Raw genomic sequence first — 501,252 nt, forward strand, 5'->3', positions numbered from 1 at the left:
CTATATAAAAAAAGAAAAAAAATTAATCATAATTTCATTGAACATTTTTAGAGACTTGTTTTTCACCCACTACATCTTCTCAAAGACTCAAGAAATATATTACAATAATTAAGTTTATTTTCCAGAAATTTAATTTAAATAACCATCAGTTCCTCTGTACTAGTAGTGCATCAGAACAGATTTTGTAGCAGTTATGATAACTAAGACAAATATAAACTTCAGCCAGATTAATATAAACTTTTAATTGAATTCATGTCATTTGACGTTTGATTTATGGGTTTTGCAGGTTGTATGTATTTGGATTTTTAAATATTCTTGAAATACATAAATTGATTTGCATAGGGATATGAGGAAGTGATATAATCCTTCTACATCTACAGACATAATTTTCTCTACATTAGTCAAGGTTTAATTACAGTGGTGAAGATTTTTCTTCCTACACATAAGATACTGCACATTTTAATAGATCTTATTATTTGAAAATGTCTCTTGAAATTCAGCATTTATCACAATTTGACTAACTTCATCATTCACTAAATTAAAAACCCAGTTGTCTTTTTCCTAGGTGTTTTGTTGGTTCAGTTTCAAGAGCTTGCAGTACTTCATTCAAAAGATCCTTCATCTTTTATTTCTATCTTTAATGCAAAAGTTAAGCAGGCATTTGATTGACCATCTCTGTTTAGCTTTGACCGAGAGTAAGAAAAAAGCAGGAGACCAAGGGAGCCTTAGAACATTGATGTTTGAACTTCCAAGGATTAGTTGCTCCAGTGAACTGTTTTCAAAAGCTAATTTCTGAAATGTAACTCAAGGGGAAGTATAAGTTATTCTCTGACATTCTCAAAAGGTTAAATTGGAGAGGAAACTGTGCCTCTGCCTGACATTCTGGTAAATGGTGAGGGGTGACACTGGCTGAAGTAGGAATGTTGCTTCTAGTCAATACAGGCTTTAAGTTTCATAGTGCTTTTGGCAAGAAAACAGTAAGTATTCAGAAAAATGTTGCTTTGACTAAATCTGGATTGTGAAGGAGGAAATGTTAAGTAATTATTAGGTGTTTGTAAAGTGACAGTGGAGAGAGGACAGAATCATACAGTAATTGTACATGAGCAATTAAAAAAAATTAGAGTAATTAATTCCAGTATTACATGGTCAAAATCTGTACAAGAGGGATAAAGTCTGAGGAGGTGACTCAGATCTTGCAACGCACATTCTTTATAGTTCTCAGTGCCTATGAATATGTTTACATGTCTGACCCCAGTTCAACACCAGCCACCTTATTTTCTGCTTTCACAGAAAATAAGGCTTCTAAATACAAATACAAAGCATTAGTACCCTTGTGAATCTGATTCTGTGCTTCCTTCTCTATTCAAATATCTGTGAAATCAACATTTTCTGCCTTGGTTTTATCTCATTTCAATAAGGTACAATGATTACGAGTTCTGGAAGGGTGACCCTGTTCTGGAAGGGTGACAATTTGTAAAGGGATTTTGTAAAGATTAAAGACAAGAAGGCAGTGTCTTCAAGTAACCTTACTAGCAAATTAAGAGTTTTTTAAGCAGTGCAGGGAAAGCAAGTGATAAATGGTCCATTGCAATAAAAAAAAACCCAAGACGTTGTGTTCGCAAAAGTCAGATAAGAACTGGTATTAATTTAGTAATTCTTTCTTGCAGCTCAGGAGTGCATATGAACCACTCTCTATATTTTTAGCTTGAATCAAGCATTTCCACTGATGGTTTGTCCTGGCACCTTTTTTATGCGAATTTTGTTCAACAATGTTGTTCATAGAAGCCAGAAGATTGCCTGCGAGTATGAGCTGTTCACAAATTAATAGAAACTTGATTAATTTTTCTGTTGGTGTTAAAAATAAAATCCTCTTGATTGTTTTCAGTGCTCTATCTGCTTTTGTTTTTATGTCATAGGGGTTTATATGCCTTATGCTTTGAATCTCAGGTAATATATATCTGATACTTAAAACAAGGAAAATAGTCTTATATTGCATTTATTATCCTAGAATGTTTTTTATTCTTTGCCACCACAAAAAAAAAAAAGTTTACTCATTTATGATTGCAGTGTGATCTGTAAATATTAACTATACTCAGCTAATACTTTAGTTGGCTTATTTTGTCTTTTCATCACATCTGTGTGTAAATCAGCAGTGTTAGGTTTACTGTCAAGTTTTATTTTAGTGCTCCCAGGAGTTACAAGAAGGTAATCTGGTAAGGTACCTCATTTGTATACATTTTGTATAGTTTTTGCTGCAATCAAATTGCAGATCAGTTGGTCTAGGTTTCAGTTGCATTGGATTCACTGAAGCTTTAACTATCCACCCAAATTATTTAGAGACTCTTCTGGATAGTTACGACCTTAATTAGTATAGACACAGGCAGAATGATAAGCACAGAAAATTAATGTAGAATATATAAGGTAATAGCAGGGAATGTGTGTTAATCAAATCACAGAAAAATTGAAAATTGAAAAGATCAACTCTGTATGTCATGAAATTTAATCCTTAGATTTTTTTTCCTTCAGTTATAGTTTTGAATGCATCCAGTGAGAGGTTTTCTACTTTTTATTGATGAAAACTATTGTACTACCTGAGAGTTCATAAATCCCATGTACATTTCATTTTTCATCTTTTTACTTGTTGGATAGTGATGTAGGTTGTAAATTAGAAACATTCAAAGCTGACAAAGACTTGGCTTAAGAAATTTTAAACAAAAATGCATCACAAACCTTGAGTTATTCTAAATCATTATAGCCTTGAGGCTCCCTGGATGTGTACTGCAGCATTTCTAAAGACATTCTTGGCAGCAGGAAAATTGCAAATTACCTTCAGGGCTCTCCCCTGAGATCTCAAAGAAATTATAGGGAGAAAGGTCAGTTCTGAGGGCCTCCACTAGGCATCCATAAACTGGCATTATTCAGAAGTACTCACACAAAGCAGGTTACTGATTACTCTGCAAGAGCTGCTTGTCCCACGGTGCTTTAAATCTCCCTGTTACCCCAGTCTGCCTGAGTGTCCCAGTTACACATTCACCAGGGTCAGTAAGTTAAAGTATTCTGCTTAAAAATAACAAAGATGATTTCTGCACCTAGAAATGTGGGAAAAGTGGATGCCACTATTTTAGGCGAGGTTTGTATGAACTTCCTGCCTTACAAGCTGACTGAGGCTCCACCGGGACATGGAAAGTCACAGCTCACTGCATGCTTATTTTGGAGACCTTTCCCCTCTTCTGTGGAGGCCATTTCCCACCTAATTCATAATCAGTTTTACTGGGGTGTTCAGCAGGAAAGGTATCACCAGAGTTTACTCAGATTTCTTGCTGCAGCTTCCAACATTGCTTATGACAGAAACTCCTCTGAAGTGAAATCAGACATTTGAAGTGAATCCTGCCGGCATGAAAAAACAGCTCTCCCCTTTTTTGAACTTCTGTGAAAGTCTACAGTTCCACTAAATGCAAATTTGTATTTGTTGCAATTGTTCTTCAGGTGTATCTAGAGAAATTGAGGAAAAGTTTGTTTTGGATAAATGTCTCTCTAGTAGTACTTTTCCCTTTGCATGCACAAAGAATGGAGCTCTTTCAGCTTTTTTCACAGAACTCGTTTTTGAGAAGGGAAAAAGGTTTCTGGTAGGAAACCACTCATTTGAATCAATCTTCTCAAAAAAATATATGTATCAGGAGCTTCTCATTCTCAGTTAAACCCAGAATGTCTTCCACCAGTTAGCCTGTTTACTTTTAACATTAGCTGATCTCAGCTAGGGAATCCAAGGTGGGCTAACTCCACAATTTTTGTCTGAGAAAGTTGCAGTATTTGTTTCTTCACTCCTCTTCTTCTACAACTCAATGTTTGTGCCCAAACTTTGGACTCAGAATGCAAATATACTCACTCTCAAAACATCCATTTGCATACTGTGCATTTAAAGGAAACTGAAATTTTCGCTAGTTTCATTTCCTGCTTTGTGTAACATGTTGCTGATCTTTTGCCTCTGGTGTTTATTCAAGGATTTCTCTTCTGAGGAGATGTAATGGGCTTGTTAGTGACCTGGTTATAGCCTGCTGTGGATATCTGAGTTTCCACTGCAGGTTAGCTTAGAATAAATTTTAGGATCTTGTTTCTTACTTTTTGTGCTGTTTTTGAAAGTGAGATAGTTGTATCAGAAATTCATGATTTTTTTGTTGGATTTCCATTTTTTTTTTCTGTACATATGGATCTCTAGCCTACAGATTAGTTGGAACCATGACCTATGTATAACCAAATAAATGTATCTGCCTAAGATGTCAGATAGCCTGAAACAGCTGCTTTGAGACATGAACTGCATTGTTCATGACAAGGATCAAAAGCCACTTCTTTGACACCTCCCTACTAGAGAATGTGACATGTGACAATCTAAATCTGAACACCAAGGAGCTAAGGTGAAGAAACTTTCCTGTTGCAGGCAAGGGGAGAAGAAACAGCTCATTTTCTTGAGAAGTGTAAATAAGAATGCTTTCACACCTTCTTTTCTGAGCAGGAAAGAGATGTGTTCTCTGTCAATATCAAAATCTTCCCTGAGAGTGGTATACTAGCGATTTTCAGTTTGATAAAATTGATCATCTACATTACTGCAATATTTCTTAAGATAAATAAAAGTCCAGTTTTTCTCACAGAGCCAAAATCATATTGAAATTCCATACATCTTTTTTCCATTTTTATGTCTCTAAGATTTAGTAGAACATGTCTAATTTACAAGCATTATAATTTTTAAGAATAGTTAAACTTTTAGCTCAGTCCTCATAATATAGAGGATTTTAAGCAGATGAACTATTAATACTAATGGGATTAATTCCCTAGGAGCAAGAGAAAAAAATTTCAAGAGCTTTCAGAAAATACCTTCTGCTTTCATAATGTAATTAAATTGTAGTTAAAGTTGCATTATACATTGCTAATTAAAGGGGAAAACCATCACTAACATTCCCAATTACTCTTTTAAATATTAATAATATGAAGAAAATACTTGCACTTCAATTTCCTTACACTAAGCATTTCAAACATGATTCTTTCAGGACAGAGGAGGGCTGTAGGCATGATCCACTTCTCCTGCTGTGATCAGGGTAAGAACCACTGAGCCAAATCATGGAAACCAATTTAAGGGCAAGTATGGGATATGTTTGTGTCTCTGTTATTGAAAAGGAGTGATGTCCTACATTTTTTTAAAGCAGCCTAACTTACTCAAAAATTCTTTACATTTTGGGAGGCTATTGAAATTTTTGAAGGCTAGAGTGTGAACTCTTTCAGGCAGGTGTTGCAGGCTGCTTACTGTTTACACCACAGCTACTGTACTGTGAATTCAGGGAGAATACAAATAGCCCTTGAAACTTGCTCCAGACAAGTAGGTTCAGGTTGAGAGAGACACATCATCTCCTACAGGACACACTGGAAAAGCTCCTTAGGGGAGCTCCCCTTTGTTCTGTACACACAGGGATCAACTCAGTGGCAAGATGTGCAGCAGCCTCTACAGGGATACAAGCCAGAGGTGGGGCTGGTTTGGTCACTTAGAGTTCTGTACTGCCCCTGACTATGGGAGCCATCTTCATGGTAAATAGTACTATGCCTTTAGTGGATTTATGGAACAGCTATTGCCTCGTTTCTGGATCTCATACAACTTTGTTTTTGGCTTTGTGATCTGCTTAGTGCCATAGGAGTGTAGCTATTTGCTGACTGCACTTCACTCTGTAATGGAGCTGGGGTGGGGACTAACCATTAATTTAATGGAACATTAAGATGAAAACATTGCAAGCCTCAGAATCTCATCAGGAATCAGTGAAGAAAGGTTGGGTTGTATTTACAATCATAAGCTATTTTAGTTAGAAATTTCTATTTATCAAAGCCAAAATTTTCATGTAAATGTATAAGATTTGGAGACATTTCGGTGAGGCAGATTATATAGGTCTTACATGGAATTTCTGACCTGATGGGTAAAAGTTCTGGTTCTTCTCTTTTCTGAGTCAGCCTGGTTGTTTTTGTTTCTTCAATTCTTTACCCATCTCTGAGTTCAGACCCTGAATTGGTAAATTCTACCAGTACCAGGGAGGCAGAGGAAGCAACAGCTAGGACTAATGTGCTTGCATGGAAAGAAAGAGTGAAATTTCCCAGGCAACCAGACATGAATTAGCACCTCTGTAGATGCAGTCTGCTGTGATGGATTTCTCACTCAGGCTAGCAGGGTATAGGTGCACCCTCAGGCTAAGAGTGTGGGATGTGTGCTCTCCTAAAGACTCATAGCTAAAATAATTGAGGTCTGTCTTCTTTATCTTATGTGGGTTTCACCCTGCATTTTACATTACTTATATTTACCAGGATTATTTCCATTTTGAGAGACTTCAGTACTTCCATCTAGCTGTCAACACAAGATGTGTCACACAGAAGGGGAGCTTGGTGCCCGTAGTGCAGGACCATCCATACACCTGAACTCCTCTAGGCTCAGCCAGCAGATCCAGGTGCCAGCAGTGGACAAAGGTGGGAGCCAGCAGGGCAGGGAAAATTGCTTCTTCCCTCTCCTCAGCCATTTGTGACACCACAAAGGGGGCTGGCTCCACCCTTGTGTTCCCTGCCACAAGACACTGATGGGGCCAGCTGATGGGTCTCCAAAGAGAGCGGAGAAGGGGTTGTGGTGCCCTTGGAAAGGCAGTACCCCAGGGGCTGGTCGTGGGGACTGTGCCATTCAACATCTGGAGGAGGCAATGGAGTTCTTGATCCTCTGATTTGCTGGTGACACCAAAAGGGGAGATTGGAAGCTGGTGTTCAGATTCCCTTTAGGAACTTGGCCAGAGCAGGGAGGCTTCCAAGACTGCTCATGGGGCTGGTCCCCAACACTGCAGGGACACACTCAAGATTGTGTGGCAAGAGGAATAGAATGGTTGCCACTGTTATGTTTTCTGGAAAAATCTCTTTGCCCAGGATTTCTTCTCCTGGGAAGCTGAGAAGCCTCAGAGTAAAAGGAAAAACAATATTATCTCAATTTTCTCTCCTGTGTTTTGCTGCTTTGGAATGTGGTTGAAAATTGTTTATCCAAAAGGTGTTTGTTTGATTGGTTTCATGTGAATTGTTTTTACTTAATGACCAATCACAGCCAGCTGTGTCAGGACTCTGAGGAGTCAGTCACGAGTTGTTAATTAGTATTAGTATCTTGTTAAGCCTTCTGATGTATCTTTTCTCTATTCTTTAGTATAGCATTTTTTAATATAATATCATAAAATAATAAATTAGCCTTCTAAGAACAGGGAGTCAGATTCTCAGTTACTCCTTTGTCCTGGGGACCCAGCAAATACCACAATTGGTGGGGCAGGGGGAGTTTCTGAGGCCTGGTGACCAGAGTGTCATTGCAGATGGGCAAAGGGGAGGGATACAAAGTGCATCTCCACCAGCCATACTGCATAGTTGACTCAGCTCAGGAGGTTTGATTAAATGACCAGAAGTGGGCTGGCAGGCATCAGGAGATCACCTTTTACCTTTTAGAGGCCAGGAGTTTGTAAACCAGGACTGGCCACATTCCCTGTGTCTTGGAGGCAGCCCAGGAGGGCTGTAGCTATGGGGCAGCTTCCCAGCTCTCCCTTCTCAGCTCTCCCTGGGCTCTGTGCTTTAGTGAAACGGGCAGAAATTTTAACTCCCAACTCTTTGCCCTCAACCCATCCCTCCTATGTTTTCATGATATGTGTCTTTGATAGTGTGTCTTATTTGGAGCTGATAATTCCTATGCAACTCAATAACATCTCTATTTTTTGGTTTTGACCCCAACTGAGTTTCACCCATATGATTTCTAAAGCAAAAATGTGACCCTGTTGTTAGATACAGAGAATAGGAAGTGGGGAAAGGAGTGCTGAGTTCAGCTTTTGTTTTTGTTGAATTTAAGGGTTTGTTGGATAAAGATGTGGGACACGTAAAAAGACAAAACTATTGTTAGAGAAGAAAAATTTTGAGAAAATAATTGAAATGTGGGCCAAGAGAGGAAACCTGTGGATGAGGATGGTGTATCACAAACCAGAAAATAGGATGTTGAAAACAATGATATCCTATCATTGAAGCTGCACGAATGAAAAGGTGTCCTAGGGAAGACTGTTCATGACAGAGGAGCTTGAATGTCTCTGACATTCAGCTTCTATTCCCTTGGACAAGTGCAGCAGTGGCACCTTTGCTTGTTATGTTTAGTTTCCATTGGTTTAAATGGGAGTTAGTCTCAATTAAAGGCAGGTTGAGGCCTTGGAGGTCACAGGCAGAGGCATCACTTGGCTTAACTAGCTGTTGGGTGATGCTGAAGCAGACTGACTATTGGTTAGAGTCACTGGACTTTGATCTACAAATTTGTTCTTGAAATTGTGGAGCCCTGACCACCCACTAGAGTAGGAGGACAATTGACCCAGATCAAGAAGTTTATTGAGGAATGAATCTTTCTGGAAAATAGAGTTTGCACTATAAATTGCTTTAAAATGCCAAGTCCTTGAAAAAACAAGAAAGGACTCTTAGTTTTTAACTTTTCCTTTGAAAAACATGGGTAATTTTCCAGAAATAATGCATCTTGATAGCCCATGAAACTAAAAAAATTGAACTTCTGCACATATACTGGATTGAAATTCAGTGCTGAGGAATAATGTTCTGCAAAAGGGAAAATAAGAAAGTGCCTAGGAAGCAAATGCATACATTTAGCATAATATGGTCTGCAAGGAATCTATATCCTAGTCACTTCTTCCCTAAGATTACAGACCTGAAATGTATATTCATAAGCTTTCAGACAGTGCCTAATACAATGAGGTTACAAAGGTACTTGGTTCCTCTGAGTATTACTGCAATGTAAATTTTAAATTGTACTGAGATAGTGGTGTGAGAGGACAATTGGATTGTAAAGTCAAATGTCAAAAAATCAGAAAAATACCAAACTCACGCCTTTAAGCCTCCATGTACCTGTTAGGCCTGGCAGAGCAGGAACAGTCTGCATCTTCCTGAGCCCTGGTTTACCATGACCTGGAAGGGAAAGTCAGGAGGTCTCACGGGGAAGGCCACTGAACACTTCACAGGAGTGGCTCTGCTTGATGACTGTGAGCTCACAGGGACCAGCAATGGGGCTGCTCTTTGTCTGGGCTTTTAACCATGTGTTGCAAATTCTCTAGGATGCTTGAGTTTGATACTCTGCATGTTGCTGCCTCATGCTTCTAAACCTAAGTGGCATTTAGTGCCAAATACATCAAATAAGCAAACTCTGTGTTAAAGCATTAAACCTTCCTTGTGTGAAATATCCAAAAGGACTTAGTGAGAGACTGTTGGACTCTGACAGCATAAAGGTCTGGAAATAGTTCAAATGAGGCAATTTCATGCATTATTTATAAATGCATTGTATCATCCTGATACCAGATTCTGCCCAGTAACAATAAAGTTCAGAGATATGGTTGTTTGTATGTTTTTAAATTGTGATATAGAACACTCTTCTAGGGCACTTCATTTTTCAGGACTTGAATAAGTAGTAATGGATCATATAAATTCATCAAGGACTGGACTCAGCCATAAACTCAGGATTTATAAATCTACACCAAGGAAAGTAAAGCCTTTTGTGAAATAGTTAAGAATTAATCAAAGAAATTTTTAACTATTACTATTTAATTACAGTCAAAATGGTTATTCGTTCACATATGAAGTGTGTTACCAAATGAAATGGAAACCAAATTATAGTTTTCAGGTTATTTTCCAGATACAATCTAAAATTATATATTTGAGACCTTCAAATACTTACCTGGGCTAAGAAAATTATGAAATAAAAATAAAGACTGGATTTCCAAATTATTATTCCTTTGTACTTTGTTTTGTTTTTTTTAATATCTGTCATTTTAGCTAGACAACTAATTTGTGCAGGTATTGTAAATATGTAAATAAAATTTTATTTATATGAAATAAACCTTATCTTTCTTTGCTTCTTGTCACAATGTCACAAATGCAACCATGGCTTCACAACTTTGTTGAGAAAACCAGTCCCACTAGTGTAGTAACAACAGCTATTCCTGGTAAATTACATGACAATTGTGGTATGTGCTTAAAAACTGAGCTGTTGAAAAAATTTTAGTCCTCGTATTAATAAAAGAAGCCCTCCTAGCACACATCATTAATAAGAAGTTTGGGAAGTTGCTTCATAAGTAAGCCCTTTAACCTGACCATTTGGAGTAATCAGTGGCAGAATCTCCTCTCCCTTCCGTTTCAAAGGATTTATCAAATGGGTCTCCGTCCCCTCTTTTGCTCTGTAGGAAACATCTTTAACTACACTTGTAGTGCCATATGAATAGTACACACGCATATATTTATGTATGTATTTGTATCTATACCTGTATCTATGTCTATATTTATATCTGTGTGTGTATATATATATATATACACACACCCCCACGTAGAACAAAACAGCAGTTAAATAATCCACAATATCCAAGTGAACGAGCCCATTATGATTCTGAGATTTGGCAAGTGACTTTTCAGGTGAGCATATAGTATTTTTTCTCTTTTTCTTGAAAAATCTCATAAATGCAAAGCAGAAATATTCACTATCTCTTTACATAAGCATTCTTGTTTTCTCTAGTTATGAGGCTAATAAACCTGTCAGTTTAAAATAGATTGACTGATGGTCATGGACAAGCAGAAACTTTCCCCAGCACTCTAGAACTCTTGACCAGGGATCATATGCAAAAGATCTCTCTCATTTCTGTCTTCATGAAGGAACTATACTGCAAAGCAAGGTGTTTCTACCTCTCTGTGAAGCAGTTTGATTTCTTTCCATGAGCACTTCTAAGGCTCAGTCTGTTTGGTTTTCCTTCTGGATTTACTAATTTTTTCTTAATGGCTTCCTTGGGGCAGCCATCCAGTGCTACAGGTTTTTTTTTCCCTGACATGCTAAAAGTTGGCATTGCTAAAAATTACACATGCTATAGTGACCTTCATATTAATGATTCCTTATCCCTTAATACTGGTTGAACATAGTTATCCCTCTGTAAATTAATGTGCTGCCTGTTAGCATCTGTCAATGGGCTGCTGATGTCATGGAAATGTGTTTGGCTTAAGTACCAATTGGCTTCCTTATTACTAGAAAAAACATTAATAACAGTACAAGTTACCCATGGTCTCCTCTTCTAAGCAGGAAAAATAGTGTTGCTGAAGAACAGCTGATTTTACCCCATCAATTCTATCAGTTATGTGAAGAAAGGAATGGCAGATGCTGTGATAGTAAGGAGTGCCATCTAATTCCTTAATTGTCACTGAGAAGGATTTTGCATTTAATTTGAGCAGAAATTGAATAATCTCAAGTTTTTGTAGCACACCAGAAGAAATGTATTTATCTAATTGTGTCTTTTGAACACAGCTCTGTAAAAACACCGTGAACTGAAAAATAATCTGAAAAACAACTTGTATAATATCATTTGACAGAGGTAAGTCTACTAACATTTTCCACAATGTCATACTTCTAATGAAATTTGAGAAGTATATTTTTCACCCCCAAACATATTAAAATTACAGGGAGACACAAAGACAAATGAACCCAATATAGAATTAAGTATCTGAATTATATACCTGTTACTTATTTTCTTTAAAACGATGCATAAAAAATTAGGTCGGCATATATGATAATAAAGATAGTAAGAAAACTAAAGAGAAGCATAACTTTTAAAGCAAAAGAAAACTAAATTATAAAACTGACCCTGACCATGTACTAGAGATAAATTCCTGCAGAAGATACATGTTCTCTTTGAAGAGTTCTAAAGGAGTTCATTAAAAGATTAATGAGGGTTATTTTAATGAACTTTTCTAAGGAGAGATTAACAGTGGTAGCTTTTAGAAATACAATTTTCTTTGCCTGCAGCTGACACAGTGCCTGAGTATCATCAAGGAGCAGTGAGCATAAGCCTGTGACTTGTGACTAGTCCCTGAACTGTGCCTTCACTGACTGAGAGCCTAGATTTAGCATCTTTCTTTTCTTATGCACTGATGAAAAGGTGAGTAAAATGAACAAGTTCCTAATTTGAATGTGTTCTAGCATCCTCCACAGTCAAGAGATGATTGTGTTGCATCGGCAATGATTCCTTATATTTTCCTTTACCAGAAGTTGGAGCAGAGATGCATTTGAGATGCTGGAAGGATTGTCTTCTACATCTGCCAATTCCAGCCCTCTTTTCCTTCAAGTATGCCACACACTACTGGGCTGAGCAGTGAGTTGTGAAGTTCAGTGCAGTAGTGAACTCCCTGTGGAGTCAACTGCACTGTTTTCTAAGATAAGATGATGTTAGAGACTTAAGCCACAGATTAACTTCATCCTACATCTTTCACAGCACAGCATTCTCTTCCCTACCCACTTTTTCCTGCACTGTTTTACACAGCCTTCTCCCTCTAAAAGCAGCTGCAGTGGCAAAAGGAAGGGGCAATCTACTCTATTTTTTCTGTTTTGCTGAGAACAGGAAAATAGAATTTTAGGACTTTATAGTTGAGGTAGTGTAAGAAAAGCATCTCCTGCACATTCTTCAGTGGGCTGGTGAGTCTGAAAATTTTAGGGCACGTGACATAGCATATCTACCTTTTCAACACTAATGTGTGATCTGCCTTACTATGTAAGGGGCAGAAAGCACTGCTGGACTGCTGGGCCACAACCATGAGCTACAATACATCTTGTCATGCCTCACAGTGGTTGAGCAGATCAAAATCCCTGTAGCATTACAGGATAAGCAGAAGGGTTGAATCTACCTAAGAAAATATATGCAAAGTGTGACTTGTTATATTGCTATACCATATCTGCAGTCTCAATCCTTGGTTCATATTAATTTTTTTTTTATAAGCTTGACAGCAGTGATGAAAATTAAGACAATGTGGGAGAAGAGAGAAACCTGTATATAATAAGAATTTTAAAAGGGGAATATTGAGCAAGCTCTATATATAAAATACTGTAAAGTAAGACTTAGTGAACATTGAGAAAGTAACAAAGCAGAACACAAAATGTGTAAGCACAATATTTAAAATTGTCAAAGGCTATACTGCAGACAACATTAACACTTTGCTACTGATAAATGTAATGGAGTCAAAAGGTCCAGCAGGCTTTTAAAGGGAATTGCAAAGTTTTACTGTTATGGCATGGGAATATTTTGGATATGAGAGAAAGCAGGGTGGACCAGATGCAGTGTTTGTTATATATATACTTAGCTTGAAAGTGCAAACAGTATTCACTGCTATTACATTATGTTTACAATATTGCATAAGGATATGACATCATCACAAAAGCATAATGTCATTACTGTCTGCCATAACTGAACTATAGCCAGGATCAAATCCAAAGTTCACTGAATATCAATAAAAAGACCTTCAATATGCTTAGTATATGCTTAGGATCAGTCAGGACAGAAATGAGGGAATGGCTTATGCTACTCCAGCCTCTAATGGCTTATCTAATTAATGCTTGTTTTGCTTGTTGGCAAAGACCTCTTAGAGGTGGTTGCAGCAGTTCAATGACAACCAATATTTCCCAAGCTGTGGAAACATCTCTGGATATACCCAGCCCCTGCCACAAACCCGTGTTACAACCAAAAGAGTAAAAAAAGCAACTAGGTCTTGTCTACTACTGAAGTACCACTAAAACAACTGTCACAATCCCTGAACACGTTTGAATGGATTCTTCTACAGTGTTTCCACTTATCTTTGAGAGGACACACATAAAACCAAGGTGAAGGCAGCATTTGAGCTCCTACTTGAGTAATACCCAAGTCCTGAAAAACACACTGGAACCCAGGCTGGGATGACATGCATGGTGTCATAGCTAAATCCAACCTTGAATTCTTGTTACTGTCCCTTTTGGAGTGTGAATGGACTGCATGTGAAGCAAGAGGTGCTCATCCCTAAATCTCAATACCTTGCAGCACCATCATGAGATCATGAGACCAGTACTAGAAAGGCAACTCTGTTTTGGGATGACTAATGAACTGAAACAAACACTGAAATACAAAATTACGTACAAACCTGATTCAAGTTCTTTCAAAGCAACAGAAACTCAATCAAAAATCAGCAGAAATAGCATTGCATAAATAAATGAAGCATTGGAAGTAACCATAGAATAACAAAATAATTTAGTTTGAAAAGGACCTGCGCTGTAATAGGACATGAAATGAATGACACACACACACTGCCATGTTTAAAGTAAAAACAAGGCAGTTTATTTCTGAACTCTAATATTTATAGACTTTTAAAAGTGACCATGGATTGGAGAATGAAATTGCTACTTCTCTAGCTACACTGGTTAAACTAACAGTTCATCAATTCTCTTTTCTTCCAGAAAGGAATGCAAAACAATTATTTACATGAAAAGTGTGTGAGAAACTCTGTTACAAAAATGTAAACATCAGAAGGCTTACAAGAACTTAGAAGAACAGGGCAACAGACCTGTAAGATCAAATCCAGCTGTTAACCCAGCACTGCCGAGTCCACCACTAAACCACGTCCCTAAGTGCCACATCCACAGGTCTTTAGAACTTCTAGGGATGGTGACTCCATCGCTTCCCTGGGCAGCCTGTTCCACTGCTTGACCCTCCTTTCGGTGAAGAAATTTTTCCTAGTATCCAATCAAAACCTTCCCTGGTACAGCTTGAGGCCATTTCCTCTTGTCCTACTGCTGTTTCTTCTTGGAGAAGAGGACAACCCCCACCTGGCCACAGCCTCCTTTCAGGTGGTTGTAGAGAGTGATAAGGTCCCCCTTGAGCCTCCTCTTCTCCAGGCTAAACAGCCCCAGGTCCCTTAGCCACTGCTTATCAGACTTCTGCTCCAGACCCTTCCCCAGCTCCATTGCCCTTCTCTACAACACCTCAGTGTCCTCAGTGTAGTGAGGGGCCCAAAATGGAACACAGGATTCCAGTTGTGCCAAATCCTTCAGTGGCAGCTCAGACAAAACCACTCTGTTTAGGGGAAGAAGAAAGAGTCATCTGGAGATGAACCACGTTGTGTCATCTGTCCTCATGCAGCCAAAGAATGGTCCTTGGCCCTGTTTTAAAATATGTACCCCCTAAAAAGATCAGATTTATCACAGAAAAATCTGTATGAATAGGTTAGCTGTTTGTAACCTTCAAGAAATGAACTTTATGCTGCGGCTGTCAATGCAGCAGAGACTGTATAATGATTAAGAGCACAGAGAAAGCTTTCTTGCTTGCCTATATTAGATTTATTCTACTGCTATGTCATTATGCACGTAAGTCTTAAAATGAGAATTGTGTAAAACTGGTTGAAAATGAGAGCTCAGCCACACTGTAGAAAGTTCACACCACTGCACAGACACGCACCTTCCCATTGCCTCCAGAAAAGGTTATTACATTTACTGTCATATGGAATGAAAAGCAAGTAGCAGCACTTTAAAATGTTCATATAGGATATTCTTGGGCAGGAAATGCATGAGGTCTGGCTGTGCTTTTAAAGACAAAAACGTGCTTACAAAGGGCTGTGATTAAGACAGCCTTGAAAGCATGTGCAAATACGTGTGACGTTTAACTGGCACATTTTGAGAGATTAGATTCAATATTGTCTTAAATGAGACACTGGGTGTTAGACCTCAGACTGAAATCTACACTGCTGCACCAAACTGTGGATTTACATGTGTATTAAGGTTAAAAAAAAAGTATTCTGTTTCCTTAAGGACCTTTGGAATTTCCCATTTGCCATCACTAAATAAGGAAGTAGTTGTAAGTGTGGCTACCTTTGTCCCTTGGAGTGTTGTAAGAATTGTTTCATCGGTTTCATCACACAATCTGTCCTGTTTTCTCTCTAATCATGTAGAAACAAAATATTCTTTATATTCATTAAAAGTATTCTAATGTGTGTAAACACTAGCAGGGATCTAATTTCCTATTCTGGGAGTTCAGCATGCTGTGAGTTTTAATAAAGCTGGTATAACTGGTGACTTAGTTCTCTCAAGTGTATGATCTTTTTCTTTTAAAACTTTAATAATGACATCTTTATTGTGAAGGTTTCCTTTCTTCAAAGTCCTACTATTGTTCTCTACAGATCTGAACTATTTGATGCTACTTTTCATACAGCAGCTCTTACAGAGTGACAGAAAGGCACGTGGGCTGTAAAAGAGCCAGTCTTATCTGGAAGACTCAGGACTTGCTGCCCAACAAAATGATGGCTCAACATGGCCTTCTGTTCAAGGGCACCCACCCACTGGGCACTGCTTGCTAACATACCTAATTTGCAGCTAGAATAATATGTAAGGTACTCACTTCCATGCTGTATTTTCTCTCCTTGAAGTATTTGCTCTCCCTGAAGTGATTAGGGTATCTAAGAGCAGGGCCAGGAGTCACTTCTAGCTGGAAGGAAACACGGATGTCTTTTAGGCTGCATCAACCTTGGCTTTTAGCTACCCAGTGCTGGACTGCAGGGATTTGGGGTTTCATTGACCCCAAGTATGTTAAGCCTAATGTGAGCCCTTTCTACAACAAAAAAGAAAGTGCAGAACAGCCTTTTAGTTCAGAGGGCTGTAAACAGAGGGTGTTGTCCATTCTCTTTTATTTAAAACCTGGAGGAACACCAAAAATGTAATGGTCCACAGAGGAGAGATGGAAGACCAGAGTCCAGTGTCCTGCTCTGGCTGACAGTGGGTAACTTGTCTTTTCTATAGCTAGAATGTTCTCCTTGGCCAGGACATGTAATTTTCAGTGCAAATTTAAACAAAAGGAAGCAAACAAGTCCCATCCTAGAGTAGTTTGTAGCAAGGCTGCACAGCTACACTGCATGGGAGAGTGTGTGGAAGACCCTGATTCCCCAGGCAGTGTTCTAGATACCAGGATGGATCTGCATTGCTTCAGTTTTGTCCACAGAAGAAAGATCTGTTTTCTAAAATGTATGTGGAGAATGGATGGGATTCAGAGTTACTTTTATTTCCAGCTGATTAGTCCCCTATATATATGCCTGACAACACCCCCTGTTACCACCTGCTCTGATCCCAACTCTAAAGCTATTGTATCCCTTTCCAACCCCTCTGGCTATCAGAAGCCACACCAGTCCATTCCACTCTGCAGTGCATCCACCAAACCCTGTTTTCCAACTGCATGCTACCACTTCACCATTTCCAAGCCCCAAGGGTCCTTTATTATTCTTTACTGCATATTCTTACCTTCACAGCCTCCTCTTCCATTTTACACATCCAAAACTCTACTTTCTTTACCCTCCCCACCTTCCTCCCATGTGCCAGCAAGGCTGCTCTCTTCATTTCAAGCTCCCTGCCCCACTACTCTGTGCAGGACCGCAGGTATCAGTGCAGAGACAGTTGCTGCAGGGAGTTTTGCTGATGTTTGTGGGAATTGGCAGCTGCTGTACTTGAGAGGGAACATTACATGTTTGGAAATACTTTGCTGAAGGATAAGAAATTATCATGCATCAACTGCTCCATAACAGTGACCCTGGTTCACATTATTTCCTCATGGCAAACCAGAGATGGTTTGTCTCTTTGTAAAAGCATATCACATCTACTCTAGGGTAGGAATGTGCCTCTGGGCAGTTACCAGGATAGATTTTCTTCATATGTCCACACAGCTTTCTTTATTGTCAAACCAAATTATCATGCACCACATGACTGGTAAACTGGTAATATCAGGCACCACTTGATCTTAGTGCTCCAGTTCTCCTCTGACCAGGACTGGGGTCAAGAGGAGACTCTAGAACAATTTGCAGAGAATAAAACAATTCCAACAATCATAAGAATTATAAGGATTATTCCTAAGGAGTGACATGGAAAAGAAATGCCTTAGCAGCATGTGAAATGGTTCGCAGAGTTGATGTAAATTGCCAGCATAGCTGTGCACTTAAGTGTAATTCTGGTACTAATTGCCAGCTGAGCCCTGAGAAGCTACAGTCTTTACTTAGGCAGCTGAAATGGCAGTCAGTAACAACTTGTGCATCTATGCAATAAAATGTTCTGTATTTAAATTCTGAATGTCATGACAATTAGAAAGAAAAACACCCCAAACCTGGAAATGTGCATAAAATTTCTCTCTGCAATGAATCCAATAGAGAATCACATTAAATGTAATGTGATTTTCTGGCACCAGGTAAGGATACTGATCCAGAATAGAATTATGAGTGGATTTTTTATTATTTTATTTTCTAGTTCTAGCCTGCTTGCCCTATTGTCTTTAAAAAGTATGTGAAAGGGTCACTGTTGTTGTGAAGTAATTGGCTGCAGTCAAAATTTAACCTCAGATATCAATTATCTTTACATACTTTTTATTGATTTTGTATTACATTCTCATTTCTTAAGATGAATACTGCCTTAGTCTGTAAGCAAAATATGTACAACTTGCACATGGTTAGGAGAATATAATTATCTCCCTGAATATAAATATATTTGTCTTGTTATGTCTCAGTTCACAAAAAGTATGATACGCATCTACATTTTCAGAATAAATGACTTTTTTTCAGATAAGACAAGGAGGAGATTCTTCCTAATGTTACAAAGTTGTGTCAGTCCACAGAGGGTTTTATAACAGTTTCTTCCATTGAAAGCAGAGATGATTGACATTTCATATAAAAGTGGATAAAAGGCTGTGCTGATTTTGGCTGGGGTAGAGTTAATTTAAGTAGAATTATTCACAAATACAAGTTTCTAAAACATGAAGATGGAAACAGCTAAAGAAAGTTGCATCTCATATGACCTAGAACCTTCAGAAAACTCCACAACTTTCTTAAAGGATGTGCATAAACTGACTCCAGATTTATTATAATTTTTTGCATCACAGAACCCACAAAATTTGAATGAGTTTGCTTTCTTTTGATCTAAAATGATAAAATTGATGATGACTCATATATAAGAAGTGCAATATTTCTGACTCAGCATTGAGGATTCAGAACTATCCTACTGATAGAAAAGTTAGGTTTCCAGCAGAGATGAAACACTGTCAAGTGTAAAATAAGCAAACAAATGCAAACACATTTTCTGTGTGTGGTAATTAAAATCTGAGTCTGAACCTTATGAGACCTTGAAATGAAGGCAGCAATTCTAGGATATATACTGCTTACTTAGGGATGGTGAGATGCAGAAATTACAGAAGTCACAAATGGAAGGCAGCTAGAGGATTTGCTGAGGCATTGTGGTGGCCTTGCTGTACAGCTGGATCCTCCAGGGGTCTGGTGCTTGCTGGCCCCCTTCCCTGTGCTGCTGAGGATTTACTGAGCAACCTCTGTTCCAGCTCTGTCCATCTGCCATCATGTCCACAGAGTCCTGGCACAGGGATTGCTCTTGAATTTTTCACAAAGTCACAAAGCTTGTCAGCCACCACTGAGCCTTTCTGTCGTAGAAGGATGGAAATAGCCTACCTAAGGTTCAGTTCAGCTGGAAACTGACTGAGCCTACCAAAGGCTTTTGCAAACTTCCCCCCCTTAGGTTTCTTAAGATTTTTCACAGTGCATATTATAAGAAACACTAAATCTTTCAACTGAGCTTCTGTTGGTAAACTAATGTGTTCTCTATTTCACCTTAAAATACATGACATGCTCTGCAGATAGCAGAGGTTGGATTATAGAGCATGCCTGTATTTCCAGTCATAGTCTCAAGGCAACATCAAACTCCCATGAACTCAGAAGGCATTAGGTTTCATGGCAGCATATGATTTAGGTCTCAGCTCCCTAAAATTTTCTAATTGTTCACTTCCAGTGAGACAGGGATGCTTTCTGGTTGTGGTGAGTTGACCTTGGAGGGCTGTCAGTCACACAGTCAGCAGATCTTTCACTCCCCCTACTCAACAGGATGAGGAAAATATTAGATTGAAATAGCTCATGTGTCAAGACAGGGACAGGGAGATCACTTACCAGTTATCAAAAGCAAGCCAGGCAACTCAGGGGAGATTAATTTAATTTATAGCCAAATAAAATAGATCTGGATCTTGAGACACAAATAAAAAAGCTACAATTCTCTCCCACTTCTTTCCAGGGTCAACTTTGCTCATTCATGTCTGAATTCCCTTGCTTCCCCTCAACTCCAGGTAGCACAGGAGGACAGGGAATGAGGGCTGCAGTCAGCCCATAAGTCTTCTTCTCTGCCACTCCTTCCTCCTCTCTGCCACTCCTTCCTCCTCCCACTGTCCCCCTGCTGCAGAGCGAGGTCCTTCCCACGGGCTGCTGTCCTTTGGGATACACCAGCTCCAGTATGGAGCTCCTTTAGGATTCACCACTCTGTACATTGTGGGCTCTCCATGGATCACAGCTCCTTCAGGAAACATCCACATGCTGCGGCACAGTGTCCTCCAGGCACTGCAGGTGGACACCTGCTCCAGCCCAGTCCTGTCTGTGGGCTGCAGGGGAGTGTCTGCTCAGCCCCTCAGTACCTCCTCCTGCTCCTTCAGCTCTCCTCCCCTCAGGGTTATTTCTCTCCATTTTTCCTCACCCCTCCAGCATTTTACCCTTTTTGAAGTACATTTTCCTCAAGGGGCCACCACCTTGGCTCCAGGGCCCAGCCATGCCGTGTGGTGGGGCCATTGGAGCTGGCTGGGGAAGGCTGTGTCCAGCATGGAGCAGCCCTGGCCCCTCATCACAGAGGTGCCTAAAGCCCCCCTCACCAGCACCTGGGCACCTGCACCCTGTATATGTTTCCAATTTCTTTCAAATTCTCTGATCTTACTGTATTTTCAAATCACATTTTATAGCCCAAGTAGCCTACAATCCATAAGTAAAAATCAAAATTACCTGAAGCTGATAAATTTAAGTAAGTTGCCTTAATATATGTATTAAGTAATTTATGCAGCCCCTATATAAAGCCTAATGAAGTTCAAATATGATCTGAAAAGTCGAATTCAAAAACTTTTTTAGAAGCTGGGAGCAGAGGTATATTGATGTTTGTGTCATGGCCCAGCAGACATCTGAACAAAGAAGTTAACATGAGGGGGAAAAATGGATTTTCCTGCACACCTGCAGGATTTTATAGTCATCCCATAGATATATTGTCAAAACCAAGATCAGATTTTTGTGTGTGTGTGGTAAAGTACTACCTGAAAAATTAAGCAAAGCTTAAAACTGGCTCAGATAAGATACTGCCAGCATGAAGGGAGAGCTGCTAAACTACATTGGCAATTGCTCTGCTAAAACCCTGAAAGGCCAAAACACCCCAAAAGCAATGAAAAAGCAATTGTTTTCTGCTTGAAATGTTTTTGTTCTGTTTTTCAAGGACTTGAATGAAAAGCTGTGCTTCTCTCCCAAAGTGCCATGGTAAGATAAATAATAAATAGACTGCAGTGTTTGAGCCCTAAGACTGAAAAAGTTCAAGGACAGAGACAGAAAGTGAAGGAAAGGAACTGATGATCCAGGATTACCCTCTAAAGACAAATGAAAAAATTAAAGTTTATGTAGGGGGTGGATGGCTGTCATTTAACCCCTGTATGAGATCTTTCAAGAATATATCTACTTATTTTTTGTAATCTGACTAAGTATGAAGACATCACATAAGCATTTTCATAATTAGCATCTCACAATATCAGCCAGTCACTAGTGAGGTGTTGCATGAGGCTGTGAAAACTTTTGATATAAGAAAAAGGGAACTTCTACTTCAGGAATACTTTTTATGGTGACTGAGAAATGCTGGTTCTCTAGACAGTGCTCCTTTTTGTCAGAGGCCTGTGTGATCTTGGAAACAGAGCTTGGGGTGAGGGGTGTTGGATGGAATAGTTAGTTCAGAATCAAAGGAGGGTTTAGCCACAGCTGCAGCTGCCACGTATTTGTGCTTCCTGTCAACTGGGTTTTGGCTGCAATGGAAACATGATTATCAGACCTCACAGAACAACACTTTAAACATAAATTGATACAATTCTGCTGTGCAATTCTACATTGTAATGTGATCAATAACAGTGTTCTGTAAATGTATAGCAATACACTGGGCCTTTTCTACCATTGCCTTCAAAACAGGGCAAAGCTCACAAGTTGTGCCATTTGCTTTCCGTGGGTTCACACATTGTGTTGTTAATAAATATTAAATGAGTAAAGCAAATGTTCATGCTGGTATAATTTAAGCTATTGTGTTTGTTGGTAAAGGTTAGCCTTCTCCTCTCTTCACTTCTTCACATCTGCCCAGCACTTCAATGCAGCGTGGGAACCACAGATCCACAGCTCTTCACTCAGCATTGTATTTTCATCATCTTCCTCCTGGAAGCACAGCTCCCTGTGAAGCAGAAGGCAGCAAACCTCCCTGCAGAGACATGACACCTTCTAGGCACAGAAAACAAAGACATTTACTCTCTTTTGGGTGTATCAGATTGTTGAGCTTGGACCAGTAGCACAGAGTGCATCTCCCAGTTCTTCTTAATGGTCCTGCTTTGATTTCATTATGGAGGGGTCCCTGAACACACGAATTTGATTCCTTTTGCAGAAAACTCAACTGGAAGGTGCAGTCCAAATGCCAATAGGTGTGGTGCTCCTGGGACCAACTTTAACCTGGCTGATGGAAGACATCCTAAAATGCATATTACAAGGATGAAAGGTCCTCAGAACCAGCTGCTTTACAGATCTTCTCTTGCTGGCTGCAATACCTGCTAATGTGAACATAGACCTTGTGGTCACCTTGCTTGACCTTGACAATTTATTGCCAAGTTTTTATCTCTGCATCTTCAGATGTGACTTTGAGAAATTTTGGGCTCTGTGAAGTGAGCAGGTACACTGTGCACAGTCAATTTGGGGCACACATCCTATCAACCAAAGAACATCTGTGTGATTTGAAATGGCAAAAGAGGGATGGTTCCTCGGCATCTCTCCCTCCTCCATGCACAGTGCAGTTTTGAAGTGCTGGAACAACATAAAAGTGGTTTTCTAGCCTTTCGAGAGATTCTGTCAGTTTTTCAGGTTGGACCAAACAAATTATATGTGGAAGGAGCAAGAGGCCTGGAAATTGATAACTTGCCAGTTACTGGTTTTTATAAAGCCAAAAAAAAGGATCCTGGGTTTTTACTCAAGGCCAATCCTGGCACCAAACAATAAATCATGGAGAAAGCACAGTTCCTTAAATACTGCTACAAGCCATTTTACAATGAAAAAATGTTGGTTGTTTTAAATAAAGGGCTCACTACTTTGTGCCTTACCATGCAGAGCTTAAAATAACACAACAGAGCTTGGCATTTCACTTCAAAAGAAAATGTTGCTGTGCTGAAACCATAATTGGAACATTACTACTCAGAATAAATGACCAAAGTTAGGAGCAATTGAGGAGTGGTGGAAAGATGCTGCAACAGAAGCTGCATGTCTCTGTGAATTAGAATGGTCGTTGTCACAGCTTTTATTTAAAGTGAAGCAGACTCTAAGCACTGGATTTTTAAGAAGAGTTTGGCAAACTGTCAACATTTAGACCTCAAAATAAGCAGACAGGCTTTCCAGAGAGCCCAAAAGCGGGAACTGCTGGATGCTGGACTCTCTCAAGCATGAGGCTCCTCTAGCTTCCAGGGCATTTGGAGGCATTACTGAAAAATTACCAGACATATCCCAGTCTGAGGACTTACCTAAACTTTCAGATGTCATTCCTCAGTTTCCTTGTTCCTACTCTTCCCAGTTCACCTTTTCCAAAGTAGCCTGTGTATCAATACACAAAACATATACAGTAGCTGGATGAACAAACAGTATTAGATCCCAGTCTGGATCTAGCCAGGACATTGATAAGGGCAGCACAGTATCTGCAAATGCAGTGGTTTTTTCCTAGATGAGACTGGCCTTTTGTATCTTATGAGTCAACAAATTTATAAATAAGTCTTTGAGCCTACATATGAGAAGAACCTATTTTTATATCTTCCTATTAAATTCCTCCTAATTGCATATTATATTTCCTTTTCTAATTGCATTTTTATAATATTAAAAAGATTACAGCTTTTTTAACATAGCTCTTGCTGTATCTCATTAGTCAGCTCAAATTCAAAAGAAGGCATTTGAAACAGCAACATCATGCTGTTGTAGTGCTGTATTACTTTATTTCTCTCTCCTAGTGGAAAAATGCCTTTTTAATATCAGAAATGTGTGTTCATTTGTCTAGCCATAAAAATAAAAACTTTTTGAACCAAAAATAAAAATTAGTTTATTAATAACTTATCTCACTTCTAATCCTTTCTTGGGAAAGCATGTCACACATTCCTTCTAGATAGCATAAATTAACAGGAGCCTTTTTCTCTTTCTCTCACAATAGTCTATAGAAAACTGAAGCAAATCAGCCGTATTGTTTTCTTCTTAGATGTCTAAGAGCATATGATAAAATTGTATTGGATTGTTAGTTTTGTATCATAGGTATTTGTAAGCTGCTTTTCAACTCAGCATCTGAATGCTTAAGGGAAACAGATGCTTTTTTTAAAGGGATAGTTATATCATCTTTTTAAAAAAAACACAGCCAAGTCCACATAGGTATTGGTTGGGGGAAGATTTTTCAAACTGAAACCATTTAAGCTTACAATAATTTAGGGGAAAAGAAACCCCACCACCAGGACAGTGATATTTTAGAAGAGTTTATAGCCTACAGGCATCAGTCTACAAACAATGAACATGTACAGCAATAGTTCTCTAATAAAATATATGCTCAAGTGCACTTGTGCTGTTCATCATCACTATGACTACAATGTTCCTCACAGTTCAGCATCTTTCCTTTCAATTGTACACTAAAATAAATCAGAGATGTGACAAATTGGGTTGTTTGAGCCTGTGGCTCTGGTAAGCATCACCTGTGATGCTTCTTGCCCCGCCAGCTGTGCCATGGCCAGTGTCTCAGATGAGTGGGGAGATCTGCTAGGCTCCCTGTTGAGGAGCTTTCAGACTTTTCCAGACTCCAAAAATTAAGTCCTACATGACAGATGAGGTTTTCTTTTTATTCCTGGCCCACTGTCTCTCTTGCAGAGAGTGTTTTCAGGAAGGCAGTGAAGGATGTGGCTTTGACAGCTCCAGGTACTGCAGGTTCTCAGAAGGCAAACAGAAGTTTGGATTTTGATCCTGCCTCATGGTGCTTAGTGAAAGGAGAAAGACACCAAATCCACCTCTTAGACATGAAACACGATTTGTCCTTTTTGGTTTTCTTGGTAGCAAGCCTGTCCTTTCACAATCATGAGTGGGTGAGCAGCATGACCTCAAATTATGGGTCTTGTCCTGGAAGAGGGAGTGCAGACCTGGATAAAAAGCCCCATCCTGATGGTGTGGGAGCCTCTTGTTGAGGCTATGAAAAGTGCATGTGCAGTCTGGAGGGCGAATTAAAAGTGCATTGTTTCTTAATACAAGAAGAGTTTAACATTTTATCCTCAGTTACGCTGACCATATTTGGCTCTGAGCTCATCCAGCAGCCGTGCCAGAGCAACTGTGGCATTGTGCAGCCTAAGGAGACCTTAACAGCCCTTCCACCATTTGTTCCCAGGGACAGACTCCTGCTACAAGTGGGTACAATGTGGAAAGATGGTGTGTATAGGAAGCTATTTCAATCAAGAGCCCTTATCCCCAGTAGTGCATGCCAGGTGCATCCCTGGGGGCACTGGCACCAAAACACCTGATACATCCATCTGGAAAAGACACTTTCCTGCATGCAGAATGTATTTCAAAATAATGTACACAAGTAATATAGATGTTGCACATTTCAAACACCTCAAATGACAGAGAGAAAAATGGAACTGAGAAGCTGTGATATATGTCCTCTTGCTCAATTTAAAACCTTATGCTGAATAAACAGAAACATTTCTTATTCCAAGAATGGAGTCCTAAAAGCAGATTAGATGCTATATCATTACTACAAATTCACTTAAACATTCTTTTAGAAATGAATTATCTCAGTGATACTGGTTACTAATCAATACAAGATTCAAAAAATGCTCCATAAAATTCGACTGAATTATCAAAAGCATCTTATTTCTCACTTCCCATCAGCCTTCATGTGAAAGTTCATTGTGTGCAGATTGAAATTCAGAACACGGTTCAGAATGAGTTCTTTCCTTTGGTACCAATCCTATTGTCAAGCTCCACACGACATTCAGAATCATGTTGTGCTATTCCTGAAGGAATATAAATATCCAGAGCTGTGTCAACAATAAGTCCACTACAGACCACGATAGCAGGCATAGAAAGTGCTTTGGTAAAATATGTCTTTTTAGAGCAGTCCGCACTTTTTGTGGCTCTGATGCAATTCCATTTCTCTTTGTGAAAGGAAGAAGTGCAGCAAGTTCAGGGTCTTGTGAACTAAACCTCCTTTCATCATCTGAAGCATTAGCAAAGCATGCGTGACTTGATGAAGAACAAAGGGATTAATGGTGTTCTGGAAGTTAACTATGGCTCATGTCAGTGTCCACAACATCATGTCTTTTGGGGAGGGAGGAAATAATCAAATGTAAATAACATTTCATGCCATCTCTTGGGGCTGCATGAAAGCCATATAATGTCTCTCTGTGTAAGATGGAGTGCATCTCTCTTAATAGTTTGAGCTGGTGATTTCATATTGATTGATATATTTCAGACAATTTAGCTTGCTCCCTACTTACAAGCAATTAGTGCCACTTCCTGACACAAAACACATATCCTTGGGCAGGGAGAAGGACTTATTTGAACCTTACAAGCTTAGAAGCATCCTGTGATTCAGACAAAATCCCACATTTAAAAACTGTGTATAATTGAGACTGTACTGCAATACCTGCTGAATCTGCCCCTAATGCTGTCCATATTTTCTACAAAACAACCCCAACCATTAAACACAGAGCAATGCTGTTCCAAGAGCATATGCAATGCTGTCTGTTGGATGCCATACAGCCACCAGCCATGTGACTCAGAAAAGGAAAAGGTGGCTTCCCTCCACACTCCAGCTGAAAAACTGAGATATGTTAGGAGACAACAGGGACTCCAGGTATTTAGGTAACTTCACAATGAGGTCTCATCCCTACAGCAGAGTCATCTGTGCCCATGCCAGGAGGCAGAGCAGCCCAAAAAGGGAAAGGCCTACAACTTGCTGATGGCCTGGAAGTCTGGAGAACAGTTCCTGCACAGGGCAACCCAGCAAAGCTGTGGTGGGAGTATCCCAGAGAAGCAGCTCAGTCCTTAAACAAGTACTTTTTCTCTGTCAGAAGCAGGTGGACTTCAAACAAGTTAATATTCATTTCAATATGTCCATCTAGGGAAAGAGACACAACATTTCTTGAGTGGAAGCTGGGACAGGAGGCACTGATGTCTACAAACAAATCGTGTAATTACAGTGAATCAAGAGATCTGCTCTATCTGCAAACATTTCTATTCATCTCCTATCTTTTCAGGTAGAAATTTCACTATTCATATGAAGAGATTACTTATTAAATCACTCTGTCAAAAAGCTTGAAGCTGGATTCAGACCTTTGTTACAGTTGTATAAGTGATGGAAATGCTTTGTGCAGTTACCTTCAAAAAAAAAAAAAAAGAATGCAAGCCATTGTGAAATCATCCTAATTCACTACAAAAACATTATTTTGCAGAAACCAAAAATGCTATATTTCCAGGTACATCCTATTCAAAGTGCATCAGCTGTCACTTGTCACATAGAGTGACAGCTCACCCAATAGGTCTTGTTCTTACCTGGAAAACTTCCGTCAGACAGACAGAAACACATGGAACAAGATAGCTGATGCTCTGGACAATCTAAATCCCTAATAGTCTCATATTTCTGGGCACAAATGTAATCATATTAGACAAGTTCCTCTGGAAATGTATTCATTTGGCTTTATTACCCACCAAAGGAGATTTCACAAGGTTCTGGAAATCCAATAAACCTCCCATTTATAAGTCACTGCTTGCAAATACTTAGAAATGTGCTCCATTGGAAAAAGCATATTACTATGTTAATGGACACATATTGAGCTTCCATGAGTTTCAGAAGTTCTTTCTGAATTTTTATGGAGAAACAAGAGAAGAATATATCATCATTTAAGCATGTCATTATTGTAGACCATAGTATCTCACTAACCTTAATGTGCACTAGGTTAGTGCTGGGACCTTGTCTAATTCTTCTTTTATATGGCACAATCACTGTTTATGTTAAAAAAATATACAGTTCCCCTCTCTCCTTCTTGACAATTCTGCTTTTCTAAGTATATTGTTACATATTAACATAATGACAATGTAATTGCTTTTGTGCTTGTAAGCATTATATATAATGTGGATCAAGAACAATGCAATCTGTCTGTGTTGTGTAAACATTAAAATAACTAAGAAAATTAAGTTTGGACTGTTTGGTAATGATACAAGAGTGAGAAATATAGCTGTTCATAACTGCATATGGCTATGCTTGAGAAGGCTAACTGTATAATGATAGAAATCAATGTACAGCATGATGAAAATGGTTAATAAACTTTGAAAAGTTATGCAAAACCAGAGTATGAGAACAGCAGAAGGCTGGAGAAAATTAGACTGAGAAATGCAATGAAATATAACAATAAAGACAAGCTTATGTAATTCTGAATTACACACTGTCACAAGCACAGGGAAGTAATAGTCCCTTTCTACATGACTTCAGTGGGCTGACAAACTGTATGCTGCATCGACTTGTGTGCTTCTGCAGCAAAAATTAAAACAAAATAAAACTGACATTACAGAAGCCCTTGACAAAAATGTTTTGAGAATATTTTACCATATAATGTACTACTAAAACCAGTCATTGGGGACAATTAAACACAGCATAAAACATGTCATTCTTTAATCTGCTTTTGCATTTTGATTAAGAATTGCAGATAACAATGTGAAGGGTATTCTCAAAGCAAGGGGTATAATTGACAAGAGCCCTAGCACTCATTAACTGGAGATTAAATTTAAAGCAAACTGAATACCCATCTGATGCAGAATGCAGAGAGCTGTTGGGGCAATGGAGATCAAGTTCAATGAAATATTTTATATTTTTGCCTTTGAGGATGCAAAAAGCTAAAAGCAGGATTGAAAAATTGTCATGATTTTATGAACACAGTGTGGAAAATCTGCAGAACTGAGTCAGGCGTGACCTTCCTGGTACACCCAGGCACATAGAGGTCACTGTGCTGGGAATTAGCCCCCGTTTAAACACAATTCACTAACAAAGAACCAAAACAGCCTGATCAATAAGTGACAAAAGCATTTATCAGCATCTGGAAATCACTTTTACTGATCAGCAGTTAGTCTGGAAGTATTTGAAGAAGAGAGATGTCAACAGATCAGAAGAAACTGAGAAAAGGGTAACAAACTGATTAATGCACTAAAAAATTGATTAATTAGGAAAGATTAAAAGACGTAAAGGTGCTAAGTGACAGCTCATATTTTATTTATATAAACAAAACAAGAAGAAAAATTGTTTGGAATTGGTGATTGAGAGTAAGTGGTATGGGAAATGAATTTGTGCCAGTCCTGAGAATGGTTTGAAGCTTCCCCTACTGTTCCTGCCACCACTCTGAATAGATGTCAACAGAAGGTGTTAGAGTTGGAAGGAAACAAAGTGTTCTGGAGAAGCATGTGTTTGAAACTGGGTTTTAAAAAGTAAGGATTTTGTTTTGCAATGGCCACAGAATCCTTTGTGTCCCATGGTTGGTGCTAGAAAAAGAAATCTCTCAGTGTCCTGGTTTTCCCAGCAGCAAAGTGGGCTCAGTAATATTTCTTGACTCATGGTGACATTGTGACAGGAAATTCAATGAGAAGAAATATATATTCAGCTGGGTTCTTAAAAATCATCTTATTGACCCAAATGGGCTTTTAGTCATGCCTTTTGACTGAATAAAGATATTCTGGGAAAGAAGAGGCAAAACAACTGCAAGAAGAGAAAAAGATGTGGCACCATGGTGAATGGAAAAGGGAAAAGCATAAAATCTAAGGAAACATCTGAAAAATTAAAGATTAAAATAAAAGAAGGGAAATAGAGAAGGACTGTAGAAGTGGGGTAGAAAATGCAAAATAGAGTGGCATAGTACAAGGGAAAGAGTTCTCATCTTCCCAATAATAACCTGCCTGAGCACGTTGCTGCCTCAAAAACTGGTGAGATATTGAGGCAGCTTTATGCCCTGGAGAAGGACACAGCTGGGCAGGGCAGCAGGGTGCTGGGGGGAGGGTGTAAAATGGCCACTGCACCACGGCCTGTGCGCTTGCCCCAGAGCCTTGATGGAGTTACACGGGCAGGGAAAGGGTGCAAGCAGTAACCAGCCTTCTCTCTCCCAGCTCTTGGAAGCAGCAGCATCAAGCCCAGCTTTACTGAGCTCTTGCCCTCCCCTCACTCTGTCCTCATTACTGTGACAGCAAATTCAGTTTGGCCTAAACTGGCTTTTTTTCTCCCTAGCTTTGAGTGGGGTTAGATACTTGAATCACTTGATCAAGCTCCTGGACCAAAATCTAGATGTGAAACTTTGACAGAGGGCAAGTATTGATCTGAGGCTGGTGCCACATATTTATTCCTAGATGGAAAGGAGCAAGAGAGTAGTATGCTAAGCACTCCTTCTGTTCAGCTGAGAGCCTTCCAGACAAGAAAACCTCTCCACAGTTATGTTTGCATGGAAAGTATGGCAAGAACCACCTGTGCAGGGTCTGTTGGATAGACTCCCAAATCTGACATCATTGTAAATCCTGGGCCATGCTGAAGACCTCAGGAGTAACACAGAAGAAATTCTGTGGTGCTGAAAAGAAAACCTAATTAAATACAAAGTTTAATAGATAATAAGCAATGTATGAACCTAAATGACATAGCCAGTGCCACCTGGTTCTTTCCTGGTTTTGCACTAATTTTATTTTATCAGAATAGAGTGGGACTATATACTGAAGATAATTATTTGTATTATGCAACTTGCAAATACTGAAGATAGCAGATTTAGGTAGGTGTCATTTGATATTTTGGGCACAAAGCCCCTGATAGAGACAGATAAATAAATTTAACCATTGGATAAACTGAGTACTTTTGATCAAGTAACAAAAGTGAAATACTTTGTATGAGAGAACTCCTGAGTTGTTTTTTTTTTGAGGCTGATTCTAGATTTCATTAGGCAACATATTTGATTTAAAACCAGAGGCAATGGGCACAAAGTGAAACACAGGAGGTTTTCTCTGAACATCAGGAAACACATTTTCACTGTGAGGGTGACCCAGCACTGGCGTAGATTGCCTAGGGAGATTTTGGAGTGCCCATCCTTCGAAACATTAAAAATCCATTTGGACACAGCTCTGAGCAATTGGCTCAGGATGGCCCTGCTTGAACATGGTGAGTTGGACAAGATGACCTTTGGAAGTCACTTACAGCCTCAACATTTTTGTGCTTCTTTGATTCTGTGAACACTGTTCCAGTTTACACTCTTAATATTTTTGATGTTTTCTTTACCAATACAGGAGTTGGGAAGGGCTTTTTTGGGGGATAAGAAGGAAAGCTGAGACTAATAAGTACAGTTCTCTATCAAAATACCTGGCAAAAGCAGGATTCTTGTGTCTGATGCACAAGGCCGCAGGGAGCTCCAAATAACGCTTTGATGGTTTCACTAAGTTATAGATCTCTGCTCTCCAAGACAAAATAAAACAGTGCTTTCACAATTAAGTGTATCTGTATTGTATCCAGATCTCTGGCAAATGAAATCACTCTCGCTGCTCTGGCAGCTTCTCTCTGTTCCTCCATATTCCCTGTTTCCCTTTGGTTGTACATCTTCATTTCTACAACTACTGGAGAAAAATCAGGGGGTAGGAGGGCAGAAATTGTGTGTGCATCAGCAGGGGACTTAAAAACTGCTGGTGGTATTCAAGAGTTCACCAAAGATGACAATTTTCAACAATCTGTATAGCTTCCTACTTTCACAGAAGAGAAGTTGGAGGTGAGCAAAAGTGAAGTTGATGGATAATTGCAATAAAGTTACACTTACTTGCCAAAGATGGAAGTTACCAAATGTGGCAGAGTTTATTGTGATCCCAAAGACACACAAGATCTGTCATTTTGTTGGTGTGGTTTTCCCTCTGTCTGCAACAATTTGCATCCCAGAAGCAGCTTGCTCAAATTCTTTCTGAATTCTTTTGCTTTTAAAGCTGGCAGTAAAGTGTTTAGGTTTTTTTTTTTTTTTTTTTTTTTTTTTTTTAAGACATATATCAGAGAACAGAGTAGAAATGAAGACCCAGCTGGCATAGTGTGAATTTGCCAATCAAGCACGACTGTATCACTCACTTTAAACTAGCTAGAGATGCTTCCAGACAGACAGAACTGCTCAGATGTGGCTTTCTAGATAAAAAATGGCATGTCATTTATCCCAGGAGTCAAAAAATAACAACAACAACAAAAAGCCAAAACCAAACCCCATAAGGTTTACTAACAATCTATCTGGACTTGTTAAAAGATTTCACACTAAGGGCAAATCATGCCTGACAAATTTGGTGTCCTTCCACAATGGAGTTACAGCATTGGTGGATAAGGGAATAGCAACTGACACAGTCCATCAGGACTTGTGCAAAGAATTTGACACTGTCCTGCACACCATCCTTGTCAGTACATTGGAGAGACATATTTTGATGGATGGACCACTCAGTGGATAAGAATTTGGCTGGGTTGTCACATTCAAAGGGTTGCAGGCAATGGCTCAGTGTCCAATTGGAGTCCAGTGATGAGTGATGGTTTCAGGGGTTGGTATTGGGACTGGTGCTGTTTAATGTCTTTGTTGGTGACAAGGACAGTGGGATTGAGGGCACCCTCAGCAAGTCTGCCAATGTCAGCAAGCTGTGTGGTGCAGTTGACACACTGGGGGCAAGGGATGCTATCCAGAGGAAGCTGGACAGGCCTGAGAGGTGGACCTGTGTGAACCTCATGAAGCTCAATGAGGAAAAGCACCTGGAGGGGGGCAATCCCAGCACAAATTCAGGGAGAGAATGGATTGAGAACAGCCCTGGGGAGAAGGACTTGGGGGTGTTGGTTGATGAGAAGCTCAACCTGAGCCAGCAATGTGCACGTGCAGTCCAGAAAGCCAAGCATGTTCTGGGCTGCATCAAAATCAGCACGGCCAGCAGATCAAGGGAGGTGATGCTCCCTTTCTACTCCATTACTGTGAGAACCCACCTGGAATACTATGGCCAGCTCTGGGCCTCCAAGATAAGAAGGACATGAACTTGTTGGAGCGAGTACAGAAAAGAGACACAGAGATGATCAGAGGGTTGCAGCACCTCTTCTATGATGACAGGCTGAGAGAGTCAGAATAGTTCAGCCTGAGGAAGAGAAGGCTCCAGGAAGACCTTACAACAGCATTCCAGCATCTGAAGGGGGCCTACAAGAAAGCTGGAGAGGGTCTTGTTACAAGGGTTTGTATGGATAGGACAAGGGGCAGCAACTTTAAACTGCAAGAGCATGTGGATGTCCCATCCCTGGAAGTGTTCAAGGCCAAGCTGGATGGGGCTTTGAGCCATCAGGTGTAGTGGAAGGTGTCCCTGCCCATGGCAGGAGGGTTGGAACTAGATGATAGTTAAGGTCCCTTCCATCTCAAACCATGCTACGAGCCCAGCATATAGTTTGTCTGTCTAAACTAAAAGACATGGGGAACTGAAACAAAGTTATACATTCAGTTGGGAACTCCCTACAGCAGAGTACCCACTGCCTTGGAAGAGGGACGTTTGACCTGGGAGAAGTACTGTTACTGGTAACATTTGTTCTGAGACCTATAGTTTGTAATTGTGCATTTTTTTCATTGTTGTAGATGTGGAAGTGGACACAAAAAACTGTGCAAGACTGTTAATAGAAAGGAGGTTCAGAATATACTGAAAAGATGACTGCATAATCTTGAGGACTGGAATAAAAGAAATGGGATGAGATGCAACAATGGAAAATATATGATCATGCACTTAGACATTTATAAAAAGCATTATTATTATTATTATTATTATTATTATTATTATTATTATTATTATTATTATTATTATTATTATTATGGACTGTAAATGACAAATACAAGGAGTAGCCTGTATTTGTCACTCACAGCATGACCTGAAACATCAGTGAGATTTGGTCATATAAAAAGCAGATTGGCTGTATTAGGAAAGACAATTTTGGAAGAAATCAGGAGAGATTACCTCTATGGCAGAGACTGGCAATTGTTTGTGAAAAGCTGTTACAAACTGCAGCTATGCTGAAGAAACTGAATCCAAACTTATCTAGTGCAGTAAAATCTGAGCTACAGAGGCTCTGTCTTACAGGAGGAGAGCAATAAAATGTACTGATAGGTTAGACCTGCAAACAGTGGCTGTATAGGCTGTAACTACTGCCTATAAATGTATTACAGATTTAAATTCAAGGGAAAGAGAAATGACTAACTGGAGCACTGGATGTCACAAGAACAAATGGGTATGAACTGGTCTTGAATGTGTTTGAGGTGAGAGCTGTCCTGGCCCAGCCCTTCAGCAAGAGGCACAGTAAAACAGCATATTTAGTGTACGATGGATTTAGATGTGTTTCAGGGAAGAAGGTATACAGAGCATTTGCTCCTATAGCAGCAAAATGCTACCTTCAAAACATCTCTGCCAGTCCCAAGACCCAAAGATCCCAAAGGTTCATCTGCTTAAATAGCAGCATGCAGACCTAGAGAGCTTTGAACATCCTGGCCTGTGTACCTCAGCAGCCCCATTTCATCAGCACCAGCTCCATTTGAGTTAATGCACCCCACCTTACTGAGGAGCAGAGCTCTTCTCACATCTAGCATCACCAAGTAATTACAGAAGAACATTTTCTTGGCAGAGGCAGCCAGTGCTGAACCCCCTCTGCCAAAAGGAAATTGCTCTCTTAGTAATACAGGACTTAGTCTTCAATGCTGTATTTAAATAGACAACAATCTGACTTTATATGTCTGACTTTATATGTGCCTCCCAAAGCTTACTCCTGGATTTATGGCCTTGCTCTTGACTGCTCTGGTTAACAAACTGTTCAAAGGTCTCCTCACACAAGAGCTATACCTTAGTGCAAGCCAGATCTCCTCACACAAGCTCTACACTTTACAGCCTGTCAGTGGTGTGTAGAAACAGAGAGATGAAGGAAAAAGGCAGGTTTTATTCCTGAAAAACAAATGGTTTGCACAGTGGATTAAAAAAAACCTCACATGAAACGTGCCAACTGAGACAGGAAAAAAATCTCGTTGAACGTAAAGCATTGTCTTGTGTTTTCACTATGCGAAAACAGTCACTGTGCTGTCAATTTACACAAAGCTTTCAGCCACACAGATACATGCTGAGCATCTGTACTCAAGATATGTGCCTGGTACCTTCTACCTGTGCAGTGCTTCTGACCTCTGAAGTGTAAGGGACTGGAAAACCCGTAGATAGTAAAAGCACTCTGTTAAAAACTCACTGTCTTCACCGCAAATATATTAATTGACTTGGACTGGTGCAAACGCTCTCGCTATACATGCTGGGCTTCCATTCAGCAAAAATTAAACACAACCCTTACAATTAATAGAAGAGACGATCTCTTTGCTTTCTTTCCCAACCCCACTCACGCCGGCTTATTAGTGAATAACAAAAAATCACCCAGAGAGTGACAAGCGCTGTGCCAGCGGTCCTCCTTCCTCGACGCCCCTGGGGACCCTCTCTGCCCCGTTCACCCACCGGTGCTGTCCCCGCACGCCTGTCGCCTGTGCCCGCTCCCAGCCCGGCCCGCCCGGGACCCGCACCGCTCCCTCGGGGGCGGCCCCGCCGTGAGGGCGGGCGCTGCCGCCGCCGCTCGCCCTGCCCGCCGAGCGAGGAGAAGCCCCTCACCTCCCCTCCGGTCCCGGGGGAGGGGGCTGCTATCACGTGTGCTTCCTCCCCCATCTCTCGCTCTCTCTCTCCCTCCTCCTCCTCCCCCTCCGCGGCGGCGGCGGCGGCGGCAGCAGCCTCTCGGCTCCGCTCCCTTTGTTGCAGGCGGAGCGGCGGCGCTGCCGGGCGCCGCGCACAAAGGAGCGCGGCCGGGGCGAGGCGGCTCCGCTGGGCGGACGGGCGCGGACGGAGCGCGGCCGCGGCGGGGACAGCCCTGCCCGCGCCCCGGCGGCGGCGGCGGCGGCGGCAGCAGCGGGTCCGTGCGGCCGCTGCGGCGGGGATGCTGAAGGTGCGCTCCGGCGCGGCGGAGAAAGGAGGGTCCCGCCCGGGCGGCGCCGCGGGCTCCGGTTGATGCTGCGGGCCTGCTGCCGCCATCCCGCTGCTCCTCGGCCGCCCCTCGCCATGCTGGGAGAGAGCCCGGCCGCCGCCCGGCCGCTGCTGCGGGCGGGACCCCCGCTGGCGCTCTGCTACACCTCGGCCCTCCTGGTGCTCGCCCTCTCCGCACTGCCCGCTGGCCGCGCCTCTCATCCCTTGCCCGGCTCCGAGTGCCAGGGCGGCGGCAAGGGGAAAGGCATCAACTGCTCAGGTAATGCCCCGCCGGCTCCCGCCCCGCGCCCACCCCTGCGGGCAGCCCACGCGTGCACGTGGAGGGAGGGCTGAGCGCGGCCCCCTGCTCCGCCCGGCCCGGCCCGGCCCGGCCCGGCCCGCGGTGCCGCTGCGGGCGGCGGAAAACAAAGGAGCGGCGCCCGCCCCGGCCCCGGGTGCGGCGAGCCGGTTCCCCGGCCGGCCGGGAGATGCCCCTCTGCGGGGCGCGGGGTGCCCCCGCTCCGAGGTCTCCCCGCCGAAGGGAAGGGCTTTGCCGCCGCCTCTCGGCTTTTGTTGCTCCCCGCTGCTGCCCTCGCCGCGGTGCCGGCAGGTGCGCGCCGGCCGCCCCGGGGCTGCCCGCATCCCGCCCCCTCCTCCGCCGCCCTGCCCTGCCGCTGCCCCGGGCCCGTCCTGCCGCTAGCAGGGGGTGCGAGCCGGGTGGCAGCCGGGAGGGCAGCCCTGATGGCTCACACGGGCTGTTTCTTGGGTCTCACTCTTGCTGTGAGCAGCCCAGCCACGGGGTAGCCTCTCCGCCCGTCCGTCTGCCGGCTGTCGTAGAGATTCAGTCATGATGAGGTGTAGGCAGCAAAATACCCCGCGATGTGCTCAGAATAAGCTTTCTTGGGTTTTTTCTTGCTTTGGTTGCATGGCATACATAATATACATAATTATGTGCTGGTATTGTAAGGTTGCAATGTGGTTTGTCATGACAGCAGCACGTTTTCTTAGATCTTGAGGGATATGATGGTTTTGAAGTAGAACAAAGTAAATACATACAATATAAAGTTTACAGGTTTTAAGAAAGATTTGTTTGTCTTCTAAACTACTATTTAGAGAAGGGAATTTATTTTTTTTTCTCTGAAAAATGGCTGTGGATGCCTCCTCCTGCCTTTTAAAATGATAGGTTTATTGCACTGCACGAATCGCCAGCGAGAGCTGTACAAAGTGCCTTCTCCAAGGTGATGAAGGTTTCTCGCCCTGTGCGTGGAGCCCCCCGCTCCCATTGTCTTCAGCGGGATTGGAAGGCAATTTACACGTTGGAAGGAACTCTCGGTGCCTTCCAGGGTAAGGTCCCCAAACTATACCAGAGATTTCAAGAAATGAGTGAACGGAAGAGTGATCTTCCTGCCAATTACATTTTACAATACGGATAATGCTGCTAAAGCAGGCTATCAAATTCGCAGACCAGCAAACTGTGGCAAAATGGTCTTGCAATACAATAAATCTGCTACACATTCTTGAAATGCTCCTCTTCATTTTACCCAGATTAGATATACACTGTGTTACTGTGTGACAGTACCACAATGCTACTGTTTTGCTGCTGCCGCCTGACTTTTCATTCTGTTTGTAGGAATATGATGGTTATTTTTAAAGAGAGGTTAATAGGTTAATGTGTCACTGGCGTTAGCGGCTTACCCATCAGAGACATATGGGTCATTAGACCATGGCATGAGCATAAATCAGTGAGATTAAATATGGAAGGCTGCTGAAATGTATGAGGAAGTTTCTAAGATGATATGGAACACAGGGATATCATTATTTATAAACAGCCACAGAAAGAGGGCTTTCCAGCCTGTAATTAGAAAACCGTGTGCTATATTGAAGGCATTCAGCATGGTTCTACTAAAAATAGGCACAAGCAAATGTATGTGCTATATACATACTTGTGGCAGGCACTCTTTTCAGGGTAACTCCAAAAATATGGAAGGAAAATTTTGTTTTAAATGCAGTAGTCAGATTCTGCTGTGTGTTAACCGTTTCATGCAAAATGGCAGGGTTTCAGTACTCAACTTTATTTTGAAAGAACTAACATCAACACACCTTATCTGGGTCCGATTTTCCCCTCACTTACCTTTGCACAGCTTCATTAACTTTTACTGAAGGAGCTACTCCCTGAAAAAGATGAGTTTCCTGTATTTACACGTGGGACCAGATGTTGGCATTGGCACCCTTCTCAGTGGAGTGCTACGATGTACATTGCTGTTTATACTGAAAGTTCAACTTGAGAACACTACTACTACTTCTCCAAATGACTGGACTCTCTAAATTGCTTTCCATATTCAAAGAAGCAAAATGCTTCTCCTTTCTTCTGCTGTTTTGCAAGTTTAATATGTGCATCAGTTTGACCTGCTGCCCTAACAGGTTTTTTGCACTTCTTGAGATGGTTCCTGGGCTGGTAATATTTTATCATTGTTAGATTATATAGCTACCTTTATTTATTTGTTATTTCTTTTCAGAAATGCTGAAGCCCTCTCCTTTATTGCTACAGAATATGCTGCTTAAGAAAGAGTTTGCTGTAAGAAAAGAACATTACAAGGTGGAGGACACAGGCAGACAACATGAACATTAAGATGGCTTTTTCAGCCTTGATTCTGCTCCTTTGGCACATGAATTGCAGCTTGGCCTTTTGTTAAATTATGATATAATTGCATCATCCCTGGCCAAAGGAAGAACATTTGATAAAATGATTAGAGCAGGAAACAGAGAATTAAGATGTATCTGGAGTTAATTGACAATGCGGACTTGTGTGTGTTTGCTCATCTGTCAATCCATACTTTGCTAAGCTAATGAAATGAAATAAAATAACCCTGTTTTACCCAGAATGGAGTAAAAACAAAATAGGTATTTCTTTCTGGAGAAGACAGTCCTAGGCTGGTGTTTGGAGATGTTATATTATTCCCAGTGCTACATGTAGTCTTCTTCCCTAAAATTCCTGATACTCCCTGACTGTCCAAGTGCTGGTGGTGTGATGCTGGGCTCGGGCTTTGGGGTAGCTGTGTCCTTAGTGAGGGTGCTGTGAACTACAGAGAGTTATTGGGCATCCTGTGTGTGAAGGTAAGCACAAGGTGTACTTCCTTCCTGAGCTCCTAATACCATGGTGCTCTCTGGAGACACAAACTATGCATGGGCATTGCCAGTTTTAGTGTTGAATCTCTGGTGTGAGATGTGCTCCGGTCACCTGTGGAGCCACAGGGGTTGTAGCTGGATCATAGCTGACCAAACGCTGCAGATGTGGGTGGAAGGTACACAAACTCAATGAGAGACACTGCTCAGTGCACTGGTATGTGTGTCTGCACCTGGGATTTTAATTAACAGGGATATGCTTGTGTTGTGAGCCTTTCACTGTGCTGCTCCCTCGTGTGATAAAATAGACTTGCTAGGGATGATTCCATGCACCACCTATGAGTCTCATAGACTGTGTGCTGCCCCTGCTTTTCGTAAGATCTCTCTGAGTGAAATGAGTAAAAACAAAGTTGTTTCAAGACAGCTTATTGAGGATTGAATGAGCAAGATGAGATCCTGTTTAAATGTGAATACGGTGCATTTGTTTCCATTACTTTCTTGGATGCCTTCATGTCTATCCTTCAGATCCTGTAGCAGGAATCCCCCAGTCTTACTATTGATGGACACCTATTATGGTGCTGTTGTAGCTGTTTTTCTTATGAGAAGATGAGATCTAAATCTACTCCTATCTGGTATGTCTACACTTGAGGTGAAGCCTCAAGATAATTAGTGAGTTGGCCAAAATGAGTTTTGTGTGCACTATTTCTTGCTCTAAACTATTGTGTTGTCTGAGGCTTGGATCCAGGCTGTCCCTGCTGTAAGAAGGGAGAGTGAACACAAGCATGTAGCTCCTTTGGCCCAGTCCACGTGGCAGATGTGACTGTGGATTTTGGAGGATATAAACCTCAGGCACTGCTGGTCTCTGGAGCTCAGCCGTGGTTTCTGCCTGGGCTCAGTGGGGACTCTGTGAACCAGAATGAGATGTGGCCTCAAGACTGGCTTTCATCTGTGCTTATCAGCTAGAACAGACATATCCTTTGTGCTTTTTGCTCAAATTAAGTGGATGAGGGTTTTTTTTTGCTATATCATTCTAAGTTACACAGAGCAAAACCAATTTGTGCTAAAGATATGCAGCCATGTTGGTGATAACATTTAATAGCAAGGGATGTAAGAGAGATACAGGTTCAGGTAAATTATAGTATTTTAAGAATTACATGTTGTTTTGTGTTTGCATAATTCCACTTGATCTGAAATGGTAGATGAGAATAATTGGTTATTTTATCTAAGATACTGTGAGCTATGTTCCTGTAAATGAATTATAACAGTCAAGCCAAATAAAATGTGATATGTGTTTATGCCAATTGAACTTCTGAAGTAAATGATCTAAACTCAGTCAGGTTACATGTCACTTTGAGAAACTATCATAAGGCATGAATATAAATCAACTACATGCAAAAAGTAAAAGCAATTATTAAAAAGAGAAATTAAAACTCGGACAGTATCATGCATATATTTGTTTCCCTTTAGTGTAATTGCCTGGACATGAAATGTCCTTGCAATACAGATTCTTATGCTGATTAAAGAGCCAAAAGGTAATTAAAGTAGAATTGAAAGTGTCAGAATAGCAGAAAATCATCTTGTAACAGGTGTCACTCCATCATTGTCACTAGTGGGAACTGGTAGTGTGATGGAGCAATTGAGGCTTGACTGAGGGGATTGGATTGAATCCAATTTCTTTATTGGTTTTTTGAAAAGAGGAAAAAAGAAGCTGTGTTTGTTGTGGAAAATACTGCTAAGGAAGCATTCTTCCTGTACCAAGATCTCTCAGATAATTCCTATTAAGGGGAAAACAAGAAGTCTGGTCCTTTTCTTCCTGTTGATGTAGGGATAAATATTTTATACTTCTATCTTGTCAGTTTTCTTCTGGAGTTGACAGTAGACTGGATAAAGAGGAGAGTTGATACTTGGACTAGAAAAAAAAAGAAGCTATGGCCAAGAACTTTGGATAGAGAGATACAAATGCAGAGAATCCGACTGATATTGACAGGAGTCGGTACCCTCTTCCTGGAAAGAGATCATTCCATTCCACCATTGATCCATCAGCTGAAAGCACTTGTGCCTTCTCCAGCCTGTGGTCAGACTCTGGGGACTGTCCCCAAAGCAGACAGTGGCAATAGTTCCCAGGGTAACAGTAGCTGTAGCAATTGTGGAAGGAAGAATACTGAGCATCAGGAATGTGGAAAAAGGATCTATTCTTCTAACTTGAGACTCCTGCATATTCCCCCTCACTGGGCGCTCACAGGTGCTGTGGAACAAGAGTGGAGATAGGGGACATGTTGGTATTGTGAGGTGGAAGCTTGTCTTTTTCTAAACTGACTGTGGTGCTCAGCAGAGCTGAAGACCAAGTAGAAGTACTCTTTGAAAAATTGTTCTATCCCAAAAATAGCTTTCCATAAGAAAATGATAATTAAATACTATGCTGGATATGAAATAGTCCCCTCTAATTGCTGTAGTTTATTCCTAGATCATCTTGAAATTCTAATAATTTAGAAATATAGAGAAATAGAGGAAGAAAAAGAGAGAGTGTGGGGAGTGGAGGAGTGGAGCTTATTTTGTGGAACTCCTAAGCGTGTAAGGAAGAGCTTTTTTCACTAAATCAGTTGATAATAAATTTTATGAAACTATTTCTTGGTCTTCTTTGTATGATATTTTTCTCTTATAAAAGGAGAAGTAGTTACAGAAAAAATCTGATTAGGAGTAAGCTCAGCAGTCAAAACTGTGATCTGATGATATTAAAGTTTCCTGGAGAACCTGAAATCTGTTTATTTGTCTTGATGAACAGCTACAATGTATCTTTGGTTCTAATTTAGTTCACAGATGGCTTTAGGGGGATGTGAAAGCAGAATTATTTAATCTTGTATTATTAGGACAGTATCTAGTGGTGCCATTAGTTGCCATTAGGTATCTAGGATTTATGGATCATATGTTTTACTATTTGTTTGTTTATTTTAAAGGAGAAAAAATTCCAGGTCTTTTTTTCTCTTCAAGACTCTTTCCAGGGGACTTCTGTGTTCTGTGGAGCAAGATGCCAGTGAAAGCCTTTGCTACAAGAGTACCTGAAAGACTTCAGTTCTCGCTGACCTGGTTACATGCCCAGACCTGGCTGGCTGGGAGCTGGTAGACAGATCGGGCTCTGCATGCATTTGCATATCTATTGATGTGAATTTCTCCATTTAAGAGAGCAATTTAATGTTACACTGATATCAGTGTTCAATTTCTTTTAAGTTGCTCTAAAACTGGTCATAGTGTGGTTTATGAGGAGGCAGTGTTTGACTAGCAAATCGGGATTTATTTTAGGATAATTTAAATTCTCATTACAGTAGACAATTTGTAAGGACTGAAAAGGTAGGACTTTTCTGATAAAAGATTATGTGTTACAGAAACAGCGTTTAAAGGATCTGGTTTGAAATAAAATTAAACCCCTGTAATACCTCTCTTTTGATTTCGTATTACGAAAATAAATTTAGTTGCAGTTACAGTCTTGAAACACCCACATTATATAACTGTGTTCAAGCTGGCAGGATCCTCATGCATGGTTCAAAAAGAGTGTTAATTAGGACCAGCAGGAAAACATGTAAAAATTAAAGGGAAGAAAATCTTGGACAAGACAAAACTGTCAGTAATTTTTCTGAAGTCATCTGACTTGTCTTGGTAGGTGCTGGGTTTTCTCCACCTTTTCCCATCAGGCTGAGACCTCAGTGTGCTCCTATGTCTCTTAAATAGGAGCAAAACTCTCTGTACTTTTGTAAGATGCATTGACAGAGAGAGCAGCCAAGGAAGAGAACAGGTACAATGTCCACAAACAGACAAAAGGGTGTTCAGGACACGAAATGGTTCTTCTCAGGTCTTGTCTGGAGGCCAAAACCTCCTGAAATCTGGCTCTGCCTGGCTGCAAAGCTGTAGGCAGCCTCATTCCAGTTGCCTGGCTTGCTGGCAGGCAACAGCCGTGTTCCTGTAGGAAAGGCCCTGGGGCATCTCCTGTGCCTACCATGAATCTCATGGGATCCATGTGGAAGCAGATGGGGTGAATGGGGGCAGTCAGGCAAGCCAGAGAGTTGGAACTGTGCAAACTCTGGTTAATCTGGCCCTGATCACCACAGTGTGTTCCAGGGAACACAAAATGCCCGCCTTTAGGGGCTCCAACTGCTTTATCCCAGATTCACCCCTCACTGTTCCTACCCAGCTTCAGGAGTCTGACACGTGTCAGGGTTCACCTGACCAAAAAATGCTGCTTTAGGAAGTGTTTTAAGCAGTCTCAGCTATTAACCAGTGAGAGCCCTGCAGGTGGTGAGGGAAGAAGGGAGAACACAGCCCCCCATGAAAACGTGCTGTCACATCTGCTGCTCTGTGGCTATAGAAAACCTCCTGTAAACACACATATTTCAGCAGTGGGTGACAAAGTGTCCTGTTGCTTAAGCCTGAAGTGTATGGAGGAGTTTGTTGTACCTCACAAGAGATTTACTTGCTTTCTTTCCTATTCACAGACACTTCACATGTGACTACAAAGAATGAGTGTTTGGATAAACATCATTTGCAGAAGTGGCTCTGTTTTCTCTGAAATTTTGAACTGAACAAGATTCTTAGCCAGAGCAACACAAAAGCTTGAGAGACAGGATAGTTAAAGGTGTTCGTGCATGTGCCAAAAGTGTTCAGAATAGTCTAGGCATTCAAAATGAATGAGTGCTTTTGAAAATTCAAGCTTTAATCCTTAAGGATGTCCATAAAACACAAGAACAAGTTATAAAATCTTTAGCTGGTTGGTATAGACAGCTAAAACAGAGCTTTCAACAGGTATTTCCATCAAAAATTTGATAAAAAATTGTGGTTGGATAGCAGTTTGTTGCTTTAAAAATTCAGGGAAGCGTTGACCTAATGAAATGTTTACATTTTGCTAATTAGTATTGACTCTGATTGTGTGCTGCCTCTGCCTGATCCCTCTGGGAGAGACAGAGGTCAGTGTGTTGTGCCAAATGGGTTCTCCTGAGCAGCAAAGAGCAGCAAAAGATCCTTAGATGAAAGAAAGGGGTGCCCTGTCCCCTCCCCGAGCGACATTGCCACGTGCAGTGGGCAGATGAATGGTTCTTTTCCTGAAGCACCACCTCTCTCTCACAGAGCTTTTTCTTCATCCTTCACCTCTCCCAGGATTTTGCAGAGACAATTCTGTGAGGCAGAATTCTTTCTTGCTGTCTCGATTGGAAGTATAATTTTATGGAAGTATCATTTCAAGGTTATAAAAGTGAAAAAAAAACAGGCAGGCTCCTGTTCAGGTTATAGAATTGTTTTCTCATATAAAACATGGGGTTGGGAAGGCAATTTATTTAATTGTATTTCTACTCTGTTTTAACTGCAAAGGATGTCCTTTTCTTCACTTGTGCAGGTGTTTACACCTACAAAGGATGTCTTTGTGAAAACAGTTAAATGTGTTTGTAATGTGCAAAACTGGTTCTGTGCTGTAAGAAAGACTCTTTTTCATGTGAGAAGCAAGTGGCTATGGTAGGGATGAAACAAAAATTTTGGCTAAAAACCACAAAGAACAGATACTTTTTTTTTTCCTGCTCTTTGTTAAAACCTATGTCTACAATATGGAACAGTTATCCAGGTGAGAGAACACAATCTCCACATTTGCAAGTGATATTCATGCTTCTGACTGAACAAACAAAGAGAATCACTGGAACCAAGCTCGAATTCGAGTGTTTTGGGTGATTTATCTACCAGATGGTAAATGCAGTCCAATGTAAAAAATTAGTCTGGGAGCAGGGAATCAATCATTCAGCACACTGATCAGCAAAGGGATTTGGGTGTTATAGCAGAAAAATTAATGAGCTGGCAATCCACTGCAGAGCAGCATTAAAACAAAAGATACTACACTATAATAAAAGAGTCTTCATCCAGAAGACAAAGAGATGAACATCCTGCTTTGTTAGACACTTGATAAACGTAATCTAAAGTGGTGTATTATATCCCAGGCCCCTTATATCACTCAAACATAATGACTCAAAAATTCAGTATCAAAATCTGGAGATCAGAGTTAATTTGGGAAAGTGAAGCTTTTCACTGCTTTCACAGTTCTTTCCCAAATACATAGGTTTTTCTGACACAGAAGTTACTTACTAGTTTTCTGTATTATGGTAATGGATATTTCTGTTCTATTTAAAGTCACTCTACTATGCATTCAGAATTACTTAATGAAAGATTATAAGATACCAATACTAGCTTTATGACATAATTACATCTTTCTTTAAAAGTCCTGAAAATATGTCCCTAGCCTCTTTCAGTTACTCAGGCTACAAGAAATCAGAATAGTTTTACCACCAAAAGCTCTTCATGACTTTTCTCTGATTTTCCTTGTGAAGCATTGAGTCTCTATCTAGAAAAGACTAAGAAAAGGTGGCTTCTGTGCTCATTTTCCATTTTTAAGATATTTCTGTTGGGTTTTGAATTTTTTTTTTTTTAACTGTAAGGATTAGGTGCAGGATAGGCTGTTTGGGGAATGCCGTGAGGTACAGGCTGCTTCTGTAGGGACGAAGGGCAGCAGCAAGGTCTGGCTGTGCTGGTATGGGGCCACTTGACATGGAAAATCCATCTTTTGCTCCCCTCTCCACCCTAAGGGATCAATGCATTTCGGTGACTGCAGGTAACTGAAAGAAATAGGTTTGTAACCTGTCTCTTTTCTACTGTGGAAAGCAACCAGAATCTGCTGTTATGTGTCCTCTGTGAGTAAATGCTTTTATTTCTGAAAAGAGTCAATGAGATCAGAGACCTTTGTGCCATCTTGTCCTCCAATTTTGGTCTTTTCTTATTTGGTTTGGTTTTTTTTTTTTTTCCCTTGGGGGTGAGGATTGGTAGATTGATAAAGAGCTAACAAAGCACATAACAAAAATCTCATGTTGATCATGCAAATCTAATATCCAAATTGTCTTTCATTTTCTTACTATTTCTTAGTATTTCTCCATGAATAACTTATTTAAAAAGATTTCTACAAACAGGGGAAGGGAGCTGATGGTCTGACTTCCTAAGCAGTAGAGCAAAGCCCACTACCTAAGGATTTTTTCCAGAATTGCTAACCACCGATTAAAATCAACGGGAGCTTCCAGATCATGGTCTTTGTGAAAATCACATTTCCCTTTGTTCAGAGTAAGGAGTAAGAACCTGTAAATTTTAGTCTGATACAGCTGTACAGATTGGAGGTGTAGAAACAATGATATTCCATCGGCTTGCAGCCAGAGCTGTACCAAAGTCATGGGCTCAACTGCTTACATTTCTCCAAGCTACATGGACATGTTTGTATCCAGTTCAGTCTGGGTTTACTCATGAACTGTACCTCAGTCAGTGTTTGTGTATCCCAGGACTGAATTGTCCTTTTATTCCATTTTAGAGGTGTGGGTGTGAGACAAAAGGCAGAATTCAGTCATGTGCATGTTTACCTGTAAGCTTGTTATGTTTTGTTGTTTCTTTTTTCCTCATGCTATATTTATATGAAGATTTGTGCTGGCTGAATTTTTTTTCCTGCCATTTTGGGTGTGCTGTTACAGACAGCTGACTGAGGCTGTGAAGTGAGTGTGGCTGTGGCCCTGCATTCAAAGAGAAAACGCAGATTAAATTCAGATTAGCAGTGACACAAGGTCTCCCATTGCCCCAGCAGTGAGAGGGTGCAGAGCAGGGATGATAACGCGTCTGGTGCCCCTCTGCAGCCCATCCCCCTGGCCTGACTGGCCGTGCCTGGGGGCAGGACGAGGTTCTGCTCCTTGCTCACTTGGCCAGCTGTCCCAACACCTGGCAAAGTCGAGATGTCCTTTTGCAGCACCTGGGCGAGGGCAGAATGACAGCAACAAGGCAAAGTTCCCTGGTTCTCTGCTGCCCACTGGGTAGTGGCAGCTAATTTACAGCAATTAGGAGGTGTCCCTCAAGAGCTGTGGGCTGACCCTGGGAGTATTTTGGCAGTGCCTGCTAGCTGTGCTCCCTGGCCCCGGGAGGACAACCCATGAGCTCTCTAATCCAGCATTACATTTGCCGAGGGAATCCCCAGCTGGCAGCCGTGAATAATTTCCACCTGCTTCGAGCTCTGGAAGTGGCATGATGGGAACGGGGAGAGATGGATGAATTTGTTGAAAAAAGAGGTGGCCTTCTGTCTGTCCCTTAGGAAAGGCTTGTTTCTGGCTCTGAAATGCTGAGTGTCACAGTTCCACTCAGGTCCAGAGGCTTTGTCCAGCTTGCTGCTGTGGTGGGCTGCAGAGATGCCATCAGCTCCCAGCAAGCTGGAGTTCCACCAGTTCTCCACAAACCCAGTGGCTCTTCCAGCCCTGTGCCAGCCATCATTGCCAGAGGTGATGAAACAGGACAGCATGTCCTATGTATGCCATGCTGTAGCCCAACTATAAACTCCCAGCCCCTGAAAAGCCTTTCCAGGCTGGCAAAGGGGCTCAGCAGGAGCTCTGGGAATTGTGTTTCTCCTGGTGTTTCAATATGGATAAACGAGCGGGCAGAGAGGAATTATTAGCTATAGATTTATCTGACAAGAATGGATACAGGAGAAAAATTATTTCAGTAGGCTGAGCAGTGATTTGGGTTTTTTTGAAGTGTAATAGAGTTGTTAAAGTTTGAAAGGAAGGGAGCTGGCTGCTCAGGTTCTTCCTGGCTTCTGTAACTTACTGGAATTACCAGAACTCATTAAGAAATCTAAATGATCAACCAGGGGCTTGTTTGTTTGTTTTCTCCCTGTGACTTTTATGTGGCTGGTTATTTTGTTTCTTTTCCAGTGGTTTTCTGACTGTTTAATTACAGTTTTCAAAACTGTACCTAAATAGCATAGTGTATGGGTGTTCAGAGGAGAGAGTTTCTGCAAACCTAATTATGCTCCAGCACTATTCATGCTGCTAATGTTTCAGGGATGTTACCCAGGAGTTAATTTATTTCCTTTTTCTGTATATAAAATAGGAATCTAATATTATTTTACAAAAGCTTGTGTATTGTAAGAATGCACCACAATGATTTTTTAGTTTATAGATCTGCTAAAGGATTTGTAATGAGAGTGAAGTACAAGAGGAAACTGAGGTTTTCATATTAATTTGGAAACTGTGAGATCTAACTCTTACATTTTAATCTCTTACATGGAGAGTACCCTCTTGTTGGAATTAACTTCTATTTAGTATTCTAAAAGTGAAAAGGTACTTAGTTCTTTGAAATCAGTAACCACTTAAGATGTTATTATAAATTATTAATTTTGATATGGACTGGCAGGATCTGTGGTACATTTCCCTCTAAGTAAGTTTTGAAGTGTATTCTTGTTATTTTTTTTAATGTCTGTAGCTTTAGAACATGCAGTGTCGGCACTAAATTCTTTCAGATCACAAATAACTGCAACAGCCTTTAATTTTTTTTTTTTTTTTTTTTTTTTTTTTTTTTTTTTTTTTTTTGTTGGATAACTCATGTTTAGGCAAGCCAGTGTTTCATTTCCTATAGGTAGTAAAGTTCTGCAACTTGCAGATAGCTATTTCTTTCTGTTCCTGTAAATAGAACATTCCCACAAAAGAGCTGCCATCTATGCTGACTGTCATGCTGACAGTGTGTCATCCCCATGGCTGGGGGAGATCTGCCATGGCCTCCTTGGTCACTGTTTCTGCACTCAGGCCTATGTCCCGTTTCTTTTTGATTAATCCCACCATACACTATTTTCTTAACTCTGTTTTACCAATGGAATTAAAAACCTGGTTTAGAAATATATTAAAGAGTGGATATTGTAAACATTCTTACAATAATTTTGCTCTTGAAATTTCTGTATTTAGAAATTTCCCACCTCAGCAACATAATCAGTAACTTTTTTGTATATGTTTTAAAACATTTTTAAAACTTACACATGGGCCAGATTAATCTGAAAACTGCTGTACCCTTTTTTTTTTTTTGGTGTTAGTTAGACTTTAAGTCTGGGTGAAAACTTGGATTTTTGAGAAATAGTGGATACGGATACTTGGATATTTTAAATAGAACTTGATATATTCAATGAACAGCTTCCACTGCTGTGAATTATTGCATCCCTGCTTGAATTGCTTTGAAGGAAAAAAAAAGCATCCAGACGATGAGAAATGCCCAATTAGTGAACATGTCTGGAAAATCCGATTTCAGAAACTTGTCTAGCATTGCACAAGAACATAAAAATTACATTTGCTCAAATAACATTAATTCAGGAATCTTGTTTCTGAGCACTTGATTTGCGCTTTTAATATGGCTTTGCTTAACACAAGTTTCTTCAGGAAAAAAAAAAAGAAAAGAGAACAAACCTCCCCACTAACAACTAAGGAAAATACAGACATTTTTAAGGATGGACTGATTTTTAAGTGGCTGTGAAAAAAGCTAAGACCATTTTATCCTGGCAGAGACCTCTCACTTGAATTAATGGCATAATGGGTACCACTGGAAGTAGTTCTCTTTTAGCCAGCCACCTGAAAAACAAACATGGAATTTTTCCACATATTTATCAGAAAGAAAAGACCTAGCAACCCTGGGCTGTCTCTTCAGGCCTGGGATCCCATGTTTTCCAGTGGCTGTCTTTTATCCATCCTTGCCTCTTCCACTCTGTGATCCCTCTCCTCTGGCATTCCTGTGGTCTTCTTTCCACAATGCTGTTCCTGCCAGGTCTCTTTCCCTCCCAACCCATGCTCAGCTTTGTACTTGGACTGTTTTGTGCTCTTGGGCAAGGAGACCACTGAGACCATATGAATGTGGCAAGTAGGACAGACATACAAGTATGCCAGCACTGATTTTGAAAATGCTGGAGCCAGAGCTCACCTGGGACATCATTGAAAAAGAGTGCATGAAAGGTGGAGCCTGTGACTAGTTTTGCTGGTGGCACATAACAGATAAACCTCTTACAGCAGCTTAACACTTCAGGTGGATTGGATGTATTTTCACATAGCAGAATAAAATGATCTGAGCCTGGCAACTCATACCTCCTTCACTGCACCTCATATCTCAGCTCCTGAATGCAAACCTCCTCAAACACAATTATACAATAGCTACAATTTAGTCACTTAAAGAAAACCCAAACAACTGAACAAAACACTCTGAGTGCCCCAGCTTCATTCTTAAAAACTACACAGCTGGAAATTTTCTATGAAAATAATGAGCCTGCACACCATGAGCAACTTAAAACTTGATCTTATGGTGGAAAATGTTATACACCATTAACTAAAAATACAGTTCCCAGCCCTGTGTATTATTGCAGCTTTAGCGTTAGAAAGTTGCGTTAAAATCAAAGAACTCCACTGTTCAGAAGTTAGAAAATGCCACCATTTTGAAGTGTCAAACTAATTTTCTCCAGTAAGTCAAATATCCTTGTTTTCATGGGTATGTTTCTGAGATTCTTTTACAACTTATCCTACAGAAGCTCTGTACAGCCTTTTTTTCTCAGGGTCAGTAAGACTGTCTTATTTCTTGGTATGAAAGGGAAAATAATAAAAGTGAAACAAGTATTTATTCTATGTATCTTAGCAGCATCAACTGAATAATATAATTTGATGACACTGGAAAAACTTTGCAGAGCAGGAAGGGAAAATTGTAATTTAGTTTTGGGGCGCAGGTTCATCTTGATCTTTGAATGTGACAGAAATCCCCCTTCAAAGAATGCTTTTATGAGAGAGGGTATTGGAAATTGACCTTGCCAAGGGTTTCACCTCCTTCGGCCTTCAATGCACCATGCTCTCAACTGGCTTTTTAGCACCAGCTAAAAAGCAGAGAACCCTAGTGCAGCAAATAGTGGATATTTTTTGAATTAGTGTTATTTCTTAGTGTCACCATCCAAGGAGCTGTTCAAGAAATAACTGGACATGGCCCTTAGTACCAAGCTCTAGTTGACAAGCTGGAGATTGGACAAAGACTGGACTTGATGACCTTGGAGGCCTTTTCCAACCCAAATGATTCTGTGATTTTGTGATTCTGTGATTTTGTGATTCTGTGACAAGTACCAGATGTGACAAGACCATGAAGTGGAGAGCAGGAAGGGATTGCAAGGAGATAGGAGTCCTTGTCCCGTTGGTACCAGCAAGCTGCCTGCAAACTGTACCTTTGCTCCACCTGGAGAAGGTCCTGGAGCAGGAATTCCAGCGCTTCACTGCCAGCTGGTGGGGTAGCATGAACTCCAGAGGTCAACCAAATAGGGGGATAAAACCTCTAGGAGAAAGTTTTTTACCTCTGCTTGACTAGAGGTGCATACATGCATTTTACATATGGATTAACTTTTGAGTGGGCTCTTGGTATTTCCCCATGAACTTATACCCCTTAGTGAAATTTGAATGTCTCCCTAGCTTGGACAGACCTCATTACAGACATAAATATGCCTTATGCCACAGATTTTCATTGCTACTTTGAAATAATGAATTTCAGTATTTATCTTTCTGCAAAATGGGCAGAAATCTTGTGGAATAAAGAAGTCTGTCAGAAAGGAAGAGTTTGTTTGCTTTTTTGGAGCCTTGCATAGCCAGCATAGAAGCACTGCTTATGATTCATTTTCTTGTTTAATTTGCCTTGTTCTTCATGTTACACTTCACTAAATATATTTACTTTTATTCCTGCCATTACACATGACAGAATCTATCTGCACAAAAGGAATTTTAACTGCAAGAAAGGTTTTATAGACACAGAGTGAAACAGCAAAAGATGAGGTAGGAATCTAATGCAAGATGTTAAGCACTGTAGTTCCCAAAATTGAGGAGCAATTAAACTTTTTATTCCACTAAAAAATGTGAAATCTGTAAAGTAATATGGCAGCATAATGGGAAGCATCTCTTAATGGGCTTGTGCAGTTATTGCAAGTTAAAAGCAGTTGCATGTTCAGCTAACAAAATATGGGGAATGCATTTTCATTAAATGTCAGTGATAATGCAGTCACAAGAACAACAGTATACATAAGCCTCACAGAGCTATTAAATTTCTTGTATTTTCTAGGAGGAGCAAGAAAACAAGACACTGCTATAGGGAAAAAAAAACCCCACAGGATTAATCCAAGAAAACATGGCAGCTAAAAAAGAAGAGCAACCCAGTTCACTTTGAATCGCAAAAACAAAACAACCCCAAATAAACCAAAACATAAACCTTTTATCTCAGAGGAATCCCCTTTTTCCGAGTTCACATCTCTGGAAACACACTTGGTGGTAAATTTTAATCATCTAATCAAACAAGTAATAGAAACATTAATGATTTTTAACCTGCTGAAACTCATTGTCTCTTGGGGTCTGCTTCATCACCTGAGCTTACAAGCTCTGCATCTGCCAGCTTGGCTTATGAGCACAAACTCCAAGTTAAAAAAGAGCTGTGTTTCTAAAAGAGCTGTGTTAACCCTCTCCACTTTAGCAAGACAGTCGATTCAAAACACTGCAAAAAATATACAGGTTTTTTGTTTTTCCCCTATGTGTTTATGGAAGCAGCCTTTCCAGGCACTGGACAATAGGGAAGCTGAGGACACAGTGGCTGTTCCATCCATCTACTCCTGCCCTTCCTTGCAATCTAATGTGTCCTGCGTGTTTGCCCGTGGTAACCTCTGTCTCAGCACGGGCTGTGGATGAAGGTATCCAAGGGCACGCGTCCCTGCTGTTCCTGGCCACCTATGGCATGTCAAGCCATGGAGCCTGGCAGTCCAGTCAGTTTGCAGCCAAGGGGTCCATCCCATCTGGATTTCCTTGGCTTAAAAGGGGAGATAGCATCACAAGTCTAATTACTAATTGTTTTCCCTTTTGACTCTTCATGGAAGAGAGTGAGGAAGTCAAGCACGATTTTGCCTTGAAAAATCCATGCTGGCTGTTCTTGCTAGTCATCCTCTCCTGTGTTCAGTGATGGATTAGAAGAGGATGTTCACTTGGGGCTGAAGTGATGCTGACCCACTAATTATTCCCTGGATGCCCTTCATTGCATTGCTTGCCCTTCCATAAAGATGGGAATAATGTTAGCTTTTTCCTTGTCATCAGGGAGCTTGCCCTCCGACCTTCATTTCTCACAGCTGATTGACAACAGCTTCATGGTCACATCAGTCAGCTCTGCCAGATCCTTGGTGAAACCTGGCCTGGTGGATCTGAACATACCTGGTTTCCTCTGAGTAGTCTCTAACTTGTTGCTGCTTTGCTGTTGTGTGGCCCTGTGTGTTCTGGATGGGGTTGATATTTGTTGGGGCTCGGGAGCAGGCTTTGTCTATGAAGATTTGTAAGAAAGGACATGGAGTGGTTCAGCCTCTTCTTTGAGGCCTGTTACTTGTCTCTTCCCCATTTATCAGCAGACTCACATCTCTCCTGACCTTCCTCTTGCAAATAGCATTCTGGTAGAATAGTTTCTTTTTAACCTTAATGTCCCTCACTAGCTCCAGCTGGGCTTTTGCCTTCCTGTTTTTGTGCCAGAGTGCCCAGGCAATGCTTTTGTTCTCCTCCTGTCTTGCCTATCTTTATTTACACTTGTGTGCTCCCTTTTTGTATTTTCAATTCATTAAGGCTCTTTTCAGCCAAGCAGGCACACTGCCAAAAAGGTGAAGTCAAGACAGGGAACAGTCAGAGCCACATAAAGGTGCACTTGTGAGAAATGCAGCGGGTGAACAACTTCTCTAAAGGCAATAGATTTAGGCTGACGGGGGCAAGGACTTTAAAATAAGACATAGTTTTGTCTGTCTTTGTTCAAGAAGAGGACATTGATTGAAAGGAGATGGGGCTGGGTGAAATGTCAGACTGTTTGTCCTGCTTTTCAGTAAATTTTTCATTTCACGCTAAAGTTCATATTACTGCAGCCACATTGCTGCCAAGCCAGCTGTGCACAATTCACTGTGTGGAGTCAAAAGTGGACAGGGCAGCAGGAGAGTAATGAAAGCAGAGAGCTTTCCTAGGAAATGGAATAGCTCTGTGTGTCAGTGTAGGAAGAGTCTGCTGAAGGTCAGTGTGTAAGGTGAGGTGGAGAGGACAATTGGCTGGGTATTAGAAAAGCTGTGGCAGAATGGCAGGTGAGAAAAGCTGTTCCTCAGAGAAAAGGGATTTGAAAATTAAAATATCAGAAGGAAGAGTTCATTGTTAAGTCTGAATCAAGGGACTGAGACAGGATAAAACAAGTGAAAAAGGAGTGGTCTTCAGTCAGAAGTGAGCAAAGACTAAAATTGCTTGTTCAAGGTAAATGCTGAAGAAAGAGGAAGAAGCAAATGTAAGGACAGGATGAGTAGGAATAACAGAACATGGAGACATCAGCCTGGAAAGAGTGTAAAAACCTTGCTGGCCTCAAACAAAGAAGAAAACATGGGGTGAAAACAGGAACTCTTCCTGGCCATTAGGGAGCAGAACTGGATCCTTGGCAAGAGGCAGGGGGTGGCTGTGAGGAAGGAGGCAGTGAGGAGGGGACAGCCATGGGACCTGGGCAGGGAGGTCATGGGCAGCACCCAGGGTGTTGGACAAGAAACTAGAGTGTTATGACAGGAAGAACAGGGTGGATGGAAGAGAGGAAGAAGGCATTGCATCTAGCTGAGGAGTTGGCTAAGTGAGAGGATTAGGGAAGAGAAACATATTGAAGGTCCCTGAGGAAAAGGATCCTACATCAGGAAGCAGGAGAGGAGAAGTCAGTTCATCAAAAATATAATTTCTTTCTTCTTTTTTTTTTCCTTAAAAACCCAGAGAACCAAATATTCTCCCTGCTAGTGGATATTTACCCAAATTCTTTTATCAGTTATTGTGGTTTCCCCTTAGAAATACATTTTTTTTTCTGTTTAACAGACCATGAGCCAAAATGACAGATTAAGCCTCTAATATTGAAAATATGCACGTGCTTAATTCTACAGTTATGTACTTATGTTCTTAACTGTTTTGTTAGATCAGAGCTGAAGCTCAACTGCTTTAAATATTGAAAATGAAGATGTTTTCAAAAGGATTTAATACTGTTTCAGACTTAACAGATATGGATATTAGATCAAGAATACTTAAAATACTCACCCTGAAAGACTCACATAATTTTTAATTTGCTGTGATATCTTAATTCCATATATTTATCATTAATGAGATTTTTCAAAGCTGAAAGTACTTATCTAATGGTTATTGGTACCTTTAAAAATCTCCTAATTAATTTCAGAAAAATTAAATTAAATCACACATGGTGCTGGACTTAACATACAGTGACTGGATCAAGTCTTTAACTTTAAACTGGCCAGGTATTTTTCCAGTTTGGAATCAGAGATATGCAACATGCACAAACTGGTTTTTTTTGTCTTTATCATTCATATCAAGTTCATTCAAATAATTTAATTAAAGATTTTTGATTAAGATTTTTCATTGGAACATTTAGTTATGCTTTCTAGTTAAAAAGAAATTATATTGTCAGGATTTTCTGAGCATAGTCTTATACCTAGAATACCATCTTAAAATGACTGAGATTGATATGACAGAAGTTTCTAAACTCATTTGGAGGCCATTCTATTTCAAAAAATACAATTAATTTTTGGCATTATTTTCTTAAGTATTGCAAACTTTTGATGAAGAAAGACTGGTGATGATGAAACTGTGCCCTTTTATCCTTGGATACATGTGGTTTATAAATCTGGAATTACCCAATGTTTTGGTTTTTGTCCCTTAGTCTCTGTGGAGAAATGATGGCATGATTTTATAACTGTGACTTAGAAAAGTAAGTCTTATTCCTCCTTTCTTTTAGTTAGTTATTTCCAACATAAATGTTATGTTCTTACACTGTCAGAGCTTAATGTAGACATGCTGAACCTCATTGCCTTTTATCTTGGCAACAGCAAGATGTTTTGTGATGAAATTTAGTATCCTGATTTGAGATTCTCAAATCATTATATTTACCTATATGTGGACTATTTTAATATTGAAATTATATGCTAAAGTTTAAATGACATGTTGTTTTTTAAGCAACTCAGAAATGACTATATTATTTTATAATGTATACAATATTTTTCAGAAAATTGATGTTGCTTACTGTCCAGGTCTTAAAAAGTAATGGACTCATAACTGGATGCCCTTGCTGTCATTCTGTGTTTTGATTTGATCACTTTGTGGAAGCAAGACACCTTATTGCATAGTAGAAGTGTAAGAGAATGTATGTTTTGGAGAAAAAAATGGTAGGGTAAAAAATTATTTAAAAAATGTTTCTATTGTTACCAAGGCCCTTTTGTGAAAGCTAATTTTTACAGCTGTATTTGAAAAACATGCATTAAATACAGGAGGCACATTTATGAGTTTTTCAGCTCCCGGTGAAACACAGCATCCTGGTGTGCTGTCCCAAAAGCAATGCAGGCCAGTGACAGATTAATCAGAAAATCTTCTAGCTGAATATTTCTCCCTTGAATGTCTCTGCCAGACTGAAAAAGGATCTCCTAGTTCTGGAGAAATTTTGCTGACCCATCCTGGAAGCAGAGAGGAAGACGACGTTTTAATGAGTGTCTGTTTTCCTTTCCATTGCACAAGGCCATCTGGGTCTGACTCTGCTCCTGTAATTCATGCTCCACACTCTGAGGGAGACAAAGCAAATGCTTTGTTGGTGTACTTATAGCACACCATAAGTGCACCAACATGTACATACAGGGGTTTTTATTCTAAGGTTGTCCCTGGGACAACCTAATTTAAGTTGTCTGCCATTGGGGCAGTGTTTGGGTTTGACTGAGCTGTCTGACAGATGAATAACGTAGTGGGTTAGTGCTGGACAGAGGGCATGTGCATTGTGTTGCATGTAATTTTTGTAGGGTTGCCTGAAACACGTGGCCTTGTACTCATTAAGGCACGTTCTCCATGTAAGGTGCTCCAGTAGCAATATACTAGAGTAGCAGCAGTTCTACTGGTGTACTTCTGCTGCCAGAAGTTAGCAGAATTGTGATAGAAACAGGACACATCCTTGAGCAAGAGTATTTCTGGCAATATCTCTCTTTGTGAGAAAAGGTCTTGCAGTTCTTGGGTCTCAGCTCCTTGCTGACTTCAGCCACTGTCCCATCCTCTGGCAACAGCCCTGTGTGTAAGAGAGGCCAGCTTCTCCAGCTTTTCACACTGCACACAAGACTTCAGAAACTTCCTCTGTAGCCCATTGCTTACTTGATCTTTCCAGATCTTGTAGCTCTTTGTGGTTTTTTTATGTCTGTCTTGCCATCCGTTTTTGCCATGCTTTTCCTCTCTGAGGAAAGCCTTCTCCTTGTCTTTTCCTCCTTAGGTTTGTGATATTTCAGGCTTATGGACAGAGAAGATAAAGGCAGAATATTTTTACAGAATAGATACAAAATTTTACAGAAGATAATTTTACAAAATTTTACAAAATTTTTACAGAAGATATTTTTACAGAATTTACATGGCCTTTCTCTTCATTTTGTTCTGCTAATGTGTTGATGTGACAAGCCCACAGACATGGTATTTGGGTACCTGCCTGATGTATATGAAATGAAATTATAGCATTTGCCATTTAGTATCCTTCCTTTTTCTCTCTCCATCCCCTGGGGAAAATAGGGGATTATAGCTGATTATATTGCTGTACTTAATGAGCTTTTTAGTGAAGCAAAAGTTGAGGAGTAGAAAAACACAAAGAGAGAAAAAATTGGAGGACCAGATATTTCAAGACAGTAAAACTGTGTGAGGCGGAGTGTGAATCCTGTCAGCAGGAGATGTAGCACCTTGGCAGGAGCTGGAGTGTGCTGCCTCTGGGTCTAAGGGCTGTCACAAGCACCATCATTGGATATGCAAGGAACAATGTACTTCCTAGCATTTGAGTGTTCAGACATGCTCTGTGGTTGGCCATCATCTTCCTTCACCAAAACTCACTTCCAAGATCTTCTTGGTCTTTATAATCACTCCTGTTATTCTACATTTTTTTTTGCCTTTCTGATCCTGCATAGAAATTGACTTTCTTGTGACGGGGCAAAGAGCTTTTCCTGTTTGTGAATTAGATCAGAAACATATTTTCCTCTCTGTTTAATTGAAAGTGATCCAGCAATCAGGGGACCATGAGAATTTCAAGCAAGATTTTATTTCCCAGTGCTAGGAACAAGGGGAAGGCACAGCCATTGTGTCCTTGTCCAAAAAGTGTGTTTAGTCCAGAATGAGTGAAAAAATAGAACTATGATTTCATTCATTACTTGCACCCAGTGTTCCCTTCAGCTGATCTGGATGCCCCTTTTGGTCCTACTGCTAAAGCTGCAGTGTAAAGTTACTTGAGTCATTTTCACTGACATGCCCTTATCCCCTCTCTGAAGTGTGTGAAGTGAATGCAGGTGCTTCCAGCAGTCAGCAGATACTCATTGTGGCTGTATGGGGGAGGTATTTGGGCAGATTTTTTGTCCAGCTGGTCCATACCCAGCCTCCTTGGGCAGGTGTGATGTGTGAACAAATAAACATTACACCTCTCCCTCTTTTTGCTCCAGACTTTGATCAGAGAGCTCCTGACAAATTTGTCCTACTGTTTGGATCTGCTCTGGAGAACATCATTAGAGCAGCCACATCCTGGAGACAGAGACTCCTAATTATGGAGGTGGTGTGGTTCCTGCCTGCTCTGCACTGTTACAAGTGTCAGCAGCAGCTCTGTCTCTGTGCAACAGGAGGACAGAAAATTCCTCAGCATCTTAGGACCAGTTTCAAGAATGATTTTAAACCATGAGTTTGGCAGGTTTTCCTACTATTTCTAACAAAAGCTAAGGGAGTGCCTGTTCCTACACTTTAATTTAATCCCTACATTTTAGTGTTTCATGTTTATCATGGGAGATTTAGATGGTCTACATTTAGATTGTCTACATTTTTTACAGAGTACTAAACTTGCTCTCCTCCCTCATACATATTTTGATAGAATGGAGGAAAAAAAAAGACACTGCAATCTGTGAATTTAATTGCTTTATAATCACTTCTGTTATTCTACATTTGCCTTTCTCGTCTTACACAGAAGTTGTCTTTCTTGTGCCAGGGCAAAGACCTTTTGCTGTTTGTGAATTACATCAGAAACACGTTTTCCATTTTGTCAAATATCCACAGAGGACTTGTGTAAAAATGTTATTTGCTTAGCAAGAAATGCAAATACTTGATTTAGAAAAAAAAGATAATTAAAAAATAGACAAACATTAGATCAAAATACTTACCAGATCAATTTACTAATGTGTAATAAAGCACACCTTTTTTCCCCCTAACTCTTCCTTGTAATGTTTCTGTTCTTTCATAAGGTAATAGATGGCCAGTCTACTAACTATTTTTGGGGAAAATATATTTTTACAGAATTTACATGGCACAGCAGTTCTGTGAACTTATATTTATTGAAGAATTAACATATAGTTGCAGTTGATATAAATAATTGTGCCTCATATATAAGTCAATTCATTCAGTTGTCAACAGAATATATGGAAGGATACTCAATGAATGATACACTGCAGGTTGTGTTCAATGTGTGATTACACCAATTTTTGCATTACAAAAAGCACACACAGCATTTTTATAGGGCATTTGGATTGCAAATGACTTCATAAAATTATTTGTAGAAAAAGAGTGTTTTTCTGTCTCTGAAGGTCTGTTTAATATTATTTTGTTATTTTATCTCTTTAAAGACAAATTCAATGGGAATTTGAAAGATTTTGTATATTTCTTCCACCTTAGTCTCTCACTGAGGATAATATTTTAAAGCTGGATTTTTGCAGGTAGTCTTTTGAACACAGTCAGTGAAAAATATTAAATATTCAGAGAAATGGAAACAGCATTATTGCAGAGTAGCAAAATTCTCCTGCAAATAATAGCATTTGAATATTTGAATATTGAACAACTTTAATGTAATGTAATTCAGATTATGGCTGGTTTACAAACATAAGCCTTAGTTAAACTCCTTCAAAGCATGTGGGTGTGTGTGTATTACCTTTTTTAAGCCAGGAAAAATTACAATTTTAAATAGTCACAAAACATAAAATGGGAGGGAAAGCAACCTGAAATATAATTTTAAAGCCAGAAGATACTGCTATGGGCATGTGGCCTGACCTCTGCATGTGCATGGTCTAGACTTCCATCCAGTAATTCCCATATAAAAGTCCATAATTTCTGTCTGAGCTAAGATGTGGCTTTTTGGAAGACATTCCAAGCTTGATTTTTAAAGACTTGAATAGGCCAGTCTGCCAGTCCCCAGGTACATTGTCTCAGTGTTTATTCCTCCACAGCATGAAATCCACTCCACATTGTGACTTTGAGTTCATTTGAGCTTCTGCTCCCAGCAGCCAAACCTTGTTGTTCTTTTGTTTCCTAAATTAAAGTGCTCTCTACTGTCAGGAGCCATCTTTCTGCTGAGGCATTTGTGTACAGCATCATCAGCTCCTGAGCTTCAAGCTGAGACAGAGGTCGCTGGAGCTGGATGCCAGAAATGGCACAGCCTGTTTCCAGCCCACTGTTTCCAGCCGAGGTGTAAGCTGTGCTCCAAGGTGTAAGCTGTGCTCCAAGGTGTAAGCCATGCAACGAGGTGTAAGCTGTGCTCCAAGGTGTAAGCCATGCAACAAGGCGTAAGCTGTGCTCCAATGTGTAAGCTGTGTTTGAGGTGTAAGCTGTGCTCCGAGGTGGAAGCTGTGCTCCAAGGTGTAAGCTGTGCTCGAAGGTGTAAACCATGCAACGAGGTGTAAGCTATGCTCCAATGTGTAAGCTGTGCTCTTAGGTGTAAGCTGTGCTCTTAGGTGTAAGCTGTGCTCCGATGTGTAAGCTGTGCTCTTAGGTGTAAGCTGTGTTTGAGGTGTAAGCTGTGCTCCGTGTCTGTGGATGTGCTGGAGGTGCTGTCCCAGGCCCCACTTCCATGGGCCACCACAGGGCTCTGGGGGTGCCCATGATGGCACACCTGACTCAGCATGCTCAGATAAATGAGCACAGATTTTTAAAGCTTTGTTTTAACACAAGCAGCCAAGGTTCAAGGGCTTTGTCCCTGAAATTTCTGAATATTACAGAGCAAAGTTCCTCCTCTACTAGTCCTAGATGGGTGGGGGACTGGAGGGCATTTAACTGCCTGTGTAAGGAAAGCCTCTGCAAATCTCCAAGTCTGCTTTGTTGCTCAAGTTTGGGGGCCCCAGCAGCACGGGCTGGGGAGCAGAGCCAGAGCAGGTGGGCAGGCTGAGGAGGCAGGGTGGGTGCCAGGGGCTGGGCTGAAGCTGCCAGAGAGGCAGCACAGCATGACCAGAGCAGTGGGGAGAGGCTGGAAGCAGGGTGCTGCTGGTCTTTGCTTCGGCAAATCCCGACAATGATGGAAAGAAGATGCTCATGATTGAGGGAAGTGATTCAGCAGCCGTGCATGTGCTTGGAAAATGCCATTGACATGGCCGAAGGGTCCATGTTAAGGACTGCTTTGATGTCTCTTCTCTTAGAAAACCAGGGGCAGTTTTCCTGCCTAGAGGTGCCCTGCACCGAAAAGAAGGGAACTCGACACAAAAGGAGTTGTTGGTGAGGTATGAATAGTAATTTTTGTTTGTACATGACTGATATGACAAAAACAGAAACCTCAGACAGGTACATTTTAGGATAGTGTATATGTACATACTTGGGCTTTTAATAGTGCCAGTTTCACAAAGCTGGTAATACTAATTAAGCTCTGAGGAAAAGCTATTTTCATTGAGTGTGCATATTCTTTTTAAGATTAAATGCCAAGTATGCTTTACCAAATATAATAAAATGCTTGAATAATATCCTTGAATATAATTATCCATCCACAGTCTGATCCAGAGGGGATGGAAGTGAAGAGCTAAATTAAAGTTTCCATGTGCACGTCAACAGGTCCATTTGTACCATTTAGTTTAATTGTATGCATGTGTGTACAATCATAGAATCACAGAATATTTATGTTGCAAACTGCCTCCAGAGCTTGTCTAGTCCATTGGAGTATGTGTCTATACTTGTGTATATATCTGTGTATTTACACACATATGTGTTTATGAAATGAAGAATGAGGATGTTGATACAAGCTCATGTTAGGAAGAGTTGTGGTTTGAAAAAAGGAAGCAAGAAGACACAAATGAGAAGAAATCAATGCCCAGCAGAGGTAAGAACACTGCAGAATGTTTTCAAGGCACAAGAGGATAAAAGAACCCCAAAGATATTTTATCATTGCTGTGTGGACAGAGCAGAAAATCGCCAATGGTCGTACAGAAGAGTGTTCAGCTTAGGGAAACATTCAATAAACATTTTCTTTTGAAGTAAAAAAAAAAAAAAAAGCCAAATGATACATGTGTATCAAGAAACAGTGAGAAGGAGAAGAATCTTCCTTTTCAATAGTAACTAGGGATAATTTTAAACAGTACCTGATAATAATTTTCAGGCTATTTCTAAGAGTACGGCTGGAAATGGGGATGTTTCCAGGATTCTTTCACCAGTATTTCAAAATGTCAAAGGGGAGCCTCCTCTGGGAAATGCCTGTTATCCACAGCGGGACAGTTTTCCAAGAATGAGGAGGCTGGGGTGGTGGCTGACTGGGGAAATGTCATTCCAGTGTAGCCCAGAAGGGCAGCCCAACAGGCCACATGTCTCCAAGATCTTCATGTCTTTTGATCTAGGAGACAATGAATAAGCTAAACAACTCAACAATCATTTAAACAGGGTTTTTGCTTTGGAGATTCTGGTTTTTTTCACTCATCCCCAATCTCTTAGTAGACTTCTATCAAGGTTTCCCTTTTGAGAGTGGAAGTGGAAGCAGGAATGTCAGTTCTTGTTAGCTACAGGTTTCAAACTCATTTTTGTGACCTCTAAATCCTCTTCTGAGATGTTTTTACCATGACAAAACTCCTTTTTCTATGGACATGAATAACATAATTTCTTTCTTTTTCCTACCATTGCCCATACTTGGTATTGTGGTGTTAAAAGCCCTTTGGGAGTTCAAGGAAACTTAAGCTACCAGGCAGCACAGATCACTCTGCAGTTAAACCTCTCTCTGTCATCATTCACCCTTTCATCTGTTGTATGACCTGTGAACTTTATTTGGGTGAAGACTATATTTTCTCTATTTTGTCTCAGACCATTGATAGAAGTGTAAATGGTGTCAGGCTGAGAATTGGTATTTGAGCATCTCATTGAAAATGCCTCCCAGAAATCACAATACCTGATTTACAATAATTGCTGAAATATAAGACAGTAAGTGTCACAGATATCTGTGTATGATTTTTTAAAAGTAGTTCTAAATGAAGGGCTTTGCAAAAGTCTATTTGCCAACAGAGTTGTCCTTCACAAAGGAGAAGTAATCTCACCAGAGACAGTATCATGTTTGCTGTCAGTCATAAAACTGTCAATTCACAATAATAAAAATAAATTAGGAAATTAAGATCTCAACATACAAATTTCATCACCCATTTGCTGTTTTGTGATGTTACCCAGGACAGCATCAGACTAACATGAATTGTTTGGAGTGTATGAAGCAGTACTATTTGTATAAGGAGCTGCATCTATTACATAATCTCTCCTGATTAGCTTGTCCTGTCCTCTATTTTCATTCTGCCAGAGAGAAACAATTCCTCTCTGGAGCTCTCTTGTCTTTAGCAAACTGAGTTAATTCCCCATGCCAAGGGAGGACCTGATTCGAGGCTGACGTGAATTTTCCCAGAATTAGAATAGATTTTGTGAAACAACAGCAAAACTTGCTCAACTGGCTGGAAAGTAAATGTGTCCAGCTTTGCATGTCACTCACATGCCAGTCAACGTCTCAGCTGAAGGAAGGGGCACATGATGGACAATACTCAGAAAGGGGGAACCAAAGCCTGACCATCAAGCTTGGTTCCAGCAGACAAAAATCAGTATTTCCTGCAGAATTCCTTTAGCATGACCATGAAAGTGACAATGCAGATATTGTCACTTTAAATAAGAAGGGGTGATAGCAGACTGTTAAAGAGACAGCATAACATAAGAATCAGATAGATCTAGAAAATATGGTGCTTCATGAATGCCTCTCCAGGCAGCAAGGAAAGTCAGAAAAACCATCCAGCCTTTTCCTGCAACTGAAGTGAGCAAATCTCCCAGCAATCTAATTTATGGCCTAAATTTTATGAGGAATTGGTTTCAGCTACTTCCAACAAACTTCAACAACCTATCTGAATTTCTTCATGACCTGGAGACTTTGTTTAGACCTCACACCTTAATTTCCACATCTGTGTGTGAGTAAGCTTGCTAGTCAGCCGCCAGCACTGTGTCAAGATTTCCAAATACCAGCCCTCAGCAAAGGCTGGAAAATGAAATACATGGTCCCATGGTCCCATGGTCCCATACAAACCAGACCAAACCAGACAGGGACAGCCTCACCAAGTCCCTTTGCTATAAACACAACACAGGCATTTTCTCCTCGGACATTAGGCCTTCCTCAGTTGCTTCTTCTGTTGCTTAAAGAGGAAACTAAGCTGTAGTTTAATCCATAGTCCATAATGCTGACATAACTTGCAATAATGAGAGCTGGAGAGTCTCAAGTCTTAGAAGTAAGTGAACAGACAAGATGATCTCTAATGGCCAAGAGAAATGCTGGGGGCAGACAAATCCAAAATGAATGCTGGGCATTTTAATTTATAGCTCCAAACAGCATTTCAGTAATTTTGCAGTAGTATGGAAAGGTTTTATAAGCTTAAGACTGGATTTATAAGAGATCTTGCTGCTATTTTTCTTTGTCATCATCCTTCTTGATGAAACCTACTTTCCTCATTGTCTTATAGCAGCAGAAAACATGTACTTCTATTTTCAGAAACTGGAGCATGTTGGAATTTGGCTATTGGGTAAATGGATTTCCCAATCAGCTTCTGTCCTGGTAGAGTTGAGCCTGAGTCTGATGAAGGGTTTTGTGCTCCTGCCTTGAAAATCTGAAGAATGAGCATGTTGCATTTTTAAGCAGAGGCTGGCTTCTGCAACTTTCTTCCTTCAGATTTGAAGGTGAAGAAATTAATTCCTTGAGGTCGTTTTAGAACATTCTGAGACTTTTGATGCTGGAGAGAGCCTGAAAAGAATATGGCTGTGGAATGAGTGTTCCGAGTTACACGACTGTCTTCCTCTAAGTGGCAATTATGATTCTTTTACAATACAAAAGGCAGCTGAAATGATGCACCAGATCTGCTTTTTTCTCTTGTTCACATAACAAAAATGTGTCTGTTAGCCTTGTCCAAGTCCAACCTTTCTCAGCCTCCCGTACCAATTTATTTTAAGATACCATACAGCAGAGAACTTATCCTTAAGTGAATATTTAGATACTATACAAGAATAAACCTGTCAGAAAAATGAGTTAATTATAAATGCCTCCCCTGTAAGCCAGTTATAATTTAGGGAGTTTGTGTATAAATGGAATAAGTATAGGAAGGCACCATGCTCAAATTAGCACTTTAATTTTTACTTTAAAAATTGAACACTGTTGTTCCAAAGGTTTTTTTTCTCACCTTCATTGTAACCATTCACCCTGGCTTTTAAAAAGAGTTTAGTCGTGTGAGACACAAAGTTCTTTTCCTTAAAGCTAACAGCTACTTTTAGGGGACTGCTCGTAAAGACTTTTAAAGCTATCTGTTCAATAAGAAGACTATCCTGGTGAATTATTGTGACAGGAAAAACTATGTGAGGGCTGCCCAGGCACCTGGGAAGATGAGAAGAGCCATCAGTGAATCAGTGGAGGGGAGAACCTGCCAGAATCGGTTCGGTTCCCAGCAGTGCTGCTCCCTTGCGGTGTGCCTCCCTCTGTCTTGATCAAACCCAGAATAATCCATCACGATTCCTGATCAATACTTCTTAGCCAGGGCTGCTGCTGCATTTGCTAATGGAGCAAATTCAGAGAGGAGCACTCCATGTTGCAGATGGCTGTTTCTGGTCGACGTTAGCTGCACCAAAGACAAGACATTATGGGTTGCAGCGGGCCTCAAAATCCTAATCTGCCCAGGCCATCTGCTATTCATTTTACTTATCTATATATAGGCTTAATAAAGCAGCTGACATCTTGAGAGGGAAAAGTGTACTTTTAAGGAACGAGGTTTTTGAGTAGGAGGCGCAGCTCTCTCTGTGTGGGGGTTTGATAAGGAATGGTGAATGCCTGCAGTGGTGGCTATCTGTAGATACCCACCATTCCCTCAGCACAGGCAAGCCAATGGCCACAGTGTTGGGGAATGTTAATTCAGCTTGTGGAAATGTATGAGAGGGCAAAGTACAGCCATGAAGTCTATAATCAACATCTTCTGTTTTGTTCAGAGCAGGGTGCATCAGGGAGGCTCAGGGTGCCAATGTGGCATTTTATTCTCACTTAGTCATTATTTGCAGAATTGAGTGTCTGCATGCTGGTTCTTGTGAAGCGATGGCTGGAGATCAAAAAATAAGAAACTCTGAGAGAAAGGCCACAGAGGATTGCCAGAGAAATTTGGTATTCAGTTAAGCACGAACTTTCACTAAACAAGAAAATAAAATGTATAAAACCACGCTGTGAATTTTGTAATCTAAGGTTGTTGATTTTTACCAGCTGGTATTTAAAGACAAAGCTTTGAAGGTTAAACTTCAACCTCAAAACATTGCTAAAACTCAAAAACTCTGTGAAGAAAAAGGCAGACTTTAAAGTGTTTTCCATAATTTCCTGAAGCTTCTAACATGTTTCTTTCTATCCCCAGAGCTAGTTTGACCACAGCTTAACCAATTTACAAGTGTTTGTAAGCTCTCCTATGTGCCAGCTGAGCTTCATAGTGTCCTTCTGATCACTGCTGTGCATTCCGTCTACACTGACCCTCAGCCAGAGAAACCACCTCACATCTATGTCATCTACTCTCTTCATAATTAAAGTAAATGGGAGGCTATGTGCAGAATACATATCTTGCCATTATAGTGGGAAGTTTTATCAATCCAGCTCCTTGGTAGGAAAAAGGTGCTAGGTATGTTGGTGCTAAATTTCCACCAAAAGTGATGTGTTTTTTATTGAATACAATAGAAATGCAGTAAAACAAGAAAGGACTACAATAAATGCTGAAAATAATGGTAGTTTAAAATCAAGTTACTCTTGTTCATGCCAACACTTAAGGCATTTGAAGTGCTGTGATGTTTTTATCTATCAAGGAGAGCTGTTATCTATTTACGTAGTTGTAAACTTTCTTAAATGTTTGGTGGGTTTTTTGTTAAAGCAGCTTTGTACTAAATCATGGAAGAAAAATAAGGATGCAAAGTGTAGGCATTTATTTTGCCCTGTGAGAGTAAAAACATCCCAAAAAACCTCCTCCAACCTGCCATGCTTTTTAATGCTTGTGCTATTAAGGATCCTGCCCTTTGACACAGAGGCATGAAATACTGAGCAAATGACACATTTATACCCACCCTTTCCACCTCAGGGAGGGGGAGCCAGTCACTCTCTGACCTCCCACTAACCCAGTTCCTTCATCTGACCACCACCACCGCCACTTTTCTTTCAAAACCCCCTATCCCATCCCACCTGCCCATCCTCACCTGTCCTTTCTGTGACCTTCCATCTGTAAAAATCCCTGACATCTAATTCCCAATCCATCCTTCCCCTCACTGCTCTCGTTGATTTGCTTCTCTTCTCATTTCTGCCCAGTTTATCTTTAACCCTTGGCTGCCATTTTCCTCTCTCAGCACTGTGTGTTAAAGCACCCAGCTCTGCCCTGTTCCTGGCATATATGTCAGCCATGTGCCCCCACAGAAGAAATCTCAGGACCACCCAGGAACCCGTTGCTGGAAATATTTTCTTGTTTTTCCTGCCTTCCTCTGTCAGAGTTTGTCACCTGCACACTTGGTCATATGCCTGCATGCCTTTCTTTAGAGCAGGCACCGTCAATTCGTTCTGTCCTCAAAACACCCTTTCCCCTCACCACAAATAGTCATGTTCTGAACCCTTAAGTTTGCTTACCTTTCCCCTCTTACTTTGTTCAAACACATAACGTTCCTGAATTCTTGTCTGTGAATTTCTCTCACTGAGGTTTCTAATGATCTGGACCAATAACCTGAACTGAGCTTTGTACTTGCCATCAGTCACTTTACTGTGGTAGCTTAGAGTAATTGTAACACTTACTTTAGCTTAAAAAATATATTTCCAGCATATGGCCTTGGTTTTTTTTTTTTTTTGGTTTTTTTTTTTCTTTTTTTTTTTAATTTTCCCCATGCCCTTCAGTGATTTCCTCTTCTGCCAGTTGTCTTGATGCAATATCTTCATGCATATATTTTGGTCAATGGTCCATCCATACCCCAGCCTCTAACCAGCTTATTGTAAGCATTACATTTTTGTGGACTCTCAGTTGCACAGCATGCTTCCTTTCCTCTTGATTCGCTTTCTTTTTCACCAGAGATCCTTCCTCCTACCTGAATTTTATTTCTCATAGGGTTTCTCTCCTCTGCTATTCTCCATCTCTTTCTGCCGATGCTGTTTCCTGAAATAACAGTAGCAGACAACAGGTGTGTATGGGGAGCAATAAAGGATTGTAGCATTCCCTGGCAGCCTTTGTGGGAAGCTTGTCACAACCAGATATCAAGGTGCATTCAGGCTTGGAGTGGGCTTCTCTTTATTACTATTTCTTAAGCACAGCCCCCTCCCCAAACCTAATCCCAGGAAGCACAGTGAAGCTCCCTTTCTCTCCTCTCTTGGTGTCACATCTGCAGCTCAGCACCATTGCCACCACCTCTGTGACCTGCACGTTTAGGATCTGTTTAAATCCTGATAATTACTCCCAAAAAACATTTACCCTGGCTGGCCTTTTGTCCCTATTCCTACAGAAAAACCAAGATCTATGTGTTGCCTTCCTTCACTTATTGTTATCTCTGCTGACACCTCCACCTCCTAATTCAAAGCCCCGTGAAAGGCAGACGTCAATATCCCCTTTCTTGCCTGTCATGGTGACCTTATTACCTCCCTCTCTGAATCCTTCTGCTGACACCTTTGACTGTCTCTACCTTAAATTTCTTGCTCCTTTGTCTTCAGGCCTCCCATAACTCTTTCCCTAGCCAAGCAGATTCCTGTTCTTTTTATCTGACTCCCATCTCTTTCTGCTCAGACGCTTCTGCCCTTCTCACTCTCCTTTCTCCTTCTCACCCAGCCCTCTCCCCTTGACCTGGGCTGCAAGGGCCTCCATGGTGTTGTTGAATACATCCATTCATAAGATGCCTCAGTGCTTTTTTCCTCAGACAAAGGGAGAAAGACTTGGTGTTTTTCTGCACTTCCTCCCGTGCCCTTACTAGAGGGACCTCATGGCTTTGCTCTGGTCACCTTGCCCATCACTCGTGTGCCCCTGTTTGGCTCCAACTCCTGGCCAAGGTACATGGGCAGCCTTTGGGAAGGGATTCCCCTCCTCTGCTCTCTGAGGTCTCTAAGAAGCACTCAGGCCATGTCAAAGGAATTTTGGTAATTAATCATGACATTTCAGGCATGCAGATGCCAAGGGTGATTTTGACTTTGGAGTATTTGGTTGTCCCTAAGGCAAAGCTGATTTCCTCACTGTCTGCACTGAGTTCTGGCTCAGGACACCACTGCCAAATGTGAGTGGTGTTTCCTGAGTTGGAGCCTTTTGTCTCAGTGATGAATGGCTTCCCACAGCTTTGAAGTATGCTAATCGTGTTGTATATTTTATAGTTTGCTCAATTTGCATTTACAAATCAGGGTTCTGTTATGGATGCTCATTCCATTGAGCTAAAATAAATTAATGTCTTTGTAGTCTTCTATTTTATTCTGTCCTTTGGTCACATTTTGTTTCCTCTTGTACAGAATTGAGTGCCTTAAAACTTTCAAGTAATTTCTAATATATTTGGTCTCCTTTTTTTTTGTATGAATGCAAGAAAACTAGAGAGAAAGGTTCTAACTTTTCTGAAGCTTCCTTTTCATTCCTCTTCTGCAATAAGGTCTGCCACTTTTGCATTGAGAATTACACAGGAATAGGTGGGAGGCAGTATTGTAGAAAGAGCAAAAGAAGGCTTTATTTAAAAGAATTATATGGTTTTTATGGAGTGATATGATAGATTCTATTTGATTGATTAACTAATAAAAACATTTTCCTCATACATCATCTTTGAGAAGAATAGAAAGACGAAGTAGAAAAACACTACTTGCAGATTGTTTATACTTAACAAGTTATCACATCCTTACAACTTTTTAAAATTCTTACAAGCAAGGTGAGCAGTGAGTGCCTGGGCACAGCCGGGAAGTTGGCTGCAGCCCTGCACCAGCAGCATGGGCAGCATGGCTGTCCACTGGCTGGAGAAATCACCTGCGTGTTTTAGTCCGCCATGAGGTCTGACTACCCAGTGCCAGACACAAAACCTGGGCAAATACCTGCTTTCAGAAGTGGCATCGTGCTTGCAGTCCCCACACGTTGTCTGTGTTCCCCAGGGCAGCGGGATCTTTGAGTCTGACAAAGTTTTAAATTTCTAATATTACATTATGATGGCCATGCTTTATCAAATTCAAATTTACTAATTTGCTTTAGGTTTTGTCTGTCTTGAAAAATGTAATTTAAAGGGCTTCAGTGATAGGTTCCGCAGGACTATGTTGAAAATTGATTGTATTTTACAGTGATAATAAGGCTTGTCTGAGACAAAATGGCATTCAGTAGTACCTACTGACAAGCTACTGTTTCTCTTTATATATATATATATAATATTGGTAGTTTTATGCTTTGCTAAATGGCTTAAACAAAACCAATATTATCCCTTCATGGATGTTGTCCAGTTTTCTAGAGCTAAAAAACTCCACTAATTTAAAAAGAGTTCCTTGATGAAATTAAGTCTCTGGAATAAGTGATTTATGTTTTCCAGGCATTTTTTTTTTATGCATTGAAAATGATGTTTACAAGAAACTACTAATTTCCTAATTACCTGCACCTCTTTGAAAAATGTTCTTCTATCAAAGACTCAGGATTTTTAAGATATCAGTCATGTGCTCAGCCACTTTACGGTACTATTTTGTATTGTTTCCCTCCTTATTTATTAACAGTCATAATTTCTCACTTGTATTTCTTCTCCCTTCACAGCCACAGTGAATTTATAAGAGCCCTTTTGTTCTCTGTAATCACTTTAGCTAGCATTAAATCATTCTTCCTTTCTGCTGCCCTTATCTTTTCTCTGCAAGGCTTAACCGATTGTAGCTTTCTTTCATTTTTCCCTCTTTCTCAGCCTCCTTTTCTACTTTCATCTGTCAGCAGCTCCTATGGAAACAGTTACCTTCCATCCTGCTGTTTGGAAACTGCTGTTTTCTGCTCCTCAAATAGGTTTGTGTGCAGAATTTTTGAGGTTTCTTCCGTGCTCCTGTGTTTGAGTGCTCCTCACCTCATAGTGACTTACAATAACACTCATTCAAGGACTGATTTTCATCTGCAAAGTCCTTTGTAAGAATTAATTGATGAATAGTAAAACATTCTCTGACTGTGTTCTCTTATCAAATTCTGAGCACTCTGTAGATCTGCTCCATGCACTGAAGAGGTGAAGTAACTCATGAATATTACCCTCAGTTCTTCCTTTTATCAGGCAGGTGTGTCCTTAATCCTCAGGGAAGAGCTCAGTCTGACCCAAGTTCAGGGTGAACAGTTGAACAAAAATTTAAGAGAAACTCAATTCCTTTCAGGAATGGGTGTCCTTTAAAAGCTCAGTTTCAAAGTTGTTTCTGGAGGCAGAAATAAGTGCAAACAAAATAAGATGGAGAGAAATGTTCAAATAATTTACCTGCTTCTGTAGTCTTTGATTTAGTTTTGAAGTGAGCATTGATTATTTGCTTTTTAATGATCTTATCAAGAATGGCTTTTGGAGATAAATGCTTTTGAATGAGGATCTGGATGGGCACAGATAGATCCTCTCCAGTATGAATACCTGCCATTCAGGCAGGATGAATCACTTTTCAGAATTGTGAGGTTTCTCTGATCCATTGCTACAGTCAGGAGCAGCCAAGAATACCAATAAAAATACAGAATTTCTGAGAGCATGTCAGAGATACTCTGCCTGTGGTGGTTAACTTCCCAGTTAACCTCCTAACCCTCAGAGGCCAAGAGTCTTCTCCCATACTTCCTTCTGTACTGGTTTTATTTTGGACATTCTGAAGAAAAAGACTTAAAATACAGCAAAAATTGCCGACAGCTTTGGAGAAGCAAAGGTAATATCACTGGTTCTTGGCAGAGCCTGCAGAGATTTGGCTTTTTTCTTTTTCTTCCACACCGTAGATTTGGTATTTCCCAACAGCATATGTTTTGGCCAGAGAATTGTTAACTGAATTAAAAACTTCCCACCAAGAGGCCACCATTCTAAAGGAAGCTTCCTGAGCTAAGACAAGCAGCTGATGCAGCCCTCTGAAGGCAGAGAGATTTCACTGAACCCTTGGAGAGGGAGAGAGAGGCTCTCAGCCAAGGATATCTCTGAAAGTTGGCATCTGAGCTCAGAAAGGGGCTCCTGGCCCAAAACAAATCCTGGAGTTGTCCCCACTTGCTGTGCTTTGATTTGCATCATGGTGTGGTTGTGCTGAACATGCACTGGGTTCATTTCAGATGAAACTGAACTGAAATGCATTTAAGGGTTGCCCCAACAATGCTCCAGGTGCTTATGGTCATTCTTTACCTGGGGCCATCCCTGAGCTCATCTGAAATGTCAACTCCAGGGAACACATGGCATCGACTTCTGAAGACCAAACAAGTTTTTTTTTTGCAGATCCTTCTGTTCCTTCCTGGAAGACTGAAATTTAGGGCAGTCTATCTAATAAAAATGAACTGGCTTCTAGCCATAGTTTCTAGGGTTCTGAACTTGTAGAAGTATTTTGCTTCCAGTGTGCTTTGTGTTTTTCAAACAGCAGGTGTAATATGAGGGAAGTTGGAGAAAGGTTCAACAACCCAGAAACAGTGCTATATATAGGTAAGACCATGTCAGTGGTGTTAGGCCAATCTCTAGGTTCCAGGTTTGTGATATTGTCAGACTTCTGTTGAGGGCAGCAGGTAGTTTCTCTGCAATTTCTGGCCTGAAATGGATGGTTGGGCCTCAGTCAGGAGAGACCAGACATTTTGTGTAGCAAGTGTACTTTGAGACATGGGATGACTATCACATCTTCTGGGTGAGATGATAACAGCTTCATTTTTCAGCATGAAGTATTTCCACTGTTACTGGGACCAAATGTTTTTCACTGCCTCTCTCTGTCAGTGAGTCTTTCACTGGGTCTAACATATTTCAGGATCTCATGAGTGGTTTTTCCATCACTGAAGATGTCTGCCTACTGTTAGATACTGAAAATTGTGACAAGTACCTCGCACACAGGGTGCCAGTTTTGGTACCAGTTGTAACAACACTCCTGCTTGCTACTTAGCAGTGAATTTAGGCATCTTAGTATTATGCTGCATGTCTGCTATTTTGACAACTGTGCTGCCATCTCAGGAGGCCTACCTGCATTTAAAGTGCCTCATCCTTTGGTACTCCTGGGAATCCCATGCCTTCTCTTTCAGCCTCATGCAGACCCCTCAGATACCTTACAACACCTAGAAGCCGGTGGCTAGGTAGCTAAAATTCTACTCCAGCATGCTGTGATAGGAGCTGGTTATGAAAAACCTCTCCAGAATCTCTCAGACCTGCTGGGGAAAAGAGGGTTTTGCAGGGTAACACATGGATTCAAGAGATGAGCATGAGTGTGACTCTATTACAGGGGGAATTGAGTGATTTTTTTTCCTCCTAAGATTCTGCTCCATATTAGATGAAACTTTTGGCAAAAAGTATTGCGTGAATCCCCAGAGATAATGTTTATCCCTGAATTACCCAGACATTACCCATTTGGTGTCTCTCTGGCTCTGCCCATTCATTGCCAGTAGTTCATGCACAGCTTGGTAGCAGCATGGAATCCCCTGTTTGTAGTGTTGGTCTGCACAGCATATCGAGACTTTAGGGGAAATTAAGTTTATGGCATCCTAATAAGCTACAGTGCTTCATTACTAAAAGAGCAGATGGTGCTTTCTGGAAGGAAGGAGAGCAGTGACTTTACCTGCTAGTGGAAGCTTTGCTGCCTTTGCCTCTCGGTCTTGTGGCTCTGTTCAGACTAACAGAGGTCAGAGCTTAGGCTGGGAGTTAAAGTTTTCTCAGTGGGGCTGTGGGAGAGGGAAGCAATGTTCAGGACAGCAGATGGAGTATGCATGTGAGCAAGCTCTTGGCACCCACTTTAGCTATTTCACATCAGCATCCTGGTATGCTCTGAGGGGGTCATAGGTAGGAAGTGTGCTGGTGACTGTGGAATACACCTGTGCCAAAGTACCTCAGCATGACTCCACTGGTTCAAGCAGGTGTAGTGAACATTTTAGAATCATGTGCTTTCCTGTAGGTGTGAACCAAAATCCTTTTGTTTCGATCACAATGGACATTTTGAAAAAGAGCATTGTTCAGAAACTGCTCATTTTTATTATCTCTGTCACTTTGCGTGTCTTTTACAGTTTGACTTTGAAGGAAAACTAGCTTGGTTTTAGTGGAATATCACTGGGGTTTGATTATGTTTGCTAGAAATGAGGTGGGCATCAAGATGTGCACTGGAAAGTTTCATAGGTTTTGTTTGCAATTAAATGCACAAAAAAACTCATTGAAATATTTTCAAAGCAGGTGCCCAGACACTCTCTAAAGAGAGAGAGAGAGAAAGAGAGAGAAAAAATAAAGACTTCTCTAATAAAGGCTTCTCTATGTCTCTTATTTTGATGGTGTTTTCTCAAATTTATCTATTTCTCAGACCACAAGATTACATTATTAAGATTCATGTGCTTCTCCACAGCCAAAAAATTAGTCATATTTCAGGGAACAGAATTTCTTAATTTATGGAATTCACATTCAGCACCAACGGTAGGAACAGCAGCCTACTGCCTCAGGGCTCTTTCTTTTTCATTTGCTTTCTTGCTTTCTCTCTTGCTTTCTCCCTCTTTCTCTCTCACCAACTTCTCTCTCTCTTTTATTTCTTTTCTTTTTTCCTTTCCTTTCTGCACTTCTTAGGTCCATGTGTACCTATGAAAGCCAGCTCTGCCCTTTACAAAGCCATTTTATTGTGGCTTAGCTGTTCTTCATCTACTGGGAATATGCAGGCTAGCTAATATTCCTTTCCTTTTATGAGTGGGAGACAGAACATACCAACTCATATGGGCACAGTATCAGAGAACAAGAAGACAAATGAAAAAGTAATAAAAGATATTTCTGGCCCTCAAAGAAAAAGCTCATGCAAATATTATAGAGAAAGAAAGAAAGAGGAAATAAACCAAAATGTACCTTTAAAGAAAGGAATTGTGCAGATACATATTTTGATTTTCAGAAGTGTTATTAATTTTTTAATTAAATTGGATCTTTTAAAATGTGCAAGATTAACAGTTCTCTCACAAACAGCACAATCAAATTATGACAATTCTTTCCCCACTTTATACTCTCAATAGAGCTCAGTAATAACATATTTTCTCAATTTAACAGGTTTCTTATTCTTATCTTAAAGATCAACTATGGTCAGCTTGAAAAAATGTCAAAGTTTAAAATAAGGATGAAGTGGCATGAATTTACTGAAATTTTCTTGAAAGTGCTCCCGGTAAATTCTATTTCTCATGGTAATGATAATATATTCCTGAAGGAAGACATTTTACTACTACAGTGATATTAGTAATATCATCTGACATCAAGATAGTTAGTAATTTCACCAGAAGTATAAAATATGCTGGTGTACTGTGAAAAGGAAGAAGATAAATCCAAATCAATTGAGATACCTTGATGTTAAAAGCAACTTCTCACAAAGTTGTTTCAATAGAAAGGAAGGAAAATTGTATATATAATATAAATGCATATTTACATCATTATGTGTACCCTTACTGACATAAAGCGTGAAGACTTATTTCTGACATTATTTCAACAGCCTAACTCCAGTTCAGAAAATCACCACAGATGGAGTTTAACTTTTAAACACATCAGTATTTTGCACTAGTGCACATAAACTCATTTATCTGTATGTGCTGAGCTTAGAAGAGCCTGAGGATGGAATCTTAAATTTTGGTAGTGAGTGATGGAATTCCTGAGTTACCAGAAGCAAAAACTGCCCTTAATCCAGACAAAGAAATTTGAAAAAAATACTAAAAAAAAGAGAAAAGAGGAAAAAAAGAATTGTTTATGTCTCCCAGAAATGTAATTCTATGACTTCTACTGTTATTCCCAGCTTTAGTAGGTTTCTTTTAAAGTGACCCAAGCAGAGTGCAACTTGTGAACAGCTGTTCCCAGCTTTGACCAGCAGCTGAACCAGACCTTAATGTCTCAGGTTTGGGGTCTTTCACTGCTTGTCATCTGTGTGGTTTCATCTGAGCTGCTGAGGATGTGGTGCAGGACGAGGAAGAGCCATGTAGCAGCTCCCACCTCAGGGGCCCAGGGCCCTTGCTCATGGCAGCCAGGAGGGAAGGCACTTGCTCTCTTTCCCACCACCTGTGGCTGGGGTGGGACTGCACAATCTTCCCAACCACAGTGGCTCTGACCATGCTGGGAAGAGCAGGGAGACCAGAGCAGATCTTGGACATGTTGTTGGCCAAAATCACAAGGGCACACAGTGCAGCAAAACCAGGGAAGTGCTTTGGCCAGCATTACGATGACCACCAAATATGATTGTTTACTGATTATTTTGTTTTTTGGGTTGAATTGGCCTTAGTGCCAAATGCATCACAAAATGCGAAAGCACTGGCACTGCACTGTTCCCTTTATTTGATACCAAAAAGCTTTGTTTGTCTGTGCTTTGATTCCCTCCTCCTACTGCATCCTACAGGAGGCTGTAGCCTCCTGGATCCATCGTAGCATAGTGGTTTGGGAGGCTCCCTTTCAGCATCTGATGCATGGTCACAATGCAAATGTGCACTGCTGACAGAAATGGCCAGCTGGCAGAGTGTGTCTGTGCCTCTGATAGTTTGAATTTAGGATGTCTGCTACTCTGTCCTTATTCATGGACATGATGGTGAGTTTTTCACAGCTCCTGATTGTTTAATTTAACATGTTTACTGCGAAACATCTGATGGCTATTATAGAAAATGTCAGATAATTTATTTTCCTTGTTTCCATCAAAAAAAAAAAAACAAAGCCAAAACCAAAAAAGGCCAACAAAAAAAAAACCCCAAACAAACAAACAAACAAACAAAAAAAAAACAAACCACAAAACAAACAAAACAAAAAAAAAAACAAAAAAAAAAACAAAAAAAAGCATTTTATATCAAGAAACATTTCAATAGCTTATAGATAAATGGACAAAATGCACAAATGTCAGATGCACAGCCCTGGGCAGTGGGGACATGAGCTGAATAAAACTCTGGTTGCATTTACCAGTGTCAGATAATTGACATGATAATAGAAGATTACAGATCTGGGTATTGTTTGTATTCTAACACTATTTTCTGTGATTTTCACACTGCAAAGACTATTTCAAAAATTATATCCTTTTGGTACTGAGGTTAGTTTTACAAAAAAATTGAGATTTGGGAATGACAATTCAAATTAGCACTAAGGTAATGTTCTGAGGGAAGTTGATAAAGCAGATACTGGAAAACCTATTGCAGTTGCAATATGATTATAGTAATTTAACCAAGATAACACAGAAGCATCTCTTTCACTTTTCTGTAATTATTGTAGGGTAAATTTTGTATTGTAAAATACAAAGATTTGGTTTCCAGTCTTAAGATTATGGCAAAAATGCTTACATGCTTTTAAAATAAAATAGTAAGCTCTAAGAATGCTTTTCTAATTAAGAGACACACTGTAAAATGATATAATACTTGAATGATGGGAGTTTATACAAAAAGACTTTGCTTTCCATGAGTCTTTTTATTTACAGGTAAGCATGAGCATTCCTGATGAATTTCACTGACATTTTGTAGACAAGTAATTGTTTCAATTTAATAATTCCATTTTTATTTTCAGAGAAGCAGAATGCTAAAATAAGCTAAAATAATAGTGATTGTATATATGTGAAAGAAAATAAATTGTTATTAGAAGATATTTCTTTTGGATGAGTCAGTTAAATGTGAATGGAAATGAAAATCTACAATTCAAAAGCATTTTGTGAATTACGTTTTCTTGAAAAAGGAAGCCTCTGCCTTTGACAAGACAATTTGTAGGAGACAGATTTTTCATGGTTTCTGTTATTGTACTCTAGGAGCAATAAAGAGGCAGCTGGTGTCCTCTCTGTCAGTTCAGGGGCTTCCACTCTCTGTGTGTGGCAAAACACTATCAGCAGCAGTCACAAGTACTCCATAAGCTAAGAAAGATCAGCTGAGGTTCAAGTGAAAGGAATTTCTTTTCAAAACCATTGATGTTGTGCACAATCCATGTCGGTATAAGAGTGATTTATTATTGGCAAAACCAATGCTATTTCAAACTTCTTTATTTGGGAGTCTGACTGCTTTACCCAGACCTGTATGTTTCTGAGAAAATGTTAAAATTACTATAAGCTTCTTACTTTATAAACAATGAGAATTCTGCCCTCTTTCCACCATCCATCTTTGTCTTGAAGTCAAGAGAAGAGGGAATTTCCCCTTAGTATGGATTCCCTTTGATGTTTCTGGAGCCTTTCAGGTTGCCCCAGTCTTGTTCTACTGTTGCCACTGAAATACTATGCTTAGAAAACTGCTTTATTTTTTAATGGTAAACACAAGCAATCCCTTATTTTCTCTCTTCCCACACCCAACCCAACATATTTTGCATAATTAAGCAAAGGAAAAATGCTGGTTTAAAAGATTCTTGATATCACAATTGCAATGAAAGCAGCTTAAGACTTGTCCTTCAAGTGGTGGGATTTTTGTCTTCCTTTGTATTTTATTTATGGTGTTTTGGCTGGCCTACTTCTACTCCCATTGGAAATTCCCCAGAACATGCTTTATAAGATGATGCTGATGGAAAAACTGGCAAGCTCTCTCTCCATTAAATGTTGCCAACAGTATCTTCTCAATCAGAATTTAAGTTTCTTTTGTAGCAAGCAACTGGAAGAACATTTTGAAAAAATTTTGGTCAAAGTTTTGCTGAAGTGATTGACCATTTTGGCCAAATACATCTGATTAGGACTTAAGGCAGGCATCATAAGTAGTACTGATGCTGCCTGTACTCTCTTGTGTAATTTTAGTGGAAGCAGGACAGTGGACTGAGGTGTCAACTTGTTCAATCCTCATTAATTTTCTGCACTGCAATTTCCTTCATGCAGATGGGAATTCATGCCTTTTTCCTGGCTTTCACATTTCAACCCAGTACCACCATCTCACCATCAGCACTTTCTTCAGTGGCTCCTCTTCAGTTCCTCTCTGTTTCCATGCTCTGATAAAACCCAGGTCTCCTTGCCCTCCTTCCTTCATGGGAAACACTGGGTACCTTCATCACCACAATTTCTTTCTCTTACCCTCCTCAGACCTTTGTTTTTCAGCCTGTACCTTGTATTTGGGTTTGAAAAGTGACTTACTGCATGCCTTAGGGTGGAGCGTTCTGTGATTTTCACACTGCAAAGACTATTTCAAAAATTATATCCTTTTGGTACTGAGGTTAGTTTTACAAAATATTGAGATTTGGGAATGACAATTCAAATTAGCACTAAGGTAATGTGTGTCTAGTAACTGAGTGTCCTGCAGTTCTGTGCACACCTTTGAACTGCAGAGCTGAATAATTATTGTGGATGATGGTGACAGCAATGCCTGTCTTCTTGTATCTGCACCTGGGGTCTAGGAATGGCTGATGGTTCCTTATCTTTAAAGCTGGAAGAGAACTGAATTCATTCAAGAGAGCCAGAGTGTCTCATGGCTTTATTCCTGTTGATTGTGGTCAAGCAAAGCTAAATAGATAATGCTACAGTAATTTACAGTTATCTAAAATAACTTTGGTTTGCTGAGATTGAACAATAATTAAGCAGAATAGTTAGAATCTAATTCTTTGGAAAAAGGTATGGAAATTGTAAAACCCATTTTTAACATCTGGACACCTCCAAGTTAGCCAGAAGCTATCTTATTTGAACATCTACTTGGCAATTACTCTGACAAAGCACTCTATTAGCACAGGGGCTGTGTCCAAGACTAGTGTTGGGTTCCAATTCTCATCCAGGAACTTTTGAGGAGCATCATCTTTTCATCTGAAGAATATCATCATTTCCTTTTAAATCCTTAGGGCTTTAGAGAAGCATCTCATTCTTCAGCTACACATCTCTGTTATTACTAGTCCTGAACAAAGGCTGACATTTACACTGAGTTGCATGCTAGCTTTCCAGTCCCAGGAGAATCCATTGCAGATACAACACTGTGTAACACAGCACAAGAATTCACTGGAAGACTGTAACTGTCTATAACCAGAATATAACCATATATTCAGGGGGAAGAAACTATTAAATGACATTGTATTATTTTACTTGAGAACAGGTTTCAGCATTAATTAATTTGGATTTAATACATTTATAATGGAAGTCTGCTTTATATCAGACACAATGAATATTGAATTATTTAGAGGGGTCAAATTATAAAGCATTGTGATCATTTGCAGTTCTTAGTTGTAAATGAGAAGACTTCTTAAGCTTTTCAAACAGTGTGCAATCCACTTCATCCTTCTAATAATGATGACCTGTCCTGCTTTACACTCCTGGGCTTTCGAAAAGGACATAGTTATTCCCCCACCCTTGAATGTTACCTGGGCTGTATGAGATTTCAGATGAAATATGTTCTTTTTCTGTTTCCTATTTTCCATAGTCCCTGCCTCACTGCCTTTTCTCAGCTGTACTCTGGCAGGCATGGAAATGAGTGCTTCCTCAGAGGTGGGATACTGGTTTTTCTGCTTCAGAGAATGAAGTGGAGGGAAGGGGGAAGGAAAGACATGCATTGTTTTCACTTCTGCCTGTGAAGGCTTGCTTTTGTTTCCACACTTGGCCAGGTGAGAGGAAAAAACCAGAGTTCAAGGCAAAACATCTTAGAGCTTTTAAAATGATGCTATTGATTTGTACTTTAGTTGAGTCACATTTAATAGTATATGCAGAGCAGACAGTGCACATTCTGCCTGGAACTTACCAGAGCACTTTCAGGCTGTTTTTCTCAGACTTGAGATTTCAAGATACTCTTGGTGGTATCCAGACATATATTTTCATAAAGAAAATTCAGTTGAGGTCCCATCCTAAACTGTTGAATATGGAAATAATTGCTACCAGGATGTCAATTGTATTCCTAATGTAACTGGATGCAGCTTTCAAATTTGGCTCAAGAACTTCCCTTTTTAGTCAAGTTTACCTCTAGTATAGATTATTCAAATATGCTCATTATCCTGTTTTATTTGAAGTCCATGGGACTAAATTGGCCAAGGAGAGCTCACAAAGTCCCACTGGAATCCAAAGAAGTATTAATATTGAAGTTCTGCCCCAACAGGAAAAATGAAAACAAAGGAATATATTGGTGGACACTTAAAATGTTCCCCAGCACTTTCTAAAAGAAACTGTGAGAAATTATGTACTGTTCAAGGGATGTGAGTATCTACAAAAGGATTTTTTAACATCACAGATACAGAACACTGTTAGACATGCGACTTGGAACATTGCCATTCAGGAGGGCAACGTGTTGGTTTGTTTTCATTTTTTTCACTTGTGTCTCCTATCTTGGAAATTCCTAACAACACAGGACAGTTCCTTCTCAAGAAATCTGATAAATATAAAGAAAGCAAGAAAAATTCTTCAATTAAAAAAAAAGAAGCAAAGGAAGTAATCTTAAGGATGAAACCCTAAGAAAGCACTACAAGAAGTTATGCCTAATGGAGCATATCTCAAGTTTGCTCAGTCAAAAGGACATTATGTATTTCAGTGCTTTTCTTTGAAACTCATTTTTTCCATGTTGACTTTACAGCACAGATCCCATAGTCTTTTGTTTTGCAGTGCTCTGGATATCCAGGCCGTGTCTCTGGGGGAGCCCACTCTTTCAGGAAGGACTCTGCCCCTGAGCAGGGTGGCTGGGGGCACTCTGGGGCCCAGGGCTGCTGAACAGTGGTGAGCTGTGCCCCATTCACTGCAGGTTGTCTGTCTGAAGTAGGGACATCTTCCTCCTCTGTAAGAATCATTGCCTTAACTAACTAGGTAATCGTGTTCCAGGCTTTCCTGGAAATCCCTTTTGGTTTTCCTGACCTGGTCCCTTCTGCTTCAGCCTTAATGAGTTGTGCTTCCTTTTTCCCTCCCCAGCATCCCAGGTTGCTTTAAAAGGCCTAAATATTTGTGTCTGTGGGGCCAGTGAATTACCAACCTTTTGTTCTCTTTGCTTTCTCTGCGTGCCGTGGCATAGGGTGCTCAGTGAGTAGCAGCACATCTTCTAGCACATCAAAAAAAGTTAATCACTGCCACACTCACACATGGAACACCCTGATTGAAAAGGAAGGTGAAAACATAAAGGTTGCAATTTTGTTCACCTGATAAACTGTCATGGCATTTTATTTTAATATCTCTCCCAGTATTCAGCAGTTATGGTTGAGGAGACATTATTTATTTTACTCCCTTTGTCTTCAAGTGCTTATGACTCTTCAGAGATTTCACCCACGGACTAAAATGTGTTTATAGCAAGGCTCTCAAGTAGCTTCACTTAGGGTACCTCTTTATACCGTGAAAATCTCATTGAACTACCTGCCCTACTGCATAATATGCTTTGACCCTAACATTTAAAGTCATGCTGTAGTTGCATTTAGTAACTTAAATTGAGAAATGGTGCTGGGAAAATATCTTCATTGCTTATGAGAAGTGGTTTAGTTTCAATCATTTGTAACATAATACTGATGGCATATTTGATGGATCTTCATATATGAAAGCCTTTCTGTGTGGTGCCTCAAATACTGAAATTCAATACAAGCATTTGTAGTCCTAAGGACTCTAAACTTCAGATCTCTTTTCTGAACCTCAGGAAAACATGGTCTCATATTTGCCACTAACTTACCTTTCAGCCTTATGGGTAATAGCTACCTGCTTCTCCTTCAGTCCTTGCCACTAGTTTTATTCCATATGAAATTCCTAGGTTGTGTATTTGGCTCAGGATGTGTCACAGGTGGCACTCAGATATGTCTGTGACACTGCAGGTAATGAATGCTGAGTGAACTCAGTAAGCTGGAGAAAAGTCCAACTGAATTCCATCTTCCCCACATTGGAAGAAGGGACTACCCTTTTCTATTATTGCCTGAATCATTATGATGCTGGAAAAATGCTTTAAACATACTGTGTTTATCTGTGGGTAAAGGGAAGGCTTCAGCTTATCTTTCTTGCCATTTGGATTCAATTTTAGAGAGGTGGAAATATAGAGGAACCTTGCACATATAAATGCACAGATGTTTCCTCAAGTACACCATCATCTGCTTATAAAAAGTGCCCCATAAATAAAACTTAAAAATAACATTCTAAAACCTATTCTGATACATGCATCATAAGACTGGGTATTTTATTTTTCCATGTAAAGTTCCACACTTAGAACTAGGAGCAGCATGTCTCAGTTTACTTGTGATGTACACCAACAGAGCTTGAGAAAAGCTGTCGTGGCTCAGGGCACCTGCAGGCCTGACTCAGGTAAGCTGTGAAGCACTAGAATCCATGGCTGCAGCTTCATCTGTCTGAGAATTCTTCTCTCTCCCTCTTCCCTTTTGAGTCCTTCTCAGGTTTTTGTTGCCTCCCTAGAGAAGAGGCATGGTGGCTGCTCTGGGCCAGCTTCAGGAGGTGGTGCTGACATCACAGCATAGCAAGGAAAGATTTGTGTCTGCTTTTTGTAGTGTCCTGCCAGTGTAAGGCAGCATATGAGAAAACTGAGCCCGTCTGCCCTGTTGCTATAGCATGTAGTGAGGATCTCAGCCTGAGCTGGGGAAGCCAGAGGAGGTGGAAAACCAGGGAGAGTTGTGTCAATGCTCCTAGTGAGGAAGGTAGAGGGAGATGGGGGAGTATGATGCCTGCCTAGATTGGGTCCTAATCAGATGTATTTGGCCAGAATGGTCAATCACTTCAGCAAAACACTGGTAGATCCAGGCTGATGGACTGGAGATTGGCGCAGTAAAAGAAGCAGTGTGGTGCTGGATTGAATGTTGTGCTCCTACAGCAGCAAATTAACTACCCAAGTGCCTCTTGGGAGGCAGCCAAAACACTGCCAAAATTATGCCAGATGGAGACCACAGAGCAGCACAGATTATATCCCTAGAATTTTTTTCTTTTCCTTTCTAACATCCATGCCGAGAAAATGCTGTTCTCTGAGTTGCACTGAGAGGTGGGAGTGGGAATGGACCTGGCTAGGAGTGCATATAGTAAAAAAGAATAAAAATAGCAGTTTGGGGTTTTTTCTTTATCTCAGGAGGAATCTAAACAGCCTTTTTAGAGACTGTGAGACTCTCAGTGAAAAGAAGCACAAAATTGTGTAGGATAATTTAGAATATTGTGCCTTAAATTTAGTTTGTGACACACCAGTAAGACTTCATAGCAGTTACCAAAAAGTTTTTCCTCTTACTCTTTTACGGACACTGGATAATAATGTTATTATCTACATGGTAATTTTCAGCCAAATGTTTCTAATTGCTTTACAGCTGTAAACATCAGGAGTGTCATTGTACAGCAGCTGCAGAAAAACATGCTGAGTTCTGGTACATATTTAGGATTATCTTTGAAGAGGAAAACAACTGTGTTTGGATTCCATTTTTGCTACAGAAGAGCTAGGTTTGATGTTTTTCATCTTCTTTTGTTGTCTCTGAACTTTTTTTTCCATTCTATGTTCTTTTTGCAATAATGGCCCAGACTGCACACATTATTAAAAAGGCACTCTAGATTATATAGTGGCATAATAATGTACTCTGGTTTATGTTTTGTTCTCTTCCTAAAAATTCATTACATTCAGTCTAGGGGGTTTTACCACTATTAAGTACAGAGTTGACATTTTTGTAAAACTGTCTATTATAACACCAGAATTTTGTTCTTAAATGGTAATAACAGTCTCAGGATGTATCTCTAATATGTATGTGTGAAGAAAGTTGGATTTTTGTCCATATGGTTTCTTTTTCATTTATCTGCATTGAATTACATCAGGCATTTTATAACCTAGTCATTCAATCTTGTAAGATTTCTTCAACTTTTCCATTAGCCATCTGTTTTAGCACCCTGACACAACCAGAAAGTCTTTTCACCTTGCTCTTCATACCCTTTCCAATCTTTCAGGAACAGATTGAAAACCAAGGCTGAACACAGACCTCTCTTGATCTCCACTGGGTACATCCTGCTGATCTGAAGGTGACTGTCCATGGCCTGATGTTTTTGGGGAGTTAGCCAACCCTTTCTCCATGTGACCAGCACTTTGGTGCATTAGCTTATTTAAAGTTTTTGATGAAGGCATTTATCAACTGCACATTTAGGCATCTGGGGATCTCCCTGATCCACCTGCTCCTTTGCTCTTTCAGAGGAGTCCAGCAGTTTTCTCTGGTACAGATCTCTTTTGCAGTCATGATGGCTCTTCCATATTTGTTTAGTGATTTTTTTTCTGCTATAGTTTCGCTCTTCTGACTGCTTTTCTGCTAATTTTCCTGGGAACACTCTACAGGAACCCTACACAAACTGGAAAACTGTAAGTTTACCAGTCATCTGGTGCCAAGCTTTTTGTGTATAAGGAAGGAACTCTCCCCAGTGTTCACAGTAAACACTCAGGCAAAGAAGCTGTTTAGTTTTTGTGGCATTCTTGTCTTTTCTGAAGGCTATTTCTTGCTCTTTGGCCGTGGACTATCAGCCATTGTATTTGTGGGCAGTGCCTTCCACATGGCTGACTGCGGTCCTGTGTATTAAATAATGATAAAAAAATCTTAATTCTGTAGTTTGTATCAGCCATTGTATTTGTGGGCAGTGCCTTCCACATGGCTGACTGCGGTCCTGTGTATTAAATAATGATAAAAAAATCTTAATTCTGTAGTTTGTGTTTTCCCCTTTGCTTCTGTCGTAATCTTCTCTGTTCCCAGTCATGTGGAACCTACAGGAGGGATCCTTGCCCAAAGGATTTTGGATCTAAAATAATCTGAACTATAGCCACCAGGTATAAAACCAGTGTGCATTTCCATTTTCTCTTTCCATGACTTGTTGAACTCCTTGGGAATTTTTGGAGGGTTAAATCATCTAAATTTTCACTGGGGTGACAGGGCAGAAGCACTCATGACAGCAGCTGCAGCCATGGACCCCTGGTTATCTACACTGGGGGGCTGGTTGCAAAGTGCTGGGAGATTCTTTTGTGCCCTGTGTTCACATTTCCTTCTTAGGCAGCTGAGACATGTCTAAGGCATGTCTCAGCTGCTCAGATACAGAAGGTGAGAGAGTTTATATTAGGTGTAAATCCCACTCACATAAAAATGGAATTGATAATTTTTATCATAGAAAGTATGTAGTAGAAAGCTATTGCAAAAAGATGTTAAAAATATATTAATAAAATAGTAAAAATATAAATAATAAAATTAAAAAGTTGTAATACTGACTGAGCATCATTCAAAGAATCCTCTTCAAACACCATTTCAAAAAGCTAGGGCCCAAGATCCTTAAGATTCTTTAAGACATATTTGAAATGTCAGACACAGGAAGCATAAATGCCATAATGGTGAGGAAAGGCTGCAAGAAGTACAGCATTCAGGTACTCTGAAAGAGAAAAAATTCTCCAATGTTGAGTGCAGCAGTATTTTTATATCTGTAGTTTGTAATATATTCTGCAGTTCTTTGCCTTCAGACACTGCTGAAGAGTTAGATCTCAAATGAAGATACTGGGAAGAGGAAGAGTAATATTACATTTATTTTTAATAACCTATCTAAAGAATTGTTTGAACCATATATAATAGGCTAGAAAAAGAGCTCAAGAGACAGATTCAGAGAATGTCACCATCTTGTTACTCAGATAAAGTAATTTGTGCTCGACTCGGGCAAGAGAAATTTTTTCAGTTCTATAAGAAATAAAATACAAGCATAAATTTTACCCATGCATGTAGAAAATATGCTTTATTTGCAGTCAGTGTTTGCAAAGACAGATCTACTGACCCATCATTGCCTATAATTTTAAGGATATATGAAGTAGACTCTTGTTGCATAATTGTATATTCGTCTAATTTCTTTCTTGTTTCAGGTTTGCTACTGTCTTTATTGTCTACATTTTTTAATGGGAATTGGTCCCTTAGTTGGGTTAAAACTGTAAGGTAGTTACAATAGTATAGCCTACAACCACCCATAACCCATTTTTATAGTATTTCTTACTTATTTTCTTTAAAATTGTTATAATTACTTTTTACACACTCTAAACTGCTTTTTGCAATACCTACCCCAGTCTAGTTTTTCTCCAAAGTATTGGCTGCCAATGTGTTCCAACCTAAGTTCCAAGACAGAAGCTGATCCTAAGTTACTGCAAAAATTAGGATGAGGTGAAAAATCTAAGAAAAGAAGAGGTGGACAAAGGAAGAATGACATTGGGATCATTCACAGATAAAATAGAATAAAATTTCCCTACCGACCATAGTAGGTTTTAAATGGCTGATGGTTTCTACACGATGCTTCTCAAAGATGAAATTTTCAGCCCATTTTGGTTTTATCTCTTATTTTAATACTAGCATTGAATTATGAATCCTTTCAACCATCTTAATTATGCTAGTTCATGGTTATCAGTGAAAATGGGACTTTGTCAAAGGTGGGTTTTTATTTGTGTCCAAAAATAGGGAAGATGTACAGAACTTTACAATAGGGCTGGAAACAGAGAGAATGAGTGAACTCAGTTGATCACTAAGTCTTACAGTCTTGCCTAATTTTAAAGGTCCTTTCCATTTACTGAAGGATGCTGAAGGATGGCCAGCTGAACAGGACCAGATGACTGATTAATATAAGAAGAAATGAATAAGGATAAGGAGAAGAAGCACATTTCTTTGCATGCCTCCGAGGTTTCACGGTTCCTGAGCTATTTAGAAGTGGAAGAGCTCAATCCCATGTTCCCTGTGCCCTGTGTACTGAAGGAGTGATCCCAGGGCAGCTTTGGTTCATGTGCTCAGCACTGGAGCCCCTCATTGTTCTCCCTACCGAGCCGTGGCTCAGGCGTCTACAGCGCAACGGCCTGGGAAAGCAGCAGAGGGGTTTGCATAAATGTATCAATAATTGTGGCATTCCACACAGAGTGTTTGGTTTTCTTCCTAATGTGTTGGGTAATGGCTCTTTCCAAAAGCTGCATGAGCTGTGAGGAAATGCACGGAAAAGTGTAAAACTGCGTGGCACCAGCAAAAAAACTCACAAAAGACTCATGCTGTTCTGAACAGCGAGCACTTCTAGCCCGCTCTTTCCCCCCAAACCTTCCAGAAGTACCCAGCTGTGAGAGCTTTTAATGAGAGTCTAAAGCTTAAATTTAGAATAAAGACATTAAATTTATGATTTGGAATCAGTTTTAAAAAGATAACATGGCCAGTAAACAATGCCGAAAACTCTTACTATGAGGGGGAGTTAAGAGGAGCTACTGAACCTCTCCTAAGAGTTTTTCTTCTTGTTTATTGTCAATGCCTGGCATCCTTTATCTGACTCTTGGCACTGCTCTTCATTATCTATTCTTTCTGTATTTTGATCTAATTGAATTAATATTTACCTTGCCTTTGAAATTTGTGTTCATCTGTTTTAAAGTCCTGTGGACATCTTAGATGTTACAGAATACATATTAATAATATTTTTGAAGTCCTGCAGTGGCACAATAGCAGATTTATGTGTTTGATGTCTTAATGTTCCAGACAGCCTCATGTAGACAGAATGTTTTTCCACAGCCACCCAATCATCAAGAGATTAGCCCCAAACCAGTTTTTGTGGGAAACCTGCCCAGTGTGATATAAATATAACAGTAATATAAAGTTGATTAAGGGACTGCATAATTACCCATCAGTGTCCTGTATGATCTCTTTATAAAAGCTACTAAAATGTACTTGGGAAGTACTAAAAATTGGCTAAATTTCCATGGCACTTCTCTGTAGTAATCCTAAAAGGGTATGGAAATGTGACTTCTCTTATAATAGTTTTTGTGATTTTTTTAGTATTCTAAAGGTACGTCAGCTTTGTCTTCAGATTTCAAAGAGCATTCTGGAAAAAACCACTGTTCTGCACAGTGGGTATTACTAATGTCTGTGTTGTGTGCACAAGGGCTGAGCTCAGGTGCAGACATGGTATTTGGGATTTAAACACTTTCAGAGTGTCTCTGGTGCCATTTCACATTGGAGAAGGGAGCTCTATCAGCCTAATCATGGAGCCCTTTGAGCCAGGCGGCTTTAAAGATGTGCATTTAATAGACCCAGAGGCCCCAAGCATATTTCATAGAGCATTGTGCAGAATGAAGAAGAGGAAAGAAAGAGGTGGCCCATGGGCTGTGAAAATATCCCCTAGAAAGTCTGAGTCTTTTATCTGTCAGGAGAAAGTGAATTAAAATTATTTGTTTAAAGTTTAATATTGATAAGTGTAACTGGCCTTTGAAGTAGCTATTGAGTCAATACATGGCTCTAGAAACAATTCAGGGGCTCTGCTCTTCTCCCCACTTTGTACAGCAATAATAGGAACAGGAGTGATCATTTGAATAATGCATGGGGGATTATAATGATATATACAATTAGAATTCTGTATTAGAATATACACTTAGACAGAATCCTTCTTTTAGTGTTTATCTTCACTATTGATTAAACAAGCTACTGCCATGCACATTTTATTGTCAGGACCTGCCATACTCATCTCAAATCCAATGCATTGTGTGTTTTCCCATCCATGAATGTACAGTGTGATACCTCAGGTCCATTTTTATACTTTTCTGCCATTCTTTTAGGCTTAGAATTTAGAATTATATCAAAGCATTACAGTCAATGTTCATGTAAGCATCAATAAAATGTTTCCTGTTCTGCATTTATTTAGAATTTCATGACATTTTCATATGAAGGTCAGACCCCAAAAACATGATTTCCTATCTGAAGACACTTCAATTTTCTTAATGCATTTCAAAGAAGCTGTTAAACAGTTTACCATAATATTTAAAGATACCCCAGCTCTAACTATTGATTGAAGAGCTAGTTAGGATGCAGGTGGTAAAAAACATTGTGCTCTTCTTGTTGATCCTGTTTCAAGTAGCAAGTAAGTAAACCTCAGCAGATTTTATTATTGAGGGTATCCCAAAGTAACTGGAAGTTTTTGAAAAGTAGTACCCTGCTTTGTCACAGACTGAGTGATAGCAGGACATAATGCCATTTAAGAAGTAATTCCCAATTCTCTTCAATATTTAAGACATTCCAGTGCTTATTAGCTGCAAATAAGAAGTCATTGGAAAAGCATATAGCATCTGTTGCACACCAGACCGTGCATTTCAGAACCAGGAAAATTACAAAACTAAAGGAGGAGCCTGGACATCAAAGCCCCTTTTTCCCACCTATAGCAGATGGTCAGATTTCTAATTTAAAATTTTGTTGGAGTTCTGGCACACTGCCATCTGACTCCACAGCTGCAACAGTGCAATAACTCTGTCACCTCTCTTAGAAAATGTTTCTTGAGAGTAAATTTAATGCCTAGCGAAGTGTTGAATTTACAGCTGCTGGGAGCAGAATATAATATATAAGAGATGGCCATGAGGCCCTGCTGATTTCCCTCACCTGGTTACAAGTAAGGTTGTGTTTATATGAAACTGTTGTGAACAGCATTAGGGAGTTGGAGGGAAGATGTTTCCAGTTATTTGTTTTCACAGGCCTTTCAGTAATCCTGTGTACAAAGAATCGATCAGCAGTGTCGGAGGAGGTTTTGCCCAAAGATCTTGGCTGAGATTATGGAAAACATTCATAATCATTATCATTGCAAGAAGACTGTTTTCTGAAAGTTTTCCTTTTGTCTCAGCTCTATCAGTCTCTGTTAACATTGAAAATGCTGGTGCAGATGAGCAGTGATAATGCTGAATCCCTCCCCAAGTGTTCAGCCCACCCATCCCCTTATCTACTCAGCTGGAGATGGTGACCCACCCCTGCAGAGCTGCCAGAAGAGTGTCTGGAGTAGCACTGAATGGGTATTTGTGACAGAGGAAATGCTGTACTGTACCAGGGAAGGCAAGGCAGACTCTTCCAGACAGAAAATGGGTGTCAGGCACCAGTACCTTGAATTAAATTTGAAATTAGGTTCTGGAATTAAGATCTTCCTATCCTGTGACCACAACCTGTCAGATTTGATCTGTAGTCTCTCTAGTGTGAAGGTTATGCAGACATGAAATTTACTTTGTTCTTCATAAGTTTGTGTATAAGTTTGGCACGCTCTTCCACTTTTGCATAGTTAGAAATAAGATTTATGACAGGTTTACAGTTTTCAGATCTTGCTAGAAGTTGAAAACCTGTGCAGCCACCATCACCTTCTGATGACAGGTGATGTGCTGACATTTTTGGAAAATGTCAGTTGGATATTCTAGATGCAGCAGGTTTCTCGCCATGCTCAATCAGCCTCGAGCTACACTCATAGTTGAGCCTTGCAGGAGTGGTTTCTCTTACAATTTATGCAAGGAATGGATCAGCTCCTGAAAATCTCAGTTGACTGGAAAGAGAGAGCATGGGAGATGAGGTGTTTCCAGTAGAAAACTGGTCCTGAGTGCACAGGGACACCACCTGCCCTGGCAGAGGGGACCACGTAGGGTGGAGCTGTGAGCATAAGTCCTTTTCCTCATACCCTTGCCAAGACAGTGTCTTTTCTAAAAAATAGTATCTATATTTGATTTAAGCCAAATTTACCCTCTTCTTTGCCCCCCTGTCCCACCTTCCCTTGGACAAAGCACATCCTAAAAGCTTATTCAGGCTCCTCCATATTTCCATGTGTTGCTACACAAGAGCCAACCCCCTACAGTGTTGTGTTCCTGAACAAACAAGTTTTTCCCAGTGGGACTATGAGACACATTTCTGGGTTTGCATGGCACTGTCTGCATTAGGCTCTATCACAGCAGCACAGTTTGAATTCTGAGCAGTGATTATCAGCCATTTGAATATAGCAAATGAGTCCTGCAAGCTGCATTTAATACACCAACACAACTCTTTAGTTAGCATTAGTAGCCTTAGCGTGTTAGCATTCATTTCTTTCTCTCATTTTTTTTTAAATTAATCAACATGTACTCCCTAAATCTTTTTGTGTCTGCTCCATTTTTGGTGATCACAATGATTTTCTAGCTGTGGTGTTGAAAATATTTCTATTAAAGGCAAGGTGATGAGAGTGAGAAAAGATGACCTTGTAGCAAAACAATTGGGCAGGGACAAGCTCTATTGTGGCATCCTGCCTTGGCCTTGTGTTGCTGCCTTGAATTAATCCTTTCCTCTATATACACTTTTCTTCCTTATTCTCATCCACTGAAAGGGAAGTGATATTATCTAATTTTTATCACAATTTGTATGGTTTCTGTGCTTATGCTGTAAGTAATGGGCTGCTTCTCACCCATGCCTTTCAGAAGGGAGCTCTGATCTTCACTGCAGCCTCTAGGTATTTCACATAGCTGCTAATGATAGTAACTGGGAGCAAAGAGTAATATCTAAAATTTAAGCTATTTGAAGTCACATTATAGATTTCCACTATCAAATGGTCTTGCAGACAGCAGCATTTTCCCTGTAGAGAGTGAATAATTAAGATTAATACACTATCTGACAACTTTTTGTCAGATATTTTCTTCTGCTTTTAAGGGAAAGTTTCAAACCTGGGAAATACACAGTGCTTTAAAAAATTCTCCACTCTGTAACTCTACTTCTATTTGTAACCAATAGACAGAATCCTAAGTTAATTGCCTTCTGCATAAAAAGCAGATCCTCAAAAAATTGCTTATGTCCTTGATCCTACAAGCACTTAAGGACATTCTTTGTCTTGCACGTAATCAGTTCCATTCAGCTTATTTAGATATCACAAATGCTCAGGGTTAAGGCTCTGTGCAGGCATTTATAGGACTGGAGCCTCAAATTATATGTATGCCAAATGTCAAAACACCTTTTCAAATAGATTTGTTCCTCATAAACACCATTTTGTAGTAAATAGTATTTTTCTAGAAAATTCACCAAAAGACACCTGTTTTTCTGGGGTTTGTAGCTGAGAAATGCAAGGAATTTCCATTCCAGACAGTTTTCTTCTTCTGTTTTTTTATCTCTAAAGGAAAAATATTGTGATAAATGGAAAACTAGAAGGGAAAGAGTAGTAGCACTGGAGCCAAAAGTGAACACTGAAAATATATTTTACTGAAAATATGGCATTTGAATGTGTGTATATATATTTATTTCTCATTTTAAAAATATTTCTCTTTTTTTTTCCCCAAGAAACATACAATTTTTGGCAATCATGCATAATGTATTTAATATGCAGAGCATGTGTAATAACCTGAGTTGTGCAGTATTATCTATGTCAGCACTATGTTGGTTCATCCATGAAAAGCCAGCAGTTCCTTCTAAGTGTTTTCCATTCTACTTGGGAGAGATTTTATTTTTAAAAATCATTATTGAATTTATTTTAGTTTTTGAAATAATGGCTCCCAGAAGGTCAACTCATCCCTACATGACAGCCTGGGAGGCTGTTCCACAGCTGTGAATACAGTTTCTGTGGAGCTTTCAAGGACCAAGACTTAGCTGCTTTTTAAATATCTCTCTGACACTGAAACCACAAGAAGAATAAAGGAAAGAAAAAGTGGGGAAGTTATTGAGGAATTATAGTTGGCTTTGATTTCCCCCCCAAATGTCTTTAAAACGAAGTAAAACAAACAAGAAGCCAAGTCACTTCCATAGTTGTGCTTAGAGGAAAGTGTCAACCCACACATAGAGCTCAGTTCTTTTTGTGCTAGGACTTGAAGACAAACACAGATTGACATGACCTTGAGAGTGAAGAAAATATGTGGGCTTTGTGGCAAATGGACATACTTCTGATGTGATCAGGTTTCTGCTGACTTCAGCCCTTGTTCCAACAATGACAAGAAGCCTCGTGATCAGGCCCTTTAAATGCTTCCCTTACTCTTGCTCACCGGGACGAAGGCTCCTTTCTCTGCCTCCATCCCAGAGCTCTGTAGGCAATGATCAGATGACAGACACGGTTATAGAAAGGCTGCATCTTCTTGGCATCTTCTTGGCTGCTCACACTAGGGCTTGTTTCTCTTCTGTAGAAAAAATGAAAGTGAGGAGCAGAAAACAGAAGGAGCTCAGGAATTAGCACCAGGGTGAGGTAGAGTCATCAGCCATCCATCCTCTCTACCTGTATGCAAATATTGTAATTCTGGAGACCTGATAGAACATGATACCTCTATTCTGGCTCTTAATCTGGCTAGCTGGTCCCTGCACTCTATGCCTTTGAGTTTTGTGCAAGGAATGGGATCAGAATTTGACCGATATCATTTTCCAATTTAGAAATCAACTTGAGTTACCTATGTCACCTACACATCGAAGAAGAAATTCCCTGCTATGTTTATGGAAGATTATTAATTGATTTAGTGTTCATTTTTACCACTATTTTACTTGGATTCAGGTTCTTTGGGAGTCTAAATGAGGGCTCTGTTGCTTCAGTGTCTGAACAGCTTCCCACTCCTCTACAGGCTTAGGGAAGTAACAGTCAGATTTACTTCATGAACAGGACTGAAGAGTTCACCTTGGTTTGTAATCGGTATAGAAAGATTTCTTCAGGACAAGGACTCATTAGGCAAAGCTATAGCTTCCATGGGAGCACTGTACTTGCTGGATGTGTTCCTATATGGGCAATGATGCTGGAAAGCCTGAGAAGCTCCCCAGCTTGGGGGGGCAGGGAAGAGGAGAGACAGAAGACCCTTACTAAACTGCTTGCAAATGTTTTGATATTCGATGGTATTTGACCATCGACTCTGCAAACTGAGAGACAGAGCAAGAAAGCAAGGGAACATTAAGGGAGCAAGGACAAATAACATTTTCCCACTGACTGTAATTGCACATGCTGCACAACTGTCAAGGCTTAACAGTATCATTTACCCAAATGAAAAATTTCCTAGGAGTCCTATTAGTTGTCGAAGGCTGGTGAAGTGTAAGAGCACTATTTTTAAAGTTAACCTACCAGAATAAATCCATTTGTATAGGCATTAGCATTCAGCAGCACAAGTTTGCCAGTATCCTGAAAGTCCATGTGTTTACAAGATCCAAGTCTAAATTTCTGAGTCTCAGTATGGCAAAGACCATGACCATGCCATGAGTGGAAAAGAGTCAATAAGAACCACTTGTTTGCATGTGTTTGTGAAAAGAAACACATCACATGTGTTTGTGTCCTGGTTGCATGAGCCCTGTCCCAATGTCATGGCTTTAATCACAGCTGGAGATTAAGCACCATGCAGCCACTCCTTAACCCCCTCTCAATTTTCTCCCAAGCCCCAGTGGAATGTGGAGGAAAATCAAAGTAAAACTTGTATGTTGAGATAAGAACAGTTTAATAATTGAAGTTAAAGTAACTTACAGTAATAATAGTAAATAATAATGACAATAGAAAGGGGAAAAAACAAGTGATACACAATGCAATTGCTCACCGCCCACTGACTGATGCCAGACCTTCCTTCCTGAACCCAGATCAGCTGCCCTTCCAGGTAACTCCCTCCATGTTAGGTACTGGGTATGATGTTCTATAGTGTGGAATATCCCTTTGGTCAGTCTGGGTCACCTGTCCCAGCAGTGCTCTCTCACAGTTTTTGTTCACTAGCAGGGCATGAGACAAGGAAAAAAATGTCCTTGAGTTGGGATAAACATGACAAAACCCCAAAACATCAGTGCATTATCAACCAATTCTCATTCTGAATCCAAAACAGCTACTGAAAAGAAGTTGACTCTACCCTGGCTGAAACCAGGACATGCCCTGAATTCCTCCAACTGGCAGTGGAGACATTAGACCCCCTTTCTCCAAGCAGCCACTGATTTTCCATTAGTTTGTAGGAAGATCAGTGTCACAGGCCTCTCCTGCTGTCAGATTTGGCTGAAATTCCCCAGTGAGTGCAGAAGTTATAGGAACAACCCAACATGTCTGGAAAGTTGCAGCTCCTGCACAGCCTTGGTTTCCTTAGAGATTTAAGATTGATAATATATGTTTTAATCAATCTTGCTGTAAATATACTGTATGAGCAGGTTCCTTTTCTAATACTTTAATTTTATGTAAAAATATGCAATGACATGCTTACTTTTTATAATGGCTTTGCATAATCATAGTCAATAATTTTTTGTAGTAAGATATATTCTGCTTGGCAAGCAAGTTTTTTTTGAAGTCAGTGTCCTGGATAGCTGCTGACAGAGAAGCATACCAGACCCAGGTCCTGAAGGCCAGATTGCTGTACTGCCTGACCTTGATACAAAAGTGCTCATGAGAGAGAAAATAATTCCAGGTACCCACCATGTCTATCCCTGTCTCCAACCAACTGCACAGCTTGTTGATTTGTACCATTTGGTTACATATTCACCTACAGATTATATAGGATTTCTGAAATACTGCCAAAGCTTTTAATATAAGGAAGAAGTTAACTTTCTCTGCAAGTATTTTTTTCCCTTCATGGAAACAGAAATGTACCACCGGCTGCACCCAATATTTTGATGGAGCTGTCATACAAACACTCGTCGCTATGGCACTTTTCCTTATTTTTTCACACTGAATAGAGTTAATCTCAAGCACACCAGCAATGTGAATATTGCAGTGTGGGAGACTCTCAGGTTCAAAGCCTGCCTTGTTACCTTGCTGTGTGAGTGCTAGTTGTTAAAAATTGCTGTGGTTTCCTATTGTGTACAAGAATACTAATTGCTTCAGCAGCATGTATGCATTCAGTTTTCCTCTGCTCAAAAAGGAAACTATGGTGATTTGAAATGTAAAAGTGTAATCATCCTAGATAAATTGGACAGCACTTAAGCAATCAAAAGTTAATGCAGTCTTGTAAAAGTAGTTTTAGGGAAATATTTCAAGCTTTATTCACTCAGATAGCATTTTCAAGAGCCAAAGCACAGCTTTATTTTTTCTTTCTGCACAATTGAGCATTAAATATTACACTGAGACAGAGCAAAACAGGTTTTGCTATCCTCTAATACTGCCTAAGATTGTTTTCAAAACAGCAGACTTGCCATCAGACACACAAGGCATTCATCAATTGGCCAATTAAAAAAAAATGTGGGAATATTTACATACTGTTAGATTACAGTTGTCTATTTTTTTGGAGTAAATTAATTTTAATATTTTTGTTTGTTTTTAATTTTTTTTTCATAAAACCTCTTGGCTGTCCCAGTGAATTGTTTTCTTTTAATTCAAGTCTGAAAGAAAATTATACCATATCACATCAGGAAAAGGACACTTAAATGACTTTTAACTGGTTTAATTATTCAAAGCTTAAATTTGTTTTAGATTTTCTTGTGTTACATTTTCATTTTTCTCTTTTTCTTCTCTGTTTGCCTTTATTTAAAAATTCTTTTTGTTGTTCTCTTTCCACTCTCCACATTCTTAATTTCTTATAATTTTTTCCTAAACTGTCACCTCAAATCAGTGGCAACAGACATCTTCAAAGGGGATATGCAGTGTCCTTCTTCTCTCTAAATTATTTCCCAGTAATTTGTCTTATTGTCTGTTTTCTTTTCTGAAAAACATAATTTTTCATTTGAACAAGATAGTATGACCTGTTCTGTCCTGCTTTGCCTTGTTTGACACAAGCAAGTATTATTTATTTGGACAAGTAATTGCTAATTTTGTCTGAGGGGCTTGTCTGCTCTCTTTTTCTTCACCCATAACCTATGACAATTTCTGAGAAGAAAATCAGCAAACATAAACTCTACAATGCAAATTATTGTGATTTACATAATCCACAACTGCTGAAACATGAGGATTATAAAATGTTGTGAAAACATAATACAGAGGTTGCTTATTAATTCCCAAATAAATGGGAATCTCAGGTTTTATCACTGATGCACACTTACTTGGGAAGCTCGTGGTTCCAGTGTTTTAGTAATATTTTGTTCTCTAACTGATGGAGCAAGAAAAGCCACTTTGTCCTTTGGTTGCAGTGCTAAAGCCAGCAATGTCCCCAGGAGGGCAACAAGGATGGGGAAGGGTCAAGGTCTGGATGGGAAGCACACCAGGAGTGGCTGGGGTCACTTGGTCTGTCCAGCCTGGGGAAGAGGAGGCTGAGGGGAGAGCTCCTCGTGGGCTGCAGCTTCCTCACAAGGGGAAGCAGAGGGGCAGGCACTGATCTCTTCTCTCTGGTGAACAGTGACAGACCCTGATGGAAAGCATGAAGCTGTGTCAGGGCAGGATTAGGTATTTTTAAGGTATTTTTCCTAATATATACCTTTCCTAGATATTAGGAAGTTCCCACAATTACAGTTTCTGTTTAGAGCCTGGGTGAAACAGCTCTGGAAGCATTTGCATGACTTCCTACAGGAATGGCTGTTCTGGATGTACCTCAAAAAGCTGTGGGATGGAGCTGAGCTTGTAGATTAAGACATCAAAATGTAAATGTTTATGTATAGACGTGTGCATGTGAGCTAAGTGTCTGAACCAATGTCAGAGTCACTGTGGGTGATGGAAATCTGAAGTGACTGAAGCCACTACCAGATGGGATGCTCGTATGTCTGCAAGCCATGGGTAGGATTTACAGGAGAATTGTGCAGTTTTGTTCTGAACTGGCAGCAGGAGGTGAGCAGAGGTATTCCAGGGACACCCAAAATACTTCCCTGGATAGTTTTTTTTTGCAGTGCCATTCAAACTCACCTGGTTGAAGTGGGCAGGCTGTTCTTGGGAAGCATGGGATCAGAGGCCTGGCTCTGAGTATCGTCTTTGTTGTGTGGCAAAGGTTGTGACTGGCAGGTAAAGGTTTATTCAAGAGCTCAATTTAAGACACAGGTTATTACTGTACTTGTTTTGTGAGCATCTCAGCTTTATAATTGCCTTTATAAGGGGAAGGTTTTGTTGGGTGGTTTTTTTTTCCCGTTAAATTCTCCATTCCTTTACAAATAATTTGGCAAAACAAACAAAATAAAAGCCAGTGATTTGCCCAAGCCAATCTAGAGTCATAAGACTGACTCCCAAAACTGAGCAGGTTATAGGTTTTCCGTTCATCAGATTTTGCCTTCTTTGGCTCTGTTTTGTGGTCCTAAGAGCTCCAGCCAAAAAATCACTATCTCCAGTAGAGTTTGTGTGCTCTAACATATCCTTACACAACATAATTTCTCCTGAGCCCCTTTTCCAAGCCCATGTTGACTCAACTCAAGTTCTTACAGCTTTGGAGGTTCTATTAAGCTGTAGAGTTACAGACTTTTTGTGAACTCTCCCAGGTCTGTCTGTGTGTATATGTCTATATATGACCTCCATCAGAGGTCATACATCCTAATTTAAAGCTTTGCTTCACAAAGAACAAACTGTTTGGAGGACAAAAAATCCTTGCCTTTTCCCTCTAATGCAAATTTCTTTACCCTTTTATCCCTTTTTTACCAAACCCATAGGTCAAGAGCAAAAGGCAGCAAGGCGTCCCAGCACCTACTGTTTGGAAACGTACCCATAGAAAGAGAAAACAGATAGACAGGCAGGCAGAGTGAGTTTTTTCTGAGGCACAGCTGCAATAATCACAGGCTCACTTTCATGTGGGAAAGGTATTTTTTGGTTCCTTATATCCATTCATCATTACTATGTACTATTGGCAACCCCAGGAGAAACATAAGTTATGAAAAAGCAAAGCAAACAGATTTGTCCATCTTAGATTTTACTTTATTCTTGAGATATCCAGATGGAAACAAGATGTTTGATGTACTTAAAGCTACAAATTTGATTTCATCTTCAGATTCAGTATTTTGACACATGTAATTTACCTTATAATAAGAGCCTCAGAGCAATGCATTTTGAGGTCACAGGCAAAAAGCCAATCTGCAGCTACTTGTATCGAGCTGTACTTCACATTCTCTGAAAGGAGTCAAAATGGAGAAGGCTTTCCTCATTTTTACTGATCTAACAAATTTTCACAACGTGGATTCTTTTCAACAGAGAAAAAAAAGACAAACCCAGAAGACCTTGCTGTAGGTCTTTGCAAGCTGCTCTGTGCCAGTCAGGCCTCACACAACCAGAAAGTGTATTGGCTGAACAAATACTAAGAAATCATTTTTAATGCCTCATTTCAGGTCTTTGGAGATTAATTTTATCATAAATTTCGAAGCCTGATTTAATTGCGCTAATTATATTTTCTCTTGGGAATTGATGGATTACTACCTAGCATATTCTCACTGTGCCTAATGAATCACACTGAGGCTTTCTCTTATTTATACCTGCTGGAAGTCAAGGAAACGAGTTACAATAGGCACTAAAGAAACATGCAAGAAACGACCCTAAACCATTTGCTACATGTCCTTGCTCTTCTCGTGGAGCTGCCCTTACAGTGACGATTCCACTCTTCTGGAAATAATTGCAGAGAATCCATTTTAATTCTGTGTCTGTGGGGAATTCGCTGAGAAGAGGTCACATTTCAGACATGCAAGACATCCACAGTTCCTCCTCACATCACTCTATTAGTATCCATCCACCTATCCACATGTACTCCTTTTTGAATGGAGTGCTGTGGGTGCAGAAGTAATTACAGCCACCACACTTCCCAGTACTTGTGATTCCATCAGATGTAATCATGCACGCATTGGAGGCCTGATTTCACTGCTGCTGGAATTTGCCACTGAATGGAATAAGGGATTAGGTGACATCCTGTCATAAAATAAAGTTCATCTGTCATGTTCAAGTGCCAATCACCAGGATATCTTGTTTTTGTACAATTTTGAAAAATCATGTTGTCTCCTGGTCTCTGCATGACCTTTCCTGCTCAGTGTTCATTTAATGCCATAAAGCTTATAATCAGTATTTATCATTTATATGGAAAGAAAAACAGCCGTGCCTAAAATGAGGTAACCATTAAAAGCACAGCGTCCTTTCTCTCCTCTTAATTCCTCCAGTGGGATCAAAAGCAACGCCAAATATCTTTTTTCCTTGGTTTACAAGGGCTAATTCTGCACCCTCATCTTCATATCCTTTCTTACAGTTATGTCCTGAAATCTTTCCCTTTCTCTCTGATGTTTGCAGGCAGAGCAATAGCTAAGCTACAAGCAAGTACATCTCGAGTTCAGCTTTGATGCTGAGCTGCTATCTGACCTCTCTTTCTGAGCCCACCCCACCCTTCTCCTCTGCAAAAAAGTGAGGTCCCTTGCCCACCACTGTGGTGAAGGGGCTCCTTTCTGCATGTTTGTGTGCCCTCTGCACACTGGGGGAACCCCAGCTTTGAGGAAAAGTCTGCACTACACTGCTTAGGCAGTTGGACATTGTGTAGACTCGCAGAAATTCAAGCTGGAGTTGCAGCTGCCCAGGAGTTTCTTCTGCCTGTTGGGAGCATGGTGTAGGATGTTGCAAAGCACTGAGTCCAGCATGCTCAGCTGAGGGTTGAGCAGGGGGCACCAACATCTCATTTTTTTCCTGACCTGATGCACGGTCTTTTGAAAGCAGTGCATGCTCTAATTTGCCTGTATGGTTATTCCTTTTTTAGAATTTCATTTTCTCCAATGTCGTATCACCTAAAGGTGGACCCTTCTTTCAGATATGACAATCATTTCCCCTTAATTAATTTTGATAGTTCGTTCATCTTCGTGGAACAGACCTTCATGAAGAGAAAGAAAGGCACATTTCCTTCAGGAGCGAGTTATGAGCACATTAAATTGAAAAGCTGCGATGTTCTGTCACATTAGCTTGGTCCCTACAACGCAGCAGTCACGCTTGATAAACAGCGACATTAAGAATAACATTAGAGAACACAGGCACGGGGTTGTGATGGCAACCAGGATACCTATCTGCCCATTGTTACACACATTGCCCTCCTCATCTGTGCTTTTGGGAGCCATGGACATATGGAGGGAAAAGAATCAATATGTTTCTCAATTTTTTCTCATGGCTGACAAAAAAATATGTGGATTGTAACTGGACTTTTCATTGAGCTGTAATCCTGTAACTTCAGTGCCATAAAATATACATAAAAATACATGCTCTGTTAAATATAGAAGCATGTGGCAAAAGTGTTAAAATTTATTACGTTAATGATTGTTTATTTATTTATTTGTTTATATAAACTATATGTTTATATAAACTATGTGGGTGTATAATGTTACATAAACACATAGGAGCAGTTTTCCAGGGTGTCTATCACTGTCATACCAAAGTGCTGATACTGCTGTGAGGAGGAGGCTGATTGCCTATTTAAGACTCTAAGTGGCAGCAAGGATTATTTTCTGCTTTTGACCTACCTTTCCCTATTTCTGAATGGCTGGTGTTCAGTTCTTTCTTTAAGCCAGTTTTCTGCATGGGGCTTGCTTATTAAAAGTCACAGACATTATTTTAAATCACACCGCTGTCAGTGAACCTCTTTAGTGCATCATACTTGCTATGGAGTCATGAAGGTTTCTGGCTTGAACCATAGCAAAGACATCTTTGAATCATATCCTCTGATTTCACTGCACATTTAACAGTGTCAGGGGATTTTTCCGGAGCCCTTGGTGTTATTTTGCCCTTTTCATTGGAATCAATAGTACCAGCACTGTTCCCACACAGCCTGATGAGGTCACATTTAGGCAGACACTGACCACTTCCATTATCCCGCTTGTGCTTTCTTTTGCTCTCTTTCCTATATATAATTCAAATCAAATACTTATTTCAAAAGAATATATTTATTCTCTTTTAAAACTGGCCTTGGATTGTGATGTCCAAAATAAGCTTGCAGCTAGTTAGGAGATCCTTGTGCTGGAGTTCCTATGCAGTTGATGTGTAAAGCCCCTTGGTTTCCCTCTTGCCAGCTGTGCTGCAAGCTTATGGTGACTGAGCTGCCACTTGTGCTCCATATTTTTATGCAGGAACTAAGACACAGATCTCTGGTTCATTACTCTGGCTCCTACAGTGCAAGCAAATTATAATAGTTTAAACACAGCTGGGGTTTATTTTTAGTCTGAAGGATAACAGTAGGGCCAGGGCAGAGGCTGAAAAACCAGGCAGAGAAATTCTGATGGTTTACCTTTTCTACTTCCTCAGAAACTTTGTGGAGAGTAAAGCAAAAAGAGGTAGCAGGTGAGAAACATAGGCTATGACCTGTATAAAGCTCCTGACTCTGACTAGAAGGAACTTCTGTGGAGAAGAGTTTTACACTGTGGCATCCCCATCAGGGGAAACATGGAAGAGAATTTGGGTAGCATAAATACATGCTTTCTCTGTATCTGTTTATGTGCTGAATCAGAATTTAGCCACGACCATTCTCCCAACCAGGCAAAGCTGCCTCTGGGGAGCAGGACATGCCCCTGGAGAGGAGCCCAGGGACAGGGCTCAGCCCATGAAAGGCAGCCTGGAGCAACAGCTCTGGCATTTTTCCTTTAATCTCTATATGGGATTAAGGCAGCAGGGGTGCTCCGAGTGTTTAAGGACAAGGCAGTCCTCAAAGTAACTAGTCTTAAAATTTCTTTTCTGTCTTCTTTTTCTGTTTTTCTGCAGAGTTAAATGTAAGGGAATCTGACGTAAGAGTGTGTGATGAGTCGTCGTGTAAATATGGAGGAGTGTGCAAGGAAGAGGGAGATGGCTTGAAATGTGCGTGTCAGTTCCAGGTAAGGGCTGCTCACCTTTTTGTTTGCCATTTCTAACAAATCCTTCAGGTGTATTGAAGTATTTTTAGAGTCTCTGCTTCAAAAATTCCACTCAGCAACAGTGGAATTTTCAGCCTTTTTCAGTGGCACTGATTGGATCAGATAATAGCAGGGTCACCAGTGATCATAAAAGTTTTGAATTAGAACAATGAATTAGTCCTGCTCAGAAAAAAAAATATTAGAATGTCTTCTGAAGTTTTAAAAAGAAGTAAATAGCAGGTTCAATTTTTTGTCTGTTTTTGAGCCTTTAGTTTACAATTTTAATAACTATCATGGCAATTCTTCTCCCCTCCTCCCGCCAACTTTTTTAGAGAAAAATACCGCAGTTCTTTCTTTCCATGGTTTATAGCCAGGACAAATGTATCAAATATTATGTACATGACTCATGGTAAAACTGGAAGAGCTGGCAGTGTTATCAGCAAACCCTGGAGTGGGCTGTCTTTCAGTGTTTTAAAAATAATTTTGTGTTCTGTTTCCAATAAATAATAAATCAAGGGGAACCAGAATAGCAATGGTGTGTATATGATCTTACACTGGTTTTGGATTCCAGTGTTTCAGAGCTGGCTTTTGATAGTGTGCTGTTCACCTGTGCTGGGGACATTGTTCTAGCTGCCTTTTAAAGGGTGAAAAAATTCTTATGAGACAAGGCTTTTTCATCTGTCTCAGTCTGTCTGTAACATTTATTTATGCAAAATAGTAAAATCAAAGCTCAGTAATGATTTTAAAAAAAAGGGAAATAAATACAACCCTAGGATAAACAAACATTTCCTTTATTTTTTGTAGGTGGTAAATTTTGTGACTTCCTAATAACCAGGTCTTTAAGACATATAAAAAAACTAGTCCATGTGCTAAACTATTAATTTGTTTTGAAGAGTGCAATTTTTTTTAAAGCATTGTTTTTAAACTACTTGCATGTTTACTTGTACTTGTTGAATAATTTATTCTGTACTCTTAGGAAATAAGTCTATGGGTGAGAAGATACTGTGTTTTTCAGACATAGCAGGCTGAAAATCTTCCTGTAACTCTCAAATTTAATTGAGCTTACTTGACTTGCTGCAACTAGCAGCACCAAAATTTCCAGGCAACAAACACCCAGCCCAAACTGTTAGGTCCTTCACATGCAAGACTATCTGAGGGGTAGCTTTTTTTTTTCTGATATTTCAAGGTTTTGAAAGGAAAGTAGACACATTTGTGTATGGTGGTTCAGCTGAAGAGGCACTGAAAGGAAGATGTGGGAATATCAGCCTGTTTTTCCAGAAGTGTGTTTCCTATTCATCACAGAGCTGGATAACTGTGCCTCTACATTGTTTTCCTAAGATTATTTTGCAACCCCTGCTTGTAGTGCAAAGGTCTAAGTGTTTTTGCTTAACATATATATTATGTATGTCAAAAGCTTTAGCCAGGAAAATACTTGCTGAAGTAATACAGCAAGGCATTTTTTATGTTGTTAAAACTGCAATTTTTAGAAAAATGTACCCTAACAAAAGAGTTGCAAAATTAAATTGATCTAGGATCCAGGTTGTGGTCAGGTAAGATGTTCCTGCTAGTGAGGAAATCACAGAATCCATGAATGTGCTGAGTTGAAAGGGGCCCACAAGGGTCATTGAGTCCCATTCCTGATCCGGCACAGGACATGCCAGGAGTCACACCACGTGCCCAAGAGCATTGTCCAAACACTTGTACTCTGTCAGGCTGGTGCTGTGATCACTGCCCTGGGGATCCTGTCCCAGTGCCCAAGCACACTCTGGATGAAGAACCTTTTCCTGATATCCAACCTAAACCTCCCCTGACACAACTTCAGGCCATTGCCTCGGGTCCTGTCAGTGGTGACCACAGAGAAGAGATCAGTGCCTGCCCCTCCTCTTCCCCTCCTGAGGAAGTTGTAAGTCAGTGAAGTCTGCATGACAGAGAGGTGTTTTGGGAATCAGAGTGACATTGGGGTGAGGTGGGATGAGGAGGGAGAGAGAGACATCATGGAGCTCTTTTCCAATTTCAATAAGAAAGGCTTGACAACCATCAGTTTAATAAGATAACTGCTTTAATAGGAGAGAGTAGGGAAAGGAGCTAAGTGACAGAGAGCAAATCTTACAAGCCATTCAGATGTTGGAATCTCTGAAATTACACAGCACTGGATGGACCTTGGATGGATTTTCCCATGGCACACTGTACTGAGCAGATCCTGTACATGAAGAGATGCTCTCTCTTTTGGCCATTTGAAGTATTAGAGGACTTCCCCACAAGACAACAATTTCACTTCTGGAGGATGCTTGCGGGAGGACTTTGGGCTATAGTGTAACAAATCACTAAAGGCTTACCAAACTGTAAAAAAGGAATCCCTTTACTTTTCATTTTATATCCTCAGAACGTGCAAATTTAAAACATCACACAGAGACTTAAGGAGGGTTGAGATTTATCTATTGAACAGATAATCATCTATTGGAAAGTATTGTTCCCCTTGGGATGTGCCTGTTAATTACTCTCTAGAAATGACTGTTCTGTATGGCATGTGGCAGGACTAAGGTTGAGTGTCTGAGAGTGCTCACTATGGGGAAGCTGTTAGAAATAATTTTCAGAGCTGGCAGAATTATTTGTTTTTGTCCATACCTGCTTAGTTCATTCTCAGTTGGCCATCGATGGCTGGATGAAAAAGGACTGGAGGGTAATACTCTTCAAAATTATGTTTTAACATTTTAGTATTTTGACCTTTATGAATGTCAAAGCACAAAGAAACTGTTGTGGGAGAGACTCTCATTTGGAATTTGGAGAAGAAACTCTTATTTTTAAGTCATTTGAGTTTAACTAATGTTGTTATTTCTGCATGTACTCTCACAGGTTGAACTATACCAGTTTAATCATAAACTTTGCATGATCTTTGGCAACTACTCTGTATTTCATCATTGCTTGGCTTTTGTTTTTGGTTGGGTTCTTTTTACATCAGGGGGTTGAATATGCAAAAGGTGTCTGACATTACAGTTACCACCACACCCCCAAACAGGGCAATATCTCCTTTTTCATGTTGTGAAGCAGGGTTTGGACCTCCAGTTCAGCAGGAAGTCATGCAGCACTCTCAGATGTTAGGCAGATTGCTGGTCACATTATGTGTACAAGGGGTTTATAATCCATTTCTGTTAGAATATAAGAAAACAGCAAAATGCAGGTAGCTTCTGCAAAAGCTATTCTGAATAATGTTTTCCTTTCTCCCTTTCTTTCTTTTTATTTGTATAAAATTCTACCAAATTTAAATTTTTCAATGTAGTAATAGAAAAGCATTATTATAGTTGTTGACAAAGTAAAAGACTCATGATGCTCTTGAGTTTAATGAGAGTGGCTATTGTTTTCCACCTCCTTTGTAAGACTGTTCTGACCAAAAAGGTCAGCAAATCTCCCCTTAAGCACTGTTCTCCTTAAATTCTCCTTTGCTCAGTTTCGGCCCCCTGTGCCTAGTCATACTTTCTTGTATTATCTTGAAGAAGTTTTCTCCTGCCTCAGTGTTTATCCTTCAAATACTTCTAGATGCCTGACATATTCCCTCTAGCCAGTACAAAGTCCCATCATAGTTATTTTGTGCTTTTAATCTTTCCTACTGAATTCTTATGTTCAGTCCATGTGGAGTTAGACTATTATTTCAGTGATCCAAGAGGAATACATATAGTGATACTGAAAAGCTAATATATTTCAAGTAGTTCTTTAGCAAAAAGGGTTATAAGATGCTGTTAATAACACAACTACCTTCCTGTATATTAATATGCAGTTCAGATTAATCACTTGATTTCTGTATGACTGGGTTATTTTATAATTTCTTTTCCAGTGTCACACGAACTATATTCCAGTTTGTGGATCAAATGGAGACACTTACCAAAATGAATGCTTCCTCAGGAGAGCAGCTTGCAAGCACCAGAAAGAGATAACAGTGGTATCAAGAGGACCTTGTTATTCTGGTATGTAAAACATCACTTTGTGTCACTAATGAATGATGTTTTATGGTTAGCTCTTTAGTTTTGCCCTTAATTCTAGCAATTAAAATTTTTGTGCTTTTCATAGGATGAAATAATGGGGAAAGCCCAAGTCCTCTTTAGGAATGGAACCTTTTGCTAGACAAGAAATCTGATATATCTTCTGATATGCTAACAGATTAATAAATAATAAACACTACAAGCTGAAATACTTTATCTGAGAACATAGATTATTAATGCTTCTGTAGTGCTTATAGAGGAGCCTTGATATCCATCAAAAGGCTTTTAGTAAATTTGGAGCAGATTCTAAATTAGCTATTTCTTTAGGACTTTTATTTTTAGGATATACAGAATTAGTGTAGCATCCAACAAGTGACACTGGTCATCCTGACTGCTGCTCTACCTATATCCAAGGCATCATCTTTGACTTCAGGTCATTACATTGAAGATATGCATAACTTACAAAATCATTCTACCTCACATTTCTAATGAACTTGCCTTCTTTGTCTTTCCACACACTTAAGCATAGATTTTTCCACATTTCAAATACATGGAACAGGTTTTCCCTGTCTTGAATATTACAACATACTCTTGGACACAGAAACTTTAACCACCAGCGGTGTTCTGAACCTCTGGGTAGATTCAAAGCTGGTGAGACCAGACACATGGCTGGCTTTCTTAGAATGAAATTAAATGGCTCAGTAGTGTCAACGGCTGCAATCTTTGGTATATAAATAATACACACAAAATATTAAGTTGTGGGACATCCCTCATTTTTGGAGACAGAATGGTTGCTTGGATTAATCTAAACAAGGTTATGTCCATATGGCGGCCAAAAGCGTGACCGTGGGTCAGATGCACGATCCTTACCAACTTTATGTTGATCAGTTGCAATGACAATTTAGAGTTATCAGGCCTGGAGCTCACTGGTAGCTGCAGAATCTTATCTGGAAATTGGGGTAAATGCACATGCAGGGTACCTAGTCCAAGTCCTCACACTGCCAGTCCTAGTTACCTCATTTAAATGCAGCATGTTTCACACCAGCTGCTCTAAGGCCTTTGACTGCAGCTCAGACCTGTCCTGAGGTTTGGCTCATGTTTGCTAAGGTCCAAAACAATCTGTGTTTTTGGTCTGAAGGAAGCCCACGTTTTGTGCCCAGGTCAGAAGCATAATTCCAGCATCCCTCAGGCTGATGACTGAATCTACTTGTCTTTCCCAATCTCCCACGTGTAAATTATCTCCAGATGCCGCACAAATAGGAAAAAAAATGCAATCCGGTTTGGAGGACTCATATCTTATTATAACAACACCCAAGAAATATGAAAGTTTGCACTGAGGATGTATAATTAAATTATATATTTTTAATTTCATGCCCAAGTTATTTTAAGCAATGGACACACAGCATGAAAATTTATTTCTATCACTAAAACAAAATTCTCGGATAATGTTTTAGGAACAACAAGGAGTGTTTGCATATATATGCATTCTACTCTGCTAAGAAAAAGAAATTTTGAAATGAAAAATCGATTCTTCTCAGCCTCAGGTTGCTGGCAGCTAATTACTACGTTATACAGCTAGTAGGGGATTTTTTTTTTCAACCTTCCTCTCCTTTTCTTTAAGTCCTACATAAAACCCAGAAAACGCAGCATAATTTTTAGCACTTAGTGTAACAGATCAGGAAATGTGCTGAAACACAATGCTCCAGAAAGTACTGAGAAGAGGTTTGTGAAGCAGAGGCTCTGATTCAGGCTGAGTACTGCACTTACACTGTCACAATTTTAGGTGCCTCAGCAGAGCTCCACTAGAATGGCACCTGCTGCTCCCTGAGTGCCTGGCGTGCTTCAGGTGATGTGAAAATATCAGATGATAAAAGTCAGCTCCCAGGACCTCTCCATGCCCTGCCAGGATGGTCACATGTTTGTGCTCTTGATCTGTTACACCTATAATGGAGACTCAGATATCAAATTAAAAGATATTTGGTAGACCCCCATTAATTTTCACTGGTTGCCTTTGAATTTGCTATTAAAATGCTTTATTCTAGGGCATCATTGGGAGACAAGTACAGACTCACTGGTTTCCCATCAGAGCTGGGATGCACCCAAGGCAATAAGATGAAATTCCTCCTTAGTATTGGAACAACTGTTTAGTATTTAAAGTATATCAGAATTCTGAATCTCATACAAGAATAAAATACTTCCCATTTGCTAGGGATTGATACTTTCTGTAGCTACAGCACTGGAACAGGCTACACTGAGTGATTTAGTCACTAAATCATTATTCTGTTTCTTGGCAGGCAATATTTTGATTAAAATTTTACAGACATAAGTGATCTGCAACGTATTTTCTTATTTCCTTTGCCGGAAGGCTGTCAGAGTTTCAGAATTCTAAAATAAGCAATGTTTAAAAAAGAAGCAATTATAGATCCTTTAGAAATAAACAAAATGCAAGTTTTGACATTAAAAATGGTTGTTTAGAGAAATAAAAGAGAATGTATGGATGAAATTTTGGGTCTGCATACACAGATTTTAATATTGATTTTTGACTGCTGCCAGATTTATATTGTATGCACATGAAAATGTAACCACACAATGATGTAGTACTTGATTATACTTGCAGTTTCTCAGTGTACTGTATACATTTGGAAGACACAGTTCATTGCTTTCTGTTGGGATTTCTGAGTCAAAAAAAAAAAAAAAGAAAAAAGGGGAGTAAAGCTACTTGCAGAACTAGAAACAAGCACAGGATTTATTCTCTTAGGAGTGGCTTATGGAAGGGTCTACTTGCTTAAAATTTGTCAGTGGACTGTTTGCCCTGCTGTTTGTACTTATCAGTTTGGAGCTGTTGCCCTAAATGAGCAAGAGATGGGTTCCGTTTTTATGCCACTTTGAGTTAAAAGCCATCTCTCCTGAATGAGAGAGGCTGCAAGCATTTTTGGTTTTGGGGAGTTTCTTCTGCCTCTGCACCAAAGCAGCCCCACAGTACAGAAATGGCTCCTGTTCAGAAAGAACAAAAAAGGAGATTCTGACTGTAGCTGAGTGCTTACAGCATTCAGATGCTGTGTCTCATCCAAGTCCTTCTTTGTGTATTTTATCCAGAAACTCTTTATGGATTAAAGCAGCTCACAGCAGAAGCTTGTATATTTGTGTATTAGCATATTTTTCATAGAACCATGGAATGGTTTTGTTTGGAAAGGACTTTGGAAGGGACTTTAAAGATAATCCAGCTCCCACCTCACAGCCCTGGGTAAAGATATCTTCCGCTAGACCAGGTTGCTCCATCCAGCCTGGCCTTGAACGCCTTGAAGGAAAAGCCACCTATTTGAAAAAGGGTGGCTTAAGTAAAGATAGAGATCAATCACTCCTCCTCTAATTACTGACCAATGGCTGGGGGAATGCTGTTTGTGTCCAGCATCTTCACTTCTTTGAACATCTTTCTTGACTGATCTTGGTGCATGAAGACAACTTTTGAAAACCCTGAATTCATTAAAGGCCTGAAAAGAGCAGGGCTCCTTGTCCAAGTAAGCTGGAAAAAAATGCTACTCTTTTAACCAGCAGCTGCCTGGGAAAATCTAGCCAAGGCTCAAGAAAAGAAAAAAAAAAAAAGCAGGAACAGCAGCTTAGTTTAGCATGGTTACCCTGGAGACAAGAGTCCTAGCATAGCTCCCAGGGAAAAGTTGAAAATGATACAGTGTTATAGAGGATGACACTTGTTTGGTGGGTTTTTTTTTAATCCTTTTTGAGAACTGAAAATCCAGAGAAGTAGAAATGAATCTATCCTGCTGCTGTGATGTCCTGCCAGGTGGACTTCATGTATATCAAGCCAATTATCTATAGAGATGGGTGGTCTGAGCCTCAGCTCCATGATTTACAGGTGCTTTCCATGTGTGGTACCTGCCCTGCCCCATGCACACTGGATTTAGCCAGAGCCCCTCACACTGGGCTGAGCAGCATTTCTCGCCTCAGGGGAAAGCAGAGAGTGAGAGCTGGAAGTAAAAACATGGAAAAAGTCAAGATTCTTTGAGACATTTTGGCCTTTGTCTTTCATATGCATCACATATGATGAACTTGCTCATATTCGTATGTCAGCTTCCTCTCCCCCAAAACTGCTTATGACACAATTTCACCACCACAAATAATCCTATATATTAATTCATATAAGTTAATTATGGTCCTTCAGATTTCTTAATGAGGCAATACTGCATCATAAGGCATATTTCTCAGTGACTCAACAGGGACATTTTATATGGGATTGCCTGCTTTGTCAGTAAAGTGGGTCACTGTCAATGGAGAACAGAACCTTCTGGTTTTTGTGTTAATTTCTGTAAGGTTATAAGCTCAGTCTGTTAGATGCCAAATAGTGGTATAGGAGGAAAGAAAGGAAAATTGAGGCAAAAGAAAAACAAATCTCTATTCCTGATACTCCATGTGATAGGAAATCATTTTTAATGTGTGAAGTGGCCCACATTCCCACTGTGGAATTTCACACTTTCATCCACGCACTAGAGGGAATTATTCTTAGAAATACAGCTCCTTAAAGAAAAGCAGGGGAGGGAACTGAGCAAACAGAGGGTTTGGTTTTTTCTCTGATGTGAACAACGACCTCATGTGTGGAAGCAAAATTCCCACTCCTCTTTCTGTCTGGCCCTCTTCTTTCAATTTTTAGTGGATAAATTCAGCTGCCTTCTCCATCACCAAAGCAGGCAGGAAAGGAGAGGTGTGGGATGAGCAGAATGTGTGCTCTGCTCCTCTCCTCTCAGCTTTCAGAGCAGCTAATCTAATGGGAATGGGAAACAATCCACTGACAGTAGCTGCCATTCCATTCTCTCCTCTCCTCCTCCTTTGAGCTAGAAAGGCAGGAGGTTTTGTGACTCAGTTCATGTCTTTGAGGGCTTGCCTTTACTGCTCTGCTAGCTGAAGCCTGTGCGGAGCGCTGCCCAGCGGGATGCACATGCAAAATCCCTAAACGGATCCATATTGCTCTGAGGTAGAATTAGTTGGCTGGGGGTGGTGAAGAAGCTCAAGTCCTGCTGACACTTGAACTGCTAACGCAAATGGGATCCAGTTGAAAGCTGTCACTCACCAGATGCTAATCCAGTCAGTCAAATGTCAATGAAATAACAATGCCATTAGAGCATCTTTTTACCAAGTGATTGACTCAACTGACAGAAGCAATTTTGTCATTAGATGACTTAAATCAACCTTACTTAGATGGCTAGTTGTCTTCTGGAGTTACTTCTGCGGTCAGATGAATTATGTGTTGAAGTTTTCCTTGAAGTACCACTCCCAGGGCCAGAGGGTAAGGAAAAATAAACCTTCAAAAAATCGGAATTTGTACTCTTAATCTCTTTTGGGTTTAACAAATTTTAATATCTAACAGTTGAAAAGAGGCTAAGAAAGATATTTGTTTTCAGTACCGAATAATGCTGTTTCTTGAGTAACATCTTGACAGGGAAGAGAGAGACTAGGGCACAGTGAGTGTGGACAAACAGTGTTAAAGGATGCCAGACCTTATGTGGGATATTTGTTTTTACAGCTGGCTCATGAAACGTAACATCTGTGTAATGTTTTACAGTGGCAAGTTCCTGAACAAACAGCTGCTCCTGGAGCAATATTTTCATTTGCTTTCTTCTTTTTTCTCCCCCCTGGTTTCTTTTTCAGATAATGGCTCTGGGTCAGGAGAAGGAGGTGAGTACCAAACTCCACTTATCTTTCGTTTTGGTCTTTCTTTTAACAAATGTGTGCCAGTTTTATACACATATATACACATGGCTACTGTATAGCACATGAACTGAGGGAAAATTATGGCACTTAAAATAAGCTTTAAGGTTGCAGTGATATTGGACCATCTCAGAACAGTAGTGGTAGAGGAATCGGTTGTAGTGTGCATTTCACCAATATTGTTCTCTCAGATTTGACCTATATAATTTTTCATTTGTTACCAGCAATGCAGTGCAATATTTAGATCCCTATTTCACCTGTATTTCTCTCCAGAAAATGACCATTCACAATAAATTTCTTACCATTTTCCCCTTGCATTTATTTCCTTAGTGTCTAAAACATGTAGGTTGTTATCTTATGCTTGGTTGAGCTTGTTGCCTAAAATATAAAACAATTGCATTATAATATCTATTTATAGAAAGTATTTTACTAAAATATTTTTTGTTCAAAAAATATATTCAAATATATATTCAAATATATATATATATATGGCTGTATATTCCAAGAGGGGATGTAGTACAGCTGGTGGTAGTAGAATTGTTCCCATCTTTCAACACATCCTAATCTTCTTTCAAGGATTGAAAGAAAATTATCTTAATTCTATCTAATTCTATCTTTGATACTACTTACAAGAATACATATAGAATGAAAAATATGAGACACAGATATATACAAACACAGAAAAACTGTTTTGCCTTTAGGCTTTGGTAGTATTAAGAAGGTGTTGCATTTCATGGTGATGGGACTGAGTTTTGAAGTACTGCAAACCTTGTCTAGCTACATAAGAATGTGTTTTTGTGGAAAACCATCTATGGCATCACTGTGTAGCTGAATGTAACAGTTAACTTTTCAAAAACCAGGAGCTAGCTCAATCTTTTTTTTCCTGTATGGCAGTGAAGGGGGACATTTCCCTCCCCCTAAATAAGCTGCCATCAGTAAATTCCTGTGCTGCTGCTAGCTGCTGCTAGGGCCATTCTCACCTTTGTTTCCTTTGGGGCAGTGTCTGAAGGAACAATTTTCTGCTCAAACACTTCCTCTTCTTACCTCCACAGGTGACTTTTCTGATGCTTCACACTCTTTCCCCAGCTCTGTTTGCTTCTCCTTCCCCCTTTGTTAGCCAGCCTGTTATTCCACTAGGAATGCTCCCTGCAAGCCAAGCTTTCTGGCCTTGGTACTGCTATGCAGTTCTTGGAGGAGACAGATGACAATAATTTAGTGCATGTTTCACTTTTTTTTTTTTAGAACAGTTTTGGAAAAGTTTGAATGTCATTGAGATTAGTTGGGTTTGGATTTTTTTTTCTAACTGCATACAAAAATCCTGGTTAAAGTCCCTGGTAAATGTTACTGTGTTGGTCTGGAAGAGATCGGCAGCCAGCAGATAGATGTCAGGATTCTTTGGGTAGCTTCAAGAGCAGTTTGGAAAAATGTAGGCCAGAACATGGTATGTTTTGTTGGCTGCACACTGAAGAGGTGAAAGGTCCATGTTCAAATCTACTCGTCCTTCATTTGGGGCAGGAGGCTGAGCCCAAATCCACCTGTCAGGGCAAGCGAGAGGGCCCCTGTCATGGGCTTCCCTTTGTCATTGCTCTTCTTTTTGTTCTCACTTGAAACGTTCATTGAGCCTGGAACAAAGAGCTGGGGAGGAAGGATTCGTGCTGTGGAAAGGCTTTGTTAGCTGGGGCTCAGCATGCCAGTGCATTTGAATTATTTATGCAAAATAGAATGCCATCGGCTGAGGAGGTTTGGTGGTCCCTGGATACCTTGCAGAAGTAGTTGGTGCATTGTCTTGGGAGGTGGAATATGTAGATTCAGTTCACTTCAGGCAGAAAGAATTGAATCTGGTTCCCTTGGCCCCAGGTGAGTTTCTGCAGTGCCTGGGTATTGAATTAAGGAGCAATGTACCCACTCTGTCCTCCAGCAGTTTTGTGACATTAGGCCTTCATTTATTGGGGTTTCTTCTGAGTGCCTTTGGGCCAACAGAAATGTTCCTTCCTCTGTTTGGTATGAAAACAGTTGGGTTTAGTTTTTAATTTTAGGTAAAGGAAAAGGAAATTTAAACAACGAGACATTGAAAATCCCGCTTGGCTTTTCTTCCCTTTTTTAATACATCTTGGCTATTTATGATACATTGAATTATTCCTGTCCTTGTGCACCTTCCTCGCTAAACTGGGTGTTGGGTGATACTTCTGTGGGACAGTTGGTTAGTCTCCCACCTATTGTGTCATTTTCTGTGTCTGAAAGCAAGCCTTCAAAGAATGGAAACAATTGCTGCTTTGGTTACTGAATTCTGCCCTGGCTAAAAATCCAAGGATATTTTTGTAACTGGAATTTTGGTTTTTTTCATAATTCAGGTAGCCGTAAAAGTGTTACATGAAAACATTAAAACCTGTAAAGTCTTACTACAAGTTAAGGGAATTCAGAAGGAAAACTAGGCTTCTGGAAGACTGTTGGACCTATTGAGGATGGAGATGCATTGATGGTATCCAAACAAGAAGAAAGGAGAGGAGTCCAGGCAGAGGGTGACCTGCAGGGTAGAGGTGCTCCATGGTGCCCTCCACACTTCTGCCTCTCTGGTTATTTCAGCTATGGGACTGTCTGCTGCAGAGCTGCATCCTGGCCCAAACTTCCTCATTTTCTCAATGAAGGAATGTTTAATCTCATACTCTTGGATAAGGGTGCTCAAATGGGAACCTAATTCCCTGGGGAGCCTCTGTGCCCTAGGGGTTGGGTACAGCTGCTGCTTGGAAGCACAAGGAAGCTTCAGTGGAAATGGAAAAATGCAAGGATGAGTGAGAGAGAACCAGCAAGCAAGCAGACATACCAGCTTAGAGACTTGGGTTTTCTTCCTAGGATCTGTGATTCCAGATGTTAATCAGAGAATCAGTGTTTGCTGTGTTTCTCAAACATGCAATTAGTGTGATTGTGTATGCACCAGTGATGCTTGCACACACGGAATGGGTGAGCACAGCATTGCAAGTGCTCTGCAGATGCACTGCTTGCTGGTGGATTTTTAACTTTGAAAGAAAGTAATGGGAAAGCATCTGAGTTGTGCTCTTCAGTTGCTATAGCTCTGCCTGAGACAGTCACCACTGCTGAAATTAGCTGTTGGTCTCATGTTCAGCTAAGATTTGTGCTACCGATTCACACTGTTCTTTCTCGTTTTCTGCATTTCACTGCAGAGCAAAATCATTGATGACTCTGAAACTTGACTTCATGCATACTCTCCCTCCTACTCCCAAATTATGATGTTAATGCATTAATTTCTACATTAAGAAAAGAAAACAAAAAGAATAGTAGATTTAGAAACAAGAGAAAAATCCACAAAAGATTTTTTTTTCCTCAAAGATTGCTTCAGACAATATCTTGCCTTAGTAGTTATCATGTGCTACAAGAAAAATCACCTAAAGACCATGGAACTGCTGGTTGATGTTCTGCACAAATCATCTTTACTGTTACAAAAATACTAGATTTTAGGAAAAAATTAAGAGTGAGAGAATTTTTTCCATATGCCTGCATGAGATGAAGTAATATAATTTTTAAGGATGACACAATTGTCTAGTTGCCCTCTGACATTCTGAATGAGCTATTTCTATTTTCTATGCTCTGTTAGCATTGGGATGTTATGAAAGGACCCATTTTTCTAACTTCAGAAGTCTGAAACTTCATTAGCATAATAAAAATTGTAGTTATGAAACCAAGCAGTTGGTCACCTGTGGCAATGGGTATCCTGACCCACTTCTAAGAACAGTATATGATTGTCAATTCAGAAATGCAAGAAATTCAAAAATCTCAACACTCTACCATTATGTTTCCCCCCTACAGAGGGCAATGTCAGAGAGCCTTTAAAGAGTTTTACTCAGACTTTAAAGACTTGCCTGGCTGGGGGTCATGGCCGAAGATGGTGGGATCCTTTAAATTTTCACCTAAATGTGGGCTTCTCTCTGCATTCTCATATGAATCTTTCTGCAATATCCCTGTTCTGAAGAATACAGTCATAAAATTAGGCCCTTTGTTTCATCAATATTTTGTTAGACTTTGAGGCAGAACTGGAGAAGGACAAGGTACAGGCTCAGATTTGTGTTCATCTCTGCCAGTTGTGAATTGCAGCAATATTTGAACTGCTGGATGTATTTCCAGAACATGTAGATTGGGGCATGAAAATTATTCTGAGGCCATCACATGCACATAAAAAAGTAGATTGCCAGCTCACAGCTGTGATGTTGACTTTGTGATATAGTAAGGCCTTTGCAAGAATATGTTGAAAACCATCAGCATTTGTAACAAACACCATGAAAGACCTAACAAATGGTAAAGGCTCAGAAACAAATCACTGTCCTAGAAGAATCATGTTCCCTGCTCTAGTAATCAACCAACAAGGGTGAGATTTCTAAGTGCCCTACTATGCCCATAATATTAATTTTTAATTCATTTTGTTCAGTGTTTGTGTACCTGAGCAAAATGCCCTTTGGATATTAAAAAAGTTGTAATGGTAGTTAGACAGATGGCACCCAATCATTTCAGGCTTTTAAGCTAAGGAAATAACATGCTTGCAATACATATAGCTAAGTTAATTATTATTAAAATAATTTGTTTTGAATTTCTAATCCCTCTGAAATTTAATAGCTGAAGTAGCTTGTGATGAACGTCTAGCAGATTGCATTTAGTAATTAATAAATTGATATACAGTATGTGCTTTTTAGCAGGCTGCCATCTGTTCCTTCCCCTCACTGGGGACAACACTTATCCAGTAATTGTCACACAGTCAGGGTGGAATAAACACACACAATTTAGAGCCTCGAATATTTTCTATTTTAATTTGTAATACTGCTGCTGATTTGTTTTAATGTATTTTAATATGACTTGCAGAAACTTGGTGGTGATTAGCACCCTGGATAGGAGGTAGCATCAGGTCTTTTAGCTATTCCTACAATGGTGTGTGACTTAGGAAGATTTAAGATGCAGATTCCATCACCTGGCTTGTCACTGAATACCACTTCAGCTTCAAATAGCCTTATTTATTGTTGTCAAGATCACATTCTATGTAGGTAAAATTAGCACTGAAATAAAACAAGCAAGAATTGCTGTTTTTACAGCAACAGTTCACAAAGGCAGAGGCAAAGACCCTAAATGTTCAGGCACTCTGTTGGTGGAGACTTATTCTAAGCAGGTTTTTCAGGGATGCTGGAGCATGCTTGGAAGGATGCTGGAGCCAGAGGCACATAAAGACAGACTCCTTTTCCTTCTTGCACCGGATATGTAATAAATGAGGACAGATTCCTCTTATATACCCTGCACTGGACATCCAGTGTGTTCATGGAATTGTGGGACACCTCCCTTGGCATCTGGTGACTTTCTTGTCCTTTGTTTTCTGCCATCATCTAACCATGCTTCTTTTCCCTGGTGCTTACTCTGAAGCTGTTGTGTCTTCCTTTGGAGAAAAAGGAGTTATCTGCATTTGAATTAGGGCACTGGAGTGAGTGGGTTCTCTAACTGGAGGTTTCTGCAGTGTGAAAGCTGATTCAGTCTTGCAATATGCCAGCTTTTCCCACCATTATCCACCATGTCACATGCACAGAAGCAAAGCAGAAGTTCCAGTTCTCAGGTCTGTGAAATCCCTACCACCCCATGAGGGTAGTGGTGGTAGAGAGTCCTACAGTGCTCATCCTGATGTCCTTTGCTTATTAAGTGACAGATTGTCATTGCCAAAAGACTGGGCAAGCCAGTCACCTTGGCTGGGTTGTGATTAGGGGAGAAATCTTCAAACTCTCCTCCTCCACGGCACCTAAGTAGACCCAGCATCCTCCTGCTAAGCCTGTAATGCCTGTTCTTGCAAAATCCACTTCCAAAGGCTGGTGCCTTTTACTGAAGAGTGCTTGAAGCAGCAATGTGTGGTCCACACTGCACATGGAAAGGATCTTTCAGCTCCATATAGATCTCTGCTGGACCAGGCCAGGCTTTGCTTCTAAGCCAGCTGGGTGGTCGGATAAGAGAGCAGGACCTTCCACACTGCCAAATACTGCTTTTGCATATGATCCAGCAGAGTGGTCAAGAGAATTCAAGACATCACTTGCCAAAACTTTGGGAGAGCTCAGGGTAGTGTTGCACTTGCTTTAAATATATACTTACAGACAAAAAGAGCAGGTTTGCAGCTTTGTTTCAAATTATGGGAACAATCTCCTTTTTAACTAAGTGCGTCATTAAAGTTGCCCTAAAAATTAATGGAATGTAGGATAAGTCACTAAGCTCTGGAGTGAATTGCAGTCCTTAGTGTGCAGTTCTGTGGACTGTGGTATTTTGAGAGGAATTTCCAGCGCTAGCCATACTGAGGGACTCACAGTCAGAAATCTTTTTGAGATTAGTTGATCCCATAAGATTCAGTAAAAATCATTATGATCTCAAACCAGTTAGGAATTGATTTTCAGAGGGGCTTTCCTGGGCATTCTATCAAGGAATTCTATCTATACACAGCTACTGAGGAGTTCCAGCTCCCCCCTCTTCACTGGGAACAGTGATAAATACAAATATACAGCATAGTTCCCTTTCCAAGCTATGCCTTAGGGCAGACAAAACTTCACCTTGACACAGATGGATGCTCTTGCTTTAAGCCTGATTGAAAGCCCTCAGCAGAAACCCAACCACATTACCATTGTAGGAACACACAAATGAGTTGCTGAGGGAAGCAATTTACTGCTGCCCAATTCCTCTAGAGCTGCTCTCCATTGGCAGGCTCCTGCCCTGCAGCTCCTAAGATATAGCTGGCCATCTTCTGCACAGGAATAATGACTCGAGGAGAAGTGTAGGGAGCACAGCTCAGAGAGACAACTGGGAGCCACTGATCCTGTCTTTGTGCCTTGTTTCTTGTGAAGGACAGAGCATTAATGAGGTGCTGCCCTGAAATATGTAAGGAAGCTGAAAAGAGAGGGAAAATGAGCTTTCACTCAACATCAAATTAATATGTCAAGAACAGAATTAATCAAGATACCCACAAAACCAAGAAGAAGAAATTCTCTAGTCATCTATACATCAATATTAGAAGCTTGCATAATAAACAAGAGGAGACTGAATTGCTCATTTGGGAGCATATTTTGACCTAATTGTTATTACTGAAACCTGCTGGGAGGATCCAATTGATTGGAATATTAAAATTAATGCCTACAACCTATGTAGGAACAATCAAATGTAGGGGAGAAAGGAGAAGGGAGAGGTAACATGTCAGGGCATATGTTGCCATTTGAAGATGTTTGCACCAGAGAAACATGCTCTCAAATATTAATGGGTTAACATATTTTAACAGGATACAGGTGTACAGGTCTGCTACCAATTTGGGTTGAAAAACAATATTCATCTACTCTATGTTGGTGGGAAATTGCATTGTGTTTTCTTGAAGGACTTGTCTTGGTTCCAGCCAGGGCAAGGTTCATTTTTGCAGTAGCCAGGAGGTGGCATGGCCAGGACCCAGAAGTTATTCTACAACACCTCATATATTGCTGGGAGCAGGGGAAGGGAGTTTTTTTTCTAGAAGGAATGGTAGGGGCGTTTTTGGTAGGGGCAGCATGGCTGCAGTCAATTTGGGTGCTGCAGTGAACATTATAGTATGTGAGTCACTCTCTCTTCTGTGCACTTTTGTTATTGTTGCTGTTACTGTTTGTTTTCTTATCTCATTGCTGTCTCCAGTAAATTGTTCTTGCCTTGACCTGTGAGTTTTAGTTTTTGTGCCTCCAGTTTACCACACCATCCCACCACAGGGGCAAGGGGGAGGGGAGAGCAGAGCCAGAGAGCAGCCCATGATTTGGAGATTCTTGCTGGGGACACTGAATGGGGAGTACCAGTCCTAAACCACAACAGGACATCAGTCTATATTATATGCAGTGTCTAATACTGTTACTGCTAAAACATAATGCAGCTAGTAGTGAAAGATGCTTCTGAATATTGTAGGTGACTGATATACATGAGGTCCAGCAATCTAATCTAATCAAGAAAAAACTATAGTCACAAATTTTTAAAAGCAAATGCAATTTTAAAAGGTAGAGAAAGCAATTTTAGAAAGGGGGGTGTCAGGGGGAAAGGAGCGAGACAGAATTTTACATCAAATAATACATAGAAACAATGAAAAGTAGTTGTGGCTATGATTCTGAAAATAAAAAGGTGCTGGGACATTCACAGGGAGCATAACTTGAGCTGAAGAGGAAGGGTGTATATGCTGCATGTGCTTGGTGTGTGTGTTACTTCTTTTGCTCCATTGCAAAATTGAAATAGTGCAGTAAAAGTGCTCAGTAAAGCACTCTGGTTGCATTTGTAGTCAAGTCAGATAGTATAAATGGGGTATGATGAAATATTTTCCATGCTAGTGGTACCATAGAAGGATATTAAGTATGTTGAAATATTTTGTAACCAGCAGGTTTGCCAGGTTTGCACCTGAAAGCTTTAAAATGGGTGGTAAAGAATTCTCTAGGCTGTTGATGATGTTTTTGTCTCTTTTTCTTCAGTAGAATAATAATAAATAATATAGAAATATTTTCAGAAAAGATAAATGTGATGACTGGGGGGCAACAGCCTCTCATTCTGGCACCTATGAGAAGCACAGCAGTGAAATAGAAGGTGGAAAAATCAACTGAGTACAAAATTAAGGGAGGGAAAAAGTACTAATGCCAGTCACTATGAGTTCATGGAAAACCTTTATTATGAAAATTACAATTTTTTAAACTGATTTTTTCCAAAAAAGGCATTTGTACAACAGAACATTTTATTTAAGAGTATCGTCACAGAGCCATAACCTTTCTCAGTCAAATGCAATCTTTAATCTCACACAAGTCCAAGTAACTAGAGAGCACAGCAACCACACAGTGCACATCTAATGTGAAAAAATACTGCCAATCAATAGATCATTAAATGTTAAGGAATTGGTAGAAAATGAGTGTGTTTCTAGAGACTGTTCTTGGCCTTGTGACCCCTTCCACTGGTGACCTGGGAGCAAATCAGTCAGCAATGATTTGGTGTGGATGACAGAGAACAGGTCACTGAGCTAACAGGATGCATAAGCAGGCAGGATTTTAATGTCTGAAGACAGTTATCTGTAGCGAGTGCAGGACCTCGGTAATTTTTCCTTGATGTCAGGAAAACATCTCTCCTACAGACTGTTGACCCTGGAAAGTATTCATTTGGGAATAAAGTGGATAATAAAGTAAATATGTTTGTCAGTGCAGAAAAATGGTCAAAAAGCAATATGATTGTTGGATGTTTAAAGTGAAGAATGTCACAAATGGTATTTGGCTTTGGTGACAACTTTTCTGGAACAATATGTCCAGCTCTTGTACCTGTACCTCCAGAAGATGTCAACTTGCTGACAAAGGGCATCAAGGGTCATAAGAACAGAAAAAGAAATGGAAATACCATGAATGAAAGCAGTGTCATTTGTTTAACTTATTCAAACCGTAGGGGATCATTTATTAGCATGGAAAAGTGAAATCTGACACTAAAGGACACTTTAAAATGCCAAATGTAGGCATAGGAATGTGGCACCTGGAAAGAAGGAGAAATCAAATAAGATGTGCATTTGTAAAGATAAAAGCAAGATGACCTCTACTGCAACTTGATAAGAGTGGTGATAGAATTTCTACAGCAGGAAATTTGTTTGATAGGTATTAATCTCTGGAAAATGCACAGCATGCTTTAGACAGAAGGCAGTTAGCTTGCAGGTCTCACCTGCACTATTCTTCATGGAAACACCGTCCCACAGGTCCGAGGGAGTGATTCCCTGCAGCCAAGATGCAGGGAAATTAGGAAGAGCTGTTGTGGATTTCTTTTTCCTGTTTGTATTTAAAGAATGTAAATTCAGCTGTTGCATTGGTGGAGTTTGATTTACTGTTGCCACAGCACATAAAGCTGCTAAGAGGAAAGGAAAGGAATCACTTTGATCTCCGTCCATCTGGCAGCCTGGTGCAGTCAGCTGTGCACCACCACCATACTGTGATCCACTTCAAGTGGATCTCGACTCCCTCTGCAGATTTCTGTGGTTCTTTTCCTTCCTTTCAAATACCTAGCTCTCCTTCATCACTTTGTTAAAAATCAAAAATAGGAGTGGCTAATGGTAGTGAAACAGTAAGAGTATAATTTATTCATCTTTTATGTCATAAAGTAAATTTTCTCTTACTTGGTGAAGACTTTTGATGTCAACAGTAAAATTATTGTGGATGTTTTTAGGATCAGAATATTTGAGAAATTGATTTTACTTTTTAGGATACATAGCATTTCTACCAGATTCTTTTTAGGACGACCTTTTTCTTTTATTTCTGTGGAACTAAACAAAGTAGTCTGGAAAATACACCACAGCATATGTGACATATGAGCACAGTGTAATCTCATAGGCAGGAATCAAAAAGGGGGAAAAATGCAAGCAGTAACCTTGCATAAAGATATCTGTAATTAAAGACTGTCACAGAAAATAGCATTTAAATCCCCAGTACCAAATATTCAAGGACATCTAAAGGGACAGGGTTTATACATTATCAGTAGCAATTAAGAGTAAATGTGACTGGGATACATGTCAATGCCAGTTATGTGCCTGGTGAAGCAGGAATAAATAAAAATGACTGAAATAAGAATAAAGGAAGAGCTAATCAATGAAGCATTAGTGTTTTCAGGGATGCTTTTCTATCACTGGTACAGTTCTACCAACCTCCAATTGACTGACTTTCAAAAAGGGAGCACTATTAAGGTTAATAGCTTCAGTATATGACAGCTTTATGTTGACAGTATTCCTGAAAGCAAATGGATTTAGGTAAGCAAAAACAGAGCTTAATTTAAAAGTCATCCTTTCTGTTATTGTTTTTTTTTCAGAATATGAAGGATCTGGGACAGAAGTTCAGAGAAAACACTCAAAATGTGGAGTTTGCAAATACAGGGCTGAGTGTGATGAAGATGCAGAGAATGTCGGGTATGTAATGTTTTCCCTAACAATATCACTGAACAAAAGGAAAAAAAATGTTAAAGGTACATGATTATCTGCTTGACTAGGTTTGTTCTTACTAACTGAAGCTTTAGTGCCATCCTATAATAATGTGTTTGATATGTGTCTGTAAAAGAACAAACCATCTGCAGTTGCAAAGTAGTGGGAGAATACAACAGGGAGTTGTACTGGAAAACCTTTAACTAATATTTAAAAAAAAATGGGGAAAAAAAAGCCTTGATTTGTTTTATTCTGCCAACAAAACAAGTCAAAAACCAAACAGGAATGCAAAATAAATACTGATTATTCAACCCTGAGATTTTTTTTCTCTATGTTCTCCTTGTTCATAAAGTATAACATGCAGTTATACTTTATGAATCAATGCTAACCTTGGACCTAAAGGTGAAGTTGAACTGGAGACTTGAGCCAGTCAGATCTTCCAAACTCTCTGTGGCATTTGATCTCTTAGATGCACATAGGGGGAAATTAGTGAAAAATATTAATTATTGTCAATTAAATTTCAAAACAAATTATCAGGAAACAAGAAGCTTTTAAGGACAATTCATAGTGCAGGCGCAGATGCACCACATTTCCCTGCTCAAGGTACTTGGTTGTATTACACCCCAGCTGTCCAGGCTCTGTGGGGCTCTCAGGAAGGGCAGAGATATCATGAAGGAAAGGGCTTCTTCAGACAGCCCCACGAGGCTTTAGGGGGTTTTTAAATGATGTCCTGTCTGTTGATGGGGCTTTGTTTTCCAACAGCCTTTGTCCTGTATGGAATAAGGTTTACTGGGATATGGGCTGGTGGCAGGTACTGGGTTTGTGGCTGCAGACACAGAGCATGAAGGTGTTTGAGACTTGCACATGGTACATTTTTGTATCCACAGAGGGAGCAGCATCTCAGAATAACGGTGCCTGAACATCACGAATTGCAGAAAACATCATTCTCCCTTTTCTTGTCTTCCAGCTGGAATCCATTTAATATTGAAATATGTCTTAATTGCACAAGGTTTTATTACAGGATACCAGCATGAAGACATCTCAGACAGTAAAGCAGCTTAGCACTAACATTCAAGATGTACATTCAAGATTAAATTGTAGAATACAAGGGAAAGCAAAATGGTAATAGTGCTCATGAATACTAGCATGATACTTCACAAAGTATCATTCATAAAATGCCAAAGTACTGAAGCCAACTTGCTCTTTCCAGGAGAAAGACAAATGAACTAGAGCTAACTAGACCTGGTTTTTGCAATACTAATAATCTTTTGGAATATTGCCTTGGTCTGCTTCATTTATGACTGGAAAGATGGTATAGATTATATATATATATATATGTTTGCTTTATGCACTAAGATGTGCTTTTGGCTTTGGAAAATAAATCCTGAAGCATTCAACTTCAGTAAAAGCTTGCCTAGTCTTTCTGCACTTGTAGAGCTGGAATTCCTGAAGCTATATAGTATCTATAAGAAAATTAGGATAAAGCTGAGGGGAGAAGAAGGTTTATTATCTACATCCTAGTCATATAAAATGAAACCAGTTCCTGCTTCTTGACAATGGGCAAAGAGTGCTATTTTGCGTCTAAGATTTTTTTAATTAGTCCTCATTAAAAAAATAAGTGGAAACAAGACCGTTTATGTAGAAAATGCACACAAGTTCGAAAATATTCCCATGTAGGTTATTTGCAATTTATTGGATAATATTTTTAAATTCTATACAGGAATTTAATATAATTTATTTTTTTTTCCCAGTGCCTTTAACCATTAAAACAGGCTTCAGTGATATTCACTGTTTAGCCATAGATAAATCAGGGTCTGTTAACACAGATTGCCTTCACAAGGTTGGTTTTGACAAGTCACATAGCAAGTCACAAACTTGCTAAAGTAGAATATAGGAATTGGCATAATTTTTCATAAAATCAAAACAGTTATTTACTTGGCAGAACCAAGATGGGATTGAAATCTTCTATTGGGAAACTTTAATAGAGCACCCCTTATAACTGCTTTTAATATGTAATTTTTATTCTCTTTGCTGCTGTGTTTCAATGTGGGTTTTGACATCATAAAATTATATCATGACATACACAGTTACTTGCAACACAAATATTTTTCATTATGTATAAACACTGCTAGTCAGAATTATCATTGAATTCAAATTTGTGCTAGATTACAAACACTATCAGCCCTAAGTCTAGCAAATCACAAAACTCTAATTTCATAAAAATATTTTGGTTTGATTTTCCTTTTTAAGACATAAGAATGTCCCCTGGAACTTTTTTGAATAGAGTGGTAATGTCTACTGAATCACAAAGAAAAGGTGTAATTAGTTCCATTCATGTAGGTTTATTAGGCCTGGACAGCCCTTGCTTGCATCCTGTGATGTTAAGACACTTAATAGAGTGATCCAGGTGATAACAGAAGGCATTTAAAGCAAATTTTGCTCCATTATAGTAACTGTATGAGTTAGCTGAGCTGTCCCCTAATGTTAAGTAGATCATCTCAAGACATATTTATGATACAAACAGTAAATGCACAGTTATGAATTTTTTCAGCCTCTTTTCCAAGCTGTGCAATCTGAGACTTTACAAACACCAGCTCCTTCTGCTCCGACTGCTCTTGAGAAGCAAAATAGTATCTCTACTCCTCATTTATCAATAAGGAAATTAATTTATGGGTAAAATGTTTAGTGAATTGGTGGGAAGGGTGCCACACATGCGTGTTGAGGTAAATGAGCTGGAATTAATGAGGAATCTCAGGACCTGCCAAGAGGCCACCCTCAATAGCCTAGGGAGCAGAATGGGCAAATTTTCTACCAATAATGGAAAAATTGTGCTAAAGACAATTTTATTCCCTGCAGAATGTGGTTTGTCTTTTGGGTATGGAAAGCTGTGGCATCCTATGCAAAAATGGTGACATCCTATGTTGGCACCTGATGCTTTCAGTGAAAACTGCAGGGGGATCCTTAAAATAGAGAAGCAGAAGCAAGACCCTTTGTCATGTCCTGATTTTTAAAGTTGAACTTGCAGGTCCTTAGAGTTATCTAAGCAGGTCCTTTCTTCTCAGAGATGCACAGTGATGTCCTGAGGGGCAATAGACAGAGATCAAAGCATGTTAAATTTTGTGTTGTCATAATAGAAAGTGTTTCTACCACGAGGGTGATTGGACTCTCCAACACCTTGTCTGGCATTTCCATCCATGGAGATGGTCTGAACTTGATCAGACACAGCCTTGGGACCAATTTTGAGCAGGGGCTGGGACTACATGATCTCTGCACATCTCTTAAGCCTAAATTAATCAGTGAGTCTGTGTAATTACCAAATCTTGGTGCATTTTCATAACAAATTTAAAGATCGGTTGTACAGATCTGCGATTTGTGCCATATTACAAATTAGTGATGCTAATTTTTTTTGCTCTTAAATTTTATTTTCCTCTTTGAAAAAGTTACAGATTCTTAGTTTTCATGTTTGGTGTTAAAGCATTATGGCTATCTCTTAATCAAAAATGATACATATGCTATTATTGCACTGGATCACATATAGTTTGAAGAAATCAGGCTTTGCACAGGGTTTTAGATTTGTATCTTAATTTTTTTTGACTTCACAGAAACACTATCTGTCTAAACCAAAAGTGTTAACAATGCACAGTAAACTGAATGCAAAAGTATAAACAACTTTATAATTTCCACTGCTTCTATGAAAAATCTCAATGTTGATTCTAGGTCAAGTGGTCGAGACACAGAAATACAGTCTGAGGAGAAGGTTGTCATAAGCAACACACTTGGAAAATTTGTATTCAGCTATATGCAAATCAATACATTATTTCTTTATCTAAACACTGAAAGTAATCAGGTTGAGGAAGCATCACAGAAATATATTTCTCCACATTTTTCTTCTTTTTTTCATACAACTTGTAAGTATTTTAAAGAGTTGCTAGTTTGTGGTCAATCTTTCCAAGGGCATAGACAGTCACCTGTGGATGCATTAGTCTGAAATTGCATAAACATATAACATGTCATTTGCCTGAGCAGTGATTTTCTGTAGATCTGAGGTAACAGGATGGGATGGGTGGAACTTCCTTCTTATTGAGTGCCAAAACTGAAACAGGTTGTGTATATCATGGGAAAAACTGCTGCACCATTCTGTCAGTGTCTGCCTTTCTCCTCTGACCATCAGATGTCTCTCTGGCCAAAAGCTTCCTCCTCTTTGTTGAACAGACAACATATTATGCATAGTGGTGCAAAATGTGTGCACAAGAGGTTGGTAGACTTATACTCTTGTCTGAGAATGTGGCAAGAAGTCCACAAACATAGGTGGTATGAATGTGGCTGGGTGTTTTCTGTTGGAATTCTGAATTGGAAATGCAGTTGTGTTGAGAGGTGGACACGGAGGTGGCAGCACAAAGCCTGGGGCCACCTAGAGCTGGTGGGGTAAATTCTGTAGATCAGGTCACAAACATACAAGGTTTGCTCCTGACTTTTTCTTAGCACACACAGGGCTTTTCAGTTCTACTGACTGTTCATGAGATAAACAGATCATCCTATCAGTACACAATCAAAAGGCAGGATCTTTAGAGGGTCTGTGCTCTTGCCCTGCGCTGCAACCAGGGATAATTCATCCATGTAAGATCAAGGACTTCTCCAGGAGAGCTCTGACCATCTCCACAAAGAAAGATTTCACAGCTGGGCATATCTGTTCAAGCGCTGGACTTCTCTCACTTTGAAATAATTTTTTCATATTCAATCACCATTTCTTTCCTTGTGACTTGCAACTGTTGTTTTTCACTCCTCTTTTTGTACCTCTGAAAAGAGCCTCACTCTCCTCGATAACCCCTGTTGGGTTGTTGGTGACAGCACTCACCTCCTTAGCCTTCTCCTCTCCAGGCTGAAGAGGGGCAGTGCCCCCAGCCACTCCTCACACAGCCCACACTCCATCCCTCTGCCCATCACAGCCTCTCACCACTGCAGCCTCTCCAGTTCCTCAGAGTATTTGCTGTTACTGGGGGCTCTCAAAGCAGGACAGAGTGTTTCACATGAGACCTCATGAGTGCTGAATGCAGGACCAGAGTCCCTTCCCTTGCTCTGCTGGTGACCCTCCTGTGATGCAGCCCCCCAGCCTGCTGCTCCACTGGACCCTCAGGTCCTTTTCTGCAGAGCTGCTTCCCTGCCGGTCCACCTGCAATCTGTCCTGCAGCAGGGTGACAGATGTCCTGTCGTCTTCAGACCTCTGGAGGTTCCTCCATCTTGTCAAGGCCCCACTTGAGTTGTTATCTTTTCTCTTTTTTTTGGTCTTTGATAAGGAAATCACTAACTTAAAAGTAGCCTGACTATAAAAATTCACATTTATCATGTTCTCAGTTTTACATATTTTTTTTTAACAGAAGAAATATGGAAATGTGATTCTGAGCACATTCAGTCTTTTTTTTTTTTTTAATAAGTGTACTCTGCTGTCAAAGATATGTTTTGACTTATAATGTAGATTTTCAAGAAAGATTGACAGCTGATCCCCAAGTAGACCTTTTGAGATTAACATTTTATGAGATTTACTTTGGAAAGTAAAGGTACCTCAGCAATATATAAATTCAACTGGCCTATAATTTACATAGTGTCTGTTTTCACAAAGGCCAAACCAGAATTTCAGAAGTATTAGTATTAGCAGTTAGAAATGCCAATGTGGATATTTCAAAGTCCTAGTCTCTGCCTTGTCTATATAAATTGTCCTCTAGGGAAAGATTTGGCCTGTTTGAAATCTGGCATGCAAGTTTATACTTACCTCTTTTGACCACATTTTCACTCATTTACCAACTTTTTTTAAATTAACTTTTTAGGGTATGATATTGTTTATTCATAAGGAAGGGTATCTAAATCCTGTGTAAATGCAACTCACAGCTTTCTGATCCAACTGAAGAAAAAAATCCTAAGTATTTGTGTGCAAAACAAACCATCCAGACAATAGACAAAATCAACCTAAACAAGGGATTTAAGACTGTGTTGTGGGATTCTGAATTATGAAAAACTGGGTGGAGGATATTCTGATATCATAGGAATAGCATAATGGTCTTTTCACTATACTGGCTATTAAGAAATTGAATAGATCCTAGATGGGAAATAATTCATGTCTGGTTTTAATGTATATTTTTAGTGATCTTTGGAGCAGTGTGTGCCAAGTCTTTGAAGGTTCCTATTATTTGGGGGTGGAGGGAGGGTTAGGCTGCTTTTGAGAGAGCAAACATCAGTCCACCATGTATGCTGTGAGAAGCTCACTGCAGTAAAGACTAAATTTCTTCAGTGGTCAGAGAGAGCCATGCCATGATAAAGGGGAATGTAGGAAAAGGGATGTCTGGAAAATAGCTGAAGCTTATGGTATTCAAAGGGTGTTCTGGATTGCTGGGCAGAAGTAAAGACAGAGTGCTAAAGCGAGGTGCAAAGAAGCTTTGTAGAATTGAATTCTACTTCTCTTGTGCTATAAAGGGATTTTTAAAAACATACCACAAACCTGATGAAGATTCAAGTCTAGTCAAATAGGTAGAAAAATCACTTTGAAATCCAGATTTTCTTAGTTCAGGTTTCATCAGGGAAGAACTGCACACAAGGGAAGCAGCATCAAATGAAAGCAAATCCTTCATTTGCCATGGTTATATTCTTAACTGCAATTGCAACACCCCTGCTATTTCAATTCACCTAAATTTATTCCATCAAGCATACCCTTATCCATCTGTGTGCATTTCACACACTTTGTTTTACTCTAGTGTTTCCATTTTACATTTGTAAGCAGATGTGCCAAAGAATTGGTGAGTACCTGAGAGTGCTCACTGTTGTCAGTTCCTGGGAAGGGATAGCAAGCAGCGCTCCCTGAGAGGCCAGGCCAGAAAAAAACATTTGTGAGCAAGACCCAGGTGGGCAGAAATGCAGCAGCCTGATCTGTTGGTTGGAAATTCCAGTCTCTCCAAGCAGCCAAGCCTGCTGCACAAGTCAATCATGCTTTTCCTTTCCGTTCTTTTCCCTCTCTTTTCTTTGAACCTACCAGGGTTTTTAAGCACACAGAACTTCCAACAGACCACGTATACCTTGAAGCCTGAAAACAAAAGGCAGCCTTGAAATGTGTTCTGATCTCTGGGGATCTAATTAATTTGCTAATAGCAGCAAGTGCTCTTACAGCCTGAGCTTGTCACTTCATTTTACTAAGCACGTTTACTTTGTTACACCTAGTAGTCCCTAAAAAATGAGGTGTACATCCTCATTTCTTCCTTATTAAAACCAGCCAAAAAAAATCTGCTTGGTTTAATTATATCACTTTGTACTTTCTTGAAATTCAAATGCTTTTCTGTTTAACTAATGGTGTTAATGAATGATAATGCATCAGCTCTCTGATGACAGGTGACAAAATTCAGGTAATTTTTCTGTGTACCCTAGTACATCAGAAAAACATATGAATATATCCTGTTGACTTCCCTGGGTTAAGTGAGAGAAATCATCTGTTGAGGACCTTAAGCAGGAACCTCCTCCAGCAAGACATCAATTTGGAGCATTAACTGTTTAAATCCTTTTGATTAAAACCAGTAGGAAGGCTATAGGGAAGAAAATGTTTGTAGGGCTCTCACTCCTTTTACTCCAGTGTCTCTTTTACAACAAGCTTTTCCAGCAAAAATTTGAAGCACTCATTCACTTCTTTCTTGTATGAAGCACTAAGCACATTCAAGATGTCCTTAATACACAATTCTGTTAAGTGACTTTACCTTAAGTGACTAACTCTTTTCTTCTGAATTTTACATATAAGGTTCACTCTCTTCCTGGGTGAAGCCCCTCTTGTGCTTCTCCCATGTGTCCCTGCTCCCCCTTCATGATCTCAAGCTTTTCCTGCCCTGCCTTTGTGAGCAGCTCTCTGCATTGTCCTTATGCTCTCTCTGTGCTCTGTCCCCAGCTGGAGAGAGACTTCAGGGAACAGATTGCAATATGGGGCTGCAATTTCATGTTCATTTTCAGTCTTAGCTGTGAAGGAAAACAGTCCTTGGTGCCTCTTACAGGTTCTCCTGCTTGCAAAGGCCTCTGATAAGACTTTTGCCCTTTAAGATACCACTTTTAGCTCATTCTCACTATCTGCTGTATCTTCTTGCATATTTTGTTTGCTTCTTGTGTGGTCTGTGATATGGTTCAGACCCGTGGGCTCTGCTTGGTAGCCTTGAGCTTTGACTTCTTGGCTTTGGCTCCCAGACTGGCTGGTGGTGGGGGGAAGCTGGCTTCCACCAAGCAGTTGGATTTCCTGTCATCTCATTACCAAGCTATTATCTGCCCTCTGTAGCTCTCTGACGTCAGGATATAACATATTTTCAGTATTTCATAGTGGGTTTGTTGGCAGGTCTTCCAATACTTTCCTGAGTTGCTCATCTGTTTCAGTCTGTGGTGGTCCCATCCCCTCACAGGGACTCAGGCTCCAGTTTCAAAGTGTTTGATGTGAAACATCAGAGCAGCAACTTGCTCTCCCATGGTTTTGCCTTCCTTCACAAACACCAAGCAGTTAAAAACAACATTCTTTTCATGTTTTCTGTCAAGAGCAGCACTCCCCATATGTCACTGCTCTCATCTCACGATTTGGCACTTCCTGTCTGTATTTTTTGGTCTACTGGAAACTGTCTATGAGCAAGGACAAACTCACTGCACCCTATGCAGACTCTCTGATGAGTCCAGGTTTCTAATACGTGCTCCTGGCTCCTTCTCTGCCACCCTATTGCATCTGTGGAAGCCCTTTTCCCTTCAGACCATTGCATTCAAGCCATGTCCTCTCCTTACTCGTTCTCTTTCAGCCCTCTTACAGGCTTTAGAGGTTTATGTTGGAATAAGAGTTTTAATTTTTTGTAAAGTGCATCAGTCCCATTTAACTGTTCATTATTCCACAGTTGAAGGCCAAGTGACAGCTCTGCCAAGTAATCAGTGACCAACTGGCCAGGGGAAGGCTGGAAGTACCCCTTGGCATCATGGCTGTGGGCAAAGAAGTAGCTAATGGCAGCAGGCAGATAATCAGATACATGTGAAGGGGCTCAACATGTGAAATTCCTGTACATTGATGAGATGGTTGGAGATAAGACTGAGACTGTTGATCAGAATACCAGGGTCAGGAATTCATAAGCACCCCTAAAGCAAGCATCTGGCAATTCTGAGAAAGTAAGCACTTAAGAGATGTTAAATCTAAACACAGAAAAGCATGGAAACTTAAGCAGTTTCCAAGCAGTTTCAACTCTAGTCTGTAATGTCACCATGAAGAAAAAAAAAGATATTTTCAAAACTCACCTTATTTGTCACCAGGAATGACAAAACCCAGCCATAATCATGACGCTACAGACATCAGATGGTGGCTACAGGCAGATTTAAGGGAGAGCAAAGGTATTTGTCTGCACACAGCCAGTGTCATACAAATGAGGAGTGGCTCTCTGCTAGTTTGTGTCAATAAATATGCATGGCTGCTGAGCCATGAGCCTTTTATTTCTGTGTAGTAAACCCTAATAAACCCTTGATTAGTCTTTACATCATGTGGGAGTAGGTAAACAAAATAGTATTTCCATCCTGGTTCTGAGGTTTACAACCATTACCATTTCCAGTAAGAAAGATTATCATATGCTCATCATATTGATATTTAGAGGCTTCATTAGTACTTGGAAGTAGGTCCCTAAGATGTGTAGAGACTCATTACTGGGGCAGTTTTTCACTGTCAGTAGGTGCACTTAAAACCCTGCTTGCACTAGAGATGTTCTGTCTAGCTACAATCTGAAGTTCACAGGCATGGAAAATTACCTGCAAAATTAGAATATTTAAATTAAGGAAGAAAAGGTTCTCATGGAAGAAGAGGAAGAGAGAAAAGTATGCTGGCCACCTTCAGTGTTTCTGCAGCACGGAATTTGGTTCTGCTGCAGATTTATTACCAGCTTGAGGCAAATATTTGTCTGTTTAATAGTTTAATTTTATCTGCAATAGTGGGAAAGAACAAAAAAACCTGGTAAGTTGGTTGCTTGGACGTTTCCCCCCCTCCTGTGACTTACAAGAGTAAGCTAATCAAGATCAAGCTAATAGTTACTCCTGGCAGTCAGAACATGCACCCACTGCAGAGCTTTCTGCCAAAGAGAGGGTTTTGTGCCCACTGCCACCTTCTCAGAAGGTGCAGAGTGGCTTTCTCATCTCATGACATCAGGAAGAGCTTGGCTGAGAGCTGGACATGGTGCCCACCTTGTCCTCCCCCTTTTTCTGCAAACACACTCCTTATTTTCCCCATCCCAAAGGTGGAGATGAACTTGCAGAGCAATGTGGAACATGCACAGAAACTTTATTCAAAAATAGAAGTTCAGTTAGAAAGCAGAATATTGATTAAAATAATCAGGGGGTGTAAGGCATGGAAAGTTGCAAAGTTTTCCTGTGCCATTCACATATGTAAAATTTCTGGATTTCTTGCTGGGGCTACAGAAGTATCTAAACATGAACAGGTCATAGTCCTGTCTGAGCCTTTGGCTGTCCTACCTCTGTGTGGTTAGGAACTGGCTATGTGCTAGGTCTTCATTTTTCCTGCTTTCATTTTACAATCCCTAGTTGCAAATTGTGTGGAAAATCATTCATCCTAAACAGCCAAAATGTTAATGGGATGCAGTATGAAATAATTCAGATTGCATAATCCTTTTTTAAATGCAACATAATAGACCTATTGTTAACTTTCAAAGGTATGAATGAAAGTCTTTCTGAAATGACACAGCAAGATATTAACCAATATTAACCAAGCATATTGAGTCTATACAGTCTTTGAAATAAAACTCTTTCTATTGCCTAACAGAAAAGGGAGTCCTTTTTGTTTTCCCTCTCAAGGATCCTGATGCTGAAAAAGTGAGAATATTCTTCTGATTTTCTTCACACTAGAGAATAAACACTACAAACTGGTATATTAATGTAATAAATCTTCCTACTAGTGTGTTATCACTTTTCAGGTGTATTCTATGAAGTTGATACCAGAGCAAAACTACAAGAAACATTAATACATTATTGAAAAGCACACTGAAGCATGTATTCACAATTTTGTACATTCTGCTTGGAAACCTGAGACGCCAATGACTTCTTCAGCATCCTCAAGCAGCACGCTCTCCCCTCCTGGCATTGGTGCCCAAGCTAGTGTTTACTTAGGACTTAACATGACTTAATTTTTGTTTGCTGGATGTCAATTTTGTTTTGCCGTATGCTTCAATTAACAGATGTGTATGTAACATAGACTGCAGTGGATACAGTTTTAATCCTGTATGTGCTTCTGATGGAAGTTCCTATAACAATCCGTGCTTTGTCAGAGAGGCATCATGTCTGAGGCAAGAGCAGATTGACATCAGGCACCTTGGCCACTGCTCAGGTAGGATTAATTTTGGCTTTTTGGAAAAGTTAAGTTCTGACATAACTTGGCTTGGTAGACTTTCCCTTTTGTATTTTTGGTCAGAAGTCACTGATGCAGTTATCAATGAACTCATCACCTGTAATTTTGAGTTCCCCACACTACACACATAGTGCTGTGTTTACATTGCCTTTCTTTGGGTGCTGTTACCTGGAAAGACTGGAAAAGCTCTTGGGAAAATCTAAGCAATAATCCAACAGTTCTTACATGAGGGGGATGGTAGGAGAACAGAACGAATATGGGTGTGTGGGAAATCTTCCCTCTTGTTGCTGTGGGCTGTAAAATATGCTTCCAGTGTGAAACCCTGATTGCACAGACATTGATCCTTTATTTTTAATGGGGTTTTCCCTTATTTGCATTTCAAATGTTTATTTGGAAATAAGCATCTGAAATATGCTTATTTCCAACCAAAGTGATTCTATAATTTCCTTTTCCAGTCTTGGAATGGTCCACTGAAACCCTCTGCCTACTGCCTTGTAGCTAATCCTTGCCCATAATCCTTTGGTTTTGGGGGCTTGCATTTAGGACTTTCTCATGGGAATAACAGATTTCTACCAAATTTTTGCCAGTTACATCTAGATCTGTAACTTGGGCAGTTCCCACACCAAAACAGACTGTCACCAAAATAACCTAGGTCCATACCGCAGAAAATTTTTTAGTTCAAAACCTAAAGCTTGGGGTGTGCCATGTTGGTCTGGACACCGGGGCTACCAACTAGGTGTGATACCAGCCTGGTTGTGTGGGAGGAACAATGTGGGAGTATGTCCAGGTTTACTGCAATTTAAAACAGTTCTTTGAATATTATTCTGGCTTATCAGTGATGCACATGTAGTGGTCTGGAGAATATCCTTTCCTAATGAGTAACCATGCATGTTTTTATCACCTAGAAACAGATGACACAAATGCAGTTGGAAAGAAAGATGATGGCATGCAGTATCGGCCAGAAGTGAAAGGTATGATGCAGACTTTGTGCTTCTTGGTTATGGCTTCACAAGATGACAAAATAGAGCATGCAAGGCTCTTCTAGTCTGCCTCACAGCTCTGATTCCTGTAACTGAGACAGGCCTGTGAGCAGTTTCTCTCTTGCAGCATGTTGCAAGGCTAGCAGGAAGAGGTGCATAATTTGTAAGTTTTGCCTGCTGTATCCCTCTAAGATGCCCAGCTGAGCAGTACCCTGTGCAGTGGCCACAGGATTGGACTCCCTCCAAGTGCTGGGAAAATGATTTTACTAGAAGATGACAAGCTGTGACATTCCTGATGAAATAACATAGCACAAGCTTCCCTGCCATGATTCCATCTTTTCTGTTAACTTCTGGGAAAAATGGATGATTCTGTATTTGTTAGGTTGTTTTAAAATATTTTCAGTGAACTAATATCCTGAATCACATTGGTTGAAAATGTTTCACCTACATGAACTCTACCTTACCTTTTAATGACGTTTAGTGCCTCAACTTTTTCTTCATCCCTGCTAGTCAGATGATCATACACATCAAGGATCACTCCAATGCTTTCTTTAGGCCTCCTGTTGCTGGTAACACACTTGAAAAAGCTGTTCTTGTTATCTTACACAACAATGGCCAGATTCAGTTCAAAATGAGCTTTGGCCTTTTCTGTCTACAAACCACAGCTCTGTACTCTTCCTGTGAAGCCTGATCTCACTTCCAGTGGCCATACAAATTATCTTTCCTCTTGAGCTCCACAAAGAGTTCCCTGTTCAGTCAAGCTGGTCTTCTACCCCACTTGCTTGACTTACAATGCAGCAGAATTTTCTGCTCCTGTGCTTCTAAAGGCACTTCTGAAACCTTGACCAGCACTCATGGACCCCTCCAAAGCAGATAGCCAGGATACTCTGCTAAAGAGCTCCATGAATAGCTTAAAGGTTTTTTCTGCTGAAATCAAGGGTAGCAATGCTGGTGTCCTTTATTCTCTTTGCACTGAGAGCTCAACCATTAAACTCAACCATTTCATGGTCACTATGGCCAAGACACCTAAAATTACACCCTCCATGAGCCCTCTATTCACAAATAGCAAGCCTAGGAAGGCTTGGCTCACTGAGTACCACTGACAAGAAGTTATTGTCTCCTGAAAATGTCAAGAAAGTCCTGCTCATCACAGCAATATTATATATTCCCAGGTGATGTGTGGGAAGTTAAAAATCTCCCATAAAGACAAGGGCTAGCAATCCAGAGATTTCTCATAATTGCTTATAGAATATGTCATCAGTGCTCACATCCTGGCAGGGCACTCAGTAGTAGACATCTACTACCACATTTCCTTGTTTTCCATCCCTGTGGCCTTCAGCCAGAGGCTCCCAACCACATCAGCACTAACTCTGAGTGCTGTACAATCGCCTCTCCCTTACATACAACATGATACCTCCAACTTGTCTCCCTGCCTGTCGCTCCTGAACAGCCTGGAGCCCTCCATCTCAACACCCCACTTGTGGGACTCATTTTACCAATTCATGCAAATAGCAGTGATATTGTAGCTCTGGGAGCTGACCAGTGCTTCTAGTTCATCCTGTTTGTTTCTCATACTGTGTGTGTTGGTGTTCAAGCATTTCAAATGTGTTCCTGAGCTCTCCATGCTCTCAGGAGCAGTGGAAGTGTTCCCACTAGCACTTGCTACCCTCAGGTGATGCCATGTGACTTACCTACTATAATGATGTTGGAATCCCCTTCCCCCATCAATCCTAGTTTAAACCCCTCTTGGTCCTCCCAGCTTACACCCAAAAAGTCATTTTACCCCTCAGGACAGGTTGGTTCCATCAAACCCCAGCATACCTTGTCTCTTCCATCATTTAAAACCCCAAAGTTTTGGTGGAAACACCAGTCCCAGAGCAAGGTATTGGCATCCTGGGCTCACCTGTTTGTTTCAAGTTTCCCCTCATTATTGGGAGGATTGAAGGGAAACACTATCTGTTCCAAAATTTTTTTATCATTGTCCCCAGGGCTTCTGAAACCTCATTTGATTGAACTCAGGCTTTTTGTGGCTACATCATCATTAGTAGCCACATGAAAGAGCAGGAGTGAGTAGTAGTCTGAAGGTTGCAATAACCTCTTCAGTCTTGTGGTGGCATCTCTAATTCAGGTCCCAGGGAGGAAGAGAATTTCCCTGAAAAGAGAATCCAGTCTGAAAATGGGTGCTTTTATTTTGCACAGGAAGGAATCACAAATGAACATAACTCACTGTTTTTCTCCTCAGTTCTGGTCTTAATGCAGGTTTTGCTCCAAGGGGTTGCTGCCTTCTCTGTTAGCTCTGGTGTTCAGTTTTTTCTGTCATTATACTTGTTTTGCACTCCCATGGCTTCCCTGAGTAATGCCATCCCAACATGGCTTTCAACATTCCTTGTGTTCTTCTTGAAAAGTCATTCAGTGCCAAAAAGCTTCATACATTTTTCTCTTTTCACAAATTCTCTTATTTTCACTGCATATGATGTACCAGTTGGAGTGATTTAATGTCAATTTTCACTTACATTATGAAGGTATAAAAGGCAACAAATGCAATATACATCTTATTATGTTATGTAATGAAACACCACTTTCAGTTCCTATTCCAAAGAGGTAACAGCCTTTTATTCATTGCATGTAAATTGCCCTTGAAATCTAGTTAGTGGAAAAACCATTGTATATAATTATTATTATTAATGTGTATGGCTTGTGCAGTCTCGCATTCAGCAAATGATGTGGATGGAGAGAGTATGCTTCATGAGAAAAAGGTTGCTTTGAAATTTTTTAATACAGTGCTCAGGTCTCTTTAGATAGTGAGAGCCTGAATTCAACTTCTTTGAATTGATTTTTTTTCATGCAGGATAAGAGAACAGTCCACACTCCTACCTGTTTGCTTTTGCTTTTGGTTCCTGTGAGTTAATCTTGTTAAACCCTGTTCTCTGGATGGATAATATCTTTTAGCCTCTAGAACTGTGACAGTCTCCTCCTGCAGTGCAAGTGGCTACCTAAAGTTCCATCAGAAAGGTCTGTCTTCCCAGATTCAGCTGGCTTGGTGGTTTTGTTCTACCAAGATGAGCATCAGGGTTTCAGTTTTTATGCATGACTCTTCCTTCTGGTGAAGTTTTTGAATGCCTATATCCAGTCATTCTTTCAAGGCTCCTGCACCAGTTACATCTTTCACTTTGAAGCTCTGAAGCAGTCTAGCAGGTGTCTCTCATTAAAAATTAATTCCTGTTAAAAGGGAATTCCTGTTAAATGTCTATTTTACACTAGGAATCATCTCCTGCATTTAACACCCTCTTGCTTAAAGTAAGTTTTGCCTCTGACCTGTGTGTGGCTGTCTGGCCTCTTTTCAGGGGATGCACCTTTCAGTTTTCCCCTGGGCCTCACATTGTGTATTAAAACCAGATGGGTGCAGCTCTCTGAACATACTAATATGTCTGTAGTCTGTAGCTCCTTACAAGGGTTGATTTGGACCAGATATGACAGTAATAAAATTCTTGGAAAAGGAGGGAGATTATAGTTTTGGGATGAGACATCCCCACTTTTCTCCTCTTAGACATGTCACCACATAGTCTATTCCAGCAGTGCAGTGGTAGACACACTGTCAGTATTAGTCAACAATTTTCCCTTGTGTTAAGTTGTCTGTATCTTCACAACACCCTGAATTAACATGCTTCCTTAGATCTAAAAAGCCCCAACCTCTAATACAGGCTTTTTCTCCAGAACCAAAATAAAATACATTCCTGACATTTCAGGAAAAAACCTAAAAGAGCAGCATATCTCTCTTTTTGTCTTGTAAAACTATATTCTCTTTCTTGCTGGTTTAATTTCAAATATCTGCAATTGTATAAGAGATTTCTTCTTCATTGTCCCTTTTGCTTAATAGTCTTTTTTTTTGTGAAGCTATCGTCTATTGCCATGGAAATGAACACAATTCTATAATTACGCTCACATCTTAAGATCCCTCTTCATTATGAAATATCAGCTTCTTTAACTAAGCTTCTTATATCAGCTTGAATATCAGCTTCTTATAGAAGTGTTTAGGACTTCTTTACCAAAAATTTTGGGGGGAAAATGGTAGAAAATGAGCACAGCTTTGCGTAGTTTTGGTAACACGACAGAAGCATGAAAGATGTTGGGGCAGAAGGGACTGCCTTCCTGTGCTGGGCTGAGCTGGACAGCAGCTAGGTGCCCACCAGCTGCTTGCTCTATCCCAGCCTTCCTCAGGATGATGGAAGAAAGAATCAGGAAAGCACACATGAGAAAAACTCAATTGGTGAAGCTAAAGGTAGTTTTAGAAGCAAAGGTGTGAAGAAAAAGAGGAAAAATAAACAAGAGATGCAAAATTTGCCACTCACAATATCCCATCAGCAGACTGATGGCCAGCCAACCTCTGAGCAACTGCCACCTTGGAAATACCAAAACTATTGTTTTTATTGCTGAGCATGATGTCATGCGGTGTGGGACATTCCTTTGGCCAGTTTGGGTCAGCTGTCCTGGCTATGTCCCCTCCCAGGCTTGCCCACTCCCAGTCTTCTTGCTGAGGGGAGAAGCAGAGTGAGAAGCAGAGGAAGTCTTGATGCTGTGTGAGCTCCATTCAGCAACAGCCAAAGTAGTGTTGTGTTACCACTATTATTTCAGCCAGAAATCTAAGCCACAGCACTCCATCAGCTGCTGTGAAGGAGGTTAACTCCATCTCAGCCAAAACCAGCACAGCTCCCAAAGGAATGGGTGTTCTAAACACATTTCAATATTTTTAAGTTCTCTCTCCATAAAAATGTTTCTCTGAGGAAGACTGCTATTGAAGTGTGTTTGATTTCAACTTTAACCACCAGTGGTACCAATCAGATTTGGGCTGTATCAAGTGGTTTTCTACCCAGTAATTATAAAATGTGGTTCAACATCTTTCTAATCCTTTTTAGAGGGTTCTTTTTCATCTGTTTGCACATGGGAGACAGCTCTCTGTATCTATGTATTAGCACTTTGCCCCAGTGCCACTGACAAAGCTTCTGCTGATCTTCCTACTTTGGTTTGTTTCTGTCACAAACACTTTTCTCCTTTTTGAGAAACATGATCTAAAAAGCATGTTTAGAGGTGTCTGAGGATCATTTTCCAGTGCAGTACCTTCTAGCAAATCTCTGTAGGTGCCTCTGAAACTTCCCCCTTAAGCCTCTGCTTTATTATTCTCTATTCCTTTATTCACTGCAAGTTTTTAAGGATATGCTATTCCTGGTTGAGAGTTTTAAATTAACATCATAGACCCATGTATAATTCTTTATGTATATTTCTTTTCAAGATGCCAGTGATCAAAGAGAAGACATTTACATTGGAAACCACATACCTTGTTCAGAAAGCTTCAATGGCTACTGTATACATGGAAAATGTGAGTTCATTTATTCCACTCAGAAGGCTTCCTGCCGGTAAGTCCTTCATGTCTCCAAAATCTGATTGAAATCACTGTAAAGCTTAATCAAAATGCTCTCTAGGCATAATGACAGCATGTGTCACTTTGTGATATCTAAGCAGTGGCACAGGAGGAGCATCCCTGTGCTGTTGGGCAGCACCAGCTGCTCCCATCAGGAGGGAGATAGTGCTCAGAGGAGAGGCTCGGTCACTCAGGTACATCAGAACCTGAATCCCTCTGAGGAGTGTAGCCTCCGTGTTGTCTTCTTATTTTCAGCTGCTGAATCACATCCAGAGCTAAAAAAACCAAGAAAAACAGAAACATATTAAAAAGCAATGCCTTTGCCTTGCATGGCTTCTCTCTGTGACTGTTCTTTCCCCACTGACCCCTCAGCCTGTTCTTACGCTATTTAACAGCACATTTTACTGTTCCTGTCATAAACTCCCTCTAGAGAATCAATACTTTATTTTTAACATTTATTTCCGTTTTTCACACTAATAGGCTTATCTAGAGAATAAAAAATTGCAAAATATTCTTTAGCCCACAACTTTTGTCTACAGTGTAAACTAGCAACTCAGAACACTCAGTACTAAGCCCTTCAGTATTTTCCAGAGTATATGAATATTCCTTAGCTCCCAGATAATTTTTTCCTTTACATTTCACCAATGGAATTGTGTATCTTTGTTTTCCTCCAAAATTGTATTATTGTTGTTGTTGCTGTTATTATTATTTTTTTTAAAAGTTGTTTATAGCAAAAGGCCACTTTGCAATAAGGTGCAGTGCCCTACTTATTAGGAGGTTTCACTCCTGAGTTTTTATCTTGCAAGCTTGTACTTTCAGATTAATGTGGCTGAAACTGCCATAACTCTTTGCTTTCCTTTGCTTTTGAAACTTCAGCTGTAAATCCATTTGATGCTTTCAAATGGATTTCTTACCGTTTTCTCCCTTGATCCTTATTGATTGATGATATTTAGGTGTTTTGTGCACTGCCAAGATTTAAGGGTTTCCAGATAGATCAGAGAGCAGGAAGCCCCAAAATGGCATTGTTGTCAACTTGAGCACTTGAAAATTTCTATTATTTCTTTTACCATACAAGACCCTTTCTTGTTAATTTTCTGCTTTCCAATAGCACTAATTTGGTTTTCTTTTGGTCTGAAACCAAGAGAACTCAACATGGCTTTGCTTCTTTTGGGAAACTGGGTGCACCCCCACCATCATCTTGCTGGGCATTAGGCAACAGTATCTGATTACGGTATCTTTTGATCTAGAACTGTATTTAACACAATTCATAATGTATTTGTCCTTAAAATGTTTAAAGTAGCAGTATTTCAAGGAAAACATTCCTGTCTGAATTATCTAATTTTTATTTTCTCAGAATTTTTGTTGGAATGTGCTAATCTTATAGTAATCTATCAATTTATGATTCAGTGTAAATTCCATCTTTTAAATATTTATTATTACTCTGGTAAGTATTGATAGGCAATGTTTTGATGGATCTAATTAATTTAACAACCTTTTAAATTCTATTTTATAGTTACATTTACTGTTACTAGCTTCAGCTATGTATTTAAATATTCTGGATAATATGTCAGTGCTGAGCCTAGCACAACAAACCTCACGTGGTTCCAGCCCAGAATTTGTGACTATCAGTTCTTGACCCTGACTATCAGACCTCCTTTGGATTTTTCTTGGCTATTGAAGTACTGATGGTCTCATGCTTTATGCATGTTTCTTACTGGAGCAAGTTATTAAGGAAACAAATAGTTTATAACAGACATCAATCCACCATAGTAATCATGTACCTCTATCAGAGAAAAAAATTCTCTCTTTCTCCAGCAAGGAAAATATAATGATGATTGCTAAGGGCAAATTGTTATTTTCAAATTCTCTCAGTTCTCATAGGCATCTAGCATTTACATTGTTTAATTTGGTCCTCATTTCCTAGCAGCAATGTATGTGAGGTATCGGATGACCTATAAAACCGCAGAAAATATTTGTGCAGAGCAAATTCTGAGTTCTGCTTTCACTGAGGGCAATGAATCTCCTTGCTTATTGTACAGCAGTCCTCCAGGACTGCCAGCAGGCAGGTGGGAGGAAGGTTTTGTAGCAGTCAGTAGCACAGTATTGAGTTTAGCAGCCTTTGCACAGATGGGATCAGGTCTGTCTCCTGCTGCCCCCCTTGTGCAGTGCAGTTCTGCCCTGTCCTTATGGCAGGCTGTGTCAAGGACACACAGTCCAGCCCTTTAAAAAGAAATCTAAACTTTATGCTAAATCAATTAATTGACTAATCAGCTTATTTTGATAAATCCTTGCTGGCCTCTATTGATCTTGCTATTATACTAATGCTATATTATCTTGTTATACATTTATGCAGCAGAATGTTTTAAAACCTGTTCTACTAGTTTAAGGTGGAAAACTAGTGACTAGTACTTCATCCTGCTGTTATGTAATCCTTAATGCAAGCACTTTTCCTCCTGCATTCAGTATTTCTCAGAAATAATTTCCTGTCATTTTGGTGTTTCTGAGAAAACATCTTTGAATTCCTTGTGCCTCCTCTCTCTTGTTTTGTCTCCTCTGCATTAAAGCAGCTCTCACACTGATAATACTTCATCTGCTACTTTCTTTATTAAAAACAAAAGCAAAGTAACAATAAGATTTAAGTCCTCTTGACTAACAAGGAGACATCTCCCTTTCTGTGTTTTCTTGCATGATTACCAGTGTGTTCATTGTCCTCATTCTTCTCTTATGCTTATGCAGAGTTCTTTTTATTCCCTTCCTGCCTACCACTGGGCACACTTCTACCACATGGAGGGTTTTCTTTAACAAGTCTTTCTGGAATTTGGTTCGTGCCTGAACCAAAACTCCTTACAGCAGCTCATGGCTGGAGAAAGTAGAGTCACAAGATTATGAACATGTAAACCCCAACTATTATCCCTGCATGCTGAGGGGGATTAGGAGTTGCATTAGCATTTGTAAAAAGGTCTTTGGTGTAATTATTTTGTTGCTCCAAACAGAATTAATTCCTACCCTAACACAAAGCTTTTGAATGGATGAGTCTGATTTTGTGTTGCATTTGGGCTTGTCAGATCCAGTTTACAAAATGATTGTTGCTCTGCCTGCATGCGAGTATTTCTTCTGCAGCTGCAGAGCTGGAGGCCAATTGTATGATTCAGTTGACCACAGTGATGCATTCATGTCAGTCAATTCTAAAGGACAGCTGTACTAGGAACTTGCCCAGGGTTCTAAGTGGTGGCCTGTGACTCTGCAGACTTCATCTCAGTGTTTTGGGTGGCTCTTGCCTTTTCTTGTGCCTGAGCCTCTTTTGCCTTGAGACATGGATTGTTTCAGAGTGTGTTTGCACTGGCGCATCTTGCATTGCCGGAACACGTCACTGCTCAGGAACAGCCTCTGTTGAGCTTCTCATTGAGCTAACTGCTGCTTTGCTCAGGCAAGTTACCACTTAAAGAGCTGATTCTCTTCTGTTCCAGCTATTTCTTCCCCACCTCATGCAAATTACTTTGGATTCTTCCTTGAACTCTCACTGGAACAGCCATTGAGTTTTCTAAGCTGACCTCCATCAAATTCTGGCTCAGCCACAAGGCAGGAGGGGGTTTGGTGCTGGTCTTGTCCAGTAGATTTTGCAAGATTCCACTTCTCTAGGTCGCAAATTGAAAAGGGATCTTCTTTTTTCTTCTTTTTTCAAGATTCCACTTCTCTAGGTTGCAGCTTGAAAAGGGGTCTTCTTTTTTCAAGGTGGATTTTCAATCCATATTTCAAGGTTCCCCTTCCTCTTTGTCACTTCTGTCCCATATTGACAATGGAGCTGAATGAGCTGTGCTCTCGCTGTGTTTCGTGAGCATGATTCTTGCATTTAATTTAGCTTGTCTACTTGTCTTTCAAGCGCCTACTTGTTCCACCCAGTTGCTACACTCTTCCTAAATATTGTACCAATATAATAATGACCCACATATTTCTTTTGACAAATCAGGGTCTTCCCCATGCTGGTGTGTTTTCAAAAAGGGCCACTAGTAACCTTATCCAGAAAAAGCAGATCATATCTACTTGCTCTGTCTCTTCTCTTGCCACACAGATCCAAACCATTCCCTTACCCAAGCATTAGCACACATGCACCTCTCATCAGCTCTTTCTCAGCTGGAGTCACCTTGGATTTCTCATTTCATCTGCAAATCACTGGGGTGCTGTCAAATTACAGATTCCATGAAATATTCCCTTTCTTTTTCAGGTGTGAATCAGGATATACTGGACAGCACTGTGAAAAGACAGACTTTAGTATTCTTTATGTTGTCCCAAGCAGACAAAAGCTTACACATGTCCTTATTGCAGCAATAATTGGAGCTGTACAGATTGCCATTATAGTTGCAATTGTCATGTGCATAACCAGGTAGGTAAAGACAAAAACAGTGAAAAATTACACATTGTATGGATATACTTTTTCTGTATTTAATTATATGATGTCCAACATTTTATTTGCTTAATACGTGCTTAAAAACTACCTGATGACTGAAGCAGGATGATTATGTAACATCCTATCTGCCCCTTTGTTTCTTTGGTCACTAAAGACAAATTTATTTGAATTCAGAAACCACCAGTAACCACTCTGAATCTCCAGACCAAACACACAGCAGAACAGTTCAGCCTTAAAACGAATCCAAGAGTTAAGCTACTTTGTTAGGCCTTCACTGGCCTAATTGCTGAAATTTTGTGGAACCTATGATCCCCAGCTGCCACCCAGTGAAACAGAGAGGCTAACAAGGTGCTGTTCCCTGTGGTACCACTCTAAATGGTGTTACACAGAGAAAGAAGTACCCCTTACACCATATACACTTTCTGAAAATTAGTGTGCAACTTAGTCCCATTATTAGACAGTCACGGTGCGAACCTGTTTTGTGAAACTTAAAGACACACAAGCACATTTTGAGACATCTAGAAGTTGTCTCAAATTGTCACACTGTGTAAAAGCTCAAATGGGAGCCATGGGTTCTTTTAGATGACAAGGCATTCAGGTCTAGGACTTGAACCAAACAAACACTGAGGTTTCTGAGATAGATAAAGGATGACTTTTTTACCTTATAGGTGCATGAAGTACTTAAGTCTTACACTTGGGCATCCATGCCACAGTTTGACTTTTCCTCCTCAAGTTGTCCTTCACTTTTTCAGCTCCACTTACATTGGGCTATAAAACTTTCTGCTACTGCATTAGTTTAAGGCTTCCAAAACTCAGTGATATAGAGAGACACAGTGAATTAACAATACAGGCCTTTTTCCCTGTATCCCTTGTAAAGTTCAACATAACAGACATTAGCACATGTGTAAAACACCACCTGCACATCTAAAAGAGTTACTTGGCTCATGCAATTGATGTCATTCCTTTTTTCACTGAACAGCCCGCTGGCCAAAGCAGTGGTGTGGAAGGCTATGGGTCAGCTCCTCTTTCAGCCTCTGTATGACCATTGCCCAGCTCTCAGTCTCTCACATCTTGCTGCATCCCAACAGGAATGCTCCATTGTTCATTGCCTTGGCTAATTGCCATTCCATGCAGGATTGCTGGCTTTTGTGAATCCTTTTAGTTCTGTGTCTGGCCCCAAGAAAGGGACTGCCAGAGTCACACCACAGAGAGACCTGGGTGGGCTCTGTCTCAGGGGCTGCAGCGAGCAGCAAGGCACCTGGAGGTCCAGCACTTCAAAAGGCTGATTGATCCAGTCTCACCATCCACTGGGTTTTAAATATGAAATATGTATCAAGTAAAGCTAATGCAATCATTCCCTGTGGAACGTGTTTGCTGGATCAAGGCTGAAGGATGCAGGACCTTGCTGCTTTCAGTCTCAAGGTCAAGCAGGGCTCCCTTCTGCTTGATCTCAGACATTCCCAGGTCAGAGTCCAGTACCTAAGAGCAGGAGTGCCCCACTTGTCAGCACAGATCATAGACTCCTTGCTATTGTTCAGTACAAAAAAATTGAGTCAATGCATGATTGTTCGGCATAATTATAGGTGGCATATATAAAATCAGCCCTCCTTTCCTATTTCTCTCTTCTTTTTTTTTAACAGGAAATGCCCCAAAAATAATAGAGGACGTCGGCAGAAGCAAAACCTAGGCCATTTTACTTCAGATACATCATCCAGAATGGTTTAACTTAGTGCTTTTTATACCTACATTGACCATGTGATGTACATTTTTATTATATCTTTTTTTAAAGAATGGAAATATTTATTTCAGAGGCCTTATTTTTGAACATTTTTAGTGTCACAATGTTGGTCTGTATTCTGAAAGCATCAGCTCTAACAGCTATGGACTGCTTTAGTATCTTTACTTTTATGTTTTTGAATACAGTAGTTCATTTTCTGTATCTGTATCACATGGTTATATAATAGACTTGTGCTTTATCCATGGAATGTAATATTTTTGGGAACACAGATTTATTCCAACAATGGTTGTAGACTTAAAAAAAACCCCAACAAACCAACAAAATAAGACCACATTACCTAAAAAACAAGGCATGAACTAAAGGTAAAAATGTTTACAGCTTACTTTTCTTATGAGGAACTAGAAAACACTGTGTTTAAATACCGTAGATATTTAAATGTTTTTGGAAGTTAGTAACTGATTTTTTAGACACTGCCTATCGCATGAACTGTGAAGCTGTGTGCTGTGTGTAGTTGTAACATATTTATAAAATGTGTGGGCTGGGTCTAAGCACTGCCATCTTCAGAAATAATTCCAACAATTTATTTTTAAGGATGAAAATTATAAATTTCATAATTTGGGAAGTTACCTGGTAGAACAGATGGCACAGGTCCAAAAGAAGTAGGTCTTAGTAGATTTAGGTATTCTAAAAATTGGTGTTGAATAATTGAACACAAATAATTGGAATAAAGCCTACTTTATCACTGTTAAAACTGTTTTAATACTTCTTAAACTTTTTTAAAGAAAATACATGTTTTAACACCTACAATACAGATTGTATAGTGTTTGTGATCAAAATAAAAAAAAAATAAAAGTGAATGAATTACTAGTGCTCTTGTATAGAGTATTTTCAAGAGCTAAAAAAGTCCATCCAAATTAGTCTGCTGGTCATAGTTATATTAATAGACTGTTAGTTGTCGTTTGAAAGATCCCAAGATAAAGTGTGAATAGGATGTGTTCAGCTGTTTTAACATGTAGTGTAGGCTTTCAGAATTTTGCATGTAGGATTTAATAATTTGTTCAATAAAAAAAAAAATGCTTTCAACATTTTGAACTGAAAAAGCATGTCACAATACAACGTTTTCACTATATTGCCTCTGGTTTAGTGTGTTTATTTGCTACCCCATGGGGTAATTGCAGCAAGCTGAAGACCTGAAGTTGTTTTGCTGGAAAAGAAACAGCCGTGCGAATTTTCCTGACCGCTTTTTGAATTCCCTCAGAGGAAAGCACTCCAGTAACATGAAAACAAAAGTAGATCTTTAAAAATATGCAAGTTTGCTTTCCTGCTTAATTAGCAAGTTACTTAACTTTCCTGGATTAACACTAATAACTTCATCAGTACAGAAGCGTGACCCTTTAAACGTATGTTCCTTTCCAGATATTGCTTCCTAATTTTAGGGGTTTCATGTTGCTGAAAGTATCTGAGCAATCATGTGTGGATATTTTGTAGTCAGAAGTATTTGACCAAGCTCCAGGAGCGGCGTTTCACGCCCTACTTTGAGCATCGCTGGAGCCAGCTGTCGCCCTGGCTCCCTGCAACAGCGCCAGAATCGTTCTGGCAGGATCGCCGAAACTTCGCCTCCCTCCAACCTGGCTGAAGGCAGGCGGAATGGATCGCCGCGAAATCCCCTCGGAGGCTGACAAAACACACCAAAATCGTCTCTCCAGTGTCATCGAGGAGGAGGAAGAGCAAGATGCGGCTTACACCATTGTGACAGTCCTGGACAAAGTGGCCAACATTGTTGACAGCGTGCAAGCGAGCCAGAAGAGGATAGAGGAGAAGCACAGGGAGATGGAAAATGCCATCAAGACCATCCAGATCGACATGTTAAAGCTTGCCCAGGCTCATGGCAATACAGGCTTCACGGTGAACAAGTTACTGCAGAAAACCCGCAAAGTCAGCTCCACCATGAAGGAGGTGCGGGCGCGCGTGGAGAGGCAGAGCACCAGCGTGCGGAAGGTGGCAGCAAAACAGGAGGAGATGCTGAGAAAAAACAAATTCCGGGTCGTGATCTATCAGGTAACCATGAACTTCATTTCTTGTGGTACTGTGTCTTTCCCACCTCCTCTTTGGTGCTTCTGGGAGGTGCTGGTTAATGAAGCAAAAGGTGCGGTCTGTCCAACATAGGAGTTATTTTATGCTTTCTTTAACACTGATCTGTGCTCCCCAATGCCTTTCAGCATGAACCTACTGGCAGCAGCACACAGGGTCTATTATTAGTTTGGGTAGATTTCTGAGCCAGTCGTGAAAGATTAACTGCAGATCAGCAAGGACTATTTGCTGCCTCTCCAAAGGGTAATATGAGGCAGGCCCTGTAAATCTTGTCATACAAACCATGCCTGACATTCATCTCTGTTATTTTTTTCACCGTATTAGGTAGAAGTGAGAATAGCAAAAGTGTTTTCAAGCTCCCTGAAATGCAGATTTTCTACTAACACTAATTTCAAAACATGGCTTGTTTAACTTGCAGCATTGCCCAGGCCTTCATACTGCTGACAAATTGGGACTTTTCTCATTGTCTCAGTCTATAGCAGTATATGTACAAACTAAGGCTCAGATCCACAAACCCTTCACGACAACAAATACTCCCTTGCATGGTGTACATTGGAAATAGTTTAACATAGCACTGTTCTTTCAATCACAGTGGGCAAGGAAAACATATAGTTTCTTTCACTGACCTTATTCTAGGATGTTCATTGTACATTAAAATAATTGTATTTGAAGAGAAGTTTCATGAAACAGCATGGTCTCACTTGCATCTGTACAAACAGTGCAGACAGTTCTGGGGTCTTGTCAATGACTGCTGTGAAACACATTTGGTCTGATCCTGTCTTTGCTGGAACCTCCCAGCTTCTCGGGTCAGTAGAAAGTAGGAGTGTTTGATATTTTGCCAGAAGCATAGCTGCTCCTTTTTTACCAGCAAGTCGCTAAAGCGACTTTCAAATGAGTTGTATTCCTCATTTGGCATTCTTGAAAATACCACCCCTCATGAGTAATACAATGCACGCCCATCACTCAGTTTTACACTCTGATCTTGCATCTGTTTGTACATAAATGACATCATTTGCAATGAATGGAGCCATGTGCTTCACTGAGTTTATTCACCACGGTGAACAGCTGACAAATTCTTCATAACCTAGCTTTCTTAAAATAGTTCATTTTCCACTACTGGGAAAAAATAGCTGAAAAAACAGAAAAGGCTGAAGGTAGGGAATATTGCCTCTTTAATGTTTTGTTAGTACCATATACAGCCAAATTGTGCCTCCCAGATTTTCTGACTGAATGACTAACTATGGTTGTTCAGGAGAAAGTACAGGCCAAATCTGTCCTATTATTACCATTTTTGCAAGCTGCATCATCATCGCGAAATAGAAAACAGTCACTTTCACTTTTTGCTTGCAAATAATTTCCTAGCTAAAGGTGATAAATCTCTGTGACTCCCCTGGTTAATGACATAATGCCATTTCATTGATGGGCCTTTACTATAATGACTGCAGCAGAATCAATGCTTTGAAAATATTTTTTTTTAAAACAGTATTCATTACATGATGTAAATTCTTCTGCTAGCAAGGCAAGAGCTGTTGTTTATTTAAAAATATAGTAAAATTTGGTCAAAATGGATTTACACAGAGGTGTAAAGAACAGCTGTTGGTATTTTCAGATATTTCATTCAAAAGGTGTCTCTCCCAGTGTCTGCTTTCCCTAAGAATCACCTTCAGTAGGAGTTTATGGTCTCTCCGCAGGTTTTGCTGGACAAGAATGACCTGTACCCTGTTCTGTATGTTTAATTCTTAGGTGGTACTTTTCAGGAAGGGAAACAGCATTTTTTCCTGCCTTTCTGGTTTCCTCTTCCTAGAGTGGTTTAGAACTGTCAGTGAGAATATGAGTGACTCTCTCCTTAACTTCCATCCCTTTTGTAAGGTAGATTGACGAGCCTTTTCCCACTTGCACAGAGGAGAGGCAGATATGTGGATCCCTCTAGGATCTGCCATTTAACACTTTTCTGGAGAGGGATAACTGCACCACTGCCCAAAACCTGGAACAGTCTAGGTAGGCAAGAGTGCACTGTGACTTCAAGGCACAGGTACACTAACAAAGGTCTCTTTCACACAGGTGCAGTGATTTTCACGCTGCTGATTTGCACCAGGGCAGGCACACTGCTGCAGGGCCAAGACCTGAATGACTGGAGCTTGGCTGGGATAAGTGGGAGTCTGCTAATAGCTCTGGAACCAGTGTGCTCCCTGTCCTATACATTACCGATGGCTGTAACCAAGTTGTTTACTCTGGGCCTGTGACTGACACCTCTTCTGCAGAGAGGTGTTTTTTTTCTGATGAACTATTTGGAACATTGTGATGGGGCCAATGACCCGTGTGTTGCTGGCATGGAATCGTTACACAGGCGAGCACATGTGGGTTTTAGTTTTAACTTTTGCCAGGACATCAGCGTATGAGGAAAAAGGAGACACCAATTAAATGCTAAAGATTTCCTTTCAAGTGGGTAGCTTTGATCTTATCATTGATGGAGGGAGTAGGCAGGTTGAAAAGGATCATTGGCTGAAGGAGATTGCCCCAAGAGATCTCAGCAATGATGAAAGGAGTTGGCGATATCCTCACGTTAAAAAAAGACAAAGTGATCATCCTTGAGCAGAATGATTAGGGAATTGAGAGCATTCATTTTTAGAAGGCCATGTGGTTGAGGAAAAGATTTGGTAGCAGGCAGCTCTCCTCCCTAGGCTGACTGCATGATTAAAAATGCCAGGTTACTTCAGACTTTCTAGTGAAGTCTTTAACCCTGGAGTGCTATGTGCCCTGAGACTATAGTAGGGAATAAAAAGGATGTTGTAGCTTGTAGAGGTCACTGCTCATTTCTGTTCAGGTTAGTCTGAATAACCAGCTGTAAGAGCTATCGTTTCTCTGAAGTCAAAGAACATTTAACAGTTTAAATCATTCTGACTAAATTATTCAGAAATTAGAGGGGATTTTTTTTTTTTACCCTGAATGAACTTGTTTCATTTGCTTTTCTGCATGTCCTGCAAGTCCCTATTTAAATGGAACTGTACAGGCACCAGAAAATCCATGTTACTGTTACTGGGCTTTCTGTCTATTATTACTTCACATAAGCACCATAAATGAGTACCTGCTTCCTATGAAGGGACACATGCATTTGTTTTACTCACTGCTGTCTGACATTTAAAATTAGTGGAGGTGTCATAAACCAAGATTATGGCTTGACTGACCTACACAGTAGGGTCACAGCTGATTTGTTTGCCCTGTGGTTGTTCCACTGCACACACTGGGAGAAGTTCACAGAAGCAGTCTTGTGTATGCCTCTGATATTATGCATAAATAATACATAAGTTAAAATGTATGTGTTGTGTCTTGCCCACTGACATTCTGTGGCTATAATGACTAGGACAGTAAGAATGGTGAGATCAAGATGGGGATAATCATCTGGAAACCTCAGGTGGAAGCACCTTCATCTGAAGTGGCAGTAGAAATCAGGGTGTCAGGAGTTCAGGAGATTGCCATTAATTTGGTACCATTTGGGCATAAGAGGGGCAGTCTCAAAAATGGCCCTGCAGAACAAAATCCTTAGTAGAATGGAGTTAAATCACTCACCCAGAGCAGACTGTGCTAGATGGCTCATATTTGATCATTTTTCTGTTTTGCAGAAACATAGGAGGTCTTATCCTTTCTCATATTTATGTACCTGGTATCTTACCTCATACCTTACCTAGATAATCTGGAAAAAACAACAGGTGGCAGTGCATTGTGTTGAAATGTTAAGTGAAGTGAAGCTTGCAATGGATTTCTGAAGGTGTGTTTCTGTTAACTGTGTAATATCTTCCTTGAAAATCTTGATACAGAAAAGGTGTGACACTAAAAAAATGTGTTGAAAATTAGAAGCTCTCAGTCCATAGAAAGAAATATAGACAAGAAACTAAATTACTTTTACAGCTGGAATAATGTTAATTTTAGTGTACATGGTGCTAATTCCTGTACTTTTAATTCTGATCTGAAAGCATAAATAGATGTCTTCAATCCTGAAGACAACAGGGTCTATACAAAACTGCCCTCTAGAACTCATGGGAAGACAGGAAACCCAAATTGTTATTAAAGTGCAGCCTGAAAACTTAATGGGGGAAAAAATAGTGTGAATTGACTGACTACCTCTGACAGCAGAACACTGGCCTCAGCAGCCCAGCGACACAGGGCCTTTGTTGGAGTCTTGTGGCAGAAACCTTATAAATATTTTTACAGCTGGGATAGGTAATTGCCTTTGCTGAGAAAACAGAGAAGAAAATAAACCCAATTATTGTGCCAGAGAGTGTCATGAGAGCCCTTTGTTTGCATTGTTGAGCCCAGTGCTCCAGTTCAAAGTGCAGGGCTGGCCCCGTGCTGTGCAGCAGCCACCAATGGAGAAGCTACCAACCAGCTAAAGAAAAACTGTGTTTCTAGTGACATGTTTTCAGGCAATGAAGAGAAAGAAAAAGTTCAAAAAAATATTAAAAAAACAGATGTTGGGCTGCTTCTGTGTTCCTAAAATGAAACGGTTTGCATATTTCACAGGACTTTGTCCATACAAGCTGGACTCAACACCTTGGATCTGGTGCCCCCAGAGCTGTTCCTTGGGTTGATCTTCACAAGGGACAGGCTGTCCTCTTTGCAGAGCTGCCATTGATTTTTCTCCACCTATTAGCACTAAGTGGTGGAAACAGCTGATCTTGGTTTACGCTTGCACTGGGTGCAGCTGTTCAGGGCTTCCCTTGGGGCTGAGAACCCCCTTCCCTTGGGGCTGCCCTGCAAGTCAGCAGAGGAGTGCAGTTACAACATGAGCCTCCTGTGTCGTGTCTCTTCTCCCTGGAGGCTGCTCAGAATTGTCACCAGGAGCTGTGGCTGGCTGCTGTGGCCACATGCGTATCTGAGAATGGAATCATAGAATCGCTTAGGTTGGAAAATTCCTCTTGAGATCATCAAATCCAGCTGTTCAGCAACACCCTTCATTCCTGAGGCACAGATTTGGGAATGGACTTGACTGGGGACATGCAGCTGGGATTCCTAGTCTCAACACTACTGAAGATAGCCAACCTTGCAATTAGCCCCTTAGTACAGGAAAAAAGTTCATCAAAACAGCACAGGAACAGAGATGAGGCATATGTGAAGTCACAAACAGGAAGTTTAGGATCTGGGACAGGACTCATGTTGCCAGGCATTAATTTGACATCAGTAACACAGGTGTTTGTACATTTGGCCCGTATGTTCCTTTTCAAGTAAGTGAAGTGTGAGGAACCTGATTCTCCCAAACTGTTGTAGACATTTACTTCTGGATCCAGTTCCTACTTTATAAGTATCTGCTCTCCCCATATAGTTAAAATGTTGTCCAGAAATGAGTTAATATGGAGTTCTCACTTGTACTTGAGAACTCTTCCGTGGTCTAGCTGACTTGTAGGAGCAGTCACCATGTGATGAATGAATGAATCAAGACATTACCAAATATTTTTTTCTGTCCCATCACACCTTGTGATGCTTTTTGCCCTTCACTTGCAAGGGGCTTCCAGAAAACTTGGAAATTAGGAATTTCACCAGTTTGATTGCATGCCTGCAAACTGACCTGCAGAGCTATTCCCTGGTCTAGTTCCATAAAGCAATAGCAGAGCAGAGAAAGTATGAAGCTTTTGTTTTCCCCTGAAGCTTCAGCCGTCCTTTTTGTGCAGCATGTGGTAGCCTGGAGCCAATGGCTTCTCCACTGATGTGGTGTAACTGGGAGCTGGCTGCTCATTGACTGCTGCAAACCACAGACAGTGATAATGGGAAAATGAGATGAGTTCCTTTGTAGTCATTGTATGCTGGTGGTTGAATTAATGAATTTCTGTCAGAATTTAAATAAAAGGGATGTGTATTAGGCTTCACAAAAGAGAAATGAGGGGAGTTGACTGTTCCAGACTGGTTTCCCATTTGTAAAAATAATTCTAAATGCAGCAACAGCACTTAGCCATAAAGTCTTATATGCTGAAGTGTTTACATGATAAAATTTCTTAGGTGGCCTTTTAAAATAATCCTGTTTGTCTCTCATCTGAGCAGTTTTCTGGCCTGCTGTCAGAGATTCTGAAATGAAATATTTGCAGAAGAAACGAGGGGATCACTTGAGATTTATAAAGCTTCACTCTTAACTGTTAGAATATGAGTAAAAGTACTGAATGATTTGTAATTGGTTATTCATCAGTAGTTTCATGTTGATTTAGAGTGCAATTTCAAGGAGGTGTTTTAATGATTTACCTTGGCTACCAGTCTGAAAAACAAATCATTCATCCAACATGCAAATTTCTAAGATTTGTTTAACACCTTGTGGCAGTGCAGTTTCCTGCCCATAAGCTGCCCATCATTTGCATCACCAGTTGTCGCAGACACAACAGCAGTGCCAGAGCAGGCTCTGGGTTCCCTTTGACCATTTTGCTGCTTCGTGCTCTGCTTCAGAATTGTCAGGTGATCACCAGTCAGTCCCATCTGTGCTTGTGTTAATCATCACCTGCACTCTCCGTGTCATACACCCCAAGGCTAAAAGATCATTTGCTGTGACCTTTTCCCTGGGCAACACAATGACTCCAAGTCATGGAGTTTTATCAGTCTCTCCTCCCTACTTATTCTGTGAGCAGTTTCTTTAAGACCATTTTGAGTCTTGATTTTATATATACAATACATAATTAAATATATATACACATAGATGTTATTTTAGATATATAAAAATGAATTATTTATTTAGTCTGATTTTCTGAGGTTTTTTATTTTAAAAAGCTTTTTTTCTGCTAAAGTGTTGATTGATATTAGGTAATAGTTGAGAGCTGATAACTGTTGCCTTTATTAAAGCTGTTTAGAGTTACATTTTCAAGATATTTAGAAAGAGAACACAAAACCAGTTTATAGCATTTCTCGCAAATATTTACGTGCAATACAGTGCATTACCTTTTTTTCCTCTCTGCCAATTTTGGAAGCCCAGTCTGGGTATTGAAATACAAAGCTTTGAATGCATATACAAAAAACCACAAAAGGACAAGGGATGTAAAGCTCTTGAATTGGCTACATTCATTAAAATGCCCTCATATTCCATTATTGTTTTCTTTTCAAATGACATAAAATTATTACTGAAATTATGATTTTTAATATTCATGTACTTAAGAAAAGCCTAAGCATTGTTTTACAGTGACATTATGTCGCTGCTTTGCTTAGCAAATCAAGTGAACTCTAAATGAAAAACACACATGTTCTTAAGGAAAATAAAAGTACTACTGCTATTAATTATTGATCCCATCTGTGCTCCCAAGGAGTGGAAATTTAGCTAGTAAGTTTGTGAGGGAATCTTTTCAACAACCCTTTTTTTCTTTTCCCAGCCTGGCAGTCCTTGCTGAAGGCATGACATTCTTCCAGCAGCCCCCTTTGGCTCCCTAGGGCAGCCGTAAGTGAAGGCTGCTTCTAGAGCCAACCTGATCTTTGCCAGGACACCACGGCTGCAAAATACCTGAGACATTGCTAAACAATTTGCTCTGCCATTTGCCCCTTTCTCTTCCCAGAGAAGAGGAGAGCCTGACTGTGCAGCCAGGGTTATCAAGCAGGCACATTCTGAAACAGCCTCTTCCCCCACGTGCTTCAATTATCTGAGCATTGCCACCTTGAGAGTCTCATAGGGTTGATTAGAGGCATTGCCACATTTAAGGTTATTTACCATAAAAACCTATGAGGGTTTTAAGGTTTCAGCACAGTGGAAAAGTCAGCACGTTTCCCTTTGCATGGTTGAGGAGCAGGTGCATTAGCCTTCCCTCATAAGTGCTTTACTATAGCCTATGGGAAAAAATGCTACTGCTTTGATCCCTTCCTTGTGGTTAGAATATGCCTGCAGTGCCTGCAAAATGGTCACTGTTCCCCCTCATGGGTGCATGGCAGCTGATGGAAAGTTTGAAGAGCAAAAGGAGGGTTTGAAAGACACAGGCTATGTCCCCTTTTTCTAATTGTGAATGAAACTGAAGTGAGAGCAGGATGTGAAAATGCCAGTGATGGAGTCTGACTTTGTTAGGTTTCAATGCTGTGCTGGCCTTCTTCATCAAAGCTGAGGGTTACTTATATGTTTACTTTGTATTCAGCCTGGCCATTAAGAACTCAAAATTCTGTGGCTAGGCATATTTGAGAGGTTAAATACTAAAAAAAATTGGAAAAATCAAACTTCAGGTTTAAGATGCTTTCTTAGCAAACTTGCCATGCTAGGGGCTTCACCAGCCACTCCTGAATTGTGCAGTTGTTCTGTTATGGTGTTATACCTCTAAGTTTTGTCTGTTAAAGTTTTCCTTAAGCAGTGGATCTAAATACCCTGCACCTACAATGCAAAGGTCTCCAGGATTTTCCCTTACCATTCAATCAATGCTTTCAGTCCCTTCTTTGCTACCACAAAACCTTAAGTCTTTCTCATTTCAGGCTTCATGTCCTTGCAGACACAAACATTTCTCCAAAACATTTCCAGTTTCAACACACCATCTAATCTGACTCGTTTGTCCCCTCCCTCCTCCTACACCCATTCATGACACACAACCCCTCTTCTCAGCCCCCTTGTTCCCTGACAATGTTCAGCTCTACAAGCAAGGTACCTGAGCCATGGCATGCTTGCTCAGAACAGATGTCAGCTTGGGTGGGACAGACAGAATGACTCAAAACACAGCCAGCTTCACAGAAGAGCACTTATTTCTTTGTGTCAGGACCCAGCTCCGTTCTCAAATTGGTGGAAAATGCCCGAATGTTTCTGGGTTAGTGGAGGGGCCATGTAAAGTTGAGAAGGTGGGAGATGCATAGTATGAGCATGTGCGTTACACTTCTTGTACAAATCAAAGACAACTTTCAAATCAAACACTTTCATGACAGATTTACCAACTTTTTTCTTGGAAAAGAAGGAAAAAATATTGTTTGAAAGATCTAAGTCTGTTTCCTGTGTGTTGAGTGGTGGATAACTTTTCAGCAGATTATGTCCAATGAGCAATTATGGCAAACAAACACACAAGGACCAGTGTGAGCACCCTCTGCAGGTGCTCCTTCTATGAGGATGATGAAAGGGAAAGGGAATGCTCAGCTTTCAAAGATTTGTTTTCTGATTCTGGCCTGTGCATGTCTTTGTGGTTTTCAGTAGATTAGGCACGCGGAGTACATGTCCTATGTATTAATCTATAGACAGCCCCTATGACTTCATGCCTGTTTCCTCAAGGAATCATGTTAAAAAAAAAAATTGACTGCTTGGTATAATATTTTACTGTGAAATAATCTCCTGTCCTCATTTTAGACCCTCCCTTACCTCCCATGAGTGGTGGTGGTGGGTATAAGTTCTTCCTAGCAAAATGGTTAAGCAGATTTTTAACACAAAGCTTGAAAGCAGCAGCATCAATGGTTCAACTCCCCTCTCCCGCCCCAAAGTTTGGACTGCCCAGTCCTGTTATTCCCAGTCCCATTTGCTTTATAGACAAGGAGAAAGCTCACCCAATTTAGGACTTTGTTCTGTGCTGCTGAAATCAGTAGGTGTTTGGTCTTTTGGTTTTAGTGAGCTTTTAAAGGAGCTGGTAGCTATATGCTTTGACTCTGTCTGTTTCCCACTTGGTACTAAAGCTTCTTGTTCCTGCCTTAGGAAGGATGAGCTTCTCTCTTCTCTCTGCTCCATGGATATCTAGTGATAAGAAGAAATGAGTTAGGAGCAGGAGAGAGAGAAATGAAGCAGATGAAAAAGCTCACCTACTGAGCCTAAATCACTGAATTTTTATCTGAAACCTTCCTAACATGCTAGACAGGCTCACTAATACTTTCCACTTCGGTAACATCCAGAAATCTTGAGAGGAGATAGAAACTCACACTAATCTTTTGCCTTGCTACATTTGATTCTGTAAGATGTGTGCAGAGACCAAGGAAAAGAAGAAAATGAAAGATTTGCCAAAGTTCATGCTGAGACTCTGTAGGAGAATGAAAATGTTTCTCAGGATCTGCATGCAGCTCTAGTTTCTGTGTCTCATCTACAAGATCTTCATCTCACATGTTCTTGTTCATAACTTTCGATTCTAACATGAGTAGGAAAGATAAAGTGCTCTCTTCTGTAGCTAACAGACTAAAAGTAAACACAATAAAAATCTAGCAATTGACAAAAAGTACAGACAAATTATTCTTTCAAAGGAAGACAAATATTGCAGAGAAAATAGTGTTTCTGCCTTCCCTCTTTTTAAAAAGTAATCTTCATATGAAAGGCATATTCCTCTCCCCATATTGTATTCATCTCTGTATGTACTGAAATTTCAGAATATTCATTCTGGAAGTAGTTTTGTTACCATTTCAGCTGAAGGACTGGGGTATAATTTAAAAACATTTTAAGGAATTACTATCCAGCTGTGTTTTTAGTTCATTTTCAGGAAAAAAGAGATTATGTTTATGTGTATAAGTCTTTATATAATTAATGTTAATTTGCACGTTAATGAAGATTATTAGGAAAGCATTGTAGTTTTGTTCCTGCTGATTTTGACAGATGAGTTGAACAACATTCTGCTGTAATCAATGTAACATAATTTGGCCCTATTTTTTCTAAGCATTAACAACTATTTTAGTAGAGGGTTTTTATTGAAGCCAAGGCATGATGAGAGGCTCTTAAGTGGGCTTTCTCTGTCAAATAGCTCAATGTATGTTATTTTATGTAAAATAACATGACTCACTACTAATGAGTCACTGTGAAAAATGACAGACATCTTTTTGGCCTGAAAGAAGTTCACAGCAAAATATTCAGTTAGCCTTACTTGCTATTCATGGGTTCACAGCTTCAATATCTCTCCTATTGTCTACATTAGGATGATAATACTAAGGGTAGAGTCCTGATGCTGCCATGCCCCAGAAATCAGCTGAAGTGTTTAGTACTAATGAGAAACAGCTTAGACAAGTGTCACACAGCTGTTGTGCTTACAGCTGTTTGCACCCCAAGGGGCTGCTCCTCCTGGGAGAAGAGCACAGGCACGTGCATGTAAAAAGCTGGCAGGGAAGAAGGGGGTGGCATTGTCTATCTCAGACCCCTCCTACAAGTTACAGTTTTTCTGCTCTGCATGCACTGCACTTCTAGATAGAACTCACTGACACTGAGCCACAAATTTTTACTTTCCATGCAGACCAGGGAAACAGCTTTCTTAGGAGATTCTCCCTGTTCATATAAATCCTTCATTACCATAAACTTTTTTACCTTTTTTTTTTCTCTCTCAGATGTGCTTAATTACTAGCTCATTCTTGGTAAATTTTTTGTTTACTGTGGGCAGTTTTGGAAGTTTTCCATGTTTTTGAGCTTTGAGCCTCTAGCAATTTTTCTTTGGAGAGGCTGCATGAATTCCTAGGGCTAAGATATCTAGGATAGTCACCATTTCCAAGCATGCTGCTGATACACATTAGATGTGTCATATAAATATATAATTCTGATTCTGCATGCTCAAACAGGCCACCAAATTCACTACAGGTGACAGAGGTGCTTGCTCAGGAATATCATGTATTTCCAGATGGAATAAATCATGTTCACCTCAGTGATGGTGCAGGTGCTGAATGAATTGTGTGTTACTGGGTTTACCAAATAACATCTCCCTGCTTTACTAATTTGTCCCCTTGTGCAGCCAGCCCATGTAAGTTAATATGTTGGGGTTCATTCCCTTCTGGGCAGCAACGGCAGTGTTTGCTAAGTTCCAAACAGTCAAAAAATGCACAATTGTCTTGGTAGTAGTAGTAGACTGAAGCTACTTGTCTCGTTGAGATATTTGCTTGGATAGTGTACAGCTGATGCAATTCCAAGAGCCTTTTTTGTCTACAGTGTCTGCTTTTATTGGTGAGGAATAATGGATCTAGGTCCGATCCAAAGCAGTAGATAAGCGCAAAAAAACCAAAAGACCTAGCCAAGTTTAGTCTGAAAACCATTAGAGGCCAGGACTCATAGGACCATTGCATTAATTAATTTCAGGTAGAACCCCAGTGAAAAGAAATCTTTAATCAGGGCTATAATATCTTTAGAGAACTTGGCACAGATTTCTGTTGCCATTTGTGTTCTGCATAGATTGGGTATGATGGTACAAGCCTGCCTTTGTTACAGTATTATATTTCAGTTAGTACTAATTAACTGCAAGCCAACCAAAAAAAAAAAAACCTTGAACCACCATCTTTTTGAAACACACGTGCTGGAAAATGACTCTCTGCTTTAATTCACAGGAGGAAACTGAGTGTCCTTCATCTCTCTCTGTTATCAAAGAGATGACAGCAGGTGAAACTATAGAGGATGATTTCTTCCCCCCTGATGATCTGTCTTCTGATGAAGAATATTATATTGAAGAAAGCAAAGCAACCAAGTTCAAGAAATCAGGCATGAGGCGCATTGATGACATCAAAAAGGCATTTTCAAGGGAAAATATCCAAAAGACAAGGCAAAATTTTGGCAAGAAGGTAAACAGGCTTCAAACTAGGATAGTAACCCCTGAGAGGAGAGAGAGGATCAGGCAGTCAGGAGAGAGACTGAGACAATCTGGGATAAGGATCAAGAAAACCATTTCACAGGCTGCTCCAACGAAGGAGACATTCAAGATCCATAAAAAAAGTAAAGAGCGAACAGGAGCTGAAGGTCAGGAGGGGATCCAGGAAGCCAGTGTACACATCGCCTCTGAGCTCCCAGCAGCAGAGCCCTTCACTGAAGAAATCTCTTACACAGAAGTGATCACTAAGGTAAAGAAAGATAAGAATAGTGCAACAAAAGGTGCTTCCCAGTCAACTGGAATAGAGGTGACTATCCCAGAAGTTGTCCTTAAGCAGGAAAGAAAAGAAGGAGGAGGAGGAGCTGATGATGACGTCCCTTTGCTAGACTTAAAGCAATCAGTATAAGGAGTCAATGAGCACACACCCCATACTGTCCTCACTGAGCAAGAGAGAACACAGTATGTACTCACTCAGCTTTAGAAAAATGTGTGAATTTGTGTTATATCACAAACCCGTGTTGGTGTTGTTCTGCCATCCACATAGATGTCTGTAGTGTTGTCTTCCTGACAAAAGTCAAGCCATGCAAACTGAATGAAGGGGCTCCCCCTCTGTCTTGGCGTGTGCCGATAGCCATCGTTAGCCCCAGTGGAACTCACAGTGTCAAAGGGAGATGGGAATCTGCTGCATTTCCAAGATTGATTTAGCAGTCACTTTACAGCCTACTCACTCTCATCGTTTCATGTACAACAGTATAAATTTATTTCCATTACGTTATACCAACTCATCTAATCAGAAAACAATAACAAAGCTATTACTTCATCTTAGCAAGAGGAAGAACTATGGAAAATGTCATTTAGCTGTACAAATATTATCACTTAAGGACCCTCACAGAAAAAACAGGAAGAGCAAATTCCTGCTTTACCCATGGTATGAAAAAATATGGCAGGAATTATAGGGTTTTGAGTAAATTGTGTTTGTCTTAGTAGAAAACAGAAACTCCTGAAATGACTACAGGTTATTTCCAGACTTCTGGAATAGGAAGGTTCATTGTAAGTAAGCAATGTTTTTTGTGCATTTATGAAGTAAGAATAAAAAAGAAGGCACATTAAATATGGAATAGCAGAAGGAAAAAGGAAGGAGGTATCATATTCATGTTTTGGAAAGAGGAGATTGTGAGAAAGGCAATTATATGAAGCAGTAAAAGTGGAATAAGATGAATGTGTAGGTTCTGGATAAATTAAGAGAAAAATTAGAATATTATAACTACAGTTTCCCTGAGATTTTTTTAGAAAATTATTCTTTACAGAGGATTATAGGTTTTATGAATATAACTGACCAGACAAGGGAATTGTTTTGTTTTCCACTCTCTGTGTTTTTTCTGAGCTTCACTGCAATTAAAATCTACTCTACAAAGTCACAGATGTACAGGGCCAATCCATAACCCAATTCTTTTTTTCCTATCGTCCTCATTATTGACCAGTCACAGCCTCAGGGATTATGAGACAGACACCCTTTGGACTATGGAATGCTGTTTATTTGCAACTCTCGGGAGCCAGTGCCCTGACATCAGATATGTTTGTAAACATGACTGCTACAGTGACATGGGTGCAGGACTGTATTGCTCTCTTCATTCTTAAATGGAGTTGCCTTCAAAGCACTTATCTAAAGCAATGTTAGTCATTACTATCTGTGTGAAACTTGTACAATATTGCCAAAAGCTGTATGATTGTATTTAATATCTCGGGTTCATTTTAACAGAAGAGCATAACTTGGTTATCTATATACATTGTTTGAAGACTTGCAGCTAATTGTTACTCTATCAAATATAATTAGTTTGATTTCAAGTATTCTGCCTGCCAGTTCTTTCATTTAGATTGGTGTACATCCCACTTGAAGTGAAACAGCTTTAGCAATAGTAAGTAGGGAACACTGGTTGGGGAAGGTCAATGTTTTACTATATCAGTGACATTTCAAATCAAATTAATGTTGTCAGATTGGGAGCAGCAACTCCACTGAGTGGAAGGGCAGGATAGAGCAAGAGAAGGAGAGAGGGAAAGGAACACATGTCTGTCAATAGTAAATTGTTCATCTTCACTCCGCTAAAAAGGAAAGAGCATTTGCTTGTAGGATATACTGAATGTTTTGTTTGGGGTTCTTTACTAGTGATAAGAAGCCTTTTTGGAGCAAAGTCACTTTATGTTTGTCAGTTCTGTATAAAATTCTAGCTATCTTCAGTGAAATACTGTATGATTTTTCTGGTTCTTCAGTCATATGGCCTGCATTCTGTTCTGCAAGATTTGACATTTTTCTAAACTGATAAACAGGGTTTAGTTATTGAAATGAAAATTTTGATGTTCAAATAAGCTATTTCTTTGCATTTTTATACAGCAGAACACTATGTGATGGAACATCATTGCCTATAGATTTTCTTCATATAGCATTTAATTTTCTCATTTTGCTTGACAAAGAAAAGAAGTGATGCAGTTTCCATGGAGCATATCATGTAGCACCAGATATAATGTCTATCAAATATTTATTTTTTAATGTTTACTTTTAGTTTCAATTAGAGCATGATTTGTTTCATAGCAAGTAGTGAGTTCTTCAGTTGTGCAAAAGTTTCAATGCACATTTTTTATATTAAATTACTATCACTGTTACTGACCTGACTTTTACATGTACCAAGAGATCAAAGTTAAATTACTCCATATCCCCTCATAAAGGTAGAGGAGGGGGAAAGCGCTATGGTTTGCAACCTCAGTTTCTGTGGAACAGCACAGACCTTTGCTGCTTGAAGTCTCCCCCATCTTTTTCATAAATTCCAAGATCAATGATCATGAAGCCAAATCCTTCAGCCTTCTCAGAAAAAAAAAATCTCAATGAAATTGGTTGATGTACAGCTGCACAGCAAGAAGGTCTGGTGTATTTTTTTGGAACAGTTGGTTTCATTTGAAACGATAATCTTGCCGGCACTGTTGCTCCTAGCTAAATGGAAAAAAGGGACCCTGTCCCTGTCTGCTCTGTCTTCCAAGAAGAAAGCTGGCACTCTGTAATTCGTTGTGGGTGTGAGTGTGAATATCAGACTTCCTCATGGAATAAACCTCGCAGTTGCTAACTGCAGAGTAAAACTGGCTATGCAAAGGGATGAACTACTTTCTTGGACACTTTCTATACAAAAATTAAAAGTGTTTACAAGGAGAAAAAAAATATTAACAAAGTCCTCACTGCAAGCCCTTCTTTCATAACATTCAACAGCAGCTTCTTTTGCTTTGAATTTGTGCTAGTGAAAGAAGCCAAACACATTTTCTGCCAATAGCCATCTGTCTATTAAAAGAAGCATCAATCATCCTATAGTTACAGGGTAGACAGCAATCGAGGTTAACACAAAAGTACTTCAACCATTCCAGGTGAAGTATGGACTGTGTGTCGTCTTCTTTTTTTAAACTAAACTGATGCAAAATACAGAACAAAAAGGAGTTAAGAGGTTTGAGTTTGCAAGATTCAGGCACTAATGCAAACAGAATGAGTACTAATAGAGCAAAAATGGTGTTCAGATGTGTTTACTCTGTGCAAATTTTAAAACCTTTCTTCCTGCTAATAATGGGGAGTGTGCACACCTTCCTTACAAGTGGATATAGGTGTAGAAATGAGTTAATAGGTGCAAAAGGTCCTTGTGCAAAGATAAACACTTCTGTTTCTATGATTGTTTGCATTAAAAAGTGACTGTTCAAGCAAATGGTTGCAGCCATTAGTAAAACCACCCAGCAAGTTTAGAAATGCAAAATCAAAGGAGCTGTATATTGAAATACATGCAGATAAACATAAAACTTTACCATGCATTTAATTATCTTGTCATTACAGCTTTAATAATGCTATGGATGATGAGATTTTAACTACAAAGTTGAATTTAAAATAATTATATTATGAAAAATTATTGTATTAAAAAGAAAGATAACATCTACAAAAGAACCACCATAAGATGTCAGAGCAGTTGTCACTATCATAAGCACTTTTCAATGCAGTGCTTCCATTGTGAACAAGTCAGTTGATTATATTCTCACTTGCTTTATAAGAGTTGCCAAATTTACACCTGCAGCTGTTTTCCCTCTGATATTCCCAGGGTAAATAAATGTAGTATTTTTGCTGTGAACAGAGTAATTTATGTGCAACTAACATAATCTCTATGTATCACCTGCCAATTCCCACCCCACTGTGAGAAGGCAGCCACCACTTTGACAATAACAATGCAACACTGGCTGCAGCTTCATCCTACTTGATGGCTCTTTCTTCCATAGCTGTCCATCCTTACTTCGAACTGCAGAGCAGTGCAACGCCCCTCAAAGTCCAGTGATTAGGATTCTGCACTGTTCTCAGATACAAAGAGAAGATGTAGGTCAGGTCTGTTCTCCGAGGCTTTCTGTAGACAGGGCAGCAGTACACATTTCCGTGTTGCCTCCTCGCGTCGCTCGGTGCTGTTGTGCTCACCGCATACACGTGGACCACGGGAAGGCTCGTGAACAGCACCTGAGAAGGTTAAAAGATACCCAGGGCTCAGCAGTACAGAAGCAGGACAGAGTGTCTGAATTCTTAAGACTAGAGCTAGATTCAGTGATGGCCTTCAGCAAAAGCAACTCAGCAGAGGTACAGGTGAGAGTACACTCACTGCTACACTCACTACTAAGTCCTACACTCACTACTACGTTGACACTAACTTTAGGCCCATGGCAGCTCAGGGACAACAGCCATTAGGAAGCCTGTTGGAAGGAAAGGAGAGCAGAAAAGTAGAAACATGGAAATCTGCATGCTGTGGAGGTAGATGGAAAAATGTCAGGGTGGTTCTAGGAGAGACAGCAACCATTGCCTTTTCCCCCTTCCTTTGCTCCTTTCACTGGTGCTTCCCATTTTTTCCCCACCTCCTTTTTCCTGAATGTCAGGACTAGAGCTACAAAAACCAAGCTGCAAACCTCTATACTGCTGACAGTGGAGCTTCTAACATCCAAGGTGCATCTTGGTGTTTATCCAAACTAGATCACCTCAGGTCTTCCACCAAGATAAAGTATTCATTGTCAGGAGATAAAACAGACCCAGATCCAAGAGCAACATGGAACTCTGCTGAACACTCCAGAGCACTTGAGTAAACTCCATGTTTGAAGGCGTCTTTTGACAAACCAGGCAATAGAAGTTACAGCTGGCAAGGTTTGGTTTGGAAAATTTTCTCTCAGCCAGACACAGAAATGTTTTACCTATGGACAGGAATTACCTCAATTCCAGTTCCAGGACAGTTAGCACTGGCTTGGAAAAAGTGTGCCACTGCAAACAATGACAACTTTCCCTGGACCGTGACTACAGTATCTAATCATTACTCCATAGCCAGATTTTAAATCTGCTTAGTCACATCAGTAAAATGTAACTCAATGCATGGATAACTGAGCATAAGCCCAGAACTAATACTCTGTCTCATATTAAAACACAAACACTGGGGATTTCTAGTCAACCAAACAATGACCTCCATATCAAACCTAGCCCAGGGCTTTGGAAGCTTTGATAAGGTCCCCCTTGGTCAGTCAAAAGAAGACTGGCTATGGGGTACATTATTTTATTCAAACATAACTGCTGCTGGGGCCCCTGAAGCCAAGAAGCCCAGCATCTGGTCTGCTGTAGTGCTATGCATCCTAAATTCATTTTCTGACAGAAGTCTTTTTGTTCACTTCTGGCAGGTAAAGAGTCTGTCCTCTTTCCAGCACCGCTAGTGTTGGTTACCCTCTTAAAACCTGTTGTGAAACCGCTGCTGCAGGCACCAGCATTCTTCCTGGTTTTCCCAGAGCAAATGCAATATGCCCCAGCCTGCTACACTGACTCAATCCTCACCTTTGGTGCTGACTCGATCAGCTTGCTGTTCCTGCGGTCCCAGCCAGCCCCTTCGAGGAATAGGCCGTGTATGTAAACCCCACCGATGTCAGCAGGAGGAGGCCCAACAACATCTTCTTTCATCATCTTGGTCACTTCACTGCATAAAACAACACTGTCCAGCTCCCACCCTTTGGCTAAATTCATGCGAGTTGTCTCTTGCCTCATGGCTGTTAGGAATCCCTAAGGAGACACACAGGAATATGGCAGAGAGGATTTTTTTTAAAGCCTTGAATTTAAACCATTTAAAACTTTTTTTTTTTCCTATGTAAGTGACACCAGCTATATTAAAGCTCATTCCACAGAATTTCATGGGCATATAAACTAAATTTGGTAGTGTAAATCCAGTACCATGCATCCATACATGACTGGTGTGCACATGTTGGTGCTAAGCAGCCCCCAAGTTGGCTTACTCAATACATCAGAAGTGTCTGTATAATTCACCTCTCATGCCTTTTTTTACAACCAACCAGATCGAGAGATGAACATAATGTGATTATATACCAGATTAATGTGTTTTGAGAGATTCCAAACACAGGTGATTTCTAATTTCTCTAACACTGGCTATATTATTCATCTTTTTTATACTAAACGTTTTAAGAAATGTTTTTCAGTCAACAAATAAGCCCTTACAGAACACAAAGGAAGTACCAGGTGGAATCATGCCATTAAATACTGAAATGCCTCTGACACTTTGCTCAGTTAAGTCTTTATATACTACAATAACATAGTATCTTAGACAACAGCAAGATAAAGCCAGAGCACTCCAGCAGCACAGAATAAAACTAACTCTCTCTTCTAGAGAGCTACAATCTCATGAGATTGGTATAAACTATCAAAAGACAAGCCAGGCTGAATATGCTTTTAAGCTTCCCTGATACAGGGAAAGCACAGTTCAGTACATGGGAAGTGCCTTAGTCCTTAGAGATGGGAGGGCAAACTCCTTTGCTGTTCCAGTGGTCATGCTGTAGATGTGGTAACCCATTTGTGTCGTGAGGAGGTGAACAAATAAAACACAAAATTGAATATGCAAGACCAATGAAAAGGACACCTAGGAAATAGGAAATTTCTTGACATATTTCAGAACAGGGAACTAAAGCATCTGGAGACAGAGATGGGGGGATAGAGAGCCACATGACGAACACACAAAGGTGGGAATCGGTGAGCCAACAGCACAGCAAGGAAGCAATCAGGATGGGAAGGAGGGAATTGAATGAGGAAATTGAAAGAGTTTTTTTCTTCAATATTCACAGAACGGGATGCTCTGTTGAGCTAACCATTAGGACCAAATGAATGGAAAGAAGTCAGATGTGGGAAAATCAGCAAATTGTCTACTGAATGCAGGGGCCAGTCTCTGGCTGATAGGACTGGAGTGCTCCAAGCACTTGGTCGCCATGCACTGCCCTTCAAGTTATGAGAATGCAATACCCTTCAAGTTATGAGACCATGAGATGACTTTCAGGAACCCAGATGTTTCTGTTAACTCACACTGGTTGCTCCTCATTAATACAATACCAGAGACCCCAGGACAAGTGTTTCAAAGAGGCTTTGTGATAGCACAGATAATGGTAATTGCATTCAAAGTGGTTGAGAACTCCAGTGTATTGCTGAGGGAGACAGGATTAAAGGCCAAGTTCTTCTATCAGAAATGCCATTACATGAAAGCAGAATCATTGCAGTAATTTGTGGAATTTTAATTTGTAGAAACATGCCAGAACCAATAGTTTAAAATACATTAAGTGTTCACTGCTGTAAGGCCCCAGAGGGCTACTGGATCCCAGATAAACTGAAATATTAAAGAAAGAAGAGCCTGAAGAGGACAGAGCCATGACTGTATTAAGGGAATCAGTTCAAAGGCACCATGGAAACACTAGAATAAAAGTAAGCTCCAAGCTGTGAGTTGTCTTCAGGGATAAGGTTTAGATAGCAGATTATTCCTAGAGATTGCAGGACCTATACTCTTTCTGCAATGGGACTTTTCATGCTTATCTGCTCATTTGAATGAATCCGAGACAGCATTTGAAGACTGCAGCTGTGAGCTGGAGGCCCAGCTGGGTGTTCCAGAGTGGGTGTATGACACAACAAAGAGCAAGACAGAATCAAGTGGCTTGAGGTGCCACTGTACAGCTGAGGTTCTGGTTCATCCCAAAATCCTCCGTCAGGGACATAATGCACCAGTTACCATGACATTTGTTTCAGTTTCTGGTAAGCCTTTCTTTTTTTGTTTTGTTTTGGTTGGTTGGTTAGGTTTTTGGTATTTTTCTTGTATTTGTGTGTTTGCCTTTCCTCAATTTCTCCCTGTCCAGCTCACGGAAACCTGCTAAAGCTTTGCCCCTTTGCCATATAACAACTCATGTGAACTGACTCTGAACCTTCTAGTGAGGGAAAGCAGACACACATGGAAGTTATGACAAAAAACCATGAAAATCAGTTAAGTCTTGCTCTCAGAATCATATTCTCTCCTTTACCTTACTTTGGAGGTTCCTTGTTTGGCACTTTGCAAATATAGAGCAGATTTGCTAGAACTAGCAGGTTTGCTAGAATTAAGCGGACACTGAGGAATGGAGGCATTCTGCTTCATATTCTGGTTAGTATTCACATTACTTTGGCATCTAAGGGTCACAGAAGTAGGTTGAGGTGTCATTATGCTGAGTACTACACAACCAGAAAGACAGCTTTGCCTCACAGTGCTTAAAATCTATATATAGGACAAGTGACAGGAACTGGATACGGAGATGCAAACAAGGAAACAATAAAACAGTGTCAGCCACTAAGTGGAAATTGGGAGGTAGAAATGAGAAACACCTAATGTCAAGTTTTTGATGAAAAAAAAATCCAGTAACCTCAGATTAACTTCCAGGAGGGAAGAAAATTCATGGCATTTCTTGCATTTTTCACCCCAGTTATCTTGGCCCAGTGCAGACACACATGGGGCATCAGGTTTCTTTTGCATAGAAGTCTGAGCCAGCCCTCATTTATATCACTAAAAATAAAGATTAACTTCTGTGAAATTACTGAATTTATCCTAGTGTATAAACAGTCCAAGAGAAGGCAGAGTCTGGTCCTATATTATTTTTTATTGCCAGAATGCCTTGTTTTCCCAGTGCTATAAATCTATTTTATTGCCTTGCGTTATCCATGGCATTTATCCATTGACTGTGAAGCTAACAGTGAGATACATGCAAGTAGGAAAATGACTTAGGAGCTGCATTTCATCTCACAAATGAAAGAGTTTTTCTGACAACTTCTCAGGTATTACAAACAAGCCATTAGAACTGCAGCACTAATACCTCATCACCTCAGCTCGTTTAAGAAGACAAAAATCAATTTTCTGAATATGTGAAATTCTGAATATGTTAAACACAGTAGTATGGCTATTAACAAAATAATAGTTAATTAAATAGAAAATTAGTCTTTGCTCAAGTGAATTGCTTTTTTAGAATGAGCCACTCCCACAGCCTAGGTTACAGAAAATGGTGACTACAATAACCATCTGATTCTTAAGCTTGTGATTGTCAGCACAAATAAATTTTTTAATCTCTGCACACAATGTATTTAGGGACTTTAGGAACTAGGGGTTATGAAGGGTGTAATTTTTGTATTTCTAGAGGCTTTCTCATTTACTATGGTCTATTAAATCACAATTTGTTTGGGGACATTTTACACTGATTATTTGGCAGCTCTTTTCAGAAATTCAGCTATTTTGATCCAAAAAAATGTAGGCTGCCAAATTTGAGCTGGCAAAATTTCAGAACTGACACAACCCCCGAGCACAAAAAAGCCAGCTGAAATGTCCAGTACAAAATTTCTATCAGCTTTTGCTCATCTGTAGTGCAAAAGCAAACACCAACAAAGCCAAAAGGCTGTTAGGGTTGCATCCAGCCTGACCATTGCAAAAGTTACTTAGAAGTGTTTTAGATTGCTGCTATCAGTGTGTCGTTAGCAAGCCAAGTGTGGAAGCACAATCATTTTATTAGAACTCCTACTCCTCTCCCTGCTACTCAAGAACTCTTTGCTCAGGGGTTCTGTGAGCCCCCTTCCATGCTATAAAGTTGTACCAGCAGACAGCTGACACACATCCAGGATAGATGATAGATGGATATTTCCCAGCAGTAGTCCTAGAGAATATTTGCCACTGTTGTTTTCTCTATTCTAGGCAGCTGTTTAAGCTAGCTTTTGCATTGCTAACAAGTACTGAGATTAAAATAGATCTTTAAAATAGCTCTTTCCTAAGGCTTCATAGAAACCTGTTGGCTGGATACTCTCACAATGACTCATTACCACAACTCACACTTCCCACAAACATCTGTGAATCATAAAAAGCTTTAACGAATGTGGATAGCTCTGCAAAGAAACTACACATCATCTAGGTATGTATACTTTACTTCTTTTAACTCTCCTCTCAGCTGTTCCCTTTTTGTGTTTCATTTCATGCCAGGTTTTTATTTTAGATGGTGCAGATGAGAGGCTGTATTTTTTATATGTCTCTGCAGACCCTGTCTGGCACAATTCTGGGGTGGTATGAATAACAAACCTTCCATTTCAAGGAACTGATTTGCAAGGATTGAGAACCAAGTCCAAATCTCTTCTTCCTATGTCAAAGTTCTGGAACTTATCTTGTGTTGTACTCAGAGGGATTTTCATGCAATAAATAAAAACAGATTACTATAGTAGAGAAGAGGCAAAAAAAATGAAGATTAAGTTGAAATGTGAAAGCATGTACTTACCCAATTTCCTCACAATAATTAAACAGCCAAAAGATGTATTTCATTATTTCAGGAGCATTATTTTGTTCTAGCAAAGATTTCTTCAGTAGATACCAAAGATGTTTCATTCTATATTTATGCTAAAAAATCAATATAGATTATACTTCGCATAGTCAATATTAAGTCAACTTGAAGTTCTCCCAAGGTCTAATTTAGCTGTTACTCAGAAGTTATGAAGGTCAACGTGGCAATCTTACCTGTGGATTAAAGAATCCTGTCATCCAGAACTGGTTTGGACGGCCATCCTGCAGCCAGCTGCTGAACTGCTGGTTTCGCTCAAGAAGCTCAGTAAACCAAAATCCTAAAGTACTTGACTCCCAGGAAATCCTAAACCACAGTTTTGGAATTCTAGCATCATAAATATTATCTAAAGCATCTTGCAATTCTTCTGACATAATTATGGTTCCTGGAAGATAAGTAAAATGTTCAGAATGAACTTTCCCCTAGCTTGCAAAGGCAATTAAAACTTCCAAATGACATTCAAAGTCTAATAAACCCTCTTTTGTTGTGCCTTAATTGCACACCTGTAGCGCTGCAGTCTTATCAGTTTGCAGTTAATTTGTTCAAAATTATAAGACTTGATTCAAAGCTGAAGGCGATAAGATAAATGATATTTCTTCTGTTGTTTTGATCAGAAACAAAGATATGTTTCTTAAACAACTTCTCCCTCATACACATTATTTGTATTCATTATATTCACAGTGTGTCTGGAATGTGATTAACCATTGAAAACTGTTTTATAAATTTTAATGGATCCTACATGCATGATCAATGATAGAGATACACTGTGTAACTCATCTATATCCTAAGCATGTACTGGCTGTGATTATATTCATGAAATTCACTATTACTAATGATAACTTTGTACACTTCCATTATCAAGATTCTCAATGGGAAAGCAGGAGCTAGAATAAAGCTAAAGGCAGGATTTTTTTTTTTTTTGGCAATGCATACTCATGTAGTCCATGCATAGTGCTGTTCTCTCCACTAAAATGTTGGCATTTACTAAGACAGCGATTTTTCAGTGACACTCACCCTTCCATGTGCTAGAAGTTCCTACACCTTGTGTACTTTCAATAGAGATCTGAAACAGAGCCATGCCTCAGGATGACTTCTCTGTTCCAGAAACTGGTTCTGTTATTCTCTTACAGAAACTGGTCTGGTACCCCAACTTTGATTAAATATTCATATAAAACCAAAGTTCAGTGCATCATCATACACACAGCTGCTGTAATTCCCACAGGGACAACATGAGATACCAAACACAATTAAGTGGCTTCCATCACAGAACATGTAAAGGAAAGGGAAGGGGTCTGGGTGACTGCAAAGAAAAACTGCAATGGTCCATGCAAACATACCCATAAGGAAATGTGGCCTGTAAAAAGAGAGCATTTCAAATCCCTTCTTCCACTAAGGTTGAAGGGCTTCAGTTGAGGGGAAGGAAAAGAGCATCCAGGAAACCAAACACCAGCCTAATTTTGAATACAGTACTACAACCTAAACAGTCCTTATTGTAGCGTGTGCAAATTTAGTGCATTCTACAACATATAAATGGCAAATATGCCTCAATTTCTTCTAGCAGATAATGAGTGATCTGTTTTCATTTATATGCACCTCTTTTTGGTGCAACAAATTATTTGAGAAAGCCATTAACTTTTACCAAACTGTAAATATTAAAAAAATAGCACCTATCCTGCATTCTCTGCAACCGCTTTGTAATCAGGCACAGAATCACACTCTGGGGTAGCTAAGAGATTTTTATAACATAAATAATAAGCCTTCTCTTTGGTTATTAACCTTCTCTAATATATAACCAACATTCTAAGAGAACCAACATTTAAGAAATAAGCCACTCCATGTCCTCTCCACTTTGCTTAGAAAAGTGTAGTATTACACCATACACTTTATTCACCTTTTAGAGATAGAAAAAGTGGGGGGAAAAGTCTTGCAATGCATATTGGTTTCAACTTCAGAGCAACTGTACTGAGAGCACAAAACAAGTGAGGAGCATCCTGGTTTAGCCCTGGGGATCACTACCACTGAACTGAGAAAGGAAGAACTCTTTCATCTCTGGTTATTCCTTGTTTTCAGGCTGATACATTCAACTTTCTCCCTTCTTTCTCAATTCTTCTGGGCAGGCTGGAGCTTTTTAAATAGGAAGATACAACCAGTCTCTGCCCTGAAGCATTGTGAAATCCCTTGGGAAGTCTGCCTGCTATGACTCAGAGCAGCTGTTGAGAATGTAAGCCAGAGTGTTCTTGAGGATGAGGTATGTTCACAGCTCAGGCCGTGCCCGTATCTCTGCATAAATATTCCTAGTGAGTGGGTGTCATCTCTGGCATTAGGCATCCAGTGCTTGAATTTCAGCACTAAATGGCATCTGTGGGTGTTGGGATGCATTCCTGCAGCCAAAATAGTCTGATAAAAATAAAAAAAAAAAAAACCCAAAATAAAATAATTGAATAATTGTCAGAAATAAAATCAGTACCATAGGAGAAAAATCACGCCATCTTTCTGGACAAAAGTGATAAAGGTGTTTGAAAAACTATCTTTGATAAATTGAATGAATAGTACAATGTCATAGGCTTCTCATATTTAACTTCTGAGAACTCCAGAGCCCTGTACTAGGGCTCATAGACTGAATGTCCTATGAACTTAACATGACAGGCTCGAATGTTCTATGAATCAGACATGCCAACTGTTTATAACTTGGTTATTTTGGGGGTTACCCCATGGTATTCCCTTTCTTGAATGGAATAAAGGCCATCCAAAAATTACTGATGAAGGGTCAGGTCAGTTAAAGAAAAGAAGGCATTTCCATACTTTAAAAATAATATCTGCTAAAACCATATGGTTTGCACAGTATTCACAGTTTGGAAATTAGGATTCCCCTTTTTGATTTCCCTACATTTATACCATCTCCCTTCTATACCACATCTAAATCTGTCCTCTTGCTGAGTGGTGAATAACCCAAATAAAACTTCTCAGTTCTGAGGATAACTAGTTTTTATTGATGGTTAAAGTAAATAATCTGGTTTTTTAAAGTGATCTGGTTTTAAGGTGATTCATTCAATAGATATAATGCTTTGAATAGGCTACATGAGGAGCTTGTATTATTTCTTGGAGTTGACCCTTTTCACTTTCATACCTCCCACAAATTGAATCTGAAAACTGTGAAATTTGTAAAATTTGGATCTGTTTTAAATTTCACATTTATGAAAGTGTCTATCTGGTCTAGGAAACTTGCATAGCTCATTTAAATGAGTAGCTAAAGTTAGGAACAAAGGAAGGATCTTAAATTCCAGCATGAACCAAAAAAAGCCTTGGTCCACTGACTGATTCTCTTCCCACAGGCACAGATGTAAATCAAATATAACAAGAATAATCATGTAGGATATAAATGAAATGAGAAAAAGCTACTTTCTCCATCAAGTACAATTTCCCAATAGCTGATATCATTATAATAAAATTGGAGACTAGCCCTGGAGGACAATACTTGCTAGACACTGCATCTGTTAAGCTAGCCTGAAGAGTACATAGAGAAAAAAGCTCAGTGAAAGCATCAATCCATTATTGACTGCCCCAGTTCTCAGCCCCAGAAGCTGACCTTTTCAGCCTTTAATCCCACTCAAGTTTACCTCCCAAACAACTGTTTTGCTCTTGAGGCAGTCACACCTTGCCTCCACCACCAAGCTCCAATTCCCTCTTCTTTGCTGAACGTGTTGAAAAGAAAATACCAACTTGTTTATAACTTCCTAAGTTTTCCTCTCTTTCTTCCTTATGGCAACAGCTAACACTTGCCTGTGTTTTCTCCAAAGCTTTTTTAATTTTTCCACCCAAAGGCACAAGGTATAAAAGAGAATGTATGTTTTCCTATACCTAAAACTATTTTTTTTGCAAGATTTAGAAGGTTCTGCCAGCTCTGTGACCACCACTGCTGTGCTGATAGAAGTCGACTTCTTTGCTTCGGGCAGTTCTTTGGGTATTTTCCTCTTTCTTCACTTTCCGTACTTATTCACTTAAGCATTTGGAGGTAATTCCCAGGAAGTTCTCAGAAGCTCATTAAATTCCTGTTAACTGTTTTAATTCTAGGCCCCTCAAAAGTTTGTCACTTTCTTTTGCTCCAACTCTAGAACGGGAAGGGTAAAACAGGCAGCCAAGACCTGCAATGCACAACACTCTCTTCATGTTTTATTTGTAGGCTGGTACTCTCTCCTGCAGCATCTAACTTTTACCCCTGTTCTGTTTTCTCTTTAAAGTTTAAAGCAGTAATTTGAAGATGAAAATCCACACACACCTCTGCAAAGAAAGTAATACAAATCACTACCCTGAGCTAGAGCAATACAACAGGCAGAAAAACTCTGTTCTGCACTTTGTCCTTAATGTGCAGTGTGTGTTTCTAAACAGTTGTCCTGGCCAGCATCATGGCAAGCATATGTAAGACCTATTAAGAAGTTCAGAAATGATGTGCCACACTGTGAAAGACAACAGGAGGCATTCTGGCATTCTTATCAGGATGAGAATTAAATAATGGATGAGAGCTGCTGAGCCAAGAGTAACTACACCACAAGACATACTAGACTCATCTCCTTCATTCCTCAAATGATTGTTACATTCCATTAATATCTTTACTGAGTGCTCTTAATTATTTTCAAACAAAATCCTCATCCAAAAGTGATGAATCCCTACAAGCCTCACACACACACACACACACACACACACCAAAACTAAAACTGTGTTAGTGTTAGCAGTCTTATACCATTACAAGTCAAAACAGAACTTAGCCAGACATGGGGAATGAGTCCATACTTCTTCCTTTCATGGGAAATTACCTTTCCTATGCACTCTGGCAAGATTAGTTTCCTGAGCTTCACTTTTTCACTATGTAGGTTAAAATAAATTACCAGCTACCTCTTTTGACTCTTTTAGACTTCATTTATATCCCTGTTATAAGGTGCTACATACGATGAACAGAAATTCCTTTCGGCATCATGATACAAATGGTACTTTCAACTTCATGGTGTTCCAAGTCGGAAAAAAGTAATTGTGAAAACCCAGGGCACCAGGAATATTTCTCTGTCTGCTCTGGGGTGCCCTGATCCCCAGGGGAGCACTGACTTTGACCCTCATACATAGAGAAAGTTTCCTAGACTTCAGGATAGACTAGAATCCACAAAAGTGTGAAATGGATTATAGAGAGTAGTGTAGGTGTATCACTTGGTGAGAAATTTAGGTTTTGGGATTTTTAGTATGTTGTGGATGGAAGCAAGATGGAGGGAACAGGGTGTTGTCCTGGGTTTCTTCTTCATGCTTTTTCTTCCTTCTTCTTCATGGGTGTTGGGTGGCATTTTGTAATTGGGCAGAAAAGTCTGCATTGCGGGCTCCTTGGGATCAGTTATGGGGTTAAAAGGGAAAATAATCTAGGTGCCGGTTCTTAATTGGATAGTTTAGTCTTAAAAGACCTTGTAACAAAAGTTTGTTAGCCATTTTGTGCCTTCTAATGAAAGGCTGCAGAACTCATGGTTGTGAGACTGTTTCACTCATAAGAAATAATAAACACTTGAGTCCAAATATGAACTACTGTCTCAAGTGCCTTCAATCCAGACCCAGAGAAACTGATAAGTAGTGAATCTTTATCGTGGGCTTCACTCATGAGCTTGTGTAGATGACCTAAAAATCCTACATAACTCCTATAACACGTGTAGAACTACATTGCCATAGAACTGCTGTATTTTCAGGAAACATGTTATGAGGAAAGGACTTCTCTCTCCTAACTCTGTAAATACTGTACAAATAGCAGTGGGAGTTCTGTGATCATGGGGCACATACATGACATGAAAAGATTAAAAAATCCAAAGTTTCTCTGATGTTCTTCACTTGTTCATGAAGTGGGCAATTTAGGCAATTCCCAAGGATTAGTTTGAAAACACAAAGCTGTAAGGTACCAGAAACCAGAACCAAGTGGATACAGTTTTATGACCAAAGTAGAACCCAGATATAAGTAATGAGTTAAGCATTTTTTTGTCTCACAAGAAGCCCTTAAACACAATGTTAACTGGATTAAAAAGAATAAGGATTAAAATCAAACTAAAAGCTGTGCATATTTCCATTGCCAAGGATTCAATATCCACTTTCAGTGTTACTACAAGTATGCTCCACTTCATTCATGGAAAACACTCCCACAGAATCTCTCTTCTCACTTTCTTCACCAAGAGAAGACATCAAAATGCTTACCACTCTTATTCAGTGCATGGAGAAATAAAGACAGCCCCACAAAATCTCACAGACAGGCCACATTCAGACAAACTCAAACAAACTCTAAAAGGCTAGGAATAACTGGATGTGTCATTAGATTTTATTGCATTTAGAGACAGTTCCTTCACTAGTAGGAGAGGGGCTTTGAAGTATCCTCTTTACAGTAAAGAGTGGGGGGATCAGTATTCTGTGCCAGAAGCCTCTAGACTGCCAGAGGCAGGAGGTAAGACAGGAACTCTACAGCTTGGATACTGCCCTACAAAGAATTGTCATCTTCTGACAGGGGCTCAAGATCTGCTGCTCATAACCCATTAAGATGTGGCATTTTTGGTGCAAACCCCATGTCTTCTCCTTGTCTCTGAAAAGATTTCTCTGTTTGGAACATGGCTTCTATTTAGGGCACTCAAAAGGACAACCATCACTGCTGTGTTCTGATTTATGGTGAAGCTCTGTATTATGCCAACTGTGACATAAACTCTGGGCAATCAATAAGTAATTAAAGCAGAAGTAATGGTTGGGACATAAGTGAGAGTACAAAGTGCAGCTACAATCTAATTACTACAATTTGATCCAGAAAAAGTGTCCCTCTGGGCAGCAAAGTTTACTGGTGGAGAAGCAAGCTTCTGGGGCATATTTGCCAACAAACATGTTGGACACATGCTGAGCATCCTCACCCCTCCCAAAAGCTGAACTGCTTACTCTGCCCTCTGGACAGAAGGACAAAACTGTGTCTGCAAATTCCTTCTTAATCCCTCATGTTCAGCTGCACGTGGGCTCTCCCTGAGGAGGGCTTTACATTACCTCAAATTACCTCAAAAGCCCCTGAGGAGGGGTTTACATTACCTCAAATTACCTCAAAAGCCCCTGAGGAGGGCTTTACATTACCTTGGTGAGCAACATCAAAATAACAAGGTCCATCCATTCACATCCAAACTGCAGAATCAGACATTCAGACTTCCTTTCACAACCTAAAGACACACTATATTCTTAAACACCAAATTTATTTGAAATTTTAGGTCTGCTTAAAGTGGGTGCTGGACTTTAACAGGTTCATGAAGCCAGAGCCAGATACATGAGCAGGGCAGATGTCAAAAATTACATGACCTGTTTGAGCAGGCACATCAGTTTACCTCATTGTAAAGAAAATGAAGCACCTCAGATGACCTGACATTGCAGTTGACTAGTTTTGGGAGAGAATCTAGTATGAGACAGTTTGGGGTTTTCCCTTTTGCTGAGATAGAATGCCTAAATGTTCTTTCCACCCCCTAATTAACAGTCTACCACATGCACTTGATATAGCATGAACATGCCAGAAGCCATTAATTGTTATTGTTAACTATACATCCAATTTTGTTTTCAGAGCAATTTTTCACTATATTTAACTTGCCTGTCTGTAAGAAATTATGTTTTAGAGAATTGCATGAAAGTTACAGCATTAACTTGATTAAACATCTGGCAGAGGACTGCGCCCACTGTGGAACTGAATGTGAAGTGCAAATAAATTATGTTACTCATGCAGCCTCTGCAGAATATTATACATATTGAGAATTTAAATATATCTGTCACAATCAAGGAAAGACTAACACTTTCTTAGATGGAAAACATTCCTTTTATATACTTGAAAAGGGACTCTATTCACATATAAAAGGGAACTTTCAGCTCAGAAAGAGAGGACAATTGTTTCTTCCAGCCTGATCTTTACGTATGTTATTACAGGATATGAAAGATTATTAGCCTTGGGCACATCTTTCCTAGATTCAGATTAGAGGCATGAGGTTTCTGAAGCATGTCTTGTTGTCTTAGTGTATCACACAAATGATAGAGAAAAAGAAATACTTTCTGATCCTTGTGTAATAAAAATACAAATTAAAAAATAATGCCCCTTCATGAAAGACGTTGTCAGAACACCAGTAAGACAGATTACAGTAATGCCATCAGCTGTGTCAGAAGGGACTAATTCTGAGGCATTCTGACCTGCTCCCTGTGAGGACAGTTTGCTCTGTCAGATAATTTCTGTCTCTGCTAGAGAACAGCAGACTTGGGTGAGAGCTTTACCAGTGGAATCTACCCATTCCTGCTCCATTTTGATTTCTTAATTCAAAAAGTTTGGCTGAGCAACAGTACACTTTCCTTCCTGGGTTTTTCAACTCTTGCAAAAGAGGAAGAAAAATAGGAAGTGAAAACAAAAAGCAGATGGCAACATCATTATCCCTTCTTTTTTCTCACTCTTTTTCTGATCAAATTTTCCATCTGCTTCTAGTTGCCTCTACTCTTGGGGTTTTTTAACTTCATTCACCATTGCTCACTTTCAGCCAAATACTCCTGTCTCTGGGAGATACAGAGTGCTGTTTCCTGCCTCCTGTGAAGCCTAAATGGAGAACTGTCTCTCTCTTTTGATTGACACTGCCACTCACTTCAGCTTCCATTTAGAGACATGCCATTTGGTATAGCCAGTTTCACAAATGTGTCAAATTTCACCTTAAATTGGAGTCTTTTTCACCTTGCCTCCTGAGTTCCCTGTCTCTCAATTACTTAGCAGCAACCCTTCAACCTTGTTCTATATCATTATGTCTCAGCTTAATTTCTTAAATAACTCTGGTATACACGGCGCATGGACTTTTTCATGCAATTCCTCTGAGCTCTGTAGGATCCTAGAGAGAATCACAGAAGTGAAGTAGTAGCTAAGGGACACGAACTGCAATACTGGAGAAGATGAGTGCAGAATAAATTTAGGTGGAGTGTCCTTAGAGATGCAATCAGGAGATTTTAAGGGCTAGAATTAGTGGTCATATGATAAAGACAGAGAAAAAGAGAAAAACAGTGTGAGGGAAGGAACAAAAGAGAAAGGAAGGAAACAAGAAGAAATATTTATTTAATTATATGGTATAAGCAACTGCTAGCAATAAATATTGCACCTTAATTACAATGTTTGATATCGTAGCTTACCATCAATAGCCAATTTGAGATCAGTCAGTGTAGTTCGAACTCTGGATATAACAAGTTGCATCCGGTCAATTTCTTGACGGAGAAATATGTTTATGGGCTGAAAAGCTCCCATCTTTTGAAGCTGTGCTTTCACCTAAAAAAGAATAGTGCAATGATTATAAAACCTAATCTCCTGTTTGCCATGCAATAATTTTTGAAAGCAAAAACATTTTCAGAAAAGAAACATTTTAGTAACAGATGGCCATTCAAGTCCTGTGCCAGCTGTAAGATTTAGCACACTGTGACTCATTAGCTTACCAGAACGAGCTCCTCCATCATTCTAAGAAGGTAAAGTTCCCTCTCTTTGAAGGGACACAGCAGTTCCTTCTGTCCTTGTTAGGCTGCAGGGTCTTAGATCTTAAAATAAAAAAACCCACATGCTACACAAAAGCACTGTTTGATGGTAACTTCTTTCTATTTCCAAATTGTGCTGGGTGAACTTTATCACCTTTTCTTGCTCTGCTGAGCTGAAATAATGCAGCAAATGGAGTTCCACTTAACAAGAACAATGATATGTAAAAGCTGCTACTTTCAGTAGCATGTGACTTGCTCATAAGACAAGATGCTCATGGATACATTTCTAGAGAGGCAAGACTGCCAGAAATAATACAGATGCCACAGAAATCTGTTACACCATTATGTGCACCATTTTGCAAGTAGAAGCCTTTGGCCTTTTTAGTTTTCAAGGGTAACAGTTTCTCTCAAATTCAATATTTTCAAAAGGGAATCAGTTGCCTGTGTTGGTTAAGGACATGTCATAATGACAATAGCAACAGCATTCCCTGTCTCACTTTTGCATATGATGTGTATGGAATGTGCTTCAGACATACGCTGCATGTTCCATGTATATCAAAGTTCACTGTGTACTACAGTGCATGAGAGAGGGTTTAACAGCACCTGCAAAAATCATGGTGCTTATAGCCCACCCAGTACCAGAATTCCTGATTTTTCAGACTTTCGACATTTGTTCCCCTCTTTTAGAAAGTGCCAATGGCTCATGTATCCCAATATATACATTATTATGTATACTATACATTTTAAACAAATAATAAACATTACTAAAGATTTAATTATTACAATGAATAGCAGATTTCTGCAAGATTAATATCATACAGCAGATGAGTAGTTATAATCACTAGTATAAATATGCAAATGCTTTGGCAATTTCCAAATCTTAAATTTCAACTCCAAGCCCAGTAAAATACTCTTTCTCAACTTTTTATGCTATTCTCCTTGGGAGACAGCTATCAGCAAGGTTATACATCATATTTTAATCACAAGGACCCATGGGTTTGTCAGACAGAATGTCCAAGAAATAGGTGCCAGCCAATTATGCTAATGCTTTGCAGTGTGACAGTACATTTTACAGACTGAGTTAATGCGTCCTGCCTATGAAAGAGAAAAAAATACTTAAACCAGCTACCATAGACTAGAGCTGAGGAATAAATTTTTTGGATAATCCACACAATGAAGTATTCTGATTATTTCATACAAAATTCAGGGAAAACTTCTGCTTTCTGAAAAATTCACAAGAATTGGTAATTCTTCTTCTTGAAAAAAAGTAAAAACATTTGATTTATTTTTTTCAGAATACTTAGAAGTCTAGTGCATGCCACTAATAAGAAAGGAATTATGCAGAATATAGTCTATGCATGTTATCCTTTATATAAGAAACACACTTCTTATTTCTAGTCTACAAAGGATGTGTTCCTTTTGGGGATCATTTAGAGGAAGAATTCTCCCATTTGAGGAAAAATTGTATGGAAGATGTTATTAAAGGGGTTATTTTCCAAAATATTAATATTTATGACTCTACAAAGAGGACATGAAATAAAGATTCTAAAATATTACAGTGCTGATAATTTTACAATTTAACTAGTTAATTCTCAGAACTAACACAATCTTCTGATTTACTTTCATGTACCTACAAAATACCTATAATGTTTTGAATAATGGAGGCAACCAATAAAGCAGAAATTTGCAAATCCAACCTAAATATGCTCAGAACACTCAGTCTGGAGCACCAAGCACAACCAGATATCAAAACTGAAAAAAAAAATTCCATACTTCTTACTTTATTGTATACAAATCAATCCTGATCTATGGTGAGATTTACTTTGTACTCTCACTTTATGGTGAGAGTATAACACAGTGCATTTCTTGGAAATCTTGCTGCTAAGATTCATTTAAAATACAAGCACTGAAGTATGATTAACTAGTTTTGTATTAGAATTCTTCTTATCAAGCAATCAGATGATTTACATCCAGGGTTGTATTTATTATGACATAAAAATATGGATACCGACTCTCAAAAAAAAACCTTCAAAAGATTAAACTCATTAACCAAAATAGCTTTTCTGAGATTAATATACTAATTCCATAAATCCCACTTAGAACATCCCCTTTTCATTATGCAAACAGCTATCATCCAACATAAAACAATGTGATTTAAGAAAGGAGCTACTAAAATCATAATCTTAATAGCTTTGTCTATATGATTTTGCAATGCATATCTCTACATCTCTACTGTGTCAGATTCCTTTATGCATATTTCTTAGCTGTCCTTAGGTCACCAGTTTGTCAGCACATACTTTATAGGACTATGAGTAGAAAAGTAGTTGCTGAACTCATGCCATGATCATTGATCAAGTTGCTGTAGTAGCAACTGCCTATGGTTTTCAGTAAATGCTATTTTTTAAAATCAGACTTAGTTACTTGCTACATTCTTTGTCAGCAGAAAGGGGAAGTCCATCACTCTGTAGATGGATAAGCCAAAGCTCTTTTCAAGGAATGTCAAGGACCCCTTCCTTGCTGTACATAAGGAAGCAGACAGCAAAATACATAGAAAATAGAAGGAGCTCTAGAGATAGATGACCACCATATCTGATAGTGTTGATAAGTACACACATTACAGAATCATTTATGTCAGTGTTTCAGTTCAGACCCTGAATTAATTTTTTTTATTTTATTTCGGGGGGGGGGGCGGTTTGGTAGCAAAACCACTGCACTGAAAACTAGATTCCAGGCACACAAAGGTCTTAGCTTCAAATTAAGCTAACCCAAAAAGTCTGCTTCAGGGACTCTAAGGTACTTCAATTACTAATGGGTTCAGCCTACAGGCCCAGACTAGAGCTAGACCAAGGCAAATTCTCCAGCAAAACATCTAATGAAGGCCTGGGGTTCTCAGACAAATTCCTATTTCCATGCAGTGCTTGCTAATGTAGCCATAGCCTTAGAGGAATTACAGTTAATCAATACTACAAATAATATTTAAGGAAAAAAACTGCTGCTACTTGCTATTCCCTAGAATGCTGTTTTGCAAGATGCAGGGATCATTTTCATTGTAAACATTTCTGTGTGACAGGCTGACATTTATTCTTGCACCTGTCTTCATTCACATGGACTGACTGGACCTAATAATTTTACCACTAATCTCTCTGTAACCTGCAAGGCAAGACCCAGAAGCAAAAAAGGTTCATAAAAGCAGAATTCTTAGGGAAAAATGAGGACAGTTTCAGGTCAGGAGGAAGCTTTATTTTGCTTTTCCACCACCTGTGTCAACCACAGCCTGAGAAAGCATGCAAAGGTGACTCGTTTTGTTTCTACTCTTTTGGGTAAGTTACTTGACGGGTGAGAAGCATTACAAGAACACAACAATAGAAGCAGCAGATATCATGGGGTAAAATGGTCGCCCTGTTTTGGAAGTTGTTGAGACTGAAGTCATTGCTGAAAGCTAATAATTGAGAAATGAAGGCCTCTCTGTGACAGCCTGAAATTTCCCTGGATTCACAATGTATCAAGAGAAAATACAATCTGGAGCTCTGAATGTCAGCAAATAATTGTTTTTGGTACCATCTGTCCCTAACCCAGTCTGCTGGGGTTGTAGCTCTGTGCAAATTCACTCCACATTTTCTAAAGGGAGCCACAAGAACTTATCAAAGGTAGCAAAGGCACCTGCCACTTTCCCTGAAGAGAATTTGCTTTTAATTACCTTCATTGTTTCCAAAAAAATTTGCTCCTTTTCTTTACTGATAGTATCTTTTTACTTAGGTTTCCAAAGACTAACTAACACATCACGGCATTACTGGAGCATAATATTATTCTAAAAGGAAACCCAAGCTCCACTGCTAGGACTAATGAATGTTTCTCTTTCTACTGATCTTTTCCAATAAGGAAAATGCATATAAACTTTTTCTAGACACACTCCCTCAGTCTTTCAATTTAGGGTATTTGTTATATTTGTTTCAGATTTATTAAACTGATTAGTATATAACAATGTTCTGAATGACCAAATGTTGACTTAAATTGACAAATAACAGAACCTATCTCATTTCCCATTTTTTTTCTCAGACATTGCAAGAAGTAATTACATAATCCATTTCACTCCTTTTGCTTGCAAGCATAATTTCATTTGCCATTTTGTAGCTTCTACCAAACTGTTGCTTCTTTCCTCAGAGAATACCTAAACTCTCCCTTCTTTTCTACTCTGATTAATGAAATTCTTTGTTATATGTTAGTAAGCATGATATAATTTTTCTTTTTTGTATTATAGTCATTTGGGTTTGGGGCTTTTTTATGTAAACTTGCATTCAAAAATTTAGCTTTCTTTACAGCTCACTCTGGCCATATCCATGCTTTCTAAAAGATTCCAGAATAATTGAGTGACAGTTCAAATGAGAAACACATTTGATATAGATTTTTTTGCTTATTGTCTAGATGTGACCACACTTCTGCCACACAAGCAACACATAAGACATGGAACTGGGCACTAAAGGCAGAAAAGGGAAAATCCCTTACAAGGAAAGAATTTGGAAAGACCAAATCAAGTTCTAAGATGTAGAGAATGAGACAAGTTCTAAAATGTAGAGGAAGAGACAAAGGGTAAATTCACTAAGCAGGCTGAAGAAAGAAATATTGAAAAATCAGGGTCCAGAAGAAATAACGCCAAAACTCATAACACTACAGAATTAAAATCTGTATATGCGTTAGTGCAGCAGAGACAGCCAAGGAGCTATACAGAGGAGTACATTATTAGCAATGAAAAACTCTTGGAAAATGAACAGAGAATATTCTCTAGATGGTCAGAACAAATGAATGACTACCATGCTACAGAAACTAAGCATAATTTCTGAATGTTTCTGTGGAAAAGTACTGTGCCGTCCATCAGTAGTGCAGACTGAAAAAAAGGCACATAAGGAGAGAGGTATGATTAATCAAAGTGAAGTGTAATTCACAGATGAAGATGTTTAGAAAACTAGAGCTTTAGAAAACTAGATATCCCCAGAAAGAGGTGGTATCTACACTTACTGAACTCAGAATGCATCTACAAGAAATACAGAAGAAAAAAGTAGATCCAACAACACATCCTCTGTACAAGCTCAAATCTCCTTGGCTGAATCCTAACAGGACAGCTATGAAGCAAATTAAAGCAAAATAAGTTTCCTTTGAAGCTCATAGAAGATGTAAGAGAAACCGTACTGAAACAAAGAAATGTTAATTCTGAGCATCATTGCAATGATGACTGCTTATTAGAAAATAAAACCCCTCATGTATGATTGGCAGATCATGAGAAAAGTGAAAGAGCAGAGTAAACAATTGGTGGTGATTTTTTTTTAAATACAGACACATGAAACAGTATGTATTATATAAATACAAATACAGCAGTAAAATAGGCAAGTCAAGAGTGAAGGATGGAATGTCTGAAATAACCCTTTCAGACCCTCTGCCCTTAACTACAGTCCCTGGCTCCAAAACTGGTGGTCTCCAAAGCTAAGATTTGATGAAGTGACTTAAAAGGGGAGGCATCCCCTACATGTGGTTTGTGTGCATAACCTCAGGGAATAAACCAAGAAGGAAAGAAAGTCAATGAGCCTAAGATTAAACAGAAGAAATGCCAAAGTGAAATTTAGATTAAACAACTGTGTGTGCATTTTACATGACTGAAAGGTATTGCACAAATTTCCCAGAGGTAAAACCTGAGGTTAAGACTACCCTCTGGTTACAATGTAAAGTGCAGTAAGTACTATTGATGTTTTCTAAGCATTACAAATTCTTCAGGAGGAAAAAAGTCATCAGCTTAACAAGGGAATGAAGAAATAGTCCTTTGGAGGATTTAGCAAGTATATTGTAAAAACTTAGCTCAATACCCATATTACAAATATGGCAAAAGCATACATTGTATCCAGGCATTCAGTATTTTACTGCTACTGTAAATTGAAAAACAAATGAAGGAGATGAATGAAACTAGAAGAATTTAGTTCCATAAAAAAGCTTTAATCTGATTGGAAAGATAAGGGAAGAGGACTGAGAACAATTTAAGGTGTAAGTGATAGTCGTAGATCCAACATGAAAATTATTAAATTTATTAAATTATGAATTATTATTACATTTACTAGATTTAATTTTATTTTCTATTTCTAATATTTATTCATCATTAAATAATAATATGAAAACTAGAAAATTGACTCCATTCTTAATCAAATTCTACAAAAAATTATTTATAGACTTTCATTAGGACACACAATAAGAAGGTGACAAAAAGGAGAGATGCAAACAGGAATGGATGGAAAAGAACAATATGGAGGTAGTTGGTAGGAAATGTCACCAAAAAATGTTGCAGACTGTAAGTAGCTTGATGACAGGGGAATGACAAGAGAAGTTCCAAGTTGAATTATGACAGTACAAAAGTGGTTATTTATACAAGACATATTCAGTCTGAGAATAGTAGAAGGGAAGACAGGAAATACTATTATTTGTTACTTAGGTGGACATTCTAAGTTGGCCAGAGAAGAAAATTAAGCACACATAGCATGTTGTAATTCCTACTGAGCATTTTACCAGCTTGAACTACAACCAGGGCAAAAAAGGGCACCATCAAGGCAAAAGACAATTGTAAAGAATAAAATCAGGGAAATGAGGGGTTTTTAGCATTTACTGTTCATGAAACACTTGAACAGTGTTTCATGAACAGTAAATGTTAAAAACCCCTCATTTCCCTCACAGACAGTAGAACCTACTTATAAACTGATGCAAGAGTCTCTATGCTGGATGTTTCCATTTAATGGGGCTGTTAATTAAAAATGCAAGAAAAGATTGACAAAGATACCTCTTATGGCTCAGACCCAAAAAAATCTGGAGCATGAAAAGGTTAGTGATAAAATTCACTCTTCATCATGGGGGTGTCATAATGGGAGTACGTAAATTTAAATTTAAATTTAAATTTAAATTTAAATTTAATGCTGTAACCACTACAGGATCACCAGACCCTCAGAAAGAGTCATCAGGCTACTTCTGTAAGCTACTAAGGAAAGCAAGAACTTTCTGATGCCTTGAATGGGTCTTCTGAGTTAAGGTGACTAAGTGGACTGTGGCATTTGAAATATATCTTTCTGATGTAGGAATATGTTAGATAATAAAGCAAAACAGACTTATAAACCCCTATGCATAATTTAAAGATCTTTTTAAAATACATGCCAGATAAATTTAAGAAGCACAATAAAACTTCTAAAACACAAATGTATATACGTGCATACATATAAAACATGTGTTTTATGAAGTAGCACATACCTCATGAGGTTTATAATCTGGAGGTAACTTCTCCAGCATCTCATCAGCAAGACGCTGCACCACTGCTTCCCGGGTTTCTCCCCCTCTAGTACTGCTGTCTTTGGGCTGGATGCTTACTATGGTACTGAATGTCTCATTGGCCAGGTTGGTCTGGTAAGTTATATCTGCATTAGGGTGAAGTCCAAACACCTTAAAGTAAAAGGTATAAAAATTGGGGGGAAAAAAGAATGCATGAAAATGGATAAAAAAGGAAGAAAATTCTCAGCTTCATAAAACAATAAATGTGAACAGGCCAGTGGAAGAAGTTCTTCCATTTAAATGGCAAAGGAACAAACCCAAATTGCACTAAAACATTAACACAGGCTGCATATGCAATAGTGTTTTCATTCATATCAGTGGAGGGTTTTTCAACTGATCTCATTATCTCCACATGGATCATGCTGTGGAATGGTGTCAAGGGGGTGAGAACAGATCCCTTTCCTTTGGTTCAGTGTTGGAAATGTCATATGTGTCATATGTCATAAATGACACTGACACATAATGTCATAAATGACACTGACCCCTTAGCATTAGTTCTTTGTCTCTATGGGTCTATTGCTGTTGTACCAGCTCAAGACGATGCCCCTAATTATCTGACCAATCAACATTTCTAATATGTTTTGTTTTACTCAGACTCTTGGGCTTATAAGGCATGTGGCCTGGTAAATAAAATAATGACCACATCTGAAGTACCCAAAGATAGTGATACATTTAGGATATTTTATGGTTTAGCTATTTTTGGTAAGGAGCTTCCCCCTCCTTACTTCTTCTCCTGAAATTGAATTATTTTATTTAAGATACAGCTAGCACAGAATTACTGAAAAGCTGCCCTTTGTCTGAATGATAATAGCTTTTTCAGAAACTTCTACTGAAATATCAGTAAGTCTATAATTGTCAGATTGACAATTGCAACCCTTCTCCAGGAGGAATTGTATGTACTGTGACTTATTTCACCAGCCTCATTTAATTATACATATTACATATCTCTTACAAACTTTGAACCGCTGATCCTTTAATGAGGAAGGCTTGCCCTCAAACTGAGCACAAAAGCCAAGCAATCTTCTGTTTCTCATTTTTCACATTTTTTCACATATTCAGTTTTCATCTTTTACATTAGAATAAGTATATTGCAAGAAGGCACTTCTAGAAACCAGTATTTACATACTGTGAAGAGAGAATTAAAAGGGCCATTTAATATTGTTATACTTGTAAATCTAGAAACTCAGAGATGAGGGATATAAGTAGCTGCACCATTGCCAAAGCTAGCAAAGCAGCACTGATCTACACCACTTGGGAATCTTATGCTTACAACAGCACAAAGTACAGACCTAATACCACATTTGACTGAGGGCGTGACTATAGCAGCGTGCAGGTAGATTCCAGATAGGATTTAATCTTTTGCAAATAGTGGTTTACTCAAACTCAATGTTTAGAGCTGTAAAAGGCAAAAATACCAATGCACTTTATTACACTCATATTTTATGTGGAAGGAAATACACATTTGAAGATATATTCTTTTCTGCTTTTGCTCTTGCACAGTGAGGGCTTATTTGTTTGGTTTTTCTCTAGCAGATTTTGTGGCAATATTACAGCCCAAGTTAGCACCATGAAGAATATTTGCTATATCTGTGAATGGAGCCCTAGTCCAAGGGCTAACTTAAACATTGGAGCAATATTAACAAAGACAGGGAGGCATGGGAGACAGCTCTGGTCCTATGGTTTCATGCAAGTGATGTATGAAGAAGAAAGAAGAAAGAAGAAAGAAACCAGCGGGTGGACCAGTTTTCTGAATGTCCTTTATCAAGGACCCAAATATCTTGTTCTTTTTGATCCAAAATCTCTGGGAATGTTGTTTAAAAACAGAATGTTGGATTCTGTCTTTCAGGGTTTTCCAGCCTTATGAATCCTCAAAACCAATTGTTAAAGCTCTACACTCCTCTGAAACCACTCCTCTATCATCCTCTCATCAGCTGTACAGGGGAGAGAAGTCACAACAAAAAGTCCATGGTCTGAGATAAGAACAGGGAGAGATCAATCTCCAGTTATCATCACGGGCAAAACAGACTTGACTTGGGGAAATTAACTGAATTTATACCAATCAAATCGGAGTAGGATCATGAGAAATAAAACCAAATCATAAAAACACCTTCCCTCCACCTGTCCCTTCTTCCCAGACTTAACTTCATTCCCAAATTCTCTACTTCCTCCCACTGGAGCACAGGGAGACAAGGAACAGGGAATGGGATTTGTGGTCAGCTCGCCACATGCTGTCTCCAACTCCTTCCTCCTCAGGAGCAGGACACCTCCCACTCTACCCCTGTTCCAGCATAAGAGTCCTCTGCAAATTTATCCATTGGGCTGCTCCACTGAGCTGCTCCAGTGTGGGTCCCTTCCACAGGGTGCACAGCTCCAGGGGTAGACTGCTTCAGCATGGGCATCTGTGGGGTCATAACCTTGGCCAAAATATCTGCTCCATCATGGACTCCTCTCCCCATGGAGCCACAGATCTTGTTCCAGCATGGACTTCCCACAGGGTCACTGCCTCATTCAGGTATCCACCTGCTCCAGTGTGGGGTCCTCCATGGGCTGCAGGAGAATCTCTGCTCCAGCACCTGGAGCACCTCCTGTCCCTCCTTCTTCACAGGTTTGGAGTCTGCAGAGTTTTTCCTCTCACGTATTCTCACTCCTCTCTCTGACCAAAGGTTCTCATGCAGCTTTTTATCCTTCCTAAACGCGTTATCCCAGCAATGGGTCTGTCTTGGAGCTGTCTGACACTGGCCCTGTCACACATGTGGGAAGTTTCTGCCAGCTTCTCCTTATCCCTCTGCTACTGAAACCTTTCCATCCTAACCCAATACACTGAGTTCAATTGCCCTTCTCAGAAGAGGATGTTCATTCCACTCAGAGGATGAAATTTCATCAAAGGAGCAAGAACACTCCAAGCAGGCCAATTCAGTCTTTCTTAACTAAAAATGGAAAAGGAATGAATCAAGGATACACTGTTTGGACTAGCACAGTATCTTTTGTGAAATGAAGAAAATTGGGAGATTAAAAGGTTAAAGGTTTTCGTGAGCAATTTTGACAGATTTTAGAATGACAGAAGAAAGTCACAGCTTTCTTCCTAACGAGTGAAAATGTGAAGAACAAAAAGATGTTTGCATTCCTGGACTTGCTTCTATTTACATAAAAGCCAAAGGTAAAATTCCCCTGCGTCAAACCATACATACAGATTTTTCACAGGCATCAAAACACTTTAAAAATACATTGCAGCCTTGTGAGATAGGTTCCCGAGTGTTTAAAAGAGCAGATCTATGAAAGCAGAACCTGAAATCAGATAGAGCCAAGGTTTGTACACTGATAGGAACCACTTCATGAGCTGGGCTCAAATGGATCCCAGTGATGCATTATCATGTCTGCATTTACTCTCACCTGGAAAAGGTACATCATTGCTGGCACAAATACCTTTGCATTCTGGTCTCACTATCTTCAGAGATTCAGAACTTTCCAAGCTTATTTTATGACCTTGGAAACTTCTCACCCTCTCAGCCAAAACATTATCAGTAAGTGAAAACCAGTTTTTTCTGTTCCACTCAGTCTATTTAATTTTAATGGAACTTATTTCCAATGGCATTTATCAACTTAATAGAAATGAGACAGAAATCCAGACCATTCACCTCTGTTTCAATTTTCCAGAGCATTCTCTTCTGTTTCAGTTTTAACTAACTTCAGCATGTGTGCCTGTACTGCAGGGAGCAGAAAGTCATCATCCTCCAGTTCCTGTGACCACTGTGACATTCACACATTGGGTCGTGTAAAAGTGCTTACAACCAGGAGCTACCCTGGACCCTACCCCACCAATTCATGGCAACATCCATATCTTTTTACTGTCAAAATGGAATAAACTCCCAATTATAACTTTCAAATGAGACCACGGGCTTTTTTACTTTTATTATTTCTCAGATTGCATGTCTGCTCAATCCCATACAGAATTGTGAACCACAAAATAGTTTGGTTTGGAAGGGACCTCTGAGGGTCATCTAATCCAAAACCTCTGCTCAAGCAGGAGCAAATAGAGCAGGCTGTCTGGGTCAGCGTCCATTTGGGATTTCAATGTCTACAAAGACAAGACTGCACAATATCTCTGGAAAAACTCTCCCAGTGTTTGACCACCTCCACTTAAAAAATAGTTCTCTTGTTCTCAGATGGAATTCCTGTTGTTTAATTTATGTCCATTGCCTCTTTTCCTTTCATTACACATTATCAAAAAGGCTCCAGCTCCATCTTTACAGCATTCCAACAGGGTTTTATACACATTGATACTTGAACCTTGCTGTATCAACCTCCCAGAAGATAATTAGGGTTGCTAAAAGTCCTCCATAAGGACCAGGGCCTGTGAATATGAGACTTTTTCCAGCTGTTTGAAGAAGGCCTCACCTACCTCTTCCTGGTAAGCAGATCTACACTGAATATTCACTATAATAGTCTGCCTGCTAATCTTTACCTATGCATACTCAATTCTGGAAAAAAAGCCACCTCATTAAGCTATTAATCTCACAAAAACTCCCTTTAATATATTAAAATATTTTACCTCTGGTGTATCAGTCACTGGCAACTGCTCTATGTACTGGAGATAGTCTTCCACTCTATTCCCTTTTGGAATAACGTAGCCTTTGTAGAAACAAAATTTTTCACTGAACATGTGCTCTCCAAACCAGACTCTTGCATATGTGTTCAGCAGGGCCTTGTCAAGGTCATCAGTCACACGGCCACCATACTGCACTTCTCCAAGCATGTAGCGGACACAGCTCCAGTTCACTCCCTGTCTGATGCCCACATCATTCAAGTGATTCTGAAGGAACTGCACACTGGCTGAGAAGTCTGCCTGATTAAATTCGTAAGGAATATTCCAGCCCAACGGGCCAAACTTCCTTCTTTCCTGTAGAATAGTTAGAATTAAAGGTAAAACACTGATTGATATTAATTGTGAAGAAAGCATAAGTGCAGAAGAATACATGAAATATGTTAAGAATGCAGTAGTCCAGCTGGAACTCTATTTCACCAACTTTAAAAAAATACATTTAAAACTTGATTGATTATCTAGTAGCTAAATTTTGTACAAACAAATAAGAGGAATATTAATATTCTCACAAAGAAAAAAAATCCTCTTTTTAAAGTATTTTTTAAATCTCTGAGTCTGGAACCATAGCTTTTGAAATTCAAAAATTAAGCTACTGTTTGAGGCAATGGTGTTCAAAATCATCAGTCATAATCATTGTGTGGGTTCTTCCTATGGATTAGATATATTCCTATCACTTATATTCTTATCCCTCTTGTGTCTGCATGCTGCAGATGCAAGTAGGAAAAACTACTTCTTAGTCAATCATCTACAGACTCAGCTGGCAGTATGTAGGTGTTAGGGTAATATCTGGTAATTGCAATTTTTTTTTAACACAGGCTTCCAATGGACCACAATGTATCAGTGCATGGATGCCACAGAGCTAAATTAGCCAGGTTCCAAATATAAACTGAGAGCACTGCAAAATCTATTCATAGGATGATGAAAAGTTGTGGTTAATCCATAAAGCACTTTCTTTAATGGAAGTCCTGAAAGTCAAGACCCAAAATCTACTTTCATTTCCTCCTACAGGTTTCAGAGCAGAAAGGATTTATATTCACCCTCTTACACCTTCTCACTGTGAATTCAGCATTTTGATACTATGGTTTTCCAAACTATAAATTGTAAATTTCTTTAATATGCTTTTATGAGCTAAAATATTAGTAAAAGTTCAGTTAGTTGAAAGACAGATCACACAGTCATTGACCAGGACTTTTTAATAGAAGAGTACTCTAATTGATCATTGCTTGATTGTCCCTTTTTTCCTCTCAAATATCATCCCTGTTGGAGATAAAGGACCAACATGAGCAAAATTATAAGTTTTAACACAGTTGCAATAATAGAGATATGTTGTTCTCTTTTTTAATTTGTGTTAATTTGCCAACATGGGACATCCCTTTAAAAATGTTTCTCATTTAATAACAAGGTTCATTAATAAATGAAACATGGATTTATGACAGAAGAGGAGAAATATATTTTTAAACCTGAACAGTTGTATGAAGAAATGCTACAGCATATAGTAATGGTTTCCACTGTGGCATTTTGCTCGCTCCCAGCAGATCCTGAGTAACAGCTGAGTATGTTCGTTTTAAGCCAGCTTTCACACCTAGAAGGTAAGTATAAAATGTAATACATTTGCAAAAAAAAATATATGGAATCCATAAGTCCAACCTCTGTTAAGCATAATTCTCTATTCCAATTTGCAGTATCATCTCACTTATACCTTCAAATAATGCCTTAGAATCAATTATCTGTTCGGGTGGCCATAGCAGGCAAACTTCAATAACATTTTGTTTTAGGTAGGTAACACAAAAAATTGATTTCAACAGTCCAGAAGGATTTAAGATTACATAATCATATTCTAAATGATCCCATAAACAACTGAAATAGAAACATAATTATTTAGCAACTATATGGCAATAGAAAAGACATCTAACATCATATGAAAGATAGCACTGGGTATCCAAGAGTTTGTTCTGCTATTTACTTATAATAAGAGATTTTAGTTTTATTTAAGATAATTTTATTTAGATTTGATTCCTAGAAAAATCTCAAAATTCTGTATGCAGGTTGTTCAACTGGCCTACAGGCACCAAGGTGACGAGGAGAACCTAAATTCATAGTGCAAATATTAATACTTGGGGAGGTTTGTTTGAGCACTGACATTTCATATCCCAGAAACAGCTTTAGGCAGTTGATACTGATACAGTCTCAGCTGCCATGGAACACAGAAGCTTGACTGCTCCCAGATGTTTTCAGGTAGTGCTACTCAAGCATCTTTTGCCTTGGGCATGCAACCCAAGCATGAGTTACTGACATCAGGTCCCTCTTATGATACTTTCCACGTAATCAGCTTCACACAAGTCTAGAAGGGCAGATTTTAAGTGCAGTGAAAAGATGGTCAAAGCCATCTTACTTCATATGACATAATAAAAGTACTTTTGCTTTTGTTCATGCTTCACAAAAATCCTGCAAATCAATATTCAAACAAATAGTTTTTCAAAATATCGAATGGGTATCATAACAGGGTTCCAAAATAAAACAGAAGTGTTTTATTTTATTGTGCTACCAATGTGACTGGACAGTCTTGAGAAACTAAAACTCTCTATATTTCATCCTGACTAAAATTTTTACACTGGGCTTTTTTCAGCTGCTAAATGTAAGTTGCATATTTGCTATAACTTGACTTCTCAAATACCCTCTTGGAGCTATAGGTTGTTACCATTAGAATGATTAGGAGGGGCCACTGTGCAATAAAAGGATGCTGAGCTCTGAATTAAAAAGGGGGAGAGGAGAAGAGGAAGAAGTAAGAAATTTCTATCAACAGACTGACTACCTGCTCTTGAGATGGAGTATAAATGCTGAAACAGGATGTGTTTCACAACATCAAACATTTTGTTATGTTTTACTAATGTTCAAAGGAAGCTAAGTACTGAAATAAGAGGTTTAAATGTCTGAAGGTTTAAATAGGACCTTGGATAAAAATTCTTAGCTCCTACTGACATCATCAACTGAAACCACTGGCAACATACATATATATATAAAGAAAAGGTATATTTATTTATTTGTAGGCATTAATAAGATACTCCTCCTCTCCTCAAGGCTTAAAAATCATCCTGGCCTCTCCTCACATAGCATATTCTCCAATTTCTTCAGCATCTTTGTGGGTTCTCACTGGATTCATTCCATCCATGTCTTTATTACACCCCCATTAATACAGAAACATGAGTCCAAACTGCCAAGCAAGATGCAGATCTCACATTGTGCTGCTGCATATGGACTACTTAGGTGAGGAAAGCTGGGGGCTAGAGGCTCAGAAAGCATGAGATGAACATCTGAATATGAGGAAATATCCTGGAAGTGGGGAAAGATTCTGGGTGTAAGGAGGTGCAAGGAGGTGCATGGAGGCCCAGCAGACAAGGGGATGCCCAGGACCATAGGTCAGTGATGTCCGAGACTGGCAGCTTCAAGTAGCTGCACATACCAACATTACTTTCTGCCCAACCTTCCTGGACCAGCAGCAATCTCTCCCATGGGAAGGGAAGTCATTCCTACCTTGAGGAGGTTCATTGGTAAATTTTACAGAGGACTGTAAAAGATTAATAGGAAACTCTGGGTGAGCCTCTGTAGTGATCCAGGTTCTGAAATCTTCATTTACAGACTCTTTTGTTGTGATGGTGTCCATTAATTCATTAAGAAATTCCAAGCCAAGGTGGCAGTTCTGTAGGAGGAGCCATCCTCCATCTTGCATGCACTGATTTAACAGGTGCCTTGCATGAACTTCCTGGCCCTGACCCATTGAAATGGCACGACATGGAATGTTCTAAAGGTAAAAAAGAAAGTTTATTTTATATGTAGCTCCTTAGAATTATACATGTGATGTATTCCTTCTGTAGATCCATGTGTAGTGACATTCTGTCACAAAGAAAGCCATTAATATCAATGCAGACTGATTATATTAAAACAAAGTAAATAAAACAAAACCACAAAAAAAACCCAAAACCCTTCAAGTTCCTCTTATCTTCCACCTGTTAGAAGAAAACTACACCCACTGGAAATCATATTTTTTTTGCTGGTCTAACAATATCTATGGGATAAGACACCTGAAACATTTTTTCAGCTTTTTCACCAATTTTTCAAATAAAGCAAGAGATAAATACAGCCTGGCCATTCTTTTTCCTATAATGTACTATCTTGAGATGAGCAGATATTAGGGCTTCAGATAATAATTAACACATAGTGTAAACCCAACAATTATGATGACTTTTTATTGCCTGAACATATTTCATTCAAAAGAGAGCTGTTGATGAAGCAGGTAGGACAGGAAAGATTGGTTCACATTAAAGCATCACTCAGGAAACATCCTGTATTGTTAAATGGCAGCTGTGGAGTCACTGATTCAGAGGATTCCAGTTTGGTGATCTGCTAGCTCGAGCAGATCTAGAGCAAATCTAGATTCAGAAAAGAGAAAGCTTATAAATGCAAATATAAATTTCTGGAATTTTATGGCATCTTCTCCATAGAGGCCATGGGAGAGTAAAGGCAGTTGTTCAGAAAACCAGAGGAGGATAAAGGCTCTCACAACGGGATCTGAAAAAGATAAGGCCGAGATCAGGACCACACAAGTCTGTCAGTAACATGCAGGCAGATCCTCTCTTGCTTTTTGTTCTTGCTACTCTTGTTCTTTTTAAGTCTGGCTCAGGTTTGCTGCTTGACCCCTGCCAGGAAAAACCAGAACTCTCAAGCCCATTTAAACATATTATTCTGCATACATGTTGAGGGCAAAAGAATTGATGAAGAGACTTTGTTTCATGGAGAGTTTCACATTCAAGACCTACAGCAGAGTATCCCTCATGCAGTGAGCAATGAGCCACATGATCAATCTGGGCCTATCTTCAGCTGGCTGAGAGCTACAAAGGTTAGTCTTGACCTGTACAGCTACTCAGACTCTCTTACAGTGAAACAAAAAGGAAGGAAGACATCCACTCCTAAGCAGCGTGGAGGAGGCTGCCCTCCTTTTTCAGGAGAAGAAAGTTAAGCATATGGACACAAACTGTGCTGGGTCATTTGGCCTCAGGGTCAGAGAAGGGGCCCTGACCTGATTTTAGAGAACAGTGTAAATACAGCTGCTGTATATTATCCCCCATATCCTGGCAAGATTTAAGGACACAAGAATGCCAAAGATAAGAAAGCAGTTAAATCCCACTCTCAGGTCAGTCAAACCTAAAACTGTAGCTAAAAGAAGCAAAGCTGAACAGGCTGTGAAGCTGGCTATGTGCCAGAGAACCAAAAAAACTTCAGCTTTTCTAAGATGCATCAGAGTACAGCTAGCACTCCTGTAAGTCAAACACTATGACTATCCCTGCATAAGAGTGCATAAATATTCAGCAGATACATTATTCCCTAACAAAGCATCTACTCATAATTTGCTCTTCTCAGCAATGTTGCCTCTGAAATGTACAATCATTAAAGGTCATAGAAACATCAAGACAAGGAGAAAAATATTTTTCACTATGAATTGTCCTCATTTTACTCCTTCTGAAAGAACTCTATCAAATGTCTGCATGCAGAATGTTACTTTCAATAGTGAGTCATATCAGCATATCCATCTCATCTTCATGTATCACTATCCAGATGAAAATGCTGGCATTTTAGTCACTACAGTGGCCCTGACAGCTCTGTTGAATGTTCTGTGCATCATTCCCTAAAAGAAGAAATGATCTCTACAATTCAAAAAAAAAAAATCTTATTTTAATGAAGTCAAAGTGCTGGCATAAGAAACTTCATTTCAATCCTGAAAGTTAAATTTTCACACCATCTTAAAGTGAAAGTAAAGGGGGCATAAATGCAACTAATTTTAAGAGAGAGCTTGTTTGGTTTATAAACAAGATTTGTTACAAGCTTAGTAACCACAAATACTGTTCTCATTTCTCAGGGAGAGGGCCACCTTAACAGCAACATTTTAGAGTGAAAAATAAATTCTGGATACAAATTTGAACATTACCAACAGCAGATAGCTAATTTATACTGTTAATATCATACTTAGAGACACCATTAGCACTGGTGTGCTAATCCATTTTAAGACTACAAATCATGACTGTAAAAGAGAAATCATTGAAAAAAGCGGCCCAAGATTTATATTATTAAGAAGAAAAAAACCCCAGCACCACCACCTCCCCCCTTCAAGATCAGGTCCTCAGTAAAATTAACCTATATTAAAGATTTAATCTGGAAAAAAGCAGAGAAATCCCAAAGAAAGAAAGGAACTAAGTACAATTTGTTGACATACTAGCAAAATAAACACAAAGCTCCCTTGAAAATGATTCTGAAAATTAAATTATTTCTAGATAAATTTTTTAAAAGCTCAAGAATTGCTGAAATGCTCCTCAAGTTCCACATTGTTATACACATTTTTATTTTTAAAAACATCTGTGTTTGCATTTTGTTTTGTGACATTAGGATGGCTTTCGTAAACTTGAAAAGTTCCTATATGCTGTGTGTTTAGGTCTTCACTTCAAGAGGTTGGAGAAGAACCTTACAGTTAAACAGTGTGGTTGACTTTACATTTACAGGTGACACTAGAGCTGAACTTCACGTTGTGACAGCCCAGCTGATGTTGCCTTGTTCATAAACCATGTGTGAATAAACAAGGCAACCCCTTCAGCTCTTTCACAACCTCACTTTCTATTGATTCCATACACATTTCCTGGAAGCATGAAAACATATTAAGACCGCAATATCCTCTTGGTCTGACAGCAGACAAGGATCAAATTAATGACTTCAGATTTAAGATTCCTAAATTTAAACACTAAGTGAGAGTTAGGTCATAATTTAAGCCATTTTAACACAGAGAGACAAATAAGGGTCCTGATTTTCAAATGGAATGAGCATCTCCACTTTCTAATTAATAAGCTGAAGAGATTTGTGGGTCCTCCTACTTTTGCATGTCTTACTCAGTGTATTCTAAAATCCTGCACCATTAAATGAAGATGCATTCTAATAAGGAGGAAAATTTATGGAGATCTAAAGTAAATAACTTCTTGGGAAAATTTTATATGCTGCTACATTGTGAACCATAAAACAGAGCATAGGGTGACTTAAAGTGATGCTGTTCTGTAGGAAATGTTGAATGTTTCCATCAAGTGCACAGATTGAATGCTAGGGTGTTAAAATTAATTCCTCTTGTCACCATAATTATGATTTTTTTCTGTATCTTCTTGTAATCATCATTACTCTCAGCTCCTAGAGTGGATGTAACACAATTTAAACCACAAATGTTGCTTTGTTCTCATAGCTTAGTACATTTCATAAGTAGTGGGTTATCATAATCTGCTGGATAAAGACGGATCTCATTGGAATCAAACAACTGCAAAAAGCAGGACTGCAGCATTTTCATTTCCTAGTAAATGCATTTTGGCTACTGGTCAAAAATTAACTTCCAGAGAACACTAGCATGAATATAAATATCCCTATTCAAACATCTTTAAAATGTGGGAATGCCACTTCTAGTGCAAAGAAGAGTTAAAAATGTCTTTATCAGCTCTAGTAAATTCAGTTTAGGAGGATACCTTTGATTTTGCAAGACGTTCTATATTTTCAGTGGGGTCAGACCCCACTGACAAAAGGCATGTCAAAGGTGTTCGACAGCCACTTTCTCTCCACATTTCTTCCATCTCAAGAATAAATCCTTCTGCATATTTCTCTCCAAGAGATTCTGCAATGTAGTGCCGAGCCTGGGAAAAAAAGTTACCAGAAAAATATATCTATCTTTACCTTTTTAAGTTTAGCATTAATTAGTGACATGGAATTTACCAACATCTATACTGGAAGCAATGACTGTCTGAACTTTAATTTTTCAACTTTAGCCCACAGGAGGCAACCACTGAAATTCTCAGATAGCAAACTTCAAACACAGAAGAGAAAGAATTCTGCTCACGCAACAGCCATCCTGTGAACACTTTTGCTAGAAAATGCTAAATGGGTTTTTTTTAAGAACTGGAGGAAAAAATCCATGCAGAATAGATCCAGTGTCAGCTCTGAGGACATCCCAGATATTGCCCCTAAATTACTGCCAGTTAAAATTTGGTGGATAGCAAAATAAAAGAGTTCCTCTATACCAGTTCCATTTTTAGTTCCTCTAAGTATGTATTGTTGACACTGTCTCTACAGCATAGTGGATTAGACAGATCTTTCATCTGACCCAGTTACAATCTCCCACATATTTATTGGAACTTCAAACAAATTCTCCTGTCCAGTGGTTATCCAGTTCAAGTCTCTTAGGCTGAATATCTATTTCTACAAAACATAAACTTAGCTCAGACATGATCCTTAAAGGTCAAACCTTCTTTATACCTCTATTTTTTTTCTTTTCATAGACATTTTCTAAAAGAACTTCTAAAGCTACCTTAGTGCATGAAATTCTTTTGACTGAAGTGATTTCCTAGCTTTGTATTGATTCTCACAGATTCTGAGGCATGTATGATGAAGAGAAGCACTGAGGAACAAGGTGGACTGAGGAAGATGTCAATTGCAGAAAAAGAAACCCTCAATCACCCACTATTGAGTGTAAATTTTGTCCCAGACAGGTAAAATTTGTAATACTTGGGAAAACACAGTAGGGAAAGAAGAGATTAAAAACAGAGATTCCCCTCTCTCCTCAAAAATTAAAATAATGACCTCTTGTTGCAGTCATTGTTCAGACATTCTTTTACAGAGATGTTTGTGCAAGACAATAAAAAATTAGTTAAATTAGATAAATTAGTTGATAAATAAGCAGTAGCAGCTTTATTATTTTGCTCTGTTTAAATTATGGCAGTTGGAGCTCCCATACTTCTCTCCTGCTTACTGAGTGAAGAACAGAAAAAAAAAACAGTGGAGCGAGCCTTGTTGAAAAGAGGTCCATGGAAATATGGCGTCCCCTAAATACAACACAGATGCTATCGCAGCATGTAACATGTAAAGTTGATATAGGCAGGAAAGGAAAACTACAACTTTCCAGTACAGAAAGAAGAAAAAAAAAAGTGGAAAGAGGGTACTCATAGACTCATACATCTCTTTTACACCTACATAGAGAAGAAAAATCAAAATATCACAGCCTGTGGAGAAACTGCTAGTTTACTGCAGTTTCTTTTATGACATTTGCCACAAAGCAGCCTTAATTATTACTTCCCCAGTAGAGAGGGTAAGTAAACAGTTCATCTGCTGTTTTAGTGCACCTGCCATAAAAGTGAATTGCTCTTTTTCCACCACTTCTGTGAAAATGAACGGGGAGGTATCTTTTGATTCACCAGAGGAATGCAACTTCTTTACAGGTTGCATGACTTGACTGTGAAAGCACTACACCAAAGCAATGGTATTCTTGCATCTCCAACACAATTTGTTTCATGTTCTGCTTCCTAGTTCATTGCAATTAAATAAATTAATGTTTTTACACATACTTTTTAATGAGCATTCCAATAACTGATTTTTCAAAATAGCTCACTCAAAATAGCAAGAAATATTATGGTAACAAGAAATTCAGAGAACATAAGTTTGGGACTAGCAGTTCTTCAGGAGATGTCACATGGCATAACCATTGTACAAAAATGTATCTTACTTGGGCAACGGTGTGGTCGGGGCACCAGCTACGAACAAGGAGCAGTTTATGGAATTGATCCAGTAAGCTGTCATAACCATCAGGAATAACAGATTTTTCAGGAGCTTCTTCATCAAACCAGGCTTTCCAAGACTTCTCATTCTTAACAATTTGCACCAGAAGTTGATTGAAAGGGTACAAGCTAGATAACTGCACAAGATTGAGCCATGTCGTGTCAAGGATCCACTTTTTTGGTTTTGGTTCCACAGAATTCATATCCAAGCTGGCACCTCCTGCAAATGAAAAGTATTACAGAGGAAAACAAACATTGTTAAACAGAAAAATGACAAGTAAGAAAAAGTACTGGTTTTATATAATTCAGGGAGTAACATTTTATGCAAACCAGGATATGGAGATGCGACATTTGCATGGAGGAAACACTTAACAAAGACCTAATTGGAAAGTGGTCTCAGTTCCTCCCAAAGCTGATATCCCACTAATTTGTGTGCTGCTTCTACTCTATCTGTAGAGCTGGAATGAAATGAGATCACCTAAAAGGATACTCAAGCCCAATTCTTCAGAGCAGACGTATAATTGTTAGTGCAGCCTCCTTTCATCTGTGCTAAAGAATAAGAAAGCACATGGTGCATTCATTTCCAGGGCTGCAACGTCAACAGCCTCTTAGCTCAACCAGCACTCAGCCTCATGCCCATTTGCACACCCAGCACAGCTGAGCCACAGCTGAGCAGTCACTCAGTGTTTGCCAAACAAACTGAGAAATTTGGATGCCAAGCACCTGACTGTACTTGTCTTTGTACCAGATTGTGTTTATCTTATCTTGGGGACCTCAGTGAGGTCAACCCCCATCAGATTTTATAAACCTTACTCAAATTTTTCTTTGTCATTGTGTCTGAGTAGTGACATACAATGGTGGCATACTGCAATGCAATATAAAATTGTTTTACAACACATAACAGGCTTTTTTTCTGCTGATACTCAAGCCTGGTACAGCATTCACATGCTGCTCATAAGCCATCAAGAGAGCTTTTGCTGATGTCTACAATCTCACAGACACAGATATGTGGCAACTTGAAAAAGAGGCAGACAGTAGAGGCTATAGGTTCTCTAACAAATAAGGGACTTATTTTTTCCCATTTTGCAATGTATAACAGTTAACATAATCCTCATCTAAGCATTATTTTGATAACAAATAATCAATATTGCTCTTGTTTTGGAAAATTTGTCCTTTAATTCCTTCTTGGACTGTATATGCTTTCATTCACAAGTTAAAAACAAGTAGATCCACAGGATATAACACATTGTTAGTGCAAGCACTGCAAAATCTGAATTTGGCAGTACAGAGACACATGTAAACAGGAACATTTTTAGAGAAATTACCTTTGATCAGTGTTTCAAACTCAGTGTGTGAAATTTTCTTGGCCTGCAAGTCAATCTTCAGTGCCAGAAGCAATGTGAACAGGAACCTGTGATTTTCATACAGCCCTCGAACTGTGTACTTGAAGACTTCATAGGTGAGATGCTCGATTATATAAACCACCCTTTTTGCTGGAATTTGAGATTTCCGAGATCTTTCCACTGATAGGTCAAAAATGCCAAGGAACTGCCTTAAAGATGTTTGGTACATGACATTAACCAAGCTCATTTCCACAATTAGGAAATAAAGGATGCTACCACGACCTGCCACGGGCCGATACTCTTCACGTGCAGTATTGATTTTCACCTCTGTCTCCATTGCTGTGTTTAATTTTTCACTGACCTTAAAATTAATGGAAAAGATCATGAAGATTAAGTTGTATTACTTGTGATTTATGCTACATAAGCAAAAAGAAAAGGTCTTGATTAAGACCACAGTAATATTTTTAGTTGAGCTTGGCTTCCCTCTGCCAGTGTTTCAACACAGACATGGTGTCTTCATGTGTTCCAACTCCTGTCAAATGGCAACTGATTCAAACTTACACCTGAAAAATAGGCCTGGAATATGAACAATATCCAGGTAGAAGTTTAATTTTGCAACTTTTTATGAATAAAAAATTAGTGTTTCTACTATTTACTTGTTAAGAAATCAGATGTTATAAAGTGGCTCTGAATGGAAAAAAATAAAACAGGAATGAAAAAATATACATACATCTTTATATATACTATCTTTAAATTACAATTACAAAATGTATCTGCAGTGAATTCAAAATTCACCTCTTCTGCTGTTGATTTAGTGATCCTTAAGACTTCTATCAGAGACTCATCTTCAACCAAAGATCCTTCTGTACTGGTTAGACGGCAGAGCAAATTATCTTCAAGCTCCTGCATTTTCCTCTTGTTGGATGTCACTTGTTCCATCAATTTGATTCTTTCTGCTTCCAGTTCCTGTATTCAAGAAGTTTGCCATAGAATATTTAATGTCAATTAAAATTACTTATAAAGACACAGAAAATGTAATTTCCTGCATGTCAGAGTGCGGACTTTGTTGTCTTTTCCATAAAATACTGAAATATTACAAAATATTTCTGTACTAAAATAATTTATATGCATGCTGAATATATACAGTAAAGTAATTTATATGTATCCTGTATGTATTTGATTAATGAAGCATAAATGCTGGAGAGTGAAAACACACCTGAATTACCAGGAAAATCTTCCTCATAGTATGGCACACAAACCACTAAAGATAGTTTCCAATGGCAAGTGATAAAAGCCATATTACATTGAGTACTTAAAATTAAATCAGATAAAGGCCTGAAAGATGCTTTGTATGGCTGGATTTTACATTGTGAGCAAAATTGACTGGATGGCCTTTTTCATTTCTAATTTCTACCATTCTGTGACTTTGAAAGATACAATCCTCTACTGCTTATAAAACAGGAAATGTTACAATTATTATCTATGTCATATGGATTTTTTTGCCCTTTCTACAAGAGAGACAATGACAAGGGAAAAAAGGCAAACAAGTCAACACAACGCCAAGTGAAATGAGGCATCTATACAGCGCAGTCTGCACAGCTCAGGGATACTTTTGCTGGCTGTCTTTATTTAATCAATCCAGTCAACCTTCCTATAAGAGAAGGATTGTTAATAATCCTCTATCTACAGCTATGGCTTCAGTTTATTTTCATTTTTGTCAACATGTCAAGGTAGAGAAAAAGGAGATGTACAGAGTTATACAGTATAGGAGAGGTTCTTCTGTATTTCAAAGAAGTGACAAATTTCTTTATTTTTACAAACTCCTCACTTGGAAACCTGTTTGAAATATGTTCTAGGGCTACTCTATGGAAACTACAAGTGACTGCATGCCAAAAGAGGGGAATGGCTTAAGTATCAGTAATTCAGCTTTCTACATTTACTCTTTCTATACCATTAATGTAAAAAATATTAGAATTACACAAAAGGAATACTTCCAAAAAACACTCAAAAATACATTTAACTACATGCTCAAATTCCACATAAGGATGTGCTTTGTTTAAGATCAGACACTTTACCCATATTATTTATAAGTCTGTAAAATGTATCTTTCAGAAAATTATCAGCAAATAGACCAGTTACAAGTTTTTGTTTGCAAGAGCACTTCACAACCATACTTGTTACATAAATAATAGTTGTTCTGGACACAAATAATGGCAGCAACTCCATTATCAAAGTACAAAAATATGCTGATTTTTTTCCTATATTTACAGGATCAACCTATAAAGCTGAGAAGGATAAACACTTCTTTGATCATATTTCATTGATCACTGGAGCAATCTTTAAAAATGTCTTGGTTCCTTTAATCTCTTACTTTAGCTCAGTGATCATAAAGTTGTCTCTTTGTAATAGAAAACCTGTTCTTCAGAAGCTCTGTTCATGTTGTGTCTTTTCTTTGAACTAATTTTTTCAGAATCCCATTGGCTCTGACTATCTACACCACAACATTCACCTCTTACTGAGACAGAAGAGATAACAACCATGATGTCTTCATATCTGCCAGAAGTTTAATAATTGTTGATCAGCTGCAACCATGTCCCTGTGCAGCAAGTAGTGCCAATATTAAGCAGGTTCCCTTGCAATTCTCTTCAACTGATGTACAGCACTGGAGGAATATTTTTCAGCGACTCTCTCTTTGACCCAGTGTAGTCTAGGTGTGGCTACATATACTAAATATGAATTCTCTTAACAGTTCTGTCCAAGCAAAAAAATAACACAGAGTAAGGGTATCTTGTGGGAAGAGGATTTTTATATGTAGGTCATGAGAAACCTATTTCACTTCTTTTCCTTCTATCTTGATTTAGACCTCTCTCGCCCTTCAGAGGTTAGTCAGGATACTCCCATTCACTCCTGCTGATGCTGTTTGATTTTGCTTACAGAAACCTACACCTACTGGAGTAAAGATTAAAAGTTCTGCATCTAAAGCATTTGTCTCACCCACTTTTTCTCCAGTACCTCCTGTTACAGTCTTTCTGTTTTCCATGGAAGAATTCACAGGAAGTTTGTGCATTACAATGACTTTCCAGCCCCTGTTTGTGACTGCCAGACTGAAGGAAGGGCACCTTAATTCCAGTCCTTACTTTGAGCAAAGTGGAAGGGTGTTGGCTGGAGAAAATGACAGCACCACTAAAGAATGCTGGTTAGAACATGCTTTGGGGAAGTCAAAGGAAGAATTAATTCCTTTAGGTAGGCAGCTCCTAAAACATTAGCAAGCCTACCTGAGCTACTTACTGAAAGCAGCAACTCTGCTAATGCAAACCTCAATTTTTTTATCTCACCTAAGAGAGGATTTTCTTCCTTATATTAACTTCCACATAATCAATGCAAATTTTAGTAAGAATAGAGTCAAGTCAGTGTTCAGGGCTCCTTAAGAATCTTTTATCTCCTTGCACACTAGAGCCTGGCTGGCAAAAGTAGCTCAAGTTCATAAGCATTTTTTCATGTAATTCAAATTAAGTTTAAAAAGGAATTTAGAAGTACAAGAGATTTCTGTCTGAACAAGAAGCCCTTTCCATATATGAAGGAATAAAGTTGTTTTATGTATGTCATGTGAGTGCCAATGATGTATTTTTAATGAATAATTTTCTTTCTTCTGTTTCCAAGGCCAGATCTTAAAATAAATGTTTAGGTTCCCCTGTTCAATTAAAAAACAGTTCCATATTGCATTTCAGTGAATGCACAACCTTTAAACTTTCATTCACATTTTTGTTCTTCCATTTGATTTCAACCAAGCCACTAAATATGTATGCTCTCCTGGTGCAGATACTGAACAAGCCTTCCTTCTATTCAAAAACTGCAAGACTCGATACCTGCTTTTCTGTGAGGATGACACGGCCAAGGAGTTGATCTTCCAGCCCTTTCATAGTAACAGTAAAGTCAATCACAGTTGTTCTTGCACTAATTTCTGGAGTATAAACAGGATTAGCCACCTTTGTTGTCATATAGAGGGTAAATCCCTTTGTCAGATCTACCTCCTTGTCACCTACTTTCACCTGAAAATAAAAAGCATTTCTCAATTTTTGAAAGCTGAATTCAGAAAAACTGTTATCTGCCAAAAAAAAATCTATGAACTCTTTTTTTTTATGTTTTCATTTACATTTTTTAAACTTTCTGATTAAGGGTAAAAAAGCCCCTCAAACAACCCCATGAGTTCACTACTCATTTTCTAACTGTTTTAAAGGTACAAATCATGTCAGTATTCAGACTACCTTATACCCAGCATCTGTCCTGTTGGGTTTTAATTTCATGTCTACAATTCATCTTACTTTGTGTGCTGAACCAAATTTTATGAAATTTTTTTCCAAGATGTTATCTAGGGCAGGATCAAGTTCCTCTCCAATGTCTTCAATTAACAGAGGTCGGCCAAGGGACAAGCAGTCTTCTATATGACTTCTGAAGAACTTGTGGTTCATAGCTGTAACCTAGGAAGATTGAGTCACAACACAGCATGCATTAGAAAGAACACAGAAAACAGCATAAAATCTATTGAAGCTTTAAAAAATTGTACTCATCCTGGGATATATATGCAAATGGCTACATTTTAGGGACCAAAACTTGCCTCTGCTGACATGAATGGGAGTTTTGCTTTAAATTTAGGAGCATAGGAGATCACTTTTTTTTATTGTCACTTAGTTACTTTTTTATCTGTATATCTATCTAATCATTGTAATATCTCCTAAATATAAATAGATTTATGCTTTGAACACTCATGTGAAGTAGGGAAATGTTTATGGAGTTCAGAAAGGGAGCCAGTGTCATATAGGAGGCCTGACCTGACATCAGATGTTCAGTTTCCAATTCAGTTCCACCAGTCTTAAAATTGCTAGAAGTCACACAGACTCCTTTTCATTTAACCAAATTTAATATGTTTAACTTAATTCTTTAAAGTGATAATTGAATAACCTTTCCAGGCATCTTTTAAGTCATGGTTTTCGGGTGTTTTTTTACCAGGAAAAAAAAATTAGGATAGATATGTTTTTAAAATAAATCCTTGTCTTGCAGGCAAAGCTCTTTGGAAAAGGTATAATTAAAATATCCAGAGGCACATTACACAGAATTAAACCAGTATATTATTTAAAAATTAATACTCTGTTCCACCACTCTGCACTTTTTGTTTGTTATCACGCAGATGTATGTGTATCCACCAAAACAGCATGTTCCCTACATTTTTATTACAAATTCAGCTGAGAGATAAAGCCAGTGTCTGAGTGACCAACAGCATAACACTAACAAGACCATGGCAAATTACAATATCCCAGATGTAAGTCATAATTTAAACACTTGTGTATTTAGAATCTTGACAGAACTCCATTCCCCCTGGACTTGCCTGGGAGAACTCAGATTCAGAGCAGGAGATACAAGTCTCCAGGAAGATGGAGAATGAGATACAACTTTTTACTTCCCTCTTTGTTTCTCTTTCACTACAGCAAACAATTAAAATATTCATCATAAAAATAGATATGCCATAACATATCAGTGCAAGCTATTTTGCCCTGTTATTGATACCCTGATATAGGGTACAGGTTCTGAGTCAGTCTTGTTTTAGTTTCTGCATAGCTGTACACCAATAAACATCAGATTTAAATTACACATGGCCAAAGCATGATGACACAAATGACCCATACATTTTAAAGAATTGCAGATTAACTATTTACCTGAAGTCCATTATTCTTTTCCTTATTTTTGATCCAGATCTTTCCTTGACCTTGTGGATCAATCAGCAACGGATATCTAGATGCTTTTGTGACAATAATGCCATTTTGAATTGAAAGGTCATCATTTGGAAGACCCTGGAGGTTCCATTCACCCACTGTAGCATTGTCAACAAGCATACTGGTAAGGTTCAAGTTCTAATGGAAAATATGCAATTACAAAATCAGTACCCGTAGAAAACATGCAAATACAAAATTAGTGCCAGTTAGAGGAGCTATACTAAAACATCTGCTGGATGGTTTTCTTCTTATTCTGATCAGAATGCATGATAGAGTGTATTTGATAGCTATTGCTTACTGTTTATTTTCTTTAAAGTTCAGTGGCTCAATCACTGCAGTTGAGCAATAATGAAAGTGAATTCTGTTGAGCCTCTGATGTCCATCAGAGACTGTCAGAAAAACTCTGAAGCCAGCTCAATATCTAATGACAAACTGATTTTTTGCCATTTTTAATAGCAAACATTTTTCCTGCGAGTTCAAGTGGAATTGTCATCTTGCTCACAAGACCTTCCACCTGCTGAAAAGTGCCTTCCAGGTACAGGATAGCTGTGGGAGACTAAGAGAAGAATATGGAGATGTGCTATGGATCGGTAACCATGAACTATCATGAAAGATTATTGCTGCTAAGCTAAAACCCTTAACAGTTCGCATATTCTCCTTAAGTCTGATTTGCACTTGTCAACTAACTTGCTTTATTTTATTCACTCTGAAAAGTGACTGGCCTCTCAAAAATGAATATGTGAAGAAAAAAGAGCTGAAAATAGCAAACCAAACTCTCCAATTTAGAAAAGCACCTTAGTAAGGATTGAGAATTTTAAAAATAATAAAATTGAAGGTATTTTTTAATGTGCTCCTTACATTTTTCATTCAACAATTCCTACTTGTAGGCTTTATCTAAAGAGATGTTTAAAATAAAGACATGAAAGAAGGAAAGTAAAAGCCTTTAAATCTTGTGAAAATCACATCATTCAGCATCTGAAGCCTAAAGCAAAACTTCAAATAATGTGAGAGTTGTGATACGATCATGAGACCTAATGATAACAGTGTTTGCAAGATGCCAAAACTTTTTTACTCGTTTGATTTTTTTTTACTTCTAAAATTATTGAAGACTCATGATGAAGCAACACAAACCATCCTCAGAAGACAGAGAAATTTTAGGAATCTAGTTTCCATTCGTGCAAAGGACAGAAAATCATGTAATAGGCAATTTTTTCAGCAATTAGAACCTAAAACCATATTTAGCTCCTTAAGCAGATGAGTAGGATCTAAACAGCTTTGAACTTTTTCTTACCTACAGCAAGAAGTATCAGTCACCCTGCAACTCTGAAACTCAGCTAATTTAAGTGCCTAACTAAACAGATAAGTGGCTAATTTTAAACAGATCTTTGTAAATTGTTCTGCCTAAATGACTCATACGCCCACGGTCAGTTAGTCTGTGACAAAGTAAGGCAGATGTCAAGCCTTGTGCTTGAACTGCAAAGCTGCTTTCTTTCCTGCAGTGTGAAGTATCAAGAAAGGCCCATATGCTGCCTTTTGTGACTACTTAATTCCCAGGGAAAAATCAAAACTCTCTTCAATACACAATGATGGAAATCATCATTCTGTCTTTAATGGGAACTCTAAACAGAATGGTAAATACATTTTGAAACTCATTAACTATGGAATCCATCTAACTGAGACATATTGGTGGGGGGAAGGGGGGAGCAACATAGAAACCATAAGAAAGTATTCCTCAAATTTTCAAGGATGCAACCAAATAGTAATGTGCTCAGAATACCCTCATGAAAGCAGAATTTTAGTCCTTTATGTATTGCTTTCTAAGGACATTATATATCCAGTTTCTTATCCTTAAATGGTGAGAATCTTGCCAGATACTCCCCAAAGTAAGTAGCTTTTAAGAAAATTTTATATACTGAACTTGGGAAAGAGCCTCCCTGGGTTGAGTGTACATAGGATAACTCCCATGCCACACTGGTTAAGAATCTTGCCTGAAACTGCACTGCTCCTGGTACTTTATTAATAAATCCATCTTGGCCTTACATATTTTTTATCATCAGCAGCTTTCAGAGAGCTTTACTGGATGGGTCAGAGTCATTCATCTTTTAAGTCACAGCATAAATTGGGCTGGATTGCAAGTTTCCTTCTCTCAAGTCAAGGTTAATCAGCATTACAAGAATTATGCCAACCTAACATTAAAAATAATAAAAAAGATATTCAAAAGTAACTTCTATGAAGTGAACAAGCCCCTTATGGAAAAGAGGTGTCCTTAATAGAGGCTTTAAGTGCTAAATCCCAAAAACACTGAAAAGAAGATGCAGATCTGCCTTTAGCTGTTTCACAATGATACAGATGTACCAGGTTGCTCAGTAGCTCACAGCATTTTTCAGCAGCAACTGCTTTGTCAAAATTTTTGACAGCTGAGAATAGGTAATATTTGAGCTTAATGCCTCAACTCCTGTGCTGAGAGGAAGACTGAGTCCCTGAACTATTTCTCCAGCCTTAAATGCTGAAGAAAATGTACACAGGTACTCACAAAACCAAATGGAAGACAACAACAGATTACTCAGAAAGACAGCTTTGATTATTATGGCCTAAATTCTGCCTTCAGTATGAATATGTCTTCCAGGTACAAGGAAGATTATTAGACAGACATCCTAAAAGTCATGGAATAGGAGCCAGGCTGCTGCTGGCCAGCAAACCTCTGCACCGGAACATCTGCCGGGTCTGGCACTCCTGAGGCAGGTAATGGTAAAAGCAAAGGACAAGATTCATACAAGGTATCCTGCCCTGTCTCATAGTCTCAGCATGCAGGTTGCTCACCTTAATAAAGGTAGAATATGAAGTGTCAGGAAACAGAAACTGAATATGGGACTATAGCTCCAACTGCATTTTAGGCCACCTCTGCCCGCACAGACACAGGCCAGGGAAGGAGATACTGCAATGTCAGCCTCACTGGAACAGCCTCACTGGTGACAAAGGTGCATGGATTTAAAAGCTAACACTGGAGCAAGCCCTGAAAAATGCTTTCTACAAGACACTTCAAATTAAACAAAATAAAATGTTGTGGGTATGCAGCAAAAGGCATGACAGGAGGGTATAAACTGATAACACGCAGAAGTGAAAAGGTGATGTCTCCTCTTATGAAAAGGTAAGTGTATTCTAAGCTGACAAATTTTACTTTGTTTCCTGTATTATGCTATTTCTCCCAGGGCAACTGATCTCAGACTGCATTTCTCTCTCAGATTTGCCAGAGCAGTGTCCTACATACCAATTGTGAAATGCCTGACAGTGTAAAGAGGAATTTAAAACATATTGGTTTAGAAGCTCAGCTGTCAACTGTTCAGATTTTTTATTTATTAAAAATTTGATTGAATGTGACAGCCTGTATATAATCTTCCAATTATGTACTTTTCCTGAATGAAGTGCTCTGCATATAATTTCTCAGCAAGGCAAAGAATAAGGTCAGAACAAAACATGAACACTTACTTTACTGTATGGAATCTTGTTATTGTCCATCTCTTTCTTCCACAATTGGAGTAGCAAATTCCTGTACTCCTGATTGAAAGGTCCAGAATAAGAGAGAAATCCAGTGGCCAGAAGAACATTCCCCACCAAATTAATAATTTGATTCTGAAAGTTTTTGCTGCTTGCTGTCCAACGAAGCTGTATGGAAAATAAAGAAGTTAGCTTGAGCAGACACACAACTAACACAAACATCTAATTTAAAAACTTATCTCTTTCTGTTACGTAATTTTTCTTCAAAATAGGAGTATTTTTTGCTTTAAATCATTCTTTTCAGAAGTAGAAGTTTGCTTGGAAGTGATGGCAACCACCTGACCAAGTGGAGAAAAAGCATCTTTGCAAACAAGCTGGTCAAACTGGTAAGAAGACCTTTAAAGGAGGAATGAAGTGTCAGGCAGAGGAGGACCAAGAGTCATGTGAGGAAGTGGAGGACGGGGCTGGCAAACAAAATGTGTGGGGTGAGATAAACTGTAGGGACCTTGTAATCAACAACACAGGGCCAATGGAGGACCATCCTAAGGATACCCACAAAAGCAAAAAAAAAAAAAAGTGTTCACCAGACAGAATGGTGGGGACAGCTTTCATACTGCTTATAGAATATTAATTATCACAGCTGGGCACCCCTCTGAAGTGTTTCTACATGAATGTGCACAGCATGGAGAACAAAAGAGGACTCTCCACGTGGTTGCAGCACCATGATATGATGGGGGTCATGGGAACATGATGGAAAGAGATCCACAACTGGAGAGCTGCATCCCCTGTCTATGGGTTTGTTAGGAAGGACAGGTTGGGAAGGTGAGAAGAGGGGTTTTCTTTCATGTGAGAGGGCAGTGGAATGCATGTGTTCAGCATGGGAGAATCGAGGATGGACAATATGCCAGTTGGGACCTTATGGGTTAGCATCAGAGGGAAGATCAGCGTGGGAGACGTGTGTGTCTGTCACAGACAGTGTGATTAACAAGAAGTAGATGAGGGGAAGAAACCTTGCATCCACAGGCCTTGGTCTACATGGGGAACTTCAACAACCCAATATCTGAAGGGACAACACAGAAAGATACAAGCAATTTTTGAGGTTTTAAGGAAGGCATTGATAAAAGTTCTCAACACAGTCAAGTGAGGATTTAATGAGGGAAAGGCAGTTTGCTTAACCTCAGACTTGCAGATAAAGAACTGATCAGGAGTCTAAAATTTGGGGGCAGCCTTGGCTGAGATGGTTTAGACTTGAGTTTAGAGTGCATGGGGGATTTTTACACATGTACTTATGTGCACAAACACATGATGGCAAGGTGTAAAGAGGAAAATACCAGACTCTTCATTAGTACTTTGTGAAATGACAAGGGGCAATGGACACAAATTGGAATATAAGATATTTAAATTCAACACACAAAAAATCCCTTTATTTCAGTGAGAGTGGTCAAAAACAAATAGGTTGCAAAGGGAAGTGGTGGAATCCTGGAAGAAATTCAAAACCCAACCAAAAAATGCCCTGAGCCTTGAGTAGGGGAGAAGGAGGGATGTGTGTTTCGTGTTAGATGGGTTCCAGAGATCCCTTCCTATCTCAATTATTCCGTGATTCTGCAATTTTATAAGTATTATTTTTTAATGTGTTAAAAAATTAAAAATAATTAACTCATATTTTGCTTATTAATTTCTTTCCAGATTTCTGTTCCTTACAGTCACTCTGCATCCAATCTTGGTCAGGACCTACATGTTTCAAGTTTAAAAAACATACATTTAACCCAGTGTCAGTTTTTCCTAATCCTCCAAGTGTATACAGAGTCTTTAATTTTTTTCTTGTCTGAATTTTCAAAAGTAGAGTGGAATAACAGCTCTTACAAGACCTCATAGCCCAAAGCTTCATAAAACCCACAATAAGGCACTATAATTTCCTATTTTTGCCTTACTCTAAAATTTAGAAATTCACTGAAAAAATATGACAAAGCATCTAAGATTTTTAACTGATGTAATTTGAAGGGCAGCAATGCAAAAAATATGCTGAGGTGCTGGCCTCACAGGACACAATGGCTGAAGTTAGAACTCTCATCAATTTTGACTTTGTGTGAAATCAATGAAGGAATTAACAAAGCAAATAAGAAGAGGGGGGAAAAGAGTATCCTGCTTCCTCTGAAAACCTTTAGGCTGAAGCCAGAAAGATCTGCATAAGGTAAATTTCAAGCTCAGTGCAGAGGATAGCAATTAGCCCATAATTCTGTAAAAGGCTCCAGTAGAAACCTAAGCTTCAATTATAATTCAGGAAATTAGTCAAGCTTCAAATTTGTATTCTTGTATACTTGGTGAGAAAAAGAGAGTAATCCTTCTTATAAATATTTTAGGGCAATTATTTAGGTTAAGCCCAATTCTTCTTCTTAAAAAAGCTAAAAGGAATTTGGCTCCTTGGCTTTAAATCTGAACTTTATCCTCATATGAATCATTTGTTATAACATAAATCTTCATGCAGAAGACTTAACACAAGAAATTGCTTTACTTTTTTAGGTACATTAGCATCAACGAAAACAAGCATACATATAACTAAAAGAAGTGTCATGTGATATCAAGAAGTCACCACGCCTTGAGTTTGCTGAGCACTGCTATGATCATTATGGAGCATTCTCAAACTGCACACCTCCTTTGTGCTGGAAACATGCACATGTGTGCTGATACCTTTTCTCCCCCTAGTCCTTCAATCAGAGCTGAGGCATTGTTCATCTTCCTTCTGCATGCCTCAGCATCATCGAGCAAGGCCTGCTTCTCTTTCACAGCAGCGTCATACATGGCTTGTACTTCATCCAGCTCCGCTTGCTTCTCGTCCAGCTGATTTTGTGCACTATTCAGCTCCATTTGGGCAGCTGCAAGTCTTCCTTCCTGCAAAGCTAAATTTGCCTACAGATATTTAAAAGTAAAGAGTAGTTAATACCTATTCTTTTGGCAGAAGCAAATGACATTCATTTAATGGCACATACTGTAATGTGTTGGGTACTTTGAAAAACAATATATGTTCTAAGATGACAGAAGTTTTTTTTCTTTTTACTTCTGGATCAGAAGCATAGCACTATAGTTATTCAAGGCAATCCTAAGATATTTTAATAATATTTTCAGAATGGTCTATTAATCATACAATGACCAATGTTTTCAAATCACAATACACTTGAAATAGCTGTATACTAGACATATGAGGCAACATATACAATGGGTTGCCTTATATACATGCCTCCTGTAATATATTCTCAGTGCAAAAGAAATTTAATACTGTCTTCATTAATTATAAAATAATAAAAATGAGAACATACACTACTCTTCTGCTCTCTTTTTCCATCAATTACCTCTACAACAAAAATATAACAAATGTATTTTTTGCTTCTCTGGAAAGTAAAACTCTAGAGACTTTTTTCACTTTTCTCTATTAATTTGCATGATGACTTACCAGTCATTTAAATGTGGCCTCTTAACTTTTATATCCCTAACAGGGTTGAAAAAATATTCTGTGAATTCAGAAAGTATTTCCATACACATTTGCAAAGGATTAGAGCCTGAAAAATTTCTTATGAAATTCACAGTTACAGATAAAGGTTGCTTTCATTTACTCTGAATATTTAAAAAAGCTTGTTTAAATATCATGTATCTTATTTCTGTTTTTTTCTTCTATAAGAGTTATGAAGATGGAAAGCAAGAATCTGTAAAACCTGTTTTATTATGAATATGAAATTTGACACTTGCATTACATCACACCAGAAAAGTAGCAGTAGAAGGCATCTCTCTTAAGGGATAACTCCTAATCAACAGCATAACCATGGGATGGGGTCTGGTCTATCTCAAAAGAGTGGTTTGTGAGCAGGGAATTAGAGAACCATATCTGTACTAATCAATGAAGTAGGTTACTAATAGCTGTGTACATGTATGTTGCACACAAGTGTATTGGATACAGGTACATCACATGTATCTCTGCCCATCTATATTAGCAATCTAGGTATATGCAGACAGTATATGCTAGAGAATAGCGCTGTCACTAAAATTTCATCTACTGCAGCCACCTGCTATGTTGACAGATCCCAGAGATAAAAACATATTTTGGAATCCAGAGGAACCAGTAAAATGGCTGCTCATAAAATTTCTATCATGCAAGAGTGCCAAAATATTTTTACCTCACTGTTTATCAAAAAACACATTAAAGAACATTGCCCAGAAATAAGCACTGCGCAATCAGTGAGTCTTGATTAAACCCAGATAAGCAGATTTCAGATCAACTGCTGGTATGCTTTAGTGAATCTTGGACCACTGGGCAAAGTTCCAATAGCAAAGGAGCTTTTAGGAGGTGGCATAGTGTTACTGTCCCCCCTGCACCAGGGGAAAGGGTGAGGTAGAGAGAAAGAGAGTGCAGGACTCTGTCTGCATCTGAATAATAAATCTGACAACTGGCTTAATAAGGCATCTGCCTACAAAAAGGTCATAAGAAGAATACAAACAGTGAGTAAACTTTACATCCTCTCCAATGCTGGACACCCCACATTCATGTAGCACAAGAAAGCCAGGATAGTTTTGCCTATGGTATCCTGTGCAGAGCAGATCCTGTCCATGAAGAGAAAACTTTCTCTTTTGGCCATTCAAACTATCTTAAACTCCTCTTATTATTCTGTCTTATTAAAGCAGATGCCTCATTCAGCCATCTGTTATCAGGCCTTTCTTACTGAGATCCAAAAGAAGCCCTGCACCAGCCCTTCTACCTCTTCCCACCACCTTCCTACTGCAGAGAATCCTTGTATCCTTAAATTCTCTAAGGGCTAAAAATGGGAGTCGAACAATATTATGACATATTGTTTCACTCCCAGCTGACAAATACTGAGGTTACACAGGAAACAAGATCCTTGGAGGGCTGTGAATAACAGCCTTGGCAGAACAGCTGGAACAACAGAGAGCTTACACCTGGCTGTGTGGATTCATATAACACCCTGACATTTACCACAGCAGGATGTGAACCTCAATGGAAAAGGATGGGCATGTGAATTCCCAATACATATGAGCAATGATGCCTTGTAAATATGAAAAGCAGGCCCCTGTGCAGCAATAAACTAACTACCCAGAAAAGTGCAAAAGATGGATGAAACAAACTTCCCCATTCTTAAAAACTCTGAAAAGGCTATCAGCTTTGAAGATGTAGGGACAGCAAAAAAATATTTCAGATGACTGCAAAAAAAACCTATATTGTATTCTAACATGAAAAGAATCCCAAAACTTATTTACACAAGACTTTACAGATTTTCTGGAAGATGACCTATAATAAGAAACCATTTTACAGACAATTTAACCAGAGTTCTCAGCCACTTTCAGGGTAATCCTAACAAAGTATAAGAAATTATAATATTAGTTTGATTTATAGGCTACTTGATCATATGTGATGAACAATGGTTGGTTGCATGAGACTGACAGCTAACATATCAGGATGACCAGCTTATGTGATTCTCAAAGGCAGAAAGACTAATTGGTTCAGATGAACCTTTGGAATCATCACTATTTGCTTTCTCCCTGTTTGTTTTTTTTTCCCCCCAAACTCAAGTGTTCAAAATTTCATGGGTACAAACACAGCTTTTGTATTGACATCAGTATCAGGTTGGCTGGAAGCCTCATGTATAGAGCTCTGCCATGAGAGCAGGAGGCAAGTTCTGCTGCCAAAGAGAATCTTCTGCACAAGAAGACTATTACAGCTGCAATCAGCTCCATACAAACATTTCCATCCAGTATTAGGCAGGAAGGAAACATGTTTCCCAACCACTAAGAACCACTATAGCCTTTCTAATTTTAGTGGCATTGCCCTGTGAACAAGCTTCACACCCTTCATTTCATCCCTCTGCATCACGCAGCAGAGCAAGGATACACAATTTGTTCCAGCTGGATGCAGTGTGAAAGTCTGAATAAATTGATCTTTTGCAGATGAATCATCAGGATTTAAGACAAGAGGTCCACACTCTCATCTGTGCTCCTGGAGAAGTGGTGCTACCCTGGAACATGCCTGGGATCATGTGAGAACAGCAGGTTCAGCGTTTCCTTGCCTTTGGCATTGGGGAACCAGACAGACAATCCTCCCAGCACCTGCTCCAGCCACTGCTGCTACTGCCCTCTGCATCTGCCTGCAGGTACAGTAGGGGCAGGTACACACAGCACCTGTGCCAACAAGGGCCTCATCCCTATGAGTTTAGCAGCTGTTTCGCCTTCTTCCAAGCTGTCCTCAGAGAGGACTTCATAGCAGTTAGTGAGATGATCCTGCCCCTCTTAACGTTTTTGCATTCCACACAAAACCAGAGCAAATAAAGATAATTACAGTCACAGCTATGCTGTTAAATGAAACATGCCCAGGAACTTTCTCTGGCACTGAGGTTGACCAGCATAAAAAACTCACATTAAGCTCTCTCACCCTCTAAAACACTATGACTACATGTTGGCATCCTTGTGGGAATGGCTCTTGGACCAGGCTAGAACCTGAAAGGTGCCCAGAGACTACTGAAAAATGCTGTTTAGCAAAGACCAAATCACACTAGGGATAATTCTAAAAATTTACCAGTGTAAATGATCACTTTCCAATGCCTAGAAAAATTCTCTAATACTGTTTAATTTATTAGTATTGACATAGACACTAAGTTTCTTGCTCGTCCATTGCAAACTCAGATTTGCAAAGTACCAAGTATATCTGACCCTGATCCAAGGAAGCAGTTCAATAAAAATGACTTCTCCAACAGAAAGAAGCCTCACTCCATTTAATGCTATTCCTGATATTGGATGGAATGCCCAGATCAACCCCAAATCACTCTGAAGAGCAACTGCTGTTCAATAAATTGAGGAAATGTTACTAGGAAAAAAAAAGCATCCAAAACTACAGAGTTCTCTACAGGTAAGGATGATTTGGAGCTTTCCTTGCACTTCTCTTGTAAAGGAATTTCATCTTTCAAAGTCCACTGTTTTTACAGTCCATTGAGCACCTACTGCTGCTGGACTAGGCCAGAAGGCTTCTTGGACTCTGTCACTCTGCTCCTGACCTTCTGGGGATGTGCTAAGTGCTCATCTTTGCCTTTTGCTTCAGTCCTGTTGTGGGAATATGGCATCTGACTGAACTCTTCATGGACATGCTGTCTCAAAACTACTCCTGTCCCAGATTACTGCAGATTTTTCCTATAGACACTTCACTGGTTTCGGGTCAACATTCTCAGTCTCTACTCAGCATCATGATTCACTTTTACCCACCATTACTTAGGGAAAGATTGTAAAAAAAGGCAAAGACATACACAAGTTTTGCAGACATTCCAAAAACAGTGTTATTACCTCAACAGTACAAATTTTAAAAAATAGATATACACCTGCACATACATATGTGCACATGCAAACAAATCCAGGCAAGAGTGACATTAATAAAATCTTGGGCTCAATTTCTTTGCTATCAGTGACCATTCTTTGGGATTAAAATAACCTTTTAAAGGCACAGAAATCATATCTCTTATATGCTTTTCACTGTCTGTATTAGCTAGTGAAAGACTCTCCATATTTTCTGTTTGATTACACGTCCTGACCTCACTGTTTTGTTAGGTGACTTAATCCTTCCCTTCATCCCCCCCACCAAAGTACATTCTTTCCTTCTACAGTTATTGTGGGCCTTGGATTCAGACTTGTATGCTTGTTTTCCTGCCCAGTGGGCATCACCTTGTCAAGGACATGCTTATTTAAATGGACAACTATCAAATTTCAACACTCCTTGACTATTACCTCTTCTTCAGGTGCAAGATTTCCTTTCATTGCTTGCTGTGGTTTTTAGTTCAGCATGGAGACAAATGAAAGTAGTAAAGGAAATAAAGTCTCATATTTAAAACTGAGTGTGACAGGGAGAATCCTCAATATCAAACAGAATTTATAAACTGTAAACAGACTTCCCTTGATCACTATAACAGCCTAAGGAGAACTTAATTAAAGTCACTGCAGACATCCCTATGGGAAATTATACTCCTATACACATTATTTTAATTGGAGGCTAACAGTATCACAGCAAAAGTCAGGGCTTCTCCATTCTGCTCTTATGTTCTTCAAATAACTGATAAGGAGCAGATGGTGTTTCAAAATTCTCAGGTTAATTCAGCAGGCTGGTTTACTAGGTATCTGTCTGGGGAGGAACAGCTCATCCTCCTGCTGAAGGTTTACAGGAAAGTCCAACTAATGACCCTTGGGCTGCAGGTCACTGACCTAAAGAATGCCAGTATCCATTGCTAGGAATTAGGTAACTTTTGCACACTAAGTATATAAGTTATAAAATATAAGTTTTTGCACACTAAAATACATAATATATCATATATCATATATCTATATATTTTTGTGCACTAAATATAAGTTAATAATACATCATTTTTGAACACTAAAATATCTATTTCTATTTATAAATAAATAATTTTGCACACTAAAATATAAGTCGCTATTAATTAGTTTTCACAGGTTGTCATAGTTAAGATAATTGAGGCAATGAGTCTCACTTAAGATGTAATTTAAAAATATATTGAATCTATTTTGCAGGTGTTGAAAGGGATTTATATCCTAAAACAGCAATTAGGATAATGCAGCTTGATTAATTCATTCAGAAAACCTGCTTTTAGCACTGGATGGATTAGCCTCAGCTAGTACTTTATGCAGTTTAATTGTACATTTATTTTCAATTATTTTGTTAGCATCACTACACTGCTTCCTGCAATATCTCCTGCATACTTTACACCCTTGCTCCCTCCCTCCATCTGTCATCTTCAGTTTTTAAAATATTTTTGACTGTTGCTATACCTGACAATAGGCACCACTTTGCCAAGATATGTATGTTTCATCTTTTATCAGCTACAGTGTGACAAGAATGAACACAAAGCTAAATTTATATGTAATCCTAAATCATATATATTCAAATAAAAACCACAAGAGCACGTTTTCAGCTTTCAGGATTGCATTTGCATATAAAGCCACTATTTCCCCAAGGTCTTGCTCCCTTTTATAGCTCCCAATAGTAGCATTTCAAATTCTGTTTTCATTAGTGAACATCCCATTATTTGAAAAGGAAATAGTTAGTCATATATCACAAAAATACAGCACTCTCGTGAGTTCCTTGAATAAAAAAGAATATGCTTTTAACATATTTGAATCAGATCTGTCTAGGTACACTAAAAGATTATGCTGAAAATTTTGATTCTACCATTGATACAGTGGCTTATTCAATAAGAAACAAAACACGAGTGCAGTGGAAGCATAACGGATTGGATGTATTTCTTCAGAAAAGAGCCATAAAGCTCACTGCAGGAGCAATGACTATAAATCATTATATAAATATGCAAAGACCCTTATTTTCAATGTGCTCACAAATGGAACATTTCCAAGACAATAAAGCTATCTGTAGGAATTCATACAACAGTGGCTGATCCCTTTCTAGTTCAGTTCAATGTTTCAACAGAATTCTATACCTCACAACTTCTTTATTACATATGTATACTTGCACATAGCAGTTTGAAACTCCAAAATATTTTTAGGGAGATGAATTCCAGCTAAATTCCTTAAAGACTGTTTCTATGCCAAGAGTGATCTCTCCTCTCCCAGATTCTCTCATGACCACAATGAGTGGGTTCCTTCCCGGCCCAGTAGGACTGAGGAGTTTTGTTGAAGCCATAGTGCCTGGCACCCACTCTGAGGGCAGAGAAGTTATCACTATCTCCCATGCACAGCTAGACAGGTTCTGTAAAGAACCAACTGAATGCTTACTGTGTTCACACAAGTTAAAGCTGTACCACAGGGTAGTTGAGTGTAAAGGGAAAAAGTTGCCAGGACATATTAAACCTCTGTGTGCTTGACTGAGCAACTGGATGTGAAGAAACAAGAATCTCTTTTTTTAACCAAAATAACATGACATTTTTTTTCCACTTGACTATAGTAATCTCTCAAAAAAATAAAGTTATCAATATGAAATACCTTTAGAGGAAGAACTTCTTTATTAATACCATAGAAGTAAACCATTGCTTGTGTCCATGAGCAAAGACCTGCTACATTTCCACACACTTTTTTAGCAGTCTCAAGATTATAATCCTCCATATCCAAATAAGGCTCTAAAAGCTCCACAGTTTCTTCTGTAATTGAGTCCTAGTCAATGGAAAGGAAAAATTATTTTTTAAAATGGAGTTTTGAAAAAGGTCTGCTTCACAGAAAAATTTTCTTTTTTAAAATCACGGGGTATCACTTCTTCCAGAATAAATCAACAAAGCAACGCTGCTGCCTTTCACTCTTATAAAGGACAGATTAGTAGTTTTTGTGTACCTGTGAAAATAACTCCTACTTCCATTGCAACAGATTGAATTGAGTTGGCATTTAATACCCCTATTTGACACATTTACAGATGTTCCTAGTGCTCGTAGCTCCATGACAACTTAAGCTGTTCTAAGTTATTGCTGCTACAACACTGCACTTTCTTCTCTTTCCCCCTCAGCCAGATGTCTTTGACCCATCTTTAATACCCTCATCAACACTCAGTGATCTAGTCTGGAAACTGTTATGACAGAAATATAAGTCAGAAAACTACTGATTAATTTTCTTCTAGCCTAGTTCCATAAACAATCTCACCATGGCATCAGACAGGCACTGGTGTGAACACAGCTAAAGGAACCAAACATGTAAGTTTCAGAAGGAAAAGGGTGAAACTGCAAGGCACTGTCTTCACTTCACTGAAGCTAACCCTTTTCTTTAACCATGAAAGAAATTTCTTTCAGCTGTTATTCTAATCCCAGGGTTTTTTTCCCCCTTTCACAATCTGCTGAGAATATGAAAAGCCAGATCTTTGATGGTGGTTAATCTATAATTATGTAAGTGTCAGAAGAAAATGGAATTCATCTCCTTGAGCAAGGTAGAAAGTAGAAGAGCTTATACAGGCTAAAAATGACTGCTTAACAATAGACATGTTAAGAATCTTCCCTTTTTTTGGCAATGTATTAATGCCTTTCTTTTAATGCATCTAAAAATCATCCACCATTCATACTGTCAAGCAATTTACCCTTTTCTTGTTTTTCTGCACAGCAGAAAGGACTGCCTTGTATTTATCTGATCTTTAGCTACTCTAATAAAAAAGACATTCACTATATTACTCCCAAGATCAGCCACAGTGATGTTTTCACTGTGATTGTTTGCTGAAATGTAAAATAGTGGTGGACAAAAATTTTGACTTTTTTATTCTCCTACTCAAAATAATAAGCTAACAAGCTGGCAAAGGTGAAGCAAAGATCAATCAGCAGTGGCCTAAAATCTCTGCTCAAAAGCTTGGAAAATGTCATGCTTTTCCTTTTAAGTAATTAACTTTGAACTCAATGAACTTCCTCATCCACTAATTGTTATTGCCTAAAAGATATTAGGAAAGAACAAAAACCTCACAAACAATTAAGCTGTGTAGTCTACTGAGACACAATGAGCTTTCTTGTCATATATACTCAAAATGAGAAATAGCATGTGAAGGACCTCATGAGGGATTGAAGTAGTCCAGTATTCTACTCCATGTTCACCAGTATCACTTTCTGCAAGAACTCAGTCCCACAGAAATTGTTCTGACTCCTCTGAGCTAAATGTGCTGCCAACTACCAGCAGGAATACATGCACTATTAATAAGTGCCAAAACTCTGGAAGTCTCATCAGACAGAAACTTGAGTAAGGAGGGCATAATTAGTCCTTGCTATCTTAAAACTAATTTCCTCTTACTGTTTAGTGGAAATAGCACTTGGAAAAGTGACCAGACTGACAGCCCCAGGAAAAAATTGTCTGCAGAGGCACTGCAAGTTTCCACAATATGGCTCTCTGGGAGAAATGGCTCCTGGAGATAGCGAGAAGGATCTTCACAACAAAAACACTTCAGCAGCTTAGAAAAGGCATCAGAAAAATGCACAGCTAACTAGATTTAAACATTAGTGTACAAATGAAAGTATGTTCTTCAACATTACAGGAAAGTCAGATTTTGCTGAAATCTGCTCGGTCTCCTGGATTATAAAGTTGGGCTATGATTCTGCCATTTCATATTCCACCCTAGGTCTTTTTCTGGTCCAGCTACGTGTGACATCTTTCTTCTCTTCCCTATAGAGAATTTTCCCTTGTCTCACAGTTCAGTGAACCTTGCAAAAGTTTCTATTTCTATTTCCTGATAGAAATAAAAACCTGTTCGCTTTTATTTTTCTTACAGTTGATAATAAGATTATTCTTAATTTCACTATTTTTCTTGTGAAAGAACCCCAAAAGTTTCCCAATCCTCTCATTACCTTTCCCGCTCATTTTTTCTTATTTCCTGCTAGCTCCCTAGCAAATTGGAGACAGAATTGTCAAGTGCCTTACAGGCAAACAGGCCTGGTATCACTGGAGAAGGTGAGCCATTAAAAAGCCAAGAGTGGGCCCTTTTAAGGCAAATTCCTACTCAGAAGCAGGAACTGCCTGAATAAGATAACACTCAGCTTCTCAAGATTTGATCTAGTGCTTGGGATACTGCTGTCTGCTAGAAGCCACTGCATAGCCCAGGAGAAAAGTTACTGAGACAATGACCCATGAAAATGAAGAATAGTCACAAAGTATCTGCAACTATAGATAGACAAAACTGTTTCAAACTCCTTTGATGGTAGAACACACTTTCATGCAAACTCTGAAGATGGTTATTGAAGCAGTAGTGCCCCTATTAATTACTTGCCTTCTGAAAAGTAAGCAGCATGCTAAGAAATCCTGAATTATTCATTAGCTTCTGAGCCTCAGTCCATGATGGCTTCACACCTGGGTGTTCATGATCTAGTGTCACTGAGTCTATTTTTCTTTGGAATAAAAGCAGTACGCAGTCCATGATCCGCATGATCAGGTGAGGAGGTTTACCCAGTTTGCGAACAGTTGCAATGTCAGAAGGTTTTATTGTCTGAAAAGTTATAGAAGAAAATAGTCCATTTATCTAAGCAGTCACTTGATTGCAAAGAATGGTGTTCTTTTGGGAGGACTGTACAGGTATTGCAATTGCTGTAGTTTTGCAGGTCCCTCAGAAGCACTACTGCAAAAAGTCCTTAAAGGTAGTCCCACTCTATGACTGGTTTACTACAGCAGAGTACTGCCCATCTTACCTCTTCCCTTCTTCAGTTTTCAGGGCTTTTTCTACAAGGATTTACAGGTTAGTGCCATTCTTTCAATCGCCTGTATCTTCTCAAGTTAGAAGCATAAGTCATATTATTGCACATAATAATTATGAACTACACACATGCTCAGAATATATTTGCTTCTGACCTGCAGGGCTGCCTTGGCTTCTTCCAGTGCAGGTCTTGCAGCCTCAAGCTTCTCTTCTGCTGCTGCTTTATCAATGGCAATGTCATCCACAATAGCCTGAGCCTTGTCTTTTACTGTTTGCACCTGCATTTTAACTTTTTCTGCAGCGTGGGCTTTCATAGTTACTTCCAATAAAACTTCATCAGCTTTTTTTGAGGCTATAGCCAAATCTTTCTCCTTCATAACCAACTCTTTGGAGAGCTGATTTACAGAAACCTCAGCTTCCATCAGTTTTGCAAGACCTGTAGTGGACAAATTCCATTTTAGCAACAGGAAGACCTATGGAGAAAGTAACCTCAGTGAAGCAATGTGGATATTTAAAATAAATCACTCAGATTCATATTTAGGAACACCAGTGAGTAATTCCATTGATTGAACACCAAAATTCAGCAGGGGATTTTTTTTTTTAATGCGTAAAACCATTCAGAATCCATCACTTGATCACTTATTTATGTTCTTATACATGAGAAAGAGACTAAATATTAAACACATGCTCAAAAACATTAGCATGGAAATGACAGTCTTAAGAATTGTGTGTGAAATCTCTGAAATCTGTGAGAACATGAAAATTACTAGGCTGTACTCTGTACAAAACCAAGAGGAGGAATCTGGCAATGAAAGCAAAGACACAAGGAGAGTAGGCTGAGCTTCTAAATTCAACATTACATGAAGATCCAGATGAGATGGGGGTAAAAAAAACCTAAAGATTCTTGAGCAATACAATACTCCAATAATTTGAACAAATTATGAGAAAATCTCTCAAGTATAAGCATCCTTATATATAAATGCATGTCTCTAAATGTAAATGCATCATATATATCTTTCTAGCTAGAAAACCCCCATGTTTGCTCTTCCAGACAGCCAGCCACCCTTTACCTTTGGACTTACGTGTACATAGGGCAGGTCTGCAATTAAAGTTCACATTCACTTCCAAATAGCATTCAGTTTTGGAGACTCTTTAATTGTTTACCATGTATGACCATGTGCAGAGCAATGTTTTTAAAATTGTACCTTTGGCATATACCTGTTTCTTTAAAAAATTCTTCAGAGGGACTGAATATGAGCACTTAATTACCTTTTTTCAGATTTATTCATGGCATGCTTACATGTGAAAACTAGGATCTCATTAGTTCCTTGTCATACATACACGTAAAAGCAGGAGTTTCAAATATTTTAACTGCTAACTATTTCCAAAACTCCTCTTTAATCTGCACATTCATAAAGTTCATGGAAACAAAACCTCTGCACATTTTGTAATCACACACAATACAGCTGAAAATATTTGAGTCTGCTTCCAAATTAATGCAAGCTCACAATCTAAATCCATGCTTTTACATCCTTTTATTCAGATTCTTCTCATCCTTTTAAAAACAATGAAAGAAACAGAAATCAAGAAGCTTTTACAGTACCTGTTCTCATACGTTCAGACAAACTTCCAAGACTGGCAAACTTCTCTTGGTAAATAGTTTTGTAACCTCCAATGAAGGACAGGTAAGATTTTGGTGTGACAAAAGTCCGTCTCCTATATCGTTCAAAGTATTCAATGCATTTTTCAGCTACAATATCTTGAATTGTTCCCATGGTGTTAAAAACACTCCGTTTCACTTCATCTGTACACTCAATATGGTAAGAAGCTAGAAAATGCTGTGCAACTGCTATAAGAGCATCTTTAGGCCAGTGCTGGAACCAGTCTATGGTACAGCCTGAAATCAGACCTGGAAATTTGAGTGCATGAGTTCTGAATTTTTCCCCAACAGGAGAAAAACAAAGAACCACATGCAGGTTATTCCGAACTCGAGCAAGAAAGTAATTATAAAGATTTTCACCAGTGGGACTAAGCCTTGGATACTCCTTCTTCATTGCTGGAATCAGGTCTTGTGTGATTTCACCTATTTCATCCCGTGCAAAAAGATTTGAGACTTCACCTGAAGCCAAAACATTGTTCATATACTCAAGAAAAGATTCATCTCTGACTTCATTGTCCGTGAATATAAAGACAACACCCTTTCCTATTTGACCTGCAGTGCGGTACAACATTTTCAGATCATCCAAAAGGTTGTTGGTGGAATATGTTCTGGAATAAAAAAGGGTTAAGGAAAGAGAGAACAAGAATTAGAGACCACCTTAGGAGATATGTATCATCTGGATCAGCTTCCTTGAGGCAAGAAAAAAAAAATCTGGATAAGAACTTAATACCATAGCTCCTGATAATATTTTTTAGGTTTCTTTTTCATAAACATTTTCCCAAAGCGAATGATCAGTAATATAAATTATGTGAAATGAGGTGGAGTCAACAAAATAATGTCCTGGGGAAAAGCAAGGTGAGAGCAATACTATATCTAAGGCAATTTTGATGCTGTTTTGTATCCCCATGGTTTGCAGATGTAAATTCTTTATTAGAAATAGGTTAATACAGCTGGATTAAGTTGTCAAGTAGGTTCTGATAACTGTAACCATTAGGTAAATACAGCTGGATTATCTTCTGAAGATATTGAGAGCAGGTTAAAGGAAATCATTAAGAGACAAAAGAGAATGAAACTGAGGGGTTTATTGCATTATATGGTTTAACTAAAATCAAGCCCTAGAAATTATGTTTGAACATTATCACTTGGGCTGATCAGCTCTTCTGCAAATGGAGACCATGACTGGTTCTGTTGTTATGTGTCTTATAGCTGGTGCACACAGTAAGATTCAGATAAATCCACACAAATCCAACTACACATTTCAGATTGTGCAATATAAAATGACATAAAGTAATGTTAATAAAATGGCAGATTTTGTCCCAAGCCAACTAGAGCTGAAATTAGAAACTTCTTTTCTTTGTAACCAGTCTCTTATTTCCAAGAATCTCTTCAAAGTCATAAGTAATTTGTGCAATACACACATGACCCATTCTTCACATATTAAATATGCCACACAGGAAGTGTCCTAATTCTCTTTCAGCTCCATCTTATTTCTGCTCTATAAATACCCATAAAGCAAGCACTTCAGAGCTTGAAAAACCCTCCAGCTCTTCTGTTTGTATGTGTTGGCTACAGTTATTATAGTGATTTGTGGTATTCTGATAGGAACATAAGAATTTCTCTACTGAGTCAGAATAGCAGTGTATCTGGTTTAATAATCTAATACCAGTTATGGGAAATGATACTTAGAGACAAAACATGACCCAGCATCCACTCTTCACTGCTAATTTCATTCTTCCTCCTTCCATATTCGTTCCCATTATTAATATTTGTCTTATTGATCTTGGAAATCTAGGGATTCTGTTCTATCACTTTGAGTTTTTTCTTTTCCTCCTTGTCTTTGTTCTCAGTGTTCCTTTCTTCTGCTTCTGGGACACAGGAAGAGATTGTGATATGTCTTTCTTTATCTTTCCTTTCATCAGAAGCCTCATAACATTATTCATAGACCTGATATGTCTCTCTAAAGAATACTTCTCAGCATTTTAAATAGTTTGCAAAGGAGAATACACTCTGCTGGTCTTTATCACTTAGCCCTGTAAACCCTATGTCAAAAGAGACAAAGAAGGAAGGCAGTAGTACTCCCTTTCACTTCAAATTTCTATAAATTAAATAATTTCAGCACTACAAAATATTAAGTCATTAACAGAAATTGCCATAATGCAGTTTGTCTATACAAGACTGGAAATATCATTTAGAATGAGGGGTAAAATGTTTGAGAGTTTTGCATTTCTTTAAATTGATTGTGAGGAGTTCATTTCTATGGCAAATTAAGGAACAAATGTCCATGCACACTGCATTGTGTTACCTTGTCAAAGTAATCTGAAAGCTCTCGTGTCCAGCAATGTATGCTGCTAGTCTGGTCAGACTCTGCTTTCCAGATCCACCCACACCCACCAACAATGCATTTCCTTGTGGAGTACGAATAATCCGTGATATTTTAATCAAATGGATGATTGCATCCTGTGTATTGAGAGAAAAGGGGATGAAGAGATGCAAAAATGATGCATTGTATAATCAACTAGAGGCACGTCACCAAGCAGCTGCTTCCCAACAGCTAGATGGCTTCTCTGGAGCCTAAGACTCAGTCCTGTACTCCTCAAAATCAACAGGAGATTTCCCCCTGACTTCAGTGGGCAGCAGGGCTAGTCCAAGAGAAATGTCCTTGTATCTAGCTTTTAGGAAGCAATGTCATATGCAGTTTGTCATCAGCAGGGCTGAGGGCATGCCCCTTAGGGGACAGAAGGAAAAGCAGAAAGGACTCCTCCAGCCTTTTAGCTGACCTATTTACAAGCTCTCTAAATAGACTGACAAAAGCAAAATACAACTGCACGATAGGCATTTCTTATTCAACTGCTGTAGTCATTCTATGAAACCACTCAAACTAAAGTTGAAGAAAGCATTGTGCATCAAGACCTTTGACAAGGAAGTGGAAAGCAAGATGACATACACGGTGTGTATAAACAACCTAGTTGTTTTGAGCCATCTCCAAAATAATGTGATAGAAACTTAACAGACCTATGTATCACTAAGTGCAAAAGACCAGGCACTTTCAGCATTAATACTATTACAAGCATTAATACCTTGAAAAATACTAAATCCATCTTTGATCCTCTGATAGTTTCATTGTAGTGTTGCATGAACATCTGTAATCTTTCAGCCAAGTAATCCAAAGATGAAATAGGCTCATAAATTTTAGGAGCCTTCAACTCTGCAACATCAGGCTCATCTACAGCAGTCTCCGGGACATCACGCAAGAAATCCACAAAGTATAATTCCGTGTTTTTATCTCCAAACACATCTTGACCGTGTTCCTCAGAAACAATCTACAACAATACATTAAGGATTGCATTAGTAATGAAATAGGTCATTGGCCTCTTTTTTTTGGCAAAATACTAAAATACTATTTGCTTACCTTCCTCATCATATCTTCAAACCAGTCTTTATCACTTTGGCTGATGAACCTGTCTGCAATAACACGTCTGCACTCATGTTGGAATAAGGCTACCAAAACACCGATGCTCTGGCAGACATCAGAAGTAACTGTAAGTATTCCTTGCCAAATACGACTGAGGTCTCGTAAATTGAAGATGTAATGAAACTTAGCTGGCGTTGGTAACATCTACAAAATAATGTCATGAGCTATATTCAAATAACTGCTAAATGAAAATATTTTCTACTTATTATTAAGTGAAAGTGAATGTGGATATTTTCACAAACTTTGGTCTTGCATTAAAGCAGAAATACATGCTTGGCATTTAAGAGGCAACCGTAAAATGAAGAAACTACAGTAGCAACAACCATCTCTTTAATTTCACGTAGATTTAATTTGAGTTTCTTTTAATGTTTTGAGTCCCAGAAACATTGGAAGGGTAGCCAATGATGGCACTGAAGATCACAGTAAAAATGTCAATATTGCCTGTCCTGTGGTGTTGCTCCTGCCCCTTCTTCCAGATCATTTCTGCTATTCTCTTTTGTCCTTTCCAAGAACATCTGAGGAAAGGTTTATGAGGGAAGGGAAGAGAAGGGAAGGGAAGGGAAGGGAAGGGAAGGGAAGGGAAGGGAAGGGAAGGGAAGGGAAGGGAAGGGAAGGGAAGGGAAGGGAAGGGAAGGGAAGGGAAGGGAAGGGAAGGGAAGGGAAGGGAAGGGAAGGGAAGGGAAGGGAAGGGAAGGGAAGGGAAGGGAAGGGAAGGGAAGGGAAGGGAAGGGAAGGGAAGGGAAGGGAAGGGAAGGGAAGGGAATTTGAGGAAACAGTATTTGGGAAAATATTTACAAATTAGCAAAAGCTACATTTTCTCTAGGAAAGGAAGTTAATTAGCAGTAATAGGCACCAATTCCGCTATTTCTCTGTGTAAAGCAAGTATAGGCCTACACAGAGGTGTTTGTGAAATTCTGACCAACCTTTTCTGGACAGGAATTTAACAAATCCCTATCTTTCCACCACTCTCCTCCACTTTTCTCAGAAGAACAAATTTGACATACATTTCTATGCTGCAGTTTTGTTCTTTTTAAATTTTATTATATACCTAATATTTTTTGTCTCTCTCAAAGCAAAATTTGTCCAGAAATTGCAGTCAAATGTTTTTACCAGTCTGTTTGAAATGGAAAAAGTTAATATTTATAAATTACTAAATATCAAATTTTATTTGTTTCTAAATGATTCCCTCTCTGCCAAATTTGAATTCTTCCCTAACATTCAGATCTTCAAAGCTTCTCATAATCCCAATCAGCTTTACAGAAGATTCCTATCTAATTTTTAATTTCTGGTTCCTTGTGTTCTCAACATTTTCTCAGCTGGAAGATCTCTCAGTCTTCCTATCAGCTATGTCTACTATGTTATATGTACATAATGTGATGCTTATATCAGCTACAGAACACACTGCATTAGGATTTTCATCGATAACTTGGTGCTCAGAGCATCCAATTCAGAACAGAGGCATCAGCCAGCAGTTACATCCACAGGTCACAGCTTCACAATATGAACTACAAACACACACGACAGTACAAAAGGTACAGTACAAAAGATGTTTCAAGGCTTAACAGGTGTAATTTTACCTTTGCTTTTGTCATTTGCCAAACCTTTCGACTTGTAGATACTAATGCTGAAGCCAGTTTACGTACTTCTGTGGGGAAATGTCGTTGTTCACAGAAATAGCCTTCAGCTATTGTTTGAAATATCTTATCAATAGAGGAAGTAGAAGGCAGTGTGCAGTTGAAGATGGTGAACTGGCGTTTCAGGCGCTGGGGGATGTCGTTCCGACCTCCTCCAGGGTGAATCATAGCAGCTACAAACTGGATGTCAACCACATTCGTGAATTCCCCTGGCTTCTCCAAATTGTAGAAACCTTTCTGCTCCATCAGCTGCCTTACAATCTCATTGGTGATCTAAATATAACCAGAAACAAAAAAAAAGGAATGGAGGAGTTAAGTGTTTCTACTTTATGAACATGCAATGTGGCAACCAAGCACTCAGATGCAGTGCATTGGCTGCATGTAAGCTTCATGTGCTGGGCAGTTGTGGACATGAAGTCAGATATTCAACTGAATTTGGATAATTTCAACTTAAGAAAAGGCATCACTTTTAATTTTCAATCCAGACTATATCTTCAGATTGACACAAGTGCTTAGACAGTGACAAAGAACAGTTAATTTAGCACAATGTGAAGTCACATGTCCACTTGTACAGAGCCACTGAGTATAGAGCTACACTGGAAGCAGGGCAATTGCTTTTTCTCAGCAGAATTTTTTTTTTTTTAATTTAAGTCATATTTTCAGAGTATAGGTCTATAAGTATTCTTTCATCAATACCTCAAGACAGCTTGCTAGTCTTTAATGTCAACTGTGATCATTAAATTGTTCAGGTAGGATAGGATCTTATTATTGAGTCCAGCCATTAAACTGGTACTGCCAAATCCACCACTAAGCCATGTCCCCAGGTGCCAATCTACACCTCTCTTAAATACCTCCAGGGATGGTGACTCTACCACTTCCCTGGGCAATCTGTTCCAGGGCCCAACAGCAATTTTGGTGAAGAATTTTTTCCCTAATATCCCATCTTAACCTCCCCTGGTACAACTTGAAGCCATTTCCCCTTTTCCTGTCAACACTGACCTCACCACAACTTCCTTTCAGGTAGTTGGAGAAAGCAATAAGATCTCCTCTGAGCTTTCTTTACTCAAGGCTCAACAACCCCAGTTTCTTCATAAGTCCTGTTCTTTAGACTCACCACCAGCTTAGATTTCACATAATAGTAACTGCAATTTAAAGTCAAAAGCAGATCAAAGAAAAATCTCTGAGTGTTACTTGGATTTGCATGCTTCCTTTCCCAGACTGGTTCTCAGGACTGCACTTTGGAAATCCTACTAGCTTTGTATGCAACCAAAACAAAAGGGTTAAATACTACAGTGATTGCAAGTAGCTTCACACTGTCCTTAATCGTTTGGGACTGACATTAGTCATGTCAAAAACTGGCTTGGGGAAATTGGTTTTAGTAAACATATTTGTTCTAACCCATGTTATGATACCTTTTTTCTAACCTATCCCATTTTTTCAACCCACAGATCAGTATTCCCATCAGCAATAATGGTAAGACCACCAACTCCCAAATGTTAATATTTACCTGATCACCCCATTCATTAATCAGAGGCATGTTGATGTCATCAATAAAGACAGTCATTTTCTTCCCTGCTGGAGGACCGTGTGTAGCACCCATTCTTTTGCCTATGTAACTTTCTATGCTCCTTTGGAACATATGTGGCAGAGTTGCAGAGGAAAAGTTTAGGCATTTGGTCAAGTGAACATCAGGATCATACTTGCTTGTGTAATTCTGCAAGATAAACCAATTTTAAAAGCACATCAGTAACTTCAGGTGAACTAAGACAAAAGGAGACACAGATGCTCAGGAGCCCTCCAAAAATCTCAGTCCTGCTATTAACTTCAAAGTCTAGAAACACAGTTTATTTAAGATAAATACACCATCTGCAACTTGAAATTCAAACAAATTGTCAGTTAATGTTTTGCATAAAATTTTTAAGGATTAAAATTTATAAGCTCTTAATAGACTTCACTAAGTATTACAACAAGTAAATGTATGCCAGCTCAAGATGCAAATAAAGTTTGCATTAGCAATTGTCAGGGTTTTTCTAAATTTAAGCTGTTAGTGATGATCCATTACAGCAGACTGCAATGAACAAGAGAAAAACCAAATCTATTTTCATATGTAAGCTACAAAACCAAAACTCTTAAAACAAAAGTAGTATAAAGGAATGGCAGTGTAAAATTAAACCCAGCTACATCACATTTACTGATAGCTATCTTCTCTTAATGAAGAAAGCAATCCTTGAATTTCATGAATATGTACAATTCCCACAGCTGCTGACGATGCCCCAAAACAACCAAGTTCCAGTTTTCATATTTAGTGAGGTTTTATAATAAAAATGTGTAACCCTAGAGTCACACCAAGGCATATATAAACATAGACAGAGAGAGAGTGAGAGTGACAGAGAGAGAGAGAGCATAGGAAATATTTTGCTCAGGAGAAGTCCTGGAGCTTACAAATAGCACTAAAAAGTCCATAATTTCCAACATAATTTCTTTTTAAAGATTTGATTCTTCTGCAATGATGATGAAGTTGAATATAATTTAAATTCTTATCTGTATAAGAGGGTTGACTAGAAATGTTCCCATTTTGGTACCTCAGCAAAATAAACCTATATCCTTGCTGATGAAGTGCTCTAAGAACTCCAGTGAGACATACACTCTGTGTGACAACAGAAAGGAAGACACAGCCAGATGCCCTCAAAATATTTTGAATGAAATGAATGTTGCTAATTTTGTTGATACAGTGATAGCAGTTTAAGAAAAGGTGCCCTTCAGAAAGAGCTTTTTTTCAGACCTCCCATAAATGACAACCCACACGTGCATTGTATGTGCAACAGTCCTGTCTTTGGTGTGTACTCTTCACAGCTGAGGGGTTGGTGCAGGGCAGTGCTCAGCCAGTTCCAGCCACCTCCAGCAGACCCACTGGAGACACTCACCTGTGTCAGGAAGGGTAAAATGCTGCCTGGCAGTTGAGAGAGAAGTGTAAAAACTGTGAGAAAGTCAGCCCTGCAGGCACCAAAGTGAGAGCAGAAAGAAGGGCAGGAGGTGCTCCAGCACAGATTCCCCTGCAGCCTGTGACGCACACTGTGGTGAAGCAGGTTGTCCCCCTGCATTCCATGGAGGCTCACAGTGGAACAGAGATTGACCTACAGCCCATGGAGGACCTGGAACAGACGGATGCCCAGAGGAGGATATGTCCCCATGGGAAGCCCATGCTGGAGCTCCTGCAGGACCTGCAGACCCATGGAAAGTGAAGCCCACACTGGAGCAGGTTTGCTGGCAGGACCTGTGACACCATGAAGAACTCCATGGTGGAGCAGTTAATGAAGATCTGCAGCCCTGGTAAGAACTGTGTCCATGTAGGAGGAGGGAGCAACATAAGGAGAAAGGAGAGGCAGAGTGGAGCTGTTATGGACTGTCCACAGCTCCCATTTCTCATCCCCCTGCACTACTGGCCAGGGAGGAGGTAGAGGAGTTGGGGATGAAGGACTAAAGGTGAGCCTGAGAAGAAGAGAGAAGAGAGTGTTTTCAGTATTTGTTTTTCACCACCCAATTCTGGTTTTAATTAGAAAAAAAATGTAAAAGTGTTCCCCAAGCCAAATGTTTTTCCCATGGCAGTAACTGTTGAGTTGAGGATCTCCCTGTATTTACCTCCAGACTCGTGCTGTTGAGGAAGGGGAGGCAATCAGCAGCTGGGTAAGGGTCTTGCAACTGGTCAAGGCCAGCAAACTGCAACTATGAATTCTCAACCGTTCAAAAAATACATTTGTGTTTTATCATTATGACATTTCAGAATGTTTGCATGGTAACAGTAATATTGCACAGTACAGAAATGAGAACTATCTTTGAAAAAGAAGAGCATATTGAATAGGATTCTTTTTGTCAGTTAAAATGTCAGAGAATTTTCAACTGTCCTTTACCAGTTTAATATTATGTTTTAAATTTTTTTGCAATTCATGAATTAATAATACAGAGAATAAAGGTCTTAAATTAACATTCCATTTTAAGTTCTTTATTTTGATTCATACTATGCTTTACTCAACATCAAAGATTATTCAGACTACTACCTGAAGTATTTTATATTAAGACTCCTTTACTTTTTCATTCAATCAACTGTTTATATCTGGATATATTCCACAAGGTGTAGTAAAACAAAATTCTACAGAAGATGAAAGCAGAAGGGGAACAGTTGTGAAGGCATTTAACACTCACTCCTAACCTTACATGAGATCAAATATCTGCTACTCTGCTCTATAGCATAGACTCAGCGTAAGCAACTCCCAAGAATCAGTTTCAATTATTTTTAGGGACAGGAATGGCAGCTGAAGGCTGGAGGTTGCCAGTATCTGGACAAAATCCAGGATGCAGAATATCAAGACCACCACCCAGACCCCGCCTCTTCACTCTGCTAAAATAGTTCTCAGCTGGTGCCAGGAGCAGAAGATGGCATTACACTGGCATGCCTGTTGGCATTGACAGCTATGCTGAAAAAATAGCATTAATGACTGCTGGCACAGGTACAACTCTCTCTCTGTCAGGGCTCAGAGAGCACATGGCCAGGGCACAAAAAGTGGCTCCAGATTTTAAGAAAGCCAAAGGTCAATTTAGGCTGGTGTTTTTCAGCTATTTTCCATTTCAAGAGCTCTGCAAATCCTCCAGTGGAAGTACAGCTGCCTGTATAACCAATTCAGCTGTCCCAACAGTAGACCAGTTTTATTTAGCTACCTCTCACTGCTCAAAGAATCCACACATCCCCTGAAAAACACAGAAACCCTGCTGAAAAACACTGTGCTTCCATTTTTTTTTAAATAAGGGATGCCAAGTTAGGTATGACATCTGGGTTTGTTCAGCCTTTTGATTATTGCTTTCTGTATTAAGTTATTAAATTTTTTGTGTCATATGATTAACCTGAACCATTTTATAATACAGAAAGCATGTATTTGTTAATTAAATAGCAATCCTGTTATTTCCTTCTAGAGAAAGAATATGTCCTTTTCAGTGAAGAAATTGAGAGAGCAGATAACAGACAGTAAATTTACCCTCTGAAAACCATCCTTACTAAAGAAGGAAGTTCTTTTTCTCTCTTCTGTTTGGCTTTTGAAGAAAGGTTGTGCAACAAGGGTGTACAAAAGATTGGTTCACACATGACACCACCGACAAAGCACAGGAAAATAAAAAATCCTCGAAGAATCAACATTTTCTTAGTGAAATCTTCCATTAGACTACTCAAAAGAAAAGAAAACATAGGAAAGAGGGTTTATCATCTGACCTTGTGGCCACATAGCAAAGTTTAAAAGAAACCTTTATACTAAAGTGTGGAGACTTGGGCTTTTTTGCCTGTAGTCCATGTGAGTGCTGGCAAAATGCCTCAGTAGGAATGCCAGTATGTACCCTGAAGAAAAATCAAAGGATCCTTAACTTCAGCTTAACATTTGTGCCAATATCAACTATTGCAATGTTATTGTACTAATATATTACAAATGTTTTTCTGTTCCCCTTACCTTAATCATAACAGTTTTTGCTGTTCCTTGTTCCCCAATTAGCAAAACAGCTTTTCCTTGCCTCATGATAGTGTGCATTAGAAAGTCTGTTCGGACACTGTCTATGTTTGGAACTAGAATGGAAGTATATTCTGGCACTAAATCTTTAGGATAAGTATATTCAGGGACCTGCATAAGAAAGACATGCAAAAAGTTTGAGAATTCCTACCTGCCCACGCACTTTGCATCAGAACACAAAATCAAATGCACTTTATAAAATTTACATCAGCAAAACTTTTCTTCCTGAAAGCCAAGTATCCATTCGTAATCAATCAGTCTTGTCATGCTTTTCTAAATGGGTATTAGACTAGCAGGATATTTTCATTCCTCCAGTGCCTGATAAAAGCTTTTCCTTGCTGGAATTTCATAAAGAGTAAGGTGATAGACAGTATACAGTTAAGATCATTTCTGTTTCACTTCCAAAGCTATTTCAAATGCATGTTTCTGTTCTTTGCTGAATATATTTATGGGGAAAAGAAAAATATCAGTCAAAAAAAGAAGCTCCTGAGAATTTGGTAGGGTTAATCGTCCTAACCAAATTATGTAGGGTTGGAAATAAAATGTTTCTTACCAAATACATCTTGTGTACCCATTAAGAAAGCTTAACGTGTTGCAGCATACGAACCTTCTTTGACCAGTGCTCCCACTGTCCACAGGCATTGATAACAAATTCAAACATGGTTTCCTCTCCATTCACAGCTGGAAGCTCTTTCACTGCAGAGTGCTTCCGTAGGAACAGCTCCATTTTCAGCTTGTCATCTGGCTCCAGAAGGGCTCCAGCTGACCACATCACAGCAAAAACAAATAAGCGAGCAATATGCTCCTCACTGAGCTGCTTCTCGTCTCGGCCAGACAGCAAACCCTGCAAAGTGGATGCAATATAGACCTGCTGTCCTCCTAGAGCAAATCACAGAATCAGAGAGAGAAAAACAGATGCCATATCTACCTGCAGGAGGTCAATAGCTTGCTTGATGTACATACATTCTAAAATCGACATTTTGGGTGTCACAGCAGAGAAAACAAAATCCATCACATCCTGGGAAGAAAAAAACATTATTTAAAGATTCTCTTTACTAGTTTCAATGGCATGATTTATTCTTAGATGAGATCAATTCTTTATTTTGAAATATATTCTAAACTTTATTTCCAAACAACAACTTTATCCATTTCTGGGCTTATAAATATTCAGACTTTGACCATTATTTTTTTTCTAACAATAGCATATTAGAAAAATAACTTTGATGTACCAGAGTCAGCAGAGCTACTTGTATAAGCTCCACAGAGTAATTTCCTGAAGAGCAATTTGAAGAATGCTGTTCAGTTACTTCAGGGATCTGCCTGCCATTTGTGCTCTCCACTAGAGATTTTAATCTACCACTGATATTTTTGTAGTAGGAAGATAAAAGCACTGATGATACTTATATATATATAATGCACAAGCTTGCCACTATAAATTTCTATCTGTCTCATCTGTTCTGACTGCACCATACTGTACCAGTCCCTCTTGAAATCAATACTCTCATTTTCCTGTAGAATCCTGGCAAGGTCCAAAAGGAATTTTTGAAATGATTTTAATGGAAGTTGGACTTTCCTCAGGTTTCTTCATAGTGTTGGCTACCATGTCTATTTTGCCAAGTGTTTTGCAACATCTTAAGCAAAGTTTCAAATTGATGTAAAGTACTCTCTGAGATTTGCAGTGCAAAATTTTAAAATATCAATTGCCATCCAATAGTATAGACTGATGTAAATTATAACCTACTTCCACCTTCATTCAACAATCTGTAATATAATACTCTCCCTGTGGTTCTATTTGCCCTCTTAATCTTTGGAAATCAACACCACCCACTCATTCTGGGAAGTGAAAGTATAACAGGGATACTATGGGAGATAGTAATTTTGGAGGAATTCCATTTATAGATGTCATGTCCTGTCAGGGAGAAAGCCAAGACAAAGAAAACATTCAACTGCCCAAAGACATAAACAATTTACTTAGACACTTTTTAAAAAATCACTGAGCTGTTTACCCACATGCTCACCAGCTTTGTTTCACTTCTCAGTTTAATTTTTGCCACTGAAATTCTCCAAGTGCCCTATGCTGATATTTATTGTCACAGAGAATGAATCAATATTTTTTACCAATCCTCCTGAGTTCCATCCCACTGGAATAACAGGTAACACACACACCAAAAATATATATAGTGATCAAAAACTCACTTAGGCACCTTAATCTAGAGTAGGGCTTATAGATAAGTGATCTAAGAAGACAACCTGAGTGTGGGCATACACAGAATTATGGAACAGGTGGTGTTGCAAGGAACCTTAGAGGTCATCTGCTTCCTTCTCCCCACTATGGGCAGGGATGTCACCCACTCTATCAAGTTGCTTCTTTTGTTATTTCTTGCTGACTAGCACAAGTGCCTCCACCTCTGTGTGCTGCCTTTTTGTGGCTTTCCCTCAAAAATGCCTGGCCCATCCCCAGTGGTACATGGGGTGCTCAGCTGAGTAACTGAGGGTGTTATGGGTGCCACAGGGGAGTGCCCACAAGCACTGTGGGAAATTCAAATCTAACACTTTTAGAATTTGGAGCTAAATCTCACTGAGATTCAGCTTCTTCATCTGTAAAATAGACCAGATGTCTCATAGGGCACTGTAAATTGTTTAATAATTGATTTGAAACACACAGAATAAAGATATTTCATGCGTCAAAGTATTCTGTACTATCAAGAGCCCAATTTTCACCAGAACTAGTTTTATGGTACTTATGATTCCAATGAGAATTCTGTAGTTTATGGAGGGTTTTTAAATGTCTTCTTTTTCTTCGAGTTTATGGGGGAAAAATCAGTTTGATATATGCTAGTATTTTATTACTACTACAATTTTTAAAACAATACATGGCTGAAAAACAGGATGCAGGATTAACACAGAAATTTGCATTAATTGTTTGGACAGGGGGACTGGAAAAATAAGTTGGGTCATGACAAATACACATACATTTTTAAGAACTTGGATTAGCCATTTGCTATCCCTTACAAGGAGGCTGAAAAATGAAGTCAGATGCTAAATGTTCGGATGAAAGAATGATCCTTTTGCACAGAGTACAATCACTATAGAACTCACTGAACTACAGAACACTTCAGGACAGGAAGTTGGCAACATATTCAAAGGGTTTAGATAAGCAAAAGAACAACTCAGTAATAGAAAGTTATTAATACTTGTAATATTAATTTTAACATCAGCATTTCAATATTAAAGGTAAGAAAATCTTTGGATTATTTATTCAGCTCTATGCTCCAGGCACAGTAGCAGCCTTTACACAAATTGGATTAGTGTGAGATTTAATGTGGAAGAAGAAAATTAGTCACATCTGAAAATTAAGTCGCTACTACATTTTTTTTTTCATTTAAACAATACCTGGACATGCTGAAACTTATGTTATTCACTTAACAACCATCACTGGTTTGAGTTTCACACTTTGCAGACAATCTCAATAACACCACTCGGGTAACTATTTTAATTTTTTCAGTTCTTTGAAACTGTCTCAGATAATTATTTCCATCAGCTAAGCAATTCTGTTGCTTACAGGTAGCAGCAACATTCACAGACCAGGAATTAGCAGTGGGGATTCTAAATTTAAGAGAGACTTTTTTTAGGGATGAGAGTTTATTTGAAATTACTGCAAAGCAGGAAATGCTGCTGAGAAGAAAGAATTGGGAAAGGTAGGGAGAAAGTCCAACCCCTCAATCACTGTTCTAAACAAAATCCTGTGGAAATAGAAAGCATTCTAAGATCATCTTAAATTGAAATAAGGTTGGGTTTAGGGGTTTGGTTTTGGTTTTGGTCTTTTTTCTTTTGTATTTTGATTTGTTGGGTTTTTTTAATGCATAAAAAATGGTGACTTACAATGCCATTTATAATATACATTAAAAGAATAAATACACTCTTTCCATTGATTCACAACTATTATTTTCTGCTCTTTCCTCCTCCATTACTGCTACCTGCTGCACCTTTATTGAAAATTACTTTATCCAACATGAAGACTTTCAGTGACAAATACTATTTTGATCGGCATAAATAACTAGAGTGTTCTGTAAGCAAATTGGAATTATTATAGCGTTTGTCCTACATCTATTTTACATCTATTTTAGTTGAGTTTAGATTAAATTCAGAAAGTCTCTATATGTCTGCTTAAGACTGAGTCTCCTTGGTTACTATATTTCCATTTATACTCTAATCTTCATGTTCTTTGAAAAATCAGATATTTGTAAGATGTTTATATCCATGTTTTCCTTAATACTAGCATTAAATCCGCCAAGGTCTATATCTGGGGTTTGACTACCACTGTTGATGAATCTTATTTCAAAAATTTTCTTTTTGAATTTTTATCCTTTTTTTTTAATGTGGCAGAAAATAATAACTATAGAAAGAGCAATGTGAACACAAAAGTAGTTTTGCTCTCATCTGTAAAATCACTTTTATTGCCTCTATTATTTGAGAAGCAAAGACAGCACATTAAAAGTGAAAGAAAACTGCCAGCATGACAGCTTTCATTTACATTTTGATAGCTGTAAATGCAGCCTTCAGCACTGAACTAACTTCATATTTCACTGCATTTTCATTTCTTACTCTAATAAAATACATATTTTTCTGGACTTTATTGCTATTGCTTCAGGCTTGGGCATTTTAAGTGTTGTTGTTATGTTTTCAGAGCAAGTTGTAGCATAAAATATAAATAGAATTGTGGCAAAGAAGCAGTAAATTGACCCACATATACATTACTTTGGGAGCATATTTTAAAACTCATTATCAGAATTGTTTCTCTTGCTGCTGCAGTAAATACTATGTCATATCATTAAGTTTTGGAGGTAGAATAAAATGAATAGCTTGTTAAACATTAGTTTTAAAGTAAATGTGCATTGAAATGAAAAGTAGAATCTTAAAAGATATTTGTTAACATTCAGGGCATTCTAATATTATATCAATCATTGCTTTTACCATCATCTATAAAAAGCTTTCTGAAATGTCACTCAAAGTTCATTAAAACCTGCATTTTTAAAATGCAAGAGCAATGAAAAATATTACAGGAGAAACCCCTGTGAAATGCAACACCAATTACATGAATAAACAGGCAGGAGCAAGCTGATGGAAAACCAATGTATTTTGGAAGCTGCATTTATTTTACAGATATTGAGGAAATCAGAAGATAACACTGAAAGGTTGCAAAGACATAACTATTTCTTTAAAAACATTCAAAAGCAAAATAAATATTTCAATATGATGGAAGTATACTACTGAGATTATGCTTTTATACCCACTATTGAGTGCAACCATCCAGAATATTGCTGGAACCTTTCTAATGATTCAGTAAGGTAAGACCAAACAGAGGGGGAAAAGCATTTAGGATTCTTTGACTAAATTGTGTTCAGTCTACTGATTGAACACAATTTAGTCCAAAAATGTATCAAAGTGATGCAGTTTCAAAAATTTCCAATGGAACAGAAACATGGAAAATAAAATAACAAGAGACAACTATAGTCAGAACTTCAGAATGATAGTCAGAGCTTCAGAGGACAGAAGTATCCTGGATTAATTATAGAATGTCTTTTTAAAAATAATAATGGATCAAATGCATTCCTGTTGCACCAGAGTGTAACAATTTCTTTCTAGCTCAATTTCTTTCTGAATTTACTTCTTTATATTTAAAACAAAATAAGAACTTTACCCACTTCCTTTGTGCATCCTAACAATAATTAAAATTGCAGTATCAAAATTACAAGCAAAACAAGTATCTGTTTTGCCAACAGGCAATATAAAAAAATCACAGGTTTAACAATTCATTGCCAACTCTTGTATGCAGACAAAACAAAACATTCAGATTATTCATATGTTATAGCTTCAGTCATTTATTAATTATAGAGATAATTTTCTTTCTTTTTTTAACCCTGCATCTTTAGTTTATTACATAAAAAATGAAATCTAAATAACTCAAAGAGCACTTGGGAAGGAGCAATGCTTCATTAAAAAAAAGAATAAAAAATGCAATTTTTTTTCTGAAGTATTCAATTAAGTACCTGAAATACAGCATTAAAGCAATTCCATAGGACATTGGAGTATGTGATTGGCAGTGTCTGCAGCCAAGCCCTTAAAATAGGCTTCCAGTCTAACACTGAAGAACTCATGAAGACCATTCCATTACGAGAAACTGTTGCAGGGGAAGCATTGTCAATGTTGTGAGGTTCAAAAATAATCTTGCAATTGGGGGACATCGGAATGCGGTCTCCATTGGCCAAAGTAAGGGTCTTATTATCATCCAGAACAGAGTTCAGATTTTCAATCCATATTGCATCAACAGGTCCATCCAAAACTATCCAGATATGCTCCCCCTTAAAAAAAAAGGAGAGACACACACATTCAACTCTACCTACCTTGACCAAAAACACACATTCATGTAATATCAGAAAATGTACTCTTAGACATAAATAATGTCATAAGTTGGTGCTCAGAAAAAAAGCAACATAAAAATGCAATTTTTATAATTTGCGTAGTGATTTTGATTCTTCTTTTGTTATCTTGCGTCACACTAAAAAAGATATTAAGAAACAGCAACAAAAATTAATTTGTGCTGTACTGAGCAGGAAATTGTATCTTTCTTCTACAAAAGTAGATCAGCCAACTCAGCATCCATCAAGATGGATGAAAACATATCCCATTAAATGCAGTCATAGACACAGGCACAACGTCAGTCCTTGTAGGATGTTACCCAAGTATTTCATGTAAGATGTCTGATTTGACAAGCCAGAACTGGGTGGCTGTTCAGTAGATGTGAGTATAATTATGATTTCATGAAACATGATCTGCAGGTTTGATAAGAGAATTGGGAAATGCCTACATCAGTTTCTTACCAAAGTCTTACATTCTGATATAACTAGAGAAATAAAGTGGCAATGACTTGAAACCAGACAGGAGAAAAGACTTTCCTGCCCTCACGTCAAAACATGAACATACCTTGTTTTTGTGTTTGGACTGCTTACAGAAGGAAGCAAACCAAAATCTTTTCTAAATTAATTCTGGAACCTGAAATGCTTGGGAAACCTAGTGCTATCTGGGATATGTACATAATTCTGACTCTTGTGCACATTGAGCTCATCAGACACAAAGCAAAATTAACACTGCATATTCCCGTTTGATTTTATAATGGAAGACCTTTCAGATAAATGACAGGTAATGACACCTTATGGAAACAGTATTAAATGTCTGTCATGATACAGCATCCATTACCTTCTTTGCCTTTAAAGTTTTTCTCCATAATGTAGAGAAAATACCATCTGTCCAGTCATTTGTAGCAACATCAAGGGTACCGAACATCTGGGAAGCTGTGATTGCCTTTGGGTTCATTCTCATCTCTTTATGAGGAGCACCACAATCTGTCATTGCTTTCATCAAAATATGAATGCATTTTGTCTTTCCTGCACCAGTTGGACCTAGAGTCATCATACCTTAAAAGAATATAACCATGGTTTAAAATGAAATGTCAGTGTGTCATGCTTCCATTTAACGGTTCATTGCATCAACGATCCTTGTTTTATTTTTATCAAAAGCCAATACAAAAGGATGTTTCTCACTCCACTTAATGTTCATTGAAACAGAATTTGAAACTATTATTTAAAGGCCTTTATAAATGTCTCTCTATTATGATAGGCAAGCCTATGTGGGTCTGCATCCTCCCTCAGGCAATTCTTTTCTTTTTTCTAATGGGATAGCACAGCTGCCTTTTGATGTTCTCATGCAATGACATTGACATGGATGGTGGCAAAAAATCCAGTAATTTCTAAATTTATCTAATGAGAATGAGTATCTTCAGTGATATACAAAATCAAGTGCATCTTTCTGATGCAAAAGTATCAAAATAATGTACCTGTAGCTACCCATGCTGGCATTTAATAGATCTTTCTTTCATAAAACCTGTTAAGAGCAACCACACTTAGTTCATCAGTGTATACATGTTATCAAAGAAAAATAAATTGTGTCTTCAACAATAAATTGAGCCTACTGGTCTTTAGTTATGTTTTCATTCAATAGGCCCAGAATCTGTCCAAAACTAATCCAGTGCCATGCAAATTGTGTGATGTTTTCTCTAAAACTAAAGGGTGCTGGATGTTCCCTGAAACAACCTGAGGACTCAGAAAATCACTACTCATGCCATATGTTACTTATAGGGAAATCTAATACAAACTCTTCAATGTTAACCAAATGGCTTTTCTGCTGGTTTCAGTGATATTTCAACCAAAATTGTTATGCCAAACAGATGTCAAGATCCATGCACTGGATCTGTGTGTGTGTGTGTTTGTGTGTGTGTGTGTGTGTGTGTGTGTGTGTGTGTGTGTGTGTTTATAAAAGCACTTCACGTGCACATACAGCCATATTTCTCCTCATTATTTTAAATTCCATGGTGACCCCTCCATGAATTCAAGTTAATCATTAGGACAAGTGGAAGTCAGGAAAGCTTTTTCCTACATTGCAGTAACTTTTGTTAGATAAAGTCAAAAAACTTTTGGCTTGAGCATTCAACTGTTTGGACAATTGGAGCTGCAAAATCTGGGAATAGTAGGAATGTGTGGAGAGAAGAGGCATCTAAACAGAATGTCATGGTGGATCCTGAAGATTTTTGAGGAACAGAGGAGCTGTAGTGTCTCACAGATCAAACAGCTTCTTTTAAAAAGAGACAGATTCAATCATAACTAAAAACATTAAAACTTCCATGGTTCCTGTATAGAAATAGCTATTATGCAACACTGCATCCAGAAACCTGGATGTAAATTAGTAAGTCTGCACAGCACTAACCAGTTCTTTGATCTAACCAATGATCTGAATTAAAAGTTTAGGGATCTGAATTAAAAGGCCTTAAGGACTCAGACTCTGGTATGTGAATAAATATTTCCTTTCATTTATTTCATTAGTTTATTCTTTTATTATGACAAGAAAGGGAGAATAAGAAGGATGATATCTTTATAAATCTTTGCTGCTTTAGTTACATTTCCTTAATATTTTCCCTTTATTATACTAAAAAATCATTAGTTAGAGGTTAAGGGTATGGGGGATATTTTAATGTAGGGGTATTCTTTTTTTCCACTGAGCTATGAATCGTAAACCTGGATCTACTACTCTCTATGATATCCTTCCTAGGACAGGGTAAACTTTACTCAATGGCTTTTTCTGCACTGTAAAAATGTATTTTCATAGAATCAAAGAATGGTTGAAATTGGAAGGGACCTCTGGAGTCCACCTTGTCTAACTCCCCTGATCCTGCAGGAGGAAAGCATATTTCTCCTCAATATAAATTGCAAGAATCGATCACAAAGAAAGTACTTGAAATTATATCACATGCATGGTAGAATCTATCAAAATAAAGGTTGGAGAAATTATTTTTGGTAGTCTTCTCAACTTTATAATCTCACAGTAACATAAAACTTGTGCTTCACGACTGAACACTGAATGGTTTTCAGAACACTGAATAAAATTGCTGTTTCTGGATTTGAATTAATATATTTTAACTTGCTCTATAGAAATTTCAATCACCAAAGGCCACACTCATACTTCCCATAAAAATGTAATATAACAAAGGATTGTACACCAAAAAAAATGTCATAACAGCTTCCTAAGCAAAATACCTATAGGCTTTAAAATTACATCTGTTAATTTTTTTTAACATTTTTCATTAAATTAATCTGCATTCAAGTGGCAGATAATATAATGTAGTCTCAAATACAATGCAGTCTCAAAACCTCATTTAGCATGCTAACCATGTCGGACTCGTTGAGTTTCGTACAGCTGAATAAGTTTAAGTATCCATGGTGGATGATTAATAAGCCCTGCCTCCTCTGTCTGTTTTTGGATGGCTGACTGTAGTTCAGGATACCCAGATTTATCCAGAGTAATTCCAGGGAATAGGTCATTAATGAGACTCATAAATAAAGGTTCATCTTCATCCACCTGTCAAGGACAAAGTAGGGGGAAACACATTATTTATTTATTGAAATTATTATTATAGTTGTAAACAATCTTCAAGATAAGCTATTTAAAAGATGGCAGTGAAAATCTTACCTCTTCCAAAGCAAATATTATAATTATCCATCAGTTCTATAAAGGGAGTTTCATATAAGGAAATCACAAGTAGTAATTTCTAAATTAAATACTTTAGGGTGATAAAAATGTCAACAATTTAATACAGTTTTCTTCAATGTATACACAGACTTATTTCTTCATTTGTTACATAAGTCAGCAAGATTTATTCCAATCATGTTTTGCCTTAGAATTTTTATGATTTTTTCCTTCTGTAAATCACTGAAGCGTTGCTATAGGTTTGAACGCATGTACCAACACGCTGAAGAGATTAACACCAGAAACACAATCATTGGTTCCACCACAGAAGTGGTTCCCAAGGTAAATACACAGAGTCTAGACATGCCATAACCTTTTAATTACAGCAATAAAAAGAAAGATGAATACTTTAAATAGTATTATTGAAAGATGTTACACTATACAAGTAGGTATTAGCTGCTTCCAGTTACCCCACTTAATGCAATTCTTATGATATTCTGAAAAGGCAACAGACTCCCAAGAAATGTATAAATTGATATTCTGGATTAAGAAAGATCTTTGGTGACATTATTAAGAGTTAATACAATGTATTCTTCCTTTCTCTCCTTAGGGTAAAAAGGATTAAAAACAAGAGGCAATTAGAGGACCAGGTAGGTCCCCTAGGATCTCATGGTATTTCCAAAGATTTTTTCAGCTAAAGCTTATGATGTGTTTTCCTCTCTGTGAGACAAATTGTGCTCACGCAGTAACTGTATTCTGATTCTCAACTCACTTATAAATCATATTAAAAACCGCAAAATAATGTATCCAAATGGTGAAGAAAAATAGCTTTTCAAAGTGCATGATAAAGACCCTTAAAATGCAAACAAAATACACTATTGGGCAAAATCATCAGTGTTACATTACCAGTTTGGAGAGGTTCATGTCCCGCAGAACTCTCATCACAACAGTTTTCTCTGGCTCTTGGGGATTAGATCTTTTCACTGCTCCAAGTGTTCTTAAAACAGACAGGATATTTCTAAGCCCAAAGTCATAGTGAACCTTAAAATAAAGCACAAACAAAATTGGAACTATAAAGATCAAATAGATCAAAACAAAAAACAAGAGAGGACAGAAAATTAAATTTGTTAAATAAATGAATGTTATGGAACTTCTCAATAATATTAAATTCACAGCTCTTCGTCTTTTCCAATATACTTCCAGTTTTGTTGTTATCAAATCCTGAAGATATTTTCTAGTGTGGTATGGCCATACCAGAAAGTGTACTTTCTGGTGATACAGAGCTCACCCTTATTTCCCAGTCTTACAAATTGGAACAATATACTGTGTAAATCCCAGAATTTTCAGCAAGAACTAACTTATTGATTAGGTTTGAAGATGATACCAAACTGGTGAACTAGATCACAACTAGAGTTCAAAATTACCAAGTAAAGGCAAGTGCAAAATAGTAAAGATGGTAATAACCAACTGCACTAATAAAGAGTAACAACACTTCTTCTTTGAGCTTAGAAACAAATCAGGTGCACAAAACTTTGCAGAAAAATATCTGACATTGGATTGATGTCACAAGCTCCCCAATGACTTATCTGCAATTTTAGTGGGCAATAAAAATACAAACGTCCTTTTTAGGACAATTGAAAATACATTTCCATTTCAGTTGACATTTCTATACTGTGACCAAAAGGTGGATTCCATATTTGGAGATGAACCCTACAGAAGAGAAATTTGAAAAGCAAAAAAAACCAAGTGATTGCTTGACTAGAAAACATATTGTTTCAGGAAAAAGTATTACAAAATCTACTGCAAAAGTTGGAAGAGTGAATATGTAGGATGAGTGATGGTAAAAGTCTTCAACATGCAAAAGATACCAGCAAAGAGGAAGACAGGAGGAATAGAAAGGAAAAGAAATAATTTGCTTAACTACAGCAAGGAGGATTCAAGTTAACTTTTAGAGAAAAATGTGACCATAACAAAAATGAAACTTTGGATCACGTTGGTTGCCTGGGAAACTGCAACCTATCCATTAATAGAAAATGTTAAGAATATTGACAAACATTAATAGCAAATTATTTAATTAATAATTATTTTTCCTCCAGAAAGGTAGATGGATGATTCCTCAAGGCTCTGCCCTGCCTCATTTTCTATTATTCAATCAGGTGCCAAGTTGTTACCAGTTGAAAAATTTAGGTATGAATATACAGCACTCACTGCCAGGAAATCTTATTTGCAGATGGAAACATTAACACAAAAAGATTAACAACCTAGTGTGATATTGATGAACTCAGACATCACCTGACTTCATCATCATTTAATAAATGGCATGTCCTAGTGAAATTACCAGAATCATGACAAGGACTGATATATAGCTTTTCCTCCATGCTAGATGACCATCATTGACAAACTGGAATTAGTTCAGCAAGTGATGACTATGTGAGAGGAAAGGAGGCAATGTCAAAATCTTCAGCAGGGGAAATTACACTGGTTTGCATAATGAAAAGATTCTTCACAATAAGAGTGGCCAAACATAAAAGGTACCCAGAATAGGTACCAGAAAAGGCTGAATATCTCCATCCTTGAAGATATTCAAAACTCAAAAAGCGCCTTAGCAACCTGCTGTACTGTGCTAAGCAAGAAGCTGGACAAGGTGACCTCTAGAGGTCCCTTCCAACTTGCACAAGTCTGCGATTCTATAGAAGTGATGACTTCGTTAAATTTGAAGAAATACTTTCATACCAATCAGAAAATTTAATATAAGCTTAAATTAGTATTAAAGACAGAACTTCTGGTGCATTCCAACTGATCTACATGATGGGTGGTTGAAGGTGACCATCCTTTATTTACCTTAATCCGTTTTCTAGTTTTACAATTGCTTTGTTTTTCTGGGAATGGCACAGAAGAGCTAGGATTTATTGACAAATGTGGATTATGAGTTATTTCTTTGCTCCATCTTTTAACGGCAATCTTTAAAGACTGTGCCTGAGCAAAATGGACTGCAGTGGTATAGCTGATGCTCTTGAAAGAAAGTATTCAAAATATGAAATAAAAGTCTCATTATTCGAAGCAGAGTTTGCTCCATGTAGAAAAGAAAAAAAAAGGGATATCAGTGGTTTGCTCCATATGAAAGCACCTTAAAGAGATGATTCTCAAAAAGGGATTATCACCTCATTTGCTTTCAAGCTTTGTTAGGTTTTTCTTTTCAGTTTCTATTTTTCCCTAAGCTGTATGAGGCTTTGTGGAAGGAGGTTCTAGGGAAGAAGTCCTGTAACAAAGCCAAGTAATTCACCTTTGGAGCTCTGTCAGAATAACTCTTTCACAGGTTTGTGGATACCGTGGGCTTCCTACATTTGCTAAGGACATTTCTTTTACTTTACTGTTTATTGTTTTTCTTTACTGAAGGAGATGACAGTCAGTCAGGGTGCCTTTGGCTACTTGTGAGTCAGAGTTCCTCTTTCTACAGAGTCTGCATTTGTGTGTGTAAAATGTCTAGAGAACTTCACGTGTTTCTTCCAGCACATTCCTTTAGATTTTCTGTGGGGTAGGTTCAGCTGGTAAATGCTTGTTTGCTTTATTTCCTTCTGTTGATATACTGCATTTGCTGAAAACAGGCAATGTTCTGCCATTTCCTATTGCACTCGTTCTTTATGTGACCCTGATCTTTCCAGTCAACTGCCTGGAAAATCCAGCATTACTTAACTTGAAATTTCAAATTTACCATTAAAAATTTGAATAAATAAGTTCCACTAGGAAAGAAAGATTACTACATATTATAGAGACACAGAATGGTTTGAGCTGGAAGTGACCCTAAGGATCATCTAGTTCCAACATCCCTGACATGGGCAGGGACACCTTCCATTAGACCAGGTTACTCAGAATCCCATCCAACTGGGCCTGGAAGACTTCCAGAGATGGGGAGTCCAGAAACTCTCCAAGCAACCCATTCTAGTGTCTCACTACCCTTTACAGTCAAGAATTTCTTTCTAATGTCTAATTGAATATGCCTCTAGCAAAGACTGTCTGTACTTTATAATTTTAGTTTTCTGACTACACAGAAGCAATTTATGTCCCACTGTACTCTTAGAAACATGTTCAGTTAATGAGACTCCCATATTTAATCTGATGAACTCATTAGATCTCTCTCTGTATAATCACATATTGCATTAGATGCATACCCCAACCTACAACAAACTTCACAAGGAACTTCAGCAAGTGTTTCAAATTATTTCATTACTACTACAATAACAACATACGTTCAAGTGAGGAAGTGGTGGACCCAACTGAGAAGCAGAAGATCCAGGCTGTGGTGAACAAGAGAGATGTCAAGGATGGTGGAACAGTGTGGAAAGTGACCCTTCTCAAGTGCATGTGTACAGATAAGGACAGGTGAAGAGAACAGTGTTGTGGCAGAAGCTCTCACAGCAGAAGGAGGTGCTAATTTGAAGTGCCTGTTTGCCAAGGCACACAACATAACAACAAAATGGAAAAATTACAGCTCTGTGCGCAGGTACAGAGTTACAGTCAAACTAGGAAATGTAGGGACATAGGCACAATGGATGGACACAGGTTCTTTAGGAAGGACAAGACAGGATGGAGAGATGGGAATTTGCCCTTAAAAGTGAAAGAGTGGGAACACTTTCCCTTAGGATGGCTAATGAGCCAGTTGAGGGAAGTTGTGTTAGAATTAGAGGGCTCAACAACATTGTGGTAGATGTCTGCTGTAAACATCCTGATAGGGAAGAAGCTGATGAATCTTTCTTTCAACAACTGGAATTAGCCTCATCTTTGCAAACCCTGATCCTCACTGGGGGCTTGACACAGCCCAATATCTGCTGGAAGGGCAACACAGCGGGGCAGAGTAATTCCAAGAGATTTCAACATTGTCTCTGCTAACATCCTCACACACAAAATGGTGACTAGACAAGGTAGTCAGACATTTCAACAGCTTGACCAAAGAGGCTGTGCAGAGTTTATTTATCCTTGGAGATATTCAAAGCTCATCTAGACAAGGTGCTGAGCCACCTGCTCTAGCAGATCTCACTTTGAGAAGAGGTATAGCACCTGTTCACCTCCAGAAGTCCCAGAGAAAAAGATCCATTTTTCTCTGATTTTATGACTATATAGAATGGATTTAGACAAAAAACAGGACTTTCCAAAGGGCTGCTCAAGGCACAGGCAGGACAAACTAGCATACTATCATGGGCTTGCAGAAAGCTGTGCTTCCTAGCTCATGCTACAGAGTATAGTGACCCGAGATATGATACAAGATATAAATGGAAGAAAGATCACTATAGTAGGCTTCTCTGATGGATACTGTAGAAACATTAGGTGGTCCTGAAGAAATTATAAATATGCATGGAACACAATTCTCCACAGATATCATGGCTCACTTAGCAAGAACTATGGAATTTAAGTTATAAGAGAGATATAAGCATATGATGGAGACAAAAAATTGTGATGTAGCTGAATATAAGGGCTGGGCCTATGTGCACACCCAGACCACTTGGTCATTAATTTTCACAAATATCAAGGACCTCCCTTGCTAGCATCAGCATATATGAGGCAAAGGACTGATCTGAAACAAGGTGATTGAGCTACCTGCCTTCACAACAAAGCATTTGAATAACTGGCACAGGAGTTTTTCCAGTGGGAATCTCAGACAGTTTCACAGAGTCCTCCAGGTGGTTCCTATGATCCCTAGGCCAACTGATAAGGCTTACTTATATACTTCAGTATGTTGATTAACATGATAAATGGAGAATCTCCTTATCTCAGAGGTTCCAGAGGGCAATTGCTGCTGAGGAAATCACCAAACTGCACAAACTCTGCACTCTCTATGCAGATGCTGTAATGATTGTATATAAAATATTGTACACCCTTAAGATAGTTAAAATAAGTTTTGTACAGTTAGGTTTTGTTTGGGTGTGTGCATTAATTTTTAAGTACACTGTCCAAGGGTGAACCAGTTCCAGCATCTGTGACAACACAAAACAAGCAAAGCACTTTTGCAGAGGTAGAAGGTCAAATTTCTGATGCCTGCTTACACACCTTTTTCACATTGAAGGAAAGAATCATGTCCTGGACAAAAAATGACCACACAAACTGAGGCAATAGGAAAACTTAGTTTTACAAAGGCCAGGCACTAATAAATATGTAGTACAGAACTAAAATTATAGTAGTCTGATATAGTAGTATATTATAGTATAGTAGTATATAGAAGTACGGTATAGTCAATTAGAGCAGTTTCATCACTATCCAACCAAAGCAGGCATTTGAGCCACAATTTATCTACTGTACATATGATTTCTCATTGAGACTCTCTAGTGGGCAGGGCATTCAAAAGCCAGCACAGGGCATTCAAAAGGAAAGAACCAAATTTGTTTCTACTTTTAAACACCCCATCCCAAATGGAACAGCAGTATTCTCTTCCTAGTAGCACTCAGAAAGACAGAGCCTTGTAGGTGCTCTGTAGTTATTTACAATTCTTACACTGTCTCTGAAATAGACCTGGCCTTTATAAGTGAAGACATTGAAAAATGTGCCCTCTGCAAGTTCAGCACAGCTATATACACCGTTCCTCATAACTTCTCCAGTAAATGCACTCTGTTTAAGAATCACAAATCAAACTTCCCATACTACTCAATTTACTGTGAAAAATAAAAACAACATTATCATTTCAGATACTGCTTCTGGAACCTGAAACTGAAAACCGTAAAAAATGTATAGGCCCATGATTGTAATAATAATTACATATTCTATGAAAGTATATTATCTCCATATCCTTCCAGTGACAGCTTACAGTTGAACAAATATTTACTTTACCTGTTTAGATAACTGCTCTTCACAGAGTTTGTAGAGTGTATAGAATTTTTGACTGAGGATTTGGTTGTCTCGGAAACCAGCACTTGCCAGCTTGACTCGCATAATAATGCTACGGTCAGGCACCATCATGGCAACCGTGCGAAACTGAATCTTCAGATTTTCGGGAAGTTCCTGTCGTCCTGCATAGCCGGGGTTCTGAAAATGCAATTTATAAACCCAAACAATATATAATGATGGCAGGGTAGGAAGTTTCATCTTTCCTGTTAACCATTCAGCAAATGCAGGAGCACATGTGAGATTACGAAGGGTAACGTGAGCACGTCGCAATGACACATCAGTGCACAGTTGCCTCAGTACTGCATTTCATGAAGTATGGGGTATCACAGGTTATTTAGAGATGTCCGAGACCAAAAGATATAGACAGACAGTCACTTACAGATCTTGCTGCAGCTCTTTTAAATGGTTACTTTCTCAGAGTCTTGACAGTGTTCCAGTGTTGGAGGTTACTGTCCCCTGTGAGCATTCCCAGACCATTTCAGCACAAAGCCAGTCAAGCAGTGCAAGCCATTACTGAGTATAATTTAAACTAATGGATCTGACCTTTCTCTGAAGATGTCTAAGTCGTTCATATGAGTACTGCACGGCTCAGTTGTGACAACTGTAGTCACTGGCCATGCAGTGATAACTTCCTTCATCTCTTTCAGCTCCTTCCAAACTGTCTTCCACCTGGCCTTTGCATGGCACTTATTTGCCCTCTTTTTCAAATTACCGTGATAACATTAACACTTTTTCAAAGGTAGGACCCCCTAAAATAAAGACAAAGGCTTCCATTTTGAGTGGGTATGTAGGTAGCTACGGAGGGAGAGATACAATGATTTTAAGGTATTGTTATACTTTCCTGCTGCTTTGCCTCCTGCACTGCTAGAAGCAGTCCACAGGCACCAAAGATAAATCTTCAGGAGGCCAGTGAATCAGAGTGAGGGTGGTTTCCCTCATGCTGTCTTCCAGGATTGAGGTCAAAAACTTATTCACAGGTGGTAAAATACTGACTAGACCAGCTACAGTAGTCCTTGAAGTGGTCAATTCTGTTTTATTTTGACAGACTTTGACTCAAAATAAGAGGGGTTAAATTTAATTTCAATCTGCCAAATGCTCAACTAAAAAAGTCCTTAAAATACATAGTTAATGATAAATGCATACCTCAAGTCCTAAGATCCAGTTAAAAATATCAACAAGAGAAAATTATATCATAATTATTTTACTAAATTATTGTTCAAGTTTCATTAACTATTTTCTAACAGACAGTCCCAATGTTTCAACAGGGAAATTTCAATAGGAATGGAACAAAAAAGATTTTTCACAATGATGCCATTTACATGTATTTACAGACATACCATAGTGAGAAATATACCAAATTCTCTGTCCATGTCAACAACATCACCATCAGTGAAAGTGAACTTAAGTTTCTTCTTTTTCTTACACTGAAGTACAATATATATCTGCTGAGCTGCCACTGATAAAACTGGGAGTTCAATGCGGTTAAATTCATCAAAGCAACCCCACGCACCCGACTGAGCTAAACCTGAGAAAAGCAGAAAAGCAAAAAGAGAAATATTCTCTTAAAATAGCAGATCAAACAAGAGTAATTTATATACAAAATAGAACATGTTCTATACAATTTAGTGTAATGTGAGAAGAGCAGGGAACATGAACAAAAATAAAATGAGAAGTAAAAACTCAAAATAAGGGCTGTGCATTAATGACACTCAGAAAAAGTATCACCCTTTGAAAGATACATAAACTTCTTTACAAAGAATCCTAGACTTCTACAGCAACCATTAGGCAGAAACTGTTAATTAGTACTGTATATAGTACCATGTAGTAGCACAAAGGTGCATATAGCATGGAAACTCATGTATGCAGGGGATGAAGTTGTCAAAGATGAGCTTGAGAAACACCCACCTAAATGAAAAGCACAAAACCAAAGAGAGACCACTGCATTTCTGACAGAAGCATTGTAGCATTTTATAACAATTAATTCATAGGTTAAAAATCATTGGAGATTAATATCTTACTGTTCAAGATAGAGGAAAGTATCTGATTTTACACTTAGAATTGTTACTTGGAACAGACCATGGTGTTCTGGACAGACAGTAGTACCCCACAAATATCATGAAATTAATGGCTTTTGGGGGATTCAAGTATTCCTTCTTCTCTATCATGCTAACAGGATTGAAATAGGAGAGTCTACAGTGGCAGCCTTCCAGAGCAGTAGAGGGAAAGCTACATAATCCCCTGCTCTTTCACACCCATTTCACAAGAGACAAAGGCTAGTAAGTCTATGCAGGAGCTTCATGGACGCCACCCCTCCTTTCCCAAAGACCACACTGGACTAGTATTTCCAATTGCCTGCACCCATCCCTAGAAGTGTTCAGAAGTGGAGTTTAATTCACTCCCCTGAGTGGTGGAGCTCAGCTTGGCTTAAGCAGTTTGAAGGCAGTACTAAATGCAGAAATAGGGCACATGTCCAAGAAAAGGCATTTGTGTTTGCAATGTTGAATAACCATGCCCAGAGCTCCCCTGAATCCCCATACTTTATATGGCAATGCCTATAGCACTGGTAAAATATATCTATGGGTGTAATGTTGATTCCTTAAGAGCTTTAGATAGTTCGAGAGAAAGTATTCAAAAATCAAAAACAATACTATGAAGACATATTCTTTTATTTTGTTTTCTTTTGATTTTTTCTTTCTCTTGCCTTTGCTCAGCCTGTTCTTCTCATAATATGCTACTTCCCGTCCCTCTACGTTTCCTTGTCTGATCTTCTCTTTCCCTTTAAGATGTTGCCCCAAGTGCCCTTAATGCCACTTTTATGTTTCTTTCCTGACATCCATTTTTATGGTTTTTCACGTCCATTAACCAATTATTTTAATAATGTTGCATCAATTGGTCTTTTTTACCCATGCAATTTTGGAAGAAAATAACTAGAGTTTAACCAGGTCAAAATCACTGGTGGTACAACCAAAATTGGCTTCTTAAGGCTTGATTCAGTCAGGGCAATACTGCAGATCTCCCATGAAAATTATCTCAATTCCATATGTAACCTTTCCCTAAACAGCATCTAATTAATTTGTATGATATTATAAGTAAAAAAGATACTCCAAAGGAAAAGAATCTAAAGAGGATGAAAAGTTACATGGACTTAATTAAAAAAATTAAAAGCAAGTGGAATATATATAAATACCACAATGCCATAATGATACAAAGATTGAAGTAATTCCATAGAAAGTTACCAAATTTAAAATATTAAATACCCAATCCTACCAATCCTACTGTCTTTGTCATTTGAAAACAAATGAAGAACATTCCTTGACTTCATTGGTGTGGCACCAAGTCCTTTAACTGATGTTCCTCTCCTTTTGTGAGGAATATTTGGGGCCTGGATGCCCTCAACAGCCCTTCCTGAGGCTTCTATCCAGACTCTGTCTTCCAGTCCAGGAGTTCCATTGTAACTCAGGCAGGTCAGAACTGTACTGTGTACAGGGCTGTGCACAGTCCCATCTCCTCTTATCCTGAATTGCTGAATGAACTTCCTGGAGGAGCCCACAGCTCCACAGGGTTACCCCCAGTTCTGCCTCCTGCTAGTTCTGACTAAACTTTCCAGAGAAATCCTGAATCCAGCTGGTCATTTCACATTATCTGATGTCACTGGACTGCTGATGGGAACAAGCTGCCAACAGCCTGCCCTGCACAGGCACTGTGGGACTGTCCCCTGCTGAGTGAAGTCCCTGCCCCTGCCTCTGTGCTGATCACTCTGAGCTCCTGGCTCATCTGCCCTCATGGAGCTGTCCCATTCTTGCTGCTCCCTGATAAAAAAACTTATTGCAGAGATTTTTCAAATTCATTTGTCCCCTTTTTTAACATGTGCTATATGACCCCTAGGATTCATCCTAAAAAGAAATCAAAAAAAATGGTTTTTTTCTGCTTTGTTTATTAAACATAAATATCTACTCTTTGGGGTGAACAAGGAAAATCTCTAAAGCTGGGGAGTTTCTAACTAAGAAACTTAGTTCTGTATAATATTGTCTCTTACTGTCTGTATCTTAAAGGGTTTTGAAAGTAATTTCTCTATAGAATGGTGAGGTTCAGTTCTGACCAAATAATTTTTTCTTTGGGAAAGGAAAAAAAATTCACTTGTTCTGTAATGCCACCTGCTGCATGGATTTAGGAAGCCTCATTCTCAGACAAAGCCAATATCCCACAGCTTTGAATAAACTCAGTTCTTGCAAAATTATTTCATTCTGTTGGTGTTGAAAAAGGAAAGAAAATACACATCTATGCTAAAAACACACACACAACCAAAGGCACAGCAAGCAAACTCTCAGCTGCAAAACAGCTCAGAGATAATGTAATTTTGTCATATTGTGAAGTAAATTCTGTCCCCATGCTGAACATATGATGGTTATCAAATACAGAAATGGAGTAAAAGCAGAAAACAAATTACAGGACTAAAGAAAACAAATTAGGACTAAAGAGATCCTTAATTATATCTAAAAAAAAAAAGGGCAATGCCCCTGCGCCAATTAGTACAGACATCCTACAAATCAAATCCTACAGACATCCTGGTACTCAAACAATGAAAGAATCTCACAGAATAGCTATTAGCCCCCAGACTATAAAATGCTTATCTGCAATGTGGAGCCATGTCTCCTTCCATGTATTTTTCCACATTTTTTCCCCAGATTTTACACAGGAGTAGAGCTATAGTGATATAATTCAATGGAAATGTCACTGAAACAAAGCTCTATCTAGCCAAAGCACAACCCAGAAGCAGCAAACTAAAAAGTAATCATTGGTCCTGAAAGAATTTACAGAATGCCAGACTTGTGTGTTCACCTTCTGAATTAAGATAGATATAAAATCTTACATTAAATATTGCATTAAATACCAAATCACAAAAAGTTACTTCAGGTAAGACTGGACTTGCTTGACTGTAACTATAGAAAAGAGAACCAAAGCAAACACAACTTTTATACCTGTCCACAGGCAACCGCAGACAAAAGGTTTTCTGAGGGTATCCACCAACATTTTTCAGGAACAGTGATCAAGTATCCCTGGTTTGCTATTCATGGACAATTTCAACACTGAATTTGATATATGGGAAAACTTGAAAATTCATCTTCCCACTTACATCCCTGGTACTCTCTCAAGTTACCTCTGGTCCAGTTCAGGTGACAAGTTGTATCTGAATCTACATTATGGTTCAAATTTGAAAAACAAAACCATCAAAGATCAAAGTCTAGGCCTTGAACATATCAACTAGATCATCTGTCTATGAATTTCTTGAGCCACACAGAAAAACAAAGCAGATAGAAACGGGGAAACAGAAAGATCAAACCTCAGCTCTGACTCAACCAGAAGAGCTTCAAATCATAATTTTATAGTATACAATATATGCTATATTAGTTATCTTATCTTTTTCTATTTCTTTTTTCTAAACTTCTTGTCTTTACAGAAGTCTGGAAACATGCCTGCAGATAGGACACCACCGCCTCTCCATGCCTCTTTTCTCCTCACTTCTAAACCTGCTAATATCTGATGACTTGACACACAGCACCAGATAAAGTGAAAAGTTTGGGTGTGGAAACTCTGGTGAGGGAGCACCAAGCCTATAAGAGATGTGGAATTCTAAAAAATTTCCCATTGTGAGCACTGAAATACATAATGTACTAATGGGAACTTTCTTATCAGTCTGCATGAAAGTGCTTCTACAGCTGAGAAGAACTATCCTTTTTTTCCATTGAAGACCTCATGTGCAGTAAAGAATCTTTATCTGAACTCACTTTGCCCTTTATATGAAATCAAAACGAGCTCATTTCCTTCCCTAACTTCAGTATATCCATTCTTCAAGAAATTGCAGATATTTTAAAGACATAAAAAAGGTGATTGCAAGCCAGGCCCTTGCAAGTAGTGACACTAAGTCCAAAACAACTGACTTCAAATGCCCCTTCACAAATGAAAGCATCAATGACTTATGTAAGAGCAGAATCTTACTTTTACTGCCAGACACACAACAGCCATATGAATGCTGAAAAACCCACACTATTCAGGCTTTATTCAGCTGAATCTATTACCTAATTCTCAGGCAAATTCTCAGAGAAGCAAGCTATGACCCCACTTGCAAATTTACTGAAGTAAGCAGTCACAGGCATCATGGTTGCTTGAGCAGCAATTAGATGAGTTCTATAAATATTTTTTCCTAGCTCATATTGAACACCAGCATGCCATTAAATGAGGCAGCCAGAGAAGGACACATTACACAGTGTGACTTTGCTTCTGAAGCATATGACGACAATACTACATGGAAAATGGTCAACTTATAGAAAAACAAGAGAAAAAGAAAACTGAGCCCTAAAACTCAACTTGTGCTTTTAGACACAGAAATTGTGTCCAGTTTTAATAAAATAAAGCAATGACAAGCTGCAATGGTCACTACTGCCTCAATCTGAAATGGGAAAGGATAAGTTACCAAAGTTCTCAGGATAAGAAGACAGAAAAAAACAAGGATACAAAACTAGGTGTCTGAACTGACACGAGTCACAAACAGTTTAATACAAAGAAGTGAAATCACCATGGAGCCAGGAAAAGAGGCACTTACATAAAGAGATACAAATATTCTCACAAAAGGAGCAGAGCAGAAGACAACAGTTTGGTGACATCAAAGACAAACCCACTGCAAGCAGGAACAAAGGCTCACATCTCCCTTACAGACTGATGATTGCAGAAACCCAGCAGATGACTGTGCTTGGCATTATGAGCATACTCAGATATCCCAAGCCTCTTCTGTCTAATAACAATGAGCAAAATAAACCTGTGACACTAAAGGTCTGCACACACGATAAGAGATGTGCAAGAAAAGCTTGGCCCAAATCTGTGGGGTTACAAGAGGTGCTTTGAGAAACTTGTGACCTTAACTGAAGGCATTCACATGCATAGGTGGTTCAGTTTCTAGCTCAGAAATGTTCCTCTGCTTAAAAAATCATGGCCAGCTTCACTGGCTTCTTAATTGAAATGAAATATTATCCCCAGATCATATTTTAGCCTTCACGAGGTAACACAACAGTGAAAATTTTGTTTATGATGCCTTGTGTTATAGTTAAAAACCCACCACTCACAGAAAATGGTGGTGTTCTGTGGTCTGTCAGTCCATATATAAATGCAGCTATATACAATAAAACAGACCATTATGAAAGAATTTGGAATCACGGATCACTGTTTGCAAAACTAAATTCAAAATTTTGCTAATCATGAAGAGTTATCAGAGTTTGACCATGGTGTCATTTTCCTGGCTTCAAAAGAGTCCTGTAGTTAAATAAGACACTGCGACACTTTGCATATTTCCCTGCCTTGCAAAACATCATTAAGCTTCACATTTGATTGTCTTGTTCGACACAAAAATAGCAAATAATAAATATAAATCCTCTCCACATGGAAGGGGTAGGATAGAGGCATTAAAAAACTCTCAAACAATAGAAAGGATTAAAAGGAAAAAAAGAAAAGAAAACATAGATGGGAAACATCATTGAAGAACATTCAAACAAAAAAGTACTGGAAAACATGCAGGAAGAAAGAAAGGAAAAATCAAATAAAATCAAATATCAGGTTAAGTTGATGAGTGCCTGGAAATAAGAGGAAACAGAGGTGAAAAATGCTCTCCAAATCATTGCTAACTCACTACACTGAAGGGGCAAAAACTTACAACTCTAAAAAGAATAAATAAAAGGTATTTTCTTACCTTTATAGATACGACCAAGTCCTCTGTAGTCCATTTGGTCTGAACAATTGAAAACCACAACATACTTTCCCAGGCATTTGCCCATGTCTTTAGTTGTCTCTGTTTTCCCTGTCCCAGCAGGTCCTGCTGGTGCACCACCCATACTCATGCCCAGGGCCTGTGCCAAAGTGATGTAACACCTAAAGACAGAACAAAGAGATCTGTGAATCTTTTCCTACCATTAATTACTTGAAATCCATCAATGCAACCACAACAGATGGATTATCCAGAGCTGGGGAAGGGGGCAGAAATGTATTTCCATGTGGTGAGTCCTCAGTCACCCCCTTGCACACTGTGAAGCTGAGTTACCAGACCAACTTTGCTCTACCTGAAGAAAAGCAATCATCCAGCACAGCCATGACTGCAACAGCCCAGGAAATTCACGGGCCAATTCTAAATGCTGAATACCAAAATCCTGTAGTATTGTGATTTTCTCAGACTATCGTACACCCTTCCTCCATTACAGGCTCATTCTGCAGCACCCAGAATTTCTGTCTTTTCCCCCTCCCTCCATGTTCCCAGAGTACTCATGATGGGCACTCTGATCTGGCAGTAGGGAGGCACAGAGGCCAAAAGCACCTCCTGCTCTTGACATTTCCATAGGAGAATGCCAAACCACAGCACTGCTGCCAGTCATGTGAAGCCTTTGAGTTACAGGAGGGCAATGGATGAGAGCAGAGATTGCAATGGGCAATGGAGAAAGAGGAGGAATCTATCAGTCCTATGACCATCTTCTTCTTCAGCCTCCATCTGGTGTGGAGGTTACTGAAGGGTGTAAGGAAACATGTTGTTCTAACCTCCAATGTTCCAAAATCACAGCAAACACATTTCAGCACTGTGAAACTCAATAGTTTTATGATATATGTGGGGAGATAAAATGGGCATTGGAAAAAATCCCAAATGATAGCACCTAGTATGACTTAAGAAACCACAGAATAATCATTCTAATACAATAGCAGTAAGAATGCTTTTTCACCTTATTGCTCAGTGACCAGTTAAGAGGCCACCATTTAACACATAAAAAATACCACTCCTAACAATTCTGCTTCTGAAAACAAGGACAAGCTGAATACATAGCACAAGTTCTATGCAGACCTTTCACTTCATTTTTGGTGTATGCCATGACATGGACTGGGTCTGATATGATGTGTAGGAGCATTCAGTTTTAGTGCCATCATCTTAATGCAATGTACCACCAGCTGTGTGTATTTATCAGGTGCTTAGGGAATCTCTCTGAACATGAAATCATTAGCCAAACAGGACTTGACTCCAAGCTGATTAATGGAACAAAGACACCATTACCTGAAAATTTTCAGGAGATCAGACAATTCCATCCAGCAGTATTATAAATATTAAAATGGAAAATCCCACAAGGGGAATAAAATCTGTTGTTGTGCAACATTGCTTAGGCACATACGTTTCCCATGCTAACATTAGGAAACATCTCTGCTTCAAATATCCTTTTAACATGTGACAGTGAGTAGCCTCCAATCCCTGCAGCTTCGTTTGGCTCTTCCAGGTTTGTCCAAAGAGAGACATGTCTGCTCTTTCTGTTGTTGTTATTAATATTACAGTTTAAACTCATTTAAAAGGCTTTTTTTATTCAATCATGTCATCTTGTGCTAATTTTCAATCTTGTGTGACACAGCACCTTGTATAATTATAATATATACTATGTCCAGTTCCAGTCCAGCTCCTGGCTCTGCACAGGACAAACCCAAAAACCACACCACGTGCCTGAAAGCTTGGTCCAAACACTTTTAAACTCTGGCAGGCTTGGTGCCAAAACCACTTCCCTGGCTACATTTTAATTCAGTGAACAAATTTTGAATGGCAACATTTTATTGATGCTGGCTCTTCTGGTGGGTAAAAATATTTTCAGTGCGTTAGTGCTGCCATAGCCACTAATCACCTGCATGTGTACTGCTGCAAACAGACTTCTATCTAACACAGGAACAGTAGGGTCCATAACATAGAATTTGGGAGATGTGTGTTACTTATTAAAAGCCAGGTATCTACATGCAGAGGTTTGGCTCTCTTAAATAGCTCACAGGGAATAATTTTTGTTCAGAAATAGGAAAAAAATCTGAGTTTTCATTAATAAATAAAATCTAGCAGCACAAAGAATCCAAAGACAATTCCAACATTAACTCAAGATGGGGCTTTGAGCAAACTGGTCTAGTGGAAAATGTCCCAGTCCAAGGCAAGGGGGCTGGAACTAGATGATATTTAAAGCCCCTTCCAATCCAAACCATTCTATAATTCTATAAATGACTGAATAGGCAAAGTATTTTGACTTTGACATTTGTATCCACATATAAAAGAACAAGCTCTGGCATAGCAAATACATCTGCCTCTTGCCTAGCTGAAGCAACAATCAAGGACTATAGGAAAATAGGCATTTAATGAAGTTTATACTGTGCTGTATAACTAACACTCCAGCAATAAAAACTTCTCCTTGTGATTGCCCTCAGAGTTTTCTGTATTTGTATTCCTGAAATTCTCCATAGGCTTTGCTTAAAACCATACTGGAAGGAGCTATGCGGTGCTCTGTCCTGAGTTACTGCTTTTTCCTACAGGTTGACTTCAAATTAATCACTTGCTGTAATTCCAAATTCTCATGCAACTACTTGCTTGTTGAAAGCAGCAATATATTGGTGTTTAGATTGACTTTGTTTAGGCTAGTGACGTGTATGGTGTTCAGGCATGTTTATCTTGAGAACAAGTAAATTTTTTAATGCCCATCACAGCTCATGTAGCTCAAACAAACACTCAAATTCAACCTGTTTTCAATAGCTGAATATATAAGCACTGGCCTCTGCTGTTCACCAGCGATATTGCAGCATTGTAGAGCAACCTAAGTAATTCTGACTCATTAAAAGAACTAAGTCAAAGGAAGTATTAATAAATCTTAGGTCCAATACTATGCATTTCATTCCTTTTACAAATACCTGTCAGTTAAGGGAGTTATAACAAGCCTGTCTGTACAGCCTAAGTATTCATTGCAGTAGGTGAACTCTACATCAGTGATTTTGATAATGCATTTATCCAAGTCTTCAAGATAATAAAATCGAGACTGTTTTTGCCATTCAAAATCAGATGGAGATTTAATGTTCATACGGACCTATTATGGAAAAGAAAAATCATTAATACAGAAATGAATCAGTAACAAATTAATCTTAAATTCCATACAGAAAAAAAAAGTCTACTTAATATAAATTCATGTCCTTGAAGAATGAGCATAGAATCTGTCAGGAGTCAAGACATCCAGAATTATCTTTTCAAACCTGTCTATGACATGCTCTGAACCTTCTGTCAACTTTGATTTTCCTCTGATTTGGGCACAGAGATTATGAATTGCGTCTTACAGAGATATTGAAAAACAGTCATGGAAAACATAAAAAATGAACAATACTGGCTGTCCTGCATGGTAACTACACCATTAGTCACAGAAATACTAAATTGTGAACAGTATTTGAATATGTTGTATAGACGACTGAGTGCTTGTATATTTGGGTTGTATTTTCATTATGAACTTGATATACACATATTTAGATTTCTAGTAATTAACAGATTCATTATTATCGACAGTAGATCTCAAAACCACTGGCCTCTTACAGAAAATGTTGCCCTGGTTATTGGCCTTGCAAACACAGTGTAAGGTGAAGTGGAGGTTCTGGAATCTCAGCCAATTCCCTTTCCTTTATCTCAATCACTAAAGGATGTGTTTAGCAGAGAATAGAATAGAATGTTTTAAGAGAGAAGGCTATCATTACATATACCATTTAAAAACCCTTTCCCCAGTTGTGGACTTTTTCCTGACTTTTTATTTCGTATACAGGACCTACAAATTTAAACAATTTTCCATAATTTTATTATAATATGACATTAAATTAATTAAGCAAATAATTATAAAGATAAATTTAAAATTATAAGCAGAGGATAAAACACCATGCTTATCTTAGAAGCCAGTAGTTTTCTTTCTAGATTTCAGTACTTTTCTTTAATGTTTTCTATTTTCTTTACACATGCACTTAATTTTTATCTTCCTAACATATATGCATAAATTAAGCAATCAGTATTGAATTATTGGCCTTTGCATCATTCAAGTCCTTTGGAAGTCATTTTACTTCCATTTTTATAATTATGCTTTCATTATTCAACATACTCCTCTAAAGGAAGCCTGATGCAACTCAATTATCAAAAAACCTAAAATACCTGTTATATCTATTGTTGCTATTCTCTTCAAATATATGAAGCCTCTCTGCTTTTACCTTTGAATAACCATTACCTTACATCAACACATAGGCTGGATCAGAAATCACAAGATTGACAGGAATACTAAAGGGAGGGTTTTTATATTTACATTTCAATCAAATAATGAATTAAATCTTCAAATTGAGAGGATCATTTAATTTAAGAAGTCAAACTCTTTTGCTCACGGTGAATTTGTGCATGATGAGTATGAACAAGCATTTAAAAACCTGAAGTCTAAACCTATGAACACACCTATATAAAAATTCACCCTTCTCACTGCATCACATCTATATTAAATCAAACTAAATCTGATATGCTCTATCACAGCAATAATGTCAGAGCTACTCAAAGAGAATAGATTCTCAGATTTGCTTATAATTTTTTATATATGCAAGACCTTCCATATAGGAAATACCTTGATGGTTTTCCAAAACTTACCAAATCATCAAAGATATCCTTCTGGTGCACATGAATGGTGATTAACGTTTCATATTTTGTCCGCTCCATTCTTGTCAGATTGTGTGTTGCCATGTCAATCAAATCATTTAAAAGTCCCAAGAACTTCTGATTTGTTGTGTGCATTACCTTTTCCACAAGCAAGAATGATCATATTAATACAAACACAATTTGTTCTTCCAATATTTAGAATTTTAATTTTTTTTTTAAATTTTAAAATAGCCAGGGTTATAATGTCCATATTCTGCTTTGTATTTATTAGGCTTGGAATCCTAAATTTGGATTTGGAGGCTGCCTTCCATTTATGCAATCTTACGCAACAGAGTACAATAAGATTATATCTTGGTGAACAGGTTACACTGTAAGATTTTATTCCAAGACTCTTGCTCCTTTTACTATACATTACATTTTCAGCTGACTGCATCCCTGCATATATTCAAAACCATCAGTCAATGATTTTGGGTAGTGTATATCAGCTCAAGCTTTAGGGGGAAGAGGAATCTGAAGATCTGTCACATCCTTTAACCAGAGGAAGGGGGAAGCATACTGTAATTTTAGATGCTGACACTAAAATAATAATTTAATTTGTATTACCAGATCTGTTACATAATTCCACAAATACTGACTATACAATGCTGACTTACATAAATAGCATCAGCCTCTGCCAGTGATGTACACAACAAAAAGCACTGAGATTTAAGAAAGAGCAGCTCATTTATACCCCATTCCAAATGTGTGACAGAACAATCACACCAGCTTTCTGTAAATACATGCAGAGCCTAAAACTCACCCAGTTTGCTGAGAAAAAATTGATAAAAACACTGTTAAAACCAACAGAGAATTAAATAACCTTCCCAGCCCCCAAAAAACACATGCAGTTCAGCCCAAAAACCCACAAAATTTGTTTTTTTGTTAATGCAAAAGAACATTTATACCTAGTTATTCTACAAACAAGAGTGGACTAAAATCAGGTTTATGGTCTTTTAAAACTTTGAACAATGCAGAAAATGTAGCGGCACATGGTTTTCTCCATAGTCTATGCCCTTACTTTCATGCAGTATCAAAGTACAGCATGGAATTTGCCCTGCATTTACTTTCATGGTAGGATGATGTTACTCATTCTTTGTTCATTCTCACTGTGTATTCCTGATTAATGGTGGTTTGCAACCCTTTAGCTCACATCCCCTCCTTGTTCTTTCATAGATTCACTGTTAAGAATGACACCTTGGTTTTTAACAGCATCTTATCCATGTGTCTAAGATTAAACCAACACCTCCTGAAACAGATTCTATTCTTCCCCTTCCCTAAAAAAAAGAGCTCATCAACTGAAGGATGTAATACATTTGGATACAGTAGACCAATGTCCACAAAGCACAGTTACTTCCCCAAAGTTCAGGAGCTCTTATTTATTTCCAAATTTGATTTTGTGAAAGTAGTATGATAAAATTCCGTTTTTCCAAACTAAGAAACTGTCTCTTCCTAAGATGCTTGCCCTAACAACAACAGAGAAAATCACAGGATTAGGAACAATTCTAAAGCACATGCTGGGGGGATAATGAGGAGGTGTGACTCCTTAATACATTTTTTATTATTCTGTTTTCCTGATAGTTTATTTGTTATTCTGGGTAATTAACTAGTATTTTCTGCTTTTTCCTACATGTTACTTTTAAATTTTCACGATATGTACTGTTACAAACAATGCTTTTAATAAATCCCCAAAGACTCATTAAATACTACCTTTTTGTCTGTTTTGGTACTGTTCAGTGCCTTCTCTGCATCTCTGGTCCAGATAATTTGAATTCCCAGAAGCCCTATTTGTGCAGGAAACATTGCCTGAAAGTCATACATCTTAAATTCTGAATCGTTAATGGCCATTGACGCCTGTCTAATGATGGTGTGGATTGTTTTCCTAATCCCATTCAGCAGCTGACCTAACCAGAATTCCACATTGCCCTGAAATAAACAAGAAAGTACTTTCAGAGAATTATTTTATGAATAATTCACAAGAAGCAAGAGCTGTTATGTGACTTTTTTCCCAGTCCTTCATACTCCCATTTCCATATTTGTTATTCTCTAATCTTTAAAAGATTCCTTTCCTCTTTCTGCTCCACTGCCCTTCTAGAGAAATGTGATAGATTTGGCACTTCACAGCAGCACTGCTGAGAAAACAGGTAAAGCAATCGTTACAAACTGACACAAATGTTCTGTCCCTGCTACTCTTTGCTCTTGCTGTTCACATTGGGAGGTTTTCATTCAGCTAGTAAAATAATAACATGATGCAATACCGTTGGCCTCTAAAACATAAATCTATTTTAAATCAAGTCATGAAAAACTGTAATATATACTTTCATTACCTGAGCTAAAACTGGTTCAATAATATTGACCTGTTCTCCTTCTTGAGATTCAAACAATAAAATCTGGTCGTAGTTTTTTTCATTAAATCCCACTCGGTTAACATTGTCAAACAAACTTAACAAATGTGCCTACAATAGAATCAGAAAAAAAGCCTCCATAAAGTGATCTCATACGGCATTCTTACTTTGTCTTTAAATGCTGTATTACAATACTGTGTAAATCTTTCCATTAGTGAAAGAAATTCTCTCAAATAAAAAACAAAATCTGCCACGGTCTTCACTTAGTGATCTCGACCGTAAGAACACTCTTGCTTTATTATTTGTACCTGAATAGTGTGGGAATCAGATGCTTGACCAAGGATTTCCAGAAGAGCAGGGTCAGATACAAAAAAAAATCTTGGAAATATTAATCGCTTTTTTTCCAAATAGCCAGTCAGTGATTTCTGACAGATTTCCAACTGTTCCAGCAAATGTGGTAGCAGCTGTGCCAAAGTCTCATCTCCAACACAGCACTGCACAATGTTTGATGCTTCACGGGCTCTCTGCATAATTCTCTGCCACGATTTATCAATGTTCTGAAATCTTCTGGCTTCCTGAAGTACATGATACATGCATTAGCTTTTCCTCATGTTTACCATATTCTAAAAATTAAGTAATTCTATCAGACAGGGTAACAGTTTAATACCTCCCTTGCTGTTAAAGTCTTCTTTGGAGGACTTATGTATGAATATTAGTAGTCATGCTTATTATTGACCAGAGTTCAAATTGCAAGAGAAATAGTACAATAGGAATAGCTCTGGAAATGTCTTACTTCATGTTGGGCACCAAAATTTTCTACATAAAAGGACTCCAACACACATGAGAAAGCTCAAAAAGCAGCTTTCTCAGAAATTATAGTCTTCCTAACAGCAATATGCAATGTCATGTAAGCTGCTAGTAGCAACACTTGATGAACAAAACCAGTATACCCAGTCTGAAGCTGCCCCCCACTTGCACATTACAAGTGTAGGTGAAGACAAATTCTCAAAGCTGAAAAATAAATATTTTTATACACTGGCTATATTAACATTAAAAACTCTTTCTTCACCTACAACAAATGAAATGTTAATGGAATCAGAAATTATCTAAGAGCTAGAAGAGATCTCAAAAGAAGATCCAAAGCAATTTGTCTGATATGAGGCAGGATCATACCCAAAATATCTCTCTGTCTTGTGTTTAGTGATGCTCAATGGAGATTTAGAAGCCTCTCGAGGCAATTTTTGATACTGGTGACTGTCTTCTAATATCTAAGCTAAATCAGATACTGAGAACAAGACATGCTTTTCCTTCCTGTTGAGAACAGCCCTTATATTTTAAAAAACTTATCACTTTTGCACTTCAGTTTTTCCTTTTCTTGAAGTCAAACAAGTCTAGTTTGTTGAATCTTTTCTTGTGCCTCATTCTTCCTTGATAGTTCCTCATTCTTGCACCCTCTTCTACGCTCTCTCAAATTTGTCAGTGTGTTTCTTTCACCAAAACCAGATGCAATATTTTAGTTATTGGTTATTGATGTTTATGCATTCTACCCTTCTTCATTTTGCACACCAGCAAGCTAAAACACCTTTTTTGGTAATACTATCAGAGACAATGGCAAAAACCTATCTAAATATATGGCAACTACTGTTTTTCCTCTATCCACAAAGCTCCTTGCCCACCCTAAAAATAAATTAGATTTTTTTTCAATGTGTTTTGCTCCTAACAAATTCACGTTGACTGAACATTATTCATCTTCTTGCTAATTTCCAGATGCTAACAGTTACTTGTTGCAGTATTCATTACTGCAGAAATTGCAATTAAAACCACTCCTCATTACTCTTCCACCAAGCTGTTCCTTTTCCTCCTTCATCAAAGACAATCACTACATTTGTTTTTTTCCAGAATATTGGTTCATGTATCTATCATCCTTGGAAGAAGTAGCTTTAGTACCATTTGTTCATCTGCACAAACTGCTTATTGATTCTCTGATAAGCCCCAACAACATAAATATATCTCATGAACAACAACAAAAAAATTGTAGTTTAAGTAACAATTGAGAAAGCTTTATTTAGCTTGCAAAATTAATCTTAATTTGTGATATTGTAAGCTTTAATTATAAAATATGTATCCTGAAATAAATTCATATCTAATAATTTCCCAATAATGATGACTTTGTTTAGTTACACTGTTTTATCCAGTAAGACTGAACTGTGGTCTGTTAGTACTGTATGAAAACTCCTCATTAGGAGACACAACAAAAAGGATTATTTTTTTCTGCTACTTCTCTCCTGTTCTGATCATTCCTTAGCTCTTGTGCAGCTGCTACCTTGGAAGGTCATCACTGCCTTTTGAAGAGGTTGCAATGGTTCGCACAGATTAGCACATGCACAGCTCCCAGGCCTGGCAGCATCTCTCTGTGGGACTTCATTAAACTGAGTCCTAGCAAGTACAGAATTGAAATGCAAAATCTGTCATTCTATTACAGATTATAGCCTATAAACGTGTGCACAGAGGAAGAAAGGGATATTTGTACATATGGCAAAAGCAATAAATCAGTTTCATGCCATTAAGTAGTTCTGAGCCCTGTACTAATTCACTAATATTGCACACTGACAGGAACATTTAAACTTGAATTACAAACAATTGTGTTCCTTTAGGTTTCACCAAGTTCTAAGCAATTTAACCAGACAGATCCTAGTTTGGCAAAGCTTCTCCTGAACTGCTCATGCACAGCCCACAAATCTTATATGAGTTGGCACTGGCAAATAAACTCTGTGATGTGGCTTATCTCCTGGTATAACATATTACTATCATACATCAATATACCTGAGGTAGCTGTTTTGCAATGTCTCCACCAACAAACACAGCTTCAAGGTAAATCCAGAGGTTCTGTACAGTAATCCAGTTTTCAATTATCTCTGCAGTGTTGGTCAGCTTCTGAACCCATTGCTGTATAGTGGACTTAAATGGTGCATTATACCTGCATGAACATGAGTTAAAGGGAAGAAGAAGCTAAGATGGTAATTGTTCAGCCTGGGGCTTGATTAGATTTATACAATATGTACATTTATTAAGTTTTGTACCTGTTGCTCATCAGTGACCCCAGCATCATGAGGCTATCTTCCATCAAAGCTATTTTCTCTGATATATCTGATCCTTTCAGAAGAAGTTCTCCTCGAACTTTAAATTGACCAAAACTGAAAGTATGAGTACTCCAGTCACTGATGATGTGATTCAATTTTGCTTCAATATCCTTTTCTTTGACAGCACTGATGCAGATATCCTGTGTAAAATTAAAATAGTAATTTACATTCATCTAAGGCTATTATAAAGCACACTTATAAAGACTATTAAAATGTATTGGTTTGATCCAGATCTCAGTGTAAGTTCAGGCTAATGAAAATATACATTTAAACACCTCGAAGTTATTATATTTCAAACAAGATTATATTCTAGTACTACGTAACAGGTACATTAAATGGGCTATACTGCATCTTCACTACTGCTAGCATCTTACACACACAAAATTCACTGAGTCATTGAATCTGCAGGAAGATTTTTTTTCTCTCTGTATGTATTAATATTTGAAATCAAATAAACTGACAGAAGAGTTTAAAGAAAATAAACACTGCCAATCAAAACCAATAAATATTCCGAGAACAGAGTGTAGACTGACAATGTGCCTGTCTGCTGCTTCTTGAAGACAGTGGGAACAGGACTGTCATAAAGCTGGTTATTGCATCAGAGAGAAAGAGAAAAGGATCAAACACTCAGACTGGATCCCAAAATTCTATTGCAGGTTTAAAGTGTTTCCTGAAGTGTAAGGTGGAACTCTGAACCTTCCATAAGGCTAAAATTCTTGTCCAGGAATTGGGTACAGCGGAGGTTTAATTTCATGGTTTTGCCCTAAAAATGCTCATGTGTGGACAAGACTAAAGAGGTCACTACTCTGGAAATAATACAGATTTAGCTAAGTGACCACGGAACCGAAATTAGAAACATTTGGGGTTTTACTTCTTTAGTTTTAGCTGTGCTTTGTTCTTGTAAAAGCTAACAAGCATGAAGCTAAGGCACTTGCTAGACAACTTCTGTCCCCAAAACAGAGGAGACAATGGCTTTGCAGCTTGTGCACATTCCATATGCCTTCTCATCTATCTGTACTCTTGTGAAGGGTCACTTTTGAAATACAAAACAACTTCATTCTTTTTTAACCCCATATCCTCCTCTTCTACTGTGTTCCAAGTATTTTTAGCACTTAACAGGATCAGTCTTACATCAACTATTTTTCCTCTCTGGTTAGACATTTAAAGGGAAGAAAAAAATATATAAGTAGGCAGACCCTAAATCAGAAGCATGACAGAATCACACTATTAAAACAACAGAAGTCTTCCTATGGAAGGATTAGTGTAATACCATCTACATATTTAAATCTTCACCAGAATAAGAGGGAAATAAACTAAACTAACTATCAGTGCCAACACCAACTACCAAACTCCACTTTTTCAAAGGAATTCTTCAACTAAACCAATTTTTTTAATGTTACAAAGCTGACTAGAAACAGGATTTCAAAAGCACCAGATCACAAATTAATAATTACAAAAAAACCCCACAACCAAACAAAACAAAACAGAAAAGTACATATACCTCAATATCTTCTTTATGTTTTAATAAAGGGGCATCCATTACATTTTTTAAAGTGAAATTTTCAGAGTCAACATCAAAGTGATGCCCAGTTACTTGTGCCATTTTTTCCCAGTGTCTTGACAACATTGCCTAGAAAAGTCCAAAGGGATGAGATTTTCAAAAATTGTATTAATTTTAGGTCTAGAATGATCATGTTTTGCACTGCATCTGTTAAACAAATAGGAGAGTCTTGACTTCCATTCCACTGGAAGCATTAGTAGTTATTCTAATCACATTACAAAGTCTTTTGGTTTATTTTTCTATAACTAAGCCTAACTAGATTTTTTGCTATAAATACAGCTGCTTTTATCTACAAAAAAGAATTATGGAAAGCATCTTGTAGTCATATAACATGTCCTTCAGTAGAGTTTCTCAAGTGACTCTTATCTCCAAATTATTATGCTGAACATACTTTGTTTTTCATCATTTCAAGCAAAGGACAGCTCTCAGTGAAGTCATCAATTTTTTTTTTTAGGTCTTGAAAAGCTTGCCACTCCTTCAATGCTTTTGGTAACTTTCGGATCCTTTAAAAAGCACAAAAAGAAAGAAGAAATATTTTATTATTAATAATCACCATCCACCACTAAATAGTACGATATATTGCAATTTTTCAATGAGTTGACCAGTACACTGCAAATAAAAAATCCAGCTGCAAGCTGGTAATATTATATATAGCTGGTCATTTGTGACTGCAGGCATGAAACACTGCTAAAAGACAGCACAAATTACACTGGAATGGTTTGGTTTCTATTTCAGTTTGAATTAAAGGAAGTTAATTTCATGTGCAAACCCATACCTGAAATTAAGTTCCTGCAGTGTCATTGTTTTAGTAAAATTTGAAAATGCACCTCATCTTGTAAAGAGGTAAAATGATTAAACAACATATATTTTCCCAGTAAAATAAAGTACATCCTAAACTAAAACTATTCTGCTTGCAAAGAGGAAAAAACTTCTGTTTCAATCAAACAACTCTTAATTCATACCTGGTTTGTATGAAAGATACTCAAAGCAAAAATTTCCTTTATGCAAATTTAAAATGAAGAACCTCTTGTACTGTGAATAGTCACAGCACCTCTCCCTTCTAAACCAGAATTGCCAATTTTCATCTACCAAAGCTCTGGACCAAAGACTGACAGCAGTTCTCTTACAGCTCAGTTCCAGAAACTAAAAGCTGCATAAAACCTCCCCATAATGACAAATTCCTTCAAAAAAGTTCTCCATTTTTCACAGCTCAGAATCAGACAGATCTGTCACACAATGCTGGAACATGTGCAAATTCTTCACTGCTTGCTGGTGAGAGGCAGATGAACAAATGCATCCTGTCATGGCACTACAATAACTGCCATGACCGTTAGTCTTTCGTATAGTCTTTCATCTTGAATCTAACAGTAGATAGCATTAAATATGCTGGAGAAAAGCATTGCAGAATGGAAAATTTATACTCTGCCTTGCATCAAGAAGGCTTTAAGGTGCAGTTCCTGGCTACTTCTATCCTGAGGCTTAGCAAGTAATATCTAATAAACTTGTCTAGGGTTGGCTATTGGAAATGGGATCTCTCAGCTTGGTAATAAAAATGGTAATCTTTAAAAAAATTCAAATAACTTTTTCCTTTCTCTTAGTCTCAACAATGTCTTCTGAAAGCAAATTTCATGAGCTGCACATTATGTTAAAAAACTACTCCATTGATCAGGTTTACATTTCTGTCCTAAATTTACTGGATATTCTCTATACACTGTATCACAGTAAAATATAAAGGGAAACTTCTCTCCAAGTGTTATTATAAACTTCTATAATGCTCTCTAAATATTTCTTCTTATTATTTCTTTCTAATAGATTTATTTTTACCTACAGGGTTTTTTTGTACTTTTATTTTCATGATTATAAGTTGTCTATTATATTAGGATTTTTAAAAGGTAGCAAAACAAAATTACATTAAACAACTACGCATATCTTTACAATTAATCTAAAGCAGTAATTGCACTTCCAGCATTTCTGCTTCTTTCTTAACACAGCATATCACCTTAGCTATTTCTGTTATGTTCCTGTATGTTGTTTCAATTTCTCTGCCTTTAAAGAGAATAGCTTGATGCAATAATGTTAGCAAACTGCCAAAAGAAGGATAGTACTGGGTTGGACTTGTATTACAAAAAAAAGCATTTATTGCCTATTGGTTGTCACAGTGCTCCAAATATAGCTCAACACTTCAGAGGAAAAACAAAAATGTCACACATGAAGTTCAAAGAGAAACACATAAATGAAAACTTTTGCTGTGCAATGGCTTCCTTCAGGGTTCTGGAGAAAGAAGCATGAAAAGTCCTACAGACCATAAAATTTAATCAACTGCAGAAAAAACTATGATGCAGATTCCAGAATTCTACTGAAATGAGATGAAGACTTACATTGTCCAAATGCAGTTACATTTCACATACATTCATTTTTACTATTCTTATTTTTAAAAGAGGGGGTTTTTTTCAAATTAATGACTAAAAGACAGCTCAGTCAGTTTTTTTGTGGAAAACATTATTGCTTCAAACTTCATAAATAAGCCCTCAGAATTTAGTGTGGCTATTTACCCTTCTTGAAATAACAATTACAATTTAGACAAATGTGCAGAAGTAAACAATAGGTTTAAAATTCCATGTAATATCACGGACTAAGAATTAATTAGCTGTAAACGAAATCACTGAGAAGGTACCGTATAAAATCAGCTTTGAAAGTTATTTATACTTACAACCACCTTGACACAGGTTTGTGCACCTTGTTTATTGAATAAGCTACAGCCTACCACGTCAGTACACCCCAACAAGGCTCAGGTGACTCACAAACCAGCTGCATATTGCACCACAGTGCAGCTGTGCCCAACACTGAGCACGAGATGGACCAACATTCTTCAGCCTCTCAGAGAAATTTTCACAAGCTGATTAAAAAGCAGAACTAGAAACACAAATTGCATGTACTTCAACCAAAAACCAACTTACTTGCTTTGAAAATCCAGGAGCTCACTGTTAAGTTTTTCAATATTCAAATCATTCCAAAGCATTTCATTGTATCTGTCAATACTGGAAGTAACTGTATCATAAAGACTGTAAAGTTTCTGAAGCAAGGTAAGTTCACGTTTAATTCTGTGGAGTTCAGGATACTCTGTTTCAAATTTTAAAATTGGAAATTCATGCATGTTAATTAGGTGTTCATGTCAAATGTATTCATGAACATAAGAATCAATGCATTTCTAGTAATGTTATTTAATAAATGAATGAAATCAGACTTGCAGTTTTCTAGATAGTGTCTAGGAAGACAAACTTTTCCACTTATATTATGATTACAACAGATTTTGATGCACAGTAATTGTTTAGATAGCTGATTTTTTTAATCAATATTCTTCTGTAGCAGTAATCTCATAATTGAGGGAAACAATGTTGAAAAGTAGATGAAATGTCAATGAAATACAATATAATTTTAGCAAGAACCTAAATGTCCCCTATGTCAATTTACCCTAATTACTTAAGAGGCAGAGTTTGGGGACGATGGGTGTGCTTTCAAATGAAATATGTAGAATATAATAGACAATAAAAGAATTTAAAATGGGCATCCTTAACATAAATGTTTTAGTTACTTTCTCTCATATCTTTTGGAATTCCTAGCAAAATATATTTGGATTACTGCATATGTCCTCAGACAAGAAAATATACTCAATTTAGTATGCACAAATTAAAGTGCTTATCATACATTCTGCTGTAGTTCACACCACAATCTTCCAAAGGAATTGTGTCTGACTAGGAGGCATAAGGACATTACAGAGCAGTTGCATAGCCCAAGGGAATTCATTATGCAACTGGAGCAGGGACAATTTGAATACTTTGGCAACATGATTCCCAAATTTGTACAGGGCAGAATACTGGCAGGAAATGTGCTTAGCTCTGAACAGAAAAAGCAAGAGAGCTAAGCATCTGTACCCTGAGACACACAGAGCAGTGCAGTATTTTTCCACCTGATGTTTATGTAGGTGCACACCGAGAGCCAGTTTCACCCAGCTGCTTTTCATAGGAAAGACTATAATAATTTACTACAAGGAGATTTGTCTGCAAGGAATTTTTCTGCAATTTTTCTAAATCTCCATGCATTTAGTAGCAATCATGAGAAAAATTTAATAGCCTAGAAACAGGTACCCTTATCCCCTGAGAAACTACCTGTGATGGAAAGACCAAATAATTCTTCCCCATTAGAAAGAGAGAGGTACTTCCTCCACAGTTCATCAAATTTAGCTTGAAAGATCTGTAATCTGTCACTTGCTTCATGGGGAGGAATATTGTCCTCACTGGGACTCCTGTAAAAACCAAAAAACATTCAGTGAATTTGCCAATCATACAGGTTTCACAAAGAAGCGCAACAGAACCCAAACCATACTTACTGAACATAATGTAATATTTTTTAACATTTTTTCTGTAAATTCTCACAAGACACTAAAAGAAAAAATACACTACTTATTCAGTGTACCAAGATTACATATTCAGTAGTCCCTGAAAGAAAGCCCAATTTCTTTTCCAATAAAAAAATTCATCTGTGTTACCATACATCTTACAAACAGCTAAAGATCTGCAAATATTTTATCTTTGTTATTTCCTGTTTCTGCTGTAAAACAAATTTTAATAATTATTTTCATTTCTATTTTAAAAGGGGGAAGATAGCAGATACATAAATCAGGAGTGAAAACTGTGTAGTTGGCATGAGAACCATAATTAAATAGTCATAAAAATATCAGAAAAAATACCATTTTGCCTAATGAGCACATTTCAGCCATAGGACTGTGTTTCCTGCAGTCCCAGTTTTGCAATTCCCAGTTTTTACACTTGGGACCACTTCTTGGCCATATCATAATATTTTGGGACGAGAATTCTGTCATCCTCTGTTGTGCCATGGTTATTTCTAGAAAGAAATCCAGGCAGATGGGCAGAAGGCAGAGCAGGCTGGCTGCTTGGCAAGGGAAATGGGACCAGGAGATGAAAGCAGAAACAGTCAGCAAAAGCAGCCAAGGCATGATCCCACAGAACCTGAGCAGGAAAAGCAGGGCCCTCAAGGTGGTAATCAGGCTCCAATGATAGTCCAGGTCTTTAGCTGAGTCCACAATAATTACACAGGACCAAGGTCAAGCAGGAAGGTGAGTCAGTAAAGCAGGGTCTGGGGCAGGTCTAGGGAAGGTAACCAGTATGAGACATGGTCCAGTGGGAACCAGGCTGCTCTGAGGTCACCAAAGGAGGAGGAGGGAAGCCCTCAAAGGTCAGGTATTGTCCTAGAGCCATAATGGGTCAAGCCAAATCCTGTCTCTCTTTCTTTGCTGCTGTAGGAGCATCCAACAAACCACAATTTACACCTTCAAAAGTGATAAAGTAAGTTTAAAAGTAAGGCTGAGCAAGACAGTGAATTTAGACATATCGAGAACTGGTATCTCCAGTCACATCCAAGACACTGTTTTAATACTTATTAAATATCCCCCAAAGAGCTTTATTAAGACCCCAAAAAAACCATTACATTTTAATCTGGATTGAGAATGTGATTTTTTTCCCCCCACAATCCATTAGGCCTTATGGACTATCACTGACTCCAGCACTGAAATTACAGGAACGAATCTTTCACAGTTAGACTGTCAAAGATGCCCACCTTATATAATTCTGAAATTAGGCCTTTCTTCAGGTGTAATATATACAGTGATGCTGTGCTGTGTTTATTTTCTGAAGCCCTTTAGATACACTATTTTCAAACAATCACTAATGAAGCATAATTGTATCACAATACAGGTCACCTACTTCTCATCATATTCTTTATAAAATCCTGCAGTGCCAATTTGGAATTTCTGAACATCTCTCAGTAAATCTGTTTTCATGACTGGCTGTACTTTCAGCAGCAAGTCCTCAACCTGTTGTGCCTATATGCAGACAAAGAGAAAAAAACAGGCACAAAAGAATGAATGTGGGAAATCAAAAAATTAATTAGGTAAATAGGTTTATTCTATCATTTCAATATTAAGAGGGCTGATAATAATGATTTGAGAAATAACATAACTATAATACCTGTGTGTTTAGGTTCTTCCAGGCATAGGCCAATCCATCACCTCTTTCTGTATTTTCATCTTGAAAGAGCAGATTGTATTTATGAAGCACAGAATAAGATTCTTCTATGTGTCCAACAGTCATGTCAATTTTAATCTCATTCTCTCGGATCTCCCTCAGTGCTTCCATTGCTTCCCGTACATCATCAAGGTCCTGGATAGGTCTGCTTAACCTCTTGCTAACATTTTCAATGAATGAATAAATTTCATCCACGTCCGTGGCAGACTTTTTATTTAAAGCTAATCCAAATGTTCTTTGTCCTGAGCGGCATTCCTGAATTAATGCTATTTTCAATGACTCTGTTGCAACTTCCACTGATTGCAGTGCACAATGATTGGGCAGTTCTCTGATTTGCATCTCTAATTGCTAAGAAAAATACAAGTGTTCAGCATTTAATTTCACTGAAGTTTATCTGAACAGTTCATTTTTATTAAAGATAAAATACTTACAGAAAAGTATCTGATTTGAGATTGGAATTCAGCCATCGTTGGTTTAGTATCTATAAATTCCTTCACTTTTTCTTCTGGATCCTACTTAAAAGAAGTTTATTTTAATGAATATTTAGCATTGGTATTATAATAACCTACACAGCACCCAGCTGCCTGATGTATTGTACAAACACAAAATGTTCCCTCCGTAAAAGGAATTGAGATATAAGCATTAATTAGTGTAAGCACAAATTATTTTACTGGAACTGCCTTTCCTGACTCTTATTTTTTGCACAATAGTCTTTAAAGAACTTGAAATCTGTAACTCAGAAACTGACACAGGTCACGATATCCCTTATCCATCCAAATATTACTACAGGATTTACAATGTAGGTGCTAAAATTTTGTGGGAAATATTTCCTTCCTAGTCTTCCTTCTGTCTGTAACCCCATGAAAGCAGTTCACATCTTCTAACAAGTACTTAAATGGGAGGAATTGCACTCATTTATCTTCACTCTTCCTGAAACAGCATCATTAAACTGCAGTTTCTAGGTGCAGATGGCCTCCTGGCCATTTGAAGAAAACAGTTTGGCAGGGAAGGTTGGATCTAAGGGGAGAGACGGCATTTAGCTTCCTGAAGATTGTTTATAGGCAATAGAGCATTGAGCATCCTTCCTTTTCACAAGATAGACCAGTCTCTGCAGAGGTGAGAAATCAGTGTCACCAGCTCAACAAATGTGCAAGATTCTCAGTTCAATTACAAACAGACGATATTCACCCCTCCCAGTGATATTCCCCTGCAGTCTTCACTGTGAGATCCCTGAGAATCTGTTTGCACCTTTAGGACCAACAGAGATTGTAAAGGTGGGGGGAACAGTGACAACTCCTGAGGAATTTTAAGTTAAAGAACAAGGTTAATTAATTATTTTAGAAGGTTTTAGTAAAAAAGAAACATCATTTGTCTGCATCGCCCAATCTGATTGTGTCTGTCTGGGTGAAATTACATGCCACCAACATGTAGTTAGCTCAAAGCAAACAGGGCTTTAAGCTTTGGAACTTCAGAAGCCACAAAAAGGTGAAAATGCCCTCTCTCAGACAGAAGACTCAGCTGTGAGAATGAGGTAACTTAAGGGTTTATTTAGGAAAGAGAAGTTAAAAATAGTGAGCAAAGATAAGATTACTCCTGTTTGATTGCTTGTTTCTTGGCCTTCCTAAAGTACCTCTGATAGGTGAGACCAGTAGTTGTCCATTCACAGAGCGGAATTTCACTAGTTAGAATGTTTTATTTCATGATGAATCTCTTGACAAAATACTCCACAGACCTTTACCATTTATGTGACTGGACCCACTTCCTAATGAAGATAACTCCATCAGCCCAGATTCACTTCTGCTTTTGAACTTTCATTGCTGAAAGATTTCCTAGATAGAGGTTATCTTTTTGCGCGCGCGTGTGTGTGTGTATGAAGAAATAGAAAAATATTGTTCAGCAGTGATTGCTTGAGAAGAACTACTCAGTTTAATATTCAAGAATAGCTTTTGTAGTCTCCAATTTCTAAGAGATTCTGCTTAACTATTGTTTTTCATAACACCTGCAGACAAGATGCTGTGAGAAAGATGGATAAATACATGAAAACATAAGCTTGCTCCAAAATTCCTTCATTTACTTCTGCTTTCTTTCTTAGATGCTTTAATTGGTAAAGATTTGCAACTTCTGGTCAACACAAGACCAGACAGGAATTATGGATGTATGGATTCTACCATGAAACCAATGCTTCCTACTGAGCACAGACTCCTTAGGCAACCAACAACCTTCTTTTTTTAAAAGTATTTAGATTTTACAACACAGCAACGTATTATATTGAGCTTGTAGTTAACCTTGTTCCAGATGTCCAAAAATTCAGAAAAGGTCTTCAGAAGAACCAGTGCTTCAGTTTTAAGAGCCAAAATAATTGTATTTAGTTGGATCACCACTTTGTTTACATCCTTATGTTCGATGATCTGCTTGTCTAAAGGTTTCAGTGCCACCACGCTGGTGAGTTTGCTCTCATCACCTGACTCTAAAGCAACAGCTTGTTCAACCTGGTATAAATTAAACAAGAAAAAAAAATGTCCACTAGTTTGCTTGGGATTTCATTTTTTATTTTTAAATTACAGAATATGCAATGAGGCTAAGATAGTAAGTACTTCTAAGAACAGACAGAAAGTGCAGAGAAACATCCTCAGGGAGACTCCCGGTTCACAGCTTGGATTTTTACAGAGCTATAGTTCTAGTGTTAAAGCTGATTTTATAAAAAATTTTCACGCAGAGTTCTGTATTAATCATTTCTGAATTACATCAGTCAAATATGCACCATATACAAGTACAATTGTGCTGTTTTCTCCTCCTACACATCTGCTAAAGTCTTTCTACCTTCTTTATTGTAGAATTACAATCTATGCCCATTCTTGACCATAGAAAGTCCTGGAGGCAGTAGAGAGTTGGATGCTTGGAAATAAGCTAACATTCTGCTTAACAGAACAGAGTTCAGTCAACTCTCTCCTAGTTCTTCTTTTTTTTTCCTTAATTTTAATTATTATTTATTTGCAGGACTTGAATGTGAGTTTTTTCACTGAAATTAGCTGATCTGCTTTTCATGTCATATCAACAAAAGAAAATATTTTTACAAAGACACTTTTCAGCACAGATCTTTATACATCTATATTTTGTTTCTAGGTGAGACAATGAAGCCCACATGATTACCAGTACTGTGCATTCTTATCCTTCAACAAATTTCAGTTACTATCTAAACCTCAGACCTTCCCAAGGTTTTAGTACTAATTTTGATGCCAGTTAAAATATTTGTACTGTATTAACTGTAGTATTATAGGTGTCATATGAAGGCTTGCAGTTTAACTTTAGAGGTTTCACCTGGGAAGATTGATAATAATTTATATTCAGCTGGTAGAACTTACACATAATGTTTGTTCTACACTATCATCATTATATTTGAACAGTCTATTTAAAAGATTTTTTTTAAAGCAACTTTTGATTTTAATATTAGAAACTACCAAACATAAGATTTATGAACTATTACTCCTATGTTTTATTAATTGGCATAGAAATTAAAAACTAGGCTTTCACTTAACAGTAAGATCCACCAGGTAACAAGTCAAAGTATTGGTACAGAATATAATCTTAAGAAATGCTAAGCAAAATACCAAATTTTTTAAATAATCAAAGTAAAATACTCACCTGCTGCTGTTGATGATGTAAGTAAGCAAATTTCCACAGGGGAATATCTTTGGCTACTGATAGAATGATATTTACTGCTTTGTTTACAGCACTCTGAAAAAAATGAAACATTCATCTTGAGCTCACAGAGATATTATGTGGGTGGGGGATGATCATCCCAACAATACCAAGGCTGAAAAATTGTACCTCTGTCTTTAAAGGAAATGCTCTAAGAAGCATGACATAGGATCACCCAAAATCACATTTTGTAAGGGGAAAGAGTACTCCATAAAGTTTTATTACAGTCCTTCCAAGTTTATGTGGTTTTCAAGCAAAAGAGACCTTTATGAACAGTAATCATGAATCACTGGGGATTATAATATAGTTCAAGTACTATTTCCCTTTAAACTGCTTATAAACATTGTTATGTGTTATTAATAATGGTTTTCATGTTCACACCAGAATGCTTGAATACATTTGTCTGAATTTGTGATAGTATAGTCTGTAATCTATACAGGCAGATACAGAAATGATCAGATGACTTCCTCTATGTATGGTATTTTAAAATCACACTTTGTGGCCTTATTTCTTACTGACAACACCATTAAGGCTGCACAAGAAACTTGAGAAATAACTCAGCTACTGATCTTGACAGTCACTATGTTAAATAAAAAGTCCAGAAATCAACACCATAAACAACTAATACTCTGAATAATTTCAGACATCATAGGATATTGCAAATATGTGTAAAAATTTTGCTAAACTAGTATAAGTTTAAAAGAGTGTTTAAATTTTTTCAGTTTAGGGATTTAGGCTGGTAATATTTTTCTTTACATTTCACTACTGCTGAATTTATGAATGATACTTTAAACTGACTTTAAATTCTGAAAGAGTTAAAAGAGACTAGAAAGTCAGGCTGTACTGATGGCATTCATTTTTACTTTTTCACTCATTTTGAAATGTTTGCCTCTAAGTAGAGGTTTGTGAATTACTCAGTTACTGAGTTTTGATAGAAACAGTTCCTTTTAATAGCCTGTATAACAAACCTGATCCGTGCTTCCATGCCCTTAGTACCCACTGTCATCATGAACTCAAGTGGCTTTTTACCTTTCCTTCTCCTTCCTTTTAGTTCTTGTACCTGCACATATAAACCTGCACTCTTAAAACTTGCACATACTGCTTTAAAACAATGCATTTATAAATGTTTTATTGTAGATGACTGAGATGTCAAATTATTTTATTACCTGAATATCTTCAAGACTTGGTCTCAAGACAATATTTGGAATAGCCAGTTGAATTTCAGTTCTGAACAAAGGAACCCTGTGTGCCTCTACAAACTTAGTTGTCTGATACCTGGGGTCAATAACATGCAGTCGATGTCTTAAGGACTCCAAAGAAATCTTCATGCCTAAATAAATGTAATATTTAAGTGAGAAATTGGTTTTACCATAATAAGCTTGGGGGTAAAAAAATCTTAAAGTTTTATTTAAAAAATTAAACATATCTGAAAAAACCAGACTCACATCTGATCAAAGAGTCAGTATTCTTCTGACAAAGCTGTCCCATCAGGTTATAGTAGCTACAGGACAAGCATTCTTGGCAGCGTGTTTTCTGTTTCATGTCAAAATGTGTACAGGCAAAGGAATCCTGAACAGTGAAATGAATATTTTTGGGTAAATAACCAAATTATTCAGCACATAAATGAAATATCAAATATCTGACTAGGCTTTTTTTTTTTTTTTACATTGTAGAAGTCTTACCTCCAGAGTTCTTCCAGCATCTGCTTTTAGACTGTGCTTAAGAATATCTATAAGTTCATACACAGAGCATTCCACTTGTTGGCTCTGCCTACAAAAAGAACCTTACAGTCACCCATAGGGAATCAAACATAAGGAATACCCTTTGTTATTTCCCAGGCACACACCCCTTGTCCCACTGCACTTGTGTGCAGGGAAATGCCCTTTCAATGTTTTTCTGTTTGTTCCTATTCCTTGGGCATGTAGAGATTTTAAAACTTGCTGACTAAAATCAAACCCATTTGTCAGATCCTATTATATCTGATTCAACTGGACTTCATAATAATTTTTTTAATTGTTTTTTCCAGCTATAGCTAATAAATCACGTTTATCATGATGAGGCAGTAAGATAAGCTGTGAAATCAGAATGATTAAAATAAAAACAAAAGAAGTATTAAGAAACAAGCAATTAACATGTGGATGAGATTTCAAGTCTTATCCATTTTAATTTTTCTTGCTACTTATTAGAATGCTATAAGAAAAAATGTAAGAAAGGCTAAATAAATGCTAAATGCCAATACTATGCTATTTTACAACTGCTGTGCTCAAGATACTTAGAAGTTTCTCCCCTGCATCCTAAGACTATCACTTTTCTCTAGACTAGTACTCTGTTACAATAACGTTTTAAAAGTAAAACCTCTATGCATACAAAAGTAGTAAGTAAATAAACCCTCCCAAAAATGGCTTTCAAGCAATTAAGAAACCTACTGAGACAGTTTGGGAGCAGTAGAGGCAGCAAGCTTTTCTATCTGTTCCAAGAAAGAAGTCACATCTATTGGTTCATCTTCTGGCAAAACTATCAGAGCAGTGTTTGACATGTCCTTCAGAATTCTTTCAATTCTGCATTCCAGGGTATCGGACGCTGCTTTGACTACATAGTCCAACTCCCTCAGGGTACTGTAAACATTCTGAATAACTAAACAAGGATAAAAAATGAAAACAAATCAATGCAAAACACAGACCTCCTAAGTCTCATCTCCCCTTCCTCCCATCCACTCCTGCCTCCCCCCAGGCTTTATAATAAAATGAGGATTTAATGGCAATGAAATATGAAATGAAGGCCTGAAACATGATGGACTTGCTGTATTTATTAATCTTTATATCCAACCATCTCATAATAAACAGACCAATATTCTTCAAAATATCTCTTCTTTTTGCTAATAACATTGTAATGAAAGGATCAACAAAACAGAACAGAAAACATAAAGGATGCCAGTGCCCAAAAATTATTTTGGTTCTCACACATACATGCATAGCAAAGTACTGTACTTCACCATTGCAATTAACTTATAAATTAAATGACTAAAATTCCCCCAGCCAAGACTTGTTAAACCATTAGATTTCTTCTTTCATATGTATGACCTAATTTACTTTAGAAACAGATAAACTTATTGCTTTAACAAATGTGTTTATTAAACTAAAGATAAAATTAACTGCTTCTGCTGTTTCTGAATAGACTGAAAAAATTCTTCCCTTCATACTTCCATTGCAAAATAGAAAGAAATACAGCACCTTATGTCCTTTGTCACTATTATTACCATAAAATTTTATATATATAAATATATGTATGTAAACTTCTACTATATGTAGAAAGAAATCACCGCAAAATCTAAGGCACAGAAGTGTGACAGGGCTGTCCAAGTGCTGATGTTTTAAGTGGGAAATGTCATTTCTTGCTACTAGGAAGTTAATGATGAAACTTGACTTTTTATTGTCTAAAACAGAAAAGCAGTCCAACAAATTCCCTAGATTTTTTTTTAATATATAAATTCAGTAGCCCTAAATCTATTTTTCTACGGTGTCTCCTGAGTTTTAGTCTAGAAGGCAACTACGGACTCCTATATTTCTAGATGGAGTTCTCTTAAATGGAAAAAAGACACATAAGACATTAGGCTTGAGTTCAGCACACTTCTGGCAGGTAAGAGCTATTTTGTGAACACCAAACCAGGGGCTAATTTTTAGGTCTCCAACACACATTTTGGGCATGTCAGACATTGCCGGTCTTCAAAAAGACACAGTGCATACACTCGAGAAAAGAATTCCCTTCTAGGTGTAATTGCATTTCAGCAGCAGGAAACAGCTCAGATTAAAACAGCCCTGTATTACATCTAAATTGTTCAACAGGGACAGTTTCCACCAGAACCAATGGTGATACAAAGAACCATTACAACCTGAATTATACCTATTCAAATACTTAACGCAGTGCAGAGAGTACCTAAATGAATAAATAAATAAATAAATACTATTGTAAAGACTTTCCTTATCATGTGTTACTAAAACGTGTTAAAAAATGCAAAACATTGAACACAAAAATTCATTTTAGAGCTAGAAAACAAATATAAGAAACCCTTGCCATTTGGTTCTTGTGCTCTGGTCAGGCAAAGGCCAAGTAAAGCTGAAAGGTGACCAGCCCTGCCTTAAGCATTGGTCAGAACCCTGTGCACCAGTGCCACATGGCAGAGTCATAAATAAACAGCTGCACAAACCTGTGCCACATTGCACTTTCAGATTTAGACTGTACCTGCTCCTGTTTATATTGCTGCTTTTCCTTTTGAAGAAGGGAAAGCCTAACATCAGTCAACCTCAACTGAAAAGCTAATTTACAAGCATGAGTTACTGTTTTCTCATGAAACTGCAACATTAAAGTCCTGGTGATGGTTTTATATATGCCCATTTCAATGACATTTTACAACAGTTAATCAATTTTATGCTGTATTTGATAGGGTTAAGGTTGTGTCTTACTGGTTGTGTTGAAAATCTCAATGCCTAATAAATGTTTTCTTTGAAAAAAATAGTATTTAGGCAGAAATCTGCAACCTTGACTTCAGATATGCCACTTTTAGGATGTTCAGCATAAATTCTGAAGAGGTTTTTTATAGAAAAGATATTATTAAAATACCCATATCCAATATCTTGTCTCACATTCTTGTTGCAGTTGGGCTAAAATTATCCACCTAAAGTGAAAAGATCAGTCCACAAACACATTTTTCACAGAGAAGCAAAAATAAATGCAGACACCTCACAGTGTGAATGGCTCACCACTTCTCCTATTACCTACATTTATTGATGTTCAAAGAAGTCCAGGACAGCTGCATCAGGCCTGGGGTAAAGGCACCCTCAATTTGTTCTATCCATGGCTTCATCAGTGGTTTCAGCATGACAGGGATTCTATTCAGGTGTTCCTTGTAACTGATCAACAGGTTCTGGAGTCTGAAAGACATGAACATGCTCCCAATGTGCTTAATTCAGATATTTGAAATACACAAAATTTTGGACACATTTTCTGTTAATAAGATTTGCAAGTTCTGATCCCATCTTAAAAATAGAACCCTTCCCAACTCTTCCTAACTCCTACCAGGCCACTTTGTCCTTACCAACATCAGAACCAGACTGAAGAAATAAGTACCTCCAGCAAAGTGATCAACTGACAGAATTTTTCTCCCAAGAAAAATTATTTACAATTTAAAAAAAAATAGAAACAGAAAATTGAAAACATGGCTTTTTTGTTTCCATCTTTCCATCTCACAAGATATGGCAAGAAACTACATTGCTTATAAGAAAATCTACATACAAACCACTTAGAATCCCAAATCCCAAAGAAAAAGAATCCAAATTCTGAAGCAAGGCTTACCAATACAGTTCCATGAAAATGGAGCTGCACAAAGAAACTGCATAAACAAGAATTAGATGCAAACATAATTCAAAGGTCAGATACATAATGGGTTCCTTACAAGAACTGCTGCAAACACAGAAATAGCTGTGTTTTGGACCAGATTAAAATCATTACTTTAGACATCGTTGTTACAAACCATATACTGAGATAACACATTCACATTATACCTAGAACTGTTTTTTTAATGTTGTTAGCCAAAAATCTACACCTCTAAATATTTCTTCTTTGCTTGGGTAGTCAGTATGAAAGTTTTTTAGAGTAGAAGATAAGTTTGGCTTTCTTTTTTAAATGCAAGTATTTCCTGTACTTTTTTTCCTGTTGGATGGCAAAATTTGGGGCTGCTGCTTTTTGGAGATCTGTAGCATGCAGAGTTTGTCTTGCACATTAAAATTTTATGGTTAGTTGTCTTTAAACACTCCACAGAAAATCAATGAAAAATAATGCATTGTAAGACTGAAAATTTCAACAACAGAAAAAGAGAGAAAGGGTTGAAGTATTTATGAAACTCTTTAAATTTCATCCCTTTTTGTCCAATTCTAATTAAGAAATGAAGAACAGTCCTCACAAAACACTGCTTTTTTAAGACTGAACATCCCTGTATAGAGAGTTCTAGAATTAACAACTGGCATCCCTGTGAATGAAAGAACTTTCGCAGCAGAGATTTGGACTGTTACAAGAAACAGAAAGAAATTATTTTAAATCAACAAAAGTGAATTTAGATGTTCAACATGAGAGACAAAGTTATAATTTAGGCAACATACTCCCTTTTCAAATGTTTGGTTTGTGCAGTAATCAAGTGGTTAATTCCAGCTTATTTCACAAACAGGAAAAAGAAAAACTTCTGATGCTAAGTGCAATATTTTGGAGTGTAATTGATATATTAGAGTGCACAGATGCACTCTAACAATAATAATAGCAGTACCTAGGAGCTCTACTTAGAGAGCAGCTGTTGAAGTAACAAAACAAAAACATGTAGGCATTTCCAAGTAATGAGATATGTCTCTAAATAGGAACAACTGCATGTTAATATGGAAATACAGGGGAAAGCAATTAAAATTCAATTAAATTCCATCAAAGATAAAAATTAAAATAAATCAAAAGCAATATATGCAACAGATTCAAAAGTAGGGATTTCCATTTGCAGATGAGAAACAAATCCAAAAAGTGCTCACTCACTCCCTTTGATGTCTTTTAATCTGTTCTTCATCTGCACACAAGCCAAGGACAACATCTGGAACTTCAAAATGCATTTTTCTCAGGTATTTTGCCTCATAAAGTACTTCCAGGACCATTGGGTCTAAGTTTACAAATAACTCCTTCATGTAGCAGTGAAAAAAAGAAATAGAAAATGAGACACTAGTTTGGTACTTACATGTAGTGTGATGTAACTGGATCACACAAAGACATGTAAATGACTGGAGAGGAATTTTAAAATATTTATCTCTTCTTCAGCATCCTCTAGAAATATATGAGTTTCCTAAAGTATTAATCAATCAATATCTTACACTGATTTCAATTTCTTGTGACTCTTTCACTGTGGCCTAATCTCTTGGCTCCCAAGACTTCCCAAGTTTAATTCTAGTTCTGCAGCTACATTCTCTGGAAGTTAATTTGCCTTTTCATCTCAGTTTCTCCATCAGTAATTGGGGAGAAATATTGTGAAGGTTAATCTCTACACTTTTGAGGGCACTAAAGTTGCTTTTAAGATGTTTTTAAGATGCTGCATAAATTTGAAAGCTATGTTCTAGTTGTCCATTATGGAATCATTAGTACAAAAAATGCCACATTTCAACCATAATTTCTACAACAGGAAAAAAAATCTATGACATAAGAATGGTAAAATTTTCTGCCTCAGCAATAAATTTTGAAAGCAAATTAATGAATTACTGCAATATATTCAACACAGTGATATTGATCACTGCAGAAAAGACTACAACCCAACAAAAAATTCCTTCCTTGACTAAAATTTTAGTTAACATAGAAAATGACCAAGGAAACAATAGCTAAAGTAGATTAGTCAGTAGTAGATATGTATTTGCTGAGTACTGCCCCTTTTATACCTCAAATAAGACAGAAGCCTTATGAAGAAGAAACATTATGAGGCAAATCATAAATATACACATAAGGAAAAAATATTTCAACTCAAGTAGCTCATTTTTTAGCCCTATTTGGGTTAAGGTTACTTCAATGCTTTCTTGTCTATCCATGATATGATTAAGTAGCACGTGTAATACTAAATCATGTAACAGCAATGCAAAGAATAGATCATATTTACCTTGGTTTCTGGGTGCCTGACAAGTAAGGAAGCACACAGAGCATTCCTAGCCTGGTCAGCAAACCTGCACCAGGCCCTATGATAAATAATCTCAAATTCCAAAAGAACTGCAGCCATTTTATTGTAGTTCTTGATAACTTTTTTCATTTCCGTTGTCTGCAATTTAGAGGGAGGAAAAAAAGAAAAAGCACCACTCAAACAATTCAATGAGTCTAATGCAGTAGAAAGGCCCTCCATGAGGCTTTTCCTCTCCTCCACAGGAAAACAAAAGAAATAGAAATCTCTAAATTATGCTGTTTTAGAGACAAGATAAGACACAGAAACATAGCAATATATTTAGGAATTCAATTATTATGTAGTATGCAATTGCTCTAAGCAACATAACTATTTTCCTAATTTTTTGTCCCAAACTTGTTCACAGAACAAAGTCTATATTGTGACATATACAAGGCACTAATGGCCAACTGAAAAAAGTATACAAATGGTTCCACTGTTGGATGAGCTTGGATACAAGCTGCTAAAATAGTGAGTGTAGAAGTCTATAAGTAAATTGTCTTTCTTTTAATAACATCCTTGAAAGATTAGGATAGATCCTCCTCTGCTAATTTCCAACCTTCAAAAGTGTGGTTTTCTTTTTAAGGAACATCATTGGATGGTCAATTTTTCTGAATAATTGCTGGGCCCACATAATCTTCCCTGTTACCTAAAACACAGAAGATATGAGGTTAGATTTTCATTAACTTGAAATACTCAAGAAATAAAGTAATTTTTCTCTCTCTTTAACTTCATTCTTACTGGTGGTATATTACGTGGTATAGGTGGATTTTCCTTTTCCTTCTGATAGAGTTTTTGAATAAACTCTAAGTCTTGGCTGTACTGTTGAAGAACAATGGTATATTTCTCATTTAGATCAATATTATTTTCTCCTATTATTTCAAGCTTCATCAGAAATCCCAGCATCTGTTCAGTCTAAAAAGGAAGATGGAGCATTTGCTTCAGAAGACAACAGTTCACAAAGTCATTGTCCATAAATTATTATATTAATTTAGAATATGCTATGTAAATTTGTAAGTTGTTTTCTAAGAAATACAGAAAAAATCCATCCAGACAAGTTTGTGAATTTTACTTCCATATTTTGTCCCACACAGGACATACTTACCACTGTATAAACCAATAAACTGTTATCACTACCATTTGGGGTTTTTTTGACTCTCAAATCCTCTCCCCTTTTTTTTTAGCAAACACTTCTGGTAGAACACCTACATCTTTACTCACACTTCATTAACATCTCATATATCATCATTGAGATATGAGCCATTGAACAATACTGATATTAAGGAAACAGATGGCAGATATTATTTCATTATTCATGCCAGTGAAACAGGAATAACTTAGAAATGCAACAGGAAACACCAGGATGAAGAAAGAAAACAAACTTCAAAATATGGGGCTATAAAATTCCTATATAAATGGAAACATGGAACATACACTTGGCACCAAGAATGAACATTCCTTTACAGCACTTCTGTAAGCAACTTCTAGAACATTTGTAATAGGTTTGATGTCCTCCAACATCACCTCAGGCAGCCACCAGCACAGTACAGAACACTGGCAGTAAAGAAGCAGTTCAGTAGGAGCTATGGGTACTCGGCCTTTCCAAGCACCAGAAGCAGGGGTTTGCATTTGGTACCTTACTTACAGTTAAGGTGCTCTTAAACCAGGAATCCACAAATTCCTGTATAGATTCATACAATGCTGCAATTTGGTTCTTAAATTCAAGGTAATCTTTTTCAAACTAGAATAAAAGCAAAGAAAAAAATTATCTATAATGCTGCTTTCATTTTATAAAAAAAAATCCTTTCTGTGAAGCTTTTCAGGAATCTGTTTTATCTACCCAGTGTGTGGGTTCAGCACTGCATTAAAAAGAACAGGAACAACACTAGCAGCAAAGGCATTTACACTCCAAGCAAAGCAAACAAAACATAAGCAGTGCTAGGTTAAATAATTAAAGCCTCATCTTCATGAGCACAAAGGAGCACAGAGGAACACAGACAGGCCAGGGAAAACTCGTAAGTTCATCAGAGAGAGCAAAGCACACTCACCAGCTGCTTGCAGCCCTGCCACAGGAGAGTGCTCAGCTCACTGTCCAGGTATGAAACCCACTGAAGGCAAGCAAACTGGCAGGATCTCTAGAGCACCTTGCAGACTAATGGAGGTTGTTACCAAACTTGGCAGCTCCTACAAGTAATTTGGGCATTTATCTACAACAATTTTTTCTTAAGAGTCCAAAATACTGAAGGTCTAACAAAAAGAGTTCAATGTAAACTTCTCCCAAAGAGAGAACTGCACAAGCTTGGGAAGACAGTAGATAATAGATATTGCTCCAAACATTTAGGTGTAGAGAAGCCATGCCATTTTTTAACCCCTCCAAATTCCAGTGAACAGCCCATTTCCTCTTTCAGAAAGGAGCCACGCAGGAAGTATTAGAGAAACACATAGCAAGTATTAGAGAATGACAAGCCATCAAAATCAGAAGAAAGCCAAAAGCACTCTCGAGGTTAATGTTTAAAGGGAACTTAATGACAGTGGCAAGCTTTAGTTCAGGAAGGCAGGAGAGTAAGTAAACACTTCTAGAACTTCTATTGGGAGGCCGCTAACTCTGCAAAACAAGCAGGCTATAGCTCAATAAAAGCAGCTCATTTTCCAGCATGTCTAGGATTAAAACATTGAACTGGAGCATTTGAAAAGCCAGTTTAGTTTTTATAATTCTGTGTGGCACTGGGAGTGATATCATTCCCTTCTCCCTCTAAAATGCGCAATGATGTGCCCATACTAACTTTGCTATAACACTGCCATTACTATTATTTTTCATAATACTGAGTAACATTTATAATTACACAAACTGTATTTGGTGTGTTAATATACCTAAATTAGTTCTCACTCTGCAGTCCAAAATATATGCATCTCAAAACAATTAGGCTTAGGAAAATTAGTTTGTGGAATTATGTATCACACAAAACCTAGTTTATAAAAAGTTAACAAAAGCATTTGAAGTAAAAAACAAATTTGCCCTAACACTTTCAAATTGCATTAAAAGATATGAGAGTATTTGTATTATTGTTACTACAAAATAATATATGCAATTTTATAATATTCAGTATTCTTAGCATAACTCCAGTGAAAAGCACAGAATTAACAGAGTGATTGTCACACTGAATGTAAGTACCTCTTTTTCCCTATGGTCCAGAACATCATACTGTTTGGATTTTGTATTTGTAGCAATGCTCTGGTATTGAGCAGTGATCTTGTCAATGCCTTCTATTTTTATACGCTGAAGCTCTAAAAGGCTTTCCATAGTACTGCTCATATCTGAAATCTTCTCCAAACGTTTACAGAAGGTCTCAAATTTTCCAAATATGTAGTTTTCACTAGCAATAAAAAAGAGGGATTTCTATGAAAATCTATTTGCAACAGATTTTTATTTAACCCACATATATTCTACCAGAGCTGCTATCAAATTAAATATATACCCAAAAACATCATACTGCAATGATTACATATCAACAAAAAAATTTTAAACTCACCTATATTAACCAAAAAATTGCTTAATCCTTACATGACAATTAAAAGCCTTTACCACATTTCACAGGAGTAACTCTTTCAAATAAGATGTTTGCAGGAGAAGAAAACGTGAATGTACAATACCAAGAAATGCCCCATTATTTAAGTGTCAATACAGGTAAAACACCCCTTGGCATAGTGAGAGAGAACCCAGCTCAAAGCTGACTGAATTCCCTGAGAATGTTTTCACTTATGTTCATTATTCAAATTTTTTAGTATTTCATACCATGCATATACATTTGCACTCAGTTAACAAATGCCTAAATTCCCCTGAAGTCCTATTGGACATGTGCTGAATCAACAACTGACTGGCAAAAACCTGGTTTATTCCTGAATAAAAATTAAAAACTCACTCTGCAGAGTCATCTTCTGATTATAGAAAGTACTTAATTTTAATTGAATATTTAACTTTCCTTTTAGCCAGCAGATATAAAAACATCTCATTTATAAATTGTACTCATCAATATGATTCAATATTGGAGTGAATTATTTACCTGATATCAAACTGTCTGTCACTTGGATTTTCCTTTAGTTCTTCCCTAATTTTCTGAAAGGATGCTTGATACTTTTCTTTGAGGAAAATGCATTGTTGTATCCTCCTTAGCAATTCTTGCCTGAGGAAGAAAACACAGAAGACAGAGAATCATCCTAAGGTCTTCAAGAGTAGAAATAAAAATAAAATATTTTAGTCAAATGCGCAACTTAAGAAAGTTTTTTTTGCAAAATAAGAACACAAAATTATAAACTACATGAAAAACACTCATATGATGGGTTTGAGTCGAAAGGTTTTGACTTGAACCTCTTATCTATATTAGATATTTTTTATTTTTATCTTGGGTTTTGTTGTCATCGAGCCAAGACTTGCATGGCATAGTCCACAAAGGATGTATACCAGGTTAATGCTGGCTACCAAATGCTTGCAGTTTGCAAATTCCTCATCTTGTGCAGTTGCACACACCTCATCTGAATATTGCTCATTTGTTTTCCTTTGTTTTTTTCTTTGGGTTTTTTCTAAGTAGACAAAACTGGAGAAGTATTTTTCCACACTAAAATAGGGATAAGGAGAGTCTTGTTTCTTTAAAAAATACAACAGGAAGAGCTTAGTTCCTAAGGGCACAGATAGTTACATCTCACACACAATTGTTCATTAACCCTGAGGTGCCACATGAGATACACAGATGAGGCATGGAAACCAGCCATAAGGCATTTGCCCAGAGCTGTTCCTCCACTTTGGCTTTGTCTTTCATCTTCCAAAAGATTACTGGGGATTTAAATTATAGTCAAATTTATAGGCTGAAACCATTAACTGGGACAAGCTTTTGCAGGGATAGCAGATTAAATAAATTAGAAAAATGTCTCTAAAATAAATTCAGCTATAATAAACAAAAAAAAAGTATTCTACTTTTACTTATATTAATTCTTTAGAATAAACATAACCAGTACTTAATTGACTACAGGTAATTTCTGAAAACTTCCCTTTATCTTCACTAAAATACATGAGGAATCAAAATTGCTAGATTTACTTTTATGTCTCCTAGCCTGTTACCTCAGTGTCACTTTGACTTGGCTGGAATTTAAGCAGAGACATCCTGACTATCTGCTTTGATGAAGCTTGATGAACCTTTTCCTTTTCATGTCAATACCCTTAATGTTACTCCAGTTAGACTATTCCAAAAGACTATTCCAATTATCAATTTCCTAGTTGACAAATTCAGATGTCATGTTCATCTTAACTCCTCTCGGTGGTTTCCCTCTCCTTTTTTTGCATGAAAATAATTGATCTGTTCTTACAGTATGTGTTCTTCCTATGTTACCTGCACTTGTCATCCTTCAGCTACATTTGTTCTGCCAGTGACATCAGCATTCACTACCCAATGAATAAGTTTCATACAAACACCTCTGGGCTTTCATTTATGCTGAGTGTAGCACTTAAACAAGTAGCTGTAGAGCAGCTAACTCATCCCTTCCCTGAAATGTCCCACAATACAACTGAGTTGTGATTTTGGTCCTGCTACATATTGCTCCCTTCCTCAAACTGAATTTCATGTCCAGTAACAGCAAAATATAAATCCTGGATGGAACTTTGCCAGTCTGTCCTTGGAGCTTTTTTAGGAAGTATTTCAGCTCCCAGTTCCAATTTCTTAAGTGTGTTTTGGTCTAAAAAATCCATGTGGGCAATATATCGAGCGTTGCATATTAGCATGTATTGCACAGTTTCCAAGAACAGGTATTTTCAAAACACATTGTAAATTAGTTTTTGCAGAGTATTTAATTCTACACAGAATTAGTAGTTGCCAGCTTAAAATTAACATAGGAATCAGTGACTAGTAGGAGGACAAAGGGCTACTTAAATTTACCCATTAATAATCTTGATGATTAATCTGTAATTTTACTTCTAATGTCAACAACAGAAAATGAAATTATTAAAATTTTATCACCTGTCAAGGTCCCAGATTTTTGAAACCCCTTCACATAGATAGGTCTTGCATGTGTTAATCATTTGATTGGTGATTTTAAGCAACAGGGATGTCATGTGCTCTGACGTGTTGTAGTGTGGCGATGTACAGTAGATCATAAAGACAACGTTCATTAAACTGGGAATGTGCTCCATCACTGTTACCTATAACAGCAAAAAAATGGGAAAGACAGAAATCAGAAAGAAATCAGACAGAAAGACAAAGTTTCCTAAAATTTCACACAATGACAGCTCTGGGAATATGTTTATTGGTGGACAAACATCTTTTCGTGGTTTTGCCATTACAAAATAGACCATCCAATTCACTATCACCCCTTGACCAAGTCAAAAAGCATAGAAAAAAGGGCAATGAATAAGTGAATAGGTCTTTTAAAGATTGGAATTTTCCACAGGAAAACCAGAGGCTCTACTCGGCTTGGCCATAGCCTCCAGTATAAAAAGGTGCTGTAATCTGCCTTGCAAAGGAATATACTACCTGAGGAAAAGAGGCCATACACTGCTGGAAAAGAGATGGATTTCTGTAGGAAGGACAACAAGAAAGTTGGCCTTTGCTCATTTTCTCTAGATTTGTACAGAAGGGAAATCCAGAATGGGGAGGCAAGGCAAAAATAATCTCACTTTCACTGGACACTGAACTATAGAGTTTTCTATCCCATAGAAATATTTCAGAGAAATGCATGCAAGCCAGATACACTGAGAACCCAGAACAAGAGACTGGTCTAGAAAAGAATTTTAAAATTATGGTAAAGGCATCTAAAAGTCAAATCCAATATGGCAGAACAGTGAATATTTACAGAAGAAATGCAGTGTAAAATACCAGAATGGATTCAAAAGAGATCAAGCTTTAAAAATATTATTTAGAAAAATTGTTACCAGTTGGATTATGTGTAAATGTTCTGAACTATGCAAGCTTAGACATTTTTATCTGGTGTCTGTATCATATTCTCACTTTAAAAAATGAACTCTGAGACTCATATGGTTATGAAAATAAATTTTATTGACAGTGCAACCTACAAGAGAAAGAGCTTTAACCTGTAAAATAAGTGGAAGTTAACCACTTATTTCAGTTCAATTGAACTGAATTTCAGTTCAACCCAAGATTTAAGATCATTTTATGATTTTTGCAATAAAACAATCACAAGTAATACCTAACTAAAGCATGCAGACAGAAGAGCTGCCATATGTGAGACCCAAGCTCACAAAGGCAATTCAGCTCATTACTGGGTTAAGAAAAACACAATCTGATGCTTAGTTTTTTCATATCCTTCAATTATCTTCCGGAATGATAACTCCTTAAAAAAAAGGCACTATTATCATTATTATCTGGTTAACTTAAAATCAGTAGGCTCAATTAACTAATGACGAAGGAGTTAAACTGTCCACTAATGATTTAGAGTTAAATATTAAAAGGAAAAATAGCTTTTTTACAGCAACAAAAGCCCTTTCCTTTCTTTTTTGAATTTCACATTAAGTGCCTTTATAGTACTTACAGGTGAAGCATGGGCAAGTGGACCAAAAAATTTATCCAACGTATATAAATATCTCACATTGTCCTTAGCTTCATTGGCAGCAGTTGTTATACTATGATCCTGAACGGATGAGAAAAAAAATGAAGGGAATAAATTATTACTGTGAAAATTTTCTGAACAGGTTCTTTCTCTTTTACAGCACACAAGGCTATGATTAAATCTTGCAAACACTTTCCCACAGAAGTGCTTTCAAATATGCTATTTATTTTTCACAGGAGAAATAACTGCTTCTACATGCAAAAATTGGTAAGATCTTCCGAGGTCAGTACATTTTGGATGTGGTTTACAGGAAGTCCTTACTTAGACCTCCAAAGCTTTTTCCTCCTCATGGATCCAACTTAGATTTTAGAAAGGTTTCTGCACAGGAGCCATTTTACAGAACTCAGACAAGATCCCTGAAATGTGACCAGGGTGCTTCCCAACGTTGTTTAATAAGTATTTGTGAGGGACAATGAGTTCACAACTAATGCCTGTATATCCTTATGTTCATGTCAGGTGGAACTATTCACTATTTAGTGGGCTAGTTCATAGGAAGAAAGAAATGTAGTTCATCATCCTTGGCTTGTTCTGGTTCTGTACAAACACTTTTTTTTATCCAAATTCCATTTATCGTAAAAGTCTGCAAATATGTAATCACAAAATCAAAAACTTTTCCCAGTCTATTCTTAAAACAGTAGAATACTTTCTTAAGCAATAGAAGAACTACATTCTGGGGGTGGGGGTGGGTGGGGGTCTCATTGACTGTATATGATCTACAGCTTGTTTTCTGGCTTGCCCACAATTGTGCCTGATGAGTTTACATTACAGGTATCCACTTATATGAAGCAGCAGTTGTGCCACTAGCAGTCTGCTCTCAACAATTCTAAAAGCATCATGAAGGACTTTTAGACTTCTACAGTTGGCCTGCATAGGGTTCAGCTGGTCAGAGACAGAAAATATTGTACTGCTTTACTTTCACACAACCTTTCCACTCATAATGTTAATAAAAGCAACATTATAAAAGCACTGACTTCTTTTCAAGTTACCTATTTAATTTCAGGATCATTGATGCTATATGTTCCAACAAATGGATAATAAATCACAGTTTAAAACCAGCATAAACACTGAAAGTTATTTTTATTTTTAGTATTGTGTTCAGTTCTCTATATATCACAAATACAGTGTTGTAATAATTCAAAATTCTAATTAGAAAGTAGTAATTACCAGTTCCTTCCACTGTTGTAATGTCTTTGATCTTGCTGCCTGAAGAATACTTATAATTTTCTTTACTCTTGAACTCTTGATCTCATCTAAAAGGCTTTGAAGAAAGATACATACTTAATACTCTCTCTCTGGAATAGAAGTTTACACTTATTTTTAAAAAATCCTCTTTTTTAAGACTCTGTGAGAAATAATGCAGGAATTTCACCTGTTAAATGATGACATTCTTGACTTCCAGTGTTCCAGCTCTGCAGATGGACCAACATCATCAGCTTCTCTTCTAATTTGTTTACTCTCCACTAAAACTTGTTGAATCTGTTTGGTCCAAATCATGACCACTTCTTCAAGTTTCTCAGTGACCTCTCTGTTAGTGCCTTCAAAACCATAGAATTGGACAGTTTTATAAGCACCAAAAAATAAACACAGAAATTTAAACTCCAGAAGCTAAGTGTTCTTGCCAAACATAATCTGAGACTATGTAAACTCTGTATCTTTGAATCACTGACCAGCAGGAAAATATTAAGACTGTAACAAGGTGCACACAGATAACACTTGTGTCTCCCTACTCTGTTACTATTGCATATCCTTTACAATGGAAACTGTTAGAAATACAGTGAGTTCATAAGAAATGATAGAAAGCTATTTTTGAAAGAGACATAACTACTCTTTTTATTACAAAAACATATATGTAAATAAGTATTTTTTTATAAATACAGGTGGTTTTATTCACAGAGTCAGACAACATTGGATAGGATTTTCCCAGTATCAAAGAAAGTGAATAGTACACACACTAGTATATGGATTTACTCAGCAACTACTTGGCTAGTAGTTAAACATAAACATAAACATATTCCCAGAGCTGTCATTGTGTGAAATTTCAGGAAACTCTGTCTTTCTGTCTGATTTCTTTCTGATTTCTGTCTTTCACATTTTTTTGGGCTAGTAATCTAGGAGGGATTCAGACAACTGCTTGCATGATATATCAAGCAACTACCTAATTCTTCAAGATCTATGAACTAAATTATGGGCAAATGATTGATGGTCTTATAATTAAACAATCAGAAACCTGGCAAGAGTAAGAAAAATGTAAACAGCTCAGGGAAAATTAATTAATTCTTCAAAGTAAATTTTTACTTATAACATTTATTTTATAAACAGCATCATTTTGTTTGCTTTGGTGTTGGAATTACTCACCTGCAGTTATATAGTCAGAGGGGTTCTGTAAGTTTCTGACATAAACATCAATATCCACTTTTGTGAGCTGAATTTTATCTTCTATATTCTGTCTAGATGATGACAAAGTACCCACGAATTTATCCACTGCATACAGAAACTCTTGTATCTGGCTGTTCTTCAAGCCTTCTTTCACAGCTCCCCAGTTCTGATTATTTTGATTTATGCAAAAACCAAAAAAGTGAGGGTCATGCTTCCTTTTTTTTTTTTTACCACAAAAGGTATTTTTCATTAGAAAACTATTTCTTATTCATGGCAGTATATAAAGATTTATCAACATGACCTTTAAAATATACTCATCAATACTTTAAAGCGTGCATTGATTTAATTACTTGGTAAGACAAGAAGAGACAGAAAAGGAAGAGGCTCTAAGAAATAAAAGTCTCTGACTTCACTCTGACTTCACTCTGAAGTCAGATGTCACTGATTTCACACTGGATTGTATTTTGTTTAGTTTTATTTTTCTCCTTCTGAACAGAGAAAACAGACTCTGAAGTCCCTTTCTGCTCCTGGGGAGAGAAAATGACAGTGTATGGTAGCAGCATACAACACCATCATTCTTAGCAGACAGTGAGCTTCTTTGTACTTGCCACCTCTGATCACGTGCTTCCAGAGGCACCTGAACAAACTGATGCTTTACAAGTGCCACAGAATGAGGACAACTCAAAGAAGCTGGATATTCTGAATATAACACTGTTCATGCTGTCTCCAAGAATAAAGTCATAGAGTGATCCCTTGTGCTGCCAGGACTTGACACTTCTTACAATCCAGGTTTAATCTAGTTTTCATAAAGTCATCATGGCTTTAACTTGCCATGGTTGCTGTGTTATATTCTCCTTTGTCATAATAATTAAAGCTGGCACTATTGCTGAAAATAAAGAGTAGCTACATGAATTTCAAACATTTGTATATGTACAAATTGCATTATCCTCATAAAAGCCTGTGTTAGACTTTTATCTTCTTATATCCACTGTTCTAGGTCCAAGAGATGCACAAAAAGGATTGCAGCAGCAGCATGCCTTACTTACATGTGTTCTTGAGAAAAAAAGACTGATTGTTTGATTACCTGTTGGGATTTCAGTGCCGGTATCATGATCTGGGACAAGAAGAATTCCAGGCCCTGAAGGATATTTCCATTAGTACAGTCAAACATGCCAAAATTCACCTCCTTTGGGAAGAAACAAAAATTAGCACAATGCATGTCGACTTCTGCAGCATTACACTATTTGAGTGAAATTTAGATACGTGGCAGACACATTCACAGTCCCTAACTATGCAACATGAGTATCTCTGAAAGTCAGAAAAGGCTGTTACAGTACTTTTTTATACACAACACAGTACTTTTATGTGAGAGGCTGGAAAGCCTTATGTTAGTTTCAAGACTTATCTCTTGAAAGTCTTTTAAAAGAGATAAGTTTTAAAAGTCTAAAAGACAGAGTTTAAGTGCAGCATTTCAATAATTAAGGCTCATTACTTAAAATCTTCCACTTTAGGTCCTTATTCCCTATTGTCATTAAAATTTATATTATAATGACTAATTAATAATGGTTTTTATCAATTAAAATCTTGGAGTTTAATAATACTGCAGTATTGCAGTATTATATATATATATCTCTCTAATGATTAATAAATGAGCTACTGCAGTAGCTCATTTATAAATCATTAGAATTTCACTTTATCACAAATGCTTACACTTATGAAAAAGAACTTCTGTCAATCATACAACTAGACATTTTCATGAAAGCATTCCCTATTTTTTCTGACTCCAGGTGCATGAATAAAGGTCTGAGAAAATATGAACATGTGAATACTGCATGAGTTTGCTCTGACCTGAGAGACATTTGATGCAGTTATAACTTCATCTGATGTTCTTAGGAAAAATGCACAAGTTCCTGTAAAGTCCTGAAAATAGGACCAAATGCATACAGTTAAAAAGAGTACAAGTATACAATGAAGTATTTTACTTTAAAATTTACCTACCGTAAAAATGTGCTGAAAAAAAAAAACTGTAAAAAATCAATTACTAAAAGAGATAGTGAAATTGTTTGCAGGATATTTGAAAATCTGTCCTTCTCAAATCAAATACTGTTTTTTCCCTGTCTGACACAAGAATGCCAAAAATGCCCTTTTGCACAGACTGGTTCAATGTTGTAACCTCTACTAAGAAAATGCAGTACAGGGAGAGCTTGTGAGCTAGGCTATTTCTTGTTATTGTACTTGAAAGATGCTTACTTTGTTTATTTATCCATTAAACCTAATAACAAACCTAATAAAAACTCAACTGCCACAAATTTGAAAATTCATTCTAGTTGGTCCAATTGGCAGAGGAATGAAACTCACTTTTCCCCTGAAAGCAAGAAAGAATTCTTCTGCTATGTCTTCTCTAGCATTACAATGTTAACACAAGCTCTTTGCAGCTGACAAGAAACAGCAACAATAATAATAAAAATGAAAACCAAAGCATCACCAGGCCATATTCAAAGACCATTGTATATGAAGAGCCAATTTCCCCCAAAAGAGATGGAAAAAATCAAAATTAATCACAAATCTTAATGGTGACTCTGAATATGCTGCTGACTAATGCTTAGATATTACAGGGAGGAGGTTATTACAAGAATTTGAATGGAAGAAAGGATTTATTAAAGGTATTTTTTGAGTAATGTGCAGCATTATTATATGAAAGGGCATAGAAAACCACTGGAGAAATGCACTTTTAAACTAGAAGTGTACAAGCCCTGGAAAACACTTAATATGCAGTCATAAAAAAATTGTTAGGATCTGCAATTTTTTAACAAGGATTTATTTGACCTGCTCTCCTCTCAGACAGTGAAATCACTACTTCTTTACTGATGAAGGCCAACCTCAGCTCAAGAAATGCTGGGAGACCCTGCATTATAAGAACAGCGAGTAAGTACCTAAATATCTATCCAAGGATTACAAAAAATTGTGTAACACTGCAGAACTGTTAAGCCTTTTCAATATTTTACTTGTAAAGTGTCATCTAAAGATTTTTTTCAACCATACCTCTGTGGAACCCATGGTAATAAATAAATTCTTCTGAGGCAAGTTGTTTGTTGACCCATCTGGCCTCAATGATGCATTCGACTTTTGCTAGCAATTAAAATACAAATAGGAGGTTAATAAAGTAAAATCTATATCATACAAATGCTTCCTCCATTTGAATATGTGAATTATAACTAAGTCCATTTTGATTCACTTTGTAATTCCCAGATAGAAATCATGAAGTTTGCATTCTCTGGAGAACAAGCTTTGCCTGAATCCCAGTAAACAGTTTCACAGACCCATTATTTCAGGAAAACAACAAAAACAAAAACAAGAAGGGGGGAAAATCTCAGAAAATAAAACAAAATTAAATCTGAAGTGATTCCTACTGAAACTTCCTCTATGAAAACACACTGAATGTCTCACAGAAACAATCATATGCTTAGTCTGCAAAGTCAAAATGTAATTGTCAATGGCACTCACAAGCAATGCCATCAGCTAGATCCTGTCAACAAAGAAATTTAGCTTTCTGCCCATTTCTTTAACCACACATCATAGAAAAATTTTCTCTCAGGGAAGCCTTGCTGCCACTGGTCCCTCTCCACTGACATGTATCTTTAACCTCTTCCCTTTGAAGCAACAATAAAGCCTAAACCTAATAAAGACCTGCTTCCCTCTAATTATGTGTCATGTATTTTGGAAAATAATCTGTTGAAACTTGGAAGAATGTGACAGAAAAAAAATGTGGGACAAGCTTGTAGGCATATTTATCTTTAAAGCTGAGGAGAGCCTTCTTTCTAGGAAGTCAAGTGTTCAGCTCCTGCTAGACAGAACATGTGATGTGTGATGGCTCCTCACTTCCACCCCAAATCAGCATCTGCTGACCCCTACACATGGTTTCAAGTGAACATCATGCATCTAAGATGGTGAAAAAGAGAGATGAAGAGATGAGAAGCAGCAAAGAAAGGATCTTTGATAAATCTTGGTAAGGACATGCCTACTAGTCAGGCCAATAGTCTGCCCTGCTCAGTATTTTGTTTCCAAGAACGACAGGGCACATCTAATACTGCCTTGAGTAAATACCAATTCTCCAACGTGCTTGAAATCAAATTGTTGACAGAACAGTCAAATTAATGAGATCTCTTCAGTCATCAGAATGTGGTGGAAGATGATAGAGATGGCATTTATACTTTCCATCAGAAACATTTTTATGCTATGCTGCTTCTGAAACAGAACTCTCACTTTTTTTTTTAATGGTTAAAAGGGTCAAAATAAAATAAAATTAAATGCAGCAATGAAACATTTCATTTAACCCAGACCAGGCATTTATTCCTGATTTGTCAGTTAAGGAAAACAATGTCAAGATTTTTAGTTTCATCTTAAGTCAGAGAACAAGACATTCATCGCAGAAATGTTCATACCTAGTCCCAGTGTAATGAAAAACTGATTAAACTGTTGACAGCACAGCTCATTCTGTGCTTTGCAAAGTCTCTAAGCAATTCCAGTTACACTCAAAAGTTTTTTTAATTTATCTAAGTTATAATGATTCTGTAATTCATTCTGCATTTAACTGATGATCCAGAATTATCAGTTGAGGAGTTTTTCTCCTCAACGAGCCCAAAATACCAGTGCAGGGTGAATTAGCTCTCCCATGGCTCCTCACTGCACAATTTGAAAGGACTGATGAAGGACTTCTGCAGTTCTGGAAGCCCACAACAGTTGTGTTAGACAATGTCAAGGTCACTTGGCACCCTCTGATATCACACACTCAGTGGAAGCTGAACAAAATATTTCACTTTTTATGCAGAGGCTTCTCTTTCTCAAAATTTAAAGGGAGAAAAATACAACTTGGGGACCACAACCATCTTATTTCTAGTCACAGTTTTCTAAGCTTATTTTCTGCAGAATGGGGCAGACCTGAACATGATGCCACCTTAATTTAGAAGGAAATTGAATCATTTTTCACCCTCTTGAATGAGTGCTTTGTCCATAGTGGAGTTGATGCAGTTCAAAAGAAAAAAACCTGGTTCTTACACAGACAGCTCCCCCATTCCTATAATACTTATGCTAGCTAATCTAGTATTTTAAACTCTGAATACCATGAACACTTTGTCTCAATTATCTTTATCACTTTTGAAATCTGAATTTTTACTCTACTTGGCAATTTTAAAGTTTTCTTTTGTGAAAACAAGAACAGTGTCAAACTACACCCCAAGGCATCCTGCAATTTCTATGTAAGCCAAGATGGAAGTATTTTAACAGTGAGGTCCAAATTCTTTCCACACTGGCATAAATAGCAAAACAAAAGATCCATTAAGATTTTCTGAATTCTGCAAGTCATGCGATTTATTTTTTTAAAAATGCAAATTTGCTTTTGCAGAAGCAATAATGGAAACATACCTGCAGTACATCTTGGTAAAAGAAGAGCAACTTTTTAAGTCCACAAGGGGCAAAGAACTGTTCTATTAGTTGAAACTAAAAAGAAAAAAAAAAAAAAAAAAGACAATTGTAGATAATTGTGAGATAGCTTCAAATCACTGGAAATTTTGGAAATATTTCTTGTAATAACAATTTAATCAGTATTTACCTTGTTATCAGAAATAATAGTCTCCTCCACTTGCTGCTCACTTAAGTCTATCCCATCTGCTAATCTTGATATCAAATACCTGTGTCTTCCATCTATCTGAGCTCTTCTCTCCTCTTTGGTTTCTTTGGCTTGCTTGGCTAGTTCTTCTCTGCTTCCACTGGAAAGTACTTTACTTTTCTTAACAGTGGGCTACAAAATAGAATTTTGTTATAAAAAGGTTATTTTTCCTCACTTAAATATTGTATTTTATATTGTCGATCTTTAAGCTGGTTTCATAAACTGCATATCTATCAGAAACATGAAAAAATTACATGTAAGGAATGTACAGGGAAAAGAACAGTAATAATTAATTTGCTAGTCCAGAATTATTTCTCAGTATAAAGCTGCTATGAAAACTACATATCTGAAACTCCAGGATCTCAGAACCAAATATGGTTCCATGCTAAGGTCACAATATAAATTTAGCACTATCACAGCTCTCATTCAAATCTCAGCTTTGTGAATCTAGGTTCCAAACTTCTATATGTCCATATTCCAGATTTGGAATCGATCTCTACACTGCCTGCATTTTAATGTATAGTATCAAGTTATTACCCTAAAGGAAATAAATAAACCAAATCACTATAAAATCAGTTACTGCAGGAATAAATATACATTTGATGATTAATTTACAGATCATATAAAGGCAGCAGTGCAATTATAAAGAGGGAGATTTATGTAAAAAGAGTATTTTCAAAATCTTCCTATCAGTGTGAACAAGACTGAAAATAGATATGGTGACTAACATTTTTAAGTCAACAGAAAATCCTCGGAAGATATACGGAAAACTAAAGATTTGGGTAAATAAGTAACCACACAGATCATTTCCCTCTACACACAGCTCCCACTGACATGAGTATCTGGAGTTTGGAAATGTCTGAAGTGTCTCTGTACCTTACAGTTTTTACTGGAGAGAAAAAAAGATAAATTACATCACTTCCCAGTACTCTACACTAACTGGAATTGTAATTAATCAACCCTACTCTTGGATTAAAAAACAAGAAAGCTGGCCAACTTGCACCTTTGCTTCCTACCATTTGGTCTTACCACAGACTCTGAATGGATGTTTTTCACCTACTCTCTACCTGAACCTCTTAGACAGCAGGAAACAGTGACAATATGTGAATACCTGTAGTTGTTGGTCAGTACCCTTTGGATATCTTTAAAAGCTAATTGTGATTCACTATGTAGTTCCCAATTCAACTCTGTCACTCTTTTATCATCTCTGGTTTCCATGTCAACAACTGGATCTCTTTTTTTGCATATGCCTTCCCTGATTAAGTTTGACCTTATCCAAGTATTCTCAAACAACACTCATTTTCATCACGGCAAAGGAAGGGTATTAACCAGGGGATGATAAAAAAATATGTCAAAGAAGCCAAAATTTGAGCAATACACATTATGAGCACAGAAAGTCAGTGCCCTAACACTGTAGACACTTTTGAGTGGTTCACTGTTTATTTTTCCTTGCAATTAACAGAGACTGAAGGAACTCAGCATGCTTCAATATTAGATAAGCTTTTGTCAGTGAAGACTTAAAGGAAAATCTATATAGAAGAACATTTAGTGGACAAAAGGTAGTTGAGTCACCACCTGTTTTAGAACAAAAACACTTGCCGGAAGAACAGTAGTCAGAGATGATCCTGTGACAGCAGATCCTAGCTCGCTGCTCCTTGTCCTCAGGTTCCCTCCATGTCTATACTTGCTCTCTGTCTCTAGTCAAAAGAAATTATACGTTCTAATTATTCAAGTACAACAAATGCATTTACAATACCTGCAGTGTTGTGTCTTCATATTTGCTAGCTAACGTCTTCTCATACTGGGGAAAATGAGACCATTTTATTTCTCAAAAAATGATATTTACATCCCATCATTGGCAGCAAATAGGATCTCCAGTGGAGCATGCAGTAATGCTTATGAGCAGCTCACCAAACTTCCATGAATTACTGTTTAATCTATTTTATATAAATAATAAGATTGTGACTAAAACTCGAATTCTAATAGCACTGATTTCCATATAAATTTTCTATCAGATTGTATCTCTTTTTGCCTGATTAATATGCACAGGATCTGGTTGACATAGAATGGTTGGGATTGGAAGGGATACTGCTTAAGCAGGATTACTTAAAGCCAGTTGTCCAGAACAGTTTCCATATGTCTTTTGAGTATCTCCAAGGATGGAGACTCTATAACCTCCCTGGGCAATCTGCGCCAGTGCTCGGTCACCTTTACAGTGATTCCTGATGTTCAGAGAGGACCTCCTGTGTTTCAGTTTCCACCATTTATTGCCTCTGGTCCCATCACTGGACACCGTGGAGAAGAGCTTGACTCCCTCTTCTGTACACCTCATCTTTATATGGTCCCTTCAGGCATTTACATGCACAGAGAAGACCCCATTCAGATGCAGCTCCTACCCTTTCCTCACAGGACAGGTGCTCTGCTGGCTTCATCATTTTCATGGCCCTTCACTGGACTCTTTCCAGTACATCCATGTCTCTCTTGTGCTCTGAAGCCTAAAACTGGACACCCTACTCCAGGTGAGGCCTCACCAGTATTGAATGGAGAGGATGGATCATCCCCCTTAACCTGCTGGCAATACTCTTTATCCACCCCATGGTATCATCAGCCTCCTTTGCCACAAGAGCCATTCTTGGCTCATGTTCAACTTGCTGTCCACCGGGAAATTCAGGTTCTTTCCTGCCAATCTGTTTTCCTGCTGTTCAGCCCTCAGCTCGTATTGTTGCATGGACTTGTTCATCCCCAGGTGCAGGAATTTTCTCCAGCTTCTCTAGGCTCCTCTGGATGGCAGCACAACCCTCTAATTCTTTGGCCAAGCCTCTGTTTTATGTGTTATCAGCAGCCTTGCTGTGGGTACCCTCTGCCCCATCCTCCAGATCATTAATGAAGATGTTGAACAGGACTGGACCCCCAGAGTACACTGCTACCTTCTGGGCTCCAGCCAGACTTCGTGCTGCTGATCACCACCCTCTGAGCTTGTCTGTTCAATGTTTTCAATCCACATCACTTTCTGCTCAGACAGCCCACACTTCCACAGCTTCTCTCTGAGGATCTTACAGGAGCAAAGGGGAAATTTAAATTGTAACTGCTCATCAGTGGTACTTAGTAACCCAGGAACAATCCGGCATAGAGAGCAAGAAGGCCCAGCTGCAGAAGGGGTTAAGCTGGCTGGAAGCAGGAAGGAATACCAGAGGCAGAACAATCCCTTGTAAGGGAGTATAGTTTCCTTTGGTGATAAGGAACAGCCACAGCTTTTTCTTGCACCATCCTGGAATGCCTGGCTCAGAACAAACCTTTAGGCAGCAGAACTGGTGCTGGGGTGCTCCCTGCTGATGCTCACAGGACTGGTGCTGGTGCAAGTGTATATAAGGAACTGGCTCAAGAAACATTTTTCAGACTTCCTGTAGAAGCAGTTATGGTTTAAAGACTGTCCAAAGCATTGTTTATTTTTTTTTCTATATTTCAGCACAAATGTGTATCTAACTCACCTCAAGGGGAACAATAAAAAATTCTCAACAGGAGAATGTCAAAAGCCTTACTAAAGAAAAGGCAGACCATAGTAATTGCACTCCCCTCAACTACCAAACCAAACATTTCATTTCAAAAGGAAATTGGGTTGTTCACACTTCTTCCCTCGCTAAAGCCATGCTGATTACTCCCAGTCATCTTCTTGTTCTTCATGTGCCTGGAAACAGTATCCAGGGTTAGCTGCTCCACCACCTTCCCAGGGACTGAGGTGAGGCCAACTAGCCTTTAGTTCTCCTTTTTGCCCTTCTAGCTTTCCTCCAGGCCTCACACTCCTCTCCCAGTTGCCATGAATATTTATTAATTCAGTACTATGTAACATGATCCTCTTCCACAAGGTCAGTGAATACATAAGCAAAGTGGACATAGGTAAGGGATGCACCCACAGGCACAGAGGTAGATGGCTATGTTCAATAACCTTTGAACTAACTAATTTAATCTATTCTCACTGTTAAAGTATTCCAGAAAAGAAATACCATATTATCTGTCATATTGTAAAGTACACTATATTATGGACTACTACTCATTTTAATTTTTAAAAAAATGTTTGAATCATGTTACTATGATTCAACACTAGGAAATCTGCTATAGTATCAGAGTTGCACTGTGGATGACCCTGTAGATGCATACATACATACGTATATATATATAAATATATATAAATATATAAACATATATGCATTTGTTTATTTATACATATATATTTATTTATAAAGCTGAAAACTGCACATTCAGCACACACAGTCCCTACACTGGCAGATTCAGAACAGCACACCCAGTATAAATAAACTTAAACACTCTACTTAATTATTGGTTTCTCATTTTCTTCCTGGATGTTTTTTCCCCATACAAAGCTGATATTAAGTACTTATTATTTTTCCCTTACCTTTTTTTATAGCAATGAGAGGTGGACAGAGATCAATATGAGGTTTAGAAGAAAGTTGTGTTGCTCTCAGTTGCTCTGATTCCTGCTGTGCAGAGTGACCATGAGAGGAACTGGGCCCATCTCGTCCCCCCAACTCAGTTCCACCTCCCACAGTCTCCTCCATCTGCACCACTCCAGAAAAATCAACCTAAATCAACAATACAGAAAATAACTACACACTGTAACACTGTAATTAAGACACCTTCAGTATTTCTATCCCTGTTACAGCAACAATATGATAGACTATCAAGGAAAGGGGGAAAAAATACCTCTACTTTCAGTCGGTGATTTAAAAAGAGAAGGTCTAAGCAGTTTTCGAAATGATAAAATCTTCTTTAAGTGTGCCTGTTACCAAAACTTTATTTCTAATTGCATAACTATTCTTTCCGCCAGTCAGACTGCCGCAGGTGGGAACTCACGCACTGGGGACAGGTTAAGCTCCTTGGGAAGCTCCTGCAGGCGCAGGTCCCGCCGCGAAGTGCCGGGCACCGAGCGCCGGCGGCCGCTTCTGCTGAATCCCAGGCAGGTTTTCTCGCCTGCGGTCTCTCCTGGGCTCTCGGAGCCGCTGGCAGCTGCTATGGCAACCCCTACACAAACCCAGCGGGCAGCCCAGCCCCCGCCAGGCACCTCGCCCGTCCCCATTTCCCACTGGATTCGGCAAGCCGGTGCTCATTTCTTAACTACCTGTCTTTTAAAAAGCGAAAAAGTAGTTTTCTCTCACGTATAAATTAAACCCTAAGCACGCAGCTTCCCTGAGCCTCAGCGATTGTGAGGTGCCAAGCCAGGGGAGGCCCTGGTGAGAGCTGCATCCCGGCGGCCACAGCACGCTCCCGCCACATCCCCTGGCGTCACGGCAGCGCCCTGGGGTCTGGGCAAGGCCGTGGTGAGAGCTGCATCCCGGCCGTGGTGAGAGCTGCATCCCGCGGCCACAGCTCCCGGCACATCCCTGGCTGGCACGGCAGCGCCCTGGGATCTAGGCAAGGCGTGAGGAGACAGCCTCATCGCGGGCCGAGTGAGGAGCTCTCCTTCTCCTCCGCCGGGATAGGCAGCTTCCACACGGATCTGAAGGCACCGCGTGAAGCGCAGCTCATCCATTTTCATTACAGAATCTGTTAGGTTGGAAAAGACCTCTGAGGTCATGGAGTCCACGCCAGGCTGACCCAACACCGCCGTGTCAAGCATACCATTGGCACGGAGCCACATCCAGTCATGTCCTGAACACCTCCAGGGACGGTGACTCCATCACCTCCCTTTGGCAGCCCATTCCAACACTTAACAACTCATCCCGTGAAGAAATCACTCTGTGTGCTTCCTTTTTTCCCAGACGACACCCACTGCAGTAGGCGGCCCCTCCAACCCAAAGCTTTAACACCTCACAGGAGTCGTGAAATTTTTTTTATTGGCTTTTTTATTTGTTCGTTTTTTCCAAAACGATTTCGGCGACTTTGAACCAGGCCCCAGCAGCACACACTCTGCCCCTTAACAGAAATACTGTTTAAAAACTGTTAAAAAAAAAAAAAAAAAAAAAAAAAAAGTAAAGAAAAGGAAGAGGAGGGTGAGGAGGCGGCGCCAACGGCAGCGCGGTGCGCATGCGTGGCCGGGCGTGCGCCGGCGCACCGGGGGCTGTCAGCGCCTTCCCGAGCAGGGGCGGCCGCGGCCCCGGTGAGTGCCGGCCGCGCGTCCCGCCCTGCCCGCCCGGTCCCCGCCGCTGCCGGCCGGTGAGCGCCGCCGCGCTGGCCCCTGCCGGGCTGTCACGGGTTGTAGGGACCCCGGTCTCGCAGTCGGAAGCCGAGGGGGTGGGGGCGGGATGGGCCGGGGCGATCCGGGGAGCCCCTCGGGGTGGCGAGGCCGAAGAGGGTGCTGAGGGTTCGTCCTGTCCCGGGGCCGCGGCGGAGGGCGAAGGAGCTGGGCGTGCCCGCGGGCAGGTCTCCGGCCTTTGCCCGGCACGGACGGGCACCTGCGTCGGTGCGAATGATTCGAGCTGAGCCACTGCTGCCAGGGAGGAGCCGGGCGGGTCCGGGGCTGCCGCTGCTGCTTCCCCCAGCTCTGTTCGGAGGGCTCGCTGCTTTCCTCTGCAGGAGAAGGGGCCTCCTCTGCAGAGGGACAGCGGCCTCCCCCTGAGAGCCTGCCGCCCCCGCTGGCTCGCCTCTGCAGCGTGAGTCCCCAGGCTGAGGGTGCGATTGCAGCTGGAGCCTTCCTGAGTCGTTTCGGGACGTAGTTTTGTTCACTTCTGCCTCTGTTTTGCGCTGAAGATGTATGTAGTTTTGATTCACATCTGTATGAAATTGACGTGGCGTCCTAAAGTTTGCTGTTCCTTTTGGGTGGTTCTACAAGAGGCTCTCTGCCTCGACGTGTTAGTTACAGTGTGCTGGCTTCTGATTCTGCTGACGAGGTCTCCTTGATGTGCCTGGATAGTGGCTGTGTGAGTTAAAGATTTTGTAACTCTGCGGGATGTATTCAGAGTTTTTAATAAGGGCAGTAATTCAGGATAAATCTTTCTGCTGCAGAGAGATTCTGTAGTAAATTCATATTTTAAAGTATCATTTCTTTTAATTTTGGGTATAGCCCTTATAGCTTGGGGGTGGATTGAGCCAAGTGAAACTGGATTATTCATTCCAAAGCACAAGTGATGGAAATAGATCTTGCATGTTTAGATGAAGAGTAAGAAATCAAACATGGTTTGAGTTAACCAGGCCAGTGGTAAAGGAGGACAGGAGTTTACACTGTAGACATAACTCTGGAATAAGTTCATAATTATGCATGTAATTCTTGAAGGTACGAGAGATACAGAACTTGAGACGTAGACTTAGCTCTTACAGAGCTCACAGGCCAACCTTGAGTGTTCTTTAGCGATGATAAGCTATAAAATTAGGAATTTTGCTAATGCTTTACAGAGTCTGGCTGGGAGTAAACTTTCTTTATAACAGTCTGTGTTTTGGGTTTGTGGCAAAAAGAGTGCTGCTCACACCCCAGTGTTTGGCTATGGCTGAAGGGCGCTTCTACAGTGTGAAAGCTTTCTCTTTTGCCTAATCTGCCCTCCACTCCCCTCAAGCAGGCTGGGGGTGGGCAGAGATTGAGAGGGCACAGTGGGGACATCTGACCCAAACTGGCCAAAGGGAAATTCCCTAGTGTATATCATACTTGGCAATAAAAGATGGGAGTTTTGTTTCCAGAGTAGTGATTATTCAGAGACTGGCTGGAGCGTTAGTTTGCCTGTGAGGAGTAGTGAGCAATTTGCTTTGCTTTGGTTGTTGTTTCTTAGGGTTTTTTGGTGCCCCCACCCAATGTTTCCTTCATTTATCAATTTCACTTGTCTCATAAGTTTTCTTGCTTTTGCTCTTTCAGCAAAAAGAAAGAGTACTTTCTTTTTGCGGTGCACTCTGCACAGTTCTTTAGATCACTGTTCTGCTGAGATTAAGTGATGTGCTGGATTTATGAGTGCAGAGTGCTCTGAAAATAGATACCTAATTTCAATATACGAGAGAGTATAATCTCTAGCTGTGGCAGCAGAACCGGAAATGTTCTGTTTGGTTGCGAGGCTAAAGACATAAAATGTTGGAAATAATTTGGAAGCAACGAGGAGCTCCAGATAGATTCCTCAGAGGTCTGTGGCCACCATGGTATTGCATCTTCGGTGATGGGATCCTCCCTATTTTCTATCAGTAGCTAACGAAGTTTGAGAGAATAGGTCTGCCTTGATGGACAGCAGATGTTGTCTCTTCCCCATACTGGTTTGCCTGCATGTCTTGGCTTCACTAGAAGTTCTGCTGGAGACTGAGGTGAAATACTTGAATAATTTTTCCCTCTACCCCTGATGGACTGGACTGATACCGTGAGAAGAACTGAAACAAGAGTAGGAAATCAAAACATTATCTATCAGAAGCCTAAATGGAGGTGCTCTATAGTTAAGTCTCTGTGTTTGGAGCTTCCACTGCCCATGTTTCCCCCCAGTTTTGGTAGCAGAATTGACCTATTGCTGCAGGAGGGCTGTGGTTCTCTTAAGTCCACCCAACTGTAGTTCAGGATGAGTTAAGACTTTAGCTTGGACTTTCTACAAGATTCCATTACGCTTGGCTTAGTACCCTTTGAATAGGTGAACCTACCCTTGGATTAAATAGAATTTCTTCTTTTAATGAAGAATTGGTTGTCTTGTGGCGGTGGGCTTTTTTGGTGGTATTTTGTTTTGGTTTTTTTTAAATTCAAACTTAGACCAAGGTAAATGCAAAAACAGCAACGAGAAACATTTCAGGGGAACTAATGAGAGTGAGTTAAGTGCCTTTAAATGCAGTTCTTGTAGAATTCCAGTTGCTTCTCTTTAGAATGTGGTTTAATGATGCTTCTGTCAAGTTTCGTTGCGTTTATTGCTGAAGTTAATTCTCCAGTTGTTAGCTTTGAAATGTCACATAGCCATCGAATGAAAAAAGGTGGGCTTTTAAAAAATGTTTTATTTCTTTTCAGTCCTGTTAAGTAATGAAGGCATTCTGAGGTCCTAATCAACCATGGAGGAAACGGATAGGGAAGCAGTTGCAACAGCTGTTCAGAGAGTTGCAGGAATGCTCCAGCGTCCTGATCAGCTGGATAAAGTGGAACAGTATCGCAGAAGAGAAGCTCGTAAGAAGGCTTCAGTAGAAGCTCGACTCAAGGTACAAAGTTGGATAAACCTGAGTGTCTGTGGTGTATCATGAGTGTATTTTCTTTCCTTTTTTTTCCTTCTGTTTTTTGGGGTTTTTTTTTAATCTACATTTCAGCCAGATGGATAGTTTTAAACCAGGGACTTCAGTTTTTACTTTGTGTCCAAATCAAAAAATCTATGTTGTGAAAGTAATGCAGACTAACATTATACATCTTACTAATATTTTATTCAAGCATTTCAAGTATTCTTAGGTCCTGTACCTTCTGCAGTTTATTCATGGACAGCTACCCTGCTGTGTAGCCTGTCAGACAACAAACCTTTATCTTAGTGACTGAATACTGAACTTGTAACAAAAAATTGATGATTGCATCTGAAAAAGGATCAGTCAGTTACCCCTCTGACTTTTACATGGGTTTAGGGAAGTTAGCTAAAATACATCACATTTTTGTCTCTTGTGGAAGTGACCCCATGATTTTGCTCCTCCTTTGCATGTGTACATGTGAGTGGTTGCACATTCACACACGTGGACTTAGCTTGAAATAGGAGTATGGTCATCCTGTGTTTCTTGTCTGTTTCTTGCTGAGTTTTGTGTTTTCTTCCTTCACTGGTATTTGCCAATAGTCATTTCAGACCACTGTATTAAGCAGGTGGAGCTGCGTCTTAGAAAAGTGTTTTGGGAAACATCTCAGGTCAAAGTGGCTGGTGTACACTGTATCTAATCTTATATTCCACTTAGTTTATCTTATAGGTATTTAATGGCTCTTCCTTTGTGGAGTCTGGATGAAGTAGAAGAAACCAGTTTTCTTGCACAGTGAAAAAAAAATTGATATTTATATGTAATGTGCTGTTTATATATAGCCAATTACATGTTGATTTTTGTAGCATAGAAACAGAAATTCTGGTGACTTGGACTGGGCTTTTCAGATTTAAGTCAGGAAACATATACAGTCTATTAATAATAGATCAGCTGTTTAGTTACTGTGATCTATTTATAATATATGAGCACAGTCATTTGCCTGGCTGTGTCTATGGACAGTCGTGACTAAACTTTGTAAGTCCTGTAAATGCCTAAATCCACTTTATAGCTATTTTCCCTATTGTTTGCCTTAAGTTAGTTCAATCATCCATAGGTGGTTGGAAATACCTGTTCCAAAAAGGAGTTCAATACCCCTTAATCCTCTCAGGATGCATTCCTGACAAAGGTGCTGGTTAGTGATGCAATGGACAGCAGTGCTGATTTTCCCGTGAGAATTACTCTAATGGATGGGAGCACAGAGAGGATGTAGGAAATACTCTTGCTGTGGATTTAAATGTATCTATGTGTGGTGTGGAAGATGGGGACACGGACATTGGGATTATCAGAGAAGTTGCTGACTTCTCAGACTGAATTGATTACTGCTTCATCTGAGTGAATCACCACATGGGAAATCTTTCAGTGTGAACATGTTAGGTGCTTCTTCCTTCCTGCTGCCATCTTTGTCATCATTTTCTTCAGGTGAATAAACATCCTCTCCAAATCCTCTCCCATATATTTAATTATGTCCATTTCTTATATCACTCACTGCATTTCTTCCCATGTAGCATAAATTCTTAGAGGAAAATCTTCTTTAAAACATATCAAACTCATCAGTTTTGTGTATGAGACTGATGGCACTCAGTGAAGCAGTGTTTTTGGGGTTTGGTAGCAGAACTCTGAAAGAATATATGGAAGAGCACCAGGTAGCATTGTAGACTGGTGCTTTTGGGTTCTATAGTCCAGAAGGTAGAGGAGCTGTTTGAAATCTCTTTCAGAGCCTGTAAAATTTATAATTGTTGGCAGCCATTTTTGTTTGTGCTCTTACTCAGTCTGTGGAAGAACTTCTCTGTGAAGAAACTCTGTATAAATACGCATATCCTAGGGAAGTTTCTAGGTTGTGGATGTTCCAGAATATAAACATGCATGAGTCCTCTCCCTTTTGATTCTTAACTGCTGTGTAATTGTGGATTTGAGCCACAGGGAGACCAGGAAGCCAGGATTCATGTTGAAAGCTGTCAGTTGAAAAAACATGAAAAAAGAAGTTTTGACCCCTTTTCCCAGGATGGCTTAGTTTTGGTTTTGTTTCTTTAATACAGTGATGATCAGTCCAATTGAAGATGAATATGCACTCTAGAAAGCAAAGTCTAGGCTGGGACATGCTTTGTTCCCTGCCCCATCACCCCATCCCCTGGCCCCAGCTTTGTTTTTGAAGACAAACTGAGCATGGATGGATGGATATCTGTTTTTAGAATTTTCAATGTCTGTTTGTGTCAGAGACTGCAATCCCTGACTGTTTCAGTTCAACCTTATCAAGTTTCTGCAAAGGATAAATAGGCAAAAAACTTGAATATGTAATACTTGGAAGATCTGCCTCAGAAAAAATTATCAAAGCAGAAGTACTGAACATTTAATGATCATGTGATTTTTAAAATACTTTATGGTCAGCTGCAGAAGGTTGTGTTTGAGTATCCCAATTATCTCAGTTCCTGTAGAGGAAAAATGTGTTAATGCAGCAGTTCTATAGATAGAAACAGTATAAAAATGCCTTACTACTGCTTAATTGTGCTGAGTCTGCCAGGGAAATACATTTTTATCAATAAAATCAGCATGTCATAATTTGAAAGTACATAAATAATCTTAGTTTAAAAACCACTGCATTTTTCTGGCACTTTCCCAGTACATTTAAAACACAGTAAATGTTGTTTGCAGTTACCAGGATTTCCTCTTTGGCTTCTAGTGTCTGACAACAAGTTCCAAAACTATCCAAGCTTTTGGGCCTTAAAAGTCTGGCAAAAAATGTGTTTTGAGCTTAGGAAGACAATTAATGCCTCATTTTCTTTACTGATTGCCTCAAGTTCCCGAGTTATGCAGCTGAGTTTTCACTGATAGCTTGCTTGTCTTTTGAAGCCTGTTATTTCTATTGCATTTTCCACTCCTCCGATTTCACCTTCATCGCATCTTTTTAAAACTATGTATCTAAAAAATGTGATGTGGATGTGATCTGATTTCTTTCACTCAGATATGTGCTATAATGCATTTTCTGTACAGTGTCTGGACACCTGAATGATATTCAGGCCTGACAGCCTCTTTGAAGAGTCATCATTTCAAGTGTCACTTGTTATAAGACATCCATATCAATAACCTGCCTTTATGCCAGAATAATCTAGTAGTTAAATTTTTGGTCTGGTCATTGATGTTTCACAGCATGAAAATTATATTCAGTTTGGGGTTTTGTTGTTTGTTTTGACTGAATTGCTTTAGGGGTTTCTTTTGCCTCCAGGAGCTTTTGGAGTTTTTTTAAGAACATTTCAGAATTAAATTTGGGCTTTTTTAGAACATTTTTTGTTGTGAATAAGAATTTGTAATTGCATTAGTAAAATGCTTTTGAGAATCCGTACATACCAAACATTCTGATGAAACATCAACTTTCTTTGATATCCCCCTTTGAAATTAATTTATGAAGGAAATGCAGAGAGGTCTCATTCCTTTGATCCTGGTTTAATATAGAGTACAAGGTTTACAATCCATCTCCCTAAACTCCTATGTTAGTTTGTGGGTGGACTAATTGAATCTAGGTCCTTCAAAACTGGATACAGCTTCAGAACTTCAAAAAAATGGTATGTGGGCACACAGAATGTTGTGCACACACAAGCTTGCACACTTCTAGTCAATTATAATATTTGCTTTTCCTTTTTTTCTGCTGAAAATGTTAGATACTGAAATGAAAATTAAATCTTGAGAAATGTTGAAAATATGAAACTCATGAAGAATAATATGGGCTCTTTCTTTGTCTTTTTATATTTAAGGCAGCAATACAGTCACAGTTAGATGGAGTACGAACAGGTTTAAGCCAACTGCACAATGCACTGAATGATGTGAAGGACATTCAGCAGTCTTTGATAGATGTCAATAAGGACTGGAGACAGAGCATCAACACTATAGAAAACCTCAAGGATGTTAAGGATGCTGTAGTGCAACACAGCCAACTGGCAGCTGCTGTAGAAAATCTCAAGAATATATTTTCAGGTAATCTACTTTTCTTTATATAATCCATCACATACTGGAAACATTTCAATATGGTGCTAACAGCTTTAAGGTTGTCAAGTAATGTTGAGAGCTTTAAATTTCACTGGAAATGAAGAGTTAAGGAAGAATGACCTACACATCACATAGAGGGAAGTAGCTGGTAAACATTTAATACAGATGAAGACTAAGTTGTGCTGTAGGAACTTCTAGTCTGGCCATCACACACAACAAACAAAGAAATTTCTTGCAAGCAATCAGTAGCTGGGATAGCATGTTTGGTATAAAAGTCTGAAATATGGAAGGAACAAATACAGAAAGAATATTCGTAAAGTTCTGGTATATTGCTACCTGAGCTGGACACCTACAGTGAGCCTGTTGAGTACAAATAGTATGAAATTATTTTAGGAGGCAAAACCATTTTGTACCATTGTACATTTGTGAGGGTTTGAAAAATGAAATAAGATTAATGTAATAAAATGGATACTGTAAAGATAAAGAAAATGTGATTACCTGTTGTGTCCCTTTGTGTAGCTGTGATGGAATCCACATTGAGTCATGGTGAATTCCTTGCCACAACTTCTCTACTTATAAATAATTTTAAGTTATTAAAAACTTACCCCTGTAAGAGGGACTAAACCTATCAGACTAATTTGATTTTATTTAAACAGAATTTTCTCTCCTTATATCTTCTGATACTAATACACAAAGTGTACCTATAAAGCAAAATTGCTTCCCAGCCATACCAGGTTGATTAATTTACTGTCTGTGTGTACCTAACCTCTACAGTATCAGATGCAGTGTGCAACTTAAAGAGAAGTGTTTACATGCAATGTCCAGCAATTAAAAACAAGGAACAGCAGAATTATGCATGTTCCAATGTGGAGCTGTTTTGGGGGTGTTGTTTTGTTTTACACAGATGAACACAACTGAGACAATAAACATTTTGAGGCTTTCTGAGAGGTTTTTAGTATGAAGCATCTCCCCCTGGAGCTGTTAAACAGTATAGTTGTTTTGCTCAGAGATGATCAAATGTTTTATAAACAAAGTGGTTTTTATCATGATTGAAAAGACATTTACACACAATCATTAGAAGTTTTTGTGAGCTGCCAGTTTTATCACTAGCTGCCTTCTTTGCAGAAGACAAAATTTTCTGATGAGATTTTTCAGTTCTTCCCCCACAGGATCCTAATCTTCTTCTGTAGGATTCCTCAAATACTGAAAAATAATAAGGGCAAAAGATCTTCTAAATATTTTAGCAGCATAGGTAATTATCCCTAGCCTTCATTTGTGCCTTAAGCAGGCAAAAACTGTTCAAGAAGGAGGTAAAACTTGGCATTTGTTGGGTTTATGCAGCCTCAGGTTCAATGAAGTGAGTGACTTTTAGTCAGGCAAGTTAAAAGTCTTTTATGTAATGCATAAGAAGGCCAGCACTGCGGTTTGTTACATAGACTTTCCAGGATTCATTTATTTATTTTTTGGCATCAAGAGAGAAAGAGAAAATTGTGTTGGCACTGTGATCTTTGTTTAGACACTGATCAAAAATGGATACGTAACATTTACTAACAATTTTTGAATATTTCAAAATTATTTCCTTCAAAATATCTGATAATAATCTCTACAGCCATTCTCCAGCTTTTTTCCTAGTACTTTTCTTGTCTTGTATTAATTGTTTGTATTTTGATAGCAGTGTTGTACTGTATGTGATTTTTCTTTGTCTTTGCGTGCCTTTCAGTTCCAGAGATAGTCAGGGAGACCCACGACCTGATTGAGCGAGGGGAACTTCTGCAGGCTCACCGGAAACTGATGGATTTGGAGTGTTCTCGTGATGACCTGATGTATGAGCAGTACCGCATGGACAGCAAAAACACACATGACATGAACCTCATCCACACATACTTTGGGGATATGCAGAAACTGTCTGAGGAATTGGCAAAGCAGCTTTGGATGGTGGTTCAAAGATCTCTTGTTACAGTGCGTCGAGATCCAACCTTGCTTGTCTCTGTGGTGAGGATAATTGAGAGGGAGGAGAAAATTGACAGGCGCATGTTAGACAGGAAAAAACAGACTGGATTCATACCTCCTGGCAGACCAAAGAAGTGGAAAGAAAAGATGTTCAATATTTTGGAAAGAACTGTGAGCACACGGATTGAAGGCACTCAGGCAGACACCAGAGAATCCGACAAAATGTGGCTTGTGCGGCATCTCGAAATCATCCGTAAATACGTCCTTGATGACCTGCTCGTGGCCAAGACCCTGCTGGATCAATGCTTTCCTCCACATTATGACATTTTCAACAGGTTGCTAAACATGTACCATCAAGCTTTGGCCACCCGAATGCAAGAACTTGCTGCAGAGGATCTGGAAGCAAATGAGATCGTTAGCCTTCTAAGCTGGGTTTTGAATACATACACTAGGTAAGGCCCCCTTATCTTTTCTGTTAGCTTTAGAAGGGGAATGCAAAGAGGAGACATGCAAAACACAGTTTGTGCCGGTATTTGCATGTTTGTTAACATACAACAAGATAAAACAGAAAAAGGATAATATCAAACTATCAAGTTCTTTACTATTCATTACACATTTTACTTCTTGGAAATTGCTCCTTAAAACTAGTTTGTGGTTTATAGTTTTGAGTTGCTTAAAATTTTAATGCAGTTAAAGACCTGCAGGAAGCTACGGTCGCCTCGTATTTGTGTATCAGTTTGGTGAAATATTGGTAGGAACAGGAGACTGAGAGCTCGTGTATGGAACAAAATGTTTGTTGTGGCCACAGCCCCGGAAGATCTGTATGATTATTAACTTTCTATTGTTCTGCTCTACAGGGGGTGGGACTGCTTCAGTTGCCTCATTACTGTTAAATGGAAAGAATGTGGTAACTTCCTTTAGGTTTTCTCTCAAAACTGTGTGATGATTTGTTTATTTTGAAGAATTTCTGCTTACAAGTTGTTTTCTATTATAATCTTATGCTTATTTTATTTAACTTGTGTAGGGTTTGTTGCTTTTCTTTTTCATTTTCCAGATAGAAACAGCTCAAATGGTAACTCTTTAGTTTTTGCTGGCATGTAGTTACTAGAGCAACTGATTTGTTTGGGAAAAAGTGCTGCTAGCCTTTCTGTGGCTCATGACTGTAATCCTGTTCTGAATAGCTGGCACTGACCCAGGCTCTGTGCTGTGTGTATTTTTGATGTCTTCAATTGTTCAGTATCAATAATGCAACAAATTTAAACACTTGGTGGGTTTAGAGCATAGTGCCATAAAGCACATAGGCAGGAGATAATACTGTTCTGGGGAATTCTCATAACCAGCTTTCAGGTTTGTGTTCAGTACTCTATGCTTTACTCTACACTACAAAGTTCCTCCTACAAAGGTTTTTCTTCCCTGCAAGGAAGAATCAGGAGCTCCCACTTTTGCATACTTAGATACCCATGCAGGGTATGAGAGAGATGCAGCCACTAATAAGCAGCTGAGTTAATTGGCCTTTTCTTCTTTTGAAGGCCAGAGGAATAACTCTACATTAATGAAAATCAGAGATGCGAGTCCTTCTCACGCAGAGCCTTGGCAGAAATCCTGCTCTCAGGCTCTTTGTGTCCTGGGGCTTATGTGCCAGTAAGGCAATTCTTGGTCTTAAAATTGCCCTTCTACCTTTCCCCAGAAATCAGAGTAGATTGTTATTGAGATAGACAATTCAGAACTAAAGCTCTAAATCTGTGTGTTCCAGCATTGGAAGGGCAAAGGGAGGGAGCAAAGCCAGCGTTACTTTTATTTACAGAGCAAACAAACCTTGCTAAAGCAAGTCATGTGGCTCATAGTACCTGGTGGCTGAGTCTTGTGAAGAAAGGGAAATGGTGAGAGGAGTAGACACACTACAGGATATCTGAGAATGCTCTTCTCCCTGCATATCTACATAACAAGTGGGATGGAAATTAGAGGAAGTACTTTGAAGGAAAAAATTAAGGCTTTGACTTTCTCTCTTCTCTAAAAAAAAAGCCCAAGAGGGCAGTACAGGAATTATATTCCTGCATGTTACAATAAAAGGTTATAAATAGGATGATAATTCCTGGAAAAGTAATTTCCCAGAGAAGTTGTGGATGCCCCATCCTGGAAGTGTTAAGGCCATCTGGTCTAGGGGTGGCATGCCTGCTCATGGCAGGCAGGTTAGAACTAGATGGTCTTTAAGGTCCAACCCAAACAATTTTCTATGATTGTATGAGAATTAGCCATTGTGTATTGGGAGTGCACAGTGGGAGAAGAAGTCAGCTCAGGTTTCTGAGCTGAGTGGGAAAATTAGGTTCTCAACAGGGATATTTGCAGAGCTTATCAAATCACAGTTCCTGGACATCTTTTAACAATACAATAAACAATTCTCCATAGGGGTGTGTTTATAATAAACTGGGAAGGAGAATGGTATCATGAGAACTCTGAATAATAGAGGAAAAATATAAATTTATATTGTATTTGCATATTGAAGCTGCAGTCAAAACCAAATGAGAGAGTACTGACTGAAAAGAAGCATTGAGGTTTTTTTTTCCATATGATGAATTCATGCATGAAATTTTTTTCAGTATTTGCAACAGAGGAGTTACAAAAGAATCATGGAGGTTTCTTTATCAGAGCATGTCTGCATGGAAGCTGTTTTTAGAAGTATATTCAACTTACAGCTCAGAACTAAAGTAATGCTACACATGGAATAATAGCCTTTAATACTTGAGGGGGAGTTTTATTGTGCTAGATGGGTTTCTCTTCCACATTTAAGCCAATGAGAGTTTTGGAAACACTCTTACTATTAAATCTATGCTCTCTTGGGACCAGGACTCCAGTCTGTGTTTGAGGAAATTATGTCTTGTAAGATCCTGATGCTCATATTCATAGCATCATTTTATGAGATACTGATCAAGTGTTAACAAAACTGCTGTGAGATCACCAGGATTGCTACAGACAGTGTCAGCAATGTTCTCTTTAAGGAACAGAAGGAATGCTACTGTACAAATAGCTGGATGCTGTCTCTGGAGCCAGTATCTCTTTTCACCAAATAGAGCAGGATTGGTGGCAGAATAGAAGCTTTCTAAAATGCTACTTTCCAAGTTACAATCAAGTTGAAATTTCAAATGTAATTGTATTAACTTCTTGTTGAAGGTAAATAACTTCCCAACTTAGAAGTCTTGTGCCACTTGGAAGAGGGTTGTCTTTTCCCCTGGGCACTTGGTTGTGACAAACAGGAAAGTGAAATTGTGTATAGGAAGAATCTTAATGTTGTGGGCTAAAGCTTGTAGAAGCTTCTGGTCGTTGTTTTGGGGTTTCAGGTGATGTGCTTTGAGGAAAGGTTTATGTCTCTGTGGCCTTGTGAACAGGGATAATGATGTATAATTAGGCTAGCAGTATTTTCTAACATGGCACAGTGCCATAAACACCTTCTCACGTTTTCTCTGAATCAACCTAGAGCAGGTCCTGCTATTATGTGTGTTCTTTCTGTAAACTGCAACAGAATGGAATTCAGTTTTCTGAATAGATTGAGCCACTTAAAATAATTTCAACCTCTTTTCTTACCCGCCAAGAAGATGCTATTAGTGTAGGATGTTCAGTCACAGTAGCTTTTATGGTTTCAAATACAAGAATTTTGGTATTTTAAGTTGGTAGCTGTAGTGTTTTTTTGCCGTGCTTTGGGATTTATTTTTTCCAGGAAGTGGAAGCAACACTGTGCTGACTCCCTGCATGTACCCAGAGAACAACTTCAATTTGCAGAACTATACAAACTGGACACTTGCTTTGGAATTTAAGTTGCCATTTGTTTTTATAGTAGCCTCTGCAAATACAGAATTTGTGGTTGGCTTCTGAAAAGCACACTATAAATGGAATGTGAAACAATTTATGTTATTATGATTGAATATATTTCCATCAGCTGTTAATAAAGCACTCTCTGAAGAGTGTGGGTTTGACTTATTGATTTGTTTGAGCATGAAATATTAAGAGTTCTTGCTATGCTGTGCTTTGGCATAGCTTTGGGGATTTTTTGATTACACAAGCCAGTCATTTTATGATCTTATATAGATGCAAAATATCACTGTAAAGTATTAATTTTGTATAATCCTTGTCAAAATATTTTGCTTTAGTTTCTTTTAAATCCTATAAAATCAAGAACTTTTCTTTGCAAGCAGCTGCTCTTATACAGTACCCATGAAGTGCACCTTTGATTTGTCTTGAAAGATGCTTCTTCCTCTTAGATTAGCTATGTTCTTTACCAAGACAGGAAGCATAGGTAGCTTTTCTTTTAATATATTTTAATTTTTACATGGATGTGATACAAGTACCAAAACAGAAGCTCTTTTGAGAATCTGAGGTCAGTAAGTCATACTTGTCACTGATCTTTACTGTTCTAAAATTCAAAATGCATAAATTGTCTGTCATCACCTCTGAAATTTAAAAGATACATAAAAGTGTCCCCTACAAAGAGTCCACAGGCTGAAGCAGTTGGCTTTTATTTCCTTTCAAGTAATCATTACTTCTTGTACATTAAAGTAAGGAATGCATGGAAAAGTTGTATATTTACATGTCTGTAATACTTTTTATTATATCCTGGGCTGTAGCTTTTACAGTCTGTTCTTTCATTCATATAAATTTATTTACATTTCTTGTAAATGCACTGATTGTTGCATTTGCTATTAGAAACTTTTTGAAATGTGTAGGTATTGGAAAATTGCCCTTTACAGTTAACATGGAGAAGAAGTTGCATAGTTTTTTAGTTTTTAACTTTTAATCTAATTTTTCTTTATTAATCTGGTTTTTTTGTTTGTTTGTTTGTTTTTCTTTTTTCAATCAGTGCAGAGATGATGGGAAATTCGGAACTGTCTCCTGAAGTGGATGTAAATTCTCTAGATGCTCTAATTTCACAAAATGTGGTAGACCAGCTTCTCAGCAAGTATATGTCAACACTCACTGTGAGTAATAACAGTGCAAAGGCACATTTAGATGAGTTTATATCTTCATTAGTACCTCAGTGCTGCTCCTCCATCAGAGAAAACTGCGACAAATGTGAATCTAACACTATCACTTTTATGAAAATGCTCATATCCTATGTGTAATTTTTTTATAAAGCCATAATCAGATGCTTTTATATATGTAAATCATAACATTTCAAGGAGTAGTTATGCTTTACAGACTATTAATAATAATTTATTAGAAAGGAAGGAATTCCAGTCTTCATATGCCTAAATCCATAGCACTTAAAAAGACACTCTAGGCTGTTTGGTCCCTGTGGTAGCTACATCAACATTTGATATAGATGTGATCTTTTCAAGGTAATCAGGATGTTCATGTTTGCCAGTTTGATTCTTTTAACAGCCTTTTTCCTTTCATGCCTGTTAACGGCATGAGCATAATTTCCTTTTGTGGATGGCATTTCAAGTGTATCTTAAATATAAAGGCACTGCTTCTTTGTTATCCTAAGAGTCACTAGAAACTGGTGAATTTCATGGCAAAGCAGGCATTATGTGATTGTCAGATCCACTAATTGCCTCCAAGAGTGGATATTTGGGTAGTTGGAACTTTGGACTTGCTGTTCTTAAATTATCCAGTGAATTCCTATTTCTCCTAAGTTTAGGAGCTCTGCCAAGCAGAGGAGGGAAATTTTTGTGCTTCTTTGGATGTGTCAGCTACTAAAACATGTCCAGCAACAGCAACTACTTGGACTTTATACTCTTCACAATAATATGAACCAACCTTGTAATGACTCAAGGAGGTTGTCAGTAGAGGCTCTGCTTCCCATTAGCTTTATTAGGACTTTTATGCAAGTTTATTTTTCTGCACTTACCTTTGGGACAAAAAGCCCATTGGTTTGTTTTCTCAAGCTACTTTTGCCTTGACTCAAAAAATGCCTTTGAATTAATTTTGTCCTCACTGAGCATGAAAAAATACACCTATATTGTTTTTTTTTGAATTGTTTTTCCTTACCTACTGAAAAATATTATGTATAGAATGTTGTTTTATTTTATTTATAGAATGTAAATAAAACCAAGTTTCCACTCTCTTAAGCAGAGTGGCTTTCTTTTTGCTGGTTTTGATTTTTGGCTGTATCTTTCTTTTAAGGTGGAAAATACTGAAGGTGCCTATTTGTTTCACTTCAACCTTATTTCTTTTGATGTTGTTTAAAAGTGGTTTTAAACAAAATGTAACTAGTTCCAAAAAATGTAACTAGTTAATGAAAAATAAAATGCTAATAGATTTTAACAGATTTCTAGCATATTATTTTTCCAATCACCTTAGCTTGAAAAAAGGTCCTTGTAAATGCTGATCTTAAGGTGAAAAAAGTTCCCTGGGCTGCTGGCTTAAAAGATTGTCATGCAAGTCGTATTTCATTAGAGCAATTCCATGCTTATGAGGAAGAAAGGTAGTGCATTGTTTCACACAATTGAAGAGGGTACTATATGGACTCTTATGACCTTTCTGTTTGTGCCTACTGGTAATGTGTAATTTTGCATGGTAGGGCACAGTACTATACCTGTAACATATTGGAAAGAGGTATGAACATTTATATTACTACAGGGTTCAAGCAAACGTGAACAAAGCAGAAAAGAGGCAGAAATCATCAACAAGCAAGACAGAATTCAAAGAATCCAATTATATATTTAGTAAACATGCTGGTCTTTACTGTTGTGAATAGGTCTGTGATATGTGTCGTGCAGAAAACTGGCTTAGTCTCCTTCTAAACCCAGTTGTCCTTAATGTCTGTGTGCTGTACAATGTGCTGGGCAGATGGGAGGAGAGCCAGCCATTGTATTCGTCACTGTGTTCTGCAGCACTCGTGTTCCAAGAAACACAACCCATTTAATCTAATCCTGGGGTTTTGTACCCAGCAGTAATGAGCACCAGTTTCCTAAAACCTGGATGTAAAAGGAAGTACAGGCAGATATGTGTAATTTTTCCTACATTAATTATTACTCTTATTTTTTCAGCTGGGGAAAAATTCAGTTTGAAACCTAAAGACTGAGCCTTAATAAATTCTTCCAAAATTAGAAAATATGTTGATTCTGACAAATTGACCTACCCTTTGTGTTAGGAGCACTCCCCTTCCAAAATGTGCTGAAGCTTCAAACGCTGCTTGTGTTCCACTAGTAACCTTTGTCTTTGTCAATGCAAATTTTAATTTGTTACCTGTATCCTGTAGGAATGGCAAGAGTGGTCAGCATTATCTGTTACTATGCCACTCTTCATTTTGGAAATTACTGCTATTCTAGATATTGTAGCAGAGGGTTTTGTTGTGTTAAATTAAATATTTTCTTTCCCTTGTTTGCTTTATTAAATGAAGTCTAACATCATTGGCTGGCTGCGAAAAGCACTGGAGACAGATAAAAAAGACTGGATAAAAGAAACTGAACCAGAAGCAGATCAAGATGGATACTATCAGACTACACTCCCAGCTATTGTTTTTCAGGTATAAGACAACTTGTTTATTCTAGAAAATCTACAGAAGCAGTACATGGATTTGGAGGAATGGAGGGGAAGCCAAACTTTCTAGAATACTATTGTTTCTGTGTATTTTGAAGTATAGTGGGGTTTTTTCCTCCTGTAGAGCTTTTCATTGAAGGGGTTGTTTCTTTGAAGGTTTTTGTTTACTTTTTTACTTCAATGCTTAAAGACAGTTCTTTTTTATGTGTAGATTAGAAACATATTTTTAGTTGATATTTGTATTTAGTGAGCTGTTTTTACTTAGGTCTCTTGATGTGAAGCTGTAGTATAAGCCCACCAGATGACATGTGACTTATTAGGACAGTTTTTGTTAATACAGTGCTGAGTTAGGCTGTTTGTTTACATGGTGCTGAGGTAGTTAGGCATATATTTGTTACTATAAATTATTTGTTATATACAAGCACCTTAATAATAGAAGAAAAAGTTCCACTGAAGGTTGAAACTGTTGCAGTTTTAAACACTACTTCGGTTAACATGAGTGCCTGTCCAAATTAAAACCAGAAAAGATAAGGTGGTTTCTAAAATCCTTAAAAAAAAAAAAGCCATAAAAATACCCAAGCGTGCACCACCCTGTTGTCGGTAGTGGAAAGATTGAAAGTGATCTTTATCAACCAGTAAAATGTCAGCTTATTATGCTCACTTTCTAATTTTTCTTTATAAATACTGTGTTAGGTACTTTCAAGGAAAGCTAGATTATCTCTTCTTCCTGCATTTATTTTCTGCTGTATTTTTTTCCCACCTTATGCCAGGATTTTTGCTACATTCTTTCCATTTGTATTAGTGCCAAGGTTTACTTCATCTAATGGTTTTCAGAAAGTGTGTGATGTCAAAGAACTGGTGGCTGATTATTGGCTCTTGTGTCGTGCTGAGAAGGACTGCAGTGCTTAGATGCATGTAGCAGTGAAATTTTCAAAATCTTCTTAGCATAGAAACAGCTCATGTTTCCACCTGGCTTTGTATCCTTCCTTTCTAGTTTGCCTCCTCTCAAACATAGTTGCCAGTGAGTCACCTAGATCTTGTACCTGCTTGTATTTCTAAAGTTTAGAGGCTCCTTTTACTTCAGTGTTGTGACCTCACTGCTTTCACATATGTGAGAAACAAAGGAATTTGAGTTGTACTGTTATTCATAACTAACTGCAGGAGCTGAGCCTAGAACTTTGATACACTGTCAAGCCAAAGCACCAGTGAATTAAAGAGATTAAGTACGGTTTTGAAAATTAGAAATGCAGCTGTTTTCAGTATCAGGAGAACACTGCAGCATGCATTAATAGTTGCCAGTAATACATTAATTACACTTGTGAAAATAGTGGCTTTTGGTTTGGTCAGTGGGCTTGTCTGGGGAAAAAAAACAACAGAAGCATCTGTAGAGCTGGTGCTAGTGAGAGTCTTCAAGACTCCAAGATAGGAGTTCTGTCTTTGTTTTACCACTGATAAACGCTTCTCTTTATAATTAAACTTTTTTTGTCTTAGATGTTTGAGCAGAATCTTCAGGTGGCTGCTCAGATAAATGAAGATTTGAAAACAAAGGTACTCATTCTATGTCTTCAGCAAATGAATTCATTTCTAACCAGGTAACATAATGTTTAAAATACAAATGCTTTATCCTACCTCAGTCTCATTTTGTTCCTACAGTTCCAATACTTGTTTTTTGTCTGGATGTTTCTTTATTGCTTTGTCTTTCTCCTATCGCATTCATGCCAACCAGGCTTTTCTTCTCTTTCCTTTCCTTCCTTTCTTCCTTCCCCAGAAGGGGGGGAATTTCACTGCAGAAGTTCTTCTGTGCTGGTGAGTGGCACTTTCAGTTCCTGTCTGCAAATGGCTCTTAGTTTTTTGAGTCAGTTCTGCTTTGTTATATATCTCAAATTTATACCTCTTTCTCTAAAGGAAGAGAGAAAACACCTCCTTGGCTGGATTCTGCCCAGAACAGAAGGACTAAACATCACACGAGCAAGACACTCTTTATAAAATACTTCTAAATACCTGCAGACCCTTATGAAGCATTTGGTCCTGTGGGTGTATTTGAGTTCTTACAGATTTGTGTCTGTTTAATGCCATTCCTTGTATGTGTTACAGGTACAAAGATGAAGCACAATTGTATAAAGAAGATCATCTTAAAAATCGTCAGTATCCTCAGTGCTATGTTCAGTACATGATTGCAGTCATCAACAACTGTCAAACCTTCAAGTAAGTCTGCATGTTCTTGCAGTACTGTGAGAAGAACAGCTATTGATATTTCAGTTGTAATACTACCTCTTCCCAGAACCTTCTCTTCTGTATGCAAAGCGAGTTCAGTTAACCAGTAGTTAACTGAATAAACTTAATAGTAAACTAATCAGTAGTTTAGCTGACTGAACAACAAGTTTAAAGGTAGTGGCAACAAGTTTAAAGGTAGTGCTGTTTTGAGAGGCAGGTATTGTGATTACTTTTGCCTTTGGCAAGCCAAGCCATTACCTCTCACCAGTGAAAAACCACGTGTTATCCCAAGAATTTTGTTGCCACAGAAACATTTATCTTCAGCTTTCAGATTTTTAAAAGGTAATTTCAGTTAATTTGTCTGAGTCCTGTCATCTTTTCTCACCTTCAATGCCACCTGTGATCAAGGTGGACTGAACTGGAGAAAAGTAAAGGCAGACCTTCTGTGAAGAGTATCAGAATGTGGCTCATGTTTCAGTGATGAGCAATCCAACTTCCTGTTCATCTGTATCTGCTGCCACTTGCAGGTCTACTCAGCATCAGCAATTTGCTACCAACACACATGTAGTCTACACTGACCACTCCAAAATCATGCTGGAGAATAAATAAAGGCTTCCAAAGCAAGTAGCAGGCATTGTTTCCCCTTGCAAAAATAACTGTCCTGTGTCTTCTTCCATGTATGTACTCCAAAAATTTAATATTAGTGCGATTGTGCATCAGTGGGTTAAGAAAACCCTTTTTTTTTTCCCATCACAGAGAATCTATCATCAGTCTGAAAAGAAAATACTTGAAAAGTGACATGGAAGACACCTTGTCAATCAGTCATGCAAACATGGATGCAACTTTAGACATCATTGCTAAAGAAGGCTGCTCTAGCCTGCTAGATGAAGTCTTCATGGATTTAGAGGTTAGAACTTGTCTCCTCAAAAACCCAGAAGTATTTTTTATAAAGGAAAAAATAATTCAAAATGAAGTAGTTATGGAGCCTTTTGATTGCTAAAGATATAAAATATGTGTTTTTTATAGATGGGCTAGCAAAGGGTCAGTAAACATTAGTATTGTTCTTCACTGATATAGTTTGCATGTAGGAGACTGGAAGGTTGCTTAATTAGGTTTCATGGGATGACTGAAGTCAGGTGCTTTGTATATAATTAATATTTTCTAGCAGATGTACTTATTCCTATGTTGTTGAGTTGTAAGAATTATTTAGGGAACTGCTGCTGATATTAAGTTGTCATTGCAGGTACAGTTCACCTGTAATTAATATATTTAATTGATTCTAACCATTAGCCCTTTCTGTCTGATAGATTTCCATGTTTAGGAATTCCAACTTTTTCTGTATAGAATCCCTCAGGGAAAAAATTACTACTTGCAAGAAATTGGGAGTATGGGGAGGGAAACAGGGTAATTAGAGAAACAGCAAGAAATGGTGAAGAGAGATGCTCTGGGACTTGATAGACTTGTAATAAAATTTTGAACTAATATAAATACCTTGAGTGGCTCACATGAGGAAGGAATTGGCAGAAGCAGAGTTTAGAAATTGACAACACTTAAAATTGTCTCCCATTTTTTAGTAACTGCACTGATCTGGTGAAACTGTCAAAAACCTGATCTGATCTCTTCTTTGTCACCTTCTCAGCCCCATCTGAATGAGCTGATGACGAAGAAGTGGCTGATGGGGTCTAATGCAGTGGGGACTATCTGTGTCACTGTAGAGGACTATTTCAATGACTTTGCAAGAATTAAAAAGCCTTACAAAAAGGTAGGTGCAAAATACTCAGTGATACTTTGCTAATGTACTCTGAGCATCATGTTGATTTGGAATTTCTGAACACCACATGGAATTCAGAACTGAAATGCAGAAATTGGAATTGATTCATTACTGGAAAGGAAAAAATGTTCGTCGTCATACTACAGAAGTCTGAATCTACTTTTTTTTTTTGTTTACAGGCATATAACACTGTCAAAGACAGATCTAAGTTGTATTATTTAGTCCAGGAAACTTCTTGGCATCTTACTAGGTATTTTTACCAGTTTGTACTTTTCTACCTCTCCTCAGAAGTTCGTACTCAGATAAAATTCGCTCTTCTGAAACTAGTTTTCCTGGTCTGAAATTATTTTTTTTTATAAATGCACATCAAATAATTCCTAGTTTTAATATATACAATGAAGCATAGTGAATTTGGTGCCATAAGGATTTACAAATGCACAGTTCATGTTTAAAGTGCTCTTACAACAGTAAATGTGCTAGGTTAGGATTTTTTCCCCCTCTCATCTGTCAAAGGATATCTGAATTTCTCTATTGATGGAAACAAGTACAATAATGTGGAAGATTAAAGACAGGTTCATGTAATAAGACAGTGTTAAATGATTGTCTAACACTTAGGAACCCAGCAGAAGCTAGCAAGATCAGTATTTAGGTGAGGTCTTTGAAGCTCTTAGAAGGGCTTAAAAGATAGTCTCCAAATCATACACTTATTCTTTCTTACCTTAATTCTCAAAGTAATAATTTAACTGCTCAGAGTTTCTCTGATGACCTTTTAACCTTCAGTATTTGTAGATCCTAGAGGCCTTATTATGTAAGTATATGTATTTCCAGTCCAGAAAAAGTGCACAAAACAATTTAGGTCAGTCTCAGAATTAGTCTATATCTATGGAACAGCTTTCTTTTCCAGATTTAGTTTGTTACTGTGAGGTACAAGTGCTTGGCATGAGTTTTGAGGTGTTAATACCAATCTCTGCAATCACATATGTTTCATCATGTAGCATTTATTGCCACCTTGTGGGGAAGAAGGTTACAAGCAGATTCTTTGGCATTCAGCATACCTATTTTTCCACTGTCTCCCAGCAGAAAAAAAAATCCCCCATAAAAGATGCCATATGTTCTAGCACAGGATGGACCACACTTTTGTTTCTCTGATTTGTCATGGGATTTTTTCAGGTTTTAAAATATTCTCGAATAACCCTGTTTTGAAAGTACACTTTTTAAAAGCCACATGAACAGAGCACCACAAAGAAGACTGTAGCCCAATGGGAAGAAGGGAAGGACACAGTTCTGTAACAGAGGAAATCTGGATCTAAGGCATTCTGCTTTGCTGTTTTCCTTGTGTGTAACTTAAATGCTCTACCATACCACTGTTGGCTCTTGTGGAGTGTTCTCAGTTGTAGTGGAGCTGTTCCTCAGTTCCTCTCCAGCAGGATGGGCCATACATTTCAGCCCCCCCCACAGTCTGTTCTGTGAAGTTCTTTTTCCTTTGTGTAACTGGCATCAATTCCAGCAATGCAAGAGAAGCCATCCCTGAGCAACCACCTAACTCTGGTATTTCTGCAGACTCTCGAGAGCAGAACTTGAAATTGCATTTTCTGTGTTCTGGATGAGGGTTGTGACTTCCAGTACTTTGCAATCTGTTGTTTTCTCTCTTTTTTCTTTTTCCCCCCTTTTTTCTCTCTTTTCTGAAACCTTTTATTCAAATTTTGACTGAAGAACGTTTCAATAACAACTTGAAACTAAAGTTTGATTGTGCTACTAATAAAACATGATTAAAAGTTTGTGATTACCTGTTAGGCCAGCTTTTTCTTAATCATAACTTTGCCACCAGGCTTAAGGGGAAGAAAAAACACCTGAGGACTCATGGGATTTAAGGACTCTGCGTACATTCCTGTTGAAAAATAAGCATGTGAAGGTTTTGGGGTTTTAGTTTTGTTCTTTATTTCCAGACCTCAGCATTACTCCTGCACCAATACCAAATGCTTCATCCAGGTACCAGTAAATATTCCCGATAAAAAGACAAGTGCAGAACCGCAAATCAGTCAAGGAAGATCTGAGAACATGATTGTTCTTTGGTGCTTCTCAAAAAACTCAGATATATTATCAAAGTTATCTTGGGTTTGTTGCTCCTTGGCTCATCATTAGGGAAGGAGAGATTTTCATTTCTGTTAGCACTGTGAAAGTCTAAAACCACTCAATCTATATTAGCAAAAAATTTATACTAGAGTTTAAGTGCAAATGCACAGTTCAAAGCCTAAAAATAATGGCTACATCTGCAGGTATCACTGGCACAACCCACCACCTTTTCCATTTCTTTCAGACAATGACTCTGGAGGCCCATCGGCGAGTGGTTGTGGAATACATCAGAGCCATCATGCTGAAACGTATATCTTTCAAGAATGCAGAAGAGAGAAAAGAGGGTGCAGAAAGAATGATCAAAGAAGCAGAACAGTTCAGATTTTTGTTTAAGAAGCTTGCAGCTGTAAGTATTTGCTTTGGGTAGTGCTGTTAACCTGGTAATTTACAATAACCACCCTTATTTATTGTTTGGGGGAAATGGCTAGAGTTAAATCTCCATCTCTCCAAAATGTTGAGTGACTTGGGAATATCAAAGATACCAGCTGAGGGCACAGATGGAGATTCTGAACACACAGACCAGCTGCTAAAATTCCTGAGCACCAGTTTCTACTGCTTTGTGTTTATACAGCTCTCTGCAGCTGAATATTTGAATGGCCTCTGAGAGATAGGTACCCTGAATTCACAGTAGTAAGTCAAAGAAAACAACAGTTTAAAAAAAATAAAAATCTGTCTTTGCTTTTCCTGGCCAGAAGAAGGGCTGATCTGGCATCAAACAGAAGCCATTACTTATTACCTAAGGAGCATGCGGTGTGTTCATTTGGATCAATAAGATGAGTATGTTGACCCCATTTAAAGTCCAGTAGAAATAGAAAAGATGGGCTAAAAAAGGTATTTGAAAACCAATGTACAAGACAGGCCTAAAAGTTTTAACTGCATAAGGAACAGAGATCTTAGAAAGCTCCTAGGGCCAACAGATGACAAAATGCAAAAAGAATGCACAGAAGGATAAAGCCTGAAAAACTGGAGTAGGTGATGGAAGAGGTTGTGGAATAAAGGAAATAAACCACACCTGATTGGCAAAACTAGATGACCTTGAATTAAGAATACTAAAATAGTCCAGAGTTTAAATAGATACAGTTCAATCAATCAATTCCTGAAAGCTGCTTTGGTGGCCAGATGACTTGAAGGAATCTAACAGAGGGCCAGTTTTGAAGAAATGTTTCAGAAGAGATCTGGTTTTCATGTCAGTTATTCCTAATGTTTATGCTCGTAATTACCCAAAGTTGAAGACTAGAATGTATCACCATGTGGATAAATACAATATATTGTTTGTAAGACACTACTTTCTTCACTGATATTCTCAGAGTAGGTCTCTGAATGAAGAACAGAGAGAGAAAAGGGTTATGGTGACAATTCAGAAATATTTGGGTTTTTTAATGTCTGAAAATTCAGCTTTTGGGGAGATTCAAGGGCACTGTCAGACAAAATATTAATTAAAGGATTATTTGTAGATTTGAAGAGTATTGCTATTGTTTTGGGACATTTTTAATAGTTTTTGTCTACTTTTGCAGGGCTCTGGAGAGGACACTGAAGGACTCTGTGACATCATTGAAGCCATTGCAGAGGTTATCAAGCTGACTGATCCTTCACTGCTCTATCTGGAAGTTTCAACTTTAGTCAGTAAATACCCAGATATCAGGTAATTTTCTTTGCCCTCAGATTTGATATATAGATAGATAACGTCATAATTTCCTTGGGGTCTGGGCAAATTTTGAAATTTAAAACAGTGTGTAAATATGTTCAGATTTTCCATATTTTAGACTGTAACCACTTTCATGTGGAAAGTAATGCTCACGTACAATGTATGTGAGCTGGACTAGAAGTTACAACTACTTAAGTAGTGCAGAGGGATACTAAAAATACTTCACCTCTGTGGGAGGATGAAATAGGTTTTAGATTCCTAAAAGCAGCCAAAATGGTGCTTTATATTGAGCAGAAAAAAACCAGTTCTGAGTGAGTGGAGATCTGATTAGGAATAAAAAAGTACCTGAAACTGAGTGAAAGGATTGCCAATTAAGTGCTGGTTTTGACAAAATCTTTCTTGTGCAAAGCCTCCTAAAGCCAGTTTTACCCTTTTCCTTTGGCAGGGATGACCACATTGCAGCTTTGCTGACAGTGAGAGGCGATGCCAGCAGAGATATGAAGCAGACTATCATTGAAACTTTGGATCAAGGTCCAAGCCAACCCAATCCAAACTACGTGCCAATTTTTAAAGAAATTACAGTTCCTACTCTCACTGTGCCAAAACTTCTGAAGTAATTGACAACTCTGTGTTTGTGTGTCATTACTGCTCTGGGATCAACGGGTTTGAAATATTTGTGGGCAAATTTGGCAACGCTATTTTGAGTGAAGTTCAATATACATTGATACTTGCTAGGCATATTTCTTTCTGAAGACTTGGACATGAGGAAATGCAAGATACCTGAAAGAAGGATTAAAGGTCATGTTTGAAGAACGAAGCTTTTAATGGCATGATTTGGTTTTTTTTTACTGACCTGTTCGTCACAGCTGGTTTTGCTGTCAGCAAACACATTTTCCTTGTGGAACATGTTTGCACAGTGCACTGCAATGCTATATAAAGATGTTTATACCAAAACTTGCAGAGCTGTATTAGTGCTGGATATACTAACATACATCACTTACAATGCCTAAGCAGACTCCTTTAGAGCTGTATTTATATGGCACTGCATTCAGTGTTAATGTCAATCCACTTTCACATTATATTTTGTGTATGTACTTACTTTGGTGTAAAATAGTTTATTGCAGAAAACTTAATTATGAAATCAGTTTCCTAACTTAAAGGACTGATTGAAATTGCTACAGTGCAATTTGATTATAGGTTGAATAAATAAATAAATAAAGACATAAGGTACAATTTTTTTTCACTGATTCACTAAAAACAGCACATAAAGCACACCAGTTCAATAAAATGTTAAACCATTCCTATGTTCAACTATGATTCTTTGCATCCTTGTAGATTTACAGAGCATGTAAATCTTTTTTGTTGTTTTAAGTGTGAATAAAAATTGGATTTAATAGTTTTCTGGAAACACAAGCTGCTGGGTTTTATTTCCACAGTATTTTCAAATTAATCTAATTATAAAATAGTACCAGACAATTGTGGATTCAAAACTCCTTGATGAAGGACACATTTAAGGCATTATCTCTTAGTACCTGACCAGAGCTGTCAGAGGTAAGCACAGGAAAAACACGTACCTACATTGTTTTAATTCAGCATTCGGGAGTTTGTCTACTTAACACCTTTGGCCATGCAGGCCTTGTGCCATTCCAGCCCTGTCCCCAGCTCCTCTGTACCCCAGAAGAGCTATGCACAGGTCAGCAGTTTGGATATAGGATAGATCTGAGACTGTGACTTTCTGCAGTGACAGGGACAGTGTCCCCAGAGATGGTTCAGTAGAGCATCATCTTGGTATCGCTGTGCTCGAGGGATTTTAGTGCAGGAGCTCATTGGGTCCCATGGAGTCTAGAATTGCCTAGAAATTGTAGGTACAGGGAGGGGAATTTGACTGTTTCTCAGAGGGTTGTGTACAGCCCTCAGTAAAGAATTCAGTTAGTGAGGTGATGCTAATTTGGCTTGCACTCTAATTCCGTCCTCTCCCTGAAATTCTTTCCCTGTGTGCTTTAATCCTCATTTTGTGTAAGGGAATCTGTTCAGCGGGCTTTTGTTTCCCTCTGTATCCCTTCTTCCTCTCAGCGATGGTGCAGAGGCAACTCTTGGATGTCAAACTTATGCTCCTTCCCCTCCAGGACACGCCAGCTTCGCTCAGTGGGGAGCGATCGCTCACAGGGACGGCTCCTGCCCTTGCCGGAACCTTCGTGAGGGAGGGCGGCGGCTCGTGGCGGGGTGGGTCCGCCACTCCCAGGGCGCGGATCCCCGCGCGCCGCGCTAAGGTCGTGCCGCAGCCCCGCCTCGATGCCTCCCTCTCCCGGTGCCTCCCTCTCCCGGTGCCTCCCGGCGGGAGGGGCCAGAGTCCCCGCCCCGCGCCGCAGGACCCGGCTCCGCTTGGGATTCCCCTCCGCGCGGCGGGGCAGGGCGCGCCGTGACGTCACGGGCGCGCTGCGTCAGGGGCGGCCGGTGTCGGCGGCGCGCGGGGCGGGCGCGCGCGGGGCTATGGCGGCGGGGTACCAACAGCGGCCCAACGGCGGCGGCGGCGCCCCCGGCGCCCTGCCCGACCCCTCCTTCCTGTGGAGCGTCTTCCAGAGGTGAGCCCCGCCGCCACCGCCCGCCCGGCGGGCAGCGGGCCCGGCAGGCAGCGGGCAGAGGGAGGTGCCGGAAGCGGGTCGGGTGTGCGGGAGTCCGGGCACCGGCCCGGCGCGTCCAGCGCGGGGTTTGGCTGCCGGGGCAGCGCTGTGGACATCGCGGTGGATTCCCCGTGGGAGGATCTGTAGGAAAGGGCTGGGGAGGAGTAAATGTGGCTGTGTTTTATAACGAGGGTAAAGGGGATCGGTGGGACGGTAACCTTGAAAGCGCTGAAGTAATTTTTAACCTGAGGTTGCAGGAAGGATAGTTAGGTGTGGAGGATCAGCGTAGCAGCACAGGGAAGGCTTGTAAAAAGGAATCGGATAAATGGTAATGGGAGACTTTAAAGCTACCAATGACAAGACATAGCTGCACCAGGGGACGTTTATGTTGGATATCGGGAAGAATTTCTTCTCAGCAAGGGTGGTTGGACATTGGAACGGGCTGCCCAGGGAGGTGGTGGAGTCACCGTCCCTGGAGGTGTTTGAGGAAAGGCAGGACGTGGCACTCAGTGCCATGGGCTAGTTGACACGGTGGTGTTGGGTCATAGGTTGGACTTGATGATCTCAGAGGTCTTTTCCAAGCCAAAGGATTCTGTGAAGTATTCTCTTGAATTCTCCTGGAACAGGGGGACCTGCAAGGGAGTTAGCAAGCTTGTGCTAAACTAACACACTGGCAAGATCCTATTAGTAAGGAAGCCAAAGGAGATTTCCCAACTATGTCTTGTTGAGGAAACTCAGGAGGTGCTGACATTGGATCCATTTTTATGAGAGATGAGTCAAGACAGATCTTCTGACACAAGCAGCAGCAAGAAGAGGTTAAGCAGTAGACAAAGAGTACTAAGTTTCTAAAACTGGCTGATATTTACAGAGTGACTCAGGAATGCAGCAGCTTACCTACCCAGCCTGCTGTAAAACAACTTCCTCTGAGGACTCGGCAGAGGCATGCAAGAAGCTGTTTCTCTTTTTAAAGGGTCCAGAAACAGATCAGCAATCTGGCTTCTGCACCAGGAAAATCAGTAAAAATATTTTAAATAATGTAGTTAGTCGGGAGAGTTGCATGGCTTTTGTTGAAAAGATTTCTTCTGGCAGACTGCTGTATAAATCCTGGACTGTGTTTAGTAAGGATTGGATAGGGATATGATGGCTGGAATTGTAGCAATTCATATAATCTGTATGCTTTCCAAAAATACTCCCAACACTATCAAAAGGCCCTTGAAGAAATTCAGTAAAGGTGGAATGAATGGAAGCATTCTTTAGTGGATGGAAAACTGACTGAAGGGTGTGTGTGTGTGGTCATGCACCACACGGACAGATGGAGCTCTCCTGGGATCTTTGTGTAATCTGTTCAGGAGCAGCTGGGAAAAAGAGAGTAGGTTTAGATTGGATGGTGGGAAGAGGTTTTACACTGTGGGTGTGGTGAAGCACTGGAACTGGTTGCCCAGAGAAGCTGTGGCTGCCCCATTCCCTGGAAGTGTTTAAGGCCAGGCTGGATGGAGCTCTGAGCCATCTGGTGTAACTGTAGGCGTCCCTGCCCACAGCCAGGGGATTGGAACTTGGTGATCTTTTAGGTGCCTTTCAACCCAAACCATTCTGTGGTTCTCTGATTCTGTGAAAAGAGGGTGAGTGGTCAGGTGATGTTTACTGATTCCTGCAGTAACTGAGGCCTGTGAATGTTTGCAGGAGCACCTTACAGTCCTGAATGACAGGGCTGTATCAGCCTCTCATGGCCAGATCATGATCCCTGTGTGACAGGTGATCCCCATATGTCAGGTGGAATCAGAGTAGAATCCTGATGTCCATGAGGAAAACCCATTCTAATTTTGCATAATTTTATTTATAAAATGAATGTGCTGACTGATGATGCTCAGGAACAAGACAAGTAGGTGATAATGCATTTTCATGAAAATATCAGCTTAGGACTTGGTAACTGCTCATTAAATGTAAAAAATGTTCACAATACTAAGAAGAGAAACAGATTATAAAGGGGAATATCTATTTGTAATTGAAATCTTTGCAATTTATGCTTGCAATTTTAGTTTTGCATGCAGGTTACATAATTCTTAGAGATGGGGAAGGAAGCAATAGAATGAACTGAAAGTGTTTTGAAAAAGACAGCAAGAGCTAAAGGAAAAGAAGATCAGGGTCTGTGAATAGGGATCAGCTGAGTGGGACTCTGGTTGGGGTAGTAAATGAGGGGAAATGAAACTGTCATTCCAAGGGGAACATCCTTGTATGAAATGGAAGGAAGTCCCCACCACCTTCAGATACCCTTCTAAAGAAGTCATGATCATTCTTTATTTGGGCAGAAATTACTTGAATCATTAATTTTAGCACAAACTTGAATCATTAAGACAATGGACTGTGAAGGCTCAGTGGAAGCTGGAGCCTGCCTGTGCTTTTGCCTCTTTGAACCCCTTTGCAGGGGTTTGAGTCTTTCAGTGCTTTGGTCACATTAGTGACTTACTCTCCACTGCCAGCATGTGAGAGGCTGGGTGACAAACCTGTTGCTCCAGTTTGTGAAACAGATAGCTCACTACTGTGGCATTAGGCATTTCGTGGATTTAACCAGCATGTGTGCTCTGCAGTTCTCTTAAACAGAAATAAATAAAAATACTGCCTTGTGGAGAGCATGCCCAAACCATTTCATTGTCAGTGTTTCTGTGGGTCTCTTCACTCATAAGTCTTGCAGTTTTCTTTGGAGCTTTTATCATGTTCCAGAGACTTTTCAGGAAAATAATAATCTCATCTGGTGAGTAAGAAGCAGAATGTCAAAGTCTTCAGTAAGTGGAACCTGTTAATTTCAGCCATTTAAAGCTTACTACCTGGTTTGGTTTTGTTTTGTTTTTCTTTTCCCAGAGTTGATAAAGACAGGAGTGGAATAATATGTGATAATGAACTTCAGCAGGCATTATCCAATGGTAAGTCTGTCAATAAGCCGTAAGGTAGTTCATTGTAAACTTCATGATAAATTTGTTGTGAGAGTGGTTACTTGATGCTGTGATTCTTTGTATGGAAGGGGGTGGGAAGTGTTCCTACCACTCACTAATTACTATTTAATCTACAGCAAAAGGCTGGTAAGGGAAAAATGAACAATCCTTATGAGTTTTTTGTTTGTTTGTTCTAAACTGAATATCTATTGTAACCATTACTGGTCTGTATTCTGAGGAATGAGGGCGTGCACATCCCTTTTTTCCCAGCTCTGCTTCCTAGAAATCATAACCAGTGATTCATAGATTCCTTGCTCATCACTACTGAACCTTTGTTTTTTTAACCAGAACCAGTGTATAACCTGGGCAAAGCTGTTTACAACCAGCCTTTTCATTGCACATAATTTATTTTTCATACAGTATGGTACAGGAAATAAAGTATGTTTAGGGTTTTTCCTAACAGAGTAGAAAGATGCACTCTAGTATTAAAACTTCCTAGTAGTCATTTCCTTGTAATACTCAAAGAAACTAGTGTATTGTGAAATAACTCATGGAAACAAAAAATGAAACATTTTTCCAGTAGCCTATTTTTACTTTCCTCCCATCACTCAGGGTGGGTAGGGTTGTACTCTGTGGGGTTTTTTTCTGTTTGGAAATCTGAAAAAAGGGCATATTCAGGCTGTTTGTCCACCTTTGAGTCCATACCAAGTTCCCCTTCTCCCAAAGTTTATTCCTTTATCCCTCCTGTGCTTTGTGACTGAGAAGGGCTTAAACTGATGTTGTGAGCTGCAGCACATACTGTCTCTGGCTGAAGGGCCCATTTTTGTAAGTGATTGCCTGACTTGAATAAATTTAATAAATTAATTATTAATTTATAAGGTCCTATTCAGTAAAACTGCAGTCTTGTAACTAAACTGGATATACTAGAATATTTGTTTAATGATGTATCTGATAAATTAAAAGCAATGTGTTATGGCTGCCAGAACTGATCCTAATTAAAATTTTGAATAAAATCTTTAGCAAAAACTAAGTTAAATTAAGTCACCATTTTAATTTAGATTACAATGCTGTTTAGAGCTGTGAGAAACTGTCATTTCAAATTTTACCTGCTGATTTAAATTTTTTATATGTTAAATATTTTCTCATATGAACCTGCCACTTTTAATTTTATGTATTTTAAATATCTCCTCATATGATTGAATTTAAGGGTAATAGGCAGTGATGAATATCTGAGTTCTTTTCTTTCCTTATTTACAGTGTAGATTAGAAGTTTCAGTGCTTTGCAGTTATGAAGAATGCCTACCAAGTGTTAGACAAAATATTTACAGAACTGTAAGCTTCCTGCATTCCAAGAGATTCTAGATCTTGTACACCAAAGTCACTAACAATTCACTATATTATTTTCAAAATATATCCTCTAGTGGTTGTTTGTGCATGGCTGTCCTGTAATTTAACATGGGCTAAAATAATGTTATGTGTTTATTTCTAAAACATTAAAAAATTCTGCATTGTGCTCATTGACATTTGAAGTTCAGTGTGGTTTTGACAATTTGACATTTTCAACCTGTGAAGTTTATGCAGATAACAGTGTGCTTACGTGGGAGGGGCTGATCATCATTTTGTCTAACTGTTTGCACAGTAAAATCCTTTGCTTCCTTCTTGTTTTCTTCTGTGCCGCTGTGGGAAGTGAACACTAGAGTCAGGAGAGGAGAGACAGGGACAGTCTTCACTGTTTATTGGAATAGTATGAAATCAGTACAGTTCTTCACCTCTGGAGTTGCTCAGATTTCATTCTGTGGAGGCTCTATGAATCATTTGAATGTTTCAAGATGAAATAAGTTAACTTTCAGACTGTATTTTCACTTTTCCTCTTATTCTGTTCAGTGTTAAATCCTGGCAACTTATTAATTCCATTATTTCTTTTTTTTTTTTTGAGGAAACACACAGCTCAAAGGTTCTCATATTCTCTGTCTAAAATACTGCTTCAACATTTTCAGAGCCATTTTTCCTTTTCTCTTTATGTGCAAAGAGAAAAGGACCTGCCTACAGTGCAGGGCTCTCCCTGTGAGTTACATCACTGCCATGACCCAGCAAAGCCAAGTGCCGGATGCCAGGGATCCCAGCCCAGCCCTTCTGCCGGGATTTGCGGTCACCTGACACAGCCCTGGGAGCGCCTCTGCTCTGCCCTCGGCTCACCGACTCCTTTGTGGGCTCCTGCAGGCAGCCACAGTTCATTGTGTGCTGCTTCGTGCTCCTGGTTCCTTCACAGTCTCTGGAGAACCCATGGTGAAATTCTAGATGAGGCACGGGATTCCTTTGTTTAAAGCGTAATGCTTCCTAGCGCTTGGGAATGCTCTCCACCAAGTGAAAACAGTTTCATAATGACAAGCCTCTAAATACTCAGAGAAGTACAGAGCTCCTCTCCAGATAATTACTGCTCAGGCCCTTTCAAGCAGCAACATTTCTTGGTCTAAAAATACTAATTCAAAGTAACACTTAATTGTTTTAGCAGTGGATGAGGTGGGATTTGTACTGAACTACTCTAAGCTGCAATGTATGGTTATGCCATGTTGGGAACTCTTTCTGTCAGAAATGAAATGCCCTGGAGTAGTCCTGGAGAAAGGAAATGAGCAGATGGGTTTTTACTGAGGAACAGATATGAGGCCTTGATTGAGCTACATTTAGAACACTTCTGCTCCTGTCATAGAAAAGAGGTACTTCAGTTCAGATCTTGATTTTTATCCAATACCTCCTGACAGCCTGGAATGAAAAAGTCCTTAGATCTTCCAAGGTTTGTTCGATTTTTTTTGTTACAGCCTTAAAATGCTGGTTTCTGTGTGGTGTTTGGGAAGCACTGGTCTGAAGTCATCTCTGAATGGTGAAACTTTCTTATTTCCAATCAGCCTTATTTTTATTATGCCAGCTCCATGTCACATAGCTCTGAATTCACTGTTCTTAACTGATTTGTTTGGTTGGTTTTTGCATTTTTTTTTAAACATTGATGAATTCTTAATTTTTAACTAAGTAATTCTTTCTATTTCAGGCACGTGGACTCCATTTAATCCAGCAACAGTCAGGTCAATTCTTGGTGAGTGTAGTTGTGTGATGTGACATAGTCCTAAGATAATGTTTTGTGATCTGTTCAGCTGATTGATTGAGAATGCTCTCAATTGCTACACTGTTTTTTTTTCCCCTCAGAATGCCCAGCAATAGTAAGTTAAATTATTTTCCCTTTTGATTAATAGAGAATGCCCTTTGCATACACACATGTGCACTTGTCAAAGTAGCCTGAGAAAATGTTACTGCATAATTGATTAGATAATAAATGTAATTTATGCATGAGGAGATTGTTATCTTAAATTTTCTAAAAAGACATTATGTAAGTTGTCTTGGGAAGTAGTTTTTCCTATCTTGAATTTAAGCCTATGTTTTACTCCAAAAATACCAAACAGAAGCTTTACAATGTTTGAATTCTGTTAGTGTCTAAACTAATTGCCAATAATGTGGAAGGTGATGGTGGTAGAACAGAAGGATGAAGATTCAAGCACAATAAATCAAATATTTTCTATCACACAGTTCATAAATCCAAGGACTACATTTTTTGCTTTGTTCTCAATAAGTGTTCAGCAGCAGTCTGAGTTCCATTGCTGGGTGACATGTAAAGATAACAGTATGAGTAAATCAAATGCAGATGAATATCCCAGCACTCTTGGAAATTATGTAAGACTTTTTAATGTGTCCTTAGAAAAGAACAGTCCACCCCTCTGCCCATTTTGATTTATTACTGGATGATCAGTCAAGCCCTCAGTATTTTTGAACTGAAAATTAAAACCTCGGAAAAATAAACATTCTGTGATTTATTCTGGTTTTTTTTTCTCACTTGATTGTTTTTTCCTTCAGTGGGTGACTGCTTGTTTTTTCTTGGCAGGACTTTCCAAATTACCACTTGCATTTTAGCAGTTTCTTTTCTCTCTTCAGTACCTTCCACAGAGCACTCTTGATATCTACACTCTTGATATCTACTCAGATCTTGCTGAGGAGTTGTATGACTAAAGTTTTATATGTGTTTCTTACTTTTTATTTCAGGCATGTTTGACAGAGAAAACAAAGGGGGTGTGAACTTCAATGAATTCACAGGAGTCTGGAAATACATCACAGACTGGCAGAATGTCTTTCGAACGTATGACAGAGACAATTCTGGAATGATTGACAAAAATGAACTAAAGCAAGCACTAACAGGTTTTGGTAATTCATTAGTGATTACAGTTTTTATGACTGGGTTATGTCATAGAGCTGTAGTGCTCTGACAAACGTGACTAAAAATGAGGCAGGTGAAGGGCAGCTTTCCTTTTAGGTATAAGGTCCCTTTTAACGATGTCCATGCCAGAGGCACATGTTTTTTAAAGATCTTTTCTTAAATAGAGAAAAAGGAAGACATTCCACACATGTCCTGACACATCCAGTTCCAGTCTCCTCTGTGACAAGCTCTGAAAGGGTTACCAGTGTATCAGGCTAAGTCTGAACTAACAGGGTACTTGATAGAACTTGCCACTTTTTAAAACAAGGCCAGCTGTCCGTGCTGTGAGAGCATTCTGATGGCTAAGGAACTTGCATTCCAGTCACTTCATCTGTAAAGACTTGAACTGCAGCCCTGAACCATTCCCTCAATCAAACAGTCACCTTAATCTGTAATTATAGTTACTGTGACTCTGTATATAACTATTATTGAGCATGGGTTTTATTGCATGCATCTTAGTTTACAGAGATATTTACCAAAAAATAGTCATTGTAACTCCTTACTGTTTTCTGGTTTTGTTACACATGCCTGCTAAACAACCTTGTTCTTTTTATAGAAGGACTGCAGTAATTGAAACCTTCTAAAGTATTTCTCTTTTTCCAAGGTTACCGACTGTCTGATCAGTTCTATGATATCCTTATTCGGAAATTTGACAGACAAGGAAAAGGACAAGTTGCTTTTGATGATTTTATTCAGTGCTGTGTTGTTCTACAGGTAAGAAAGGAGATGTACTTTGATGTCAATTAAAAAAAAAAAAACCCCTTTTCTTAAGCTTTTCTGGTTCTCATTTTAACAGTGGATCAGAACTTGCTATTTTATTTATAGTGAGCCGTTTGAACTAAGTATATGCTAAGTGCTAGAAACATCTTTGTGTATTGGTCTTCTTCAGTAATTCCTTTATGTCTCAAGTAAATTTGATACAATATGTGAGGTACAAAAAAGTGTAAAATAGTATCAATGTTTGACACTGTCTGTTAGTTTAATACAGACTTCAGAGCTGGTCTTGCAAGGGTAATGGTCAAAATGCACAAAAACCCTTCCAATCTTTCAGTGACACAGAGAGTGAGAGAAAGAGAAAGAACATGGGAGGAAAGCAGTTCCCTGTAAAAGTCGCATCTCTGTTACTTAGACACATCAGTCACCTTTGCATTCATTTGCAATACAAGGCAATTATGGTTAGTTGTAGACTTGAACTCTGCTAAAAAGGGCTTTAAATGGAATAATCACTCAGCTGTTGTTAATGAAACCATGCTGGCAGTTGTTCTGGTCCTTTTCTGTACTGCCTGGTATCTCTGGGGCTACACAGAGACACCTCAGATGGCAATGGCACATGAAGCATATTTGCCTAGAAGGAGAGATATGTGCAAGGTATGCATTGGATTCTGTTTCCAGATGACTCAAACATTGCATTGTTTTCCCCCCTGCTTTAAAGTCAGTTATAAAAAGCTGTCTGGTCTATATAGAAGGTAGCCTTAGGTATTGCATTATTATTGCAGTGAGCTGTCTTTATATGTAAGATTGTAAAATGGCTACAGGGGGGATGAACAGAAAGGGTTCATAAAGCCCAGGTGGCAAGGGGAGTGTGTAGCAGTCTGAAGCTTCCCCTAGAACAAAAATGTCTATTATTTTTTCTCTCCTCCTCAGAGGCTGACTGATGTGTTTCGCCGATACGACACTGACCAGGATGGCTGGATTCAGGTGTCCTATGAGCAGTACCTTTCCATGGTCTTCAGCATCGTATGACATGGATAACCAGGAATTGCACACTGGCATTACATAGACTGGAGTTGCCAAATCATCCTCTACTGAATAAGATTATTTATGTATTATAATGGATGTAACATCACATTCTTAAATTTTGTATGTTGGTAATCATCGTCAGAATCTGTACTTAAGTTGGTTTTATTTTGTATTATTGTATGATATGACCATCTCTGCTTACTGTAGTACAGAAAGCACAGAATCTAGATTTAACCAGTACAATGTTGAGCTCTTACACATATCCTTACCTCTTACACATATCCTGCATGGGAAAAATGACTCTTTAGAAATGCCAAATTAAAATCATGCTTGTTAGTTTATATCAGTTGAAAGCCAGAAGTTGCACAACATGTTTTGCATGTGCCTTACTTTTATAAGAGTTTAATGTATTAATTTTTAAATACAGAATTTAAAATTAAGTAAAAATACCAGGTCAACTTTTAGTCTGTTTCACTTTTGTACAGCTTTAAGGGGATGGTGATTTTATTTCTGTATTCTCATTTTCTATGATTCAGGGATCTCTCCACTTGGATGGCCTTTTTTATTTTATTTTCTAGCTGCCTCCTTCTTTCAGGGTATCCTTGGGATGGCTTCAAGTACAACTTCTTCTCCCCTGTGAAAAAGGTCACACTGCATCTCCCTTGAAAAGTTCCCACAAAAATGAACTGTGACTCTGAATATGCTCCTTTTGCTTAGTTGTTCCATTTGACATCAGAAGTCTTCCTTTTTGTGCTGAAGCACTTATTTGAAGTGGCTTTGAACTGACAGTCAGACATTCTTGTAACTTTACCCTACATCTCACCATTTACATCTAATGAGAGAGAGTGGAAAAACTCAAGCCAGATGAGCAAGACAAGTAATGACTGTCACACACCATCTCTTACAGTAACTCTTGGAGGAAACAAAGACAACGAGAGTTACAGTGTTACTTCCAGGTGACCCTGAGATTGGCTCAGATGGTCACAGAATGGTACAAATGACACCCAGGTCACATGGTCAGTCTCTGTATGGGCCAATGGTCCATTCACTGAACAGCTGGACTTAGTGATCCTTGTGGACTCTTTCCAACTCAGATGATTCTGAGTCTGTGTCTCACCCAGACTAGTGTCTGATGTCAGGGTGAAGGCAGCAAAGTGGCCACTGTGCAACTGTTACAAAACATTTCTCATGTAAAGAAGCTGCTACTATTTGTCAAGTGACACGCAGAGCCTTAGTGACAGCTCAGCAACACTGAACACTCTTCTGGTATGTGGGGGAAAACCCATGGCCCCCAAAGCATCAGCACACTGAAACAAGGAGATCCCCCAAAGCACTCTGGGTGTCCTCACCCAAAAGGTAAGGAATTGGTTTTGGGTCAGGGGGGAGATCAGGAGTAACAACCAGTGTCAGAAACCACCTCATCCACCAGCTGTGAAAGTTACTTATGTTGAAGAAAATCAGGGAAAAGGCTTCCACCAGTTACTCTTTGAACCTTCCCTCCCTGGAATGCTGAGATAATAACTATATATGCTCTCTCCAGAAACAAAACAGAAGAGAATTCTTTTGAGAATTTCTGGGCTCAAAAGAGCTCCCCTGTTTCTTTCCACTAAGGAAGCTGCCCCTCTGGATCATACATCCACATAAAATCTAGTAATTCTGGGAAGTGTTTTGAGGAGTAAGTCCATGGTACAAACTAAAAAACTGCAATCTGAGAAACTTCCCAAGTTGTCTGTCCTGAAAGGTGTCTCCATGTCCAGCTGGCCTTGTTGTATTTCACTGCCTTTGGTGCAGAACAGCTGACTCCAGCACGTCCTAAAGGAGCATCACTGATGCAGAGAATCATCAAGGTGGCTCTGGATGGGAACAACTCTTGTCCCACTGGGAAACACACTTCTAAAGGTATGAAAGCAGGTACACCACAGACCAAGAAACTGACTAAAAGTAGACCATTTATCCCCAGTCCAAGACATGTTCCAGTCTGGGCTTTTGTCACTGGCATTTCAGGGAAACTGGAAATTTGCTCCAAGGGCTCGGGTGCATTCTGAGAACTACTGCCTCCATGCCAAGGCCTGTGATGTAGCTGCAGTGGTGCTGATGGGTGCCAGGCTTCTGGTGCTGCTCTGCAGGCTGGCAGGAGCTACATTGTGAGGTGGTTTCTTAAAGAAGGATTGGAGTCTAGACAGAGTTCTGCTCCCATTCTATACTACATAGGAGCAAGATATGGTAATGGGTTTTCTTGGAAGTAAGAAGTACTCAGCACTCTACAGTTCAGGAAAGCTTCAGTAAATCAATGCTGTCTTACTGCTCCAACTCCATTTCCAAGTGCAAGAACTGTTTCCCCAATGCAGGACTCTGCACAACAACAAAGGAAGGACAATAAATGCTGCCCAGAAGGAAAAACTACAGAACCTGTAGGTGGAAAGAGCATCTAATTTGGGTGGAGTTCATCGAGCCACTGGGATGAGCCACTGGGATATACAGTGATGGCAGTAAAATCCAAAAGGGAGTGAGAAATGGGGAAAAGAGTTCTCTGCAACAACCTCAATGAAAAGGTCACAACTTGAATTGACAGAGTTGCAGCAGTAATATTTCCTAGCAACATTTTTTTCTACAGTTTCAGAATTTTACTTGCACTACACCTTCTGTGAGGAAAAAAACTATGCTAGTAACATCTGTGTAAATAACTTCTGGTAATTTTTGAATGTAGATATAATAACTAATCAATCCTATAGACTTGTAAACCAAAACTCTGGCAGACATCTGTGGTAGAAAAAACAATTTTCCCTTTTAAGCAAGAAGGTTCAGTATGTAATTCAGTCCATGGAAGTGTATGGCACAACTTATGAGGTGTGTGATGTTATAAACCACTCCAACACTTCAGTAAGTAGGAGCAGTGAAAAGGAAAACCACTCCAACACTTCAGTAAGTATGAGCAGTGAACAGGAATGAAACACAGTGAATAGGAAGAAAAAGGAAAGTGGATATTTTCAGATGCAGAAACGCAGTAATGACAGAAGGAAAACTAGAGAATTGAGTTTACATGCTCAATAATAAATTATTTGGAGTTGAGTTTTTATTAAAATTTACATAACAAGATCCAAAATGTTTTATGACAGCTCATGAAGACCAACTAACCCTGCTTCAGCACAAGTATTTAATGCACAGAGACACAGTTCCAGCATGAGTGAGAAGAAAAATGATAGTCCACAATGCAGCAGTGAAAAGGAAAACAGACACTCAGGAGTAAACTGTCTCACTTTACTTCTTGTCTTCAGCTCCATGTAAGCTGGTTTTAATTACATAGAGCAGATATCTAAAGCCAGGCATTCATGAGCATGTGGCTCTGATACACCTCATGAACTGGTAAGTACTACTCAGTTAGTACCACAGTTTGTTTATTTTTTCATGTTATTTTATCTGATTGGCTTATGGGTTCTACTATTTCTTAATATGCTTTTGCCAGTAGAAAGAATCAAGAATTTTTATTTTAGCATGGGTCCATCCACCAAATGAGTTTTTAGGATAATTCATAATTATTTCATTTTGAACAACACGATTTAAAAATTTGCATATATTTCACACCATTTCTTAGTCTGCAAACTGTTACATACCAGTCCTCTAGTAGAGGTTACATTTTCCTCATATAGCATCACATTAACATAGAGAGAATACCTATGCTGTGACATTCTCCTTTCTTTGTCTAAACAGAAATGTAGTGTATCATTTTATAAAAATATGCTAATTATAAAGCCTCAAATTAATGGAAATGGCCTTACATTTGTGTGAAGAAAAGTAAACCTGGATTTTCAATTAATATTCTTCCTAAGTAGGTAGCATAAAACCTTTCTTTCTCTTCTGAATTGAGAAGGGTATTAAAAGGATTATTAGCTTTTTGCTGACAGAGTAATTTTAACATATTTTCAAAAAATAACAAAAGATCTTTTTTTTCTGAAATATACTAAGATATAACAAATACATTACAAAAAGCCTAAACAAAATAGTATGTTCACCCATTATGTGCAAGTTCATGTTCCAGCTATATTTCACATGTTAAAAACTTAAACCCTACCTCCCTTTACCTCTCCCAAGCCAGTCAAACACAGTTAAATGTAGTCTCTTTCCTGAAAGCCAAGTGATGGAGATTCTCAAGTCTCTTCATCTGTTTCCAGTTCAGCTGTTGCTCCTTAATCTTTCTCTCTAGCTTCTATTAGCACATTGACGAATGTCTGAATATTTACTTCTGGAAAAGGGCAATAAAGACATTTAGAGTTACTTTTATCTCATAATATTTCCATAATACAGCACAGCAATGTGAATATGAAAGTTTTACCATTAAGTAGCTACCTAATTAATTAACTAATTCTAGTACCAGAAGCATAGTTTGCATTTGTCCAAACTCATGCCCAATGACAGCTATGCAGTAGCATATGCCCACTTCTCTTTAAGTCCCTCTCATAATCTACTTCCAAAGGAGAAACTCTCATTTGGAATAGTAGATCACTATTCTCAACATTAATGACTATTTCTACAGTAACTGGAAAAAAGAAATTGACACTTAATGAACCAGCTCTTTGATAACATTTCTCTTGTTATCCAATGAGTTTTGACTCATTTGGATTATCTGTTATAATGCCATCCAGGCTTGGTTCTGCATGCATTCCAGTATTTTTTTCTTTATGCCAGTACAGTCCCCTCCCATCATTGCAACTCTACCAGTACAACTCACGATACAAACTGCTAGTTAGAAAGATGACCTAGGACAAACCTTTCAATTCAGGAAATTTTTGCACTATCAAAACCTCCTCCCACTCATTGCTCCATCTAGTTGCCAAGAGGCACAGTGCCCTCAGAGAAGCAACAATGCCTTTCTTCAGCTGATACAGATGTGAGCAAAATGAGCTCAACTCCCCTGAACAGCTCACCCTATCTCTGCAACCTCCTGCTTATGTTACAGTAACTTATTTCACATGATGGAAACTAATCACCATCTTACTTTGAAGTGCTGGGTGATATGGAGCCAACTGTTTGAGCATCCTGGTCATTGTAGGTACATCCTTCCCTAGGAGTTTGTTCACAGTGCTGGGAGCAAGACCAACATCAGCTTCATCAAACATCTCTTCTGAGCTTCTGAACTGCTGGTGATCTTGGTACAAACCACTGCCAGAAAATAAGTCCTGATGTGAACTCCAGTCTCTCTGGTAGCCTGATTTCTGATACCTGAATTCTTGACACCTAGATTCCTGCTTCCAGCTAGAATCCTTGTTCCACCTATAGTCCTCATTCCACTCATTCCACCTAGTGTCCTGATGCCACCTGGATCCACCTCTTCCTGAAACAGTAGAAATTGCAGAAGATGTACAAGTATTCACAGATTCATAGTTCTTGTAAGAGGAATAGTTTTGTGAAGCATAATTTGTAAAGTATCTTCCAGATGAAGGATATGAGGCAGAATAATTGGGATAGGATAATTCTTGGTCACTTATATGCCTTGCTTTGGTACACACTTGTTGATTGCTCCATTTTGTATTTTCCCTGCCAAATGAGAGTCTGTTATCACAGAGCTCATTTCCTTGCACATCACTGGACATGTATTCTGCTGAGTACTCCTTCACTGGGCTGCTCTGGTATGAAGAGGCCCCAGGCACCAAATTCATGGAGGGCGCAGAGTTTCTGAGCTGTCTCAGCCATTGGCTGACACCACTGGCAGGAATATCAGGCTCAACAGCAGGAGAGTCCCCGAGCAGAGACACACTTGCAAAGTTGTCAGGTGTCAGATGACAGGAGGATGATCCATCATCTGCTTGGTAACTGTTGGGGTGAGCAGGAGCAAAAGAAGCATCTTCAGAACACTCTTCATACTGAGACAAAAAACCTTGATTCCAGTCAGAACTTCCTGAATAAATAAAGGGTACTTGAAGTTAGCAAAAATATTAAAATACCAGCTGCAAACACAACTACTATGAGATTTTATGATGTGTACTTCTGTTCTTCTCCCATTTCCTGCCTTTATGTCTTAACTGAGTTTTGCATTTTTTTACCCAAAAATTCTAATAGTAAATAGATCAGGAAGGGTTACTGCTTGAATTTCCATAACCTTAACTGCAATAACACTGTTCAGTGAGATAGGGATGTTTTCAGACAGTTAAGTCATTAAAGCTCCAGAAAATTATATCCTGAACTGACTCAGAGGGCACAGACATGCAGTACACCAGCTAAGAAGTACACTGGCTGGCCATAAAAGTAAATTTTCACAATCTGTGCAGGCTCCAGAGTAAACAAACTAGTAGAAAAAAATTACCTTTGTATTCTACATCTGGCCCATAGTGTTCTGGGATGCTTTGCCTTTCTGGAAATTCATCTTGAGGTACTGGCACCAGTGGGCCTAAACTGTTGGTGTAATTATCCTAGGTAAAGCAAAAGGTCAGAACATCTGTTTGCAAATGCAAGAATTTAAGAACTTTACAAATTCTAAAATGCAACAAATTTCCCATAGAAAGTTAGCAAAGTACAATTTTAAGTGATAGCAAAGTCCATGTGAGGGGTGTGTTGTTACCACATTGCACCACTATTTTCCAGTGTTATTTGAAGAGATACTTTCCTGGAGAACAAAAGGAGGTCTCTGGTGAAGACAATGTCTCTTGTTTCAAATTTATTGCCTCATCTCTCTTATCATCACCTGGCTAAAATATAAAACTGCTGCATATGCAAATCCTGCCTCCATCTGGGGAATGCAGAATGGAAGGCCCAGCTGAGAGATTAAGCAACAGAAACAACATTTAACTGGTGCTGGTGGCAGCATTTGCACAGAGATAGTTACTGCAGTTCACCTGACATGGAATATACAATTGAGAAAACAGTCTGAAACAGCTTTCAGAAAAAAATAAATCCTGAATTTTGTGAACCAGTAGCTGCCAGAGTGATTAATCATTTCTTCATAGATTCTGGTCCTTCTTCAGATTCCTTTTTCCATAGGTAGTTAACCTCTTTGCAAAGAAGCTATGGAGGCTTGTAAGGACCAACAGATAGTCAAGAACATCTTGCCTTCCTTAATCTTAACAGATTAAAACTCCCAACTGAGAGCAAAGCTACAAGTTATGAGAAAGACAGGCCAACCCACAGGACCACAAAAGAAAAAAGTGGCACATTTGGGTGGCACTTAAAGCCTCAATGATCTTAGAACAAAAGCTAACAAGCAAGGGACCACCACAAAAAGGATGACAACCTGTCATTGAGAAACAAAATGGTGCCCAGAATAGAACACACACACAAAAAAAGCCAAAACAGATACATGATGATGGAATACTAAGAGAAATGTGCTATGTAATTAATATCTTTGTTACTTAAAAATTGTAAAAGAAGAAAATTGAAGTACATTTAACTGGAGGTTTTGACCATGCAGGGTGCTAATACAGTGAGTTTAACTACTCCTTTCCTCCCAATAGTAAAACAATTCTGGACAAGATTAAGTTACTTACTGCTGCTTTCTTTTCACAAAAGGCCTTCAAAGCCTCCATGAGTTCCTGTGTAATGCGAACAACAAGTGTTGCTTCTGAGTCTGAGGTGATGTGAAAAGTCTCCTGTCGAAAAACATGGTTAAAATCGGTCATTAGGATGCCAAAGGGTCAAATACACAAACAGATCAAAGTTATACTTTGATTTTTGTATAACCAAATTTATACTATTGGTTAACATATGGCATATATGATAAATGTATAGAAAAATATCCAAAAATAAAATTGGGAGCATAATTATGGCCTGAAAAAAGGTAAAACATAAACTTGGATTTCTGTGCCACTCCTGTACTGTCAAGTTCATAAAAAATTTGTTGCAGACAGAGAATGGCACAAGTCCTAAATTTATATTATCTGTGTAGAAAATTGAATAAAAAATAAGCTTCAGGCTGATTACTAAGTAAATGAATTTATAAGTGATTACAGTAAGTTAAAAGAATATAGGCAATCTTTTGTAAGGAATAACTGTGATTCCTGTACATAAAAGTCAATTAACTACCAAGTTTTTTTGTAGCTTACTGATTATCCCTTAAGACTTGCTTTTTCTCTCTCTTTCTGAAGTAACCAAGTAACCACAGTGTGGAAGACATAAAGCACTCATTTCAAAACATTCTACTTCTGATTTTGGTGTGTAAAACACAATTCGAACTCAAATGAAACTTTCCAATTGCCTTAGGCACAGAACATTACTTTCCCAGAGTAAAAGTCAGATATTTTCATAAACCCAAAAGACAAAATGAGGCTTACTATGTCACTGTCAACAGCAACAGAACTGATAAAACTTCCCAAATCACTCCAAGACCAGCAGCTGTGCTCTCTCTGGCAGCCAGACCAGACTGGCTCCTCTTGCTCAGCATTATCAACAATCCCATTAGATCTGGCCAGCCAGCAGCACCTGAGCACTATCAGTGCTGCTAATTAACACTGCTTGTCAGGGTGGCTCCTCAGCAAAGGGGAGAGTCATCCACAGAACAGGCTGAGAGCTCACATTTAATCCAGCCAATTGCTCTGAGCTAAGCTACAGCTGCACTAACTTTTGAGGGCAGAGTCCACTAAAATAGAAATTAATGTTGCAGTCAAGTGAGTTTGATCAGTAATCAGAGGCCCTTTCAAACAATAATCACTGCATGGTACTGCTGAAACATCCCAAGGCTCATCACAATTATTTTACATGCATACCAAGAACTCCAGAGCTTTCTGTTTCCGAACAGGATCGTTCTGTAGGATTGAAAAACAGGGGGAAAAAATTTAGAAGACTGAATTTTACAGCAGTTGTTACATCATCTTGTACAGAACAAGATATTTTAATCTTTTATCCAACAACAAAAGTCAACACAAAGAAAAGATAATTTTAGGTCAGAGCCATAAACATGTAACCTTAGATCTTCAGTATCAGTTTGGTAGCAGCTACACAAACACGACTGCTTTCCTTCCAATACCAGGAAGAACACATTTCACATCTAAGCCACACATCTACAGGAGCTATCTTTCCCAGCCTTTCCTCACTCAGGAGCAAAATCATGTTAAAAAAGTCAAGTGCTCACTGCATTTAGTATAGTACCTGACCAGCCTGAGGCCCACACAACCAACTCTGCCACTAAGATAAAAACAAGGCACTTCTCAGTGTTTGTCTCCAGAGCTAATCAGGACAGACACGTCAGTGATCATTTTGAATTTCACCTTTGAGTTAGAAAAAGGGATTGTAAATCTTTAGATGTATCTTAAGATTTAAACCAAACTTTCAGTATAGAATAGTCTTGACTTGAAGAGGGACAAAACAGGGAAGGGGAGATTGCAGCACAGGCTGGGAGACCTGGCCTGGAGACAGTGGCTCTGGACAGGATTTATGAGAGCTAAGGTGAATGTACTGTATTCTCTTCCCCTCTGCTGTGATGAACACAAAACTCTGGTCAATTGCTTCTGCAAGAATATTAATAAAATACAAAATGAAGCCAAAGAATAAGCATTTTCCAGAAAAAAAAAAAAAAAAAAAAAAACCAAAACAAGCATAAAGAAACTGCTACAAAATGAGAACTTGTGGGTATGTGAACCCCTGTGTGGAGTTACTGCCTCTACATACCTCTTGCTTATAATCATCTTCCCACCTTAAAAGAAAAAAAATTACAGTATTAAGATGCATTCTAAAAATTACTAAAACACTAAGTTTACTCAAAATATTTCAGTTTCCAAATTTTTATCACTTAGCAATACTGGATATCTTTCTCTAAGGAATAACAGTGTTTTATATATGCTGTAAAGGTCCTTATTCTGACTGACTCTCAAAGAGACCAGTAGTGCAGATGACCTTCTTCACAAATCAGCTAAAGGACATGACTAAAATAATGGTGAGTTGGACTTTTTCTTCCTATATAAACAGCTGTTTATAAAACTTACTCAGCCAATGATATCCCACATAGAATGGAAGCAGCTTGAAATTTTAATTGCAATTACTTTTTGAGTGCAGTATTTCAAAAGCCATAGCTGCTATTTCGTCACAGACAAAAAGGAACAATTTACAGAAGAGGAGTAAGTACAGTGGAAAGACAATATAAAATATTTTCCCATATGTCATGATGTTTGCTACAGAAAAACAGATTAAAAAATTCTGTTTTGATTCTCCTGTGCAGGTAGTACTCTCACCTTGATTTCTTCTTCAATGGGGCTAGAAAATAAAAAAGAATTATTAGCAACATCACAAGGCTTGCACTGTATTTCTGCAACAGAAGCATTATACAAACAGAACAGTTACTGGCTGTGAAGTGGCTGTGGTTTCTGTAAAGGGCAGGATTCAGCAGCAAATGGCACACACACCCATCTTAGAAACCAGCAGGCATCCTTGCTGAAAAGTCTGTGGGAGACCTGTGCCCTAAAGGCTCTGCAGGGTACCCTACAGCACCTGTGCTCAGGCAGCTGAACCCCACACAAGAAGGCTGTATGGAATAAACTGAGGTGGGCCTGTCTCCTCCATGAAAAATAGTTACAAGGTCTGCATGTGGGTTTTTTCCAAGTAAATACCAGTGAACCTAAAAGCTGTACATACAATAGCTAAGTTTCTAACAAGAAGTTATAGGGGTTGGAATGTGTGATCATCTAATCTCTATCAGTGTATAAGCATGAGGAAGGAGGGAGGGAGGGAAAGCTCAGCAAAACAAGGCAGTCTAAAACAGTTACTATGCTTCAGAGAACCACCTACTGCAGGGTACATAACTTCTCACTTCTTAAGCATTGTGTTCCAGGATAAGCAACAGGACATGTAATAATTCTCTGCACAAGTGACACCTTTGGCCCTACAAGACAAAGCCAAAAGCCTCGTGTTGCCATGCTAACCAGTTCCCATTAACACAGTTAACACATGCTGATGGAGCTGTTAATGTCCATTTCATCACTCATACCAGTGTACTAGCAGCCTTTCTTAATTATATGCCCAAAGTCATCCTTACTGTCAGAAAAGAGTTTTGACATTTGCCAACATGATCTAGTCTAAAGTTACTTACTGCTGCTAACCCAGTAACCACGATTTCCTTCTAAAGAACCAGAGGGTTTTTTTTTTTGGACTTCACTTGATATTGACCTTATCACCTGACCAGAACAAACCTTTATATTGAAAGGCACAATGCTTTTACAGGTAACTTCCCTCTTGTTCATTTTTTCAGAGTTTCATATCCTGTTGGGCAGGGTATGATCTGTGTGGAATCACTCTTTTTGATGTTCCAGATTGATATTTGACCATGTCTTCCACTTCTACAGAAGTCTGCTGACTTGACTGATGTCAGTTGACTCTGAACTGAGAATTACTCAGCTAATTACTGGCTGACATTCCTTCTTCTTCGCAAGAGACACAGAAATTGAAAATATTTCTGCCACCTTGTTTTGCAGACCAACATTCAAAAGTACAAGCCACAGAAGCCACCAATGATCAATAAAAAGAAGAAAAAAAAAAGTACTGCTGTGGTAGGCTCCTACAGCGGGACTCATGCTGACCAATTCTGTAGATCTTTGAAACCTTCACCCACTTCAATCAAACCCACCTTCCTTCTGATATTAACACTAGAGTCAAAAGGTAGCAAGGAGGTATTCCTCCAGACTGGCATCATTAAGGATCTATAGCACACCTACAGTAACAAAAGATGTAACTCAGCCATACTGTATGAGGGAAGATGCTGGGTTTATGTTTGTGGGTTTGGTTTCCATCACTTGTTCCAATGGATTTGCTAAAGAATGGTAATTTCCACTTTCACCAGTGATTTAGCATAAGTCTTCTGATGATGTAAATGAGGTGGAGGAGACTTTAGCAGCTTATTCAGAGAAAGCCATCAAGTACCACTTTTCCATACTTTTTTACTTTCCTTGATGAGCAAATTACTGCAGTTATCATAAATACTTCCGGAACCAAGAAGTTAAAAAAATCTAAGGAAGACTGGAAGTCTGGCAATTTCCTTCTTTCATCACTTCAAAATCACAAAAACCAGAAAAATCTCTGAAAACATTTTGTGATGTTACAAGTTGAATGTTTTACATCAGTCAAACCCTTCGAGTTCAACTAGTAAGTCAAATTAGGCCAAATATCAATTACATCAAATCTGCTATATTCAAGAAATTCACACACTTACATGAGGTAGCTGGTCTTGTGTAACCTTCCATCTAAAAATATAAAAAGGTTCATATTAGACTTTCTGACTAAAATTTCATAACAACAGTATCTACTGCAACTGCCTTTAGGAAAGGAACAAGTACTTTTCTTTATGCCAACATAATTAAATTGAATTAAATTCCTCACACACAGATATAGACTTCTGTAAATATAAATGAAATTTGAGAAAAAAATTGCTTACATTTGAAAAAATTTAAGTTGCAAAATTTAAAAAAAAAATTAAAACTTATTGAAGTTAAAGTAATAAAATTTCTGAATCACTGAATTCAGACTGAACAATTTTCAATTTAAAACATCTAAAACCTTAAAAATATAAAGCTTTGGCTTTTTTCAGATTCATTTCAATACTACTGTTCTTTTCCCTGGATCTTTCAGGGCAACCTAAAGGTAAGCCTTAGTTCAACTCACTATTACACTTCCTAGAAAAACACAGAAAATTTAAGAGGCTTTGCCTGCAGTACTTTTAAAATTTACTCTATTAAACATAAACGCACTGATAAAAGACACATGAAGAGAAATTTTACATTTACTTCCAATTACCTTATACATTTTTAATCCTTCACTCTTCTCCAGCTCTCCTGCTATTCGCCTGAAAAACGAGACTTTGCATTCTTTTGTATCTTTTGGTTTTTTCCTTATTTTATCTGGAAATTCTTTAGACTGTAAACAAAACCAGCTTGAAAAGGTTAATATCAAAATATATCACAGTATAAAAAATTTTACACATTTCACCTTCTGGACAGGCTTCGAAAAGACTGGAAAACATTGATTTGAATATTATGAACTAATATCTTCTCTGCAACATATCTACTCAAATTTTAAAGTTACTAAAGTAGTCTTCAAAACAAAAACTGGATACCATGTAAAGCTTGCTACCAGGAGGAAACACCCTCTGTACCAAATCCAGCAATGCTATGGACATGCTGGGGAATAAAAAAGAATCCTATTGTTTTTGGAACCTGATCCTGAAAACAATCTAAACACTTAGGAACAGACTTTGGAGCTGAAACAGACAGGCAGCCCTGGACTGCACTGCCTCAACAGCCCATATCATCAGAGCTCTTCATGTTGGCCTGACCCAGAGAGAGTCAACTATACTGGCAGTTTATTATATGGGGGTTTAAACTTCAAATAATCTAATTATTTAGAAAAAAAAATAAGGGGAGTATCGTAAAGAAATTTTGATCAAAATGCATCAAAATTACTCACAATGTATTCTCTCCTGTGTTTATACCCACTAAGATGTTCTATCATAGGTGCCACCTCTGAATTACACCCACACAGCCTGCACTCGTAACGTGGCTCTCTTCTTCCTTCAAATCTGACTTCAACCACATGTTCTAAACCTGTAAAAGCAAGAGTTACAAATATTTCTATTTTACTATAGACTACTGAAACAAATGTATTCTTTACAATGCTGCTCATCAAATTCAAAATTAATATGTGAAATTATTCCATTTTCAGAATTTGACACTCCTTCAGGATCACTTCAACACTTCTGTGGACTTATTACCCAATCAGCTAAATTTATCTCTTTCCAATATCTTATTCTGAAAGGAAATACACCATCTATGGCAGATTTCAAAGCCCACCAAAAATATTTAATGCATCTTTACTCCTGTCTGGGATATTTTTTCAAGAAACTAAGAAAGAGAATGAGAATAGGAAATGCCCTACAAACGTCTAGATTTAAAAACTGCATTTAAAATACTTATTCAAAGATAATTTGGACAGTATCTGAGTAAAAGCAGATGTAGGAAAGACATTAATCACTTCACAAAACTGAATCTTTCACAATCTGAAAATGTTCCATAAACTTTTAAGGATCACAAGAATGAAAATGGGAATATTCTTCATTTTTCCTAGAAATTACTGAGACAATTCCTTTAAAGTATTCAGAAACCTTCAAGTTTGAGGCTTCTTACCTAGCATGAAAAGTTTTATTCTGAAAAGCTTGAACATAATAAATTTAAAAGCAGTTTAAAACAAATAGGAAAATCCTGCAGCTGTTCCCTTATGTCATACTTTCCAGTACTCTGTATTTTGATGGGTTGATCCCAGCCAGCAGCCAAGAACCACATAGCCACTTGCTCACTCCACTCACTCATACATCCACACCCCTGAGCAGGGTGGGGAGAACACGGGAAGAACAAAAGCAACAAAACTCATGGACTTAAAGACAGTTTAATAAGTTAAGGAAAGAGGGGTAAAAAAACCCGAAAACCAACTAACATGCAAAAACCCATCGCTCACTGCCCCACAGGCAGACCAATACCCACCCACAGCCTCTGAACAGCCACCTTGGAAGTTAAACCCTGCTTCCCCCCTTTCTTCTTTCTTTACCTCAACTGTGATTACTGAGCATAACATTTCATGGTACAGAATATCCTTTGTGCCAGTTTGGGTCAACTGCCCTGGATGTGCCACCTCCCAGTCTCTTGCCCAGCCCAACCTTATTCAAGGGTGAGAGCCCAGAATAACAAAACAGTCTTGATGCAGGTGCACTGCTCAGCAACAGGAAAAACCACTGGGGTGTCATCAAAACTGCTTCAGGCACAAATCCAAAACATACAGGCTGCTATGAAGAAATTCAACTCCATCTCAAACCTGCTATATTATCATACTGCTAAATCTTAACTCTGAAAATAAATTATCACCAAATGAACTGAAACTGTTCTTGCAACCGAAGTGTTTTCTATTATGAATGCTTATAGTAAAGTATTAATGTTAAAAAGCCTAGTAATTTATTAGGTGGAGACAATGCACTAAACAGAGACATTTTTTGCTAATACTAGGAAATTTGCTACTTAGGCCTTCATCAGAGAACCTATTTCTCTAGGCCACCATGACACACTTGGAACACTAAGGCCACTGACAGTCAGCCTTGCTACTCTCCTAAGGGTTTCTAACTTAGCAGTTAGAAAGAAAGCATTATAATTAATCTCACTACTTCCAGTACAGCCAAGGACAGTGAGGAAAAATATCTTACAAAGTAGAAATATCTGTATATCCCACCAAATGGAAAGCCACAAAGAACCATGACTAATGACAGGTCACCAGCAGCATGAAGTCCAGTTGGAGGCCAGAAGGTAGCAGTGCACCCCAGGGGTCAGTACTGGGTCCAGTCCTGCTCAAAACCCTCATTAATGATCTGGATAATGATGCAGAGCACAACCTCAGCAAGGCTGATGATGACACATAACTGGGAGGGATGCAGATACACCAGAGGGTTGTGCTGCCATCCAGAGGGACCCTGAGTGACTGGAGCTGGGCTGACAGGAAGCTCAGGCAGATCAACAAGGGCAAGTGCCAAGTCCTGCATCCAGAGAAGAACAAGCACCAGGGCATGCTGGGGGCTGGCTAGCCAGGAAGAACACTGGCAGGAAAGGGCCTAGTGGACAGCAAGCTGAAGATGAGCCAGCAAAGGCTGACAGTATCCTGGGCTGCACAAGGAGGAGTGCTCACAGCAGACTCCTCTCAGCACCAATAGAGCCATTCCTGGAATGCTGTGTCAAGTTCTGGATTGCACAGTACATGAGACATGGGCATATGAAGAGCCATGAAAATTACAATGGTACTAGAGCATCTCTCCTATGAGAAAAGACTGGGAAAGCTGGAACTGTTCAGCCTCAAGAGGAAATCTCATCACTGTGTATAAATACTTGAGATGAAGGTGCAAAGAGGGAGCTGTTTTCAGTGGTGCCCAGTGCCAGGACAAGGGGCAACAGCACAACTGAAGCGGAGATACTGTCTGAAGATCAGGAAACACACTCTGACTGTGCAGGTGACTGAGCACTGGAACAGATTTCCCTGAGAGATTGTAGTTTTTAGCCCAGGAGATTTTCAAAAGCCATTTGACATGGTCCCAGACAACCTCCTCTAGGACTTGAGCAGGGGTTAAGATCAGCATAGGCCCCTCCCAATCTCAACCATTCTGAGATCCGGAAAAAGCCTCTTTACTTAAATGGCTCCTTCAGGAACAAGTTAACAGTTAAGGAGGCCTTTATAATACCCAGTGCATTAAACTAAATTTAAAATGGTATGAGATAGGCAAGTTATTAAATACATTTACAGAAAATGAAACAGTAACTAAAATCCCACCTTTTATTTCAAAACTAAAATCCCACCTTTTATTTCAAAAGAAAACAAATTCAAAGGCATACAATTTATAGAACAAAAAACCATACCAATTAGAGGCTCTTCTCTTCTGGGATCATTCATAAAATCCTTCAGACAGGTTATGTATCCTGTGAATGATCTCTTCACTGAAGTAAAAAATACACATAAAGAGACATTACACATTATGTAGTTCACACATAATGTCTATGATATTAAAGGAGTTTCTAATGGGAGATTAATGGTGACAAAATTCATTTGCACTCTGAAATGCATAAGGAAAACAGGCAAGACCTCAGTCCCCCACAGAAAAAGTCCAACACTTTCTCTTCCATAACAATTTTATACACAAGGATTTAATGTCTCTAAGAAAAGAAACAAATAAGCAAAACAAGATTTCTAACACAATTCGGTTTACTGAGGAAAGCCGTGAAGTTCACATGCATAGCATGTCCCAGACTGTGTCAGCTCTCATGAAAAAAATAAAAGCCATCAACCTCCTCCTCCCATCAAAAGCCTAACACTCATAAAGTGTTCTGGGACTGCTTGTTTGGAGTCTGAAGTTCAAAAGTTATACTGCCTTAAGGCTAACAAAACCCACAATTTTCACTAATACATCAAATACCTTTTGATCTCTGGGCAGCCCAAAGGCTGCACAGACACACTCAGCATATTCCTGAGCCTGAACTAGCAGCGTTTCAATCAGGGCTCTATCTTGCTCCTCACAGAGTTTTAATAGCCTGCTTTTTGCTCTGCCTAAAACACTTCTAAAGCATTCCTGCTCAGCTTAGAACACCAGCAGAGTTCAGCTAAAACAACCTGCAAAACAATCTCAAGGAGACATTAAGTGTATTCAAATGTTGGGCATTATAAAAGACCATGATGAAGTGTTAAAAAACATATTTTTAATCTGCAAAAAAAAAGTGCAGAACTAGAATTCATCTACCTAATTACATATAATTGACCAATGAATCATGTAAGAGTAATTAAAACTGCTAGTTTCTTCAAATCAGAGCAAACAAGTAGAAATATCACAAGCATGGAACTGTTACTGTATTCTTTCCCACCAGGATGTCAGGTTATGGCTAAAAAAAAACCAAAAAACTTCACAAGAAGAGGTAATTTCATATTCATCCTTAAATATTCATGTCATTAGAAATACGCCTGTGCTACTATCAAGTCAAACTCCAGAATTGAACACAAAGAAAAACTTCACTAAGTTGCACCATTTAGATGAAAAAACTCTTGCAATACAACAGTGCTACAAAATACCTACTGGGACACCTCCTACCACAGCACCAATATGGCCCACTTTCACCAAAAGTTCAGTCTTCTTAAAATCTATGTTTTGTGGGGGCTTTTTTCACCTGAGGTGACATGCAGCAGTAGCATGTGACAGACTCAACATGTAACAAGCTGGTGCCCAGTAATTCATCTCCACAGACAGACTTTCATCAACACTTAAATGCATGAATTTGTGTGCCTGTGCAGCAGCTCAGTGTGAGCTGGTTATTCCCAAGCTGACAGAGAACGGCACATGATCTTTTGGACTTAATACGGAAAGATGCACGCAGAAAAAAATTACAGGTCTGGTCAAGGTAACAGCCATTTTCTTCTTGTTTCCTAACACACAACTAAATAGCTTTGTCTTAGTATCACCTTAATAGCAAGCAACCCATGCTGTTTCTTAGTTTATATGCTTTTGGTTTGTCATATTTTCACTGTACTCTGAGCATGCTGCAAATTTTTTTATTGAAAACTTCACCAACTAAAAAAATACTAGCTAGATTCATTACAATATTGTCAGGTAATCATGAAGACAGAAACTATGTCTCAAGTTTGAAAGTTTTTCCATAAAAATACTTGGAACTTCTTATTCTCCTAAGATCTTTTTTTTACATAAATTAACCAGTGCACAGAAGAAAAGCAATGGTCCCAATGTCTGGCAGCTTGCATTGCTTCTTCCCAGACAATAATCAGAACACCTGCTTTAGTCACCACTGAAATAAAACCACTGATTTCAAAGCTGCATCAGGAAAAGGCATCATTTATATTCAGGTACCTCGTCTGAGCACTCGGTACTTCATCGGAACTTGGATTAGAGCTGAAGAACCTAGGATAAGAGTTTGACAGTCAGATTACCTCTACTCATTTGCTTTTATTAAGTACTTAGTAGATCATTAACACATATTACAGAATTGAACAATTATCCTTATTTTGCAGTTTAATATAGGCTCAGTATTCCATCTTGATAGTTTTCTTTTTTAACTTCATTGCTCTAAGTCTCCCATTCCACTCCCCTTCTCCAACAGCACAAAATACCAAATACACAAATGTCACAGAAACCAGAATATTCGATGCTTATTTGATTTTTAAGTGCTTTTCATATTGGATGCTTATTTTAATTATTTTAACTATTCAGTATCATGCTCAACAATCAATCTATGTTCCAGATATCCAACAAAAGCTTCTGGTCTAAACATTCAGAGCCTAAACACAGTCCCAGACACAATTAATATAGTCATTAAACTACATCTTCTTTTACACAGGGGTCTGTATCTATTCCTAACCACTCAGGGCTTTAAAGAGAATGTTAAGGTGTGCACTTATGCTCCTGTTGGAATTTCTCCCTTGCCCTTCTCTCCCTCAAATCCACAGACACACACAAACCACAGTGCTTTAATGACATTGTCAATGTTTTGTAAGTCACAACAATCAAGATTAAAACAAGGTGATACATTAATACTCATTTGATGGAAAAAATGAAAATTAAATCATTAATTATTTGCACACATAATTCCTAATTTTGAAGTAATAAACTTTTCTACAGTCATGGCAAACACAACATGTTGCATACATATTTTTTTCCTCTTTCTGCATAAGACAGGGAATTAAGAGATAGGTATCAAAGCTGCAAATCAAATAAAATCAAGGTTACAAACATTTTGCAAACAACTCTCCAATATTAACATAATGGAAGGGGTATGGGAAAGCATATCTCCCTTAATTCCTTAAAATAAATTATGCATATTTTTCAGTTAAAAGCTTTAAAGTATCTGGTAGCAAGAAGATCCCCAGGCATTTTCCAATTAGAACAATTACTTAATGTCAGAATTGTTCAATTAGTCTGAAGCTCAAGATTCCAGGTCCAGTATGTGCAGACATGGCCAAATGTTATATGATATAAAGAGACTTATGTGAAAAAGTGCTTTATTTAGTTTACTTCTAGGAACAAAGTGAATTTACAGAGAATTGCACCAGAAGCAGTTCTCAGCACATTCTGCCTTAACGTGCTTAGAGTTTACAAATATGGTCAAGCTAAAAATCAAGTTGTGATAGCTGCTGCTATCACCAAAGGTAGCTGATTGGGGGATTGAATTTTTTTAATTACAAAAAAGAAAAAGCATTAAGTAAAGATCATTGCTGCCCACAAATGTTTAACAAAGCAGTTTTGATCTTGAAGACTCTCCCATTCAGCAGCAGCATGTTTCCAGGCTAACATTTAATTCACACTTACTAGCCACATGGCTTTGTAATGCTATCAATAATATATTTCTTAAGCATCTCAAAACCAAACCAAAACAGTATGTTCTCTAAAGCATACCAGACTGATCAATGAGCTGAAAATCAGCTGCTTTGCCAGGCTCAAAGGGAAACAAACAACAAAGCAGCCTCCTGGTGTCCACTAGGCAGCAGAATCTCCCAAAGAGCAAATTCCAGGGCCCACAATGCCCAGGGATGCATCTCCAGCCAGGTTACAGATGTCGACATTCATAAAACACGCTCAGAAAATTCATAGGCAACATTAATTTAGGGAATACAACTGATGCCACAGCTTCAGCTGAGTGGGACCTTGGGAACATTGAAATACTGCACAGGCAGTCACTGCAGAATATCTTATCCCCCATTATCTGGGACCTGTAAGGATGACTACTATCACTCCAGTTCAAGGGGGATGTAGAGAGGGGCCCAGCAAAATGGCAAATAATTTATGAGAACAGGCTTGGGAGCTGGACATGTTTAGACTGCTGGAGATGAAAAGGAGACATAATAGCATGGATACCTGAACAGCAGCTACAAAATGTCCAGCCCTGTGGGAACCTGACAGAAGCATTAAAAAGTAGCAGCCAGGAATAGTTGCTTCAGGTGCAAAGATTAGATATTAGGATAAAATTCTTCTTTGAAGAGAGGAGCAACTGCAGACTGGTATTAAACACAGGTAGAAGACTCTCTGCCTGTCAACATGTTCAAGGATTCAGCAATAAAGTGATGATCCAGCACTGGTTGTAGTCTTGCTTCAATCAGGAAGTTAGGAAATCACCTAATCAGTCTCAGGAAATCTCTTCCACCTGATTATTTTATTTACTAACAACTATGCTCCAATACTAGCTATGCACACGAACAAACAAAAAAACCCAACAAAAGCAACTCCCCAAAAGACCTTTTCCTTTCAAGATTCAATTACAGAGTGCTGAACATATAAAAGGTGGAGAACAAAGAAACATCTGTTTATGTCTTTGTAATGCATACACATTCCTAATGACTGCCAGAAATGAAACAGCCATGTTTCAAAACAAAAGGGCAGTTTCAGACACTGTCAATTCAGCTACTCAGCAGCAAGAAGGGTGTCCCAAGCTCTGCACCAGATTCCCTTTTGAGTATAAAGGGGAAGTGAAGGGGAAATGAAGACGCCAGATTCCACCATGTCAAGGAACTCCCCAAGACAAAAGTAGTAAGGGTGTTGAAATAGTGTTCCACCTTATACTTTTATTGTTATGGCTTCTGAAACATTTTCTCTTCTAGTCTGTAAGTCAGAATAGAACTTCCAGGCTTTTCCTTTGAAGACTCAGCAGTAGATATACACGCAAAAAACACATCCTTATCCATGTTTAACAGACACTGAGCATGAAGGGACATGTTAAAACATATCAATTTCTTAACACATTAAGCTGAAATGCTGATCAGGATACTGCTAAGTTTATCATTGGTGAACACAATGCAGAATCCACCACATCTGCGCCTTCACTGGAGGAAGAACTTGTCTTCAGTCCTGTTTAGCAACTGCAGCTTATCTTCAGACTGGAATCCTCTCCTTGACTCCATGTTTTACAGAACAACCATAATGAAGCTTTCTTTACTCATGGTAGAATTCACAGGTTTTAAGTTGAAAGGTATAGATACAAATTAGTAGATCCAGCAGCTAAAACATACAATATCCCTCATTACACTTTCCATGTTTATTGCTATAAAGAGCAGGACAAGCTACGTCTGCATCATACTGTAATGCAAGAAAAACTCTACAGGCTGTACAAATAAATTCATTAATTCACTCCTCTGTGCCATATTCATTTCACCATTAAGCCCCTTCTCCATAAAGGGCTTTAACAGGGCTCATACTCTGTATTATGCCTCTTGCCAGACCTAGTAGTAGTAAACCACTGCATTTTGCTACTGCCCAGTAAATGTTTGCCTATGTGTATATTGGCATTGCCCCATCATTTAGTGCCTCTTGCTCAAAGCAAAAAGCTTTCGAAACTTTCTATTTTGGCCAATAGACCTCAAGGGAAAAAAAAAAGCAATGTTCATTCCCCTCCACTCCTTATCCCTGAACACATGGGCAACTGCCTTAAAAAAGGGCTGAAAGAAGTATTCCATCTGTCCAATTACATGACTGTACAAAGGAATCACATGACTGAAATTCATGTACTCAGCTGTGCTTTGACTTAACACTCTTAGTGAAGTCTCAGAACTTCAGCATCTTCTATTTCCACATCTTCCATTATGTTGCTTTCCTCTGAACTGCTGAAGGGAAAAAAAAAAAAAGCCCAAGCCAAACCAACCCAATATATCCAATTTTGTCATTACCACAAAAATAGCTTGTGGATAGTTTTGCCATATGGAAACTCACACAGTAATGTGATGAAGAAAGTCACCTTTCTTACAGGAAGTGGAACTCCTCCAAAACCAAACACCTGGAATCAGATGCATTTCCTCACTTAATTGACTTTGAAGTCAACATGGTTGTACAGTCACACAGGTTACATGCTCTCACCACTTCTGGATTATCAAGTAACTTTTGGTGGGTTCAAAAAGGATACATGGCATATCCCATTTGGAAATACTCAGAATCCAAATACTTTGTCATTTTAAATTTTGGTTTACAAATGGCAGGTGTTTGTTTTACAAGAGAGGTGTTCTCCCTACTGACAAAAGAACTTTTTTAATTCTGCAGCAAGGAAGAAAATGCAGATATTGGTGTAAAAAATTCTAAATATGTCAAGCCTCATCCTCTGAAGTACCTTTTCCTTTTTAGACAGTGTACATTTCAGATACTTGTCAGGTATCATCCTGAATTATTTCCAAGAAAACTCATCCTTCACTTTCACATCATTTTTTCCTGGCTCATTGAACATGCTGTCACATTTCAATCCCAGTGGAATATTTGATAGCATCAACATTAGAACAAGATTGCAGATCCAGCAACAATAACAAAAGCATCTCAATAATTTATATACTGAAATTAAATTAGATTCAAATTTTAAATAGCGCACCTAATTTTAAAAAATCCATACTTTCCATGCACATTCACAAAACTTTACTACTAAATTTAATAATTTTTGATCATGCTTACCTCAGAGGTCTACAAACAGTTTAAAAAAACCCAGCTATTTACAATGAAAAAAATAAAGGCTAGATAAATTCATCATTATACTTTTGTATCAGTGACAGAGTACAATGAAATTACTGGATCTGCTGGACCTTGAAGGAGAATTATTTATATAATTGGTAATATGTCCATGGGAGAGTTCAAGAAGTTCTACACACATATTGACTACATAATTCAGCATTGTAGTTCCCAACACCTCTGAAAAGTTACTTAAGAAAAAAGCTTTTCTACTTGCAAAAAAACCTAAAGCAGCACAACTGAAACATACAAATAAATTTCATCAGACCAAATTTCAGCCTCTTTGGACAAATAAACCCTACCAGTGGCTTGCAAATTGACCTTCCACATCTTTCTCTTCAGTGAAGCAGAATGCAATAGACAGTAGAATAAAGGAGACATCAATAGTATTAATAATAGTTTTTTATTAGAAGTAAGTTTCTGATCACTTCAAAATTATTCCTGAGGCAGAGAACTTTCTGGATAAAAACATATCTTGCAATGCTTCTGACATGTGATACCCTGTGAAGTTGAGACTCCTCCAGAGGTCAGAGCTAACTTGCTTACCAAAGCTTCTAAATTCTTCACTTCATTAATTAGATATTTTGACTTCTTGTTCTGCAGGACACATCCCAGTTGAAAGATTCCAAGTCATGACCTTTCCAAAGATACAGTACTTGTAGCATGCACATACTCTTAACCTATAGATTAATTCTTAATTCTCCATGGAACACAGAGACTGTAGTACATACAGCACTGTTTTCTAAAGCCACAGATGTTTGCAACAGGTTCCTGCACTGCACCACTCTTCTCACAGCCTTGCTGCCACAACTTCTGTCCTCTTATTTAAGTCACTTTCTGCCAAATGCATCCCATACATTATTCCTCCAAAACCAGATTTTATGATCGTCAAGAAAGAACCTCTTCACTTAATGAGTATTACTTTTAATGATCATTTCTGACACAAAATTCAAAGAAATCTGTAGAAAGTGTCTTCCACTAAAAGCCCCTGACGAGAGCCACACAAATCTGTTCTTGTTGCTGAGGTGTAAATACAATTTTGTAGCACTTGAATCCACTGGACTTTGAGAAGACTTGAAAGTTTCCACAACTCCTCAAATTCTGTCAGAGAGCTCCGTTACCATACAGCAGTCACAGGTGACTGAGGCAAAATCTCATGACTGTTCTCACACTTGAATTACATGTCTTGCACTAATTCCCTCATCAACACAAAACCATGAGAGCAGCTAATGAAGCTCAGTCTCTTAGGAAAGGGCTCTGACCAGCATTTTCCCAGATGTTTCTTGTGTGTTGATTCTTCAGGGTGCAGCAAGTGGTGAGCTCAGCCTGCAGCACTTCCCTCAGTACAGGACTGACACTGTCACTCTTCCCTGTGCAGATGTGTGTCTTCAGGCACCTCTGATCACCTTGGTTCAAAAAGGCTGAGAGGTTCAAAAGACACTGGGGAATAGACGATAAAGGTGGAACGTAAGCCTTGTTTCTTCGGAGAACAGGCTAAGAAGATAAAGTAGAAGTGAAACGCTTGTTTCTTGTGTGACTGACTATAACCATTTGGTTTTTAATAATCTCATTGATTTTTATCAGTATTCCCACATCTGCTTATACCTCTGCTTCCTGTATGTCATCATAAGTAGCTTTACAACAAGATTTTCATTTCCACTGTGAGCAAAGTATATACCACATTTCCAACCTTTCACCACAACTTCTAATTTCATTGACATATGACAGTCTGGATTCACATTCTCAGTTTCTGGGGAAAAGACACCCCAACAACTGAATTCACCTTGAATACATCTTTGCTCCTCAAAGTCCACTACAATAAAGAGAGGCAGAATATTCCTGTGATGCAGCCAAGCAGCTTCAGCACTGCTAGAGCTGCATCTGCAACAGTGCTGTGTCAGCCTGCTGATTTAGCTTCTCAGCATTCTGACTGAAACTCAGCAGTGAGTGCATCAAGCTGATAGACAAGTAGGAGACAGTTTAGCCTGAGAAGGTGAGAAACTAAAACACTGACTATACATCCCTCCACTAGACAGATACATAAATAATTGTATGTGAAAAGGCATAAGTAAGGTTTCATACTCTAAAACAATTATTTGTCAGCAGTTCACTAGACAAATCTCAGAAGAATGTTCAGCATATAAAGAGAAACACAGTTAGAGACATGTAAATTGGCAAATGCAAATACCCGAACTATTAGAAAAGCAACAAAACAGTAAATGCCCAAGCAATATCTATCCTAGGAGGCTGGAAGAAAAAAGTATTATACTTACAATAGAGATTCCTGCGTCTCATGGCTTTCTCTTGCTTTAATTATGAAGATGCAAGTCATCCCAAAATAGAATAAGAAAAATAAATTAATGTGCTGTATCATTTGAAAGAAAAATCCAGCACTTCCAGAGAAGCCTTTGCAGACGAATTTCATTACAGGCCAAAATTTCCATTGTCAAACAGGAAAAATTAGAGCCTTTATAATTGTCTGCAAAAGCTGGAAGTACCACAGAGTTGTACTTACAGTTAACACAAGGTTACTTTCAAGAAAACCCTGTTATTTAGTGAAGTTTTAAGGGATGATTATGGCTTGAAAAACATCTGAACAATGCCAGGAAAACCTAAAGTATGATTACAGCTCCTAAGTTTTCAGAAGGTGTAGTTCCAACAACAACAAAAAAAATCTTACGCCAAAAGGAAAAACTAACTGAAAGCAGCTCCCCCACCATTTTTTGAGTGGATTTGGTTAAACCTTAAGGCTAGCCAAATCTCAGGAAAGATCATTTATATCATGAAGAACAGGAAGAGTGTCTTTCACTGGCTGAATCCAGAACAGATGATTGCTTTTTGGCAGAATCTAAAGAAAAGAATTTAAATTTCCATTTAATAGCTAAAGCAATCCTGACTCATTTTGACAATTTTCTGGCAAGTAAACACAAACTTGTCATTTACAAGAATGAAACAATAGTGTGATCATTCTACCACTACAGCAGCTGTCTGTCCAGAGCAGTCCATGGAGTTAAGTATTTTCAAGATTCAGTGGCATGGAAGAGATGCTGGACAGGGGTGTGGCAATTCAACAGGAAGCAAGACTGATAAAACAGTTAATTGTCTGAGAAGCCAAGTAGCTGTACTTTCGTGGCAGCTATAAAATAAGGAAGTTACCTAAGTCCTGGTATTGCTACAGGCAGTGGATGGTTTTGTATAAATTCAAGAGGATTTCATAAGCTTAGTAATACAGACAGTGTTCCTCACAGTTATGCTGTTCCAAGTGCTTTTGTTACTCATTCTCCAGTTTTACAACAAACAGCTGCTAATACCAAATTTTCAGACAAGCACAGAAAACATTAGCAACTGTAAGCTGCTGATTAAAGAGAATTTCCTCCTGACTATTTTCAGACAATCAACTTTGACTGCACCTGGTTTACTACTTTTGTTAATATCAGAAATGCAGTTTTACAACTGAAGCTAAAGGGTCCATTTTATTTGTGATCCCTGCTACTAGATCAGGAATTAAGATTCTCACACATTAGGTGAGAAACTTATTCTCTCTTCTGGTTCAGGGATTGTAACAGCTGTTTTTGAGCTAAGACTGTGAAAAGTTAGAGTAACTTTTGGCAAAGTGTCTAACTTTGAGAAGCCAAAACTCAAAAACTACTGGTTTTAAGGGTTCAAACCTTCTGGGCATATGGCAGTCTGTACGAGCTACTGCATAAAGTAGTTGCTTACACAATTCAAGTTCACAGGTTATTTAACAGAACAGTTTCAATTGCATAGTTAAGTATTATATGAACATAATTTAGTTTTTCTTAAACATATACCATCTTTAAATATATCAATTAGATATACGAGGATATGCATGGAAATTCTACTTATTTTAATTCTTCAAGCTCATAATAAGCAAATCAAGTTCTGGGGGTTTGTTTGTCTTCTGTTTGGTTTTTCCCCTCAAAAGAAATCTCCACAAATAAAGTTTCTCTGTGGAGAAACAGAACTAACAGAAGATATGCTGCAGAACACAATGGCATGCTTTCTGGGACCAAATATAAACAATCCATCAGCAAGGTAATTTTCCTGTAACTAGCTACATTAGCATTCCAAGTATCAACACAAATATGTACAACTGAAATGTTTAAACAGCAATGGTTGATTTTACTGCCACAAAAAGGAGAGAAAGGTTGCCTGCACATCAGGTATTTCAACCACAGGTTCTGATGCGCAACAATCCGGGGTGAGAGACAGAAGAAATGAGAACACTGAAATGATGAAGACAAAGGCTAACAGCTCTCTTCACAGATTTGAACATTACTTGTTTCTGAAGAGCCTGTAGAGTCACGAATACAGATTTTTCTCTTTCTAGGACATGGCAGGCATTTCTACCTATCTAACTCCAGACTTGAAGGGGGCCAGGAAACTTGAATCTTTGATAGAACCAGAACAATCTTCATCTGTGTTCCAAACACAGTTCACAAAATAAGCAGTGCTCTTCTGCTGATGCCATACCTGCGAAGGGCTGATCAAAACACGTGGAAAAAAGATGTTCCACTCTAGGATCTCCCTAGCAAACTGAGCTATAGAACTACAGCATACTTACAAAATCAGAATAGATTATATCACATACCACCATATTCCAGGTATGTACACTGCAGGTGTATTTTATCTGGGGACTGTTGTCCCAAAAAACCTAGATTTTTCCTCAGCTGTGGAAAAAAACCATAAGGCCAAACAAACCCATCTTTCATGCATGATATCCCCCACTGCTCTCCCAGGCTTAGCTAAATTAAAAGCATTAGTAAACTAATATAAATGTTGTTTCCAAAACATTTTACTATAATGGCTAAACCTAAATTGAACTTGTTTTTCAAAGAATCCAATACCAACCAACTCCAATTTTCAGAGCCATGAATTATACACACATCTATGAATATTTTGGCTAATGCACTTTCTACAACTTCCCATCCCATTAGTACCTGTTGTGCAATGAAGCCACAAGACCCCACCATTATGCTACTGTGCAGAGGTCACACAGCACTCAATGTACAAGGTACACACAGCCTTGTGTGATCATCCCAGCCACACAATCCTTGGGCCATCAGCACCCTTTTGACAAGGGTCTGGCCTTATGAACTAACAGCTCTAGAAAAAATTGGAGATAAAACAAAGGTATGCAGAAACAACCTAAATACGTATCTTATGTACCTATTCAAAATCCAGATTAACCAGACTATCCAGGTGGAAAAAAAGAAAAAAAAAAGAGATAAAATAGCCATGTACACTGAAGGTCAGCTGAAGTATTCTCACAAGCCTGTCAGACAGCCAAGCTTTACTACTGCAGCTATTCAAAATAACACATTTTACGCTGAAGAGCTATAGGGAATGCAGGCCAATTTCATACATGTATCACACGTTTACATTTGTTTCTTAATGACTGTCCTTCCGCCAAGGGCTTTTTCTTGCATTTTGGAACACCTTCCAGCAGCAGACAAGCAGAGTATCTTTAACAATGCCATTTTAAAAGCAAATGGGAAACTGATATAAAAAAGGCAATCTGACTGAAATAATAAAAAGCGGCTAATGGATTGGTCAGGCTAGTACTGTGGTTTAGGAAAAGAACTACTACCTTCTCTTCATTTTGTTGTGTTGTCAGGACATCCTTTGCTATTATTTTGAACAGGAACTCCTCCAGTCAAAAGAGCTATTCACTATCTACACCTACCCTGTCTTCAGTGGAAATATAGGCTCAGGACTTTTATAGCTATTCCAGACCTAGTGGTACAAAACCCTGAAATCAACTTATGAGTTCTCATCTTTTTCCACCAAAGCACACAACAGATTTCATCATTTAAAGAAAGAAATTGGAGATAACTGAAAAGAATGATGATATGAGCTTGGAGAGTTACTCCTACAGCAATGCAGCTGTGTGACTGATCATGACTCCACACCCAATAAAAATCCAGTTTTCAACCTGTCCTACTCCTGTTTGCTCTCAGCTCAAAGACTTCACTGACACAAGAAACTGGGAGATTTAGCCCAGTATACATCCAAGTGTGAAACAGAAGGAAAACCATACGCAGATTTTCTAAGAAAATAAATGCTGGGTTTCCTACTTTTGAAGGGAAAACCAGCAATAATTAGATTGCTAAGAGGGTTAGCTAAGGGAAAAAAAAAAAAAAGAAACAACCACAAAATCAAAGGAATTCTTTACATCAGCAGGAACATTTGGTAGGACATGCAAAATACAACTGTACACTTCTACTTGATAAACGAGGAACAAGAAGACTCAATCCTGTGGAGATAGAAAAGGGGTTGGAGAAAGTAGAGCCACTGATTCAAGTAAGAATCAATGCTATTAAATTGATCAGCAAATAGGTAACAGAATACTATTAATCTGTCTCAATAGCAAAGAGATGGGGAGATGCCCTCATTCCCAAAAAATAAAAAAAAAAAGGGCACGCCATCACTTGAGAAAGGCAGTTTTGCTGTTAGTCACTATTGCTCCAGGAAGAATAAAGTGCCATTACATTAAGAAAACATCAGAGCAGGCTCTTCAGTGCCACAATAACAATCTGATGGTAGCAAAGTAGTACAGACTACTGAGTTATGTCTCATCTTTACAGACTAAGAACGTGGTGGAATTTTAAACAATCATCAGCCAATCAACAGCCAATGGTTCGGTCACTCAGCATTTGTAAAAGCCTCATCTCTAAACACACCCTCACGGAACGGTGCCTAATTATTTAATGCCTTTGTCTGTTTTGTGCTTAAACCAGGGAGCTGCTATTATGATGCTTCAAAGCAACACAAGTGTCAGACTTGATAGTTAAGTCTAATATAACTCCTTTAGGAAATCAGTGTTACTATCAAATTAAAGAGGAAGCTCATTTTTTTCAAAGTACAGGTGAGTTATCTAGACTTGGAAGACAGAACAGTACTTTTACCAAGTGCATCCTAAAACACAAAGTTGAATTCTTTCACCACTTGCGGCTCTCGCGTCATTCAAATGTTAATTTCACAATTAGCACACATCTACCTTCAGGTACGGCTGATGTTTCAAGTTACATGCTGCACAAAGCAGAGTTGAGAGATTCCCACCTCATCTTTTTCTTGGAATATTTCAAGCAAGTTACTGTTACAAATCTACCAATAAGTTAGATAAGCACTTGAAGCCGTGTGAAATCAAGTACTGAATTTACAGAAGTCTTGATTTAAGATTAAATTCGCATATACATTAAAAATGGAAAAAGTTTACCCTCCTATGCTTCGCACCACGGTAGTGTGACTGAAGACTTATAGCGCACATACAGTAAATTTTACAAACCTGAAAGAGAAAAATTGAAAGCACATCGTCAGTTATGCTACGAATATTCTGCCGTTGATGAATTATAAATATGAAATACATCCGTTCCTACAGAGCAATCGTGTAATTCTCAAGGTCTTCTCTGGCTCAAACAGTTTGCATGACTTTTAGGAAAGCAGCTTAGCACTAAAACGTCCAGAAATAGTATGCAGACCTGTTCAAACAATACTTAAACAAGTGTTTAAATAAATTACTGGTGGTGAGAAGGCTTTACGAGCCCTTCTCTGCTACCAGCACTTTCTGCATTCTTAGTTTTCGAAAGTTCTCCAAGCTGGAAAGCCAGCAAAAAGGGATGGTCGTGCAGTGACTAGAAGGGAACAGAGGCAAAATTACGCCCTGGGATAACTGCAGCTCCGTTCATTGTTCATTCACAGCTACGTTAAAGGGAGCAGAAAAACAATGGAGGAAGACACATGCATTTCATTAAGATCCACAGACACGCATATACCATTGCAATAATTAAGAGAAGACGATACAGATGTACAAATATGTATTATTATCTTTAGCTTTTATGAAAGCAATGCATGCTAGTATTGTCTTTCCTTTACGTACTGTCGCAGAACTTGAACGAGCCAGAAACAACATCCAGCGCTACAAAAACACTGCAGGACTGACAAATTTAACGCGTTCTGAGCCGGAGCCGCAGCTTTTAGAGATAAAGGAGCCTTTGCGGCCGCCCATCTGAGGCACCCGGCCGAGATTGGAAAGGCTGCAATTGAGAACCATTCACTGCACCCGTGACAGCTCAAGAACAGCCGGAATTCACCGAGCCCAGCTCTCCCAGGCACCGGCCACGTTACCCCCCACGTTAGAGCCCCTCTCGCTGCCAGGCCCGGCTCCCCAGCCCCCGCACGGCTCCCAGAGCCTGCCCGGGCTGAAAACCCCCCAGAGACACCCACTCACATCGCAGTAAAAGAGTTTTTTCTCGGGCTCCGCTTTGCCATCTTCTGCCTTCACTTCCTCAGGCACGGCGCTCATCCTACGCGGCCGGGAAAAAAAAAATTAAAAAAAAAAAAAATAAAACCAATTCTTGTTCACGCGGTGCTTTACAGCGACCAGGTGGGGACCAGGACCGCTCGTTCGGATGACCTGGGTTATTATTTCGCTATTTGAGCGCTATTGTTTTATTCTGTGGGTCAGTGCACATCTCCCAATCCCGGCGCTGCCCCACAGCATCCGGGAGCTCGCGCCCACCTCGCCCCCCACGGCGCTCGTCACTTCCGTCAGCGCCGCAGCCACGCCCCCAGGCCGGCGGCCATCGGCGGGCAGCCGCTCGCCTCGGCCAATGGGGAGCCGGCGTCGCGCCGCGGGATCAGGCCACGCCCCCCGTGCCCGGCCTGTCTCCCCCTGGCGTGAGGGAGGAGCCGGGAGCGGCCGGGCAGGGATGGGAGGGTGGGGGCGGGCCGGGATGGACAGTGGGCCGGGATGGACAGTGGGCCGGGCCAGGCCAGAAGGAACCCCGGGAGCAGTTCCAGGAGACGATGCTGGGACCGGTTCAGGGGAATACTGGGCCCAGCTGAGACCAAGAGAAGATACTGTAACCAGTTCAGACCAGGGTGGGTGCCTGGACTTGTTTAGGATGGATACTGGGACCACTTCAAGTTCGGGGTGCATACTGGGACCTATTCAGAGTGTGAAAAATGCGTATTTTATGATTGGCTTTTCGCAAGTATTAAAATGAATATTATATGTGTTATATTAGAAAGTTATGCTGTATTAATTTTCTTAAGTAGTGTGTTAAGTATAGTTTTAGGTTATAACAAAATGTTAGAATAGAAACTATGCTACGTAAGATACTTTTTTTAAAGAAAGGACTCGCAGTCAGATAGCAGCCACAGGACACCTAAATCTTTCAGAGAAAAAGAATTTATTGCGCTCTTATCAGAAGAAAAGAACTTCTTCCTGCCTCGCTCAGTCATGAAGACGCCGTCAGGATTAAGATGAAGAAGCTGACATTGACCAGAGTCCTTTGTTTGAATGGAATTTATGCATCATATATGAGGTGTATGAATATGCAACAGGCTGTTGTTTCTAAGGGTTAATCCTCTGTAAAGTGTGTCCTTTTTTGGGCTTATGTTGCCCAGAAAAAGGTACCCAGACATCCATAACTCTTTGCTTCTGCTGTCTCATATTGTCCTAATCCAAATTGTCCAAATTATTATTACTCTAATTATATTGCTATTTTTATAAGCATTTTATTACTATTAAACTTTTAAAATTTTAAAAACAAGTGATTGGCATTTTTCACACAGAGCAAACACTGGGAGGGGTGCACAGATGCTGGGACAAGTTCAGAGGGGGTGCTGGAAGGAGTTGAGGCCAGGGAGTGCTGGGGGTTACTGGGCCCAGTACAGGGAAGGGGCAAGAAACACACAGCAGCAGCAGCTTTAATTTAAATGCAAACATTTTATTTTAAAATGTCTCAGCTGTACACTTCTGCCCGGTAATAAATGTAAAATATAATTTAAGAAGTACGCTTAGAAGTTCCTCCTAAAAGCAGGCTGAGGAGACAGTACAAAACACAACAGAAAAGTGCACCGGGTTCAAACAACATGCCAGAAGGTCAAACCCACAGGTCACTGCCTGGTTTGGATCAGCCACAATGACTTTTACAGGTATATTAGCAATACACCATGCCACCTATGATACTCCTGTGGAAGGAGCAGCACAGCCAGTGGTGCTGCTTGGATCACACATTACTGGAGGTGATCCCACAGAATTCCCTGGGTTGGCTTCCCCAGGGCTGCAGCTGTCTGCTGCTTTATCTTCCCTAGATGGGCAGCGTTCCTGCCTCAGCCACATGCCCCAGTGCAGGCATTACCTGAATCATGTAGTACATTTTCAAATAGTGCTGGGGTGGTTGCAGTGTTCTCTCCAGAAATACACCCTCCCCAAAAAAGTCATGGAGTGCCAGATAGCCCAAAACTGTTCTTGGAACTCCATGCAACTGTTTGTTAATCATAGAACTGTAGAATGGTTTGGGTTGGAAGGGATCTTAAAGATTATCCAGTTCCAATCCCCCTGCCATGGGCAGGGACACCTTCCACTAGACCAGATTGCTAAGAGCTAGTCTTGTTCTCCACTGTGTTTCTTCAGGAGAAGCAGGAATGGCACTTTTAATACTGGACTGTAAGTGGAGTGTAATGGCAGATTATACCCCTTTGGTGATGATGTTATTGGCACCAGACATTTCTCTTACAGTCTTTTACATGGAGTCACATTAAAATGCTTGATCATTATTTGTGGTTCTAATCTCAAAGTCTAAAATGGACTAATTGAAAACACCGCACTGTACATGTTATGTAATGCTTCCATACTCTTCTAATTAAAAAAAAATTAAAATTGCTAATTAAAAGTGCAGTTGCACAGTGAAAGAATAAACCCATGTAGAAAAAAATGAAAGAAGCTAAAAAGGAGAAAATTAGTTCCTTGATTTTTTGAAAGAGAGACCATATCTAAAGAAAAAAGGATTTGGCATTACGTACATACTTTGCAGCACTAAACTGTTGGTGGTGGCTGGGGGTTGCTTGGCAATACAGACTCCTCAAGAGAGGATGCTTCACCAGCAGAGTGACCTTTTTTCTGGTTTTGGTTATACAACTGTTATTTAGTGAGTACCTCCATCTTATTAAAGAGGGGTGAGAAATGAGGGTTTGCACTTCTGCCTAACACTGTTCTTTTGGCAAAAGTTTTGAAGTATGCCTAAAGTGGAAATAAAGCTACAGAAAACAGAAAGGACGGAGACCAAAATGTACCATCCTATGCAATCAAAAAGGTGGAAAAGGTAGAGGAAGAAAAGGCCTTTAAGGAAGAAAGTGTTCTTTGGTTTTGTTAAGAAGGAATTCAGGGGGGAGAGGGTGTGAAGAAGAACCCTTTCAGAAGAGGGAAGTTTGTTGACCGTGCAGAGGAGGAATCTTCTTAGCTATAGTGAGAGTAGAAACAAAACTGAATACTGTCATTGAGAACTGAGATAACTTTTGCCTTTTTGAAGTTCTTTCAAGAAAGACAAAATTAAAAGAATTTGAAAAAACCTACAACAGTTTATGCTTGCCTCTCCTTATTTCACATTTTAAATCAACACAGGGAGGATACATATGGCGCAAAATCCTGAAAAAAAAAGGAAAGACAAAAAAGAGGTTCAGAAGGGAGAGCTCACACCCTCCTGTGGTGCAAAATGAGGAGCTCTAGACCAGAACTTCACCAGATTTATTTTTAATGCCTTTTAATTGCTGAAATACAATTAATAAGATTAGCCAAGCTGATGTTCTTTCTAGTGCCTTCTACCACATCTTTGTTTACCATAATTCTATCAGTACAAATATGAACCTGGAGCTGTCCCTTGAGCTCTGTTGCATCAAGAAATCTTCAGAAACTTAGGACTGCATAGTAAGAGCATCAGCTGCACAATTACCAGCAGCAAGAGAGGTAATGCACACACTGAATTTGCCACAGCTTGGAAAACTAGCCCCAGGAAAGGAACAGGAGCACTTCATGCCTCCTAGAATGATGTTTTCAGCCTGATTGAGAAATGCATCTTAGCATTGAAATTACTCAATCCTTGTTTTCTAAGAAATTATTTTTAGCCTACAAAGTTACAGAATCAGTTCTACAGAAGAAAAAAGAGGATGTGATGTCAGACCACAGAACTTTTGTGTGGGCAAAGAATTAATGCTGTAGTCACACAATAATTACACCTTGATGGCAATATATCTTTTCTCTTCCCAAAATTTGTCTTTTTTACTTTCCTTCCAGACTACCACTCAAAGAATATCTTTGCCTAAGCACAAGCAAGTGCTTGGATCTCCAGACTTTTGGGTTGTTTTTTTTTTAAAGGACTTTGTGTGTTTAGAATATATTTCAGCCTGTCACTGATGACTTTGTTCAGAGGCATTTCTGATAGCACGATAGGGAAATGTAATGACAAGAACACGCCAGATGTCCCTGAAACATGACAAAGATCTGTTTGTCAGGGTGGTAGTGCCTATGAACATAAGCTACTGGGTGCAGCCCTCATGTATGAATCCCCTTCAGGTGGATAAAAGCCTTGTGACTACATCCTGAGCGTGGCCACCTGCACAATCTCTTGCTCTCTACGTGTTACAGCACCTGTTTCAGTTGTGATGCACAATTTCTCATAGGGCTTGGCTGGATTTAAAAGAAGAAACTCAAAGGAAAGAAACTCCTGTTCTAGTGAGAAATTTCTACAGTCTAGTTTAGGTTTAGGATTTTTGTTTCAGTATGATAAGAAAAGTATTTCCATTTTGAATGCTTACACCCTAAGAGAGTAGAGAGAAAGAGAGAAAAAGAGCAGAGAAGACAAGAAAAAATAGAATCTGTCTACACCCCTGTCATTCTGAGGCTGGTTTTCTTGGTTAGGTGGCACTGAAATGAAAGAAAATAAGTATTTTAATTTTTTACCCCTACCTAAGGCAGGGGAAATGATGGCTTTCAACTATTTTAATTAAAACCTAACACCTTGTTATGACAAAATAATGGGTTTCCCGAAATGACTACGGTGGGTGAGGCTGTCCTATTTAAGTTCCAGAATGGCTTCAACAGAAAGAGTTAAGAAGAGCTTATAGGCAGCAGAAGCTGATCTTATCCCTCAGGCTTGTTGCCTCTTAAGTATTGTTAAGCCCTAGGGATTTCCAGAAGAATTGCACATGCCTATCTCAATATCATATCAAAGGATCAGCACCCAAAGTCTTACTGAATTGACTGATGCTCAAATGTCAGATTACCCTATACCATCCAGAGCAGACTCAGATGTAAGAACTTTCAGAATACATGACTGTTCCAATAAAAGGTGGGAAAACCACAGACTTAAACTTTGCATTAATATGTTACAATCAAAGAGTAGGAAGTTAGTCTTTCCTACGGTGAATTTAGGTACAGTCCCTTAATCTTTCACTTCCCTTGTTAAATCTCCGAACCCAGGATAACTGAAACAAGCTTACCACTCACACAGTGCTGCCCTCACTCAGAACTTTTGAAACTAAGCTTTACTTTGATTTTCAAAAACTTTAACATCAATGTAAATTATTTAGAGTGTTACCTTCAGTGGAGGTGTGCCCCAGTTTCAGTCACTATAGAAGTGCAGGAAAATCCACTCTTTTTGCTGTTCAAGCTTACCCCTAGCTCAAATCATGTTGTTTCTCAGTAGAAGTAGTAGCTTTCAATGGTGTTGGACTAGCATTTGTATGGTGCTCAACAGCTGTGCACTGGCAGCTGAAATCAGGTCACATTCTCAGTAAAGTCAAGACCTCAATCAGCAGCTTTAGCAGTGATAATAGTCTCTGCTCTATGTGGACCAGGTAACATCCCAGGGGGAGACACCTTCTCACAGCTTTTAGAACTGCTCACCTTCCATACCAAAATATACCCTCCCCAAAGATCAGGGAATTCATGAATCCATTCTGTCTCAACCTCTGGAGGGTTTATGGCTGAGGAAGTTTGAATGCTATTATCTGTCAGGCATTTCTTTCAGCCTGAATGCTCCAAGCTCCTATTAGGCAACCATTTGACTAGGCATTTCTTCTACAAGAATAATTTTTTATTGTTGCTACAATAAATGCATTGGAAAATAGACTTTAGGGCTGTGCTGAAGGGATACAAATACCAGTTCATTAAGGCTAAAAGCTAAACACCAGCGACTGAAAAGATCTTAAACCCTCCTTTTCAGTGCTGGTTTTTAGAATAATACCAAAACAGCAACAACCACTAAGAAAATGTAACCATTTTAAAGAGCTGCTCTGTCTTTCATCCTAATTACTGGTCAATGCCAAGGGGTCATTAATGTCTGCATACAAAAAAGGTTTATGAGATTAAATCAGTGGTAATTTAACAGGGTACAATGCAATGCTAGGTTTCAGTGCCGACTCAATCCGGGTCAGATTGTCACACCTATTAGTCACACTTATCGTGGGGAGAGGTTGAAGGCAGATCTGTACCTTAAACACAAATGGCAAGAGATTATTTTAAGCATTTATTTCCTCTGTTCTTTCCAAGTACTTAGAAGGAACTGGTCTTTCTTTACTACCAATAATGGTTAGCAATTGTCCAAAAAAGAGGATAAACTGCTGATCTCTTCATAAACCCAGCTCTTGGGAGATTGCTGTACTGCATGTGTGATAATTTAGACTAGAAGGAATTCTACTGATACCACACTTTTTCATGTGAGACCTGAAGTAAGAACTCAGCTACAAATTAAGTGGGCCAAAATCAAATGTGATGTGCAGGATAAGTTTGTTTTTCTTGTCTCTAGATTTTATGGAATAATAAGGAAACAAACTTTTGACCGCGTTTACATAGCAGGGAGTCAGAAGGTGACATCTCACTTTTGAGTCACACATTCATCCATCCACCTAGAAGCCCATTACATCTCATGTGTCAGTTTGCATTCCCTTACATGTAGAAGCTTCACCTACCTCCGTAATATTGGTCAAGATGTGTAAAATGTGTCTGGGTTTGTTGGAAACATGAGAAAAATAATTCTTACTGATATGTGCCAGGAAAGCCTGAGAACAAATAGAGTTATGTCAACAAAAAAAGAATAAATTTTGTAACAGGGAAAACTTTAGGGAATTTCTGTTGTTCGTATAAATTACTTCTGCACTCAGAGACCTGGCTAGTACAGCTCTCCCACTGTAATCACAGCAGGTAGTATTTCTAAGCACAGACAAGGCTTTTGGTCCTCTACAGAGCTGCACCTGGTGTAACCACTCCCATTGTGCAAAATGGCATCCGCATGTCCAGATGAAGATAATGGGTTTTAGAGTCACACTTCATCAATGCAAATGATGTGAGAAAGTGCAAGGCAGTCTGAAACTGAACCCAGGTGCTCTCATTCAGAGGGGTGTGACAGTGATTCCAAGTGTGAACAATCAGCTTGTCAGAGGTCATGCAGGTGTGCTCTCCACCTGCCCCCAGCCATCGGTTCCGACACTACCCTGTCTCCCCATCACCTGGTTTCTGCCAGGCTGCTGCACAAGGAGCTGGACTAGAGAATATTGCAGGGCTCATAGCACAACCCTACAGGCAGCTCTGAGGCACACAGTAGTCTCCAGTGCCACTGCTGCATGCCAAGCAAAGGACCATGACAGCAACTCAGTGAGACTCTGTCATGGTTTGACACTGGCACAATGCCAGTGCCCCCATGAAGATACCTTCTCCCTGGTAGCTGCTGTGAGATGTGACCAGGAATAAGCAAAGCAGGCTCCTACTTAGGAAAGAAAAGAAAACAGAACTTTATTAACTACTGTGGAAGGATCATTATGGCCACAGAACCAAGAGGGTTCAGTGTTGGTGCCCCTCGGCCCCAGGGGGTGAAAAAATATGGGGGGGGACAGGTGTCCCAAAGGACAGATTGTGGGGACAGGTGTCCCAAAGTTGAGACTGTGCCTTTTTTGGATCGGGACAGAGCATCCTTAAAAAGACAACCCTAGAAGCAGTTCTGGTCCGTGTTCAGTGGTGAGAGCACTGGACATGAAAGGAAGAGGTCACGACGGCAGATGTTCTCTGGGCAGTGCCACGAGTGACACGGAAACACACGAGGCTTCGACTGTGTTTCCAGGGGAAGCCCATGGTACAAGAAGGACTCCTCTCCTCTTGATGAACTGAGGATTGATTGTCTAAAAGGTACTGCTGGACCGAGAGTTGGTGATTTGAGGAATAGATGTATTGTGTTGGAAATTTGGTGGGGGGAGGAGGAAATGCATTTGTGAGGTTTTCATTTTCCCTGTGTGTGTGTTCCTTTTTATCTGTAGTTGTAGAGTAGTTAATAAAGTTCTGTTTTCTTTTCTTTCCTAAGTAGGAGCCTGCTTTGCTTATTCCTGGTCACATCTCACAGCAGCTACCAGGGAGAAGGTATCTTCATGGGGGCATTGGCATTGTGCCAGTGTCAAACCATGACAGACTCTAAAGAACTGCTGCTTGTAATCACGTAGATAGTTAATCAGTGAGGCAGAGGTTGTGCAGCAACACTGATTTATCTTCCTCTGCATGAGGAACAAGTTTGCTTGCCCACAAGTACTTTTGCAATTTGGCTTGAGTTTATGTGATGTGGACAGTGGTGTACTGGAGAGCAGTGTAAATTCCACCACTGTGATCTTACTTCAAAATGGGGTCTGATATTGCATTGCAACCACTGGCAGGATGATTAGAGCAAGGATATCAAGACTGTCTCAAACAATAGGCAGCACATGGCCAACAGGGAGCTGATGAACCTTGAACACAAAAAAGGAAATATTCTCATGGCTTGGATATGGTCAGCTGGACTATGACAGAATTAATCCAAAATATAGTAAAATGTTGTTGCCCCTCTTTACTGTCCAGTGTGAAGCATTTCATACCACAGTTCATAAGCACTAACATGCAGAGAATGAATATGTTTACACCTGCCAACTCTAATGTACAGGCAGTAAATTCTACGAGAAGAAATGGTCAATCTTCTTGGAGAAGAGCAGCCTCCCAGGTGCAGAACCATTACACTACCTGAAAACTTCATTTATCCCACATATTTAAAGCATTTGGGAGAATTTTACGCCACTCATCTGGCATGTAAAGCCATGCCCTTTGTGACTGACAGATAAAGGAAGACATTATAATTATTTATAACATTTTGAAAAAGAAGACATTCATTACAGGGCTTCTTTCAAAAAGCACATATACATACATCTAAGCTTTTTTTTAAAATGATGTGGTTGTTATATAGGGGAAGTTGATATAAAGTTGAAATAGTGCAATTTTAAAACAAAAATTAGTGCAGGAGTCAAACTACAACAATAACAAAACCCAAAATACAACTTTTTTATTGTTGTTGTGGAAATGCATTACTGTCTGGGTTCAAAGAAAAGTATGCAGTCTGTTTTCAAAAGCACTAAAGTGCACTGAAGTGTTTTTGAAAGGTATACATCTACTTCTCAGTGAGATTTAGGGTTTCTTTTTGGGATTGAAATTAGGATGTTTTTGAAAATAATCTTAGTATGGGATTTGGTTTTGATGTAGGGCGACGATATCTAACAAGCTGCTATTAGTCAAAAAAATACTATCAAGTAAAAAAGTGCATTTCCTTTGTTGATGTTACAAGTAACAGCAAGGAAAATAATCAGAGAAATACTTTGTTCTCACATATACTTAACAGCGTTTTGTAACTCACTTATACAAGTAGATTACATCCCATTGTTCAGTCTTTCAGCAGCAACATGAAAGGCTGATGGCAATGAAATGGAAACATATGGAAAAATATGAATTCTAAAAGAATAATACTAGTCAAGAAATTTAGGAGTAACTTTAGTTTGAAGTAAAATAATTTCTAATTCACATATGCAAGTCGTTATTTTTACTTACGTGGTCCTTTTAAATTAAGAAGTTGTGTTGGGAAGCCCTTTCCTATTGCCATTAATTTAATGCTGGGATGAAGGAATAGCTGATCCTTCTTATAAGAGTAGAAAAATAATTATAAACGAAAACCTCTTATGGTAGACTGACCACACTGAAAACCATAAATATTTTTGATTTGCACAGAGGCATCACATCAGCTTGAGAAAAACAAAGAGAACGAAGCAAACAGAAATTGCTAGACTTTGCTAATGAACTGTAGACAAGAGAGGAAAGGTGATAAGGAAAAATGATCAGGTATACCTGTGCAGCAAGTAATGATTATTTTTCTGTGCCTGAGGTTTTATCTTTCTTTCCTCTTTCCAAAGATCACTAAAAGAAGGGCAGTAGCAGGGGGTAGGCTGTGTGTACCTGTGTCTGTTTCTTTTCACACACAGGTGTGCACACACACGCACTCTCAAAATCTTTCCACTGGCTTTTGATTTTAGTAAATCATTTAACTCAGCTGGAAGAGAAGCTACAACTTCTTGCTTTTAACATTATAAATATTTCAAATGTTATAAAATCTATTGCAAAAATGTACATTCAGTGGTTTTATGAGGCACAGGACCTGCTAATGTATTTTCAGGGAAGCTTGCGTGTACTCTGTTCTGTCCACTGCTGGACAACGGTGGAGAATCCAGGGGCTCACGCTTGATCGCTTGAACCAAGCACGGGCTTTTAAATTCACATGGCATTTTGAACACCTCATCAATCTGCTCTTTCTCCTCCCCTGGGCTGGGGCTGTAGAAGTGGCCGTAGCAAGCTGTGTGTGGCAGGTCAGGCATGCTTTCCAAACTCACGGAGGAGTTCTGAGGGCAAAAGGGGGGCACCTCCCTGTTCCGTGAGCCCTTGCCAGCTCTGTTGAAGTTCAGGTTGTTGGGATGATTTGCTACAATGCATTGCCAGTTATGGGGCGTGTAAAGGCAGTGCCTTGGCTTCTGGCAAGGCAAGGCTGGCTGGCAGAGGTCTGGCTCCGTTTTGAGGTGCACTCTGCTGGGATAGCCGGGCCCCTGCTTCCTCAGCGAGCCGCTCTCATCCAGCCATGCTCGGCTCTGCAGGTAGTTATCAGCAGTGTTTTCAGAGTCAGAGTCGTATTCTGTTTTGATAGGCATCTCCAAGGGAGTGGCTGTGTCATAGAGAGACTCTGAGGATGTGAATGGTCTCTGCAGCTTCCCGTGGTCTGTGGCATAGTTCTCTGCACAGCGCTGTGGGAGCCCCGAGTAGGACTGGCCGTTTTCTGCGCTCCCCCAGTGGGAAGGACAAGTTGATGCCAAATTTAAGAAGTTTTGGTCTCTGTTATAGAATGATCCAGCTCTCCTGTTTGGACACGTGTTCATTCTCTGGCTCATAGAACAAGAACTGGAGTTTCTTAAAGTCCAGCTACTGTTTGTGGTGCAGTTGTTTTGAATGCCTAAAACTGATGTGTTAGAGCTGAGAGGTTCCTCTTGCATAAAACACTCACCATTAGTATGAGGCTCAAACTTCACTTTTACATTATCTTGTTCATTCTTCACTGCTGCCCAGTTAAGATGCTTCCACTGGCCCAGAGTTTCAATGGCACTGTTATAGGAAAGCCCCTCCAGGTTTCCTTTCAAACTGGCAAAACCACTTAGTATCTTCAGTTGTTCATCTTCTTCCCTTTCAATAACAGTAGAAAAAAGAAGTCAGGTCAATCAGAGTTTTCTAAATGGTTGTTTTCTGGGATACAAAGTGGCTCAACATGCATTACAAGCCCTATATTGTCCTCAATACAGGACTCTCACACTCTTGTGCACATAATCTTTGCATTTGCTTAAGAGAACAAAAGAGTGTCCCTGCATCTGGGTGTCAATGTGTGTGCACAGCTAACTATTTGAGGCATTGCTTCATTTGAATTCATGCATTGTTCTTCCATTTCAGGCACACACTTCAATAAAGAACCTAAAAATTGTAGTACAATACAGTAATTTCGTTACACTTTTGTTCCTCCCTTAAAATATATCTAAATAATATTTGTGTGTAGAAAATTCTAGAGATAAAATACAAGTAGTATCTTAAATGAGATGTCTTTTGTTAACAAAGAGTTATTTGGACACATAAGAGCTTTCTGATCAGAGTGATTTGAGGGACAACTCTGGGGGTCTTACAATTTGAGAACACAGCTGAGAGGAAATAAAATGCCCAAATTAAATAACCAAATAGTCACAGATGTTCATATTGGGTGTATGTTTGTTTTATATGTCTAACTTAATTTATGCTGCCTTTTGTTTTCTAAGATGGCCAGTGAATTAATTTTCCATGACCTCCAGCTGAAGTACTCAACTTCAGTTAGAAAAGAACACTGACAGAGAGTGTTGCCTGAGCATTTCCATGCCCAAAGCAGCTGTTTTCAGAACTGGGGTCCAAATCCTAAGATTTAGGTCTTGAATTCACTAATGTGCTGATTCCCAACTTTGTGGGATCAAGTGCCATGAAACCACCTCATGCATCTCCAAGCAAGAAGCAGACATCTCAGTAGGAAACTGCGTATGAAAACCTGAAGAGCTGCTGAGGGGTTTGGAAGGCTTTTTCTTAGTTCACAATAGAACTTTTTCCTTGAGTGTTGAACTCAAGATTTCCTTGAGTTTCCTTGAATCAGTGTGCAAGAAAAGGATTTTCCAGTAGAGGGAGTCCGTGTTGTTACAAAGAGAGAACGTCCCACTGTAATGATGTACACCATGAAAGCAGAATATTTTGTCTCACTCTTTTTTTTTTTTTTTTGGAGGCATTAAATATTTTCAATCCTCTGCTAAATATTCTTATTTTTATTATTGACCGTATTGAGATGCAAATGGTCTGACAAAAGTTTGCTGCAGATCATGATTCTCAGAAAATGGTCAGATTGGGAAGCAGAGGACTGAACAAAATGCAATAATAAAAAAAAGTTAAACCCCAAAATTAATAAGTTTACAGTGAAATAGTATCCAGTGAAAATTCTCCAAGAGAATCTATGTTTCCTGGAAGACAGCATACATTTTAACAACAATAAAAAAAAAAGTTGCAGCAAATACAAAGTCTATTGCAGACTAAGACAGAACTGAATATAATCACTAAGGCCAACTCTTGTTATACTTCAGTCTGTGGGAACTATCAAGCATAAAGGAAGGATTTTAATCTCTCAAAATGTAATCTCTCAAAAATGTAACTAAATAAACATGCTTAATTACACAAAACCAAATTGGATGCAGAGAAACTAATAAAAGAAACAGCCCCTTTTAATCTGCTTCTTAATAGGAATTCATTCCCTGACACAGCAAGATGATGTTTGTGCCATGCCAGTAAAAGTAAAAAGTTCCAGGATCCTCAGGTGAGAGCTCCCCTGCTATTCATGTGAATCTTGGGAGATACACCCCCTGCAAGGAATATCTACTCTGGAAGTGCAAAGACTTTTTTCATTTCTTCCACCTGCAAGGCATTTTGAAGGAAAAAATCTGGGATAACAGCCACATTTTTAACACTGGGCCAGATGGTGGCTACATGAAACTCCTGGCCCTGCTCTCTGAGTCCATTCTCTTATCTCTTCCCTCCGACCAGCTTGAAGAGATACTTCAACAAGGCCCACAGGAACTGGAACAGACAGTCCCATGGGGGAAGGATGCAAAGCCCACTTGAGAGGAAAGGGTAAAACTCATCCAAAAACTCCTCTCTCAATGCAAATCTGTGAGATTAGTTTACTGTGAGATTAGTTACTCTGTGACTGAGCCTACAGGCAAGTAGATATATCTGTCTACAAGCATACAATGAACATGAGTACCCTTCTTTAGCTTATGTTGCACATACACAACTGAAAACATGAGCTCAACTGTCTTACATGAAGGAAAAAAAAAGCCTAACATAATCAAATGCTGATAAGCAGAAAAACTAGGACACTAGATTTTCAGCTGCAACATAAAACAAAACCAGAATACATATTTTGGTGCAAGAAAGACAAATATTAATAATCAAGTAATTTCTTTATGTGTTAATGTATATGTATACTCAACTTCAGAAGAAGAAAAGGCTGAAGACAGAAAATAAATATTGTTTAGGATTGTAGCTGCCATTTCATATGTTCCAAGACAGAAAGAGATTTCCATATCATAAGTAAACTAAATTCTTCTCATTCAGCTCTTCTCTTAGGTCACTACAGCACTTTGAAAGATTTCCTACAAAAAGAATGCATTAATTTTCCTATTTTTTTTTTCTTTTTGGTACTGGAAAATATACTTACTTTAACATTTGCTGTTGGGCAAGGACATATTCTGAACAACCACTTCGATACAGAAGCTGAGTGTTAGCTTGAACCCAGACCCAGTGATCTTCATTTGTTTGTACTTTGACTAGAGAAATGCCATTTTCTCCATTATTCTTTGCTATATAATTTAAAAGAAAATAGATTTTAATACAAGCAGTATTGAGTATTTTTTGTTAGCTAAATTTCAAACATTCAAAGATTTCTTTGTTGCCCTAGAAGCATCAGCATAGGAAAGTACAATCTAAAATGTCACAAAATGAAGCAAATTACATCTTAAAACTAAATTTGAAAAGTCTAGTAAGGCACTTAAACTGTAACCAAGGATTTTACAGTAACAGTCATTCCTTCTAATATTTTCATGTCAGTAGTAGTAGTACCCACAAAAAATGTTCATGAAAAATGGAGCTATAGGAGAGAATAATTTTAAAGACATTAATGATTTCCAGCAGATATGACAGAAAGATGAGTACAAGTCTGCTCAAGAAGAAGTTGCCCAGTGGGGTAGACTTACCATCAAAACTTTATCCATTGTAAAATCTGTAATAGAGCCTAGACTCATAATTTTTCCACAGCCAAACATTGAAAAAGCATGAGTCAAAGCTGTGGGCACATCATGAGTTTTAAAGACAATGCATTCTAATTTTCCTCTGTCTTCTAATCTTTGGGGAAAACTAACATTTGTAACACATCTTCCAGTTTTCATCAAAGAGGAATAGATATTGTTATTAATTATCAGGATTTTCACATGAACTTATTAAATTCAGTGCTGCCACTTTTAAGTAAGCATACATTGAGTATTCTTTTACTACTATTTATTTACTATTTACTCTTTACCATGATTGTTTATTTCTCTGTAAATTTTCTACCCCCTCTGAAACCACAGACTTACTCTGCATTATCTTTTGAGGTGGACAATTTTTTTGTATTTTTTAAAAGAAGAAGTTATTAGGGAGAAGAAGGAGAGCACTGGGACCAAAACCTGAAGAACTTCTCAGGAGAAAATAAAGGATGAGATTCTTTTTCCATAAACTCTATATAATCTAGAAGTACTTAGCAGTACCTTTGATTTGGTTTTCAGCAATCTGCAATGCATTAGTGAAGGCAGCACCTTCATGGTGATTGTTTCTTCCATATAATTCTGTTGCTTCACAAAGTCCTGAACTACCTTTTGAACTGGAGCTGTAGAGGGGAGAAAATGTAGCAAATTCCTTGTCAGTGATTGAAAGCACAGACTCTAGAATCACAGACTCCAAAAGATATGATTTTCAAGCTGGTGGCCGTTAGCAAAGGCGTTTGGTTTATATATATAGTAACTAGCACTAAATAATTATCTTTTTCCTGCATCATTTGGTTTCTGCAACTAGTGTGTGCATGGAGTTCTGTATTCAATTAAGAGGAATAGTTATGTTTAGGAATATTCTGTTCATGACTTACTATATGTGGAAAAATAAATTTCATCTGGAATTGAGACAAATGCTGTGTATATTCTGCTCTTCCTATTCAAGTTACGTTGGAGGTACGTACATCACAGAGACCAGCAATGCATTTAAGAGCTGGCATTACTTCAATTAGCAATAAGCACCATATGATTTGAATGTATTTCTTCCAATCTTTAGTTGAAAATGCTTCAATCAGGGCTTTAAAAGGGTGCATTGTCTGTAATCCAGAATTACAAATGCTTCCTTGCATTAAGACCCTTGAAAAAAACAAAACTGTGTAAATCTGCCCACCATCCTTGGCTACCATGCTTCAGGCCTGAACCAAAGGAAACACTGAAGATAAATGGTTGCTTCATTCTTGTCAGATCCTTGGCCACTGTCCAGTCAGGTAGCAAAGCGCTTCTCTATTAAGAGCTCAGTTTTGATCATCAGTTAATTTCTCCTGGGCCACTGGAAAAACTAGCAAGTAGAAATGACTTTCCAACTCAATTCCAAAAGCCTGCATAGGCCATTATATTAGACTTCCAGCAATTTAGTCAGAAGGATGTATGTACTAGAACCACATTATACATTGGGATAGTGAATCCACACATACACAAGCATAATCTAATTGAAAGCCAAATTATGGTACTGTCAGTGATACTGATGAGCATTTTGCTTCACAGCAATAGAACTCATTACTGTAAGGTTATATTTAAGCAAAAAAGAGAAAATACAATCCTAGCCCCAAATGTCAACAAATTCTGCCATAGAAGAGTAACAAAAATAAGTGTTAGGAAGGAGATGAGTCTGAACACAATCTGTCCTGATCTTTTGTGATTGCTACCAAATGATCACCCCCAAGCCATTTAGTGCATTGTAAATTTACATGTTCATAAAACTTCTGTTGAAAGATAAATGCATACACCAAATACAACTCATTAGACTCTTTGTGAACACACCCCCCCACACACACACATTCAGCTTTCTGAAGTCTTCCTTTTCCTTTGTTTGTTACCAAAATGCCCAAGTCAAAATAATTGTGTTAGCAGAAGATACTGAAATTAGAAAGCTCGCAGTAAAAATATTTTTTCTTTTCACTTTTACAGCTGGCTTACTGCGTTGGTAACTTTTGAAGGTTAGAAAGATATGTTCCATTTATAATATAAAATTTTGTATATTGAAATAAATTACTTAACAGGTATTATAAATAAAGTACAATATATTGCATCATCTTGCATTCTATTATGCTCTATTATAGTAATTGCATTATATTTATTTTTTATTCAATAGTAAATCCAGATTAATTATTCACTTTTCTAAGAAAGAGTTTTAAAATGGAGAGATATTTAACATAATTTGTGGTTTTTACATGCTTAATAGCCCATAATCTTCACTAAATGCCAAAAGATTGATTTGTAAATACTTTGTGTTTGCTGCTGCTGCATCGTCAGCTTTGTGTTTTGCTCTCACAAGCAGGCTTTTCATCTTCATCTCTGTCACAGAAGGGAGCAGAAGTGGTACCACTATGCAGAATAAGGACAGCTGAGGTGGCAGTACTGTTCCTGATGACGACTTCTTCCTTTGTCCAAAGAGGAACTTTAGTTTGCCTTGGAACTGCATTGTCTGGTATAAAAAATAAACCAAAAGAAAACAAAAAACCAAAAACCAAAAAAACAAAAACAAAAAAACCCCACAAAACAAAAATCCCCCATAAAAAAAAAAGAAAAAAAAGAAAAAACCCAACAACTTAAGCATTTAGTGTATAAACATTTAAAATACTAATACAACCTATAGACTGTGTCATTTAACCAAACCCAGTTTTGAATCAGCGATTCAAACTATGAATTTCATTTTCTTCATATAATTTAAACCATGCCATTTCAGAGACAGGGTGGGTGGAGGTACTATCAACAGTAAGATGAGACTTTTGAAGCTGGTTGAGAGTTTTTTCTCTCTTGTGTACTCAGCACTAGAAGTTCTGTGTTACATTCTGCTTGCCATGTACAGTGGTGCAAACACTGAGTTGTTTCCTCCGTACCCCACTGAAGCTGGAACCATTATTTTTCCATGCTCTGTTCTCTCCAGCAAGATTTCTTAGTTCTTTCCTCTTATTCTGCACTTTCTCTGGGAAGTATACAGACTGGCACAACCCAAGGGCGGTGCAGACAGGTACCAAGGAAAAAAATAGGCTCAAGATAGCCACATAGAGAGTGCACAGCTTGGAAGGAACTGTCCATCCCTGCCTCAAATGTCTGTGTAGTCAGAAGGCAGGGTTCAAGTTGATAGCAAGCTGCTGCCTCTCAGTGAAAAAATTAACTACCAAAAAATGCCCAGTGAAAAACCAGCCCATTTGAGTTAGGCATTTTCCAGAGCTACGAGATTAAAGCGGGGATGCGGACATGATGGCTGTTGAGACCCACAGCCTCCCAGCAAATGAGCATCTGAGACAGAACTTGCATTTCTCAGTCTCATGCTGGTAGTTTCATTTTCTTTGCACGTGCTGGAGTTTCCCCTAAGTAAAAACAGCATTGGTCTTTACTAAGGAAATGGAGAAGAAGTGATTTCTAGAAATGAACTGCTCCTAGTATGGAGCATGCGAGACACTTTCTAATTCTGGGTTTTATTATTAAAGGATTCTTTTCAAAAGGAAAAACCAGATCATTATTTTTCCTTCTCCTTAAAGCAAATACTTTGGGCTTAAAAGTTAATTGTTCAAATTCAGACTTGCCACCCTTGGGCTATGCCCAGTACAAATTGAGGACAGATATTGTCAAAGAGAGCTTAAAACATAAACATTTTTTAAGTCTTTCAATTTCAAATATTACAACCTTCTTTTCTCCCATCATTCTTAACATATATTAATAATTATCCTAGGTCTTTCTTGTTAGTGCACAGTAAAAGAAAAATGTATCCTGTCCATGGATTTCCACAATATTTATGTTGAAGAATTTTTCATATGAAGTAATTAAAGTATGTTATGTCATGCCTACAGTGATCTAAGTGAAGTTGTACTTACAAGGAATCCAGAAGTACTGTCCAACAAGCAGCGAACTCGACAGATGAAACAGCGAGTTAAAAAGGAAGAATAATCTGTTGTCATGCTGTCATTCTCTTGTGCTTTGAACAATTTACTGAGAATATATTCTTCCCCTAGGAACAACAGTGGAGGCAACATATATCAGATCACACTAAGAAATAATGAAAATGTTCTGTAGCCAATTGAGGAAGCTGTTACGGAAATTGCTAAAAATTGCTTTATGGATGGGCGAATATTCAATGGTGTCATGTATGGATACATCTGCACATGCTCTAACAAAAGAAAAATAAAAGCTCTGCAATGGGATTCGGGGGAGTATCTTCAGAAATTTGGACTTTATTTCCTAAGTTTTTGTGATTTTTAATGATGCAAAACAGGGTAACAGATGTTGCTGGTTTTGGGATCAGAGATCACAGAAAATGCATTAGACAGGAGAGCAAAATAAGGAAAAATTATAATCCTAGGGAACAAACAGAACAAAAAAATGGAGAGTAGATTTTTAGCTAATGTTCAGGTGTTGCACCTCCTTGATTTTTTTGTACAAGTGCAGTGTTTTGAAATATTTCCCAAAAGACACAAGTATTTATACAAAACTATGAACTTGAGACCTGAAATTCTCCACAATATACATTAGGATGAAAATTCCAAATATTTGTAAATTTTATACTTTGAAATAGCAGCGCATGTTGTTTTGCTTGTTTCCTGCATACTTCCTACAAAATCTTGCAAAGCTCCTCAGATATTTATAAGGCTCTTCTGTAAAACACAGAAACTGTTTTTCAGGAAATGCAAGAAATTCCACCAAAGTTACATGATTGTGTTCCTGAGGACTTCTTAGAGGTTGCTGAAGGATTTCTTGCAAGTTTCTCCCCACTCACCTGGTGACTATACTTCCCAATTTATTTCCTCAATTACTACCTTAACTTCGGGTGAAATGCATACATTTTGCTAGGATCAATATTTCTTTATAATGTTAACAATCTCAACCTGATTGTAAGTTCTGTAGTTATGATTTCAGCTTAATATCTCATGTAGGAGAAACTTTGAGGGCAGGCATCCAATTCCCATCCTAAGGAAGTGTAGCCTCAGAAGAAAAGGTGCATTGCTAAACCTATTTGTTCTTCAGAAGGCTCCTGTCTACATCATTTTGCATGGGAAAACAAATGGCAGAAAGTGATGCTTCCATGGTTATTCTGTACAGAAACCTTTTGCATCAATGAGAGGACTATTGATGTCCTGATCTGTTGCCAACAAAATTTTGGCAGTATGAAGAACTGATGCTGCTCATTCTGAGCGTGTAAGAATATGTGTAGGCACATAAGAGAAAAGCAAAGGAAACAACTTTGTAGCACCAGTGGCTTAAGCACTCTGCCTTATAAATGCCCAGGATCAGGAAGAAATGTAATCTCTGAGTCAATAATGTAAATAGATGGCCACTGTGCATCTTTCCAGTGAAGAATCTGACTGGAGATGGTGCTGATACGGGCGTAGGTGGAGTGCAATTCTCCCTCTGTACAGTGGTGCCTATGTTTCCAACCAACATGCACAATCCCACCTGTTTCTGACTGTAGTTGCTGTCCCGACAACATCTGGGGAGGATTCATGGCCCAGTGCAGTTGTCTGCAGAAATCCTGGCGGTCATCCACATGGATGTAATCATATATGTTTTGGTGCATTACATCAGTCTGAAACAATTACAACAAAGAATGGTTAATTAGTAACTGTAGAGGGGCAGCCCCTTATCTTTAGATTGATAGTTTGCTTAAAATAATGGCAGGTGTAGGACACCTTCAGAGCAGCTTTAATGAGGAAAGTTGTTTCAAAGACCCCTCCTTCTCAACATCTGTTTTTTCCCGTCACATCCTATGATGATTCTTTCTATTCTTAACTCTTTTGTACATATGCAAATGTGACTAATAAACATCCAACTGGCAAGTGATCACTAGTGGCATCCCCCAGGGATTTATGCTGGGACAAATCCTCTTTAATTTCTTTACTAAGGAATCATGGGATAGAATGCGTGCTCAGGGGGTTTGCAGAGGGTACCTCCCTTAGCTGGGGAGGGCAAGGCAGCTCCTTGGTGGGCTGTAAAAAATAGGCTGAGAGGAACCTCAGGAAGTTCAGCAAAGGCAAATTTCTCTCTTAATTTTGGGTACCTCATGAAAAGAAAGAGATTAGAATGTCAAAATTAGCTCAGGAGAGTGCTACCAAGACACTTAAGAGAACTGGAGCACATCCAGGAGAGATGAACAGGGTTTATTCAGCCTTCAGAAGGGAAAACCACAGAAAGAATGTACTGCTGTATACATCAACCAAATGAGCAGGGGAAGGGAAGACAAAGGCTGACTCTTCTCGGTAGTGAGAGGGCAAGAAGCAGCAGACACAAGTGGCAACATAGGAAGCTGGGAATTAATAAGTGAAAAAAAATTACAGTCTTGGTGGCTAAACACTGGAACACATCTTCCAGAGGGGTCACAGAAACTCAAATCTTGATTAGTCCTGCATCAACCTGCTCTAGCTCGATGTGTTTTAGCAGGAGGTTGGACTAGATGACCTGCAGAGGTCCTTTACAACTGTGTGATTCTGTTATTCTGTGACTTTAGAATATACTTATTACACACAGCCAGCCAGCCTAGAAAAGCAGCATCTTATATTGAAATCGAAAAAAAACTTCTAGCTAAATCTTAGTTTTATAATGGATCATGTTTCTGCTAACAAAAGCTTTATAAAAGGAAATTGCAAGAAATAAATCTTCACCTGTCAGATTGACAAAAAAAAAATTAGTCTGAGATGGTATAGTAAAATAACTTTTTTTCAGTAAATGTATGTCTAATCAGCAGTCAAAGGTATGCAACGTACAGTGCTGCATTTACAAATAATAGCAGAAGTTATAATATTGACAATATGTGTATTGACAAGAAAGTCAATACAATGTCAGTGACTGGGTATTCTAAGTAATTCTGAATACATTTACCTGATGAAACCCTAGATAGTCCACAATTGTCGATGATGCATAGAATATCATTCCATCTGCACTCACCACCAAGGCAAAACCATTCAGTGACTGAAAAAGGAAAATAAAATATGTTGAAAGATAATCAGAAGATAAAGAATAAAAATAGTATCAATGTAATCAATTTAAGAATATCCTAGGAAAGAAAAAACTCATTCTGCAAAAACTTGGACACTAAATTCTTTCCTACCATGAAAAATGAGTAACAACATGGAACATGCTTTCTTTCTTTTCTAAAAAAGTTAAAATATTTAATTACAGTATAATGACCATATTACATTACTAGTTTATTGTCTGCTTAATGGTCTGCATAATTATATTTGCTCATTAATTCATAGAATTAAAAGTTTAATAGCAAGTGTCAACTACTTTGTTTTTCCTTTTAATTTAAAACTGCACATTCCATAATAATTGCTTTAAATATATATGCATTAATACATTTAATATAATAACATCCAAAGGGAAAATTAAATACATGTGCTGTTTTAACCATGACTTTAAAACTGGATCTGTATGGTTTTTTTGTATAGCTTTTTTCTTAAGCTGCTATAAAAATACATACATAACATAATTGCATGAATGCAATGAATATAAAAAGTCAGTCCCCATGAATATAAAAAGTCAGTCCCCAGCTGCACAAGGACTGACCAATTCTGCCTCTCTTCCCTTGATAAAGGTTTGGTAACATATCTTTACTCCAGCAGGCTTGCACTCCAAGGCAGTCTAGATCCTTTAGTGTGGTGGTTTGGAGGTCTTTGAGATTACAGTTCAAATAGCTGTTGCTGAAATACTGCTATATTATTACTATCATCCTTGCTTCCCCTTACTCTCAATGTGCCTATTAATCCTGAGTTAATCCTGAAACACAGTGAGGACAGATTTTCAATTGCTCAGTAACCAGATACACTGACATATTCTTGTGAGCTTGGTTCTCTTTTTGGTTCCTAAATAAGGACCAGATTTCCAAATCTGCTTGAAAGCTGTTCCCACTGTGACAATGGTGGGCAGAATTTCAAGAGTTCAGTGCACAATAGACTGACCTCCTCAGAAGGTTTGGCTCCCATCATAAATGTGGAGCACCTTTGGAAACGTGGCCCCATGGGACCACACTTGGCCAGAGGCTCTGTGCCTTGAAGAACCTGTGAATCAATGACTTGAGAAGAGTAGTGGGGAGCCTTCAATGGCCATAGCAGCAAGTGATTCAATCAGGTCAATACTAGCCATAAGTCAATGCTAAGAACAGTCAATGGCAAATCTTGTTTTGCTCCAGGTCAGCTCCATAGGTGCAGATCCCTTGCAGAATAAGAGTGATCTCTGCCTAATTGTGCTTGTGTTCAACACTAATTATCCTTGTCAACTCTTCAAGCACGAGGACTTGCTCAACTGGTGCTATTTCCTGCTCTAAATAATGCTCAAATTTGTCCCAGCACCTAACCAACCAGAAGATGGTGTGTCAAGATTTCTGCATCTTCACATCTGCACCTCTCACTGCTCTGAGAGGAACCTCCATGGATGGTATCTGTCATATACATTTCCAACATCAAACGGAGACAAGAAAGCATTTTTGGCATCTTGTCTCTTTGGACTTGTCTTCATAACAATGAAACCATCAGTGATGTGATGTTAGGAATTTTATTACATTTTGAACATCTGGCAGGCCTTTTAATTTGGATAGACTAAAATTTTCCATAAAGATAACTGTGGGACACTTAAAGGAGCTCCCTTTTGTCTGTGCCTCTTACCAGGCATATTCTGAAAGACCTTGAGTCATGCCCATGAAACAGGACCAGGCAGAAGTTAAGAACATTTAAAAAATGAAGGAAATGTGCTTAATTAAATAAAAGTTCTTAAGCTATGCAAAGTGACACACCAAGCCCTACCTCTATTGTTTAAGCTTCAAAGACCACAAGATCTGAATTTTATCAAAGAATCCTACATATTAGCATGCTGAACATTTTAAAAATGTACCCTCCAATTGTCCTGCAGGCAAGCTGGAGTTTTTCAGCCCCTGGAGGAATATCTGCCTTTGTCAAGGATTGCTTGTATGAATCAAGAGATAAATTCATCTGTTCAAAAATTAGTCTTACACACTCTTTAGGCCTAGACACATATATAAGAGATCAGTCTCTACCCTTAAAATGTAAGACTTGATGCCCCACAGTGGAAAGCAGGAAGGTTTTTCTTTACACATCTTTTTTCCATAGAGCTAGAGTCAGGCTGAACTAGGTGCATGAGTTCCTAAAAATTGGAAAGGGAAATGGGACCATGTGTATTTCCAGGGGTTCAGATTAGTGTACTGGCAACTACATCTGTGAGGTTGGAGTAGGCATTAAGAGAGAGGTGGGAGGGAAAAAGAGGGAAGAAGTGGAGGAAAAGTTCAAGGAGCCATGTGTTTAGCTTAAGCCAGAAACAAGTGTGGATTTGAAGCATGTATGTAAATGAAGAGTTTTCCAAACTTCTCCTGCTTTGTTTTTGGTTTGTTCTCAAAATGCTGGTGTCCTCTCCTGAGGTTATATCTCTTAAATAAGCACCCCCTGGTTTTCACTACCCCAACTGCAGACATCAGATTCTTTGCCCTGCAAGCAGGGAAATCAAAATCCACTTTGGTGCAAAAACAACTTTTATGGAGCCACATGACTAAGTTGAGGATTAACACAAATTCCATGTCTCTAAATTAATTTTAGCTGGGAAACCTGCTGCTTCAGACACATTAAAAAAAGACAAGCTGCATATCAAGTAAAACTTTACACCAGTGAGTCTCATCCACGCCTTTAAACTCTTCTGCTTCCTCACTATTACCCTCAACTGTAGTTCAGTGGGAAAACAGACATCTGTAACACAGAAGACTCAATAGAGTCAGAGCTGGGCTGGGATTTATACTTTTCTTATCTACTTACCAGAGGTGGGGATAAGGAGGAGGGTGTTTGCTACCCAAGTGGGTAAGGGTGATGGCAAATCAGTAGGGAAATACCTTTTCCCACCTCTCAGATAAATCTCTCAAGTATCAAATACAACTCCATAGTGAAATCCTTTACAGTAACACTGCATAGAGAGTTTTCTATTTTTCTGGCTGGAAGCCTAGTGACTTGTTAGACTGAGTAGGAGAGACAGCTTCAGTCCACAAGAATGAGTGAAAACTATTCCCAGCATTTTTGTTCTAAGTTACCACATCTCGCATTAAACATCACAGCAAAGTATATGGCTCCACTTATGATTTTTAAATATTCTCTGTTATTGAAATAAAATTCTCAGCAATGGCTTTCTCTCATTCCCAGTGAAGAGGAGGTGTGCTGTGTCAGAACCACAGCAGCCATGTGCCTGGGAAATGGATAACCTGCAGAGATGAAACAGGAAAGAGGACGTGGGCTAGCCTGAACCTGTGCAGTTTGCACTCTTTAATGACAGCACACGTTTGCCCTGAACACTGAGGGGACAGCACGGAGAAGTAAAGACAGCTCTTCTCATTTCACTTTAATCCTCTCAGCAGAAATTATGGACAGCCTAAATGGAGCTCTGGTATTTAGAGGGGAAAATAACCAAACTCCACCACTCAATGTTGGTGGTATTTGTTTTGTGTACAACAAGAGTGTTTCAATCAGTACAGTCCACTTGCAAACTAAAACTTTTTTGCAATATTGCATGTTCTTACACATGCACACACAGAAACAAACATGCAAAACTATTAGTATGGACCTTAAAACTTCTACAACAAAAAACAACTAACTTCAAATCTGCAAAAATACATGGTTTTAAACTGCCATTTGGTAAACCATATGGATTCAATGACAGATGGAATTTCTAATCCAGGATAATAGCTGAAACATGTGAGACAGACTTAAGTACGTATTGTGAACATTTGTTTGTTTGTATTTGGCTTTTTAAAAAAACTTACATGAGTTTTCTACATTGTACTTAAAAAATGAAATCATGTGGGACTTTTTTCCCAAATGAAAAAAAAAAAAGAGAGCTTGGCACCAGATAGGGGCTTGTGTTCTTTTGAAAAAACATGTACATCCAATTATGTACTCACGAAAAGCTGCACCTGCTACTGAAACAAAAAAACAATTAATCTGTCAGTTGAAAGAAAGTATGATATTATTCTGTTGCCTGCAGTAGCTGTGAGATGAAAGTTATCAGTTCCTTCCATTAAGAAGTTTTTGAAACTTTATTAGTCAAGAGATTCTCTTTGGGAATGAAGGCAAATATTTTGAGGAAGATAGGACTTCCTTTGGCAAGATCCTTTATATATCCTGATTTTTTTTTCCTGATCTCGTAGCAGAAAATCAGCCAGAAAATACTTCAAAGATATTTTGGTCAAGGTCATGGCATAGTAAAAATAAGGAGGAGGAAAAAAAAAAAAGAGAGAGAACGAGTTCCAATGCACATTTCTCTTATTACTCTTCCTTGAAATAAAGGAAAATTCACTAGCATTAGGTCTCCAGAGACCATGTTACTATGGCTACTAAAGTACAACAGTCAAGGCCTGCAGCCATGCCTTGCTTTGAACAGATTTTCGAGTCACGCAACTTGGGTACTAAATTTCCAGGGTCAGTTGGCTCACAGTTTATCTGGAACAGCTTCATTTAATAGTGGATCACTGGGTTTTTGCATCCTATGTGGGATGGGGCCATTTTCTGGTGATCTAAATAAGTAGCTATTTAAAAACTCTGGAAACTATATACTTGCTCATGTCTTATGAATATTAGGAGGAAATGCAGACAGTTAATTGTGTCTTCTGTCTTAAACTGCATTGTTTAGTGAATCAGTATTTCTTTCCGCTGGAGTTTTTAGGACTCATAGTTGCCCTTCTCAAAAATTCCTCTGAACCCTGGGGTTCCCTGGTTCTCTTTATATACCAAAAAAAAAATTTAATTCTTACAGAACCCTGAAGTAAAAAATAGCATAAAAGACTATTCAGAAATACCATATCTGGTGACATCAGAATATGGCCTTTGCTCAACAAGTACAGTATCTCTTAGCCCTCTGGATTATCTATCTACAAAGCAACTTCAAAAGGAGTATTTCTGTGAGTAAGCACTATTTCGTGCAAAGGAGAGTGGCAGAATTGTTTTAGCATTCAGTTTTGATCAAGGGTTTGCATGTACAGATTAAATTTCAGGCGAAAGAAACAAAACAGAAGACAAATTTCCATCATTTGAGCCAGCGAAGGAAGTAGTAGCTGAAGTCTGCAGACATGGAGTTATATGGGAAGCCTTTCAGAGAGAAAGTGCTCAATCTGATACCCTGGTTTTTATAGACAGCAGAAATGTTTATTTTCAAATGCAAAGAAAGATGCATATATTGACCATTATGCCCCTTTCATTCCTCCTGTCACCCCAAATAAAACAAAGTTCATGTTCCTGCCTGTGTCCTTGACCCTGGATATCACTTCAGGCTTCTTTCAGTATGGAAATTCAGCATCTAGTGCTGCACCACCAAGGTCAACATTTTCAACAATCATTCACAATGCCAGACAGATTTGAGCCCTGGCCCTCCCATTTACTGTCAGAGGGAACAGCTGGGCCATCTGAAAGGCACAAATGATTGTGAATCATTCAGCTGGTGAAATTTCTCATTATTCCATTTTTCAATATCCCATCACTTCCATGAAGGAACTAGGGAAACCTTGGAGATGCTTGTTTATATACGTGTCCTCAGCCTAGCAAGGGAGCTGGAACGCTGGGGCTCGTCAGGAGGCAGCAGCTGAAAGCGGCCTCCTGGAAATCAGCTAGGAAAATGTTAAGTCACTGGGCTCCGGTAATTGTGAGCTATAAACTTTCAAGAAAACATAGTAGTTCCCTGGAGGGTGAGATTGCAATGTGTGCACACATGTAAACACATTTTAAACCATGGTGATGTTTTTTTATATGCTTGATATGTAATAAGGATTGGACACAACCAAGAACAACTTTGCCTTTGAAGTTGTTTTGAATGCATGATGCAAAACTGTAAATGCAGTTTTTCTTCCACTGTACATTCCTTCCAAACTAAGCTTTTGTAACAAAGCTTGCTTAGTCTGTGTTGAGTCCTTGGGATAGGGCCTCTCTTTGTTAACATATCCATGAATTTCTGGTCCCCAATGAACCTGGCGCCTCAAAACCAACTACTCTGCCCAAGAATGGGCTAGGAAACAAGGGCTGAAGCATCAGCTTACTTTGTTTGTGTAGAAAGCTGATGTGGTGCATATTAGAAAGAGATGCATCCCCATTAAATCTTGTTTTTTCCACAAGTACTAGGCACTGGAAAAGAGAATACAGACTGTACTTCCAGAGAGGAGCAGTACTAATGACTACTAGCTAAAAGACAGGGAAGGTTTTGTTGATGCAAAAGTGAATTCATGGGTGACACTGAGCACCTCAGTACAAATTTGGCATGCTTCACCATTTAGGATTTCATATGGGAAGCAAGAATAGGAATGCTACCTGAGGTTAATGGATGGTATACAAGTACTGAAGACTACTCAAAATAATATAAAGAAGAATATTTGAATTACTAATTCTAAAATTGTTGGGGCAAAGCACATTTTATTTATTAATACATAGCTAGAGGTATAATGTTTGCTAGCTAGTTAGTGAGTATGTGGATGAGTAACATGTCATTTACCTTAGCAATTACCATGAAAGAATACTAAATTACAACATAATCATTATATCTATTTCTTTAGTTTCCTCATTAATCATGATGTTGAATTTAAGATTGTGCTCTACAAGTAATGGAACCCTCCTGTCAATGCTCTTTCACAAATACTATGCCCCGAACTACACTTGGAAATAGAAACCATCTTTATATTGATTCATGCAGTTTCTCATTTCACTTCCTCAAAAGCAGATGTTGTATTCACAGATGGAAGCAAAGCTGGGGCAATATCATATCTTCAGTGCAAGTTCAGCTCTTCGTCCTTTCTGAATTCTGCAGCTGCTCTGAGCTTTTCAGTCTTCTCTTCAACAACTTCAATATAGAAAATGCAAGCCTGATTAATTCCATTTGTGAAGGCTCAAAATGAAGCATTAATTGCTCACTACTCTGCACTTGTAATAACAAACTTAGTTAGGTAGACTTTGAAATAACAAATGTAGTAAGATTAGGCATTATCTTTCACAGAAACAAGTTACTGAAAAGAGTCTCAAATAATATTTATCCAACATGTTGGACAATTAGACATATGTAAGTACCAAATGTCTGGATTTTTTTTCAGTGTTATTTACATGTAAGTGCATCAAGTCCTGAATAGAGGAAGCCGTCATAATATTCCATCCACAGCTGACTTTTATTTGTACTTGCAAACTGTTAATGAGGATGAATGGCAGACATATCTTTCTGTAAGGAATCAAAACCTAAAAGAAACAATGTTGCAGCCTATATACTGAAAACAGAATGTTATGTCCTAATTTCACAGCACTCTTTTTCTGTGTATTTAGCACTATGTATCATATTTTCTAAAGTAAAACTATTTCAGGGGGTGAGGAGAAGAGCAAAACAATCTGTATTTCACATTCTGTTTGATAATATATGCTAGAACAGCCTTTTAAAACATTATTTCAGGTCAGTAGAATTTTCAGGGAGAATAGCAACCCTGAAATTGACTCTGGGAACAGTTTTACTTTGCAGGTTATCATCTTATGCATGTTTTGTATGCTGTAAGTATCCTGTATCAAACACACCCTATCCCATTCTGACAGCAGGGATGAATCCTGCTATAAAGGCATTGTGCTGACCCAGAGAGGCAGGCAATACTTTCTCTAATTGAGATATTAAGTGGATGACAGTGGATCTTATGGAGAGACATAAGGGTAGAAAGTTAGAGACAATTCCTCTAACCAGCAGGAATGACTGTAAATCTTAAGCTGCATTATAGACTAAATGAATCCTTCCCCAAGTCTCTTCTGCAAGCCCCTGCTTTGGTTTGAGCATTTAAGTTTTATTAACTAAGGCAGAAAAAAAAGTGAAAGCGGGATGTATTCAATATATCTAGTAAAATACATAGGGTTTTTTCCAAAACCTCCATGACAAAATCATTGTAAATTTGCAAAAGCTCTCAAGACTGGACAGAGTCTAGCCTAGATCTGCTTTCTTGCTCATCACTTCATCTTATTGAGAAGATAGCAAGGCTGCAGCTCATGAGCTTTTCTGAATTGAGAATGAGGAATATACTGAAAGCAAGTGTCATCTGTGAATACAGTTTAGGCTGCTCATTTATAATTTCACTTCAACCAGTTGAAGACAAGTTAAACAATGCAGGATTGCAATTACTTAAAGTGTGTGTGTGTGTCTTCTGTGTCCTCTATGTTTTGGGGTTTTTTTTTTGCAATATATGACTATGCCATCTTCGAAAACGCTTCCTGAAAAGCAAATGGAGAAATTGGTAAGAAATGAACAGTGTGTTATAAATGCCTTTGTTGCCTGAATGCAAGAAGTCAGTTCTAGTAGCAGATTAAGTCCTGGTGAATCTGTACGATGCAGGGCTCAGACACAGATACCAAACCTATTGACTGGTGGAAATAGTTGTCAAGGACTGGCTCTGAAATCAGTGAGAGGAAAAAAAAATCTAAGAGAGCTGAAACGGGAGAATATGTTTTGTTGAGGAGGAAGTTATGTGGCCACTGGATTGTGTCCAAGAGGCACCGAAATAGCCTGAGCAGAAACAGAGGAAGCGGCTGTGAAAAGTGAGCTCGGGTGGAGCTGGCTGTGATGAACAGTCTGGAGACAGCAACAGCGGCCTCAGATTCAGAGCTGCATCTGTGCCCAGAGCTTATTGACTCTTCACCTTAATGCTATGGACGGACAGCTGCTCTGTTCTCTGGTACAGTTTCTCAGCCAGCCCTCCTCATATGACAGCAGCTTTGCCTGTCTCCTGACGAAGGGAAGACACTTTTCCTGATGCCAGCACCAGCCAGAGGATGAGAACTGTCTCTCCTCACCACACACCTGCGCTGACTGCCCGCTCCTGCTCTGCCTGAACATAGGCTGCCTGTCCTGATTTTCCAACCCACTCCCAGCTTGCTCCCTCTCAATTGTAATCTGTAAATTTGTGTTGGAGAAGATAAATACTAACTCTCATCAGCCCAACATGTCACGAAATCTGAAAAGAAGCAGCACTTACTGGCATTTTCCCATTTGCAAAAAGGCTCCACAACAAGCCTCTACAGATGTACCTATTTTTCCTGTTCAAATCCCTCCATAAATCTCTAGCAAAAGTCCTGGCAAAAGTCAAGCTTCTCAGACATTATGTGTGCTGGCAATTGTGGTTACCATTTTGTTCATTATTTCCACACAATTTTCTCCATCAAAATCCATCTTCTATCACTTTTCTCATAGTTAGGCTGAAAATGTGAAGGGAGGGGATAACACGATTTTGTTTTTCTCTGTCCCCCTGTCAAGTTGGATGGTGCCACCTCCTGTATTTCAGAAACCTCAGCACTGTGGCAGCATCATGATTGTTGCACTCGTAACAGTAGCACTAAGGACTGGAGCAGAGAGCAAATGGAATTTAGCAGTCATGGCTTTTCTATCCAGATTTGTTAGAGAAGAAGAAAAAAAAAGAAGAAAGGAATAAGTGAGAACATTAGTTATTTGTCTAAAGGGCAAGAGAAAGGATGTTTTTTGCACAGAGCTGTGGCCATGCCAAATTTCAAGTCTGGATTTTAGAAATATGCCTATTTGAAAAGAAAGAAATAAAAGAGACCAGGGCCTCTGAAATGTTCCTTTGTGTTTTGCCTACGCCTGGCAAGAAGAAAGTGAATGTACGCATGTGATAAAACGGCGCTCCTAACCCCATTTATGGTTTATTTTAATGGATAAATTCCCTGTAAGTCGTCCCAAGTGACTAACGTCAGCTTAAATCATGTCGTCTAAATTACTGGGAGAAGGTTCATGTTTGAAAACAAAGGAAAGCAAAAGCGTTGTTTGGGTAACTTTAAAAAGTTGTATTAACTGGAAAAAAAAATTCCTATTTTGATGGTCCAGTTTTAAACAACTTAGATTAAAAAAATGAAGCACTGTATCATCAGGATTTAGTTTAGAAGGACTGTGCTAAGAGAGTGTCAGCACTATGGGAAGCTGAAGAGGGATTCCAGACCAGTTTTTGATTCCTGAAATTTGTGCCATGGTCATAGAACCATATAATCTCCATGCACTTTGTTGGACTTGCAATTTGCCTTTTCTAGTTAAAATTTAAAAATAACAGGAAGAGTAAAAATCTCTTGCTCTCAGACTGAAATTCAAACTGGAGTACCTTTTCAAGAGCACAGTTTTATCAAGAACTGATTACATAAATCAGTTTGGAAGGAGGAAGTGGAATTACACTAACAAGTTTAAAAAAATGACAGGAAACCAAGTGGGAAAAGGGTTTCCTATGTTATTTCCTTATGCAGAGTGAAGAACAGCACCAATAGGATGTTTTCTAATGTATCATTTTCCAACTCCCTTGGAATGAAACTTGAACTCTAGTTCAAGCTGTTAGTAGAGGCCACTGGGAGATGTGTTTCAGTGCCAAAATTTGCACATTCACCTCTCTGAAGTAACTCCCGGAAAGATTATTATTTGCATCCATTTCTAAGGTAGAAACATAATGTTAAATAATAAGCTTTCAACTTACATTGTGTCAAATCTTAATTCATTTGCTTGCATTAAAAGTTTGACTTTCATTGGTTTTGATTAAGAAGATCTGGGGTCTATTTGGTATTAAAGCTGGTGGGAGCTACCAAGTTAGAACCAGAATTTCCAAACCTGTGATATGGAATTAAGAAATAATCTATAAATGAGTTGTCTGGGTGAAAAAGGGTCTGTTCTGTGTGCTACAGGATCTACACCTGATTGTGCTGTAGCTTTGCACCAGCAGCTAATACCAAGCACAAATGCTGCTGGTTCAGAAACTAAATAACCTGAAGTGCCTCTCTAGTTTTGCTACTTACAACTCAAATCAACAAAATTTGTCTGCATGCTTTGGTAGAACAAAACATGGAAGCTCAGGTTGAAAAACTCAACTTTATATGCTTAAGTAGTTAATGTAATGAAGCCAGGATTATTAAACTCAATGGAGAATTATAGTGGTTGCACCACCAAACCTAGCTTTCATGGTTTTGAAGGTGTTAGTAATTTATTTATTTTTTAAGTAAAGGATCATATGGTTGCGATTTTAAGATATGTAAGATGCCAGGCACCTCAAAGGCTCTGTCAAAAAATTTAAATAAGTAGTAAGCTTCTCCAGATCCCTCTCCAGACCCTTCCTGCCCTCAAACAGGCCAACACTCCCATCAAACCTTATGTCTTGTGAGACTGACTAAGGGTGCCTTTGATCCCCTTATCCAGGTCCTTGATAAAAGTATTAAATGGAAGGTACAGTGTCACTGAATAAGAAGTATCAGGACAGTCTTATGACTGGCATCTTCAATGCAGCCATAAAGAAAAACACGAGACAAAGCCACAGGAATGTGATTCTTGTGCCCTGAAGCCTTAAGAGTAGAAGACTTGTGGAAATCTGACCCTGAACTGTACAAAAGTGTGACTTGGAGCATCCTGAAAAGCAGCATGGATCTTCTCTAAAAGTGTCTGAGCTGCCAGTGAGCATGGAAATGACAAAAAAAAGCCATGTCTGGCCTTTATCAATATTCATCAGTGAGAAGGGAGCGTGATAGAACCAGGCAGCCTTACTCCACTAGCATCTGTTCAGAAGCTGCCTGCATTGTCCATATTTCTTTATGTTTATTGTGACATTTTGGTTATGAAACACTATTTTCACACCTGAAAAGAGTTCTGTCCAATACATCTGGGAACAGAGATGCCATGAACCCTATGCTTCAGCCTACAAGAGCATAATAGAAGACCAACAAACATAACCAAGAAGAGAAGAAAGTCCATGAAGGCACACCCTTAGCAGCAAGGGTTGAGACAGAAATTTGAACATCAATTATTTGTCCAGAAAAGCAGAAAAATTGCAGGAGCAGCTGTGAAGTGGTCAATAAAGCCCAAGTGACAATTTTAGCAGGGTGCTGCTTAGTGTACAAGTGCTGGTTATCTAAGGAGCAGTGTTGGAAGTGGTGATGGGTTGATGCCCGATTACATGTCATTAAGAAAGCAAGTCCATATAGAGCCTCCCCCTTAACAGCAGGCATTTAATTCTTCCAGAGATCAGTGAATAGTGTAACACGTGACAGTTACACAGCCATTTGGGATGGGCAATCACCTTCACCATAGTGCAGACTCTGAGTCTGGACTTAAGATTACGAGCACAGCATAGCTGGGGGGAAGAGCAGGAGGTGGCTAGCAGCCATGAGATGAATCCTGCAATCAAGGCTATTGCCTAGATACCCACCAGTGATTCATTATTTTTCCAAGTCACCATTTTATTGTGTTTCTCCACCCCATCACCCCATAAACTCTATCTGGATTTGTTGACTGCCAATACAATTTATTTTCCCCTTTTTCTGGTTATTGGTTTGGCCCAGTGTCCTTAAGTATTCACTAACAGGCTTCAGAAACTGAATGTGCCCCTTTTCTGCCAGAAGGCTTGGGGCACAGGGGTTGCAAAACCACCTGTCTTGGAAAATATTTTGAAAGTACAAAGTTAAAAATCATTACTGTAGTCAAACTGTTGGAATGTGAAAGCTCAAAGGACAGTAAAGATTGCAAGAATGGGACATATTAAAAAACCCCCTTAATAAAATTAGACTTTGGTTCTTAGAGACTTGTCTGTCTTCCCTTCAAAGTGAAACAAATGTGGCAAGCAAAGTCTCTAATCCAGAAGAAATTATCTTAAAGCACCAAAAGAAATTATTTGTTTAGATACCTGCTGTGCTCCACTAAAAAGTCTTTGATAAACTAGTATCATTGTTTATTCCATTATTGCTGATGAAAGCTATTTGATTATAGCTGTAAAAAATCTCCATAAAATCTTAAATAAAAAGCACATGTTGTGGCAGAAGCCTTTAGAAATAAAAAACATTTTAAACATATTTTGAAGACAGCAAAATTCCATTGTTTTCTTTCAAGCTGAAAGGGGAAATGCTGCATTGTTCCAAGACTCAAGAGTCCCAGATACACTGTTTACCAGCAATTAGGTTCTTGTTATCCCATATTTCTCTCCATACATAATGCAGGGTGACTACACCCACTAGGAAAAAAATAAAAGCAATTATTATTGATTTTCCATTAACATTGCACTCAGGAACAGCATTATTCACACATATTTTGGTGATTCCAATTATTCTGGTTTGTATTATATAAAGCAGAGGTTACACAGTGCAAGGTGTTGTCATGACATGGAAAGTGGCTTTCAACAGCTGAAAAAGATCTTTTGAGAGCAAATAAACTGGTGAGATTCACAAGTCCATATACAAAGAACAGCAACCACGGTTTGCGTCTTCTTGGAAGGAATCAGAAATGTGATATTTAGTTAAAATCCCACAGTTCCTAATAACCAACATGGTGAATTTGGTTTAACAACATAAAAACCCACTTTTCTTCATGTGCCATAACCACTGAATGAGGATCCAAGCCAAACTCAGTCCTCAGAGAACGTTCCCGACAAGCCCTAAGGAAAACTCACCCTCTTATTCTAGGTCAGACATGCCCATAAATGAAGCCTGGCAAGTACATTCAAATTAACATGCACTTAATCATCCAGTTAATGATCCACTTTAAGTATGATCCAGGATATCTCCCCTGCATTCAGAGGCATTGTGACTCTGCATACCATAAATAAGCAGAGCATATTTAGCAATAGCAGTCTCTCGTAACCTGCCCCAAATTGTGTGCCAGTGTTCTCTCCATGTACTCACAGCAGTCAGTCTACAGTTTGAGGATGCTCAGTGATTCTAACTCATGGGCATGTCATGTACACACAACAAAACATAGACTAAATATAGGAGACCCTCGTTAAAATTTATATACTCACCATATTTATCATTTATTGTACACCCCGTATTCTCTATTTATTGAGAATGGAAATGGCTGCAAAGTACCTGACAGCCAAACTTCTTGTTTTGGCAGTAGCAGTAACTAATCAGATGCCTCTGTGTTACTTGCTTTGAAATCTAAAATTAAAGTTTTCTGAAATACTTAGCAGAAGGAAAGCAGGGTGCCAGTTTCCATTCCATAGACTTGAGTAACTTATGGTATTGGATGTCATAGTAAAATGTGTTTTAATTTAATAGTATTCAGCAATTATTTGCTGGAGGCTACTATTTAATTTACATTTATATGCATCTCAAGGCTGTCACTAAAACACAGTTTTTATACCATGAATATTATCCTATCCAGAACAACTGTAATATTAATCACAACATATGTAATCTTAATCACATAGGAATTTCCAAGGACTTCAGTGTATAAAAGGCATTATTACATCATGTGTTTGAAATGCAGATGTATCTGGGATGGACTGCTGGGCTCTAGCTGGTTCAGTAGTTCACAGCAGCATTAATTCTTCCTTAAAATTAATGGATCCAATTCTCAGTAACAGCATGGCCCCTTTATGCTGCTCTGCCAATATATAAAGTCAGCCTAAAGGGGATAAAAATACCTAGAAGGGATAACTTTTGCTGACATGGTGTGTGTGCAGAACACAGAGCTGAGGAAGTAGGATAAACTAAAATATCCTAGAATATTCTCAGTTCAGATGAGAAACCAGGAAAGCTCATGTTGACATCCTCAAAATATGGGCCAAGTAAAATAAACCTAAAAGTGAAAAAGAACTGTGAACTGTCCTGCTGGGGTTCACTGGTAATTTCAAGGATGCAAGCAAGGGTGCAAGATGTAATTGCTGAAATGGACACTGACTGTGACTGTCACGACTGCCAGTCTTGCTTTTGCAACAAATGTTCACGAGCGTGGCCCTTGAAAGATTCCCACCAAGACAAACTGTTTGTTCAAAGCTGCCACAAATCACCAGCCCAAATATATCATCAAACTGAATAAATTACATCCAGAAAAAAACCAGCATTTTTTCACTTACTTCTAGCAGAAGTCCACCTTCCTGTACAGCAGTCTTGTTAGATATATTGTCTTCTTTTATCGTTTGGCCAACTTGCTTCTTAAAGTGCTTTTCTTGAATGGCTGTTGGAAAGAGTTATCATCAATTTAGAAATCATAACGATTAGGGTCATGACTAAAATTATTGTTTAGGCATTTAACGTGCATTGAATTTAATTGGTGGTTACTGTATTTGTGGTCTGGATCTCGGTTACTGACAACTTTCTGTTCTTTTTTTTTTCCCCTCCTTGTGCTGGAGATAGATATATATTTTGCAGTCCAGATGTTTTTTATATGAAATATCTATCACATTTTTTATTGAACATATTTTTTCCATTAGTCTACTCTACATAAAGCAACAACCAAAACCCACAGGAAAGAAACAAAAGAAAGTTAGCAAGTTGTTTTGTTTATAAAAATATGTATTATGACAATACAGAGAAATGTCTAGATAGCTCAGAAGAAAAGGGAGTTAATAAGTTTCTTATTTTCAGTGCTGATCTCCTTGACATCAGATTACTTTTGGTCTCACTCTACCCTGTTCATTTCTACAAGATTCAACCTAACTGTAAGATTCAAGGGAATGTTCTTAAACTGTTTCATTTTTACACAAAGTTTTAAAGTTTGCTTTCAGCATGTCACGTACTCCATGAAATTAATGAATATTTTTCATTATAGATAAAATTTCATGTATTTTTCCTAATAATAGGGGAAAAAGTTTTTATCTGGTTACGCATTCATGGGAAACTCAACTGGTGAGTGCTCTTCCTTCACATTGCTTGATCTCAAATATCATTGAATGCTCTTATTCTTCCTACCAATGTACCCTGCAGAAAAATCACTGAAATATGATCCCATTTCTGGGCATAATGAAAGAATTTCTGAGAAGGCTGGCATTACATGATTATTGGGCTTCAGCATCATCTAGGGAGTACAACTGGAACCTGTCCTTATCACTTGATCAGTAAAAATTAAGTCAGCTTCACTCGTACTTCCAGAGAAGGGTCATACAAAGATCCTGGTAGCAGACAGAGATACAGTTTTCTGGTTTTTCTCCTTTTCATGGAGAGAATGGGAGAGGAGAGCATCCCAGTGATATTATCTGGGACGTTTGAGACACATTTTCCCTTCCAGCCAAAGGGGAGTGGGAACAGCCACAGTCAGAAATTATTAATAAACAAAAAAACATCCCTCTGAAAAAAAAGCCAAACCCACACCAAAAAAAACTGAAAAACCCCAACAGCCACCCAACCAATCAAAAATAAAACCTCCCCACCAAAAGAGGGTTTAGATGGCATGAATAATTTGTACCAAACCAGAATAAGGAGAGAAACAGCAAGCCTCTAAAGGTCCTGAGCCCATGCAAGAGTTCCTTATCAATTTAACAGCCTGGTAAGGGAGTGCTGCAGGATACATCAGCATTTTACAATAAACAATGGCAACTCAGAACCACACCAACTGAATATTTGTGATGGTTTTTAGCTTACATTGTAAATATTTGCTGCAAGTGATAATGCCGGTTATTAGCCCAAAGCAATTATCTCAAATGTATAATTAGATGTAATAAATCCCTCCCCTGGGCATGGGAAAGCACATCAGGAAAATCCCAAGCTGCTCTAAACAGATCTTTACCCATATTTTCCAGCCAAAATAATTTTGGGAATTCAGACTTATAACTCAGGCTGCTGTGAGTAGAATATAGAGATTCTTAAATCTGCATTTTCATTTTGGTGTGCCATTTAAGCTAATAGGAAATGGTTGCTTTTTCCCCCCGATCAGCTAGGCCTTCTGCTAGGCCTGTCTATAAATACAGACTATAGAATCATAGGTTAATTTAGATTGAAAAAGTCCCTTAAGATCATCAGGTCCAACCACTACCCAAGCACTGCCAAGTCTGCCACTAAACTATGTCCCTAAGTGCCACATCCACACATCTTTTAAATACCTTGTCACAACAATTTTTAAAAGCCCAACCCCTATTCCAATGGCCTCTTCCAGAGTTTCCCTCCTCAGAAAAGATGTTTTTGTAATTACTGACATGGTGGTTTGTGGTCTTTGCTCAGGTTAAAGGACAGACAGGGAGGGGTGAGAGGAAACGAAGGTTTATTTCTTTGATGCGCTCTTTTGGTGTTGTGAAAATTCCATCCGTTCGAACTTCATCGTTAGTGGAAACTATTATTTTACCCAACTGAGCGGGCCAGAGCTCCCTGCCTGCTTGTTAGCCTTCAGGCTCATACAAACACAGCAGCAGAAGCACAAAAGATGTTTGTTCTGCAACTCGTCTGGCTACTATAAATTCCATCTCCAAATGGAAAGCATTTTAATGTTATTTTGCCAGTTAGAGTTACCCATATGTTGGGCCACACACATCCGTTTCATAGCCTGCCCTTCTCACTGGCCTGAGTGCAAGGAGACCCTCTGCACCATCAAAGAAAGACAAATAACACCATTGCTCCAAGAAGAGAATGCTCCTCAGAGATGGGAACGTTTGCTCCTTGCACCCGAGGCAGCAGAGCCATCACTCACTGCTCACTCTCCTTCTGCCTCCCCACGCTGGGAATACTTGATTAATCCACCCACGGCTGGGCTGATACTGCACTGACACCTCAAAAGAGAGGAGCTGGTGATAGCCTGTCACCTGGAGAAAGCAGAGCAAGACAGCCAGAAAATCACAGATCCTGAAAGAAATGAGGAGGAGGAGGAAATGCAAGACGTGACAGGCAGATGAGGGAAACTTGCAAGATGTTATCTGACTAGACAGAAAAATAGGGAAAAGAAAACAGAAGAGTCTAACAATACCCCTGTCACCACCAAGAATCGTGAGAGAGAACAGGACAGCAAGTTTTGGTTATGATGGGTGGCTTGATAGAAAAGACCCTGATGCCAAGACAGCTGTGATCAAGCTTAGACATCTCATAAAATGGTGTCCCTCTGGAGCAACAGTGAAGCCTATGATGAAAACAAATGAGAGCTTGAAGAATGCAGGAGTACTGTCTCTGGTGGGCAGGGAGGAGCAAATTGTCTGAAAATAAAGCTGAAAAATAAAAACCAGCAAAGGATGACTCAGTGACCTGAGGGGTAAACGCGCTGCTGGAGCTCCCATGTATCAAGAGTGGAGCAAGAGCAAAGCTGATACTGCAGGCAGTCTAATGAATGCTGCTGACTGTAAAAAAGAAATAATAAATTGAGAGTTTTAGCTTTATGGAGCTTTAGACTTTCTATGGGAGAGGCAACCCTTTGGATGGTCAGCACAGAATTCTCATCTACCAGGTTCAAAACCAGCAAACTCAAGAGATGGGAAGTGGTAACACCCGAGACTGTTTTCTGAGCACAATGTATCGAGCCTGCACTTCCAGAACATGAAACAAAACAGAAGATGGAGCTGTTCTGCCAAAGAAGATGAATGAGCATATTGATACCATATAATGATAAACACCAGAGATACATGTACCAGGGCTGACAGTTTTGCAAGGTCATGCGATCTGGTGTGCATGGTGCAATCCCATACAACATTAAATGCCAGCAAGTCTGGAAATGCTGGGTCCTACAAAGGACAACACAGTGGAAATATACAGGGCAAGGGGACTAGGAAGGAGCCTAGGAAGAAGAGGAGGGAGAAAAAAAAATGAAACAAAATGGCCTATGCAATTTCCTGGAAGACAGGTCAAAGATTTGAAGATATTTTTCCAGTTTCTACTCTGAAAGCAGTGAAAGAAGTGGAAACCAAAAAAATAATGTAGAGTTAGAATTGACAGTAAATTAATGGAGAAAAAAAGTCCACAGAGGAGACTATAAGATTGCCTGAATGAGTATGGGATGGTCTCAGACAGTGCTGTTGAGCCTTTCACAGCTGCACTGTCTCTGCCCAGAGCAATGTAAAAATCTGAGACCTCTTTCAAACCTCCAGTTCTGCTATGAGCATTTCTATCTGCATTTGCAAACACCTTGGCTTGAAAGCCAAATCTGGAATATTGTAAAGAAAAGCTGCCTAACACAGTCTATAGAAGCATTATGAAACCAGCTGTTCCCTTTGCCCCAGAAATAACAGAACATTTATTCATTGCAGGGTATTCTTTAGTTCAAAGGGATGGAGATTTCAGGAGCCTCACAAAACCATACTTTTTAAACCCATGGGATTATGTTCTCTGGAGTGTTTTGGTACCTCATCCTGCTTGAGCACAACCTTCATTCTTCAGAAAATAATTAGCAAAAATAGCTGCTAAGTTGGGCTGTGTAACAGACTAACATGGGGGCAAACTGTACCCCAGCTGCCCCAGGTGCCTTCATCAAGCAACAGCACAGGCAAGAAATGAGCAGTGAACACCCTGCCTGGGTTCATTTGGGGTGTAGGAAGGGCACCACACAGTCTTCCTCAGATTCAGGCTGTTGTATCCATTTCAAGCCCTCCTGCAAAGGACTACCAGTTCTCTCCAATGATGCCCAGGGGATAAATTATTTCTTAAAAGAGGTGGATGAAAATACCGGAATCCAGAGTGCAGGTTCCGAGACACTGCTTTGAGCATGCAAATCGTACGTTTGGTAGCTGTTACTCGAAAGGAAGTGAGGGCAGGGTCTCTCTTCCTGCATCTTCTGGCTGCAGGAAGAATCAGCTATGCGTGTTACTCTGAATACTAAGAAAACAAAACAAATTGACTCGGAAACACTCAGTATGAGCAATTCTGCTTAACAAACCTAAAGCCATGAACTGAAATGATCTGTTTCCTCTGGCCATGTTACAGAGAACACCGAGTGACAATTAGGATGGGGGTCATTAGATGAGCAGTGAAATTAAAAAATACACAGCATAAGGAACTGTTGTTATATGATGGAAAGGATGTTTGCACAACACACAGGTAGTACAGATGCTTTGGGAAAGAAATCAGAAAACAGAATCAAAAGCTGAATAAAAGCTGTACGGTGCTTGGTCCTGTTGTGGAGGCTACCAGAACGCCAGATGAAATTACGCTAGCAGTAATGCAGAGTTTTTCTTCCCAACTTAGCGGTTTTCTCAGTCTGCTTCTTCTTAAGAGATGCTTTGAAATCTGACTTCCCTTTGAAGTTTCTCGAGTACAGCATGACATTTATTTAAGGTACAAACCGAACCCTTTTGCTTTCCAGATCCCATCCGCTCTTTCCTGCAGAACCACTCTACCCCTTTCCCAGCGAGCCTCATCCATTCTCCCCCGTGTGAGAGGGGCATCAAAGCGATGCCACCGCCGGGCTGCCCTCCTCTCCCCGGGGCTGGCGGGGCCAGCTCGCCCCCCTGAGCCCCCGGCCCGTGTCCCAGCGCGTCCGGAGAGCCCTTTTGAAGGCAGGCGAGGGGGAGGAGAAGTCCCCGCTGCGGAGGAGGCAGAGTGCTGAGTAACCCCGGCCCCGCTGTCACGCAAGGCTCGCCGCCTGTCAATCTCCCGGCGGCTCTGACAGGGCCCTGGCCGCCGTTCAAACCCTTGCGTGCGAGCAGACGAGCCGCATTACCCTATGAAGTATTTCATAATAACAACAGCTGTTAAATATTGATGACTCCTGGCAAGCGCTGAATGCTTTTCGAGAAGGTTAAGCCTCGGTGTAATGGAACCTAATTCCTCATTATATACTGTATCAGATATCTGGAAGTTGCCTAAAAAAAGCAAAGGAGCTTAGAGTAAAGGATCAGAAGAATAACTCTCGTGCAGCGGGGAGACGGGAGAGAGCCCGCTGTGCGAAGGGTGAGGAGTGTTTCCCTGGAGTCAAATCCCTTCACAAACAGTAAAACACTCTGCTGGAACGATCAGCAGTACAGTCCGTTTCACTATATTCCACTGGAGGGTTTTGTGTTTTTAGAAATTATTGCAGAGCAGATAAGCTTTCTAAAACAGTGATCCAGCTGCCAGTGCTGTCTGCGTGTGTGTAAAAGTACACGTGGAAATTATTTCTACAGAAATGCAGAGAAAAGAGGGGGAAAGCTCACATTCCTATGGTTTTTCTACAAACATCATCTCTGAGAGATCTGGCTCATTAGAAAATTTACTGGTGATCTGACAATATATTAAGGATGAAATCTCAGACAGGATTTCCAGCAGGCAAGCAAGGGAGAAGGACAAGCCTCTTGCCCTGGGGAAGTTCTGGTGTGCTTTCCTCCAATTCCCAGAAAAAATCCACCATCTTCTTCACTCTGCCCTCTAAAACCCATCAGTTTTATCTTTTCCCTCTTGATCTAACTGAAGAGCAAGGTTGTGTCAGGAACAGAATCAGTTTGGGGTTGGAATTCATGATCAATGGAGTCCTTGGGATGGACCTGGTGCTACGCCAGGGCAGGCAGTACTGAGTAGTCCAGCAAAAAGACAGCATCAGAATCCAGGTGCAGGTGAAAGAAAAAACACAAACTGAGGACTTCTTACAGAGTCAGGGTATTTTTTTTCTTGCATGTGAAAAAGAGGTCTGTGTGCCTTTGGGAAATAGAGTTTACATGCAACAAGCTGAGAAGCTGAAAAGAATTGCCTGCAAATGTTCAGTTGTGCTGCAGTGCAAGGAGTTCCGTGAAGCTTTAGGAAAGTGGTTCACCTGTGGGGAACCCGGGTCTGTTAACTGAGTCAGGATAGGGGATCACAAAAACTTAGGAAGTTGTAGGTTGGAAGGGACCTTTGAAGGTCATATGGTCTAGCTCACCCTGATCAGAACAGAGCTAACTTCACCTAGGCACGTTCCTCAGAGTTTTTGAGTACTCTCAATAATGGACTTTTCTCATTCCCTCCAGGAAAACTTTCATTATTTAATTAAAAACAGGATTAATTTTGTAAGATAAGGAGTTCCTTAATGCTTTAGGTGAATGAGCATTAGGGTAGATTCTGGATGGACACACCCTGTTCCCACAATTCTTCATTTGCAAATGTGTAGAATAGTTAAGAAATGCTGAGAATGGTAAAGTGGCTTTTATAAAAAGTGTATCTATATAGAGAATAAGTTATTAACCATTCTTCTGTTTGTTGCTGGTTTATTCTACCTGTATCTCACAAGTGTATGTCAAGTTTAAATGTAGCCTGGGACTATAACTTCTCCCCTATCCCATAATTTCTGAGGGATCACAGATCCAGAGAAAAGCTCCACATGAGACAAATTGTGTGCTAACTACACAAACAACAGACTCAAAAGAACTTGTCTAGAAAACACATTTCTTCTCTGTAGCTTACTGTTGCAACCTTTCTCTCTTCATATGACTCAACAGATGATCTCCCCAACAGACAGCCCCACATTGTGCCTTGGCAAAGGAGGTATTTTAGAGATCTGTTTGCATCACTGTGAGTAAATATTTGAGCTATCAGTTGGTCTGGTAGACTATATTGGCTACAAGACTGCTGAAGACATGCAGTCCTCTGAAATTATACCAGGATGTAAGACTTACTCCAAGTAACAGTCTTCCTGTTTGTCTTCACAATTTCATTTTACTTTCTACTACATTAAATATGATGATTTGATCACGGAAACTTATTGATTTATAGGTTCAGTCCTGGGGCCTTAATTTTATCTGTGTACTATTCCATTCTTTAATTAAGCTTTAATAAGTTACCTTGTCTGAATATTTGCTTGCACACCCTTCTGAATAAACACATAAAATATAAGTAAAAATGGGTTATTCTCTCAAACCACAAAATGGATTGCAAGCCTGATTTATCAACAACCTTGAGTAAGAGATCTGCAGACTATTTATTCCGGTTTCAAATCAATACCCACATCGCCCACAAAAAATTAAGATGATTCCAACACTTCTTCCTTGCACCTTTAAGTTTTTTAATTACATGTCCATTAATCAGAATCCTGATATCCAGCATAAGTTTAGAGTAGGAAAAAATTTGAGAGAACTATTCTGTATTTAGAAAGTCTGCTTAACATTGGTTACTTCTGGAGTTAAGGACCTCAGAATGTACAATGAATGTAGTTTAATATTTTCATTCATGACTTCACCAAACGGATCCACAATTAGCCTTAAGTGTATAGCAGTGTGTTCTGACCTGTTCCCTCCTGATTGCTTGAGTGGGATTTCAGCAAATCCCATTGATCATCATATTTATACATATTCAGAGGAATAGCACATCAGGACACATTGATTCTAGGATCTGTGGAGCATGTGACCTATCAAAATACTTGAAGAGTTTCCCCATTCTTCAAGATATTTCTTGTCTGAATAGCTTTTCATATTTTCTCTTGTCCAGATATATTATAAAAAAATGGGTTCTCTATATCCTCTAAATTCCTGATGTTTTCTCTCTGTGCCCCAAGAATGTTGTCCTCGTTTGATATGGCTCAACTGTTTCATTGTCATTAGACCATTTTTTCAGGATTGATTCTCCTGATGAAAATAATACATCAGTGGACACAGCAGAGGCAGTTGCCCTTTGAGGAGAGGCTAAAATGGCTGTGACTTTTACTGAGAAGGACTGGGGGAGACACAACAGAATTTTACAAAATTATAAGGGCAGTGGATAAACTGAATGTGGAACTGCTGTTTGCCCAACCCCACAATATGAGGACTGTGAAGTGCCCTGTAACACCAGCACAAGAATGCTTTAAAGTAGATAAAAGACAGCAATTTTGAGGATGAGAATACCAGACTAGATGGACCACTGGTGTGACACAGTAGTGCATCTCTTATGTTGTTTTATTCTCACTGCAATGCCATGGCCTTGTCCACAAAATTTGTTGCAGGCAGAAAATAAACAACAGATGCACAACAGCAGCATCTGTGACGTGAAACAAAGTATATCACAGAAGTGACAATAAGAAAAATCAGAACCTTATGAGAAAGCCTGTATGTAACTAAATTTAAGCATATGATGAAAGAGCAGCTTGTGACTAATTATTGCATCCAAAACCAACAGAAAACATTCTCTAGTGATAAACAGCCTATTGAAATAAACTTGAGTCTGAAATATTTTTCAGAAACATAAGTAATGGGACCAAAATCCATTTTTACTGAAAAGACAGCTAAGAGGGAAGTTATGTGTGTTCATAAGCAAGCAATTGAAGTCTACAGGAATCTTTCCCGCTTTTGGAAAGGTGGTTGTAAGCATTGCATTTTACAGAAGAAATGCAATGAAGTCTTGATAACAGATTTACTTTGAGAATATCAGAAGATTTTTAGTCTCTATCAGCTACAGAAGATGTGTATCATTTTACCCCCTCCAATTTCAATCTGTAGTTTAGAACATTTAGTAATCAATCACTGAAGGACGAACTCAAAACAAAGATCAAGCATGAAAATAAATGCAACAAGGAAAATACATAAGAAAGCATCTTTCCCCCTTCTTGATTAAAGCAACCTGACAATGACTTACTTATGTGAAATTTACATTATCTTTGCTAGCCTTTTTGGATTTGACAACCTCTTTTCCAGGACTATGATTCAAACAGACTGTCTCTGATCTTCCACTCCTCAATTTCTAGTGCCTTTATAATTTTCATTGCACCATTCTGCATGGAAAGACACAGACTAAATTCACACCTGCAGGTTCCAAGCGGAATTTAAATCAGTATCTCTTAGAAGAGAGTTGCAAGAGCATGTGTCAATAGATGAGTATATCATCCAAGAGACTAAAAATAGCCAGTGCACATGATCTGGAGAGGATAAAGGAAACCTTTAAGATGAAATAAACACTGCATCTAAAATATTCACATTGAGACCTTAGTGCACGGGATATGCATGTGTTACCCAGAAAACCAAATCTGGATCCAACAGTTTTAGAGTCAGGAATATCATAAGAACAATTCTTTAATATCTGATTTATACAGCAGCCTTGCTGTGTCCAATATTAAAGGCAAAGACACGTTCACTTTCGAGTGTACTTTAAAGAAGCACACATGCTTGACAGAGAAAATGTGGGAATCTCCACCTTTAAATCAGCTGGATATCACAGCTCACTGCTGCACAACAACAGACAGACACACAGACCCCACGGAACACAGCGCTCTCTTTCTAAGGCAGAGCTGCTCTGCTTGGCCTCTTCTGCTGCCTGGGGAGGTTGCCACGATGACATGGACTGCATGAAGCCTGGAGAAGTTAAATGCACCCAATGTGCCGTCGGAAAAATATGCCTGAGAGGAGGTCCTTAAGCTTTGGATTTTCTAATTCAGGAAGAAAAAACACATGCTGAGACAAGATAAGGGCAAGTGAAACATCCGGGACATTATCTGAAAGTTTTTTAAAAAATTATTTCAGAATCAATTTCCAGGGTAGTTTCAGAATATTCAGCTGTATTCCAGAACCTTTTGGAATGATGAAGAAAACCAGTAGTATGACAATCTTACCTAAAAGCTCAAAATTAAGAACTATCTGACAACAGAACTGCCAGAAGCCTAAACTCATAATGTTACAACTCCTGGATCTCTTAAATGTGTTTTTATCCACATTAATATTTTAATGTATGCATTCAAAAACTAGTCCTGCTAGTTTTTGAATGCATACATTCAATGAAGCTACCCAAACAGATGGATGTTGTTCCCAACTGGAATCCCTCGTAAGACAGGGGACCTGCAGAGAAGACTATGGTTTGTCCAAAAATAAATTCCTTTGCAGAACAGGAATCTTCTGCAGAAGTATAAAATGCATGCACACGACGTATTCAACTACTACAATAACCTTTATTTTTCACTTCCTCACAAAGGTTTTGCTTTGCTTTTCCTGACAGACAAGTTCCATACTCAGGAAAAGATCCCAAGCAGATGCCAAAGACCCTAAACAGACCAGGATTGGGCTTGCATTTTCTCTCCCTTTCAGCACCAGAGAAATTAAGTTTCTTAAAAGTGCCATGGCCCCTAAACAGCCAGAATTAGGACCTTCCAATTTTCTGAGCATAATAAAAAATCTGTCTTTATAAAAGGCAGGAAAGATGACATTTAAAGACTCTTAAAGACTCTAAGATTGTAAATTTTCTCTCTGCTTTGATTTGCTTTTCAATTTTTAAAACCAGAGAATTCTTTGATATAGTGATAAAATTACAAGGCAGGCACAGAGTTCTTATCAGACTTGTCCCATTCAAAGATAAGGAAAACCAATGTTCTGTATTTCAGAAACAAAGTCCTAGCTAATAAAATATAACCTTTTCTCCAGTTTCAACTCTTCTGTATGTGTCATTGACTTGAACAGGCAAGTCTGACTCCTACAAAGGTGCCTGCTGCCTTGACTCATAGCAAGCTACCAAAGAAATAATGAGTATTCCTTATGGGATAAGGAAGGGAATCTTGTATCTCATTCATGAAACATATAGGATTATGCCTTCAACTTTCTAGGCAGTAATAGCCAATTGCAGCTTTCACTGAGTGATCAATGCCAGGTGAAAAGTGTGTATAAGGAGAACTATGATACATATATTACTTCTAGTGCTTCTTATTCTGTCTCAGGTCTCTGGATGAAAACCAATGATTTCTTACCTACTGATTCATCAGATCTGCTTTATACTCATCATGTGACATAAACATTCATTTCTATTGCATTTTCCCCAGTTACAGTATGATCTCCATTGGATATACACTGTGGCTTACTGCCAGAGTCAGTCCAATAACCACTGAAACAAGACTTACTAGCTCTACACTAAGGAAAATAGGAATAGGTCTGAGGAAGAAAGTGAAAACTACAAATTGCAAAAAGCAAAGATGATCTTGCATGTTTTTAAAAAATGTGAAATTTAACTGGAGGCAGCGTATACTCTAGAGCACACTTTGTTTTAAGCCCAAGAATTTTTCAGAGGAATCATTACGCTGCATCCAAAAAAGGAATGCTTTTTCTCCTGCCGGGGCAGATTTGCAGGGAGGAGGCTCATTTCTGCATTGCTGGTCTGGCAGGCAGCAGAGCTCTATTCCTCTGATCAAGAGATCACTTTCATAACCACTTTTCTGAGGTCACAAATGAGTCTGCTGCAGTCACGCAACCCCTCGCCTACCAGAGCTTACTACAGTACAGGTTCACGGAAGCTCTTTAAAGAGGCAGCTCATCCTTTCAGCACTCACAGATACAAGGCACACGTGTATTATCATATGGGATTCCCCCCAAATATGTTTTGGGACTGTTTTATTTCAGTTTGATCAGGGAAGAAACATATAGCTTCAACTTTTATCTGGATGGAATGTTGTTGCCTGAGTAGAATTAAAATAAAAATTTAAGCTAAATGGCTCTACAGTTCTTTTAAATGATACTTGCACCTTTTGCAAATACTTAGTTAGCCTCTTCCTTTCTATTCTGTTAAAGGTCCATTTTTGTCAAACAGGTGCTACTGAGAATTTTGCTAATTAAGATATCTAAAAGTCATGGTAAACAGTCAAACAAACATTAGATTCAATAAACAACAAATACGATTGCCCTGAATGAAACATTGCCCTGTGAGAAACACAATGATATGGAAATAGTAAACCAGGAAACAGGCTTATGAATTGACTCTGAAGGAATATGATGAAATTACAATAAATTCCAGTCAGAGCTTGTTCCTAGGTCAGAAAAGTCTACTTTATTTTAGCCAAGTATCCCACAAATTACCAATATAGTGATCTGTTGTATGGACATGCCTTGCAGGTGGTGGCTAGAATGACTTTGGGTAATAAGAGGCAGTGGGGAATTTAAAGAAAAAAGTTAAAAATATTTTTCCTCTTATGGTAAGTCAACTCTACCCAATGAATGGGGGGTTTGGCCTATTTTCACAAGCAGTTAATGCCATGAAAGCAACCGTTGTTGTTTCATCATTAATTATTTGCACTAATTACCTGAAATAAAGTTTTCAAAAGCTTTTAAATTACTTTGAAGCCTACAATTAAAAAAAAATTATGGTGGCTATATTGCTCATTGATATTTTGTGAGGATTAGTGCGCAGACACATTTCATTTAATGGCAGCACAAACAGGCTTGCCCTAACCAGTTTTATAATCCAGCTTAAATAAAGTAACAATAGGAATAAGGGCACAGCACTAAGCCTGTTGAGGACTCACAGTGTGGGATGCAGTTTGCACTGTCCTGCAAGTTCATTGCTATTATTAGGCACACTAAACAGGTGAAAACTTGTTGAGGTGTGCCCATACATGCTACAGACAGTTTCAGGAATTCTGGAGATGCAGCCACAGACTAAGTACCCTTGGCTTCATCCAAAACAAGGGCTTTTTACACTTTAGGCTTGTATCTTCAAGCCTAAAGTGTAGGCTTGTGATGTGTATCTTCACCCAGCAGTGGGACAGGCCCTCTCCCATCTGCATTGCAGTTTCTCATTGACAGAAATAACGTCCCAACCCAGCTTTGATAAGAAATTAATGACACCCCAAAATTGGCCTTATCTCTGCTCCAGGTCTGGCCTATATTTATGGAATGGAATTAGGTAGGAAGCTGGACAGAGAATTGTGACTTTACTGCTGGTGGGCCTCACTGTCAGAGCCCAGTGCACTCATATCATAGAGGCAGGCTTAACCTCAGGTGCTGAGCATCACTGCAGCTTCTCAGCCCAGTCAAAATTTGGTGTAGGTGATGAGGCAGAGACACCAGCCTATAAAGGGAGGGGGTTGACAGCCTCTAGAGTGATCTCTAACAGCACCACTGCAGGCAAAGCTGCAGGCATTTTTGAAGATAAATCACAGTTTCAAAGAGTTCTGAGACTTCTGGAGATGTTACCTTTAGTCTTCTGTTATTGATTTGTGCCCGTTCATTTATCACTGCAACAACTTCCCATGGAAATGAAAAATATACAGGATCAACTCTTGCCTAAACAGACTTTTCCCTGTTTATGAACTTTCACTGAAGCACAAGAAGTTTATCTAGAAAAACAGCACTGGATACTAATGCGAGTATTTAATTAACATGGAAATTTTTCCTTTCTATCTATGGAAAGAGATACATGAGAATGCTGTTGAGCTGCCTTACCTATACAAACAAATTACACTGTTCTGGAGACAGCTGGCAAAGAAATGCTTGCTAACTGCAGGAATGACTTGATGTATGGGCATTTGAGGGTAAACAGCTGCTAGAATACTGCTGCTCAGCTCTGTTCTGCATGCCAGTCTGGCCACAGAGCGGGTATGTAAAAAATCTTGCCCTTCTGAAAGTCCTTTTTATAACACCTATTATATGAAAGCAAAATATCTCTAATCTTTTTTCAAAAATATGACATCTCCTACTCAAAGACAATGTGGTCAATTGCTCCATTTTCTAAGGAGATGCAAGCAGGCAGCTAATGCATGTGTCTAAGTCCCACTGGATCTGCAATTCTAGAGGAAGAACTAGTCAGTAATTTAGTACAGTGAAATCAGGATAAACAATGACTTGTCATGTGCCAACTTCCAAATAATAACCACAAACTTTCCTCACTCCCTCCACAGCTCCTAATATCTTGCACCTGATAGTTGAACGATCTGTACATATAAGAGAACATGCATCCAGTAATTTGGATTAGCTGCAAATATGCCTATATGTTATTTTTTTAGTCCTTTTGTGGAGGACTTTATTTAATCTGAAAAATATCCAGAGAAATTTATCTTTGTTGAGGATTTTATTTAATCTGAAAATTATCCAGAGAAACATAATAGAGTTCACTGATACCTCAACTAATAATCCAAAATCAAACCATTTCAGATTAGTGTACCATAAATCATTTTCAATTAATAAATTGACTTTAAATAGCTACTAAGAGGTATTCTTTCATTAGAAATAGGTTTAAGTACTGTGACAAATTGCAGTTATTAGACTCAAACCTAAGGCTTCCTGAGTAACTTGGTTATAAAAATTACAGCAAGCTTACTCACAAAATTACTTCTACCCTCACCGTCCTCCTTCTGCCCCAACATACTGTACAGACTTGAAAATGGCCAGATTTTTCTGGAAGAATAGGAAAAGAGTGTTTTGCTACTGCAATGTAAATTAAGGTCTAGCTTGGTCAGAACCACTGAAGGATGCCTGGAAATATGCTTGTACTAGTCAGGCTGAGAAGGACAGCAAATCGTGCAGCTGTAGAAATTAGTTTAAAACCAATTGTTTAGTGGTTTAGTCACTAGCTGTGGCTGAGCCTTGCACATGTGGTGGTTCATACAGCCTGTCCCAGCACAGCATGGCCTTTGCCTGGTGTGGAGAATGAGGGAAGGAGCTGGAGTACCTAATGATTGCGCTCCAGCTACGGCAACAGGGCCGGGAGTTGATGGAGTCAAGGCAGGATGGGGCAGGCTGGGAACGGGGCAGCTGGAACATTCTTCTGCCTGCTGCATTTTCCATTGGCCAGATGTTCCCCAGTTGACAAGAGCTGCGAGAGGCTGCATGCGCCACTCCCAGAGGGTGTTCTGACCCCTGGGAAGCACTAAAGAGGCCCAGGCCTGCCCAGCATTGAGGAGGCACAAAGGTATTTCAGAGCTCTGATCCTCTCTTCTCCCACTCGGTCCCAGTGCCAAGTTCAGCTGCGGCGCAGGAGCTCAGCTGTGGCGCAAGATTCATTTTGTGCATTAACCCGATGAGCTACAGTACCATCTGAGGCCAACATGCAGCTAATTGCTATGAGAACTAAACTTTGAATTTCCTGACCTATTCAAAGTTTGAATTTCCCATTCACTCCACGCTCCTGTACTAACAGATGGTATACAGGGTGTAGCTTCAAAACTTCCTGCATCAGAGCATATGCAAAGACAACAAGAGGAGATGAATTGCACACCCCTGGAAACCTGCCCTTTATTTGCAGAATGGTGAAATTATAAATAAGCCAATTGACGTGCCCAAGCAGCCCCCATCTTCCATGCGGAGAGTGCTGGCTGAAACTCTTCCGCCCAAGCTATCCCTGCCATGTGGAGCTGGAAAAGCACTGGTTACAGGAGCTGACTCATCAGCTGACTAGCCCACAACCTCAGCCACAAAGGACCAAAAATGCTGGTGGTGGCATGAAGCGTGTGGGTGGGAGCAAGGAATAAGCAATCATCTGGCAGCCTAATGCAGAAGGGAGGGTTGACAACAAGCTATTATTTATTCCCCCCTCCTGCCCTAAGGCTTATCCCTCTGCTTCAGTGATTCTCATCATCTTGACGCTGTGGTAGGGCTCTTTGTAGGGGAGGGAATGAAAGGTACATCCCCTCCCTGTGGCCCATGCAATGAAAGCATCAGCAAGCTATCTGAGCTCACCACACCCAGATCTCTTAGGGCAAAAGGCCCTCATGGAGGAGAATGGAAAAGAGGTTTGCCTGGTCCTGCTTTCACCCAATAGGAGACTAGAACAATGTCTTGTTGCAAAAAAAAAGGACATCATTGCTTTCCCACCCAAGCCAGTTACTGGAGAGGAGAGATCGAGATCCAGTTCTGAACCGGCAGACAGCAGATGTAACCAAATGTTTTTAGGAGCTGAGCAAGGAATACAGAAAAAAAGGGAGACTGTTGCAGTGAAGATGGGAAAAGACAAGGGGGAAAAACCTATATGGAGAAAAGAAGAAAATCTACAGAAGAGGAAGATGCAAAAGAGAAAATTTTACAAAGAAGTTGGGGGGATTATCACTAAAAAGGTTGCTAGAGAAAAAGAGGTGGAAGGGAAGTCACCAAGTTAAACAGCAAAAATAAAAAGAAAAAAGAAAATTGGCAGATTTAATTAAAACTTAACATGAAAGTACACTGATAAAGTCCCCCAAATTGTTCATATGTATCACATTATCTCCATATAAATCTAAGTTAATTTTGAGTGTTCATTCCCTCCAGCAGCCTTCACCACTGCTAATCTGGCTGTAATATGGTCAGTTGGTCCCCAATTTAACTAGCGGAAAACATTCTCCAGCCAAATTATTGGTGTGGTGATGGTGTGACTTCCCACCTCCCAGGCTTTAACCTTTTCAATGGTATTTTTGTTATGACTCTGAAAAATACATTTAACTTCAGGCAATGTGTTTTTTAAACACTGGGGCAGATTTTGAAAGCCTGGCTTGTATTACTCCACTAATGCCAAGGTTAAGCAAAACATAATAAGGAATTAAGGACATGACCAGTTGTCTTTATGTTTCCTCCCCAACCAAACTTGTTGTTTTCTGAGAAGAGGCTTTTTACCCAAATTTTGCCTACAGTAGGTCTTTCCTGGCAAATTGCCTCAGTGGAAAGGAGATTAAGTTTCTCAATGTCCTCTTTTCTTGGAAATTTTCTGTTACATTTCCCAGTCTCCAATACAGGCAGCTCAGGGCACAGGAATCTACAGCTTCAAAGTCCTCCCCAACATGTTTTTCACATGCTGTTGTATTGGCACTTGGCAAGAGTGATGAAGAGTCACAACACTGTAGCTTGCAGCTTTTCTCTGGCTGGAAAAACTGCACTAGTTGAACATAATCTTCAGAGAGTCAGAAGACAGAATATCTGCTGAGGCTACGGTATCTAAAGTAAGCAAGCTGACCCCTGTGTGGAGATTGTGACTTGACTTGACTAGATAAAGACAAGATAAATAAATTCCTCTTTTCCAAATGACCTCTTGGAACTTGGTGTCCCTGCACTAAGTGTTGCTGCAAGGGGCACATCTTCTGTCTAGAAACTGAACTCTTCTCCCAGCTCATGCTTACAGGGGTGACAATCTTAGCCACCCTACTGGTTTTAAAGACACTATCAGCTGCTACCATGATACTTTTAAGGTATGATGGCAAAGTAACCTTCAAACTGACATTGTCTCTGCTTTCCTAACCATAAGTTGGCAGCAACAAATGTAGGGTGCATCACTGTCCTGAAATGATATGGCACTAACTTACTGCCAGACTTATTAAAAATTTCTAAAGTGCTTGCTAGCATCAATAAAAATGAAGAATGTATGTTGCAATGTGCAATATCTTCAGACTCTCTGACGTGTTACTGAGTATGTTTGGCTCAGAAGAAAGAGCTCTTCCCTTAGAGGGAACGTACATTAAACCCTACATTGCTAGGGTTTAATACAGTTCTGGTGGTCCTGAAGAAGTGCTGAAAACAATCAAAACCTCTATAACCCATTGTAATTTGAGAGCATTCTGCACCTGGCATGACTGCACCTCTAAAAATTATTCATTTCAAACATTGCTAATTTCCTCTTGCAAATATTACTTGCTGTGAGATGTACAGCCTTTTCCTGTATGCCACAGTGTAGATGCAGTGTAGAAAAAGCATGGAAGGAAGAAATACAATTTCATTTTTCTCCATGTACTGTTATGATCCTTATAATAACATATTAGAATGTTCTCCACATAAATCCTTACATTTATCAGCTCAAGATACATTATTTAGGGTGAATTATTTATCCTTTCAAGAAATGCTTTCATAAAGCATTATTTATTGTGCCATTTTCCCATACAAGGTTTGTAGGGGTCATTTGATGGCACAACACTGGTTTAATAAATTATTTGGAACAAAATATAGAGGGTTTGTGACAGGTTTTCACTGACACTGATATACAACATAATACCAACATACAGAAGATAGCATTTTCTGCACAGATATTGAAATAGTCAGGGGAATAGATAAGACTACTATAAGGTGGCATGTTTTGCCTGTATACAATTAGTAAAGTGGTTATGAAGTTGTCAATGGACCAGAAAAAAACCCAAAACCTTAAAATGTGTTGTGTTTTGATTTAGATCTGATCTTTGCTTGTTTTCAGTCTTCTTAACTTCTTTCAGCTGTTTCCAATATGTAAGTAGCCAATTTAAATTGCAGGTTCAGAGTAAATGGGAATAGTGGACATTTTCTTATTATAACAAATATTTACTTCCTATGTACCTTCAACTTTATATATTCCATGCAGATATAAAGAGGAAATGCATTGAGGGGATTTCAAGAGACTTTTAGGGACATGGTAAGTTCATAAGATACATACTTCGGCAAGACTGTTGTATAGCATCACACTTTCAAAAAAGTAGTGATGAGCTTCTTTAAAAGAAGTTCTAAAGTCTGCTTGTAATTTCTCTTACTGAGCATCTAAGTTTGCTGATATGCATTCTGCTTCTACTCAATGTCAAGATTTTAGAAAATTTGTCAGTTATATTATCTACAGTATTGCACCAAAAAGTGTAATGAAATTAAAACAGGACTTTTAAAGGGAAATCTGCTGTGCTTCACCTAAAAAACTTGCATTTTATTTTTTGGTGGGGAACTGTCAGAGCACTGACTAATATGTTGCAGTTGCATTAGATAGAGAAGAGAAGCATCTGTGTTAGTCATATGGGATTTTCTATGTAATGAAATAAAAAAGACACTAAACCAAACACAATTAAATTAAGACAAGTCCTTCAGAGTGATCCATTGAGCCAAACTGTAGGACTATCACATAGCCAAGTGAGGCAGGCTTTGCAGTAACCAGCCCCCTACTCATATTTTATAGGGCTCAGGGGGGACCTTATCTCTCTAGAACCACCTGAAAGGAGAGTGTAGCCAGGTGTGGGTCAGCCTCTTCTCTCAGGCAATCAGCAACACAATGAGAGGACAGTCTTAAGCTGCACTTAGGGTGGTTCAGGTTGGACATTAGGAAGAACTTCTTCACTAAAGGATCGTTAAGTATTGGAATGGGCTGCCCAGGGAGGTGGTGGAGTCACAGCCCCTAGAGGTGTTCAAGAAAAGACTGGATGTGGCACTTAGTGGTCATCAGTCAAAGGCTGGCCCTGATTATAATAAAGCCTCGATCTTGGCCTTATTATCGAGCGATGCAAGGATGGTCCGGGAGCCCAGTCCCTCTGGGAAACAGAGTGCCCGAATGCCCAGTTAGCTCGTGGCCATTGCTGCGGGCTACCCTTTAGCAAGCTTGGTGATTGTCAGCTCTTTAGTGATTATCAGCTCTCTTAGCATCTCAGCTCTTTGCTTGCTTGCTAGGGTGCCCTTGTTTGAGGCTGAAGCAGACGCGAGAGAGGAGAAGTCCTGGGGGTTCCACAGTGATGGTTTATTGGGGAGACTGTGAAGGGTCCAGCGACAGCTCTTCTTCTGTCGAATGGGCTAAACCAGCCCCTTTTTATAGGGTATAGGGGGATCCAAACTTGTCCAATTGTAAGGGTTAGGGAGAATGGCCTATGAGGTTACAAAGATAAGGCTAAGGGGCGGGGGGTCAGAGACAGGAGCTTATTTTGCTGTCTCACCATGACTCAGCAGTTCCTACTGTTAATTCTCACTCCTCCATGGAGCTTTCCCAAGCTCTATGGAGTCTGCTACACCTGATGACCTTGGAGGTGTTTTCCAAACTAAATGATTCTGTGATTTTGTGATCCTCATTGTATCAGAGTTCTCTGCAGAGCTTTACTATGTGCTGTAACCCTAAAGTCAGCATTAGGAAAGTGAGAAGGGAAGCGAGGAGGACAATCTCCCACACTATTCACTAGCTGAAAACTATTTGTCTTCTTTGTCTTCAAAGTCCTATGCAATTACAATATGCCAAACTAAATTCCTTGTTCTGTTGGATAAGAGGTATTGTCTTTCCTTTATAACATATCTGTGTTTAAAATGAGAAACAAAATAGATCATTTTCTTGACAGTAAAGATACACGCTTCCTCTCAGAGATGGTAATCACTCATGAAGCTGAGAACAAGTGTAAACCAAGCCAAAGTTCATGCCTGAGGGAATGCTTTCCTTCCCATCCATTGCATAAGTGATAAGGACAAAACTATTGCTAGTGTCTTCTACAATCACTGAAATTGCTAGCAAGTTCTGAAGTAAAATGCCATTTTTCTTGTGATGAAAACCAGTCTTGTTTCCATATCCAAGGAAAACATGGGTTACAGTGGAACTAAACTCCAAGTTTTTCCTCAGTCTCCAAGCAAGATCTAAACAGAATTTAACTCAAGAGAATTAGATCAATGAAATCCATTACTTGTAGCTCAGGATAATGGAATTTGAGCCATGCAGGGCTGTGAGAGTACTTCAACAGCTGGTACCAGGCTGGGCCAAGAAGGGCCTTAGCTGCAGAGCAGGGATTAAGCAAGCACAGTGCACAAGCAAGATTAACATCACTGAATGCAAAATACAGTGTGTATATCAGTCTCCTGGATTAGATGTACCCAGATTTTTCCTTGCCACTTGCATTTAAAACATTTATTTACACATCCTTGCCACATTCATTTACATCTATGCAACATGAGATGCACAGTGTGAGTTAAGCAAATGCACTGAGCATAAAAGCCTACCAAATCAAAATGGTTAAAAATGACTGAGCAAGTTGGAGAAAGGTGAAGACCCACACTCAATGGCTCACAGTATTTTGGGGACTTCCCCTAGCACTGGAGCAATGTAGAAGCTGTGGTTTGTGGGAGCATCTATAAAATCAGGCATCGTGTATGTGGCTGACCATGTGTCTGCTTCTGAGTGTACTTCTATTGCTGGTAGAAACAGTGGAACTCTCCCAGAGCCAAATGCCCTCGAGAGAAATCTAACAAAGATTCCCCTCATGTCACTTGTCATTTCCAGCTCCCTGGTTTTTCTAATCAGTCTTGATAATAGCAAGAGAAACATTGAAGCCTACAGGGATGTTCATTTGGATGGCATCCAGCAATAGAGAAGTTATAGGAGATACAGATCCAGAATTACAAGAGCAAATTCTGCAAGAAGAATCCTAATGATGATGTATTTCCCAAGGACAGCATAAAATCCGTGTAGTCCTGCCTTTCTTGTGCAGGTGACTAAATCAGTCTAACAGCTCTGAGTTTGTAATAGCTCTGGTAACATAAACAACCCACAGCACATGACACAAGCACCAAGAAACACCAGAAAATATCTGAAACTTATTTATAACTGAAACTAAGATCCTTCATTTGCCACTACACAAAAACATAAGTATTGAATTTAGAGCCAGTCTCAGAACATGACGCTGAACGTAGTGTTGCACAGATGGATTCCCTTGATCTTCAAAGGTTATGGGAATTCAAGCAATTTAAATTTGTCTTGTTCTTCCTGAATATAGGTTCATTCTGAAGTAAATCCTGCTTGTAAATCAACACTCATCCTACAAAACCCGTCTTGTTTGGAGGAAACTAAAGAGAAAGCTAGCCAGGAGAAGGAGGTACACCCTCTTACAACAGGACAGTAAGAGCAGACACAGTTCTCCTCCAAGAGTCAGCAAAGGCCTTCCAAGGACAGAGAGATCTCCAGGTTATGCAAGAGGACCTGTAGTACAAAACAGCCTCAGTTATTTGTCACATGGAATGAATGATGTTCCCAGGAAACAAAGGGAAGAGAAAATATTGACCCATTAGTATAAGCAATGTGTCCCAATAAAAGGTCTCCCTGGCAATTAAATATATTAAAAAATCTAGTCAAAATAATGTTTGGAAATTGATAATGTGAAGGAGATTCAATTTGCAGTGGCTTCTCTAGAAAGAAATCCTCCCAGATCTCAGGGATGGATGAATGCAGCTATCCTGCCTAAAGTCTTGGCACTTCTACTAAAATGTCGCTGATGTAGTATTTTAGCACTTGATTAGACAATGATTTGCAGATAGTAGGTCTTCTTTCAATGATTTACTAATATACCACTTATGCAGAAGAACAGTTTTCTCAGTTTTTCCAGTTGCTATATTGCTAAAAAGATGGTAAAATTAGAGAGCAGTAGAGAGTGGAAAATATTTCTTTCATGAACAGTCCATTTTTGGCCAAAACACTCCAAATATTGGTGCAATTTGAATATGGCAGTTCAACACAGCCACAGGAATAACCTTACCTGTTACCCACTCTGACAATGAATGTTTCTTTTCAGTACAAGCCATTGAATATGCTGTCCTAAGAAACCTAAACTACCCAAATGCTTACAATCTAATTAAGCTACAACCATGGAGTACAGCAATATATATGCTAGAGACATTTTTTATGTGTTCAAAAAAAAAAAATCATTCAGACATTCCGTTTAAGAGGACAGGACTGGGAATGTTCTAACTCAGTAGAAAATGTCTTTAAAAACCAAACTTCTAATTATTAAAAAACTCAGATATATTGGGGAGTTCTTGACTCAAGGTATAAGCTTCAACCCTAGTTAATCAGAGGAACACAAATTGAATCCTTGATTTGTGTCTCAAAGTACAGGTTTCATTTAAAAAAAAAAGAAGTTTGAGGAAATTGTGAAAGCCTCTAATTATTTACATAATGGAAATCAATATATATGTCATACCAAGAAAAGATAGGTGGAAATGAAGAGTTGGAATAATGAGGCATCATTTCCTCCTTCTTGTTGTTGTTGTTGGTTTAGACATCTTATCCTGTTCTTATGAATCTTTCTTATAATATTTATTGCTATTTCCAATTTTTTATTATTTTATTTTTCCTATATCTGTTCTAAATATATCCATCATGAAGGACCTGGAGAGAGTCTAGTGAAAGGACACAAAAATGATGGAGACTAGAGCACTTCTCCTATGAGGAAAGGCTGAGAGAGTGAGAGAGCTGGAACTTTTCAGCCTGGAGAAGGGAAAGCTCAGGGTGGATCTCATTAGAGTGTATAAATACCTAAAGGAAGGGTGGAAAGAACAGCAAGGTTCTTTTCAGAAGTGTCCAGTGACAAGATCAGAGTAAACGAGTACAAAGTCAAGAACAGGAGGTTCTCTTTGAACATCAGGAAACACATTTTCACTGTCAGGGTGACCAAGCATTGGCTGAGGTTGCCCAAGGACACTGTGGACTCTCCATGCTTGAAGATATTCAAAAGCCATCTGGACATGGTCCTGGGAAACTGGTTCTCAGAGACCTTGCTTGAGCAGGGGGCTTGGATCAGGTGACCTCCAGAGGTTCCTTGCATCTTCAACCCATCTGTGAATCTGTGATTCACTAAGACTATGATTTTAAAGTTAAGGGAAAGCTTCAGGCTACTGAAACTGGCTTACAAATGAAAGATTAATTTTTCCCATGGAAATGGATCCAAAATAGGCCATAACTGTAATAGTAAGCTCAGCCATATGAACTTAGTTTAAGGATCAGTTGAATCTTCTTGTGGAAAAATTTGCCATGCTTATGTAAAGTAAAATCTAAAAAACATATTTATACCAAAGAAGCAAAATTTGTCATCCCAGGAAAAAAAAATTATTGAGAGTTTGAAAAGAAAACTCTGGGAAAACAGAATTTTTAGGAAGAGATGGTGGGGTAGAAAGAGATGCCTGAGAACCACAGTACATGCACTGCAGAGGAACCTTGGAACCTCAGACCAGGAGCTTTGGTTCGGGTAAGCAGCACTCCAAAAGCACTGCTGAGTAGCATTACATTGCAGATTATGCACTAAAAGCAAGATCACACCATGCTTCTTTACCCATCTCAGGTTTTAAAACCTTAAATTTCTGAGTCGCTGAAGTGTCATGCATGTCACACCAGAAACAAGTCTGCAGTGGGGGCTGCAGCACTAAATATTTAAATATTACAATAAATAATAGCCTAAAGGGTCTAAGGAATCAACCTGAGCAATCTCAGTCACAGTAATATGCTTCTGACCTAGGAGAGTAACAGCCATGGACAGTGTAGGAGAAGAACAAAGCTGGAACACACTGCAAGTAATTGGGGATACTGAAAATCAGGCCAGCTGGGAGGAATCCTTTGCTGTTTTCTTCTTAAAAGGGATAAATTCAATTTCCATTAAAGATAAATTTTGATGGGAACTGGATCACACCAAACACATAGACGAGTAAAAGGAAATGACCCACTAACATAAATGCTAAATCAGAAGAAAGACAGAAACCACACAGTCAGCGTGTGCTACCCTGTCAGAAAAGGGGAAAAAATAAAAGACCAAAAAAAAAATCTGTATATATATGTATATGTGTATATATATATATATATATATATATATATATATATATATATATATATGTGTGTGTGTGTTTGTGTGTGTGTGTGTGCGTGTCTCTGTGTGTGTGTGTGTGTGTGTGTGTGTGTGTATATATATATGTCTATACAAGGTTTAATTGAAGGGGAAAAATGGGTTAGAAGGAGATGCGGCAGCTTGGTGAAAGTGACTGGGAAATACTGGAATTAATGGTTCTTGTAACAGCAGCAGCAATCCAAGCCACAGCATTGGAAGATAGAAGACCGACAGGAAGGGGACTTCAGTACACCTGGAAAAATCTCAGAGGGCACATATCTAAGGGAAACAGAAGCTGGATGTTTCCTCATCAAATCAATATATAGGACATAAGTGTAAACTGCATCAGTGGCAGTGAAGAATGGGAAAGGTAAGAAAAGACCACCTGAACAAAATCTTGAGTTCTTCAGTGACTGGAAGCTCACAGAAAATTTCTTTTGAAAATGAATAAGATAAAGGACAAATGTATAAGAAGGGAAAGAGTAAGGCCAATGTATAGTATCAGATGTAGCAAGGAAGGGAAGGTTATAAAAATCTTGCTGGAAGCCCTTTAACCATACAGGTTGGGAAAATAGATTTCTGCTACTCAGCAGAAGGGGAGCTACAGACAGTGAAAGCAAAAAAGTTCAGTGTTTATTGACTCTTTTTGCTTCCATCTGCTAGGATCACCTTCATGGCTGTAAAAGCTGAGGTGCCACGAGAAATGGAAACAATATTTTTTTCTACAGAAGGGGGGCTTTAACTGAAGCAGGAGACTTCCAGCTTGGATTTTAGGGATTGCAAAGAAAGGTATTAAATCAGACATGTTGCAGATTTGCAAAAATATTAGACAATGACCCTCAGGTTAAGGCATAGCTTATTCTTTACTCAGGAAGGTTCACTACAGGCTGGTTTCCTAAAATTTTTAATTCTGCATGGAAACAGATGAACACCAAACACATCGACTAAGATTTGTAGACAAATTTCTCAAACTCTGCTGTAATTCAGTTTACAATCCATATATAACTGTAGTCTAAGGCAGGTCAAACAACATGTCTCCATGCTTGACTGTCACTAATTTTGCAAAGATCTAGATTGCAATTTAAATATGAAACTTACAGAAACTTTAAAGATATTTATTCATAGAGTTCATCTGTGACTCTCTACAGTCCATATTTAGTCATCCATAAATCTATCAGATTTTTAGCTTTCAAAATCAAATGAAGTCTGGAAGTAAATAAATACAGAGAAGGCACTGAAGTCTGTAATAAACACAGAGATTCAAAATAATACAGGAGGGAGATTATTGTCAGGAAAGCACTGCTTTTCTGCTTGCATGCATGTCTCTGTTTTTGAGTATGTATATGTGTGTATGCAAAAAATGTCCAGATGGGCAAAATAACAAGCTATTGAATTAAATTATGCTTTATATAAATTATGTAGTAAAGGATTTGAAATTAAAATGTTCATCCATATTGAGGTCTCTACATTTCCCATCTAAGACTATACTCAACATTATCTATCATTTATCAAAAATGCTTATGGCTAAAAGGTCTAACATTACTGAATGAGATGTAGAGGGAAAAGTTTGAGTAGAATTTGAGTATTGATACAAGGTTAGTTACACTAAGAAGTGAAAGATGAGGAACTATATAGCCCTAGTTGTAACCGTGTTGGTGTAAATTGTCATAGCTGGTTTCATTACAAGGACTGGGAAACATAAATTATCTCTCTCTCAGAAAGGACCTGAGCTGTTAAAAGGACAAGGGGCTATTCTTCTGACATGTATTTACTAAATCATTACCTGTACTGGAAGGGAACAAGTTAAACAACCAACAAAATGGGGCTGGTTTGGAATTGGAGCAAGACCACCATTTCCCCACCAGTGGAAAAACTGAGAAATAAGAAGTACTAAAGGATGTGTTGTCAAGAGTGGTAAAGGAAGGCAGACTACAATTAACCAAGATGGAACACATCCAAGAGAGAGGCCCAGCAAACTCAAGTGGTCACAGACACTGAGTGCTGCTCCATGCTCACAGGAGCCCCACCCAAAGCAAGCTTTGTCAGGGCCAAGTGACAGTCACAGTTTCCTGCAGCAGTAGATGTGTCTCAGTCATCAGCTAACCCTGGTTCAGACCCAGCTGCCTCATACACGAGATCCGGTGAGGATGGAAGGTTCTTGCTGCAGGCCATTTTGAAGAGCTTATCAGGAAAATGCAAAATGACTGAATGCCTGTACCTTAGGGGGAGCAGGGCTATTAATAGAGCCTCTGCCAACTGATAACAGAGATATGGAGAATCTTAAATAAGTAGACAGCAAAAAGAAAACGTTTCTAAGAATGAGGTAGGGAATTCACCACAATGATTTACACTAAATCCTAGGAATATCTGTCTCAACAACCAAGTCTAAATTTTTTAAATGAACCAGGCCTTTGCTTAAATCAGTCAATTAAGATGAACTGGTCATATGCTTCAAGGTACTAACCTCTAATGGTCACTAAAATGGGAATAAATGACTGATGGACGTTCTCCATGCACTAATACCCAATTCTCCGCACAACCATTTTCACACTTGAGGTCCATATGGTGAGGTTACTCCCTCCAGCTGGCTCTTGATCTTCATAACCACGTTTGTGCTGTGCACTGACTATGGCAGAGTAGCTACTAAAAGGACACCTAGTGGTAAGGAAATGAGTGTGTCCAGGAACCTCTGGCATTGCTGAAGGTGTGCCACTGCAATTGGCATGGGAATTGCTGACCTGTTATGGGTTGAATACACAATGTCACATTTGAACTTAATGTGTCGAGTAGCACTACTCATTTATTTTTTTAAATGGCAAGCAATATTCTTAAAAGCATGTTTTAAAAACCTGAAATTTAAGCTGAACTTCCTCAAAACTCAGAGAATAGCTTTTTTAAACAAATGATGCACAGTACTGTCTGTTGCAGACTACAAAATTGAATGTACTGAATCTCCACTGCATCCACTTTAGGAATATTGGATAGGAACAGAACTCATCACAGATATGTTTTGCTTGATATTCAAGTCAGATTTCATCTTGGGCATCATCATTCCTTGGTTCCTCCACTGTGCCACTCTACAATATCCTGAGTAATTCCTTCCCTTCTTGTCTTTTCCTTAGCTGTTTCCTCTATGAAAAGAAACAGCTGGAGAATATAAATTGAGCTAACTTTAGTTTTTTGGGGGTTATTTGTTTGTTGATTTTTATTTTTTTTTTGCCCATGCAACTTTATAGTCACTTCTTGCCTGTGTTTATTCCAAACCCTTTAATATGTACTAATGCCCTTGTGACCAGGAGATGCCCACAACAGAAAGCTCTGTTCCAGATGGAGTCATGCTGGTCTCATGCAGAGAGGGATTATAACTTTCCTGTGTAGTGACATGCTGCCTCTGGGCAAACAGACCAAAATCCACACTTAGCTTTCTTGTTTATGTCAGCATACCGTATTACAGGCATGGAACAACTTGTTGACCACTGTCCCTCTTTGGTTATTGTTTTTATGTTGTCTGTTCCAGGTTTGTCTTTTCCATTGAACATCAGTTTCTTTGGATTAATTTTCCCTGAGTGAATTAGTACAGATTTACTAAGGCATTTTTCCAGATACGTTTTTATCCAATTTTCTAACATCTCTGTATGCCACTGGTCTGTTCTCTGTCCACAGAATGTTTATAAGCTCCCAGTTTAGTGTCATCCTTTGATTTAAAAAGCCGCAAACAATCCAGTTGTGCTCTTCTGTCCTCTTTCATCACAACAAAAATTGAAACATTGGGATGAATATGCTTGTTAGCTCTTTTAGGTGATTTGCTTCTAAAGTTTTTGCTTAAAAAAAAAAGTCAAACAAACAGATTCTGCCTTTTTTGCCCTTTTTTGTCCAGAATTACAAGTAAGTAGATTGTGATGTTCATGAGGGATGCAGCAGATTCTATCCTCGCCCAAACATTTGCAACCATTCCTCACTCAGCTCAGTTTCCACAGCTCACCTTTCCTCCACTCCACCCTTCTGAAGCTCTAGCCTGCTCTCTTGTCCTAAAATGGCACGTAGCTTCCTTCCTTTACTATAAACAATGCTTTCTGTAACCTTAATTTTGTGATGTAAACATTTGAAAATAAGAATGAAGGGAACACAAACTATGTGTTCAATTAGGTAATTTGAGGATTAAATTAAATGAAATCTCTCAAAACATGGAACAGGGAACATTTCAGCATAATGCAGCCTGGCTTTACTTGTTTTCCTTTTATCTCATCCCTTTCAGAAAAGGAGACAATGGATCTTAGAAACTGGCAGAAGAGTAGCAAAGACAGCTGAAGAGATATTATTGCTTGTGAATGCAAGAGAAATGAAAGTCAGGCTTAGAGGTAGAGTCCATAGCACTCAGGTATGTGTTTAAAGAGTAAGAGAGGCACTCTGTTGACTGCAGGATGCTGGAGGCTGGGCAACACCTGCCACAGCTGACGTGGGAGGCTCCTGCTATCAATGATATCACCCTTTGTAATCTCATGTCAGCCTCATAAAATGCCCTGCAGCCTGGCAAAGTCTCTTCAAGCTGGCATTTCTTTTATACTAAAATGCATTATAAAAGCAAGAAGGCAACCAACAGATATTATTCTTTGATTAAATCCAAAAACAGAAAAAAAATTAAAAATTTTAAAAATATATATATATATATAAAGGATCATCATAAGGAGTAGAAATAATAAAGAGTAATAAAGGAAAAATAACATCCATAAAAATACTTCTGTTTGTCTCTGCAGTCCACCTATAAGTTTTAGTCAACTATTCTCCTTCATACATGGGGTTTTTTTCCTTTTTTTTGACAACAACTCTAGAGAGGATTTCTAGTATTAAATCACTTGGATTTTGGTCTTGTGAACTCCTCAGCAACAGAAGAAACTCAAAATATTTTCAAATTTGGAAGAATTCTTTTTATGCACATCTCAAAATGCACATTTGTCTTTTCCTTTGTGGTGTGCCAGACAACTGTACAAATGAAGTGTAGCCTAGTACAGCTTTATTCAGCACTTTAAACTTTGAATCTCTCTTGTCCTGAAAGACAGTGACCATTTTGGCTTTTCAAGTGAACCCATTTCCTCCTGGCATACAGCAAACATAGGTAATACAGTAGTTGCTTCACTTTCACATGGTACTTAAACAGGAGTTTTGAACTTTCATAATAACAGCACCAAATAGAGAATTCAAACTGTAACAGGTATTACATTTGTCCCAAACTTCTTTCCCAGTTTAGTGATTTTCCAGTTGTGTTTTCCCATTTTCATCAGCCTGCTGATGAAAGATGGACATTATCCCACTATTTGGTCAAAAACGCACAAACTACATAAGAGGAAATGAATGAAATTTCCAATGCAACATCCCATGCACAAAATAAGTTCAATAATACATTTTTTCCCCCTTGTTTTATCAATACAATATCATTTGTTACTTTTATTCAGGATCAGTACCAAGCAGCAATAAATCAGAGGGATACTTTTAACGGGATGCTGAGATCTAGGGAAACCTACCTTGAAAGAAACTTTTGACTCGGAGATAGCTGACGCTGAGGCGCAGGACAGAAAGTTTGTCCAGCTTCGATACGATGTCAGGGGGAAAAGGAAGGAGGCTGGCCAGGTGGTCCAGCTCTGCATTCAGACGGTCTCTGTGTCTCTTCGAAGGATTTGATTTTTCATTCCCAACTGCAGGCCTTCTGTGGTGGAGAACACATTTTCAATTACCTGTTTTACTTCCAGAGGCTGAGATGCTCAATGCAATTAATTGATAACGGCAATACTTTGCTTAGTTTCTATGAAAATCTTTAAAGTCTCTGTCCTCTGACAAGAAGAGATTTACCATTCTGCATCTGCCATGGTACAAAGACACAGGCTTTGTCTTCTCTTTTTGTATCAGGCAAAAAGTGAAGAACTGGTATCTTTTACTCAGGACCTCTCACCTTAGGGAAATGGGTACTATGTTCATGTTCTAGTCAATACCAGGAAAAACAATTTCTCATCTTTGTTGTACAAATGAGGGGCAGAACAGCAGGGGAAAGTTACTGTGACTAATGCATGAACCCATTCAATACCCACTGTATTCATTCAAAGCATCTTAGTTCCCTCCATTTAATGGCTCAAAGTTAACCTGTGGGTCAGGAGATCATTAAGAAAAGAGTCTGTCTTTAGACATGAGTAAAAAGTATGGAAGGCGAGGTGAAGAGAGATTCTTTCCTCAAGCTCAAAACTCCTGTGTACATTCTCACTTTTACCTTCGTTCCTATATCAGTAATAACAAAGATAAGAATTTGGTTTCTTGAGAAGATTGATATTCCTCACAAAACATAGAGATGAAAGTTACTCAGCTTTCTAGGCCAAGCAAGCCCATCCCCATTTTCTGTTCCTCTTATGCAATGGACAGTTCTAGAGAACCTAGAATAGCTGTTATGGAAATTCGTTATGATGATATACATCACTAGTGAAGAACCTCAATTTAGGAATGTCCACTGATATTCCCAGAGAAAGTGTAAGACGTTCTCAAGAGGGAGTAAAGGAAAAAGCTGGTGCTTTTGCACACAGAAATGGGGACCTTATTTCTAGCATGACAGTGGGGCGTGCTCAGTGCTGAAGCACAGACTTGTCCATTAAGCAAGAAGACCTGAGTGGGAGGCTGAGAAGATTGTTCCTTTCAGTATCCAGCTATTGCTGGACCCAGCAGTAGTCAAGTGCATTATCCAGGCATGAGCTATGAGACACTGGAGCCATAAACGACATGGATACTCAAGAATGGCAAGTAAGAAGCCTATAGATAGTTGTGCTAGCAGTTTCTACTTTCACCTCACTGGATCCAAGGATCATGATCTTAAGTAGCTAGCTGACATTGGACAATGAGAGTAAAAACGAATTATTTGTCACACTTTACTACTGCATTTTCATGCTACACACATTTACCACATTTTTCAATCATAAGGTGGTTAAGGTGTTAAATTTCATCAGTATTAATTTGTCATTGCAGTTGTAATTCTAAAATAATTGTGCTTAGGAATTAGCAAAAAACAAGATCCGTTTTTTGAAGAGCAGTTTTGTACTTGTGACTGCTGCTAACTGAAAATCTCTTAAAGCAAATCAGATCTGAAAAATTCATTGCTATTTTTGAGAACCTCACTTCAAGAGAACAGCATCAGTGGACAGAATGGACAGAAAAAAACTAAGTTAGAAATAATAATATTTTTTTAAATTTCACTGAAAATACATAATTTCTGCTATTTGGTTCAAAATTGCCAATACTTATATATTGGTTCTTCAATAAAACAACAAGTTGCTTCCAAACACATGGAGAAGATTTTGCTGATTGGGATAAATGAACTACTTTCCTAAATAAGGGAGAGGAAATATGAGAACAAATAATGCAATCTACAAAGAAGGAATAGTGTTTCTTACTTTTTCTGAGTTTAATATTTTTTGGAGTAAACCTTGAGACTCAGCCATCCTATGACACCAAAAGGATGTCTGATTTATGGAGGGCAGTAATTTTGTGGGAACATAGCCTACAGCTGAGCAGAAGCTAAAGAACATAAGCTTTGCTAATCGGTCTTTACATCTGACAAACCAGCTGAAGCAAGGAAGCAATGTAGGACAGAAGAAATTAATTCCAATAAGGAAAATTAAGTTGATGAGTTCAAGAGGCGAAAATTGCCAAGAGTAAAATGAAATAGAAATAGAAGTTGTTCAAGCCTATTTACCACATAAAATAGTGAGTGCTCTATGCCAGAGAAGAATGGTTTGAAGCAATTAGGTGGTCTGCCTTTGTACTGAGCGCAAGGAATAGTTTTCAGAAGATGGTAGGGAATGGTGTAAAAAGATTACGGGAGAAAGTTCAGGACAGAGTCTTCCTGAAAACTCAAGGAAATGATTCAGTAAGGGAGAGAATCCAAACAAACAGGAGTTGGATGTAAATGGTAGTAAGGTGCCAAGTGGATGTGATTTTAAACAATGTGAGTTTCATGGAAAGGCTCAGTTAGCTAGCCATAAACAGAAAGGCACAGGCAGGGAAAATGAAAATTGAGGCAAATGAAAATTCTAGCCCTTATTTTGAGCTGAAAGGAGATGGTGCTTGTTGTGTTCATGTTACAGTCTGGATTGTCAAACTGTAAACAGAGACATAGGAGACACTTGATGATCCCCCATTTACTCTGCTTTCCATACAACACTGCTGTGGTAAAGGAGAACATGTAATTCAAGGAATATATCTGGCTTTTCTTTCTTCACGTTGTTGAACTGCCCAGTAGTAACAAACACTTGTACCTGTGCAGCTGGTGGGGAGAACATTCTGTGTTCCAGTGGTACACAAGGCGTTGAGCCATTTGGCGTTAGTGATTCAGTGTGCCCATGACACACAGACCGCCGCTAGTGTAAACCAGTTTGGTGACCTGGCAGAGGAATTTCTTGCAACTACAGCTCTGTCTGCTGTTCCCTACCCTCTGCAGAGCCCTACCCTGTTAATGAAAACTTTGCCCTGAATAGGTTTTATAAGTATGCTGCAGCGTTAAACCAGCAGAAGGCCTGAGCTGAGAAAGGTCTAATAATTTACCGTGACAGCAAGCTTTCAGGAGGAAGGGGAAGGGAAGAGAGACCATGAGATGTGACAGATAGGCTGAGAGCAAAGTGACAACAGAGGATTATCATGAGCGTACTGACCACCACCCTCAGTCACTGAGCTGTGCTTGGACATTGTATTGGAATTTTGGCAGAGCTGAGCTCCAGTGGCAGCCGTGTGTGTGGATGTTTACCATCTCCTATGGACCAAAAGGACAGAACGAGAGACGCTGCTTGAAGAAAAGGCAGCCCTTTGCCGCTTTCTATGTCTCTTCCACATCTTGACAGCAAGGAAAGGTGAAAGCAGAACTAATGGTCAAGAAGACATAAGAAGACCGGCAGAGCAGATGAGAGGTGGGATAGCGTGGTACCAAGTAAGAGGAAGGGCTATGCCACAAAGGGCCTTAAAATTAGAACTAGGAAGCAGGAGAGAGCTGCACCTCCCAAGGTCTCTGTTTACCCTGGCACTGGCACAGTTCTGTCTGAAGTGGTCATTCTGGAGCAGTTATAGATACACTCAGAGCTAGGACAGGTATATTTCCCTTTAAAGTGCTGTAAAACATTACAAGAAATATTTTGTAGAGGGAGAGGGTTTTACAAGATGCCAGGGTTTGAGATGAAGTAGTGACTGAAGTTCTCAAATGGTAACTGTCCTGAAGCATTGCCTTAGCACTTTTAAGTATTAATTTCAGCACAGTGATTTTAGCTTGAGGTTAAAGACAAGATCTCTTTAATTTCCAGATGCTTGAATTACCAGTAAAATGTTAGATTTCCACAGGAAATAAACACTTGGTAGAAAATGTTTCCTTTAGTCAAAATGCCGGCTGCCTGGCTGAAAAGCATATCTGATGGAAAATTTTCAATCTGTCTGAGCTCCAGGTGTTTGACCTGTGTCCATAAACACCAGAATTCTTTAATGTAGAAAATGTTTAATGGGACTTGCTGGGAAGTTTTGGGGCACAAAAGGAAAACAGCTACATTTTTTAAATTTTCTTGCGTGTATAAAAGGAGAACCTGAACCTTATATGTTATCTGAAGAGTGGCAACCTAATGAAGATAACCTCTGCTAGTTCTGTGTAGAAAGCAAGACTGAAACATATTAGCTCCTCCCAGTAAAATTTTCCACATATTCTTCCCCAGTCTTGTGGGTCTCTGTAGTCTCCCATGGAGCTTTTTTATACATTTTCATCACTGTTCTGTAAAACCACCTCAGAATAAAATTCTGTGCCTGAAAAACATTCGTGAACATAATGAACAATATCATTCTGAGATATCCTGGATTAAAAGCCAGCTGCAGGATCACCACCTGGTTGATAGCCTGACCATGAAAAGATTATGTAGAGTCAGAGAGTTAGCTTCTTGGGATGCACTGAGTTTGGGGAGATATAAATGTTCCAGTTGTTCTGCAGAGGAGGAAGCTGCACCTCTGTCCTTTAAATCCTGATCTTCAAAAGCACAAATCCATGAATCCCTATTGGAATCCAAGTATCCTGCTCACACTGAGGCACCTGAGCTCACTTATCTTTTTATTAAAAAAAAAGGTACATTCTAGAGACTATTTACATTAAAAAGAGAGGACTGGCCAAAGAACACCCATCAACTTTATTTTCTATGAAAGATCAGGTTTTACAGCTGAGCAAATACTCCTCCCAGAACAGGTGCCAGTATCTACCTTGATTCATTGGCAGAATGGTAGGGGGGAAAGTACAACAAAGCTGTGGAGGAGAAAGAGCTGTGCTGTCAAACAAGAGAAAAAAGCTGTAACAAAGATTGTACAACATGGATTAAAATAATGGTTAAATATGCTGCTTAATAGGCTTTGTCTACCCTTCTAAATTCAAGATAAACTATTCAAGGCAGCATGACAGCAATCTCGGAGTCCTGAAATGTCAGTAAGACCAGCAGGACTGAAAGACACTGACTAGGAAAGGAGCTCTGTCAGCCAGTTGGTCTGGGGCATTCAGAACCTCTTTAGAGGAAAGTCCCTGAGTGAGGGAATAAGCACAGGAAAGGCTTACCAGAGACCAAGCCCACAAACAGATAAGGTTTGAGGAAGAGACCAGTGTTGCTAGGAACTGAGAAATCATCCTCGGCAAGTGGTAAGTAACTAACCACAAAAAATGGACTGCTGTCTCCAGTGTGGGACTTCAGTATTCTAACAATCCCAACAGTTCCCCTTGTTTTAACCCATGTTTCTTAATCAAATTTTTTCATATCCTGGCTTGAAAAGTTTAGGCTCAGGTACCTGCACTGCAACATCATAGAAAAGCTATTTTCAAGGCAGTATTACCTGCAATGGTTCCCAAGATGAAAACTTAGTTGTCTAAAGTAAGTGAGAATTTTCTTCTGAGAGTATTAAAGCCAGAACTTCCAAAAAGGCTAATGAGGCCATTTCCGTGATTTGTTAGCAGGTAGTTTTCTTAGCCATTCATTTATCTAGGAGTCATCTTTGAGAGGAGTTCTAAATAGCATGTAAACTTCAAACATAAGCTTAATGTTTCTCAAAGCAACTACAAGTCTTCTTCCTTCTTCACAAAAGTAATGATCCATAAACAGTTCTGCATAGAGGTAATTTAATGTACTGGAAATGTTCCATCCCTCTTGCAATTGTTTTAAAATCAAATATCCACATCCATCCTGAAACAGCAGTGCAGATATCTTACATACATTTTGAATTCAACACTCAGGATTTTTGCAGGAAGAATAATTTACTTATGCCATTATCTTTGTCTATTGAAATGTGATACATTTTAAACTAAAAGAAACAATTTTTTAAGTGGGAACAAGTGGTTCATGAGCAAATACTGCCCAAAATCCAAACAATATCAACAGATGTCATTAAAACATTCAGAGAAACTCCCCTTTGACTTTAGACCAATATGTACAATTTTAAGCCAAGTGGGTTATTTTTAGAAGTTCTGAAAACTGAAAATAGGGAAATCTATTTTAGTTACCTTCTCATCCTTAAATTGTGTATGAAGGCCACCAGTGCCAGTTCATCATTTTGACACAGTAAAAATGTATGTGTCATAATCATATAATCAAGTGTAACACAGAAAATATGGGATGAATACATTAAAAAGCTTTATTTCATAGATTGGCTTATGGCATCTGGAAGTCATTTACATTTGAGTGATAGCAACCTCTTTTTTCCCCCTTCCCTTTCAAGCATCTTGTAGTAACAAATTTCCATTGCATTTCTTCTTTTCCTGCTTTGCTTTTGCACATACAATTCCTCTCTCCCATTTTTCTCCTAATGAAAGTGATCCCATAGTAAATAGAAGTCTGAAAATTATGTGTTCGATACGCAAAAAGTGACTCACCAGTCTGCTCTTTCAGTTGGCTGAACTGACCCACTTTCCCGGCTCGCTCGTGTTGGACTTAGCAATGCCCCAAGCAAGGCTAAGCCCAGGAAAGGGGAAGGGGGGAGTGCAGTGCCAGTGCTCTCGTTCCACTCAGCACATGGCTTCTCAAAAAGCTCCTTGGACAGGAGGCAGGGAGCACAGAAGCACCAAGGTGGCAGCCACCCCTCCAAGCTGACATTTAGTCCACTGGTGTGTTCTGCCTACAAAAGGGCACTGTCCCTCTCCACTCTCCATGGCAGCACCATGGTGCCGACCACAACCACCAGTGGCCTCCTCCTGGGATACCTAGTGCTGGGTAAGGATGGTTTGAGCCAGGTTTGGCATCCTTTCTGGAGACATCTAACCCATGAAGAGCCAGCCTCCCAGCCAAGGGTTTCTCATTGCAGAGAAGAAGATTAGGTCTCTCCTGTGTCAGTGGACCATAGGAGGAAAGGAACCCTTCTTCTACTTCATTTCTAGCCCCTACATTTGGAGGGAGATGACTCCTGATGAATATGATACTTAACTGTTTTTGAATGGGTTTCCTCCTTTTCCTCCCAGCGTACAGGCATTCCCCCGGAGGAATCATGGCTTTGACACTGAAAAACAAAAGGAATAGGTTTCTTAGTTTGGAGGTTTCTGTGTTTCAGACTGCTCTACAAAATGACAGCGCTGGGAAAGTTCCACCGAGGAAAATGTTCGTTCCTTGAGTGTGACATTCAGCAACACTAAAAAGCATGGGGGCATTAGTGAAGATAGAAGCTTACAGCTTATTCAATTTCCTACCCTAATATTATTAGAATATTGATGTTTATGTTCAATTTTCATTTTTTCCAATTAAGTATACTATGCATGATATAAAATGGTTATAAAATACATCCTGTTTACTGGATATCCAGATTTTTTTTCCCTTCCCGGCTCATTTCTAAATTCAGCTAAACAAATAAGAATGAATAATACCACCCGTCATCTGCAGGGAGGATTTCACAGCTTTTAAAATACACAGGAATATTATCTCCATTTCTGACATTGTGACTAGTAGGTTGCAATTATTCAAATCAGCATTTCTCCAGATCCTCACATCCTCATTTTTAAAGGCTGGAAATATAGCTGTCGGCAGCTCAAGATGTGACACACAGTTTTGTGGTTAGCACTTGGACCCAGTGTAGTGCTGACTGAGGTGACAATTTTCACACAAAACTTGGTCTTATTGATTTATTTGAGTATGTTAGCCCTAGAGATGTTGCAGGGTGGGAAAAAGTCTTTGCATTCAGTCTGTTTAAATCTTTTGGAGATTAGCTGAATATCAAAGTCTCTTGATTTTCTGTCTGAAAGAATATTTTAGTCATGCTGAGTGCTGTTCAACAGTGGGTGCATGCTGCCAGAGAGGTTAGTGTATCTCAAGAGAAATTGCTGTTTTGTGTAAGATACAAAATTAAAGGGAACTTCTGTGTCACTGAATCAAATCCCATGCTGATGAACATGTGTGTCATGTAAAGCAAACCATAAAATTGCTGAGCTTAATTACAAAAATCTTTAGAATTGCTTTCTTTTTCATGGAAAGACAGCTTTCTGATAACTAGAAACCTTTTGCCTTCCAGCTTAAATTTGTTCATGGTCATTTTGTTCTTCATGCCCATTTGTTCTTCTGCCAACATTGTCTTTTAGTTTAAATAGCTCTTCCTCCTCCATTGTGTTTACTCATTGGCATATTTTTAAATATCAGTCATATCTTCAGTCAGCCTTCATTTTTCTATTCTGGGACAACACAAACTCTTTTATTTCACTCTCATGTTACAAACTGTTTTTTTATTCGTATCATTTTAGGAGAACAGAATTGAGCCCAGCTTATTAAGCAAAATCTAAAATGTATTTCATACATGCAAGCACAGCATCTTTTGCTAACTTGAAGTTCTTTAGGTCTACTGTGTTTCCCTCATCTGGAAAATCAGTTATTGTGTCAATATACAGCTAGCAGGTTACTTTGTCAAAATTATTTAAATCTATGTTCCCCTTTTACTCCAACTAACTACAGCTGTTATTTGTTCTTTCCTTCTGAGAATTATTTCTAAAATTATGCATAATATATAGATCAGACTAATTGTCTTCTCTTAAATGCAGGTTATGGTGGAAACACTAGTCATTCTCCATTTGGAGATTGGTGCATTGTCAGGAATTAGGTTCTTCCAGAAACGGGGCCATATTTTCCACTATTACTGGAATAATTTCCTGTGACATCAGATGGGCAAACTGCCTGTCCAAAGTTGATGAGGGATATGATACTGTGCAATAAATACTGCTGCAGGTTAAGATTATGCACAGCCTTTGCTTAGATTAAGCCTTCTTGCCACCTTTGAAGACTTGTTAAATAGGTTTAATCTGCAAGTTCTTTCTTTTTAACAGTGTGCCAGTCTTTAAGATTACATCTACCCTAACAGGTTTCGTCCTTCAGCTGGAAGCTAAAATGGTGTGGACATGCCAAAAGAACTGCGGTTTCTTTTGAAACTTTACATTAAAATGTTTTTTTTTTGTATTTGTGGTGGATTGACACTGTCTGGATACAAGGTACCCACCAAACTCACTCTACCTCTCCTCAGCAGGACAAGGCAGAGAAAATACAACAAAAGGCTCATGGGTTGAGATAAGGAAAGAGAGAGATCACTCATCACTTACTCTCACGGACAAAACAGACTCAACTCAGGGAAATTAGTTTTATTTATTACCAATCAAATAAGAACAGAGTAATGAGAAATAAGCCCAAACCTCAAAAATATCTTCCCCACAACCCTTCCTTTCTTCCAAGGCTCAACTTCCCTGCGTTTTCTCTACCTCCTCCCCATGCAGCAACACAAGGGGATGGGGAATGGAGGCTGTGGTCAGTTCATCACACTCTGTCTCTGCCACTCCTTCCCCCTCAGGGGCAGGGCTCCCCGCACTCTCCCACGAACTTCTCCAACATGAGTCCTTCCCACGGGCTGCAGTTCTTCACAAACTGCCCCAACTGTCCCAGTCCTTCAGGAACAGGCTGCCCGAGCATGGGTTCTCCTTGGGTTCACAAGTCCTGCCAGCAAACCTGCTCCAGTGTGAGCTCCTCTCTCCATGGGTCCACAAGTCCTGCCAGGACCCTGCACCAGCACAGGCTTCCCATGGGGTCACAGCCTCCTTCAGGCATCCCCCTGTTCTGGAGTGGGGTCCTCCATGGGCTGCAGGGACACAGATGCCTCACCGTGGGATGCACCGTGGACTGCAGGGGAGTCTGCTCTGGTGCCTGGAGCACCTCTTCCCACCACTCCTCCTTCACTGCCCCTGATGTCTGCAAGGCTGCTGCTCTCACATACTCTCACTCCTCTATCAGACTGCAGTTGCAGTTGTGTAGGCTCTTTTCCCCCTTCGTAAACACCTTATCCCAAAATGCTGCCATCATTACTGATGGGCTCAGCCCCGGCCAGCAGCAGGTCTGTCCTGGACCTGCTTCAGGGGGAGCTTCCAGAAGTTTCTCACAGAAGCCACTCCTGTAGACCCCCACTACCAAATCCTTGCCATGCAAACTTAATACAATATTGTAATACTTTTGTGTTCTGAATACTTCCTGTCCATAATGTGAATCTATGACTCATAGTTCATGTTTCAAAACAGTGTCACATGCTAGACTTCCCTTCTCTTGCCTTCATGAGCAAAGTTAGAAGGAGGAGAAAGGCTTGAACAGCATAATTCAACTGAAAACTGAAAGCTAAGAGTTCATTCAATTTCCCAAAAGGAAATTTGTTTTAAAATCCATTCTAGATCAGTTGATTAATATGTGACAGCAAATAAAAATAACTAAAAAGACCTCAGTATTCAAACTGAAAACCAGGAAATAAATAGCAAACAATATGAGCTAGAATTTATGGAGTGCAAAATACTAGTTAGGAAAGATAAAGGCCCAAAGGAAAATTCACAAATTGCAGTGCTAAAGACAAAAGATAGTGTGCCATTTACAAGAATATTATGAAGAAAATAATTCTAAAAAGTGTATGTGATTCTAATTAGATGGAGATGCCTTTATGTTAGAACTGCATAAAAGGTAAGACTGCTCAACAGTTTTATTTTCTGAAAAGAAGGAGACTCGTGCAGTCCCATCAAACAAGATTTAGCCATGCGCTCTTCAGTCTTTCTACAAGAACTTTCTACAGAATTAGAACAAAGGGTTACCACAGCAACGCGGTATGAAGCACTGCCCCAGCAACTGAGCACCAATGTCCCAGATACACACAAAACCAAGAGGAGGTGCTTCTGCCACTACCACTAATGCCAGTAGTGGCATGTGGTTAAAATGAGTCTGAGAATGCATGGGGACAGGAATAAAGACAGAGTCAGAAGGTTCATGGTCCTAAAAATATGTCTGAAAACAGCACTTGAATTTGTTGAGTTGCAAAGATCCATAAACCTTGAAAACATCTGTTTTAAAAACTGGAGAAGAGCATGTATTTACAGTTCTACCTGGACTGTGTTTTCTTCTGGTCACCTGTGAGCTCTTCTCTCCACCTCTAGGACAGAGCAGCCTATCACCGTCACTGAATGAGGCTGGGGGCTCCTTCCCCTGCCAGCCCACCGGTCTCATGTGGAAGAAAAAGAGGAAGAACTTGGGTGGACAGCACTCAGCTGCTCAGAACAGTTGTGCTCTTTGCTTTCTCCCTATAATTCTTGAGAGCCCTCACATTGTCTCTACGTGCTTGAGGTAGGAAGAAAATGGATCCAAAGAAGCAATCTTCAACCACCACTCCAGCAGAAGGAAAGGAGGCTTATAAGCTTGAGGAGCTTCCGGAGGAGGAGAGCTGGGACTGAAAGGATCAGAATTGCTAGAAAAGGGTAGATGTGGACCATAATAATTTGCTTCTCTTAGATGCTTGTAATCACTATAGACATAAAGTCACAATGAATCTCTGGGGAGCACTGAAGGAATGAAAGACAGCTGCTATATGATAATGTTCAGAGAAGGGAAACATAATGATCCAGCTATCCATTGGATGGCAAGACTGACATCCATCCCAAGCAAAATACCAGAAAAGCTGATAAGAAAGATGAATTACATCACTTAGTAGAATTCTATGGAATATCATGCTCTTTGGAGTGAAACTAACTCACTGAGAAATTTTCACCTCTAGCTGACAGAGGAGTTCACTTGTATTAGTAACTTAAGTTAGCAGCACAACATTCTGCTTTTAAAAAGCCCCAACGAAGCATTACAGTGCACAGTTTCCACACATAAATAATCTGCCAAGTGACAGAATAAAAAGAAAAGTAGTCATAGAGAAATCATGACTAAATAGAAGAAGTTTTACAAAGATCTTACAGACATTGAGGTTCAATACAAACTCATTGGCAATAATATTTACAAAGATAAAAAAAATTTAGAAGTTTGATAAATAATGCTGAAGACACAGTGAAACAGCAACCTGGAGTGTCCAGTAGGCTGTTTTTCTCTATTCACAATGTATTTTAATACAGTCAAATGCAAACACTTGCATCTCAGAATAGGGAATGCACGTCATTGATACTGAATAGGGACTGCATCCTGAAATGTGAGTGATTCTTAAAGGAATTAGGGATCAAAGGGGAAAATGAATACAATCCATAGTTTGAGCTGCCAGGGAGGAGCTGCTACAAAGGGAGCTGATGCAGATGCTAACCTAAGTGAAGTGGGTTTACATCTGCTTAAAGATATGTTAAGGCTGATGCTAGAACAGTGTGTACAGTTTGCATGTAAGTGTTTTTCAAGTAATGTTAGAAACTGGTAAGAGTGAGGAAAGAAGCTAAAATAAATACTTGCAGGCTGAAGAAATTTATTTGCATAGAAAAATTATTTAAGTGATTTGAGCAAAGTGAAGTACTTCCAGGGGAAGATAGGAGTACTGAATTATTTTACTCTGAAACACAGCAAGCACTTAGAAAGTGAAGCTGAAGCCAGATACATCCAAATAAGAAATAAAACATTAATCTGTAACATCATGAGCATTTAAACACTGGAACAAGGTACAAAGAATTTAATGGATCCTGTTGTCTTGAAACCAGTGTTAGATGCCTTTTTTGTAATATGCACTTTATCCTAAGAGAAGCTATACTTAAATTAAATAGAAACAGTTGAGTTGAACGCAGGCATACTCAGAAAAAAAAAATAAAAATCTTTGGTAGATATAGGAGGTCAGATTACATTATTCAATGATCTCTCCTTTCACTAAATTTTATGAATCATTTCCTGCCCAAATGTAATCACATACCATGCATTCAATGCCTGAACTACAAGAAAGGGCTGTGCAGACCACAGCTTCAAAGAGGCACAGCTATAGAAGAGGCAGCCTGCTAGTGGGAAGGTTGTGTGTGTGCTTATCCCTGCCATGCCACGGCACCGTTCCACCAGCAGTTCCACCACCACTGCAGTTCCACCAGCAAAGCAAGAAGGAGATGGGGCTGGAGAGTGGCTTGGCTTTTCTCAGGATTATGTGTTTCCACCTTGGCAGTGTCAGCTCTGGAAAAAGGCTTCCAGTCACGATGGCTCATCAACAGGACAGAAATCTACCTGCCTGCTCTTACTAAATTAATTGTGATTAGCACATTTGTGCCAATTTTTCTGCTTCTATGAGTGGCCATGTCTTAGGAGAAAGTATGGTAACAGTTTTGGATATATCCTTGTATTTACAAGCACGTTTCTAGCTGAAGTTGCCCCATTTAAAAAATAACTGGAGCAAAGAATGAATAAGGGTTGTGAAACTGAGCCCCACAGTCAGAGTGCAGGAGCGCAAACTGTTTGGGTTATCATGAAGAACAGCAACAGAGAACTTCCGTACAATGAGTAACTACATTACGTAGGAAACAAACATTTCGTGACAAGAAACAAACATTTCTAGCAAGATTCAATTTACTCAACTTGAGGCTAATTAAATCCAAATAACAGCTAAATGACTATCAAAATAATTTACTAAAGCCTGTAGAGGATTCTCCAACACTGAGCATTTTTTCAGCAAAAACTTTTTTCTTAACAAAACTAATGGACCTGTGTGGTAAGAATTTGTTGAAGGATGTCCAATGGTCCAGTTTTACATGAGATTGAAGCAAGATCACAGTGGCTCTTTCTGGCCCTAAAATTTCCTTTTCTACCTCAATTATTTCCCTAGAGAAAGCAGTGGGTTAAATCTCAAACATGAGGAGTTTTCAGAAGATCTAAAAATGATAAGATCTAAAAATGAGAAGATCTAATTTAATGCTTGATTTAGAGAGGGTGTTCTACCAGTACCAAGGATCATATGTTGTCTGACAAACACACATAAAATCTCTCTTTAATTTCCTTTGAAGAAAATGTGTACAGATTTGGCTAGGTTTGGAGCTTCTAGGAAAAAATCCAGCTTGCGTGTGCATGGGAGACTTGTTGTAGTCTGACAGTTATCTAGAGCTTCTGCCCGAGCTGAGCACACGTCATCCCCTCCATTCCTCCCACAGGCGTCTGCACTGTGCACATGCATCCCTGTGTGCTTCACAGGCCTCCCCTCCGAGCAGCAAAGGCAGCACCACACCTTCCCTCTTGCTGTCCCTCCCCATCCTGGTGCCACAAAGGACTCCAAACATAAGGCACGGGAACAAGGAGTCAGCCATGGGAAGGACTGAAGCAGACTGGGACAAGGCAGGGAGGAATAGCAGAAGGCTTCTAGTCCTGACTCTCAGCACCCCTAAGACCTGCAGAGAGATGCTGAGCTCCGAAACACTCTGGAAAAGGACCATTCAGGAGTAGTGCTTTTGTATTATCATTAGGAATTCAAAGTAATCATTGAAAATTTAGGGGGTTTACCAGAAATAAGGTGGCCAGCACCTCCCTACTGCAGTCTCCCTTCCAGGTCTCTTGTGGGCTCCTTTGCCTTCACTGCCTGCCTTAGGGGAAGCACTCTGAGCACCAGGAGCCAGACTCCTGCCCCCCTTGGAGAGCTGAGGGTGGGAATCGGGGAATCAGGGCTCTGCAGGGGCTGTAGGAATGAGGGCTGCAGGATGCAAGGCACACAGCTATAGCCTGGGACATCAGAGGCACCAGCCCTCACTTTCTGGGAGCTTTGGTCTGTTCTAAAAGCGTTGAGCACTCAGTAGTGCAGCTGGAGGCAGCCAGCACTGAGCTCTGAGTGAGCGCAAACCAAAGGCTGCATCTCCTGGAAAATCAACTCCTGAGTGCCTGGCATCAAGCAAATGAGAATAAGTGTTTCAGGTTTATCACTTCTAAAGAGTCCAGATGCCTCAGCAGTATAATAAAGATTAACTCAGTGGTGGATTTGATGTACTTAAATACTAAATTAACAATTACCACTGAAGAGTCTGTAACAAAATCAATAGCACTTTTTTTGCACAGGATTTGAACAGTGCACAGTACAGAGCTGGGACTGTGAGGTGAATGAGGATAATAGAAACAAAATACACAACTTCTGCTTTAGCATGAGATTAAGTTTAGCTCCTGTCCACACAAGTGAGGAATTTAACAGCTGGACTTGATGCTCTTAGACGTATTTTCCAATCTAAGTGTTTTGTGAATTTATGTTTACTCCAAGGTTTCCTAATTTGCAAGTGCTTGACTTTAAAACAGAGCAGCCCTTTACTACGGGATGGATATATAGCTACACTCTTCTTCTTTAGCATAATAATCATTTCAATCATTATTCTTCCATCACAAACAAGTTCATCAGAGGACTGAATTGTCTCATCAGCCTTTCTTTCTTTTTATGTTTATATAAGAAAGCCTGAAATTAAGTTCAAGGACACTTCTTTTGAGCTTTGAGGATGTAAATAAATAACTTCTTAAAAAAGCTTAGATGCAGTTTTGATGGGTTTTTTAAAGTGATGTTTGAAAAATACAGCTGTTTTTAGAACTTCTAATATGCACACTGTCACTTGAGGAAGGATACACATGGTAGCACATATAAGAATACACCAAAAAATTTAATATTGGAAATATGTCTGGTACAATACTTTATAGTTAGTAGAGTGGTATCTCTTTCTATGAGGCTTGACTTTGGTCCTCCATTGTCTATATCACAGACCTTCTGAAGAAAATCTAAGGTTGCCACAGCAGCTGGACTTTTCATAGGAAGGCATGAGCAGCAATGAAAAGTTTTTCTACAGCTGGGGCATTTAGGATATTGTCTGAACCATATGGATTATTTGATGCCTAACAAGACAGTCAATCTTGCATTGCAATCTTTCCCTCAGTAGGGATATTAGTGTAGCATGTTTCACTTTTAAACTCTCAGGAACATAATATCTTTGAGATCTCTGTCCCTCTGTTCTGTTTGCTGGAACCTGACTAACAGGTCAGGTTCCAGCAAACTAACTAGAAAAGCAGACGTCGTGAAAGCGTGAGCATCATTTCCATAGCAAATCTGACTAAAACCAGTAAGATAGGTCAATGAAATTTTTCTACCATGAATGGTAGCAAGGCCTCAGCTCAGCTGTCTTCCACCTATAGCTGGGTTCAGGTTTTGGGAGCAGCTTTATGCTGGCAACACAGAGCTCAGTACAAAGAACAACTCGAGAATGTTTGATAACTGTATATATAATTCCTCAGACAGATTCTGCCCAGATTTAGCTCTGTGCTGTCATGATAAGGCTTCTAGAGCTAATTAATTATTCAAGTTTATGCAGTTCATTAGCATGTCTTCAATTTTAAGGAAAGGATTAATATCCTTAGGTAAAAGACGATAACAATATCCTTTTGAATTACCTGTGTCACGTTTTTTCACGAGACACATGTGGCTGTGCACTGACTGCCTATTGGATTGTTTTATCCTCATGCCTCACTCCCTGTTCCTCTGTAAGGTGGTATATGCTCCAGAACCCACACACAGCTGTGATGGGGTAAATTAGACATGTTGCTTGGAGTTACAGAACTAGCCACAGACTGCAAATATAATTAAGGACTGGTCCTCCAAACCCTCTTGTAAGTTCACTGGCATTCCTGGTGTTATTCTCCCAACCACCTCTGTTTTAATACACTGCTTGTCATTTCATCACACTTCAACTGTCTGAGCTTTCGGTTCTCTTTGAAGTACTAGAACAAGGATCTTTGATAAGACTACTTATCATCCTGCATCCATCCACAAGGCTAGACTAGAAGTGTGGTTGTATTGAGTTTGTGTGGCCAGGTTTTGGTAGCAGAGGGGCTACAGGAGTGGCTTCCATGAGAGGATGCTGGAAGCTTCCCCCATGTCCAACAGAGCCAATGCCAGGCTACTCCAAGGTGGACCCAGCACAGGCCAAGGCAAAGCCAATCAGAAATGGCAATAGTGTCTCTGTGATAACAAATTTAAGAAGGGAAAAAAAGGTATTGTGCAGAATAAATTGTGCTCAGAGAAAAGGGGAGTAAGAGTATGCAAGAGGAGCAAGTCTGCAGATACCAAAGTCAGTGAAGAAGGGGGAGGAGGTGTTCCAGGGGCCAGAGCTGAGATTCTCCTGTAGCCTTTGGTACAGCCCCTGTACCAGGCAGTTGTGCTCATGGAGATCCACAGGGATGCAGAGATCCACCTGCAGCCCATGGAGAAGACATACACCAGAGCAAGTGGATGCCTGACAGGAGGCTGTGACCCTGTGTTGGGGCTGGCTCATGGCAGGGATCTGCAGACCCATGGAGAGAGTGTGTCCAGTGAGTGTCCCCCATGGTTTGTGGGGGATCTGTGCTGGAGCAACCTGTCCCTGAACAACTGCACTCTGTGGGAAGAGACCCACACTGGAGCAGTTTGTGAAGAACTGTAGCCTGTGGGAAAGATTCAGGCTGGAGAAGTTCATTAAGAACTGTCTCCTGTGGGAAGAACCCCACCTTGGAGCAAAGGAAGATTCCTCTCTCTGAGCAGCAGAGAAACATGTGGTGAACTGACCATAACCCTGCTCCCTGTCTCCCTGCACCACTGGGAGGCAGAAGGTACAGCTGGAAAGAAGGGAGGGGTGAGAGGAAGGTATTTTTAAGATTTGTTTTACTTCTCAATAGCCTGGTCGGATTTTGATTTGTAAAAACTTAAATTAATTTCCCCAAGCTGAGTCTGTTTTGCCCATGATGATAATCAATGAGTGATCTCTTGCTGCCCTTATCTCAGCTCATGAGCCTTTGTTATGCTTTCTCTCCCTTGGCCAGTTGAGGAAGGGAGTGATAGAGTGGTTTTGGTGAGTCTGGCATCCACCAGGGTCAACCCACCACAGTGGTGCAATTTTTGAGTAAATGCAAACAGCATGATGGGAAACCCTGAGTTACACAAATTGAGGTTATGGATAGGTTAGAGGATGGAATAGATGAGATTGGACAGAATCACCAGCAACCATTTCCAGGAGTTTCTGCTGTAAAGCCAAAATGGAACTTAAATGGGAGTTTCATCAGGAAAGAATTGCTTATCAAATTCAGAAAGACTCTCCACAGTAGCCAGTAAGATGGTGATGCTCTTCTGCGAGTGGGCCAAGATCCAATTCCAAGTCTTTAGAAAACGTCTATCTTACACAATAACTGTACTCTCATTGTCCTGATTTCTCTATTTTTTCCACAAAAGGCTTCTTAAAAGATTTTAGTTGCATTCCAATGCAGTACAGGAGTAAAATATGTGACAGCTCATCTATTTTGAATATCTATTTTTCCATATATATATATAAATCTTATATAATTCATTGGTATCATATATTTGCACTTTTTCTGCATAACTAGAGACAATGTGGAAAGAGGCAAAAGTGACCACCCTTGGGTCAGAGAAACAGCCTGTCCTCAGAGGAGTCTGTGTGACACCAGGATAACACAGCATATCATTCTTCCAAAGAAAAGAAGCAAAAGAGACCTGGATCTAAGGCCAACAAAATGGAAACTGATCTAAAAGTTATGATATGTATGTAAGACTAGGAAAGCAGGCAGGAAAACCAGTAATATACCTAGATGTAAAATCAGCTTTTTGGGGAGGTGCATTCCTATTCTTCTCCAGGCTTTGCTCTTCTGTGTTGTTCCTACTCAGTTATTCAGTGGAAGAAAAAGAGTAACTGAGGATGAACTTACAAGAGCCCCACAACAGAGGTTCAGCAGAGCTTGGATATCTGAAGATCCAGAGGTAAAACAAAACAAAACATAAACAGCAACAAAAAAACAACCAAACAAACAAACAAAAAAAAAAAACAAAACAAAACAAAAACCCAAAAAAAACACCCCAGCCTTTCGGGGAAGGAAAAAAGGTGTTTTTCTCAAAGCTTGAGATAAAAAATGGGAATGCAGAGAAAAATTACAACTAAACGTGAAGTATTTTCTCCTGGAACTCTGAAAGTTATGTTAGCTTGATGCTTAAATTGGCATTGTTATTATTATTACTGTTGCAGTTCAGTGTTTTAAAATGCTTGTGCCACCATTGTAAAAACCACTTAGTTTGGAAGAAGCAGGTCACAGATTGGAAAAACACACCAAGAGCCAGGCTGCCGTGTGAGTGGTCAAGCTTTTGCTCAAGTCTTGCAAGTCTTCAGTTTAATGAAGTACATGAAAATCAGAATGAAAACTCAAAAGTTCCTGTTTTTTTCAAATACTGAATCTGAAAACAAAAGTAAAAATAAAAGCTGATGTAGCTAATATTTTTAATGTAAATACAGCTAAATAAGTAATACTGGTTGAAAAGCTGTCTTATTCTGTCTGCTGTGCTGACAAGGCACCACTCCATCACCTTGGTTTGGACAAGTACTAAAATACAGTGCAGGTCCTTAATTTCCAATGTGTAAGGCCCATGCAAACATCACAAAGCCCAACAAGGCCAAGTGCAAGGTCCTGCACACGGGTGAGGCAGCCCCAGGCACAGGCTGGGTAGAGAATGGATTGAGGGCAGCCCTGGAGAGAAACACTTGGCTCCAGGGAGACCTTACAAAAGCTTTCCAGTACCTAAAGAGGGCCTGCAAGAAACCTGGAGAGGGAATTTTCACAAGGGCATGCAGTGATAAGACAAGGGGCAATGACTTCAAAGTGAAGGCAAATTTAGATGAATTGTTAAGGATAAATTCTTTACAGTGAGGGTGCTGAGACACTGGCACAGGTTGCCTGGAGAAGTTGCAGGTCAGGTGCCTCATTCCTGGAAGTGTTCAGGTTCAGGTTAAATGGGGCCCTGAGCAACTAGCTGAAGGTGTCCCTGCCTATGGCAGTGGAGTAAGAATTAGAATCTTTTAGGTCCCTTCCAAACCAAACCACTCTGTGATTTATGATTCTGTGCTTTCCTCTCCAGAAACACAAATTTCTCTTTTGTAAGCTAAGTATTCCCATTATGGTTTTGAGATCTATGGATATACCTCCCTTTTTCATTTGTTATTTGACAACTTCTGGAATTTTTTATTGTAAATACTTCTACTGTTTTAGAGACATGTGTCCAGAGACAAAAATATGTTTAAATACATTTTCAAGTTACCTACAGTACTACTTTCTTCTAATACTACTTATATCTGTATATCTGCCCTAAAGTAGCCAATATATAAAAATTAATTCTCATTAATAATCCTAGCAGTGTTATTTTCTATATGCTCATTTAAATTTTGATAATGCATTTTTATATTTTAAAACATTAATTTTCATAAACAGATCATGACTACAAGTATTTCACTTTATATTTTTAGGGCAATAGATGGGGGAAAATTTGACCTCTTGCCTTCAAAACTCCCAGAATTTTATTTGTCTCTAAGATAAAAAAGCAAACATTTTATTACATCACATCCTAACACAATATCACCTGTTGTAAAGCATTTGTTACTATCCAAAACCACCTGACACTTATAGAGAAGCTAGTATAAGATTTACTGATTCACATCCACTCCTGAAAAGTAATAAACAGGCATTTTTCATGGAGTGAAAATCGCAGGGAATCTCCCCAATTACAGGGTAGGAGAGAGCTCTTTCATCTGCTTTTATAGCCTGCCTTCCCTCCCCAGCCCCTTACCACCCATCTACCCCAAGACAGAAAGATTTTGTTAATCATTGCAAATGGGACTGAAAAGACCCTCAAGAGACTGTACAGAACATCACTCCCTGCTTCATACAGAAGCAGCTGTACCAAAACCATTCAGAGGTTGCATATCTGAGAAATGGCTTGTGAGCATGAAAGACTTGTCTGTTTTTTCTAGCTAAATCAATTGATTTAATAAAGAAGTGCCACATCTTTCTAGTCTTTTACAGGCTTAGGCCATCATAGCTGTAACAACACAGCTGTTAAACCACTCCCCAGCGATGCTTATACTGAAGAAGTACAGTTTCTATGAGTACCCCAGAGATTTTATTCTAGCACTTAACTACCACAATTTTTTTCCCTAAGCATCTTAAACTAAATTTTCCTTACAACACAACATAAATTAAGATTCTATCATAATTTCCTGCCCTAATTGACATGAACCTAAATTACAGTTTAAATTCAACTAAGTTCACAGCTAATACTACATTTCTGATGATTTTTTACTTCTTTCCCTTTGCTTTTCTTGTCTCTAGACTAAACAATTATTCTAATCTTTTTTTGTAAGCAATGTTTTTACACATCTGATAATCCCTTTTGCTCTGCTCTGGACTCTTAATTCTATCTGCAATTTTTTTCTCGAGTACCCTGTTCCCAAATGAGTGCAATACTCTAGCTAAGGACCCACCTGAGCTGAGCCAGACAAAAAGATTCATTTACCTCAGAGAAAACATTTCTATCATTACATACCATTTTTTAAAAAGTGCAATGCTACTGACTCAACTTTAGTTTGTGAACCACATTTCCACATCCTTTTCTCCTTAGCCATTCCCCATGTTATATTTGAGTGCATGATTTATTACTGACTAAAGATAAAACCTTTGCACTAAACCTTATAGACTCATATCCTGGTTGGTTTTCTGGAGGTTGTGACTGTCAAAAATCACTCTGAATTTAACTTTTATCTTCCAGAGTGCCTGAAACCTGTTTGGTGACCTCTGCAGGCTGAATGCCCACATGCTCTGGCCCCTCATTTGAGACATTCATGAAATAGGGAACAGTCTGACAGATCCTGTGGGGTACCAACCTGAATGGTAGTCCTCTCAGTATACCCCTCCAAAATCTCTAATGCCTACACTCCTTGCCCACAGAACAACATCATCAAATTTTTCTTCTCTATAAATGGCCTGAAACAAGAAGAAAGCACAATGTTTGCAGAATGATTCCTCATTTTAGGACAAGGAGAGGGAGACTCAGTCTTACAAGTGCACAAGGAGTTCTCAGATATCAGAAAAACACATTTTGGAGAAGCAAATCCCTGTGAGAGACAACGAGGCCAAGAAGAGCTGCTTTCCTAACAATGCTGCCCTGAGCGTAAGGTGAGAACATATTATTTGAAGTTTCAGTGAAGAAAAAAGTTCAAGAGATTACTTAGCATCATGACTCCCAGGGATCTCTACCCTACCAAATGTAGCAAAGAGCAGAGAGAAAAGAGAGACAATGACCCCAAAACTGCCACACCTTCAACTTCACTCTGTTTCAGCTGAAATGTTACAAAAGACAGAGGAACCCTCTTAATGGTGGTTTTCTACGGTCCTAACAACAAAACTAGATTTTATGTGAGCATATGTTTTCAGCAAGGTAAGCATACTGAAATGACCACCATTGTGCATCAATACTACTGCAGTTAAAGAGTAAGGAATAAATATCTAGCATACTAGTGAATGCACAGATATTGCTGTTGAGTACAGAGCAATAGCTCTGGTGCACCAGGCAGCCCTGCAGTCACAGAACAAACACGGTTGCAAACACTATGTTTTGCAGCCCTACCTTCATATGGATCACATCATGCAAATTATTTGTGTTGCCTGCAGATGCAGCCTTAATTCAAAAGCATGGACAGTATGGTCCAGCCCTCATGCCACAAGTACTTGGGTACAGACTAAATGCTTTGTTCACAAATGCTCATACTGAAGACCTTCCACTGACATAGACAGCTAAGCACTGCCACCTTGCACAATTTTGCACAGCCATCCTGCACTTGCCCTGTCTCTGCACACCAGATAGAACCTCTCAGAGGGAAAGGATAGGATTCAGAATAAGGTTTTAAGGTAAAAGAGATATACTGGGTCCCTTGTGATTGTAGCTGCACACCTGTGAACCTGAGGGTTGCACTTGAGTGAACAGCTTCTACCTGGCCTGTGCTGAAATGGTTGTATCACGCACTGGCACAGAGAACCCTGGGGATTCCTAACTATTTGGGGTGCATTTAGTTGGCATCATGCTGGCATAATTTTTTCCACGCCACCTGTGCAACCCTGTAAGTCCATCAATTTGAGTTTTGTAGCTACCTATGACATATTTGATATGTTGACAGCAGTACCACACAGACAGGACTTGCTACAGAAATCTCAAAGTTCAAGACTCAGAAGGTAAGTTGAATTAAATCCAGCATGACTGTGAACAGCTCTGTGGGAGCTCTGGACAGACAGAGACATACTCCTAAAGCATTTCTGGCTCAAGATGTTCATCTGGTTCCTGACTCTCAGTCAAATTCCTTGCAAATCATCTTGAAATTTTCATTCTTCATGCAGACCCAGAAGAGTCACCTTCCTCTTGAAAAAAAAAAAAAAAGGCCAAATTGGTACAGACTAGGCTGCATATTTGCCATTGTGTCCACCTTCTTTGCTTTGACCTCAAAATGTTGGTAGAAACTGTGATCTGCAGTTTCCTAGTGGCAATTTGCATACAGGGCCAACAATGAAACTGTTTCTCTCAAAAGCAGGAGCAGCTCCCACTTCTGCTAGCCAAGTATGGCTGAATTTATTTTTATATATATATATATATATATATATATATATATGTATATATATTAGCATGTACCTCTGACGTATAAATCACCTTTTGCACCAGCTGGTAACTGACAGGAAATTAATTTCTGGGACAAAGACATCAGTTGCCAGTTGCCATAGTTTATTTGAGGTGTTGGGGCATAGGTTGGACTCGATGGTCTTTAAGGTCTCTTTCAACCTAGTAATTCTGTGAATTCTGTGGATTCTGTGTTTGCTTCTCACGCCTTATTGCAGCAATGCCCTGTTCCAGAAAGCGCTGGACTGCTGCAGAGTCCTCCTGTCCCGCTTTGCCATGGCCGTGTGGTGACAGTGTCCACCACCAGTGACCTGTCACAAACATGTCACTTAGGCAGTAATTGTGTGGGAATGCTCATACTAGCAAATATCCCTTTGCCTATCTCACAGCTGAACCGTGCTGTGCTCTGCATGCACCAGGGAAGCAGGCTGGAGCTTCCTGCTCTCCAGGTAACCCCCTTCAGGAGGGGGCAGGAAGGGTTAAGCAGAAGGGTTAAGGGTTAAGGGTTAATCCCACTTGTGCCACTCAGGCAGACTGGGTTAGCAGCTGATGAGTTGTGGTTATCTGAGCTATAGCTTAGTCCTCATGGGTAAGCCAACTCAAATTGAAAACATCAACACTCTTCAGCAACGAGCTTGTGTGTGTGGACATGACTCAAATTAGAAGCAATGTCTGAGTTAGGACTAAAGTTATTCCATAGTGAAGACAAGTGTTATCCAACATCCCCTTCCTGGGCTTCGAATTTATTGGTTATTCCAACATTACTGTAAAAAAAAAGCCCTGGCTGACACTTCCTACCCAAACTTGGCAATTCCTTGAATTTTCCTCCAAAATCTGCTTTGTCCTAGCTGTCTCTGGGCACAAAGAGACACTCCCACATCCTTTACATTCCAGCTGGGGCTAATTGAACTCACATGTCAGCATGAGTCAGCAGTAATTACCAGGAATATTAAGGAAAGATTTGGCACCGGACTTTGATAATTCAATAGCAGAGCCCCCGTGTTCAGCGGGGTCTGAGATTGGATCAAACCCCTTAAACACACGACAGCAAAAGCTGTATTGAGTTCTCTAGTCTCGTTTAACTACACGCAGGCAGTTCCTGATACGCAAAGCATCTTTACTATATTCTTTGATATACCTACAGAAAGGAAAATCTAACGGAAAAAAACCATTTCTGAGTAATAAATCCTCCTTGCTGGAATTTAAATCTGTTTATACGCTGAAACTGATGAATCAATATTAGACTGGCTGGCTGGTTTTTGTAACGCTCGCATTGCAAGCAGGGCCTAGAAATGCATTTCCTCCTTACAATTCCTGAGCAGAAATCTGAATCAATGGGAGGCTGAGGTAATAATATACCTCCCCCCTCCCACGGCTCACTTGAAATTAAAATCCTGAAACCACAACAACCTGGCTTTTCCACATACGAGTGTTCATTCCCCACCACTCTTCCCGAAACAGTCCCCCTCCGTACACCTTCACCCTCCAGACTGTGTAGCCTTGTGCTTCCAGACCTGGGGGCTGGAGGTGTTTACACACTAGCCCAACACAACCCCTAAAATCTTAATCTTCTCCTCAACACTGAAGAACACCCGAACACACTTTTATGGTCAACTATGGCAAAAAAATTAGTTTGTCACAGATATATACGGACACAGAGACGCAGCAGATGTGGCAGTGAAAAGTGAGGACTGTCTCAGCCTGTGCTCTGGCAGGGGATGCAGGAGCAACAGTGTTAAAGTCACCATCAAAACCTTAACTGGAAACTCTTTCTGGATCTTAATATCTACAGTATGAGGTACTTTGTTTTTCACGGAAATAAATTCTTGCTCTTGGTTGCAAATTAACCGAGTGTCTTGCCAGTGAATTTGATCTTGTCAGTCATTAAGTCTCTCACTTAAATGAAATTTCTTAGTCTTAGCCCTGAATCATAACACTCTCTATGTATTCATAAAAGAGAACTGTTTTATTTTATCTAGTACACAAACATGTATGTGCATCAACATTCTTCTCAACAGACTACTTCTGAACACAACCAGATAATTCGGTTTTATTTAAATTAAGCCCTTGTTGTCTTTTTAAAATCTCCAACTACCAAACATCAAGCGTACTCTAGGATTTTTCTGGAAGATTTTTTTTCCCTTTTTCTTTTCCTGGTTAAATAGTCCATCTCCTAGAAACTCACTAAATGACGCACAAACATTGTTCCTGTCTGTCTTCTGGAAAAAAAGGTTTTTGCATGATATAACTTGGTTTTATGCTATTTAAATTATTCTTTAAAAAAGACGAAAAACTACAGCTTCACCCAAAGACGTACAAAATTCTTGTTTGCTAAACAAAGTAACACGAAGTCAGAAAAAGCACCAGAGCCTTCCCCCCACTGCTTTTTCGCCCTTTGGTATGTCAAACTGAAACACAACAAGAACCCGTAGCGCAGAAGTTATAAAACGCTCAAAATTATTTCCAAGTCAAGTACTGGCTGACCCTAAGGCAAACCCACCCTGTCCACTTCCAAGCGAGTGCACCTGGGGCTCGGAAGAGGCAATGTGAAACTTTAGTTCACTTGTTTTCCCCTCGAAAGGTTTCTCGAAGCGACAGTGCAAAGGATGTGGCCAAGGTGTCGCGGCGGGCACCGCCGCCGTCCCGGTTTCAGCCCTGGGGACAGAGAAGCGCCGCTTGGGCATCCCCCATCCGAGCGTCGGCCGGCACCGGCACCCCCGGGGCTCTCGCCTGGGAGCCTCGGACCGTCACCGGCGCCCGGCTGGGAGAAGCGCGGCGCGTCCTGCGGGGCTGCGGTCCCAGCGCCGCCGACACGGGCGGAGGGACCGCCGGCACCGCGGGGACAGCGAGGGGCGAGGCGGCCGGAGCCGACAGCCCCCGGTTCCCCCGCACGGCCCAGGCTGAAGCCTGTCCTGCCCGCCGCGAGCTCTCGGGATGCAGCCACTTACCCCACGGTCCCCGCCACGACCCGGGGGTGCAAAGTTTTTCCGAGCGAGCAGCAGCCTCCGGCCGCGGCGCGGGGCGGAGGTGCGGGAGCGAGCGGCGGGAGCGGGCCGGAGGGCGCCGGGGGTGGGGAGGATGCTCGGGCGCCGCGTCCCTCGTGATCCAGGTGGCGGGCGGGCGGCCGAGGGACGGGGCGAGCCGGCGCTGCCCGCTCGCACGCGATCCGCGCCCGCCGCGCCCGCCGCCGACAGAGGGCGCTGCTGCGGCGGCGGCTCCGCGGCCCGGGGAGCGGGAGCGGGGCCGGGATCCGCCGGGATCCGCCGGGAGGGACCGCCGCGTTCGGCGCCGTCCCCGCCGCAGCTGCTGCCGCTCGGCCGCGGGATCCGCGGGGGACCCCGGAGGAGCCGGACCCGGCTGCCCGCGGGGCGGTGCACCTGCCCGCGCCGCCCGCAGCCCGGCTGTCCCGGAAAGTTTAAAGGGAAAAGCGCCGTGCGGGTCGTTCCCCGCTTCGAGGATGTCTGGAACAGCCTCAATGTCCCCTGCAGCGGTGCCTCTGCCCCCCGGCTGCCGCTCCGCCCGGCCCCGGGGTCGCTGCGCTTGTCGTGCTCCACCGCTCCCGCAGCATCAGCACGGCTCCCTCGGCATCACCGGTGCCTTCAGTGCAGCACTGCATTTACCGGCTTCTCCTGGAAGCCGAGTAGCAGCTGGGATCATTTCTTTAACTAACAATGTTTGTTTTATTTCCCCAGAACGTTTTGCCGACGGATTTCTGGTTTGTACTGGAAGAGGCAAGGGATCCCGGTCAAGCGGCCAGGCCTTCTGAGAGTGGTGCTAGATGCTGGAGTTCGGTAAGTACCTAAAGTGGCACTTGTATGGGAGGCTTAAAGAGAGGACAGACGAAATCAGAGCAGGCTGATGCAGAAAATTCAAGGTAAAAAAGTGAAGATCAGTCTTCTCCTTGGTGAGGTGCCAGTCTTTAGCGAGGAGATCCAAACTTTGAAGCCACAGCAGACTTCTGGAACTGGTTGCTGTGGACTGCCGAGGTGTCCCCTCAAATGAGGATGCAGTGGCAGGTACCAGCCATCAGACAGCAGTGCCCTGCACCCACTGTCCTCACCCCAGACACAGTGCCTCAGCTGTCTGTCACCTATATCCACAGGCTGTCCCCTAGGAAAGGTCAATTATCAAGGTATAGGTGGCAGCAATGCCCGGGGGGGGGGGAATTCTTTCCTATATATGTAATACAGGAAAGCAAAGAATTCTGCTTTTGCTAATCATAGAATACTTTAGGCTGGAAAGGGTCTTTAAAGAGCATCTGATCCAATATACCTGCAAGCATCTTCAGCTGGATCAGGTTGCTCATCCAAACAGACCTTGAACATATCCATGGATGGGGCATCTACCACCTCTCTGGATGACATGAGGGTTTCACAACCCTCACCTGTAAAACACTCTCTTTCATCCAGTCTGAATGACCTAATAGATGTTTCATCCATATGAAGCTCTACTCTCAGGTTGCTTGTGATACAGACTGAATAAAAATGCAGTGCCTGAGCACTAATTTACTGGGGAAGAAGAGGAGAGGAGCAGGAGCACCAGAGAGTACTTGAGCCTTCTCCTCTCTCACCCTGGACAGTGGAGGAGGAGCATGGCCCCAGCTCAATGGTTGGTCTCCGTGGTTGAACTCTTATGGCTTCTCAGCTTTCCCAGCTCTTCAGAGCTGTTTCTCTGGAGTGCCCTACCACCTGACCTCATAACCACTATTAAGTCTTTGGCTTGACTGCTCATGTCTTGGTTTTAGCAGGGAAAGTGCATTTTGACAAATGGACTCACATAATAAACTTCTATTTCTCTGTTGCCCATGTTGTTCAAGATGAGGGGAAGCCCAGACCCCAGCCCTCCTGTCCTGTGCATAAAGATGGAAGAGCCCAGCTCACAGGAACACTATTGTTCCAGCAAAATAGAACCAGTCAGTGCTGTTGATTGCTCTGTTACATCTTCCCAGACAGAGCCTTGGCTATAAAAATAGATGCAATAATCCACATGGACAGTTGCAATTGTAAATGGCATTCAGAAAGCAAAAATGGAATTCATAGTTTGACACAGACATATCCCCAATCCATCAGGATGTGACACACTGGCAGCATGTCTGTGCCAAACTATGAATGTCGTTATTTACTTTTCCTCCGAAAGCAATTTACAATTGCAACCTTCACTGTAAATTAGTGTATATATTTTATATCAGACTTTTCTGAGTGGCTTTGGTATTTTCTGCACTTATTATTTTCACAGGATTGAATGCAAGTTAGTCTACTCGGGCCACAATAAATCTTCGGGGACTACAGACTGTGCTTATGTTAGGAGGATTTGCCAGCATAACCATACCAGCAAAATCCTATCTGGCAGAGTCAAGGCCTATGTTTGGAAAGAGAAATCAAAGGCCATCAACACTGAATAGCTCTCCACTAGATGGAACAATGGTGCTTCTGCTGCCAGGCCATTGACAGGGAGTGATTTACCCAGAAGACAATTGGGAGGGTGGGGGGATGGAACCCAGAAAGTGCTGGATAAGGGTGAGACAGTCATGGGATTGCTATTGTTCATTGCTCCTCCTGGTGAATTCTGTGCCACAGAGGAGAGCTGGGGAGCTGGGAGGTGTCTTGGTGTGTGAAGACACATCAGAGATCATTGACCAGACATGAACCAGCTTTGAATTAGAAATGGTGTCACCACATGGTATTCAGATCACCCTAACAAATCTCTTCCTGAGCTTGTTTGACTGAGACTGGGGCCCCAAGCTAGCATATGTCCAGATTGGAATTTGGGCTCTTTTGCACCTGTCTGCATTGATATGTCCAAAGACGATGGTTCAGATGCTTTATGGGAGCTTATCCCACGTAGAGCTGAATGACCAAGCCTACAGAGAGAATATTTGTGCTGTGTTCTCTTCACTCCCTGGATTTTACATTTTGTTAAAAGTAATTACACTTGCCAGGCAAGAATTGTTTTTCATAATCTCATGCTGCTGACTGTTTATACTTACACCAGCTATGTGCAGATCATTTTTATACAAGTTAGGCTTACTGAACAACCGCCAGATACTTCTGTTTTCCTTCTTGAATTTTAATTGCTTACTTGCCCAGCATCTATTTTTAAAATGGAACAGTAAATGGAACAGTAAGTTCCATCACTTACTATAGATGCAGCAGGTCAGTTCTCTCCTTACTCCTCCTTTGCTCCTTCCTGCAGGGAATGTGAAAGCGTTATTAAGGAAAGTCCCCAATCTGATCATTCATGAGACTCACTGGTAGTCTCTAACACCAGAGACTTTAGCTGCTTCACCCACTCACTAAAATTTTCCTGAATGCGGTTTCAAAGCAGGCGTCTTTGAAACATCAGTCTTCTTTCTGCCAAACTCCTGCTTGAAAATGCGTGTTCATCCAAAAGGCTGATTTGAACACTGAACTTAAACTCATCCACACCTTCATTTTTAAGACCCCCTGCCATCAATTTCTCACATCATCCCATTTCATCTCTGGAAAATAATTATTGACTTCAGTCTTCATCTGTCTTCTTATGGTCAGCATTATTTCAAGCACCTACATACTCAGAACATCCATTTTATCTCTAGTGTTACAGCTTTTAGACTCTAGCCAGTTTCTCATCTGTATCCTTTTTCTTATTTTTATTTTTTCATATTCCCCATTATTTTTAGACTATTGGGAAGGAAGGTGATAGTGATACAGGAAACTAGCAGAGAGCTGGAAGCCAAGGTAATTTTCTTTTTGATCCTTTAACTAACACACATATTTAAAAAAAGAGACAGACATTCTTAATATTCTCATAAACACAAGCATTTCCTCATGAAAAGAAGCAGTACTGGTTGCTTCTTGCGCCTTCCATACTGCTTTTATAAACTCTGAAAGTACAAAGTGATTGAACTACACTCGCTCTCCAGATTGCCAGAGCTAGCAATTTCAAACAATTTAAAATTAACTTATTTTCTTTGAATAGTGTTTCAGAATGATGTTATTTCAAGGGGAGGAAAAAGGCATATGAGATGTTTGAATAACATTCTTGTTAAACTGCAAGCTGTCCTCACTCTGGATTTAACTCCCAATTTAATCAACTGATCCTAATAAATGCAGGAGAAGTGAAATCACAGCTAAGAAAGCATCCTCATGACCAGATATTTTGTTTAGGTTTTGTTTGGCTTTTTTTTTTTTTTCTCCTTTTTTTCCTTTTTTTTTTTTTTTTTAATTTTCCATGTTGTGCTTAGCTGGTATAGCTCTTTAAACTTACATACTTCTGAGGATTGTCTTTATTAACCTCAGCTGAGTGTGTTACATAGCAACAAAAATTTCATTGTCCGAGCTGCTTTTGCTTGTATTTCCTACTCCTTAGAAGGCTGCAGGTTGGTAAGGCTGATGTTTCCTTGAAGGCTTCTGAATGGTGCAGAGAGAAAAAGAGAACTTTGTTTGCTGTGCAGCTGCTGCCTTAATGCAGGGACCACTCCTTGCTTGCTTGCTAGGCGAGAAGCCTGTCTGGGAGCCTTGGGGGGAAAAAGGCTGGAACTGCTGCTCTCTGGTACCTGGAGCAGCAGTACAGCTGAGGTCTCAGATAGCATCACTCTGGAAGTGGCAGTGACCTTGGACTTAAAACTTTTGTTTTCACTTCTCCACCAAGGGCAAAGTTGACTTTAGTGGGGATAAGACCTGGTGTCTAGCACAGAAAGTGTAATGGGTGCCTGGAGCATAAAAGCACCTTTACAAGCCACCACAAAAAAGGAGATGAAAAAGAAAAACAAAGTGTCTTAAATGCAGAGAGCTCAAAAGATGAATGCGTGCTTATAACAAGATACCTCTTGCATCCTTCTCTGGCATTTGTCTGCTCCAGTTCTGTTTCCACCAATTCCCCTGACCTATCTTACATAGGAGTCCATATGAAGCTGTGAATTGCAGTAAAATGCAAGGAGAAACATTTAATTTAGTCGTGTAGAGACTGGAGAAAAAGAAAAAAAAGTTTAGAAATCTAAAGTCTATTTTCCTAATGGAAATAAGCAGAAAGGAAATTTTAAGAAAATATTTATAACAACAAAATATGAGATACCAAGTATGCTTTGTCATATTACTCATTTATTGTAAAAAATTACACAGTCAGCTAAACAAACTTGATTTCCCTAATTATTAAAAGAAGGTGCTAAACCAACAGGCAGAGCAGAGCCCTTAGAAGTCATTATTGCTTATCAAAAATCAATAAATGACTGCATTGTGTCAGTGTATTTTTAAGTCAGTTCATTCCACGTGGTCCATCTTCACTTAGACGAGTCAATTGCTAAAAACAAGCAATAAGTCATCCCCGTTCTTTTATTTTAATATTGTAAAAAGTATTTGTTTTTATAACCAAATTGATTTAAGACTCAGCCTGGCCACAAAACATTCTAAACAGATGTCTAACTTGAAAGACACTAATATGCTTTCTTTCCACACTGTTACAGAAATTTGGGGTGCATGCAATCTGAAACCTAGACTTTAAAGCTCAAAGGAAAACACATTTAGAAAATATATCTATTATTATAAATAAGTATTTGTAATAATGTATTCCAGTGAATAGAAAACATGCTTGCTACACAGCTCTGTAACTGAATTAGAATTCATGCTGTCATAAAAGTTGTTATGAAACTTTGGATTTAGGTACAGAGGAAGTATCACTGTATTAGTACAGTGGATTTTGTTTATAGCTATAGAGGGCTCAGAGTTGAGAACATTTTTATTGACACATATATGAAGAATATGATGTGTTGCACAGCCCATGAGCTTTCATGACTGTGTGTAGCACTTCCTCTGGTAAGCATCCAAAATGTTTCATCCTGAGAGATGCAATAACAGAGGAGCACCAAATGCTTCTTCCTTTGACCTTGGACTCTGAGTTATGACAGTATGGTAACCATATTCTCTTCAGAAAATTGCCTGCTGCCTTCCTCTGTCTGGTGCATTGACTGATAAAGTGGGAATTGCACATTCATCAGACTCTTCTGGAGCTTTTCCAGCAGAGGATTAGAACTGCTAAAGAGACTAAGCTCAAATCAAAGAGGACAAAACCAACCGCATTGAAGAGGGGAATCATCCTGATCTTTTTCTGAGTCCTGCATAAGATACAGGGTATTTCTTCTATGAGGTAAAAGCTCATGGATCTGATATGAAGCTACACCAGTGCACCTCATCCCTGCACACAGCTCACTTGGACAGTGCAGGCATAAGGAGGAGATGTGGCTGGCAAGAACAGATCCCACAGTGCTCCACTACTGATTCTCTGTGTCTCCTATCCTGCTCCCTCTCTAGAGCCCTCAACAAGAGACTACCTGAGAAGGGCAAATGAAGCTGTTTCCTAAAGGAGACTCTGTCATATGAAGCAGAGCTATATGGGAACAAGTGCCATGCTGTGATGAGGATGAACAAAAAAGTGGTGCTGGTAAGGGATGTCCTTAGCTCAGTTCTCAGTTCTTCTGTGGAGAGCTTCCTGAGATACTTGGAGCAGCCTTAAACTGCCCCCTCCCAAAGGGCAGCAGCCCAGAAACTGAGGATATGCTGACTTATGCTGAGGAAGACAGAGATGTAGAGCAATTGTTTGCTCATGCTCTGGATGTCCTTATGAATTTCAAACTGTCAGAGCAGAACTTACAAATTGTGTGTGCTTTTGTATATGCATAGAGTGACGAAGGGGAAGGTAGATGTGGGGACATTTTTGTATTTTCATTGAATTTGAAATGTTGACTACTGTAAACTGTCATTAGATGCCCAGTTTGAGCACCTGTACCAGGTTCCTCATGGAGGATTTCAAGAAATAGAGGGATTATACAACTGAATGAGAGCTCTGCATAAGCAACAGCTTCTTGCCTATCCTACCATAAAGCATAAATCTTGGTGGGGAGTACCATACAGTCTCATTTTCCCCCAGATGATAGTTTGGTTTAGGTATTATTGGGCACGATTTTTTCCTAAAATATAAGTGTTACCAAAAGTGCAGATATTATGCACTCTGCTAACACTAAAAGTTCAAATTAGAGAAAAGGGAGAAGTGGAGATAATATTGCAAACAAAATGAAATTACTGGAGTAGACTGCATTCCTCAGGGTTATTGTAAGAGGACAGCAACCCAATTTTTAGATCTAAAAGCACTTTGCTCCCTCAGGAAGGGGAGAATTGAGACAGGTGCTTGTCAACTCTTGTAATTCATGTCTTTCTTGTTTTTCTTTTTCCTCTCTCTCATTATTTATATTATTACTATAATCATCAACAGTATTATTATTTTTTCTGGTTTTTTGTTTTCATTATCAAACTATTCTTAACTCAAAAGTTTTATGCTTTTTTCTCATTGTCTTCTCCATCCTTCTGGGGACAGAGAATGAGTGAGAAACTGTGTGGGATTCAGCTGCCAACTGGGGTTAAACCACAACAACCTGGTAGTGGTTGAAGCACATATGCTGACAGAAATTAGGTTTGGAAATACTGTAGCTTTGAAGATAGGAAGCAAATAGGAAGGCCTATGGGTATTTACAGCTGAACATGAGGTAATCAGATGCCTTGACCCTACTTCTTCTTGGAATTTCTATCTGAACACTGCTGGAATCCAGGAGCTGGTAGCTGTATGTGTGCTTTTCTGTATCTTTTTTGTCTTTCTTTCTCTTTCTTACTCTTCTAATTCCCTCTTCTTGGAACTTTTGAGTAACTTAAAATTGAATGGGCTCAGAATTCTTTAATTTGCATGAACCAAGTTAACTCTTTGAGAGGTGTTGTATGTTAATTGAATGTTGCACTAAACCTTTTGCCAAAGTTTCTTGATTTTCTAAATTTGCCAGTAAAGTCTTTTAGGTTGCTTTGATCTCTGGAGGATATCTTGTCAGTATTTCTCCTGTGTGTCTAACTCAGAGTATGTGAGCAACCGTGAGCCCTGTCAAGGACCTCACCAAGCGAGTTGTTGGGGCCTTACACCAGTTCTCATTGGATTTGGCTGTTCAGCTTTGCTATGTGCCATGTTACCTCTGTATCAAGTGGCATTTTTAACAGCCATATAGCATTCAACCATCTCCAGTCCCTCCTCTGCCAGGTCATCTGGCAAGTTTTATACTTTCACCCTCCTCTGCTGTCATCCTTGGCCTTTCATTCTCAATCTCCTCCTTTACCTTTTCCTTACTTCAGAGACACCTTTGAAAAGTCCTACAGGTTGTCCCAAAGGCCTGCCTTTTCTCATTCAAACCAGAAGTTTTGTCTTTCTTTATCTCAGCAGGCCATACATGCCAGGTGAAAAGCTTGTGTTTGGCAGTACAAGCCTCCATGGAAAAATACAACCAAAGTGCTGTTTCTGTGTTCCTTTGCCATCTTCTTCACTAATGTATAGGAGACTTGAGACAGCGATAAATAACTGTACTATCAAAAAATGTTCTGAAATTATATATACTGACAACTCAGAAACTTTTGTGAGGTCCATGATTCCTTTGTGATTCAAAAGGTATTTGGTAGAAAACAAATCCTTACCCTGTGCAGTGCTCTGGTTTTGAGAGTTTCTGTGATGGGGCTCATGGTCTGTTGGGATGGCCCATGAAAGCCAGGTATGTAGCCCTGCAGGAGAAGCAATGGCTAGGTTAGAAAGCTAATGCAGGGGAGATGCAGGGACTGATTTGATTGATTCCAGGGAATGAAGGGGGAATAAGGTAGGTTTTCCCTTTAGATATTAAACACTTCTAGATTTTATGGTTAATCATAAAACACACTTAATACAATTAATTATGGAATTGCCTTAACTCCTTGGTGGACACTTTAGATATTTGGGACAAATTTTGACATCATTTGTAAATACAGGATGCGTAGTACTAGCAGGTCTTCTCATGTTGTGTGGCATGAAATTATCTCAAAGGCAACGAAATGTTAGAGTTTTGGTGTGGCAGGTCAGCTGAACTGGATGGCACTAGACCTTTACACTTATTTCTCCAGCTCTGGCCATTTTGGCTTTGTCCCTTGCTTTCCCAGATTCTCACCACTAGAGCTGGGGGCAGGGGATTGCTGTCTTTTCTCTAAGATTACAAGAGGCAGACTTTTACTCTCCAGAAATAAAAGAGACAAACCACAATAAAACCAGACTGAAATGGCACACATAGAAGAATGTGCAAGTGTTCACATTCAGTCATTTTCACTAGGGTGCTAATTCTGATATTCTAGTAATAAAACAGAATGAAATAAGGAACATATAGTCTTTTCCTTAGGGAATCCTAAGGAAAGCCTTCTGGCTCATTTGGGTTTTGAAATCAGCATACCAACCCCAGGCAGAGAGCAGTTTTTACTATCTTCCTGAAATGTTGCCGACAGGACAAGTGTTCTCAGGGGAAGGAAGCTGGCTGATGTTGGAGCAGGAGGATAGTGTGCCATCTCCCATTTCTGCAAAGTCTTGTCAGGCGTCAGCTCTCTGGTGCACTCTTTCAGGAGAAATCGTCAATCTTGTTTCTTGGCACTTGCTGTCTGTCATCAACATCTCTGCTGGCCAGGCCTAAAAGTGTGGATCTGAGTGTGTGTACCCTGCCAACAATCCTGTCCAATTTCAGAGCTGGGAGACATGACAGGAGTCTTGCCAAGAGTGCTGTTTGCCTCAAGTGGTGTTGTTGGCCACTTTCAAATCCTTGATCATCATTTTATGCTGTAACATCATATCTGCAGCCTTAAATAAGCATTATGGTGTCAGTACTACCAAGGGTGCCAGTTTATCTGTCCATACAGGATTGTCTACATCATCACTTTATCACAGGGGCAGGCATCTGTTGTGTGGGATGACCAGGACCAGCTGATAAACTCCAGAGGGATTTGCCAGTGTGTGTGCCTGTTGACTCCTAGATTGTGCAGCTTGGCCATACCACAACTTTACAGTGGAACCATAACACTGAGTGGTAACATGCTTCACATTTCTCCCTCCACCCCTCCCATTCTTCCCGTGAAGCAGCAGGTGCTGCCATGCCTTGAAGCAAGAGGCAGCTGCAGAACAGCAAGCCTTTACAAATGGCTAGCCAGTCCTTGACTACACTCCTGTGATTGTCCCTGTGGATGGAGCAGGTTTGCATATCCCTCTGAGACAAGAGATCACCTTGGGTAGCAGTGAGACTCTTAGACAGGGGCATAATGGGACAAGAGGTTGTATCTGGCTCCCTGTGTCTTTCTTAGGACTTGGACTACAGTCCTGCATCAAGACTATTGCCAGAGTCACTGTGGTGTGGGAAGCTCATCTACCATTCACCAGGATTCTGATAGCTTTCTTGCACTGTCTTTCCTCAAGAACTCTCTTTAAATCTCCTCTACATGCCACTTTTTTTCCAAATGGAAAGCCTTTGCTTGCTTTTGAGTGTCCAGATGTGCAGATTAGTTTTCCTGGTTTGGGAGTAAGAGGTTCAAGACATCTTAAGCATTTTGGTATGTACGTCTGGAAATTGAACCCACTTCCTTTTACAGTTAACTATTGCTTGGCAAAAAGGCATATATATATAAGTTTGTTTGGTGAAGCAGAACATAATACTATGGTCACAGATTTATACTGGTGGTGAGAAACACATAATAATGCTCTTTTTGCAAACTTGTTGACAGTTTTGAACTTTCAGAACTTTTGCTTATGCTATTCTTCACCTCTGCCCTTGAGAAGCTCATCCTGTATATTTAAGGACAGAAAGTCACATACAAACTCTGGTTTTGTTTTATGTTCTTAGTGAAAGAAGCTAATACTAGGAAAAAATCGTGGTGAGTAGTTATAGTATTGTCACAGCAACTTGTGCTTTTCTAGTGTTCTAAGAAATTGAACTAAGAGAAACCAATAGGTAAAATGACAGGGTGCATCCCATTTCCCTCTTCCTCTCCTGCTCCAACAGGATCTACTAATGTTATTCACATTCTTGTAACTTTTAAGGACAGAGATAGTTAGTGAGGCACAGTGAAAAATGTTGGCTTAAATCTTTGTTCTAGTTGTAATGGTATTCTGTGGAACCTTTGGTGGAAATACACTCCTAGAAATTTCAGTACAGTAATTTGTGCAATTCTGTTTGAGATTTCTATTTTTTAACTGATAATTATTTATAATTAATTTATGTTGTGTCGTGTCACCAGTTATTTGAACAGGAAATATGCCATCTGATGGTTTATTGTGATTCCCAGATATGGCTGAATAAAGTGGAATACTGCATATGCTGTTGTGTCTGAATTGCACTTTGTTGCTTTCTTTCCTGTTTTAATTTGATCAGTGGAATCTGGGAGTGCTTAAACCTTTTTCTGCCTGGTATTTTACAAAAAAGGGTGTTGTGATACATGCAAGTTAACTTAAAAGCAAGGAGGTTTCAGAAGGAATAATCCTCCTCAAGTGTGCATTTCTTAATCCTACCTTTGTTCTTATGTACAGTATGGATTTCATAACTTACCTTGAAAGTTTTACATTTTGAAAGTATCTCTTGAGAGAAAGGTGGTAGAAAATCAGTGGTTTTCTCCCTCCCCCTCCCCTCCCCCCCCATTTGAGAGTACTACTTCCCCTCACATTCATGGAAATAATTTCAGGTAGGAATTTATCTAATAGTTGGGTTTGTTCAGTCATTAGATGATTGAAGTTTTCAACTGAATGTAATTAAAGCACAAAGTTTCTATATGGTCAAGTGCAGCTCTTTATGCTCTGCCAGAGCTTCAGTTGTGATGACTGCTGTGAAGCCTATGTCTACTTTTGGTGCTAATTCAAGTGACCAGAAATGTACATTAAAATGGGGTGTTCTCTGAAATGCTGTTGCAGCTGTAGCCTTGTAACCAGCTGGTGTCTACAAGCAAGGTCCAACCAGAGGTTTTTAGTGTGCTGTGCTCAATAGAAATGCTTTAGTATTCTTGAAAAGAACTGAAATGAAATCTAGCAGGATATTTGTAGGACTTAGATTTGTATTCCAGTCTTGAAGGTGGTATCACATAGGATGCTGGTGAGAAACCTGTCTCTCCTCAAATGTGATAAAATGCTAAGCATGGTTTAAAATTATAATCTCCCTTTTAGCTTGCTTTGATTTGTGGCAGAAGACCCCAAATGGATGTTGAATACTTCTAGGTTTGGCTAAGAAAAATAGAGAAGGCACAAGTGGTTTAGGTTAGTAGTTTAGGCAAGTCTCCCTCTTGAAGTAGTACTGCAGGCAAATTTCTGGTGCCATGGGTGGCAGTGCTGTACCACAGCATGGTAATGATGTCAAATGTGTTCAAATGGCAGACTAAGTTAGGCATGCTAAAATGTCTCCTATTCCCCGAGTATACGCCCTATTTTGAGATGAGCAGCTACTGGTGAATATGAAGAAGGAAAAACAGTCAATTATGTTAGCTTTTGTGATTTTTTTTTGTTTTGTTCTGGGGTTGAGGGGTTTTTTTGTTTGTTTGTTTGTTTGTTTGTTTGTTTTGGGGGTTTTTGGGTTTTTTAGGTTTCTGCAATCCTGTGAAAAAAAGATGAGAGGAAAAATTTTGAATTTTTTATTGAGTTTGCTGCAAGTGACATGGGGTGTTTTGCCTTTTTTCCACACTTGTTTTTAAAGCTTTCCTTTGAAAAACAGGACACACAGATTTTGCAAGATAAACTGGATACACTGTGGGACCTCACTGGTGACAGAGTAGAGGGGAGAAATTGAAGATCTTTCTGGACAAAAAAATACAGGTGTGTCTTTTATGGAGTAACTCTAGTTTTGTTATCTAGAGTTAGTCTGAATTGTCTGGTAATGGCTTCTGAACACTGAGTACTGTAAAGGAGAGGAAGGTTGAAGCTGTCTGTGTGATGGGGTAGCAGATGGCTTAGCAGGAACAGGAAGCTCATGCCTTTGGCCAAAGTTGGGCTGGCTCTTGCCTGCAGGCAACTAACTGACTGGGAAGTTCTTGGAAACAGGAACACTACATTTCTTGAGGAAACCATTCTTGCATGGCTTGAGGGGTTATAGAGATGCCATAAGCGTAATTGTGGATCCTGTTTGCTTCCTGATGCTGTTTTTCAAAAGGTTGGTTTCCTCCTTCTCCTCCTTGGCTGGTGTTTCTTAAGTGAATCTCCCTGTTCATCATGATGTTGTCCAGAGTAGCATGCAAAATGAAACTCAGTAAACTTCAGCTTAGTTTACCTGGCCTACTGCAAATGTCCTATTTGATGTGGACTCAACTTGAATGGGAGGAAAAGGTAGGTGTTGGTTACAGTTGTTGAAGTTACCTTTTTTTAGAGAAATATCATGTTATGTTCCATTAAGAAGAGTCATCATGGTGACCAAAGTTCCATGGGCATCATGTAGAGTCAGAAGGGGAAAATGAGTAGAGAAGAAGGTAAGGAGGCCTCTATTCAGCACAGACAACCAGTCTGTCATCTAAAATTGATTGGATGACAAGGTGGTTATGCTGTGTTACTAAACTTTCATTTTTTTATTTGGGGAAATAATTTCAGGTAAGAGCTTATCTAATAGTTGGGTTTGTAATGGAAAGTAATGGAACTCCACTGGAGGGAACTCCAGTCTCCTAAGCAGCATTTTACCTGATATTGAAAGTAGAATCTGGTCCACCTTCTACACATCTACTAGTTGTTCCTCTACAGGTACTCCAGCTAGGAAAATGAGGTACTCCTTGTCTCCTTTTCTTCCAGTATTAAGGGACCATGGACAGGAAACTAGCCGTGTCCTCTTTCCTGTGCATTCCTTTTGCTAGGAAATCATAATCTGTGGTGGGGAGACAGATGCAGTTGGCACATAACTACCAAAGCCTCAAACACAGAAGTAGGAGTACTCTACAGATCTGAAAAGAGCAATCCGTGATTGTGTTGTTTCATGTGTCGTGCTTGTTTTGCTCAGCTGTGAATGTCGGCGAGGAGACGGCTTCATTTCACTCAAACCTCCTCTGCTGCAGATGGAAGTGTGCAGCCACCCCCTAAAGTCCTGCTCCTTAGCATGCATTACTTCTGCCTGCAGGGAGTACCTGCTGCTCTTACAATTCATCATCCATCTTCTTCTCTGGGTGGGCAGGGAAGAGAAGGATTAAAGCAGTGAAAGTGTGGGGAAGAGCAAAGGAGAGTGGTTTGGGAAAAAAGTAATCAAAGATGTTTAGGGGACAAGTGAGTAGAGCTATTTCCTGTAAGGCCATCGTCAACCACTACCTCTGCTGTGGGAGGGCCCATCCCCTGGATACAGGTGAGGTGCACGGTTTAAATGAGATTATCCTCCCTAGGGCAAACCCCTGCACTGAGACACTGCCAGTTGTATGACAGACTGACTGCGAGGTTTCAGAAATTCCTTTTTCATCCTGTTTAAGTGGTTCAATAACCTATTAAAGGCTTTCCCATTATTGTTTTCTGCAAAGCAAGTTCTTTTATTCTGGTCCTTTTCTTAGTAAAGACAAGTGAACACCATGCCATTCTAAGTCCTAATGTAGAACTTAAGTTTCTTCTAGAAAAGAGGAAAAAAAACCCCAGAAAAAAACCCAGTCTCCTGTCTTTTTCCAGATATCATTATTTCTACAGTTCTCATCATTCTTTCTGTCCTACTTGGCTTCACTTTTGGGTGCTCTTGTATTTAAAACTAGGCATTGCTTCAGTTCACCAGTAGCCTCTTACCTGAAACCAGCACTCCCACATGGCTGGACCAAGATAGGTTGATGCTTATCCAGCGTGGCTCATTTTTTCAGTGGAAAGGTACGTAAGGTGTGAGCAACAAAGCAGTTTACTTCTATTTTCTTGGAGAATGTGTGGGCTGGGGAACACAAAGATTTCTAAAAAACCTAATCAATACAGAAATTGAGTGCTTCTATCTGTCTTTAATAAAACCTTATAAAGTTACCCAGTGGATACTTTGCAGACTTCCAAAAAGTCTTTTTTTGCTACATTCAAATATTTGGAGAGAAGGCAAAGTACATGTTTGTCCCAAAACAGAACTCAACTCTGTATGTCATTTCTCTTTCTACAAAGGTTATAGACAGCTTTTCAAAATAACCTTTTTTTTTTTTCCATAGAAAGGCTCTTCAAGGTAAGATACAACAACTTATTTAGAGTTAGACAGCCCCAAGCTGCTCATTGCTTTGTCTTAATTCTTGCTTATTCCTTGTATGAGGGGCTAATACAGCAGAGTGACAAGATTAATTAAAACAGCCTGGCAAAGCTGTTTAGGGTAGGGGACCTGCACTGGAACCATATTTGAATGAAGAGCTTTGCAGATTGTGTCACTGGTGGCAGTCATGGTCAGGACATTTTCTAGCCTTAGTAGTGCCAGCCTTGTGCAATAGTATTCCCCACAGATTTAAGGATGACAAGTCTCAGCAGGAGGAAAAAATTAAGCAATGGTGATTTCTGGTGGTGTTCTGCAGTAATTTGGAAGCTTTCCACCTTCAAGGCTTCATTTCCCAGTATGGAGAAAGACTGTGGCTGGAACTGGTACTTCTCAGTGCTACCGCTGGTAGTCTTACCTTCACTAATGATGTTGGGAGGGGGAAGCAGAAGTGGGAGATATTCACTCTGCATGGTAAAAGGCAGACCTGTAAGACTTCTAATACATTCTTACTGCCTGTTTTCAAAATGTAGCTACAGCATGAGATCTGTCCCTGAGCAGATTGCAGAGACACATGTTCAAACCTGCAGGTTGCTACCAGCATCTCTATCTGTGTCTTGCTCCTCAACTAAACTCTGTGTTCTGGTATTTTTCTCTATGACATGTGCCATCTTTCCTAAACTCTTCACAAAAGCCTGTGCCATGTAGAAACTGAAATAATTGATAGAAAAGAGCTCTTTTCCCTTCCAGGAGCTGATTTGCTTCTTGTGATCATCTGTGGAGGAAGGACAGATAGCTCAGATCTTTGCATAGGAAAAGGAGTGGACTGTTCCTCTGCTAGTCCCAAGAAGGTCCCCTCCCACTGCAGTGAGACAAAGAAAAGAGGAAGCATCCCCAGCAGTCCCTCTTGCATGCCAACTGGAATGCTGTCCTTTCTGAGTCACCCACTGCTAAGGCTTTGAGTGCTCTCTTCACATCCCTCTTATCTTCTAGTCCAGCCCTAACCGACAGTGCGGAAAGAATGTAAGTGGTGTCATTCCAGAAGTCATCCCCCACTGTCCTCATAGCCAGCAGAGAGGGTTTGAGGCACGGACTGTGCTGCTTTCATCTCTACTGGGCCTCCTTCATCCCTGGCTTCAGGCTTGTCCCACGGGGAGCAGAGCATTCCTGCTATGCACGAAGAACAAGGCAATTGCTACAAGCCACTTGCCAACAGAACTTCCATGCACTGAAGATTCATCTTCTGAATCTGTTCTTTACTCTCTTCCAGTCTACCATTTGGGTGAGAATCAAGTCTTTTAAAAGCACAAACGGGTCATCATCACACCATTTTGATCATAGCTAATGACCATTCACGCACGCTCTGTGGACTTAGTGCTGAAGTTAGCTTTGCCAGCTTTTCAATTTGGTTTGTTTTATATTTAGATAATAAAGAGTATACTACAGAGCAAACAAATGAAGATATGTATGGAAAAGGGAGAATCTTATCAATATATATAATTTCCTAAAGAGGGGCTGCAAAGAATAACCAGGCTCTCTTCATTGGTATCCAGTGCTAGAACCAGAGGAAATGGGCACCATCTGAAACACAAAAGGTTCCCTCTAAACATCAAGAAACACTTTTTAACGGTAAAGGTGACTGAGCACTGTCACAGGTGGCTCAGAGAAGCTGTGGCATGTACCTCCTTAGAGATATTCAGGAGGCATCTGAAAATAGTCCTAGGTAAGAGTGTCAGAGTGAACGTGGCTGAGCAGGGGGCTTGGCTTGGACAACCTCCAGAGGCCATTTTCTCTCCTCAGCCTCTCTGTGATTTGCTGTGATTTACGATTCTGTGAAAAAGACACAATAAAACTTGTTTAAAATTTACAATACTCACTCAAAGTCAATTTTTTTCTGTCACTACAATAAATTATTGGCATAATCATAGTTTAAAAGTGTCTTTTTACTTCAGTTAATTATAACTTGTATATTCTCTAAGGAATATTTGGCTAAGGAAGAATTAGATAGTAATCATGTCAGAATGCAGAATTTCTACCTATTTTCTACCCATTTTGTCTGGATCTCCTTTGGTCACACAGAACTCTACTACAAGAAAGGACAAACCAATCCTTTGATGAGTCACGCTGCTTATTTTTCTGTCCAAGTTCAAAGTCAATGAATCCTGGCTTTCTTACTACTCAGAAGGAATGGAAATTCAGAGACAGAGATATGTGGGGTATTTCTGTGACAAGTGCGTCAGTCTTTCCCTTAGTACATTTCTCCTGTGGTTTTTGTGGTATCCAATATGATACACACCATTCTCACTTTTGAGTGCATTCAGTTCATCTGGTGCCTGATCTCTGTCTCCTGTTTATTAGTAGCACTGTTGACACACTCTGTAAACCTAAAGGCAAGGAATTTATCATGAAAACATAGGTATTATCAACAGCACAACAGTAATTCTGTGTACAGTGGTCAAAGAGTCAGATAGCCTTGGTTTGCAATAGCTTTGCTGATGTGTCAGTGTAGAAAAGAGGGTGAAGCTTGGTGCTATTCTGCACATGAGTCCTTCAAAATCCTCCCCCCAGGAATCATCCCAAGTCCCCAGGACAGAGAAGGAACCCTTTAACTGTGTCTGTAGTTTTGACACCTCTGTGCATCTGACAGATCTCTCAGGTGCAGAAATTGCTATCAGACTTGCAGGACAGATAAAAATGGTGTCTGAAAAGAAAGTGTGGAGTCAATAATTTCAGAACCATACATTGGTGATGCCAACAGAGCAGTGAAGCTACATTGATATCAGGTGGAAAGGGAGAGAACTGGGACAATCCTGTGAGGAATATAGTTCATGCAGGTTTTGAAAATCCTGACCCAGTTTTCTTGGCAGCATGGGAAGTGTCCTCATGCTTCCTGCTTAGACACGTGGTGCAATCCTTGGATAGGGCTACTGATACATGCCAAGAGAAGGAAAGAAGAGCAGAGCTGGTTTGGACTTTCTGCTAGTGGTCATGGCTGTAACACTTTTAGGAAAGAGCTCATCTATTATTAGCATTAGCACTTTAATAAAGCACAGAGCTCAGACTCACAGATCCTGCAGGATCTGACTGTTTGCATTGACTGTGTTTCCAACAGCTGTGGGTCTCAGGAAGCCTCATCAGCTTGGGCACAATGTCAGAACCAAAACACCTCTGAGGACTTACGAGGGCCTGCATATTGACAAGTAAGCTTCCTGGACAGTGAGGGACCTAAGAGCAGGAGGGAGAGCCTAAGGAGTTCTCCTTGTGTCAGCATGGGTCAGGTGGACTGGCACAGACCCAGAGCTAATGGGCCCCTGCTGAAGTGACCCAGCTCTACCACTGGGCATCTGCATCCCATATACTCACCATTGAGGAATGTCTGCGTGCTAGAACACTTTCTGAAGCTACTAAATATGGTGACACAAAAGCTGACACAGGTCCTCTCCCCGTGTCTTACCTTCCTTGCCTCCTCTACTGATCACTGTGTTGCCCATAATTCCTTTATCCTGCCATGACACCAACCCCGAAGGTTCACATCCAGGAGATGCTGCATGCTGCTACCTGGTTGAGCAGTGACCTAATAAGCCTTCCTGGATTTAGATAAGCACTAGGTAGTGACATAAGATGCTCAGGAAATATTGGGATTTTTGCCAAAGATAACGAGCCCAATGGACTCAAGCTAATAGATGCTCATCTGACAATGTAGCCCAGAAACAGCTTGACTATTCTGCTGACAAGGATAGTATAAATTTGTGGACAGCAGTAAACTGACTAGCAGGAGCACTCCAGACTTACCCAGACAGACAGTGGTCTTTAGTTACTTGTTTACATTCTCTTTCTTCAGTAATACAATAAATATCAAGTTTCCACTCTTCTGGAACTTGAGATAGAGATCTGTCACATTTTTCAGTCTTGGCACAAATACTCTTCATTAAAAACAAAAATTGGGGGAGGAGGGGGAGTTGAAACCAGAAAACTTGTCATAAATAGTTCTTCTGCTGAAAAGAAGGAACCGATAATATCTGTAGATTTGACTTCACATAGTTTGTGTAAGTGCCTGGACAGCAGAAGTCCACAGGTTCATCTTTACCACCCATTGCAGTCTTCCTTTTTTCCCTGAAGTGACTGGAAGCAGAGAACATTTTGTTATTTGTTCAGTTTACTCTGCTTACATAGCTTACTATTTACTCCTTGAAGTCTCACTCATTTATAGAAAACTCCTTGATATTTTTGCATATTATAAATATATTGGAACACAAAACATATTTCTGTGTTAATGAGCTCTGCAGGTTTGACTGTGCCATTTCCAAAGAGATCCCAGTGGCCAGAGACCACAGAAAGGGTTCAGTCATGAGGTGTACAAGCATCTCTCAGGCTTCTTCCCTCCAGCAGAAAAGCTGTGCCAGCTGCTGACTAGAGTGGAGTGTATCTGAGTTGATGCCTCTTTGTAGCTTTTGGATTACAACTATCCCATCAAAATAAAGGTCTGCGGGACTAAATTTGTATTCAGTGATAGAGGGCCAAGAGAAGAGTGAGAAGAAGCTTATGAGGCTTTGATGCCTGAGATAAAGGAGCCCTGGGCAACCAAGATGGGAGACAGAGTGGAGATAAAATAATAAAATGAAATAAAATGAAATGAAATAAAATAAAATAAAATAAAATTTTAAAAAATAAAATAATATGTCTTTCTTTTGCTTATAGGCATCAGATGTGGATCCTGTTTGCCATTAATTTACCTCCTAAGAAAATAAACTTGTGGCACCATCGGGTCTGTAATGTCCCCAGACAGCTGAAGAGACTGGAGAGGCAGAAAGGACAGTGGGCTGCTGCACTGATTTAGCATGGACTGGTTTTTGGTAGCTGATGAGGGCTGCAGAAGTAGCTTCTGTGAGAAGCTGCTAGAAGCTTCCACCATGTCCAACAGAGCCAATCTCTGATGGCTCTGAAGATGGACATGCTGCTGGCCCAATTAGAGAGGTTGGTAACACCTCTGTGATGACGTATTTAAGAAGAAAATCAAAACAGGGCATGTGCAGTTTTTTCTCCAGGAGTGGTGACCTGCCACTGCCAGGGCCATCCCAGCACAGCCCACAGCACTGTCCCTCTGTGGCCACTGCCATCTCAGTGCGGTCCACAGCAGCCACTGCCATCTCCGTGCGGCCCACAGTGAGCCTTGCCTGCCTGGCCACCCTCAGACAGCCCCACCATGGGCAGAAGGGCAGAGGTGGCAGCAGCAGCAGTGGCTTCTCCTTCCCAGCACCCCACATGAGGAGAGGCCTTAAAGAGCACCAGCACCATGATGGCCACCACTGCCCACACGGTGGTGGTGGGGCGGCCTGGCTGCCAGCGGAAGCAGGAGGAGAGATTCCCCAATGTGGAACCTAGACAAGATCCACTTCTTGGTGCAGTAGGATCCTGCAGGAACCTTTGAATTAGTGGAGCTCATTTGCAATGGTACCTATGAGCAGCAGTTTTTCTTCTAGTCAGAGAAGAGGAGGAAGCGAGAACATGTGAGGGACAGCAACATGGCGGCACCAAGGTCAGTGGGAAAAAAGAGGGAGAGGAGGTGCTCTGAGTGTTGGAGCCAAGATTCCTCTGCAAGCCATTGTGAGGACTATGGTACAGCAAACTGTCCCCTTGTAATGCATGAAATCCATGGGGGATGCAGAGATCCACTCACAGCCCATGGGAAAAGTGCTCACACTGGAGCAGGTGGATGCCAGAGAAAGCTGTGATCCAGTGGCAGACCTGAATCGAGAGAGAGGGCCCCTGCTTCCAGAGATAGAGGCTCTTTCTGGAGGCCCTTTCTTCCAAACTAGAGCAGCCTATCCTAAGAGAACTTCATCCTGCAGACGAGTGACCCACGCCACAGCAATTTTGGGAAGACTCTTTGCCCATGCAAGGGACCCCAGGGCACAGCAGAGAGAAGACTCCTCTTCCTGAGTGAACAGAGGAAGATCTCAGTGACAAACCGACCAAAACCCACAGGCCCTGTCTCCCTGCGCTGTTGGTAGGAAGGAGGGAGGAGCTGGGGGGAAAAAGCTGTTTCGAAGGCTTATTTTACTTCTCATCCTCTCATTATTACTCCTCTGACTCTGTTGATAATAAGTTTACTTTATTTGTGTAAATTTGAACCTGTTTTGCCCTCGGAGTGTTTTCTCCCAGTCCTCAACTCACAAGACCTTCATTAATTTTTTGTTCTCTCCTCTGCCCAGCTGAGAGGAAGAGGGGTGAGGAAATGACTTGCATGGGTGACAGGCATTAGGCCAGTGTCAAACCATGACAGCTGCCAGGACTTCAGTGGCTGGCATGGGCAGTAGAGCCATGACTTGCAGGCAGCAGTGGCTCTGGTGGGCAGTGCTGAGGCTGCTGTCTGGAGAAGGAACACTGCTGGTGCCTGAATACTAACCCCCAGCTCACCACCTCACATCCTGGACAAAATGATAAGCTGGGAGCAGGGTGCAGCTACCAGGTGGGACAGCTGCTAGTGGCTGTCTTACCAACCATGCAGTGCTGAAAGTTAGACTGGGTCAGGATGACTGTCGGGATGTCTTTTTTTCCTATTAGTCAAGCAGGTTTTCCAAGTTTATATGTTGTTGAAGTTTTTATTTTTCCGGGGCCTCTTTCCTTGGGTCAAAAAATGTGTAGTCTAGAGCTCTTTTGTTTAGCTCTCAGCTTGAGAATGGGAAAAAGTTACTCATGGCTGAGCTCTCTGCATATAATTTAATTTCCTGGGTCTATGAACAGAGATTGAAACTGGTTCTAATTAGGACATTTGTAGCAAGAGCACCTAGGAATTGAGTTGGCAGGTACAGGTATGCTTTCTTTGAAAACCCAACCCAAATAGGATGCTACCAAGAACTGGAGACTTTGGTAATTTTGTGTGTACTTTAGTGTTATCTGTGCTGATCAGCCTCCTCAGTATTTGGTTGTCTTTGTTTTCATTTTCACATGAACACAATGATGGTGCTTTTAAACTGAGGTATTTCAGGCACAGTCTTACGCAATTTGCTCTTATACAGCTGAGACATGGGAGCCTATCTGTCTATGACAAGGATTAGTTTATTGCTTATTTAAAAGAGATCTTGAAAACTTGTTTATAACTGTTTACATACAATTTTTTCAACAATTCGGATTGCCTAAGGCTACGGCATGTTCCCTATGCTTATGTGCAGTGTGTAACCCCCATGTGGCCTCAGGCAAATGGAGTGGTTAAAAGATTTATGCACTATGTGGATAAACAAAATCTGGGAGAATTTCCCTGAGGCTTTGCCTGGATTGGCAAAATGGTGTGATTTTAAAACATGATAGCTAGTACCTGGTATTTCTCATATATGCTGGCCTGATGAGGAAAAACCTGTATGAAAGAACCAGAGTTTTTTAATAAATGCTACTTTGGCATAGCAGATGCTCACAGCTTGCCCTGTTTTATAGGACAGCAGCTACCACTGAAATAAAACCATTTTTCTTAAAGCAGACGTAACCTGGCGCAAAACAGATACTTCGAAGACTTTCAAGAATTTCCCTGACCGGGCCATGCAAAGAACCCACCAGACTAATGGAAAATTAGGGAATTTCTCTTTCTGAGTAGGAAGCAAAGAGTAGGCTGCCAAAATCTCCTGCGAGTTAGGATCCTGGCCTGACCCTTGTGGAGGATTTCCTGGAGCCCAGTATCAATGGGAACAATTCCACAGGCTGAAAAATTGGAGGATTTCACCTGCAATGTGTTTCTCTTGCTCTGGTTTTGTGTTAAACCCACAAAAAGCCTAGAATTTAGTGGAGTGGAAGTAGCCAAAGGATGTGGAAAGCCTTGCTTGCTCTTAGTTAGTTTGCAAGCAAAGTTCAGCAGGCTATTTATAGGCATCGTGCAATACTGATTTCTCTAGGGAAGTGATTGATCTTTCCTCAGTGTAAACCAGTCCCTCACTGCCTTAGCCCGAAACGAAATAGAGATGCTGCCTTGGTTTCCAACACAGAGGAGGAAATAAATTTTAAACCAGCCTAGTCCGTGGCAGCGGCACCGCCGACCCTTGCACAGCATCCTTGGAGCGCCTCACCGGGGACAGCTTGGTGTGTGCCGGGGGATCCCCAGTCCCGGCGGCGCCCCTGGAGCCGCTCGCACGGAGCAGCTTTCCCGCTCGGGGCTCGCAGGCGTCCCGGGAGAGCGGCGGTCCGGGAATGCTGCTGCTCCTCGGGGAGGAGCCGCCTTCCCGCAGGGAGCTCCCGCGGCCCCGGCCCGCGGCTGCCGCCCGCTGGAGGGAGCGGGCAGGGCCGGGGGACCGGGCTCTGCACGGCCCCGGGCCTCTGGCGTTTCTTCTTCGGCCACCCGCTGCCTCTGGATCGAGTTACCGCATCCCCTGGAAAGGTACCTGATCTCAGCGGGACGGCATCGGGACGAGGAGCAGCCCCAGTTACCTGCGAGGCGGGTTGGCTGCCCATCACTTCTCACTCTCAGGATTACTCTGCTAGAGCCCCTCCTTTTTTTTCCCCCTAATTAAAAAGCCGTTCAGCGATCTTTTTATTCCTGAGGGGATTTATTATGCATTCAGCTCATACTAGTTCACCAAATTCCAATTTATAACCCCAAACGATGTCTCCCATTAGGATGCCTGTTTTAAAACACTCTCTCTCACCCATGGCTTTGAGAGCTCCCATCAGCACCCTCACCTGTTCTGTTTCAACATCGGTGTGAAATGTAGGCGTGAGGTCCAGCAATATTTTGTTGTTGCACTCCCCAGGGCTATGTGGGAAGGCAGCACTTCCATGTCTTACCACCATCCAGCCCTTATGTCTCCTTTTAATCCTTTGTGCTGGTGCAAGCCCTCAGGAGCCCCTGTTAGATGCCTGCCCCGGTGATCCAGAAACACTACTGACACTGAGTGTAGGCTTTTCTCTGTGGCCTCTGCATGCCACTTCCAAATTCAGAGTTTTGTCTTTGCTTTGAGATGCCTTTGTAAACCAGCCCATCTCACAGAACAAGCCAGGCTGTATCACGAGTATGCCCTGCCCTGTCACCTCTCTCTTGGTAATTTTGGTGCCAGCTGTAAATGACAATGATGATTTGCACATTTCCTTCAATATTATTCCTGCTACTAATGTTTGTGGAACAGCTCTAGAGAAATCTTTGATCAAGAACTGCTTTTCAAGTGTTTTTATTCCTATCAGCTAAGTAGTTTAAAGGGCATTTAATATGGACTGTTTCTTTTCCATAAGTCATGCTAGACTGAAGCAAGGAGTTTATCAATACTCATGTGATTTTTATCAATGCCGTTACCTTTTTTAAATAATAATTCTGACTTTGCCTAAGAACAAAACCAGATTTATTTGATAAGGTTGTGGGGTTTTTTTCTGTAGAAAAGACACTAATTACACACAGCTTTCCCTCATGACCCTTTTCTCAACTAGCAGCCACCAATGGGCCTCAAGGTTTCAGAATTTTCCCAGTCTTCCAAGGTAAGTATCAGTTGAGCACTAATGGTCAGCCATTATTCCTTGGACTTTTGGTACAAGTGTCCTGCACATTTTAATGAAAAAACACCAACTGTCCAAATTTGGTCTTTCCTTCTAGAAGAAATACAGTGTTCTCTTTTTGTAGAAAGGACTATGGGATTCTCAGCCATCCTCATATGACAAGTAGGCCATCACTAATAAAACAGTATCTCACTGCTTTCTAAATACATAAGGTACTAATACTTTTAATATTTTCCTTTTTTGTATCAATAGCAATTTACCCCTGGAATATACTAATAGGAACATATAGTTTAAAATTTTAAGTGGTTTTGTTCTCTGTCTTGTATACCTCAGAAACTCTTCTTGTATTTAGGTCTGCTCATCAAGACTTCTTTTCCTACTATTTACTACTGATGAACCTCATTGGCTTCTTGTCTATATTTATTACTGTCAATTTCCATTTCCTTCTGTTTGATAAACAGTGCTCTTTGCCAACAAGTTCATTTATTTCCACTTTGACGTGAACTCTGCTTGTGTTGTTTTCTTCACTTTGTCACCAAGAAGATGAACTATGAAACCTCCCTACCCAGCTGGTTTAGAAATTAAAGGGGTTTGGTGGCAGTGCGGTAGTGAGTCACGTCAGGGAACCAGCCAGGTTTATAACCATTTGTCATATGAGGTCCTTCGGTTCATGGTTTTACCTTTGTCATGGAACACTCAAATTATCTGGAAAAAAAAAATCCTGATTATGGCCTACTGTGCTGAATCTTGTAGATTTGATTACAAGGAAAAACTGTTGAGTTTGATGGTTTCACCAGCCACAAACCTGGTTGCTTCTGTTCAGGAATCCAAAGTGGTAAGATAAA

At 39.2% G+C, this 501,252-nt stretch overlaps 7 protein-coding genes across 10 annotated transcripts; 4 read left to right on the forward strand and 3 right to left on the reverse strand.

Moving 5' to 3' along the window:
* The first annotated feature begins 35,980 nt into the window (after nt 1-35,980).
* Nucleotides 35,981-149,283, forward strand: TMEFF1 (transmembrane protein with EGF like and two follistatin like domains 1). Its single transcript, XM_066560688.1, has 10 exons — nt 35,981-36,295; nt 103,465-103,574; nt 107,422-107,551; nt 113,225-113,251; nt 124,121-124,217; nt 135,446-135,594; nt 136,521-136,586; nt 141,883-142,006; nt 146,234-146,392; nt 148,057-149,283. Exons 1-10 carry the CDS (start codon nt 36,061-36,063, stop codon nt 148,139-148,141), a joined length of 1,182 nt encoding a protein of 393 aa, XP_066416785.1. The 5' UTR covers nt 35,981-36,060; the 3' UTR covers nt 148,142-149,283.
* A 114-nt stretch (nt 149,284-149,397) lies between these two features.
* On the forward strand, nt 149,398-164,533 carry CAVIN4 (caveolae associated protein 4). The gene is made up of 2 exons (XM_066560701.1): nt 149,398-150,212; nt 162,432-164,533. The coding sequence occupies exons 1-2, from the start codon at nt 149,802-149,804 to the stop codon at nt 163,092-163,094; spliced, it is 1,074 nt and encodes a 357-aa protein (XP_066416798.1). The 5' UTR covers nt 149,398-149,801; the 3' UTR covers nt 163,095-164,533.
* A 1,978-nt stretch (nt 164,534-166,511) lies between these two features.
* LOC136563371 (dynein axonemal heavy chain 5-like) lies at nt 166,512-315,937 on the reverse strand. The gene is made up of 77 exons (XM_066560715.1): nt 315,851-315,937; nt 314,628-314,814; nt 311,816-311,913; nt 310,160-310,348; nt 309,973-310,047; nt 307,594-307,680; nt 306,400-306,471; nt 305,636-305,737; nt 304,531-304,717; nt 303,545-303,710; nt 303,340-303,433; nt 302,098-302,196; nt 300,570-300,751; nt 298,626-298,745; nt 297,737-297,938; nt 296,210-296,305; nt 295,306-295,479; nt 295,124-295,213; nt 294,511-294,666; nt 293,412-293,551; nt 291,621-291,772; nt 289,271-289,478; nt 288,527-288,614; nt 288,290-288,413; nt 288,011-288,174; nt 286,788-286,880; nt 285,431-285,634; nt 283,577-283,657; nt 283,089-283,493; nt 282,825-282,943; nt 281,211-281,347; nt 280,002-280,164; nt 277,436-277,547; nt 276,985-277,113; nt 275,424-275,623; nt 275,167-275,320; nt 272,652-272,918; nt 272,326-272,454; nt 271,709-271,924; nt 269,954-270,100; nt 268,210-268,382; nt 265,220-265,398; nt 258,819-259,006; nt 257,425-257,619; nt 251,515-251,649; nt 250,311-250,500; nt 247,789-248,006; nt 246,582-246,893; nt 241,460-241,549; nt 241,139-241,375; nt 240,475-240,642; nt 236,493-236,699; nt 234,929-235,258; nt 233,289-233,495; nt 232,957-233,199; nt 232,182-232,336; nt 229,823-230,487; nt 228,375-228,655; nt 227,800-228,015; nt 225,063-225,230; nt 217,761-217,979; nt 215,064-215,240; nt 211,521-211,715; nt 210,132-210,287; nt 209,676-209,858; nt 206,605-206,775; nt 205,792-206,170; nt 204,415-204,686; nt 202,388-202,552; nt 198,375-198,642; nt 196,304-196,425; nt 194,793-195,140; nt 190,166-190,354; nt 182,561-182,693; nt 173,557-173,765; nt 168,555-168,776; nt 166,512-167,210 (listed from the first exon to the last, which is right to left on the reverse strand). Exons 1-77 carry the CDS (start codon nt 315,875-315,877, stop codon nt 166,992-166,994), a joined length of 14,019 nt encoding a protein of 4,672 aa, XP_066416812.1. The 5' UTR covers nt 315,878-315,937; the 3' UTR covers nt 166,512-166,991.
* A 298-nt stretch (nt 315,938-316,235) lies between these two features.
* EXOC3 (exocyst complex component 3) lies at nt 316,236-341,952 on the forward strand. Of its 2 annotated transcripts, none has more exons than XM_066560727.1 (13): nt 316,236-316,328; nt 319,125-319,309; nt 323,122-323,341; nt 325,074-325,755; nt 330,153-330,270; nt 332,637-332,762; nt 334,268-334,368; nt 334,871-334,981; nt 335,747-335,897; nt 336,630-336,752; nt 339,079-339,240; nt 340,409-340,536; nt 340,985-341,952. In XM_066560727.1, the coding sequence occupies exons 2-13, from the start codon at nt 319,166-319,168 to the stop codon at nt 341,154-341,156; spliced, it is 2,238 nt and encodes a 745-aa protein (XP_066416824.1). In that variant the 5' UTR covers nt 316,236-316,328; nt 319,125-319,165; the 3' UTR covers nt 341,157-341,952. The 2 variants fall into 2 exon arrangements, with proteins under 2 accessions (XP_066416824.1, XP_066416832.1); XM_066560735.1 differs by having other exon boundaries at nt 316,294-316,384.
* A 1,047-nt stretch (nt 341,953-342,999) lies between these two features.
* PDCD6 (programmed cell death 6) lies at nt 343,000-352,588 on the forward strand. 2 transcript variants are annotated; one of them, XM_066560746.1, is made up of 6 exons: nt 343,000-343,121; nt 346,017-346,078; nt 349,131-349,175; nt 350,174-350,332; nt 350,989-351,098; nt 352,029-352,588. In XM_066560746.1, exons 1-6 carry the CDS (start codon nt 343,030-343,032, stop codon nt 352,125-352,127), a joined length of 567 nt encoding a protein of 188 aa, XP_066416843.1. In that variant the 5' UTR covers nt 343,000-343,029; the 3' UTR covers nt 352,128-352,588. The 2 variants fall into 2 exon arrangements, with proteins under 2 accessions (XP_066416843.1, XP_066416853.1); XM_066560756.1 differs by having other exon boundaries at nt 350,174-350,326.
* Nucleotides 352,589-355,175: 2,587 nt separating this feature from the next.
* On the reverse strand, nt 355,176-383,629 carry LOC136563405 (uncharacterized). 2 transcript variants are annotated; one of them, XM_066560769.1, is made up of 15 exons: nt 383,339-383,629; nt 382,328-382,396; nt 377,361-377,394; nt 370,465-370,515; nt 368,474-368,551; nt 365,496-365,632; nt 364,827-364,946; nt 364,246-364,276; nt 362,276-362,297; nt 361,716-361,740; nt 360,815-360,853; nt 359,600-359,701; nt 358,423-358,528; nt 357,118-358,017; nt 355,176-356,364 (listed from the first exon to the last, which is right to left on the reverse strand). In XM_066560769.1, exons 1-15 carry the CDS (start codon nt 383,411-383,413, stop codon nt 356,309-356,311), a joined length of 1,845 nt encoding a protein of 614 aa, XP_066416866.1. In that variant the 5' UTR covers nt 383,414-383,629; the 3' UTR covers nt 355,176-356,308. The 2 variants fall into 2 exon arrangements, with proteins under 2 accessions (XP_066416866.1, XP_066416875.1); XM_066560778.1 differs by lacking the exons at nt 377,361-377,394; nt 383,339-383,629.
* A 9,710-nt stretch (nt 383,630-393,339) lies between these two features.
* AHRR (aryl hydrocarbon receptor repressor) lies at nt 393,340-456,734 on the reverse strand. The gene is made up of 10 exons (XM_066545992.1): nt 456,673-456,734; nt 449,742-449,923; nt 419,489-419,589; nt 404,500-404,589; nt 403,081-403,210; nt 401,505-401,638; nt 399,912-400,111; nt 398,128-398,246; nt 397,044-397,185; nt 393,340-394,453 (listed from the first exon to the last, which is right to left on the reverse strand). Exons 1-10 carry the CDS (start codon nt 456,732-456,734, stop codon nt 393,340-393,342), a joined length of 2,274 nt encoding a protein of 757 aa, XP_066402089.1.
* Nucleotides 456,735-501,252: the final 44,518 nt, after the last annotated feature.

Source organism: Molothrus aeneus, chromosome 1 (assembly GCF_037042795.1).
Source record: "Molothrus aeneus isolate 106 chromosome 1, BPBGC_Maene_1.0, whole genome shotgun sequence".
Taxonomy (NCBI): domain Eukaryota; kingdom Metazoa; phylum Chordata; class Aves; order Passeriformes; family Icteridae; genus Molothrus; species Molothrus aeneus.

Excerpts from the sequence above, each read along its gene's own strand:
- LOC136563405 (XM_066560769.1), bottom strand. The coding sequence starts at position 383,413 with ATGAGCGCCGTGCCTGAGGAAGTGAAGGCAGAAGATGGCAAAGCGGAG. Across the intron at positions 368,552-370,464 it reads GTACCGAGTGCTCAGACGAG|TGAAGAGATCATTCACAGGA; the intron begins GTACCTGAATAT and ends TTTTTACTTCAG. Across the intron at positions 356,365-357,117 it reads ATATCACCCAGCACTTCAAA|AAGTAAATATTCAGACATTC; the intron begins GTAAGATGGTGA and ends GCCCTTTTCCAG.
- LOC136563371 (XM_066560715.1), bottom strand. The coding sequence starts at position 315,877 with ATGACTGGATGTGGCTCCGTGCCAATG. Across the intron at positions 259,007-265,219 it reads ACTTGGTCGTATCTATAAAG|GTTTAGCTCAGTCGGGTGCG; the intron begins GTAAGAAAATAC and ends TGCTTTTCTCAG. Across the intron at positions 232,337-232,956 it reads TGGATTTAGTATTTTTCAAG|GATGCAATCATCCATTTGAT; the intron begins GTATTAATGCTT and ends CTCAATACACAG.
- TMEFF1 (XM_066560688.1), top strand. The coding sequence starts at position 36,061 with ATGCTGCGGGCCTGCTGCCGCCATCCCGCTGCTCCTCGGCCGCCCCTC. Across the intron at positions 107,552-113,224 it reads AAGAGGACCTTGTTATTCTG|ATAATGGCTCTGGGTCAGGA; the intron begins GTATGTAAAACA and ends TTTCTTTTTCAG. Across the intron at positions 142,007-146,233 it reads ACTCAGAAGGCTTCCTGCCG|GTGTGAATCAGGATATACTG; the intron begins GTAAGTCCTTCA and ends TTTCTTTTTCAG.
- AHRR (XM_066545992.1), bottom strand. The coding sequence starts at position 456,734 with ATGATTCCTCCGGGGGAATGCCTGTACGCTGGGAGGAAAAGGAGGAAA. Across the intron at positions 400,112-401,504 it reads ACAGTACTTCTGGATTCCTT|ACAATGCAGTTCCAAGGCAA; the intron begins GTAAGTACAACT and ends TTTTTATACCAG. Across the intron at positions 397,186-398,127 it reads TGCTGAAAACCAAATCAAAG|CAAAGAATAATGGAGAAAAT; the intron begins GTACTGCTAAGT and ends TAAATTATATAG.
- CAVIN4 (XM_066560701.1), top strand. The coding sequence starts at position 149,802 with ATGGATCGCCGCGAAATCCCCTCGGAGGCTGACAAAACACACCAAAAT. Across the intron at positions 150,213-162,431 it reads TCCGGGTCGTGATCTATCAG|GAGGAAACTGAGTGTCCTTC; the intron begins GTAACCATGAAC and ends TTTAATTCACAG.
- PDCD6 (XM_066560746.1), top strand. The coding sequence starts at position 343,030 with ATGGCGGCGGGGTACCAACAGCGGCCCAACGGCGGCGGCGGCGCCCCC. Across the intron at positions 346,079-349,130 it reads TCAGCAGGCATTATCCAATG|GCACGTGGACTCCATTTAAT; the intron begins GTAAGTCTGTCA and ends TTTCTATTTCAG. Across the intron at positions 349,176-350,173 it reads AACAGTCAGGTCAATTCTTG|GCATGTTTGACAGAGAAAAC; the intron begins GTGAGTGTAGTT and ends TTTTTATTTCAG.
- EXOC3 (XM_066560727.1), top strand. The coding sequence starts at position 319,166 with ATGGAGGAAACGGATAGGGAAGCAGTTGCAACAGCTGTTCAGAGAGTT. Across the intron at positions 323,342-325,073 it reads TCTCAAGAATATATTTTCAG|TTCCAGAGATAGTCAGGGAG; the intron begins GTAATCTACTTT and ends CGTGCCTTTCAG. Across the intron at positions 330,271-332,636 it reads AGTATATGTCAACACTCACT|TCTAACATCATTGGCTGGCT; the intron begins GTGAGTAATAAC and ends TATTAAATGAAG.